At 39.0% G+C, this 576,716-nt stretch overlaps 1 protein-coding gene and 1 pseudogene across 6 annotated transcripts; one reads left to right on the top strand and one right to left on the bottom strand.

The window, feature by feature from the left end:
• Nucleotides 1-112,570: 112,570 nt before the first annotated feature.
• On the bottom strand, nt 112,571-552,884 carry Kcnn2 (potassium calcium-activated channel subfamily N member 2). 6 transcript variants are annotated; one of them, XM_087593292.1, is made up of 13 exons: nt 552,349-552,884; nt 487,561-487,652; nt 414,929-415,014; nt 401,569-401,656; nt 258,336-258,534; nt 256,186-257,477; nt 255,507-255,602; nt 219,035-219,453; nt 146,054-146,195; nt 128,780-128,890; nt 121,304-121,431; nt 115,256-115,325; nt 112,571-113,175 (listed from the first exon to the last, which is right to left on the bottom strand). In XM_087593292.1, exons 5-13 carry the CDS (start codon nt 258,355-258,357, stop codon nt 112,888-112,890), a joined length of 2,568 nt encoding a protein of 855 aa, XP_087449418.1. In that variant the 5' UTR covers nt 258,358-258,534; nt 401,569-401,656; nt 414,929-415,014; nt 487,561-487,652; nt 552,349-552,884; the 3' UTR covers nt 112,571-112,887. The 6 variants fall into 6 exon arrangements, with proteins under 6 accessions (XP_087449418.1, XP_087449420.1, XP_087449417.1 ...); XM_087593294.1 differs by lacking the exon at nt 401,569-401,656; XM_087593291.1 differs by lacking the exon at nt 487,561-487,652.
• Hmgb1-ps31 (high-mobility group box 1, pseudogene 31) lies at nt 401,403-401,992 on the top strand (annotated as a pseudogene).
• Nucleotides 552,885-576,716: the final 23,832 nt, after the last annotated feature.

The raw sequence follows: 576,716 nt of genomic DNA, 5'->3' as shown, positions 1-576,716 counted from the left end.
CGGTGTGACTTTAACCAAGCAACTAAAAGATCTGTACAATAAGAACTTCAAGCCTCTGAAGAAAGAAATTGAAGAAGACTTCAGAAGATGGAAAGATCTCCCATGCTCATGGATTGGCAGGATTAATTAGTAAAAATGTCCATTTTACCAAACGTGATCTACAGATTCAATGCAATCCCCATCAAAATACCAATCAAATTCTTCAAAGAGTTAGACAGAATAATTTGCAAATTTATCTGGAATAACAAAAAACCCAGGATAGCTAAAACTATCCTCAACAATGAAAGGACTTCAGGGGGAATCACTATCCCTGAACTCAAGCAGTATTACAGAGCAATAGTGATAAAAACTGCATGGTATTGGTACAGAGACAGACAGATAGACCAATGGAACAGAATTGAAGACCCAGAAATGAACCCACACACCTATGGGCACTTGATTTTTGACAAAGGAGCCAAAACCATCAAATGGAAAAAAGATAGCATTTTCAGCAAATGGTGCTGGTTCAACTGGAGGTCAACATGTAGAAGAATGCAGATCGATCCATGCTTATCACCCTGTACAAAGCTTAAGTCCAAGTGGATCAAGGACCTCCACATCAAACCAGATACACTCAAACTAATAGAAGAAAAACTAGGGCAGCATCTCGAACACATGGTCACTGGAAAAAATTTCCTGAACAAAACACCAATGGCTTATGCTCTAAGATCAAGAATCGACAAATGGGATCTCATAAAACTACAAAGCTTCTGTAAGGCAAAGGACACTGTGGTTAGGACAAAACGGCAACCAACAGATTGGGAAAAGATCTTTACCAATCCTACAACAGATAGAGGCCTTATATCCAAAATATACAAAGAACTCAAGAAGTTAGACCGCAGGGAAACAAATAACCCTATTAAAAAATGGGGCTCAGAGCTAAACAAAGAATTCACAGCTGAGGAATGGCTGAGAAACACCTAAAGAAATGTTCAACATCTTTAGTCATAAGGGAAATGCAAATCAAAACAACCCTGAGATTTCACCTCACACCAGTGAGAATGGCTAAGATCAAAAACTCAGGTGAGAGCAAATGCTGGCGAGGATGTGGAGAAAGAGGAACACTCCTCCATTGTTGGTGGGGTTGCAGACTGGTACAACCATTCTGGAAATCAGTCTGGAATTTCCTCAGAAAATTGGACATTGAACTATCCGAGGACTCAGCTATACCTCTCTTGGGCATATACCCAAAAGATGCCCCAACATATAAAAAAGACACGTGCTCCACTATGTTCATAGCAGCCGTATTTATAATAGCCAGAAGCTGGAAAGAACCCAGATGCCCTTCAATAGAGGAATGGATTCACAAAATGTGGTACATCTACACAATGGAATATTACTCAGCTATCAAAACAATGACTTTATGAAATTCGTAGGCAGATGTTTGGAACTGAAAAATATCATCCTGAGTGAGGTAACCCAATCACAGATAAACACACATGGTATGCTGTCATTGATAAGTGGCCATTAGCCCAAATGCTTGAATTACCCTAGATGCCTAGAACACATGAAACTCAAGACGGATGATCAAAATGTGAATGCTTCACTCCTTCTTTAAAAGGCGAACAAGAATACCTTTGGCAGGGAATAGAGAGGCAAAGATTAAAACATACACAGAAGGAACACCCATTCAGAGCCTGCCCCACATGTGGCCCATACATATACAGCCACCCAATTAGACAAGATGGATGAAGCAAAGAAGTTCAGGCAGACAGGAGCCGGATGCAGATCTCTCCAGAGAGACACAGCCAGAATACAGCAAATACAGAGGCGAATGCCAGCAGCAAACCACTGAACTGAGAATAGGACCCCTGTTGAAGGAATCAGAGAAACAATTGGAAAGCTTGAAGGGGCTCGAGAACCCATATGAACAACAATGCCAAGCTACCAGAGCTTCCAGGGACTAATCCACTACCTAAAGACTATACATGGACTGACCCTGGACTCTGACCTCATAGGTACCATTGAATACCCTAATAAGATCATCAGTGTAAGGGGAAGCCCTGGGTCCTGCTAAGACTGAACCCCCAGTGAACGTGATTGTTGGGGGGGAGGGTGGCAATGGGGGGAGGATGGGGAGGGGAACACCCATAAAGAAGGGAGAGGGAGGGATTAGGGGGATGTTGGCCCATATTCCGGGAAAGGGAATAACACTCGAAATGTAAATAAATACTCAAGTTAAAAAAATAATAATAAAAAATATCAAAAACAAAACAAAAAAAGTCGAATGTATCTTTTCTGTATTATGTTATATTTGTAAACAGGGGGTTCTCTCATTGTTTTGAGTGTGATATGTTATCATTATTTTCATTGGTATTTTTCTTCAAATTATTGACTTTATCTGATGCTACCTTATTTTCATATATTAATAATTTACAGAGTATATTCTAAATATCATTTGCTGAACATTTCCTCTTACATGTGTACTAGTGTATTTTCTGATAATGAACAGTGGTAGTTTATACCTATGGAGTAAACACTCCCATGCTGCTCTCCTTAGGAGCATGAATATTAGATTATTAGAAGTCAGTACTGCAGCTCCTGCTTACCTGATAGGCGCCGAGTTTTATGATTACATTATTTTAGAAAAGCCATATCCCTTCTTTTACGTGACTGATGACAACACCTAATATCTTCACTTTGGTGAAAAACACACTTTCAGCTGTGGGAACTAAAACCAAACCTATAACACTAATGGTTACACTAGGATTGTCTCTGGTTTTTAGAGAAATGCCCTGTGGATCAGTTTATGATCCAGCATTGTCACAGAGCTTTTGCCATGAGGGGGAAAAAGTTGTTTTGGTTTGAAAAAAATCATCACGAAGAGTGATGGCAGGGGATATTTGGAAATCATGTACGGAGTATCTCTATGACTAAGAGTAAGACTCTCTTATCTCTACTTCTTTTTTTTATTATTTTATTTTTTGTTTTTTTTAACTTTAAAATTTTTTATCTCCTCTCTCTCTCTCTCTCTCTCTCTCTCTCTCTCTCTCTCTCTCACCACACACACACACACACACACACACACACACACACACACACACACACACACGTGTGTGTGTTTATGTAGATAGATAGATAGATAGATAGATAGATAGATAGATAGATAGATAGAGTTTCAAGATTAGCCGCACCTTGTGGCAGAGTGAGCATACTGCTTAGTCAGTTCTGATGGAATGGGAAAATTTCGTTCCCTGATGTTTCTCTGCTTCTCATTGCCTTATAGATCCAACTTTGAAAGGTCTTTCTTAGTATTCAGTGTTTTGTTCAGGAAATTTTTTTCAGTGCCCATGTGTTCGAGATGCTGCTCTAGTTTTTCTTCTATTAGTTTGAGTGTATCTGGTTTGATGTGGAGGTCCTTGAACCACTTGGACTTAAGCTTTGTACAGGGTGATAAGCATGGATCGATCTGCATTCTTCTACATGTTGACCTCCAGTTGAACCAGCACCATTTGCTGAAAATGCTATCTTTTTTCCATTTGATGGTTTTGGCTCCTTTGTCAAAAATCAAGTGCCCATAGGTGTGTGGGTTCATTTCTGGGTCTTCAATTCTATTCCATTGGTCTATCTGTCTGTCTCTGTACCAATACCATGCAGTTTTTATCACTATTGCTCTGTAATACTGCTTGAGTTCAGGGATAGTGATTCCCCCTGAAGTCCTTTCATTGTTGAGGATAGTTTTAGCTATCCTGGGTTTTTTGTTATTCCAGATGAATTTGCAAATTATTCTGTCTAACTCTTCGAAGAATTGGATTGGTATTTTGATGGGGATTGCATTGAATCTGTAGATCACGTTTGGTAAAATGGACATTTTTTACTATGTTAATCCTGCCAATCCATGAGCATGGGAGATCTTTCCATCTTCTGAAGTCTTCTTCAATTTCTTTCTTCAGAGGCTTGAAGTTCTTATTGTACAGATCTTTTAGTTGCTTGGTTAAAGTCACACCGAGGTACTTTATATTATTTGGGTCTATTCTGAAGGGTGTCGTTTCCCTAATTTCTTTCTCGGCTTGTTTCTCTTTTCTGTAGAGGAAGGCTACTGATATAGTTGAGTTAATTTGATACCCAGCCACTTTGCTGAAGTTGTTCATCAGGTTTAGTAGTTCTCTGGTGGAACTTTTGGGATCACTTAAATATACTATCATATCATCTGCAAATAGTGATATTTTGACTTCTTCTTTTCCGATGTGTATCCCCTTGACCTCCTTTTGTTGTCTGATTCCTCTGACTAGAACTTCAAGAACTATATTGAATAAGTAGGGAGAGATTGGGCAGCCTTGTCTAGTTCCTGATTTTAGTGGGATTGCTTCAAGTTTCTCTCCATTTAATTTAATGTTAGCAACTGGTTTGCTGTATATGGCTTTTACTATGTTTAGGTATGGGCCTTGAATTCCTATTCTTTCCAGGACTTTTATCATGAAGGGGTGTTGAATTTTGTCAAATGCTTTCTCAGCATCTAATGAAATGATCAGGTGGATTTGTTCTTTCAGTTTGTTTATATAATGGATCACGTTGATGGTTTTCCGTATATTAAACCATCCCTGCATGCCTGGGATGAAGCCGAGTTGATCATGGTGGATGATTGTTTTGATGTGCTCTTGGATTCAGTTTGCCAGAATTTTATTGAGTATTTTTGTGTCGATATTCATAAAGGAAATTGGTCTGAAGTTCTCTTTCTTTGTTGGGTCTTTGTGTGGTTTAGGTATAAGAGTAATTGTGGCTTCATAGAAGGAATTCGGTAGTGCTCCATCTGTTTCAATTTTGTGGAATAGTTTGGATAATATTGGTATGACGTCTTCTATGAAAGTCTGAAAGAATTCTGCACTAAACCCGTCTGGACCTGGGCTCTTTTTGGTTGGGTAACTGCTTCTATTTCCTTAGGAGTTATGGGGTTGTTTAACTGGTTTATCTCTTCCTGATTTAACTTCGGTACCTGGTATCTGGCTCGGAAATTGTCCATTTCCTGCAGATTTTCAAGTTTTGGTGAATATAGGTTTTTATCGTAAGATCTGATGATTTTTTCAATTTCCTCTGAATCTGTAGTTATGTCTCCCTTTTCATTTCTGATTTTGTTAATTTGGACACACTCTCTGGGTCCTCTCGTTAGTCTGGCTAAGGTTTTATCTATCTTGTTGATTTTCTCAAAGAACGAACTTTTGGTTCTGTTGATTCTTTCTATGGTTCTTTTTGTTTCTACTTGGTTGATTTCATCTCTGAGTTTGATTATTTCCTGCCTTCTACTCCTCCTGGGTGTATTTCCTTCTTTTTTTTCTAGAGCTTTTAGGTGTGCTGTCAAGCTGGTGACATATGCTGTTTCCTGTTTCTTTCTGCAGGCACTCAGAGCCTTGAGTTTTCCTCTTAGCACAGCTTTCAGTGTGTCCCATAAGTTTGGGCATGTTGTACCTTCATTTTCATTAAATTCTAAAAAGTCTTTAATTTCTTTCTTTATTTCTTCCTTGACCAGGTTATCATTGAGTAGAGCATTGTTCAATTTCCACGTATATATGGGCATTCTTCCCTTATTGTTATTGAAGACCAGTTTTAGGCCGTGGTGGTCCGATAGCACGCATGGGATTATTTCTATCTTTCTGTACCTGTTGAGGCCTGTTTTTTGACCAATTATATGGTCAATTTTGGAGAAAAAACCATGAGGAGCTGAGAAGAAGGTATATCTTTTTGTTTTAGGATAGAATGTTCTATAAATATCTGTTAAGTCCATTTGTCTCATGACTTCTCTTAGTCTGTCTACGTCACTGTTTAATTTCTGTTTTCATGATCTGTCTATTGATGAGAGTGGGGTGTTGAAATCTCCTACTATTATTGTGTGTGGTGCAATGTGTGTTTTGAGCTTTAGTAAGGTTTCTTTTACGTATGTAGGTGCCCTTGTATTTGGAGCATAGATATTTAGCATTGAGAGTTCATCTTGGTGAATTTTTCCTTTGATTAATATGAAGTGTCCTTCCTTATCTTTTTTGATGACTTTTAGTTGAAAATTGATTTTATTTGATATTAGAATAGCTACTTCAGCTTGCTTCTTCAGACCATTTGCTTAGAAAGTTGTTTTCCAGCCTTTCACTCTGAGGTAGTGTCTGTCTTTGTCTCTGAGGTGTGTTTCCTGTAGGCAGCAGAATGCAGGGTCCTCGTTGCATATCCAGTTTGTTAATCTATGTCTTTTTATTGGGGAGTTGAGGCCATTGATGTTGAGAGATATTAAGGAATAGTGATTATTGCTTCCTGTTATGTTCTTATTTGGATATGAGGTTATGTTTGTGTGCTTTTCTTCTCTTTGTTTTGTTGCCAAGACGATTAGTGTCTTGCTTCTTCTAGGGAATAGCTTGCCTCCTTATGTTGGGCTTTACCATCTATTATCCTTTGTAGTGCTGGATTTGTAGAGAGATATTGTGTAAATTTGGTTTTGTCATGGAATATCTTGGTTTCTCCATCTATGTTAATTGAGAGTTTTTCAGGATACAGTAACCTGGGCTGGCATTTGTGTTCTCTTAGGGTCTGTATGACATCTGTCCAGGATCTTCTGGCTTTCATAGTTTCTGGTAAAATGTCTGGTGCGATTCTGATAGGTCTGCCTTTATATGTTACTTGACCTTTTTCCCTTATTGCTTTTAATATTCTTTCTGTATTTTGTGCATATGCTGTTTTGACTATTATGTGATGGGAGGAGTTTCTTTTCTGGTCCAATCTATTTGGAGTTCTGTAGGCTTCTTGTATGCCTATGGGTATCACTTTTTTTAGGTTAGGGAAGTTTTCTTCTATGATTTTGTTGAAGATATTTACTGGGCCTTTGAGCTGGGAGTCTTCACTCTCTTCTATACCTATTATTCTTAGGTTTGATCTTCTCATTGTGTCCTGGATTTCCTGTATGTTTTGGACCAGTAGCTTTTTCTGCTTTACATTATCTTTGACAGTTGAGTCAATGATTTCTATGGAATCTTCTGCTCCTGAGATTCTCTCTTCCATCTCTTGTATTCTGTTGGTGAAGCTTGTATCTACAGCTCCTTGTCTCTTCTTTTGATTTTCTATATCCAGGATTGTTTCCATGCGTTCTTTCTTGATTGCTTCTATTTCCATTTTTAATTCCTTCAACTGTTTGGTTGTGTTTTCCTGGAATTCTTTCAGGGATTTTTGTGACTCCTCTCTATGTGCTTCTCCTTGTTTATTTATGTTATCCTGGAATTCTTTCAGGGATTTTTGCGATTCCTCTCTGTAGGCTTCTACTTGTTTATTAATGTTTTCCTGTGTTTCTCTAAGGGAGTTCTTCACGTCTTTCTTGAAGTCCTCCAGCATCATGATCAAATATGATTTTAAATCTAGGTCTTGCTTTTCTGGTGTGTTTGGATATTCAGTGTTTGGTTTGGTGGGAGAATTGGGCTCCGATGATGCCATGTAGTCTTGGTTTCTGTTGCTTGGGTTCCTGTGCTTGTCTCTGGCCATCAGATTATCTCTAGTGTTATTTTGTTCTACTATTTCTGACAGTGGCTAGCCTGTGTGTCAGGAGTGCTGTAGACCTGTTTTCCTGTTTTCTTTCAGCCAGTTATGTGAACAGAGTGTTCTGCTTTCGGGCGTGTAGTTTTTCCTATCTACAGGTCTTCAGCTGTTCCTGTGGGCCTGTGTCTGGAGTTCACCAGGCAGGTCACTTGCAGCAGAAAAGTTGGTCTTACCTATGGTCGCGAGGCTCAAGTTTGCTCGTGGGGTGTTCCTTATGAGCTCTCAGCGGTGGCAGCAACCAGGAAGATCTGCACTACCCTTTCCGGGAGCTTCCATGCACCAGGGTTCCAGATGGCGTTTGGTGTTTTCCTCTGGCGTTAGAGATGTGTGCAGAGTGCAGTCTCTTCTGGTTTCCCAGGCGTGTCTGCCTCTCTGAAGGTTTAGCTCTCCCTCACACGGGATTTGGGTGCAGAGAACTGTTTATCCGGAGATCCCTTCAGGTTCTGGTGGTGTCTCAGATGCAGCGGTCCTGCTGCTCTTGGGCCCTCCTCTACGGGAACCCAGCAGCCTTATACAGTTTCCTCTTGGGCCAGGGTTGTGGGCAGGGATGGGCAGTGTTGGTGGTCTCTTCTGCTCTGCAGCCTCAGGAGTGCCCACCTGACCAGGTGGTGTGGTCTCTCTCCCATGGGGTTTGGGAGCAGAGAGCTGCTGCGGGCAGGGATCCGCCAGTTTGGGACTCCCGGTAAACATCGGAAGTGCCCAGTCCTAGAGGAATTTTGCCACATGAGTCTTTCATTAGCTATCACAACATGGTCTTGGATATTTCAGATAAGTAAATATCTAACAAATCCAACAATTAAATACACCTTGAGAGATAATTTGTGACATTGTTTTTTTGTGGTTTTTAAAGATTTAAGAGTTAGGAACTAAGAAAGATAGAGGCAGTATAGAACTGGTAACCTTGGCCAGGTAGAACATTGGGTGGAGTCAGTTTCAGGCAGTCCATTTTGTCTTCCATATTAAATGCTCAATGCCACTTGAGATTGGAAATTGATTTATACCAAGGGTCTTCTGAATTACTTTTAAGTATGGTGACGAATTAGAACTCAAGGGAGTGCAGAAGTAGTATCTTGATGACTGATTTTGTTACCATTCATCTACCAGGAAGAGCTATCTGGAATATGATGAATTTATCTTTGGAGATCTTTATCTGTTGGGATATTACCATTATAATCATTTTATGATTGCATGTTACAAAGTAGAACATACATCCACCTTTTTGCTATCTGTCTCTTAAGAGACCTTTCTTTTTCTTTTTTCTTTTTTTCGGAGCTGGGGACCAAACCCAGGGTCTTGCGCTTGCTAGGCAAGTGCTCTACCACTGAGCTAAATCCCCAACCCCTTAAGAGACCTTTCTAGAAAGTAATTTTGAAGTGCTTTTATAGCTCAAACTGTAAAGTACTACAGCAAGAACTACAGCACTCTTCTTTTTCTTCTATCTGAAGTCAAATATCCTCATAGAGAAAATAATCACATTAGCTTCAGAATACATTAATATTTTATTGCAGGAACATACACTTATATCTGTGCTGAAGATGCTTGCTCCTTGTGAAACAATATAAGTACAACAATATAAGGCTATAAAGATAAGGCTATAAAATAAGAATTTCTTTTTATTCTTGCCTTTCTTCCTCTGCGATGTAGCTCCATTTAATCCCAAGACACCAGGATGCTTTTACGTGGATGCCACTTCCTTTCTTATGGTTTTGTACAGGTTTATATAATGGTAACATTTTCATCAAACTTTGATTGAGAGTCTAGTGTACTTTTGTTTCTCCTCAACTGTAACACAATTCCTTTTTTTCCAAAAGATGTTTTACTCAGCCTTTATTCGTGTGTGTGTGTGTGTGTGTGTGTGTGTGTGTGTACATAACATATGTGTGAGATTGCCTATAAAGGCCAGAAGAGGATGTCAGGACCTTTGGGGATGGGGTTAGAGGTGGTTGTGAGCTCCCTGCAATGGGTTTTGGGAATGAACTTTGAGGCCCTCTGCAAGATAGTTGATACTCTTTACCTCTAAGCCATCTTCCAGCCCTGCCCTATGAGTCCATGTTAAAAGACTGCATTCTTTGCCGAAACATTGGGATATATTAGGAAATAAAGACAAGAAAGGCTTCTACCAGACAGCCTATATTCTAATATGATTTATAATAGTTAGGACAATAAATAAATGAGAAAAACTTAGACAATTCCAAGAGGTAGTAGAAAATAAAGCTCCTTGAAAACATGGCATTGAGACATGAATAAAAATCAGAAATTGGCAAAATAAACCTGGAGCTGGAGAAGTCTGGTCGGAGGAGGCATTGACAGAGGCCTGAGTGGGAAATGCTTTCTAGGTTCCAATTATTGAGAGAGCTGCTGAACACAAGAAGGATAAGATTAAAGAAGAACAGAGAAAAGGCAGCTGTTAGAGCACACTGGATTTCTGGGCTGCAGAAGGATGTTAGAGTTTATTCTGCAAGGAGTGGAAACTGTCACAGGATTCAGAGAAGTGGGCATTTTGGTAAGTTGGAAAGTGGAGTATATTCTTTAGCAACAATTCTATGTTAGTTCTTCTCTCTCCTTTTGTGCATGAGTTTTTTGTTGTGCATTTGAAAGCTTAGTTCAAGGACTAGGTTGGCCTGATGTCTATCTGTATCACTTCAAATTAAAAACCATAGCTGCAATAATGGAGGCTGAAAAATACCACAGTCACGAGTCCTCATTCCTGGAACCAATAATGTGACCTTATTTGATTTAAAAAAAGCATCTGGAAGATGAAATTAAGTAAAAATCTCAAGATAGAGAGATTGATCCTGGATTATCAGGATGGAGTCTGAATGTCATCAAAAATATTCTTACAAGTGAGAGGCAAGACAATGTGAAGGGAAGCAGGGAGCTGGAGAGGCTGATGGTTAGAATGAGGTGGTCAGAGGCAAAAGGGGTTCAACAGTCCTCAGCTAAAAGAGGTAAGAAGAGGCTCTCCTCTCTATGACTCTAACACTGATTGTGCTCCAGCGACAACCACTTCAGACATCTGACTTCGGGGTTAGTGATAGAGCACATTTGTGTTGTGACAAACCAGCACTTGTAACTCGTTACAATAGACTCCAGAAATTAATGCAGTTGTTTGTATGATATGCTGTAATTTCCGTTTTGAATGAGTGAGCTTAGTAAGCATACAACAAGCCAAAACAAAAGACTAAGTAGCAAGTAGTAAATAGGTAGCAAAACACTTCAAATCCGGTGCTCAAATCACCCACCAGAAATAAGTGGGAGGCCTCTCTAATGCAGCCTGCTAGAGCTCCCAATAGACAAGAGTCCCCAATAGAGTAGTGTTTCATCAGGTGAAGATTTCATGTAAAAAGAACAAAAAAACAATAGAAATGTAACATCATCAAATTAGGGCTATAAATATCCAGCAGCAACCAACTCAAGAAATTGAGCCCATTGGATAACATTCTCAATTGAGCTTTCTGTTCATTGCTGAACATCCCTTGGCTCAGCTTCCAGCATCTAATTCCCACTGCAGGTACTACTTATATGATGGGACAAACAGCTGAAACATCTGTTGGAAATAGTTAGTCTTCTAACTCTCCTCAAGGGCACAATGCCTTTACTCTTGGGTTATTCTATTCTTTTCCCTCCATCTCACAGCGTCAGAGAAGATAGCTCATCTCCAGACAAAGGAACTTGAGAGATACTCTGAGGCAAACATGCTGAGTGTGAGGTGCAACTCTGCCTCCACAGCGAACTTTCCCAGTGATCTCAGGCATATCAAGACCATTTACCAACATAATGTAAGAATGACAGCCCATGCAAGCATTTCTGGAATGGCAGTGTAAGACCCAAGTGCAAAATGAACTTTTATATATAAATAGGCAGTACATGCAATATCTGAACATTATGTACATCTGGGAATTCTGGAGACCCAAGAAGATCAACATAAGAAGGAACCTTTGTTCTTGACCTTGTATCCTATATGATTCGGTACTGTCTTCTACTTGCATCCTACTAAAAGTATTATTTTTTCAAGTAGGACCTTTGACTCTGTGTTAAAGATGATGATCAACTGTATTATATAGGAGAATAATAGTAAATGCAGTTGAAAAGGTGTGGGTTTCTGTGGGAGAAATGCTGGTGTCCTTGGTGGAGGGGGTGGCACTGAAATGAGTAGATGAATATAGAATATATTTTATAGTCTGAGTTTGAATGATTGTCACTGATGATGAAGTGGTAGGAGAAGAGGAAAAAGAAGAATTAGACTTGACTCTAGGATGTCAGCATTTCCACTGGTAGAGGTAGGATGAATCAGGAGTAACAAGTCTGGTGGGAAAAGACTCGAGAACAAGATAATTGGGTGATACTTAATAGCCCCATATCTTCTTAGTCAATTTTGACTGGCATATCCTGAGTTGTTGTGACACCTACTTACAGAGGTCTGGGTCATTTTTCTACTTGTCCACACTTGTACCCATTACCTGTCAGAATTCAAAACTGTCAGATCTTGTTTTCTTATAGGCAAAGATTGCTTAATAAACTTCTATTGCTAATATAAGGGATTGGGCTGAAGCATGAAAATACAACTAAATATGAGGGGAAGAAAGTTAAGGCTTTTTGTTTACATTCCAAATAAATGGAACAGACTATAAATCCTCAAGAGGACAGGGATGTGGGAGACACTGTTTGTAGTTCAACTACAAGAGAAAACTTGAAGAAATCAGAATAGGAATTTGAGAAGTATGGGCTTGGAATATTTCCAATCCCCTAGAATCAGATTAGCATCGTTATTGTCAGTATTCTATTCTAGGATTTGGGTAATATAGCTTTAATTAGAAACTAAGCCTCCAAGTTCCATTTCAGAAAATTAATTATCCCTAAATGCTGTCAAATATGATAAATAAACTGCTTACGAAGATCTGGTCTATATAGAGGGAATTAGCCTCCTTTTACAAACTATCTGAAGTTTTTATTAGAATTAGTCACTTGATTTAAATGAGGTTACCTGGAGGGTAAGAGATTTGCTGTGTGGTAGGAATTTGAAAGTGGGGGAAGGCAATATGAGTGAGAAAAAATCAGGTCCACTGACGATTAGGTATATACATTTGAGGAGAATATGAGAGGAGGTTTTGAATATTGTTAAGAAGACACTTTTCTTAATACTTTAGACACTTTGTAGAAAACAGATATGTGATATAAAGCTTCATATAGAGTATATATGATATAGATATAGATCCATAATCTATAAAGTATAGAGCAGGTGAATCGAATTTAAATGCAGAAGATCAGAGACTTCAAAGGCAACAACCCTGGCTGCCAATGTTGTTTGGGAACACATAAGAAGGTATACTTGTTTATGTTCTCAAACCAATACGAGGGTTAAGAACACAGTTGAAATTTGACCAGCTACAGTCTGAACCACTCCCATTTACTTATGAAACAGGGCTCAGTCACACACACACACACACACACACACACACACACACACACAGAGAGAGAGAGAGAGAGAGAGAGAGAGAGAGAGAGAGAGAGAGAGAGAGAGAGAGAGAGAGAGAGAGTGTAAATAGAGATAGGACTTTCTTTGTGGTGGGAATTCTAAGGCATGGTGTGGGGAGGCAAGTGTCTATCAAGTTATATTTGTAGTTAAGGCTTCTAAGTGTGATGCATACTTTTTATTTCCCCCCCAAAGATTCTGGTTAAAATCCCCTTATCTTTTCAACTCTTTCTTATCTTTCTTTACTCACTGGGGGAATTTCAAATAATTAAAGAATCTTCAGCTTAATGGAACCCAAAGTTAAGGTGTCAGCATCTTCTATAAGTCAGACTATTAAGAAATAATCAGTTCAAACTAATTTACCAGATTCCTAGGATATACTGCAATAACCTAAAAGGCTTCTATAAGTCAGACTATTAAGAAATAATCAGTTCAAACTAATTTACCAGATTCCTAGGATATATTGCAATAACCTAAAAGGCAATGGACATATTACTACCACTTCAGCCCTGAAAATCATTTTAAAATCTCTACATTGGACTATTAGACAGTCAGACTCTTAAGAATTTCAAACAGAATTATATGAACCTGGTGTGAATTCCTAACTAAGCAACTATTTAAATGTGCACTGATGCTGAAGGTGAAATGCAGGAAAATAAAGTAGCTAAAATACCCAGGAAATCCAATGTTTGTAGGGCTAAATAGACAGACAGCTGAGGAGTACCACTGCTCGGGGACCAGTGAAAAGAACAGCCTGGGGACAAAATCCAAGCCTTCCTTGCCTCAGTATGGTCCCTAAGCATTTTTTAAAAATGTTTTTAAGGTGGTTGAAAGAAAAAAAAGAAAAGGATATTATTGTGTTATATTAAAATGATACAAAATTCAAATTTTGTGCACATTGTTTATGGAACCTGTCCATGCTTTCATTTACACACCCATGTCTGCTTCATACCACAGTGATAGAGTTGCATAGCAAAGATAGAGACCATGTGTCACCCAGACCAAGAATGCTTCCTGGCCCTTTCCTGACAATTGTATGAGTGATGAACAGAAACCCATACAAGCTGTTATGAAGCAGGGTACATGTACACATGGAAAATACAGTAATAACTACATTTCAGAGGTAAAGAAGGTTGCAAGAAATAATATACGTTTTAGCTTTCCCAGCCAAATTCATCCTTTGGCATTATTTTTCTACTATAATTAGTTTTAGTATTATACAGTTTCTAGAGTCAAAATCAATAGTGTTTATAAAGTTTTTCTCTTATACAATATAATAATATAGTTTAATATAAAAAATCATATTCCAGACCTCAAGAAGATCATTGCTACCAGTTTTTCTTTTGTTTCTTTGAACATTTAAAAAATTTTATGTTAGCCTCATGACTGAAATGCTTTTCTATTTGGTATAGAATTGTAGAATCAAAGCCATTACTTCTTAGAGTATATTAAGTATATTAATACTTCCATTAATATAATTTATATGAATACTTTTCAGCTTTTACACAGATTTTTGTTTGTTTGAGGAGGAGCCTCAATTGAAGGAACTGCCTCCATCAGGTTAGCCTAATGGCACCCACATAAAGCTTTTTCTTTTATTGGATATTTTATTTATTTGTATTTATTTACATTTCAAATGTTATCCCCTTTCCCAGTTTCCCCTCTGCAAAACCCCTATCCTATCTCTCCTACTGCTTCTATGAGGGTGCTCCCCCACCTACACACCCAATCCTGCCTCACCACCCTAGCATTCCTATACACAGGGCCATCAAGCCTCCCTAGGACCAAGGACCTTCCTCCCATGAATACTCGACAAGGCCACCCTTGGGTATATATTCTGCTAGTGCCATGGGTCTCTCCATGTATATTCTTTGGTTGGTAGTTTAGTCCCTGGGAGCTCTGGGGGTTTGGTTGGTTGATATTGTTGTTCTTCCTATGAGGTGGCAAACCTCTTCAGCTTCTTCAGCTCCATTCTCTAACTCCTCCATTGGGGTCCCTGTGCTCAGTCTAATGGTTGGCTGTGAACATTCACATCTGTATTTGTCAGGCTTTGGCACAGCCTCTCAGGGGACAGCTATACCAGGCTCCTGGCAGCAAGGACTTCTTGGCATTAGCAGTAGTGGCTGGGTTTGGTGTCTGAAGATGGGTTGAATCCCTAGCTGGAGCAGTCTCTGGACAGCCTTTCCTTCAATCTACCCTTTGTCACTGCATTTCCTTTAGACAGGAGCAATTCTGATTTAATATTTTTGAGATGGGTGGGTGACTCTGTTTCTCAACTAGGGGTCATGCCTAGGTTCTTTCTCCCTTTTGTTGGGTATTTCAGCTAATGCCATCCCAATTGGGTCCTGTGAGCCTCTTGCTTTCCTGGTATCTGGAACTTTCTAGTGGCTACCCCCACTTCCCCATCCCACACTGCTACATACCTCCACTCAATTTCCTGACCCTCTATACTGCTACCCTATCTCCTCCTACACCTGATCTTTCCCTCTTTCCTCTCTCCCTCCTTTCTTCCTACCATGTCCCTCCCTCTTTCTACCTCCCATGATTATTTTGCTCCCCCTTCTAAGAACAACTGAAGCATTTACACTTTGGTCTTCCTTCTTCTTGAGCTTCATTTGGTCTGTGAGCTGTATCGTGGGTATTCCAAACTTTTTTCCTAATATCCACTTATCAGAGGGTACATATCATGTGTATTCTTTTGTAACTGGGGTACCTCTTTCGGGATGGTATTTTCTAGTTCCATCTGTTTGCCTGTGGATTTTCTATATCCATTCCTCTGCTGAGAGACATCTGGGTTCTTTCTAGTTTCTTGGTATTATAAATAAGGCTGCTATGAACATAGTGGAGCATATGTCCTTGTCGTATGTTAGAGCATCTTTTGGGTATATGCCCAGGAGTGGTATAGCTGGGTCCTCAGGTAGTACTATGTCCAGTTTTCTGAGGAACCTGCAGACTGATTTTTAGAATTGTTGTACCAGCTTGCAATCCCACCAGTGATGGAAGAGTTTTCCTCTTTCTCCACATCCTCACCAGCATCTGCTATCACCTGAATTTTTGACTGATGTGAGGTGGAATCTCAGGGTTGTTTTGATTTGCATTTCCTTGATGACTAGGATGCTGAACATTTCTTTAGGTGCTTCTCGGACGTTTGAGATTCCTCAGCTGAGAATTCGTTTAGCTCTGTACTCCATTTTTTATATCCCCTAACCTAAGGAAAGAAATGCCCATAAACATACAAGAAGCCTCCAGAACCACACAAACTTTTTTTAATTGCACATTAAGTTTAGTTTTTAAAAACTTTAACTGTTGGTGACTATCGATCCTTTTCCCATATTTATTATTTTTATCATAAGAATGTTGCATAAGTGGAAACAAAAATAAGTTTAAAGTTGGCCTCTTAACTTATATAGCAAAACACCTTGGGATTCATCTGCATTGTCTTAAGTTCAATACCTTATTTTTATTAAAGAAAAGTTCATGGTGTGAATGTCATTAGTTCACCTATTCAAAGATGAGTAGTTCCCAGGTTAAGCTGTTATGAAGCAAGCTGCGATGAACTTTTTTTTGAATGCTTCTTTCTCTGAAGATTATTCTTTCTCAGACATACATTCTCAGAAGTGCAATTGTTAGGTTTGAATCAGACTGTTCATTTTTTTAGAAGCCAACATCATTTTTCTCCAGAGTGGCTTTCCTAGCTACTTTCTACACCAGCAACATATAAATGTCTTTTCACATTCCTAGGATCATCGACTGTATTACTATTATTTCATTTGAACTACTCTCTTAGGTGTATACTCAACACCTTATGTGAGTTGTAGTTTGAGTTTCTCTAATGCCTACCAGTAGCAATAGTCTCCTTCTGTGCTTGTCTACACGTTTTCTTTAATGAGCCAACTGCTTATTTTTTTTTCACATTTTTTCTAACTTTGGTTATTTAGTTTTTCCTGAGGAGTTGTGGGATCCTTTTTCTATTTCATAGACAAGTCATTTCTTGGTATGTTCTTTCACATATTGTCTACACACCTTCCTTTACTTTGTAGTCTTTTGAAGAACAACTTTGACATTTTAATGAGGTCTAATTGCCCATCTAGAGTTAATTTTTGTTCATGAACCCAACCCTTTCAGTTTTGTGCCTTCCTTCCTTCTTTCCTTCTTTCCTTCTTTCTTTCTTTCTTTCTTTCTTTCTTTCTTTCTTTCTTTCTTCCTTCCTTCCTTCCTTCCTTCCTTCCTTCCTTTCTTTCTTTCTTTCTTTCTTTCTTATTTTCTTTCTTTTTTTCTTTCTTTCTTACAAATCCATAAGTCCAATTAGTGTTGCTCATATAATCTTGGATGTATGGCTTTCCACTGGAGAGTAGTTGAATTGCCAGTGGCCATACCTTTAAAGAAAACCTACTCTCCTTCTCTTAGAACTTATCAACAGCCAATATCTCCTTAACTGGGGGTAGAGCTTTATCCCCATATCTGGTTTTCATACAGGAATTTTATTTGGCTTCGGGATCTCTTTATTTTTGAGAAATCCTTACATGTATAAGGTAAAATATAGTCATATTTACCCCTTATTCTGCTCTCCAACTCTCCAAATATACTCCATATCACATCCTACTTGCAATTTAATATCCCATTTTTGGTAACTCATTAAGTTGAGTTAGTCTGCTCATGCGTGCATGGGTATGGAACCTTCCCACTGAAGTATCTGGAACATATCAGTGGCTACATCCTAAGAAAAAGATTCTCCTTCCTCTAACAACTCTTTACTGCCAATAGCTCCTTAGTATGCGATTGAGTTGGAAATCATCTACCCCATCTGCGTTAGAAGTTTGCCTGCCTTTATCCTTTGTAGGTAACCGCAGTTGATCTTAGTTTGTGATTATGATAGCTATGTTATGTTTAAAAGACAGGATTTTATTGCATAGCACTCTTCCCATTCTTCAGCTCTTACACTCTTTCTGTCTTCTCTTCTATGATGTTCTCTGGGCTTTGGTGATGGGGGAGGAGTTATATATGTGTCATTTACGACTAAACACCGAGTCACTTAAGTCTCAGTATTTGAATATTGTATATCTCTCCATTGACTGCTGTCCAATGCAATAAAAAATTCTCTAACAAAGGATAAGAACAAACTAGACTATGGGTATAAGCATAAATATTTAGAAAGTACTTTGACAGCATGATCATTTATCAAAATAATAATAGCAGGTTCTACCCTAGGGCCTTTCCAGTTCCCAGTCATGAGTTCTTGAACAGAACTATATTATCAGGCATGAAATTCCTTTCTGTGGAGCAGGCTTAAAATCAATCAGAAAGCAGATAGTTATTCCATAACAGCTGTGCCACTTTGTGTCAGCAGCTACATTTTACTTAGCAAGTTGGTATTTAGCATCTAGGGTCCAGCATTGGTAAAAACCACTGATGTCTTCACTCACACAGATGTCTCTACATCTAAGCACTGAAAGCTAGCCAGAAAAAGGGAGTTCCTGATAAGTTTGAGATTGATCTATTACCATAGCTAAAGTGTGGCCCTAAGCAATAGGGCCATACCATTTAGATAAGGTGCATAATCAAGGCATTGGCAGTGGTCATCTTGGGAGGTTTTCTTTTCTTTTCTTTTTATTTTTTTTGTCTTGGTTTCCATTCTTTCTCCCAGGTCTCATGCTTTCTGCCCCCTCCACCCCCATCTTCATCAACACAACTATTGTTTTCCTATGAAATTGTAAGTGAGCATAGGAGATGGCTATTTGCAAAATGCTGTGACTGACACAGAGATGACTGTGCAGGGCGGAGCCTACTGGTAAGATGGAATAACCAAAGCTGTTTGCTGTGAGTGTTGTCTAGCCCATTGAGACATTATGGTGAGAGATTTGAGGAGGGGAAACCTTTTAGAAGCCAATATTTCTGAAGCATTCTTGGGTCAATAGCTTCCATGGGTAACTCTTCCTCAAGACTGCAGAACATCATAACTCTTCAGAACAGAAGTTTCAGGAGACAGGTTTTACAAAAGTCTAAGACGATGTCTGTGTGGGTAAGGTAAGGGCCACATAGAAAGACTAAGAAGAGCAGAGCCTAAGAATAAAGCTGGGTTCCACTCTGCAAAAATTGGTCAGCCGTAAGTTTTTACATCTGCCTACATGATAGATTGATTACAACAAAAATGCATCTGGAGACCCCATAGCACATTTTATTTGGCTTTCAAAATGCTTTTCTCCTCCCTTTAGCTTTTTTTAAAATTTTCTTTTAAACAATATATTCCTTTTCCTCTAAAAGATTCTGACCCAAATACAAATACTGAGTTGTTCAACTTGAGGAATTGCTGTTTCAGACTCTTTTTCTCAGGAGCCTGATGCATCCCAGTAGCAGGAGCACATCAGCTCTGTGTGGCCTCACCTTTCCCATCTGGCTCCCAGCACTGACTTCTGCTCCCAGCTGCTTTCTGCACACTAGTTGGTAAATACTTTCTTTTTTTTCCTCCATCTTTATTAAATTGGGTATTTCTTATTTACATTTCAACTGTTATATCCTTCCTGGTTTCCAGGCTAGCATCCCCCTAATCCCTCCCCCTCCCCTTCTATATGGGTTTTTCCCTCCCCATCCTCCCCCCATTACCTCCCTCGCCCAACAATCCCAGTCACTAGGGGTTCAGTCTTGGAGGATCAAGGGCTTCCTCTTCCACTGGTGCCCTTACTAGGCTATTCATTGTTACCTATGCAGTTGGAGCCCAGGGTCATTTCACATAAAGACTTTGGGTAGTGGCTTAGTCCCAGGAAGCTCTGGTTGGTTGGCATTGTTGTTCATATGGGGTCTCAAGCCCTTTCAAGCTCTTTCAGTCCTTTCTCTGATTTCTTCAATGGGGATCCCGTTCTCAGTTCAGTGGTTTGCTGCTGGCATTCGCCTTTGTATTTGCTGTATTCTGGCTGTGTCTCTCAAGAGAGATCTACATTCAATTCCTGTCAGCCTGCACTTCTTTGCTTCATCAACTTATCAAGTTTGGTGGCTGTATATGTATGGGCCACATGTGGGGCAGGCTCTGAATGGGCATTCCTTCAGCCTCTGTTCTAAACTTTGCCTCCCTAATCCCTCCCAAGGGTATTCTTGTTCTCCTTTTAAAGAAGGAATGAAGCATTCGCATTTTGGCTATTCTTCTTGAGTTTCATGTGTTCTGTGCATCTAGGGTAATTCAATCATTTGGGCTAATATACACTATCAATGAGTGCATACCATGTGTGTTTTTCTGTGATTGGGTTACCTCACTCAGGATGATATTTTCCAGTTCCATCCATTTGCCTATGAATTTCATAAAGTCATTGTTTTTGATAGCTGAGTAGTATTCCACTGTGTAGATGTAACACATTTTCTGTATCCATTCCTCTGTTGAAGGGCATCTGGGTCCTTTCCAGCTTCTGGCTATTATAAATAAGGCTGCTATGAACATTGTGGTGCATGTGTCTTTGTTATATGTTGGGACATCTTTTGGGTATATGCCCAAGAGAGGTATAGCTGGTTCCTCAGGTAGTTCAAAGTCCAATTTTCAGAGGAACCTCCAGACTGATTTCCAGAATGGTTGTACCAGTCTGCTATCCCACTAACAATGGAGGAGTGTTCCTCTTTCTCCACATCCTCGCCAGCATCTGCTGTCACCTGAGTTTTTGATCTTAGCCTTTCTCACTGGTGTGAAGTGGAATCTCAGGGTTGTTTTGGTTTGCATTTCCTTTATGACTAAAGATGCTGAACATTTCTTTGGGTGTTTCTCAGCCATTCGGCATTCCTCAGCTTTGTTTAGCTCTGAACTCCATTTTTAAATAGGGTTATTTGTCTCCCCGCAGTCTAACTTCTTGAGTTCTTTGTATATTTTGGATATAAGCCCTCTATCAGTTGTAGGATTGGTAAAGATCTTTTCCCAATCTGTTGGTTGCCGTTTTGTCCTAACAACAGTGTCCTTTGCCTTATAGAAGCTTTGCAGTTTTATGAGATCCCATTTGTCAATTCTTGATCTTAGAGCATAAGCCACTGGTGTTTTGTACAGGAAATTGTCTCCAGTGCCCATGTGTTTAAGACTCTTCCCCACATTTTCTCCTATTAGTTTGAGTGTATCTGGTTTGATATGGAGGTCCTTGACCCACTTGGACTTAAGCTTTGTACAGGGTGATAAGCATGGATCGATCTGCATTCTTCTATATGCTGACCTCCAGTTGAACCAGCACCATTTGTTGAAAATGCTATCTTTTTTCCATTGGATGGTTTTGGCTCCTTTGTCAAAAATCAAGTGACCATAGGTGTGTGGGTTCATTTCTGGCCCATCATCCCCACCACAACAGCAAACCTATAGTTAAAATTTTAGTTCATACTAAGTCATAGTGCTCCTTTCATTGTCCCTGAGGAGTCCATTTTACTTCGTGGGAACTTTTCAGTGTTTTGTCATCTTGTGAGTAGCCTTGCTTTCAAGGAGGAATGGGCTTGCTCAGTCACCTAAGTTCTACCTCTTCTTAGGTTCCTGCAGATGGCCACCATTAGTCTTCATGCCAAGAAAACTGGGAACACATAAATGTGCTAGACCTACACAATACCTACTGCATTGATAAGTTTTAACAGCTGAACCAATGTGAAGAAATATCAACATTGACATCTCAGAGTGGGAAAGGAATGCTGAATTTCACCTTGATTAGTTCATAGTACGTGATGATGCAAATCTAGGCAATGATCCAAGTGTCTTTGCACGTCATAGTTTTGGGTTTTATAGACATAAAGCTTTTTGTTGGCATTTTCTCTTTCCATAGTATATATTAATATAATTTCAGATGCATCTTTATGCTTCTTATCTCCCTGCAAAAGTTCCTTTTCTAGATACTTCTAAAGTACATAGATACAAGGTCTAGTGACATGAAGCTGGTTTGGGTTCCGTGTGTAGCATAGGAAGCAGGGTCCTACAGTGTGAATCCTGAACTCCAGGTGTCACTTTGGAGGTCACACTATTGAATTTCAGTGGGACACACCACATTTTGGAGCTGGAGCTCCTAGCATACTTTCAATTTTTTTTTTTTTGCCTTTTCCACTTTTATTTATTATAGTGGGGTTTTTAGGGGGAGAATATTTTATGTATTTTCATTTCAAATGTTATCCCCGTTCCTAGTTTTTCCCCTAGAACTCCCCTATCCCATCCCCCCTCTGCTTTTATGAGGATATTCTCCCCCCCCACCCACCCACCCACTTCCACCTCACCTCATTGAGCCTTCATAGGACCAGGGGCCTTTCCTCCTGTTGATGCCTGACAATGACATCCTTTGCTACATATGCAGCTGGAACCATGGGTCCCTCCATGTGTACTCTTTGGTTGGTTGTTTAGCTACGGGGAGCTCTGGGGGGGGGTGAGTTGATACTGTTGTTCTTCCTAAGGGATTGCAAAGCCCTTCAGCTCCTTCAGTCTTTTCTCTAATTCCCCCATTGGGGTCCCTGTGCTCAGTCCAATGGTTGGCTGTGAGAATCTGCCTCTGTATTTGTCAGACTGTCTTTTTTCCAGGATAGTTTTAGCTCTTTTGTCATTTAGCTCTTTTGTCAAAGATCAAGTGACCATAGGTGTGTTGGTTCATTTTTGGGTCTTCAATTCTATTCCATTCATCTACCTGCCTGCTCTGTACCAATGCCATGCAGTGTTTTGTTTGTTTGTTGTTTGTTTGGTTTTTTTGTTTGTTTTGTTTTGTTTTTATCATGATTGCTCTGTAATACAGTTTGAAATTATGGATGGTGACTTCCCCAGAAGTACTTTTACAGTTGAGAATAGTTTTCACAATCCTGGGTTTTTTGATATTCCAAATGAATTTGCAAATTGTTCTTTCTAACTCTATGAAGAATTGAGTTGGAATTTTGATGGGGATTGCATTGAATCTGTAGATTGCTTTTGGCAAGATGGCTATTATTGTTATATTAATCCTGCCAATCCATGAGCATGGGAAGTTTTTCCATATTCTGAGATTTTCAATTTCTTTCTTCAGGAACTTGAAGTTCTTGTCCTACAGACCTTTCACTTGCTTGGTTAGAGCCACACCAAGGCATTTTATATTATTTGTGACTGTTGGGAAGGGTGTCATCCCTAATTTCTTTCTTGGCCTGTTTATCCTTTGAGAAGAGGAAGGCCACTGATTTGTTTGAGTTAATTTAATATCCAGACACTTTGGTGAAGTTGTTGGTCAGGTTTATGAATAATCTGGTGGAACTTTTGGGGTCATTCAAATATACTATCATATCTTCTGTAAATAGTGATATTTTAACTTCTTCCTTTCCAATTTGTATCCCTTTGATCTCCTTTTGTTGTCTGATTGCTCTGACTAGGAGTTTGAGTACTATATTGAATAAGTAGGGAGAGATTGGGCAGCCTTGTCTAGTCCCTGATTTTATCAGGATTGCTTCAAGTTTCTTTCCATTTAGTTTAATGTTGGCTTCTGATTTGCTCTATATTGCTTTTACTATGCTTAGGCATGGGCCTTGAATTCCTGTTCTTTCCAAGGCTTGTAACATGAAGTCTTGTATGTTGTCAAATGCTTTTTCAGCATCTAATGAGATGATCATGTTATTTTGTTTTTGAGTTTGTTTATATAGTGAATTATATTGATGGATTTCTGTATATTGAATCATCCCTGCATCCCTGGGATGAAGCCTACTTGATCATTGTGGATGAGCATTTTGATGAGTTCTTGGATTCAGTTTGCAAGAATCTTATAGAGTATTTTTGCAATGATATTCATAAGAAAAATTGGTTTGAAGTTCTCTGTCTTTGTAGGGTCTTTATGTGGTTTAGGAATAAGCAAAATTGTGGCTTCGTAGAAGGAATTGGGTAGTGTTTCTTCAGTTTCTGTTTTGTGGAATTGTTTGAAGAGTAGTGATATTAATTCTTCTTTGAATGTCTGATAGAATTCTTGACTAAACCCATATGGTCCTGGGCTTTTTTGGTTGGGAGTCTTTTAATGACTGCTTCTATTTCTTTAGGAGTTATGGGACTGTTTAATGGTTTATCTCATTATGATTTAACTGGTATCTATCTAGAAAAGTGTCTATTTCATCCAGATTTTCTAGTTTTGTTAAGTATAGGATTTTGTAGTAGATGCTGGTCATTTTTCAAATTTCCTAGGTTTCTGTTGTTATGTTTCCCTTTTCATTTCTGATTTTGGTAAATTGGATACTGTCTCTGTGTCCTCTGGTTAGTCTAGCTAAGGATTTATTTATCTCATTGATTTTCTCAAAGAACCAGCTCCTAGTTTTGTTGATTCTTGGTATAGTTCTTTTTGTTTCTACCTGGTTGATTTCAGCCCTGAGTTTGATTATTTCCTATTGTCTATTCTTTTTGGGTATATTTGTTTCCTTTTTTCTAGAACTTTTAAGTGTGCTGCCAATCTGCTAATGTATGCTCTCTCCAGTTTCTTTTTGGAACTATGAGTTTTCCTCTTAGCACTGCTTTCATTATGTTCCATAAATGTAGCTATGTTGTGTCTTCATTTTCATTAAATTCTAAAAAGTCTTAAATTTCTTTCTTATTTTTTTTAATCATTGAGTAGAGTGTTGTTCAGCTTCCATGTGTATGTGAGTGTTCTGTCTTTTTTTTTTTTTTTTTATTATCACCAGCCTTAGTCCATCTGATAGGATCTTCTTGTATCTGTTGAGGCCTGTTTTGCAACAAAATATAGGGCCAATTTTTGAGATGGTACCATGAGGTGCTGAGAATGAGGTATATTCTTTTGTTTTAAAATGAAATGCTCTATAGATATCATTTAAATCCATTTGGTTTATAACTTGCGTTGGGTTCTCTGTGTCTCTATTTAGTTTCTGTTTCCGTGATCCATTGCTGAGATTGTGGTGTTGAAGTCTAACACTTTTATTCTTTGAGTTGCAGTGTGTGCTTTGGGCTTTTGTAACGTTGTTTTTATGAATATGGGTGCCCTTGTATTTGGAGTATAAATGTTCAGAATTGAGAGCTTATCTTGATAGATTTTTTCCTTTGATGACTTTGAAGTGTCCTTCCTTTTTTGATAACTTTTGGTTGAAAGTTGATTTTATTCAATATTAGAATGGCTACTGCAGCTTGTCTCTAGGAAATTTTTTTCCAGCCTTTTATTTTGAGGTAATATCTGTCTTTGTCACTGACGTGCGTTTTCTGTATGTAGCAAATTTTTGGGTCCCGTTTATGTATCCAGTCAATTAGTCTATGTCTTTTTATTGGGGAATTAAGTACATTGATATCAAGAAATATTAAGGAAAAGTGATTGTTGCTCCTTGTTATTTTTGTTATTAGAAGTGGAGTTATGTTTGCGTTCCTATCTTCTTTGGGGTTTGTGGAAAGAAGATTACTTTCTTGCTTTTTCTAGGGTATAGTTTATCTGCTTGTGTTGTGGTTTGCCCTGGAGTTCTCTCTATTTTGATGCTAATTCAGATGCCCCAAGGACAGCTGCATAGATAAGTACTCAGGACTCAGGTAACCTAATCAGAACCTTCTCCCATTTAATTTGTAAAATAAAGGCAAGAGCACAAGATTTGGGCATGGGGAAGGGAAGTTGGAAGGGAGGAGGAGAGTGGTGAGAGTAAAGGAGGAGAGAGGAGTCCTCAGAGCTGGAGGAGCTGGAGACATGGCATAGAAAAGGTGCAAGTGATGAGGGATTTGAGAGCTGGGAATAGGATAGTGTAGTGGTGGATCTGCCCAATCTAGGCGCTAGCTTGTATTCATATTAACTGAGTTGTGTTTTCTTTGTACGGTCCCATTCCAGTTGGAGAGGTTACTGCAACACATTGGCACCCAACCTATCCATTAGAACTCAACTAACCTGAGATAAAAGTTTACTTCCCTTTCACCCCCAGAATAGGACTCTGGCAGAGATATAGGCTGGAGTACTGGTGGATTGAAAATTGACTGGGTCTGAGGGGTCTACAGAGAACTGCAGAGAGGCTCCCTGCCCCAAACCCCAGACAGAGAACTACAGCCAAGGGCAGCACCAAGAATCGAAGAAAGGGATAGAAATGCCTGTGAGGTAGTTTTCTGGCTGGCACATAGAACAGGATTCCTGAGATCAGCACACAATTGAGCATTGCCAGCTGCAACCCAAAGAGGCTTCCTGGGAACAAAGAATAGGAGAGGACTGCACATGTTCTGAAGTGGAGAGGGAGGGAGAAAAAGGTACAAAGGGCTTCAGAACAGGTACTACTTGGACGTAAAGAGAGATATATAACCTTTTGATACTTAAAGATGAGAAACCCAATGAATATCTTTTGGGCCTCATTGAGTGATATTTTGAATGATCTGACAGTTGTGAATTTTGAGAAAATAGACACCTTATCATTTACCGGCATTGCAATATTCATTCTCTTGATTTACTATATCTTCTCAAAAGACAGGGCCCTAGATAGCAAATTTCTGGCCTTAGAAAAGAAATTACAAGTAATGCTAGAACAGAAATTTCTGAAATTTATAGATGAGTCCGAGCAACAGAGAGATAAGCTTAAGACTTGGCAGCATGGCATAGAGGAAACATTAGAATTAAAGGGGCAGGAATTCATAGGTCATAATAAGCAACAGAAAGAGAATGAAGGATGGAGACAGGAGCTGGAAGAGACGCTAGAAAAAAAATTGACAACTCATAGATCAAATTGAACAGCAGGGAGATAGAGATAAAAATCTGGAAGCAAAGTCTAGAGGATAACTTACTAAAGCTAGCAAATCAAAATAAAGCAGAGGCTGCAATATCAGAATTATAACATAAAGAGAAGCTAAGATTATGGAAGCAGAGCTTAGAACAGAAGATACAAGAAATTATGGAGGAGCATGAAAAACAGAAAGAGAAAATTAAGTCTTGGCAATGCAGCCTAGAAGGAACACTAGAATTGAAGGCACAGGAAATTATAGATCAGAATAAGAGACAGAAAGATGAAATGAAGGTGGGAGAAAGGAGCTAGAAAAGATGTTAGAACAGAACATACAACAACTCACAGATCAGACTGAGCAGCAAAGAGAAAATAATGAGGTTTGGAAGCAAGACTTGGAGAACAGCTTCTTAAAATTAATCAATCAAAAGATAATGGACAGCAGACTATTAGAAGTACAATATAAAGAAAAATTCAAAGTGTGGAGGCAGAACCTTGAACAGAGAATTCAGGAACTCAAGGAACAGGAGGAGCGACAGAAGGAGAGATATGAAGCATGGGTACAGACCTTAAGGGAGGAATTTGAAATTTCAATTAAAGAAAATATTCAGGTAGAGACAGAAGATAAAATTAGAGAAAGCCAACCTAAGGTTATTAGGAAACAAACTTTAGTCTATCCAGTTAGTGTAAAACAAAGGCCTCCAGATGATGATCATCCACAGGGTTATGAAGAATTTGAATGGCAACCCATGGATGTGTTAGAAATGAGGAAATTTAAGAAAAGTGTAACTAATTTTGGAATGCATTCACCATTTGTAAAACAAATCTTGATTTCTTGGGCTATTAAAAATAGAGTAATTCCCCAAGACTGGAAAGATATGGCAAGAGCAATTCTAGAGCCTGCTGAAAATTTACAATGGATCTCATGGTGGAGAGAGGAGGTGAGGGAGGTAGCACTACAAAATAGAGCTAGGGGTAGAGAGATTTCCACAGATCAACTGCTTGGTGAAGGTCGCTTTGCTGAAGTAGAGGTGCAGGCTGTATATGATGAAGGAACTCTGGAATTGTGTTGATTGTCAGCCTTAGAGGCCTGGGACAAAGTCACAGAATCAGGGAAAGACTTGAACCATTTACTCAAGTCATACAAGGTCCTAAAGAAACCTTCCCTAACTTTTTACAAAGAGTAACCTCAGCTGTGGAAAGGAGTGTATCAGACTCAGCGGCAAGAAAGGCAATAATTGAGTCTTTAGCTTTTGAAAATGCAAATACTGAATGCAGGGAAGTAATCAGACCACTGAAAGCGAGGTCAGCACCAATAGATGAGTGGATTAGATATACAGCTGATGTTGGATCTTGTTCTCCTGATATGATTGTGATAGGAGAAGCTGCCACTGGACAGCTAGAGATGACCCAAGATTTCAAATGTTTTAATTGTGGTGAGCAGGGTCATCTCAGATATTACTGCAAGAAAAACCAAAGTAATACCAAAAGGGAGCCTATGCCTCCTGGAATATATCAAAGATGTGGCAGAGGTAGACATTTGACTAAGAAATGTAGAGCAATAACAGACAAATGAGGCCACATCCTGCCAAAAATTTCCCAGGGGGGGCCTCTCACAGGCCCCAAATGCCAGGCAGGGAGAGTTCTCTTCCTCAGAACATAAACATCACGGCTTCAAAAACAGATGTTCTGAGATCAAAGGAGGCTGAGGTAAGTCCCATGGACAATTCCAAAAGTCTCAAATGGAGCAAAAAACGAATATTTTGGCAAACTTCTATAGAGGATCAAAGGCCAAAACTAAAAATACTAGTAAACAATATTGAAATTGAAGGAATGGTTGACACTGGAGCAGATGTCACCATCATCTCTCCAAAATCTTGGCCCACTAGTTGGCCACTTCAAGAAGTGGATATCCAATTTCAAGGTGTTGGCACTTTATCCCAAATAAAACAAAGCACAGGTGGCTTAAATGTATAGGACCAGAAGGTCAGGTAGGAAAATTGAGGCCATACGTGGCTGATATAGCTATTAACTTATGGGGAAGAGATCTATCACTGCAGTGGAAAACTCAAATTAATATCCCCTCAGTTCAGGGTCTGGCCATGAAATCCATCAGGCTCCTAATAAAAACTTTAAATTAGTCAGGGAATGTTATCAAGGGCAGTTACAGACTGTCCAAGCTGTCCATAAACCAAATACAGCAGAGGCTGACAATTTAGAGCTACCCCAAGGAACCACTGCTGCTAAACGACAACAGCCTTACCACTAAGGTGGCTGACTGACCAACCCCTCTGGATTGATCAGTGGTCTATGACAAAATAAAAACTATAGGCATTAGAACAGCTAGTCCAGGCTCAGCGTATAGAGGAGTCCACCAGTCCTTGGAATTCTCCAGTATTTGTCATTAAAAGTCTGGCAAATGGAGGATGTTGACAGATCTCAGAGCAATTAATAAAATTATTCAGCTGAGCAATTTATTTCAAACCTTACAAGGTGATAAAGATTTAAACAGCCCAAGGAAACTACCAGCTGAAGCAGAGAAAGAGCTAGCTTTGGTAGAAAGGAAATTGCAGGACACACATCTAGATCATATTGATCCAAAGATGGCCTGCATCTTAGTCATCTTACCCTCTACTCAGGAATTCTCATGCAGAGGGAGGATTATGTCTTAGAATGGATATTTTTTAGCACATAAACAGAGTAAGAAACTGAAAACCTACATTGAGAAGGTCTCTGAATTGATACTAAAAGGAAAAATGAAACTTTGACAATTAGTTGGAATGGTTCCGGCTGAAATTGTGGTACCTTTTACTAATGCAGAAATTGCCTCTATGGGTACAAAATGAACATTTGCAAAGAGCATGCAGTAACCTCTTAGAAGAGATTAACAACAGATACCCGAAAAGCAAGCGACTTCAGTTCATAAAACAAACTAATTGGATCCTCCCTCATATAATAAAGGGAACTCCAATATCTGGAGCCCCTACATTTTACACTAAAGCCAGTAAGTCAGGAAAGGCAGGATATAAATCAGAAAATGTAAGTAAGGTGGCTGAGAGTCAGTTCAAAAATCTGAATTATATGCAATACTCATGGTGTTATCAGATTTTCTAGAGACTCTTAATATAGTAACTGACTCTCAATATGCAGAAAGAGTTGTTTTACACATAGAGACTGCTGAACTTATTCAGGATTATTCTGAATTGACTTCACTATTTATTCAGCTACAACAAACGATCAGAAATAGGAGTTACCCACTGTATATAACACACATAAGATCCCATACAGGTCTGCCAGGCCCTCTGGCGCAAGATAATAATGAAATTGACCAGCCACTGATAGGAAGTGTACTAGAGGCTTCAGAATTCCATAAAAAAACACCATGTTAACAGTAAAGGTTTAAAGAAAGAATTTTCTATTACTCGGCAACAAGCCATGGAGATTGTGAGGCAATGTCCTACTTGCTCATTATATAACCAAACTTCATTGCCTACAGGAACTAATGCTAAGGGTACCCAAAGAAATGAAATTTGGCAAATGGATGTCTTCCATTTTTCAGAGTTTGGCAAACTGAAATATGTACACCGTACTCTAGATACATATTCAGGATTTCAATGGGCAACTGCCTTAGCGTCAGAAAAGGCCGATTCTGTAATTACACATTTGTTAGAAGTTATAGACATAATGGGAATACTCATACAAATTAAAATGGACAATGGTCTAGCATATATTGCTAACAAGATGAAGTGCTTCTTTGAATATTAAAATATAACACATGTTATAGGCATACCACACAATCCTACAGGACAAGCGATTGTGGAGAGATCTAATCGAAGTCTAAAGGAGATGCTTAACAGGCAAAAGGGGGCAACAAAACCCCCAAAGATAGGCTACATAGTGCTTTATTAACCTTAAATTTTTTAAATGCTGATGAACAGAACAGCACAGCTGCTGAAAGACATTGGATTGTGGGAAAGACTACTGAATTAGACCAGCCTGTTTATATTAAGGATATTCTGATGTCAGAATGGAAAATGGGAAATGTGTTACGCTGGGGAAGGAGTTATGCCTATGTTTCCACAGGAGATGAAAAGCTGTGGGGTCCTTCCAAGCTGATAAAGATCAGACATGACAAAGGGAGACCTCCTGAAGTTCTTGGCAACACAGAAGAAAATGGAGACTAAGACAATCAACAAATAGGTGATGTATATGTCTCGGTGTATGCACTGGCTGAGACTAAAATGTCTATAAACAGCCAGTAACATTTTGAGTATGAATTTCTCATAACTTGTTATTACATGCATCCTGTAAGATGACATGTATACAAAATTATGTTACAGTTTGATTATATGATCAAACTAACCTGAAGAAAGGCAGTCATCTTTCTTTGTTGATATTTATTAACTAATCTGTGCACCCTGCTCACTCCATGTGAATGCTTTTACAGAACTATATGATGCTTGTAAGTTTTGTGTGCTGCGGGATGAAAGAAGAGAAAGACAGCCCTGATATGATCCACACTCTGGGATGCTGAGATTCCAGGACCTTCCAGTCCAGCTTCGTGTTTGATTCTCCCTCAACTACATTGAAACTGCTTCTTTTAAAGGCTTGCTTCCAGAACTTTTCCAGGATAGCCAGCTTGCCTATCCATCCCTTCAGACTGTCATAGTCAAGATGTCAGCTAAGCAATGAACTTTCTCAGCACAGATGACTGGCAGGCAAATGCTGGCTAGCTCTACTTTAACAAAGCCAACTTTTCCTAATTCCCCTTGGACCCCAAAAGGGAATTCTTCATCCCAATTCAGCTGGAAGCAGACAAAGGAAGATCATCGTCCCAGTTCCTTATGTCAGGTGGATGGTTCTGGTTATTCTAAGAACTGTAGATATGTTTTCTTTTAAGGGATACTATACAAATGAAGCTTTGGACAGGAGGGAACTAGAGAATTTAAACTTAGAGATTGCTACCTTTCCTTTCCTCTTCTCTATCCTTTCTTCTTAGGTAATACATAATATACATAGTAATACATAGAAGTTAGAGAAATAGACAAATAGGGATAGGTTAGCAAATTCACTCTTAAACAAAGTTTTAAAGCTATATCTTATATTGATAGAAATGTTTGTAATTAATACAAAGTTGAAGTTGCAATCTTCATTAGTAAAGAATGCAGTTTATACAAATGCACAGTTTTCGTTGGTGTAATTTCTTATTTATTTATAATTGAGATTAATATTGCTACTGAAAGACCCTCATATTGAGGAGACTCTCTCTCCTATCCTGAGGAAACCCACCACCCCACAAACACACAGGACTCAGTCTTGATGTAAAAAAAAGAGGTTTACTTTGGGATACCAATGCACTGGGGCTCAACATGGTCCTCACGCAGGAGGGATGTGAAGAGTCTCGAACAGAAGAAATGTACAGGTTAAATAGTCATTTAAGATTACACAGTTTCATTAGCTCAGCTATTTCAGTGCCAAGGATAACTGACTAGGCAGATGTTTCTCGTCCTGGAGTTCCTGGGACAAGGCCGCAACCATATCAACGCAGCCATTTTAGTACCAAGGAGGTCTGACTTGATATATGTTTTCCCATCCTGAGGTTCCCAGGATTATCTGACCAAGGATTATCTGACTTGGCAGATATTTCTCTCTTGGAGTTCCCAGGACAAGGCTATAGCTATGTCAGTACCAAGGACAACTAACTTGATATAGGTTTTCCCATCCTGAGGCACAATCTATAGTGGTCAGTCAGCTTCCCGGAGATGTGGAGATGTTTTCTGCCTTGTAATTGCCCTGCAGTAAATACGATCTATACCATCTGTTCTTATCGTCCATCTATGCCATCTGTTCTTATGGTTGGGCAGCTTCCTAGAGAGTGGGTGGGAATGTGCTTTCTGTACTTTCTGGTCTATTGTCTAATGTCTAGGGGCTAAGCAAGGGCCAGCTTAAAAGATTCTCATTTTTAAGAAATGGCTGCACTAATACCAAACGGGAATCTTTCATTCCCCCATTTTCTTTTGTGCCAAGTTCTAATCATGGAACTTTTGAATCTAGGTTCTCTAGGTCAAGAGCTTGGTACTGTTGCCTTAATATTAATAATTGTACGGCACTAATTCTCTCTCTAATGAAAGTCACCAGCCTATTTAATATATATGGCCTAAAGGTTAGAAGTAACAAAAGAATTATTAGGAGTCCCATTAGGGTAGAAACTAGGGTAGTTAACCAAGGGGACCAGGTGAACCAGTCTTTAAACCATCTTTGATTTGCTTTTCTCTCTCTCTGTCTAGTCACTAGTCTCTAGCATCAGGATCCTAATAGTTCAGTACATCTTTATAAGGATGGTATAACAGTCTAGTTACTATCTGAACTAACACACAAAAGTCACGACTGTCTTTTCGAACTTTTAAACTTATATAGGCTGTGATCCCTGAGGTACAAGCCCAAGAAGTGTTAGGAGTACTAACATATGTAATGTCTTTATAGTAAGGGGCTGTTACATCATTTGCAATAGAAATTATACACCTACGTTTGAGGGCCCTATCTTGATAGAACTCAGGGCAAACATAAAATTCTTGTTTTTCAAAGCACACTCTTCAAGTGAGCATTATAGCAACACCCTAGTCACATCTCTGTTGTATCTATTTATCTGATGTGTGAGTCTAGGGAGCTTTTAAAAATCTGAGTGTCCCTTGAGGTCCCAGTCCACCCCCAGTCCCTCCCAGCATCTAGTATGTGGCTGCTGAGGGCTGATACTTGTGGCTGTTAGGGTGGTCAGCAGCACCAGGTACAGTCCTCTCCAGCGAGGCTCAAGTGTCTGGACCCCGATGATGTCATACGTGGGCGGAGTCTCCGACCTGGAACTGGTGAGATGTCTCATGGGTCCCCAGGACATAGGCTGTTGCCAGCTGTAATCAGACTTATTTCTGTATCATCTGTAGGTCTTTTAGCCTGGCATACAAATCATTATTACTATGACATGTTGGTTCAATAACATCATCTAATACAGACAGAGGAGCTGAGGCCTCATATAAGATCTCAAAGGTGGTAAGGCTGAATCTAGAAGGGGTATTTCTTGCTCTGAAGAGAGCAAGAGGGAAGGAGTGCCACCCAGTCTGCACCAGTCTCTGTGGTCAATCTGGTCAGGGTCTCTTTTAGAGTTTTATTTATTTTTTCTACCTGACTTGAACTTTGAGGTCTGTAGATGTAATGTAATTTCTAATTGACCTCTAAATACCTGGCCTCTAAATACACTCTGGCCTAACTTGGCAACAAAAGCGGGGCCATTATCTGACCCGATTACCTTGGGCACTCTAAATCAGGGGAATATTTCTTCTAGTATCTTCTTGATGACTATCGAGGCTGTCTCTTGTAGGCAGTTGTTGGCTTTATCAAGGCATCTAAGAGATGGCAAAGGCATCTGCACTGATGTGCTGTGGGGTAGAGGTTTGTCCATTCCAGATGATATTTGTGTTGTCCACCATGGCAGCACCCACTCATCTCTGACCTTCATGAAGAGAACTGTTCTTGTCTGTAGATAAGGTAGCCACGGCTTTTAGCAGGGGTCTATTGGTCAGTCGCAGAGGTCTTTCCTCCACTGGTAGGCTTCTGCCAGTACTTGACACTCATGCTGCAGTAGCTCCAGGTCAGGATTGGGAGCTAGGTGACCAGATTGCCCCCAACTGGTGGAGAATCTAGTTCATGTCAGCTGACCAGTGGTCCCATCCTCTGGGACATTCTATTTAAAGGCAACTCATTTCTGACTTTGGGGTACTCACCTCAGGCAGAAAAGAGCACCTTTCAAGTCTAAAACGTTGTACCAAATTCTGGAATGTGGCAAAGAACTCAGAGTGTAGGGGTTAGGCATAGTAGTACAGAAGTCAGCCACTCTACCTCAGTTTAAGTCCTGGATTGGGTGATAATTTTTAGTGTCTGGCTGGCAGGAGCAGTGTGTTCCAGGAAGAACAGTACAAAGCCACACATCTCCCAGCATCAGGTACTGGTGCACTGAGACAGGTCTAAAGCTCTACATACACGGCCTGCAAATATGCAAACACATGGCCTTACCCAGCCACTTCAGCTCACGCAAGCCATTTTGGAGAGCAAATTTTTCATGAACAAGGGAAAGGTGCAGTCAGGGATGACCATGAACTAGTGGGTTATCTGGCCTATGCCAAGGTCCACTGTTCTTCGGGTAGTCCATGAATATTGTTTGTTGTCAGTAGCCCCCTGTACCTAAGGTCTTTTGGTGGACACTGGCCTACTTGGGCGTAGAAGCACAGAATGTTGGGCCCCTGTATCCACAAAACACTGAGTGGGCTTCCCCTCTATCCTGGGGCAGTCCCTGACCCAGTGTCCTTTTTCCTTATAATAGGCACACTGATTTCAGCCAGGAATTCTCTTCTGTTGCCAGGTACTGTCTTCCTAGTCTCTCTAATTACTGTGGCCAATATAAGTTTCTCTTCTGTCTTTTATCTCTCTTTAGCTCTCTAGCTTTTTTCTTTCTGTCTCTTTTCTTTCCTAGTTTCCTGTTCTTTTTGTCTTTTTTCTTTCTCTTCTTTAGTCTCTCTGTTATGATAGCTTCTGTACCTTCTTCTATAGTTACTAGATGTTGTCCACTTATGTGCACAGACCCTGAAACACACTTTAACTTTACTTTCTCTGCAACTTACACTAAGTCTCTCAGCAACTTAATCCCTCAAATTTCTGCATCTTTCTCTTTATATCTTTTCTTACCTTATTCAAATTGGTGGGGCATTTTATAGCCCCTCAGAGACCCACCATTGGAGCCTGGTGATAGACCTGCACACTCCTTACCTTCAGGAGTATTGAAGTCAACAGGCAGGAGTGAGGGCCTTCTGTCCCTGTCTGGAACATTCTTTCTGGCCTCCAGTAGGATTCTGTATTTCCTCGGTGGTAAAGAGGACCTGTAACAGCTATTAACAAGCATCTCAGGTGGGATGGTGAGAAAACAAGAAGAGAGTCTAGAGAATAGAGGTCCACTGAAGAGAACAAATAACATTCAGTCATACAGCTAAACCAGGGGGCTTTCTTGGGACAAAAAGGCCTTGTGTCTGAAGCAGAAAGGCAAGCAGAGGGGCAGCCTACCTGTTACAGGTTGTCTCTCTGGACTTAGATTTTCCCTTAAGGAATACCTCCCTTCAGCGTCAGCTCTGGGGCTTCATCGCTCAGGAGACCCAGCCTCTAAATGGCACTAGGCTTCTAGTAAGAACCAATAACAAAAGGATGGAGAGATGGTTAGGACCTGGGTGCTAGAGGTCAAGCAGCTGACAAAAGAATTGTAGCCAATTCACCTGGAGCTATCGGAATTTTTCTGTTGCCATTCCTGAGGCAGGAGTCAAAGTTGAACTGGGCTTCCTGCCTCTTACATATAATAAAAAGATTGCTAACACTGTAGTACTAACCTTTAATAAAACTACAGCTCTCCCCATGCCTCCAAGTTCCAGGACTGCAGTAGCAGCCCTACACTAAGCTGTCTCACTGGGTTAAAGGCCCATGGAAAAGAAAACATTAATCCTGACCTTGGCCACAGCCAAAGCCTGAATTCTGAATTCTGACTGACAAAACAAAGTTCTTTGCAGTTTGCTGTAGATTATTTCTGAAACTACTTTAAGGCTCCTCTGCCCCCTCCCCTCAACCTGGGGCATTTTGATCACAGGGGCAGGAACTGGCTGCTGTGGGGATAGGATCAGAAGCACTCTCCATGTCACTGATGACTAATGGGGAAGGTGTTCTAATGTTGGAGACCGACTCCTCTTGCCAGGGGCCAGCCCCAGCATTAGTCTTCTTTCTCGTGTTAGCTCTTCTTGGGGCAGCGGAGGGGGAAGAGCATTGGTGGAGGGTAAGACTTTGTCTTACGAGATATTTAGTGTTGCTGTATAATATTAAGTTTACTTATCTAAGTCTAAGTTACTATGTTACTGTATTTGATTTATTTATCTATGTCTAAGTTACTAGGCTCTGCTACTGTAACTGACCCTCCTTCTGTGTTCCTCTGAGGCCAGTAACTGTAGTCTCTGGCACTTAGCACCTCATTCTCAAACAGCAGGAGATAAAGTAGAGGATTAATTGCTAGAGCCTTTTCCCTTTTGTCCCTATGCCTCTTGCTTATCAGGTCAGGGGGAAGTTGGAGCAATAAACTTTTATTGAACCAAGAGAAGTGAATAGTGCTTGTAGAAGGAAAAGCTACATAGCCAAATATGTATAAATATATATAATTTTACACACAGATTTAATAAATGCGCATTTATATATTTTTACTCAAAATTAACTGGGCCCAGTTTATATACATTATCACAATTATATTTTTAACACACACATGCATACATTCTCACAATTGTACTTGTATACACATCTATACTTACATATGCATATGGAGTAAGAGTCTAAACATCGGTGCAGAAAGAACTCACTCATTCTGGATGAAAAATGAGCTCTAATCTTTATTATATAGAAAAAGAAATTGCTTCTACCCTTTTAATGCTAAATGAATTAAACCCAAGTTTGTAAGAGAAAACTTGTTCTTTTTAATAAGACTAAACCTGTGTTGCTATTAAGAAATGACCTGTTCTGTCCCATAGTAAGGGAAAACCTGCCTGATCTTTCTGCTCTCTCCAGCTTCTGTTTTTTTCTCTGCATTCTGCACACTGCTCTCTTATGTTACCTATAGTTAAAAGACCCCCTCCCAGAAAGAAAATTATATAAGTCCAAGGCCCTCAACTATAAAAGTAAAAAGTAAGTTTTTAGATACACAGACTCATAACTAAAATAAGCCTGAGAAAGTTCAGATGTGTCCAAGCTTTGTGGGACAAGCTGACCCATCATTTAGACAAAACAGACCATAAAAGAAAACAAAATACAAAAACCAGTCTAAATTATTGATATTGCTTTATGGGCCACCTAACAAGAGATAATCTCCTAGCCCCTGACATTCCAGACGCCCCAACCTACACATATTCTCTTGCTGTGTGACAACCTCATTTAAATAGCCAATTGGGTATAACCATACATCCGCGCCTCACTTGAATCCACCAACCATGCATCTGCTTCTGTAAGCCTGCTTCTGCATCCCAATACCCTATAAAAACCCATCCCTGGTTCTGTTAGACATGCCAGTCTTCCGAATTGACTGGGACACCCACAGATACCTGTATATCCTGATCAATAAAAATCCTCTTACAGATTACAGCCTGTGGACTCGGACTGGTCATTGGGCTCGAGGATCTCCCTCATGAGGGAAGATTCTCTCTGAGAGTCTTACATATGGGGGCTCGTCCGGGATCGGAGATCCTCTGCCTAGAAACCACCGACCACCCACCGGGAGATAAGCTGGCCAGTGTTTGTCTTGTCCTGTCTTGTCTTGATGTAAAAAAAAAGAGGTTTACTTTGGAATACCAATGCACTGGGGCTCAACACTGTCCTCACGCAGGAGGGATGTGAAGAGACTTGAACAGCAGAAATGTACAGCTTAAATAGTCATTTAAGATTACACAGTTTCGACATTTGAACCCGCGGATCCCTGCCCACAACAGCTCGCTGCTTCCAAACCCCGTGGGAGAGAGACCGCACCGCCTGGACAGGTGGGCACTCCTGAGACAGACACCATGATCAATGCAAGTTTTATAAAGGACAACATTTAATTGGGGTTTGCTTATAGGTTCAGAGGTTCAGTCCATTATCATATAGGCGGGAGTATGGCAGCATCCAGGCAGGCATGGTGCAGGAGGAGCTGAGTTCTACATCTTCACCCAAAAGAAGCCAGGAACAGACTGAGCATCCTCAGGCACCTAGAGGGAGGGTCCCCAAGCCTACCCCCAACAGTGACACACTGCCTCCAAACAGGCCACAACTTCTAGTAGTGCCACTCCCTGGGCCAAGCGTATGCCCTTCCAAAAAAAAAAGGAACCCCCAAAATTAGGGTTGGACAGGGTTTTGTTTTTATCTTTTTAAAAGAAGAAAAACATCCAACTAAGGAATCTGGAGACTACTGGACAAGTGAAACACCTGAAGAAAAAGAACAGATTATCAAGAAAAATGTCCCCCCCCCCAAGAGTAAATGGACCAAATGGTATCACCAATCTCCAGCTTGTCTCTGCTGCCCCCTATCGAGACATAAGAGGCAAATGGTCTTTTTGTGGTCGCAATTAAATTAAAAATTAAAGACAGCTTTGGGGTTAAAGCCTGACTCTCTCCTTCTCTAAACCTACACATGCTTGTTAACGGAAAATCCAAAATCTCTGTCTCATATCAGAAGAGTCACCCCATCTGGGACAGAGGACCACAAAAAATAAGGGACTATTTCCTATTGCTACTAATCTCATAATCTTTTGGTATTCATTTGACTCTAAAACCAGAGGCCTTATACACTTTCCTCTTGGGCTAGGGGTGTGGGCAGGGGTGGGCAGTGTTGGTGGTCTCTTCTGCACCAAAATCCCGTGGGAGGGAGAGCTAAACCTTCAGAGAGGCAGACACGCCTGGGAAACCAGAAAAGACTGCACTCTGCCCACATTACTGATTCCAGAGGAAAACACCAAACACCATCTAGAACCCTGGTGCACGGAAGCTCCCGGAAAGGGAGGCGCAGATCTTCCTGGTTGCTGCCCTCGTGGAGAGCTCATAAGCAACACCCCAGCAGCAAACTTGAGCCTCGGGACCACAGGTAAGACAAACCTTCTTACTCCAAGCGACCTGCCTAGTGAACTCAGGACAAAGGCCCACAGGAACAGCTGAATAGCTATAGATAGGAAAAACTACACGCCTGAAAGCAGAACACTCTGTTCTCATAACTGGCTGAAAGAAAACAGGAAAACAGGTCTATAGCACCCCTGACACACAGGTTTTAGGACAGTCTAGCCACTGTCACAAATAGAAGAACAAAGTAACACTAGAGAAAATCTGATGGCAAGAGGCAAACGCAGGAATCCAAGCAACAGAAACCAAGGATACATGGCATCATTGGAGCCCAATTCTCCCACCAAAGCAAACACGGACTATCCAAATACACCAGAAAAGCAAGATCTAGTTTCAAAATCATATTTCATCATGATGCTGGAGGACTCCCTTAGAAAGAAAGATGTGAAGAACTCCCTTAGAGAAACACAGGAAAACATAAATAAACAAGTAGAAGACTACAGAGAGGAATCACAAAAATCCCTGAAAGAATTCCAGGAAAACACAATCAAACAGTTGAAGGAATTAAAAATGGAAATAGAAGCAATCAAGAAAGAACACATGGAAACAACCCTGGATATAGAAAACCAAAAGAAGAGACAAGGAGCCATAGAAACAAGCTTCACCAACAGAATACAAGAGATACAAGAGAGAATCTCAGGAGCAGAAGATTCCATAGAAATCCTCGACTCAACTCTAAAGCTAATGTAAAGCAGGAAAAGCTACTGGCCCAAAACATACAGGAAATCCAGTACACAATGAGAAGATCAAACCTAAGGATAATAGGTATAGAAGAGAGTGAAGACTCCCAGCTCAAAGGACCAGTAAATATCTTCAACAAAATCATAGAAGAAAACTTCCCTAACCTAAAGAAAGAGATATCCATAAGCATACAAGAAACCTACAGAACTCCAAATAGATTGGACCAGAAAAGGAACTCCTCCTGTCACATAATAGTCAAAACACCAAACGCACAAAATAAAGAAAGAATATTAAAAGCAGTAAGGGAAAAAGGTCAAGTAACATATATAGGCAGACCTATCAGAATCAAACCAGATTTTTCACCAGAGACTATGAAAGCCAAAAGATCCTGGAGAGATGACATACAGACCCTAAGAGAACACAAATAACAGCCCAGGTTACTGTATCCTGCAAAACTCTCAATTAACGTAGATGGAGAAACCAAGATATTCCATGACAAAACCAAATTTACACAATATCTTTCTACAAATCCAGCACTACAAAGGATAATAAATGGAAAAGCCCAACATAAGGAGGCAAGCTATTCCCTAGAAGAAGCAAGACACTAATCATCTTGGCAACAATACAAAGAGAAGAAAAGCACACAAACATAACCTCATATCCAAATATGAATATAACAGGAAGCAATAATAACTATTCCTTAATAGCTCTCAACATCAATGGCCTCAATTCCCCAATAAAAACATATAGATTGACCCGCGGATCCCGGCCCGCAGCAGCTCTCTGCCCCCAGACCCTGTGAGAGAGAGAGACCCAACCGCCTGGTTAGGTGGGCACTCCTGAGGCTGCAGAGCAGAAGAGACCACCAACACTGCTCACTCCTGCCCACATCCCTGGCCCAAGAGGAAACTGTATAAGGCCTCTGGGCTCCCGTGGGGGAGGGCCCAGGAGCGGCAGGACCCCTGCCTGAGACACCGCTGGAACCTGAAAGAAACAGACAGGATAAACAGTTCTCTGCACCCAAATCCCGTGGGAGGGAGAGCTGAACCTTCAGAGAGGCAGACAAGCCTGGGAAACCAGAAGAGACTGCTCTCTGCACACACATCTCAGACGCCAGAGGAAAAAGCCAAAGACCATCTGGAACCCTGGTGCACTGAAGCTCCCGGAAACGGCAGCACAACTCTTCCTGGTTGCTGCCGCTGCAGAGAGCCCGTGGGCAGCACCCCACGAGCGAACTTGAGCCCCGGGACCACAGGTAAGACCAACTTTTCTGCTGCAAGAAAGCTGCCTGGTGAACTCAAGACACAGGCCCACAGGAACAGCTGAAGACCTGTAGAGAGGAAAAACTACACACCGGAAAGCAGAACACTCTGTCCCCATAACTGACTGAAAGAGAGGAAAACAGATCTACAGCACTCCTGACACACAGGCTTATAGGACAGTCTAGCCACTGTCAGAAATAGCAAAACAAAGTAACACTAGAGATAATCTGATGGCGAGAGGCAAGCGCAGGAACCCAAGCAACAGAAACCAAGACTACATGGCACCATCGGAGCCCAATTTTCCCATCAAAACAAACATGGAATATCCAAACACACCAGAAAAGCAAGATCTAGTCTCAAAATCATTTTTGATCATGATGCTGGAGGACTTCAAGAAAGACGTGAAGAACTCCCTTAGAGAACAAGTAAAGCCTACAGAGAGGAATCGCAAAAAAGCCTGAAAGAATCGCAAAAATCCCTGAAAGAATTCCAGGAAAACATAAATAAACAAGTAGAAGCCCATAGAGAGGAGACACAAAAATCCCTGAAAGAATTCCAGGAAAACATAAATAAACAAGTAGAAGCCCATAGAGAGGAGACACAAAAATCCCTGAAAGAATTCCAGGAAAACACAATCAAACAGTTGAAGGAATTAAAAATGGAAATAGAAGCAATCAAGAAAGAACACATGGGAACAACCCTGGATATAGAAAACCAAAAGAAGAGACAAGGAGCTGTAGATACAAGCTTCACCAACAGAATACAAGAGATGGAAGAGAGAATCTCAGGAGCAGAAAATTCCATAGAAATCATTGACTCAACTGTCAAAGATAATGTAAAGCGGAAAAAGCTACTGGTCCAAAACATACAGGAAATCCAGGACTCAATGAGAAGATCAAACCTAAGGATAATAGGTATAGAAGAGAGTGAAGACTCCCAGCTCAAAGGACCAGTAAATATCTTCAACGAAATCATAGAAGAAAACTTCCCTAACCTAAAAAAAGAGATACCCATAGACATACAAGAAGCCTACAGAACTCCAAATAGATTGGACCAGAAAAGAAACACCTCCCGTCACATAATTGTCAAAACACCAAACGCACAAAATAAAGAAAGAATATTAAAAGCAGTAAGGGAAAAAGGTCAAGTAACATATAAAGGGAGACCTATCAGAATCACACCAGACTTCTCGCCAGAAACTATGAAGGCCAGAAGATCCTGGACTGATGTCATACAGACCCTAAGAGAACACAAATGCCAGCCCAGGTTACTGTATCCAGCAAAACTCTCAATTAACATTGATAGAGAAACCAAGATATTCCATGACAAAACCAAATTTACACAATATCTTTCTACAAATCCAGCACTACAAAGGATAATAAATGGTAAAGCCCAACATAAGGAGGCAAGCTATACCCTAGAAGAAGCAAGAAACTAATCGTCTTAGCAACAAAACAAAGAGAATGAAAGCACACAAACATAACCTCACATCCAAATATGAATATAAAGGGAAAAAATAATCACTATTCCTTAATATCTCTCAATATCAATGGCCTCAACTCCCCAATAAAAAGTCATAGATTAACAAACTGGATATTCAACGAGGACACTGCATTCTGCTGCCTACAGGAAACACACCTCAAAGACAAAGACAGACACTAACTCAGAGTGAAAGGCTGGAAAACAACTTTCCAAGCAAATGATCAGAAGAAGCAAGCTGGAGTAGCCATTCTAATATCATATAAAATCAATTTCCAACTAAAAGTCATCAAAAAAGATAAGGAAGGACACTTCATATTCATCAAAGGAAAAATCCACCAAGATGAACTCTCAATCCTAAATATCTATGCCCCAAATACAAGGGCACCTACATACGTAAAAGAAACCTTACTAAAGCTCAAAACACACATTGCACCTCACACAATAATAGTGGGAGATTTCAACACCCGACTCTCATCAATGGACAGATCATGGAAACAGAAATTAAACAGTGATGTCGACAGACTAAGAGAAGTCATGAGCCAAATGGACTTAACGGATATTTATAGAACATTCTATCCTAAAGCAAAAGGATATACCTTCTTCTCAGCTCCTCATGGTACTTTCTCCAAAATTGACCATATAATTGGTCAAAAAACGGGCCTCAACAGGTACAGAAAGATAGAAATGATCCCATGCGTGCTATCGGACCACCACGGCCTAAAACTGGTCTTCGATAACAATAAGGGAAGAATGCCCACATATACGTGGAAATTGAACAATGCTCTACTCAATGATAACCTGGTCAAGGAAGAAATAAAGAAAGAAATTAAAAACTTTTTAGAATTTAATGAAAATGAAGATACAACATACCCAAACTTATGGGACACAATGAAAGCTGTGCTAAGAGGAAAACTCATAGCGCTGAGTGCCTGCAGAAAGAAACAGGAAAGAGCATATGTCACTAGCTTGACAGCACACCTAAAAGCTCTAGAACAAAAAGAAGCAAATACACCCAGGAGGAGTAGAAGGCAGGAAATAATCAAACTCAGAGCTGAAATCAACCAAGTAGAAACAAAAAGGACCATAGAAAGAATCAACAGAACCAAAAGTTGGTTCTTTGAGAAAATCAACAAGATAGATAAACCCTTAGCCAGACTAATGAGAGGACACAGAGAGTGTGTCCAAATTAACAAAATCAGAAATGAAAAGGGAGACATAACTACAGATTCAGAGAAAATTCAAAAAAATCATCAAATCTTACTATAAAAGCCTATATTCAACAAAACTTGAAAATCTTCAGGAAATGGACAATTTCCTAGACAGATACCAGGTATCGAAGTTAAATCAGGAACAGATAAACCAGTTAAACAACCCCATAACTCCTAAGGAAATAGAAGCAGTCATTAAAGGTCTCCCAACCAAAAAGAGCCCAGGTCCAGACGGGTTTAGTGCAGAATTCTATCAAACCTTCATAGAAGACCTCATACCAATATTATCCAAACTATTCCACAAAATTGAAACAGATGGAGCACTACCGAATTCCTTCTACGAAGCCACAATTACTCTTATACCTAAACCACACAAAGACACAACTAAGAAAGAGAACTTCAGACCAATTTCCCTTATGAATATTGACGCAAAAATACTCAATAAAATTCTGGCAAACCGAATTCAAAAGCACATCAAAACAATCATCCACCATGATCAAGTAGGCTTCTTCCCAGGCATGCAGGGATGGTTTAATATACGGAAAACCATCAACGTGATCCATTATATAAACAAACTGAAAGAACAGAACCACATGATCATTTCATTAGATGCTGAGAAAGCATTTGACAAAATTCAACACCCCTTCATGATAAAAGTCCTGGAAAGAATAGGAATTCAAGGCCGATACCTAAACATAGTAAAAGCCATATACAGCAAACCAGTTGCTAACATTAAACTAAATGGAGAGAAACTTGAAGCAATCCCACTAAAATCAGGGACTAGACAAGGCTGCCCACTCTCTCCCTACTTATTCAATATAGTTCTTGAAGTTCTAGCCAGAGCAATCAGACAACAAAAGGAGATCAAGGGGATACAGATCGGAAAAGAAGAGGTCAAAATATCACTATTTGCAGATGACATGATAGTATATGTAAGTGATCCCAAAAGTTCCACCAGAGAACTACTAAAGCTGATAAACAACTTCAGCAAAGTGGCTGGGTATAAAATTAACTCAAATAAATCAGTTGCCTTCCTCTATACAAAAGAGAAACAAGCCGAGAAAGAAATTAGGGAAACGACACCCTTCATAATAGACCCAAATAATATAAAGTACCTCGGTGTGACTTTAACCAAGCAAGTAAAAGATCTGTACAATAAGAACTTCAAGACACTGAGGAAAGAAATTGAAGAAGACCTCAGAAGATGGAAAGATCTCCCATGCTCATGGATTGGCAGGATTAATATAGTAAAAATGGCCATTTACCAAAAGCAATCTACAGATTCAATGCAATCCCCATCAAAATACCAATCCAATTCTTCAAAGAGTTAGACAGAACAATTTGCAAATTCATCTGGAATAACAAAAAACGCAGGATAGCTAAAGCTATCCTCAACAATAAAAGGACTTCAGGGGGAATCACTATCCCTGAACTCAAGCAGTATTGCAGAGCAATAGTGATAAAAACTGCATGGTATTGGTACAGAGACAGACAGATAGACCAATGGAATAGAATTGAAGACCGAGAAATGAACCCACACACCTATGGTCACTTGATTTTGACAAAGGATCCAAAACCATCCAATGGAAAAAAGATAGCATTTTCAGCAAATGGTGCTGGTTCAACTGGAGGGCAACATGTAGAAGAATGCAGATCGATCCATCCTTATCACCCTGTACAAAGCTTAAGTCCAAGTGGATCAAGGACCTCCACATCAAACCAGACACACTCAAACTAATAGAAGAAAAACTAGGGAAGCATCTGGAACACATGGGCACTGGAAAAAATTTCCTGAACAAAACACCAATGGCTTATGCTCTAAGATCAAGAATCGACAAATGGCATCTCATAAAACTGCAAAGCTTATGTAAGGCAAAGGACACTGTGGTTAAGACAAAATGGCAACCAACAGATTGGGAAAAGATCTTTACCAATCCTACAACAGATAGAGGCCTTATATCCAAAATGTACAAAGAACTGAAGAAGTTAGACCGCAGGGAGACAAATAACCCTATTAAAAAATGGGGTTCAGAGCTAAACAAAGAATTCACAGCTGAGGAATGCCGAATGGCTGAGAAACACCTAAAGAAATGTTCAACATCTTTAGTCATAAGGGAAATGCAAATCAAAACAACCCTGAGATTTCACCTCACACCAGTGAGAATGGCTAAGATAAAAAACTCAGGTGACAGCAGATGCTGGCGAGGATGTGGAGAAAGAGGAACACTCCTCCATTGTTGGTGGGATTGCAGACTGGTAAAACCATTCTGGAAATCAGTCTGGAGGTTTCTCAGAAAATTGGACATTGAATTGCCTGAGGATCCAGCTATACCTCTCTTGGGCATATACCCAAAAGATGCCTCAACATATAAAAGAGACACGTGCTCCACTATGTTCATCGCAGCCTAATTTTTTTTCTTTTTCTTTTTTTTTCTTTTTATTTTTTTATTATTTTTTTTATTAACTTGAGTATTTCTTATATACATTTCAAGTGTTATTCCCTTTCCCGGTTTCCGGGTAAACATCCCCCTCCCCACTCCCCTTCCTTATGGGTGTCCCCCTCACAACCCTCCCCCCGTTGCCGCCCTCCCCCCATAGTCTAGTTCACTGGGGGTTCAGTCTTAGCAGGACCCAGGGCTTCCCCTTCCACTGGTGCTCTTACTAGGATATTCATTGCTACCTATGGGGTCAGAGTCCAGGGTCAGTCCATGTGTAGTATTTAGGTAGTGGCTTAGTCCCTGGAAGCTCTGGTTGCTTGACATTGTTGTACTTTTGGGGTCTCGAGCCCCTTCAAGCTCTTCCACTTCTTTCTCTGATTTCTTCAACAGGGGACCTATTCTCAGTTCAGTGGTTTGCTGCTGACATTCGCCTCTGTATTTGCTGTATTCTGGCTGTGTCTCTCAGGAGCGATCTACATCCGGCTCCTGTCGGTCTGCACTTCTTTGCTTCATCCATCTTGTCCAATTGGGTGGCTGTATATGTATGGGCCACCTGTGGGGCAGGCTCTGAATGGGTGTTCCTTCAGTCTCTGTTTTAATCTTTGCCTCTCCCTTCCCTGCCAAGGGTATTCTTTTTCCTCATTTAAAGAAGGAGTGAAGCATTCACATTTTGATCATCTGTCTTGAGTTTCGTTTGTTCTAGGGATCTAGTGTAATTCAAGCATTTGGGCTAATAGCCACTTATCAATGAGTGCATACCATGTATGTCTTTCTGTGATTGGGTTAGCTCACTCAGGATGATATTTTCCAGTTCCAACCATTTGCCTACGAATTTCATAAACTCATTGTTTTTGATAGCTGAGTAATATTCCATTGTGTAGATGTACCACATTTTCTGTATCCATTCCTCTGTTGAAGGGCATCTGGGTTCTTTCCATTTTCTGGCTATTATAAATAAGGCTGCGGACCCGCGGATCCCGGCCCGCAGCAGCTCTCTGCCCCCAGACCCTGTGAGACAGAGACCCAACAGCCTGGTCAGGTGGGCACTCCTGAGGCTGCAGAGCGGAAGAGACCACCAACACTGCTCACCCCTGCCCACATCCCTGGCCCAAGAGGAAACTGTATAAGGCCTCTGGGCTCCCGTAGTGGAGGGCCCAGGAGCGGCAGGACCCCTGTGCCTGAGACACCACCAGAACCAGAAGGAAACAGACCGGATAAACAGTTCTCTGCACCCAAATCCTGTGGGAGCGAGAGCTGAACCTTCAGAGATGCAGACAAGCCTGGGAAACCAGAAGAGACTGCTCTCTGCACACACATCTCGGATGCCAGAGGAAAAAGCCAAAGACCATCTGGAACCCTGGTGCACTGAAGCTCCCGGAAGGGGCGGCACAGGTCTTCCTGGTTGCTACCGCTGCAGAGAGCCCGTGGGCAGCACCCCACGAGCGAACTTGAGCCCCAGGACCACAGGTAAGACCAACTTTTCTGCTGCAAGGAAGCTGCCTGGTGAGCTTGGGACACAGGGAAGCAGAATTCCTCTAGGACCCGGCACGTTCTGTGTTTACCAGAAGTCCCACACCCGCGGATCCCGGCCCGCAGCAGCTCTCTGCCCCCAGACCCTGTGAGACAGAGACCCAACCTCCTGGTCAGGTGGGCACTCCTGAGGCTGCAGAGCGGAAGAGACCACCAACACTGCCCACCCCTGCCCACATCCCTGGCCCAAGAGGAAACTGTATAAGGCCTCTGGGCTCCCGTGGGGGAGGGCCCAGGAGCAGCAGGACCCCTGCCTTGACACCACCAGAACCTGAAGGAAACAGACAGGATAAACAGTTCTCTGCACCCAAATCCCGTGGGAGGGAGAGCTGAACCTTCAGAGAGGCAGACAAGCCTGGGAAACCAGAAGAGACTGCTCTCTGCACACACATCTCGGACACCAGAGGAAAAAGCCAAAGAACATCTGGAACCCTGGTGCACTGAAGTTCCCGGAAGGGGCGGCACAGGTCTTCCTGGTTGCTGCCGCTGCAGAGAGCCCGTGGGCTGCACCCCACGAGCGAACTTGAGTCTCGGGACCACAGGTAAGACCAACTTTTCTGCTGCAAGAAAGCTGCCTGGTGAACTCAAGACACAGGCCCACAGGAACAGCTGAAGACCTGTAGAGAGGAAAAACTACACACCGGAAAGCAGAACACTCTGTCCCCATAACTGACTGAAAGAGAGGAAAACAGATCTACAGCACTCCTGACACACAGGCTTATAGGACAGTCTAGCCACTGTCAGAAATAGCAGAACAAAGTAACACTAGAGATAATCTGATGGCGAGAGGCAAGCGCAGGAACCCAAGCAACAGAAACCAAGACTACATGGCACCATCGGAGCCCAATTTTCCCATCAAAACAAACATGGAATATCCAAACACACCAGAAAAGCAAGATCTAGTTCCAAAATCATTTTTGATCATGATGCTGGAGGACTTCAAGAAAGACGTGAAGAACTCCCTTAGAGAACAAGTAGAAGCCTACAGAGAGGAATCGCAAAAAAGCCTGAAAGAATCGCAAAAATCCCTGAAAGAATTCCAGGAAAACATAAATAAACAAGTAGAAGCCCATAGAGAGGAGACACAAAAATCCCTGAAAGAATTCCAGGAAAACATAAATAAACAAGTAGAAGCCCATAGAGAGGAGACACAAAAATCCCTGAAAGAATTCCAGGAAAACACAATCAAACAGTTGAAGGAATAAAAAATGGAAATAGAAGCAATCTCGAAAGAACACATGGAAACAACCCTGGATATAAAAAAACCAAAAGAAGAGACAAGGAGCTGTAGATACAAGCTTCACCAACAGAATACAAGAGATGGAAGAGAGAATCTCAGGAGCAGAAGATTCCATAGAAATCATTGACTCAACTGTCAAAGATAATGTAAAGCGGAAAAAGCTACTGGTCCAAAACATACAGGAAATCCAGGACTCAATGAGAAGATCAAACCTAAGGATAATAGGTATAGAAGAGAGTGAAGACTCCCAGCTCAAAGGACCAGTAAATATCTTCAACAAAATCATAGAAGAAAACTTCCCTAACCTAAAAAAAGAGATACCCATAGACATACAAGAAGCCTACAGAACTCCAAATAGATTGGACCAGAAAAGAAACACCTCCCGTCACATAATTGTCAAAACACCAAACGCACAAAATAAAGAAAGAATATTAAAAGCAGTAAGGGAAAAAGGTCAAGTAACATATAAAGGGAGACCTATCAGAATCACACCAGACTTCTTGCCAGAAACTATGAAGGCCAGAAGATCCTGGACTGATGTTATACTGACCCTAAGAGAACACAAATGCCAGCCCAGGTTACTGTATCCAGCAAAACTCTCAATTAACATTGATGGAGAAACCAAGATATTCCATGACAAAACCAAATTTACACAATATCTTTCCACAAATCCAGCACTACAAAGGATAATAAATGGTAAAGCCCAACATAAGGAGGCAAGCTATACCCTAGAAGAAGCAAGAAACTAATCGTCTTAGCAACAAAACAAAGAGAATGAAAGCACACAAACATAACCTCACATCCAAATATGAATATAACGGGAAGCAATAATCACTATTCCTTAATATCTCTCAATATCAATGGCCTCAACTCCCCAATAAAAAGACATAGATTAACAAACTGGATACACAACGAGGACCCTGCATTCTGCTGCCTACAGGAAAAACACCTCAGAGACAAGGACAGACACTACCTCAGAGTGAAAGGCTGGAAAACAACTTTCCAAGCAAATGGTCAGAAGAAGCAAGCTGGAGTAGCCATTCTAATATCAAATAAAATCAATTTCCAACTTAAAGTCATCAAAAAAGATAAGGAAGGACACTTCATATTCATCAAAGGAAAAATCCACCAAGATGAACTTTCAATCCTAAATATCTATGCCCCAAATACAAGGGCACCTACATACGTAAAAGAAACCTTACTAAAGCTCAAAGCACACATTGCACCTCACACAATAATAGTGGGAGATTTCAACACACCACTCTCATCAATGGACAGATCATGAAAACAGAAATTAAACAGTGATGTCGACAGACTAAGAGAAGTCATGAGCCAAATGGACTTAACGGATATTTATAGAACATTCTATCCTAAAGCAAAAGGATATACCTTCTTCTCAGCTCCTCATGGTACTTTGTCCAAAATTGACCATATAATTGGTCAAAAAACAGGCCTCAACAGGTACAGAAAGATAGAAATAATCCCATGCCTGCTATCGGACCACCACGGCCTAAAACTGGTCTTCAATAACAATAAGGGAAGAATGCCCACATATACGTGGAAATTGAACAATGCTCTACTCAATGATAACCTGGTCAAGGAAGAAATAAAGAAAGAAATTAAAAACTTTTTAGAATTTAATGAAAATGAAGATACAACATACTCAAACTTATGGGACACAATGACAGCTGTGCTAAGAGGAAAACTCATACCGCTGAGTGCCTGCAGAAAGAAACAGGAAAGAGCATATGTCACTAGCTTGACAGCACACCTAAAAGCTCTAGAACAAAAAGAAGCAAATACACCCAGGAGGAGTAGAAGGCAGGAAATAATCAAACTCAGAGCTGAAATCAACCAAGTAGAAACAAAAAGGACCATAGAAAGAATCAACAGAACCAAAAGTTGGTTCTTTGAGAAAATCAACAAGATAGATAAACCCTTAGCCAGACTAACGAGAGGACACAGAGAGTGTGTCCAAATTAACAAAATCAGAAATGAAAAGGGAGACATAACTACAGATTCAGAGAAAATTCAAAAAATCATCAGATCTTACTATAAAAACCTATATTCAACAAAACTTGAAAATCTGCAGGAAATGGACAATTTCCTAGACAGATACCAGGTATCGAAGTTAAATCAGGAACAGATAAACCAGTTAAACAACCCCATAACTCCTAAGGAAATAGAAGGAGTCATTAAAGGTCTCCCAACCAAAAAGAGCCCAGGTCCAGACGGGTTTAGTGCAGAATTCTATCAAACCTTCATAGAAGACCTTATACCAATATTATCCAAACTATTCCACAAAATTGAAACAGATGGAGCACTACCGAATTCCTTCTACGAAGCCACAATTACTCTTATACCTAAACCACACAAAGACACAACTAAGAAAGAGAACTTCAGACCAATTTCCCTTATGAATATCGACGCAAAAATACTCAATAAAATTCTGGCAAACCGAATTCAAGAGCACATCAAAACAATCATCCACCATGATCAAGTAGGCTTCATCCCAGGCATGCAGGGATGGTTTAATATACGGAAAACCATCAACGTGATCCATTATATAAACAAACTGAAAGAACAGAACCACATGATCATTTCATTAGATGCTGAGAAAGCATTTGACAAAATTCAACACCCCTTCATGATAAAAGTCCTGGAAAGAATAGGAATTCAAGGCCCATACCTAAACATAGTAAAAGCCATATACAGCAAACCAGTTGCTAACATTAAACTAAATGGAGAGAAACTTGAAGCAATCCCACTAAAATCAGGGACTAGACAAGGCTGCACAATCTCTCCCTACTTATTCAATATAGTTCTTGAAGTTCTAGCCAGAGCAATCAGACAACAAAAGGAGATCAAGGGGATACAGATCGGAAAAGAAGAGGTCAAAATATCACTATTTGCAGATGACATGATAGTATATGTAAGTGATCCCAAAAGTTCCACCAGAGAACTACTAAAGCTGATAAACAACTTCAGCAAAGTGGCTGGGTATAAAATTAACTCAAATAAATCAGTTGCCTTCCTCTATACAAAAGAGAAACAAGCCGAGAAAGAAATTAGGGAAACGACACCCTTCATAATAGACCCAAATAATATAAAGTACCTCGGTGTGACTTTAACCAAGCAAGTAAAAGATCTGTACAATAAGAACTTCAAGCCTCTGAAGAAAGAAATTGAAGAAGACCTCAGAAGATGGAAAGATCTCCCATGCTCATGGATTGGCAGGATTAATATAGTAAAAATGGCCATTTTACAAAAAGCGATCTACAGATTCCATGCAATCCCCACCAAAATACCAATCCATTTCTTTAAAGAGTTAGACAGAACAATTTGCAAATTCATCTGGAATAACAAAAAACCCAGGATAGCTAAAACTATCCTCAACAATAAAAGGACTTCAGGGGGAATCACTATCCCTAAACTCAAGCAGTATTACAGAGCAATAGTGATAAAAAGTGCATGGTATTGGTACAGAGACAGACAGATAGACTAATGGAACAGAATTGAAGACCCAGAAATGAACCCACACACCTATGGGCACTTGATTTTTGACAAAGGAGCCAAAACCATCAAATGGAAAAAAGATAGCATTTTCAGCAAATGGTGCTGGTTCAACTGGAGGTCAACATGTAGAAGAATGCAGATCGATCCATGCTTATCACCCTGTACAAAGCTTGAGTCCAAGTGGATCAAGGACCTCCACATCAAACAGATACACTCAGACTAATAGAAGAAAAACTAGGGCAGCATCTCGAACGCATGGGCACTGGAAAAAATTTCCTGAGCAAAACACCAATGGCTTATGCTCTAAGATCAAGAATCGACAAATGGGATCTCATAAAACTGCAAAGCTTCTGTAAGGCAAAGGACACTGTGGTTAAGACAAAACGGCAACCAACAGATTGGAAAAAGATCTTTACCAATCCTACAACAGGTAGAGGCCTTATATCCAAAATATACAAAGAACTCAAGAAAGTAGACCGCAGGGAGACAAATAACCCTATTAAAAATGGGGTTCAGAGCTAAACAAAGAATTCACAGCTGAGGAATGCCGAATGGCTGAGAAACACCTAAAGAAATGTTCAACATCTTTAGTCATAATGGAAATGCAAATCAAAACAACCCTGAGATTTCATCTCACACCAGTGAGAATGGCTAAGATCAAAAACTCAGGTGACAACAAATGCTGGCGAGGATGTGGAGAAAGAGGAACATTCCTCCATTGTTGGTGCGATTGCAGACTGGTACAACCATTCTGGAAATCAGTCTGGAGGTTCCTCAGAAAATTGGACATTGAACTGCCTGAGGATCCAGCTATACCTCTCTTGGACATATACCGAAAAGATGCCCCAACATATTAAAAAGACACGTGCTCCACTATGTTCATAGCAGCCTTATTTATAATAGCCAGAAGCTGGAAAGAACCCAGATGCCCTTCAACAGAGGAATGGATACAGAAACCGTGGTCCATCTACACAATGGAATATTACTCAGCTATCAAAAACAATGACTATGAAATTCGTAGGCAAATGGTTGGAACTGGAAAATATCATCCTGAGTGAGGTAACCCAATCACAGAAAAACACACATGATATGCACTCATTGATAAGTGGCTATTAGCCCAAATGCTTGAATTACCCTAGATGCCTAGAACACATGAAACTCAAGACGGATGATCAAAATGTGAATCCTTCACTCCTTCTTTAAAAGGGGAACAAGAATACCCTTGGCAGGGAATAGAGAGGCAAAGATTAAAACAGAGACAGAAGGAACACGCATTTAGAGCCTGCCCCACATGTGGCCCATACATATACAGCCATGCAATTAGACAAGATGGATGAAGCAAAGAAATGTAGGCAGACAGGAGCCGGATGTAGATCTCTCCTTAGAGACACAGCCAGAATACAGCAAATACAGAGGCGAATGCCAGCAGCAAACCCCTGAACTGAGAACAGGACCCCTGTTGAACAATCAGAGAAAGAACTGGAAAGCTTGAAGGGGCTCGCGACCCCATATGAACAACAATGCCAAGCAATCAGAGCTTCCAGGGACTAAGCCACTACCTAAAGATTATACATGGGTTGACCCTGGACTCTGAAGTGGTAGGTAGCATTGAATATCCTAGTAAGATCACCAGTGTAAAGGGAAGCCCTGGGTCCTGCTAAGTCTGAACCCCCAGTGAACGTGATTGTTGGGGGGAGGTTGGCAATGGGGGGAGGATGCGGAGTTGAACACACATAAAGAAGGGTAGGGGGAGGGGTTAGGGAGATGTTGGCCCGTAAACGAGGAAAGGGAATAATACTCAAAATGTAAATAAGACATACTCAAGTTAATAAAAAAAATTACACAGTTTCAATAGTTCAGCTATTTCAGTGCCAAGAATAACTGACTAGGTAGATGTTTCTCATCCTGGAGTTCCTGGGACAAGGCCGCAACCATATCAACGCAGCCATTTTAGTACCAAAGAGGTCTGACTTGATATATGTTTTCCCATCCTGAGGTTCCCAGGATTATCTGACCAAGGATTATCTGACTTGGCAGATATTTCTCTCTTGGAGTTCCCAAGACAAGGCTATAGCATTGTCAGTACCAAGGACAACTAACTTGATACAGGTTTTCCCATCCTGAGGCACAATCTATAGTGGTCAGTCAGCTTCCCGGAGATGTGGAGATGTTTTCTGCCTTGTAATTGCCCTGCAGTAAATATGATCTATACCATCTGTTCTTATGGTTGGGCAGCTTCCTAGAGAGTGGGTGGGAATGTGCTTTCTGTACTTTCTGGTCTATTGTCTAACATCTAGTGCTAAGCAAGGGTCAGCTTAAGAGATTCTCATTTTTAAGAAATGGCTGCACTAATATCAAACGGGGATCTTTCACTACTTTAATAAAAGCATTGTGCCTCCACTATACATCTAAGAATACAAGTCTTAGACCCCGTCCTATAACTGCTATTATACATTATTTTTAGTTGATTAACCAATACGAGCTAAAGGCCATATAGCAAAGTCATGGTTCTGAGTCAATTTAGATAGGTTTTGGAGATTCTTCAATTTGAAAGGGCCAATGGTAGTCTATGCTTAACAGTTCAGAAATGCCTAATGTAGATAAAAAATCTTCAAATGCATCAGAAGTTCACAGAATAACCCATCTATGGACATTTCTTTATTTGGATCATTTGATTATAGACCTGTCTGCCCCTGACAGTACCCTTTCTTAGATTCTAAGAAGACATTGAGCATCGATGGAATTGCTCAATTCGCGGTGAGACAGCCACTGGGCAAAATTGCTTCAATTCATCTACAGATAAAATACTGTACAGAAAAGGACAATTATGCAGAATAGTGGACTGATAATCTCTGCCAAGACAGGGTGATCAGCCCTTCAAAATCTGCATTACAAAGGTCTGTCAGATGATCCTGGGCCAGAAGGCTGAAGACCAACGTTCAGACATATAAGGAATAGGGGGACTGTCCAGGTTATCAGCAGTCTCTATACACTGGCTAAGCTTAGAAGCTATGTTTTGTGCTTCTCATATTTTCAGATAACATTAATCATTCTTGGATTTCTGATGTGGATGAAGACTGGTAGTTTCAGACAACCCAAGCTGTTTTACATTGAGAAAAATAATAAGTTTGATAGGGTGGTTTTTCAGGTGGCATAGGATCTAAAACCAGGATATAGTAAGGTATAGTCTTTTAGGATAGATGACATGGTTAATGGACAAAATTCATGGACTGGGCAATGAGTGTATTGTTTGTTTTATAAATTGTAGAATGGTAATAATGATACTCAATATATATATTGGGAGATATATATATATATATATATATATATATGGGAAAGACTTTTTTTTTAAATTTAGAGAATACTTTATTAGTTTTTGTAATCAAACCCACATAGATAAGACCTTACATATTTAATACAGTGTGTTACCCCTGTACAAATGGAAAAAACTTAAGTTCAACATTTCTAGACCAATATGGCTGTTAATTTCTGTACAGTGCCAACTCAACACAGTAAACGGGGTACTTTTTTCCAAAGTTGACAGCACAGCTAAAGTTTCAAAAAATTCAAATTATATATCTGTATATATATATTTATATTTATATAAAAAGACCAATAATAGCAGTGTGTTATGCATCAACAGCAGCAACAGCTTTTCCAGGTTCTGCAGTCATCTGAACAAAACTGTAGAGACATCCAGCACACTCCATTAAAAAAAAAACGTAAAAAAAACAAAACCCGAGAAAACAGCACAGTTCTGTTACTCTTGTGGTACCTGGCACCATTTTTTTTTTAAATTAGCTTCTCAATCATCATCTGGAAAGAAAACATTCTGAGCAACGTCATTAAAAACAGCTCTGATAAAGCACGGTCACTACTACGTATCATAAAGCAGGTACAAGCTATTTTACATCCACAGAGGTATGATACAGTACTGTCCTACATCTATAATACTAGAGGATACAATTTAAAAGGCATTATTTGAGACTTGATTCTACTTTTCCAACAGAGGGCCCAAAGGATGGTGTGACACAGCTTTGTAAAGAAACATACTCTAGACAGGATTTCCTTTCACTAGTGGCACAGTTCTAAGGATTCATTCTCTCCATGAATGTCAGCTAAAACCGTTATTAAAAAAATGAAATATCCCTAGAACAAAACCGTATAACCACCGGATTCACATGAAGATGACCTAGTGGAGACAAGCTGGACCTCACCTTACCAACAAGCTATCAAATCTGTTATGTTTAAACAGTGAGACCTCCAAGGAAGGAGATGCCAAGTAGTGCTTCAAAGCTTCGGACCACAATCAAACACAGCATCCTTTTCAACAGAAGCAGAAGCTCATCTGAATATGCTCAAGGATGCTGACAACATTTAATCATCTCCTCACTCATCCAGGAAGAAGGGGAGATCAGTTACTACTGTACTTTATTGTGTTCAACCAAATCACCATGTTACAAAAATAGCAAGCTGCCATAATAAAAAATAAGGCTCCTCTATCCAGCACCAGATAGCATCATTTTACTTTCAAGCCTAGAAATTGCACACTTGTATATAAACCAACCGAAGATGAGGATTGAGAGTTCATCTTGGTGGATTTTTCCTTTGATGAATATGAAGTGTCCTTCCTTATCTTTTTTGATGACTTTTAATTGAAAATTGATTTTATTTGATATTAGAATGGCTACTCCAGCTTGCTTCTTCTGACCATTTGCTTGGAAAGTTGTTTTCCAGCCTTTCACTCTGAGGTAGTGTCTGTCTTTGTCTCTGAGGTGTGTTTCCTGTAGGCAGCAGAATGCAGGGTCCTCATTGCGTATCCAGTTTGTTAATCTATGTCTTTTTATTGGGGAGTTAAGGCCATTGATGTTGAGAGCTATTAAGGAATAGTGATTATTGCTTCCTGTTATATTCATATTTGGATGTGAGGTTATGTTTGTGTGCTTTTCTTCTCTTTGTTTTGTTGCCAAGATGATTAGTTTCTTGCTTCTTCTAGGGTATAGCTTGCCTCCTTATGTTGGGCTTTACCATTTATTATCCTTTGTAGTGCTGGATTTGTAGAAAGATATTGTGTAAATTTGGTTTTGTCATGGAATATCTTGGTTTCTCCATCTATGTTAATTGAGAGTTTTGCAGGATACAGTAACCTGGGCTGGCATTTGTGTTCTCTTAGGGTCTGTATGACATCAGTCCAGGATCTTCTGGCCTTCATAGTTTCTGGTGAAATATCTGGTGTGATTCTGATAGGTCTGCCTTTATATGTTACTTGACCTTTTTCCCTTACTGCTTTTAATATTCTTTCTTTATTTTGTGCGTTTGGTGTTTTGACTATTATGTGATGGGAGGTGTTACTTTTCTGGTCCAATCTATTTGGAGTTCTGTAGGCTTCTTGTATGCCTATGGGTATCTCTTTTTTAGGTTAGGGAAGTTTTCTTCTATGATTTTGTTGAAGATATTTACTGGTCCTTTGAGCTGGGAGTCGTCACTCTCTTCTATACCTATTATCCTTAGGTTTGATCTTCTCATTGTGTCCTGGATTTCCTGTATGTTTTGGACCAGTAGCTTTTTCTGCTTTACATTATCTTTGACAGTTGAGTCAATGATTTCTATGGAATCTTCTGCTCCCGAGATTCTCTCTTCCATCTCTTGTATTCTGTTGGCGAAGCTTGTATCTACAGCTCCTTGTCTTTTCTTTTGATTTTCTATGTCCAGGGTTGTTTCCATGTGTTCTTTCTTGATTGCTTCTATTTCCATTTTTAATTCCTTCAACTGTTTGATTGTGTTTTCCTGGAATTCTTTCAGGGATTTTTGCGATTCCTCTCTGTAGGCTTCTACTTGTTCTCTAAGGGAGTTCTTTATGTCTTTCTTGAAGTCCTCCAGCATCATGATCAAATATGATTTTGAAACTAGATCTTGCTTTTCTGGTGTGTTTGGATATTCCGTGTTTGCTTTGGTGGGAGAATTGGGCTCCGATGATGCCATGTAGTCTTGGTTTCTGTTGCTTGGGTTCCTGTGCTTGCCTCTCGCCATCAAATTATCTCTAGTGTTACTTTGTTCTGCTATTTCTGATTGTGGCTAGACTGTCCTATAAGCCTGTGTGTCAGGAGTGCTGTAGACTTGTTTTCCTGTTTTCTTTCAGCCAGTTATGGGGACAGAGTGTTCTGCTTTCGGGCGTGTAGTTTTTCCTCTCTACAGGTCTTCAGCTGTTCCTGTGGGCCTGTGTCTTGAGTTCACCAGGCAGGTTTCTTGCAGGGGAAAAGTTGGTCCTACCTGTGGTTCCAAGGCTCAAGTTTGCTCGTGGGGTACTGCCTAAGTCCTCTCCGCGGCAGCAGCAACAGGGAAGATTTGCACCGCTCTTTCCGGGAGCCTCCGTGCACCAGGGTTCCAGATGACGTTTGGTGTTTTCCTCTGGCGTCTGGATGTGCACAGAGTGCAGTCGCTTCTGGTTTCCCAGGCGTGTCTGCCTCTCTGAAGGTTTAGCTCTCCCTCCCACGGGATTTGGGTGCAGAGAACTGTTTATCTGGTCTGTTTCCTTCAGGTTCCAGCGGTGTCTCAGGCGCAGGGGTCCTGCCGCTCCTGGGCCCACCCCTACGGGAACCCAGAGGCCTTATACAGTTGCCTCTTGGGCCAGGGATGTGGGCAGGGGTGGGCAGTGTTGGTGGTCTCCTCCGCTCTGCAGCCTCAGGAGTGCCCACCTGATCAGGCGGTGAGGTCTCTCTCCCACAGGGTTTGGGAGCAGAGAGTTGCTGCATGCCGGGATTTGCTGGAAAAAGACTTTTTAAAAGGACAAAAAGGGGGAAATGTGGTTTGCCCTGGAGTTCTCTCTATTTTGATGCTAATTCCACTGCCCCAAGGACAGCTGCATACTCAAGTACTCAGGACTCTAGTGACCTTATCAGAAACTTCTCCCATTTAATTTGTAAAATAAATGCAAGAGCACAAGATTTGGGTAGGGGGAAGGGAAGTGGGTAGGGAGGAGGGGAGTGGTGAGAGTAAAGGAGGAGAGAGGAGTCCTCAGAGCTGGAGGAGCTGGAGGAGCTGGAGGGGCTGGAGACATGGCATAGAAAAGGTGCAAGTGATAAGGGATTTGAGAGCTGGCAATAGTATAGTGTAGTGGTGGATCTGCCCAATCTATGCGCTAGCTTGTATTCATATTAATTGAGTTGTGTTTTCTTTGTGCGGGCCCATTCAGGTTGGAGAGGTTACTGCAACATGCTTGTATTGGAGTTTTCCTTCTATTTTCCTTTGTAGGGCTGGATTTGTAGAAAGATATTGTGTAAATTTGGTTTTGTCATGGAATATCTTAGTTTCTTCATCTATGATAATTGAGAGTTTTCTTGGGTTTAGTATCCTGGGCTGGCATTTGTGTTCTCTTACAGTTGGTATAACATCTGTCCAGGAACTTCTAGCTTTCATAGCCTCTGTTGAGAAGTCTGATATAATTCTGATAGATTTGCCTTTATATGTTACTTGACCTTTTTCCTTGCTACTTTTAATATTCTTTCTTTGTTTTGTGGATTTGGTGTTTTGTTTATTATGTGACAGGAGGAATTTCTTTTTTGGTCCATCTATTTGGAATTTGGTAGGCTTATTTTATATTCATGGGCATCTCTTTCTTTAGGTTAGGGAAGTTTTCTTCTATAATTTTGTTGAAGATATTTACTGGCCCTTTAGTTTGGGAATCTTTAGTCTCTTCTATACCTATTATCCTTAGGCTTGGTCTTCTCATTGTGTCCTGGATTTTTTGGATGATTTTGTTAGCAGCTTTTTTCATTTTTCATTTTCTTTGACTGTTGTGTCAATGTTTTGTATGGTATCTTCTGAACCCGAGATTCTTCTATGTCTTTTATTCTTTTGATGATGCTTGCATCTATGACTCCTGATCTCTCTCCTAGGTTTGCTATCTCCAGGGTTGTCTCCTTTTGTTATTTCTTTATTGTTTCCATTTTCATTTTTAGATTATGGATGGTTTTATTTAATTCTTTCACCTTTGGTTGTAATTTTTTTGTAATTCTTTAGGGAATTTTTGTGTTTCCTCTTTAAGGTCTTCTACCTATTTACCTGTTTTGTCCTGTATTTCTTTAAAGGAGTTATTTATGCCTTTCTTAAAATCCTCTATCATCACCATGAAATGTTATTTTAATTCTGAATCTTGCTTTTCCCACATGTTGGGGCATTTAGAACTTGAATGGGAGAATTGGGTTCTGGTGATGCCAAATAGCCTTGTTTTTTGTTGCTTAGGTTCTTGTGTTTGTCCCTCCTGTGGTCCTGTGAACCTGTGATCTTAGGTGTTTTGGCCCTCCTGGAGACCAGCTCTCTCCAGGTAGTAATGGGGTACAGAAAGCTGTGATCTTAGGTGTGTCAGCACTCCTGGGAGACCAGTTCTTCCTGGTCAGGATTTGGGTGTGCAAAGCTGTGTCACAGGGTTAGATACAGGGCGCTGACAGAAATCAGATGTATCCTGTCCCTGGCTGTTTCGAGTTTCCTGTGCCCTGTGCACTCCTGGCAGGTCCCTCTTTGGCCAGTTACTGGAGCAAAAGTGGTGGTTTCACTTGTTAGCTTAGGGAGACCAGTTCTCTTTGGGTGGGATTTGTGTACAGAGGGCTGTGGGACAGCCTTAGCTGCAGGGTGTAGATGGAGATCAGTAGTTCTCTTGTCTCATACTGTCATACTTAGAAAGCGGGATATTTTTCTCTGACCTTCAGAGATCTCCTCTTCCAAACTGCTGACTTCCTGCTTCATCTAAAACACAGTGCAACATTCCATTATTATCTCATTTGCCCAGGATTCAGTTTTTTAAGGGAGTAAAAAAAGGTTATGAGGAACAATGCTGGTGAGTCAATTGAACAGTACACATATTTAACACTCCAGTCTAGAGCAACCTAATTTAAGCTTTCATTTGTTCAAATGGATAAGATGTTCATTAAGTTTCATGAGGTGCTTTGAATTTTGCTGGAGCTTCAATTTCCCTGTCTGGCAATGTCACACTGAATACCATTTGTCAACTAATGTGACCAGAACTAATGTGTATGGAGGCCTTGGTGGAGAATGAGGCACAGAGTGGTGGTTCTGGCCTCAGATGTTGCCGTCTTTGCAGTGTTTATAGCCTGGAGCTGCAATTTCTGGAACAAAATAATCATTCAACAGTTTGGGAATGAAACAGACTACCTTATTTTGTCTTCCTTAGTCATACTGACAAGACAGTTGTAGGAGAGAAGAAGATGATAACACGTTGTTAGCATTTCTTCCTTATTCTTTAAGATAAAAGTTGCCTTTGCTATCTTTCTACCAATAGATGGCATTAATTATTTCTCTTTAATAATTAAATTTTATCTTCCTTCTTTTCTTGTGAATGATGTCCCACTGATTTTCATAGCTAACCTAACATTTATTTAGTGAAATAAAAAAATCAATTAATTTTATGTAATTTTTTTCATTTTGCCTTCTTTCAGTTTCTCTTTTTCAGATTCTGATGCCAAAGGTAGTAAATAGTAGTGCCTGTGGTTGTGTGTGTGTGTGTGTGTGTGTGTGTGTGTGCGCGCACGCGCGCATTCATGCACATGTGTGTGCAGTGTGTGTATTCATGTGTGCATGTGCATGTATGCATTCGTGCATACCTGTGTTTACGTGTGTGTGCCTGTGTATTTGTGTAATTGGGGTGTCTGGTGGGGGGGCAGTATAGGAGTATAATGTTTGTGAAGCAAGCTTCTATCAGGTTTAATTCTGGCTAAACAATGTTGGTAAAGAAGAAAAATGAGATTACTGTGAGTTGAGAGGAAAGAATGTGGAATATTTATCTGAGATATTCATGTTGGGTCTGTGGGTGTTGTTATGGCAGTCTAGCCCCTAATATAAGCCAGGTCTGGCTCCATGAGAAGTTATTCTGTTTTCTCAGCATTTCAGTTGCTCAACACTTCAGAAGATGTAGGCAGCAGCAGCAGTGTGTGTGTGTGTGTGTGTGTGTGTGTGTGTGTGTGTGTGTGTGTGTGCAAGAAAGGGGGATAGATGACATGGTTAATGGACACCTTATTGTACATCTTATTGTTTTCTTCTGTTATGTTCATTCTTTCTTATACTTGCTACAACTTGGAAAGTAGGTTACTATGTCATCTAGTTAACTAGTTTCTTGGCCCATTGGGTATTGTTTATACTCATACCTCTCAGTTTACTCCAGGTAAATGTAGAGTTGAAAGGTTCTCCTTTGGGATTTATTCAGCTCATGGTTAGATACAGAGCAGGTGTGCCTTGGAGTTTCATCTCTCTGTGTGCGTATGCATGTCTGGAATCATAACATGTATGTGTTTTTAATGAAACGTCCAGATTATAGAGCTGTTTTACCTCAAACAGAATTTATTGAGCTCCTATTGCATAAAATGTCAGCATTGTTCAGAAACATATTTCCACTTATAAACACACACTGAATTAGAATAGGTGCTGTCACCTGGCGATACAGAACAAAGAAATAGAAAATAAGATGCAGAAAACATATTTCTACATGTAACCTTTTCATTTCTTCTTCTCTGAAAACTCTCTGACACCTACTTATGGATACATGGAGTTAGTATGTCTCATTTTATATTAAATATGGAACAGGCCTGGGAAACATTGAGTATTTAGCACAGGGGATTTAGTAAAATATGATATAATTTAATAGATTTTGAGCTCCAACAACACAGTGTAATGTATACATGGAAATTTTGCCAACTATAAAGACATGTCTTTCTCAAGGATATAAGCTTCTATGTGTAGAGAAAAAAATTCTAATGTCTTGACTTAAAAAAACTATAAGCTGGGGTGTTGTTCCATAGATGGCAATTTGTTCATGGCTACATTTTGTATTTTTTCTGAGTATAATCCATACTTTCTCAGGATGTCTACTCCTATATTAAACTTAATAGTCTTTATTTTGGCTTAAATTGTCTGTTCTTGTCATTTCTGAGAATTCCAAAATTCTGATTTTTTTTCACTTTTCTCTGTTGTCTCTATAATTGATTGAGTTTTTCTTGCTGTTTATTGATTTTTAAAAAATATCTGAGTAATTTGACTTGCCTTCTATTTCAAGTCTAGTATATCAATCCTGCCTTAACCCATTATTAGCCAAAAGACATCTTTGCTATGCCTTTACTGTGGGCACTGTCACTGCCTTGCCCTGTTTCGTTCTTTCATCACAAAAGCTCTTTGTATCCTTTCTCTATCACATTCATCTTTCCGTTCTTATGTGCCATTCCTCTTTACCCCTGAGAACATAGTCTAATGTGAAAGCTCCGTGTAGACATTTGTCCGCATAACTGATTGTCATTATAATGCTTTCTCTATATTCTTTTTCATTTCCTATAGTGAAATTGTGAGTTCTGTATTGACTCAATTATTATTCTAGAAATTTCCTCTATCTGGATGATCAGAATGAAGTGAAGTATTTGCAATTCACTAGCGTGGATCATTGCAATCATACAGACACATGATACATGGTAAGGGCTCTATCCAATGTAGAATAACAATAAAGGCCGGGTCAAATTCACTGTCATTATCAGAAGAGTAAAGTGTTCCTCAGGTGAAACACATTCTTGTAATAATTAGTGACATTATTTATTGTTGGGCCCTGCTCATTAAGGTTGATATCTACCATTGTCTGGACAGTTCTCTCTCTTGAGCTCAGCACAAAATGGGAGACTCCCTTTACCAGTAAAACTTCTCTTTCTCTGACCCTGTCTGATGAGCTCAAAATCTTACATTCTACCTGGGAAATGTCATCTAGCCTTGTTGAGATTACAAGTACAGCTTCCTTTCTCCCAGTAAGAACCCATCTAGCAAGCACCTGGAATTCCTGGAATGCCTCTTCATGCAAATGAGCCATTTTGTACCCTAAGCTATAGTCAGTAATATGTACCCACACTGGAGGTCTCTACCTTGTTCCCCCAAAACTATATAGCCCTCAATTCACCCCAATTAAAGTGGGTGAATTAAAGCTCCCTCTCTGAAGCTGATCCTGGTAGTCCTTTTCATTGTACTTATGGGCCGTCCAAAACCCTGTTCATTGACTCAGCTCCTTTTGTCCTCTTGGGACAGTGGCCATCAACTCTGGGGAGACAGGAGGGCCATAATAATCTAACAAAAACATACAAGCCAAAATAATCATAATCAAATATTTTGTCTATATGAAGTATTTTGCTATATTTTGTCTTATGAAGTATTTTTACTGTAATTCACAGCATAATAAACTTTATATGTTTGAGATTTTCTGTATTGTGACCATTTTAATAATGTTGGGGAAGGTGAACTTTTTGCAAAATAAAATTATAATACAGGTTATGATGACTTTCATCAATATGAACTTCAATCTGATTTGATTTCTCCTCATGGAGTGTTCTATGGAGGGAAAATCATGTGAGGGCAAGGAAAAAGTAAAATTTTTATTGTGCTCTTTTTATGTTGTTGTTTTGAAACATAAGTAGAATAAAAAGAGGTAAAGTTGAGATTATATGGCATTTGAAGTTACATTGATCAAGAGATATAATTCATAACCAAGTTTAAAGATTAAGTGACGTTTTTATAGGTAAATTTAAAATTACAAGATAGTTTTCTTATTTTTCTTTAAAAATTTTTTCATAAATGAAATTGCAAGGTAGATTTATGAAGAACATTGTTCATATTTGGGATGAGAGAGAAGTGCTGATTCATCTGGGAGATTCCAAAATTCTGAACCTGTATGACCGTAGCTCCCTTGTCATTTTGATACTGAAAGACCCCCGGAGCGGGGAGACCCTCATTCAAGTCTCAGGATGATGCAACCCCCCAAGAACTCACGTGAGACCGTCCTTGCTGTAATAAACATGAGGTTTATTGATAGGAACCAGTGCACTGGGGTCGAGACTCGTATCCCACACAGGGGCAGTGGAGTTCGACCCCCAGTAACTAAGACAAGGGGAATTTAAAGGAAGAAACCTCAACCCCAGCGGGTAGGGAGGGCATCATTGGAAAATGTCGAGAATACCAGTGAAAAATCACAAGGAGGAGCTTCCTGTTTCTCAAGATTGTTTACTTTATGGTCCATCAGTTCCTGGGAGAAGCTTCCTGCTTCTCAAGATTATTCTCTAAGATTTTAATCTAACTTTATGGTCAGCTAGTACAGGTAGAGGGCAGGGTCTGGAATTTGAGGTATTTGGGGCTTTTTTAAACTTCTGACTTCTTAGCTGCATTTTTTATTCTTTCAATACTTCTTTGGGATTTCTCTTAGAGAAGAAATATGGTTTCTGCGAGTAGTCTTTGTTTTATTAATTATTTTGATGTTTCTTATTCTCAGTGAGCAGGTAATATAATCAGGTTTGAGGAAGATAGCCTTTCTTCTCCTAAGTAGAAATTTCTGGTTTCTTTGGAGACTCAGCTGGGTCATATGATGCTTTTCTGGAGACAGTCTTATAGGAGGATGTTTTGCTGAAGCAGACTCATGAGAAGATGTTTTTGCTGAAGCCAACACAAGGGAGAATGTTTTGTTGAGAACAGACATGGGGTGTTTTTCTGGAAGCTTCCTGGAAAATAGGGCATGAATGTTTTGTGCAGCAGATGCTTGAGAGGACACATGATGCTCAGAAAGAGTATAAATGTAACCCAACAAACAGTGGATGATGCTGTGTGGCATAGCTTCACCTTGCCACTCTGCTGGTCTCCATTGGACTTTGCTGATGCTGGTCTTTGTTGATGACACTCTGGCATTGGTTCACCTTGCCCTCTTTGCATCTCCATTGCTTGTCTTTACTTCATAGAGCAAAACTCATAATATTCTGGCAGCTTCTTGCCACTTTTGCAGACTTGGGCAAATTGGTAGCACCTTGAGGTTTCTTCTGAATGGAACTGCCATGGCTGATTTGTGAATGGTGTTTGCCAGTGGATTGACCTACCACTGCTGATTCATGTGAACTGAACTGCTGAAGTCCTGATAAGGCAGATTGAAAGGCCCCCAAACTATTTTTAAACACTTGCATGCAGTACCCGTGGAGGACAGAAGAGGGCATAGAATTATCTGGAACTAGAATAACATTGGGTTCTGAGTAAGGATGTGTGTGATGAGAACCAAAACTGGACTCTCTGTAAAAGACACAAGGTTCATAACTGCTGAGCCAGCTCTTCAGTACCCACTCTACCATTCTTACTGAGGACTTCTGTTTTATTGAATAAATGTTTCCATGAGTCACTGAAATATTTAGTGCATTTCCGTAATTCCAAAAGATTAGTTTCAGCAAATTTTCAAGTAATTACACTAGTTTTATATAAGGATGAACCTATGAAGATCTTCTACACCCCATTCAAGATGCCCCGGGGATTCTGTTTTTATCATCACTGTAGGACTTACTATTTTGGCTTCTCCGAGGACTTATTTCTTTTATTTCAAGGATTGTGGTTCCAGATTTCAGTAAGAATCCTCTTGGCAATAAAAAACAAACATCTGATAGGGCCTAGGGACTGCTAGAGTGACAGCAAGCACCATCAGGGAGCATCTACTTCTCACATTCTGTGAGGCAGTGAAAGACATTCTGGTTTCTGGTTGAGCTGAGGCTCAAAACCCCTGTGATCTTGAAAGAGATGGTAGGCATTTCCCTAAGCTCCCAGGAAACGAGGCTGGTCACTGGTCAGCAGCCCTCCAGAGATTTGTGACCATCAGTCACATAAAGCAATGCCCCAAGTCCTTTCACATGTAGAGGTCACATAGGTTCAAGACAGATCTCCATTATAATGAGGCGCCTAAAGGCCTGGAGGCTTAGCCAATGAAGCTTCCCTTCTCAGACACTGCTCCCGGCAAATGTTATTTAATCTCAGGCCCACTCTTGAGAAGGTGGTTTTACTCATCCACTTTCTGCCTTGACAATAAATGCCTTGAAACCATGGACTGCCTCTTTTCATGGATCTGCCATGGGGAGCCACAGAGAAGCCTTTAGCCTACAGGGTCATCTAATCTCTTGAAGAAAGCCTCCCTGTGCTCCTAGCCTGTCCTCCATCAAATTTACTGCAGACCTTCCAAGGACTCTCCCCAGGGGCGCCAGCCTGAATAGATCGCTGGGGGTGGGGGTGGGGGTGGGGACTCCATTCTCAGCTCTTCCACAGCATCCCAGTGGCACCTTGATGCACAAGAGCTTGAGAACTGATGATTCCAGTCTCCTTACAGACCCAGGGACCCCTGAGTCAGCTCCAGCTGTGTCTTCCTCAGACTTTGCTTCCCCACCACTGGAGCAGTATCCTGTGGCTTCTCACAGTCTGACACCCACCGCAGCTGCATGGGGTAAGCAAGGTCAAACTTCCTGTGCCCTGCCTCCTCAGAGGCCTGAGCCCTTTGGCAGAGGGAACTTGGAACCCAATAATCCTACAACATCCCTCAGGTTTCTGCTCGAGAACAAGAACTAAATATTGCCAGATTCCCCTACTAATCAAAATGAAAGACATTCAGATTTAAAAAATTCTGCTATTTTCTAATTTGGTGATATGACACAGCCTGCTCCTGGAAACTAGGGTTAGGGGCAGACCTTTGACTTGCATCATCAAGAGAGTTTAGTGATGACAAAGTATCATTTAATTTCTTCATTTCTTCATGTTGTTTACTTCTTTCCTATACAAGCTTATATTACGCCAGGTGACTTTTTTTTTTAACAACTGTCTAGTTTAATTATATGCAGGAAGGGGAATCAAACCCATATTAGGACCTGGGTTCTTAGCTCTTTATAAATAAGGAGGCATAAGTGGCCTATCGACAACTTTTCCTTCCCAGTCATTCCTTCCAAATCCTTAATTCAGTAGGGATATGCAGACCTGGATATGCTGTCTGTGTCTGACAAGCAAAGCCATTACACAGTGTTGTTTGGAAGGAGTGTGCAAGGAATGACGTTGTGATTCTGAAGCAATCTGGAGCAGAAGCCTTTATTAATCTTTTGCAATCCTGACAAAATCTGCCCATTTGAAAGACTTCAGTATTTATGTGAGTATAACCTTAGGACTATACCTCTTGTCGAGGGAAGCAAATTTTCCAGGAAGATCCTACCTTCCTTGTTTTAGAGTGGGGTTAATTCAAACCATCTGAAACTTGGAAGAATATTTCCTGGTCCCCAACCCAACCAAGAAGAACATATAAACATAAAAAAAAAAACCTCTGAAGGTGGCAGTTTTGTCCTGAAGCCTTTATATATTCTATGAAGATGAGCTATTTATTGATTTTTCACTCGAGGAAACCTATTATGAGATAATCCTTTATTCTATTTTTCCCAGGCTAAGGCATTTGCGTATATTAATCTTTTTTAATCACGTTCTTTCTCATGGTCATTATTATTAAGTTTGACCAAACCCTCTGTGGGGCTCTCCTGATGTCTCCATATGCACATAATTAATGTCAAGAAATATCTTTTCTGACTGGATCAGAATTAAGAGTATAGCTTTCTGGAAAGTTGGATATGACCAGGCAGTTGGGAATAATAGAGGTAAGTGGGGATAGAATTTCCTTTTCCAACTTGGTTTTCTTCTTCTAGTTCCTATAAGTATAGACCAAACTTACTACTCATTTCTAGCGAAGATCAGTTAGATATAAAAAGGTATTGATTTTGAAAAATTAATAGGAAAATATATAATGAAATGGTTGGATAATAAAACATTGGATGAATGATTCAATTTAATCTTTGAGCCATAATAATTACATACTAGGCAAAACCCCTGCCATTTTGAAATATGGGAGGATCTTAATAATATATATTCCTTCTAGAATTATAAACTGTACATTTTATATACCCCATGAGACAAGAGGCTGACATGATATTCTCTCAAACACTTCTGTCTGTAAGAAATTAAATTCAATATGTCTAGAGAAAAGAGAGGCAGAAACTCAGGCAAACAAATTTGTAATTTGCATATCTGTTAAAAGATTTTTGCTATAGCTTGGAATTTCAGTCCCCATAAAGGCCAATGTGGCTAATGCTTGGGTCTCAAGGTAGCATTACTGGGAGGTTATGAAGTCTTCTGGAACTAGGAACTGGTCAAAAGTCATTAAGAGCCTGTCCTTAAGGAGGAGTGTGGAGCTCTGATGATCTCTCTTTTCCTCCTGATAAAGTGGTTGTAGTCCTGTGTGTGCTCCTAGTCCTACATGCTGCTCCACCACAGGTAGAAACCATCAGGCCTTATTGATCAAGTGGTAGATCTTCCAAAACTAAGGGTCCAAACAAGCACAACAAAACAAGCAAAGAGGCATCCTCTCTTCACAGTTATCTCAGTGGTAATGGTAACAGAGAGCCAGCAAATTTTAATCTTATCCAAAGTATACAAAGAGCTCATACAACCCAATAGTGAGGACATGAACAATGCGATTAAATGAGGTAAAGATCCAAACAGGAATCTTATCTAGGAAAATATGCAAGAGAGTAACAAATATATACAAACATGTAGTATTCTGTGTCATTAGGGGAATGTGAAATAAAGCAAGAGGCTTATTATCATAGAATGGCCAAAATTAGAATCACAGATTACCAACTGTTGCAGAGGACATGGACCAGCAGTGGTAATCACTGGCTACTGGTAGGGACGTAAAATAGTACAGAGAGGATAGTTTGGCAGTTGTTTTTAAAACCAAATTTATCATTGAATTTAGCCAGAGCTGTCCTTGATATCTACTGGAGACTTAAGAAGTTATAACCTTACATACATCTGCAAATATCAGTATACAGATGCTTGTAGCTTTATCCATAATTGGTAAACTTTGCATGTATTCAAGATGTCTTTTAGTAAGCATATAGATAAACTGTGGTGTATCTAGGCAATGTTATGTTTATTTTTCCCAGTGTCCAAAAGGAAAGAACTATCAAGCCATGACTCAAGGCATGACAAAAGTAACTTTGTATATTACTCGGTGAAAGACATAAATCATTGAAAAATAAATATTGTATTGTTTCGCATATATATCACAATGTATAAAAGGTAAAAGTATGCAATAAGTAAGAAGATTGTTTAGCGGCAGGGGGGATCGGAGAAAGGAAGGGAGAGATTGATTGGATACTAAGGATTTTATGGTAGTTAATGCTATAGATAGAGGATGCTGTTATACAATTGGTGATGCCCACAAAATATGTGTCAACAAGAATTTTTTACATAAATTACAAACATTAGATGGTAAGGCTGTGTCAGTGCAGTTTCATTGGCTAGAGCAAAGGTATTCATGTGGTGGCAGATGGTCATTCAGAGAGGGGGGGGACATAGGAGGGACAAGAGAACTGTGTGTACTTTTAACTCCATTTTGTTGCAAACCTAAAATGGATCTGAACAAAATCTATTTTATAAAAGATCCTAACATGTCAGAGTAAGCCATATTGTTTTATTAGCTTTAATTTTTAATGAAGGAAAACAATGATTAAGATTGTGGTGAACTTTAGAGACCTTTTTTTTGTGTGTGTCTTTGTCCCAAATTGGTTTGTTGTGAGGCTCAGTGAAGACTAAAAGGCATGCTCAGCTCATCAAATGGGCAGGGGCTGTGGTGAGCGCTCTCTGAATGGCGAAGGGGCCAAGCTCTTCTCCCTTGTGGTCTTTGAAAATGTTCTTCTCCACTCCCTTCCATCTTTAAATGTGAATGCATCTCTCATTCTCTTTTATCTCTTTACATTTCCATCATGTATTTTTTATGAAGACAGTAACACCAAGAGCAGAAGCATAATCTGCTAGTAGCCAGATGAAGGGCAATTAATTAAAGCTTTTAAGTTAGGATCAGTTTCTCAAAACCTCTACTCTTGATGATGGGCTCTTCAATTCACTGATGTTCCCCAAGTCTAGATGTAACTCCTTTCAAAGACAGATGGAAAATATAGAGCCGGGGAGATGGCTCAGTAGTTAATAGCACTTGCAGCTCTTGCAGACAACCTTGGTTCTATTCCCAGCCATCATTTAGGATGTTCTGTGCTCATTACTGTATGGGAATAATAATTCCAGATGAAGACCCATGATCCTCTTCTATGAGTTCTTCCTGTAAGTCGGAAGCTGCTAGTAAGTATTTTTAACACCTAGGAGGAATCAGCATCATATTGTATTGAGTTTGAGAGAGCCCTTTCCCTGGTAATGTTCAGATTAACATTTCCGTTCTGACCCCACGGTTAACTGTAGTTGCTGCTCTTCTCTATCTTTAAATACCTGTCATTCTAGTCATACTTGAGGCTCAGAAGTTCATTCCTGGTGCAGTCAGAGTGATCCAGGCTGCAAAACAGAGAGAGGACATACCCTTGGAAGAACGTCTCAGACAGGAATTCAAACCTTGTAATACATTTTTTACCCCGCATTATGGGACTAACATAAGTTTTGAGAAGTTTAGTCAGTAGGGTTTTATTGACGTTAACCAGACTCTAAAAGAGGCATCCTGTTCAGATTTTTGAGTGACTCTCAATAACATACTTCACAGTTCTCTAAAATTTCAGCTCTGAAGTCTTGTTTCATCAGAGGTGAGTCTTATATTGGTCTGTCCTGCTGTGCGTGTAGGGGTATTAGAGCAGAGTCCCTTGTGGTCAGCATTCACATAATGCTGCTTTTATGATATCACCTTAGTTTATTCTCTAGAATGGTACAAGATACTACTACTAGCAAAAATAATCAAATATGTTTATTAAAGTAAATTTTTAGAACATCTTGGGAAAATGTCCTTCTTAATGTGTTGAATGTCATTATTGATCTGTGCCAGGATATACTGCAGTTGGTTGCAGAATAGAGGAGAAGTTGAAAACTGTATGGAACTGCTAACCTATCCCAGCTGAAAATGTCCTACCTCCTAGCACAATAGATATGCTAGTATTTTTATAACTTAACTCTCAATAATTAAGTAAATAAATGGGGTCTGTTTTGGTTTATGATTCTTGTTCATGGTTCTGGTCTTAGGTTCATGTTGCATCTCAGTGGCTTTTCTGATGACGGAGTCCCAAGGCAATACAGGACATCACAGAGTAGATGCAGGATGTGTGTGTGTGTGTGTGTGTGTGTGTGTGTATTTACTTACGTGTGTGTTTGCATATCTCTGTGTGTATTCTCTCCTCTATATTGAATAATGGGGACTCCATCCTGATAGACCTTACCTATCCCTAATCATTTCCCAAAGTTTTACCAATAAGTACTGTAATTGGATTAAGTTTCCACTTATTTAGCACCTACAATGGGGATTAGACTCACATTTACCCAGCAACTTAGTTTTATATCACAGATTAAAAGAATTGCCTTTGTGTAGAAAAACAGATGTATTTTAAAAGTAGATGTTTTATTTTCAAAAGAAGGTATAATTTGTATCTTGCTGGGGTTTATCCTTTATATGAACTGTGTCCCAGGAAAATCAGATAGTTTAAAAGGAAATTTAAAAATATTAAAATAATAAAAATCAACAAAATTTTTAAATATATACGCATCATCACGACACCACCGGAGGGAAGGGTTATGAAAATAAGAGGAGAAAAACACGGTCTTGCTAGTACTGAGTCTTACTGATCTACATTATTTTTTCACTTTTAGTATGAGAAATTGCCAATCTTTTACATATTTAACTAATCTTCATGAAATTGAATACAACACTTAGAATCCTTGAAAGGGATAAATATGACATGAAATGACACTCTTTTAGCTCTTATTTTGTTTCATTCTTGATTCCTGGTAAAATTCCTACACACACAATAACTGGAAGCCAGGGAGGAATCAACACTTGTTCTGCTCAAGGGTGCTTGCCCTTGTTCACTCAGGGCAATCTCTCTCATTTCTTTGCCTTGATATGTGTGCTTCTGAAAGGAAGAAATAAATGAATTATGTATTAGGATTGGAGCAATATCTGAAAAAAAAAACCACTTCTTCGTGGAACAGTATGAGAAAACCTTTTTCATTTCTAAGTTCTGAGTCTTGATGCTTTCAAAATATTTGATTTAGATAATGCTAGGGAAAAGCTTCTTATACCAATCTTATCCCCCTTCAAGCAATACTCATGTTCTCTCTGTGTTTCTCTTTGCCTCTCTATCTCTCTGTTTCTCTCTTTCTCTCTTTCCTCACTCCCAGAGAATATCTCAGTGAGTACTCTAGTTTCACCCATTCTAAGCCCATTTTTCAGACTAGAAAGCATTTGCACTATATTGAATTTGGTTGGAATTTTTCTCTCTAGAAGCATACACACACACACACAAACACACACACACACACACACACACACACACACACACACTATTCCATTCTGTTGCTCTGACTGACTTTCCCTCATTTCCTCATAAAGGTTAATTTTAATATTGGAAGTGTGAAACTTCTCCACATGGTAACCCCACAGTGCTGAGATTTGCTTTGGAAGGAAGGCATAGCTAGGCTTTTCTTTATGCTAGAGGAACTAACTTTGTAGAGATGGAGTGGTACCTTCTTGTCAAATTTGCCCATCTTCTATCACAATGTCCACTTTAGGGGCCCTCTACTCTCCTTGGCTGGGTCTGTTTGCAATCTACTTGTGCTCATTCAGATGAAGGAATGTTAGATCTGAAGAAGAGGCCAGCAAGTAGCTCAGTTGTCAGTTCTTCAAGAACACATTCTTCAGATCTTAAGACTCAGTGTTGCTAGACCTCTCACTCCCGATGCAACAAGACTGCTCCTCTGCTATCCTTACATTGCTACACTTTGAGTCCCTAGGAGTTTGTTTGCTTTAGGCATTGCACTGCTCCAGGGAAATCATTCACATTAGCAACCTTCATGGATATGTTTGTTTCATGCATTTTTAGTAGACTAGCAATGAAGCAATTGAGGAAAACTTAACACTTTCTGGTATTAAGTCTGATGACTGGCTAATCTTTTCCATTGTTTGTTCTTAAAGACACTGCAGAGATTGACAACGGAGTATGAAATTACACAAATGTTCATAGAATAGATGAACATTTGAATAATAGAATAGAAATATTGTGCTCTTAAGCATTTCCTAAAGGAAATTAACATGTATACTTTTTCTAGGCATTGAAATCTGTTTGCCTCTTGCCCCCAGCATTTCTCTGATATTTAGAGTCTAAGTGTTTGTATACCCTTTTATGTTTGTCTGCATGTCTGAATGTGCCTGCAGAGAATCATTGGTTTTCAGCTTAGGATCTTGTCTTTCGTTCCTTCCCCCCCCCCAGATTTAATTCATTTTATTCTTGTATAAAAATCCATGCATGATACCCATAGCTCCTCTGAAAGAAGACTCTGGTTGGGTTTTCATAAGATGGTCAGTGAATTCCCTATAGGGAAACATGGTGAACACAGTCTCTTTCCAGAGGTTGAATGGTCAAGTAGGCATGGGGATGGTATTCAGGTAGTCTTGGCCTAAAAATGGCACTGCCCACCAAGTTTGGTTCTGCTCTGGTATGGTCTTTAGAACCTCATCCTTTAAAGATGATCTCTAGAAAAAGTCAATAATCTCCTATTCCTTGATAGGCAGGGAGAATGGGTAGATTTTCAGGGACTGAGTCTTCATGTCTGTGAGCAGGTGGCCCTGTTTATGATGAGGATCCACTCAATGCCTTTGTTTTTACCTCCGTGAACCCTTGATCACATCTGTGGCCTTGTCTACAGTCACTGCCCTAAAATCACTGTGGCTTCCTAAGCCCGGACACCTGGCTCCTCCAGTCCCATCCAGGGCACTTACCTGCCATTTGGTATTTTCCCAAAGAAGCAAGCTTTGACTTTTTTAAAAAGCATTCTATCCCCTACTTATCCAGAGAATTCTCCATCTATAATCAAAAGCTGTAAACCGATCTAGTTTTTGATATTGTTAAAAACAGACCCACTTATCCTAGAGTTTTACTTTCAAAACATTGGTTCATTAGAACATTGATGAAGGACCCCTGAGACTCATTATACATAGTGCTGTTTTAATTAACTTCAGTCATCAGGATTAATAACAAGTCAACAAGTGAGAGCTTGGTTGAGTGAATTCATGGGCAACAGGCTTGGCTGTCTTCCAAAATTGTGGTAAGATTTTCTGGGATGTCTTGTCCTCTTTCATTGAAGAATTGATAATTGTAGCATTTAAGATAAATAATACGGGCTGGGGATTTAGCTCAGTGGTAGAGCGCTTACCTAGGAAGCGCAAGGCCCTGGGTTCGGTCCCCAGCTCCGAAAAAATAGAACCAAAAAAAAAAAAAAGATAAATAATACATGTTTTAAAAGTAAATATAAAGTAAATACATATAATTATTATATAGAGTGAACTAAAAGATAATGTATTATACTTTTAAATAATAAATATATTATTTGTCTCTATTAGAAACAAAATTATTTTCAAGTTAGATATTTTTAATTACAAAATAAATGCATGATCACTATCAAGTAAAATTGTATAATTATGTGCTAAAATTAACTTTCTCTGCTTTGAAATGCTTGTGATAATATAGTGTGGGTCTTGTTCTGTTTTCCTGACTCATTACGTCTTAAACCTAGATGAAGCATTGTCTATAAAACTTAGTTGTTACTATTTGTGCTATTTCCCTTGTCATTTATCCATACAGAATTATCCTCTTGAGAGTGAATGGCTATTTAATTTATTTAAAATTTTTCTTTTAAAACTTATTTTCTTTTTTAAAAAAGTTTTGACTTATGAATAAGAAAATAATTAGTAAATATGAAGTATAAATAATAAATCCACACATTTATGGTTGTTATAAGATATTTTAGTATATGTACCCATTGGATGATGAATCAATAATACTAAACTTATTCATTTACTTAAACTCTTATCATTTCTTTATGATGAAAACACTGCTTTCCTCTAGCTCCATGAAATGTAATATATATTTTATTACCTATACTCACTAAACATTATTAATTCATCTGTTAACTAGAAGAAAAAACTGAACAGAATAGGAACTTTGTGATTTTATATTGTCATGTGCCACATAAAAATATTTCAATTAGGGTTGGGGATTTAGCTCAGTGGTAGAGTGCTTGCCTAGGAAGCGCAAGGCCCTGGGTTCGGTCCCCAGCTCCGAAAAAAAGAACCAAAAAAAAATATTTCAATTAACAATCATATCCTGATATGATTTCATAAGTGGTATTATCTAATGACACTGTAGCTATATTAGACTGTGTGAGGACACAGTAGCATTTGAATGAAATGGAATTATCAAAAGATGTGTTTTCTAATGTATACCATTGTAACCCATGAATATAATGACTGTGTGTTTTCACACATATGCCTTCTTACAGATGAATATATACACATTCATCTCAATTATTCATGTGCATGCATACTCTGTGAAGATTGCATACAATTGAATTATCAGAAGAAGTATTTTGACCCACAGATCCCCGCCTGCAGCAGCTCACTGCTCCCAAACACCGTGGGAGAGAGACCTCACTGCCTGGACAGGTGGGCACTCCTGAGAATGCAGAGCGGAAGAGACCACCAACACTGCCCACCCCTGCCCACATCCCTGGCCCAAGAGGAAACTGTATACGACCTCTGGGTTCCCTTGGATAAGGGCACAGCAGCAGCAGGTCCCCTGCTTCTGAGACACCGCGGGAACCTGAAGGGACTGACCAGATAAACAATTCTCTGCACCCAAACCCCGTGGGAGGGAGAGCTAAACCTTCAGAGAAGCAGACACGCGTGGGAAACCAGAAGAGTCTACATTCTGCCCACATTACTGATTCCAGAGGAAAACACCAAACGCCATCTGGTACCCTGGTGCACTGAAGCCCTCGGAAAGGGTGGTGCAGATCTTGTTGGTTGCTGCCCCTGCAGAGAGCTCATAAGCAACACCCCAGGAGCAAACATGAGCCTTGGGACCACAGGGAAGACAAACCGTCTACTCCAAGCGACCTGCCTAGTGAACTCAGGAAACAGGCCCACAGGAACAGCTAAAGACCTGTAGATAGGAAAACCTACACTCCTGAAAGCAGAACACTCTGTTCCCAAAACTGGCTGAAAGAAAACAGGAAAACAGGTCTACAGCACCCCTGACACACAGGCTTATAGGACAGTCTAGCCACTGTCAGAAATAGAAGAACAAAGTAACACTAGAGATGATCTGATGGCGAGAGGCAAACTCAGGAATCCAAGCAACAGAAACCAAGACTACATGGCACCATCGGAGCCCAATTCTCCCACCAAAGCAAACATGTAATATCCAAACACACCAGAAAAGCAAGATCTAGTTTCAAAATCATATTTGACCATGATGATGAAGGACTTCAAGAAAGACGTGAAGAACTCCCTTAGAGAAATACAGGAAAACATAAATAAACAAGTAGAAGTCTACGGACAGGAATCACAAAAATCCCTGAAAGAATTCCAGGAAAACACAACCAAACAGTTGAAGGAATTAAAAATGGAAATAGAAGCAATCAAGAGAGAACACATGGAAACAACCCTGGATATAGAAAACCAAAAGAAGAGACAAGGAGCCGTAGATACGAGCTTCAACAACAGAATACAAGAGATAGAAGAGAGAATCTCAGGAGGAGAAGATTCCATAGAAATCATTGACTCAACTGTCAAAGATAATGTAAAGCAGAAAAAGCTACTGGTCCAAAACGTACAGGAAATCCAGGATTCAATGAGAAGATCAAACCTAAGGATAATAGGTATAGAAGAGAGTGAAGACTCCCAACTCAAAGGACCAGTAAATATCTTCAACAAAATCATAGAAGAAAACTTCCCTAACCTAAAGAAAGAGATACCCATAAGCGTACAAGAAGCCTACAGAACTCCAAATAGATTGGACAAGAAAAGAAACTCCTCCCGTCACATAATAGTCAAAACACCAAACGCACAAAATAAAGAAAGAATATTAAAAGCAGTAAGGGGAAAATGTCAAGTAACATTTAAAGGCAGACCTATCAGAATCATACCAGACTTTTCGCCAGAGACTATGAAAGCCAGAAGATCCTGGACAGATGTCATACAGACCCTAAGAGAACACAAATAACAGCCCAGGTTACTGTATCCTGCAAAACTCTCAATTAACATAGATGGAGAAACCAAGATATTCCATGACAAAACCAAATTTACACAATATCTCTCTACAAATCCAGCACTACATTGATAATAAATGGTAAAGCCCAACATAAGGAGGCAAGCTCTACCCTAGAAGAAGCAAGGAAATAATCGTCTTGGTAACAAACAAAGAGAAGAAAAGCACACAAACATAACCTCACATCCAAATATGAATATAACAGGAAGCAAAAATCACTATATCTTAATATCTCTCAACATCAATGGCCTCAACTCCCCAATAAAAAGACATAGATTAACAAACTGGATACACAACGAGGAACCTGCATTCTGCTGCCTACAGGAAACACACCTCAGAGACAAAGACAGACACTACCTCAGAGTGAAAGGCTGGAAAACAACTTTCCAAGCAAATGTTCAGAAGAAGCAAGCTGGAGTAGCCATTCTAATATCAAATAAAATCAATTTTCATCTAAAAGTTATCAAAAAAGATAAGGAAGGACACTTCATATTCATCAAAGGAAAAATTCACCAAGATGAACTCTCAATCCTAAATATCTATGCCCCAAATACAAGGCACCTACATATGTAAAAGAAACCTTACTAAAGCTCAAAACACACATTGCACCTCACACAATAATAATAGGAGATTTCAACACCCCACTCTCATCAATGGATACATCATGGAAACAGAAATTAAACAGTGATGTCGACAGACTAAGAGAAATCATGAGCCAAATGGACTTAACATTTATAGAACATTCTATCCTAAAGCAAAAGGATATACCTTCTTCTCAGCTCCTCATGGTACTTTCTCCAAAATTGACCATATAATTGGTTAAAAAACAGGCCTCAACAGGTACAGAAAGATAGAAATAATCCCATGCGTGCTATCAGACCACCACGGCCTAAAGCTGGTCTTCAATAACAATAAGGGAAGAACGCCCACATAAACCTGGAAGTTGAACAATGCTCTACTCAACGATAACCTGGTCAAGGAAGAAATAAAGAAAGAAATTAAAGACTTCTTAGAATTTAATGAAAATGAAGGTACAACATACCCAAACTTATGGGACACAATGAAAGCTGTGCTAAGAGGAAAACTCATAGCTCTGAGTGCCTGCAGAAAGAAACAGGAAACAGCATATGTCACCAGCATGACAGCACACCTAAAAGCTCTAGAACAAAAAGAAGCAAATACACCCAGGAGGAGTAGAAGGCAGGAAATAATCAAACTCAGAGCTGAAATCAACCAAGTAGAAACAAAAAGGACCATAGAAAGAATCAACAGAACCAAAAGTTGGTTCTTTGAGAAAATCAACAAGATAGATAAACCCTTAGCCAGACTAACGAGAGGACACAGAGAGTGTGTCCAAATTAACAAAATCAGAAATGAAAAGGGAGACATAACTACAGATTCAGAGGAAATTAAAAAAAACATCAAATCTTACTATAAAAGCCTGTATTCAACAAAACTTGAAAATCTGCAGGAAATGGACAATTTCCTAGACAGATACCAGGTACCGAAGTTAAATCAGGAACAGATAAACCAGTTAAACAGCCCCATAACTCCTAAGGAAATAGAAGCAGTCATTAAAGGTCTCCCAACCAAAAATAGCCCAGGTCCAGACAGGTTTAGTGCAGAATTCTACCAGACCTTCATAGAAGACCTGATACCAATATTATCCAAACTATTCCACAAAATTGAAACAGATGGAGCACTACGAATTCCTTCTATGAAGCCACAATTACTCTTATACCTAAACCACACAAAGACCCAACAAAGAAAGAGAACTTCAGACCAATTTCCCTTATGAATATCGACGCAAAAATACTCAATAAAATTCTGGCCAACCGAATCCAAGAGCACATCAAAACAATCATCCAGCATGATCAAGTCGGCTTCATCCCAGGCATGCAGGGATGGTTTAATAAATGGAAAACCATCAACATGATCAATTATATAAACAAACTGAAAGAACAAAACCACATGATCATTTCATTAGATGCTGAGAAAGCTTTTGACAAAATTCAACACCCTTTCATGATAAAAGACCTGGAAAGAATAGGAATTCAAGGCCCATACCTAAACATAGTAAAAGCCATATACAGCAAACCAGTTGCTAACATTAAGCTAAATGGAGAGAAACTTGAAGCAATCCCACTAAAATCAGGGACTAGACAAGGCTGCCCACTCTCTCCCTACTTATTCAATATAGTTCTTCAAGTTCTAGCCAGAGCAATCAGACAACAAAAGGAGGTCAAGGGGATACACATCGGAAAAGAAGAAGTCAAAATATCACTATTTGCAGATGATATGATAGTATATTTAAGTGATCCCAAAAGTTCCACCAGAGAACTACTAAAGCTGATGAACAACTTCAGCAAAGTGACTGGGTATAAAATTAACTCAAATAAATCAGTAGCCTTCCTCTACACAAAAGAGAAACAAGCCGAGAAAGAAATTAGGGAAACGACACCCTTCATAATAGACCCAAATAATATAAAGTACCTTGGTGTGATTTTAACCAAGCAAGTAAAAGATCTGTACAATAAGAAGTTCAAGCCTCTGAAGAAAGAAATTGAAGAAGACCTCAGAAGATGGAAAGATCTCCCATGCTCATGGATTGGCAGGATTAATATAGTAAAAATGGCCATTTTACCAAAAGTGATCTACAGATTCAATGCAATCCCCATCAAAATACCAATCCATTTCTTTAGAGAGTTAGACAGAACAATTTGCAAATTCATCTGGAATAACAAAAAACCCAGGATAGCTAAAACTATCCTCAACAATAAAAGGACTTCAGGGGGAATCAATGTCCCTGAACTCAAGCAGTATTACAGAGCAATAGTGATAAAAACTGCATGGTATTGGTACAGAGACAGACAGATAGACCAATGGAACAGAATTGAAGACCCAGAAATGAACCCACATACCTATGGGCACTTGGTTTTTGACAACGGAGCCAAAACCATCAAATGGAAAAAAGATAGCATTTTCAGCAAATGGTACTGGTTCAACTGGAGATCAACATGTAGAAAAATGCAGATCGATCCATGCTTATCACCCTGTACAAAGCTTAAGTCCAAGTGGATCAAGGACCTCCACATCAAATCAGATACACTCAAACTAATAGAAGAAAAACTAGGGCAGCATCTCAAACACATGGGCACTGGAAAAAATTTCCTGAACAAAACACCAATGGCTTATGCTCTAAGATCAAGAATCGACAAATGGGATCTCATAAAACTGCAAAGCTTCTGTAAGGCAAAGGACACTGTGGTTAGGACAAAACGGCAACCAACAGATTGGGAAAAGATCTTTACCAATCCTACAACAGATACAGGCCTTATATCCAAAATCTTCAAAGAACTCAAGAAGGTAGACCGCAGGGGGACAAATTACCCTATTAAAAATGGGGTTCAGAGCTAAACAAAGAATTCACAGCTGAGGAATGCCGAATGGCTGAGAAACACCTAAAGAAATGTTCAACATCTTTAGTCATAGGGGAAATGCAAATCAAAACAACCTTGAGATTTCAACTCACAGCAGTGAGAATGGCTAAGATCAAAAACTCTGGTGACAGCAAATGCTGGCGAGGATGTGGAGAAAGAGTCACATTCCTCCATAGTTGGTGGGATTGCAGACTGGTACAACCATTCTGGAAATCAGTCTGGAGGTTCCTCAGAAAATTGGACATTGAACTGCCTGAGGATCCAGCTATACCTCTCTTGGGCATATACCCAAAAGATGCCCCAACATATAAAAAAGACGTGCTCCACTATGTTCATAGCAGCCTTATTTATAATAGCCAGAAGCTGGAAAGAACCCAGATGCCCTTCAACAGAGGAATGGATCCAGAAACTGTGGTACATCTACACAATGGAATATTACTCAGCTATCAAAAAAATGACTTTATGAAATTCATAGGAAATGGTTGGAACTGGAAAATATCATCCTGAGTGAGGTAACCCAATCACAGAAAAACACACATGGTATCCACTCATTGATAAGTGGCTATTAGCCCAAATGCTTGAATTACCCTAGATGCCTAGAACAAATGAAACTCAAGACGGATGATCAAAATGTGAATGTTTCACACCTTCTTTAAAAGGGGAACAAGAATACCCTTGGCAGGGAAGAGAGAGGCAAAGATTAAAACAGAGACTGAAGGAACACCCATTCAGAGCCTGCCCCACATGTGGCCCATACATATACAGCCACCCAATTAGACAAGATGGATGAAGCAAAGAAGTGCAGACCGACAGGAGCCGGATGTAGATCTCTCCTGAGAGACACAGCCAGAATACAGCAAATACAAAGGCGAATGCCAGCAACAAACCCCTGAACTGAGAACAGGAACCCCGTTGAAGGAATCAGAGAAAGAATTGGAAAGTTTGAAGGGGCTCGAGACCTCATATGAACAACAATGCCAAGCAACCAGAGCTTCCAGGGAGTAAGCCACTACCTAAAGACTATACATGGACTGACCCTGGACTCTGATGTCGTAGGTAGCATTGAATATCCTTGTAAGATCACCAGTGTAAGGGTAAGCCCTGGGTCCTGCTAAGACTGAACCCCCAGTGAACGTGATTGTTGAGGGGAGGGCGGCAATGGGGGGAGGGTGGGGAGGGGAACACCCATAAAGGAGGGGAGGGGTAGGGGTTAGGGGGATATTGGGCCGTAACCGGGAAAGGGAATAACACTCAAAATGTAAATAAGAAATACTCAAGTTAATAAAAAAAGAAGTATTTTACAATGAATATCTTGTATCTATTGAGTTCAGTGAATTCGTGAGTGCCCTATTACAGTAGAATATATACATATGCATATGCTCCCACCCTTACATATGTATACAAAATATGTGCTTTGTTTATATACATACCTTTTCTTGTCATCATGATCAGATATCTGACAAGAACTAGCACTGAGGAACAGGGTTTATTTTGGCCCACAGTTTGAATGATAGTCTCATCCTGATGGAGAAGTCATGGTTATACCTGTGGCTCGTCTCTATAGGCAAATGTGTGATACTTCTTATATCTGAACAGATTAGGAAGCAGTGAGCCGGCAGACAATAGGGCTATGATACGAACCTTAAGGCCTTCCCACTAGTGGGAAGCCCACCTTCTCAGGGTTCCATAACCTCCAACATAAGCCCACAAACTGGGCCACAGCTGTTCATATACATGATCTTGCAGGAGACATTTTAAACCCATGTTGTATCTTGCCTCTGGCCTCCATAGTTTGCTCAGGGACATCTATCTTTGTTGCCTACAAAAAAAATAGTGGCTTCCTCCCCCGACCCCCCTGTGGCCTCCATTCAGTGTCTGCAGCTTTCCTTATCAAATATCCCATATTTCTACCATCTCCAACACATGCAGTCTCCATCGTGACTTTGGCTGCACAATCACAGCTTCTTTAACTGTCCACTCAAGAGCTCTAGATGGGAAATCCAGCCATGTTAGTTATCACTTATCCTCAGTATGTTTCTGGAACCCTCAAATGAGCCTCCCTTAATCCTACATCTCACATTTACACAAAACTAACCCCAAAAAGACACTGGCAAATTTGGCTGGCACTCTGAATCGTGTCTCAGCAACAGAATACGATAGCATCTGACACATGGATCACTCCTGAGGAATTTGTAGACATTCTTAAGGTAGAACCCATTCAGGAGGCATCATTCTATTTCAAAAAGCTTGTGACACTAGCCATAGAGGAAGGGAGCTGAGCCATCAGTCTCTCATACTTGGGGATTGTATATTAAGAATGCCCTAAAGTCAGTCTGCCACTCCCTAATGATAGAAGAGTTATAAAGGTGGCCCTTGGCTAATGCTTCCAAAAATAATAAAATAAAATACAATAAAATACTGCATGCCCAGTGTGACTGAGGGCTGAGGAAGTGCTATCATAGTTTTAAATATATACTCCCAGCTTTCTCCCAAGCACTAGCTCTTCATCCAATAGTTAGCTATCTCAGGTGACTAGGCTCAGTGGCTACCTTTGTGTGCTCAGCTTCTGTACCCTCCTTTCTGTTGTATGAATTGTTTTATGCCAGTGTCGCAACTCAGTTCTGAAAGTCACTGGGGACCTTCTCACAGATTCAGAAGTTCGATTGATTATACTTGGTACCTACTTCCCTACTTTTGCATTACTAACTAATCTTTTTACATTTTTGTGATTTTAGTTCCTATTCCAACAGTACCAAGAACAATAAGCCACCCACCACATGCTCACAACTCATCCAAATAACACAAACAGTAACTCAATTTTCACTGCAACCTCATGGGGTACATTTGAAATTTCAATACATTGATAACCTTTTGTCAATTTGCCTTTTGCCAATAACATATTTAATTTTAATTTTAAATGAATATTTAAGTTAGGATACCAAGTGTCAGATTTCATTATGATAATTTCATATAGAAATGTTATTTTCCTCTGTCCCAGTCTGTTTCCCTCACCTTATATCCCAGGCCACTAACCACCCCCCACCCCCCACTATTACGTTTTTCTTTTCTTTGCCAAAAGCCACATATCTTTATTTCATGTTCCATGTATTTATTACCCACTTTGGTGGTTAATCTTCATTTTCAGCTTGGTGGGAAGTATAGTCAAGCCTCTGGACTTCTCTGAAAGCATTTCCACAGAGGCCTCACCAATTTGGAAGCACTCATCTCTCTCTGCTTAGTGACTGCAGATACAGTGTAGCCAGTTTCCTCTTTTTGGTGCTAGAGCTGGATTTGCTTTTGCCACTACACCATTCAGTCCCTGGATGGTAGACTGTACCCTCACTCTAAAATATTTCTTTCCTTAAACTGTTTCTGTCAGGTGTCCTCTCACAGTAACAGCAATGGGACTAACATGTGACTAATACTTACACCCTCTTTGCCATTTTCATTTAAGACTACTTCTTCCCATCATGATCTTATTATAACCTACCCATACATAGTTTATAACCTACTCACACAAAACAAAGTTACAATCACAGATATTCATGCGTCATTTATATAATTTAAAGCAAGTTTCCACATCCAAGAGGAAGTATATGGTACGTAACATTCTGAATCTGGCTTATTTGCTTAACATAATGATTTGCATTTGTGCTATGCTTTTTTTCTCTCTATGGCCAGATAAAATTCCGTTGTGTGTATGTTTCACAGTTTATTTATCTCCCTGCGAATATTTAGGCTAATTCCATTTCCTGGCTGTGTGGAATAAATAGTGCAACCACAGACTTAGATGTTATATTATCCCTGTGATGTTGATTTAGAGACATTTGGCTATATACCTAAGAGTGGTATTGCCTGAGTCATATGGTAGCTCTGTTTTTAGTTTCTCTGAGAAGTTTCCATACTGATTTCCTAGTATCTTCATATGTTTACATTCCTTACCTGCAGGGTGTAAGGTTCACCTTCCCACACATCCTCTCTAGTATTTGTTCCCACTTGTTTTCTTGATGATAGCCATTCTCACTGTGGAGAGAGAAAGGAAGTCTCAAAACAATTTAATTTGCATTTCTCCGGTGACTAACAATGTTGAAGACTACCCTGAGGATTTACTAGTAGTTTGTAATTTTTTCCTTTTGAGAACTAGAACTATCTACTCAGTTTATTAGATACTTTATTGACTGGATACATTTTCTTATATATTATTAACCTTTTCATGTATAACTGGCTAATAAGTTCTCTCCCATTCTATTGGTCATTCTTCACACACACATAAGGCTTTGTTTCATGTAATATTATTGGATAGTTATTGAAATCATTTCCTGTGCTATTGGAGTCCTTTTCAGAAAATCCTTGCACATGCCTGTATCATGAAATATTTCACCTATTGTTTTCTTAAGCAGACTTACATTAAGATCTGTTATTCAGTGAATTAATTTTTGTGCCAATGAGAATAGATTATATATAATATAATTTGAGATTTATATACAATATATATTTATATAATTATATATAATACATTATATAAATAATATATTTTGTGTGTGTATATATGTATATATATGTGTATATCTTCATGTCTTATTACTGTGACAAAATATCTGATAAAAGCAGTTGAAAAACTAACATAGGTTTAAGACTTGAGGATGTAATCCAAGGCAGAAAGAGATGAATGTTGGTGTTCTTTTTGCTTGTTTGCTTCTTTTTATTCAATCTGGGACCCAGGTTTAAGATGCATAATACTTTCACATAAGGTGCTGTTGTGGTAAATCTCCAACCCCAATAAGCCCATGCAAAGAATGCACAGCTCAGTTTTAGTATTTATAAGCTTCATGCCTAGATTGGGCAGATATATCACTACGCTACTCTATTCCCCAGCTAAGGGATCCCTTGCAACTTATGGCTCCTCCAGGGCTCCTCCTACCTCTTCTTCCTCCATCTTCTTTTCTCTCCTCTGCCTTATCATCTCCCCCTCCTCCTTCTTCGCTCTCCTCTAAAACCTCCAGCCCCACATTTTCCTTCTACTGCCAATCACTGGCTCTAGCCTTTATTTGACCAGTTAAAATGAGGAGAAGGTTCACATGAAATCACTTGAGTACTTGGTTCACTCCTCATCGGGATAACACCTCTTGAGGAAACAGAATAGCATCATAATACAAACATCACCAGAACAATTCACAATATTTCCCCTTTTTTATCCAATTAAAAGGCTCTTTTCTCTCAGATATAAATTGAGCACAACTATTACCATTATGTAATTTATAACATACAAGATATACTTAACACCCAGTCCATCAATTTTGTCAGTTTAGATAAAGCACTCTATCATTTATCCTAACTTAAAAAGCTCGCAATTTTATGTCTGAATTATGTCCTGTTTTTAGCTTGTATAGCATCTGAAAACCATCCTCTCAAATCTGTATCATCTCTTTTAATGTTAAACAGCTTGGATTGGCTATGAGACTACAACCAGTCGTCAACCCCGTTAGAAATCCAAGAATGACTTAAATATTACCTGAAAATATAGGGAGCACAAAACATAGCTTCCAAAATTAAACTAATTTGTAGAGACCGCTGATCACCTGGACAGTCCCTCATTCCTCAAAATGTTGGAGCAATCAGTCTTAAACCTTTTGGCTCAGAAACAACTGACAAACTTTTGTAACATAGAATTTTGAAGGATTGCTTACCCTGTCTTAGCAGCGATATCAGTTGACTATTCTGCATAGTGTGTCCTTCATCTAGACAGTACTTTTGTCTATAGATGAACTGAGGCAATTATTGCCTAGTGGCTATCTCACAACAATTGGAGTAACTTCATGGATGCTCGATTTTTAATTTGAATTTAAGAAAGGGGTGCTGTCAGGAGCTGACATATTTCTAGTCAAATGATTTTAATAAAAAATGGCCATATATGTTGTATTCTATGGAATTCTGATGCCTTTGAAGACTATCTATACAAAGCATTTCTGAACTCTTAAGCCTTGACTATTCTTTGCCATTTCTAATTGAAATATCTCAAAAACACCATTTTAATTAACTCAGAACCACAAGTTTGCTATCTGGCTCTTAACTCATGTTGCTTAATCATCTAAAAACAGTTTATAGGGCAATCCACAACAGACTGTGACTCCCCACTTCTTTAAATACAGTAGTATATTTGTATGAAATTAGGTGTACAAGATTTTGGTGCATTTATGTTCAAGGTAGTAATGACTTCTTAGTTAACTGATTAGAATGAATTAGTTTTAGTTGAAGTCTATTTTGTCAGATATCAGAATAGTGACACCTGCTTCCGAGTTTCCTTTGGTTGGAGTATTTTTTCTCATTCTTTTAGTCTAAAGCTATGCCTGTCTTTTGAAAGCTCAAATATGTTTCTTCTAGACACAGAGTGATTATTTTTCTGAATTCATTCAGTTCCCCTTTTGATTATATAATTGAGGCCATTGATATTTAAAGTTGTTATTGAAATGGTTGTGTTAATTGTGGCCATTGTGTTGTTGATTTTTGGTGTTGTTGTTAGTGTTCTCAGTAGTAATTTGTGTTTTAATAAGTATAGCTTTGTATTTTATTTCACAGTATCTCTGCTCTGCTCATTCCTATCTTCATCCTGAAATAATGCTTCTATTATTTTCTTTAGGTTCAGTTTGTTGGATATATAAAATTTTAAGGTTGTTAGTATTTTGAAAAGTTAAATACATGTTCTTTGCTTTGGATATTGTGTTTAAATGGTGTATCATGAGTGTTTTCTTTTCTAGTTTTGTCTATCTGGTGCTCTGTGTACTTCTTTTATCTTTATGTGCATGTCTTAGTTTAGGGAAGTTTTCTGCTATGGTCCTGTTGAAGATCTGGTATATGTCATTGATTTGGGATTCTTCTCCCTCATCTATGCCTATAATTCAATGGTGTTCTTTTTAAAGCTGCCCATCTTTCCTGTGTGTGCCTACCCTCTCCCCTCATTTTTTATATTCCTTGCTTATATGGTCTAATCCTGTACTTTATCTCTGAATCTTGATAGTTTATCTCCTGCTTGCTCTGTTCTATTTATAAATCTTCCCTTTGAATTTTCTAGTTGAGTTACTGGGTTTCTCCATTCTATCATCATTTCATGTTGAGTCCTTGTCAGTATTTCTACCTCATTATTGAGTATGTTCCCAACTCCTAGGTTGTCTTTGTCATTTTCATCATCCTTATGTTTGTGTTTCCTTGGGCAGGACTCAGGTCTCTGTAACTTTTTTTCACCTTGGTTTCATTGATCTGTTTCTTTAAGTCTTCTTTAAACTCCTTAAATTATGTGATGAAGTTTGTGATTGTTCTTTTAAGTTCTGCATCCTGGGGTTTAGTCAGGTAATTCTCATTTACATTTTTGCAGGAGTGGAAGATTTTGGAGAGAGGATACTGGCTTACTATTTCATAATGTTTGTATTTTTGAGATTGGTTCTGAGCATGTGCAGTTCTTTTGTTAGTTTGAAGGCTAATATACACAGAACAGGTTGGGGCAAAAAAGATTATGTGTACATGAGTTTTGTCTAAAGATTGGAAATGGTTTGGGTAGAATGAATCAGATGGACAGAGGAGACTGGACTAGTATATGGGAGGTACCTTTTGGTATAAGCTTGGAGTATGTGTATAGATCTGAATTGGTGAAAAAGTTGGAATTGGCCTAGAAGGGGCCTTTGTAGAGGAGAGATAGAAAGAATCCTAGCAGAAGCCTAGAGATTAATTGTAGCACCAACATGGAAGGCCAGACTAGCCCAGGACATAGGACGTAGGCTATATCTGGCAGTCAGGGGAAGCTGCATGACTAGGGATGATCAAAGATGATCTTTTTAGGCACAGAGGTTATTTGAGGTGTGGTACCTTTGGGCAGTTGTAGGTGGTAGAAGGATTGGGGTACAGGAAGTGGATGGTCATAATAGACTAGGAAACTAGATATGGGATACTCGCTGGTTGGGGACAAGGCCTGTGTCGGGAGTGCTAGACTTACTAGACCTAAATCTGGGATAGGATGTGAGAGAACCAACTGGGTCCAGGGGGGGATCAAGTAGAATCTGGCAGAAAACTAAAGTTTGGTTATAGCAACATTTTGTTGCTGAGACTAAGCTGAGATGTTTAGATGTTTAGCATTGGCTAGATCTGGGAGTTTGAGAAGGAATGAATGGAGAAGGCCAGCAAGACTCACAGGGCTCTACCCAGGAGAATAATGTAGACATCTGGCTGGCTGGGGAAGTTCGATGCAACATAGAAGAAATCTGACAGTATTCTCTCCTTTGCCCTATTTCTTATCCTGACTTCCCACCTTGTTTTTGCATCTCTGCTAACTTCTACTGTTGTTAACTATAGAACTTCTTTTGCTCACTCCAATCTTCAATTCTCCTGTTTTATGGGTTCCTTTATCCTCTCTCTCTGTTGCGGTTTAAATTTCATCCTTATGAAATCTAAAATTTGAGTCTCTATTCCCGATTTTTCTCCTACTCTTGAGTTTCAGTATCTAATTATATACTGACAATTTCACCTGCATGCTATGATTCATCTTGAATCAACTTAAATATCTCAAACCCAAGTGATCATCTTACCAAAGCCTGACAAGTTCATGTTTGTTCTTGCCCACTGGATCATCTCCAAAATTAACATTCACACAACATCTGTTGAATGGGTGAATAAACATTATTAAAAATCCTCAGGATTTCTGTCTTTCTGATGCAATCATAGCCTCCTAATTGTTACCCCACATTTATTTTTAACCACTTATTCTCCATCACCAAAGTTATCATCAAAGAAGACTATAAGAGGTTTGCTAGTAGTTTTCTTTTTTATTTGATTTGTCATGTAACTTACTTATTGATAGTTTCAGTTCAGTACAAGGTTTTCCAATATTTTGACGTTGCAGCATTGTGGTCTAAAAATGTGTTACACTTAATTTGTAGCTACCTGAGAGATAGGTATATATGCAATAACATATTCATAATAAATGTGTACTCACACAAGTGGGATTTCATGGTTATTATGGCTGAAAAGGATCAAAGTCTGCATTTGGAAAGAGAAAGTCCAAGGAGAACTTGTGTGTAAAGTCCAAATACAGAAACCTAAGATCTAGATGAGCTAATGGCTAGTAGCAACTTAAAGACAAGAGAACACCAATGTCTTGCCTTGTAGACAAGACAGAATGAGGAGAGTGTAAAGAGAGTGGGAGAGTAAAGGAGGGAAAGAGGAAGAAAGAAAATAAAAATGAATCCTTTATTTCACTTTTGGTTCTTTTTAGTCCTTCATCTGTTTAGATGGAGCACTCTCACACAATGGCAGACCATCTGCCTTACTCAGTCTACTGATTTAAATGTTACTCTCATCCTCAAGACAAGCTGATCTCCTCCCACAGACCAGCTTACCTATTCAAGAAGAATGGCTGCATTTGATTTCTTGACAAAGTCATGGCATTTCTTGTTTTCCTCTCCTCTTCTTTCTGCTGCCTCCTCCTGCATGGTTTACAGCTGGGTAAGATCAGTCCTGGCCTGCTCTGTCTTCTCAGCCAAATGTATCTTCATGTAGCACTCTTCTGCTTTCTCCTTTTGACTTCTCATTCTCTCATTTTTCTCATTCTCCCAGTTTGTGACCACCCTGTTGTCTGTGCCACCAGGTTGGGGTTCTCAATGTCAACGAGCCTCTCCACAGCCTTTGGCTTTATCTTCACTCTGAGTCTTTTGCGGGTCACCTGAAGCACCATCTGTACCTTCTTATTGTTCATCTTCTTTATTGACCTTCTGCTTTTTAGCCTGACGTTGGGGGCGTTGATCTCAGAGCTTACACACAGCTTTAACTTGCCTTTCTACCTCCCTTAGGCATATCAACCCCAGCGGCCATAGTGGCTCAAACTCATGGATTCTATCTTAATGTCTCCCATAAAAATCTGTTGACATTTCCTTACAGATAATGGGATACTTTCTTTCTGGATGGACTACAGCAGATGACTTGAAAATTTCACCAGAAGGCCTATTCAGTGAGCAAAAGAAAAACTGCACATTTCATTTGTAACTATACCAAGAATAACATTTTAAAAATCAAATCTACAGTGCCAGTAGCTGTCAACTTGTTTGGGTGGCAAAGTATCCAAAATTGCTACTTTTAAGAAAGTAACAAAAATAACATCAAAACCTAAATACTTACAAAGCTCTTTACTGTTGCTAAGAAAAAAAAAACCAACTACAATGAAGGAATAGACAGATATCAAATACAGGTTTCATAACCAGAGCCTATGAAATTATAAAACATTTTCTCAGAGCAAAAGTAACATTTTTCTTTGTCACTAAGGACAGAAAGCATGTAGTATAAGAGTAAATTCTCTATGTTTTTAGTGAAAGTAACTTCTCCAGGGAACTATTAGAATTATGGTAGTTTGAATCATACTAGGGAATATGTAAGGGAGAAGCCATATTTGGATTGCCTAACTCCATGGTATCTCAGGGAAATCTTACCTAGCTTGTCATCCTTGTGATTTGCAGGCTTTGCACCTGACTAGTACTACTGATAGCTCTTTTCTCTAGGAAGCTTGAATAGCACTCTCATATTGCATGATACTGAGTCCTCAGTACCAGACCAGTTCCTCCAAGTTCTATGAAATACAAGGGATCTTCAGCAATGGATCCTACCTTCAAGTTCTGGAGGGAGCCAAGAACAACAGCAGTGACCTATATTGTTCTGGGAGTCTCTTCAACTTCTCTGGCAAACAGTAAGAAATGAGTTGTCCCCTGATTGACAGTGGATTTTTGTTAGAGGATCTCTGTCTTTGGGGAAATTATTATTAACCCAAGTAAGTTTAGGTTTTTAAAAAGTAGCACACGCACACACACACACACACACACACACACACACACACACACACACACACATATACACACATACACTGAGAGAGAGACAGACAGACATATATTGTCTATATAATATATAATAAGTATAATATATATATGTATATATAATAGATCTTTGTGTATACACACATGAATATATATGGTACATTTTAAGCAAACATAAGCAAGTAAGAAAATGTTGCCTTAGGGCTTTTTTAAGCATTTTAGGGTTATTTATCCCTCCTCTTCCCCCTTCCTCAGTATTGTTTAACCTCTCTCTCCCTAGCTAAACCCCAGTTTCCCCATTTACCCCCTTCAAAGCACCCCTGTCCTACTCTCTCCCTTTCTAGTGCTCCTGACCCATGGCTCCTTTTACCTTTTTTGTTTCTGTGGTTACTCCAGACTATATGCATACATTTCATGATTTAGAGCTTGGATTCACAAATAAGAGAGAGCATGTGTTATTTGTCTGAGTCAGGGTTACTATATTCAGTATAATATTGCCTAGTTCCATTTACCTCCAAGTTTTATGATATCATTTTTCCTTACAGCTGAAAAGAATTCCATATATACCATAGTTTTATTTATTTTTCATTTATCATTTGACGGGCAGTTCCCATTTTCCAGGTATTGTGGACAGAGCTTTGATGAACATACCTGAACAAGTATTGATGGAGGAGGTGCTTGAGTCCTTTGGATATAGGCCAAGGATTGATATAGTGGGGTCATGTGGTAGATATACTTTTAGCTTTTTCAAATTTCTCCATACCAATTTCTAGAGTGATTGCACACATTCACTCTAGAAATTGGGAATTGGGATTCCCTCTTTCGACAGCCTCACCAGCATTTGTTGTCAGGTGTTCTTGATTGGAACTGTTCTGACTGGAGCAGGAAGAAATTGCAAAGTAATTTTAATTTGCACCACAATTGCTAAGATGTTGAACATTAGCCAGGTGGTGGTGGTGGAAGTCCAAGTCTTTTTTACCCTAGCACTAGGGAGGCAGAGGCAGGTGGATCTCTGTGAGTTCAAGGTCAATCTGGTATACAGAGTGAATTCTAGGACAGCTAGGAAAACCCTGTCTTGGAAAACAAAACACAAAAATGTTGAATATTATTGACGTGGGAATTTCTGGTTTCTTTGGAGAGTGATGTTTTTCTAGAAACTGTCATGTGAGAAGATGTTTTTGCTGAAACAAACATGGGGGAAGATGTTTTGCTGAGAACAGACACATGGTGTTTTTCTGGAATCTGCCTGGAAAAAAAGAGCATGTCATATTTTGCTAGAGCAGATGCTTGAGAGAGCATGTGGTATTTGGAAAGGTTAGAAATATAACCCAACAGACAGTGGATGATGCTGTATGTATGTCATTGGTTCAACCCACCATTCTTAGCTGGTCTTCACTGGGCTTTGCTGACACAGTTGTGGCATTGGTTCATCCTTGCCTTCTTCACTGAACATCGAACATGACTTCATAGAGATAAATACACCAAGAACTTCTGGTGGTATTCTGACAGCCTCTTGCCCTTCTGTGGACTCAGGTTGATTGGCAGAACATCATGTTTTTTTCTGGATTGAACTGCCATTTCTGATTTTTAAATGGTGTTTGTGAGTGGATCGAGCTACTGCTGATTTGTCGTATGAACTGAACTGCTGATATCCTGACAACACAGATTAGAATCTCCCCAAAGAAATATTTCTAAATAGGTCCACATCCATGTTTGCCCTATTAACCTTTCCTTTCTCCTACCTCTGGTGGATGGTGGGCTAGAAGGGAGTTTAAAGCATTGACAACCCTTATTAAAGTAGAATGTGAAAAATCTAAGCATACATATTATAGCTTTTCTTTTCCCCTTTTCTCTTTCTCCCTTTCCCCTCCCCCATTCTTCAGTCCTTGCTTTTCTAAGTATGCCTAACACTTTACTAAGAGCCATCTGCCCCCTACTTGAGGCTTGCTTCTTGTTTCTCCCCTTAGCTTTGGACATACAGACTGTTCACAGGTTCGTGATGGAAAGACAAAGGGGAGCTTTTTGTATGTTTTTGCTATTTTCTTCACCTCCAGTGTTCCATGGGTCACATTGATCTTTGGCTGGAACAAATGAATGATGGCCCTTTCGAATCTGAGACTCTGGGTAGTACAGAGATCTCTGAAAAGCCTGGTCTTAGAGTTAGAAGGACAGGACTGAGCTGTGCCATTGCCTCGTACCATGGAGGTGTCATTCATTTTTAACCTTTGCATAATGCCTCTCATATATCCAGGATATGTCTTCATTTTACCAGTGCCTTGGTCCAGTGTCCTCACAGAAAATATAAGAATAACTTATAGGAGAAATGGACATGGTGGGTGAAAGGACATGTTTTGTCAACACTGTTGCAAAGGGAAGAACAGAGTATGAGGGAAATTCAGCAAATAGATCAATGCACTCTTCCTGGGTAGGCTGTGATGTGCTTTGAACTGGCAATGTTATTTTTTTTTTCTAGATCATGAAAGGTGCAGGTGTAATTACCAGTGAGGAAATGCAGCCCCTGTTCAAGAGGCATAAATTCAAATGCCTTTAGGGGCAAGCAAGTGATCTAAATATGCAAAATGGAGGGTGTAGGTGGAATATTAACAGGTCCTGTGGAAAATCAGAGAAAATGTGCCTGTTTAAAGACACTAAAGCTCAAAATAATTTCTGAAAAGCTCTTCTGTCCAAATAAACAAAAATCTTGACTTAGAGTAGGCTTTCACTTTCAACCTGTGACAGTGAGCATCTTAAACAGTGTGTCTGAGGACAAGAAGAAGTCATAGATGAGATAGTTGGGCCAAAGGTGTTAGCCAGCTGTCTGAAGCAGTGGAAATCTTAGTAGAAAGATTTTTTTTTTTGTAATTACATATGATGAGCTTTTTGTGTTGGTAGAAGTAGTTGGAAGTTTATCTTGAGTTCTTTACTTAGGTAGAATAAGATAGTAAAATTTTTATTTTTGATGTTGTAATTTATCCCCATTGGAAAATCAAAGAGAGTGAGTTTGATGCAAATAATTGGAGAGGCACAATGGTCAACTTCATGTGAGCTCAATGAAGTCTAAATCAAAGTAATATTGGATAAAAAAAAGGTGCATGGCAAAAACAAAAGCCTTCTGGTGTGGAGGGAAACCATGCCATTATAATTGTTTCAGAAATGATAAAAGAAATGTTTAATGCCTAATGCCATAAGGGCAAAAGCCAGATAATATTGGCCATGTCAGAAATTGGTGTTAGAGAGCCTGTTGGCCCTTCCCCATTGTCAGAACCTCAGTCAGCAGACTGGAGGAGCAAGCATGTGACTGAATTCTTCCTAGGTTGGTCTCTCCTCTATAGAAGACAGGTGAATTCAGAGTGAATACAGTCATTTTCTCTTGATTTCTTCTTCTATCTGAACCATATATAATGCCAGTATTCACTTTTATTCAAAGAGAAAAGAAAAAATTAAAAAGAGAAAATACATATATAGGTATAAATATTACTCAATATTTAAAAACAAACTAAAATAAAACCCCCACCAATACATCCCACAACTAGCCAGAGTCTGTTACATTGCTACCATAGCAACAACCCCACCCAATTCTTTCCTAAACCTATACACCTGACAGTTATCCTATGAGGCTGTCTCTTACACTACACCCACCAAGTGAAGATCCAAAGCAAAGAGGCAGAAAATAACATCTTCTACCAATCTGCTTGTCATTTAGAAAAAGCTCACTGTATAAATGTCATGGAAACAAGCTGTTCTTTCAGAAGAAGAGAGGAAAGCCCTTGCCTCACTTGCTTCCCTCTCAGTTTTAATCTTCCTAATCAAAGGGTAACACAAAAGCAAATGTTAAGTGTTTGAAAGCAAATATCTGTGAAGATTGGCCATAATGTTGTTTAGCTACTTCCAACTAGCTAGTGGGCTCCAAGCAGCAGGATCAAGCTCTCTAGTGAAGACAATGGCTGTCCAAGACAATTCTCAGAGTGCTGAAAGAACTCAAAGCCCAGTATGATAAAACAGTGAGTAGTTTTCTTCTAATCAGAACTGAGAATCCTTAATAAAGCACAACCTTAAAGGCTGGCAAAGTTCTGTTTAATTAACTCACATTCAAAGGCACATAATATGACATTCAATGTGATACTATTGATAAAAGTGAGTAATAGCCAGATAAAGATCTGCTTTCTGCTACAAATAAGAGGTCTGTGTGTTCTCTGCTGGAGAATGTAGGGATAATTCTATGGAAGACTGTAGAGAAAGTGGCATTGAGCCACAGAAAAGAAATTATATTTTTACAACATCATGAGGAGGGAAGGGGCAGGCATTCCAGAGAATGAACTAAATTTTAATAGAATGGTGGTCAGTCACTATGAACTATAGTAGACTGGGAGAGTCAGCCACTGAGACAGATTGGAGGAGAATGGCAGGCTGTAAATAAATTCCATCTTTAGACCACAATAGGAAGAATGGTTATCAAGTGTGTTGCTCATGGGCAACTGGCTGAATGGTACTAGAACATCCCCTGAATCATAGAGCATTGGAGTGGACAGTACCGTTTAAGAGTAATACCTTTGAGATTATTGTGTGTGGTTTTCTGGAAGGGAAATTGCAACATGTATGGGAGGACAGTCCAGAATGATGGGTGTGCAGTTCTAGAAGGTGAGAGCCTGAATCATCATACAGGTAATTTCTAGTTAGGGCAGTCTCTGCCATGCAAATCAGGGTCATCCAAATAAAGGTAGTCCTGGTTGCTCAAAGTTCAGTCTCTTGGGTCTTAGGCACTATAGTTCTGTGGTATCTAATCCTATCTTCTAAGGCTACCAATTTAGAATTTGGGGACCACATGCATGAGAAGTTCCTAATGAGAGACCAACTCCATTTTCTAATCTCTTATTAATGGCTTTTCTTTATCATATATGAAAAGCAAGGGATATTATGGTACCTACAAAAGGCAAATATTTGGTGCAAATTCATGGAAATCTCTAAAGAACATTGGCACAGTTCCCTTTGGTCTTTAATAGATACTTAAATAAGTCAGTGGTATATTTCACTAGCCAATATCTGCATCTCACTATTTGTTGGCTGACTAGAAGATGTGTGCTAACAGTGAAGGGAACTGAAGTAGCATGTATGACCTAGACAAATGTGCTAATAATAGTGGTTAGGTGGGCCATGGGGAAACTAAATTACAGAGTAGCAACAGAGCCTCTAGAAGAAAAACTTCCAGAAAGTGAGATGATGTGTAAAATTATCTCAACATATCATAGCTCATAGGTCAGAGAAAAGTGAAGGATCAGAGACCACAGATCACTATCTGGAGATTGGAGGTAATTGCCAAATTTTATAATTTTCAAAGAGCATATAGGTTCCATTTCTTATTTACTTCAAAAGTGCTGGGCCCTGTGATCAGGAAGGCTTTTACAAAATAGCCAGAATTCTGTCTATCTAGCCAGAATCCAGGAAGAGACTCATACATGCATGTTTAAGTATTCCAAGACCGAAGAAAGATCCCTGGAAATGCTATAAAACTAGAGAATATGAATCTATTATTTGGACATGCAAATTTATGAAGCACAACATTTTCAGCCATGCAAAGAATTTATGACAGATTGACATATAGATCACCAGACTGTCAGTGTGTTCTGTAGCATGCTTGTTCTAATGAGACTGGGGCCTAGACAGATACAATGCAGAACTATGCAGAACAGAAAGGACAATTTTTCAGCAGCCTAGAGAAAGCATAAAGGTCTGAGCTGAGCAAATTGGAGGCTGTTGGCAAAGCACAAAGGAGGCAGCAAGAAAACACTGACTAAGAGCACATTTAACAGAGGAAAAGACTACAGCTTGTTTGGTTGATTATTGCACCCTTAGTAAGAGAAAAGCAAAACTGACTTAAAATTTTTATTATGAAAGGTTAATACACAAGAAACCACAGCCAGGATTTAGAATCAGCTGGACTTGATTCTGTGTGAACTAATTATCAGGGAAGGACTTTGAATAAAATCAAGCTTACTGGATGTATCTTCTAAATTGCAAGAAAAGGTGAGAATAATGTCTGTATTTTAGGGTTAGCTCTAGGAATAAGAGACATTTTCTCCTTATTCATTTGAACTGTGACAGTTAAAGGTCATTGAGAAACAATGAACACATGAAAAAAATTTCAGAGATTTCAAGTAATAAAAACTACATTACTTTGTGATAAGCAATGACGGCCCCTTAGGGACAGTAGCAGAATTGGTCAAATTTGACTATGGTCTCAGTATTTCATCTGTTATTAGGATTGAATTATTTGTCATCTTAATGTTGTCTAAAAAGATACAAATGTAACCTAGACAGAAGTTCTTTTTAGCATATTTATAAATTAAATATAATTAGAGCTATAAAAATCAGAAAAATTGTTATAAAGATGAAATTAATTTCAAATGATGGCAAAATCATTATCAATAGCATTAGATTTGGTAGCAACATGTTCTGGCTATATTTTGTGTGTATTTATTATTTATTTTGGGAAAACTAACACATAGTTAACAATTGAGTTATACATAGAACTTCTTCATTCTTCTTAATACTAAGAATCCCAACTAGTTGCCTGACTCAGGGAAATATATTCACGCTGTAACATGCTCTGCCAGTGAAAATAAGCTAAACACTGTGTGTTGTTTGCTTTTCTTGCCCCTGTAACAAAATACCTGACAAAGAAGCTGAAAAGACTTAAGGTAAAAGTAAATTTGCTTAGAGTTTCAAAGATTTCATTCTGCTATAGTAGGGAAGACAATGCTAGCAGTTTCCTCTATGATGGGAAGAACATGACATAATGGCTTACTTACTTGGTGGCAGCCAGGATGCAGTGACAGGTTAAAAGAGAGCCACACAGTCAGACTATTGATAGTAGCTATCTCAGGGCTCAGTACCAGATTTCAGTACTAATTGCTCTCACATTGTTCCAACAAATATACCCAACATCCAAGGAAGCAAGAATTGCACACAGTTCCAGGGAAGTTTCTGTTTGTCAAAGCAAGGAAGGCAAAGCAGAGTGGCTCCATCCAAGAGCAGGAGAATCCAGTGGCTTATTCATGTGGTGACAGAAGAATATGAAACTGGCCTGAAACAAGGCCTGGATTGTTATTCTAAGACCCCTCTCCAGAGACCTGCTTCAACCAGCTAGGCTTCCCCCTCCTAATGTCTCCATAGTGCCTAACATATTGCTCCCAACTGGGGACCAAGCATATGAGTCTATGGAATATATTTTAGAGTCAAACCAAACTACTTTCAACTACTAAAACATAATGAATAGTTGCAAAAGTATTTTGTTCATTGGAGATAAGGTTGAAATTGTGGTGACATTTATATTAGTCTTTATATTTTATCCATTCATTCCTGGAGTGAGAAAGAACAAGAAATTATAGTTTACTATAATTACTGATTAAATAATACATAGGAACAATAAAATTTGAAAATTTCTACATTTAATATAAGTAAATCATTTATATCTGATTTTAAAAATGTTATAGTGCTTGTACTTTTGCTGGCCATATGATGGATAAATTCCACTTCTCTTTCTAGCTACTGCAAACCTTCTTTTATGCATTATGCTAAGATGCTGTTTGGACTTTTTGACAAGCACATAATTGCAAACTTAAATGCAAGTGGGTCCTGAAATCATTTCTTAGTTCTCATTTTAGGATTATTCTCCAGAAAAATCTTACGTGTTGAGCAGAAATTTCAGTCTATACAACTATAATTTTGGTTAATTTGAGGTTCCACAATGGCTTAGTTCACTTTCTGTTGCTATAACATAACATTATAAAGAAAAGGGGTTTCTTCTGGCTGACAGTTCTTGAGGAAGGCCAAGATTGGACAGCCATAATGAATGAAGACCTTATAATACTTTCCTATGGTAGCAAAGTACAGAAGCAAGTGGGACTTACACAGAAATACCAGACCATAGGGATCTCACTTGCTTTATGATCCTCTGGTCTCATAAGAAAGTCATTAATAATCTTGAGTTCTGAAGTTTCCATTGCGTCTCAACACCAATGTGTTGGGAATAAAATAAATCCTAGATGGGCAAACCATATTCAAACTATAGCACTGAAGTTTTAACCAGATTCCTTGTTTTGGGTCAGAGACCTGTGTCTGTCTCAGCTTTTGTCTCTTGGGGTAATCATACAGACTGAGATGCCTGCTGAGATGTCCCTCATTTTTAATTGTCGCTTTACTGGGGTTTTCTGCATCCTAAGCTGCAGTCTCAAGACCCGCAGGCTTCCAAGCTTTCAGAACTGTCAATGTCTCTGTCACACAGGAGATGTTGAGTTGCCTCTACATTAATCTGGCTACAGAAGCTTTGCTTCAGTCTGGCACACAGATCATTGTGCTACTCCATTGCCAAAGCGTGGTGTGAAGAACACTGTGAGAGCATGTCAGGCTATATGCTCAGACATAACATGCAAACATTTTGTCTGCTCCTAAAGTATGACAGATGTGACAAATCCTTAAAACTTGCCACTCCTCTTAAATTTTCTCAAGGATTGGGACACAGAATCTTTCTCTTCCTTCTCCATGTATCTCATGGATTCCACCCCCCCCCCACTCCAAGTCTTCCCATGGAGAAGCACTAGATTGTAAGTCTCATTTTAAAGGAACTATAAATATCTAAATCTTTTTGTTCCCATACAATTTTTCTCCCATGGGTCTTGTAAGGAACTTAATTATTTTATTTTTATTAGTTTAAGTACATTGGCATAAGGGAAGGTATGGATGTATTTTCATGCTTTGCTTCCCCCCACTCCCATTGGTCAGGTAGTGACTATACTTCTGTGTTGTATTTCCAGACTCATATGGCTCTTCCACTGACCACTGAGGCAGAGTTATTGGTTGAAAGTTTCCATTCCCTCCACTTCTCAGTGCTACTTGTGGAACCAACCAAGCTCTCTATAAACGGATGTCTTTCTGATGGTAATTTTTTTCTCTTTCCTTGTCTAGTTTGTCCCTCATCCACTTAAGAGGATTTTTGACAAAAGAGGCCATCAACAAAGAGGTATATATGGGAGGGCTTAAAGGAAGAAGAGTAAGGCTGTGGCATGGGGAGGGTGTTCATTATAATGGCCAGGCAAAAAGAGACTTGGAGTAAAAACAAATAAATTTATGGAAACAAAAAAAGTCTTAAGTCTATTCATGAAACTTGTTGATCAATATGGGTAGTAAGTAGACAATTGAGTTTTATGAGAAATAGTTTCTAAGAATTTTGATGACTAACTTCTAGAGCTAAATAATTAGGCAACAATAGAATGATATTATAAGCTCAGGCACTGAAGACAGAACCTTAATCAAGGAGGTCAGAGCATATGCAAAGGGCAAGACTGTCTTATCAGGATGTACTACCAAGATGTAATTTAAGTTCCCTCAATCCCTGAGTATGGACTCACTGACTATAAAGGAAGCCAGTGTTGTTGGAAAGCCAGGATTTGGATTTAAAAGTTTCTTTCTATACCTTCCACCTGATGGTATATCATCCCTCCCTATGAACCTGCCAAGTATTTGAAGATAATGGTTGTGCCTCTCACTGGTTTGCTGTCAGATAAGTTTATACTCAAAGGCATCCTTTGTAACCTCATCTTGGAGTTGTTCTTTGCGCCAGGGAAAATGGGCTGAAGAACCCAGATCTGATCACTGTGTTTGAGGTTTTATTGCTTCTACAACTTCTCAACAGCAGAAATAGATAGAATATCAACTTGCCTAAACACATATAAACATACTTCTATAGCCCCAAGTTCTAATCCACAGGACTCTTAATGCTTAGGCTTGTACAAGGTTGTTGAATTCCTTTTTCAACACAGAGAAATCTGTTTCCATTGTCCTCAGAATATGTATCTACTCAGCTCTACAATGAGTCATCTCAGAACTGCTAACTTAAGCTGCTCAAGTTCAGACTAAAGTTACATATTTAAAGAAACATCTATAAATGAATTTGTGTTAAATTAATGATAAATTCTTCTTTAATTCTATTTTTTTCCATTAAGGTATTTTATACAACGTATTTTGATTATACTCATCTGCTCTTCCCTCCTTTTTTCAAAACCCCTGACACACCCCCACATATACTCTATTGTCTTATTTTTTGTTGTTTTTAGTTTTAATTAGCACAATGGTTCTAGTTAGTGTCTGTATGAACATCCATTGGACCACAGGTAACCTTGATGTTAACTTTTTGTCAATAATTGTACTATGCCCATGTAAGGTGTGACCTAGCTCATACCTGTAATCCCAGCACTCGGAAGGCTGGGCTAAAAGATCACCATTAGTGCAAGGTCACCCTAGGCTATATAGTTCCATGCCTGTGTAGGTGACAGAGAGATGCTGTCTTAAAACAACAGAAACAAAGGTCTAAAGTTGTAAAAGTTAAAGAAAGTAAAGTAGACAATATAAAACAAAAACAAAAACAAAACAAACAGAACAACCAAAATCAACAAACAAAAGATCTGTAGTTATTTTTGTTTTATGTGACTACATGATTAGTTCATTCTGTTGAACTCTATAGAAGTTGGAGTTTTGTCAATTTAACATGAACATCTTTTTTGTAATTTTCTATTTTTCCCTTCAATTACATTATTCTTAAATGGTAATTATCTTATTTTATTTATATTTATTTATCTATACCAACCTGCATAATTATCCTATTATTTCATTATATACAACTTTAGTAAGTAGAGAGAAACCAGATGGGCACATTATGTTATAAAACTTAGTTTCCATTTTCTTCTTTTCACCATGTAATTTCAAACACTGTAACTTGTATCAGGCCACTATGTTTTATTTCATTCCAATGTCTTGCCTTGTGCTTTCTCATTTACTTTTATCCTTTATTGTTGTTTTATTGAAATTATTTTTATGTTCGTATGTCAAAATGTTTTAATCAATTCAAAAGTATATAATTACCTGTATTTTCAAATACATGCTTTTATTAAATGCTTTTGTTATTTTTCTAGAAATATCCAATTTTTAAGGCAGTGTTGTGTTTTCTCTTAATTTGTGAAGCCTCTGTTATTATTAATTCAAAGAAAATACCCTTGGAAGTAGTGCTTTCTAGAAAGAGGGGATAGGATTCTTCTGGGCATATAAAAGGTTCCCAATCTTGGCTGTTTCCTCATAATAATGAGGAAAGCATCTGCCTTGTTTTCATCCTTACAGTTACTTGGTTTGCAAGCAGATTAGGATCTGCTCATCAGTATTCTGTCAAGGTGACATATAATTCTTTGAATCCTGAAAATATGTTTTAGAACATGTGGTAGAAAAATAAAAATAATATTTCAGAGCAATGAAATAAAACATATCTGATTGCAGTCACCCATGGAGAATACCAATATTTCTTTACAATGCATATTTTCCTTTTCCAGATGCAACAGTAACAGGGCCATGTTAAAGGCTTTAAATTAATTCACTCTCCTCTCAGAGGCACTATGATTTCATTCAACAGAAAGACTGGTTCATTTTAGACTTCTGTTCCTAAAGCACACTCAAGTATGAATGTTTAACATAATAGTTCCACTTTAAATAAAAAGAAAGGAGGGAGTAAGTGGGATGGTAGAAATGATGAGTCTAACTCAGAGTCATAAACAATCAAGTTTACAAGCAGAACTGAAAGAGACAGGCATTTGACTTGTGTGGTCCACTCTGAAAAATAGTTGGAAGCACAGGGGACATTTGGCTTTTAGGCAGAGTGATGTAGAGTGAAAGTTTTTTCATTTGTTTGGTTTTTTGTTTCTTTGTTTTTGGTGTATGTCTTATGGGAAATCTTCACTGAAGTAATTTTGGTAATTTGGTTCTTTTTGGTTATGACATATTTGAGACAGCTTTATAGCCACATCTACAGCCATCATTGATCAACAACTAAGGGTGTGGGAGCCCAAGTCAGCAGGTGAGGTGCTAGAGATTAATTACTGGGGTCTCACTTTGGACAGGTGGTATTAGCTCATACCCCTGAGACTTGTTTGTCATCTGTTTGATTCTCTTGTGATTTACACTTTAAACAATATCCCAGGCTACCTATGCACATCCCCTCTTAGTTGAACTAATTCACAGTCCTCAAATATTTTCATCTTTTAAGCTTACTAGTGAGCACTAGGCTTTCATTGATCTCAAGTAATTTATATTCTATTAAATTTCTTTAACACAGCTTTGTACACAAGTATAGTTGGTGTGGGGAAAGGAAGGTAGAACAGTTGCTCACTGCTGGTGGGAGTATGAACTGGTTGCAGGTACTATGCAAATTGCTATGGAGTTCCTCAAAAGATTAAATATAGAATTCTCATCTGACTCAGATATACCACTCCTGGGCATATAGCCAAAGGGCTCTACATTCTACCACAGAGGTATTTGCTCTGCCACGTTCATTGCTGGCCTACACACAATAGCGAGGTAATGGAATCAGTCTAATATCCATCAGTGGATGAATTGATAATGAAAGTGTGGTAGGTACTCCCAATGGAATTTTATTCAGGTGTAAATAAAGATGAAATTATGAAAATTGTCAGTAGATGGGTGGAACTGGAAGAAAAATTATACTCAGGTAACCCGTGCTCAGAAAGACAAATGCTATATCTTTTCTCTCATATGTAGTTCTAGATCTGAATCTTCAGATTTTGGTATTTAATTTGGAATATCTGTAGAGGCAGGAAACTAGAAAAAGGTCATCAAGGTTGGGGGAGGATGCCTCAAGGAAGTAAGGGTAGCATAGCAAAGGTGACTGAATAACAAAGAGGGTAGATATGTTTAAGCAGGGATGAGAATAGGGTATAGGGGAAGTGTGCAGAGAAAACATAAAGAGGGTTCATCAAAACAATCATGCCTAAGAAGTGATCTGAAAACTTGCTACTTTGCTAGAAGGAATGCATCAAGACTCTGACAGTCTGCATGGCTTGAGAATGATATACCTAATGACCTTGGATTAGTAAGCAAAAACCTGAGGGGCAGAAGTAGGATACCCCCTTAGGAGATATTGGTCAGAGATACTCCCAGAGGCCCTTAAACAATTCTTGTAATTTTTCTTGGTGTTTTATCAAGAAATAAGACCCTATTGCTGAACTAACAATGTAGATTAGGTGGAGAATACAGAGGAATGCAACTGGAACTAGGCAGGGAGTTTCCTCTCTGCTACCCAGCTTTTATAGTACCAGAAAGTATATCCGAGATTGTGAGGAGAGAAAAGACATCCATGACATTACCCAGCTTTAAGCTATAATACCAACCTGCCAGGTGAGGTATTCTCACTGCAGTAGTGGCATGAATGTCATGGAGGCAACCATGCAGTCTCTGAATGGTTTTGAGCCCTGACTCCACAAGGCAGAGTTCATGCCTGATATTGTGAACTCATGTCAAAACTCATGGATGAGGCAGAGGGGAATTTGCTACTGTTGTCTAGTGTTATTATTTAGTACTCAGCTGCCTCCCAAATACTTGAACGTCTAGAAATGCTACCCTTGAACTTAATCACAGAAACTTTCCGCATGGTTAATGGCAGCAAATGCACGTATTAATCACCACTCAAGTACTGAGAGTAAACGATGGTTCAGTGTTCAGCCTTATGCAAATAGTTTTACTCAAACAGTTTTTTTAAATTTTTTATTATATATTACTTTACTTACATTTCAAAGGTTATTCCCCTTCGAGGTTTCCTGTGCATAAGCCCTCATTTCCTCCCCTTCCCCTCCCCGATATGGGTATTACAACCCCCTTATTGCTGCCCCCCCATTTTCCCCTGCACTGGGGGTCCAACCTTGGCTAGACTAAGGGCTTTCCCTTCCACTGGTGCCCCAACAAGGCTATTTTCTGCTACATATTAAGTTGGAGCCCTGGGTCAGTCCATGTATAGTCTTGTGTTATTGGTTTAGTCCCCAGAAGCTCTGGTTGGTTGGTATTGTTGTTTTTATGGGGTTGCAAGCTCCCTCAACTCTTTTAACTTCCTCTAATTCCCCCTAAGGGGGTCCTATTCTCAGTTCGGTGGTTTGCTGCTAGCATTGACCTCTGTATTGGACATGCTCTGGATGTGTCTCTCAGGAGAGATCTATATCCAGTCCCTTTCCGCATGCATTTTTTAGCTTCATCAATCTTATCTAGTTTTGGTGACTGTATATATATGGGCCACATGTGTGTCAGGCTCTGAATGGCCATTCCTTGAGTCGCTGCTCTAAACTTTGCTTCTATATCCCCTCCTATGAATATTTTCCCCCCTTTTAAGAAGGAGTGGGAACATCTGCATTTTGGTCATCCTTCTTCTTGAGCTTCCTGTGGTCTATAGATTGCATCTTGGGTAATTTGAGCTTTTTGGCTAATATCCAATTATCAATGAGAGCATACCATGTGTGTTTTTCTGTGATTGCGTAACCTCACTCAGGATGATATTTTCTAGTTCATTTCGTAAATTGGTTAAGAGAAAATAATTAGCTTGTAGAGAGTATGGTGGTGGACACCTGTAATTTCATGATGGGACTTGAGGACTACAAGCTTAAGTTTAGCTTGAACTTCATAGTGAGAGCTTGTCACAAGAAAGTAAGAGAAAAATACTGAATAATCGTATCCTGTTCATAGGCTTGCATTTTAGAGCAGGCAGAGTGGGAGTCCCCCCCCCCCCAAAAAAAATAAAAAACAAAAAAACAGACAAGCAAAAAAAAAGGTAAAAAACAAAAACCTGAATGAATTCAAGAGAAAGGATCTTATTTTCTATATTAAATATACTTGAGTTATAGTAAGGCACTTGCAGAGTCCTCATCCATACAATAGAAACTGTCAAGGATTAAATAAAACTTGTCTCTGACAGATTTCAAAAGAGCCAGGTAATGTAGAGAGACACAAAAGCTTGTGAAGTGCTGCTGTGAACAGTTATGGCAAAGCTCCTGCCATCCAGCTTTCAAACTGGCTAAAGCTTATGGCTACTGACCCTTTTGTGTTCACGCTTTAGTTGGATCCAAATGGGAACAGGCTTCTTATACATCACATCTTCAGTCCTTCTGACTGATCTAGCTGGATCACATCCCTGCGACACACATTGCCATCGGGGGAGCATGCACTTTGAGCATAACTGAGGAAATGGAGAGGGCATTTTATGGGGTGGGGAGTACAAATGTTTTTAAGAAGTTGACCAGAAAGCATGTGAAACTGTATGTAATCTGTACAGTATTTCTGGGTGTGCTGACTTGACATATTGAACAGCAGCCCTAGAAGGCATCCTTCACAAGGAGATGCATTTCTTTCTACCTTGCTTAAGAAACTAGTGAAGACTAGAACAGAACTCTAGCAGTGATGACAATGAGATGGCGAGATGTCTATTGCTCTGTCCTTATTCCTGTAAGCTCCAGTTAATCCCCTTCCAGTAAGAATTTTGTCAAATAACCAGATTTTGTTATGCAATGGAATGACAGGACAGTTCAGTTGGAACACAGAAGTGACATTAGTATGTTGTTACCTTCTGGAAAAAGTTGGAACTCAGGACCCACAATGATGAATTTGGAAAGGGAATTAAGCTCTATGGTCTGGCCTTAGGTGGCCTTTCGAACACATTTTAGTTACATTCCCAGAATCATACTTATGAATAGAATAGAGTCACAAATTAGAGACACAAAGCATCCTGGTGATATTCTGGTTCATATTAACAGCAGCAAGAGAGTAAAAAAATAGATGTACTAATTCAGAATTTAGAAATTCGTTTCAAAATTTAACTAGATAGGCAAGGGGAGGGGATCAGATATAAATCAGATATAAACCTGTGTTCCATAGTGTTAGGACCTACAAGAAGAAAGGCAGATAATGAGGGTATTTAATCCTTGCAGCCTTATCCCAAACATACTAATAAAAATAATTCCCATCATTGAGAGATGAATACCCAGGCTCTTTAAAGCTCTACAGAAATGCTTTTATGCCATCCATTCTATATATGGGTAGGAGGTTAGATCTAAAGGCTGAGCATCATTCAAGGGCACCGAAGTAGGAGGAGGCAGAGATAAATCATGAATCCTGATTAGAGTCTAGTTTACCATGTCTTTTCTCAAGGCTAGACAAAGTTTAAACAAAACAAAACAAAACAAAACAACAAATAACAAGAGGGTTAACATCAACTCTAACCAAGAACTTCTTTTTCAGTGCCCATGCACTGCTTACAAACAATGACTGGGTTATTCCAGGCACTTTACTGAAGTTCCTCTTGGAAAATGGCCATGAAGAAAGGAGAAAATAAAGAGAAAGGCACTAAAGGTTTCCAAGTTGAACACCACTTAAGTGTTTGGCCCGTCTTCTCTTCCTTTTTCTCTAATGGCTAGCATAGACACATTGTTTGCATAAGAAAATTGGAGAAGTTACTGAAGGAGAGTGCCTGCGATTTAGGATGATATACACTGGCTATGGAGAAAGAGGGCAGAGAGTGGCCAGCAAAAAGAGAAACAGAATTCAACCATTCCTGAGTATTCTGAAGTGCATTGCAGACATAAGACTCTCTGAGGATTCTGCCTAATGTTCAAAGCCATTTGAAGGGAGATTTGATAATGCCACATAAAGGGAGTTTAAGAAAGCAGGATCATGATAGACATGTCTGTTGTGTGGATGGGTGTCTCTTCTCTTTTAAATTGTGACTATTTTGCATTAAAAAGAGGAAAGATCTGTCTGTCAGTCTTCATATACTTTGTACAAAGGGATAGTAAAGGTGAGATTAATTTGACGCACAGAAGAGCACCCAATCCACAGGTTTGATGACTAAGAGGAAGAAAATGGACAGACTACAATGCAACCTAAATTTAAATTCCCCTTTTCTTTTTCTCTCTGAAACAAGAGAAGCAATGTATTATTTTTGCTACTCTCTTCAATTGCCAACTGATCAGTAGAGTGATAATTAAGCTTAATTATGTCGACTCTGATTTTAGTCACCACAGAGGTAGAAAACACAAGAATTAGCTACATCAATTACAAGAACATAGCATCTTTTCAAAAATGTTCTCCTTTTTTTTCAGTGTTTGTATCAAATATTTGCTATATTCTTGTATGCAATCCAAAATATATAACAAGACAGTTTAAATCCATCTACAAATGAGAGATCTTGATGAGGTAGGATGTTGATATTTGTTTAACTCCACGGCTTGTATCCATAAGTAGTATTATCATGCCTTTAGAATGAAAAGACTTTCCAGGCCTTGTCTTCATCCAGCATAGATATAAGTATATAAAGAGGAAAGGGCTGGTTTTAGTAACTCCAGACAGTTAGGAGATAAGTAGGTCTCCTGATGTATCAGGTCTGTACCTGGTCTTACATGATGGCTGATTTTTTTTGAAATTATAGAGATTAGAATGGTAAGTTTTACCTAAAGAAATGTTCAACATCTTTAGTCATAAGGGAAATGCAAATCAAAACAACCCTGAGATTTCACCTCACACCAGTGAGAATGGCTAAGATCAAAAACTCAGGTGACAGCAGATGCTGGCGAGGATGTGGAGAAAGAGGAACACTCCTCCATTGTTGGTGGGATTGCAGACTGGTACAACCATTCTGGAAATCAGTCTGGAGGTTCCTCAGAAAATTGGACATTGAACTGCCTGAGGATCCAGCTATACCTCTCTTGGGCATATACCCAAAAGATGCCCCAACATATAAAAAAGACACGTGCTCCACTATGTTCATCGCAGCCTTATTTATAATAGCCAGAAGCTGGAAAGAACCCAAATGCCCTTCAACAGAGGAATGGATACAGAAAATGTGGTACATCTACACAATGGAATATTACTCAGCTATCAAAAACAATGAGTTTATGAAATTCGTAGGCAAATTGTTGGAACTGGAAAATATCATCCTGAGTGAGCTAACCCAATCACAGAAAGACATACATGGTATGCACTCATTGAAAGTGGCTATTAGCCCAAATGCTTGAATTACCCTAGATGCCTAGAACAAATGAAACTCAAGACGGATGATCAAAATGGGAATGCTTCACTCCTTCTTTAAAAGGGGAACAAGAATACCCTTGGCAGGGAAGAGAGAGGCAAAGATTAAAACAGAGACTGAAGGAACACCCATTCAGAGCCTGCCCCACATGTGGCCCATACATATACAGCCACCCAATTAGACAAGATGGATGAAGCAAAGAAGTGCAGACCGACAGGAGCCGGATGTAGATCGCTCCTGAGAGACACAGCCAGAATACAGCAAATACAGAGGCGAATGCCAACAGCAAACCACTGAACTGAGAATAGAACCCCCGTTGAAGGAATCAGAGAAAGAACTGGAAGAGCTTGAAGGGGCTCGAGACCCCATATATACAACAATGCCAAGCAACCAGAGCTTCCAGGGACTAAGCCACTACCTAAAGACTATACATGGACTGACCCTGGACTCTGACCTCATAGGTAGCAATGAATATCCTAGTAAGAGCACCAGTGGAAGGGGAAGCCCTGGGTCCTGCTAAGACTGAACCCCCAGTGAACTAGACTGTTGGGGGGAGGGTGGCAATGGGGGGAGGGTTGGGAGGGGAACACCCATAAGGAAGGGGAGGGGGGAGGGGGATGTTTGCCTGGAAACCGGGAAAGGGAATAACACTAGAAATGTATATAAGAAATACTCAAGTTAATAAAAAAAAAAGAATGGTAAGTTTTGTTTCTTTTAACTACGTAAAGCAAATCAAATATATCACTGCAGCTTTTGTTAAAGAAGAAAACAATAATGCGTGAATTTCCAACATTGCCAGTCTGACCACAGAAGATAGGGCGTACAATTAGAAGGAGAGTTCAAGGCTTCTGAACAGACTTTTCTGAACTGAATACTTTTCAGGCACTGATCAGTGTAAGCAAGTTGTCTTTAGAGTGTGTAACAGAGGCTGTGATTTGTCACGAGGCATTGCCCTGTCACTTCATCTCAGTTCTTCCTGCAGGGTCTGGGAAACAACTCTATGTGAAGGAATTCCATGTGGTTCCCCCACCCCACTCTTTTCAAACTTAGTTCCTTCTTATGGTGACTTTGCACTACACTTGCAGCCTTAACTATTTAGCTCCCTTTCCCATACCACACTTGTTATAAATATGGACCATTTGTGAAATTTACCATATGTCATTAATAGAGTCCAAGAAAGGACCACATGTTTGAAAGGGTTGGATTTTGCTCATGTATATTTATTATTTTGATGGCAATGTATATACTGATACATAGATAGGTGGATAGATGTGTCTATGGTAAATGCTGAGGAGTATAGATTGGGGCTCTCATGGTAAATGAGCTAGGAAATTGGAACCCACTAGGCTAGACCTGAAATTATGCAACATGAGTTCACAGAGAGTGATGGCCTTTGATGGTTCCTTCCCGTATATTTGCTTGTAAAATAGGAACGATCATCCAAAGCATCTCTTCCCCTTATTTGCAAATGTCCTGATAAAACTGTCCAAGTTTCCACATCATTTGAAAGCAAGGTATACTAAAATATACTGTGAACTGAAAACAGGTTGGGTTCAAAGGACATGCTATTAATATCTCAGGAAGGAAAATTTTCACAAATCAGTTGTAGAACAGTTTAGTCTTTTTCATACCAGGAGAAATTTGGGAAATCAAAGTTATCAACATGGATCAGATAATAGCCAGTCATGGTACCCTGAAAACAGTGTGAGAGGTGAAGTTATAGAGACAGGAAGAGACCAAACAAATATGTGCAGAAATTAACTTTTTTATTATATATCATATAATGTAGTAGTAAAGTTTGTTTGAAGTGCATGAATAAAAAGTTAGTGAAATTACAGGAGGAACAATCTATATAGCAATAATTGGTGCATTCCCTGTGCATCTGAAAGAAAAAAAAAGAGTTTTCACTCATATTTTGGCCTAAAACTTAGTGTTCAGGTTCCCATGATTCTGACATCAGAACCCGGATAACGCTGATTAGAACCATAGGGGCTTTACAATAAAAGCTAAAATATTGACCATATGATGGCAAAAAGTCTTATTTTGTGGTTAACTTATTCTCTTCTAGCTACTCTCAGATGAAGTTGGTGGCGCTGTGGAGGAGGACCGCCGCCTCCTGGACGAGGACCGGGAACGCTCAGCATTGTAGGTGACATGCTTGTCATAGTTCTCCATCTGTGTCTCTATGAAGTCCCTTTGCTGCTGTCTGATGGTCTGGCTGATAAGCCCAGGGAGGGCATGAATGCTACCAATCAAAGTTTCTAATTTTGTTTCCAGGGTGACGATCCTTTTCTCAAAGTCTTCACTCCTTTCATTTAAGTCGGAAATCATATCATACATGATATTCTGGGTCTGGAAAACAAGAATGAGAAGACAGAAACAGAAGTAAGAAGCAAACTGTCAACTCTTCAAGTTCCAGCACTGGCCTCTTGCCTGTGACAGGTATGTCAGCTAACAGAAGAGTTTTGGTCCCTTCCCCCCTTTTTAAAAAATTCCATGTATTCTTAATGCTGAAATTAAAATGAATGATGACAGACTGGTTATGATTTAGAAAGCATGGTGTAGTGAAATGCCTGATGATTTGAGGTGGCATAAAGATAGATGGAAATGTTTCAATTTAATATTTATGTGTGTTGATGACTCTTATACAACTTAGCACTTCAAAGTAATTTTTCAACATGTGATATTACAACATGGCCAATTTTTATAATAACAGTAAAATTTAAGGAAGGGAAAAACAACAATCAGATGACAACAAGGTGTAAAAACATAACGGAAGAGTAGGGATAAAGTGTAGGATCAATTGATTTGATCAGCTAACAGAAATTTAAAGCAATCAATACATATTTTCTCTTGTCTTATGTTTCAAATCTCAGACCTCTTTTTATTGAATCCAATACAAAATGTAACAGATAAGATGTAAAGTAAGACAAACTCTTAATAAGATCAATAGTGGTGGAGGACTCTAAGTTACTAGTCTAGGGCTGGGGGTGAAACTTATTGGTTATGCTTTTGCCTATCGGGCACAAAACCCTGATGTGTACTCTCTGCACCATGCAAGCAAAAATTTATAGGCCACATGGTCTGAAGGACCAATGTGAAATGTTGTCTTTGGACAGAAAACTGAAGTTGTCTTGATCAGAGGCAGTTCTGAGTCTTGGTTACAGTTCTTGTAACTTGGAAAGAGCAAGAAATGGAAAGGCGTAGCTGAGAGGAAGCGAGAGATGCTACACCCATACTACACCCAGCCTAGTGCCACCTTTCCCAAATCCAAGACTCCTAGGGTCTTTCTCCTCCTACTTTACTTTGTTTGCATTGCACTTCATTTCTTTCTTGTATCTTCCAGCTTCTCAGCTGCTTAAATATAATGAAGGAACTGACTGAAGGAGCTATTCAGAACACAGGCATTTTGTTTCGGTTGAGCCATAGACACAGGGAGCTCTAATTTCAGATTTACTACATTCTTGGGAAAATTGAACAATATCTGTTCATTAGAAAGATACTGAACTCTTATGGTGTATATCCTCTTGTGGTCAGAGTAAACATGGCACTACATAAATAGCTTAAATATATTTTACCTTGTATATATCTTTTATGTATATGAGTAGTATTGGGGATGCAAAATTTCTAACTTTTACAGATTATACTTGAAGATTTGACAACAAGAGAACATGATTTATTAAATATAAAACAGGATGCATATGACTTAGTGTTGACTCTGCCAAAGCAATTGTGTTACAAGGCAGAACACATACATCCTTCTATTCTAGAATCTCCATTAGAACTAGCTGAACAGGATGTAATGTTTACACAGTTGATAAATATTCATATTTTCAGAGTGGCTGTTACCTACAGAGGGACAATAAAAAAGAAGATAAATCTTGTAAATGTGACAAAGAACTAGAAAACTATTAATGTACTTGTTAAAAAGACGTATGATTATTAAATAATGGAGAATGTTAGAAAAACTGAGTATGTGTGTGTAAGCACAGAATTTAGTTTAGAATATACTTTCTGGGATTTAAAAACATTTCATTTATATAGGTTTGGGGCTTGCTCAAAAAATGTAAAATAGAATAGGAACGATGAGTTCTATTTATCTCAGAACCTCACAGTCGCGTTCAAGATATAGTTCTGTCCTCTTGAGAGAGAAATTTCATTTCATATTCTAGTAAGGTATTCTATGGTATTTCCAGCTCACTCCCCTATGGGAGCTTTTAGCACTAGGGTTGTATAATGTACATAGGAAATAAGAATATGAACTCAGCACATTATTTTAGAAAAGATGTTACTAAGTTGGGTCATTCTTTTGGGGTAGTTTGATAGATTTGTTTTTTAAATGTGTGGAGGCTTTAGAAATCCTGCCCATCACTCTGCAGTGGTTGTCAATTTCAAAGGCTACAACCACAAGGGCTGAGCCCATCACGGTTACCTTTGCCAGATCCACTAGAGTATTCGCTTGGTCATTCAGTTTCCTCTGTTCCATCTTCACACTTCTTAATCTAAAAGACAGAATCTGAAGTTAGAAAGGTCCTTCAGGTTTCCTGGGCTATGTTACTGCTTTCAAAGGGCATGCACAAAATCCACAAGAGCAAGTAACTGCATGGATAATGCCTTGAATATTTGGGGGTAAAGTCCACACTGGTTATGTATCTGGTACAATGAGAAGCATGCTTCCCCAACACCGCAAAAAGAAAGGAGAGCAAGAAATGACATGTCCTCAGGACAACTATGTACCAGGTAAATTGAATTCAGGAAGACTCATAAGGATTTAACCATATGAGAGAAAGCCAAAACATTCCTTAAAGCCCCCAGTATTGTGACAGATAGACATAGGAAGAAATATGCAAAGCAACTAGGATTTCATCATGTTGAGCAATGGACACCTTCCTATGCCTACGTGACTAGATACAGGTATTAACCCTGTTTAGTCTGAAATGAATTGGGTTAGGCATTTGAACCTGATGAGAACACAGTGATAAGTGAGATTCTTGTTAACAAAAACCACTTTTATTCAACCAGCAGCAAGATGACTCAAAACATACAATTTTCTGACTCCATTTCCCTTGGCTTTACCTTAAACTGACATTGAATTTGAACAGAGGCCAGACCGTTTCTTTGGGAGAATTTCTTTTAGCTTCCATGTTAGACTCTTTTGTTGTTGTTCTTGTTTGTTTTGTTTTGCTTTGTTTTATTTTTAATGGCTACATATCTGGTGGGTAGAATTTCTATTTTTAAGGTTATTTTTAGTTATTTTAATAGGTCATTGCATGTATTTGATTGATGGTCACATGGCCACTCTTTTAAAAAGCCATTCTTTCAATTATTTACTGTAGTACCACAATAAATATTTATTATATAATTCTTATATTCAATAAATTAAGAGTTTACAAAACAATGGTGGGTTACTGTTCCATTTGCCAGCTATCCAAAGTCCATCTCCAAAAACATAAATCAGTGGGTTTATTTGTCACAAAGGAAAAAGAAGGTCCATCTTAACCTCACTTTGGTTCTGATAATCATTTACTAAGTATGGTTTCAATGAATGAAAAGAATATTTTATACTATTTAATTTAAATAGGATATAACTGTATAGGTGAAATAAAAACTTACAGGGCAAGATTTTACTGCCAGAGAGATTTTCCTAATGTGTTTACAGAACTTAGTGATTTCATCTTGTACCCAGAACAGCCAGTATATGGTTGAATCTGCTCCACAGAGAAAATGCAGCTCCTGCCAGCTCAGAGTCTAAATGCTGATCACCTATAATATATATAGTCTTTAGCAAAATAAACTGGTTCAGATTCATCTATCCATTGCTGTTAGTTCATTTGAAACATAGAACCAAGTTAAGTGGCTCCTTCCTGTGTTATCATAGAGTAAGTTGTAGTCTGAAAGAAATCTGCAAACACATATTTAAATTCTAATATATTGTTGATACAGCATTCTCTAGGCATCAAGAAAGGTTATAACTCTTGAAGTCTATCTTTTATCAACCAGCAAAAATCAAGCCAATAACATCCTGACTTTCTGTGGGTCAGTAAGGAGAAGTGCAGTAGGAAAGCTTCAGTGTCAGCTGGGGTCTCCACTCTCACCAACCCCAATTTTACTTGGTTTCTTTGAGTATGGAATGTAGGGTTACACTAGGGCCATTGTTGGTGCTGGAGGTGTCATAAGTGACTTTCAGTGATATGCAAATGAGACCTTACCTCTAAGATATATGGAAAAAGAGCTTTTTGTTTTAACTATCAAGAATATCTGGATTATTCAAGAAAAAGTGTCAGGCAGGTAGGTCCTACCCTGACTTTAGTTCCTGACACCTGCTTAAATGTTCTTCGTAGGGGATAGGGAAAGTCTTGACTCAGAGTTTTCTAGTCTATGGCTAGAATTCAATATCCATTTTAAAAAATGCCAGTTGATGCCATTTTACTTGTTATTGTAAATGTTACCTTTTAGGGACTTGCATCGAGTTTTCTTTTAAAATTTAATAATGGCTAGAGTTTAGAGTTCTGGACCAGACACCTTCAGTAATCCATGAGTAAAGAGAGTCTTGATACTTTGTAAAATAGGAGGTAGAGAGTGGTGGTTGGTAAGGTAAAACCAAGAACTTTTCCAAAAAGCAGTGGAGCCCTGTGTCCTTCTGCTGGACTTCCAAACTATGTCTGACAGTAGAATCTTGCCCATGGTATTTATTACCAATCTACACAGCTGACATAATAACCCTGATTGGAACGCCATTAGCTCTTGGGACTTGTCATGTGGTTTGCCTATTGTATGGGACTGTCTTCCTAGACTCTCTGTGATATAGGAGGGCAGACAGAGAAGCGCCTGCTCGAGCTGCAGCTGCCAGAATAAAAGGTGACATGCACATGGATAGTACACTTTTTTTCCCACAAAAAGATTAAGAAACAGATGTTGATTTCTTCCTTGTGAACTTCACTTATCACAGGAAAATATCATGATTTTGGATCACATTTCCATAGCAGCAATCAAGACTACCAAAATTCACAAATAAAGGATCTGCTGGGTGCATGCAGCCAGTAGAAAAATCTGCAAAATGTTGAAAGGAACAGCTCACACAACTTACTTCCGAGCTCTATTTTCATTTTGTTGAAATAAAAAGACAAAACAAAAAGAAAAGAAACTGTAAAGTATTCTGGAACACAAGATAACATAAGGCAGTGTTCAGTTGTGCACTGGGGGCTCGATTCGTCAGCTGGAAGACCCTGTGGAATCTTGACATTGATTGGTACTATTCAGTCATTACCATCCTTGGTTGCCACTATACTCTGCCTACCTGAACGCACTTGGCTTCCTCTTAAACCAGAGTTCAGAAGGAAGAACGTGCGTAAAGTCATGCTGGCCTCTTCGTACTTGGTGTTCAAGGGAATAATAGGAAACAAAGGCTTAGAGTGATAGGTACAATGATTCCTTTGGAGAGGGAGCAAATCTTTTCCATGTCGGGGCTATTCGGAATCCCCTCTAATATAAATTATGCACATTAGCTTTTTGGATCTAGACAAATTCCTGTTGATTGATGAATCCGTGGTTGAGACAGAAGAATGAAAGAATTAAAGCTGCTATCAGAAAAAGGGTTGAGAGTTAGAGAGAGAAAACACTTCATAGCATTGAGTGACAATTCAAAAAGACAAACACATTACTGAAAAGAGGGCACTGGCCTAGAGAGTTTAGTATCATCAGAGGCTAGAGAGGTCGCATGTTGGGAAAGAGGCCATAAAATATGGAAAAGAGAAAGAGTTGAGCTGGAGACAGGCTGGCAGAAGAGGAGAGAGCTATGAAAATTGCTCTCAGGGAGAACCAGAGAGGAACATAAGCCAGACAAGCTCTAGCAAATGATTTGTGAGTTTTTGTCCAGCTAGGAAGTTCTGCTTCAGGCAGTGCTGGCAGATGATGGTAAGATATCCCTGAATCTAAACAGTGGGCAGGGAAGGCCTGGCCCTGAGGAATCGAGCCCTGCATGCTGTCTTTCATGACGTTACTCTACATCTTCCAAAATGAAGTTAACATGGAACATGATTAGGCACCAGCTGGATTGTCCAGTCAAACCCAGCCCTCATAAATGAACTTACTCTGCTGCAGTTGTTACCTCAAGTATCCTCCGCCCCCACAGCAAAGGAAACCCAGTAATGCCCAAACTCTTATAAAACATTTCTGAACGTAATTGAATTGCATCAAATTCATCTGCTTTGGATGTATGCATTGCATAGTTTTAAATGGCAAGAAAAGGATGAGAATGGGAAACATGTGATGGAAGCAGAAGAGTAAGTAACAAGGGGTAGCTCTGTCACACTGTCCAGAGAAGCCAGCTGAACAACTCATATAAGCTACTCCCACATGCCCCACTAGTCAGGCTAAGTCCCATCAGACACACTTGCCACTCCTTCTGGGACATTTCATAAAATCATCTTGCTTCTATAGAGATTTTTTTCATAATGCTTTGTTTGAAGAAGAAACATAGCAAAGCTAAAAGATTTTGCAGCGAATAAACACCCACATTATCCCATATTAGTGTGGATGTACTTAGATAACTCGAAGCACATGACCAAGTAGATTAAATAGCCACCATATCTCCACGGTTCTAGGACTGCATTACAAACTCTGTTGGCACATGCTTTGGATTTATTTTTGTCATTTGAAAATGTATGAAAAAGGTAAATCAAATGTAGCTGTACTTTAGATATTTTTTCACCCACAGGCACACAAAATCCTGGAGTAAATAAGAAGCATGGTCAGGACACATGGACATACTTACTCCTCCTCCATCTTATACCCTTTATCTCTGCAGGTATCTTCTCATACCCGGAAACAGTTGTCTATCATACTCAACACTGACTACCATGATTTGCTATGTTTGCTTTAGTAATGTTGGCTTAGGGTGTTGAACGACTTTAGAGAGCACACTTTCTTTCCAACTGAGTCCTTTGGGAAAGTGGCTCTCTAGATGGGCCTTGGAAACACAGAGGAAGAACATGAGTCTCTCGTGGGGCCTCTCTTGTACAGGGAATGAAAGAAGTGCAACTGTCTGGCTGGAGCTCCTGGGTTGGCCCTAGGTCAGGGAAGCAAGGAGCAAGCTCAAAAGCTCCTGCTTTGTGAGCCAGTTCTAATATAATTCTCCCCTCTGTATTTCCCACTGACTTTACAAAGAATAGTTTTAAAATCCTAGTCTTATCCTTTCCTTACAAAGCGGGGAGAAAAAGAGTTGTGTGCCTAGTGAAGTCCCAGAGTTAGAAGAAAAACACCATCCCCTTCTTAGCAAAGTGCCTTGGTGACAAGAGGAGAGCACAAGTGTGTGTCTGCTGGCAGTGATGATAAACCATTCTACCATCCATGCAAGGCCTCTCTATTTTAATCCCGGAAATGCTTGGGTTTTATTTTGACTAATGGGGGTTTCAATTCCCACAGAAGTATGCACATGGACACAACTATAGGAATTCTATAAACTTCCCAGGATACCTTAATATTCTAATTAAGCAGGGCAGAGACTGGACCATTGAAAAGTTAGATGATAAAAGTCTATGTACTCCTCCCAGAAGGTTAGTGGTATCATGTTGCCTATGAGTTAACTAAATACATATAATCAAAAAACAGAAACAAAAACCCTAGACTCTCAGCTTTCTTGTCAGTTGTACTGGCCATGCCTGAGAAGGCCAATCTTGTGGCCCAGACAAAACCCTAATATTTACCCACCTTCCCATCATCACCATATTTCATAAGGAAAGCCATTTTACAAAGCCACAAAATGTGACTGTAGAGAAAGAACATTAAAAGCAGGTCTGTCTGGTGTTACAGTAGATACCCACATGCATAACACTTACATTGCAGATGATGTCAGCCTGCAGAGAAAGGTTTGTTTCCCAGAAATCATTGAGTCTTATGAGGTACAGACTGTTATCTTAATTATATAACAAAGACATGCAAGAAAGTAACTTAATAAGTAATTGAATAAAAGTAACTTAATAACGGAACACCAAACAACACCAATCAGCTTTATATCGAACATACAATATGTAGATAACTCCAACTTTCTAATTAAGAAGTTATTGAATATTGCAGAATTATGACAACTCAATATACCATGTCATATAAAGATGTTTGCCGGCATGCAAAAATCCAGATGGATGATATGATACCATCCTCCCACCCCCCCCCCAAGATTCGTCAGTAGATTCAAGCTGAACATTTCAGGGCAAATTATATAAATATACTAATTGAATACAATTATAACAGAAATTATGATCTTCAAAGAGAAAGATATTTTGATTAACAGAGATGAATTTCAGTCATAAAGGAAACTATACTTTTGTCTGGAGTCCAGTATTAGATTCTCAGATATCTCCTGAAAGCAAACATGACAATGCCTTTTCCTTTTTCTTCCCACAAAGGAAGGACCCGTAAACACAAGACTCAAAAGTCAAAGCTAAGGAGACAGAACAAGATGGAGATGGAAACAAGTACTTACTGATGAATAGCTTGTAAGAATTTCCGTTGATGCTTCCTTACTTTTGCATGGTCGATCTTTTTCACTAGCTTTGTGTTTTTGTAGATTAACCACGTTTCCCTGAGTACATTGGCGGCTGCGTTTTTTACCTGATTAGAAAACCACAAGAAAAGCAGTTGCTGTATCCTACGGCAGGTTCCAGGTACTTGTTCAAGGCTTTGCTTTTCATTCTGAGAATCACAGTGAACTGGAGCTTTGGAAACTGCTACTCAAAACACTATTGGCTTAGCTGCCTTCAAACAAGGATTTTATGTCTGTCTAGGAACACTTGCGTGAAATATTAGGGAGATATTACCGACTATTTCTGTGCTACATTCTACCTGATCAAATCGGAAATTCTTTTTTTATTCAACACCTTGTATGAACAGAACTCATAGATGCTCATTCTTCCCCTTTATACCGCAATGCTTCTCCATCTATCTTCCCAGAGAAGGGCAAAATGCCAACTGCCAAGGTCAGCCAAGGCATGGATCCATGGCTGAATGTGTATGCTCACCCCGTGTACCTTAGCTCCCAGAGCAGCAGTGGATTATTTGCTTGTAAGCACAATTTCTCTTACAGTTCACTCCAAACACGTGAAAAGATGCATTAGCTGCACCTTATAAAGCCTGGGCATCTGATTTCTTGATTAAAATCTCTAAAGGCCCAACTCCTCTGTCTTCCTCCATCAAAGGACCTGGGAAGGAGGAACCTCTCTAGCTAATTGGCTAGTTACTTAATCTAAGACATTTCCCCATTTTCATGCTCTTGAGTAAAGAAAGCTCCAGGAAGGTGGGGTGTGGAGTAGAGGAGGGCAACTCAGGGAGGCAGTGCTGGAGGGCAGGCAGTGCTGGAGGGAAGAGTAGAACAATGCAGACTAAGACTAAGCAATGTGTCTTGAGTCCTTGAGTTGACAATAGTCAAGTCAACTCCAGTGCCTGGTGAACCTGTTGGAAATGACTTTTCTCCACCATGAGAGTGACAGAGATGGCGATTACTAATGCCCTGTTATTCCTGAGGTTTACAGTAAGCAGCTGTCATAGAATTGCACTATAACTATGGTACCTTTCAACTCTAGCTTTCCACCTTTGCAAAGAAACATCACGATTCAGGATTAATGGCATGAAGCCCCCTTTTTTCCTGAGTGAAACTGTACTGCCCTAATACGTTTTAAGAAAATGTCTGGTTTCTTCCAGAAAGAGTGCACTTCCTTCGAATAGCTATCACACTTACATAGGCTGGTTCCTCAGACTAATTGAAAAACAGCAGGAAGAGATGTAGAATGTAGCAGTGAGTCAAGGCAACACCCCTCCCCGCCACAACCCCGTTCCAGGGAAGTTAAGACTAGAAGCTAGAGCTTCGCTCTTTTCAAAGGTAAAGAAATTGGTGCCCTGTGAGAGATGAGGGTTTGAACACAGAGCACAGTGTGAGAAGAGACTGGCCAGCAGTCCGCTAGCAGTGTCTGCTGGGGATGGTTCCTGTGAGACTAGGAGCTCCCAACTTGATCATGGCTGTGGAAACCTGGACAACTGATAAGCGGCCCTGGTGTATGTCCTCCCTGGCTTTACTTGTACAAGTAACAGTAGAGGGGCTGATGTCCAGACTGGGTATTAAGGTTTAATGCTGGGCCATGACCCCAACATTAAACATAGCAACTGATTTTGTGCACATACATTTCTGTCTACAAAGTGAAAACTCCGAATTACTTTAAAATTCTACAAACTTTTGAAGAGGGTGGCTTCCAGTTTCTTGGATGCATTTTAAATGATTATTTCCTGTTGAGATGGTAAGGGAGATGGGAATCTCAATTCAGGGTAGAGTGGGTGGGTGATGCCCTGAAAGCCGTATGCTCAGGAGCTGTGTTCCCTAAGCAGTCGTAGCTGACAGGCTTAAATGATAAGAAACCCAGACATTTCCTTTAAAAAAAACTTGAAGCATGTGAACTGATTTTAAAATACATTCTCTTATTCCCTAATGAAGTCTTTAAAATCCATTACTGCTTTAACTGTTACTTTTCAACGTGAAAGCTACAAAACAATATGTGCCAGAATTACACAACAAAAGCGAAATCCAAATCGTGCCTATAACTGAGATTTTTTTCATCTTTTTGTCCTTGTTAGGGCTGAAAGAAATGGGACAATAGACAGACTAGTTTGAAAGCACCTGGGAAAACTGGACGAAATTGATGCTCAAGTTTCCAAGGACCCAGAGCACAGCAAGTGTCCATATTCCCTGTCACACCAAGTGTTCCTATCATCTAGGTAAACAGGAAGCTGACTTGGAGGGATCTCTTGCCCAGGGAAGATCTGGGCTATACTGTCTAATTACATAGCCTTTGGCTCCCTGCCCTCTTCCCTGAATTTTTATAAAGCCTTAAGGACAGGCGTCAAAGGTCATGTCACTAATCACACTGCCCCTTTGTAGTTTGTCGCTGGTGTTCCATGTGTCCAGGGTGTTAAGTGGGTGTCACTGGATACATAATTTATAAACATTATATACCAGCCCCCCAAAGGATTCTTGTGATTAAAACGAGTATTGAAATCTACAAAACAACTCTAAACTGTATGCTGACAATTCAACTAACACACAGGACATCTGCCAGCTGGGATGCATGGTATCTGTGATGACAGGCATAAAGGATTCACAAGTACGTGTAAAACTCTCAGCGTAGTCGATGTGTTTTACTAAACGCTGTTTCCAAAGAGGAAGTCCTACAGTTCTAGAGTCAATTATGAGGTCTGGCGACATAGTTTGGTTGATGTCCGTTAACCTAGAATATAGCAGTCTTTATGCTAGATCCCCAGGACCAAAAAAAGTAGAAAATAACAAATTAAGGAGAGTGAGAAGGAAGACCTCCAGGGCAACTATTTCCTCCTTACTGATTGACCTACACCTCACCCCAACATATGCCAAACTAAAGGAAAGTAGAGACATTTTCTCTGTCTTCCTAATGCCCATGTTGAATTGAAGTCCTTCACTGGGAAAACAACTTGAAAGGCACACTAATAAACAGGTATTTGATATGCACAAACAGAAGCTGTACGAGAAGTGGAGGTGGTGGTAATAACTGTCCGGATACTTTCCTGTGACTCCCCAACATGTAAAGACTACCTACCCATTTTACATTGCTGTTTCATAGATAATTAGAAAAATAAACTATAAACAATACAATAAGATGTTAAGTGTGGCACACTGGGCATGAAAAACAGCTTATGACAGTGCTTTGAGAATCAGCAAAACACTCAGAACCGATGAATTGTCAAGTGAAACTTTGTATAAACCTATATAAGGAAGCCAGTCATTACTAACAATCTGTCATTACTTATATTTTTCCTTGATTTTTTTAACAACTTTGCATGGTTTCAATCTCGGTTTTTTTTTTTCTTCTTTCCTAGGAGGCCTTTGCAGATATGTATGTACATGGGACTGTGGAAGACGTATGTCAACATTAGGTGTCTTCCTCAATCCCTTATCCATCTTGTGCTTTGAGATAGGGTGTCTCACTGAAGCAGGACCTTGTTAATCAGGCTAGACTGGCAGACTGGGGTGATGAACCGGCAAGCTCCCCTGATCCTTCTACCTCTGCCTCCTCAGCTTTGAAATTACAGTGCACAATGCATGTCCAGATTTTTTGCAAAGGTCCTGGCGAATCAAACCCAGGTTTTTAAGCTTGCACAGTAATCACTTTAGTAACTGAGGGGTCTTCTTAGATGCTTTTTTAAAAAAGGTAATAAACAAAGTCACAGGTTTCTTTGTATCATCTTCACCCATACACTACTTCCACACTTTGCATTCATTCATTCCCCTCTTTAGGAAAACACATGTGAAATACAACCAGTGTATCTTCTACTGAGGTCAGTGGGGTTGCTTGGCCCCAGACCCTTTCCCAGTTTTCAGAGCAGGTATCTGAGTTGTAGGGAATGGTCCTTTCATGTTTTAATCCAATGAGATGGTAGCCAATGCATAAGCTGTGTGCAGTAAATCATCTGGCAACTTTGTTAACAGAGATACAGAAGACAAAAGGATGTGACTGTATGAATGTTCCATGATAGATCTTACTGATGTTTGGAAATACCATCAGTGTCTATTAGCGTGTATCGTCATTCTCCATAGTACATTTACATAGAAGTGTTAAGACTTAAAAAATTCCGTTGTTCTCTTAATTGTTTGTTTTACAAGTTTCTTTGCAACACTAAGGTATTATGAGGACTAAGCTCTTAAGATTTGCTCTGAATTAGTAGGAATGGTATTCTCAAAAGATGAATTGTGGCAAACAGTTTGACCCTGTAAGATGACAGACTGTCTTCTAAATAGCTGGACCTGTCTTTTATGTGCATACAATACATTCATGTTAGGATGCACATGTAGAGGCCAGAGCAGCACATCTGGTCTCACTCTGCAAATTTTTCACTGGAGACTCTATAAGAAACTCACATTTTTGGCTAATATGCCTGATTTACCGTGGTTGGTCTAGGGATCCTCCTGTAACTGCCACCAGTGCTGGGGTTTCAGGCACTCACTGTCCAAATTGGCCTTTTATTTGGTCATAAGGGATCCTAATCCAGGTCTACATGATTGCAGAGCAAAGGTTCTTAGTCACTGAGCCATTAAGCCAGTCTCTGATCCTATCTTTCTAAGCTAGGTAACATCTTTAATCTGGCACATGGATCTCTAGTCTAATTCTTAATTCTAAAGGATCATATCAATTTTCAGAGAATTAACTTTCTCAATACTGGTACACACAGTGAATAGTGTGTTTTCTTTGGTTAATGTTGTACAGAGCAATGCTTTTTGTATAGAACTATTGCCCTGAAACTTACACATGGTGAATATTTTTGAACCCTATTGTTTGCCTCAATCAGACACAGACTTGGAAACTTGAAAACCTGCATATATTCCTGGGATGATATTCTTTCAATACTTAAATTGCCTTATCTTTAGAGTCATCTTCAGATTTCAGAATATTTATGACCTGATCCTCTGCTAGCCACTGGGGAAAAAGTTCTCTCCTATGGAGTGTGTGAGAGAACACTTGTATTTCAACAATATGTAGTGGTCTTGAGTTTGTGCTTTAGTTTCTCATCTTAGTAATACACACACACACACACACACACACACACACACACACACACATATATAATATAGGACATATACATAGATATCCTTAGTTTTAATTTCCATCAGAAATCATTGAAGGTTTTAAAATTATTACTTTAAAAAGTTAAAATTTTATATAGATTCCACTTAGACATTCCATAAACAACCAACTGAAGCATGTTTCAAGTAAATGATAGCCATTAAGTTGATGACTTGCATAAAATTTTGACAGGATGAATATTAGAGGTTTATTTCACATACTGTGCCAAGTACCAGAATGAGGTAAGTCTCATAAACTATAGATTTATGTTTCATCCTACTACCATTTTAACATGTATACTTTTACCTAATATCATCCTGCTTATGAAAATTTAATTGGTCAGTAAGCTGGCTTGCTTAGAGACTTACAAAAATATTGCAAAGTAGTTCCACTCTAAAGTACTAGTAAGATAACATTATTAAAGTCAATGGGTATCTTGTTGAACGTGAGTTTTTAATTTGAAGAGCATTTTAATACAGAAGCATGTTGCAAGCCCTGTGGCTTCTGCTTCAACATCACCCCCTCTGTAGTGCTGACAAATCCTGAGAAAAGTATAATACTTAGGGTTATAAAAGACTTTATAGAAATCCTCCTTTGATACAGTAACACTTTTGACTCTTGACACCAGCTCTGCCAAGAGAGAACCTTATTGAAAAACCTCTGAGATGCACAGAGCATACAATGACCCTGGGATTGCATATGTTGTTAGTAAACAACAATACACAGAGATCACTTGTAGATCTCTGAAAAGAAGCTTACTCCCAGGCTTCCATCTAGCCCTTCCCTTCTGTCTTTTCCACAGTCATCACATTAGAAATGCTCCTGAGTTTTGAGGATAGAAATAGGAGTTGAAAAAAAATGGGAGGAAACTGGGGAGAAAGAAAGGGTGAGAGAGGTGGGGGATGGGTCAGGGGATAGAGGTGCTTGCTGGGTAAACCTTGCAAACTGAGTTCCAACTCAGCAGCCTATATAAAATTGCAAGAAGACTCCACAATATTGTTCTCTGACCTCTACAAACACATCACATCAAATGTAGTGTCCTTCATAATAATACATAAGACTTGTAATTAAAAAGATATTTGGAAGTGGCAAAGTCAGGTGAAAAATAATATGCAGTTGGGGGTGGGGAGTGTTGGATCCTCTACTAGACACTTGAAGTACTGTTAGCTGTAGGGTCTGAAGTATAAGCAAGGCTACTGAAATTCATGTTCCCCTTTCATAAATAAATAAATCTGTGTACATTTGAATTTTCAATAAACAAACCTCTGTATTGGAAATACATTTCAAGGTTGCCTATTATTTGTTTTTTAAAACAGGGTCCTAATGTGCTGGCCCTAACTGATCTTCTTTTCCTTTTGGGACACTATGGGACTGCAAGCATGCTTAGCTGAAAAGACCATTTTTGTACATGGAAGGAAACTACTGAAAATTGGAATTTTATCTGAAGATTCTGTTGATTTTTTTGTGGACAGAGTTACCAAGTGAAAATGTGTTTAATTAATGACAGCCTGATAGACTTCTACTTTGGGAAGCAGGGACTGCTTTGAGATGTTGGAAGATAATTTTGAGGTACTTTTAACTTTGGTATTTTGATGCCTCAAGTGACTGTCCAAAACACTAAAGGTATAGTCTAATAAAAATATTTTTCTTTTTTCCAGCTTGATGTCATGACTGTGGGCAGGCTGTCTAAGCTCTGTGTGTTCCGGTCTCCAAACTGTGTGGAACCACTATAACAAGGCTTCCCTCGTCTTCCTGAGGATGAAGCAAGTTCATACCTGGGCCATGCCTGGATGTAGTCAACGTGTGCATTCTGTCAACATTGGTTATTGCTACGTTTACTTCTAGTATATGGAGTTTGATCTTCCATCTGGATGCTATGGCATTTCTATCTCTAAAAACCTGTAAGCCATAGAAAGGAGATTTTATGCTTGTACCTCTGTTTAGAACACAGGCATGCTCACAGAAGCTCAGCACAAATTCTTTGACTTTCTTCACCATAAAATTCCTATTTTCCACAGACACTGTATTCTTTTCTACCCAATCTAATATTGATCACTTGCTGAAATGTTGAGTATACCTATTATCTTGGTTTATAGGATCTACTTTTATGTAAATACCAAGGTTATGCAATTATTCCTAATTGACCTGAAGTTAGGTAGTCCATTTGCAAAATGCAAGAGGTGGAGCCAATTCCAATACTGTCTCTGTCCTCAACCTATGGCATCTCTACTTTAGATATCTTAGTGAAAAAGCATATTTTCCAATATGGGAATGGCAGTGTACAATGACATCATCTGGAAAGATGTGAGGGGTCTACTTACTCTTTTGGTCAGCTGAGTATCCATCATGAAATTGTGCACATGCTTTTCTGCTTTGGTAAGTTCTAGCTTTCTTGCCACTACGGCTACCACCAAGGCTGTGCAACCTGCACCCTAAAAGCAAAGAAAAAGGAAACCCCTAAGAATTAATTACTAATTTTGATCCCAACTACCTTAGAAGTTGTTTTTTTTTTATCAAACATTCATTTTCTCAAGCAAAACAAAAATAATACCTTTCAGTGTCTTCTGTAAGAATCACAGAAAATTATGTGGTTAACAATGGTAAGCAATGTTCCTTTAAGGTATAAAAATCCGAGTTTACCTATTTTTAAAACTAAAGCATAATAATGAATAAAACAAGATTTCACCACAAGGAATAAATAGCTGAAAACCAACTTCCTGAATTTTCAGATATAAATTTTCTTTAAAAACAGGAAATCTGTTATACACCTATAATTACATAAGCATATTAAACAAATTAACATAAGTACATGGACTAGAAATGCAGATTTAAAAAAAATAGCATTTCAAAATCTTCTCTTGGGATGAGACCAGCAGGCTTTCAGGCAAGTGGGTGGCAACACAACAGGAAGGAGATCAATAGACTGTCCATGTATGCAAGCTATGGCCTGAGAGTGACAAGGACATGGAAGAATGTAGTGATGTGAACTTGGACACAAGAAAGCACAATATGCAGAAAGCCAGGAGATGCCTTCCTTTGGAGAAGCAATGATGCTGCCTTTCAAACACCATAGTCCATTTAGCTAATCTCAGACAAAGGTGTATGGGAAACACCGTGTGTTACCCCAAGGATTTTAGGCCTCACTTTTTATAACTAAGGTTCACTCAGCTTGAGCTGTGAAGAGTATAGGTGGCATCTCTGTGGAAACAGACCAGGACCACATGCAATGTTACATGCCATAGCCACTTCACTGGCCTGAGGCACAGAAATTCTATTGGTAGGGAAGGAATCATGGTAATGGCTGTGAAGGGAGGCTATAAATCCTAAGAGAATCTCAGTCTTACAATGCAACAGAGCCATAAAATGGGTAATCCAATCTCAATGGACAAGCAGCAGAAGAGAAAAGGGATGAGCATATTAAGGCATCCACGTAAATGTCGTATACACAGGAGGAGGATAGAATATTGGTGGATCTTAACATTCACTTGAATCTTAACCAGTTCAAACTCATTCAAAGGATGAGTGCACCTAACTGAATCTACTCTCAAATTTCCACAAGGTAATATGCTTTTCCCGATTACCAAATATCTAAAATATCTCATGTTAAAATGGCAAGTTGGTGTCTTCAAAATGTACTGGTCATTATCTTAAGTAATACTGAGGAATAATGGTTATGCTAACTGCCTTCCGATCTGTTTTCTACATTGCTTACTCTTGAAAGGTGTTGATCTAATGAACACACACACACACACACACACACACACACACACACACACACACACCCCTCTAGAGTTTTATGAAAGATTACAGTTTTATGTCAGACCTCATTCACAGATACATTCTTGGTCATGGAGAGCATGTGGGCCACAGGTCAGTTCAAATTTATTTGAAAAACATTTGAATACAATGTTTAAAAGGCAGGTTACATAATGATCCCATTTTTATTTGTAAATGGACCACATTGGGAAAGAAAAATTGTAATGAAGCCCATTTGTGAGAAGGATTAGACAGAGGATTTGGAGTTTTAATGCCTTGTTTCTTTCTGGATTGTTTCGAATCAACAGTTGGTACTGGATCCAACCTCATTACCCAGCTAGACCCCCAATTTCTTCTCCATGGACTAGCATGGATTGCCATATCTGCCAGCAAACACAGGTTCCATCTCTGCAGCATCCAAACTTTCCATCAAGTCAGACCTCCCACATGGTCCTCCAGCGTCTTGCCCTGTAAGTTCCTCTGACCCTTTTCATCCACACCTTTCCCCCAATCCACCATATTAAGCCAAAGTCTTACATCCAGTGCTAGTCTGGTCTCCCCTGCTTGACCAACAACATTCTCTAGTCTTCTACCAGGACACTTTCTACCTTTACCCCAACACATAGGCTGCTCCCATGCCACATCCAACCTTTCTACCCAGCCAGCTCCATCTCTATACCCATACTCCAGACTTGGATGAGGATGAACATCCTGTACACTAGCCCAGTCCCCTCTGTCTAGTCAAGCTGATTCAACACAAGGCATTTCCAACCTCTACATCAAACCCATCCACATATCCTCTCTTTAAACCCAGTAACATGTCCATATCAGCCTTAAAATTAAAAAGTAACTCCACATTGCCCAGATATCTTTGCAAGAATACAAACAATATGAAAGATCAACCAAGTCTCTCCTTTCCTAAACCTACCAGCCCTGTAGAAATATTTGCCATGAGAATTGCCTAGATAAACCACAGGACACAGAATTTTTTGAAAACAAAAAAGCATAAACTTCTTTACTAAAGAATCCAAGAAATTTAAGGAGGACACAATCAAATCAATAAAATTAAGAATGCCTAGATGGTGCCCAAGAAAACACAAACATATGGGTGATGAAAATGACAACAATAATCCAGAATTCAATAAGAATTCAGTAAGGAGATAGAAACACTGAAGAGGACTCAACATGCAATGAACATGGAAATGAAAACCCAATAATTCAACTAGAAAATTCAAAGAAAAGCCTTACGAGTGGATTGAACATAGCAGAAGATACCTTCAAGACTATCAGGACTTAAAGAGAAAGTGGAGAATGTAGATCAAAGAAGCAAGGAATACAAAAATCTTAATAAAGCACATGAAAGGAACATATAGGATATGTGAAATACCATGGAAAAAATTAGAAATTACAGGCATAGATGATAGAGAAGCACCTCAAGGAAATGACACAGACCAGATCTTCAACAAGATCTGTACTTCTCCAAACTAAGAAGAAGGATACCAATAGAGGTAGAAAAATCACACAGAACACAAAATAGACAAGACCAGAAAAGATAATCCCCATGGAATACCATAGTTAAAACACTAAGTATAAAGCACAGAGAATGTGTTGATAGTTGCAAGAGTAAACAAACACATAAGTCACTTAGAAGAAAACCCATCAGAATACCAGGTGATCTTTCAACTGATAATGAAGATGGTGAGATAATTCATTATAAGTCCAAAAATGCTAGAAGACGATGACAGCCACCCTAGACTAATGTACTCAGTATCTGCAATCACTGAAAGAGAAAAAAATACAAGAAATAGCATTTTGGGTTGAAGAGAGAATGATTATAATAGAGATACTGTGGTAGTAAATTTGATGCCATAATTATAAAAACACAAAGTCTCACTAAGAATACAAACAGTAATACCCCCCCCCAAAAAAACCTTCAACACAATGACCACAACTAGCAATCATTTAAATAATTTTTAATATAAATGGCCTCAACTTTCTAATCAAAAGATAAAAGCTGAATGGATGGATCAAGAAACAAAATCCATCTACATCTTTTGTCTATAAGAAACACATCTTGGTTTAAAGATGTGTTACAGTAAAGTATAGAGCAACAGTACTCCAAACAAATGGGACCAGGAAGCAGGCAGATGGACCTCTCCTAATATCTGAGAAAACAAACTTCAAATGAACACTAATCAGAAGAGATACAGAATAGTGCTTTATTCTAATTGGGGGGATAGTTAAAGATGAACATACTGTCCTAAATAAAGATGCACCAAACTCTGTTGAACATATTTCATTAAAAAGATATATCACTGGATTTAATTATACAGATTAACATTAACCCATCAACAGTAGTTTCTTTCAATACCTACGTTGTCCAATAGACAGGTCTTTTAGACAAAAAGAACAATGAACAGGGAACTCTCAGAACTAATTCACAGCATACATGAACTGGACTTAATCAACCAGGTGAAAAGGAAGTCCATAGAACGAACAGGAAACAATCTTTTCTAGATATACATGTCACAGAGGATTAACATTTGGAATCTATAAAGAATTTCAAAAGAAGAAGCTGATGATACCCATTCAAAAATGGTCTTGAGGTCTGGACAGAAAGTTCTCAAATGAAGAAAAAGAATGGCTAAAACTAAGTTTTAAAACTTAAAATTTGCATGGCAATTAGGAAAATGAAAGTCTAAACAACTTGGAGAGTTCATGTTGCTGAAGTCATCATGCAAAGATCAACAAACAGGTGAGAATAAATTATGGGGAGTGTGGGGAAAGAGGACTCTCATTCTCATTGTAGGGAGTGTGGGGAAAGGTGACTCTTTTTCTCATTGTTGGTGGAATTGCAATCTGGTCTAGCCATTCTTTCTGGAAGTCTGTGTGGAATTCTCAGAAAGCTAAAAATAAATCTGCCATAAGACCCAGCTATACAACTTTTTGGCATGTGCCCAAAGGACTCCACATCCTAGTTCACAGAAACATGCCCAGTCATGTTCACTGCTGCTCTAGTTACCATAGCTAAGAAATGGAGTCAGCCTAGATTTCCTCAACCAATAAATGGATAGTGAAGACATGGCACACACACAGTATGGAATACTATTCAACTATAAAGAAAGATTAAATCATGAACATTGTAGGTATATGGATGGAACTAGAAAGAGCATATGGAATGAGGTAATTCAGATGCAGAAAGAAAGACATCATATGTTTTCTATCATTGGAAGCTCCCATTTAATCTTTAGCTGTGACTATCAATCCGGGAATAATAGTAGAAACAGGAAAGTGAAATGACAGTCTGCTGGATAGTTTTATGTTAGCTTCACACAACCTAAAGTCATTTGAAAGAATGTAACCTCAAGAAAATATCTCAATGAGATCAAGCTTATGTACTAAGATAAAGCTATACAAATTGTAGGGAGTATGGGGAAAGATGACTCTCATTTTCACAGTAGGGAGAGGCAAGCCTGTAGGGTATTTATTTTCTTAATTGGTGATTGATAGGGGGAGGGATCAGCTTATCATGAGTGATGTTATCCTGGGTTCTATAACAAAGCCAGATAAACAAGCCATGACCAGAAAGCCAATAAGCAGCATCCCTCCATGGCCTCAGCATCAGGTCCTGCCTCCAGGCTCCTGCCCTGTTCAAGTTCCTGCCCCAACTTCCTTCATTGACAAACTATGATATAGAAGTATAAGCCAAATAAATTCATTTCTCCCCAAAATGTTTTGGTCATGGTATTTCATTATTATTAAGCAACAGAAAGCTTAACTAAGACAGGGAGCATTGCTCTGATAGGTGAATGGGAGATCAACAGGAAGGGGAATAAGAAGGGTATGAATGATCTGATTGGGAAACGGGGAAACAGCAGAAGACTCTAAGAGGGGGGCTCTAATTATGAAGGAGAAAAAGGATAAAATCAGAAGGAGGTCAAAGCAACAGTAAGGACAGTCATAATGGACCACACTATAATTATCCAAAAACAACACCAACTTATAATACACGCATATATAGGTTAAATGGAAATTTCCCATCTGGGCTGATAATGGTCCCTACAAGAGCCAAAGATCATCTATTGAAAAACCACAGCACCATGCATAAGAAGCCCCCCCTTTTCTTGAGTTGTTGGTTGGGGTTTCCAAGAAACTTCCCAAACATTATAGGCTATTACTGCTGCCTTTGGTTAGTACCCAGTGGTGCAAGTCCCTGTTGCTGAAGACATCAGAGGCTCCTGAGCCAGAAATGACTTGAATGACTCTTCGTGAAAAGATGCCATGCAAGCTTCCAAACGAAGGAAGCAAACAGCAGGCCTACTCAGCTATGATGCATATGAACTACAACAATGAACTGGCATGGTACAATAACCCTAAGGGTGCAGTAGTGACTACAACAATGAACTGGCATGGTACAACAACCCTAAGGGTGCAGTAGTGGCACATAAGCAACAATATCTCTCTAATTAGACTAACACCAAGCATGAAACTAGAAACGTAATCAACTACGCAGAACTAGAAAGTCATAGATCTTAAATGATAGTTATAGATTCTCTTCTAACCAAACAAGCATATTCCTAACAGCAATATAAGCATTTGTTCTTATGCCCACAGATTAAGTGTAGTCCTTAGCCCTCATTAAGGAAACTGCTTTTTTCCAGCAGATAGAGATGGCTACAGAAAACAACAAACAATGAAAATGCAGAGTTGAGCTCAGTGCTAACAGATATATCTACAAAATAACTTCTGTGCCTAAGGCCCAGGGAACATTATGGAAGAGGGGAACAGAGAAACTGTGAGGCACAGAGGACCAGAGAGTCTGATGTGAGACTGTCAGAAGCTATATCCACAAAGTCTCACTGATAGGACTGTCTAAATTTGAGCTGAACAAGGAGAACAATGACAAAGTGGATAGGGAATAGGCCATAAGGCCTCAACCTTACAGACAAAATAATTACAGACAACCAAGGAATGCTGAGAGTGGGAGAAATCATCTTCTGCAGAGACGAGTACATCAATTTGTTATCCAACGCCAAATGGTCAGCCCTGAAAACACATATACAAATAACATTATACAGACCAAGCAGGCTACAATTGGGATTATACATGTCTATACATATATGCTTGTAACAACAATTAATAAAAAAAGAGGTTATGAATTTAAAAGACAATAAGGAATGGTGTTTGGAGGGTTGGAGGGAGGAAATTATACACTATAAAGAAAGAAGGAAAAAGAAAATGGCAGCTTTTATAAACAGTACATACTCTGTGTAAATGATCAAACATTTAAAAAGTAAAATAAATTTGTACTTTAAGAAAATAATGGCTGGAGAGATGGCTCAGTGGTTAAAAACACTGACTGTTCTTCCAGAGTTCAATTCCCAGCAACCACATGGTGGCTCACAACCATCTGTAACAGGATCTGATGCCCTCTTCTGGTGTGTCTGAAGCCAGCTATAATGTACTCATATAAATAAAATAAATGAAAAAAAAAGTGTCTTTAAAAAAGATGTTTGATCTTACTTTTGGATATATTCCTGAAAGCATTAGTAAATTCAATTTACAACTAATAAACATGACTTGGTACTGAGTTGTGAAACCAAAGAGTGAAAAGGAGTGGGGGTGGGGATCCCTAAGAATGGCAAGAAAGAAGAAAAAAGACAATGTAAATACGTTAGTTTATCCTGCTATAGCCTGCTAATTACAATCACAGAAATATGACTTCAATGATTGAATACATTTTATGTAAATTTACAGTGTCTGTTGATTTTTTTACTTAGTTCTCTGGAGAAGATCATCACCAGAAAGGACAGGCTATATTCACAGGCATCGTCTAGTTAATCCTTGGCTTTTAGATCCATTGAAAGCTGAGGTAAGCCAGGATTCAGTTGTGGACCTGGATTAACACTGATTTCGTTTCCTACTCTTAGCCCCACACTCCATGATACTGATATCTATATTCAGTATCACACATTTCCCCATGTATAATTGTTCATACATACCCATGATATCAAAACAAGTGTCAGTTCACCTAATTTTATCTGGTGAACTCTTTAAGTATGAAGACTTAACTATTGAGTGCTAATGATAAATATCAAATAAGTCACCACTATTTCTTTTTAACATCTGGTTTAACCTTTCTTTAAAAAAAATGTGTGTATGCCATGTGTTTGGTTGGACTGAACATGGGCTCTTTCTGAGCAATCACCCAGCCTCTGACTCTTTACTCCAGCCCTGCAACTGCTACAACTTTTAAATCAGCAGTTCATAGCCTTGATCATGAACTAGATTCACAAGAGCCCCACTGTTCAAAGATGGTATCTGGAACCTATTCAATCCTGCAGTGAATGATTCGCTGACAGTCTGTCCTGTAGATGAAGGAGGCTATGAACAGAATATAGCAAGCTGCACTTAACCTTAAAAAGAGTTATAGCTCTTCCAGTTACTGGTAAAGATGGTAGAAACATGCAGGTGTGAGGGCTGATGAGTACCATGATATACTGTGCTCCCTGAAGACAATTAACATGGTTTTAGTGCTAGATACTGATGAAAGAAGAACAGATTTTTAAGAAGAAACATCTGCACCTATGCTGCTGACTTTTAAACTTCAGCTACAAAATCTGAACAACTGTCTGACAGCTAGCACTTGGTGACCCACAGGGACACCTGTTACTTATTTGATCCCTCTTGTTCCTCAGTGGGGGCAGCTTGGCTCCTCCAATAGGCAGAGAATATGAAAACCAAGGGGCTCCGAACTGCTACAGACAGCCATGATATAGCATTTGGCACAAGATGATGAATATTTTTCTCCCTGGGCAGGTGGCCACTGCTGAGATCCTTCTGGAAAGAAGTCAAAATCCTAATAGGAGTGGAAAATCACTGGCATCTACAGTCTTGGGAAATAGTTTTTCCTTGTGCTTATTCTGGGCTATACCCTTTCCTGTTGCTGGCCCATTTCTTGAGGAGTGCTCTTTAAGTCACCAAATGACTTGTTCTTTAAAACGAGTACTTTGAGAGCAAAGCAGAGAAGCAAGCGAATTCAACAATTTAGTAATCTCTCAACTGTTTCCTATACTTTTGACCCCATTATCTTAACTATCTGACTGTAAGCTTCACCCAGTCGTACATTTAGAAACCCTGTTGTTGACTTCAGGTATGATGCTCACACCAATAATCCCCCCACTTGGGAAGTTGAGGCAGGAAGAAGAGATCAAGGTCATCCTCAGCTACATGGAGATTTGGAGGTTGACATGGGGATGTATAAGAGAGACACAGTCTTAAAATTACATAAAAGCCAAAAAATTACATAAAGAAAAAAAAGTCAGAAATGAAGGAGATGTCTTCGTTAAGGTTTTACTGCTGTGAACAGACACCATGACCAAGGCAACTCTTATAAAGGAAAACATTTAATTGGTACTGGCTTACAGGTTCAAAGATTCAGTCCACTATCATCAAGGTCAGCTTCCAGGCAGACATGGGTCTAGAGGAGCTGAGAGTTTCACCTCTTATTCCAAAGGCAGCTAGGAGAAGACTGGCTTCTAGGCAGCTAGGATGAGGGTCTTAAAGCTCTTGCCCACAGTGACACACCTACTCCAATAAGACCACACCTCCTAAAAGTGCCACTCCCTGGGCCAAGCATATACAAAGCATTGCAAGAGGGGGGAAAAAAGGAACCTTTTAAATATAAAGCCTTAATTTAAAAACAAAGCCATCTTCTCCATATGTTTCAGTGTTGTTATAATTAGGGAAACTGTAAGCTCAGACCTATCTAAATTCTTTAAATAAGTGTGTGTGTACAACTGTGCTTCAAAAATAACTTCGATTGTTTAGTTTTTTAGAGTTGTGCAAAACCAGAACTGTTCATGTCAGAACATTTTCAGAGTTCAAGGAGGATTCCTGGCCATAGGCGAGTGGCTGTAGTAACTGAGGTAATGGGTCATTGCTTCGGTCTACTCAGGTTCTACTCAGGGCCATTCTGTTTCATAACGTAAGAATGTGGTTTTACATTTTCTCCAGTGTTCATCACCACCACAGCCCATGTAGAAACAGTTGGGACTAACATATGTTCCTCTCTGGAATTAAGATCCCTGTATGCCTTCAATACGATGAGTCATGGTCCTTTCACCAAAGTTAGGAAATAAATCCTGGCTTCTTTTCACCCATTTTAATTTCTGTTTTTAATGAGAATCCAAAGCAAATCACTAACCTGCCTTCTAGTCACCTAAAACTAATGTGAGGACAGGGTGGTTCTGACCCCATACATTAAAAATAAAAGTGTAGGTTTTCTTTCTGTGCATAGTCTATCATCTTTTCATCTACTAAAAGAAATGATAAATGAGAAAGAAAATTGGAGAAGTGAAGAGAGGTGGAGTCAGCTTCTGTCAGGAAAAGCAAGTCATGAGAGGCAGTATTAATGTTTTGGAGCCTGAGCTGGACCAAACTGAAATGGCAGCTAGCGTAAGTTATAACCCATTCCCAATATGTGGAGGGTTTTCACTGGTGGCAGATAAAAGTGATGGCTTCCCTTCTCAGTTTTTCCATTACACCACAGAAGTTGCAGACATTCTGACATTCAGGATGCAAGAGGAGGCAGGAGGATTGCCACATGTTCAAGGATATTCTGGATCACAGAGTGGGATTTTATCAGTTGGTCTGAGTTGTCAGCCAACATTACTCCTTGTTCCTTGATTAGTGCTCAATAAATTTGACAGCATGCATTTTTATTCCTGATCACCTAGTGATGGTGAATCCTGTAAGAACCATTTTGAAATACTATTTTGGGATGAAGTTAACTTAAAGACAGGCATAAAAAATGAAGCACCTTTGATAGAACACTGCAGGAATGTTTCAATTATTGCTTATAAAAAGACGTCTTTTAAAAATCTAACTTAATAATGGAATTCATGATACTTATTTTTAATCCCAGAATCCCTACCACTGTGGTTAATGGCCTGTTAAAACCACTAATGGTCAAAGTCTTTCAGTCTTAAATTATTCTTGTGTGGTTTGTATAACAGTTTATTAGAGTACAAGCTGTTGTTTCACAGTCAATTTAGAGTATTCAGTGATAATCAAGATTTACCAAAAATATACTTCTTAAATGTCCATCTTTTAATCTAAAATGAATAGAACCACTTAAAGGTTAACCTTTATTTTATGTACATGAATGTTTTATCTGTCTCTATGCTGATATACCATGTGTACTCCTGGTGCCTGTAGAGGTCAGAAGAGAGTATCAGTTTCCCTGGAACTGGAGTTATACATGGTTTAAGCCACCATTCAGGTGCTTGGAATTCAACCCAGCTTCTCTTGCAATAACAGAACAGCATCTTTCTAGTCTTTAACTTTTATTTTAATATATTTATCAACTTGTTCTTCAAGAAGTAGGTAAACAAATGTTTGACAATATCACCTACCTTTGAATTTCTGAGGGTGACTGATTCAATAGCTAAGAAACATAAATATATTTTACTGCCCTTGCCTGACACAAATAATTATGCCTTCATAACAAATAGGTAAAGCATCAATTTTGGCAAATAAAATACTCTAAATCACTCAAGTTTAATATCCCATTAGAGTGTTTCAACATTTCCTCAGGTCATGAAAATATTTCCCTTTATCAAAAATGTCCTTCCTCTGATTTTCTTTAAATCAAGTTGGCATTACTGCTGGAAGGCAAGTGCTCATTTTAAATGCCCTCATCCTAAGGAAGGGTGTTCTTGGGGATGTTTTAGTATTGGGATGAAGCCCAAGGGACTAGGAAACCCATTTCTATGATTTGCTAGGTCAGCTCATTCTTGTACTCTTGGGCTGGAAAGAAGGAAGTATTGCATAAAACTGGTCATCAGCCCTGAGTCATTCTGCATTGAAAGCTTTTTATTGGAAAGAGTACCAGTGTGAGTTTGTGAACTTAGAGAGTGAAGGGTGGCTCTAAAAACTAAAGTGCTGCTTGGTTAGAAAATTTAGATGGCCGGTCATAAGAGCTCCTTGGTACACTTGCCTGTCGCTTGGAGAAAGCAGCTGTCAAGCTCCTTATAAAATTTCCCTGGGATTGATCTGAGTCAATCCTAGAAAGGATTAAAGTGCTGGTTAGGCAGTTGATCATAAACTTAGTTTTCTGACTGACAAAGGCCAGAATTCTCCTTTCCTTTCTGAATAAAACACATTCCTGCATGAAATTAAACATCTACTCCTGTCACTGGGTCTTATGTGATAGGATTCGATGTGACCTAAACTAATTCATTGCTCTGGTCCAGAATGCTTTGGAACTGAGTTCAGAGGGTGCCCCCTCAACTGACACCAAGATAGCCAACAACCTTGAAGTTCCTGGAATTACTACCCAGTGTTCTAGAGTGGTATAGAGGGTTTACCCTGGACTGACATTCTCTTGGCTTCCAGAATAAAACAAAAAAGTACTGATTAGTGTGATGTTTTTCAAACCGCTATGAACTTGGAAATCTTTATATGGAATTACTAGTGAGATAGAAGAAACCTGAGTCACCTGGAGATCTTGCTTTGATTGTTTAATCAAGTCTAGAAAACTTATTAAAGAACCACTTATACTCACACCTTTGAATAGATGGCTATTACTCTACATTTAAAGACAATCATGCCTCAAAATTCATTCGCTCATAGTCTAAAGGGCCAGATGGCCAAGAAGAATTATGATCATGTTACAGAAGTAGGGAAGCCAAAGATATACATGAATGACTTTTCTAGTAAAAGTGAAAAGTTGCCCTTATCAACATGATTTCTCTTAAAACAATCATTTATTCAGGAGTAAAGGAAAATGCATAGCTTGCAGGACATGTTACATTCACACATGGAAACAGAAAATGGAAGAAAGGATTATGCTAGGTAAAATGATGACTCCTAGTGTAAAACTGGAGGTAATTGGAAACTAGTTGGTGCTGAAACAAAATAAAACAAACAAACAAACAAAAAACCCAAAACAAAATGGAAACTGAAATCTGACTATTTGCCTTCAAATAGAGAAGGAAATGAGTTAGAATTCAGTTCCTTGTTTATGACAACAGCCCAAACAGGACACCTTCAGGTCCTCAGTGTTTCCTCAAATAGAGGAAGAGTAGAGGAATTATTCTATAACCTTAATACTTTTGTACTAAAAGTATTGTGACGTCTGTTAAGTTCTTCCATGGTTTCATGCTTTAAACATAATACCCAGGGTCGGGGACTGAGATGAGGATTAAGATGGCTCAACTGGCAAAGTGATTGACATGTAAGTGAAAGGACTAATTTTGGACTCCCAGCATTCCTATAAAAGCCCCCACGGTAGAATGTGGAGACTGTTGGCTGAGCAGCCTACACAAATCAGTGAGCAGAAGCTTAATGTGAGACTCTGTTTCAAAAACTAAGGTGGAGACTCATTCAGGGAGATAAATGATGCTGACCTCTGACCCTTCCAGACTTATAAACACATACAAAAGCATGCAGAAGGCAGGAAGAGAGATTTTGTTCATAGGCAAATTTCAACAGAAGGCACATTTCTACTTGAGGTTTCTGATCATGTGGGAAAGAGAGGAGAGGAAGAGGGAGAGGGAGAGGGATAGGCAGAAAGGGATGAAGGGAGGGAGAGAGGGAGGAGGGGGAGAGAGAGAATGGGAATCAAATTAGGACTTTCAGCATTCCAAGCAAGTACTTGACTGATGTAGATCTCCAACCCCAATGCTAAATTTCTTCCTGAAATCAGTATCCAAGTTTTCCTTGTTTTTAAAGAATTCCATAATTACTGGTGTTTAATATTGTAAACAAAGCTAGATATTGCAGGAAAGGCTTTATGTCTTTAATTCCCAAAAAGTAATTCAGGTGAAGATAGGTTAATTTTTTGAAAAAGATTTAATTGTTTACTTAATTAATGTAGGTAAATACTCTATATACATACATATGTGCATGAAAGAAGAGGACATGAGACAGAAAAAGGTGTCAGATCACTTTATGGATGGCTGAAAGCCACCATGTGGTTTCTGGAAATTGGCCTCCCGAAGATCCAGCCAGTGGTCTTAACTGCTGAGACATTTCTACAGCCCTGGACCATGATTTTGGTTTTTTATTCACTTTACATCTCAATCACTGTTCCCACTTTCTGTCTTACCTCCCACAATCCCTCCCTCCATCCCAGGTGGCCCAAATTTTTATAATGCTATTTGGTTTTCTATTAGAAATGTTACAGAAAACAATCTCTCCTCATGGCTTTATGATCTATTTCTGCCCAGAGTAGTGCAGAAGTAAGCTTAGTCTAATGTCCTTGTCTCTAAAAATGTATGACCCATGGCACAAATTCAGCTTTTCAAAAACTTCTAAATTATACCCTAATTTTGAGTTTTGACTAATGTAAGTAGCAAGGACAATGACAAGCTATAATTCATCAGTGTCAATTAGATTTCAGAAGAAAACAAGCAGGGCTCTGAGGAGTCTTTGTAGGTGTCAGCATGTAGACCAACCTCCTTCAAAATAAAAACGAACCACATGAAGGTGTAAATTCTGTCAAAGTGTCATAGACACAAGGGTTAAAAAGCTGAGCAATCGAGAAGAAAAGAAGGCAGAGTACTTCTGAAGTCACATCCAGCAATCCAGAGTGACCCTGGGCTGTCTTCAGAAGAGTATATAAATTGTATTTCTTATTCACAATTTATTAAAAGGCTAGAGCTGAGACATTCAAGGGAAATCCATCAATATGTAGTTTACATAAGCATATGCTATAAAAATCCAAAGAATAGGTGAATAAATACTGAAATAAGAAATTATTTCTGGTTAAGTGCTTAAGAGTTATCATACTTTCTGTAATGAAAAGAAAGCAAAGAAAAATGAAATTTGGCAAGCATACTTCATCTTCAAGAAACTAGCCTTGTATAACGTTATATTCGTTTACAAATCTCACTCAGGCATTTTCCACAGTATATGTAGCTTGCCTCCATGCATTGCTCTAAATCTCTAAGGAATTTACAGAGGGTATAATCCTCTTCTTAGACCTTATCCCAAAGACTGCCCAGTAGCCTGACACTATTGTTCTCAAGGGAGGGCCACTGCACTGTTCCAAAACATGTCTACGAAGGCTACTCAAGGATTTGTGGATTTCTGTATGTATGCAAGTAAACAGTCTTTAATCAGATCAGTCAAACAATCTGCTCTTATAAGAGAGAGAGAACGGAGACCCCGGGTTTCAGAAAGGACTGTTGTTATGCAGTGAGCTTGCAGAGCAAGAATGAAGTCATGTATGTTTCATTACACAGAACCTTTTTTGTCTGTATAGATTAAAGGATACTTAGAATATCCTTTCCAAAACAAAGATCAGTAGTGAAACCTAATCAAGGAAGCACTTGAAGGAGGCAAAGAAGAGATTCTGTGCAGCCAGACAAGGCAGTTCTGGAGACATTAGACACAAAGCAATATTAAGAGAAGACAGATGTATCCCAAGGTGCCTGTGCCCAGGGAAGGTTAAAGTCAAATTTGTGTCTGCAACAAAAGTATATGAGCCCCTCAGTCACCCCTCATTTAATAATAAAATGGATGCCTCTTGGCACAAAAGGACACCTAGCAAGTTGATTTTGAGAAACACTGAGGTAAGACTGTAGTTATCATTTCTGTTTTTATAAATAGCATTGTTATTGTCCCTTGTGGGTTTGTTATAGGGTCTTCCAAAAATATAATTCTATATATTTTATTTCCTGAACTTTTATGCTATACAATAAAATACTATTATTTGAGGGGAAAGAGGAGATATTCTAAAAAATCAAACACTTAATGAGCCATACCAGGTATTGTGAAAATAATGTCAAGTTCACTAAATTCACAAAACTGTTTTTAACAAGGAAATAATGCTAAATTATGGCACCAAATTATAATTTGGGCTTGGTGGTCATCCTGATACTATTGTTGTCTTTAAATTGGAATAGCTGGTTGCTTTATCTCTATTCAGTTCTACCCAGGGCAGAAGCATACCCCCATTTTCCTGATGCTCAGGTTTTCAGTCCTTTTAGGTAACTAAAATCTTTAGGGCAGTCTTCTTCAGCAGATGCTGCAAGTGACTCCATTCGGGGTGGATCTAAAAAGGCCAGCTGGTATTCTCTCCTGTGTGTGGACAGTGTAAAGATATTGAGTTGACATTCTCCCCTTTAGGGTTTACATCTGAGTTTTTGTGCCTATGATCTCTCTGCTACCTTACTGGGTCAAATGGCCACCCCACAATCTGCCACAGGGTATGCTTCGCTGCCAAGAGCAAAGTGGCATCTGACTGCAAGTTTATGACTTGAGGTCTTGCCCAATAGGACTTTTCCTGCCACAATATATGCATAGTAGGTTCAAAAGGCAAAACATGGAGACCACATACAAAGCTACCCAGTCACTCTTACTTTGCCTTAATCTGCAGTCTTCAAGGAACTCAAGGCTGAGGTGGCCTGTTCTCATGATCTGCCTACCTTTCCTGCCCCTATGAGGAAGACTTTCATTTCATTTAAGCTAACATTACTTTCCCTCTGGTCTCCACAAATCCTTTGGCTAGAGAGGTGTAGTAAACTTACCTACCTTTTTCAAGAACAGAAGGTTTATCCAGTTTTCACATAACAAAATGAATGGGGTAATGCAGTATGGACCACACAACAGTGGAAGAGGGGCAAATAACATGTCCAAGTTTGCTAGGCCTCTGAGAAAAGACCCAGCATCACTCAGGATTACAGCAAACCTTCCCTGAGTGTCCTACAATCCCTGTCCCTAACTGTGCATGTCCCCCATTACTTCTGTCCACTCACTTTATCCAAATGCACTGCACTCTTTTTCTTGTATCTTTCAGACAGAATGCTCCCAATTCCTGGTCATTTACCCAGAAGTCTCACTTCATTTTAAAAGTCAATATCTATAGGCTATACATCTGATGAGGCCCTCCTCTTATTCTTTAGTTTCCTAAACAACTTGAGATTTATTTCTTCCTATATGTACTTAGGTGTAATTAACAATCATTTGTCAATTACTTTCAAAACTTGAGTTTCTGCAGGAGGCTCCAAGGAAGCAGGTCAGGGACAGCTTTTTGTTTTGTGTTGATGCATTTCCCAGTAGTTCCTAGACCCATGCCTTTCACCCAACCAACATTCATTAACAGGAATGTAACGTTATATAATGTAAAATAGGTCTTTAAGCCTTCAACTTATTTCAAAACTTGTTTTTATGAGCAAATCACTAACTGTTGTGGTTTGCCCTGGAGTTATCTGTATTTTGATGCTAATTCCACTGCCCCCAGGACAGCTGCCCTGTCGTGTACTCAGGAATCAGGTGACTTCACCAGAACCTTCTCCATATTGAATTTGTAAAGTACAGGTGAGGGGCAGGTACAGGATAGAAGGAGGCCTGTCATTGGAGGAGAGGGAAGGATGGGCGGGAGAGAAGTTTGAAGAAAGAGAAGAGAGAGGAGAGAGGAGAGGGAGAGAGGGGCTGAGAAGCCATGGCAGGACAAGATGTCAGGTGATGTTAAGATTCTGCTCTGTGTATTTACAGGTTGTTATTAATGTTCTCAAGGGATGGATAGTACTGGGCTTTGTATGTTTAAGTGGGCAATTATATCTTACCAATTGGATCTAAGATTATTGTGTTGTGTGTTCTTTTATGTGAGGGTTTGAGTGTAGGAAAGTGTGCAGCTGGGCTGTGTTTCCGCCAAGATATCTAGCAGATCTCTTAGGCACCATGGTGCGGACCCAGCGGGGTAAAAGACAACCCTACCTTTTTATTTTTATATTTTTACAACAACAACTAACTGACAATCATTTATACATATGGAGTGCTTTTAATTTCTTAAGCATACATAAGAGAGATAGAAAGGAAAAGACACTCACCATTATTCCGGTAAGCAAGCAGACTCCTTTCCCACAGTATGTGTTAGGTACCATGTCACCATAACCAATGGAGAGAAAAGTTATTGATATCAACCACATTGCTCCAAGGAAGTTGCTAGTGACATCCTGTTGATCATGGTACCTGAAAAACAGCAAGTAGAGCCAGGGTTCATAACTGACCTCCAAGTACAGCAGCAGCTAAGAACAATTTGATTTGATGAATTGACTATATCATCTATAAACTCTTCTCCTTAGATGTACTATGGGATTACAAATATAAATAAATTAGAGAAATCACTTTCACTTAAAAAATGTACAGGATGAAAACCAACCTTCCTTCTGCTGCAAGATGCTGTGCATGTGCGCACACATGTAGACAAGAGCCTTAGCATTCTATGTGCTTATGTATCCAACCTTTGTGACAATGTGCCCTGTCCCAATTTCATGCTGCATATGTAATAAGAAGAGTCATACTGTATCCTCTCCTGGGACTATGTTCACTTATTTTTGTCCTTCTCAATACATTCAGGTTGAAGCTTGTCCACACTGCCTGACACTCAGACATGAAATAATCAGGCCATGTTGTTATCAGCCCTGGAGAATTCTGCTGTGATTCATGTCTGGAATGTTCCAGGGCCAAGTGACCCTCTTTGGTCTCTACAGCATTTAAACTTGACCTGTGGTCACCAACAGAGCTCTTTGCTTTTGACTCACTTCCCTCTAAGAACCACCTGTCCTTGCTTCCCTTAGATACTAGCTGAGAATCCTCCCCTAGTCTCATTTCTTGCTGTGCCTTCTTCTAAATACCAAGAAGTCAAGGTTCAGTTTCCCGTTGCTTGTCCTAAACAAAGAAATGACAGATTGGTGTGATCAGAACCCCAGCATCAGAAGGAATGAGGACAACCACTGTACTGCCCTAAGAAAAGGATGAGGTGGAAACATAGACTGTGCCATGCAGATGCTCATTTGCAGTATGTCCTAGAAGGCTATTCTTATTAAAGAGAGGCCAGGAAGCATTTCTAGTATGCCAAGGAGACTTATGGGTACATTTCCAATGGTCATGGTAACATAATGAGCAAAATGAATGCAAGAAGTTTAAGGCTGTGCTTAGTGCTGGGCTTAGCTCTCATGTGAACTAAATAGTTTCCCCACAAGGAACCTCTGTTTCAAAACATAAGGAAGTCAGCTTTGTCTTCTACCCCATTCACAGTATCAAGGTGCATTAGTGGGTACACTGTGCCATGCTTGTTTGGGGAATATGTTACCCTACCTGTGCTGTGGGCTGCACAGAAGGGATGAAGGAGCAATGCTCATTTTCCCTTCAAATTTAATTGTGAAACGAAACTTCTTGACAAAGCATCATTTACATAACAGTTCATACCTCTAATCTCCCACAAGCCATATAAAATATATTATATTAATTTTGTCCTCAGTAGGGTCTCAGCAGTGCCCCCGTTTAACATGTAGTATTTTACCACCTAGACCATCACTGGTGGAAATTACTAGTCTCCTAATTCTCCTAATATGGAGAGTTGTGTCCTAGGCAGTTTTACTTTGTAGTCTCAGCCACATGCTGAGTGAAATCTTCACTCTGAATGACCTCCGTATCTACACTGCAAGAACCCGAATACTTATCTGCTAGGCATGTGGTTTCTCCTGTGGCAGAACAACTAACTGTAAAGAAGAGTTTTAGATTTGCTACTACAACTTGGGGTCCCTGGAAATGCCTGCCTCCCTACTATCTGTGAGGAAACTTCAGTCTTGGTGTGGGTTTAGACATCCACTCTTCCTTTAGCACTTTTTACTTGGTTTTCAAGATGTGGTGTCGTACATGACCTCCAAGGGGAACCTGAAGCACTCACTGGAAACGCCCAGCTTGCTCGTCTTCAGTGTGTTCACCTTTGACCATAAAACATCTTAAATGTACGACTAGTCTCCCCCTTTGACCCTTTGCCGGATGCGTGGATTGGTACCACTGCATCATTAGTGGATGTTTATAAAATGCCGGGTGCCATATGCTGTGTCAGAGACCATAAACCTACAGTGGAAGGTCTAATTGGAAACAAGTATGGTTTTAGAAGTTGATATTTTATAGCTTGGGATTCCATAAACTCCTTTTTTGCTTATGAAATAAAACTCTGAAAACAGCTCAGTCAGGGGGATAAAAACCTCTCATACTAGTGTTTATGTTATATTTAGACAGGCGCAGTTGTGAATAGTCAAAGTGAGGTAATTATGGACCAAATTAGACACTATTAGAATAATCACCTGGTTTCTTTCCTAGCAACTCAAACCCAAACATTATGAGAGCCATCAACATGGTGACACCATCATTTAGACCATCCTTAGCTTTTGGATCAATGCCAGAGTCACACCACCATAAATGATTAATGCATGAAATTTAAGCCTAAGGAGATATGTAAACTTTTAGATCACTTCACAGACTAGTCAGATAACTCCACTCTTGGTGGCAAGAAAAACTGTCTGAGAAAGGAATGAAGAAACTACTCACGTGGTAGAGGCAGTCTCTGTCCAGCAGGGATGCTAACTTAATAAAAGATACACTAAATAAGAGTCAAGCTTTTAAGACAAGGACTTCCAGAATTCCAGCAAAAGACACTCGCACTGTGTTCTGCCCGTTCAACACCTTGAGCTTTGTAGACTTAAACAGCTTTCAGGTCTGAAAAGAGCTTCCTCTTTTTAGTTTCTATACCTTATTCATCTCTTCATTCCCTGCTGACTGTGTCTAGCATTGCTTAACAGACATGTCCACTTGATGTTAAACTGAGCATTTGCTCAAGTTCACCCAGGGTTACTTTCACTAAGGGGTAGGCTGGTCCTGCCCAGCATTCCCACGGGTCCTTAGCACTACGTGGCAAAGGCTAGGTAACAGTTCTTCTCTAAGCCATGCACTGGTCAATGTAGTACTCCAGATTTCTCTCAGCATCCTGCGTACACCTCTAACAGCTTTCAATAAATGTTCATATGGGCTACAAGACATGTGCTCATCTGCACTGTCTTTAGAATCAAAATGATGAAGAATTTGAAAACAACTATTGGATTTTATTTTATTGCACTGTTGCCTAGTTCTGGAAAAATTTCATAGTGGGGCTCATGCTCATTGGCTAATATACAATGTCAAATTTGTTCTCAGTCTAAGCTTCCCTGGGCCATATGGGAGGCTCTCTCATAGGCACACCCAGATTCAACAGAGAGAAATGGTTCTTGTTCATCAGTCAACATGAATTATATTTGTAAAGTTATATCCCAAGGCTTCTGCACAAATTATTTTTATGATAGCAAAAACTAATTCCATCATGGATGTTAAGAGTTGACAAACTATTTCCATGAATGCTTCTCTATAAAGCATTTTATTAATATTAGTAATGACAAAGGTATTTCAAATGTCAGTTCCAGCCTCAAAATTCATACTTGGTCATATAATGAAAAACCTTTCAGAGATTAAACACATTTGAGGACCCAAGTTCAGTCCCCAGTATCCACATAAGGCAGTTCAGAATCATCTGTAACGCTAGCTCCAGGAGATCTGTAATGCTAGTTTCCAGACATGAACACTTATGTGCATACACACACAATGAAAAATAAAATATGTATGCTGTGATGGTTTGTATATGCTTGGCATAGGGAGTGGCACTATTAGAAGGTATGGCCTTGTTAGAGTAGGTGTGTCACTGTGGGTGTGGGTTTAATACCCTAGTCCTAGCTGCCTGGAAGTCAGTCTTCCACTAGCAGCCTTCAAATGAAGATGCAGAACTCTCAGCTCCTCCTGCACCATGCCTGCCTGGATGCTGCCATGTTCCTGCCTTGATGATAATGGACTGAACTTCTGAACCTGTAAGCCAGCCCCAATTAAATGTTGTCCTTATAAGACAAAAAAGGCATGCAATAAATAATTTCTCTTCTAAAACCATTTCTTTCCTGAAATAACATTATAATTATGGCAACCCAATAAAAAGATGTAAACTTTGAGCAACCAGAAGACAGTAAAGGAGGTGCCAGAGAGGAAAAAGAAACTTCTAAATGAATGAAAATATGTCCTGTTTTCAGCCACAATGGAGTAATAGGTTATTATACTTAAACTTTATAATGAAACAAACATTTATAAATCTGATAAAATTTGAAATGATGCATAACTAGATATTGGCCATCCATCAAGAACAGAAAGATTCTGGAGATGGTGAACAACCAAAGTGAAGTGCATACTTGTCCCACTTTAATGCGCACAGATAGTCTACAGACTGTAGCTCAGGAAGGAGAACAGGCAGAGCTCAGAGGCCTCCCTCAGCTGAACAGCACAGTTGGACTCTAAGGAGGCTTTGCAGGGCTACAAACCAAAGGAGGGAGATCTGTAGATGAGAAGAACTCTGCAGAGAGTCCCCTTTATCTCAATACCTTCATGCAAAACTACTTGAAGCTGGAGAAATGAGAGTCCTGTATGGATACTTACACAGAGGCATCAATTGGAGACAGACTGTAGGACATGACAGGATATCGAGTGGAGATAAAACTGCTAATTTAGACATGATAGACTTCAGTTTATGGGAATGGTATATTCTACCAAAGAAGCATTACACCAAAAGCCAAAGAAAAACTGATGGCTCAACGAAAAACGTGAGAAGAAATAAAACACGGATTCCAAAGAAGATAGAAACAGAAGGTGGGGGATAAAGAACAGATGAGATAAATTGAGCACATGGAGCTCGAAAGCACATTTACCCAAGTGTATCCTCAATCACATTAAATATAAAGGGCTTGGGTATCTCAAGTTACACAGATACCAAGCACAGTGCATGGGTAAGGTACAAAACTGAAAACAGGACTGATACGGAGTAACGGATGGAGCTGCAGGTGCCTATTCTCCTTGGCCCTCCCAAACAACTAACAGGACCAAGAAAGCACATTATTTCAGTACAGATTGGAGAATCAGAGACTCAGCATCCAGAGAAGGGCAGAAGAAAATTTTAAGGCTGGTAAAGATCGGGACTTCAGGTTTTTAAATGAATTGGTAGCATCTATTCCTATTTTCCCTCAATCCCCAGCCCTGACCCTAGTATGATAAGTTGGCAATAGAGAGAGGGTTTTTTTTTTCAAATTGAAAATTGGAGGAAGCTCAAAGAAAAGATAATATATTCACATTAAGAAGTTGAGGACTCCCTAATAAAACCCCAGCTTGCACCCTTTGCCAAGTCTTACTAGATGAATACCCTTTTCTTCTAAACAGAGCTTCCAGCTGGCCTCCAAATCCCCCTCTCAAATAGAAATAAATAATAGCTGACCTATGTTTTATGTTTTCTGAAGAAAAAGTACAGGCAAAGTAGAGGAGGTAACTCAAGGGAAGGGAAGAGGGAGAGGTCAGTAGGAACGAGACAATGTAGACACACATAGGTGGTCAGCTTGGTAAGCTACATTATGGACTGGTCTAATGGAGCTTGGTGGTCATACAGCGAGGGGGAAACAATTTAAAATACAATATAACCACAGCCATAGCATAAATCCAGGGCAAACTGATACAAAGCTCCTAGAATGTAGAACGCAAAGTTAAAGATAACACATACACACACACTCAGACACACACACATACACACACACAGGCACACACACATACACATACACACACATACACACATACGCACACACACATACACACACACACACACACACACACACACACACACACACACACACACTTTCAGGAGTGGAGAGTTAGCACTCAGCAAAGACCTTTCCATAAGAATAGTGGCTGGAAGTGATGAGATAAAAATGCCTTGTAACTTCTTCAAAAATAATTTTCTCTAAAGAAAACATTTAAAAAAAATCTAAACATAATAAAAACAATAATAATAAACAACCATGCCAAAGGATATCACTGCAAAATGCAAATACCAGGCAAAGAGAAGATATAAATTACAAAAGGGAAAGAAGTAGAACCCAAACTAAACCCTGAAAGCTATTGTTTCTAACAATTGCTTATACATGTGTTGGAGAGAGAAATCTCTTTCTTCTGGTGTTGTAGCACAGAAGGAGGGGGCGTCTAGGGGGACAAAGAACTGAATAGTTGGAATTCAGACTCACTCTGCTTGGTTTGCACACTGAACAGCCCCAGGACCTGTATATGGCTCTCTGTATGGTAACTCCCTCGGGAGGTAAGATATGTCTGTGAGTCTATCAAATATGGTGAGCCATGAGACTGTCAGACATACCTTTCACCATAGGTCAAGTGGTGGCAAACCTGACTGTCAGCAACAAATCTGAAAGTCCATGTTTCCAAGATGCAAATTCAGAGATTTGAGATGAATAAACGCAAATGCTTCTGAACTGTAGCTGTGTGCATGTAGTTTCTATTCACAGTAAAATCAAATCAAGAATGTGGCTCAACTAATCCAAACATATAAGATTGGAAAACAGTCAAAGGAAGGTAGACATCTGTGTTCAGAGGAGGGAATGAGCTGAGAGCCAATGGCTCGGACAGAAGAGGGAACAGAAAGTGGTTTACTTTTCAGTGCTCTGTCATGGACGTTCACTAGTACTTACAGTACAGTGACCTGGGAACCATTAAGAAAACACTATGCATCACTCCTCAACTAATTAAGTCTGACTCTCCAGAGGTGGGCCTATCACAAAGGGACAGATTTCCCTTTAAGCTTCTGGGAGGTTTTAGGTAATTTAGGTATTCTTTAGTTAGTCCTATTCAATTAGATATTGAATATCTCTTTGCAGAAAGGCAGTTTTAGAAGCACAGAGAATGCATAGAGAGTCAGAATCTGTGTTCACCAAACATGATTTGGGGTAATAGGGGGATAGGAAATCTAATAAATGTAAAGACATACTGAGGGAAAAATATAGAAGACATGGAAGGTGACAGCACTGTGACAGTGTGACAAATGCCTGCAATTGGTTTTACATTGGGGTTAAAACAATAAAATTCAGCCAATGCAAACATTTTTACTAAAACCCGAGGGTGCTCTGAAGTTTAAATGCTGTAATGATAGGTAACAGGAACAACAGTTCTCAGCAAGTTATTTCGGAGCACAGACTGACCAGAGGCTCCAATCCATGACTGTTTCAGGACCTGCCTCTCACTCCTCCCTGCTGAGCATCACTGAGTCTGAAAGAGAAGGCTCTAGGACCCTGAGGATCCCAGAGACCCAAGGCCACAAAAGTAGCAGAGATAGCATAAGGCTACTTCTAAAACCCAGCATAACTTTAGGACTAGACCTGTACAAAATTCTAAACTTTATTGATCCTAAGTGAATCTGTACTACTTTAAATTTATTTTGAACCTTTGACTTTATACATTTGAAAATTTTTCATCTCTTTTGCTTTAGGGGTCTCTCTCTCTCTCTCTCTCTCTCTCTCTATATATATATATATATATATATATATATATATATATATATATATATGTGTGTGTGTGTGTGTGTGTGTGTGTGTGTGTGTGTCTTTGTCTCTCTGTCAATGTCTCTCCTCCTCTCTTTCCATCTCTCTCATCTAGGATTTCTCTCAGTCTTGGTCTACAGAGTTTCGTTCATACTTGGGATAGAGAAGATTTGTTTTTGGGTAGACGCCATCGGTGGATATGTTCTGAGCAAATAAGCTGAGCGGAGCTTAAAATAAAGCTCGACATTCCTGAGGGAAAAGAGGAGGACGACAGAGTGTGCACAGGTTTTCAAGACTGAATAAGTCCCCTTATGTTTCTGTGAAAAGATGGCAAATATGTTTCATGAGTCTAATATTCATTTATGCTAGAAGAAGTGACATCAGCAATGTCTCCTCTGTCAGTAAGTTAACTGTTTTAGATCTGAACACACACACACACACACACACACACACACACACAGATACATACACACGCACAGAACCACACACATACACTCACAAACACACACAGAACAACACACAGACACACAGATATATACACACACAGAACCACATTCAGGCACACACCACACACACACACACACACACACACACACACAGAACCACACACACTCACAAACATACACACAGAACAACACACAGACACACGCAGATACACACACACACAGAACCACACACAGGCACATACACATAACAGATACACATACAACTATAGTTCTTTAACTAAAAGAAACTTCATGCACAAGGATGGAAACACATTAACATCCTATTAGAAGAGAGAAAAGATACTTTATCCTTCATATTCTCTTTGGCTAAGGTGTCTAGGGAAATCTGCATAGCTCTTGAATAGAACTTGCTTCTCAGGTCATGGGAAGGAGTCTGTTTCCTAGGAGTGAAGATGAAAGACCCTGAGGTCTCTATTCTCATCTTGAAAATTTTCTCTGAGCAGAAAAGGCCACTTAAGCAGTAGCTCTCAAGCCCAGCAGAACTGATGCCCTCTTTTAAGATTTTGAAAAAAAAATCAGTACAATGTACATGCATGCTTTATGAAATAAAGAAAAATCAATATCATCTTAATTGTACTTACATAAATAGAAGTCACTTACAAATCATACATTACAATAGCTATATAGGACTAGTTCAAAAGAAACTAGAACAGACTTATTATTTCCTAAATGCACAAACATCTGATTGCAGGTCAATTTGTGAAATGTGTTGTTTTAGCAATTCATATGCTATAGGGACTGCTATGAAAGCTAGTGTCCTTTTGGAAAATTTTCTGGCCTAACTCTAAATAAAACAAATCCTGATATTCTCCAGTATATATCCTAGAAATATTATTTAAAAATTAAATGTCTGTCTCAATCAAGTCAAAATAGTTTATGTTCATATTTAAAATGGATTTGTTTCTAAGCTAAGAAAAAAACAAACACAAAGGGAACACAAAGGGAAAAATTACATGCAAATACTCAATAGGTCATTCCAAGGTCAATTGGGAACAGTTTGTAGGGTAAGTATGACCCATGAATAGAGAATATTCTTGACTCCAACCTGGCCCCAAATCAAGCAAGCAAGCAAGCAAGCAAGCAAGCAAGCAAGCAAGCAAGCAAGCCTGCAAACAAACAAACAAAAAATTTCATAGGGAATATTGAGACACTAGGTGATCCTCTAATAAAGGGATCAGAAACACTTGTATCAAGTTTCATATCAGTAGACCTGGAAAGCCAAGTATGGTGGCACAGGCCTGCATTCCCAGAGGAGGGTAGAGGCCGAGGGGCAACCTTAAGGGCCAGTAAGGAATCTATAGTAAGATCTCAAGAAACAATACACAATGAATACACACCTGCAGATCAGTGAACCTGAGTTCATTTCCTGTGGGGAAATGCCAGAAGGACATTTTTCATTTTAACCAATGGACACTTCTCATCTAAGGTTCTCTCCATTCCTGATTCTTCCCTTATTTCCTAACTGTACTTGTATTCACTTTCTGGGGCAGCCTCCATCTGTGTAAATGTGTGTGCTTTGAGGTACTGCAGTGGAAGTAAACTTTCCTAGAGAGGCAGTAATGTTCTGCCAATCTTTAGAATCCCCTTGCCTAAGGTCAAGTTTACTAAAACATATAGGATAGTCCACAGTTGCCATGGGCACAGTACACATCTGCCACGTGGCAGGCTCTAAGGCTGGCAGAGAAGGAAGGTCTGTATTGGTTGGGGTAGGTCCTACTTCTGGGAACTCCCACCAGGATTTTCCAATAATGGCTGACAGTAGTATTCATTTTGCTAGTATTTTGCTGTACTTCTCCAAGGCCAAGGGCAGTCACTAGGTGGCAGTACCACATCAGCTTATTGTCACCTATGCTCTGGAGTTTGCCTAGCTGGTGAAGGAGATACATAATAAAGTCCTGCAAGTGAAAGTTCTTCTCCTGGATACTCTAAAAGCAGGTGGCATTCCATCATCAGATGCAGGGCAGAGACAAGCTGACCTGGTTACTGTACTCCTATACTGAGCAGCCCTGGAACTAACCAGAATCCTAGAGGCCTTTGAGTATGTACTGTGTGTTATGGTGGTTGCAGTGTGTGTGAAGGGGTGTAGGGGTAGGATGGGTTTTTTTCTATCTTGATGTTGATCCATTCTAGACCTCGTCTCTTTTGGCTTCTCCAAAACAAAGGCAGACAGACCCTAATGACCCATGTATACAATAACAGTCATGGTGGAGGTTTCAGACTAGGGCATGTTGGATGTAAATTAGCACTTGAAGATAGAAAAGTTATCTGAGATAATACAAGGGAACTCAAGTGCTCCTTACCTCTTAGGTGTGAATGATTCAGGGCAAATGAGTCTTGATCTCTGTGCCCCACTTTCCTCCAAGATTCAAGAATTGGACCTTTTGACTATCAAAGTATTCATGAGGATCAAAAGAAAGAAATCAAGTTCACATGGAGGCTGTGGTCTATAATGGGGTGAGGCCCTTTTCAGTCTGTGAAAGTAGACATGAAAAAAAGGCATTTTCCTCCCTGGAGTTTACCTTCTGGTTCCATCCAGGTCAGATGATATACTTGAGTGGCCACCTTGTGCTTTGTTTTTTGTTTTTGTTTTTGTTTTTTCTACACTACTAAATGTTTGTGAACACAGTGACTAGAATCAATGACTCAGGGAAGAGGTGGGGGTTGGGAGAGGGTTAGAGGTAGAGAAGAGAAGACTGTTTGGCTAGAAAGCTGTAGGCGTTGAGGGTCCATCAGACATAAAATAAGAAGAACAGGAAAAAAATGGATGAAAAACAACTGGTTTTCTGTATCACTCCCCTCTCCTCCCTCCCAGAGGCTTCCTCTGCCAACCCTATACCTTTATCTTCATGTCAAGAGGGAGCAGGAGGTCCCTTACTATATGTAGGGACTGTGAATCCTTAAGAAAAATCTGATGGAACTGTCCAGGGCTCTTAGTAAACTGAAACGAATGTACCCTGTTGATCCAAATCTAGGTCCTCTACAGGGCCACAGCTATGAAAGGCAGTCACCATGAAATGCTACCAAATATTTACCTTTCAAACTACAACAAATAAAGAATGCAATATAGAGCACACAATGATAAGATGCTCCAGCCTGTAGCCCTGCACAGTTCCCGGCTGTGCTCCTGGGGATGCAGAACATTCCTGAACACAACAGATTTATTCTTTGGAGACACAGAGTCAGGAACTGGAGCCACCAAACCCAGAGCAGAACAAGTTTCCAGGACCTGAAGCTGAAGGTGACTCCAACAAGACTGGTGAAAAGGATCATAGATATTTTTTTTGGGGGGGGTCATTTCCAAGGTTTTTCAGTCACATTTTCCCACTTCAACTTTAAAAATTAATTTCATAGTACCTATTAAACTTGGGCAGTTAAAACAGAGCTTTGAAGAGCTTGAAGAATTTGAAATGGTTATCAGAAAATGCTTCCTGAAGGTTCTCACCTACAGAAACAAGGAGGACAAGTGTCTACCTGGTAAGTAAGTCATACACCCACCTCACCGAGGTTATTGGCAAGGTTATCTCCTCTTACAGCAGCCTGTAATCCCAAATGGATATTTAAATTTTTACTCTAGCAGAATGAAATGAAGTGAAGCTTTCGATAGAGAGCCAGGAATGTGACTCCTCATGTTGGTGAGATTAACCTTCAGACACAGGAAATTCAGGACTCAATGTCAAGCGAAACTGCAAAGGAGATTTCCGACCTTTGTTCTGCAGGTGAGAGAGGGCAGGAAGAACCAGTATTCCAAAAATGAAGAAAATGAACCAGTGTGCTGGTTGGTCCTCAGTTGTATGATGCTCGTTGGATATTCTTTGATACAAGCATTTCCTGATTGTTTTCCTCCCATTAAACTATTCCCTGCACACGCAAAGCTACTAAACCAGAGATGTTTCATATTAAAATGAAAAGCTCAAGGTATAACTCCATGATCAAATTCGGCAGCTAGATCTAACCATATGTTCACTGTGGTGATGGTGAAGGTTTAGGTTTAAAAAAAAAATCAGAAGGATCAAGACCAATGTTCCACCAAACCTTGCTAGGAGTCACTATGTGCACAGCTTGGTAACCATAGGGATAATTGACAGTCTCAAAATGATTATCTCTGTGTGTTCTATATAAACGTTCTCCAGGCGGCTCATAGAAAATACCTGACCTAACACAAATAACTATACTGAGTAAGAACTGCATCATAGCTACCCAAAAGGAGTTTGCACAAAGTTAATGAAAAAGTTCCAAAGATGCATAGAGCTGACTGATGGGAGTTTTTCACTCCAATTTGATGATCTTAACATTAATTCAAGCAGCTTCCTGGGATTTCTTGCTGCCTTGTTGGAGGAAGAGGATGAGAAGTTGAAGTCACGGTGGGAGAGGCACAGGATAATGCAGTAGCAGTTGTGCATCCCCAAGAGTCCCTGAACACCTCTCCTGAAGTGATTAGGAGAAAGGAATATGATGCAATCACCCTGACATTGCCCAGATTCTCAGGTACATAAACTGCAGGTCCATTCAGCACAATACTCACTGCTTCCCTTTCATTCAGTTGCTTATTTTATGGGTATGCTTCTTTAGTAAAGAAAGGAAGCCAGTGTGAAAGAATTTATGGATTTTGATTCAACTTATAGCAGGTGCTGGGGCCTGAAGAGAAGGCCAAGCACCCCATTCTTGCCCAACAGCTCTAGTAGCCACAGTGAGGGACTGTCTTAAGCCCCACAGGAAGGGGAATGATGCACTGTTCATCTTTTTTGTCACTTCCATCTTCTGTGATACAACTAGTGTGCAAGGGGATGAGTGTGGTATGGATCCCGATTGATTAAACACTCCTCATATCATCTTAAATACTAGAGTCTTTCCATTATCTGGTGTCCACGACTCTGCTCACCTGGCATTTTACTGGAAAAGAAAGAGCAGAATCTAAACTTGTGTATTTATAATATTATATATTGTTCAATTATATGGTGACTAAACTATACAAAAATCATAGAACAACTAGAGATGATCCCTTTAACACTTTTTCATGTTTGATAGATGTCAAAGTAATTTTAAAATACATATTTCCATGGTGTAATACTCAAGATTTAAAGCAATGAAGCAGGATACTGTCCATCTCCTTTTCTTGTGTTTGATTTAACAAACATGTTTGCATTCTTGTCACATAGTTTATTTGTAAATAACATTCCCATAAATTCTCTTGCTGAGGTCAAGGCAGATGAAGACTTCATGAAAGTGTTGACTTTAAATGTTGAAAAAAAAGATGTTAGTAGTAATTGCCATGCTTTTTCTTAAATGGGAATAAAGTCCATTGTAAGGAGTGTTCACTTTTAGCATATTAAAGATCCGTTTGGTTCCCATTGTACTTATATAGGATTAATGTACAAGTATATGAGCTGATTATTATAAAATTATTAAACAAATATCTTTTAATACAGTGTTCAGAGCATATCTTAGATGATCTTTTTCATTTCTCTGTGCTGTGTTTTGTGTTTGTACAATGTATGTACATGTAAATGTGTGGAATTCAGAGTTATAATTCCCTTTCTATAGAACTAACAAAGCATGTAAACATAGAATCCTGAGCATAAAGGACGATGTCGCCTTAACATCTGGCTTTGAGCAGAATCCAGTGCACAGGTGATGCAGACCCATGCTGTCTTAGTCACTAGGCTCAGTGCAACATGGAACAGAAATATAACAATTACCCCAGGAAGCTCTGGACAACGGCTCAAAAGGGAAAAGAACTTTCTTAAGCAGTGTCTGGTTTCCTGACTCATTTGATGAAACATGAAGCTCTGTGTCTACCAGAACAGGCAGGTATACATACCCTGGGCTGTGCTGAGACTTCAGGTCAGCAGAGTGGCCAGATGTTTGTAGATACTCTGTCTCTTCTAAATATGCCAACACAGAACTCAGCTGACTTCTCTTCATATCTTCCCATCTGTTTAGCTTGTGTCTCCAATACCAAGTTCTCTTTACCTGTTCCTCAACCTTGAAATCAAGGAGCCATATGTCCTGACACATACACCTTCAAATGCTCTTAAACTGAGCCATTGTTCTTGGCATGACTCCTGCTTGCCTCTTCTGGTTTAATTCTTTGCATCCTGAGCTCTAGTTTAAGGACTTCAATTAATGGGACTCATGGTACTGGTACTCTCACATGATGAACCTTTCTCTTAACCCATAACCCTTTCACAGCTCAACTTCTTTTCCTTTATATTCTACCTCTGAAGTCACTTTTCAACACTGTCAGGCCCCTTCACGTCTGTAGACCCTGTGCTGCTGGGGTTAGGTGGTGCATAGAATCAATGCCAAAGCTCATTTGCCACCAGTCATCTAAGGATTGTCACTGTGTCTTGTTCAAAGCTATTGACCATGGTTAGAGAGAATGGATGATAATCAACAAGAGAAAGGCTGACCACAGACTTACAGTGAGGCTGTCCCCATTCCCATTCTCTTTTCTAGAGATGAGATGACCCACGCAGAGGCATAAAGAAGACCTCTTAGTAATCTACCAGTCTCTCCCTGTCTTGACGTCTCTTTATATTGTACTCTTACCAATGGCCAGAACAGTCTTTCCAAAACATAAGTTTAACTATATTCCTTTATCTAGTAACCTCGGGCATGTCTATATGCCTAGAAAGAAGTTACTTCCATTAACATAGCACTAAGGCCACTAACAACTTGCTTCAAACTCATCTTTCTCATTGTCTCCCCAGTCAACAGCCGCATGCCTGAGTCGTTTGCTTTTGCTCCTTTGCTTTTAATTGTCCTTAGCTGACACCTCCATTTTCAACACTCTACCCATCTGAGCAGTGTTCCCTATTCCCATAGGCAGGAGTCCAGATGTACTGTATAGTACTCGTGCTCAATTATAATCTTATTTGTTATTAGGCAACCTGTCTCTTCCACTAGCCTTTGAGCATCCACAAGGGAAAGTCTGTTCAACCCCTGATGGACTCATGTACTTGGTTCTCTGTAGGAGCCTAATGAAGTTTGTGAGTTAGGAAGAGTCAAAATCCAAGAAGCTTAATAGGTAAAGAGGTCTCAATTTGGAAATTAATTGCTTTAAATAGAAACAAAGAAGCAGCATCAATCAAATGTAACATAGCTGTATTTCAGTTATATAGCCAAATAGAGAAAGGTTTATGACTCGGATTATTCATGCCAATGCACTCATCTGTAGCTCTGCTTTCTGTTATCATTCCGTCATTTGTTGATTGTTTATTTGAGTCACAACAAGGAAGAATTAACAGATTTGAAAAAACATCTATTCTTGTATATTAATTTCAATACAACAATTCTAACCCCATAGAACTAGTTTGAAGGTGTTATTAATGCTTCTCCCCTATATAAAAGGACACGTCCCTCAACTGTGATATAATGTTTAAAGCATCTATTAGCTTGTGGTCCTTACACCTCTTGTTTTGACAGTCCTAAACTGGATTTTGACTGCAGAAGAAAACATCCTTTATATAATGCTATTATAGTAGCACTTTGTGACTCTAAAGGTGTTGGTGCGTATGACAAAGAAAATCATTTGACAAATGCTACTGATGGCCTATCAGAATTCTATACTGGAGCAGAAGACAAACTGTATTTATGGCCTCCATGGTTGTAAACAGAAGGAACATGCTTAAAATCTAAAGGTTCTAATCATTAGTATCTGTAATACTGAAGTTCCTCAGGGCTATTCAGAAAGTGAAGACACTGTAAATATGTATTTACCTGATTTTAATGGTGACTAATGAGACAGCTAATTTTAAGCAAAATCAGAATTACCCATAAAATAATGTCATAACTTAGAGATGACAAAATAGAACAAACAATATCGTACACAACTAAACACACACACATACAAACATACACACACACACACACGTATGCACAAAATAAACTTAATAGTATTTTATCATTTTCAGTTAAAGGACAGGTAGGAAATTAAGGTAGACTAGTAAAGAAATCTCAGTTTTTTTCTCTTAGAAGATTTTTCTTTCTCAATAACCACTGCCCTTTTCTCTGAAGCTTCTAGTTCTGTTTTATTTAATTGCTAAGAAACTGAGAGTTAGACACAGGAACTGATTCTCTCAGGATGTGGAACTTATGGTCAGAAGTTTGCGCTCTGGCCTCTTCATGCTTCAGGCAAACCAGCTGAAGCTTTGTTTGCCCTCTCAATAATCCTAAGGCTCACAGACTGGCATTCAGAACTCAATCATGGCCACCGTGGATCTATTCTATGTGCCTTTACAGATTATTTCTACTATAAAATTTTTAAAGCTTCTAAAATCAGTGCCCTTCATTAAACTGCTTTACTGAGAGCCCTTAAGGGCAGAAAAATAATTTTAGTAAAATCCATTTATTCATAGAAAATTAAATATTTCATGCAATGGATAATTTGAGATCCTTGTGTTCTTTTTCTTTTTTAACTCTTCCATCTGATTTAGACTCAGGAAGCAAGATATTTCTTACGTAACCCTCCATGAAGCAGCTCCTGAAGATTCTGAAGTTCTTTCTTCATGAGAACAATGAACATTATGTGGCCAGATGCTGAAAATAACCTATAAGACTTCCACTGAAGCAGAAAAATTTTAAATCAACTATCAGTGCTGTGTTAAAGCTCCCCATATTCTCAGGCATTTAGATAACCAATCATCCCCTTACCCAAAACACCACCTCCCAATCCCTGACATCTGAACTCTAAGGGAGAGCTGGGTTCTTCCCCATCACCTTGTTCTTCCCAGCTGGGTTCACCTCGTTCTCATTGCTATGCACCTGAACAGAGTGTCAGGCTGTGCCTCTCCATCAGCCTTCCCCATGTCCTATTCTGGCATCCTGTTTGGGTGAAATATATCAGATATCAGATGGCTCCCCTCTTGTCATGAATTTCTTTCCAGTCCTTACTTTCCTTACTGGTATATAACTCTCATCTTTCACTCTAGACTCAAAATCTCAAATGCAGGTCCAGAGTGTGGGGCTTCAAACTTTGCCATTCGTAAGTCTTAGGAGCATGTGTCAGGCAAGTAGCAGAGGCCAGAAGTTCATGGAGAAGGACTGGAGAAGGGCAGAAAGGAGACAATCTGAGCACAGAAGCATAGGAGTATCTAATACTGAGGAAATGGAGTCCCCACCTGGTGAATGAATTTGCCACTGTTCAGCTGACAGGTAAACTCATGGTAATTCAGTCTGAAATATCCAATAACCATCTGTTCCAAACCATATATTTTTTTTCTTGCTTAAATTTTTTCTCTGTAATTTAATATGTAAATGTTCCATGTCTTAACTTGTATGCTCGCCACAGAAGTTATTCTTTCTTTTTCTCCCACTAACATTTTCTACACATACATACACAAAGAGACAGATAGACAGAGACAGAGAGGTAGACACAGAGACACAGAGAGAGACAAAGAGCTAGATAGAGATGCATATAGAGAAACATGAACTAAGACAGAGAGACAAACATAAACATACAAAGACAGACAGAAAAACACACAGCTAGACACCACACACACACACACACACACACACACACACACACACACACACACACACACAGAGAGAGAGAGAGAGAGAGAGAGAGAGAGAGAGAGAGAGAGAGAGAGAGAGAGAGAGAGAAACATGGACAGATACCCATACCTACATGGAGAGAGGCAGAGAGGCAGAGACAGAAAACAACCATACAAATATTCTCAAATATTCTCCCTACCTCCTCTCTCCCAGTCCCCCACTCTCCACACACTCCCCCTGCTGTAGCAGTGATACACTAGAGGGACATGTGCACCTACCTGAGTACATCTAGTCCATTTTTTATGGAGTCAGTTCCCTGCTGTTTGTTTATTCTGTAGTCAGGTTATCACGAACTGCTCACCTTCAGGCCAGCAGCTCCCTTCCCCTTTTAATTTGCAGTTATTTGAGAAATAGGACTCCAAGCAGCTCAACAATAGTGTCTAATGAAAGGCAGAAGGCACTCATTGAGACCACCAATTATTTTTTCAGCTTTAAAAACTGGTATTTCTGGCTATTCATTCACTGTCTTGATTATCGCTTGGTTGAATTCTGGATGAACAAGCTACTGGATAAAAGATGACTGAGTGTGAACTGAGGTGACACGGGGCCAGCTGCCGCTTTCATGAAGCTCTCGTAGATCTGTTTTTATACTGGTAACCTGTTACAGGGAGAAACCTGTGCCTTCTCTGGGGCAACAGATTTGTGACTGCCTGCTGAGCCTTACAACAAAACAAAACAATGAAAACAGGATGATATCACTGCAGAATAATTCCACTTTCATTTTCTCTATCAATACACAGTTTGGAATGATGTGTGCGTCATGTTGACACAGGGATTTCACAGAAAAATAGTGGTTATTTCTAGGGAGTGGGGGAAGGTAACAGGATGAGGAGAAGGATATCTTTTTGTTAAGTTTAATTGCTTCTGGAGTTTGTTTCGTTTTTTTCTCACTTCTATCTCTTCTGTCTCCTATCTCAGAACATGTAGCACATACTGATGCTAATTGTACAACATGTTTTGTGGATCTCATATGGTCAGCTTCTTTGAAAGTCTGTACATGCTAGAGAGGAAGCCGTATTCCCTACCTGCTGGTTACTGAGTTTCATATATGTATAGATCATGTTATTGAATAACCTATAATCTTGCTCATTTTTGTTTGTATGCCCCTTAACAATTGTTTATCATTTTTATCTGAATTTGCTCCTTGCTTTTCTGTGTAAGATTTTAGCTCACACATGCATATATAAACACTTTAAATCCTGGTAAATTTTACTTTACATGATACAATAACTTTTCTAATTCCTTTTAATAGGCTATCTGAGGTGATATTAACACTGTGATATCAACCGCTTAGGGTTAAAATTTACTTGTCTTATATTTTCCCCACATTTACTTTCAACCGACTCAGATGGTTCCATGTATATGTATAATATATTGCTTGTGAATTTTCTACAGGCAAATTTTAAATATTAGTAACACTATTCATTTGGATATCTAATTCCTGTGGTTATTGTCCATGGGTACCATGTCTGTTCTGTAATTGCTTGGGTTTACACTTCTAGTTTTTAAATCAGATCTGGGCATACTGTCCCAAATACAAGACACGTTTCACTTAACGTTTGATAGCTCTTTGATTGTCAACTTGATAGATCTAATATCGATCTAAAATCAGCCTAGAGTCAAACGTTTGGACTTAAGAGGGGGTTTCTACATTCTGTCAATTGAAGTGGGAAGACTTACTCATGAGTTGGGAATCTACACTGATTAGAAGTTGAAGGGATACCTCTCTTGGGCATATACCCAAAAGATGCTCCAACAAATAACCAAGACACATGCTCCACTATGTTCATAGCAGCCTTATTTATAATAGCCAGAAGCTGGAAAGAACCCAGATGCCCTTCAACAGAAGAATGGATTCAGAAAATGTGGTACAGCTACACAATGAAATACTACTCAGCTATCAAAAACAATGACTCTATGAAATTCATAGGCAAATGGATGGAACTGGAAAATATCATCGTGAGTGAGGTAACCCAATCACAGAAAAACACACAGGGTATGCACTCATTGATAAGTGGATATTAGTACAAATGCTAGAATTACCCTAGATGCACAGAACACATGAAACTCAAGGATGACCTAAATGGGAATGCTTCACTCCTTCTTTAAAAGGGGAATAAGAATACCCTCGGGAGGGAATAGGGAGGCAAAGTTTAGAACAGAGGCAGAAGGAACACCCATTCAGAGCCTGCCCCACATGTGGCCCATACATATATAGCCACCAAACTAGATAAGATGGATGAAGCAAAGAAGTGCAGGCTGACAGGAACCGGATGTAGATCTCTCCTGAGAGACATGGCCAGAATACAGCAAATACATAGGTGAATGCCAGCAGCAAATCACTGAACTGAGACTGGGAACCCCGTTGAAGGAATTAGAGAAAGGACTGAAAGAGCTTGAAGGGGCTTGAGACCCCAAATGAACAACAATGCCAAGCAACCAGAGCTTCCAGGGACTAAGCCACTACCTAAAGACTATACATGGACTGACCCTGGACACTGACCTCATAGGTAGCAATGAATATCCTAGTAAGAGCACCAGTGGAAGGGGAAGCACTTGGTCCTGCTAAGACTGAACCCCTAGTGAACGTGATTGTTGGGGGGAGGGCGGTAATGGGGGAAGGATGGGGAGGGGAACACCCATATAGAAGGGAAGGGGGAGGGGCTAGGGGGATGTTGGTCTGGAACTGGAAAAGGTAATAACAATTGAAATGTAAATAAGAAATACCCGATTCAATGGAAAAAAAAAAGAAGAAGATGATGAAGGGATGTTAAGCAGAAGCACTAATCTCTCTGCTTCCTGACTGTGGTTATGATGTGACCAGCCATCTTTTACTGGTGCTGCTGTGTCTTCCCTGCTATATGATGGAACGACTGTACCCTCAGACTGTGACTTAAAATGACTTCTTTCCTTAAGCTGCAATGTTTTTTGTCATAGTCATAAGAAAAGGCAACAGCACAGTCTCTTATTTGTACACTGCACTCTCCCTTAGAAGACTTTAATCTAATCACTGTACCCGCCCTGTTATGCATTAGTTTAAGTCATTGAGCCTCTAATGTATTCATCCCTATTGCTTTTCACAGTTTTGTCCACATTTGTTTACATTCCCTGCATGGCACCTTTGTTTCATCCTCATTTCTTTTGATACTGGACATTGCCAGTGTAAGTGGTTTCTCTGATATCCCATCCTCCAGTCTAAAGGCTGTCCTTACAAGGCTGTTTTGTGAGGACTTGTGGGGTGTAAAAATTCTGTCACTTTTTATTGTCTAGTATGTTTGGTTTGCCTTGTTTTAAAATAAAACATGTAGGCATAGAATTCTAGGTGGTCATTCGCTCCCGTAGCTTTTTTTTTTTTTTGTAGATTGACTCTTGGACTGTACTTCTGCCTTTGGCTTTCAGGTTTGCTTTGACTTTCAGCTACTGAGATGCCTACCTAGATTTAAAAAAAAAGCAACAACAACAACAAAAAAAGAACCCCATTTTTTCTTTTACGTTTTTTTCTTGGACTTTTTTGTTTGTTTATATTTCCCATCCATACAACTCTTATCCTACCTCTCCTCCCCCTTCTTCTATGAGGGTGTTCCCCTGCCCACCCACCCCCTCACCCTGACATTCCCCTACACTGGGGCATCGAGCCTTGGCAGAACCATGGGCTTCTCCTCCCATTGATGCCCAACAAGGTCATCCTCTGCTACATATGCAGCTGGAGCCATGGGTCTGCCTTTGGATGGTGGTTTAGTCCCCTGGGAGCTCTTGATGGTTGGTATTGTTGTTCTTATGGTGTTGCAAACCCCTTCATTTCCTTCAATCCTTTCTCTAACTCCTCCATTGGGGACCCCATTCTCAGCCCAATGGTTGGCTATGAGCATCTGCCTCTGTATTTGTCATGCTCTGGTAGAGCCTCTCAAGAGACAGCTATATCAAGCTCCTGTCAGCTTGCACTTCTTGGTATCAGCAACATTATCTGGGTTTGGTGGCTGTATATGGGCTGAATCGCCAGGTGAGTCAGTCTCTGGATGGTCTTTCCTTCAGTCTATGTTCCAAAGCTTGTCTCCCTATTTCCTCCTATGAATATTTTTGTCTCCCCTTCAAAGAAGGACTGAAGCATCCACACTTTAGTCTTCCTTCTTCTTGAGCTTCATATGGTTTGTGAATTGTAACTTGAATATTCTGAGCTTTTGGGCTAATATCTGCTTATCAGTGAATGTATACTATGTTTGCCCTTTTGTGATTGGGTTACCTCACTCAGGATGTTATTTTCTAGTTTCATTCATTTGCCTATAAATTTCATGAAGTCATTGTTTTTAATAGCTAAGTAATATTCCATTGTATAAATGTACCACATTTTCTGCATCCATTCCTCTGTTGAAGGACATCTGGGTTCTTTCCAGCTTCTAAGTATTATAAATAAGGCTGCTATGAACACAGTGGAGCATGTGCCTTTGTTGTATGTTGGAGCATCATTTGGGCATATGCCCAGGAGTGGTGTAGCTGAGTCTTCAGGTAGTGCAATGCCCAATTTTCTGAGGAAACTCCAGACTGATTTCCATAGTGGTTATACCAGCTTGCAATCCCATCAACAATGGAGGAGTATTCCTCTTTCTCCACATCCTTGACAGCATCTGTTGTCACCTGAGTTTTTGACCTTAGTCATTCTGACTGGTGTGAGGTAGGATCTTAGGGTTGTTTTGATTTTCATTTTCCTGATGACTAAGGATATTGAACATTTCTTTAGGTGTTTCTCAGTAATTCGATATTTTTCAGTTGAGAATACTTTATTTAGCTCTGTACCCCATTTTTCAATAGAGTATTTTTTATTACTTTTATTTTTTTGCAGTCCAACTGTTGCTCCCTCCTGGTTCTCCTTTCCACAGTTTCTCATCCCATTCTTCCTCCCCACTGTCTCCAAGAGAATGTCCCATTCACATACTGTACTCCCTGGGGTCTCCAGTCTCTTAAGGTTTAGGCACATCTTCTCTCACTGAGACCAGACCAGGCAGTCCTCTGCTATATATGTGTTTGGGGTCTCAACCAGCTCTTGTATGCTGTCTGGTTGGTGGCTTGGTGTCTGAGAGATCTCAGAGGTCAAAGTTAGTTGAGACTGCTGGTCTTCCTAAGGGGTCGTTCTCCTCCTCCTCAGTTTCTTCCAGTCTTTCTCTAATTCAACCACAGAGGTCTCCAACTTCGGTCTAATGAAAATAAGTTTTCTTTTAAACACTGCTTGGGATTTTCTGGACTTGCAGAATTAGATTTACAGCTCATCAATTTAAAAAGAAATATCAACCAAATGAGGGGGCTCATCCTTGAAGGACTAGAAGAAGAAAAGGGAGAGTGGGAAATGGTAGAATTCTCTTCCAAGTATTAAAATTAAAAAAGAAATTTCTAAGTCATGTGCCATTTTACTATTTTTTCTTCTGGAAGTTATCTCAGTGTGTGTGTGTGTTCATTTTGGTGTGTTCAGATGAAAAGGAATATGCAACTCAGCAAATAATTTTTTATCTCCACCTTTCATTTCACTGATCTGCAAAGCATCAGTGTCTGGCTTCTCTTGGGTTCCTTTAATGCTCCTCCACTCTTTTTTTTAAAGCAGAAATCAGCTTTATGCTTCTCCAGCCAGTGAACACAGATTGTCCCTCTGTTATTTGTGTAAAGTACCAAGCCTGGTACTGAAAGTCTTTAGTTGTTTTTCTTACCATTTTAAACAGAACTTGAATGTTCATGTACTTTGGGGACTTAGGTAGTTGGAGGGGAAGACAAGCTTATGTTTTATATTTATGTTTTATGTGAAGAAAAGTGTCACATTAAACCTCCATCAAAGCCCCCTTCCAGAAGGATCTGTTTGTTTCTGCCACATCATTAAATATTGATTTCTTGATGTGAGGTGGGATAAATTCACAAGCACATTGGAGTCAGCTTTTGGTTACAAAAGGTAGACAGCTCTCTACCCCTCCAACCCTACCGAGTACATGCCCTACTATGACTTGGAGGAAGTATGTTTTGGCTTGGTTCCCTTGTGTGATAATAGGTTTAACATTTGGTCTATTCTCTTGTTAAAGTGTTAGAGATATACCCTATCTTTTTCCATATTGAAATTAATACCTTGCCCACATGTGAGGATCATCCAGGAAATGGTGATGTGATTGTTTTGTTTTTCTCTTGTTTTCATTGTTTCTTTTCTGTTCCTCCCTTTCTCCTCCCACTTTTCTTTCCTTTAACCATTCATTGTTTCTTTTTCAGAAACAGAATTTTTCTTTGGACCTCAGGCTAGACTGTAACTCACTATGTAGCTTGGGCTAGCTTAAACTCAAGAAGCTTCTCTTGTCTCAGCCATGCAAGTGCTGGCACAATACCACACTCAGCTGAGAAACTTGTATATAATCCTGATTACAGGGCTACAACTGCAAACCAATTAAACTAGGATTCACCAGGATAGGGGTTGGGCAAGTTTGTTTTTATAATCTGCAGGTGGTATGATAAATGTAGAGATTGAGAACCACCATCTTAAATAGCATCTGCAACAAAATACACTAAAATACAACAGGATGTAGAGCAGGCCAGCATGCATCTGTAGTGGGAGCCATGCGTGCTGTTACAAAATCTGTTCTTCAGTGGTTTGGTGTGACTATATGTCATGTTCCAATAGAGACCACATTCTTCATGTTATTTCCTTGCAGGGGGAAGAGGCACTAGAAGTATAAAGCTTCTGTCTCTCAGACTAGTGGAAGTTTGGAAGCCAAGGCCAGCAGCCCTGCTGTCTTAGAAACGTGTCTATATTCTTTAAACAAGGGTGCTTTGTAAGAGGCCATTAGGATATCATGTCTCTGAATATCCAATTCCAGGTTTTTTTTTAATATACATCGGTCTTCTTTGAATATTATTATAAAACATGCTTTATAATGTCTAAGTTACTTTTATCTTCACAATGTGTGGAAATTATACTCTGTAGAGATTGACATGTTCAAGAATCATATAAGATGTGTCCTTATCAACAAACTCACTGCAGCACTCAGATTCTTAAATGCTTCTGCATAAAGGAGACCTCAGGACCAGAGTTCTGCAGTTTAGCTGTGCATTTCTAGGTGGAAAAATAAGCGAATTCCACTATGTTCATAGCAGCCTTATTTATAATAGCCAGAAGCTGGAAAGAACCCAGATGCCCTTCAACAGAGGAATGGATACAGAAAATGTGGTACAGCTACACAATGGAATACAACTCAGCTATCAAAAGCAATGACTTTACGAAATTTGTAGGCAAATGGATGGAACTGGAAAGTATCATCCTGAGTGAGGTAACCCAATCACAGAAAAACACACATGGTATGCACTCATTGATAAGTGGCTATTAGCCCAAATGCTTGAATTACCCTAGATGCACAGAACACATGAAACTTAAGGATGACCTAAATGGGAATGCTTCACTCCTTCTTTAAAAGGGGAATAAGAATACCCTTGGGAGGGAATAGGGGGGGCAAAGTTTATAAAAGAGGCAGAAGGAACAGAGCCTGCCCCACATGTGGCCCATACATATACAGCCACCAAACTAGATAAGATGGATGAAGCAAAGAAGTGCAGGCTGACAATAACCGGATGTAGATCTCTCCTGATAGACACAGCCAGAATACAGCAAATACATAGGTGAATGCCAACAGCAAACCACTGAACTGAGAACAGGATCCCTATTGAAGGAATTAGAGAAAGGACTGAAAGAGCTTGAAGGGGTTTAAGAGCCCATATGAACAACAATGCCAACCAACCAGAGCTTTCAGGGACTAAGCCACTATCCAAAGACTATACATGGACAGACCCTGGGCTCCAACTGCATAGGTAGCAGTGAATAGCCTAGGAAGAGCACCAATGGAAGGGGAAGCCCTTGGTCCTGCCCAGACTGAACCCCCAGTGAACGTGACTGTTGTGGGGAGGGTGGTAATGGGGGGGAGATGGGGAGGGGAACACCCATATCGAAGGGAAGGGGGAGGGATTAGGGGGATGTTGGTCTGGAAACTGAGAAAGGTAATAACAATTGAAATGTAAATAAGAAATACCCATGTTAATAAAGATGGAGGGGAAAAAAAAGTCAAGGAACTAAGGCATTCTTTTGAATCAAGGGCTAAGATAAGATTGCTAATAAATAATAGTGTCAGCATGCTAGGGTCATCTCTGACACAGGGTGTCATTGGCAGTCCTTTCAATAAACAAGGACAAAAGAAGGCATTGTAAAAAATGTTTGTAGTAGTTGTCTAAGGCCCAACTGTAGGATCACTGGTGCACCTTCCCAAAGTTCTAAATAGATAATTTTAAGTGGGGAGCAAGATTAGGAATTGTAACTGTTAAGCCCTTTCTATGTCCTATCCTTTACACATCAAAAGATGTAACCAAGTTTGTGCCATGTCATGCCCCTGGAATTTTACACTTTCTCCTATCTCAACCCTCCTTAATGCCACCGGCTGAGCCAAATTCCCATTCTGACTTGTGGAACGACAGATAGTGAGTCTTACACAGTACATCTAAACCAGGCTGACACTAGCCATCCTGTGTATGCTCCCATTCCTCCCTTGGTGTTCCGACTGCAGCTCTCCTACACTGTAGACTGCATATTTTCTACTAGAATCATTACATCACTCCCAGACCCCAGTACTCAAAGCTGGCAGAACACTGCCCATCTGTTTTCTCTCTCCAAGGAAATAAACAGCTACACAGTTGCTTCAGTAAGACTAAGGAGATAAAGGTGAGAAGAAATATATGAACAGATTGGCTGAAGGAACAGGCTCAGAGCTTTTTTTTTCTATAACTGGTCAAAATACTTAAATATCTTGTTTTGCTACTAGTCCTTCAGAATTGGTGCAATGCAGAAGAAGCGTAACTACAGAACAGGAAACCAAGACAGAAATAAACCTAGGAGAGCCGAAGTTTCAGTGACCATACAGAAAATCTAAGTACTATAGCATTAGCCAAGTAAACACTCATCTGGTGGCCCTTTGATGTCCCCTCCCCCAGACTCATGACCTGTTCCCTCCCCTTCTCAGTACCATAAAGGTCCTCTGACACTAAAGACACATACATAAATGCTGATTCTTCAAAAGCCTAGCTCTGACCTCCTGCCTCTATTTTTCCTTTCTCTTTCCCCTTCTTTTCTTCCAACTAACACCATTTTCAATTCCTAGATTAGCATTCTACTATTTCAGGAAGGGAATACACTTAAGTCTCTGAGTCAAATTCACTAAGTTTTCAGTGCTTGCTTGATAACTCTTAGACATTCTTTATGTGCCAAATTTGATGGGTTTTGAACATATTTTTCTTTTTGATGGCTTTCCTTGAATAAAAAATTTGTACTTAAAAACCCTAACTTTTTTATGCTTACAATGCATTCTTGCATGTACACACACACACGTACACACACACACACACACACACACACACACACACAAACTCTCATGTTTTAGAAGTTTAAAAAATCCAAATAACGAACCAACAAAAATGCAAATATGTGTTGTCTAATATATCACTACAGATACGTGACTACTGACAGGACACTAAGCAAAATATACTCAATACTCAAGTATCACTAGTCATCCCTCAAAGGCTCAATATTGCACCCTGCTAGCACTGACTAGATTGGATGGTCCAAAACATCATTGCCATTACTAAATATAATTCTGTTGGCTAGGACACCTTATAGCATCAGTAGACCTTGGGGAAATGCTAGAAATGGAAATGTACCTGTTATTGATTCTTTTCTCTCATGTTTATGTGCCTCCATAAAAAAAAACTTATAGACAGATTTTTCATTCAATGTTGACATTAGATACAGTCCAAAAGGTGGGGAAACAAAGCTTCATTGTAACAGAGAACAAACCCCTCGACCATGTACACTGAGTTGGAGTTTCATATTAAGTAGCATAAGTCAAGTCAAGTCTCACAATGCTGACTTCTTGGGGTTGATTCTTTTAAGGCCATAGCCATCTAAAGACATTACATATAAGTAAAGCCAAGACTGTCTATATAGGTTGTACTTAAGGGTAGAATCCTTATCTGTTCCCATCAAATAAATGACACAGAGGCCTGGTATCTTTATTAACAAGCTGCAAGCCTAAAGTAGGTTCTGACTTACTCTAACTGGACTAGGACGTTAACACTCAGATAAATGCCCCGTTACTTGCTGTCTGGTCTTATCCTGGCTCACTCTGTCCACGTGTATCTTCATAGCTTCTCCCTTATCCTGACCTCAGGATGAAATCTTCCTGGTCCCTCTAACATCTCTCTTCCTGGTCCTTCTCGCTCTACCTGAGACCTGGGAGCCCTATCTGGAATTGGAAGTTCAGCATTCCATAGGCTGATCAGCTCTTATTTAACCAGAGATAATCGATCGGGGGGCATTCTTTACCCAACATTGATGCAGGAGATGGTTCAGTGATAATAACAGTACTATCGTCCATATTGTAACCAGATCTCTAGGCACAGAAATCAGCATCTGAATATACAGTGCACAAGACTACCCCAACAACTATCCAATTCAGGGAATTCTCCATCTTCCTAATTGCAATAGCTTAATGGTTCTATAAGAGGAAAGAAGAGAGTCATTTGAACATTTATTATCATACTGTGTTTATTATCATACCGTTTGCATATAAGAGTCCAAAATAGTACTGGCAAGACTATCTCAAGGGTACTGAAAAAAACTCTTGTATCTACTATTCCAATGAAGTAACTAAAGCCCAAGAAATATTGCAAAAGCCACTGTGCACAATAAACATCATGGTAACCACTTTGGAACTAAGACCCAGAGCTGGCAGAGCCTATCCTAAGATCACCCTCTCAGGTTCGGATAGAAAATCAGCTGCAGGATAGTGTTTCACATTTCAACTATAACGAGATGACCTTGACTGTTCTATGTGAGGATAGAGTGTAAGATGCGGCTTTGCAGAACAAGGGCTTGAGGATCAAAACAAACGTGTTGCTTGGCTAATCGACACTGAGTTCACAGAGCTGAGAACCCACAACAGAGATCGGGGATTAGCCAGATCTCCGGGGAACCTTGCCCTGAGCTTAGCCACAACAAAATCCAGTGTTCTTGGCTTGAATTCTGTGTGGCTCTGCCACCTTGAGGCCAACCCCCGAATAAAGGAAATTTGTAGAAGGAATGCCTAAATTTCACCATAGTTAAGAATCCTGAAAATGATTTTATGAACTCTGAGTTACATTTAAATAAACATTTACTCCTTAAAGTGTGAAAAACAATGCCTAAATGAGAACCTAAAATGTATAATTAAATTGCAAGCATCTAAAATAATATTGATTTAGGTGGGATATAGTGTAAGACAGAAAATTCTTTTATACTCATACCTGGATCTTTGATGAAATCAAATTTCTCCTTTCAAAAATAAGTCTCTCAAGGGTTATATACACACCACCTGGTGGAGTACTATGTTAGAATTGAAAACAGGGCCTCTGAAGCTGAGTCCTGGTACACAGTATACTGATTTCAGCAATCATCATACCCAGTCTCACAAGCAAGGAACAAATAGAGGATGCGAAACTGAAAACCAAAACTACAGTCATAGGACTAGACACAAACACATACTGAAAACTAGACACAAACACATACTGAAAGGTATATCTGGCCTCACATGAAACCCACCCAGAAACCACCTTTACAGCCAGTTTTAGGCTGCAGCACTTAGCATATAAGCATCAGGCCCTGCAGTCTAAGTGTGACTTGGTCCTCTCTGACCTGCTGAAGGAAGGAAGGAAAATCACTGACTTCATCTCTCTCAGTTTCAGGCAAAGGGGAGTAGGGTAGGCACCTGTGAAGATCATAGTCCAGAGACAGATCACTGGGCCAGAACCCCTTTCTGCTTCACAGATCAATAGGGTTCCTATATAATGCCAAGGATCAAACTGCAAAGGAAGAACAAAGAAAACTCCACAAGCAAAATCCATAGCCAGAAAAATTATTCTACAGAGGTAAAAGAAAAAAAGGATGGAGAAAGGCACACTGGGTCAACACTAATCAAAAGAATGATTAATTTCAGACATGTGAGATATGAGTGCAAGGGAAGAAAGGCATCTGATATTAAAGGGGCCATTGCATGCTGATAAAAGGGTAAACAATGTAACAACAGGAATTTCAGGGGATGAAAGGGTCCACTCTCCACTAAGGCATGGGGTCATTAGTGCAGAAGCTCACAAGAGAACATCAAAATATGGGGCATGGAAAACCTATGTCACTGCAAGGTAAAATGGGCAAAGGCACCGTTCTGGTGGGGGACTTCATACAAGTTTATTCATGGACAGTCTCAGTGGGCAGAAAATCAGTAAGGACAAAGTTGAACAGTACCATTGGTCAATGGGTTCTAATCGATGTTTAAGGAACACTTTGCACAATGGTATCAGCATATACTTTCTTCTGAAACTCACATACAATACTCATCAAAAGAGACCACATTTGGGGTTTTTAAATACACCTTAAGGCATTTAAGCATGGATACCAGACAACCTGTGCTTTGGGGCTACATTGGAATAAAACTGCAGGAGAGCCAGATAGTTCAACTTCTTAGCAATTAAACATTTTCAAAACAAAACAGAACTTAGAGATATGAGAAATACGTGAAAATGTTTCTCTAGAGAAATATGTGAAAATATTTCTTAATAAACGAATATGTGCAAAGCTATTTGAAATGTGAAATAAGTGGTAAAGGTCATGTTCAGAGGAAAAATTTTAGGTCCGGATGCATTTACTTGAACAAAATAAAGTTTCAAAGTCAGACATCAAAGCTTCTTCTTCAGGAAACAAACAAAAGGAAACATAACCCACAGCAACTATAACAGAAGAAGCAACTTTAGAAATCATAAACAACCCACCACATAAAATTGTTTTTAAAAAAAAAGTTCATATAATCATTGTGGCCTAATGCTTTACAGATTTTTCTTTGTAAATGCAAGACTCTTTTAACAAAATAGTGCTTGTCATCTGTTTACACCTAAAAATTTATGAAAAAGAAGAAATCATAAACAAAATAGAAGATAAACTAACAAAAGCCAATAGAGAAACTCAAGAAAGCCAAAATTTGGGCCTTTAAAAAGATAAGTTAAAAAATGATAAATTTCAGGGGATGTATAGGGGAAATACCCATATGGGGGAAGGGGAAAGGAGGGAGTGGGGCCTTATGGACAGGAAACTGAGAAGGAGAATAATAAAAAATAAAAAAAGAAATGTAAGTAAAGAAATATATCTAGTAAAAAAATTTTAAAATAAATGATAAATTTCATACCAGGAAAATTAAGGAAAGAGAGAGAAAGGAAAAACTCCAGAATTGTAGAAGTAGAAAAAAGCCCATCAACCCACATATTTCATAAAGAGTCTAAAAAAGGAAAATTATGAACACTTTCATCACCTCTTTGATAAACTTGATGAATGTAGATTTTTTTCAGGAATAACACATACAAAAAGATATTCTTAATAGGCATATATATAATGAAAGGCACCCAGGAAGAATCCAAAGGCCTCTCAGAACATAAATTGCTTCATCCAGATGAACATGTCGATGGCTCCCCATTAAGCTTAATGGATGCAGTACACTGATTCTTTGCAATGTCTTTTAGACAGTAGACCAGATCAGCCCAACACCAAAAGCAAAAGACATGAAAAAGCAGAAAAAATATGGATGATATTTTCATGAATATGATTTCTAAACTCCCTTCAAAATGTGGTATGAAGTGGGGAAATGGGTAAACCAGAGAGAGAGCTTTAATTGGGAAGGGGTCAGTATAGAAAGAAAGAGAATGAACAGGAGAAATAACACTAAGGATGCTTTCTAAAGTGTCCTTAAAGCATTCAAAGAAATACTTTATTTAATATTTACTTACTCAAAATTACATAACACACACACACACACACACACACACACACACACACACACACACACACACACACACACACACAATTCCCCAGAAGAGGCACAGACCATCTAACAAAAATCCTCCAGGCACAAAAATGACCTTTTAAACTGTTGGTCAGGGGAATCCAAGAGACCACCAAAGAATGTTGGCTATTGCTATTGTCCTTGGTTGCCTCCCACTGGTTGAAGGTTAGTCCCTATTGCTGAAAAAACCACCCATGTTAGACACAGGTCCCTTAGGATCAGAGCTGTATCTTGCTTGAAAGCTTCCTCTCTGAGGAAAAGCTTTCATAATACCAGAAGGTGCTATGAAAGCAACTAAAACAGGGAAAAGGTAAAAAGTCCTACCCAGCTATTAAATTTACTTTTTTAGTTAGGACTTCCATTGCTGTGAAGAGACACCATGACCACAGCAACTCTTATAAAGAACAACATTTAATTGGGGCTGACTTACAGGTTCACAGCTTCAGTTCATCATTATTGTGGTGAGAATCAGGGCAGTATCTAGGCAAGTATGCTGTTGGAGGAGTTGAGAGTTCTACTTCTTGTTCAGAAGGCAGCTAGAAGACTGTCTCCCACATAGTCAGAAGGGTCTCATTGGCCACCCCCACAGTGAAGTACTTCCTCCAGCAAGACCACACCTCCTAATGGTGCCACTTCCTGGGCCAAGCACATTGAAATCACCACACTTGCTTATCCCAGCAGTGACCAGTCCAGAAAGATACTCCTGTAGGTGCAATAGTGGCATTCATATCTCAGTGTTATCCAACTCCAGTTGTACTTATGACCAACTCAGCAGGAGCAGAAAATCTTTGTCTGGTAGACAACTACCACGGGCCAGTTAGGTCTTAAAGGAGAACCTGCTGCTAAGCAGTATAATACCTAACTGCTTTAAAATACTCATAACCCAGAGATAAGTGTAGTTCCCAATCTCTACCAAAGAAGGTTTTCTTTGCAGCAGATGGAGACAACTACATAAAACTACAGCTGGTCCAAATACAGAAAACAACTGATTACGAGGTGTTTAGACCTGATGGCTACAGATATCATATAATTCCTGCCCCCAAGGCTTAGGAACAATCCTGAAAGAGGGGATGGATGGCTTTTAAGAGCTAAAGGATTGAGAAGTCTACTATGTTACTTGGTTTTCTAGAAATGACAGGAAAGCTACATCCATGATATTAAATAACAGACTGTATAAGCAAGACCTAGACAATAACAGCACCAATAGCAATGTTAGCATTGAAAGTTTCTGAGGGGTCCATGCCTAAACAAAGTGTATGTATTTAACATCAAGTACATACAAACAACATTAGAAGGAATCAGCAGGTTATACTTATACATTTATGCATGTAGATATGTAATAAAAATAAAGAGAAGTCATGCATTTGAGGGGAACTAAGAAGGAGGGGGTTAGAGAGATAGTACACAGTAGAGGTTGAAGGGCTGATAGAGAAGGGATGAAATTATATAATTATGTTTTAATATAAATAAAAACTGAACAAAAATAAAATATAGGCAAGATCAACTTAATGACGTATAAGAGGAATTTTTAATCTACGACTAAATCCAACTTATTTTCAGTATACAAGGTCAGATTAGTACTTGAAATTGTAACTACTATTTTGCTACAATTTGCCTATTGTTCTTACCTTTAAAGCATTTATTACAGCTTACCTCTGTTATTAAAATGCATACTTGCATCATTCTGATAGTAACATCCACACACAATGCAGAGAACAAAGTAGAAAACCACAGTTTCATTAGATTACTCTGTAGAACTGACACTACACAGAGACAGATTAGAAAGCTACCACCTTTTCATTGAATAAGTATGGATAATAGAAAGAGAACAAAGAAAACCAGAAACGTAGACTAGCCACTAAGGAGTCTTTGAAGGAAATGAAGAACATGGTTCACTACTGACTGAAACACTGATAGCTCAAGAGGCTTGTTTATTGCATTGTTCTATTTTATGAGTATGGGTATTTTGTCTGCATGTATGTCTATGTACCATATGAATGACTGGAGTTATAGATATTTCGGAACTTCCATGTCAATGCTGTGAATCAAACCTAGATCTTCTGGAAGAGGAGAAAGTAATTTTGTCTCCTGAGCCACCTTCCAGCTCTATCTTTTCATTTTTTAAATATCTTTGATTAACATTCATATTGCTCTTACCTAAAGGAAGATGCCCATAATGTGTTTCAGTTTCATAAGCAATGAAGACATATAAAGAGCTTGAAACAGCGCCTCGGCATTAATGCTCCTAATTTACTTCTTCATGGAGCTAATCAAATCACCTATAATGGACTGACTTTGTTGTGATGTCAGAATAAGATGGCCAAAGGTATTCTTAACATATTACACAGAATAAGCCTTAGGGACTAAAGCCTGTGCAACATTTAATTCATCCATGGCCTTATTAATGAGCATTCTAAATCAGATTTCAAAGATTTTCCAAGGAAGAAATTACTTTAACTCTGGAAGACCCCATTTACTAAAAGCTTCAAGGAAATATCCCAGGAGAAATTAACACAGATACAGACAAGGAACATCTATTCCTTATCACTAACTAGAGCAAAACCTTCAGCATACACATGTTATAAACCCCAAATAATATGAACATCATACAGAACTGGATACACAAACAGGAAACCAGGAAGTAAATACTTGGAGAGACACCAGGGCTTCTATTGTCATTGGAACCTATCATGTTCAATCCACAGAGTAATCCTGATGCTGGCCAACCTGCTTCCTCCAATCCAGCCTCATTTGATTTACATCTCTTCCCTTCTTCTTCCTTTCAATGTTGACACTTCTATTATACACACATGCCCAATGTTATTCCAAAGGACAAGGGTTCAATTTCCAGCCACTACATGATAACTCCATTTGTAATTCCAGTTCCAGGGTATCTGACACCCTCTGGCCTCCTTTGGGTACGTACACAAATGGTAATATCCATACACATAAAAAAATAGGAATCGAGAAAGTATTGAAAGAAATGATCAGATTCTTGATGCACTTGGAGAGGACCTGGTGAGGTGCTAGAGTCAAGAAAATTCTAGGCTAAGGTGAATTTTAGAAGGGAAAAGGTACAAGATGCAGAAGGAATGAAACACACATGAGTAATGGAGGCATGAGGCAATTTCTTGCTTTGGCAGGTGGCAGGCTACCAACACATTCCCACTGCTTACTATAGAAGGAATGATATAAACATTCCTTGTTCTATAATGAGCAACCATCTCTTGGTCTTGAAATGTGAGGCTTTCCCTTCCTCAGAGTCTCCTTTGTCCCAGGGAAAGACTTGAAGTGCTATTTGTTTCAATTAGAGAATCTGTCTTATGAATCAAGTGAAAGGATTGAGACAACACAATTAGAGCCCTGACCGAACATGACACACCATGAATGGGGAGTCTATCCCTTGCCCATGTAACTGCTCTGTACACAAATCTAGATTAGCCCCTTGTGGGCGCCTGTCCTACAGCAGTCAAAACTACAGTCTTAAAATCTCAGCTAAAAGTCAATGAACTTAGGTCACTAAAGAACAACAGTGCTTCAGACATTTATAAGCAGTATGATCTTAACAGCTTAGAATAAGCTGAAAAAACAGTTGGGTAACCCACAGGTAATAAAAAAAGACACTATTCCTAACTGATAAAAATACTCCAAAGTAGAGAAGAAATAGAAAGAAACCTAACTTATTCTAATACCCAACTAAGCCAAGGACACAACCAGAAAAAACAAACAAACAAACAAACAAACAAACACCCCAGACCATTATTTCTATATTATAAGGACACGCATATAGAGTACCCATAAAATACTGGAGACCCAGTAAAACAACACTTAAAGAGAACTATGCCGTGTGACCAAATAGGAACTAGGCCAGGAATCCAAATTTGGTTTCCCATCTGAAAAACATAATCATTTCAACAGATTCAGGAAATTACTTAACAAAGCACAATGCCAATAACCTCTCATGATAAAATACACAGCAAAGTACAGATGTAAGGGGAAATACACACCCTGAGAAAGGCCCACCAAGCAAAGCCTTTGGCTCAACTGCACTGCATACTCAATGGATGGAATTCAGTCCCTCTCAAGTGGAAAACACGACAAAGGTATTCACTGTTGCCATATTCAAGCAACACTGATTTCTACCACAGAAACTGGGCAAAAATAAATAAACAAAAGGCATTATGTTAGAGAAGGCAGGTGAGAAGTCTTTATCCTCAAATGTGACTTTGTCCTTAAAGCAATCCTAATATATCTGCAAAAATTAGAATAAGTTACTAAAGTGGCAGGATCCAAGAGTAAAACATCAGACATACAACCCAGAGCATCCCAGCTGGATCTGACCTAGTGACAGTACCAGAAGATGCTATACAGCCTGGCAATGGACGGAAATGACTGACAGTTCTACTATGACAACCACAACAATGACCAGCATGGCAATATATCCCTAAGAGTGTAAAAGTGGTACTCATCTCTTGTAGCAACCAACAGATCTAATTGAACTTGAACTCAGTCAAGAGGAGGGAAATTATGCCTGGTACTGGAAACTTACCCAACATTTTGTGCTGGGGGCCAGCTCCAGGGATGGCCATGGTCTCCCAGAAGAGACAAGGGGGTCAGTGAAGGAGTGAGTCAGGCTCCAGGGTCAGGGGAATCTTGCAACCTGACTCACTGGCAGTCAGAGTGATTGATTATTGATTAATCCATCCATCCATCCATCCATTAATTAATTAATTAATTAATTCACTTTACAGCCTGAGTGCAGCCTTCCTCCCTCCTCCCAGTCCCATCATCACTCCCCTCTTATCCTCTGAGAAGGGGAGGCTCCTGCCATGTATACCAAAATAGGCCATGTCCTGTAGCTGAGCTGGACTTCAAGTGGACCCACCAACCCACCCACAAAATCTTTGATCCCAAAGTTGTCCTGCCTACAACTAGTTCCAGGGTAAAGATGGCGCAGAGATTGTGGGAATGGCCAACCAATGACTGCCCAACTTGAGACCCATCCAATTGAAGAAAGTTAATCATTGCCACTATTAATGATATGCTTGCAGAGAGAAGCCTAACCTCTTTATGTAGAGCACAGGAATAGATTGATGTCATTCCAAAACACAGATCATATCATTTTTGTCCCCAGACACATGTTTAAACCTCCTTTTGGTCATAAGTTTAGGCATCATAGATAAACTATGACAGAACAGAGTTACCTTTTTCAATCCTTTTCCCTCATCAACCCCATAACCCAACATTTAAGAATCTTGCAGTTTCAAGGGCACTAGACAGAAAGAAAATCTCCAAGCCAGCCTGGAGAGATTGTCACATCTCAAGCAGAATATTATCAACTTTTCAGGGTCAGGGTGCTAATTGTTGGTAGGCCAGGAACAATTTTCAGGCTAAAGATGCTACAGTTATTATCCAATTCCTGGCATAATACAATGCTTACATTTTATATTTTGGTATAATTTATTTCTATATCTAATAATGGTATTCTTTTGATTTTGGTCATTGGACACCCTAGTGGTCTGCATAAGTTAACTTTTCTAAGAAAGGGAGGCCATTTATTCGTGCTATTCTTTATCTATCTATGTAACCCCCTATGTAGGGCGGAGATAACTCCTATCAATCTAACTTTGTTGCTGTATCTTTTCCTTGATGGGCATGCCATATGAGGGCCCCCAATCTTATATTTCACATAGTCTCCTGAGTAGGAAGGAACTTTTTTATTAATTATTTTATTTATTTACATTTCAAATGTTGCCCCTTCCTGGTCCCCCCTCTAGGAGTCCCCCACCCCATTCTCCCTCCTTTTCACCTTTAAGAGAGTGTACCCCACCCACTCCTCAACCCTCTATCATCCCCCTTCTCCAGGGCCCCCACTACATATATAGCAGAGGACTGCCTTGTCTGGTCTCAGTAGGAAGAGATGCACTTGGTCCTCAGGAAGAGACTTTTTTTTTCTATATTTCTTTTTTTCCCTCCGTCTTTATTAACTTGGGTATTTCTTATTTACATTTCAATTGTTATTCCCTTTTCCACTTTCTGGGCTAATATCTACCTAACCCCCCCTCTTCCCCTTCTATATGAGTGTTTCCCTCCTTATCCTCCCACCATTATCGCCCTCCCCACAACAATCATGTTCACTGGGGGTTCAGTCTTGGCAGGACCAAGGGCTTCCCCTTCCACTGGTGCTATTATTAGGCTATTCATTGCTACCTATGCAGTTGGAGCCCAGGTCAGTCCATATCCTAAAACTGATAGAGGGCTTATATTCAAAATATATAAAGAACTCACAAAATTAGACTGCAGGGAGACAAATAACCCTATTAAAAATGGGGTTCAGAGCTAAACAAAGAATCTATAGCTGAGGAATGCCGAATGGCTGAGAAACACCTAAAGAAATGTTCAACATATTTAGTCATAAGGGAAATGCAAATCAAAACAACCCTGAGATTCCACCTCACACCAGTCAGAATGGCTAAGATCAAAAACTCAGGTGCCAGCAGATGCTATCAAGGATGTGGAGAAAGAGAAACACTCCTCCACTGTTGGTGGGGTTGCAGACTGACTGGTACAACCATTCTGGAAATCAATCTGGAGGTTCCTCAGAAAATTGGACATTAAACTACCTGAGGACCCAGCTATATCTCTCTTGGGCATATACCCAAAAGATGTCCCAACGTATAGCAAAGACACATGCTCCACTATGTTCATAGCAGCCTTATTTATAATAGCCAGAAGCTGGAAAGGACCCAGATGCCTTTCAACAGAGGAATGGATACAGAAAATGTGTACAGCTACACAATGGAATACTACTCAGCTATCAAAAACAATGACTTTATGAAATTCCTAGGCAAATGGATGGAACTGGAAAATATCATCCGGAGTGAGGTAACCCAATCAAAGAAAAACACACAAGGTATGCACTCATTGATAAGTGGCTATTAGCCCAAATGCTCAAATTACCCTAGACGCACAGAACACATGAAACTCAAGGATGACCAAAATGGGAATGCTTCACTCCTTCTTTAAAAGGGGAATAAGAATACCCTTGGGAGGGAATAGGGGGGGCAAAGTTTAGAACAGAGGCAGAAGGAACACCCATTCAGACCCTGACCCATATGTGGCCCATACATATACAGCCACCAAACTAGATAAGATGGATGAAGCAAAGAAGTGCAGGCCAACAGGAACTGGATGTAGATCTCTCCTGAGAGACACAGCCAGAATACAGCAAATACAGAGGCGAATGCCAGCAGCAAACCACTGAACTGAGAATGGGACCCCCGTTGAAGGAATCAGAGAAAGGACTGAAAGAGCTGAAAGAGCTTGAGACCCCATATGAACAACAATGTCAACCAACCAGAGCTTCCAGGGACTAAGCCACTACTCAAAGGGAGAGACTTTTAATCTGATCTGCTACTAGCTTCTCTAGCCCACCAAATCTTGTTTACCTCTTTACGTTTACTTTTTCTGATTATCTTGTTCCTGAGTGAGTTCAGGGGCAGATGTTCCAAAAGTATCTTGGAACCAAAGCCTCACAAGGGGATCTCTGGTGTCTTTGAGTCACAACCCCTAGGGCATAAGGAAGGCCTTTCTGGTAGCATCAGATAAGGAATCACAGGCAACTACAGAATGCTGAGAACATTAATCATTCTAGGAATCAGACCTCTAATGAGTTATCCAATTCCAAGTGGTCAGCCCTGGAGCCATGTACATATAAATAACACTGAAGAGACTCAGAAGGTTTCTTTACATATTTATGTATATGTTACACGTATATATATATATATATACGTACATACATAACATTTAAAATTAAAGAAAGAGGGGCTATGAATTTGAAAGGGAGCGAGCAAGGTACAGGACAGGGGTTGCAAGCAGAGAAGAGAAGGAGGAAATGGTATAATCGTATTTTATTTTTTCAGTTTAAAACAATAAAAAGTGCATTTTAAAAAATTAAAACACTCTACTAAATATTTTATGAATAGTTAAAAGATAAGATCAAAGGCTCTAAGCATAAAGTAGCAAAAAGGTAGTAATATAGCAATGTTAATTTTCCTTATTAGATCACTACACAGCATATAGATTCATTAAAACATACTGCATCTTATAAATATGGACAATTATGTGTTAATAAAAATTTTAAATGCTTTATGTGGCAGGAAATGCTAACTACCCCAATTTATTTGATCATTACTTATTATAAATATTGAATAAATTACCACACTGTAACCCACAAGTGTGCACACTTAAGATACAAACAATATAGATCACAATAAGTACAAAAAATAATCGCAATGTTTGAATAGGTTCATATACTAATTTTAATGTGAATATTATACTATATATACATATGTATATATCCATCCTACAGGGTACTATAAATATGCATAATTTAATGTGCCAACTATAAAAATAAAAACATTATCAAACTCAGAAATATTACTATGAATAAATTAAAGGAGCTCAAAATATATACTTTGAAAAGTACCAAAATGCTACTTAGAAAAATAGATATTAAATGGAAAGACATGCAATGTTTATTAATCAGTAGATTCAAGTTTGTTAAAACAGAAATGCTACTCAAATGTTTTACAGATTCAATACAACTCTGAAATGTCCAGTTGCTCTTTGTAGAAGCAAACAAGTCGATCCTAAAATTCCTGGGGAATTGCTTGGGACTGCCAAAGCACCAGAAGTGCTAGGAATAGCCAAAGGAATGATGACAAAATGAACAAAGCTGTGAACTGGTTTCACAATGAAAACTTACTGTGAAGCAACAGCAAGCAAGACAGTGGTACTGCAGTGGCAGTAAGACAGCAGGCAGGACTGGCAGTCTATAGATGGACCTACCTGTAGACCTCAAGGGCTGCTTCCTGGCAATGGCATAAAGCCAGCCAATGGAATGAGAGGGTTTTATAAAATGGTGCTGGGAGAGCTCTGTGTCTGCTGGCAAAAGAGTGAATGTGGACACTTACTTCACTCTGTATATGAAAATTAACTCGACATTGATGAAAAACTTAAGCAGAAGAACATATAAATTTTACAATGATTCTTACAATGAATGAACACGAGACTGAATTTTGTGATATTTTGTGATATGATATCAACAGTAACAGCAACGGAGAAATGTAGAAATGGGATTTCATAAAATTGAAATGCCCATTGTTCAAAAGAGATTATGAAGAACAAGACTATGCTGAGAAAGGAAGAACACATCCTGATTAATCTGATTGAAGACATGCATTTAGGATATCTGATGCATTATACAATCCAACATAAGAAAATAGCCCAATAAAATTTAGACAACACAATATACATTTCACCAAGTATATACGTACATAAGTAGCAAGGGCATGAACACAAGTGGGTATCCTTCATCTCTTGGAGAATACAAGTAAAAACCACAGTGAGATGTCACTTGATACTCAATCAAATGTGAAGGATAGAAAATTTTGTCCATGTTCATTTCACTAAGCTGTGGAGAGATTGCAGGCAGCAATGGAAAATAGTATATGGACTACTCCATCAAAATTTTAAATGATTAAACATAGCAAACCATATAACAGAACAATTCTACTTCATAAGATCTATACTCTAAGAACTGAAAGCATATGACAACATGTGATTACAGCAGTAATATTCACAGCAGCATGAGGTTTAAACAGCTCACATGCTGCTGACAAGGGTATGAACTAACTGTGGTATGCCTGTAAGAGAAATCCTGGAATATATTGCATAGGTCAACATTGGAATTTTATTTTATAAATATAAAGCTCGGGAAGACCTCCAGACTCAGAAATTAGATTGGTAATTGATTTTGAGGAGAGAGGAGATTAATGGGTGACAGGCAATAGACATGGGTTGATGCAAATGCTCTAAAAATGGCTATAATGATGGTTGCAGTCTGTGACTTTACTGAAATGTATTAGATGGATGAGCTAAAGGTAAGTGAGTTATCTATCAGTCAGACTATTCTTGCAAAGAATGTCAGTGAACTAAGTGCAAGGGGCTAAATGCAGAGAGTCATTAGTAGAACCCAGGGCATGAGACGGTGGGCATAGCATTCAATCATACAGATATAGAAGGCACTGTAAGCAAATTTAAAATTTGAAAAAGCATGCAAGAAGTCAGCTCCCTACCTCAATGAAAAACTGAGGCTGTATTTCAGATTTCCTGGGATCAAAAATCAGACTAAGCGTTTCAGCACTATCAAGACCTATATCACAGTAAATGCAATTTCTGTAGTGTTGCCTAGAGATAATTATTTGTAAAATTGTGATTTCAAGCTAAGATATCTTAATTAATATAAGTAACATGTATTGACTTGCATTGGAAATATTTCTTGTCAGGATTTTGAAATGCTTAAAAGGGAAAGTGAATATATGACTTACAACAGAAATTAACTATTGAAGAGAATTTAATTAAATTTGAAAATGAGATTATTTAAAATTTTAATCTGATAAACTGAAGTCAATCAGCAATTAATAAACAGAGCATAATGCTACTTATTTTCATTTTACTGTGTTTATGAGGAACATGTCGATATTTATAGGTTTTACTTAATTTTGTAAAGGAGATTTTAAATACTTAATATTATAGAACTTTATTGAAATTCATAATCTAACGGAAATGTACTCTTTTACGAAAAATGGCCCACTCAGACTTTCCTAAAAAACCTTTTCATAACTCTCTTTAGACAACAAATTGATGTTTTTAACTATAAAATATGAGCACAGAGGAATCCGTCTGTTCCCTGACTAAACACAGTGGAGTGAGTGTTGAAGTACTAGGCAATTCTCTAGTAGTGAAGACATGACAGTGCTGGGAAAATAAATCCTTGTCCTGCAGGATTCCACCCTGGTGGGACACACAGTAATAAACATACACCATGTATTAGGTAGTTTTTTTAAACATATGACTTTATATCACACATAAGACACTGATGGCAGGATAGCAGTGTGACTTAGGACACAGATTTGTAAGCCAGGGTGGCTGAGTTTAACTGCTAGGACCCACAAATAATAGCTGTGTTATTTCCATGACTGACTCAGCCTCCTGGGCTTCAGGTTTATTAATTGGTAAGATGAGGATAACAAGTCTACAATGGAGTTACCACAAAGTTAACAAGATTAATATCTGTAAGGCACTTAGAACACTGCCCGACACCCAGCAAATATAATGGCTATTGTGTTGTAGCAAATGTCAGGGGATAAGTGCCATGAAGGGAAATATAACAGGTTAAGAAGTCTGGAGTGATACATGGAGGGAGAGAAGGAAGAATTTCAATTGTGTCCTCAGGACCCATCTTCCTGATCCAAGAGCCAGGGGTCAGGAAGCATGGCCAGTGTATCCCTAAGGCTGAAATGGCAAGGAGAGGGAAAGGCCCCGGGGCTCCAACAGGCTTGCTAATTGTGGAGAAAGATCATGGAGACCCACCGCCTTTGGCTTTGTTCAAAAATGTAGTAGGAAATAAGAAATGGTTTTGATGAGAAACAGAACATAATTGTATTTATGATCTTTAGAGGGATCTATTACGTGGCTCATCTGTTAATGACTATACAAGTCCAGATAGACAGCAGTCACAGAACAGTTTTATGAATGAGAAGTAGTGGCAACTTGGACAAGAATGGAAATCAAGAAGAGTGCTAGGAAATAGATGGGTTCTGTACGATTCTGTAGGAAAACCCAATGGGTGTATGGTAGGAGAAATGGTGAGCCCTGCAAGCAAGTTATGTCTGTTTTCTCCAGCTAAGGTCTGATGCTGGATACAGAGGCAGGTTTAGGTAGATGGTCTATAGTAACCAAGGCTGGAGTTTCGTTATGTGGCTCTGATGGGGAGAAGGTGGTATGAACTCATATACAGGGGGATTGTCACTATGAATCATAGAAGCCAAGCAGGGAGGTCAGTCGTATGGAAATCCCTATGGGGAAAAACATATTTTAAAATAGAGTGTTCAGAATTCTGGATGCCTGGACTCTCGGGCCAGGTAACAGCAGTATTACTTGGTAGCCCCTAGGAAACATAGTCTTCGGCTCCACTGTAGCTCTAAGCAGGAACACCCCAGGAAACCTCCAACATGATGCATGGCTGAAAGTCTAGGTTAGTTCCAGAGTACTGGAGCCTCAGGTGGAGCAGCAAAGGCAGGAAGGCCAAGGGACTGGGAGACTGGAAGGAAGACATGCTGTCCACATGGGTACCAAAACTGTCACAGTGATGACTACAATAGAGGAAAGATACTGAGAATGGTCCAAGGGGTGAGGCAGGTCCTCCAGAAGAAAAGCAGAGAATTTGAGCAGGGCACATCTGCTCATGTTGCCAAAGGGTCTCTTAAGAGGCATGAAAAGAATACAACTGGTCTAGAAGCAGAACTTGCAGTCAGGAGATAAGTGAGATGTTTGAGTGAAAAGAGCTACCACCTGAGAAAACTTCTGGAAGAACGGGGGCCTCAGAGGCAGCCAGTGTGAGTTACACAGTGTAACACTAACACACATCCGACTCACGGCTGTCAAGGAACCAAACACACTGTAGGGAGCAGGTTTTGTTTCTCAGGATTCTCTTTACAACTCATACATACTTTGCAAATACCTGAACCTCTGAGCAGGATATGCTTTCAAAATACACAGTTTACATAAATCGTTTTCTCATATATAGCAATTTATATATAAATATGCATATTTAATAAGTTCATATCTAGGATATTTAAAGTACCAGATTATTGTAAAGTGGGTGTGGCAGGGTATTACTGTAATCCTAACACTGATGGAGCTGAGGCAGCTGGGTGCGGTATTTGAGACCACATTGAGCTATAAAGAGAGAAATGGTCTCAACAAAATACAACAAACAGAATGGCTGAGTCTTGAGATGTCCATACAAAGCAGGTGTTCTTTCACCGTCAGTTTACAAATAAATAAGCAGAGGTACAGAGAAGTCTGGTTAAGTTCCACAAGATCCCAAAATAGGAGGGGAACAGATTCTGTATCCCACACTAGGCCATCAATCTACAGTGGGCTCTGAGATGGTGCTGTCTCCCACTAGCTGCCAATATTTTAAAGATATAAAAGATGCATAAGAACAAATGACAAATGAGCACCCCTCCCCCTCTTTCATCACTCAAAGACTCCTGGGCATGAGGAATCTTAGGCAGTGTGTATTTGCCCCCAAGGTACGAATACTGAACACAGAAGAAATCGGTCCTTTGTTTTTTAAAAAGCCTTAAAGAAAAGCAAGTCATCCTGACTCTAAGGTCAGATCAGACTTGACCCACCCTACCTAAGGCTATGCTGCTGCAATCAAATCCCATGCTCCTGTTGCAAGGAGTCTGTGATCGTCCCTCCTGGGATCTGAGACTTGAAAACTACCCTGTTCCAGGACATCTTCCCTTTCTCTGTTTTATTTCATGTTCTAGATGTTTCCTATCCTGGATGGATTGTCACATTCATTAGATGAAGTCTAAAATCAACCACCCTTAATATGGCTCCAGATCCTTTCTTGTCTTGGAGGATCAGCAGTATCAAAGGGTGTCTGAAAGTGGTATCCTTAGCTAGAACAGAAAATTCCAGGGTGGTGTGTCCGTAGAGACAAGTACTCAGGAGGTGTGCTGTTCATGGTAAGGGTCTCTCTCAGTCTCAGGAGAGAGACTCCAGAAGTTCTGGCTGAATGCAAATGAAAGGCCTGACTACCAGCAGGACTTAAGATCACTTCTGCTTGTGCCCTTAGCTGGCCACCACATGAACATGTGCAGTTAGTGGAGTCATTAACTCAGTAAGAACTCAGTAGCTCCTACGTTGGATATTAAGTGTCTCATGGGTTGCGAACTTACGTCTATCAAATAAAAATGATGAGGGTAATGATCTACTCACATAGAGGTGGCTTGTGCCTACATGATAGGCAAAAGGTCTGTGCAAGAGCTTTAAATTTACAGTGGAGTATTCATTATAGATCCTGGAATTTCTTCCATTAAAAAAAAGTTCAGGGGGCTGGGGATTTAGCTCAGTGGTAGAGCGCTTACCTAGGAAGCGCAAGGCCCTGGGTTCGGTCCCCAGCTCCGAAAAAAAGAACCAAAAAAAAAAAAAAAAAAAAGTTCAGGGAGGTAAGAGACTTTCAAGACTCAGGAGAGGGACCTTAGACAAAATGCCCAACAGTGGGGAAAGAGAATTTATAGAGTCCACCTCCATAGAAAGACAGGGTATCAAGTGGAGGGAAGAAGTTGCCATCTCACAGTTAAAAACACTGACCCGGAATTGTTCCTGTCTAAAAGAATTGCGGAGAGGAAAATGGAGAAGAGACTAAGAAAAAGGAGGTTCAGTGACAGGCTCAAATTGGGATCCATCTCAAGGGGAGGCTCCAAACCCTAATACTATTACCGATACTATGGTGTGCTTACAGACAGAAGCCTGGTATGGCTGTCCTCTGAGAGGCCCAACGAGCAGCTGACTGAGACAAATGCTGATACTTATACCCAACCAATTGACTGAAGTCGGGGACCTCTGTGGTTGAATTAGGGAAAGGCTGGAAGAAGCTGAAGAGGAGGGAGACCTCATAGGAAGACCAGTAGTCTCATCTAACCTGGACCTCTGAGACACTAAGCCACCAACCAGGCGGCATACAAAAGCTGGTCTGAGGCTCCGACACATAATACAGCAGAAGACTACTTAGTCTGGTTTCAGTGAATGAAGATGCACCTAACCCTTGAGAGACTTGAGGCCCCAGGGAATAGGGAGGCCTGGCAGGTGGGGTAGAGTGGGGGGTTGAGGAGGACATCCTCTTAGAAACAGGGGAGGAGAAATGGGGTGAGAAACTGTCCAAGGGAGGACCAGGAGGGAGAAAGAAAAGTGAAGTTTAAAAAAAAAAAAAAAAGAGTCCAGCTTGGCTACCACAGGAATCAGTAAGCAGAATCAATCCGACACATTCGCCATTACAGGGCATGTGTGCATGGCACGGTCCACTTAGAAGTATTGCTAACAGACCTCTCCCTATTCTGGTACTGCACTTCTCAAAATTTGATGAAAATTTATGAGCATGGTATACGCTTTAAAGTCCCTCAGGCCTGCCTTCCTGGCAGTACACAGAGTCTTCTAGCATATTAGCAGTGAGCTGAGGTCTTCAGGGTCACCCAAGCTCTGGTCTGAGGTTCAGTTTCTCAGCCTAACTACCAGGGAACTGAAGTGAGGGCTCCCTGAACCCCCAAGCCTCTAGCTCTGCACCTGACGCACTGGGATAATGCATATCTATCAATCTTTGCTAATTTTTCATCCCCAGAGGAACATTTTTAGTCCTGCCAATAACACAACACTTCAGTGCCAAAGGATGTTATGAACCTCATTTTGCCCTTCACATCTATATTTAGTACATAGAGTATAAACTTTGTTTACCACTCCCTCTGGATCTATGTTTGTCCATCTGCATGTGACCCTGCCCCTGCTAAGGAGGCAGGGAAGGATGACTTCCATTTTTAGGGGACAGTGAAAATCAGGCACAGTAAAACTGGTTTTACTTTTTTTTCCCTCATAGAACTGACTAATGTGTGGTTTGCTCACATGCTAAATGTCCCTCTAGGTCCCACATATTAACTGCTTGGTCCCTGTCAGCTTTATTCGGAAGCGGTGAGAACTTAGTCAGGGTCTAGTGAGAAGTGATAGCTGATTAGAACTGTGCCCTTGAATATGACATTGGGACCAGACCATTTTCTTCCTCGCTTTCTCTTTCTGCTTCCTTGATGCCCTGAATGTAGTATCATACTTCTCTGGGCCACTGCCCTGAAGGAACAAGGCCAACCCTCCAGGGACTGCAACCTCCAAACTGTGAGCCAAAATACCCCTTTTCCTGTTCACACTCATCACGCCATATTCACTACAGTCACGGAAAGCCTAGTTAAGCTCATTAGAAGGATTACATCCTATTATAATCCCGTGCCAGCCTTAGTATGATGCCAAACAGTGTACATGGATTAACAAGACTTAATCACTGTACTAAGCATACTTCTCCAGAGTACCTTCTTAGAGCTTCCAAGGCAGCCTGAACCCAACAAACGCATCTGAGGTAGGCAGGACTGACCTGTCAAGTCACTACCTTCTTTAACAAATTAGTAAGCCAGAGAGACAGTTATGAAACAGGTGTTCCGAGTCTGAGAAAGGTCACTTAGCAATACTTCTGTGTTGGTGTTTTTAAGGTCACAAGAAGGGGAGACATCCCCAAAGGTTGGACAGTCTCACTGCTGCTGCCTCAGGTTCAGATGTCCCTTCAAACATTTCTGAGGAGTGAATGTTTCCCTGCTAGTTTTTCTTCTTGATAACATCAACTGTGCTGCTAGCCAAGGGTCACTCTGCTGGAACTCACATTCTCATCAGACAGATGTGAGGCAAGGCTATCAGCGCTTGCTCCTTATAATCTGTTCCCCTGGTCTGCTGCACTCACCTCTCAGGATGAGGGGCATGGCAATCTCTTGCATATTAGGACAAATCAGAATGAGGAGGGCTTACACTTGTGTGTTTACTTAGAGCAAGACATAGAGGTTTTATATTTGCCAAAGTCACAGTAGGTTTCCTTTTCACATCAAAGCTTTAAAAAAATAAATTCCAATATAATCAATGCTCTGAAAAAAATCAAAGAAACAAGAATGACACAGTTGATACAAACAAAACCAAACAAGTGCTTAGAGATGGCTTTTTAGGTTGATACCTAGTCTTTGGTTTGCCATGCATCAGCCACAGACTAGTGTAATCACTAACAATCTTGAATTCTTCATCTGGTAGGCAGACATGGCTTTGCCCAGGCGTGTCTAGCCCTTCTGCACACTCTCTTTTCAGTCTGACTGTAGTGCCTCACTATTTGGCCTTTTAAAATACTCGACTTCAAAGTTTCCAATCAAGTACTTTCTTCCGTACAAAGTCTTCTGGTAAGTTTTAAAAGGATAATTGAATGACCTCAGCTGAGTCCGTCTGGCCAGGATTACTTTTCACTTACAGTTTAGCAAACTTAGCCTCTTCAATCTGAATTCCTGGAGATCAAGGAATATGTGATGTCATATGTCCTACAGCACCTAGGAGGTTTCTAACTCATTCCCTGTCTTGGACCTGTGTAAATGATCATTTTAACTAGTCTTTAGAAACAGGTCTTACCGTAAGTCAAGACAACTCTACATTGAATGGAAGACAATATGAAACTCTTTGATAGTTTTTTCTAGCCTCCTTGGTAAAGTGTCTATCATTGGATTTGTAGCTTCCTTAGGGATACAAGGCAGATATAGATCTGTATTTCAATTTAATTAGATATGACATTGTGATTAAGAAAGGTTCTTAAAAATTAGAGAACAGCATTAACCATTGACTCTCCAGGCTGCCTATTGCTACCTGATCACTGACTTTGCTTCAAGTATTTCAGTTGAAGATGGGCAGAGGAGTTTCAGAAGAGCCAACATCCCTGCACTCAAGCAGTTGAACTGGGATTGCTTAAAGTCCATCATGACATAGGAAGTTTAGAAACAAACAAACAACAAACAACAAAACCAATGTGATTGGTTGTTTCAGGAGCTTCTCCACAGACAAGACACTCATTGAACATGAGCTTCATACAGCTCATATGCTGGGTTCTGGAGACATACATACCCCTCTGTTCTCACTTCATTTGTCACAGTCAGATACGGAACTTTTACCTTTTCAGGTAGTATCATAAAATATGCAAAAAATGTATGACACAAGTGGTAATCATTTTTCTAGAAAAATGTCAAGTAGTATTAAGAAGCCCTACTTCCTGAGACACACACGTCAGGCTTGGGCCAGTCATCTCTGAGTCCACAACAATATTCTGCTCAAATAAAACAGTCCATGCCTCTGCTCAGAACAAATACAGGTGAGTCTTACCAAGAGTTGTTTAGAGAACAACATGGATAAGGTTAAGGTTTGGCCCTTTTCTTCCTTTGGAATGTTTAGCTATTTATAGTCCCCAACATTGTTTGTGCTCAGTCTTTTATTTTGACAGTTAAGTGCTGTCACCTCATTAAGGTTTAGAATAATTGAACAGTAATTTATAAAAAGAAGCCATGCTGAGCTGGGAGATCCTAGTTCAAAGTCGGAGGCAGATTCAGTTGTTGTGAACTGCTTCTGGCTTCACAGAAAGCCATCTTCACAGGCCTAAAGAGAATGAGGCAGTGTCTTAGGTGTCTTTTTCAAGGGTGCCATCCCCACTAAAGAGAGCTATGTTCTCCCAACTTAATCATATCCAAAATCTCCATCTCTCAAAGCATTGTATTGGAGGTTAGAGTAAAAAAGTTGATTTTGCGGATACAAGTGTTGTTTTCTAACTGATAGCAGCTGGACATGTCTGTACAATCCCACTGGTTTGTATGCTCTGCCTTTGCAATCTGAGTTCTCCTCTAGATAGAGGCATAGTCTTCTTAGCAGGCTTCTACACAAACAGCCTGCTTGTGGTTAAATGGTCCAAGTACTAATAGTATGTCTACTTTTGTCAAATATAATTGAGTAATACTGATAATAGAAAGCTACATAACATGACGGTAGTTCAAAACGTTGTCTTAAATAAAAGGCCCCATCAAATTTGACTAATTTTCACTTAAATTTGTGCAAGCTATAGATATATTCTCTTTAAATTATCTTCATATTATTTGACCCATTTTATTTACTTTTTAGCATTTTTATGTGTATGAATGCTTTCTGTACATACAAGTACCATATGTATGCAGTACCTGCAGAGGTCAAAAGGGGGAGTCTAATCCCCTGGGACTGGAGTTGTAGAAGACTGTAAATGGTCACATAGGAGCTGAGAACTAAACTCATTTCTTCTGCAAGAGCACCCAGTCCTTTTAACCACCATCTCCCTGGCCCCTTAAATGTAATTTATTTAAAGAATACTTAAGACTATGCATGTTTGGTTTGGGCTTTTTTTAAGAACACATTTACTTAAGTATGGTCTGCATTCATGTTTATACCTCAGAATGTTTGCCTTTCCAGCAAAGATGATTCATTAATAACTGATCTCTCTGTCTCTTTATCACTCTTTGTCTCTTTATTACTCTCTGTCTCTGTCTCTCTGTCTCTCTCTGTCTCTCTGTCTCTGTCTCTCTCTGTCTCTCTGTCACTTTCTGTCTCTGCCTCTCTCTGACTCTCTTTGTGTCTGTCTGTCTGTCTGTCTGTCTGTCTCTCTCTCTCTCTCTCTCTCTCTGTGTGTGTGTGTGTGTGTGCGTGTGTGTGTGTGTGTGTGTATGTGTGTGTGCTTAGATCAAGGATACCCAGATGTATATAGAAACCAAATTAAAAACTAGTTAAGACAACTTCAGAATATACTGGAAAAGTATAGAAATCTTCAGCATTCAAAATATCGAGAGTTTTGAGAAAGGAGGATAGATACAATTTCTTACCATACCTTGAACTACCTATCTTCAATATGGAAAACATGCCCATCAAAACCAAAGAGGAAGAAAGGGGGACAAGATTGGTCCACATAAGCCAAATACATACATAGCCTCTCTGGAGGCTAACATGGAATGAAGGAGGAAAACAATGAAGTGAAACTTGATTGGAAGATGGAATTCCTTTTTTTTTTTTGGTTCTTTTTTCCGGAGCTGGGGACCGAACCGAGGGCCTTGCGCTTCCTAGGCAAGCGCTCTACCACTGAGCTAAATCCCCAACCCCGGAAGATGAAATTCTTATCAGTCAAGCTGACCATTAAAGGCCTACACCTCTCATCAAACTTTTCTGTGAGCAATTTCATAATGCAAGTATGCCATCATAACTGCAACATTGTCCCCGATAACTGATATCTCTGTCAAACAGCATGTCTTCATCCTTCACATTCTCAGGCAAGAATGTTTATGATGTAGCCGGTAATGTTTAAGAAGTAGATCAAACCAGCTCACAAGAGGTCGCTAGAGAGACCTCTGTAAATTTTATTCACAATTAAAAAATAATTAAAATCTAATTATATAATTTTCCCTCACTACGATCCCTCCTTTGTATCTGAATTTCAACCCCTCTCCTTCCCCTAACCTCCTCCTCTGAAATAGATAACTTTTTTCCTTATTTTGTTTTACACACACACACACACACACACACACACACACACACACACACACACGAAAGAAGAATATGCTGAGTTTACTTGATGTTTCTTAGGTATATATGATTTCAGGTTCTTCAATACAAAATTCTCAGAATAGTAGATTTTTGCCAAGAGAACTCAACATTGTAATTTCTTGCAAGTCAGTTTTGTCCATGTTAAGAAGCATGGGCTTCCATTGGTAGATGACAGAAAGGTTGCAGTTGGAAGCCATATGGCAACCCTGTTATTTAATAACAATAAAATAACCTCCCCTTACCACTGTCCCAAGAACAGATATGTAGCCAGTTCTTCACACAAAGCTCAGTCCATATATCACTTATACTAGAGTGATCTTGCAAGATCAGGTTACTTTCCTCGTTAAAGTCATTTTGCCAATGTTCAATGACTGGAGGCTTCATTTCTAGGACCCAGTCTTCTATATTTTCCAGGTTTTAGAATTCTTACCAATTCAGCATTTATAATAAAATTTATTATAAAGCCAAGGTCAGTGGAGTTACAACCTGGGAGGCTTGATTTCCTGTGAGATCAGAACAACTCTTTTATAACCTGCTGTATTTCATTTGGGTGAACAGAAGAGCAGACTTGCCTAACAAGTACAAGATAGGAAAAAAGCAGGCATCTGGGGGCACTGATCTACATGGCTTAGGATGCTGAAAACATCCACATAAGCTAATTGCATCTATCATCATTATAGCAATGTCGGTATTTGATCAAACCTTACTGAACATTTATATTTAGTGTAGAGATAATATGATTGGGAGGAGCTCTCTTGCTGTAAGCTGCAGGAATGTATAAAACCAATGCTTAACCCCCACCCCCCAAATATGCATACTACCATAGTCTGCTTGCAACAAAATATCCACAGAAAAGGCCTCCCCAGATCATAGGTCAGTGAATGTGCAACATTATAGTCTGGTAAAGAAATATTCTAGCTTGTGTAGACGCCATATGGTCTCTGCTACAAATTCTTTTCTCTCCCTTCAATTTAAGAATGCAAAAACTATTCTTAGCTTATGCACTTTTCAAAAGCAAGTAGTAGTTGAGATCTGGATAGTTTGTCTGCCCCTCAATTAGCTAGCTCAGCACACTGAAAATAAAAATTTCATTTTCTTAGCTTCTTCTATTTTTCCCCTCAAAAAATAACCCATAAGAAACAGAAATTAAGACAAAAAACAAACCTGGTAAAATCCCCTTTAAAAAGTAAAACCAGATTGAGAACAATGTGTAAAAATTCTTATCTTTCAAAGATATCTGGAGTGCTTTTTCCTGTGGTTACTTAAAGATACTCTTGGATGATGAAGTTGCTGGTTAAAACCTCATGATGGCTTCTTTCCTCCAGAGGCTTCAGTGGGCATTCTAAAGAGGTTTTATTTTAGTGGGGGACAGGGGGTAGGGTAGAGTTCTTTTGAGGTAAGTTCTCTCCTTGTACTATGTAGCACAGGCTAGCCCTAAATTCCATACATAGCCTAGTTTGGTCTCCTATCTCAGCCTCCAGAGTACTGAAGTTATAGACACACTCCTCCATACCCAGCCTGCTATTCTCAGTTTCGAGGCACCAGGAGCAGAACTTGCCCTGTGAGTTCACATCAAGAGACACATCAGATTGCCTGTTACTGCTGATGGACTCTGCGAATTACAAGCATGGGAGGCTGGGGTGAGTGTAGAAGACATAAGGCCACTAACCTACAACAGGCAGCTTCAAGAAAGGAAAAGATCTAGGTGACTCAGGGTCACCCATAGCCATCTGGGTATTCCTTTCTACTTTGGGACTGTCACGAAAGTCTCCTTAGAACAGGGTCCCCTCTATCTTCCCTCTGTAATTCCAGCAAAGACTCCAGCTGCACTGAGTTGTGAGCCCCTGAAGCAACAGCCAAGATAAAAGACAGAGGAACTCTGTCTGAAGTCTGTGTGCTCCAGCAGATTAAATAGAAATTCTTCATACTGAACACAGGGCAGGGCTTCAAACAGAGCTGTGCCATGCCTGCCACATTTCTGTAAGGCCTCTTACTGCCAAGCACAGAGGGAGGCTTCAGATTCTCAAGACCAATGTGTCTGCAATCTTCAAATATTCAATAGCTACCACTTCTGCCACTGTCTCAGACCTTCTAAATTAACACACAGCTCTTCATTAACCCACATTAACTCACTAAATCAAGAAACTAATTACTTGCAAAGGATCCATTTTCTAGGAGATGCTAACCATTGTAACATATGCATTTAACATAGATTCTCATTAGTGATTTTCTTCATAAGAACCCTACAGAGTGTAATTTTTGATACATTAATTCCCTCGGTCTAATAGACATCCTTCTACCTCATTGGTACATCTGTGCAGAAGCATTTGCCTGAAGATCCTAACTGGGCTACGCTAGTTGGCTTTATTCTTGGCCTGGTAGAGGATATGGACATCTGTTAAAGAGCTCCATGAGGATCAAGCTGGTGCCAGGTAAGATTTCTTATCAACAAGGAGCTTGATGCTGGCATAGCTTTCTTCCTCTGTCTACCCATACTATTGGCACTCAAAGAATACTTCCACACTGAATTCCACTAACCTAATAGCCAGCAGAAAGGGTGTTTTCTAGTACATTTATTTACTAGATATGGGGTGTATACCATGTTGTATGTGTGAAGATCAGAGGGCAATTTGTAGGAGTTGGTAATCTAGTATTGCATTCATCCCAAGGGTAGAACTATTGGTGGTAAGTGCTATGAGATCTGGGGCAGCACATAAAAGTTTTTAACATATACTACTCACTACTCACTAGAGTAATCTCCCTTGTTCTACAAACCACATGGAACCTTTCCAACATGGCATCTTCTTTTTTTCCTATCCAATCATCCACATGCCAACCAAATACCTTCCACAATGACTTTACTAGGGCTTAAAGATAAGGAATCTGGATAATAAAATGAATGGTGGGTAAGAAAAGTAACACAAGCTATCATAGGATATTACAAAAATGGAGAGTCTTTAGATAAGAAAAGAGAATAGTAATGTGGATTCTTAATGCACAAACACCTCTCAATTTATAAGAATTTGTTTTGTAAATAGAATACTATTTTCTTAATGACCAAACAGTATGATGCTGTTCTGTATAGCACTCTTTTTAACCCTTTCATCTACCGAGAAACATCATTTTACCCCATGCCATGGCTAGTATGCTAGTGTAAATAGTGCAGGCAATACATCAGATACAGTTAAATAAATACTACATGTTCTCTCCCACGTGTAGAAGCTGCAAACATCACCAAGAACAAAGGATGGCTGAGCTGGAGCAGGCAGCCATGTCACAGGGAAATCAAAGTATACAAAACAAAACACGGATAGAAAGAAAGACATACTGTAGCATTTCACAGTCACTGTAATCCCCAGGAACTTAATGGAACCTTCATAACTAGAAGGAGCATGAGCACACTACACACAAAGTAGTGATAAAAAGATACAAATGTTTACTTCTTTGATTGACAAATACATATTCTATAACAGTGCTGAAAATGCCATGCTGTATCTCATATACACATATAACTATTCTGCTAATCAAACTTTAGAGAAAATATTTAATACATGGAAGTTTGAACTTCCCCAATTTTCTCATTATGCAATATCCATGTATTATCTTTACCCCATAAATGTGTGTAATTATAAAAGCAACAATGAAAACACAGTTGGCCCAGAACTATAACAACATTAGTAGGTATCATCCACTCTCAGAAATTCTAATGACACTGTTGGTATTGCTTTGCTTAAATCCTTCTCTGCTGAGCTCACATCATACAAAGTGGACTCACAGTTTTGTTTAAACACAGAATGCTTCATATGTCTAATAAGCATGATCACATGGATTAATGGAAACAAATTTTTATAACTTTTTGAGATTATAAAATAATTACATTTGCCCCCCCCCCTCTGCTTCCTCCCTCCAGTCTCTCCAATGTACTTGTTCTCATGGAAGAAAAACGCCCTTGAATTTGTTTCCTATGATTACTGACAGGAAAGCTATTTTCTGCTAACCACCATGGCTTTAATACTGTTTGCCCTGCTTTGTAGCTTTTAGATTAACACACTGGGACTGCTTCATGACTTTTCAAATGAGTTTTTAAGGCTGTAATATAGACATCAAAAACTCTGCAAAATAACTTATTCTTAAATTGCAATTTTTTGCTAGAATAATTTAGTAAACTAAAACAATACATTTTGCTTAACACACGAAGTTTTCAGAAGACAACCTCCATTGAAGAGTTCCAAAAGCACAGGTATCAGACAGCAATCATTCAAACATCTTTCACCCAAGCTCACACAGAATCAAAAGTTCTACGTGTTTAAAACATATGGTATATTTCTCTATAATATACAATGCAGATTTGTTACTAAGGCACACTGTGCTTCAACTAGCTAAATGGTGGCCCAGGGTTGGAGCACCACCCTTTTAAAGGTGTAAGCATGTGCCATCAGGAACTCTGCAAGAAACACAGCAGGAATGGAGTCTATCGCTGTTCACAGTGTTTAGCTAACTAGTGAAGCACATTGGATGTCAGGATCTTCAGTCATGAAAGCAGAAGACAAATCAAAATAAGTTGTTGTCTCAAATGGAAAACAAGACAAAACAAAACAAACAAATAAAACATATCCCCTGGAGAAGGCAAGAGAAAAGTATCTTTGTCCCAAATGCCATTCTGGTTTCATTTCTCAGAGTTGTTGCTACCATCATCAATGCAATGGGAAGATTTTTTTGTGGTACTGAAAAGGTATCTTCTTTATTCCTTCCTCTCTTTTCCGAAATTAGAAAATGAAAGGGTGCGTAGAAGGGAGAGGAGGAAGAGGAGAGAGAGGAACTGGGAGGAAAGGAGGGAGAAAAAGCTGCAATCAGGATGTAGAGCAAATAAATAACTAAATTAGTCAAAGAAAGGAAGGAAGGGAGGGAGGGAGGGAGAGAGGAAAGGAGAAAGGAAAGAAGGGAGGGAGGAAGGGAAGAATTGAAGAAGGAGGAATGGGGAAGGGAAAAGAAGGGAGGGAAGGGGGAGGAAAGGGTGGGGACAGGAGAGCAGTGGTGGAAAAAAAGAAGGAAGGAAGAAAGGAAGAAACTTAAGAAAGGAAAAAGAAAATGTGATTTCTAGAAAGATTTAAATAAGGAAGAACTGCCTAAGGAAACAGATAAACCAGAACTTAAGGAGTGAGTGGGCTTCTCCAAAGAGTACCACATGGGAGTTGAGAAGCCTCTTAATTTCTTTTCCTATATTGTCTTAGGAGTGAAGGCAAGGACCGATTCAGAAAAAGTAGGTCTGGATGACTTTGACATTACTTACAAAGCAGTGAGGAGAGTAATTAAAAAATAACCACAACAATTTGTGTGAACCAAGTTTCTGATGAATGATTGAATAAATTTAATAAACCAAGGAACCTCTTAAAAGCCAGTAAGTAAAATGCATAGTTATTTTGCAAAGATTTACAAATGGCTACCGTTCACTACAGGGTGTTCAAAACCACAACTCATTAGAGGGCTAAAAGTATAAACAAAAGATCATGCTACTTTCTATCTTTTAGGATGGTGTTCGTGTTATATAAGTAAATGTATAGAATTTTTATGTGTACTTTCATTTATAAACCTCTATTTATGTGTGTATGCATATGCATGGCTACCAAAGCTACTTATCTGTATCCAGATATACAAGTTAATATGAAAGTGTATCTACTTACACATAAGATATTGCCATTCACATGTATGTATATATGACTAACAATATTATTAAGGAATGTCATGAATCTAGAAACCTCATGTACTCTCATACAGTGCTCAGTACTACAGGAATATAAAATGATTCACATTTAAATATTTATCTAGTGGCATTTACATGCTTACTCGGAGACTGGTACAAATATTAACAGAACCATACTTATAATACCCAAACGAGTAAACCATCTAAATGTACATCAACTGATGAGCAGTTGGATAAAAACTTTTTAGAACACTCTTCACCAATTAAAAGGAGCATGCTGTAAGATATGCTACAACAGAAATAAGTATTATGTTTAAGCTAAGTAAAGGAAGTCAGATATAAGAAATGACCCAGACTGTTTTCCAGAATGGTTGAAAAAGTCTGCAATACCACCAATTAAGGAAGAGTGTTCCTCTTTCTGCACATCCTCACCATCATTTGCTGTCACCTGAGTTTTTGATTTTAGCCATTCTCACTGGTGTGAGGTGAAATCTCAAGGTTGTTTTGATTTGCATTTCCCTTATGACTAAAGATGTTGAACATTTCTTTAGGTGTTTCTCAGCCATTTGGCATTCCTCAGCTATGAATTCTTTGTTTAGCTCTGAACCCCATTTTTAATAGGGTTATTTGTCTCCCTGCGGTCTAACTTCCTGAGTTCTTTGTATATTTTGGATATAAGCCCTCTATCACTTGTAGGATTGGTAAAGATCTTTTCCCAATCTGTTGGTTGTTGTTTTGTCCTTTGCCTTACAGAAGCTTTGCAGTTTTATGAGACCCCATTTGTTGATTCTTGATCTTAGAGCATAAGCCATTAGTGTTTTTTTCAGGATATTTTCTCCAGTGCCCATGTGTTCGAGATTCTTCCGCAATTTTTCTTCTATTAGTTTGAGTGTATCTGGTTTAATGTGGAGGTCACTGGTATACTGGGATGTAAGCTTTTTACTAGGTGATAGGAATGGATCGATCTGCATTCTTCTACATGCGGACCTCCAGTTGAACCAGCACCATTTGCTGAAAATGCTATCTTTTTCCCATAGGGTGGTTTTGGCTCCTTTGTCAAAAATCAAGTGACCATAGGTGTGTCGGTTCATTTCTGGGTCTTCAATTCTATTCCAGAGGTCTATCTGTCTGTCTCTGTACTAATATCACACAGTTTTTATCACTGTTGCTCTGTAATACTGCTTGAGTTCACAGATAGATATTCCCCCAGAAGTCCTTTTATTGTTGAGGATAGTTTTAGCTATCCTGGGGTTTTTTTTTTTTGTTTGTTTGTTTGTTTGTTATTCCAGATGAATTTGCAAATTGTTCTATCTAACTCTATGAAGAATTGGGTTGGAATTTTGAGGGGGATTACACTGAATGTGTAGATCGCTTTTGGTAAAATGGCCATTTTTACTATATTAATCCTGCCACCTCCACATTAAACCAGATACACTCAAACTAATAGAAGAAAAATTGCGGAAGAATCTCGAACACATGGGCACTGGAGAAAATATCCTGAAAAAAACACTAATGGCTTATCCATGAGCATGGTAGATCTTTCCATCTTCTGAGGTCTTCTTCAATTTCTTTCTTCAGAGGCTTGAAGTTCTTATCATACAGATCTTTCACTTGCTTGGTTAAAGTCACACCGAGGTATTTTATATTATTTGGGACTATTATGAAGGGTGCCATTTCCCTAATTTCTTTCTCAGCTTGTTTCTCTTTTGTGTAGAGGAAGGCTACTGATTTATTTGAGTTAATTTTATATCCAATCACTTTGCTGAAGGTGTTTCTCAGATTTAGTAGTTCCCTATTGGAACTTTTGGGATCACTTAAGTTTACAATCATATTGTCTACAAATAGTGCTATTTTGACTTCTTCCTTTCGAATCTGTATCCCTTTAATCTCCTTTCATTTTCTGATTGCTCTGGCTAGGACTTCGAGAACTATATTGAATAAGTAAGGAGAGAATAGGCAGCCTTGTCTAGTCCTTGATTTTAGTAGGATTGCTTCAAGTTTTTCTCCATTTAGTTTAATGTTAGTGAATAGTTTGCTGTATATGGCTTTTACTATGGTTAGATATGGGCCTTGATTTCCTGTTCTTTCCAGGACTTTTATCATGAAGGGGTTTTGAAGTCGTCAAATGCTTTCTCAGCATCTAATGAAATGATCATGTGGTTTTAATCTTTCAGATTGTTTATATAGTGGATTACGTTGATGGTTTTCTGTATATTAAACCATTTATGCAGGCCTGGGATGAAGCCTATTTGATCATGATGGATGATTGTTCTGATGTGCTCTTGGATTTGGTTTGCAAGAATTTTATTGAGTATCTTTGCGTCAATATTCATAAGGGAAATTGGTCTGAGGTTCTCTTTCTTTGTTGGGTCTTTGTGTGGTTTAGGTATAAGAGTAATTGTGGCTTCATAGAAGGAATTCGGTAGTGCTCTATCTGTTTGAATTTTGTGGAATAGTTTGGATAATATTGGTATGAGGTCTTCTATGAAGGTCTGATAGAATTCTGCACTGAACCCGTCTGGACCTGGGCTCTTTTTTTGTTGGGAGACTGTTAATGATTGCTTCTATTTCTTTAGGAGTTATGGGGTTGTTAAATGGTTTATTTGTTCCTGATTTAACTTGGCTACCTGGTGTCTGTCTAGCTAATTATCCATTTCCTCCAGATTTTCAAGTTTCATTGAATATAGGCTTTTGTAGTAGGATCTGATGATTTTTTGAATTTCCTATGGCTCTGTTGTTATGTCTCCCTGTTCATTTCTGATTTTGTTAATTTGGACACACATTCTGTGTCCTCTGGGTAGTCTGGCTAAGGGTTTATCTATCTTGTTGATTTTCTCAAAGAACCAGCTTTTGGCTATTCTTTGTATAGTCCTTTTTGTTTCTACTTGGTTGATTTCAGCTCTGAGTTTGATTATTTTCTGCCTTCTACTCCCCCTGGGTGTATTTGCCTTATTTTCTTCTAGAGCTTTTAGGTGTGCTGTCAAGCTGCTGATATATGCTCTCTCCTGTTTCTTTCTGCAGGCACTCAGACCTATGAGTTTTCCTCTTAGCACAGCTTTCATTGTGTCCCATAAGTTTGGGTATGTTGTATCTTCATTTTCATTAAATTCTAAGAAGCCTTTAATTTCTTTCTTTATTACTTCCTTGACCAGGCTATCATTGAGTAGAGATTACTCAACATCCATGAATATGTGGGCATTCTTTCCTTACTATTATTGAAGACCAGCTTTAGCCCGTGGTGGTCTGATGGGATGCATGGGATTATTTCTATCTTTCTGTATCTGTTCAGGCTTGTTTTAATGACCGAGTATATGGTCAATTTTGGAGAAAGTACCATGAGGTGGTGACAAGAAGGTATATCCTTTTGTTTTAGGATAGAATGTTCTATAAATATCTGTGAAATCCATTTGGTTCATGACTTCTATTATTCTGTCTATGTCTCTGTTTAATTTTTGTTTCCATGATCTGTCCATTGATGAGAGTGGAGTGTTGAAATCTACTATTATTGTTTGAGGTGCAATGTGTGCTTTGAGTTTTAATAAGGTTTCTTTTATGTATATAGGTGCCCTTGTATTTAGAGCATAAATATTTAGGATTGAGAGTTCATCTTGGTGGATTTTTCCTTTGATGAATATGAAGTGTCCTTCCTTATCTTTTTCATGATTTTGTTTGAAAATCGATTTTATTCGATATTAGAATCGCTATTCCAGCTTGCTTCTTCAGAGCATTTGCTTGGAAAATTGTTTTCCAGCCTTTTACTCTGAGGTAGTGTCTGTTTTTGTCTCTGAGGTGTGTTTCCTATAAGCAGCAAAATGTTGGGTCCTCATTGCATATTCAGTTTGTTAATCTGTCTTTTTATTGGGGAATTGAGTCCATTGATGTTGAGGGATATTAAGGAATACTGATTGTTGCTTCCTGTTATATTAGTGTTGGGATGTGAGATTATGTTTGTGGCTGTCTTCTCTTTGTTTTGTTAGAACCGGATTAGTTTCTTGGTCTGCGTAGGGTGTAGCTGGTCTCCTTGTGTTGGGCTTTACCATTTATTATCCTTTGTAGGCCTGGATTTGTAGAAAGATATTGTGTGAATTTGGTTTTATCATGGAATATCTTGGTTTCTCCATCTATGTTAATTGAGAGTTTTGCAGGATACAGTAACCTGGGCTGGCATTTGTGTTCTCGTAGGCTCTTTATGACATCTGTCTAGGATCTTCTGGCTTTCAGTCTGTGGTGAGAAGTCTGGTGTAATTCTGATAGGTCTGCCTTTATATGTTACTTGACCTTTTTCCCTTACTGCTTTTAATATTCTTTTCTTGTTTTGTGCATTTGGTGTTTTGTCTATTATGTGACGGGAGGAGTTTCTTTTCTGGTCCAATCTATTTGGAGTTCTGTAGGCTTCTTGTATGTTCATGGGCATCTCTTTCTTTAGGTTAGGGAAGTTTTCTTCTATGATTTTGTCGAAGATATTTACTGGTCATTTGAGTTGGGAGTGTTCACTCTCTTCTATACCTATTATCCTTAGGTTTGATCTCATTGTGTCCTGGATTTCCTGTATGTTTTGGTTCCGGTGTTTTTTCCCTTTTACATTATCTTTGACATTTGTGTCTATGATCTCTATGGAATCTTCTGCTCCTGAGATTCTCTCTTCTATCTCTTGTATTCTGTTGGTGATGCTTGTATGTACGGCTCCTTGTCTCTTCCTTTGGTTTTCTATATTCAGTGTTGTTTCCCTTCGTGCTTTCTTTATTGCTTCTATTTCCATTTTTAATTCCTTTATCTGTTTTATCATGTTTTCCTGTAATTCTTTCATGGATTTTTGCATTTCCTCTCTATAGGCTTCTGCTTGTTTATTTGTGTTTTCCTGCATTTCTCTAAGGGAGTTCTTTATGTCTTTATTGAAGTCCTCCATCATCATGATCAAGTGTGATTTTAAATCTAGATCTGCTTTTCTGTTGTTTTTGGATATTCAGTGTTTGCTTTGGTGGGGGAATTGGGCTCCAATGATGCCATGTAGTCTTGGTTTCTGATGCTTGGGTTCCTGCTGCCTCTTGCCATCACGTTGTCTCTGGTGTTACCTTGTTGTGCTATTTCTGACAGTGCTTAAACCATCCTATAGACCTGCATGTCAGGAGTGCTGTAGACCTGTTTTCCTGTTCTCTTACAGCCAGGTATGGGCACAGAGTGTTCTGCTTTCAGGCGTGTAGTCATTTCTGTCTACTGGTCTTCAGGTGTTCCTGTGGTGTGTGTTCTCAGTCTACCAGGCAGGTCACTTGGAGCAGAAAAGTTGGTCTTATCTCTGGTCTCAGGCATGCAGTTGCTTCTCAGAGCCATGTTTCAGCTCTCTGTGAGGGCAGCAACCAGAAGGGTCTGTCCCTCCTTCACTTGGGACCCTGTGCACAGGGGGCCCAGATGGCACTAGGGGTTTTCCTCTAGAGTCAGAAATGTGGGCAGAGAGTAGTCTCCTCTGGCTTCCCAGGATTGTCTGCCCTTCTGAAGGTCTAGCTCTCCTTCTCACAGGATTTTGGTGCAGGGAGCTATTTGACCAAGTCCCTTCAGATCTGTGCTGTGTCTGGACTGCAGAGTTGAGTGCCTTTATCTTCCTGTTCCCAGAGGCCCTGTACAGTTTCCTCTTGGGCCAGGGATTTGGTAGACGTGGGCAGTACTGGCAGTCTCTCCTGCCCTGGAGTCTCAGGAGTTCCCACCTGTCTGGCTGGTGATCTCTCTCTCCCATGGTGTTTGGGAGCAAGGATCTGTGGGCTGGGGTCAGTGAGGTTTGGGCCCCAATTAGAAAATGGAAGTACCCGGTGCTGGAGGAATTTTGTCCTTGTGAGTCCTGAGTCAACCAGGCAGGTCACTTGGAGCAGAAAAGTTGGTCTTACCTTTGGTCTTGGCTCTGAAGTCACTCCTCAGAGCCGGGTTTCATCTCTTCCTGAGGACAGCAACCAGAAGGGTCTGCCCCGCCTTCACTCAGGACCCTGTGCACAGGGGGCCCAGATGGTGCTAGGCGTTTTCCTCTAGATTCAGAAATGTGGGCAGAGAGTAGTCTCCTCTGGCTTCCCAGGCGTTTCTGCCCCTCTCCTGAAATTGTTTTTAAAATGAGTGCCATATTATATTCCTTTGTATGTACTTTAGCCAGAAATTGTGCTGGAACTCTTGATAATTAAGTTTCATTATTATTGTTCTATACTTTTCGCTATGTATTGATGGCCAGGAGATCAAAGTGCTTTGATTTTAACACCACACTAAATTTCCATATCTCATTCCTGGGCTTTTTCCAGCATCCCTGGGATTTGGCAGTGATAATGATATCTATTAATCATGAGAGTTTTGAAGTCAGGGGCAAAGAAGAGTTGTAACTGGCAAGGTGGGAATGTTCAAGGCCTATTGTTGTCCTTCCTGGATCTCAGGAGATGTTCATGAACTAGATTCCATCCTGCCAGGCCAGCAAACTCATCTAGAAGCAGTTCGTGCCTTTCTTTACTGGAGCAGAGCCAAACAGAGTCTGGACACCCAGTAGGTGCTTTATGAACTAATACCACCACCGGGATAGAACAGCAAGGCTCCATTCTCTACCTAATAGTGAACAAGTTTGTTAACATGTACTAAAATTTTAAAGGTTGACCGTTAAAATAGGAGGCAGATTTATCTAAATTTGGTGCGTGCCCCAAAAGTGTATATTTTATTGCATGGAAAGGAACTGTTTTGTCTTAAAGTTTTCTTCTTCTAGTTTAATATAAATTTATAGCATAAAAACACTGAAAATAAAAGAATAAATAAATGCATGGGTACAGGTATAGACACCACTTGGACTACAAAGACTTAGGATTGATGCCTAGTACGTAAAACAAAACAAAACAAAACAACAACAAAACCCCCAGAAATATAATATAGAAAATCGGTGGGCAAATACTAAACACTGTTTTCCCGAGAATCCAGCCTTAAGTCTAAGAAAGGTATTCATTTTCTTAAAAATAAAAATGATCCAGTGAAACTGAACTGTATGATTTTGCTAATCAAGCCTTTATATATACACTTTACACTAACACTGTACATGGATAACCTCTGGGATTTCTCAAAGCTGGGAAGCAGACAGAGCTCACACTTTGTAAGTTCTGGACTTGAGCATAGCTGGGAGGGTGGGGAGGCTGCTATTAACTGATTGACTCAGGCTATGGCTGGATGCCTAGGCCACTCACTTTGAGTTGTCTTGCTCTAAGAACCACCGAAGATAGTTCTCAACTCTTACTCTTAAGACAAGAATAACAAAGCCACCTGCTCCAAATATTACTCTTGGTTGTTCTCTCAGATGTAGCCCCCTCCCCCAAATAGATCTATATAGGAATGGAGAGAAAATGGAGCTTGAGGCCACATTTTTCTTCCAAAAGACTTTAAAGACTAATTTATTTGGGAATAAAACACTAAGCACCAAGGCCTTACAAGTTGCTGAGTGCATGCTGAAGGGTTCTAAAGTGCAGACTTTCCCAACTGGAAAGGGATATTTTAAAGCTGTGACTCAGTTTAAGAATGTGAAAATGCTATATCTGTATTGTGTGAGTCAGACCCTGGAAGTATACATTTACAAAGTATTAAATTACCATCAACCACAAATTACAAATCCATTGATGAAATGCTTGGTGTTGACTTAGCAACAGCAGAGAGTTAGAGATGTGAAACTAATGTAATTGTCCAGGACTCTGTAATAAACCCAAAATTGCAATGTATAGTTAATGACACCTTTACAGACATTAAAGAAATTACATCATCAATGTTATATCTCAAATTTAGCCAAACCAGATAGAAACAGTCAACCCTAAAGGCAAGGGTTTAGAAGAAACCAATCCTCAGAATGAGTCTTCTGAAAATATAAGATAAAATTTTGGCTAGCGGACTGGGAAAATGAGCTAACATTGTAAAATGTAGAACTCCCACTACATTCTCCTATGTAATCCTATATTAACAATAAAAACTGTAACACAACAGGTGAGACATCCATGTGCCATTTGTCCTTCCTCCTCCAAATGTTGGCATATGTCACCTGAAAAGGGAAGATTCAAACATTTTGGAAAAGAAAGCAAAGTGGAAACTAGAACAGGTCATTTACACACAGCAAAGGCAGTTATCACACACGGGAGTCAACCACTGGCGTGATTTTAAAGCATGCTCTAAAAAGGGCAAGCAATGAGTGCTCTGGAAAGAACAGATTAATGCAGTCAGGACAGGCTACCAGTGCTGAATTGATGTACATGAATTAATAACAATAACTTTTGGGGTTCTCCTGAATGAGATTCTCATTCTAATTCTGAATGAACATGATTTGAGCCCATATGCCTGGAGAGTGGAATCCCATATGTTATCTATGAGTTAGGGCTAAAAAGGATGAAAGACTATCAAATTACTAAACACTGTGCTCTTTTTCGTCAGGAAATCCTACTGGTATGTGTCTCTGGACCAGAAGGCATTCTACTTGATAGGAGATCCCCAAACAACCCATTCAATATACTTCTGATATCAGAAGACAACCACTTGTGTAATTACCCTGTGTGCCATTTTATTATTGAGTATGGTTTACCTGTAATATTTCACCAGATGCTATGTAAGAATAAGGTTTCAGATGTATTTCAGAATTCATTTGATTAAAAACAAAAGTTTTGAAAACACATTGTTAAGGAACATTAGCAAAATGGTTGCTCACAGAGAGGAATATAAATAAATACTCCACTGGGGTAATATTATAATGTAATTATCAACATAACGGACATATTGAAATGGAAGTCTCTCATTCTCAGATTGTGTTTGATAATTAGAAAAGCAAATTCCACATTAATTTTTATCTGTTGGGCTTTAGTGCAGAAACTTAGCCCATTTCCAATGTAGTTCCAGAAGGTACCACACGCACGCTCACTCTTCCCTTAACTATCCCCCTGCCACAATGAAACCACTTCAACTTTACTTTCCAAAATACCTCCCTCTCAACTAATGAAATCATTGACTTAAATATGCTTATAGATAAAGACAACGGAATAAACCCAAACATGAAGTTATTTGGTGCTGATATCCTAAACATATGACCCTTTCACTAGTGGTCAAAAATCTCCTGACCCCTCCAATTTATTACAGTAGTGCAGTGTGACTTTTGCTTGGAAACACTGGCACCAGAGTCCCTAGCTCTTGTCTAGTCTCTTTTCTCCACTCTTGGCTTGGCCCTCTTTTCCAAATTACTAAACTTTGGTCTAAAGAAGAAAAGAATATATTGAACACAGAAACATTCCATTTTATTAACTCAAAATGCAAGAGGGTGGAGTCCATCCCCATCTGTAAAACTTCAGTATTAATTAACATACGCCAAGAATGTGTCCCGGAAGTTGCAGGCAAATAAGGTAACACTTTTCCTCTTAGAATTCCTGGTACACATTTACATTCTAGTTGTTCTTCAAATCACGGTGGTGGTGGTGGTGGTGGTGGTGGTGGTGGTGGTGGTGGTGGTGGCGGCGGCGGCGATGATGATGATGATGATGATACAATAAAACCAAAAATAAGCACAAGATGAGTTTCCTGGTGTGCTGCAGCACAAGGGCTTGCCAAAGACCTCCTGCAATAACGTCTTAGGAACATTATCTCTTGACATATGCCAACTAGACCATGGAGTAGGCTATCTCTACAAAACTAGAAGTCTATGGAGGTTCAAATAAGGATTGAATACTCCAGGGACTTAAGCTATTCTAGTTTCTTCTGTGTCACAAGTATCTTTGAGGTTTCTATTAGACGTATCCTGATGAGAGGTCAGAACCTGAGACATTTTTGAATAGGAGATCATTTAACAGTATAATGTCAGGTTTCCTGGCTTGCTTCAGAACAGATGTTCACTTGGACACATGGCTACACCAGAGCTAGACTGCAGTAACTCTCGTTTAGCCATGGGCAAACGTTTACTAACCCATGGACACAAACCAAAATACTGCTAGAGTTCTGCATTCTCTGATTCTCCCTGTCACTTACCAAATAAATAAATGAGTCAATAAACATATGGATAAATAGCTACATACATAAAATATACAAATATCATTTTATTATAAAATTATATATTATGTATACCAACAGTTCCCAACCTGTGCAGTTGAGTGACCCTTTCACAGGAGTCACAAATAAGATACCCTGCATGTAAGATATTTACACTATGATTCATAACAGTAGCAAAATTACAGTTATGAGGCATCAAACGTATATTTGTAGTTGGAGGTCACCACTGTATGAAAGGGTCTCAGCATTAGGAACATTTAGAACCACTGATATATACATACTATCTATAGCATGCAAAGTGTATAGCACTATATATACATATACACTTATACTCATAGACAAATAAATGTTGGGCACATGATATGCTGGAGATTGAAATATAGATATCTTCTATAGGATGTCTTCCCAATCAATAGAGAATACTTTAAAGAAACTCTGTGCTCGTAGAAGAACAGGAATAAGTTTGCAACAGAAACTTCTCCAGAAAGCCACCCGACTTTCTCAAACTTCTAAAAAGTAATTTCAGTATTGTTTTTTAAAAGATTCTTTAACATAGGATAAGTTTCCTGGTGTGGTACAGCAGTAGCCCCATTCACAGGTTTGACAAAGACATCCCACAATAACGTCCTTTATTTTGAATTATGTATATATGTGGATAGCTGTGTGTGTGTGAGTGCAGGTACCTACAGACGCCAGAAGAAGACATCAGATGCTCCTGAGCTTGAATTACAGATGGCTTTGAGTCACCTGACAAGGTGCTAAGAACCGAATTTGGTTTCTCTGCAACATCAGTACACAGTACACTAACAGCTAAGCTATATCTCCAGTTTCCAAATATTCATGGAATTCTTATAATTAACTAAAAAGAGATATTAGATATGAATCTCTCCCTTTAATATATAGAGGCGACTTAGATGGGCCAACAATAAAACTGTGTGGCTCAATCAGATGAAACAAACAAGAGAGTTCTGCTTATATGACCCAATATACACTTAGAAAAGAAAAGAAAGATGGATGGGAAGGAGGACAGGCAGAAAGGAGGAGAGGACGTTTGGGAGAGAGTGAAGAAAGGAGGAGGCAAGAGGAAAGGGGGCAAGGGGAAGAGGGAGGCAGACGGAGAGACAAACCAACATCAAGGAGAAAGAAAGGCAGGGTTGCACCATAACATTAAAAAGGAAACCTTGTGAATTCATTTATTTTATCTTTACATACCTTTTGATACCATAATATAATTATATAATTTAACCTTTCTTCCCTCCAAATTCGCCTGTACACCCCTCCCTGCACTTTTTCAAATCCCTGGGGTCCTTTTTCATTAATGTTGTTTCATGCATATCTATATATGCATAAACATTCAAAATACCACCTGATCAGTCTGGATAATAGTACTTGAGTGTATGTACTATAATACAGTATAGTATAATAGCCAATGGCATCTGGTAACCACACCCGATGTGCTCTTCCCTGGGGAAGACTATTTCTCCTGCACTCATTATTCCTTAGTTGCACTAGTGCTTTAGATAGGGTTGAGGCTTCTGGGCATTTCCCATGCACCAGAGAACATCAATTGCTCTCTTGTTCAGCTCAAGTTTAGGGAACCATGCTGATAAGACTTTATGAGTTAGCTTCTGACATTCACAGGAGACACAATCTTAGAGAAGAACCTACAGCTGCTGCTTTACTAAACCAGAAAACCACCCCAACATCATTGTAAATATTTGTCTTTGTACCCCCACACATCAATGTAGCCATCGCCCCTCATCAAGGAGACTTCTCTTTCCAACAGGCAGACCATTACAGAAAACCACAACCAATCTAAATGCAGTGTTGTGGAGCCCAGTCCCAACAGATACATATTCTGACCTTAAAGTCACAATCTGGAGGAGGTTTTTTCCAGAACAAAGTGCCAAATTTGAGGGGAAAAAATCTAATGTGGAAAATCTACCAAAATGCTGCATAATGATTTTATTTCTTTTCACATTTGTGTAATTATAAAGTGTTAAGCTAGATAAGGGCTAATCAAACCATTTAGCTTGCAAATGAAGAAGCATAAGTGAGAAGTAATGTGCCTGACCTGAGGTTACCCACACTCTAAACTGTAAACTGTGACTCAGTCTTGCAGTTGCATCTGTCCCTTTCCCATGAAACCACGAATCTGTTATTTTCTTTCTGTTACTACTGGCTGCAGGCTTGTGTTCCGTGTGTAATGGACACTTTCTCTTTTCATTGTCTGTTGAGGAAGATTGGAATGGCTATCATCTAACAACCCAAGCATGACAAAAACACACATCCTTTGGGCTGCTGGAAGCTGGCACTGCTTGCCGCAGAGTTTCTATATCTGGGGTAAAAACGGTGCCATGAACCATTTTAAGAAAGAAAATGCATGGCAGGTGAACAGTTTTGAGGCGACTTAAATCAGTCTTTAGAAACGGGTACACTAGAGATCACCCAAGCCCCTGAAAATAATACTAAGGATGCTTTGACCCACCACAGTCACGACGCTAAGCAGAAATTTTGAGTTAATCCTTAGAATCTGAATAGGTATGCCAACTAAGATTTTAATATTTATTCTTCACTTTAGTAGGCACTTCTGCCCCAGAAAACATCATAAGCCTGTAGATACTGTGATTACTTGCTGTGTGACAAGCATAAGGAATTTACCTCCCTTTAAAAAGAACACCTTGGGAACTAGGGATATCGCTTTGTAGTAGAATGTTTATCTAGCAAGTGCTGAGTTTGGTCAATGGTACAGGAAAAAAAAAATCAACCAAAAACATAAGAACACACTTTAATCCCTCAAAAGCTATACTTAGGTAGAGAAGTACCAGATAGGTTCAGATGCATGATATTGAAATCTAGCCACAGAAACATTCTCGGTAAAACAGATGAAATCACCCAGCACACATGTTCCTTGAGCCTCCTCTTAACTGTATAAAGTGACTACAGATAACTTTAAGCAAATAAGAAAAAAAAGTATATATCCAGAAAGCCAAAATGAGTGAGTGGTGACACAGTACTAATTATCCAGAAAGCTGATCTTAGATTGACTCAAGAAAGCAGGATTTTAAAGCAGTGTTAAAACAAGAAACAGTTCTCTGGATATTGGGGACCTAACCCACATGACTCCAGCATGGTACCCACCAGTCAACTGCAGGAAGGAATAGGGCAAACCTTTACATGGGAGAAGAGTGTCAAAGGCTGCACAGAGCCAAATCCTTAACCCTGACTTCTGCTCTGTGTATGAGGGCTGTTCTTAGCCAGCCCAGGAGGAATGAGGACTTTTGTGGTCTGGAGAGGGCAGAGCAGGTCTGTGGACTGGCTGCATGGGGTCTATCATATTCTCGCTAGACTTGGAAAATGAATATTTATGTACAAGTTTTCAGAACTCTATTCCCTTGCATTTAGAAAAAGTCCCAAAGTAGCCTTCCATACTGTGGCCTCAATGACGAAGTAATAGAAATGGTTGCTCATGGGGTGATCAGATTTTAGGGGGATATATATTCTTCCCTTCCACCAACCAAATCTCCCCTCAGAGACAACCATAGTTGGCCAGTTCTAGATAGAAATGCAAAGCTTCCAAATGACTCACATGTGCTCCTCTGTGAGGCAAGCATTTACGGAAAGCTTCTAAAATAGTAGCCAAAAAGAAGAGAAAAGAAATCTTTGGAAACAGAAAGAAAATACAAAGAGAAAAGAATTTAAACCATGTCCCCCAGCATCACCAGATGAATAAAACATTATATACCAACCAAAGAGAAGCAGGAGGCTAGCAAACACAAGTGAACACAAGGGGTCAAAAATTAGACACTGGAATGTAACCCATGGCATAGAAGGAGTTAATTCCAAACACAAAATTCTGTTTATTTGCTTGTTTTCTCTGTAATGAGGATGGGATCTAGAACCCAGCTATGAAAGGCAAAGGCTCTACCACCACAGTACATTCATAACCATATCAAAAAGTTTAAAAACAAAACTGAAATTGTCTTCCAATATAGGAAGCAAAGCACAGGTGGAAAGCAAGAAAATTTAAAAAGGAATACATGGAGACCAACACCTACACAATGAAATCCAGGAGCATTATGAAATCAGTTCCCGTCTAAGAACTGAAGAACAAGAATTCCAATACTGAATGGTCCATGAAAGTTTCCAGTACCATAGTCGGAAGCAGACCCATATCATTGCACAAACTTAGAATGCTGATCCTTGAGGCTTTCCAAAAACAACAAAAGATTAACATGAGAATGGAACATACTGTGGGACTCTGAACACAAAGGGAAATGGAATTCTTCACTGCTCTGAGGAATGACTTTCTATTTTGGAATTTTTATATCCAGCCATACTATTCATAACAACACATGAGGCTACAGACTGCCAATTTGTCAAGGTCATTCTCTCACACACTTCATTTTCTTAGAGATTATCACAAAATTGGATCAGCCACAGATAATAAGGTAATAGAGAAAGCCCCCCCACATACACATACATGTACACACACATACACACACATAACACATGCACATATATAAACACATATACAAACAACACATGCATACACATGTACACACACAAATACACATACATGGATGTGTATATACACATGCACACATGTATACAAACACAAGAATGCATACATACATGTATGCACATGTACAAATACACACACACACAGACACACACACGCAGACACACACACACACACACAGCAAAGAACCCCTCTCCAACATGACTGTTGCAGGAGAGAAAGGTTGTGAAAGCTACAGTTCAAGGAAAAAATGTAAGAATACTGCATATATCTAAAGAGAAAGAGGGAGGCTTATAGAATGGGGAGGGTTTTCAGATGATTCTTTGGTAAGAACACATAAAATTGAGCCAAAAGCAAACAAAACTAAGACCAACCAACCAAAAACCTAGGCAAGCAAACAAACCTAAAACAACAGTGAAAATCATAAAGTAAAGGAAGGACTGTTCATTCCAGAGCACAAGTGGGAAGAGTTCTAAAACCAGGTTTATCTGGTTACATTGTGGATAGAAGTTGTGAAATTTTGTTTCTGTGCAAGACAAAGAGCTAGAACCCAGTCCTATCTTACATGTGCTGATTTCACCTTGAATTTTCTTGCCCAGAGTCATATAACCACAGTCATCACTCACTGTTCAATAGCTCTTTCTATGGGCCAATCATAAATGTATTTTTTATTTTGTTATTCAATGTGAACACAGTTGATGATGTAATTGATTGATTCAGACTCTGTGAACAATGTCTGACAACCAAGAAGATGTGTACACCCCTAAAACACCATAGCTTTTCAGACAAGAAACATACACTATCTCTTTCTATTCATTCTTGAATGTTCAATAGAAACCAACTCAAGGACCTATCAGGTCTTCACCAGGTAATCGTGCACACAATAGTCTGAATTGGTGCTGCAGTTAACAAAGAATATTAACAGCGCCCCTCTGAGTTCAATAGGTTGCATCAACACTTTTCTAAGACTTCCTGTTTCAACAATCTTCAAATCCTTAAACCAGAAGAAGCTTAGCGACATCACATTTCAATACAGAGTCACCACGAAAAGTCCCAGTCTCTGAAGTTTCATAGATTACAAAGACAATCCTCTATGGAAAATGGATCAAGTCAGAAAGCAGAACACACAACCATTACTGCATTAGCTCTATGTGGGAAAATTTCGAGAAAACCTTGTTACTGTTATATAAAAGACAGTGACAATTTCAAAACTCAGGCGAATCATTTTCTTTCTCCCACTTCTGAAGATTCTATATGGCAAGAAACAAACAAACTTACCTTTCACAAGCTCGGACAGTCCATGCGGCAATTATCCATAACGAGATACTAAAAACCAAGAGCACAGTTCCTGGGCAGATAGTCATTAAAGTCTTCATAACAAAACGCGTATTGAAGTTTATCTTATTAAGTGCCCCAATGCTTCTAGAGGAGGCATCGGTGAAAAGTTTGCTATGTAATAGCATGACTCTGGCAATCAGATAGAGTCTTAAGAACATTGGTATAGATAAAATAATATCCACGTCTGCAGTGGTTGTGGAAGGGGCATAGGAGAAGGCAAGCCGGGCTGTCCATGTGAACGTATAATTCCCAGGGATGGGATGAATAGCACACACCAGTATTTCCAAGCAGATGAAGAAAATACGCTCATAAGTCATGGCTATTCTCCAGTCATCTGCTCCATTGTCCACCATGAATAACTGAAAAAATAAAGTAGAAAAAGCAGCTTCAGTATGGCATGAATGCTCCACAGGTGTTAGTGCAGAATGCAAAAAGACAACCAGGTGATGCTTAGCAACTGAGCTGGCTAAAACCTACGGCTTGTAAAGTCTAGCTAGGTGTACTGTTTATAGAAGAGGGCAATAGTATCAGGGGGTGGGCCTTCCATTCCTTCAAATTAAAATGAACAGCTTGTTACGTAGGAACTCAAATATTTGGGAGTCGGCAATACTGGACAATCATAAAGTGGACTTTATAGCAGACTGCTCTCTTCTCAAAGATAGGTGTTTTGACCCATGCACAATTCTATGTATGGTGCCTCTGCAGTTAGCTCAACCCCAGATGGCAGTGCCACATGAGCACTCTTTTTTTTTTTTTTTTTTTTCGGAGCTGGGGACCGAACCCAGGGCCTTGCGCTTCCTAGGCAAGCGCTCTACCACTGGGCTAAATCCCCAACCCCACATGAGCACTCTTATGACAAATCATATTCTAGATCTCAGGAAAGTCACAAGAAACCACAGGGGGGAAAAACTGTGGCAAAATTATTTATTCTAGTTTCCTTACTATTGTTTTTATATCTTATTCAATTCTTCCTTAATAAAGACTACCTTTTCTTATTTTTGTCATATCTCATATCACAATTGAGAAAAGAACGCCTTGCTTCCCTGGCTACAAACATGGACACCAGACCTGGCTGTCTGTGAACTCCCAAAAGCACTCAGAAATAGGTGTTCACTTTTCTGGCTGCCCATGATGACTTGTGGGGACTCTGGGCATCTGAGTTTAGGAATCCATGGGTGTCAGTCCTGCTGTGAAACTGTAGTCTCATGCTCTAGGAAGATCCATCTGCTGATGCCAACAGTGCTCTCCACTGAGAAAGAGGTCTTCTTTTCCCTCTGCTAAGTAACCAGCTCAGCTAAGAGTAAAAGCAACCAAAAAGGGCACATTTGCTTTCTCAGGTGGCTGAGCTGCAGAGTGGGTGAGGGAAGATTCCCCATGGTTACATGCTATGTGCCCTCTTCTAGAGGGATGACCTTCTCCTCGTGGAGATCAAGCAGATCCCTGTTATTCTGTATGTGTGACTTCTCTCCTGTGACCTGAAATGGTCCTTGTTTTCCTGTTATTTTGCAATACTAATTTGAGGACAAAATTGCCTCTTCTATGTGATCCTTGAGTCAAGGAGATAGACATATCACATATATTTTTTTCTTATCAAAAATATATCAGTATTTAGAGGGTCTACTTTCTTTACAACTTGCTTTGGAGTGACAAGGCAGACTGTACAACTGAAACCTACCTCCAAAGTGGCTGAAGATCACACAACTCCAAAGGATCTTTAAGAGACTTTAAAAGGCCTGTTTCTTTTCTACCCACTCTCTCACCCCACCCCTACTTTACCCATTCCTCTTAGCTTTTCTCATGCTTCAAGTGTTTAAGGTAAGGTCATACCAAATTCCACTTTCCCTAGTACCTGTGTGTCTTCCCATTTAGGGGAATATGCAAATAAGTTTGCACCATTATCATAAATCAAAAACAATACAAAAGGCACAAAAGAGAACCATGGCCATCTGTCTGCACTGGGTAGAGTTGCTTTTCTCAGGGCTCCTTCAATTCCAGGAGGATTTCCCTGCCATCAGCCCCTTGGCCACTTTGGTGAAGGACATTAAGTTACCTTCAATATGGAAAGCAGGCTTCAGTGTTAATCTTTAGCTTACTTTTTCTGTCATCCCCCAGCTTCAGGAAAAACTGATCCCTTGCCTGGGCCTCTGAGCTGCTTTGCTCTTTTTATCTCTGCTGCGCTCAGTGATCTCATTGTCATCCCCAGCCACCCCATCCCTGGCTACCAGGGTCCATATCTAACTCTCCCTGATAGACCTTCCCTGGGCAATCTCATCCTTTACCTTCCTACCAGATTCCTCCTTTTGTTCATAATCTCCATCATCTAAGAGTCACTTGAAGGCGTACATTATATAATCCTATTACTACAAGAACAATATCATTCAATATCCCTCCATCTCCCGATGGCAAAGCCTAATCTACATCAGCAGACAAAGGACTGTGCATTTGGTTTTGCCTTCTCCAACTTCTTGCTTATGACCCTTCCTTATAGTTCCCATGGTTGCAAATTACAAAACCCACCCCCTGCAGCTCCTTCTATGTTTTCTGCATTCTACTGTATAGCCTAGAAAGTCATCATCTAGCAAACACTCACTTAGCAAAGGCTAGAATCCATATCAACTCCAAATCTGAGAACTCCTTTGTTGAACTATAGTTCCTTCTATACCTCCTTTTGATGTTTTCGCAAAGGACAGTGAGACTTCTCTCAGGCTTGACACATAGGGCGCATCTACCCATGAGAGGTGAATAAATGCTCATTGCAACAGCTGGCTTAATACTTCTACCTCAATAATGACTACCCTGACTGCTGTAATAATGGTCCTAGTGTTTGTTAAGCACACTCATGGAAGATGAGAATGCCAAATGTCTGGCATAAGTTTATCTGAAACATTCTGCAGATTTACACCAAACATCCTACCAACTGTTAAGTCACTACACACATGAGATTCTGAAAATACATGAGAGATCTAGATAATTTTCTTCTTTGGTAACTTCCCTAGGGAAGTTTCTATTTCACTTCTTTTTATTATCTATCTATTCTATTCATAGTTCCCTTTTATTACCAGATAACTTATTTTGGTCTTGATAGTATACATTGAAGTGTTGTAAGGAAGAAGTATTTTCTCCTCTGCAAAACAAAAATGATGTTTTTGTTCATTCATTTAGTAGTCCATAACAAATTCTAAACACCAGGTTCCAGGGCTATGCTACTTCCTAGGTTGTAGAATTCACCGTAGACAGAGAGGGTGCCCACAGAATTTAATTTTGATCCAGAAAGAAAAATGTTACAAAGATGACTTGAAGCAATTTAATAAAGTAATTAAATTTACTTGGGATGTTGTGATGAAGGAAGTGGACAGGACATGAAATGGGGAAGGATAGATAAGAAACAACCATAGATATGACCATCAGTGAGCACTATTTAGGGAGCACTATTTAATGCAGGGAAATGATGAGAAAAACAGGCCATTATGGAAAGGACATCCTATGTGGGGTAAAGAGCACAGATGAAGACAGTGGCTTTATAACACCTTAGCATGTGTGCTCAAAGAAACAAAGAACACTGGAGTGGTTGAAGTTAAATGGCCAAGAGGTAGAGTAGAGGCAGGTGGGTTTGAAGGTACAAACAGGAGCCATGTGGGAAATGGCATCAAGACTGGATTCCATTCATCAACATGGGAATCCACCGAGACCTCTATGCAACAAAATGACAGGATATGACCTACAAGGCTCATCCTCCTGCTCTGGGGGACTTCAAGAGGCAAGCACAGAAACAAGTTATACAACACCTCTGCATTTGAGTGGAGTATTATTGAAACCTGGACCAAGGGTTGCCATGGAAATGTTCTGATGGGCATAGTGATTGCAATATAGCTAGAATTTGCTGATGAACTGAATGTAGGAATGATAACAAAGAACGGGACTCACAGGTGGCTACTGAGGTTCTACCATGGGAAAAAACAAAAACAAAAAAGCAAAACAAACAAACAAAAAAACCAGAAGGAACAGTGAGGCCACTTTCTGAGAATATTTCCTAAACTCTACAAAGTACAGAAGAAACAAAAAGCCCTAATTTTGGCCACTAATATCCAAATACAGATGCCAAGAATACATTAAGATATACAAGTCATACTGAGAAGCCTGGATCATGGAAATAAATTTGGGAGGCATCCATATTTACATGGTTTATTAGATTAGATGAAAAATATAAGAAAGTAAAAAGAACAGGACATGACAGCTCTCAAGGTCAAGTTTGGAGAATGTAGAACCCATAAGGGGATCTGAAATGCAGGAGTCTGCAAAGGGAGGAGGAAAGAGTAGTGCTCTGAAAGCAAAGGACTCTGGGCTGTCAATTACAAACTGTAAAATGGTGTTTGCTAGGTTCAGAGAAGCATTAATATACACTCAATAATCTCCAGAGAACACAAAAGGATTCTAAACATTACAGTTCCTCAAAGTCAACATTAAAGTTTAACTGCAGAAATATTCTATTTGAATTTCATATAATCTCTGTAATAATAGGTGTGATCTCTTTTCTACTCCCGGGTAGTTCACAGGAAGTTCACCAGAACGAATGATAGCAAATCAGATCTCCGTTCCTTTTCTTTTATTCTGATATTCCTAAGAGAAGAAATATTTTTGGGTACTTACTTTCATTCTGAGTCTGTAGCTAGTGCCCTTCACAGACTGAGTCCAGAATACATTCAGCAATAAACTTTAGTTTAATAGGATAACTTTTATATTTGCTGGGATAGTCACAACTTGATCCATTCCTACCTCACTACTCACAATTAATGAGCAGCAGGAGAACTCAATGGAATAGGATCTGGACTACAGTGGAGCGGCCAGCTACACAGTCAGTGACCTGCGGTGAAGGGAAGAGGCTGAGCTGTGGAGGCCCTATACCTGTCTCTTTCATGCATTGCTCTTAATCATGCTGCAAGAACCTGAGCTGCAGAATGGCATCTTACATGTCACAAATTCCTTTACTAGACCATAATCCAAGGTACCCCTCAGGAAAAAAAAAACCAAAACCACAAAGTACTCACTGAATACTTCATTCATACAGTTTTTAAGGAATCATGAAATGTAGCCAGGTGTGGCGGTATACATTTTTAATTCCAGCACACTAGGGGCAGAGGCAGGCAGATCTGAATTCAAGGCCAGCCTGGTCTACAGAGTGAGTTCCAGGACTGTGGGGGATATACAAACAAAGAAACCCTGTATTGGAAAAGGAAGGAAGGAAGGAAGGAAGGAAGGAAGGAAGGAAGAAAGATAAGAGTAATAAGTAAGACAGAAGTATCCATACACAACTAAATGTAATAATTAATATACTATGTGGCAGTGACAGAAACTGCAAGATCCATGTGGTACATGGGAACTTCACAGCCATAAAAAGCTAGGTCATCAATAGGGAAAGACAAGTCAGTGGCCATCGAAAATAAAGTTGGGCCCAGGACTGAGATCTGGCTCCCCAGAAAACTGCATAACTATGAAGGATCTGGCCCTGAAAGTGAACCCAGGACTGAAGGAAACAGATCAGAATTCTTCCATAAGCTCAGGGAAATTAAGTCTTTCTGGCTGTGCTGCAGGCCTGAGCAGTAAAACAAATGAACAGTAACACAGTAACAGAGACACAGAGATACATTTCACTCCATGAAACTAACTTTTTCTTTACATCAGGCCGAAAGCAAAATAAAGTGAGCAAAACAAAAACAAACAACAAATTATGGGGAGAGGGAATGTTTCCATCTCTATCAGGAAAGACTTCATGGATAGAGAAGTTCCCATAGAAATCAGCTACACAATATAAAAATCAACAAAAGACACAAATATCAGGAATGACCCTTGAGCCCCTTTAAAGTAAATAAGCTTAGCCTCAACTGTAAAAGGGAATCAGATAACGTTTCTTTTTTGTTTTTTAAACTTTGATTTTAAAAAAGTAGTAGGGCCTGGTAACACAGGCCTGTAATCATAGCTACTAGGGAGGCAGACACAAGCTTAAGTCAGCCTGATATAGGGAGATCCTGTTTCAAATAAGAAGAAGAATGCCTAGGAATTAGCTTGGTGACAAGACCCTAGGTTCCATCCTCAGGGCCAGAAAAAGAAAAACAGCTGTAGAAGTGCATGTAGTGCATGCTGGACTTCTGAGGAGAGGAAAGAACAGCACTTGACAACACTTGCATGTATTGCAAGTGCAACTGTGAATCCTGCCAGCTCCTGAGGAGAGCTGTTCAACAGGCTGGATCCTCAAGGCCCGTGCATTCCCAGCTCCCTTACATGTATGTGTTTGTAAACATGCTCAGCGGCAAGCACATGGTCTTGGGTTGCAGCACTGCTTTTATATTTGCAGAAGGCTGGGATAATCTAAATAACTTAATACAGAGATGGGTTAAAGAAATTGTGGATGTCTCCAAAACAGAATAATATGCCTGTGAAAAAAGTATCAAAACGTGCTTTTTCTTAAAACTATTAAAGAAAATGATACAGTAAGTACTAAGTAGTTTTTAAAACAATGTATCTGCTAGTATTTGTACAGTTTTCTTAAAGGGGAAAGATATATTACTTTTTTCATATGTATAAAATTCTTCTGAAAAAAAGACTAGAAATTAATGCTAAAGGACCACATAGGAAACTGAGGCCTGAGGAGTGGAGAGAAGAGTGACAGATGACTTCATAAGCATAAGTACTTTTAATTTGGGGAGCACATGACAAAATGAGTTACTAGTAAAAATTATGGAAAACCATTTAAAACAAGGAAAGAGAAGAACTAGAATGAACAAGGTCATTAGACATCCAAATACTTTCTGCCAAAGTCTACATGTTCAAGTCTAGAAAGTAGTGACTGCTGTTAGGAGAAATTGTTTATGGACTCAAACACAGAAATCCAATTAAGAGCTGAAATATTCTTACCAAGCAAAACCCTGATTGCATTTTATAACTATTGCCAACAGGATGAACAAAAATAAAATAATAATAATATCATTATTGTTATTATTATTATTATTTTATTAAACTTTTAACAGTTATTCAGTGAGGTCCCTTTATGAAGTGAGACCTGGGTACCTGCTTCCTAAAGTCCAGTCTGAAACATGGGCCATACAGAAGTTTTTCCACACCCTTCCCACAGCTAGGAAGGACAATCACCTGTCTTCTGTAATGGGCAGTGGTGAGCCAAACACACTCTCATATTCCTTATTCTGTCTCTTCCCACTGCAAACAGATCTACTTCCCTAAACTTCTTTGCAGTATGCACTACATTTTCTTTCTCCTACACTCCAAACATGATAAAGCTCTGATCTCCGGTCACAAGTACAAGGCTACTAGACAGCACAAAAGAATGCCTTGGGCTTTTTGTTTTGTTTTGTTTAAGTTGGTCATGGCTGATTTAGGCATCTCTCCTCCCTTCTTTACTTAGGCCCTAGGTCAGCAGTGCTCATCTTGTGACCAAAATTAAAAGGCTCTGAAAAATCACACCAATTATATCCTAGACATTTGAGGCCACAGAGCCAGCACCCCTATCATTTACGCTGCTGAAAACTAAGACATTTAACTTAGTACACTTTGAACTTCTGTGTAAACATCTGTAAAAGAAAAAGACTACTAACAAAAATGTTGTATGGAGGAAACAGTCAGGAAATCGTCAAAGGGAATAAATCTCAAATACTGAAATGTAAAATTCGATAGCTGCTGAGTGGTGGAGCTGTTGGTAGGTGGATGGCTCTTGTTCATGACTTTCAAGTGTCAGCCCACTGCCACTCTTGTTGAGTCAGTCATAGGAAACACGATTTCTAGTGTCAGAGAAGCTTGTACTCGGCTGGACCTCTCACCCACTAGCTGGATGGTTTGTGGTGAGGTATTTAAACTCTCTAAACTTAAACCTGTTCATTTCTGACAAGAAATAAAAATATCAGCCTTATGTGGCTAGTAAGAGGCAACACCCACCTCTGTCAATGCTGATAAGTCAGTCAACCCACAAATGCAGGAATAAGGAATGGTGTTCCAAGGGCCCTCAAGAGAAGTAGCCACATGAATTAAATGGGAACCTGTGTGCTGAAAGCTGAAATATTAACTGTGGAAGACAAGAACCTGACAAGGAAGCAGGGTCGAGTTAGCCTTGAGAAGAAGTTCACAAGCATCAGCAGTACTTGGCTTCTGAAGGAATCCTCATCAATTTCTGAAACATGAGCCTCTGGGATCCCTTTTCTCTAATGTAATCAAGAGCTTCAGACACAGATAAAGCCTTAGAACCATCTACTTGATCCGGGGTAATTAAGATTATCATGGGTTTGGAATCTGCTGCCCTTCAAACCTAATGTAATTAAAATCAAATCTTGACCCTTTCACGGGGCTTCTGGCGACGGTGCCCACTACTGGGTGCAGCCACATTCCCATAATCATTCTCACCAAAGCTGCAGTATGGGCAAGGTCTTCCCAAAAGACAGGATGCTCATCTTTCCTGCTCCTTTCCTCTCCATAGAATGGAAACCACAGAAAATATTGAAGTCTGTGGCTTTCGCCTTCAATCACCAGAATCCAAGCAAAGCTAGGTCTCATTGTGGCCTACCACCACTCCTCACAACCCCATCTTCTGCTTCTTTGGCTTCAACTGTACAACATGTGAGGGAAGTAAAGAGTGACTGTCTGGGGGTTGGGGATTTAGCTCGGTGGTAGAGCGCTTGCCTAGCAAGCGCAAGGCCCTGGGTTCCGTCCCCAGCTCCGAAAAAAAGAAAAGAAAAAAAAAAGAGTGACTGTCTGGGAACTAGGTAAGGCTAAATGTGCAAAGCTATAACTACATTTGTTTCATTCTAAAAGTTTAATGTATAAGAATAAAAGGCTGTTTATTTTCATTTGAAACATTGCTACATAGCTAAAATATAACACCATCATTTTTGTTATTTCAAGCAGTTCATGGTTATTAGCACATCTGCCCTTTAAGAGCTTAATTAATGGACAAGCAATTGAAAGAATCTGCCATGGTCACCCCACAAGTGAGTGAAAAGTCCAAAGCTAAAGTTCAGGTCCTCAAGCATTCACATCATTTGACACAAGCCTCAACTAACTCTGAAAAGGTGGAAGAGAATCAAATATTTATAAAGTAAGTGAATGTTTACCCCCTAATTTACATTATGATTTCTGCAATGTCATATCTAACTCCCCAATGCTCTCAGAAAACCTCCTCTTCTCTGGCAGAAACAAATATTGAAATAAACTTCCACATTGCACCCTGTGGCCTGTGGGAACAGAAATAGAACACATCCTAGTTCAGCTTGTTCATCTGTTCCATTGTCTGGAACTTCCTATTCCACACAATGAAATAGAATTTGAAAGACTGCACCACATTAAGATTGTTGTATTTTAGATAGGTAATGATTCAAATCCAATGAGCAACTACTTAAGATAATAGGTTGCATTTTTATCCACATTTTAAGACAAAGCTAAGGTTCAAAGGTGAAGGAACTAGTTGGGGTAATATGGACGAATTACGGAAATGGACAAGAACTCAAGTGATCTCCCTGTAGGAGTTGCCTCTACAGTAAGGAAACTCACATTTGTCCCATACTTAGTAGTTATGAAGCAAATTTGGAAAAACAAGATGTTACCAGCGATGTTGCCAATGAAGTTACATGTGTTTGCCCAGTTTGGTAGGAAATACAGCAAGTGAATGGAAGAAGAGTTGTTACATGTAAGTTAACCACTTAAGAAGTACTGATAGACAGTACGCTCTTGTAAGTAACCCCAACAAACTGGGGGGTTCACCAGGCTTAGTTGTGAGGGGACTGTTTCCTTTGTTTCCCATCTATCTGGGTGAGTAAAGGCTCACTGCATTACCTCAGGGAACTCACTTAATGGGGATACATATGTGACAAATATTTTCACACAGAACTCGCTGTAAATGAGATAGAAACAGAAATTGGAAGGAAGGCTGGATGATCAAGGGACTATGCTGGCAGGCAAATAAAATTAAATAATCATAATCACCAACTATCTAAAAAATGGTTAATTTGAAAGAGATGGAAAAGTAAGATGTAAATAAGATGCGGGATGATGGCAGAGGTGGCGGTGGCAACAGCAGAGGAAATGGAAACCAGAAGAGAATCTTGGAGGCATAAGGACAGACACTAGCACACCTTAAACATTGTTACATACACATATCTGCTAAAAAGTAAGAGCGATCACTAAAGGAGAGGATATAAATTATTTAACCTCCAGACTACTACAGAGGTAAATGGGTTTTCAAAACCCTCATGTTACCCACAACACGAACAGGAATAAAAAGGAAAAGTACAGGTCTAAAATTCGGTCTGAAATAGGTACAGTAGAACAGCGCCATACAGAGTCAACTTAACCAAATTGTAACTCCAACTTGCAGTGTGGACAGCAAATTAAGGGGGCACACTGAAGATCCCTGAGTGAACACTGCATGGGCAGGAAGCGAGGTGGCCAGATCAGAGTGTTTGCAGATGTCATTTCATTCAGACAGCACAGAACAGACTAAAGGGACACAAGCAAATTCTTAACCATCACCACTGCCAATAGGTGGTGGGGAAGCAGACTCGGAATAAAATGGAAGGCCATGTTAGGTTTTGGTTGTAATGTTCTTTAACCCCTTTGATAAATAAAACCTGAGAGGGTAAGAAATGAAAAATTCACCAGGGCCAGGAGGCACAAAGCTCAAAGGCTAGAAGGACTATTGTGAACTGTCAGGGAGTCCAGCCTCAGAGTCCTCAGCACAGTGGCTGGGCCTTTGTTCCTGTCTTTTTCATGTGCAACAAAAAGGCACTGTGGAGGCTGCAGTCAGTGAAGATGCTGTAAGGAAGAAAGCCATATCCCAGAATGGCTCTCCAGCTCAAGTACTGGCTCTGGGAAACACACTCCAGAAGCAGGTACTGCAAGGGATGGAAGTCTAAGAGTGACCCTGATCAAATTCCTTTACTTCTTTTAATTTTCTCCGGTGCTGAGCCCTTGTAATTAGAATAGAGTCTTATGAAACACATCAATCCCACCTCAATAAGAGTTAAGGTTAAGCAAAAATACACTCGATTGTAGTTACTGTTAAATTTTCAAACCTTCCTTACTAAAAATATTCTGTTTAGCTTCTTAATGACAGCAGTGGTTGTTATATTAATACTTCCCTGCTTAAAAAGAAATGACAAAACAGACATTAAGTGGCAATTCTGTCAAAATTCAAAATGCCTGTAATTAAGCCCAAGTCACTGAGACTAATTCTGAATACTCATGTGGTAGGACTAATCAAGACTAATGTTGGTTATTTTTAATACGTGTTTCCAATTCGTATACTTTAGATTTTAAAAATAAGAAAAATTTTCTCTTCAGTGGTCCATTGAAGAAGAAGTAATGTGTCCTGAGATGTTTCAGTGGTCGGGAAGCACGGGATGCTCTTGTGGATGACCGGGATTCGGTTCCCAGCATCCACATGGCAGCTCACTGAAACTCCAATTTCAGGGTATCTGATGCCCCTCTCTGGCCTCCACAGTCACCTGCAAGCACATGGTCCAGAGACATACCTAGAGACAAGATGCCCATATAATAGGACAATAAGAATAAAGTATGTACAGTCACAAAGACCTTGTCAGAGTGACATTCATGCTGAGCATAAAGGCACAGAATTGTAGCATGTACAAAGGTCAAAGTATAGCTTGCATCAAAGTATAGCATGTACAAAGATCAAAGTATAGCTTGCATTGAAATCTCATCAATGACATTGGTCAGTCTCTTCAGACAAATATAAGAATCTCCAATAACATCCATTCAGCTAAACACGCTGTCAAAAAAAAAAAAAAAAAAAAAAAGATCAATCTGACCAAAGGAATGGGAGACATGAGATGGCAAACAAACAAACAAAACAAAACAACAAAACAACAACAACAAAAATCTGTACAGTATACAGAAAGAAGTTGGGCCTATCATTCAGTTGACTTTAGATTTGAGAGAAAATTTCCTGGGTGTTTATAATTCAGATAACATGTTTAATGTTTTTAGGGAGATTATGAGGGCTTTTGCTTTTCTGAACTACCACCTAGTTAACTCCTATGGGAATGTGGTTATAATAGATGAGAATGCAAGAGAAGAAGCTGTCAGCCCTAAACAAGGGAGCTCACATAAACAGACACCCAAGAGTGGAGTGCCGTTGCAGCTCAGCCTCAGATTCATCCAGATTTTCTTTCAGTGGTCAGCATTCTTTCCTACCCTGTGCTTCACTTTCACAGGTAATTGAGTATTGGCTTCTATCCCAACACTGTGGGCATCCCTGGAGACAGATGAAAAAGACTAAACAAGATATATTTTAAGGAACAATTAATTATAGATAAAGATTATTCTACTACAGTTTTCTTGAATCAACTCTGGTGAACTTTGGGTAACATAAAATACAATTTGGAGCATAGGATTGCCTTTATCTATATTAAAGTAAACCAAATGTTTGAATATCATGTTTTCTAGAAGTAGTTACTTTTCGGTGGTAACTGAAGTGGAAAAAAATGGCACAACTTTTCTCACACATTCCAGACAAAATTATACCTAACCATTCCCTTAAAAAGGAAGCTCTGAAGTTACACATCTCAAGATATGAATTTGATTCCCAGTTTTGCTACTTGCTAGCTGAATAGAAATTGAAATGAAGTCATGTGTATAGTGTACTTGGCACAGTACATAGTCCCTTAAACCGAGTCTAACAAAACCTACCTTTTCGTGCAGTTATGAAGTTCAGAAACAAACCCATAGCTCTGATTTCGGCCATTGACAGCGGTCTTTAAAACCCATCCATACTAGTCATTTCAATTCAAACTATAAATACAAATAGTTCATAAAGCTAACTTTCTTTAATGATCCCAAACATTATAGCAGAAAAACACAAAAGCATAGAAAGAGATGTCGCTGAGGAAAGGCACATTTGCTAAACTCTTCTCAGTACATTAGACTGTCACCCCTCCTCCTCTGAGCTGGCTTGGTTCACAATTAGCCTCAACCAACCTTTGATAAACTAAAGAAAAGGGGCAAGGGTGTCTGACTGCCTATACTTCATAGATGAAGACATAGAGAGCATTTACATAGCTCCCAGGAAATGGCATAGAGGGAACTTGACTGAAGCTACTTCTTGCTAACTATAAAGCAGAGCCATGGGAAGGTCCATCAGATTCACACGTGACATCGGTCTTCCTGGGATTGACAGTTGAGTTAGGCAGAGTCTGACAAGTCCCCTTGTAATAATGACCTTCATTAGCTGAGCCTGGAGGTCATCCTTGTATCCTGAATTTTTCATCACTCTCTTACCTTGATACTCCCAGACTCAGCCAGGATACAATCCAAACAGCGGCTCACAGTGCCTCATCAACAGAAACTCACAAGAAATAGATCATGCCTGTCATGAGTAGTAATGGTTACGATGACACACACATGGGGGTAGTTTTTGTGACTGCTGTATCCAGCACTGACATTGTCTTAGTTAGAGTTTCTAATGCTGTGATGAAACACTGTGACCACAAATAATTGAAGAGAAAAAGATTTGTTTCACTTCCAGGTCATTATAACAACAGTTCATCATCGAAAGTACTTAGGGAAGGAACTCAATCAAGGCAGTAACCTAGAGGCAGAAGCTGATGCAGATGTCATGAGGCAGTACTGCTTACAGGCTTGCTCAGCCTAGTCCTTTTCATAGCCCAGGACCACCTAGCTCCAACCACAGTGAGCTGGCCCTCATATACCACCAATTAAGAAAATGTCTTACAGGCTTGCCTATAGCCCAGTCTTACAGAGGCATTTACCCAATTGAAGTTCCCTCCTCTCAGGTGATTAAGACAACATAAAAACTAGCCAGAACAGGACTTAAAGCATCTTGATTTCTAAGAAGCTTTGTGAGTTAGGCCACATACACCCCAGAATTACAGATGACCAACTAAAGTTGTGAGATATTAACAGGCTTCCAAGAATTGCTGGGGCAATGTTAGGGAAATGTGTGTTTCAAGCAACTTCTGTTTCACCTGGAGTTTCTCTATCCCTGCATAAACTGTTTGTTGGTTGGTTGGTTGGTTGGTTGGTTTTTGGAGAATAGCCAAAACACAAAGGATGGTGAGGTTAGGCAAAGATGGCTTCCTGAAAGAGGTAACTCCACTAAATTTTCAGGGACCTGCAGGATCTGAGGGAAAGAAAGAAGGACGGCATTCCAGACTCCGAGGTGTGGAACAGAGTAAAATCCTCTGGGAACCTCAAGCAGCTGCTGGAGAAGTAGTGGACAAGGATGGCTGCTGTTAATGAGCAGCTAGTGACCAGGTCTAGAAAGGAAGATCTATGTTATGCTGTGATCTGTCACAGTGAAACCACAAAGCCAGGAGTCATTGTCAAGTTGTTGTGACATCAGATTTGGGGTGGTCCTCTCTGTAGCGTTGGGGAGGACAGAAACACCAGAGACTATGTTAATAAACATGAAAACTAAGGAGGGAAACAGTCAAGATGAGCTCCCTGAAAGCTTTACATACCCCTCTGAGATGGAGCCAGATCATGCTGAGTATGTATAATTTTGTTTTATTGTTTATTAGCAGACTCAGCAATTGTATTATCTGTACTTCCCTGGATACTGGATTTTAAATATATTTTGCATTGTTTGGTAGTTCCATATATTTATACAATGAATAATATTTGTTTTGGGCCCTCCTCTCCTATTGAAACTCTTCTCAGCAAGTATCCCTCTCATTTTCATATCTCCTTTCTGTGTGTGACCCACTGAGTTTAATTAGAGTTTCTTGACGAGTGTGGGTGGAAAGTAATGTACTGGAGCAAGGGGCACTATCACTACAAGGCTAAAGACAGTGACACCCTCCCCAACAATCTGAAATTGACAATGATCCCCCAGAGAGAAATGGGGCCCAATGGGCTCCCCCACATACATGGTGATGTGTTGAGGGACCCAATTTTGTGCATGTCCTATGCAAATAAAAGCAGCTGCAGTGAGGCTAGGCATTCATGAGCTGTAATGACTATGTCTTATCTAGAAGACATGTCCATGCTACACTTGCCTCTTTTTTCTGAGTCTTCCATTCCTCCCAGCCCTTCTTCCATGATGTAGCATGAGCCTTAGAGGGGTGGTAGAGTTATCCTATTTAAGTACAAGCCCTCAATGTATTCTCTGCACCCTGGCCCTATTGGTACTTAAGATGAGGTTAAAAGAAAAAGAAGAGAAGCACTAAGCTATAAAATGCTGGATAAATACTAATGTATGTAATAAAATTTGGCATAGAATTGAGGACGCCATATATAATACATAGAAATGATGGAATTTCTATACACATATTCTATTACATAGAATGCATTGAATCTCATACATAAAATGTTGTACACATAATATGTTTTATATATGCTTGTATTAGGATACAGGCTAGATGAACAGCATTTGATATAAATAGTACCAATATAAAATTCTTGCTAATGTAAACTCAGTAGAGGTTGCACAAGAACATGATAGCAAGCAGGAAAGTACTGCCACCTGTTTGCAGAAAGCAGCCATGGCGACAAGGATACCACAGGGGAAGCAGCCACAGGAGCCAATGATGTGAGAGAAGGCACAGAGAAGATCCAATGAGACAGCAGAAAGTCTTCCCTAGGCCCTAGGTAGTGAGTGGTGTCTGACCCCAGGAGCAAATGTAAGAGGCAGAGAGGAAGCCTAAGAGAGAGACTAGTTAACTGGGACATAGGAAGTCCCCCTCAAGGACTATGAAGGGGAGGGCGCCCAGCAGTCAGTGAAAAGTGGAAGAGATTATCTCCATGAAATATGCTTTTAATTGGTAGGAACAGAAGTTAGCAAGCAAACTAATATAGTGCATGTGCTGGCAGACACTGAGGCCACCCGAAATTTGAAAAACACCATTTACCACTTTCCACTTTGTGATTAGAAACAGTCAACCAGAAAAGGGGTTCTAAACATAAGCACAGGAGTTTCCCTTACCAAATGAAGCCAGCTCTACCAACAGTGGCATGAACATTTTACCTAGTCAGAGACATACACTATCACATGATCGAGTGACAAAGTATCAGAAAAAGACTGTTCTTTCCTCACAGGTCTCTGACTAGAAATTCCAATGCTTCAGAAGCCCCTTCACACAGCCACTGTACTTTTGCTTGGTGGTTTCAATTTGGTTCACAATAGCATCTCACTTCACATCCAGAAAGCTTCAGAACTCAGGACATGCTAGAGGCCTTGCACCCAGCGATTTACATTTTCCAGGCTGAGTACTCCTGACCCTCAACTCACTACCATACCTTAGTGTGAAAGACCAGAGGCAAAAGAACAAAACAAGTTGGTGCAAAAGCAGAAGCTGTTTGGCCACATTTCTCCTTGCTTTTGTTGATGTTTCTCTTCTTTAACCTAGAAGCTGGCGAACTGTTTGTTGTGAAGGACTATAGAGTAAGTAGTATACCAAGTGGTCTCTGCTGCAAATATTAGATTCTGTTATCAAAACAAAAATGCAGCACTCTCCTGTTCTTCTTAAATGTGCAGGAGGACCATGTGTCAGTGAGATTTTAGTTTTAAAAGCAGGTAGTAGGCCAGATCTATTGAGAGTCAAGGATTAGTTTGCCACTGATTAACCAACCATTTGCTTTCTTTGCCCCTATCCTTGCTGAAAAGAACTTGGTTCAGTTCTCTTGAAATAGATCCCATCATAAACCTCTTGTTGGCTCCTCCTTTAAACTCTAGACTTTGTTTTAGAATGATGATGGGAGAAGAGGAAGGGTGAGAATTTCCTGAGCACTGTGATATGCTAAGTGCCCTGTCAATTCTTCCTAAGTGCTATCTCATTAAGTTTCTAATACATTCTGGTGATAGGCATAACCACTCCCACTCTACAGATGAAGACAATAATACTGAGGCTGACAACCCCTTATGATCACACACGAGTGAACCCAAATCTTTGGGGAGCCAGAGCTCCCAGTGTGTTGCAATCCAGAAGCACAAGGGAATGTTTGCATGGGAGATGTATCCTGGGACTGTCTTCCTACACAGTCCTCTAAGGGTTTTCGCTTAGTGTTGCTACCCATACCCTGTTGGGTAGTGACAGGCCCAGCCAGTTGGTATTAATCACTTCTAAGCATTGGGTCTCCCAAATATTTTAGCATCCAACATCAATGCAAGTACAAAACGACAGATGCAATCCACCATGACTAGAACATAATATGCTTGTGCAGACTTCTCTACCCTTTGAGAATGGTGGCACACCCAAGAGGATTTGAGACCACAGATCAGCATGTATCCTCAACAAGTCCCTTAAGAACCAGAAGCAGACAGAGAATCCTGATGTGGTTGGTAGTCTCAAACACGACATGTGTTTCCCCAGAATATTCCCAAATGAACACAAGTTGAGAAGCTGAAAGCAAGTGGACACCAGTCTGTGGAGACCTGTGCTAGGCAGGGCTGCTTCTCAAAGGATTCCTTAGATAAACAGTCTAATGAATTTTACAATGTGTGAGGCGGGAGAGAAGGGGGAGAGGAGGAGGAGAAGAAGAAGGAGAAAGTGGAAGAGAGAGAGAAAAAAGTTAAGAGAGAGAAGGAGGGAGGGAGGGAGGGAGGGAAGAGAGAGAGAGAGAGAGAGAGAGAGAGAGAGAGAGAGAGAGAGAGCGCGCGCTGAGGGCAATCCCTGCAGCAACAGAAAGTGAGAGAATATATGTTTTTTCCTTTTAAACTGGAAATTGATCCTAAGGGTTCACGATGTTAGGCATGCATTCTACCACTGAACTATACCCCTACTCTTTTTAATTCTTATTTTGAGACAGCATCTCAATTAAGGTCAGAGCTGGCCTTAAACTCACTTTGTAACCTTGACAGGCTCTGAACTTTCAATGCTCCTGTCTAGTCTTCTGAATTCTCAAGAAGATGGGGGAGGGGGTCATCAACTGCTCAGATCCCACAAGTCATCATGTACACCACCCAAAACAAGGGAGATAGGGACAAATCACATGAAACTTGCATTCAGCCTGGAATGCAGCCAGAGTTTATCCCACATGGGTATCGGAGTCCATCACACATCTCAGCAGCCTCATGGTCTTACTGCTTACTGTGTTGTTGACCTTTGTTTCCATGAAGCAATACATCACAGGAAGCCTGAAGATGCGCTTACACTCTCCGTTCACAGGCAGCAGCTTGCTGTGGTCACCTGACTTCCTCCTATTGTACAGAGAGGGCTACATGCTGCAGAGCTCAGGCTAGCCCACTGACTACTCACTGTGCCCTTGAAGGTTGTTCAAATATGGGTTCCAGGGACTAAGTCCAAAGTCCAAAGCACATGCCCACTTTCCCTCTGTGTCTAGCTCAACAAGACATACTTAACAGATGAGATACTTCTAAAGGGCTGCACTGAAGCAATCTGCATGCAGAGAATCAGACTGAGCAAGACAGTGAACATGACAGAAGGAGGGTTGGATCCTGGTACTCCAATGTAAGGAACACACAAGGGACATATCCTAAGATGAGAGGCACAATGTGGTCAAAACTCAGCGGCTGAAAAGGATAATCATTGTCATAATGGATACAAGAGACTATAAAATAGACATTCTGACAGAAATGAAGGTAAAGAATAGAGAGGGGGGAGCCTTTTTAAATGACATAAATCCACAGGAATATGTGAATACCAAATCAAAGAATGAAAATTAAAATGGCTTTCATTCATGAATACAATATTGTTGGCGCCTTTCCTTTCTTTCTCAAAAAATAAGCATATCAGAGATTTCTCTTTATATCATGGCTCCTTGAATCTTGGTAGTCTGCTCAAATACATATTCATCACATATCCCCTTTGATATTGCCAAGAATAGTTAAGTACTTGATTAAAATACTAATGAGGAAAACATAAAAACTTAATTCAAAATATTTTCACAGCATAGAAATTCACAATAATACCAACACTCAGAAGCTGTTGGCTAAAGTTTAAAGCAACAACATGCAGAATATATGTGTGTGAAAATATACATTTGTATATATGTACATGTGGATGTAAATAGACATCTGTATGCTTGGGTGTATATGTGCCTTTTCAGATGTTTTAACTCAAAGGTCAGGGAACAACTTTTGTTCTTTGATATGAGAACTTTGAAGGATGAGATTCATTTCCCTTATGAAAAGCTACCTGTTGCAAGCTTTGAAAAGTCAGTAACTCCAATGTCAAAACTTCATAGCTAACTCCACATAGATTGAATTTCCTATCATAAGACTTGGTTGAGTCGATATTTGCATATTTCAGTATCAGATACTGAAAAGCATAACAAATTCCACGCTGTTCAGTTTTATATTTTACTTTAAATGCATGCAATCTCAACATTAATAGGTTGTTCTAGCTTGCTTTCCTGTGGCTGTGATAAACAACTAGGGAGGAAAGGATTTATGGCAGTTATAAGTCTATATGTCAGTCCATCACTGAGGGAAGTCAGGGTAGGAACTCAAGCAGAAACCATTACACGATGTTCTTCACTGGCTGTTCTCTACCCCATGCCCAGTCAGTTTTCTTATACAGTCCAGGACCCCTGCCTAGGTATGGTACTGCCCACAATGGGCTGAATCCTCCTATGTCAACTAGCAATCAAAACAATTAGCCTGAGAAAGAGCCACAAGCTAATCTGATTCAGGCAATTCTTCAACTGAAGTACTTTCTTGCACGATATGTCAAGTTAACAATTAATACTAGTCAGCACATACACAGGCCAATAATAATTTTTCAGGATGTTAATAATCTGTAACCATAAAACATAAATTCAATTCATGGACAACCCCCCCAACTATTCAGTAAAAATATTAATAGCTTAAAAGTCAGTACTCATGAAGTATTTAACTATCATAGCAACATACAGTTTTAAGGAAAGCATTTTTATTCAAGGTCAAACCCATAATAAACACACGATCTCCTAAAAGTGCATAATACTTGTGCCAAAACTAATATGTAAACACTTATTAGGCTTTACTTGGAATTGAATAGCTCCTGACAGAGGAAGAATACCCAAGTAACTAAACAGTAAAAGCCTCATACACATATCCAAACAGACAAATTAACAATCTCATTGTGACACAAGGCAACCACTACAAATAAATACATAATTAGGTGAAGGTGCTCAGAGTATTTAAGAAGGCAAAGGAGAGACACTGCCCAGATCTGAAGGGACCCACTCAAACAGCTCCCTGCACCCAAATCCCATGGGAGGGAGAGCTAGACCTTCAGAGAGGCAGACACACCTGGGAAGCCAGAGGAGACTACTCTCTGCCAACATTTCTGACGCTAGAGGAAAACACCTAGCGCCATCTGGGCCCCCTGTGCACAGGATCCCTAGCAAAGGCAAGGCAGGCCCTTCTGGTTGCTGCCCTCATGGAAAGCTGAAACATGGATCTGAGAAGCGACTCCAGGCCCGATACCAGAGGCAAGACCAACTTTCCAGCTCCAAGTGACCATCCTGGTGGACTGAGTACACACGCCCACAGGAACACCTGATTACAAGTAGACAGGGACGACGACATGCATGAAAGGAGAACACTCTGTGCCCATAACTGGCTAAAAGAGAACAGGAAAACAAGTCTACAGCCCGCCTGACACACAGGCCTATAGGAAGGTCTAGCCATTGTCAGAAATAGCAGAAACAAGGTAACACCAGAGACAACGTGATGGCAAGAAGAAGAGCAGGAACCCAAGCAACAAAAACCAAGAATACATGGCATCATCAGAGCCCAATTCTACCACCAAAGCAAAAACTGAATATCAAACATACCAGAAAAGCAAGATCTAGATTTAAAATCACATTTGATCATGATGATGGAGGACTTCAAGAAAGATATAAAGAACTCCCTTAGAGAAATGCAGGAAAACACAAACAAGCAGAAGCCTATAGAGAGGAATCACAAAAATCCCTGAAAGAATTCCAGGAAAACACAATCAAACAGGTGAAGGAATTAAAAATGGAAATAGAAGCAATAAAGAAAGCACAAAGGGAGACAACACTGAATATATAAAACCAAAGGAAGAGACAAGGAGTGGTAGATACAAGCATCACCAACAGAATGCAAGAGATAGAAGAGGGAATTTCAGGAGCAGAAGATTCCATAGAAATCATAGACACAACTGTCAAAGATAATGTAAAACGGAAAAAGATACTGGCCCAAAACATACAGAAAATCCAGGACACAATGAGAAGATCAAACCTAAGCATAATAGGTATAGAAGAGAGTGAACACTCCCAACTCAAAGGACCAGTAAATATCTTCGACAAAAATCATAGAAGAAAACTTCCATAACCTAAAGAAAGAGATGACCATGAACATACAAGAAGCCTACAGAACTCCACATAGATAGAACCAGAAAAGAAACTCCTCCCGTCACATAATAGTCAAAACACCAAATGCACAAAACGAAGAAAGAATATTAAAAGCAGTAAGGGAAAAGGGTCAAGTAACATATAAAGGCAGACCTATCAGAATTACACCAGACTTCTCACCATAGAGTATGAATGCCAGAAGATCCTGGACAGATGTCATAAAGAGCCTAAGAGAACAAAAATGCCAGCCCAGGTTACTGTATCCAGCAAAGCTCTCAATTAACACAGATGGAGAAACCAAGATATTCCATGATAAAATCAAATTCACACAATATCTTTCTACAAATCCAGCCCTACAAAGGATAATAAATGGTAAAGCTCAACACAAGGAGTCAAGCTACACCCTAGACAAAGCAAGAAACTAATCGGTTTGCAAGAAAACAAAGAGAAGGCAACACAAACATAATCTCACATCCAAACAAACAATAACAGGAACCAACAATCACTATTCCTTAATATCTCAAAACATCAATGAACTCAATTCCCCCCAAAAAACCCTCAGATTAACAAACTGGATACACAATGAGGACCCAACATTTTGCTGCCTACAGGAAACACACCTCAGAGACAAAGACAGACAATATCTCAGAGTACAGGGCTGGAAAACAACTTTTCAAGCAAATGGTCTGAAGAAGCAAGCTGGAGTAGCCATTCTACTACTGAATAAAATTGATGTTCAACCAAAAAAGATAAGGCAGGACACTTCATATTCATCAAAGGAAAAATCCACCAAGGTGAACTCTTAATCCTAAATATCTATGCTCCAAATACAAGGGCACCTACATACATAAAGGAAACCTTATTAAAACTCAAAGCACACGTATCACCTTACACAATAATAGTAAGAGATTTCAACACTCCACTCTCATCAATGGAAAGATCATGGAAACAGAAATTAAACAGAGACATAGACAGACTAAGAGAAGTCATGAACTAAAAGGATTCCACAGGTATTTATTGAACATTCTATCCTAAAACAAAAGGATATACCTTCTTCTCACCACCTCATCATACTTTCTCCAAAACTGACCATATAATCGGCCATAAAACAGACCTCAACAGATACAGAAAGATAGAAATAATCCAATGCTTCCTATCAGACTACCACGTAAAGCTGTTCTTCAATAACAGTAAGGAAAGAATGCCCACATATACATGGATGTTGAGTAATGCTCTACTCAATGATAACCTGGTCAAGAAAGAAATAAAGAAAGAAATTAAAGACTTCTTAGAATTTAATGAAAATGAAGGTACAACATACCCAAACTTATGGGACACTATGAAAGCAAAGCTAAGAGGAAAACTCATAGCTCTGAGTGCCTGCAGAAAGAAACAGGAGAGAGCATATATCAGCAGCTTGACAGCACACCTAAAAGCTCTAGAACAAAAAGAAGCAAACAAACCCAGGGGGAGTAGAAGACAGGAAATAATCAAACTCAGAGCTGAAATCAGCCAAGTAGAAACAAAAAGGACTATACAAAGAATCAATAGAACAAAAACTGATTCTTTGAGAAAATCAACAAGATAGATAAACCCTTAGCCAGACTAACCAGAGGACACAGACAGTGTGTCCAAATTAACAAAATCAGAAATGAAAAGGGAGGCATAACAACAAAGCCATTGGAAATTCAAAAAAATCATCAGATCCTACTACAAAAGCCTATATTCAACAAAACTTGAAAATCTGGAGGAAAAGGACAATTTGCTAGACAGACACCAGGTAGCCAAGCTAAATCAGGAACAAATCATTTAAACAACCCCATAACTCCTAAAGAAATAGAAGCAATCATTAACAGTCTCCCAACCAAAAAGAGCCCAGGTCCAGATGGGTTCAGTGCAGAATTCTATCAGACCTTCATAGAAGACCTCATACTAGTACTATCCAAATTATTCCACAAAATTGAAACAGATGGAGTGCTACCGAATTCCTTCAATGAAGCCACAATTACTCTTATACCTAAACCACACAAAGACCTAACAAAGAAAGAGAACTTCAGACCAATTTCCATTATGAATATCGACCAAAAATACTCAATAAAATTCTGGCAAACCAAATCCAAGAGCACATCAAAACAATCATCCACCACGATCAAGTAGGATTCATCTCAGGCATGCAGGGATGGTTTAATGTATGGAAAACCATCAAAGTAATCCATTATATAAACAAACTGAAAGAACAAAAACCACAGGATCATTTCATTAGATGCTGAGAAAGCATTTGAGAAAACTCAACACCCCTTCATGATAAAAGTCCTGGAAAGAATAGGAATTCAAGGCCCATACCTAACCAAAGTAAAAGCCATATACAGCAAACCAGTAGCTAATATTAAACTAAATGGAGAGAAACTTGAATCAATCCCTCCAAAATTAGGGACTAGACAAGGCTGCCCACTCTCTTCCTACTTATTCAATATAGTTCTCGAAGTCCTAGCCAGAGCAATCAGAGAACAAAAGGAGATCAAAGATATACAGATTGAAAGGAACAAGTCAAAATATCAGTATTTGCAGATGATATGATTGTATATTTAAGTGATCCCATAAGTTCCACCAAAAACTACTAAACCTGATAAACACCTTCAGCAAAATGACTGGGTATGAAATTAACTCAAATAAATCAGTAGCCTTCCTCTACACAAAAGAGAAATAAGCCGAGAAAGAAATAAGGGAAACGACACCCTTCAAAATAGTCTCAAATAATATAAAATACCTCGGTGTGACTTTAAGCAAGCAAGTGAAAGATCTGTATGATAAGAACTTCAAGCCTCTGAAGAAAGAAATTGAAGAAGACCTCAGAAGATGGAAAGATCTCCCATGCTCATGGATTGGCAGGATTAATGTAGTAAAAATGGCCATTTACCAAAAGCAATCTACAGATTCAATGCAATCCCCCTCAAAATTCCAACCCAATTCTTCAGAGAGTTAGACAGAAAAATTTGCAAATTCCTGTGGAATAACAAAAAAACCCAGGATAGCTAAAACTATCCTCAACAGTAAAAGGACATCTGGGGGAATCACAATCCCTGAACTCAAGCAGTATTACAGAGCAATAGTGATAAAAAACTGCATGTTATTGGTACAGAGACAGACAGATAGACCAGTGGAATAGAATTGAAGACCCAGAAATGAACCCACACACCTATGGTCATTTGATTTTTGACAAAGGAGCCAAAACCATCCAATGGAAAAAATATAGCATTTTCAGCAAATGGTGCTGGTTCAACTGGAGGTCAGCATGTAGAAGAATGCAGATTGATCCATTCTTATCACCCTGTACAAAGCTTAAGTCCAAGTGGATCCAGGACCTCCACATCAAACCCGATATGCTCAAACTAATAGAAGAAAAAGTGGGGAAGAACCTCCAACACATGGGCACTGGAGAAAATTTCCTGAACAAAATACCAATGGCTTATTCTCTAAGATCAAGAATCGACAAATGGGATCTCATAAAACTGCAAAGCTTCTGTAAGGCAAAGAACACTGTTGTTAGGACAAAATGGCATCCAACAGATTGGGAAATATCTTTACCAATCCTACAACTGATAGAGGGCTTATATCCAAAATATACAAAGAACACAAGAAGTTAGACTGCAGGGAGACAATTAACCCTATTAAAAAAATAGGGTTTAGAGCTAAACAAAGAATTCACAGCTGAGGAATGCCAAATGGCTGAGAAACACCTAGAGAAATGTTCACCATCTTCAGTCATAAGGAAAATGCAAATCAAAACAACCCTGAGATTACACCTCACACCAGTCAGAATGGCTAAGATAAAAAACCCTGGTGACAGCAGATGCTGGCAAGGATGTCGAGAAAGAGGAACACTGCTCTATCTTTGGTGGGATTGCAGACTGGTACAACCATTCTGGAATTCAGTCTGGAGGTTCCTCAGAAAATTGGACATTGAACTACCTGAGGACCCAGCTATACCTCTCTTTGGCATATACCCAAAACATGCCCCAACATATAACAAAGACACGTGCTCCACTATGTTCATAGCAGCCTTATTTATAATAGCCAGAAGCTGGAAAGAACCCAGATGCCCTTCAACAGAGGAATGGATACAGAAAATGTGTAACATCTACACAATGGTATACTACTCAGCTATCAAAAGCAATGACTTTATAAAATTCATAGGCAAATGGATGGAACTGGAAAATATCATCCTGAGTGAGGTAACCCAATCACAGAAAAACACACATGGTATGCATTCATTGATAAGGTGATATTAGCCCAAATGCTCAAATTACCCTAGATACACAGAACACATGAAACTGAATCAGGATGACCAAAATGCAAATGCTTCACTCCTTCTTTAAAAGGGGAACAAGTATACCCTTGGGAGGGAATAGGGAGGCAAAGTGTAGAACAGAGGCAGAAGGAACACCCATTTAGAGCCTGCCCCACATGTGGCCCATACATATACAGTCACTAAACTAGATAAGATGGATGAAGCAAAGAAATGCAGGCTGACAGGAACTGGATGTAGATCTCTCCTGAGAGACACAGCCAGAATACAGGAAAAACAGAGGGGAATGCCAGCAGCAAACCACTGAACTGAGAATGGGTCCCCTGATGAAGGAATCTGGGAAAGGACTGAAAGAGCTTGAATGGGCTGGAGACCCCATATGAATAACAATGCCAAACAACCAGAGCTTCCAGGTACTAAGCCACTACCCAAAGGCTATATATGGACCCCAACTACATAGGTAGCAATGTAGGCAGCTTAGTAAATGCACTAGTGGAAGGGGAAGCCCTTGGTCCTGCCAAGACTGAACCCCTGTGAGTGTGGTTGTTGGGAGGAGGGCGGTAATGGTGGGAGGATGGGAAGGGGAACACCCATAGAGAAGGGGGGTGAGGGCTTAGGGGGTTGTTGGTGGGGAAACCAGGAAAGGGAATAACAATCGAAATGTAAATAAGAAATACCCAAGTTAATAAAGATGGAGAAAAAAGAAAGAAGGCAAAGGGGAAATATCTTTTGCATAAATTTAACTGGGAACTCTTGTCTACCCGTTGGAAGTTTCAACTTCACAAAGTTTAAACCCCCAAGGTGCCCCATGAATTAAAAATTAAAGTCCCAAACTAAACCAAGAAATGTGCAATCCTCAAAACCAGAGTCTGGCATAATAAACACTCAGCTGATGAATGTTTGTAATGAATCAAGTTCCCTGGTTAAAAGTAAATCAATTGCCAAAGAGGAGAGGGCAAATTTTGAGGTATCATTGGTCATGTTTCACCAGAAGATTCTCCTATTCTTTCAGACCACTGTACTCCAAGGATGTCTTAGCTGGTGGTGAACCACTATATAAAATACTTGCTGAAAGTAAAGTTGGTGTAGTGATTGCTGGGGGTGGGGGTGGGGGTGGGGGTGGGGCTCCCTTAATTTAAATAAACTGTGGACTCACAGTGACTACAGACCCAAGTACTAGGGATTGCTGAAGTTTACATGTTTGCCTAGGGCTGTTTTCTAAGTGTATCCTTCCAGCAGGGGGTTTAATGCCAGAATTTTCCATTATCCAAATTACTCCCTATGCAGACTTTTCAGAGTGCCTGCTTAACTCTGTTAAGTCACTAGGGTCCTAATTAGTGTTGAGGAAGATGGAGTAAGATGTGCAAGATCTGAAGGAGTTAACTCAGTGTAGAAAGAGCTATGTTTCCAGCAGGAAGCCAAGCCAAGGGTGGATCAGAACTGTTCCTCCTACTCATTTGAAGACAGGAAACCCCAACCTCAAAAGACATGCTTGCATTTTTCCTCAGACAGAGGATTCCCTCACAACAAGAATCTGAATGAAATCCACTTAGACAGAAGAAGTCTTTAATAATGTTCCTCACAGCCCAGAGAGGCAGGTACTCTGTCACCCCCTTTTGACTGGCAAGGAAGCACAACCTCAGAGAAATTCAGCAACTTGTCCAAGGTCACACAGCTAATTAGTGATAGAACCTGGAGGGAATCCAGACTGACTGACTCCAGAGGCGGGACACAAAGCCAGGAGGCTGTGTTGCAAAAACTGTAAACAACCCAAAACAGATCAGATCGTTCTGTTCAGTGGGCAGGTTTATTAAGAAAAAAATTCAAAACTATAATTTGGGGGGAGGGCGTTGAGGCACATACTAGTCTTATACACAATACTCAAAAGCTTTGCTGGTACATTGGGCCACAACATAGATCATGGCAAGCTGGTACTTAAAAAAGTCATTCGTAAGTATTTCCAGTAATAATAAAAAAGTGACAGAAACTTTTGAGAGGATTATTCTATAAACCAGAGCTGTTTGAAATCACATCGTTTAACTGGATAACTGGTCTCTTGGTAGCCGATCCTTAGGAAATCACTGGAGATACTCAAAGTAAGTTTATTTACAAGGGTATTAGGGAAAACAGTTTTAAAAATGTGCTTGATTTTATTTTTTTAAGGATCCAAAAATCAGGAAAAATAATTCAACTGATCACAGCTATACGAGAAAACACAGCTATTGAGAACATGTCTTGGCATAGAAATAGCATGAAAAATGCATCAAGGAACTTATTTCTTTTATAGAACTGTGTAGCCAATGTATCCCCATCTACTCTACATAAGCCCCATTCAGTGGGAAAAACTACCCTTGAAGTGATGGGATGACTGATTTGCAGCTCTTTTTATATTTTCCTATGCTTTATAGTTTTCCAACATGTGAGCAGTTATTAATTTTACCGTCTAGAGAAAAACGGACCACATTTCTAAGACAAGAGGCATTAGGTCATGAAACATATGCTAATGCTTAAAATTAGAAGCAAATCATCCCAGTGTCCTTGGACATCCTTAATAGACTGGGCTATTATGACATTGCAATTCCCTTAAAATATGTGGCTTTCAGCAAGAGAACACATAAGTTCTTCTGATATTCCTGGAGCAAAAGTAGAGAAATCAGGGGGTGGTTAATAGGCAAGACACCCAGAGCTGTGTTACTTAATGAACAAGCAGGTGGTATGCAACAAAATGAGGCCTAATTCTAGACCTTAGCCTTGGCTCTCCCATGTTATGGACATGGATTTCAAAGGTATGCTCTTGACTGCCAGTTCAAAACTAGGACAAAGGAAGTACACAGGTCAGTGGCAGGCACGCAGTCTGGGTAAGAACCAGTGCTGGTAGGGACCCAATGCTACAAGAGAACAGAGCCCCAGCATGGGCACTGTAGCCAGGCAAACTCCACAAGCCGTTCTGAACCTGAAGAAGTGTGTGTCATATAAACACCAGCATTCTTTCTCAAACAGTACTGAAAAGCTAAGACACTGCCATGAGATAACACACTACTTAACAACATCTGAAAATATAAAGCCAATCATTTCATCCAATAATGAGTTTTGTAAGTGTCACGTGGCAACAGTTTCCGTGAAGCATGACCACTTGAGGTCAGTGATGGCCAACAAAACAGGGGTACTGTTTTGGTGATCCTGACTGGATACACTGGGGCATTTCTGACCTTGCTTGCAGAATAAGTTCACCTAAATGGACTACATCCAGAAAAATGTGATCAGGGGCATGCAAAGCCTGATGAGGAATATTCAAAAAGCAAAGCCAGAACTGGTTAATTGGGAGGGTATTTAAAGGGACCTAGGCAATGTTTAAATGTGAAAGAGTCAATTTATTCTGCTATGCTGGAAATTACAGTTTGCCATCTTTATCGCTCCTCCGCAACTGCAAACAAGGTCAGCAATGACCTTCAACTTGCCAAATCTAAAAAGCATGCCTGCTCCCCAATTAACAGACCTGAGCAATTCAACCGGGTGCAAAGTGCTCCTCTGCTTCTAGCACCCGTCTCTCCCTCCTCCACAAAGGCAGCTCTTTCTCTTTCTCTTTCTCTTTTTTTTTTTTCCCTAGGTCCTTCTTTATTCAACCTCCAGGTGTCGGAAAATGATCTGATCGCCTCCCAGCCTTCTCATTTTACTGTTCTCTCTCAGTGATTTCATCAGTTCCTGTGGGCTTAAAAAGTCTATGTTGATGATGTCTAAATTCAATTCCCAATCCAGACCTTTCTCCCAAACTTCAGATTCTCATATAGATGTGTGTGTGTGTGTGTGTGTGTGTGTGTATAGATAGATAGATGATAGATAGAGATATATGTATGTCTATAAATCAGAATAGCTTCAAATATATAGCACCGATTCCATATCCTATCCTTCACTGTGAATCTTTGGATTTTGTTTGTTGTTTTGTTTTTCGCTGTTAGTTTTCTACGGGAGCACTGAATCAAGGTGCTAGGGATGCTGGTCAAGCAATTATGCTATTGTTGAGAATAATTCCCAGTCTGCTCTTGTAAAAAATACATTTTTGTAGTTAAGTTGCCTAGGCTGGGATCTAACTCTTACACATAATACAGGTAGGACTCAAACTTGGGATCCTCCTGCCTCAGCCTCTAGGATCCCAAGAGTGCACCACGAGTTCTAGCTAATCTTTCCTTTTCTATACCGTGAACTCAACTTTCCTAGAGAGAGCCCCAGGAGTGATCTCTGCATTGGCCCTTGCCTAGCAGATACCTCAGACCCATGAATGAGTTTATCCTGCTTGCAAACCTCACTGAAGACTGCCACTCAGGCTCCTGGCCCATTCCCTCAATGTAAAATAAAACAATCCTCCTGGAACATTAAGTTAGAACATGAGTCTCCTCTATTTTAAACACTTCAATGATTTGACAACTGTACTAAAAATCCTTACCATGGCTTTGTGAAGGTTCCAGAACAGGTCCTTGTACTCCTTCAGATCTTGTATAGTACCATTCCACTGGGCTACAGTGATTTACTTAGCACAGGTTACTCCTCCTATTCCTTAGGCCTTTCACAGGCCTTTACGAACACGGACTCGATACCGGCTGCTTCCTTCCCCCTGGGTGACAGTTTAAATGCTACCTCCTTAGAGAGTCCTCCCTCATCTTTCTGTCCACAGCATCTTTAAATCTTCATTGTGGCTTTTACCAGACGTGCAAGGATTTTTTTTATTTAATTAATGTTTCTATTTTCTCCTTGCTTCACTTCCTTTGAGTGTCAGCTCTATAAGAGAAGGGCCTTTCCATATTCCTTACCATTGTATTTTGAAAAGCTCACTTTTGATTATTGTTGTTTTATGCATTTTTTCTTCTGTATTTTGAGACAGGAATTTTCTGTGTATCCCAAACTAGACTTAAAGTCACTATGTGGTGCAGACTGTCCTTGAATTCAACAGTAATCTTTCTGTTGGAGTCCCCTGGTATAACAGACATATACTAGTGTGCCTGATTAGAAAACTGCCATGTGTTGATTATGGGAGAATGAATAAAAGCAGACTTCACTTTAACACAAAGAAAACTGTCCAGCCTCTCCAAACATCTAAAACTGTTGTTTAATGATAGAACACACAGCCTGCCAGGAATAATGCAATTGACACATAGCAATTGACGAAATATTTCTATTAAGATGTCATGATGGATGTTCTCAGGGTGGGTAGGATAAGGGGCTAAAAGATGACTATTAGTCCCCTTCCTGTAAGCAGCTTAATGTACTTTCAAAATAACAAATAACGTATTATTCCCTTTACAAGAAGAAATTCTCTCTAAAAGACTCCCATAAACCCACTTTCTGATCAAATGTGATTCCTCTGGCATTAAATCAACACATGCTTCCTTAGCCTACTCTGCCAAATGTGGTCTGGGATGATGACAGTGCCCAGGGCCCCTTCCTTCCTCCTACACACAAAGTGGCCCATAAATGGGACAGATGGTCAGGCCAAGCCACCAGAGGTAAACCTGAAGCTCTACTCTCCATTCATTTGTGATGCTGCTCTGTAAACATACCAGGCTCACTTTATTTAGTGCCACAACCATTAATAATGCAGAGGGCTTTACACAGGCAGGAGGAAAGAATGAGTCCTGAGTGATTTCGTTACTACAGTATGCACATGGTCAAAAGGCTTCTGAGTGCCATCATCACTGATGGGGAGGTTATGGGCGATAGAGAATCAGTCACTGAGCTGCTAATAACATGATAGAGTGAGTGAGCTTCCCACCCCAGCATCTATGGAACCGAATAGTCCCCCTGTAGCTACAGCTTCCATCTACTTCGTAGACACAACAGTCCCTAATGTGAATCTAAGATAATTTCTAACTTTTTAGCCTTCTTAAACTTTCCAAAACCTCATTCAAACTATTAGGCATGTTATGGAGGAATAATAACATTCGAGAATATAGACATGGAGGGCCTAGTCTTTCTAAAGGGAGTTTTGGTACTAAGATTCAAACATAAAATCTTGTCAATGCTGGGCACTGAGCTATACCTCTTCTATTAATATTGAATCAGCAATATTACTGATGAAATCTATAACTCTCCTGTATCTATCTATCTATCTATCTATCTATCTATCTATCTATCTATAAACACATAACAATAATATAGATACATTATTATCCTATTATATACTACATATAAATATACAACGTGCATATACTATGTACATCACATATATTAAAATATATATAACATTTTTTAAAAGCTCCATCAGCACTCATCACAGGGCTGACAAAGCAATGCACAGAACTTCATAAAATAGTAAAGGACCCATCTACAAGAGAAGAGTGAGCCAGGTTACTAGGTGCTGATGAGAAGGAAACACCTCGGGAATGTATTAAGAAATAAAAGCAAGCTATATATGAATATAGCTACATCTAAATATTTGATTTTATGCACCTGAAAGGATACATAACACAGAGTGGTTAACTCTGAGAAACAGGCTGAGTGTACATAGAATGTAACTTCCCAGATTTTCTGGAGCCTTCTGTGCCATTTGAATTATGTGCTTGTTACTTTTTAAAAACAACAATAACTATGTGCAGTGTTTTTAGGTCTGGGAGCATCAGCCTTCTCCCTGGAGAAGTGAGAAAGCTAACGTCTCTCCTCTATTGCAGGAAGCACACAGAGCCTACCAGCCAGTGAGAAGTCAACCTTGCCTAGCTGTCCAAGAGACAGGCAGGCCACTGAGATCCCATCCTCAGCAAGCCCTCCTCCTCTATGGGGCCATGGTTTACAAGTGAAAAGAACACTTAATTCCAATATTTCCCCTTATAGAACTACATAATCTGTCTCTGAAAACAACAAACCTGGAAGAAATGCATAGGAGTTCCATTACAAATGAGCTTTGGAAAGCTAAATGTGCTATTTATCATGTAATTATATTACCAAAATAAAAATACTTTCCAATTTACTGTAGAGGGCCTGCCAGTTTTCTGAGTTCCATAAGACCCAGAGAGACCATTTAGCACTCCAAGGGGCTTTCTTTCCCATTTTCCAATCTTGCTGTGGCAAGTATAAAAATACTAAACAACGTGTTTTTGTACTCAAGTTGTTGCCATGAGGAACAAAAAAAGATGAAGATAAAAAGTTAAGAAGATTAAATGAAATCCAAATTCAAAACTTCTGAAGGATAAGATTTTCATTTATCTTTATTCTGTTAAAAAATGTATCTCCAGCCCTAATGCAGGGATGAGGACAAAAAGAAATGTCTCTGAAAAATCATGCTTCTGCTTTTGTTTCTGGAGACATGAGGTAGAAAGCTATTGATTTAGTATCACACACAAAAAAATAAATTTCAAACTGAATAAATAACATTCCTTATAGTCAATTGCATTTGTCAAAAGATGGTAGTCACATAGGCATGTGTTAAAGTGTATTTATATATGTGCTTTATTCTTGAACCTGGGGGAGGGGTGTCTGGATTTGCTGATTGATGCAGAAAGAAAACCCAAATATACACTTGAAAAAGTCCAATATCTACTTAGTTAGATATATTCTCCTACTCTGTTGAATTCTATATAAGCATTCTGACAAAAAACAAAAGAAAACAAAAGACAGTAATTTCAGTTTTGGTTGCAAGGAATGAAAGTAATTAGTGAAAGAACTATAAGTGTAGGGTATGCCTTGAGCTGTCTGTGGTACTGAAAAAATGACCCCAAAGCTGAAATGCACTATGGTGCAGTGTTCTAAAACCTCCCCACTGCACGATTTTATTCCAAGCCCTTCTACCCATGGAGTCACCTGAGCCATTTCATGTTGCCATATCGTGTATAAACATTTTATCAAAGGTCACATTGAGCCTTGCTTTCCAAGGTTCTCGGTAAAAATGTCAGGGCCTCCCTGGGCTTGGGTAAAGGATTTCTCAGGCAAGATGTTGAGACCTACCTCAGAACACTTATTTTGAGTGCAGTGGAAAATGACATCATGCACCAGTAACTTGCCCTAGATAGCTCTCACTCTCTAATCGTCATAGTTAATATGCCAAAAAACAAACAAACAAACAAACAAACAAACAAAACTGTCATTCTTGGACAATCAAGGACCTGCTCCAAAATGCACCTTCCCTGTACTCACTCCCTTACCTCAAAGATAAATCAATGTATTTGGAATTCCTAATATATTTGGATTTCTTTAAACTCTGAAGTGACTATTAGCCTAAACAATTATATGAAAGATATATATGCCCCATATGATATGAGTAATGCTAAAAAGACACAACTACTCATTTTCCATAAAGATCATAACCACACCCACCCAGTTTCTCAGAGCTTCAGGCTAAAGTATGATGTCCACTGGATAAATGAGAAGCTTCCACCTTCCCCTGGTTCTTCTTGATTGTGGGTCCAGAGTTTCTGTGTATATTTCTCATTTCTGGTTTTGTAAAAAAGAATTTAAGAACTTTTTTAAAGACCTTATTTTTGAATTATGTGTGTCTGTGTGGGTATATGCACAAAAATGCTGGGGCCGGAGGACCCCCTGGAGCTGGAGCTACAGGCAGCTGTGCAGCATCAGATGTGGGTACTGGGCACCCAACACAGTTTTGGCCTGCAAGAGCAGTATGTGCTCTTACCTGCTGAGGCCCATTTTGTTTAATTTTTAAAGAAGCACTGCAGACAAAAGTATTGGGAGAGGAATTTCTCTTGGTCAAATAATGATTTTTGTAAAAGCTGTACCCAAAATGATTAGACATTATTACCCAGGCCTTGATTTTGTAGTTATCATAGTGAGCATGGCAGGGTAAGGGGCAGCAATAAATTATAAATAAGCCCAGCTTTAAAACCTAACATTTTAATGCTTGAGTTATGAACGGTAGATAAATTCGCTGTGTGTATTCTCTAGAGAACCAACCCTTGTCCCAGCCTTCCTCTTTGTGTTGGACTGTCTAATCAACATAATAAAACTATACAAATTAGCCAACGAGGGCAGTATTTCAAGCATAAAAGAATCTTAAAATAGCTTGCATTTATTAGTTTTCCGTACATTTCTAGAATTCTTAACCTATATCAAAATTTGGGGATGCATAAGTAAAACTGGGAAACTCCTTTTATACCTGAGTTAATGTCAAAAAAGCTCACTCTAAAAGTTTTTAAAAGTTTGTGATTTTAAAAGGACATTTTGCTCTTAAAGACAATATGAGTAACCCCCATCCCAGTGGATGCTTGTTTATCTACATGTGCTCAGAGGGAACAGTCAATACTTGGAAAGTTTAAGGTCAATCAACGTATAATCGACAAGGTATCTCATTCCAGCATGGTTTAACCTAACTATGCCAAACACTCTAAGCTATTCTTCAGACCCTATAAAATCTCAGAGTAGCATTATGAGCTTAGCCCTATTCATAAACTGAATTCTTATGTTTTGAGGGGAAGCCGGGAGAAAGTACATTCAACGGTACAGAACTCTTGGTGAAGAGGCTCAGGAGGAAAGCTGGAGGAAGCTGCGAAGGCGCAATGCCTGCTTTTACTTCCGGCCCCTTCTGACCTGGTCTGGCAAGACTACTTATTGCCTCTGACTGTTTGCATTCGGAAACTAAGTCAAAGAATCATTTCTTATCTTTTACTCGTCAAGTCAAAGTGATTCAGGCTTAAAGCACAGCAGAGTACCATGGAGGACCTCTGGAAGAATCTCAAAATGCCACCGTCCTGAGGACTGCACTAAAGAATCTATATATTGTTCTAATGTTAAAAATTCCACCATGTGTGCTTTAGTCTGTCATTACCAAATACTCTTTCTACCCTCTGTCTCTCTATGCATCCCTTCAAAACACAATAACAAACAAGGAAACAAAAGGAGGTCCTTTTCCTCTCCGCATCTTGGAATTAGCTGTATCTTTATTCTGTCTGGATAGTCATTAAAATTGAGCTCTTTTATCTTTCCTGTGAACTCAGTAATTGCTAATTTGAAAATAAGCTAACTTGGCAGTAAGCCGCCTGACAAGTCCATTCAACATTTTCTGTTCAAAGCTAGTCTAAACCTACAGGTTTCATAGTCCAACCAATCTTACCAGTGACTTATGATGGCTCAAAAACAGACTTATAAATTCTAAGCCTGAAAATATCAATCTAGTTTTAAAGACTCTAGTTATCGAAAGCCCCAAACTTTAATACTTACATTTGACTGTGGGTTAGAGAAAACCACTAAGGAGACTAGTAGTCAAACCTAATAGAGCAATATAGATATTTTCTTGTTCAGAGAGCTCTACAGCATCGGCTTTAACTTTCAAGTGACATTTAAAAAGCTCGGACTAAACTAGTAGCTTGTAGGCTTTACAAACTAAATAAGCTGTTGTAAAACATGTTAGAAGAGAAGGAGGGTGCCTTTCCCATATTGATAGAAACGGTGAACTAATTCTCTTATAATTATAGCCAATAGTTTGGAAAGGCTTCCTCCCCTAATGACTTACTCATTTTTAAAAAGTGTCTTAAACAAGAACAGACACTGCTGCACAGATTCAGGATTGTGTGTATCGTTCCTTTATAAACATTTGTCTGGTGGAAGTGGATCAACCTAAAGAAGCTGGGAAAAATCTTAAGACGCTATCAAATCTATCTCAGAAAGGTCTGGCTGTTTACATGCCCCTGTCGATTCGTTTGTTTGTTTAGCTTTCTGAAAGGACAGGACAGGTGCTGAGATAACACCTCAATGTGTCTTCTGTAACCTTAAGGAAGGACACAGCTGCTTGGAAAAGGTCCCTACTGTCTTGCTTTTCTCCTATGCTGTCTGCATGGCTTCTGGTTACTCAGAAAAAAACAGTGGAGCCTGTGTTACCTGTATTTCCCTGGCGTGGTATACGATGATCAGACCAAGCAGGATGATCGTGGAGAGACTGATAAGGCATTTCAGAGCTAAAGAATACAGCGACGCCTGCAACACAGATGGTACACTTTAAGAAAGAAGCACTTTCAATCACTTTCCAGGCCAAAGGAGTCAGTTCTGAGCACGAGCACCTGGACTTGATTTAATTCAACGCAGGGGACTCGAGAAGGGGACAATCTATCTTGGCTCTGGGATACAGATTATTTAGCTATAAGGCCCCGTGAGAGGAACCAGGAGCAAGGGGAAACTCATAGCTTAGCTGCGAGCTACGCACCACCAACGAGTGAAACAAGGTACCTGACTCTCTAAAACCTAGAAGTAGCTCCGGAGTTTAAGTACTTTAGGTTGAAAGGTGCCTCCGAAACACGAGCACCGGGAGAGGAACATGCTTGCTTTCCCCCAACGACTCCAAGAGCAACTTATTAACATGCCTGGAAGGGCTGGACACGCAGCACCCGGAGAACTTAACTCTCTGAGTTGCCCAGCTGACCATGGGTGTGCGTCCTAGCAGCTTCTGCTGCTCCGGGAGGTATGCCTGATGATTCTGGAGACACTTGCGATCTCTTAGGCAAGGGGTTCCCAACCACCTGGCTCCCTCTTCAGGAGTGTACTCAGGAGCTAAAGCCGGTACCTTGTCGTAGGCGCCCCACGACAGCTCGGTCTCGATGACCATGACCACGATGCCGAACATGCCGAAGATGAGCGCATAGTCGCTGAGCCGCTTGCGCTTCTCAAACAGGGCACGCCGATGGCCCAGCTTATAGCCGATGTTCTGGTTCTTCTTTTTGCTGGACTTAGTGCCGCTGCTGCTGCCATGCCCGCTGCCGCCGCCGCCGCCGCCGCCGCCGCCGCCGCCTCCGGTGCTGCCTCCGCCGCCAGTTCCGTAGAGCGCCAGGTTGTTAGAATTGTTGTGCTCCGGCTTAGACACCACGATCTCTGGGGCTGAGGATGAGGCGGCGGCGGCAGCAGACGGGGAGGACGCACCACCACCTCCTCCTACAACCGACGCTGGGGGCTGCAGGGGCTGAGCCTCTGAGTCCATCTCGTGCAGGTTCCGGCGGGACGAGCTCAAGTTGCTGAGCGGACGCATGACGCCCCCGTTGTACCTGCAGCTGCTCATGGCTATTTCGGTGAAGGGGTTGCTCTCGCGGCGCGCCTGGGGTTGGTGATGCTGGTGGTGCGCCGGGTGCGGGTGGTGGTGGTGGTGCGAGAGAGGGGGCCCGGAGCCCAGGCTGCCCAGGCTGCCTGTGGGGCTGGCGGCGGGCTGCAGGCTGTGGCACTGGTGGTACAGGGAGGCGGACGCGGGCTGCTGCGCGTACTGCTGCCGGAGCGCACTGGCATGGCTGGACGGCGTCAGCTCGCTCACATTGAGCTGGCTGCCCCGGCGCGACGAGCAGCAGCAACAGCACGAAGAGCCCGACAGCGGCGAGGAGGTGCGGGTCCGGAAAGCGCCGCCGGGCGATGAGGTGCGGAGCAGCAGGGACAGGTTATCCCCCGCCCCCGCCCCCGCCTCCGGGGCACCGGAGGAGGCGCAGCTGTTGCACCGGAGGCATGGGCTGCTACCACCGCTGCCCGGCTGCTGGTGCGCGAGGTGCGGGTGGTGGTGAGGGTGCGGGAGGGGCGCGAAGGGCGCGCACGGTTTGTCCTGGCTCTGTTGCTGCTGCTGGCAATGCAGGTGTGAGGAGCGCGGCGGTGGCGGCGGCTGCTCTGGGAAGAAGCCGCGCTGGAACTGCAATGGGGTTTCCATGTCAGACCTGTTAAAGCTGCAGGGAGACCAGGCGGTGGTGCACCCTGCGCAATGCGTTATGGTCGGGAGCGGGGACTCCTGCTGCTGGTGCGAGGAAGGGCCCATGCCGGCTCCGGTAGAATCCAGGCGGCGAGTCCGATTGGTTGGGCGCACCAAAACAATGGGCATGACATCACCTGCAGGGACCGAGACTGAGTTTGGGGCGCGCGGGGATAAGGGGAGCATGTGTGAGAGGGGTTGGGAGGGGAACCTGCAGAATGAAAACCCCTGGGGGCTCAGGCCTGCTTCGGCCAGGATGAGGGTACTTGAGGGCAGGGATGCCACCTGCGGATCGCCCGCGTCCGGGACCTTGGTTAGGAAGACTGAGCCTCCCACCCCACCCCATGCACACCGGCGGGCTGCAGAGGTGGGAGGGAGAGCGGTAGCTCTCGCTCTACGGCCACAGCCCCCTGACTGGTACGGAACGTGCTGACCCGAAGGACCTGCCTGGGACACTGCAGCACGTCTGGCCACCCCGGTCATGGGGCAGGTGCCCAGACAGTGAGAAACCCAAGCCACTCTCCCGCCCTCTAGCCTCGTAGGGCTGCAAGGCAGCACCTGCTCTCCCCACTGTGTCTCCCCCATCGTCGTGCTGAGAGTGGGCTGCAGGCTGCTGCAAGCCAAGTAAATGCGGGGGCACCGGCTTTGGGGAGAATAAAAACAAAGTTTAGCGACTGCCTATGAGAATGTATCTGCGTTGGGAGAAAGCCAGTGCCGGAAGCCTGGCTTGGCAACCGAGGGATCACATCTGACCCAGAGCAGGAAGCTGTCCCGGTCGCCTAACTCCCCGAGTCTCACAATTGGGATTGGCGGCATTGTCGCTCCTACTCCAGAGCGCCACGGCGCGGATAGGGTTAACCTCGCGACGCCGGGGCAGGGGGAGGAGGGGGGCGGGGCCGGAGGAGGGGATCCCCGGCGTCCGGGGAGGAGCCCGCTCGGGCTTCCCGGGTCCCCCTGGCGGGGGCGGAGGGCTTTCCCCGGGAGCGCCTGCTCACATTTGCACGTTCTCCCGAACATGAGGGGCTGGCGCCCCTGGCCGCTAGGTCCCGGACTCTGGCGCTCAGGCGGTCCAGCAGCCTGAGTGGGTAGGTCCGAGGGCTACTTTGGAGGAGTAGAGGAGGTTTGTTTCAGGGTCTAGGGGCTGCTTAGCCACCGCAGACAGCCGGCTTCTCTGTTTTTCCTCTTCCTCCAGACCTGCAATACAGACACAAAGCAAAGGCGGGTCACTAATGCGCCGACGCCTTGAAAGCATCCTTGTCCAGACCAGACTGCAGTGGCCGGGCGAGGGGCCTGGTGCAGGTTGACTGATGCTGGTAGTCATCTGACTGCCAATTAATACCTGGTGATGACTGACTGAATAATCGCTGCCCTTGGACAGGGTGTTTAAACAGCCATAATGATTAATCGCTCTCTAATAAACCACTAAAAATTACACTTTGAATTTTGCCATGGTGTGTCCTTATTGAGCCATACACAAACAAAACAGTAGGAGGTCTCTTTGAGGGCTCTTGATTAATCCTCCATTATTCAGCCTTACGTTTGTATTTCCCTGAGGATGAAAAGTCCTATCTCCCTGAAGGGGGAAATAAAAGATGAAATTGGCTGGTTAAATGTTTAAAATTTGAATTGTGATTTCAGTGGGGTTTTTTGGTGGAGATTACTGTTTAACAGATTAGACCAAGAAATTAAAGCGAAAGCGGATCGCTTTCATTAGGTAATTGGAATTCTCAGCTGGATCCAATTTCGTGACATTCTAGTCAGCCGCTGCCCTAAAGTTGCTTACTTGGTATCTGCTTGTAAGTGTGTGTGTTTGTGTTCCGTGCCATTGAGTGAATAATTTACTTCTGGATATTCCTTGCAAGTGTGTTAAGCAATTTAAAAATTTTTCGTGCACACAACAAGTAAGTAGATTAAGAAGGAAAAGGAGAGAATGTGTTTAGTCCTAGTCTTTGATAGAAGAGAATGAAAAATCAGGACTTGAATTTCTCAGTGGCTCTGCTTGAGAACTGAATTTTAGTGGGTAAAAATCAAAGGCATTTTATTATCCATTGTGATTTCCTTTCTGTATCTCCAAAATAGGAAAAATAGTGTTTAGAATGAAGACATTTGTTGAATTTTTAGGGCCGCTGGTAATGCACAAATGCATATGTGAGGGGCATTATTACAAAAAATAATTCCAGTGAAAGAAGGGCGTGGTCGTCCATGCCTGAGACTCTATTTTTGGGAAGCACCATCATCACAGACATAAAGGATTTGAAGCCACGGTGGCCTATGTGAGGGAACTGTCCAACAAAAAAGAGCTGGGTATATCAACACATGTACATGACTACATCGAATTTAAAATGAAAGCTTCCAAATAATTCATCTTTTACTCTGAAGAAATTTAATTCAAGAATAAAATTTAATAAAATTTAATTCAAAAATAAAATCCACCCAATATCTTCTAGTACACTTTGCAATAAGCTATATAGACCTCTTTTTATAGATGTTCGCTGATGATTGAGTGAAACGTCTGACTCATTTTTATCTTGAGATGCTTCAAAGGAATATATAAAAATTAATATGTTCATCACCTGCTCATTAATTTAGAAAAGATTCCATAGACTTCTTCCCAAATACCACAGTGGCTGTTACTCATTTCAAGTTACACATCAGATTCTAGACTGCCTAAAATGTCAGAAGGAAAACGAAAGCTGCACCCTCTTGCTGAAGCTGCTTTGTTAAATACCACTGTCAAAGCTTCTCACAGACTTCAGAAACAAAATAGAAAACAATATTGAACCTCTCTGTGTATTACTATGTATATATCATATATAAAGTATATTCATATACATACTTTGTATCAATTTGTGTGTGTGTGTGCGCGCGTACATGTGTACTTTGGTTTGGAGTGGGTTTCTGAGATATGCAATCTTCACCTAGCCTAGCCACCATAAGAATTCATAAAATAGTGATGAGAAGTCACTGTGACTAGAAAGATGGAGAGCAGGTCAATGAGATGTTCACCGTCTTCGCATTAGAGTTGACTGACTACACTTAACTACTTCTTGCTAATACATGTTCCTAAGACAGACTGGAAGCCCTTCAGAATCATGGAAACCATGGGCTTAGAAACGCAACAGTTGTTTTAACTTTGCTCTGAAATATGCTTGGACATATTTAATAATTGTGTTAATTATGACAGGTGCCAGATTAAGACATCTTCGTTATCAATATATTTTTTTAAATAAATTTGGTTGATGACATTTTAAGTTGGAATGCAAATGTTTGTTTGCAAATGTTCTGACTTTGCTCCTGTATAGCAGTGGTTCTTAGCTTGCGGTTCACGACCCCAAAAGACCAACAGAAAACACAAGATATTTACATCATGATTATAACAGGTAGCAAAATTACAGTTATGAAATAGGAACAGAAATAAATTTATGATGGGGGGGTCACCACATCATGAGGAACTTTATTAAAGGGTCGCAGCATTAGGAAGGTTGAGAATCGCTGCAATATAGGGTTATAAGAATAAAAACAGCAATGTAATCCAATTAAAACAGCAAAGACAGTACTTTCTATGTGGGTAGTGTTTTGCACTTACATCTGCAAGTGAAAAGAGAGGGAGGGAAAAGAGAAAATACTTCAAGTAAAGATCAGTGGTTTCAGATGAGAAGCTTTCCTGCTTAGAGTTCTTCCTTTCTTCAGTTAAAGCAAGCAAGTACCGGAATTCCCCTAGATTAACACCAGAGGTCACAGTCACCCACAAAATGACTTGCAATCTGACCAATTAGCATCTCTATTTTAGCATTCTTTTGTCACCTTTTTCGGCTACAATTCTCTCTCCTTTTTTTCTTCTTTCTCTTACACTCTATGACAGGGGTTTTTCAATATTTGAAGTATATAAAGCTCATGAACAGGAGGCACACACACCTAACATAACCAACCCCTAAACACACACTTGTAGAATGGGCTCTCCAAGCCACAGAAGCCTAACTTTAATTTTCTCAATTGTCTTATTTGATTCAGAGTCCTGTTCCATTTCTCTTTATTATTTGCTTCTTCATGGGATGTTTGCCTGTACTTACTCATCTGCTGTCCCTTTATAAAAGCACATCTTGCTTGATGTACATCATTGTAGGGTTTATTTCCAAAGGCAGGCAAAGCAAGAGAACATAATATCTGTTTTCTACACTGTGTGGTTGGAGTAAAACTTTAAACCAAAAAGTACATATTTTTGAGAATCAGCTTTTTCTTTTTATTGCCTGGCTGAGTCAGTTATTTGATGGGTACTGAACCCAAAGGCTGTGATAAAATACAGCGCCTCTGATCTTGCTTTCCTTAGCCATAGATGGAGGGGAATCAGGACAGCATCAGTCATTTTCTTGGTACAGTTCCACAAAGTTGAAAGGGCCACAAAACAAGATTATTTTAAATCATGCATTCCCGAGTGTCACAGTTAACACATATTTGAGATGAACATTAAGTTAATACCCATATTCTTAATGCACGTAAAGCAGTAAACCCATATTAACCTATTTTGCAAACCCTAATAGATCATGTTGGGCTCCAGCCATTAACTTAATTAACTTTTCAAATCATGTTTTTATTGTCTCCTTGTCTTCTACCGTTTCTCAACTTATTTCTCAACTATCCACAGAAGTCCCAAGGAGTCCAGCAAAGCACAAAAGTAAAATCACATTCATTTTGCTAGCAGAATGAAATACAGATTATTTATTAAATGGATGAAATGGATGAACTTATTGGGTAATGGCGCATTTTTTTTTTAAGTCTGTGGATTTCATAAGCATATATCCCTCTGCTGTTAGACACAGAGGGGATGGGAGTGATCACTGTTTGAACCCCAGTGGATGGTACAAAACTGTTTCTTAAGTACTATTACATTTGCATCTCACAGAAATCTAGGCAGGAGGCCGAGAAAGGTTTTATCTTTATCTTCATTTTGCAGGTAAGGAGAATACCTGAGATAGAGTGTCTGCTCTACGTAAGGTGACACGGTGAGCTGCAAGGACATGCCAGATCTCTGACATCTTTTGGGTCTGCGTTGTATGTCATTTCCGCATCCTGGGGCATCCTTGGGGCCTTGCTCCATAGCAGAATAATGCATGGTTTGCATCCATTCATGCAAGGATAGACAGTGGTCCTCTGAATTGTTTTGCCACTGGCTCTTCTGTTTCCTGCGATCTTTATGTAATTATCATGATAATTTGAGACAATTTGATACAAGGGCGGAGGAAATGGAAGTACTTTATGCCTGCTGGCCCAATGCCTAATTAAAAAATATTACACAGAGAGAAGCAGGAATAGAAGTGTTTTTTGTTTTTAACAAACAATGTGATTCTGTTAGACTCAGATGTACTCCATGCTCTTTTACTGACTTTACTACCAGTCAGGGCACTCATTATTTGGGGCTACATCCAAGAAAAACGTGGAAGATAGTGAGTATTTCTTGGAACTATAGAGGGCTATGTTGTCTTGTTTTATACAAATGAGAAGGAGAAGGTCTTGCTTTGCAACTTGAAGGACTTTCCCTTCACATGTGTTTTTTTATTGCATCACAATTGGAACATTTAATTATAACAATAGCTGCTTTTAATTTATTTCTGTATGCACAGTAATGATCTAATGCTTATTAGAGATGAGACAAGTATCCTGGTCACTAAACAGGATTGAAATTTATGTTATATAGCACTCTGTTACAAATAACCTCAATATCTAGAATTTGACCAAAAACTAGAGCTCATAGGAGTGCAAATCCATGTCAAGAAACCTGTGGTGGTTACTCTTAAGTGAGTCATACGATTTCAGTAATCCTAATTGATTTTCTGACCCACTGCATATCAAAAGCTTAAAATATAGCCAGTAGTAAGACATACTTTTTAAGTCTGATAAAATAAACTAACAACAGCAATGTGACTGGTTAAGAAACTAATTGCATTTGTAAACAATATTTAATACACATTACAATTCGTAGAACATCAGAACTCACAACACAATTAGAGACAAGTAGTCTTTTATACATTAATAAATTTAAGCACCATTCTTGAATTCATGACTAAATAAACATATGCCCCAACGGTAATCCTAGATGATTGAAAGAAACTTAAAATAGTGAGGAGAGGATTGCTCATAATCCTAGCACTAGGAAGTGGGCAAGGTGAGTAGATTTCTGTGAGTCTTGGCCAGCTTGGTAAAATAAAATTCTGACCATTTTAATGAAGAGTTCTAAAGCCTTTTTGGTTCCTGCTTCATTCTTCATTTTAATCAACAGCAGGTTGAAGAGATTAAAATTTCTTGAAACTTTCTTAATTTGGCCATAAAACTAAAGCTAAGAATAGCCAAGAATAAGCTCTTACAATTATTATATTTTCAAATTACATTTTTGCATTGATGATATATTTTATAGAAATCTTTTAAAAATTTTCCATAGCATTTTATTGTCATGGATATGTTCTTTTTTACTTGATCCAGGATGATGAGTTTGTTTCCTGAGGTCTTAGATTTTGGAGTAAATAACTTAGTGAACTGAAATGATTTAAGCCAGGAGGTGGAGTCTTCTGGTTGTGATATAATGCATAAGTTATTTGACCCTGAAATAACTTTACATTTCTCTAATTTACATGCTGTTTCTAATGGTCATCCCATCCATGAAAGTTTCCACACAGACTCTATTTCATCCCCCTTTTTATCCCTAATTTCATGTTCAGACCTGAATGTTAAATCGACATCCACCTTTCTGTAGGAATTTAACATCTGTTTTAAGTTCTCTGTTTGAAGGCAAACCTATTAACTTCTACAGGCATTTGGATCAATGGTTCTCAACCCGTGGGTTACAATATCCAGAGCCATTGGAAAACACAGACATTTCCTTGGTGATTCATGCCAGTAGCAAAACTACAGTTGCAAAGTAACGAAAAAAATAATTTAACTATGGGGATCATCACAACATGAGGAACTGTGTGAAATGGTCACAGTATCAGGAAGGTTGAGATCCACTCCTTTGGATTATCGTTCATTTCCTAGTTGAAGTATTTCCTGGTCTCTATTGATGGTGAATGAGTAAAATAAATGGAGTATGACCATATATACATGAAGAGGTGGTAGTCAATCTTTAAGAGGAAGGAAATTCTCAGTTGGCAAGGATGAAATGGGAAGACAGTGAAATAAGCCAGATATAGAAGGAAAAAATAGTGCATTATTAGTGTGAGAAATCTGAAAAGGCCAAATTCATAAAACTCAAAGAATAGAATTATGATTATGAAGAACTGAGGTGTACAGAAAATGAGGAGGTGTTGATCAAAGATTCATTTCTGCAGGATTCATAATTCCTGGGTGTCTAATGTACAACAAGGTAACTAGAGTAAATACTAAAGTATTTATTCTTGAAATATGCCTAAAGTGGATCTTAAGTCTACACACACACACACACACACATACACACACACACACGCCAAACTATAATTCTGATATAATAGATTTTTTAAAAATTTTATTGGATAACTATTTCATATTTTATATATAAAATCATGTATACTTTATATTCAGTTTTTCTCTCTAGAAATATAATTTTTCTTTCGGCTATTGATCATTTTTATTGAAAGATAGCTGCTGCTTGTTGGGGGGAGGGTGGTAATGGGGGGAGGATGGGGAGGGGTTAGGGGGATGTTGACCTGGAAACCGGGAAAGGGAATAACAATTGAAATGTAAATTAAAAAATACCTAATTTAATAAAGGTTGAGAGAATAAAAAGAAATCAAATTAATTATGAACTAAAACACACACACATTTTCTCTCTCTACATATACATATACATATATATCACATATATACATATGGTAACATCTATGTGGAAAAATATATTCATATATATGAATATATATAGTGTGTTTGTGTTTACATTTATACATATATGGAAATTTTCTGATCACAGGGCTTTGGTGAAGTATATTTTACACCATGAAGTATATTTTAATCGTATTATTTATTTTTATATGTGTGGGTGATTTACTTGCATATATGGCTGTGCACATGTATGCAGAGCCCTTGGAGGCAAAACAAAAATGCATCAGATCCCCTGAAACTAGATATACCAACTATTATGAACATCATGTGGGTGTTGAGAGTCAACCCTGAGTTCTCAAGCAGATCCACCAATGTTCTTAACTCCTAAGCAGTTTCTCTGTAATAAGTCCTAAGTCATTTCTACAATATAGTATAATTCTCTTGTTGAACCTTTGGTAAAGGCAATTTAAATGGGACACAATTGAACAGTGAAAATCTGTTCACGTTTTGGTACATGACCTATTTGTGTGTGTGTGTGTGTGTGTGTGTGTGTGTACATAAATTATTGAGAAATAGAATCAACGAGATAATTTTTTAAAACCATGTTGACTTTCATTTGTGTCAGAACATTAATTCTTATTGTGTAATGGAAATCATTTGTACTTTGGAGTAGATAGTCCTGACTTGAAAACCTGACTTGAGCAATTTATTCAGAGGCAATTTTTCATCTTTCTAAGTAAAAATTCTTCCACTATTCATGGCAAGATCTGTGAGACGTTATTTTGAATGCTGATTTCCCTCTTCCTTCACATATTCAAGAATAATATGGGACCTTGTATTTCAAACTCAGTCTTATCAACCAGGGAGGTAATGAATTAGATGGTATGATTTGGAGAACCAGGCCTGGTTTTCCAATTCAGATATATCTGAGGGGCTGTTCTAAAACAAATGAATAAAATTCTTTTAGTAACAACAGTCTTGATTGGTAGAGATTTTTGTATTTGGAAGTGATTTGGGGACCAATAAAAAGTCAGAGCCACCTGACTATTGCCAACATTGTCTCCATGTCTGATTTTGACAAATGTCAGTATTTTAGGGAGAAATAATGCTTTAAGAAAGCAAGGATAGGGGTTGGGGATTTAGCTCAGTGGTAGAGCATTTGCCTAGCGAGCGCAAGGCCCTGGGTTCGGTCCCCAGCTCCGAAAAAAAAAAAGAAAAAAAAAAAAAAAAGAAAGCAAGGATAGGGATGTTAGAAGTAACCGGAAGGGAAGCCATAAAGTTTTCTGAGTGTACAAACCTCACTTCTCACAAACATTGTACTGGAGAATGAATGGCAAGACATCAGCAGGAATTGATAATCAAGATGCTGACAAGAAACAATACTAAGAATTGTTTGTTTTTTAGGGAATATATGATGGTTTCTCTTGTGGCAGAGGAGAAGAAACACCAGTGGGGTGATCATCTCTTGATAGATCAAGGATATCAGACACATGGTAACAGCAGAGGTAGCCACCAGAACTGACCACAAAAGACCCAGCATCCTAAAGCAAGTGAAACTATGCTTATCTCTAAGGAATCATATTTTGTTCTTTCTAGAATTTCTCCCATATTTTTCTGCAATGCATCCTTCAGAAACTTCTAAGAAAAGATTCGTCAAAAACCCATGAGATTTCCAGCCCCTATTACACTGGCCTTACCCATCGTCAACTCTATAGGAGAGAGAGCTTGGGCTGCCGCATTCATCAACAGAAACTACAAGGAAAGAAAGGTCAGCTCCCATTCCCACAGAGAAATTCTGAATTCGGGAAAACTGATAGACTTGCCAAAGTTTATCAGAACTTTTCTTTGGCTCTCGCCAATTATAGCTTCTCCCACAAGCTAACCTTCACATGTGCATTAAGGATACTGTTTTTCCTTGTGTCCTGGTGTAGACGAGATCATATTTTCTTGTGTTTATTACTAATTCACAACTAGACCATTTAGTTCCAAGCAGTTTTTGATATTAGAAGTTAAGACAGAAATTGCATTTGAATGATTTGTGCTCACTTACTAAATTGTCTATGAAAAATAAGAAGGAAACACAACATAAAATATAGATGTGAAAGTACAATGTTGGCTTAATGGATCTTATTTTTTTTTAAGACTCATAAAAGGTCCTGTGCATGGGTACTCAAAGTGCATAGTTGGTCAATTTTGTTCAAGGAAACGACTTTAAAGTTCTTGAGATGAAAAAAAGAAAAGAAAACTTAGGCAGCTTCTGTTGCTAAAAAAAAGTCAATGCATTTAATCTTTTATTCCCAGGGATGGGCTTCATCAAAGGGGCAATTCAGAAACTTAGACTTAATTTTTCTTTCTAATGAGTAAAGTCAAGCTAAAGGCTAAAAGAAAAAGAAAGAAAAAAAACCCTTCACTATATAAACATACTTGTGTCAGAATGAGAATTTGGCTGTAATTAAAATTCAACACAAGACAAGTGGTAAGGTACCCTACTCCCCACCTTGAATGAAAGTACTTTTGCCTGTGGTCATTCACCATTTGCATATTGAAATGATTTCAAGTCAGTTAGCAACTAGACTTTTGGCTATGTGTTTTGACTCTGTGAATTTGTTCAAAGGAGCCCTTCTTAGTCAGTGCCAGACACTTCTCTGGGTTATTTTAGGAAAAGGTTAATTGTGGATTCCTGATGCTTAAGTGGGTCATGTTCAGTTTTTCATGTCCTGTTTCTTCAAGTAGCTCCAAGTCACCTCATTACTGCAAGTAAATGTTCTGTAACTTCATTGGGTATTTTTCATATCATCACTTGAGTGTCTCCTGGACACCTCAATCCCAGCAAGCTCACTGTCTCCCTTAGACTTGCATCATCTCCTGAGTTTTCTGTCTCTGTGTATGACTCTGTGTATGACTATCATTTCCAAAGTTTCTCTTGAATCTCTCCAGTGTGTTTTCCCTTTATCCCATCAAGAGCTTCTTAATTAGGATTGTTGCTTTGGATCTTGCCTTTTCTCCAACGTATTCTCTTTTAAGAAAGGCAAGGTACTTATAAAAACTGTAGGAAAAAAATCCTATCACAGCACTCTGAGACTCAAAGCATCCCATGGCTTCCTCTCCTAGAATATGTTTCTAAATTACTATCAGCATTCAGGAAAACCTCTAGAGTCTAGGTCCTGAGTCTCTTCATGTGGCTCTCTCCCACATACTCTGCAACTCTCCACCACAGTATTGTCCTAAAAACACCAGGTTCGTTTTAGTATTGTGATGATTTATCACATGGTTCCCTTTTGGTGGGGAGCATTTCCTCATGTTTCTTAAATGGCTGCTGTTTTCTCCTGTGTAGGCCTTGTTACATTCTCAAGGACACATGCTTGGAGGTCTGGTTAAAACAGACCTGCTCAATTCAGGTCTTCTTACGATTGTCCCCTACTTGTTTTTCCACAGATTAACAAAGAGCCATTATTTAATGTGCTTCCTTGTTCCTATCTCTATCCCTAGGATGTAGAATTCATGAATGTTAGTATTGTGTCTCACCAGTCCTGACTGTTAGATATAATGAACAAAAAGATGATTAGACAGCTAGAGCAAATAAGTAAAATTAGAGCAAGATGCATTATTGGGCATTCTTCAATTCCCGAGAATTATACCTGGCATTCAAGTACATTATTCAATTCCTTCACAACTCAGAACAAAGCTTTTAAAGAACTAAGATTTTTGAACACTTCTACTTTCTTGAATAGATCACATGTACCCACCTGTGTTTATAATGATTTCCTATATTTTTCTGAAACCAATCTGAAGCCAAATGTCCTTCTAATTTAAGATTTTTCTCTTTATGTTGATTGGTTTTTATTATGTAAATACACCTCAACAATTCATTAAACACTTTGAACAATATAGTAAGCAGCTACTTTATGCATATAGGCAGTAACAACTGTCTTTCACCCTTATCAATATCAGTTACTTACCCTATTATGTCTTCAGGGAGGTCACCTTCCATGTATTTTACCATTTAGTTTTTAAGAGACTAACTTGACATTAGTGTTAGTGTGACTTGATTCGAAATAAACATTCAAGTGGGTTTCTCTCCTCAACTCTGAAGACTTTTATTTTTGTACTAATTTCAAATGACTTGACTCATCCATGGCTATTTCTTAAGAGTTCTTTCCTTTCTTGGTTCTTATGGTTTCATATTACCTTTGTTCACAGTCCATATTTCTGCATTTCTATGTTTTACTTCTCCTTATTTTCACCCTTTAACTTTGGTAACATTGCTCCAACGTCTCTGATTATTTTTTTACATGAATTCTTTGCTATGGACAAAGCCTTCACTCTTAGCTTTGTTAGTACCAGGATCCTATGGTTTCTTTGGTGCTTTGGAAATGCACTGTCATCCTCATGTTGCCCAGACTGGCCTTCAGCTCTTGTGTTCAAGTGATCTGCCTGTTCAACCTCCCTAGAACCTCAGACTCTGGTGCTCGAATCCCACACCTGGCTAGAATTGTGTCAGGCAATGGCACACGGAATAAGCATGATCCAGTGGATGCCATTCACTCTTAGAATTGGAGGCCTAACTGCTGAAAGCCATGCAGGAGGAATGACAAATAACTTTGGAATTCATGGAACATGGCTCACCATTAACACAGTTAGGACAGGTCTGCCTTGGTTGAAGCATGACCCCCAGGACTATGTGTCCTGAAGATTTCATGCTATCACAGAGTTCTTCTCTGCTTGCTACCCTCATGTCCCTCTTAATCTAAGAATTGTATGAAAACTCTACGGGGGTTTCCAACCTCTCAACTGGGCAGTATCTCTGATATAATAATAATATTTAATCTCTTTCAGACAATGCTGATGGAGAAGATTAGTGATTCAACCACCACCCTAAGAAAGGACCTAGAAATACAGATTGTCGGCAATGATCACTATTCTAAGAAAACATTTGGAAAAATAAAATTGTTAGTGAAGCTAGTTTCTGCTACTTGCTCTGAATGGAAAAATCTTAGGAAACAATTTAAAATTCACAAAGGTACACTTTTATTAGTTAAGCCAGGGGCCTTTATGGTCAGGGAACAAGAACAATGGCAGCACTGGCTGACACGACTCTCACTGAGGCTGGACTGGTGATGATTGATTTCTTATATCCATTTTTGCCCTAAGCTTCCTGATATGATTTAGTAAGAATTGCTGATGAGTAGATATGCATTCTGGATATTTAATGTAAATATGACTGATTTTTATATAAAAGTGTAAATTTATGATTCTTTTAAGATTCTTACAAAATTAGTTTTAAAGATAAATAATAAAATAATAAAATAATTAATCCTTTCTTTGTAACTCCAAATTGCTGCCTGCCAGTAAGAGAAGCTTGCTGAGAAAACTACCTTGGCATGCTCACACTTTTAAAATCTATAACATTTGCTTAGTTACAAATATATGTGGGTTCTTGGGAATAATTTGTTTTCTTTACCTGTACTCCGTAATGTTGTTGTAAAGGTATTGGGGAACATAATGTTTTTTCATAGTCATTCACTAGAAGAAAAATAGAATATAATCACTTTGTAACTTTGTACTGCCTGAAAGATTTTGCTGGGATGTATACACCATGGGAGAAAGAATAAATTTATTGGAACTTTATTCTTTCTACCCCTTCAATTATGCATGTATTTATGTATACATGTATGTGTATGTATGTATACATATAAAGGTTGTATGAGAGTATTTTGGAACTTTGTTCCATCCATCAAATCTGTATGCATGTATATATGGTAAGCTTGTCTATGTTTGTATTTGCATTTGCTCCAAACACCAATTGTGTGTATGTATAAAATGCTTGGAGTCTGATTGTTTGAATTTTATTCCATTCACCCACCAGATATGTGTCCATATGTATATGTGCACATATGTGTATGTGTGAAAAACATGGAGCTTGCCAGCTGGAGCTTTGCTCCATCCATTCTATGTGTGAATCTGTCTGTATGTCTGTCTGCATGTATGTATGTATTTGTATGTCCAAAGTTACTGGAGTGAGACTTTTGCTTCCTTTACTCAGTGTGGATGCATGTGTGTGTATGAATTTTCTCTCCTTCCTTTTCTTTCTTACCAGCCTCAACAAGATAAAGAGCTCAGAATTTTTTGTTAGTCACAGGAAGTCCCAGTACATTAAGCTTTATCCACACAGAGAAAAGTCTATGGCATAATTTCTCTAATCTCTAATCACTGGGGTACAAGTGTAATGGCCGCAATACAGTTTTGATGTGGTTGCTAGTTGTTCATTTAAAATATATATATCTGCAGTCCAGACACCGCCCAGACCTGAAGGGAACCGGTCAAAAGTTCTCTGCACCCAAATCCCGTGGGAGGGAGAGCTAAACCTTCAGAGGGGCAGACACACCTGGGAAGCCAGAAGAGAATACACTCTGCCCATTTCTGACTCCAGAGGAAAACACCTAAATCCATCTGGGACCCCAGTGCAGGGGGCCTCTGGGAAAAGGTGACACAGGCCCTCCTGGTTGCCTCCCTCACCTAGACCTCAAAAGCAGCCCTCCACGAGCAACTTGAGCTGCGGGACCACAGGTAAGACCAACTTTTTTGCTTCAAGTGACCTGCCTGGTGGACTCAGGAACAGGCCCACAGGAACAGCTGAAGACCAGTAGACAGGAAAGATTACACGGCCGAAAGCACAACACTCTGTTCCCATAACTGGCTGAAAGAAAACAGGAAAACAGGTCTACAGCACTCTTGACACATAGGCCTATAGAACGGTCTAGCCACCATCAGAAATAGCAGACCAAGATAACACCAGAGACAACCTAATGGTGAGAGGCAAGCACAGGAACCCAAGCTTCAGAAACCAAGACTACATAGCATCATTGGAGCCCAATTCTCCCAACAGAGCAAACACTGATTATCCAAAAACACCAGAAAAGCAATATCTAGATTTAAAATCACATTTGATCATGATGCTGGAGGACTTCAAGAAAGACTTGAAGAACTCCCTTACAAAAACTGAGGAAAACATAAATAAACAAGTAGAAGCATATAGAGAGGAATCACAAAAATCCCTGAAAGAATTCCAGGAAAACACAATCAAAGAGGTGAAGGAATTAAAAATGGAAATAGAAGCAATAAATAAAGGACACAGGGAAACATCCCTGGATATAGAAAACCAAAGGAAGAGACAAGGAGCTGTAGATACAAGCATCACAAAAGGATACAAGAGATAGAAGAGAAAATCTCAGGAGCAGAAGATTCCATAGAAATCATTGACACAACAGTAAAAGAAAATGTAAAACAGAAAAAGCTACTGGTCCAAAACATACAGGAAATCCAGGACTCAATGAGAAGATCCAACCTAAGGAAAATAGGTATAGAAGAGAGTGAAGACTCCCAACTCAAAGGACCAGTAAATATCTTCAACAAAATCATAGAAGAAAATTTCCCTAACCTAAAGAAAGAGATGCCCATAATCATATAAGGAGCCTACAGAATTCCAAATAGATTGGACCAGAAAAGAAACTCATCCTGTCACATAATAGTCAAAACACCAAATGCATGAAATAAAAAAAGAATATTAAAAGCAGTAAGGAGAAAAGGTCAAGTAACATATAAAGGCAGACCTATCAGAATCACACCAGACTTCTCATCAGAGACTATGAAAGCCAGAAGATCCTGGATGGATGTCATACAGACACAAAAGAATACAAATGCCAGCCCAGGTTACTGTATCCTGCAAAACTCTCAATTAACATAGATGGAGAAACCAAGATATTCCATGACAAAACCAAATTTACACACTATCTTTCTACAAATCCAGACCTACAAAGGATAATAAATGGTAAAGCCCAGCATAAGGAGGCAAGCTACAGTCTAGAAAAACCAAGAAAGTAATCGTCTTGGCAACAAAACAAAGAGAAGAAAAGCACACAAACATAATCTCACATCCAAATATGAATATAACAGGAAGCAATAATCACTATTCCTTAATATCTCTTAACATCAATGGTCTCAACACTCCAATAAACAGACATATATTAACAAACTAGATACACAGTGAGGACCCTGCATTCTGCTTCCTACAGGAAACACACCTCAGAGACAAAGACAGACACTACCTCAGAGTGAAAGGCTGGAAAACAATTTTCCAGGCAAATAGTCTGAAGAAGCAAGCTGGAGTAGCCATTCTAATATCGAGTAAAATCGATTTTCAACTTAAAGTCATCAAAAAAGATAAGGAAGGACACTTCACATTCATCAAAGAAAAAAATCCACCGAGATGAACTCTCAATCCTAAATATCTATGCTCAAAATACAAGGACACCTACATACATAAAAGAAACCTTACTAAGCTCAAAGCACACATTGCACCGCACACAATAATAGTAGGAGATTTCAACACCCCACTCTCATCAATCGACAGATCACAGAAACAGAAATTAAACAGAGACATAGACAGACTAAGAGAAATCATGAACCAAATGGACTTAACAGATATTTATAGAACATTCTACCCTAAACCAAAAGGATATACCTTCTTCTCAGCTCCTCATGGTACTTTCTCCAAAATTGACCATATAATTGGTCATAAAATAGGCCTCAATAGATACAGAAAGAGAGAAATAGTCCCATGCGTCCCATCAGACCACCCCTGGCTAAAGCTGGCCTTCAATACCAATAAGGGAAGAAAGCCAACATATACATGGAAGTTGAACAATGCTCTACTCAATGATAACCTGGTCAAGGAAGAAATAAAGAAAGAAATTAAAGACTTCTTAGAATTTAATGAAAATGAAGGTACAACATACCCAAACTTATGGGACACAATGAAAGCTGTGCTAAGAGGAAAAATCATAGCTCTGAGTGCCTGCAGAAAGAAACAGGAGAGAGCAAATATCAGCAGCTTGACAGCACACCTAGAAGCTCTAGAACAAAAAGAAGCAAATAAACCCAGGAGGAGTAGATGGCAGGAAATAACCAAACTCAGAGCTGAAATCAACCAAGTACCAACAAAAAGGACCATAGAAAGAATCAACAGAACCAAAAGTTGGTTCTTTGACAAAGTAAACAAGATAGATACACCCTTAACCAGACAAACAAGACGACACAGAGAGTCTGTCCAAATTAACAAAATCAGAAATGAAAAGGGAGACATAACTACAGAATCAGAGGAAATTCAAAAAATCATTAAATCTTACTACAAAAGCATATATTCAACAAAACTTGGAAATCTGCAAGAAATGGACAATTTCCTAGACAGGTACCAGGTACCGAAGTTAAATCAGGAACAGACAAACCATTTAAACAAACCCATAACTCATAACGAAATAGAAGCAGTCATTAAAGGTCTTCCAACCAAAAAGAGCCCAGGTCCAGACGGGTTTAATACAGAATTCTATCAGACCTTCATAGAGACCTCATAACAATACTATCCAAACTATCCCACAAAATTGAAACAGATGAGTGCTACCGAAATCCTTCTATGAAGCCACAATTACTCTTATACCTAAACTACACAAAGACCCAACAAAGAAAGAGAATGTCAGACCAATTTCCCTTATGAATATTGACACAAAAATAATCAATAAAATTCTGGCAAACTGAATCCAAGAGCACATAAAAAGAATGATCCAGCACGATCAAGTAGACTTCATCCCTGTCATGCAAGGATGATTTAATATACAGAAAACCATTAATGTAATCCATTACATAAACAAACTGAAAGAACAAAACCACATGATCATTTCATTAGATGCTGATAAAGCATTTGACAAAATTCAATACTACTTCATGAAAAAGTCTTGAAAAGAATAGGAATTCAAGGTCCATTCACAACCATAATAAAATCCATACACAGAAAACCAGTAGCTTACATTAAACTATATGGAGAGAAACTTGAAGCAATCCCACTAAAATCAGGGACTAGACAAGGCTGCCCACTCTCTCCCTACTTATTCAATATAGTTCTTGAAGTTCTAGCCAGAGCAATCAGACAACAAAAGGAGATCAATGGGATACAGATTGGAAAAGAAGAAGTCAAAATATCACTATTTGCAGATGATATGATAGTATATTTAAGCGATCTGAAAAGTTCCACCAGAGAACTACTAAAGCTGATAAACCCCTTCAACAAAGTGGTTGGGTATAAAATTAACTCAAATAAATCAGTAGCATTCCTCTACACAAAAGAGAAACAAGCTGAGAAAGAATTTAGGGAAAGGACACCCTTCATAATAATATAAAATACGTCGGTGTGACTTTAACCAAGCAAGTAAAAGATCTGTATAATAAGAACTTCAAGCCTCTGAAGAAAGAAATTGAAGAAGACCTCAGAAGATGGAAAGATCTCCCATGCTCATAGATTGGCAGGATTAACATAGTAAAAATGGCCATTTTACTGGAAGTGATCTACAGATTCAAAGCAGTTCCCATCAAAATACCAATCCAATTCTTCAGAGGAGTTAGACAGAACAATTTGCAAATTCATCTGGAATAACAAAAGCCCAGGATAGGTAAAAATATACTCAACAATAAAAGGACTTCTGGGGGAATCACTATCCCTGAACTCAAGCAGTATTACAGAGCAATAGTGATAAAAACTGCATGGTATTGGTACAGAGACAGATAGACCAATGGAATAGAATTGAAGACCCAGAAATGAACCCACACACCTATGGTCACTTGATTTTTGACAAAGGAGCCAAAACCTTCCAATGGAAAAAATATAGCATTTTCAGCAAATTGTGCTGGTTCAACTGGAGGTCAACATGTAGAAGAATGCAGATCGATCCATGCTTATCACCCTGTACAAAGCTTAAGTCCAAGTGGATCAAGGACCTCCACATCAAACCCGATATACTCAAACTAATAGAAGAAAAAGTGGGGAAACATCTCGAACACATGGGCACTGGAGAAAATTTCCTGACCGAAACACCAATTGCTTATGCTCTAAGATCAAGAATCAACAAATGGGATCTCATAAAACTGCAAATCTTTGTAAAGCAAAGGACACTATTGTTAGTACAAAACAGCAACCAACAGATTGGGAAAAAGATCTTTACCAATCCTACAACATATAGAGGGTTTATATCCAAAATATATAAAGAACTCAAGAAGGTAGACCGCAGGGAGACAAATAACCCTATAAAAAATGGGGTTCAGAGCTAAACAAAGAATTCACAACTGAGGAATGCCGAATGGCTGAGAAACACCTAAAGAAATGTTCAACTTCTTTAGTCATCAGAGAACTGCAAATTAACACAACCCTGAGATTTCATCTCACAGCAGTGAGAATGGCTAAGATCAAAAACTCAGGTGACAGCAAACGCTGGCAAGGATGTGGAGAAAGAGGAACACTCCTCCATTGTTGGTGGGATTGCAGACTGTTACAATCATTCTGGAAATCAGTCTGGAGGTTCCTCAGAAAATTGGACATTGAACTACCTGAGGATCAGGCTATACCTCTCTTGGGCATATACCCAAAAGATGCCCCAACATATAACAAAGACACGTGCTCCACAATGTTCATAACAGCCTTATTTATAATAGCCAGAAGCTGGAAAGCCAGATGCCCTTCAACAGAGGAGTGGATACAGAAACTGTGGTATATGTATACAATGGAATATTACTCAGCCTTCAAAAACAATGACTTTATGAAATTCATAGGCAAATGGATGGAACTGGAAAATATCATCCTGAGTGAGGTAACCCAATCACAGAAAAACACACATGGTGTGCACTCCTTGATAAGTGAATATTAGCCCAAATGCTTGAATTACCCTAGATGCACAGAACACATGAAACTCAAAACTGATAACCAAAATGTGAATGCTTCACTCCTTCTTTAAAAGGGTAACAAGAATACCCTTGAGAGGGAATAGGGAGGCAAAGTTTAGAACAAAGGCATAAGGAACACTCATTCAGAGCTTGTCCCCCATGTGGCCCATACATATACAGCCACCAAACTAGATATGATGAATGAAGACAAGAATTGCAGGCTGAGAGGAATTGGATGTAGATCGCTCCTGAGACACACAGCCAGAATACAGCAAATACATAGGTGAATTCCAGCAGGAATCCACCGAACTGAGAAGGGGATCCCCGTTGAAGGAATCAGAGAAAGGACTGGAAGAGCTTGAAGGTGCTCGAGACCCCATATGAACAACAATGACAACCAACCAGAGCTTTCAGGGACTAAGCCACTACCCAAAGACTATACATGGTTTTACCCTGAGCTCCAACCTCATAGGTAGCAATGAATAGCCTAGTAAGAGCTCCAGTGGATGGGGAAGCCCTTCATCCTGCCAAGACTGAACCCCTAATGAATGTGATTGTTGGGGGGGGAGGGTTGTAATGTGGGGAGGATGGGGAGGGGAAGGCCATATAGAAGGGGAGGCGGAGTGATTAGGGGGATGTTGGCCCGGAAACTGGGAAGGGGAATAACAATCAAAACCTAATCACTGGCTGCCATAGGCAGCAGCCCCCATCAGTATCTGAACCCACCCCTGTCTGCAGCTCTAAGGACTGACCCCCATTGGCTGTCTGCTTCAGTTTATTCATGGATGTTAAAGCTGATCTTTGGTACCTAACCAGTAAGAAAGATAAAGAAAAATGAAGACAACTAGCTGTCATCACATAAAAAGTACAAATTTCCTCATAAAGAAATGAAGACTGTAAAATGCCCTTTAATTTTCTTAAAACTAAAGACAGAGCTCAGCCTAGTTGTGAAAGCTGTTTCCTACAGCCTATGTGTGAATGCCCACTGATGTGATAGAATTAGAGTCTGGGAGCAGTCGGACTCAGCCAAATGGGAAGAACTCAGTCCACAATAATGGGATGGAACGTAAAGAATGCAAACTGTCCACTGGGCCTGAGTATGGTCAACATGGAATCCTGGGTTGTAGTTCATCAACTTACCTGCTGTATTTACATACCATTGTTTAATAATAAAACTCATAGCATCAGCACTGGTTAAATTGATCACATAATGATTACATATTAATCTTACTTCTGAAAACAATTCTTACTATAGAGGTAAAATAAATCAAATGTACTGAATTAACACTTCATTTTGAAGGTCATAATAATTTATCTTCTTCCTTTTTAAAAGCTTGTATGTGAGGAAATTTAGGATTGTTAACAAGTTTGGCAGATTAACATGTAATCACGGTTAAAATATAAGGTATTAGAGTTTTGATTTTAACTTGAAAGTTGTGAGAAACAGCTAAAAGTAGTGTGGATCATGTCTCATACATCAGATCAGAGTTGTCAGCCAAAGTCTCCAGTTGAAACCAAGGTATACATCTGTTTACTTTGAAGTATAATCATTTTGCTATGTGGCATAAACTTCTACATAATCTGTAATAACTATTACTGTTTCCTAAACTTGTAAGAAAATTTTAAAATGGTTGTCAGTCTTATAGACTTACTACCCTAATCAAAAGAGTCTAAATTTGTTTTAATTAGTCCTTCACTATAATGCTGTGTTGCTGCCTTCTTTGCATATACAGATGTCTCTTAGACATGGAAGCTGTCTAAATATTGGGAGGCATTATATGTTTATAAATATATATAAATTTCTTAGTTTGCCCAATAGTTTTACTCATGTTGGTTGTGTTTTTGTAAAGCATCACAGCTAAGCATAGTCCATTGCTTGACAATTGTGTTTTTATAATATCTTATAACTAAATGACCTGCTCAAATTCTACAGGAGTATAGCTTCTCAAAAAGTATCCAATCTGATGAACAGATTGGTGGTGTTAGGACATTACCTACAGGACAAGCACAATGCTCTTTAGGTGTGCCTGACCTAAGAGCCACTTAATCTTTATTTTGGCTGCTTAAACTTGAACCTAAGTGGCTTTTTTCACTAACACATTCCAACAGAATGATTCTTTCTTAGACAATGGAAAGGAATCTACCAAATAGTGAATCAGTGATATCTTTACAGAATATCATTGTGAGACACGGGTAGAAGTTGTCACAGCTGAAAAAAGTCATGCTGGTCACAGTAGTGCTTGCCTTTAATCTCACCTCTTAGGAAGTTGAACAGGAAGACCATGGCTAGCTTAGATTGCATGAAGAGACCCTGTATCAAACTAACAGGAAGACATTATTGTGCCAGCCCTTACAAAAATAACTAAAAATGCTAACAGGATGTGAAAAGCTGTTCTTACTTATGTCTATCTTTCACCGATTAAATGTGTCATTCCATCCTTGCTTCCTTCTTACATTCCATTTACTATATTATTGCAGACATATTTGTTCTACTTCAAGACTGAGGTATTAAAACAGCAAGTAGAGATTTATAGTTGACCTGGCAGAAAGGAAGATATTCTAAAGAGACCCTTGTATCTCTCAATCTGACCATGAGAATATTGAAATAACAGACCCCAAGGAAATGGAAATTTCCCCAGCAATTGCATGCTGGGAGAAGGAAAAGACCAATTCTGTCTGAGAAGGAGATTTCACACAATTCTAAAAGTTTGTCAGAGCACATTATAGGAATGAGCCTAGATAGTGATAGGACAATGATGTGGGACCAAATCTTGACCAGGACCACTCAGATGGGCATATCTTTGGCCCTATACTATGCATAATCTTACTTCAAAACCCTAAAGGTGGACTTGGGGAGTCAATGAATCTCTTTGTCCCTCTTCACTCTTCTTACAATCTGTGACCACACTAAATAAATATCCCTTTTCAGTTTCCATTTAGAAAGGACATGATAAAATGATAATTAACCTATCACAGGTTATAAGAAGACCAAATCAGAGGTAGTATATTATTTTCTAATTAAGATGTCAAATAATGAGAACTTGAAATATGGTGAGAGATTTGGAAGTAAAAAGAAATGAAGCCATGTCTTCATTTAAGGAAAAGTTAAGGTCCTTAGTGACAGCCTGTCTACAAGTGGAGAAGAATGACTTCAATTAGGAGTCCATGCTAGTCACCTTAATGACTGCTGCTAAGATTAGGGTCATTAAAGAAATGGGAAGGATGGGGAGACTTTGGAGAAAGCCTCTATGCTTACGGTCAGTTCTGTAGTGTTGATGCAGTCACACACAGGGCCCTGAATGCATGTACATGCTTGACTTTTAGTGCATGGGGATTCTTTATGTAGAGACAAATAGCCTCTTGAATTTAAAGATAATGTTGATCAATTAAATTATAAATTTTAAAATGTACTCACTTAAATCCTTTAAAATATTCTGTATTCATAAATCTGAGCAATCACATTGAAATAGCAACAATTGTTTATGATGGAGCCTTCAGCTTGTGGTAAATACCAATTTCTCAACTGAATATCATTATAGAAATAAACAGATCTATTGATAACTGTTTACCTTCATGGATAATATTAGGAGCCAGCCCCTGTGACATCAGGCCCCCTTTGACATCCAAGACAACTCAAGCAGACTTTGCTTATGTAAAACAGAATGGCCAGAATAGCAAAGGGTGTCTGTGTTTGTCACTTCTACAAGAATTACCAATTTTTTTTGAAAAGGAAATTTTGGTTGTTGATTACCTTCAATAGAAATAAAAACATCTCAGAACAAAATTCAAAGCATCAGCCAGACATGAACAAGCAAATAGATGCAGAGATCTCATCAATGTGCACATCAATCTTTATCCATTTTGAACTTTTCTTATTTCTTTCATTCTCATTTCCTTCTGCTGTTGGTTTGCCATATTTTCTTCTCTTGATTTCTCTTCATCCTCATCCCCTGTTTTTCCTTTCGCCCCTCCACAATCAGTTTAAGGACAAATAAACAACTATTCATTAAGGTGCCCTGTATAGTCTCAGTCATATCAACATTACTTTCTTCAGATTATAAACCTTCAAAGACATGAATCACCATAATTTACCAAATAAAAATGACTTTTATAGATACAAAATTATCCACAAAGCTTAACAAAACCTGGCTTCCTTTGGGTAAGACTGGGTGTTATGTAAGTCCTGGAGGAATGGAATTTCCCCAAGGAGGAATTAGGTGAACCTTGTGATGAAAGCATTCCTTCCTGTTTTGTATTTTGGGTAAATACTAAGGAAAACAGACAAACTGCGCATTCCAGGAGAAATATAGGAAAGAATGAGAATGGGGAACCTGTGCATGTTTAATGTATCAAGACAATTAAAACTAGTGTTCATTGCCAACCTATGGTTTTCAGATGGAGTTCACAGCAGACATGTGAGGAGCAACTTGAACAACTGTGATGCAAAGGATGGTGGTTTTGAATTGGGTAGGGGCCAAGGAAGTCCACCAAGATCTTAACCTTCTCAGATTGCTTCAGCACAAACCTAGAAGCAACTGTGTCCTCCCCATCATGCCAGTCAAGTTATTCCATAACCTCTCCCCAGCTTTGCCTGCTGAAAAACCTGTTATGGTTTTTATTACTAGGAAGATTGGAAGGATCGAGAATAACCTAGGAGACCAGCCTAGGTCAATATTAACTAAGGTGAAAATTTTTCCATGGTTTGGGGTTATGGGGTAAATAAAAATGAAGAAAGTAAGATGGGCACCAGAATTTAGTCTGTGTTTTCTGACTGTGGATGCTATTGTGAGCAACTGTCTCAAGCCACTGTTTCCAGAATGGATTGTACCTCAGGACTGTGAACCAGGGTACTCTTTCCTTCCTCAAGCTGCTCTTGTCAGACATCAAATATAAGAAATGATACAAGTGGCAAAGACATCAGCACACTACATATTTCCTGACAATGTTACAAGCTAGGAACTTCCAGAATCTTCCTTGCTCTTCCTTTTTACTTGGTTCTTGCTCCTTGTAGGGATTGGGCATAGAAGTAGAGCTTTCTTTCCTGTCCAACAAGTGGCTAACTGTGTCCTCAGGCTACCCCTGATGAGGAGAGTGACCCATGACACTAGACAGAGACACATCAATATTCTGCATGGTCATTCTGTCCCCGTCATGTTCTCAGTCTCTTCTTCTCAGCCCTATTCCTTATTATAAACACTGAACATAGAGAGGATTTTATTCTTTAATCTACCTGGATTAGAAGTTTAAATGTTAGAATTCAAAGAATAAGTAAATGACTCAAGTCAGTAAAATTGTCAGTGCTTTTGTACCCCACCCACCAAAGTTAAGACTCACCTCTTTCTTTTGTGGAACTTTCTGGTTTGACATTTTATGTTTTGCAGTTTTCACATAAATAAAAATTGTCACCTCAGTTTTAGCAATTTCAAATTCAAGAGAAACAAACTTGATTCTTTTACAATCTCAGCTAGTCTTAGGGCTGAGTCCCCCTCATTCATACACACACACACACACACACACACACACACACACACACACAGACACACACAATAAGTCTAAATTTACCAATAGGTACTACATAACTAGAAGAGCATTCTACATACACTGAACATGAAATGTTCATTTTTCAAGAAATTTTGTTTTGATATTTATAGATTAATTGATAATTTATAATGTTAGATACTGTGAGATGGCTCAGTGAGTAAACGGGCTTATAGCCAAACCTGATGATCTGAGTTCAATATCTGGGACCCATACAGTGGAAGAAGAGAACTGAGTCCTGAAAATTGTTATTTACTTCCAACCACATGCTGTAGCATGCACATGTTCGCACACAAATAAGTAAATGTAAAGAAGTTAAAAAGTTAATAAACTATGGACTGATAATGTTGCTAAAGAACAAACTTTATCTACTCTATCATATTTATTTTTTGAATTAGTGTCTCCTGTTTGTCAGGCTGTCCTTGAATTTGCTGTGAAACAAAGGATGACCTTAAATTCTCTATCCTCCTGCCTCCAACTCTGAAGTGCTAGGATTCTAGACATGTACGGTTAAACTCAGATACTTGGTCACTTTTTAAAGAGGAAAATTAATTATTGTTTTCATGTAATCAGAAATTCAAAAGTACTCAAGGCACTTGAAAGCAGTTGGCTCTCTTAAGTAGATTGAAGTTATATTATAATTTATACTATAAATGTGCACAGCTTATTCCGCTTAGAGCATGACACTGCATTTTCTTACATTGCCCTGATATCAAACATTTTATAACAGTGGATTGACTATACATTGATGAGGCTTATTTTCAGTATCTGTCAATATTAGTAATATACCAGCTTGATTCCATGGCTTCCTGTGGCCGTCTCCCTGCATGGGACTCTTTACTCTGAACCACAATGCCTTCTATGTATGGGGAGGGTACAGCAGAACTTTGACACAGTGACACAATTCTGTCATTCAGCATCCATCTTCTCATGGCTTCTCAAGGGTCCCACTTCAATCTCATCTACTCTTCTTTTTACATATCCAAACTGTGAATGCTTCTGGTTATTTTTTGGTCTTAAACTTTTCCTTGCTTCATTTATTACCTTTTCTTCCAAGCATATCTTTAGTTACTCTTCATGCCTCAAAATTTTGCCTTGCTTATGGCTTTTGTACCTTGAAGCTGGATTACTCCAAGCATGGAAGCAGAGTCTTTAAGTTTCCCAATGTCTCAGGAGCACCTCAGCCAGTGATGGCATGAGAGCATAGAAGGCATAAAGTATTAGGAAACTTAGTAAGGTGCTAATTCATGATAAAAGCAAGATCATTAAGATATAAATTAAATTAAAATATAAGCAAAGTCATTCTTCTCCCTCCTTGCCATTCACATAATAAAGAATGGGCACCAGTTAATATTCTCAGCATTAAATGGAGATGGAAAATTGAGTAAGCCAAGACCATTCCATTCAGCTGAGAGCTACAGTTTAATGAGAGAAATTCTGCTCACAGAAAATTATCACCCTGGGGAAGAGTACTAACCCTCCAGTTTCCCCGGGAGCCAGAGGAGGGTGTTTTTGCAGCAGTTCACGAACATTGGCAGTGGCTTTTGTACTGCACTCCAGTGGTTAACTGGGAACATGGCAAAAGGGTTGAGAGCAATCTACTCCAGGAAAGGGGGAAACATTTGCAGAGGCTTGGTGGTGTGAGAAGAATAATATGAGGACGAAGCTACACATTAAACTGTCATCTGCAGTGGAACATTTAATGAGAGAAGGAAATGAAGCGCAAAGAAGTTCGTATAGGATCACAACACCCATTCTAACACCCCTGAATACCAAGCTGTACATAGTGGGAAGGTCACACAGTTCAGCTTCAAGACATGGTAATGAATGTCTAAGTGTGGAGTTGTTATAACTAGGGGTTCAAAACAATCTGAAGTATAAATGGGAAAAATACAGAATATTTCATTAGGTGTGTGTGTGTGTGTGTGTGTGTGTGTGCGCGCGTGTGTGTGTGCTGTGTGTGTGTGCTGTGAATGATGAGATTTGTTGGCAAGGAGTACCTTAAGACAAAACTCCTCCCAGGAACTGACTGATCTAGAGCATAAGTTTGATACATCAGCTACCTACAAGTTCAGGAGTATTCTAAATATGACATTAGCACTGTATCCCATACTAAAATTTATTTATGGTTAGAGAGATGGCTCCGTGGTTGAGAGAATATACTGCTTTTGAAAAGGACTGAAGTTCAGGTCTAACACCCTCTTCTGGTTTCCATAAGCACCTACAAATACACACACACACACACACACACACACACACACACACACACACGCACACACACACACACAGTACAACTAAAAATAAAATAAAATCTTTTAAATGTCATGTTATTCCATGCCAGATGGCCATAGCAGGGAGAGTATAACATACTGCTATAAAGTTGAATCTACTCTTTCCAAATGTTTTAACACACCTAACCTTTAGTAATTAAAAGAACTGATACAAAGGAAGAGATGTGGCTTCCTCTTCTCTACTGTAAACCTCAGCAGGATGATAAAATGATATTATCTGCAGAGAAATCCTGGCCTGGGAATAGTAGCCTAAGGGCAGGACACAGGCTCATAGCTGTTCTACAATGCTCAACAGAGAAGAGGCAGCAGGCACTGGCTGAGAGTAAGAGCACAGAGAAGGAAAATGGAGATTAAAAATACCGGAGGGCAATGTACTTGGCAGAAGACTTGGGTTTGGGGCATCAGCAGACAGGAGTAGTGTGCCAGGATCATTCAAGGATGGTACCATTTGTATCTATAAAACTAAGAGTCATATGGGAAATTAAAGGTGTAACAAGAGCCATCATTTAGCAAGTAATGCAAGGAAGGCTAGGCTATATGTATGCAACGAGTGTGATGCTGTTAGAACTTTGGTCATAAAAGAGTGTGATGTTGTTGGAACTTTGGTCATAGGCATGAACTAAGACTAAGGCAGCAGGAGCAATAACAGAATTGTAGAAGGTAGAAACTTATACTTTTTTGGGGCCAGCTGAAGGAATTTGTTTAATGTCTGTAAGCATTTGCTATCCTAGGCCTGGCAGTGTGATCAGATGTTTCTGAAGGTGACCCATGATTCTCATTCATACTCCTTTGAATGATCTAGATGAGCTCAATTGTAGGGGATAAAGTTTCTCTGTAGGAATAGCTGCATCAAATATCTGTAAGTCACAGGGACAGTGGCCTCTTTCATGAAAAAGAGGAATGCATTCATTACCCCATGGGCACAGAATGAAGAGGCACTGCTAATAGCTGTCATTCAGATTGAAGTTTTGCTACCAAGACCATTTTTCTTTCTCTGACAATGTTGAACTCATGTCTGTCTTTAGCAGTGGGCAATTAGAGTGAGTAACAACAGGGACAAACCTAAGATGAGAGAAGCAACCGAACCTGATAGAAAGATGCAAGGGGCAGAGTCATAACTACACTCTCAGAAGCATCTCAGGATGCTGAGGATATACAAGGAGCTGGGTCATAATTACAACTCTTTTTCTCACCACTTCATGGCTTTATCAGTTTCTCAGCTACTTTGATACTGCACAAAGTCCACTTTGTAACCCATGGTTTATGTGCTGCTGTAAAACTTGTATTAGACACTGGAGTATGACAGATGATAGCCATTAAAGGACCCACATAACATGATCCAGAGTAGTCACATGAATGATTCAGCTACATATGGCATACCCTAGTGCTATAAATTGTTGTAATGATATCTCATAAGACTAGACTGCAGTTAGACCAAGGACTTACCAAAGGACCAAAAGCTACCCACAAATTGGCTATTGCAGTGACAGTGTTATAGAATAAAAGGTTCTAAATGTTCGTCCAGCCATCAGAATGAGCCTTGATAATGTATCCCTTGTAAATTAATATGACCAAGGTCCTCTGAATCTGTATCTATATTAAGTGCCAATTGCTTTTTCTAATGAGTGAAGAAGCACAAGAAACCAAGTAAATAGACTGGCTGAGTCAGGTAATAATATTTTTAAAAGTTATTAAAATTATAAATATTAATGTTTGCCATGCCATTATTATAATTTCATATAGTTCTTTGATGAGGTGAATCATCATTTGATAGTAAATAAAAGTGGTGCATTAGTTAGCTTTAACTATCAACTTGATTTAGTCTAATGATGACTGCATCTCTGGTAGAGATCCTCAGTTGAGTGATTTTCTGGATCAGATTGACCTAAAGTCATGTTAGCAAGAAATTGTCTTCATTGTTAACTGATGTAGGAGGGTTCAGCTCACCATAGGCAGCACTCTTCCATGGGCAGGTATTCCTGTTTCATCTTTGATCCATAAGATGATGTAGAACCCAAAGCACAGAGCATTGCTTTGAGTGGCAATGATAATGGACTCACCACCAGAATCATAAAATTACTGATTGGACTCTGCAAGATTAGTAGGATCTGGATTTTACTATATCCAGTCCTATGTCCTGTGACAGTCAGATTCTAGTCAGCAAAGTTATTCCTGAGTATCTACAGTGCAGTTAAAATGAACTTAGAATATTATGATGGACTTGTAATTTTGTCTGTGCTTAGAAGTAGTGAAATTATAGTAGCAATGCTGATGGACGGGAACATCATTGTGCCAGAGTGTTTTCCCATCACCCATACTAAGGTGATAGGCACTTTGGTTCCAGAAAACTATAACGCTCTTGCTCCTACATAGGCCTTCTAAATAAGATCAGATTTTAAACATCTATTTCAGCTAGGGCAGAGGAGAAGATTAAAATCAGCAATGCTTTTAATACCCACTGAAAAATTGTTTCAATGTTCACAATCTTCAGGGTAAGTCCTAAGATCATTTGTCTATGTTTCACAGTGTTAAAACTAAGAATTATTTTCTTTTGGATTCAAAGAAAATGAGACATTTTATTGACAGTGAAATTGTTTTTGCCGTATGTGTGTGTGTGTGTGTGTGTGTGTGTGTGTGTGTGTGTGAGAGAGAGAGAGAGAGAGAGAGAGAGAGAGAGACAGAGACAGAGACAGAGATAGATGGAGACAGACTGACTGATTGACTGATTATTGATTGATTGGTTGAATGATTGAATGCTTGATTGATACTTGGCTGCTCTAGTAAGCCTGCCTTTAGAAAAGTCTGAAACACACTAGGAGAAGCTGTGTGGACCATGGTATTCCTTTCATCTATTAAGGCACACCTTCTCTCTGTCTCAAGTGAGAATCCCACTGTTGCTAACAGAATTGGTTTTTTGACAAATCACTATATATGCCATTCACATGTATGGCTGCTACACCATAGTTCCATACAGTAAATGGAAAAGCATTAACAGGATTAATGATTTTGAATATACCCAGACCTTTCAGTGCTGTGATTTCTATTAAGGCAAAAGTTTCTTCACATAAATAATTTATTGGGATGCCCACTATAGTTAGATGGCTAGAAGTGAACCAGAGAGTGGAATTCATATATGGCCCATAAATAGAATTCTAACTATAGTGTGACAAGGTTTGGTGTCTCATGGTTAAAAAAAAATAAAGAAAAAACTGAACCAAAGCCTAGTTTTATAGATGTAACAATATTTTAAGAGAGCCATAGCAGATCGTTTTTTCCAACCTTGTCCCCTCACATTGCCCACACTTAAAGACAGCTTGACCTCCAGGAATTCTGACAGCATGAGGCTCACAGGAGGTCCATTAGAGTCAGGCTCACAGATCAAGCACTCCAGACTCCCTCCCACACCCCAAGACAGTCTGACACTATGAGGTCTATGATAAACAGACTCAGAGAGGGGACATATTCCAGTAAGAGGCAGTAAGACCAGTTAACAACAGGGATAACCAGACTTTCTGAAATTTAATGTAAATAAAGTCACAACATACCCAAAGAATGAAAGCAGTGCTAGGAGGAAAACTCATAGCACTGAGTGCCTTTATAAAGAAATTGGAGCGATCCTACACTAGCAACTTAACAGCGCATCTGAAAGATCTAGATCAAAAAGAAGCAAACACATACAAGAGGAATAGATAGCAGAAAATAACCAGGGCTGAAATCAACCAGGTAGAAACAAAGAGAACTATGCAAAGAATCAATGAAATAGGACCTGGTTCTTTGAGAAAATCAACAAGATAGATAAATCCATGTATAGTCTTTGGGTAGTGGTTTAGTCCCTGGAAGCTCTGGTTGGTTGGCATTGTCCCTTAGCCAAACTAACTAAAAGGCACAGAGACAGTATCCAAATTAACAAAATCAGAAATGAAAAGGGAGACAACAACAGAAACTGAGGAAATACAAATACTATAAAAGCATATACTCAACAAAAGTAGAAAAATCTAGATGAAATGGATGGTTTTCTAGACAGATACCAGGTTCCAAAATTAAATCAGGATCAGATAAAGAATCTAAATAGTCCCATAACCCTAAGGAAATAGAGTCATTAAAAGTCTCCCAACCAAAAAATTCCAGAACCAGATGGTTTTAGTGCAGAATTATATCAGACCTTCAAAGAAGACATAATACCAATACCTCTCAAACTACTCCACAAATTAGAAACAGAAGGAACAGTACCTAATTCATTCTATGAAGTCAGAGTTATGCTGATACCTAAACCACACAAAACCTAACAAAGGAAGAGAACTTCAGACCAATTTCACCTATGAGTATCAATTGCAAACAAAATTCTCGCAAACTGAATCCCAGAACATTCCAAGGATGCACAGCTGGTTCAATATACAGAAATTCATCCACTATATAAACAAACTCAAAGAAAAAAAATCACATAATCATCTCGTTAGATGCTGAAAAAGTATTTGACAAAATACAACACCCCTTCATGTTAGAAGTCTTGGAATGGTCAGGAATTCAAGGCACAGACCCACATATGATAAAAGCAATATACAGCAAACCAATAACCAATATAAAATTAAATGGAAAGAAACTTGAAGCAATCCCATCCCACTAAAATCAGGAACAAGACAAGGCTGCCCACTTTCTCTCTGTTTATTCAATATGGTACTCGAAAGTTTGGCTAGAGCAATTAGACAACAAAAGGAGGTCAAAGTGATAAAAATTGTAAAGGAGGGCTGGAGAGATGGCTCAGCCGTTAAAGGCTAGGCTCACAACCAAAAATTGTAAAGGAAGAAGTTAAGATATCACTATTTGTGGATGATATGATAGTATACATAAGTGACCCCAAAATTCTACCAGAGAACTCCTACGACTGATAAACAACTTTGGCAAAGTAGCTAGATATAAAATTAACTCAAACAAATCAGTAGCTTTCATTTACACAAATGATAAATGGGCTGAGAAAGAAATTAGGGAAACAACAGCCTTCACAATTGTCATGAATAATATAAAAGATCTTGGTGTAACTCTAACTAAGCAAGTGAAATATCTGTTTGAAAAAAACTTCAAGTTTCTGAAGAAAGACAGAAAGATCTCCTATGCCTATGGATCAGCAGGATTAACATAGCAAAAATGGCCACCGTACCAAAAGCAATCTACATATTCAATACAATCCCCATCAAAATTCCAACTCAGTTCCTCACAGAGATAGAAAGAGCAATTCTCAACTTCTTGTGGAATAACAAAAAACCCAGGATAGCAAAAGCAGTCCTCAACAATAAAAGAACTTCTGTGGGAATCATGATCCCTGACCTCAAGCTGTACTACAGAGTAATAGTGATAAAAACCACATGGTATTGGTACAGAGGCAGGCAGGTAGATCAACGGAATAGAATTGAAGACACAGAAGCAAAACCAAACACCTATAGTCACTTGATCTTTGACAAAGATGTCAAAACCATCCAGTGGAAAAAAGAAAGCATTTTCAACAAATTGTGCTGGTTCAACTGGCTGTCTGTATGTAGAAGAATGAAAATTGATCCATTTTTATCTCCTTGTTCAAAGTTTAAATCCAAGTGGATCAAGGACCTCAACATAAAATCACATATGCAGAATCTAATAGAAGAAAAATTGGAAAAGAGGCTTGAGCATATCAGCATGAGGGAAATTTTCCTGAACAGAAGACCAATGGCTCAGGCTCTAAGTCAACAGTTGACAAATGGGACCTTATGAACTTGAGAAGCTTCTATAAGGCAAAGAACATCATCAATAGGACAAAACGACAACCTACAGATTGGGAAAAGATCTTTACCAACCCTACATTCAATAGAGTGCTAATATCTAATATATACAAAGAACTCAAGAATTTAGACTCCAGAGAACCAAATAACCCATTTTAAAATGGGGTGCAGAGCTAAACAAAGATTTCGCGACGGATGGATCTTGAATGGCTAAGAAGCACTTAAATCAATATTCAAAGTCCTTAGTCATCAGGAAAATGCAAATCAAAATAACCTTGAGGTTCCATCTTACACCAATCAGAATGTCTAAGATCAAAAACTCAGGTGACAAAGCATATTGCTGAGGATGTGGAGAGAGAAGAACACTCCTCCGTCGCTGGTGGGATTGCAAACTGGTAGAAACACTCTGAAAATAAATCTGGTGGCTCTTGAGAAAATGGGAAATAGTTCCACCTGAAGTCTCAGCTATACCACTCGGGCGTATACCCAAAAGATGCTCCAACATTTAACAAGGACACATATTCCATATGTTCATAGCATCCTTATTTATAAAAGCCAGGAGCTCTAAACAACCCAGATGTCCCTCAATCGAAGAATGGATACAGAAAATGTGGTGCATTTACCCAATGGAATTCTAGTCAGGTATTAAAAATGACAACTTCATGAATTATGCAGGCAAGTGGATGGAACTAGAAATTATAATCCAGAGTGAGATAACCAAGACCCTAAGGATACACATGGTATGTACTCACTGATAAGTGGACATTAGCCCAAAAGCTTAGAATGAGCACAATACAATTCATAGGCTACATGAAGCTTAACAAGAGGGAAGACCAAAGTGTGGATGCTTAAATCTTACTTAGAAGGGGGAACCGAATATTCACGGAAGGTAGAGGGAGGGATCTGGGAGAGGGAGAAGGAAGAAAGGGGGCGTGCAGGATTCGGTATGGGAAGAGACAGGAACAAAATCCAGAGGGCCAGGAAAATGAAGAGAAATATGTAGCAGTGGGGGTGGGGGTGGGGGGTGATCACTAGAAAGTCCCAGGTGCCAGGGAAGCAAGAGGTCTCTAGGACTCAGTGGGGATGGCTTTGTCTGAAACAGAGGAGAGATAGAACCTGAAGAGACCAGCTTTGCAGTTCTTTTATATAGTAACAATTCTGGGTCAGAGTTTTTGACTGTGAAATGGCAACTCCTTTCCTCCACTTGATACCCTGTCATTCTATTGGAGGTGGACTCTACACGTTTCCTCTCCCCAATTTTGGGCATTTAGATCCCTCCCTTTGAGTACCGAGAGTCTCTTATGTCTCAGGTCTCTAGTACCTTGTAGAGGATCCCCACCCTACTCCTAGGTTGCATATTTCCATTCATTTTGCTGGCCCTTAGAGCTTCTCTTCTCCCCTACCCCAAACTTGATCATGTTCCCCTTTCCCCTCCATATCTCCTCTCCCATCCAAATTCCCCCAGCCCCGACTCTGCCTCCTGTGATTGCTTTCTTCTCCTTCCTAAGTGGGATTGTTTTGATTTGCATTTCCCTGATGACTAAAGACTTTGAATATTTCTTTAAGTGCTTCTTGGTCATTTGAGATTCCACTGTTGTGAATTCTCTGTTTAACTCTATCCCCCACTCTTTTTTTTTACTGGAGAAGTGGGATTCTTTTTTTCTTCAGACCACCTGAAGCTCAAGAAGAAGGATGCCCAAAGTGTGGATGTTTCAGTTCTTCTTACAAAGGGGAACAAAACTCATAGGAGGAAATATGGAGACAAAGTTTGGAGCAAAGACTGAGGGAAAAGCCATCCAGAGACTGCCCCACCTGGGGATCCAGCACATATACATATAGCCACCAAACCCAGACAATATTGCTGATGCCAAGAAGTGCATGCTGATAGGAGCCTGATGTAGCTGTCTCCTGAGAGGCCAGAGTATGACAAATACAGAGGCAGCTGCTCACAGCCAACTATTGAACTAAGCACAGGGTCCCCATTGGAGGAGTTAGAGAAAGGACTGAAGGAGCTGAAGGGGTTTGCAACCCCTTAAGAACAACAAGACCAACAAACCAGAGCTCTCAGGGACTAAACCATCATCCAAAGAGTATACTTGGACAGACCCATGGTTCTAGCTGCATAAATACCCCATTTTTTGAGTGGGTTGTTTGGAGTTTTGGAGACTATCTTCTTGAGTTCTTTATATATTTTGGATATTATCCGCCTATCAGATGTATGGTTAGTGTTCCCAATCTATAGGTTCCTGATTTTTCCTATTGACTATGTCCTTTGCCTTACAGAAGCTTTTCAATTTCATGAGGTCGCATTTATCAATTGTTGATCTTAGAGCATGATCCTTTAGAGTTCTGTTTAGGAAATTTTCCCCTATGCCAATGAGTTTAAGAGTCTTTCCTACTTTCTCTTCTACTACATTCAGTGTACCTGGTTTTATGTTGAGGTCCTTGATTCATTTGGACTTAAGCTTCATGCAATGTAACAAGTATGGATCTATTTTCATTTTTCTACATACTACCAGTTAGGCCAGTACATTTTATTGAAGATGCTTTCTTTTTTCCACTGTAGGGTTTTGACTTCTTTGTCAAATATCAAGTGTTCATAAATGTATGGTTTTATTTCAGGGTCTAAAATTCTATTCCATCGATTAGCCTGTCTGTCTGTGTATCAATACCATTCATTTTTTTAAATCACTTTTCTGTAACTGAACACTCTCACTTGAGAATTTACTAAGGAACCATTAAAAGGTCCATGACCTCAATGTTTTTTCTACAGCAAACTTCTCTGAGTTTCCATGCCTTTACAACCTGGATAGACCAAAAACTCACCAGATTACCATACCTGCTCCTTATGTTCTTTCAACTTTTATGTCTCTTACACTTATTATAAACAAGAAGTCAGGATATTATCTCAATTCCATGAGTTTTCAATGTCACTTTAACTAGTTTCTTACCTTGCCTCTTTCTGCTTATATTTCACAGTCAGTAGTAAGAAGAAATCAGACTTTTTCTTAAACACTCCATTAAGACATCTTGGCCTCATCATTAATAACATTTGCTTTCCATGTACTAGAAGGACACTATTCCGAGGCCTACAACTGTACATCAAGGATGTGTTTCCTCTGATTTTGAATAACAGGTTCTTCCTTTGTGGCAGTTATTACCAGCACTGTCTTCAACATTTTTATCAACAGTCTGTTTCTGATGCTTAAATATGTTTTAAGAAAATTTATGTTTCTTCTACTCACCCCTACTTACTTACCAGAGATATCAACATCCATATTTTTTAAGAGATGTTCCAGGCAACCAAAACTCTTTTCTCATACACCCTAAAATTCTCCCAGCTTCTTTCCAATGTCCAATTTTAAGGCCACATCTACATTTTATGTGTTTGTTCCATATATATGCATGTATATACATATATATGTTTACTGAGTTAATATAGATCTATTTATCTTTTTATATTAATTAAATTTGTTCTTTGGAATTTTCACACATTTATATAATGATGCACTGTGATTAGCTACTCTCACTCCATCCTTTTTAATCTTTATCTGCCTCTGACTAAATTTTGTCAATGCCCTTGTCCAGAGTCATTTTCATGTTCATAGCACATGCATGCATGCGTGTGTGTGTGTGTGTGTGTGTGTGTGTGTGTGTGTGTGTACGCATGTGCATTTTCGTGCTCCATTGCATTAAAACAGAGTTATCTCTGTGACCATGGGTATGAAAATATCTAAGAGTCTGGTGGGCTCCAAGTGGCTACATAACTGAAGATAATGACTTCTCTTTCCCTGAGCTTTTCAGTAGTAGGAGTCTGTGTTTACAGTAAAATCACATTTGAGATGGTTAGGCCATGCTCAGAAGATAATATTTCACTTCCTTCCTCCCTGTTTCTTCCCTTTCTTCTAAGATATTTTCTGATCCTTACAGGGGGTGATTTAAATGCCTTCCACAAGTTGTGTAATAAAGCTTTGTAGGTTAAAATTTCAATGTAAGTTTAACCAGACTAAAATCCAACCGTTCCTTTGGTCAGCTTTAACAGAGAGTCTTCCTCCTTGAATTTTTTTGAACCCTCTAGAGACAATCCATATTCCTAGGCTCTGTCCCCCTTCCTCATTTTCCAAAATCAGCAACATTGTATCATATTTCCCTTCCTCTCTTTCATATTTAGCAGAGAATGTGAAATTAATGTTTATCACAGTAATGTATCTTACACCATAAATGATAAACTATTTTAATTATCAAGTTAAGTTTTAATACTGTTATCAAATATTTACTCTTTAAACACTAACATACCAACTCAAGGCATAAGAGGTATTTGATTGTTAACAATATTACTAGAGTGAAACAGGACTCTTATTATTTTTAATTTATAGGTGAAACTATCCTGGTGTCTGTGTTAAATGAGTATAGCTCCTTAATAGCAAAATTAAGTTCAAATACCAGACATGTGAGCCCAGAGTCCATTTTATACTTTTCTAATGAAGATGCTTACCGTTGACACTAGATTTGCCGGCCTATGCCATCAAACAGGCCATCCTGAGTAGTCTATCTAACCTCTCCAAAGTTATGGGAGAAAACCAGTCTGTAGTTCTCAAGTCTGGTTTATGAAGTTCTCTGAGGAATCATCAATGCCACTCAGGAGTTAAGAGGAGACTCAGGTAACACTCCTGATTCCAGGAGAGCAGTTCTCCTTCTGTGGTGTTGATATATTTGACTTCTTAAAGAATGTCAGTGGAAAAATATTTATTACTAAAAATAAAATCTTAGAAACCAGACCTAAAATTCTAAAATCAAGGGATTTTACATAAACCTTATGGTCTAATGATGGTAAGTAAAGAAAGACTTAAACAGATTATAGACAGACTATCCTAGGTATGCAATGGGGATGGGAGTTAGATAGAGGTGGTGGTGGTGGGAAGGGACTGGGGGTGTCTCCCAAGGCTGCTCATGGTTTTTGTTTATTTGTTTGTTTCTTTTTATTTTATTTTGTGTGAGTGAACTTCTTTGAGGCAGACTGTGAATGTGATATTCTTGGTAAATGTAAGGACAATGCTCCTATTTCCAGTGCTACATACGGGTCTTCCTTTTTCTCTTCTGGTCCCAGGTACTGTTACAGGAGTGATGGGTTACCGTACAGACATAGCCAAGTCTAAGAACCACACCACACACAACCACTCTCACAAATGGCACAGAAGTGGCACCAGGAAACCCAGGTCACAAAGATATGAATCTCTTAATGGGGTTGGCCCCACGTTCCTGAGGAACATGCACTTTACCAAGAAACACAATAAGAGAGAGCAGCAGCTCAGGAAACAGCCATTCAGAGCCTGCCCCACATGTGGTATATATATATATATATTCACCAAAACTAGATAAGATGGATGAAGCTAAAAGATGCATGCTAAAAGGGACCAGATATAGATCTCTCCTGAGAGAGCATGTCCAATACAGAGGTCAATGCTAGCAGCAAACCACTGAACTGAGAACAGGACCCCCTTGGGGGGGGGAATTAGAGGAAGTAGAAGAAGAGTTGAAGGAGCTTGCAACCCCATAAAAACAACAATGCCAACAACCAGAGCTTCCAGGGACTAAACCACTACAGAAAGACTATACATGGACTGACCCAGGGCTCCAACTGCATATGTAGCAGAGAATAGACTTGTTGGGGCACCAGTGGAAGGGGAAGCCCTTGGTCCTGCCAAGGTTGGACCTCCACTGCAGGGGAATATGGGGGGGAGTAAGGGGGATGTATGGGGGGAATACCCATATTGGGGAAGGGGAACGGGAGGGGGAGGGGAGAGAATGGGAGCTTATGTATAGGAAATCGGGAAGGGGAATAACATTTGAAATGTAAGTAAAGAAATATATCTAATATTTTTTTTTAAAAAGCACAATAAGAGGCCTAAAGAAGATGCAGGCCATCAATGCAAAGGCAGTGAGTGTACCCACAGAGGCCATCAAAGACTTTGTGAAGCCTACGGACTTCAAGCCCAAGATGCCAAAGGGCCCCAGAGGCAAACTCAGCCGTATGGCTTTCATTGCTCACCCCATGCTTGGGAAGCAGATTTGAAGCTCAATGGTCAAGGGTCATAATAAATCTTGAAAACCAATGTCCAAGGTTTACACCAAGGCAGAAGCCGCAGTTCCAGCAAAGGCCCAGGTATCAGCTCCAGCTCAGATTCCCAAAGGTGCCAAAGCCCCTGGGAAGGCCGCATAAAAAAGGCACTTGCCAATGTGAGGACAGATGGACTGCTATGACACACCTACCTACACACTATTAGCAGGTGAACAGTGTCCTATGCTATTTTTATAAATAAACTTATGACAAGACTTTTTTAAAAAGAGGACAATGTCAAATGGTGTTCTTGTTTCCCTTTGACTTTTACTTTAGGTAGCTCACAATTCCTATAAGCTTTCTTATTCTCTATATGTTTGTCTGAGATAGCCCTATCTTGTAAGACTTGAATGTGCCAGTGAAATTACTCAAGGAGTCAAAAGAATTCCTAAAACATCTTCTGTTTTGACCATATCTTTGTACATATAGGCTCGATATACATAAAAAGATATCAAAATATTATGAGTTTCCAATTTTGAGGGTGATAACTATTATAGTCCATATTTAACCTTATTTCATGAAAGGTAAAAATATGGAAACATAATTTATTTGGGGTTAACCACAGAAAAGAATGAAATGAGAGCATAAATCACAAACAATGAAAATATCTCTGTGTGATGAGACTTGCATGCTACCTACTGTTTTAAAACGGCTCCTGAAAACAGTCTCCAATTTAAGTAAGCAAGCAGGATGTAAAGGAAACTTGAGGCCTATTTCTGCCTCCCATGTCTAAGGTAGTATGAAGCTATTTATTTTCCTAGCATTCTATGCTGTGCTCAATTTTTTTTTCTGTTGTCAATTATATAAATGCTCAACTTACATTTGAAACCTAAATACTGGGTTCAGCAATAAGGTACAGTTTTGCTTAAACTCACCAGTAATAGTTTATAAGAAATGCAATATAACACAATACACGACAAACTAGGTCAGAGAAGAATAGGCAAGTGTGGGGTGTTCAAGTCTGCTTGGACCAAGGGTGACTGGGAGCCTTATTGTGAGGATTCTAGCCAAGCTGCATTAGAATGACTGCTCCCTTTCCATTCCACTGGATAATCAGCCCACCACTCATGCTAATCTGTGAATGAAGAGAATGGCAACCAAAGCCTGTAGAAACCTGCCTTAGTTTCATAACCCAGTTTACTGGTTTCTGTTCACTTTTGGCATTTGTGGATTTAGTTCTCATGGTTTTGAAGATAACCAAAAGAACTTTAAAGTTCATGCCATGTAGCATTTTATTCTTTTATAAAGAGTAATTTTGACTCCTATGTTTCAGAGCATAATAAGCAAGAGAGAGTCACTGAGCAAGTGAGTGCCTGGGCTGTCTTTAAACACCTACACTTCAGACCAGCTATTACTGTTTTATACTTTTGGTGCCTCATAATAACTCTTCAGTAAAAATCATATTCTTGAAAAGAAAATCTTCTGCTGGTTCAGTGGTGAGAATGAAAGAAAAATAACATGTTGGAGACATACATGGTTCTTAGTTAAAAAGTAAAGGCATTTGAAGAATGAAAACTTGTATTTGAAAAGGCTAAATTACAGAGAAGGCAAAAAGTGGTCCATTTTTCCAGAGGAGAGAAAGGAAGTGCTGAAGAGGTAAAGTACAATGTGCTTTGGGAGTAGCGAAACGACTTTTCACAACTCTGTCATGGTAGACATCACACTATGTTTTTGTCATAAGCAGTAGAACTGTACAGCGCACACACACACACACACACACACACAGAGAGAGAGAGAGAGAGAGAGAGAGAGAGAGAGAGAGAGAGAGAGAGAGAGAGAGATTCAGAGAGATTCAGAGAGACAGAGAGACAGAGAGATAGGGAGTCCTGATTCCTAATGTGTACTACCACCAGTCACCAGTAGTTACTGGTCACACACTTCCAGTATTGGATCATCAATTGTAACATTTCCACTTTACTACAAGGTGTTCACAGAGAATTGTTTACAGAGGGAGAAGAGAATACAGAAGAACTATGCATATTTTGCGCCCCTTGCCCCCACCACAATCCTAACTGCCTTAGAGGGAAAAACCCTGTTTTTTAAAAACCAAAATTGGGAAGTTTTCTCTTTGCTCACAAGCAGTTCATCAAGTGAGAACTAATAGATTCATGAGTGATACCTTTGTAGGAAAAACAGCCCGAAATACATTGTAACACAAAGGTAACTTTGGAAGGAGACCAAAGCATACATACATTTGTATAGAGCAACTAGTGAGTTGTCAGATACACAGGCAAATTAAGAAGTGTTTTCGGAATGGCACCACTCTGGGAAACTAAATGGGGAGGGGACTTTGATGGATAACATATTTCCAGAGTTAAAGGGGGAACTTTTCATATGTTAAAAGTCTAAGAAAGCACGATTTAAAATCTGGAAAGACAAGAGGGAGAGCATTTCCTCTGACAACCTGCAGAGAGGGCTAACTCTTAGGGTCTTTTTCTTGAGTTGCTCTGAAGTATATTCCTTGTTCAAATATGCCGACATGTCCTGTCTGCCTCACATCCCATCAGCATATTTTGTCTTCACTTTAGTATGTTTTGCTCCATTCCATTATAAGCAGAAGAATGTAATACAATATGGGGTTGATCTTACTTGAGTATTTGAGTGACTTTTGTTGCTGAATGTACACAAATGGCACACACTCACATACCCAGGACTGTTAAGAATCTAAAGAATTCAGTGAAAATTTTCAGCAACAGGTATCTTCTTTGGAGAGAGGAGGAATGAAAGCGTTCTGGAGGCAACTCATCAGAGGAGAATTGGAAACATTGGAAAAGTTCTCTTTGCGACTAGGAAGGTCTATACTTCTTTAAAGGCAGTGAAATTTGTTTCAACAGCAGAAGAAAAATGAAAGTTCTATTAATTTTCAGAACACATGTTTGAAAGATGAAGTTAATGTGTAAGAACAACATAAGTAGAGTCCAAATGAACAAAGAAAAACGTAATAGCAACTCAAGCTGATAGCCTTTTTTTTTCTACAGAAATCAAAATAAGATTCCAGAGAGGCAGAGTAGCTTACAGATATAATAGCAGTATAGCAAACGAGGCAGCAAGCATGTTTCTAGCTTAAAATGTAACTAACCGGGTACTCTATAATTAATGACAACTGGTGTTTTCCAATCCTACATAGAATTTTCACAAACTATATACATTACTGAGAAAATTAGCTATCTATGTGGTAATAACATTAAAGGCATCATTTTGAAAAGCACCACATTAAATAAACACTGCCTGGAAAACAGGGTGGTTGCTAGGAAATAGTGTCAAGCACAATCCTTTCCAGTTATGTCTGATTTTTCCATTTTATATCTTCCTCAATCATTAGGGCTTAACCCCTACAAGAATTTACATGAACATAGTTTTCATGCCTCGGCAAATATAAATTTTCCAGGGGTTCCATCCAGTCCTTAGAAGGCTCTGGGCATCAGCGCTAAGAATTTTGAGCAGGGTCAGTTGTTCTGGAAAAGGACAACACTGGGCTTCTTGACCATATGGGGGTTTATACAGCACTGGGGAAGATGGAACTCAGTTGAGTTCCTGTGGAAATTTATCTTTTCTTCTCTTTCAGAGGGATGAATCAAAAGAGAAAAGGTTTAAGGTTAAGCCAAATCAAGTGCTTTGAGTTATTTTAAGAAGAAGCAATTCAGTGCAATAGTTGCCAAACCAAAAATGCCTGGACAGCCTGCTCAAAGAGCCAGTAGCTAAAAGAGAAGACAGGATGCCAGAAACTCTAGCCAAGGTGCACCAAGGGAGCAAGGGCAGCTTCCTTCCTGTATATTAGCATTTCATTGGTGCTGTTCACCAGGGGTCTGAGTTTTTCAGAGAGATTTCTCTCTGTGAGTTCCCAAGATTAACTTGTCATTCATTCTACCTAACCAGGAGAGGCACCCACAGGGCATGATTGTATGATACAAATAGGAGTAGATATAACTCAGAGAAGCAGTTCCCGGCGACATCTGGAAGCTTCCTTCACTCAGTAGTAATAGTTGTTGTATTTATAGCACCCAATGCATTACCCCACTCTTTATCTTATTAAGCCTCTTGTCCCTCCGTGGGTTGGAACAAATGTTCCCATCTGCAGATGAAACTAAGACATTTTGAGTTTTCAAATCTGTGTCAACAGGAGCATGAAGTGCAAGAACTTGAAAGGCTAAGCCAAGAGCACTGAAGATGAGACCAAAGTTCCACTGCTAATTGATGCAGGAGGATACCCCTTATAATACTAATGCACTGTGCTCCCATTACAGAGCCTTGTGCATGGAAATCTAGATAAAACAAAGTTGTTGGGAAAAAAATCTTCAGGCACAGAGTGGGAAGAGATACCATGAGAATGATTTTCCAAGAATCAGCGAGTCAGCCAAGAGTGGCGAAAATAAACTTGTAAAAGAAAATGTCATGAAAAAGTCTGTGCCAGAGGATATCCCTCACAGGCAGCCTCTTGCTGGGTAGCTTCATATTCATTGTCATGGGTACTAGTGGGCTGAAGTTTTTATTCTGCCAGCCAGTTGTTGATAGAATTCTGATTACTAGCATCCAAAAACAAGCTTCCTTTACCAAAAATGAAATAACAAATAAAAGGCTGTTTCTTTCACATTTGCTCTGATTCTTTAAGAACCAAAAAAATATTTCTGGGTTAGGTATTTTGAGTCAATGCTATATCATTTTAGAAAGAAATTTACCAACACATACTATTAACAATGACAAAGAGTATACTGTGTCTGATGCAGAGAATGCCAAGGTCATCATAAATAAAATGTTAAAATGAGCTTCTAGACAGTCCCTGCACATATGTGCAGACAACCAGACACCCGATGAGAAAGTGTACCTGTTTCCAGGCCTTTGTTAGATAGAAAACTGTCAAGTAGTAGCAAAAAAAAAAAGGGAGTCTTTGATTGATGAATAAACTCAAATACCATGATGTATTGTACCTGAGATAGCACCATTTCTCATTTCCTGATGCACACTTGCCTTCAGGGAAAGGAAAATGAGTTTTCCTTTAACGACAGAACATTTTACTAAACCCAGGCAACACAGTTGAAGAACATAGAATCCTGCTTCACACAGCCCACTCAGTCTCTGTGTCCAGTGACAATAAGCAGACACCTGCAGTTCCATCTGCCCAAACTTAGTGTCATTGCGGACTTATAACTTATATCCCTGTCTCATATAGCCAGACTTATTTTCCAGTATTTTCTGAACACATTCTAGTGAGTAGGTATTCAAAGCAGTGTAACCCTTAAAGTATTTTAGTGGTCCTGCCCAGAACCCCCTTCACACTACGTCTTTAAGAAGTTGAAAACACATCCTACATTGTTAGGCATTCCTGAGCTTATTCTTGAGGGAATAGTTATAGTTTATATCTGACTCTCACTTTAATGCATTTGAGATCATCATTCGAATAGGAAAAAGAAGCTTTTGATTTATGCACGGCTGAACTGCTTTTCTAGAAGCATCTTTGAAATATGCAGGTTGCTCCATTTGTCACCTGGGGTGTTGTGGTTGGAATACTGGGGTGCTTCTTCTCCACCTCTCTTGTTTTCAGAGTGGGATTTACCTAGTGACAATAATCTCACTTAGGTGAAGAGAATTAGAAGAGAATCAAATCATCTGGCTGCTCCTAGTTACCTTTCTCATTCATGCATTGACACCATGGGGTGTCAAGTAGCTGGATGGCTGTATAGGTCAGCTGTGCTCCTTTAAGATTGTATGGTTGAGTCACCATAATGTGCATTAATTCAGTGAGAGGTAAGAGGTAGAATTGAGAGGGGGTAAGTCCTGAAACCAGAGAAGAGGGAAGAAAGTCTCTGTCGCATTTAGATTGAGTCTTAAAAGACACCAGACCTTTCCTCTTTCCCTAAGTGCTATTTAGTCTACCCTTTTAAAAACCAGCGTGTCCATCCAAGGTGCAGACAAGCTCTCTGCTATCTGGAAAGGCTTTGCTGGAGCTGTCCCAGCACTCATCCCTATTTTCCCTCCACTCTGAACTAGAAATCACTAGAAGTGTGCTAGCACTAACATCTTTACTTCGACTACAGTTTTCTGCTGTGATGAGCTCATCTAGACAGCTCTCAGCCATCCACATTCCTAATAGCCCCTGGCATGGCTCATGTCATAGGTCCCCAGGAGGTTTCTATGACAAATGAATAAATGGTTTCATCTGCCTTTCTCTGGCCTGTGATTTCACTTGCCTGCCTCTTCTTTAAAGCACAGTCCAAGAAATTGTTCCATCAGTCCTAATATTTAGTGAAATACATAGAGAAGTTTTACTTTATACTTAATGAAAATTAGACTCAGAGTATGACCTTATATTTTGCAAGATGGTTTGAGAAAAACTCCAGTCAAACCTCATAGTCCTATTATTATGTCGCCCCACACCCCATGAGCAAGAGAGACTGAAGGTGGGCTCCGCCCTGATGACTGACCTTACTTTAATTATAGAACTTTAGTATTAGTTTGACTGTTAGCCTCTGACAATCTTGTTTTCCTTAGAAAAAACAGCCTACAGAATGCAGTTAAAGGTATCATGCATGTTCTCAAATAATTATAAGGGAATGGGTGCAATGGCTGACATCCCCCAGATTAAATCTATTCAAAGCTACTTCACTACTGGTAAGAATATAAATCATACAAAGATTAATTTATTTTTAATTCTTCCAGGACTAAATAAAGCATTTAGAATAAAATAGTGTAGGTTCTTTAATAATTTCAAGGCCTGCAGTAAATAAACAACTGCTTTAAGAGAAAGTTGTGATAACTCATAAAATGCTTTCTACAGATTGTAATTATTGGCAAAATTATACTAGAATAAAGTAAATTAGGTATGTTAACCAAGACATAAAACAGAAATAAAAACTCATTTATTTTAAAGTTCGTCTTAACCTGTGACGTCATCTATTTATCACCTGTCCATACCAGTATAAGCATGTGGATGTGTTTACCTTGGTGATTTGGACAAATGTGCAATTCCTCACATCCCTTCAGCCTCAACTCTTTCTATATCTATTATCATCACAATCAATTATACCCTGGCTTTGGCCAGGTTTATATACAATAGAGTTTTAGTTTAGACAGTGTGTACTTCCTGTTACTCCAGTCTTTTGACAGTGGAATGTGGGTTCATTTATTGAACTGTGTTTATTGTATATATATGACCCAAAGTATCAGAGAAGTTAGTAACCATGGAGATACTTTTAGAAGAAAAACAAACAGATGGAAAAAACTAAACAGATGAAATTTAGGCAAGCACAGGAATGAGGAGATGGGGCAAGAGAAACATGAGTGGGCTAATCAAACTCTTAATGTTTGGCCTCAATAACATGGACCTTAGGGAGTCAGGGTTTGTAATAGCAGAAAATCAAGGCTTGAAGAAGTAGGAAGGTTAGAATGGAGGAATTATATAGAACTGGAGAACTCATATTCAGACTCTTTTCCAGAAAGATTCAAAGTCACATCTTCCAGGCATCTGGGAGTACACTGGTGAGAAAATTATACCATCTCAGAGACTCACAATGGTAGCTGTCCCCTTCAGGTTAAAGTCTAAAGAAATACATGCTACTGTGGTTGTAGCCATCCATACCAGGGTGCATGAAGATTCTACAGTGACAGAAAGTATGTTATTATCATAGGTAAAGGTGACATCATTTATACAGAGACCTCTTGGTGCTTCACAGATACTAATTAAGGCTTAGGAATGTGATATCTTTTCTAGTCTCACTAAGTGTCTAACAGTTACTATTAAAGAATTTTCTGAGACTAAGCTCTGAGACTAAACTCATCTGTCATCTTATGACAGCAGAGGTAGGAGTTTAGACTTCTTTCCTCTATCTACACTCTAGAGTGTGTTCATGACCCTAGAATGAACTCAAACTTCTAACTATTCTGAGCAAAGGACAAACCAAGAGAAACATCTCAAGTTCCTTCTTCAGGGTGGTGATGACATGTGTTAAATTGCTATATTAGGCTGACCAATCTGAAACTCTAGAAAAATTATTTCATGCTTAGAGCTATGTTTTTCAAACAGAAACTAATCTACTAATCAGTACCTATGTTAATCAAACAGAAACAATCTACTAAATTAGAGCTTAACTTTTGGTCCTTAGACTCCAAAGTGCTTAGACATAAATTTCATCAGGTCTATCAAATCGGGAAGTGGGTAGAAAAAGGCATATTGTCCTTCAGAAATGTTTATTTAAAATATCTTTTCCTTTGGCTACTAGTACTACAGTCATATTTGTAGAATTTATGGCATTGTCACCAATAAAAATCAACAGTATATTTCACATCACTGTACATAGTTACAAATAAAATGTTTCTGTGTATTGATACTTAGTGCTTGGGCCAGTTATCTCAGGTTTTAATTGAAAAGTCCATAGATCACTGTATTGTGTATTTAAGATACGTAATAGCTATATTTTAACCAAATAGATTTCTTCTATAATCCAATGAACTTTATGAATCAAGACATATTTCTGGAGACTATACAATTTTCTCAATCATGCATAGAATATTCTCTAGAAGAGATAATATGTTGGGTCACAAAAGCAACCTTAGTAAATTTATTTATTAACTTAAATAGCTTGAAAATAATACAAACACCAAAAATCAAAATTAACCAAAATCCAAATCTGGAAAACTCAATGAATTTCTGTACAGTTAAAATAAGCTGTGCAAGACCAACGTTTCTGCTCCAAGTGACCTGTCTGGTGTACTCAGGACACACAGAGGCAAAATTCCTCTGGGACCAGACACTTCTGGTTTTTAGCTGGTGCCTGAATCTCGCTGATCCCAGCCCACAGCTCTCTGCTTCCAAACCCCTTGGGAGAGAGAGTTCATGGCCCAGAAAGGTGGGTACTCCTGAGACTGCAGAACGGGAGAGACCACCAATACTGCCACACCACATCCTTGGCCCAAGAGGAAACTGTATAGGCCGTCTGGGATCCAGAAGACAGAAGCACTGGAGCAGCAGGTCCCCTATTGTCCAGACACCACCCGGACCTGAAGGGACCGATCAATAATTCTCTGCACCCAAATCCCATGGGAGGGAGAGTTAAACCTTCAGAGGGGCAGACATGCCTGGGAACCCAGAAGAGACTACACTCTGCCCACATTTCTGACTCCAGACGAAAAAAACTAATGCCATCTGGGACCCTGGTGCATGGGAGCTTCAGGAAAAGGTGTTGCAGGCCCTATTGGTTGTCACCCTCACGGAGAACTCAAAAGCAGCCTCCCCACATGCAACTTGAGCTGCAGGACCACGGGTAAGACCAACTTTTCTGCTCCAAGCTACCTGCCTGGTGGACTCAGGACACAGGCCCACAGGAACAGCTGAAGACCAATAGACAGGAAAGACTACATGTGCAAAAGCAGAAAACTCTGTTCCCATAACTGGCTGAAAGAAAACAGGAAAACAGGTCTACAGCACTCCTGACACAAAGGCCTATAGGATGGTCTATCCACTGTCAGAAATAGCAGAACAAGGTAACACCAGAGACAACCTGATGGCAAGAGGCAAGCGCAGGTACCCAAGCAACAGAAACCAAGACTACATGGCATCACTGGAGCCCAATTCTCCCACCAAAGCAAACAGGGAATATTCAAACACACCAGAAAAGCAAGATCTAGATTTAAAATCACATTTGATCATGATGCTGGAGGACTTCAAGAAAGACATGAAGAATTCCCTTAGAGAAACACGGGAAAACATAAATAAACAAGTAGAAGCTTATAGAGAGCAATCACAAAAATCCCTGAAAGAATTCCAGGAAAACACAATCAAATGGGTGAAGGAATTAAAAATGGAAATAGAAGCAATAAAGAATGGACACAGGGAAACAATCCTGGATATAGAAAACCAAAGGAAGAGACAAGGAGCCGTAGATACAAGCATCACCAACAGAATACAAGAGATAGAAGAGAGAATCTCAGGAGCAGAAAATTCCATAGAAATCATCGACACAATGGTCAAAGAAAATGTAAAACAGAAAAAGGTACTGGTCCAAAACATACAGAAAATCCCGGACTCAATGAGAAGATAAAATCTCTTAGGTTTGATCAGTGCAGAATTTTATCAGACCTTCATAGAAGACCTCATACCAATACTATCCACAAAATTGAAACAGATGGAGTGCTACTGAATTCCTTCTATGAAGGTACAATTACTCTTATAGCTAAACTACACAAAGATCCAACAAAGAAAGAGAATTTCAGACCACATTTCCCTTATGAATATCGATGTAAAAATACTCAATAAAATTCTGGGAAACTGAATCCAAGAGCACATCAAAACAATCATCCACCGTTATCAAGTACGCTTCATCCCAGGCATGCAGGGATGGTTTAATATATGGAAAACCATCAATGTAATCCATTATATAATCAAACTGAAAGAACAAAACCACATGATCATTTCATTAGATGCTGAGAAAGCATGTGACAAAATTCAGCACCCCTTCATGATAAAAGTCCTGGAAAGATAGGAACTCAAGGCCCATACCTAACCGTAGTAAAAGCCATATACAGTAAGCCAGTAGCTAACATTAAACTAAATGGAGAGAAACTTGAAGCAATCCCACTAAAATCAGGGACTAGACAAGGCTGCCCACTCTCTCCTTACCTATTCAATATAGTTCTTGAAGTTCTAGCCATAACAATCAGACAACAAAAGGAGATCAAGGGGATACAGTTTGGAAAAGAAGAAATCAAAATATCACTATTTGCAGATGATATGATAGTATGTTTAAGTGATCCCAAAAGTTCCACCAGAGAACTACTAAACCTGATAAAAACCTTCAGCAAAATGGCTTTGTATAAAATTAACTCAAATAAATCAGTAGCCTTCCTCTACACAAAAGAGAAACAAGCCTAGAGAGAAATTAGGGAAGCAACACCCTTCATAATAGTCCCAAATAATATAAAATACCTCGGTGTGACTTTATTCAAGCAAGTAAAATATCTGTACAATAAGAACTACAAGCCTCTGAAGAAAGAAATTGAAGAAGACCTCAAGATGGAAAGATCTCCCACGCTCATGGATTGGCAAGATTAACATAGTAAAAATGGCCATTTTACCAAAAGTGATCTACAGATTCAATGCAATCCCCATCAAAATACCAATCCAATTCTTCAGAGAGTTAGACAGAACAATTTGCAAATTCATCTGGAATAACAAAAAACCCAGGATAGCTAAAATACCTTAAAAAATAAAACACTTCTGGGGGAATCACTATCACTGAACTCAAGCAGTATTGCAGAGCAATAGTAATAAAAACTGCATGGTATTGGTACAGAGACAGACAGATAGACCAGTGGAATATAATTGAAAACCCAGAAATGAGCCCACACACCTATGGTCACTTGATTTTTGACAAAGGAGCCAAAACCATCCAATGGAAAAAATATAGCATTTTCAGCAAATGGTGCTGGTTCAACTGGAGGTCAGCATGTAGAAGAATGCAGATCTATCCATGCTTATCACCCTGTACAAAGCTTAAGTCCAAGTGGATCAAGGACCTCCACATCAAACCAGATACACTCAAATTACTAGAAGAAAATGTGGGGAAGCATCTCAAACACATGGACACTGGAGAAAATTTCCTGACCAAAACAACAATGGCTTATGCTCTAAGATCAAGAATCGACAAATGGGATTTCATAAAACTGCAAAGCTTCTGTAAGGCAAAGGACACTGTTGTTAGGACAAAATGGCAACCAACAGATTGGGAAAATATCTTTACCAATCCTACAACTGATAGAGGCCTTATATCCAAAATATACAAAGAACTCAAGAAGTTAGACGGCAGGGAGACAAATAACCCTATTAAAAAATGGGGTTTATGGATGTAGATCTCTCCTGAGAGACACACCCAAAATACAGCAAATACATATGCAAATTCCAGCAGCAAACCACTCAACTGAGAATGCAGGCCCCTGTTAAGGAATCAGAGAAAGGACTGGAAGAGCTTGAAGGGGCTCTAGACCCCATATGAACAACAATGCCAACCAACCAGAGCTTCCAGGGACTAAGCCACTACCTAAAGACTATACATGGACTGACCCTGGGCTCCAGCCTCATAGGTAGCAATGAATAGCCTAGTAAGAGCACCAGTGGAAGGGGAAGCCCTTGGTCCTTCTAAGACTGAACCCCCAGTGAATGTGATTGTTGGGGGGAGGGTGGCAATGGGGAGAGGATGGGAAGGGGAACACCCATATAAGGGGAGGGGATAGGGGGATGTTGGCCTGGAAACCGGGAAATGGAATAACAATCAAAATGTAAATAAGAAATACCCAAGTTAATGAGATGAAAAAAAATAAGCTGTGCACTTCCACTTAAAACATATACTTTTGGTCTAGAATATAGTTTATGCAATTATCAACCCCCAACAAAAACAAATGTTACCAAAGCAGTAACAATAACAATAGCAATAATAACAACAAACTTTTCTATTAGAGACTTAGAATTAAGAAAACATTTGGTTAAAGCTGGCACAATAAATATAAAAGGAATACTTAACCTTACAAAGTAGCTTCTTTAGTAGCAGGGGACTGATATTCCAAATTACTAACAGATGTCAAAATAGACAATATATACACACATGGAAAGCAAACTTCATGTTGGAGATAGTCAGAGAAGAAATAAAGGATATCAGAAATCTTGAGAGAAGATTGACAACAAATTAGATCATTACCCTACCTTATTGGATACAGCAAAGTCTTTCCTCACACTCATAAATTTACAGCTTCCAATAATCTCATGTATGAAAACAACACCTCAGATCAATAATGTAGCATATCTCTCCAGAATCAGAAAAACAAAAGCAAATTAAAGCCAAAGCTAAAAGAAGACAGGAAATGACGACCTGGAGTGTAGTTAAAGGAAAAATGACATAAAAATAACAGAATCAAAGAAACCAAAGTACGACTATTTAAAAACAGAGCAGTGAAACCAAAATCTTGAGATAATAAACCTTCCTTGGTGTATGTGAAATAAGAGAAACCATGAAAAAAATAGTCAGAAATAAAAATAGTAACATTATTATTACAAGAACAAAGTAAATAATTATAAGAGATTACATAAATAACTATGTCCAGACATCAGTACCCCACATGAATAGGAATTCTTAGAATTATACAAAGTGAGAAAATTGGGTCAAAAAAATTAGAAAATCTGAACAGATCTATAAAGAGAAACATGGAGAGATTAAATCAATAATCAATCTTTCCACAAATAAGAGTTCTAAATGTGACATCACTAAAAAGTTCCACTGAACACACAAAAAAGATAATCATTTTTTCTCAATCCCTTCGAAGTAACATAATTGGAGCAGATATTTCATAACATTTTATAATGCCAGTATTATATTGATGCCCAATTCAGGAGAGAAAAAACCTAGGATAATATTTTCTCTTAATAAAAATAAACTCAGAAAAGTTGTAGGACCAAAGGTTAACACATAATACAGTTGCATTTTGCATTAAAGCAATGAAGGAGCCCAGAAGAGTAAGAAAGGAATTCTATTTACAACAGCATCAAAAAGGATAAAATGATTAAGAATATATTAAACCAAGAAGTCAATATATTGTATAATGGAAACCATAAACTATTGCTAAAGAACAATATAAACATCCAAACAAATGGGAAGATGCCCCATGCTTATAGAGGGGAAGACTAAGTTCCATTAAGATACTGGTTCTACTAGCATAATTTACAAACTGACTGTATTGTGATCTAAAGTCTACCTCCCCCTTTTTCAGAAATAGTAGAACTGCATACTCTAGACATAGATCACTGGTAAAGCAACTTCCTAGCAAACACAGTCCCAGGTTTGACCTCCAGTACTCCAAGAACTAGAAAAACAGATTCCCAACAGTTTCTTAAATTCAATGTATAGCGTCAAATAATATTATTACTGGTCAAATAGATAAACAGTTCTGAATGTAAATACACCAAAAGCAATAATAATCAAGGTGGTGTGGCAGTGACATAAAGCTATACAGATGGATCAGTGAGACACTCCAAAAATAGGCCTTAAATTCTTTGGTTATTTGATTCTCAACAAGGATTATAAAGGTGTTTTTTGGAGGAGAAAAGTATCTTGGGTAATTGAACAATTGTGTACATTTGTCGAAATGAATGAAAGGAACTCTACCTTATACTGTACAGGAAATAGCTAAAAAGGGAAAATAATATGAATAAGGAACTAAAAATCACAGAATTTTTAAAAATGTGGACCTTGGATTTATCAGTGGATTTTTAAATAAGATATAAAAGTACAAATAACAAAGATAAATAGATAAATTGGATTTTTAAAAATTTAAATAATTTCATACACCAAAGAACAATACTGGGAATTTTAAAAAAACTTATCTATGCATGCCATCTCTACAAAGATATGATTTTATTTTATTTTTTCCTTTCCAAATCTACCTGCATTTTATTTCTTTCGCTGAGTTTTGGGATAAACAGTTAGAATTTAATTGAAGCATAAACAGAATTGGGAGCAAATAATTTTGCCTGGGTCATGATGTTAGGTAAGGACTTGATCTTTCCATATTAAATGTAATGTAGATGTAGGTCTTGTGGATGCCAACCATTACTTGGTGGAAGCTTCTGTTTTATCCTCACTTCTTCTCTTTCCTCCCCTGCCTTCCCTCCCTTTATTCCTTCCTTCTCTTAGGTTTATTCTCTTTTTAAGTCATGAACTGATGCTGAATTTTGTCAGATGCATCTGACTTAAAAACTGATTTTCTTATATCTATTGATATAAAGGATTACAGTGATTGATTTTCATATGTTGGCCAGCCTACAACTCTAGAAAACATATACTTGAATAACATATTCTGTCACATAGCTCTGAATTTAAATATCTCAGCATTTTGCTGAGAACTTTTATATCTATAGTTATTGACCTAAATTTTAGCTTTGGGGTAAGATTGGATTTAAGGATATCAAGAAAGTATTACTCTTTCTCTGTATCTCAAGAGACTTTGCTTTTTATGTCCCAAGTGTTGAATTAGTATATGCCAATTAAATTTGGTTAAGGGGCTTGAGAAAGGTAAGTGACTAAAAGCATTGACTGCTCTTCCAGAGGTCCTGGGCTCTGTCCCCAGCATCTACATGGCAGCACACAATCAATTTATAGCTCCAGTCTTAAGAGATCCAATGCCATTTTCTAGTCTCCATGGAGAGCAGGAACACATGAAGTACACAGATATACATACCGCCCTACACCATATACGTAAAACAAGCAAACAAACAAACAAATAAACAAAGTAAAGGCAAAAGGACTCTATTGAGTCTGGAATTTTACTTTTTGGATGTGTATTAGCCAGAAAAACTCAATTTTCAGAGTAGACATTAGGCTATTCAAGGCTATTTTGCTTATGTGAGCTTTGGCAGGTTTTTTAAACATTTCCCTACAGAATTGGTTCATTTAATCTGAGCTGTCAAAATCATCAAAATTTATTGATCCTTTCCTCAAGAGAGAATGCTTGTGATTTTTGTAAAATTTTCTCTTCTAAATTTCATTGATTTTGGCTTTTTTGCTCAATTACTCCAGCTGTTCATTTAATGTTTCCTTTGTTCTCATTTTCTTACCTTGTAAAAGTAGAGAAGAAATTATTGATTGGACATTACTTTGCTAGCACAAATACTTAATGCTATCAATTTCACCCTCACTGTACAACAGAGTCTGATGATGTATTTCTATTTTCACTCAATTCAAAATATTTCATATCTTCTTGTGATTTCTTCATTTACTATGGGATACTTTTAAGTATGCTTCTTAATTTACAAATATTTATGACTTTCCCTTTAAAAACTGTTTTTAATGAATTGTTGCATTTTACTCTTACAAGAACTTATCGATTAAAAAGAACTATTTCAAACTCTATGTGTTTTCTACTTAAACTTTGGAAACTATTTTAATCATACCCAGTTATATGCTATTTGACTCAAGAAAAATATTCTTCTTTTCCTTTTAAAAAGTCTGGAGTTGTTTCTACCCCTGAATTTGGTTTGTTTGTGTGTGCTTAATGTATACTTGAAAACACGTTTTACTTTTGTTCTGCCAATATTCTGTAAATTGGGATTTTATTAAGTTGGTAGAGGATGCCTTCTAAGTGTTTCAGATTTCTTGGTAATTTTTCTTTCTAATTTTCGAGAGGGGGGATAGGTAGAAAGAAAGAGAGAGAAAGAGAGACAGTTACAGTTGAACCAACTAACTATAATTACAGATTCATTTATTTACCTGTATGCTTTTTTAAAATAGATTTGAAACACAAGTCTTAGGTACAACCATGTACCATACTGTGTCTTCCAAGGAATTGACTGTTTCAGCATTTAGTAAAATCCTTTGTTCCTCACACACTTTATGCCATGTGAGGTTCAATTTGTCATTTAGGCGTCCAGCTTTATTTTAATTAGTGATTGTATGCTATGTATTTTCATATACATATGTATATATATGTACATATATGTTTCTTTCTAAAGTTAATTTCTTATAGATACTATGAAGTTAGTTTTTAAATCAGCATGATTATTAGACTTGTAATAATTGTGTTTAGAATGTTAAATTACATATGTAAATTATGTTTAATTATTAATATTATTTGGCAGTTAAAAATTTCCACATTTGTCATCCATTTGTTTCATGTTGCATTTCTTTTTTCCTTTTTATGCATGGCTATATTGTACATAAATGAGTATTACTTATAATTGTATTTTCCCCATCAGATTAAATACAATTTTTTAAACACCTTTGTCATTGATTTTTGATTTCCTCAATCTACCTGAAAGCTAACAGCATGCTGGGCCACATGTAACTCATGTAGTCCTCATGAGTGTACACTCCTAGTTCTCTGTGTTTATGGATGCACAATGCATTGATGGTGTATTTACTTTAGACAACCATTTAGAGTGTAAGGCAAAGGTCAGCCCACTATGTTCCACAGGCCAAATGACTCAGGCACATTTTGCAAACAGTAAAAGACTATTCAAGAAACCCTGAAAAAATGCAAGGAGGTTGAGTATTTGAAATCTGCTTTCCATACTTATAAAATATAGCTGGTAATTTCTGGGAAAAACCACAGCTTTTATAATAACAAGGAGAGGAATTAAAGAGGAAAGGATAATTTGTATATTTGTATCATATACAACAACTTAGGGTCAGTCTCTGGATGACATTTTCCTTAGTCCCTGATCCACTTTGTCCCTGTATTTCCTCCTGTAAGTATTTTGTTCTTCTAAGAAAAATAAACCATCTACACTTTGGTCTTTCTTCTTCTTGAGCTTCATATAATCTGTGAATTTTTAATTAGGTATCCCAAGCTTTTGGGATAATCCACTTATCAGTGAGTGCATACCATGTGTGTTCTTTTGTGACTGGGTTACCTCACTCAGGATGATATTTTCTAGTTCCACCCATTTGCCTAAAAATTTCATGTAGTCATTGTTTTTAATAGCTGAGTGGTTCTCTAGAGATTGCCCCACCTGGGTATCCATCCTATATGCAGCCACCCAACCCAATCACTATTGCTAATGCCATGACGTGCTTACTGACAGGAGCCAGATAGGGGTGTCTTCTGAGAGGCTCTGCCAAAATCCTACTGATACAGGTGAGGATGCTTGCAGCTAACCATTGGGTTGAACAAGGGGACTCCAGTGGAGAAGCTAGAGAAAAGACTGAAGGAGCTGAAGGGGTTTGCAATCCCATAGGGAGAATAACAATATCAACCAACCAGATCCCACCAGAGCTCCCAGAGACTAAACCACCAACCAATGAGTACACATGGAGGGACTTATGACGACAGCTGCATATGTAGCAGAGGATGGCATTGCTCAGCATCAATAGAAGGAAAAGCCCTTGGTTTTGTGAAGGCTTGTTTCCCAATGTAGAGTAATACCAACACATTAAGGTTAGAGTAGGTGGGTGGGAGTGGGAGCATCCTCATAGAAGTACAGGGAGGAAGAAGGGAGTATGGGAGAGGGAGAAAGAGGATAACATTTTCTAGGATAAATTATCCTAGAAAAATAAAATTAAAAACTTTTTAAAAATTAAAAAAAAGAAATATAAAATGAATGAAAAAAAAGAAAACTTAGGAAAAGAGTATATTTATTTAAGGATCCATGGTCAAGCTCCTCATTTCTCATTTGTTTGCAAACCTTGACTAATGGAGTATTCCAACACCATTCCCATGCCACCTCAGAGAACCTCCTCACAGATGACTGAGATGCTCAGGGAGGGTATGCCTCTTTTGTTCTGTTTTTGATGCCTGACTCTAAGAATAGCCCCTTTATGCAGTTTTCAGTTATGTTGCTAAAATGGAATTTCTCACCATATACTTGAGTACAGTGCAACTGAAATAAACCAATGTCATTTAGCTAGGCTACAGCAAGGGCCTTGGTATTATGTGCAAGACCCCATCACAAAAGTAAAAGGAGTCCAATAGTTATTGTGCAGAGAAGACATCACAATAATCGTGCAAGAGACACCTGAAGAAGAAAGTCTACTGAGGCAGAAAGTGAGAGAGACTATCATAATTAGTTTTATAGCTGTGCAGACAGATTCTTGCTTTTATATAAAACATTGAAGAAACTTGGAATCAGATATCCTAAATCTAATTGAAGATTTTCTGCATTAGAAGTATAATAGTGATAAGTAATGAAGGCTGATGACAAATGAGAAAAATGAAGGCAGAAAGGAAACTAATGCATGATGAATGAATTGGTGCATTGGACTGGACATTTCCTTAGTCATCAACACTTTGTGCTTTCCTCTGATTTTGCTTTGATGGTTAGCCAAGGTGCAGGAGCCTTGGAGAATGTCAGTGTACACACATACATACTGTACGCAAGTGGGGATACAAAGGGGTCAACTTGCTAAACATTAGGTAAGAGATGCTAGGAGCAGAATCAGAAGGAAATAATAGGATTTAAGGTGTTTTTTTTAAAAACATAGTTGGGAGTTAGCATCCAACCAAGAAAAAATGATCACAAAAGCCTCTGAAGGAAAATTTGTTAACTTAAAATGAAGTATTTTGACTATACCTCCACTTGGAAACTCTCCATCCACAATCAAATACTTGAATTAGTCTGATATTATAACTATTGAGAGACTACACAATTCACAATTCTTTTTTTTCCCTGCAAGTAGAAATTGCTGAATCATTATTTAGGGAATATTATTCCTTAGGAAATTAAAACATTTTCATCTTGTAGTACCAAGGTGTCTTAGAGTTTTATTGCTTCAAAAACACACCATGACTACAGCAAGTCTTATAAAGGAAAACATTTAATTGGGTCTGACTTACAGTTCAGAAGTTTAGACAATTGTCATCAAGGCCAGTGGTATGCAGGCAGACATGGTGCTGAAGGAGCTGAGAGTTCAGGCAGCAGGAAATGAACTGGTTTGATCTTCTGAGATTATAAAGCCCACCTCTATAGTGACACATTTCTTAGAATAGGGCCACATGTACTCCAACAAAGCCATACTCCTATTAGTACCCCTTCCTATGGGACAAACATTCAAACACAAAAGTCTATGGGGGGCATTCCTTTTCAAACCACCACAGAAGGCTCAAGAATAAAACTTAAATAAGACTTCTCTATTTCATTAAGCAAAAGTATATTTTGAAAGAACTACACTATTAGTTAACATGAATTGTATTATAAATATATTTCAAAATTAAGGGATCACAATCAACTACTATTTTTCTGTGCCATTGGTAGCAAAATACTAAGTTGATCTTTTTTCTCCTTTTGAGATACAGTATCAGTAGCTTTGACCACAATCAAAGATAATGAAAAGCAGTGTTCCATGCTGGAGAAGACTCTGATAGTATGACGATACTGTAGACAGCAGATAGACACAGATTTGCTTTCATGGGACAGCCTGATTTTAGAGAAGTTTTATTAAGAAAGAAGGCAAAGTGTTCTTGAAGCACCTAATTCCAGCAGTCCAGATGGGATAATGAAAGAAATTAATATGAAAATAAATTTTATATTATTTTAAGAGTATAGCAAAGGGTTATATAAAGCAACTTGGGAAATGGCATAATTTTACTAACATGTGGCTGCTGGGGGAATTATGAGTGGGTGGAAGGTATGATGTTACATACACTTGATGGGAATCAGCAACATCCTGTGATGATTTAGAAACTTGTCTTTCACTGAACTACAACAGAAGAAACATGAGTAAAGGATGCCTTGCTTCACAGTTTAAAACTTCAGTCTACATTCTCCCAGTCCCAGGGCATTTCATACAAGGTCCAGCAATCGGTATGGAGTAGGAAGGAAGTAATGTGAATAATGTGGACAAAGTAATTGGTAGGAAAGGATTGCCTAAAAATGAGCTACTTTTTGTTCAAGGAGAACAGATGACATTTAAATAAAGCAGCTTTAGCAATCTGTAAACACAGACTGGTTACTGATTACCTAAGTCTGATCTTCCCAGGCAATGTGTCCTAATAGATGTCACTTTGATTTTGTTTTATTAACTTCTCCAGTTAGGTACTCATTCCCCTAAAATACTGTTAGTTGAATCAAAGGCACACAACTGAATGAGGTCAGATGCCTAGACAGAGCACTCCAGAGAGGCTGCTTTAGGCACTGCTGTGGATGTAGCCTTTAGTATAGCAACCATTAATCTGGAGTGACCAGGAAGTCTCAAAACTCCACTGGCTTGAATCAAAATGTTCTGGAGTTGTGCAATTCAACAATTTACAAAGACTATAAAATATCGCAGTTTTTGAGTTGGATATATGTATATAGTAGTGGTAATTTTGATTACTTAGTTTATTTTTTAAGTATAAATAGAAGAAAACTAAAACAATGCAGATGATTTACATTTGTGATGATGCCTGTAATTCTGTGAGAGGCACATGCTTACTTCTGACAGTGAGACTTCATATTTGTCTTCTTCAGTTTTTCAAGGGAAGCTAGAATATAGTAGTTTTATTTGTGTAAATCTTTAGTGGAGCCTGGCAGAGAAGCAAACACTGGAAATTGGGGTAAAATCCATCAATGCTGGTTGCTGAGAAAGTATCTCCCATGTGGGATGGTTTAGTATCTTAACTGGTATCATGGTACCTATATGTTGGACCGACAGTTTCTGGGTGACAATATTTTCTAATACAATTAGCTTTTAAGTCAATTGATTGAATAGAGCAGATATATGTTGGTGGGCCTTATTCAGAAGACCTGATGAACAAAGGCCTACAGAGGGAGCTCATCCTTCCTTTGTGCTAGATGGAGACATTACTCAGTCATAGCTTTGGAATCAGTCATTGGCTCTTTCTGGATCTGATACATGCCAGGTTCTCTCCTATTTTTTATAATCAGGTCTCTTGTCTCCCTAGCTTGCTAACCACGACTCTTGGAACTTCTTAGCCTCCATTGCCACCTAAGTTATTTTTTTTGCAATAAATCTCTTTATAAAAACACATAATCATATGCCAGTAATGGGGATATATTCTGAAAAGGTATACTATTGGTGATTTTGTTATTGTTTTTGTATCATAAAGTGAATAGTCAACAAATAGGTAGTATAGATCAATGAGTTAATAATATCTCTTGAGATCATCAAGAGATGTGTCAGGCATGAAAGGCATGAGGCTATAGTCAAGATAACATGACACAATGGTTTTTAGTAAACACTTTTTAATAAATAGAGGGAATATGCCCTAAAATAATGATGATGATAACCACCACTAAGCCTGATGACCTGAGCTCAATTCCTGAACTCATGTAAGTATAAGGAGAGAACTGACACCTACAAGTCATACTCTGACTTTAACCTGAGTGCCACCATATGCACACACATTCACATTGCTATGCACACATAAATATGTACTCATATTCACAATCAAGTTGGTAAATAGACAAAATATTGTCATGTATTATCATTATCAAATATGTATGCTACATAATTTTATATAATTGTATTTTCAGTACTGCCTTGTGATTGGCACTGCAGTGAGTATATTTATATAATCATCATCATGGACTTATGAGTATTATGGAGATATTACTCACTGTATTTTGGTGTTACAGTGTCCATAATGGCAGTAGTTGATAGAAATATTCATGTTTATTATATCTCTTTAAAGTGTTTATTTTGATTTGATAATATTTGTACTCATACCAGTAGGATACTATAAATTATTACATGTGTATTACATGTGTAATGAGCATATCAGAGTAACTAGCATTTCTCCTAAATATTTTCAGATGACAATCTTATTTAGAAAGTTCCATAGGTTGAGATGTTGCTATGCTATGCAGGTGTTCAAATATTTCCTATTAGTAATTTTGTCTTCTAGATACCCTAGCTAATACAATATGTATAAACAGGTTAATTTTATAATATAACCTTCTACAATTTCTATTTTTAAAAAGTTTTGAGTATAATACTTAATCTTGATTGTCAATGTGAAAGAATTTTAAATTATATGGAAATAAATCCATGTCTGTAAAGGATTGTGTAATGGTTTAATTAATTGAAGTAAGGAGATCTACCCTAAAAATGTACGTAGCAGCATCCAATAAGTTGGAATTCTAGGTTGAAGACAAAGGAAAATGTGAGCGGCCTAAAAGTATGCATCTCTCTCTGCTTTCTCACCATGAATGTAGCTTCTAGCTCTTGCCATAGTACATTCCCTGCTATGATGAATTGCATCCCATGGAACTGTTAACTGAAATAAAATCTTACTTCCTTAAGTTGCCATCCACCCCCACTCTTTTGTCACAGCAGCAAGGGAAGTAACAAATACAGTAAATAAGAGGTCAGCATTAAATTTGATAATTGCAGAAAGTATCTAATAAGCAGCAGCATTTAGCCTGGGGAAGGAAAGCTGACACATAAAACCCTTCAGAAAATGAGATTCCTAGGTAAAGGTGAAACAGCCACTGAAGACCATCTTCTACATCTCATCAGTTCCTGTCCTGCTTTTTTTCTAAGATGGTGAGGACAAGAGGGGATACTTACTACTCAGCAGTAGAAAGGAAAATGGTATCTTCAAAAGGGAAATAGAAAGTATAAATGCAAGGATGCGTTTATTGATTAAACTCACTTGTTATTGTTACAGGTTTTTTTTTTTTCAAATCAGGGTTTCTTTGAGTACACTTGGCTGTCCTGGAACTAGCATACCAGGCTGGCCTCAAACTCACAGAGATCCACCTGCCTCTAAGACTAAAGGCATGTGTCACCACCACTCACCAATTTAACTGGTTTTAAACATCGCTGCTTTGCACAATCCTATAATATTTCTTTGTGAAAATATATCCATATTTCTATAATTTTTATATTTCACACCTATGCTGTGTACAATTCTGTCAGAAGAACAGTTGCTCTTTGCAGATAATATTATATAATTTTTCAATATGTCTGCAAATTTTAGACTTGGTAAGAATACTGTTGTTCCATATTTTCAATCACATAGTCTAATAATGTTTAACAAACTGGATCTGTAATTCCACTACTCAGTAGGTAGAGATAGAAACTGCTAAAATTTGAAGCCCATCTAGACACCTGTCTAAAAATCAATCAAGGAAGTTTAATAGGAGAAAAAAAGCTATGTTTATTACTTATTGTAATATACCATTTATACCACTTTTGGGATTGTTTTAAATATAATATTATGCTATTATGCTTATTTGATCAACAAGGAGACTCAAAAAAACAAGTATCTAAAGATAAACTAATAAAATAATAATCAGTATTTTATAGAATGTATGATGAGATATGGTATATTGAATAATTAATCCTCTCCATCAAATATTCATGCCTTATATCTTGGAACAGGTCACTTCCTGTGTGTAAAATACCTTATGTACTTTGAAGGTGTAATGGAGTGACTTATACTGAGATGGGGAGATTATCTGCCTTAGGTTTTTCATGAGGAGAATATTTATGTGTCATGACTTGTTTAAAAGGAAGCATGGGAAGTTTAAATAGAGGAGAAGAAGGCTATATGACCATGCAGGCATAGATGGGTGATACAACCATAACTTCAAGAATATAAGTAATCACCAAAAGCAAGAAGACGAAAAAAGGTTCTCTTAACAGTTTCAGAGGAAACAAAGCCCTGGTAACTGTCAGTAGTTGTCTATGAAAGGTGAAAGCATGCATTCTGGAGATGGCTCACTGCTTTGCATGGCCAGTAATGGGTGAGCTCTGAGGCAAGGTCCCAAGAGACTTCATCCCAATATTGCTTCTTTCTTCTGATATGTCTTCCCTGTCATTATGGGATAGTCTAATGATTCCTGAGCATTAGCCCACCCTATTGGGTAGATTTTCTTCAGATTTATATAAACATATATTCTCATGTAGGAATGCTATGTAGATAAGTTGATGATTTCATAATTTCTAATAACAATTTGATAAAATTCCTAAATTTATACAGATAATTTTGAGTTCTCTAAAAGTTGCTTTCATGTGTCAAGGGCCAATTGTACTAGGATCGGAAAGTAGGATTAGAACAAATTTACAATTTAGGATAACATTTCTTCTAGGTTAGCTGTGTAACCATTAACTAGTAACTAAAGGTCATAAACTAGGAATGGACAATTGAGTGTAGAGGTAAGGACAGAAAATAAAATATTGACTAGTTTATCTATACAGAACTTCAAAACAATAAGATATAAGGCAGATGATTTGTCTCTTGACAAAAACATGCTAACCTGTGACACAAAATTATCACTTTAAATTTATAATAAACTTATGGGTTTAAAAGATAGATAATGAATGTTTAGTTGGGTACTTAATGGAAAGACAACATTTCTGCATAACTAACAATTTATGACATGGACTTTTGCCTTAAAAATACTATGACCTTGTAGAATGAATGTGATTATAGAATGTGAATTTCAGAAAACCATGTGATTAATTTGTTGTGGTTTGCCCTGGAGTTATCTGTATTTTGATGCTAATTCCACTGGACCAAGGATTGCTGCCTAGTCTAGTACTCAGGACTCAGGTGACTTCACCAGAACCTTCTCCCCATTGAATTTGTAAAACACAGGTGTCCGGCAGGTACAGGATAGAAGGAGGCCAGTCATTGTATGAGAAGGAAGGATGGGAGGGAGAGAAGTTTGAAGGAAGAGGAGGAGACTGGAATGGAAAGGAGGAAGAGATGGGAGGAAGAGAGAGAGAAGCCATGGCAGGACAATATGACAGGTGACATTAAGATTCCATGCTGTACCTTTACAGGTTGTTATGAATGTTTTTAAGGAATGGATGTGTATTGGGCTTTGTATGTTTAGCTGGGCAATTATATCTTATCAATTGGGCCAAAGGAAATTGTGTTGTATGTTCTTTTATGTGATGGTTTGAGTGTAGGAAAGTGTGTGGTGGCTAGAGACACTGGGCCGCCATGGAATTGGGATGTGTGTTTCTGGTATGGAAACCTGCCTTAGGAACAAGATAGATAGAGAGATTGCTGCCAGGCCCAGAGAGAAGCCTTCGGCAGTGTGATATGGGTTAGAGCAAAAGGGGTGAGACGCTTTGCTGACTAAGAATTAAGATATCTAGTCCCAGACCCGGTGAGAGAGAGACCCAACCGCCTGGTGAGGTGGGCACTCCTGAGGCTGCAGAGCGGAAGAGACCACCAACACTGCTCACCCCTGCCCACATCCCTGGCCCAAGAGGAAACTGTATAAGGCCTCTGGGCTCCCGTGGGGGAGGGCCCAGGAGCGGCAGGACACCAGCCTGAGACACCGCCGGAACCTGAAAGAAACAGACCGGATAAACAGTTCTCTGCACCCAAATCCCGTGGGAGGGAGAGCTACACCTTCAGAGAGGCAGACAAGCCTGGGAAACCAGAAGAGACTGCTCCCTGCACACACATCTCGGACGCCAGAGGAAAAAGCCAAAGACCATCTGGAACCTTGGTGAACTGAAGCTCCCGGAAGGGGCGGCACAGGTCTTCCTGGTTGCTGCCACTGCAGAGAGCCCCTGGGCAGCACCCCACGAGCGAACCTGAGCCTCGGGACCACAGGTAAGACCAAATTTTCTGCTGCAAGAAAGCTGCCTGGTGAACTCAAGACACAGGCCCACAGGAACAGCTGAAGACCTGTAGAGAGGAAAAACTACACGCCCGAAAGCAGAACACACTGTCCCCATAACTGACTGAAAGAGAGGAAAACAGGTCTACAGCACTCCTGACACACAGGCTTATAGGGCAGTCTAGCCACTGTCAGAAATAGCAGAACAAAGTAACACTAGAGATAATCTGATGGCGAGAGGCAAGCGCAGGAACCCAAGCAACAGAAACCAAGACTACATGCCATCATCGGAGCCCAATTCTCCCACCAAAACAAACATGGAATATCCAAACACACCAGAAAAGCAAGATCTAGTTTCAAAATCATATTTGATCATGATGCTGGAGGACTTCAAGAAAGACATGAACACACTTAGGGAAACACAGGAAAACATTAATAAATAAGTAGAAGCCTACAGAGAGGAATCGCAAAAATCCCTGAAAGAATTCCAGGAAAACACAATCAAACAGTTGAAGGAATTAAAAATGGAAATAGAAGCAATCAAGAAAGAACACATGGAAACAACCCTGGATATAGAAAACCAAAAGAAGAGACAAGGAGCTGTAGATACAAGCTTCACCAACAGAATACAAGAGATGGAAGAGAGAATCTCAGGAGCAGAAGATTCCATAGAAATCATTGACTCAACTGTCAAAGATAATGTAAAGCGGAAAAAGCTACTGGTCCAAAACATACAGGAAATCCAGGACTCAATGAAAAGATCAAACCTAAGGATAATAGGTATAGAAGAGAGTGAAGACTCCCAGCTCAAAGGACCAGTAAATATCTTCAACAAAATCATAGAAGAAAACTTCCCTAACCTAAAAAAAGAGATACCCATAGACATACAAGAAGCCTACAGAACTCCAAATAGATTGGACCAGAAAAGAAACACCTCCCGTCACATAATTGTCAAAACACCAAACGCACAAAATAAAGAAAGAATATTAAAAGCAGTAAGGGAAAAAGGTCAAGTAACATATAAAGGGAGACCTATCAGAATCACACCAGACTTCTCGCCAGAAACTATGAAGGCCAGAAGATCCTGGACTGATGTCATACAGACCCTAAGAGAACACAAATGCCAGCCCAGGTTACTGTATCCAGCAAAACTCTCAATTAACATTGATGGAGAAACCAAGATATTCCATGACAAAACCAAATTTACACAATATCTTTCTACAAATCCAGCACTACAAAGGATAATACATGGTAAAGCCCAACATAAGGAGGCAAGCTATACCCTAGAAGAAGCAAGAAACTAATCGTCTTGGCAACAAAACAAAGAGAATGAAAGCACACAAACATAACCTCACATCCAAATATGAATATAAAGGGAAAAAATAATCACTATTCCTTAATATCTCTCAATATCAATGGCCTCAACTCCCCAATAAAAAGACATAGATTAACAAACTGGATACGCAATGAGGACCCTGCATTCTGCTGCCTACAGGAAACACACCTCAGAGACAAAGACAGACACTACCTCAGAGTGAAAGGCTGGAAAACAATTTTCCAAGCAAATGGTCAGAAGAAGCAAGCTGGAGTAGCCATTCTAATATCAAATAAAATCAATTTCCAACTAAAAGTCATCAAAAAAGATAAGGAAGGACACTTCATATTCATCAAAGGAAAAATCCACCAAGATGAACTCTCAATCCTAAATATCTATGCCCCAAATACAAGGGCACCTACATATGTAAAAGAAACCTTACTAAAGTTCAAAACACACATTGCACCTCACACAATAATAGTGGGAGATTTCAACACCCCACTCTAATCAATGGACAGATCATGGAAACAGAAATTAAACAGTGATGTCGACAGACTAAGAGAAGTCATGAGCCAAATGGACTTAACGGATATTTATAGAACATTCTATCCTAAAGCAAAAGGGTATACCTTCTTCTCAGCTCCTCATGGTACTTTCTCCAAAATTGACCATATAATTGGTCAAAAAACAGGCCTCAACAGGTACAGAAAGATAGAAATAATCCCATGCGTGCTATCGGACCACCACGGCCTAAAACTGGTCTTCAATAAAAATAAGGGAAGAATGCTCACATATACGTGGAAATTGAACAATGCTCTACTCAATGATAACCTGGTCAAGGAAGAAATAAAGAAAGAAATTAAAAACTTTTTAGAATTTAATGAAAATGAAGATACAACATACCCAAACTTATGGGACACAATGAAAGCTGTGCTAAGAGGAAAACTCATAGCGCTGAGTGCCTGCAGAAAGAAACAGGAAAGAGCATATGTCAGCAGCTTGACAGCACACCTAAAAGCTCTAGAACAAAAAGAAGCAAATACACCCAGGAGGAGTAGAAGGCAGGAAATAATCAAACTCAGAGCTGAAATCAACCAAGTAGAAACAAAAAGGACCATAGAAAGAATCAACAGAACCAAAAGTTGGTTCTTTGAGAAAATCAACAAGATAGATAAACCCTTAGCCAGACTAACGAGAGGACACAGAGAGTGCGTCCAAATTAACAAAATCAGAAATGAAAAGGGAGACATAACTACAGATTCAGAGGAAATTCAAAAAATCATCAGATCTTACTATAAAAAACTATATTCAACAAAATTGGAAAATCTTCAGGAAATGGACAATTTCCTAGACAGATACCAGGTATCGAAGTTAAATCAGGAACAGAAAAACCAGGTAAACAACCCCATAACTCCTAAGGAAATAGAAGCAGTCATTAAAGGTCTCCCAACCAAAAAGAGCCCAGGTCCAGACGGGTTTAGTGCAGAATTCTATCAAACCTTCATAGAAGACCTCATACCAATATTATCCAAACTATTCCACAAAATTGAAACAGATGGAGCCCTACCGAATTCCTTCTACGAAGCCACAATTACTCTTATACCTAAACCACACAAAGACACAACAAAGAAAGAGAACTTCAGACCAATTTCCCTTATGAATATCGACGCAAAAATACTCAATAAAATTCTGGCAAACCGAATCCAAGAGCACATCAAAACAATCATCCACCATGATCAAGTAGGCTTCATCCCAGGCATGCAGGGATGGTTTAATATACGGAAAACCATCAATGTGATCCATTATATAAACAAACTGAAAGAACAGAACCACATGATCATTTCATTAGATGCTGAGAAAGCATTTGATAAAATTCAACACCCCTTCATGATAAAAGTCCTGGAAAGAATAGGAATTCAAGGCCCATACCTAAACATAGTAAAAGCCATATACAGCAAACCAGTTGCTAACATTAAACTAAATGGAGAGAAACTTGAAGCAATCCCACTAAAATCAGGGACTAGACAAGGCTGCCCACTCTCTCCCTACTTATTCAATATAGTTCTTGAAGTTCTAGCCAGAGCAATCAGACAACAAAAGGAGATCAAAGGGATACAGATCGGAAAAGAAGAGGTCAAAATATCACTATTTGCAGATGACATGATAGTATATTTAAGTGATCCCAAAAGTTCCACCAGAGAACTACTAAAGCTGATAAACAACTTCAGCAAAGTGGCTGGGTATAAAATTAACTCAAATAAATTAGTTGCCTTCCTCTATACAAAAGAGAAACAAGCCGAGAAAGAAATTAGGGAAACGACACCCTTCATAATAGACCCAAATAATATAAAGTACCTCAGTGTGACTTTAACCAAGCAAGTAAAATATCTGTACAATAAGAACTTCAAGACACTGAGGAAAGAAATTGAAGAAGACCTCAGAAGATGGAAAGATCTCCCATGCTCATGGATTGGCAGGATTAATATAGTAAAAATGGCCATTTTACCAAAAGCAATCTACAGATTCAATGCAATCCCAATCAAAATACCAATCCAATTCTTCAAAGAGTTAGACAGAACAATTTGCAAATTCATCTGGAATAACAAAAAACCCAGGATAGCTAAAGCTATCCTCAACAATAAAAGGACTTCAGGGGGAATCACTATCCCTGAACTCAAGCAGTATTACAGAGCAATAGTGATAAAAACTGCATGGTATTGGTACAGAGACAGACAGATAGACCAATGGAATAGAATTGAAGACCCAGAAATGAACCCACACACCTATGGTCACTTGATTTTTGACAAAGGAGCCAAAACCATCCAATGGAAAAAAAGATAGCATTTTCAGCAAATGGTGCTGGTTCAACTGGAGGGCAACATGTAGAAGAATGCAGATCGATCCATGCTTATCACCCTGTACAAAGCTTAAGTCCAAGTGGATCAAGGACCTCCACATCAAACCAGACACACTCAAACTAATAGAAGAAAAACTAGGGAAGCATCTGGAACACACGGGCACTGGAAAAAATTTCCTGAACAAAACACCAATGGCTTATGCTCTAAGATCAAGAATCGACAAATGGGATCTCATAAAACTGCAAAGCTTCTGTAAGGCAAAGGACACTGTGGTTAGGACAAAACGGCAACCAATAGATTGGGAAAAGATCTTTACCAATCCTACAACAGATAGAGGCCTTATATCCAAAATATACAAAGAACTCAAGAAGTTAGACCGCAGGGAAACAAATAACCCTATTAAAAAATGGGGTTCAGAGCTAAACAAAGAATTCACAGCTGAGGAATGCCGAATGGCTGAGAAACACCTAAAGAAATGTTCAACATCTTTAGTCATAAGGGAAATGCAAATCAAAACAACCCTGAGATTTCACCTCACACCAGTGCGATTGGCTAAGATCAAAAACTCAGGTGACAGCAGATGCTGGCGAGGATGTGGAGAAAGAGGAACACTCCTCCATTGTTGGTGGGATTGCGGACTGGTAAAACCACTCTGGAAATCAGTCTGGAGGTTCCTCAGAAAATTGGACATTGAACTGCCTGAGGATCCAGCTATACCACTCTTGGGCATATACCCAAAAGATGCCTCAACATATAAAAGAGACACGTGCTCCACTATGTTCATCGCAGCCTTATTTATAATAGCCAGAAAATGGAAAGAACCCAGATGCCCTTCAACAGAGGAATGGATACAGAAAATGTGGTACATCTACACAATGGAATATTACTCAGCTATCAAAAACAACGAGTTTATGAAATTCGTAGGCAAATGGTTGGAACTGGAAAATATCATCCTGAGTGAGCTAACCCAATCACAGAAAGACATACATGGTATGCACTCATTGATAAGTGGCTATTAGCCCAAATGCTTGAATTACCCTAGATCCCTAGAACAAACGAAACTCAAGACGGATGATCAAAATGTGAATGCTTCACTCCTTCTTTAAATGAGGAAAAAGAATACCCTTGGCAGGGAAGGGAGAGGCAAAGATTAAAACAGAGACTGAAGGAACACCCATTCAGAGCCTGCTCCACATGTGGCCCATACATATACAGCCACCCAATTAGACAAGATGGATGAAGCAAAGAAGTGCAGACCAACAGGAGCCGGATGTAGATCGCTCCTGAGAGACACAGCCAGAATACAGCAAATACAGAGGCGAATGCCAGCAGCAAACCACTGAACTGAGAATAGAACCCCCGTTGAAGGAATCAGAGAAAGAACTGGAAGAGCTTGAAGGGGCTCGAGACCCCAAAAGTACAACAATGCCAAGCAACCAGAGCTTCCAGGGACTAAGCCACTACCTAAAGACTATACATGGACTGACCCTGGACTCTGACCCCATAGGTAGCAATGAATATCCTAGTAAGAGCACCAGTGGAAGGGGAAGCCCTGGGTCCTGCTAAGACTGAACTCCCAGTGAACTAGTCTATGGGGGGAGGGCGGCAATGGGGGGAGGTTTGGAAGGGGAACACCCATAAGGAAGGGGAGGGTGGAGGGGGATGTTTGCCCGGAAACCGGGAAAGGGAATAACACTCGAAATGTATATAAGAAATACTCAAGTTAATAAAAAAAAAAGATATCTAGCAGATATCTTGGGGCACTGAAGTATAGACCTAGTGGGAATAAAAGACAGCATTTTTTTAATTTTTTATATTTTTACAACAACATTTATTATCCTTAGACTATAAGAACTAAGAAGCAAAATTAAATGATGGTGAAGTTTTCTTCAACTTAATCTAGTGTGGCAGTTTGCCTTATGGAGCTTTGCTCTGTCCATCAAATGTGTGTCTACATGTGTGTGTATGAAGTTGTCAGAGCATTGTATGGAGCATTCTATGGACCAAATGTGTGTGTGTGTGTGTGTGTGTGTGTGTGTGTGTGTGTGTGTGTGTAAAATGATGGAGCTTCTTTTTCTGTTTCATCCAAAATGAGTGTTTTCTGCTTGTGTCCATCTTCTCTTTTACTTTTTTTTCTCTTTTACTTTTTTATTCTTTCTAGCTCTTCTTTTCTACTACCAAAGGCCAGAGTTAGTTTCTGACAGCTAACATCACAGTTTAAGCTCAATAATTGATTTTGGATGTGATCTCCAGTTACATTTGAAATTAAAATTGCACAATTCAGTAACAACAAAAACATTAACAGACAGTGAAGGAAACAAGAAGGAAGGAATTTATTACTTTTAACACAGGGTCACCAACCTTTAAGCAAGACAAAAACCACTGAAAACATAAAGCTATATAAAATTTAAAGATTTATTTTTATTTTATTTTTCTCATTTTATTGGTTAAAATTTTATGCAATATCCACCATTTTGCTTACCTGCCCAACATTTGTGTCATCTTTTTATCTTTGTAAAACTGACAAAATTCAACTTGTGTTACCCATTACTCTTGGATGTGTGGTCTTTTACTGGAACATGCTGAGGCTCATAATTTTTAAGAAACTCTCTCTTTTATAGAAGCTGTCAATGACCAGTTATTCCTCATTTAGGTGAGAACATCATGCCAACCTCTCCTCTCCTTGATGTGATTTTTGTCTGGCTTGAGCTTTATTGTGTAAGTTGCCACAACTACTCTGAATTCATATGTTGGACTGTCACATTGTGTTGAGAAAACAGTTTCCTTGTAGTCACCCATCACCTCTGAATATTACAGTCTTTCCACTCTTCTTCCTCAATGATCTTTGCATCTTTAAAGGAGGAATGTTAAATAGATTTTTCCATTTAGATCTGAGAATTCTACAATCTCTTCTTATCCTCTGCAACATAACCAGTTGGAGGTCTCTGTGCAAATCATCAGATTCTTCAATAAGAAGATTCTCGGTTAAGTATTGAGTGATACACTAGTCTCAAGATAATAATGAGTCATTAGAAATCAGTTTAATCCTATGCCTATTTAGTACAATAAAACTAGCAATCTCTCTGCTATGTTCCTGATATTGTGCCAAAGATTGGTTTCTTCTTGTGGAGGTAAATTTAAATCTAATCAGAAGTGATTCGTTACATTCATGAGATCTTTGCCATTAGTGCAAACTAGTTGGCATGCCTTTTCAAGTCAATCATTATTATAGCTAAGAAGGTTCATAGTTGAATACAATTAAAGATTACTTTTCTCACCCATGACATGTACAGCATCTTCTAGCATTATGACAACTAGCCAATGGGGATGAAACTTTCAGGTAAGTACCAGCCTGTTATGTTTGGAAATAATCCAAATCTCACTGTAACAGCTAGTATCCTCTCAGGAATGTCATTAGAATTATAGGAGGTAATAAAAAGATGGTGCTTTGTCCCTACCAAAATCTCTACAGGTAAGTCATTTAGTCCCATCCTACTTCCCATAAAATTCAAATTGTAAATGCAAATAAGATATTCTTATTAAAGAACTCATATGATAGGTTAGGTTTTTAAGCACAGAAAAAATTAACTTAAATACTTATTTACTTCAGTGTACTTGGATTTTTATAATCAAGAGAGACTATAGGGCAGAGTTACATGAAAAACAGATTGAAAAGGCAGATGGGGTCACAGAATGGCACTTGTGTGGGCAAAATTACACATGGAGGATTAGTAGCTTTCAGTTATATCGGTCTTTGCACTTTGTTAAGATGTCAACACATTGCAAGCTGTAGCTCTTAAGTTTTGAGTGTTCTGAAGAGTTCAATTAGGATACTTTTTTCAGTTTTGGCAGAAGGACTATAATCAAAAGAACAGAAATACAGAGACAGCAAAGAAATGTTTTTCATCGTACCCTCAATGGAGTGAAAGTTATTTCCTCATTTATTTTGAATTGCCCTTTTTCAATAGCATAGAAGTTTTTGGAAAAAGAAGTCAGTATGTCTTAACAATTTACATCTCATAAAATTCTGCTTTAAAGAAGTACTTTCTTTAGTTTACCTATTGTCTTAAATTTGTTCAAACTGAGTGTCATGAAAAAGAAAGCAAGAAAGCAGGCTGGAGAGATGACTCAGAGGTTAAGAACACTGACTCTTCTTCCAAAGGTCCTGAGTTCAATTCCCAATTCCCAGCAACCACATGGTGGCTCCCAACCATCTGTAATGGGATCTAATGGCCTCTTCTGGTGTATCTGAAGACAGCAACAGCATACTCATTTACACAAACTAAATTTAAAAAAAAAAGGCGGGATAGGTGGGAAGAGAAAACAAGAAAGGACTAAGAATATGAACCATGGCAGATCTTCCTGGTTGCTGCCCCCGTGGAGAGGTCATAAGCAACACCCCACAAGCAAACTTGAGCCTCGGGACCACAGGTAAGACAAACCTTCCTGCTCCAAGAGACCTGCCTGGTGAACTCAAGACACACAGAGGCAAAATTCCTCTAGGACCGGACACTTCCGGTTTTTAGCGGGATTCCCAAACCCGCAGATCCCTGCCCGCAGCAGCTCACTGCTCCCAAACACTGTGGTAGAGAGAGCTCACCACCCTGACAGGGGGGCACTCCTGAGACTGCAAAGAGGAAGAGACCACCAACACTGCCCACCCCTGCCCACATCCCTGGCCCAAGAGGAAACTGTATACTGCCTCTGGCTTCCTGGAGATAAGGGCCACGAGCAGCAGGTCCCCTGCATCTGAGACACCACCAGAACCTGAAAGGACCAACCAGATAAACAGTTCTCTGCACCCAAATCCCTTGGGAGGGAGAGCTAAACCTTCAGAGGGGCAGACACGCCTGGGAAACCAGAAGAGACTGCACTCTGCCCACATTACTGATTCTAGAGGAAAACACCAAACGCCATCTGGAACCCAGGTGCACGGAAGCTCTCGGAAAGGTCAGTGCAGATCTTCCTGGTTGCTGCCCCCAAGGAGCGCTCATAAGCAACACTCCATGAGCAAACATGAGCCTCGGGACCACAGGTAAGAAAACCTTCCTGCTCCAAGCAACCTGCCTGGTGAACTCAAGACACAGGCCCACAGGAACAGTTGAAGACCTATAGATAGGAAAAACTACATGCCCAAAAGCAGAACTCTCTGTTCCCATAACTGGCTGAAAGAAAACAGGAAACAGGTATACAGCACTCCTGACACACAGGCCTATAGGATGGTCTAGCCACTGTCAGAAATAGCAGAACAAGATAACACCAGAGACAACCTGATGGCAAGAGGCAAGCACAGGAATCCAAGCAAAAGAAACCAAGACTACATGGCATCATCAGAGCCCAATTCTCCCACCAAAGCAGACACGGAATATCCAAACACACCAGAAAAGCAAGATCTAGTTTCAAAATCATATTTGATCATGATGCTGGAGGACTTCAAGAAAGACATGAAGAACTCCCTTAGAGAAACACAGGAAAACATAAATAAACAAGTAGAAGCCTACAGAGAGGTATCACAAATATCCCTGAAAGAATTCCAGGAAAACACAATCAAACGGTTGAAGGAATTAAAAATGGAAATAGAAGCAATCAAGGAAGAACACATGGAAACAACCCTGGACACAGAAAACCAAAAGAAGAGAAAAGGAGCCGTAGATACAAGCTTCACCAACAGAATACAAGAGATAGAAGAGAGAATCTCAGGAGCAGAAGATTCCATAGAAATCATCGACTCAACTGTCAAAGATAACGTAAAGTGGAAAAAGCTACGGGTCCAAAACATACAGGAAATCCAGGACTCAATGAGAAGATCAAACCTAAGGATAATGGGTATAGAAGAGAATGAAGACTCCCAGCTCAAAGGACCAGTAAATATCTTCAACAAAATCATAGAAGAAAACTTCCCTAACCTAAAGAAAGAGATACCCATAAGCATACAAGAAGCCTACAGAACTCCAAATAGATTGGACCAGAAAAGAAATTCCTCCCGTCACATAATAGTCAAAACACAAAACGCACAAAATAAAGAAAGAATATTAAAAGCAGTAAGGGAAAAAGGTCAAGTAACATATAAAGGCAGACCTATCAGAATCACACCAGACTTCTCACCAGAGACTATGAAGGCCAGAAGATCCTGGACTGATGTCATACAGACCCTAAGAGAACACAAATGCCAGCCCAGGTTACTGTATCCTGCAAAACTCTCAATTAACATAGATGGAGAAACCAAGATATTCCATGACAAAACCAATTTTGCACAATATCTTTCTAAAAATCCAGCGCTACAAAGGATAATAAATGGTAAAGCCCAACATAAGGAGGCAAACTACACCCTAGAAGAAGCAAGAAACTAATCGTCTTGGCAACAAAACAAAGAGAAGAAAAGCACACAAACATAACCTCATATCCAAATATGAATATAACAGGAAGCAATAATCACTATTCCTTAATATCTCTCAACATCAATGGCCTCAACTCCCCAATAAAAAGACATAGATTAACAAACTGGATATGTAATGAGGACCCTGCATTCTGCTGCCTACAGGAAACACACCTCAGAGACAAAGACAGACACTATCTCAGAGTGAAAGGCTGGAAAACAATTTTCCAAGCAAATGGTCTGAAGAAGCAAGCTGGAGTAGCCATTCTAATATCAAATAAAATTGATATTCAACTAAAAGACATCAAAAAAGATAAGGAAGGACACTTCATATTCATCAAAGGAAAAATCCACCAAGATGAACTCTCAATCCTAAATATCTATGCCCCAAATACAAGGGCACCTACATACATAAAAGAAACCTTACTAAAGCTCAAAACACACATTGCACCTCACACAATAATAGTAGGAGATTTCAACACTCCACTCTCAACAATGGACAGATCATGGAAACAGAAATTAAACAGAGACGTAGACAGACTAAGAGAAGTCATGAACCAAATGGACTTAAACAAATGGATATTTATAGAACATTCTATCCTAAAGCAAAAGGATATACATTCTTCTCAGCTCCTCAAGGGACTTTCTCCAAAATTGACCATATAATTGGTTAAAAAACGGGCCCCAACAGGTACAGAAAGATAGAAATAATCCTATGCGTGCTATCAGAACAACATGGCCTAAAGCTGATCTTCAATAACAATAAGGGAAGAAAGCCCACATATACGTGGAAGTTGAACAATGCCCTAGTCAACGATAACCTGGTCAAGGAAGCAATAAAGAAGGAAATTAAAGACTTCTTAGAATTTAATGACAATGAAGGTACAACATACCAAAACTTATGGGACAAAATGAAAGCTGTGCTAAGAGGAAAACTCATAGGTCTGAGTGCCTGCAAAAAGAAACAGGAAAGAGCTTATGTCAGAAGCTTGACAGCACACCTAAAAGCTCTAGAACAAAAAGAAGCAAATACACCCAGGAGGAGTAGAAGGCAGGAAATAATCAAACTCAGAGCCGAAATCCATCAAGTAGAAACAAAAAGGACAATAGAAAGAATCAACAGAACCAAAAGTTGGTTCTTTGAGAAAATCAACAAGATAGATAAACACTTGCCAGACTAACGCGTGGACACAGAGAGTGTGTCCAAATTAACAAAATCAGAAATGAAAAGGGAGACATAACTACAGATTCAGAGGAAATTCAAAAAATCATCAGATCTTACTATAAAAGCCTATATTCAACAAAACTTGAAAATCTGCAGGAAATGGATAATTTCCTAGACAGATAACAGGTACCAAAGTTAAATCAGGAACAGATAAACCAGTTAAACAACCCCATAACTCCTAAGGAAATAGAAGCAGTCATTAAAGGTCTCCCAACCAAAAAGAGCCCAGGTCCAGACGGGTTTAGTGCAGAATTCTATCAAACCTTCATAGAAGACCTCATAAAAATATTATCCAAACTATTCCACAAAATTGAAACAGATGGAGCACTACCGAATTCCTTCTATAAAGCCACAATTACTCTTATACCTAAACCACACAAAGACCCAACAAAGAAATAGAACTTCAGACCAATTTCCCTTATGAATATCGATGCAAAAATACTCAATAAAATTCTGGCAAACCGAATCCAAGAGCACATCAAAACAATCATCCACCATGATCAAGTAGGCTTCATCCCAGGCATGCAGGGATGATTTAATATACGGAAAACCATCAATGTGATCCATTATATAAACAAACTGAAAGAACAAAATCACATGATCATTTTATTAGATGCTGAGAAATCATGTGACAAAATTCAACACCCATTCATGATAAAAGTCCTGGAAGGAATAGGAATTCAAGGTCCATCCCTAAACATAGTAAAAGCCACACACAGCAAACCAGTTGCTAACATTAAACTAAATGGAGAGAAACTTGAAGCAATCCCACTAAAATCAGAGACTAGAAAAGGCTGCCCACTCTCTCCCTACTTATTCAATGTAGTTCTTGAAGTTCTAGCCAGAGCAATCAGACAACAAAAGGAGATCAAAGGGATACAGATCGGAAAAGAAGAAGTCAAAATATCACTATCTGAAGATGAAATGATAGTATATTTAAGTGATCCCAAAAGTTCCACCAGAGAACTATTAAAGCTGATAAACAACTTCAGCAAAGTGGCTGGGTATAAAATTAACTCAAATAAATCAGTAGCCTTCCTCTACACAAAAGAGAAACAAGCCGAGAAAGAAATAAGGGAAATGACACCCTTCATAATAGACCCAAATAATATAAAGTACCTCGGTTTGACTTTAGCCAAGCAAGTAAAACATCTGTACAATAAGAACTTCAAGACTCTGAAGAAAGAAATTGAAGAAGACCTCAGAAAATTGAAAGATCTCCCATGCTCATGGATTGGCATGATTAATATATTCAAAATGGCCATTTAACCAAAAGCGATCTACAGATTCAATGCAATCCCCATCAAAATACCAATCCAATTCTTCAAAGAGTTAGACAGAACAATTTGCAAATTCATCTGGAATAACAAAAAACCCAGGATAGCTAAAACTATCCTCAACAATAAAAGGACTTCAGGGGGAATCACTATCCCTGAACTCAAGCAGTATTACAGAGCAATAGTGATAAAAACTGCATGGTATTGGTACAGAGACAGACAGATAGACAAATGGAACAGAATTGAAGACCCAGAAATAAATCCACACACCTATGGGCACTTGATTTTTGACAATGGAGCCAAAACCATCAAATGGAAAAAAGATAGCATTTTCAGCAAATGGTGCTGGTTCAACTGGAGGTCAGCATGTAGAAGAATGCAGATCGATCCATGCTTATCACCCTGTACAAAGCTTAAGTCCAAGTGGATCAAGGACCTCCACATCAAACCAAATACAGTCACACTAATAGAAGAAAAACTAGGGCAGCATCTCGAACACATGGGCACTGGAAAAAATTTCCTGAACAAAACACCAGTGGCTTATGCTCTAAGATCAAGTATCGACAAATGGTATTTCATAAAACTGCAAAGCTTCTGTAAGGCAAAGGACACTGTGGTTAGGACAAAACGGCAACCAACAGATTGGGAAAAGATCTTTACCAATCCTACAACAGATAGAGGCCTTATATCTAAAATATACAAAGGACTCAAGAAGTTAGACGGCAGGGAGACAAATAACCCTATTAAAAATGGGGTTCAGAGCTAAACAAAGAATTCACAGCTGAGGAATGCCGAATGGCTGAGAAACACCTAAAGAAATGTTCAACATCTTTAGTCATAAGGGAAATGCAAATCAAAACAACCCTGAGATTTCACCTCACAGCAGTGAGAATGGCTAAGATCAAAAAGTCTGGTGACAGCAAATGCTGGCAAGGATGTGGAGAAAGAGGAACACTCCTCCATTGTTGGTGGGATTGCAGACTGGTACAACCATTCTGGAAATCAGTCTGGAGGTTTCTCAGAAAATTGGACATTGAACTGCCCGAGGATCCAGGTATACCTCTCTTGGGCATGTACCCAAAAGATACCCCATCATATAAAAAGTACACGTGTTCCACTATGTTCATAGCAGCCTTATTTATAATAGCCAGAAGCTGGAAAGAACCCAGATGCCCTTCAACAGAGGAGTAGATACAGAAAATGTGGTACACCTACACAATGGAATATTACTCAGCTAACAAAAACAATGCCTTTATGAAATTCATAGCCAAATGGTTGGAACTGGAAAATATCATCCTGAGTGAGGTAACCCAATCCCAGAAAAACACACATGGTATTCACTCAATGATAAGTGTCTATTAGCCCAAAAGCTTGAATTATCCTAGATGCCTAGAACACATGAAACTCAAGACAGATGATCAAAATGTGAATGCTTCACTCCTTCTTTAAAAGGGGAACAAGAATACCCTTGGCAGGGAATAGAGAAGCAAAGATTAAAACAGAGACAGAAGGAACACCCATTCAGAGCCTGCCCCACATGTGGTCCATACATATACAGCCACTCAATTAGACAAGATGTGTGAAGCAAAGTAGTGCAGGCAGACAGGAGCCTGATGTAGATCTCTCCTGAGAGACACAGCCAGAATATAGCAAATACAGAGGCGAATGCTAGCAGCAAACCACTGACCTGAGAACACGACCCCCGTTGAAGGAATCAGAGAAAGAACTGGAAGAGCTGGAACGGGCTCGAGACCCCTTATGAACAACAATGCCAAGCAACCAGAGCTTCCAGGGACTAAGCCACTACTAAAGACTATACATGGACTGACCCTGGACTCTGACCTCATAGGTAGCATTGAGTATCCTAGTAAGATCACCAGTGTAATGGGAAGCCCTGGGTCCTGCTAAGACTGAACCCCCAGTGAATGTGATTGTTGCGGGGAGGGCGGCAATGGGGGGGGAGGATGGGGAGGGGAACACCCATAATGAAGGGGAGTAGGAGGGGTTGGGGGATGTTGGCCTAGAAACCGGGAAAGGGAATAACACTCGAAATGTAAATAAATACTCAAGTTAATAAAAAACAAAAGAATATGGACCATGACAGGTTGATCATTATAAACTCCTGATTATAAGTCACATGTAGAAAAGCTCATTTAGTGATTATAATTATAGACCATGACTCAAGTATGAAGAAAAAGCATATAAAGTTAAAAAAGATAAAAAAACGATTGAAAAACTGGAAGTTTTCAATGAACTGTTCTTAACTATAAAGACAGAATGAATTACCTAAATATCTTCAAACGGATCTTAAAATACTGGCCTAATTGGAGGATGTTTTTCTCATCCATAGATCTATTTTGCACACATTCCCTCCTTAGACATATCGCACAGCTATTGGTAAGTAGTGTTCTCACTATGCTCTTGCCTCTGGCTCAGCTTGTTGTGAACAAGGATGTTGACTGAGGAACTTCTTTAAGCTTCCATGTTATGTACTGTTGTAATGGTAGACTCTTCTGCAGAAACACTTCCTGTTTCTCCACTTTTCTGGAAAATTAGAGGGAAACATATAGGTTATAAGGGTTTTTGTGACTATTACATTATTTGCTGTAAAGGGGGGGTTTACCACATGAGATAAGACTTGAACACTGTATTTGTTTTTCTTTTTTAAAAGGTATTAATCAAAATTAATTGAGTTGTCTTGTTAGAAGAGCATTTGGCTTAGCTCTAGATCACATAGAGTACCTAGGAAGAACAAGGTTGGACATGGGACAAAAGAATAGGTTTTTAAAAGGCAATCCAGAGTGTGGGATGGAGAAAATATCCTTCATCATACATTGTCTAAGTTAACCCAGTTGTGTCACATATATTTTATACTGTTCAGTCAAGCAGAATATGACATTGTTCTAACACCATGAGGTAAAAGTACCTGCTACTAATAAAACTAACAACAACAACAACAACAACAACAACAACAACATCATCAACAACAACAACATTTCAGTTAACATCTCTGGACATTGAATTTCTCTGCAGTTTCTTGAGATAACATGGGTATCTACACTTCTCCAACCCCACACACATCTCAAACTAAGCAGCAGCAAATTCAAAGCCATGTTTTCTTTTCATCATCTTACAGACTTATTCACCAAGACTCAGATCAGATCAAAGGAACTGATAAAAAGTATATGGTGGGGGCAGGCCTGGAAAGGCCTGTCTTATACTCAGCTATGCTGACTTCAAGGCCAAAGAAATTAAAACATGATCTTCTTTCCATCTCATTTTATTATTTTCATATGCCTCTTGGGGGCTCTCTCTTAAAGTGGTTTTATTAAACTTTAGATTCAGAGATGGTTTTGTAGGATCATAAACATTTTAGAATTAAGGCTAAAGTTAGAAATTACCTATGACAACTCCTCTTATTGTTACAATAAGAATAAAACCCAGAAATAATAGATAACTTCTTCCCACATCACAGAGATGGTTGGCTATCACACTACAAGGGCTATTCAGGTATTCTTTTCATCGTAGAATGCTTTCTACCTATCAATGTCAGGACTAAAAATTATCTTCACAACATCAATCTGTCATTGTTTATAAACAAAAGAATCAGCTAATGTCTTAAGTACTTTTAAGCCCTATAGAATTGAAGCCAACCTTATGAAGAAATTTCTACTGTGACTGCAGTTTTGTTCATAAGGTGCATAGCTAAATGCATTCCCCCACATCGTTTAGCTAGCCAGTCCCAAGAGAGGATGTTGCTCCCAGTAGTTTGGCTCAGAAATCCACATTCTCATCTTTTCTGCTTAATCGACTCTCTGAAATGTTAAGGCTGACAGATATTTTGGAAGTTGTAAGACATTTTTGTACTTCTACTGAAAATTGCTTTAATAAGCCAAGATATTAATTTGCTAAATGAATTTACCAATATAGTTCTTTATGTTTTCATGGTCTGAGGATAACTCAAACTTCCGGGCATAAATGAAGAAACCAAGTTAATGAAAGGAGATGTCTTTCTTAAACAGATCAGATGTAAAAATATTATCATGAGGAAAAGCTGGATCAGTAAAAGTTGTTAGGTCTAGGAATGGAGTAAGGTAGGACAATAGTTATAAATCTGAATATTGATATCTCTAGGTTTGGAGACAATGGTTAAGGCCTTAAACTAATTCTTTTATTAACAGGTCCTGGCAACACATGATTTAAGTTTTTTTTATTGGATTTTTTTTATTTACATTCAAATGGTAGTTCCTTTCCTGGTTTTCTGGACATAAGCCCCCTATCCAATCCCCCTCTCCTTCTTCTATAAGGGTGTTCTCTTCTCCATCCACTACCCCTTCCCACCACAATCACAGAAAAACACACATGGTATGCACTCACTGATAAGTGGATATTAGCCCAAAAGATGGAATTACCTAAGATAGAGTCCATAGACCACATGAAGCTCAAGAAGAGGATGACCAAAATGCAGATGCTTCACTCCTTCTTAAAAGGGGGAACAAAAATATTCGAAGGAGGGGAAATGATTTAAATTTTTAACAAAATGACCCAGACTACACTCTAACTAACCTTCCTTATTTTTCCAAGGTAATATTTCTAGACCAGTCAGGTTATTATTGATCAACCAAACCAACCAATGACATGTGTCCAGCTTACTCTCATGTAAAGGTAATGCCCAGTTAAGCTTAGTGGAAAACTGATTAGATTTAAGGTGCTTGTCTTGTTGATATGAGGGAGCTAAGCACTTCTGTGATCCATCCACAGTTAATTTACCCTTTAATGTGGTCAGGTATATTACTAAAAAGAACTAACACTGCATGGATGAACTGTACTTCTTCAAAACCCTCATAATCAGCAGTATATCGCAATGGAAAAAAATTCCATAGCAAATTGGTAGACACAAAGGATATTCTGGATTCTGCACCATAAACAGTGACAAACCCTGGCCCTTTGCCTTGTTAGTGTCTTTGTCAACATTTTTTATTACAGTTTTGCACACTGGATGCTATTCCTATAGTGTCCTTAGCCTTCCTCTCATTGAACCCATTAAGGGATGTATGGTAGTTGGAATAGAACACGTAGAGGGCTACGCTGTTCAAGGGACAACAGTTCAAAGTCCTGGTCTCATGATGAAAAAGGAAAGGGGCTTGTGTAATCCTCGTGTCTCAGTGAATGTCTGGAACAGTATTCACTTTACCAGGGAAAACACATTTTTATGCTGTCAGTAATACAATTATTGTCACAGATCTCTGGATTATAGATTTAACTGTTAACAAAACACCTGAAGGAATGCTACTAATTTATACTATGTGTATTATATTTATCAAATTTATACAGAAATGTCTAATAATACAGCACAGATAATATAACCATATGAAAGAATACCAGCAAATGCCCAGGGCACAGTGTGGTTATGCTATATAGTCTTGAACTTCAGGAATCACAGCTCCCTTTCTTCTGTTCTCCAATCTCACCTGATAAGATTAAGAGAAGATCCATGCCTTGTTTTACTCCATGCAAACATAGTAAATACAAGAAGATTGGAGGAGTGACAGTTTTTTATTTGCAAACAAAAATCTACTTGCACTACTGGAGCACTTAGCTATAAGATGTGAGGTATGGATATAAGAAATGTAACAAGCAAAAGATATCTCAGAAAAGTACCTTGTTTTTTAAAAAAAAGGGAATCAAGGACTCCAAATGAGGTATTTTATTTTCTCCCATTTATGAACTCAGTTCTAAAAACATAATTCATATTCTATGTTTGGTGCTCGGATGGGTCAGAAGGACAAAATATTCAAGGTGTGTATTATCCACAATCTTTTAAAGATAGTTTATTCAATAAATATATGAATATACAAATCACTATAGATACTGATTAGTTGCATGATTTAAGGCTCAATGAAGAAGAATAAAAATATGATAGGATCTGAAGAAGAACATTCTAGAAAAAGAAAATGACATATAGCCAATAGGCTGAGTAATAGAATAAATATGAAGTCAAAAAGGGGAGCCAATATTCTGTTCTGAAGGTTAGAGAAAGACACTGAGATTTAATTTCTAGCAGAGAACTAAAGTGGACTGATTTAATTCTCAGAAACATCTCTCCAAGAGCTGAGCAATGAATGGATGAGTTATTGCAGGACCATAGAACGAGCCATATGGGGGCTACAGAAGCTTTGAAAAAAAATGTGGTATCTTGGAGTGGAATGATAGAAAGTAAGAAGGCATAAAGGGATGCAAATTTGACAGTGTTTGAGGTAGATGAGAAAAGACTTTCTGGTGAATCACGTGTGTGACAGGAGAGGAAAAAAGAAAGGTGCATTTGAGTAGCTTTGTTTCTTTTTTCCTCTTCTAAACTTTTGTACACCTATTGAATTACATGGATGGCAGCCAACAGAACACTGATGTGTAGCCTTCAAAATTAATTTGTATACTCCTGGTCTTCAGATACCCCAAATTTATGCCTCTTTCATCCTTACTAGTATGTTAAAAACACTTGAAACTATATCCAACACCAAATTCTTGCAACTATCCTCCTGCTATATGCTGACCATCACTCCCGAATGAATATCTTATTAGTGTATAACAGTTATTATTTGTCTCCAAGACAACAGTGAAGTTCTTTATAGCTCATACAAGGCTCTTCCTGATCTGTTTCCTGTACATTTTCCAGACTTTCTCATCTCTTATCTTGTGTTCGCCTCTCTACAACCTCACACTTCACTTAGACCATGTGGCAAGCCTTTGGCAGTTCTCAGAACAAACCATGCTATTTTTACATTCCTATCTTTCATATCCTAGTTTCTTTGTTCTGCAATCAACTAATCTTTCCAGTAGTCTACCTTTTTTCAGTCTAATTTAAGAGTACAATTCCTGTGCATACTATTCTGAAGTGTAGTTGTAACACATGATTATACTGCACCATTTTTCCCACATAGGATTTCTCCTATATACATGATATACTCCTTACAAGACAACAAGATGATTTTTTGCTGTCTATAGCTCATGTATTTTTCACAATGACTGATACATGCTGAATGATAAACATTAATTAAATAATTAAATAAAAAGCCTCTTTTATGTATAGTGGACATTGAGCATCTGCATAAATATAGTGGTGATTGTATATAATATCCCTCAATCCACGTCTTCTGTTTATTCTGACAATTCTTCTCCATCCACTAGTCACAGGGTATCTTTCTTATTCTTGTTTTAAACAGTTGGTTAAATTTTATAATTAAAGTAAACAGGAAACTAGTTGGGAACTCTGGATTCATATTATTTTTTAAGGTGCATGAGAAATAAGGAAATAAATAAATAAATAATCTAGGAGTAGAACATTTTTAAAAAAAATTGTACAGGTTGAGCTGGGAGAGACAAGTATTTAATTGAACGAATGTATGCCACTTAGAGAAGAGATGATATTTAAATTGACATTTATGTGATGGAAGAAGAAAGGAAAAAAATCAATATTGGGGAAGTTTGGGAAAGAGTGCTCTAGCCTGAAGGGCTAGCTACTTCAAAGTTTCTAAGGTAGATATATACAACATGGTGATTAAGGAGTAGAAACACAGTGGGATGAACAATCATGGGCCACTGGAGTGACTGGGTAAATGTGAGTGTATATTGGAGGCCAGAGCTAAAGAAGACAGTGCAGAAGGTAGAAGTCTAGAGTTCAGACACAACAGAATAAAATTGGAGGACTGTAATCTGATTGGTGGCTACATGGTAAAAAGGGTACTTAGTCTACCAGGGAGAGACTGAATTAATAGAAAATAAATAGCAACAGCAAAACAGAAAGAGGTGAATGCATTAAAATGTCTTTAAAAAGCGGAGCTACACTAAGATGTGGGAGCTGGGGAGAAGCTATGCATATAGTAGTCATCATCCTACTGAGAAAACAAATATATAAATCTTACTTAATCACTCTACTAACAAAGAAACTTACACAGCTCTTGCCTGATCATTATACTGGCTCCAGGTCACCTTCCTTGATTAGATGAGAAGACTATTCACTCCCCAACATGAACTATTTTTCTTCTATCACATTTGCAGAAGCATATCAACTCTTCTGAAACCCAGAAGATTCAGGAAATAGCTTTTCCTGAGTAGTCCGCATAGAGAAAGAAAAAACACAGTTTATTATGCTTCTGACATATGAAATCAACGAGCAGGATTGATTGTTCTCATTTAAGTCACTCCATCTTTCCAGAACTCTCCTGTTCTCACCACCTTTTATTTCTTATTATTATTCATATCTATTATGTCAGCTTATAAGTTAACTATTTAACTCTTTAAGCAGCAACAGTTCTAGAAAGGCCCACCATAGTGAAGACTAGGAGTGGGAAATTTTAAGAGAGAAAGGGGAACAAAGTCTACTTAGATTTTAATTTGAAGGGTACAGGTATGAAGTGACATTGTGGTTAGAATTCTTCCTGAAGTAAGAATCTAGTTGAGTTGTTTCTCTGCTTGTCAGGTTTGAAGCTTCCTGCTAGATTTAAATAAAATCCAAATGCTTCACAAAAGAAAGAAAGAAAGAAACAAACAAACAAAGAAACAAAGGAAGAAACAAAGGAAGAAACAAAGAAAGAAGCAAAGAAAAAGAGAAGGCATTTTCCTTCTTCCTACTGGCAAATTAAAATATTTCTGTGAAGCTCTAAAGTCATTTAAATATCAAAGACTCTTTATCCATCTTGGGGTTATGTTAAAGAAATAATAATAATGCGTGTGCTAATGTGAAACAGAGCAAGTCTAGAAAAGGAAGATGTGATCTGAAGCAGTATTTAGAGTTGACTACAACAATAGCCCAGTTTAATTATTTAGCTTTGTTATGATCCTTAGAGAAGCACAGATCTGTTTTCTGAGTTGGGGAGCTATCTTTAGCATCTCCATATGTTGTCTGACTTTACTTCCTTTCTAGACCTTATATCCACAGAAGAGTCCTTAATGCCACAACTCTCTAATACTTCTCCAATAGGTCTTTCTCTTCACCACAATTATACTCCACCCCAGCTATTATCTTTATAATTAGAAAGTCAGGGTAAATTTAAAGACTTTTTTCTATTACACAGTTCTGCCATTTTACAAGATGTGCTTAAACACAAAAAACTTTTTACAGTGAGAGAATAATAGTGGACTTTAATTAAGTTAATAGAATTTCAACCGTATAAACTTACCAGGGTATTTCAAAAATATTTTAAAGCCAAATGTCTTGATATTTACTGGGTAGTGAGAGTCTTCCAGTCAATATAAGTATCAATCTACTTTGAAGATTTAATTGCAAACACAGTCAACAGATGAATCAACAGATTTTACTTAAATTATTTTTAAAGTTCATTTTAGAAGATAAAGAGGTATAAGGATACACATAGTGATATTTTTAAAGGCCAGAAAAAAAAACTGTTTTAATGAAAGGCTAAGTCTAACTGTTATATTAAATATAGAATACAGATATAAGCTAAAATAAAACCCTTACATCTTTCAGGATTGTTCCTTTTAAAAAAAATAAAATATGTACTGTGATAACATCTTTGAGAGCACTAACTTACCCACACACATCTCTTCAGTTCAGCCACATGGCTCTATGATTCATGCTTTAGAGAAGAAATTGGAAGACATATTGGGGTGTAGTCTAAGTGTATCTATTTGATACCACTGTAAAAAATGCAAACCAGTTTTCATTTTAGATAAGCTGAAAGCTGTTCCCTACAATCTCATGAGCCATATATAAATGAGTACATACAGGGGTTGAAGATAATGCTCTTCGACAAAAATTTTCATTCATGTGCAAACATTCAAAGGTCTCTTCTAATATACTCCCTTATATAAAACTATAAAGAACAGAAAGAAACATATTTTCTTTCTATGCTTTATATTGACTGTCCCTCATTTAAATAATCTTTAGCAAAATATTATAATAGACTTTATGATTTAATTTCATTTCCAGAAATATGCTTACAAAATGACAGCATAGAATTTTTTATCAGTGAGTCTCTCAATACAAGGACTATTAAGTTTACTCAGTAAAAACATCTCAGCTATCAAGTTTCTCCTACTGAACCTTTAGCCTTTTCTAAATGCCCCCCACAAAATTGTTGATTAAATAAATGTCCTTAAAGCATGATGCAAAAAGACATTAATTAGCTGTAAAGTCAGTAATGGGTAACTATTTGACAAGCATTCAACAGCTTTATACAACAATGAAATTTTTCATGAAAATAATCGTTAAATTGTCATGATCTGTATATCGAATGTCAGTTGCACAAAATAAAATAGAAATGAATAGTTATGATAAGAAAGGTAAAAATAAAAACAGATTTCTTCCTTTTAAAGTATCATTTCTAAGTATTCCCAATAAATAAGGGAAAATAAAGTAGCACTGTCAGTGTTTATTTCTGGGACCTTTAACTTAGCAGGCCTGGCTTGTCTCCCTCTGCTTCTGCCTTAGCAGTTAGAGTCTTTCCCTGCACAGCTTCTCTTTTTTGCCATGCATTCCCATAGGGTAGGCTTCCCTCCTCTGGGATTAAAAATGCTACCTTTTTTCTTATTTAGGAATTAAAAGTCCAAGACAATTGTCCAGGTCTTTGCCTCAGCATGGAGCATGGAATGTAAGACTATCCTAGGGTTTGGCTGAGAGAAAACAAATTACTTTCCTTTATGAGCAAAGGAATCAAAGGCCCCATGTAGACTTCTGTCAATGTACAGAAAGGCTATTCTTGAAGGTTGACACTCAGTCAGATGCAGAGCTCTTAGGGGTGAAAGCTTTTCTATTCAGCCAAGGAGAAGGCAATGCTTTCAGAAGAGATGTGAATGACAGAGAAGCTGCCTGTTGAAGAGGTGGGAGGGTTAGGTAAATGTCAGCTATGCTGACAGCACAGGACATCACTTCTGTTTCCCCTGTGTAGCAGCCATTCTCCTCTCTCTCTCTCTCTCTCTCTCTCTCTCTCTCTCTCTCTCTCTCTCTCTCTCCTTCTCCCTCTCTGTGTATTCCTATTTCTTTATTCCTCTCTTCCTTTCTAATCACACCATGAAAACATCAAACTTTTTCAAAATATGTTTGTTTAGGCTGTACAAATTTAAGGGACTTTTCTTAGGTATGTGTGTAAATGCTTGATTTTGAATATTTATTTTTGTTCTTCTCTGATAATCAAAAAAATCATAAAATAGATCTAGTGTTGTGAGACATGCCTGGAATCACCTCAGGAGAAGCAGAGGTAGAAGAAGGATCATGAGTTCAAAGCCAACCTTGAGCATGTAAGAAGTTCAAGGTATATCTGGGCTACATGAGACAGATGCTCAATGAGAACAACAGAACCTAATCTATTTCACCCTTTTCTCCATAGGGAGATTCATGTGTCCCCCTTTGAATTCTCCTTGTTACTTAGCTTCTCTGGGTCTGTGGATTGTAGCATATTTATTCCTTGTAGCTAATATCCACTTAAAAGTGAGGAGGAGGCCTGTCCTTTTCTGAAGGGAAATGGAGGAGAAGTGGGGAAACTGGGAGGAGAGGCAGAAGAGGAAACTGCAGTTGGGATGTAATATAGGAGATAATAAATTACAAAACATGATTAAATACTCAAATGAGATCTTCCAGTAATATGAAAAGGTAGAATCTCAGGTCTCCATTATTCTTCCTCTTCATTAGTGACTCTCATGTGATAATATTTAATGCTTAGAAAGAAAACAGTAAGGCAATAAATATTGAGACACTGTTCTTACTCTGTGCGATGTAACAGGCATTTCCTTTCTTACAAGCTGTAGCATCTTTGTCTTCATACTGTATAGAAACATATCCACTTTCCTACATTCTATTAAACTACTGTATTGTAATGTCTTTACGTTTTGCTGCACGCCCCTGATAAACCAACTTACAGGCAATAGGAATCAATGAGATAAATACTATTAGAAGTATTTTAACATGTACGAAGCTGAAAAATGGCAAAAGCGCAACATATTTACATCATCTCTCTAGCAACATATAACAAAATTATGAAAAGGAATTTATACTTTCTGGGAGGAAAAGCAAAGGAAATGGTTAGATGTAGCAAAATTGTTTGAAAATGCAAAATAGGGGAAGGGGCTGGAGACAGAGCTCAGTTGTTAAGAGCCAGAATTGCTCTTCCAGAGGATCCAAAGTCCATTTCTATTTCTAGGCAGCTTATGACTGCCTGCAACCCTACCTGCAGGGGATATGAACCCCTCTTCACATATCATATCACATACACATCATACACAACACACTGATAATTGTAATAATAATAAAAATACATTTTAATGTAAAATATGAGTATGAGAGAAATGTTGGGTTTTTTAACACATCTACTTCAGTTTTTGATATTAAGAATTTACTGATTATTATCAAAGAAGAGACTAGATGAATTAGTTTGTTCTGCACTTAAAGAATTACTACCAATAATAATAGTAATTAACATTTATTTAGTATTGCATTGCCAGGTTTTTTTTATATTTTCTTGAAATATCAGAAAAACTCTTCATGGTAGGTATTCCTTCACTCTCAGTTCATGTATCTTATTCTCATAAGTAACATAACTAAATTTACTCAAAGATTTATTTAGTAAGCCTCTGAGTTTTTATTGTGTAGCCATTTTCTCCTCACTGAAACACGCCTTCTTGGGGTGGGAAAGCTTACAAATCTCAGGAAGTTCACAAAACTTAACAAGATTATGAAACTCACAAGAAAGTTCCAAGACTTGGGAGATCAATTGTTGGAAGTTGGAGAGCACTCTTAGAGTGTCCTACAAGTTGCATGAGGAATTCAGGGAATGCAGTTCACATATGCTACTGTCAGCTCTTTGGTGATGTAGATGCTTATGGGTAACCCATGGTTTAGTTCATAACCCATGTGAGATAGACATGGGTCCAATTTGTCTTTGATCTACTCTCAATATTCTTTTTAGCATTGCTCACATCTCTTCAGGAAAAAAAGCCACAAAAATCTCCCAAGAAGTGGATGATTTTCCATTAGTGCCTATCAACCATTTAGAAACATTAATCATACAACTAAAATGGCAAAAGGTGGCTGGCTATCATGGTAAATGGCCCCATAGAAAGTACTGAAGAAAGACTTTGAGGAACGGGAGAGAGAGAGAGAGAGAGAGAGAGAGAGAGAGAGAGAGAGAGAGAGAGAGAGAGAGAGAGAGAGCAATTGTTATTTATAAGTGATTTCAACTATCTGGAGGATCTAGACATCACAATTTTTAAGAAAGCCATTCAATTTTAGAGTAGTGCTTAAAAGTATCTTGCTCATTAACCATATGAGCATCTTGTGCACCAACTGCCCTCAATGTGTCCTTAAAAAGCGTTAACTGGTTTAATTACTACAATAGGAACTGACAATGTACTCAGCACCATAAATGGGCAGTGAATGATCTCTAGGCATATGGAGAGAAATATTAAACGTTTTCAAGTTACCAAACTTCGACATAAGACTTATATAGCCGTCAGAATAGTGTGACTCTTGGGATGGTGGAAAAGAGACAAAGGCATGGGTTATTAAACAGATCCTTCCCTGCGTTTCTTCAGGGGCCATAGACTTCATTATACCATTGATAAAACCCAATTACTAGCAGTCTTCTGTATGCCCTTTTCATCAAACTCACTGAGACATGCCCTGTGCACTCTACTTTTTCATATTATCAGCTAACATTTCCATCCAAGTACTGGAAATGCCTATAATTGTGTTCTGACACATAAAAGCAAACGCAGCAGGCTTTCATTTCTACAGCTCTGGATTCACACAATTTTGAAAATGAGCTCAACACTAGGCAAGAACTCTTTCTGCTCCTCAGTAAAATGAATGGGCACTCTTCACTCTTCTGAAACTATATAGGGGTGCGGAGAAATCCAGCAAAAAAAATTCTATGGTGATTTGACAATGAAGATACTCTGCCATGGTCTTCAATTCTAAACCTAAACCTGTAGGATAGGTGAAAGCACACTGACTTCCTGGGTGGGAATCCATCACACCTTAACAGAAATTGTTTCTCATGCTTCTTTACTAATGTTTATCCACAGCACCCAACCCACCCATTATTTCCTCTCTTGTTATAAGACTAAAACCAAGCATTTTTAACCTGGGGGTTATGACCCCTTTGGTGGTCGAATGTCACTTTCATGGGGGTTGCATATCATATATCCTACATATTAGATATTTACATTATGATTAATAATAGTAGAAAATTACAGTTATCAAATAGCAATGAAATAATTTTATAGTTGTGGTCACCCATGAAGAAATGTATTAAAGGGCTGTAGCATTAGCAAAGTTGAGAACCACTATTATAATGGGAAGAAGGCAGAGATGCAGAGTCTCACTGGCTAAGTTGCTTCAATTCTCCTAAATTAGGAGTAGAATTCTTTTCTGTAATGTAAACATATCTATCAGGCTGACATATAAAGTAATAAATTTGATCATGGCATTTTCATACATTATTGTCATTGTAGATTGTTCTAACTTCTTGCCTATTGTTGCTTCTCCCCCAGGCTCCTTTCTGTATTTAACAGACATGACATCATTCTCCTCACTTCTTCCTTCCCCCACTTAAGATCTTTCTCTCCAATCTCCCAATCTACTTTTTAATTTCATGACATATAAATTATTCCATGTATATGCACATGTATATATTCATATAGTGAAATATAAATATATAATCACATTATATAAATGTCTATTGTACACATGAAAACAATGACATTTGTCTTTATGAATCTGGTTTGTTACACTGACTATAATGATTTTCAGTTCTATTGATTATCCTACAAATGTCATAGTTCATTTTTCTTTACAGCTGAACAAAGTTCCACTACTTATATACACACATATATCATGTATTTTAATACATATATACATACCGATATGAACATATATTTTTAATTTTTTCTTTATGCGTCCCTCTGCTAGCAAGTATTTAGGCTAGTGGTATATTATAAGCATTGTGGTTAGTATAGCAATGTGTTTGAATAAGCAAATACCTCAGTGCTATGTTGACTTTAAGTCCTTTGGGTATATCTCCAAGATATCTAGAGAAATCTGTATACTAATGTCCATAATTTATGTACAGGTTATTTTCCCCCAGGACTTTATTTGATTATCTTTCTTTAGTCATTTTTTGATTGGATGATTTAAATTTTTATCTTATTCCATTTTTAGCAACATAATATATAATAATGTGTTATATGTAATATGTAATACATAATATGTAATATATATTCTAGATATCAATACATTAATTCTCTATCTGATGTGCACTTTCCTTCAAACTAAAACCCTCCTTACTGGAAGGATGAGGGAGGTTTCTGAGGGTTACGAAGAAAAGAAACCTTGGAAGTCCCAGAGTATGAAACTAACAAGATTCACAAGACACATCCCCAAAGTTATGGAAGCATTCAACAACAGCTGGAGAGAGGTGAATCCCTGACTAGTCTCACTTCCTGGAAAAGACTAGCTTGTGGAGCTGCCACTTGTTTGTCTAGGAAGCTCTAAGAGGAGGCATCCCTGGCTTTTCCATGTTATGGCAGTCTTTGAGACTTAATGCTCCCTTAAGTAATCTCCATCCCTAGTTAGTTATTGCTAGGAGCTCATCGGTTCACTGAGTACTTCTTTGGTCTGTTATTAGTTTCCAGTATGAGGTGAGTGGACACCCCTTCAATTCTCCATTTAAAAACAATTCTACAGGATTATATTCAGTTGACAATGAGTCTGTCTCCCTTTGCATGTCCTTTAGCAATTGTTTTGCTTACTGTGTTTTTTAATTTCGTATATCCCAATTTGTCAAAGGCAGGGATGATTTTTTTCCTGCTATCAGAGTCTTTTGTGGAAAGCCCATGCCTATTAATAGACATCAATGTTTAACTTGTGTTTTCCTTTAGTAATTTCAGGCCTTAACAAAGTTAAAGTCTTTTTGATCAATGCTGAAGTGATCTTTGCACAGGGTAAGCAGGATGAGACTAGTTTTATTCTGCTACACAGGGAAACCCAGTTTTCCCAGAAACATTTCTTGAAGCAGTTGTCTTGTATCCATGATATGTTTTGGATAACTTTGCAAAAAATGAGGTAGCTAGCACTATGTGTTAGCTTTCCTGGAACCTTTATAACATCCCATTGCTTTAATACATGTATCATGCCATTTTTGTTACTAAACCTGTTTGAGATCAGGTATGGTGATGACTCCAGCCTTGGGCTTTCTGCTTCAGATAACTTTTAATTATAGTTCTAAAAACAATTAATATTTTGATGGAATTTATGATGAAAATGTAGAGGATTTCAGTAACATGGCCATTTTCACAACATCAGTTCTACTGATTAATGAACATAGGGCAGCTTTTCACTTACAAAGGTCTTCATGTGTTTGTTTTTTCAGCATCTTAAGAATTTCACAGTAGAAGTCCTTTACTTCCTTTGTAAAGTTTGTTTCTTAGGTATGTTTTTAAATTACTATGAAGGGAATTTTCCAAGATTTCTTTCTTAGTACGCTCATCTCCATAAGTTCATTTTTTTGTATATCAAATAGCCACCGTACGCCGTATGTTTTTATTAGTTCTAAGAAGTTATATTGTCCATCAATTGGGATAAGTTGACTTTTTTCTTTCCTATTTGTATGCATTTTAGTGTTCATTCTTGTCTTATTACACTAATTATAATTGGACAGGATACTCAATAAGGGTGAAGTTGGCATCCTTATTTCTTTCCAGATTTTAGAAAAGCTCTCAGTTTTTTCTCACTTAATAAGCGATTATACGTTTTTGAAGTACATATATATTCTTACATACATTTGTATATATCTTTATATATTCCTATATTTTTTCTTACATTATGGTATTTGCCTTTTATCACTACTTTTTTCAGGGCTTTTACTATAAAGGAATGTTAAGCTTTGTTACAGGCCTTTTCTGCAATGATTGAAATGACCATGTGACTTCTACATGCTGTATAGCTACTGATTTCTAAACTTCGGACCAACCTTGCATCCTTGGAGTAAAACATCATTGTCCTAGTGCATCATCTCTCCACTGTGTTCTTGTACTTACTCTGTAAGAATTTCAACATCTGTATTCCTAGGGGGAACTGATCCATAAATTTATTTGGCTGCTGTGTCCCTACCCAGTCATGATACGAGAGTAATGCTTTGTTGTGTTTTTTTCCACTTTCTATTTTATAGACCAGCACAAGGAGCACTTGTGCTAACTCTTTTTGAAGCTTTGTAGAATTCAGCCATGGATTTCTTTTGTCCTGGGGGTTTTCACTGTCTGGATATTTTTCATTACTATGTTATGTTGTTGATTGCTAAGGGCCTGTTCAAGTTGTCTTTTATGCTTGGTTCATGGGGTGGTTGGAATAATGGTCTGCACAGGTGCATAGGCTTACATACTGGAGGAGCTGTTTTGAAAGAATTAGGAATAGTAGCTTCCTTTGAAGAGATATGTCACTAGAGGTAGGCTTTGAGGTTTCAAAGGTTCATGCCATGTCTAGTTAGCTCCTTCTGACTCCAACTGGCAGAGCGAAATGTAAACTTTAAGCTACTTCTTCAGCATCACACCTGCTTGCCTGCTGCCATGCTTCTCATCATGAAGGTTTTGGTTTCTAACCCTCTAGAACCATGAGCCCCAGATTAAAGTCTTCATTTTATATGTTGGCTTAGTCACTATCTTAGCATAGCAATAGAAACATAACTATGAGATTATCCTGATATCCTGACAACGGAGATTGGAAATGTCCCCAAAGAACTACCTCTAAACAGGTCTACATCCCCTTGTCGTATTTACCAGCTTTTCTGCCCTGTCTTTGGAGGATGGGCTAGAAGGGGAGTCAATGTGTTTGAAAACCATTATTAAAAGTAGGTATTTTCTTTTTAAAAAAATCTAAGCCCACATAATACTGTACTACTGGGTACATAGCATATGCATTGAATAAGGTACTTTAAATGATTTCAAAACAATTTAAAATATAAAGAAGTATGTTTATAGAGTATTATATATAAGAGGTTGAGCACTCAAGGAATTTGGTATCTATAAAATATTAATACTTGCAATCAATAGATTCTAAAGAACAACTACAGCAAATGAAACAAGACATAGGGATCCTAGATGACACTGCGTTATAGTAAAAGCTCACTGAAGAGTATATGTATAAAAGTTACCAAGTCACTAAGTCATTCCTGTTATATTGAAGATGGGACACTACATTTCATATCTTTTCTTAACTTGTGTATTCTCTTTATATATTCAGATCCATTACTTTTTTAAGGAAATCTACGTTGTATACTTCTTGGTGAAAAAAACAAAATAAAATCTTTCTGGTCTTTTGAAGGTTGGAATTAAGAAGAAGAGGAGGGATAGTAGGAGGAGAAGAAAGAGGAGGAAAGAAGAAATTATTGTTTAAGATTTTATATTTAATCTAGCTCGAACTCATTCCTAATTTTAATATTATCACTTCATCAGCAAAAAGTTCCTTTTGGAAGTCATGGGTGAATTCAAGGTACTATATTTTACATCAAAGAATGATGTTCAGAAAAGATTGCATAATGTCTTCTTATAAGAAAAGGCTCTCATTGCTAAAGAAATCATAGGAACAGAATGCCTTGCTACCTAGATTTTGATTGTCTGCACTTTGCTTCTGAGAAGTCCCTACCAATTAAGTCTGAAAGGCATGGGGTATCCTGTGTCTGGGTCACCTTGCATTGCTGTTTTCACTGGGACCATTTTGTGCTTCACCTACTGTTTTGGTGTCATGTCTTAAGTGGACACTACTTTTCAGATGGTTCCAGACTGAACTATCCCCTGAATGATTACTGTACACTAGCTCCCCCCTATGGAGAACAGTGCAATCTACAAGGTGGTGTGAACAAATAAAATTTTGTATTATTATCATTATAATAGAAGTAAGACAGGAAAATTACCTTGGGTAGTATTCATCTGTCTTCTTAAGGCTAGTAGTCAACATGATAAGGAATTGTTTGAGTTTAATTTCAATTATATGTTCTATTCTTTGTAAATAAATATGATACCATTCTCTGTTTTCTAAATTAGACTAGAAAATTATACAATTTTTTACATTGGCTGACAGGGTACAGCCAAGTTTACTGCAAAATGAATGTACTCCTTACCGTTCTACCTTTACTATGTACTTCTTCTCCATCTTTCATTGTTCTTTGATCTGTAAGTATATTATCTATGATTGTCATCTACTTCATAAGAATTTTTTTTATATGAGGTAGAATTTTCCCATGTGACAAAATTTCTCTTTAGCTTTCACCAAGTTCATTGAGATAAATTAAGGGATATCATAAGCTTACGGTCTGTACCTCTGCTGCTCAGAACAATCTGCCCCTCTACCCACCCCACAGCCTACAGGTCTCCCAGGAGATTTACTGTAACCTGGGACACAGATGAGATCCCTGTCTAAATAATTGCCCCAGCTGGGACACACATGGAGCCAATTGAACACTGGACACCTCCCCTCTGCGTGACCTCCAAATCCCTTCATATCTGCACCTCCACTGGGGGCTGATTGGCATGCCAGCTCCTCCCCTACATCCTACAGCCTGTTTGTCTCCTAAAAGATCTGCTGTAACCAGAAACACAGGAGGACCACACTAACCAGAGTCACAGGATACCTCCTCTAACCAGGGACACAGGAATGCCCCTCCCACAACTAAAGACAGCAAACACTTCCTGCCTCCCAGGAGGCCTGCTTTAAGTCAGGTCACAGAGTTCTACATGCCCCAAAGGAGGCAGGATCCAGGCCAGAGATAACCAGATGGTGAGAGGCAAACACAGGAACATAATCAGCAGAACCCAAAGCAAGTCAACACAATCAGGACCCAGTTCTCCCATCAAAGGAAGCCCTGGATACCCTAACATACCTGAAATGTATGATGCTGACCTAAAATCTCATCTCATGAAGATAATAGAGATCTTTAAGGACGGTATAAACAACTCACTTAAAGACATAAAGGAAAACGCAGGCAAATAGGTAGAAGCCATTAATGAGTAAACAAATAAATCCCTTAAAGAAATACAGGAAAGGGCTGGAGAGATGGCTCAGAGGTTAAGAGCATGGATTGCTTTTCCATAGGTCCTGAGTTTAATTCCCAGCAACAACATAGTGGCTCACAACCATCTGTAATGGGATCTGATGCCCTCTTCTAGTGTGTCTGAAGACAGCTACAGTATAATCATATACATAAAATAAATAAATCATGTTTTAAAGAGAAATACAGCAAATCACAATCAAATAGGTGGAGGGATTGAACAAATCTGTCCAAAACCTTAAAAAGGAGTAGAAAATATAAAGAAATCAGAAATGGAGGCATCCCTAGAGATGGAAAATCTAGGGAAGGGAAGAAGAATTATGGATACAAGCATCACTAACAGACTAAAAGAGCTAAAAGAGAGAATCTCAGGTGTAAAAGTTATTGATACAACAGTCAAAAAAAATACAAAGCTTGAAAACTTCCTACCCCAAAACATCCAGGAAATTCAGAACACAATGAAAAGCTCAAGCCTAAGAATAATACGGACAAAAAAGAGTGAAGATTCCCAGCTCAAAGGGCCAGAAAACATCTTCGAAAAAATCAAAGAAGAAAACTTCCCTAACCTAAGGAAAGAGATGGCTATAAAAGTACAAGAAGCCTACAGAACAACAAATAAATTGGACCAGAAAAGAAAATCCTCCAGTCACATCATAATCAAAACACTAAATGCATAGAACAAAAAAAGTATTAAAACCAGTAAGAAAAAAGGCAATTAACATATAAAGGCAGATCTATCAGAATTACACCAGAATTCTCAACAGAGACTCTAAAAGTCAGAAAATCCTGGAGAGATGTCATGAACACAAATGCCAGTCCAGGCATAGATGGAGAAACCAAGATCGTCCATGGCAAAACAGATTTAAATGATAACTATTTACCAATTCAGCCCTACAGAAGAGTCTAGCAGGAAAGCTCAAAAATGAGGAGGTTATCTACACTCAAGAATACAGGAGAAGGAAGTCCCACACCCGCGGATCCCGGCCCGCAGCAGCTCTCTGCTCCCAGACCCTGTGGGAAAGAGACCTCACTGCCTGGTCAGGTGGGCACTCCTAAGGCTGCAGAGCGGAAGAGACCACCAACACTGCCCACCCCTGCCCACATCCCTGGCCCAAGAGGAAACTGTATAAGGCCTCTGGGCTCCCGTGGGGGAGGGCCCAGGAGCGCCAGGACCCCTGCCTGAGACACCACCGGAACCTGAAGGAAACAGACCGGATAAACAATTCTCTGCACCCAAATCCCGTGGGAGGGAGAGCTAAACCCTCAGAGAGGCAGACACGCCTGGGAAACCAGAAGAGACTGCACTCTGCATACACATCTCGGACGCCAGAGGAAAACACCAAAGGCCATCTGGAACCTTGGTGCACTGAAGCTCCCGGAAGGGGCGGCACAGGTCTTCCTGGTTGCTGCCGCCGCAGAGAGCCCGTGAGCAGCACCCCGCGAGCGAACTTGAGCCTCGGGACCACAGGTAAGACCAACCTTTCTGCTGCAAGAAAGCTGCCTGGTGAACTCAAGACACAGGCCGACAGGAACAGCTGAAGACCTGTAGAGAGGAAAAACTACACGCCCGAAAGCAGAACACTCTGTCCGCATAACTGACTGAAAGAGAGGAAAACAGGTCTACAGCACTCCTGACACACAGGCTTATAGGACAGTCTAGCCACTGTCAGAAATAGCAGAACAAAGTAACACTAGAGATAATCTGATGGCGAGAGGCAAGCACAGGAACCCAAGCAACAGAAACCAAGACTACATGGCATCATTGGAGCCCAATTCTCCCACCAAAACAAACATGGAATATCCAAACACACCAGAAAAGCAAGATCTAGTTTCAAGATCATATTTGATCATGATGCTGGAGGACTTCAATAAAGACATGAAGAACTCCCTTAGGGAAACACAGGAAAACATTAATAAACAAGTAGAAGCCTACAGAGAGGAATCGCATAAATCCCTGAAAGAATCGCAAAAATCCCTGAGAGAATTCCAGGAAAACACAATCAAACAGATGAAGGAACTAAAAATGGAAATAGAAGCAATCAAGAAAGAACACATGGAAACAACCCTGGATATAGAAAAGCAAAAGAAGAGACAAGGAGCTGTAGATACAAGCCTCATCAACAGAATACAAGAGATGGAAGAGAGAAACTCAGGAGCAGAAGATTCCATAGAAATCATTGACTCAACTGTCAAAGATAATGTAAAGCGGAAAAAGCTACTGGTCCAAAACATACAGGAAATTCAGGACTCAATGAGAAGATCAAACCTAAGGATAATAGGTATAGAAGAGAGGGAAGACTCCCAGCTCAAGACTCCCAGCTCAAAGGACCAGTAAATATCTTCAACAAAATCATAGAAGAAAACTTCCCTAACCTAAAAAAAGAGATACCCATAGGCATACAAGAAGCCTACAGAACTCCAAATAGATTGGACCAGAAAAGAAACACCTCCCGTCACATAATAGTCAAAACACCAAAAGCACAAAATAAAGAAAGAATATTAAAAGCAGTAAGGGAAAAAGGTCAAGTAACATATAAAGGCAGACCTATCAGAATCACACCAGACTTCTCGCCAGAAACTATGAAGGCCAGAAGATCCTGGACTGATGTCATACAGACCCTAAGAGAACACAAATGCCAGCCCAGGTTACAGTATCCTGCAAAACTCTCAATTAACATAGATGGAGAAACCAAGATATTCCATGACAAAACCAAATTTACACAATATCTTTCTACAAATCCAGCACTACAAAGGATAATAAATGGTAAAGCCCAACATAAGGAGGCAAGCTATACCCTAGAAGAAGCAAGAAACTAATCGTCTTGGCAACAAAAGAAAGAGAATGAAAGCACACAAACATAACCTCACATCCAAATATGAATACAACGGGAAGCAATAATCACTATTCCTTAATATCGCTCAACATCAGTGGCCTCAACTCCCCAATAAAAAGACATAGATTAACAAACTGGATACGCAACGAGGACCCTGCATTTTGCTGCCTACAGGAAACACACCTCAGAGACAAAGACAGACATTACCTCAGAGTAAAAGGCTGGAAAACAATTTTCCAAGCAAATGGTCAGAAGAAGCAAGCTGGAGTAGCCATTCTAATTTCAAATAAAATCAATTTTCAACTAAAAGTCATCAAAAAAGATAAGGAAGGACACTTCATATTCATCAAAGGAAAAATTCACCATGATGAACTCTCAATCCTAAATATCTATGCCCCAAATACAAGGGCACCTACATATGTAAAAGAAACCTTACTAAAGCTCAAAACACACATTGCACCTCACACAATAATAGTGGGAGATTTCAACACCCCACTCTCATCAATGGACAGATGATGGAAACAGAAATTAAACAGAGATGTAGACAGACTAAGATAAGTCATGAGCCAAATGGACTTAACGGATATTTATAGAACATTCTATCCTAAAGCAAAAGGATATACCTTCTTCTCAGCTCCTCATGGTACTTTCTCCAAAATTGACCATATAATTGGTCAAAAGACGGGCCTCAACAGGTACAGAAAGATAGAAATAATCCTATGCGTGCTATCGGACCACCACGGCCTAAAACTGGTCTTCAATAACAATCAAGGAAGAATGCCCACATATACTTGGAAATTGAACAATGCTCTACTCAATGATAACCTGGTCAAGGAAGAAATAAAGAAAGAAATTAAAAACTTTTTAGAATTTAATGAAAATGAAGGTACAACATACCCAAACTTATGGGACACAATGAAAGCTGTGCTAAAAGGAAAACTCATAGCGCTGAGTGCCTGCAGAAAGAAACAGGAAAGAGCATATGTCAGCAGCTTGACAGCACACCTAAGAGCTCTAGAACAAAAAGAAGCAAATACACCCAGGAGGAGTAGAAGGCAGGAAATAATCAAACTCAGAGCGGAAATCAACCAAGTAGAAACAAAAAGGACCATAGAAAGAATCAACAGAACCAAAAGTTGGTTCTTTGAGAAAATCAACAAGATAGATAAACCCTTAGCCAGACTAACGAGAGGACACAGAGAGTGCGTCCAAATTAACAAAATCAGAAATGAAAAGGGAGACATAACAACAGATTCAGAGGAAATTCAAAAAATCATCAGATCTTACTATGAAAACTTATATTCAACAAAACTTGAAAATCTTCAGGAAATGGACAATTTCCTAGACAGATACCAGGTACCGAAGTTAAATCAGTAACAGATAAACCAGTTAAACAACCCCATAACTCCTAAGGAAATAGAAGCAGTCATTAAAGGTCTCCCAACCAAAAGAGCCCAGGTCCAGACGGGTTTAGTGCAGAATTCTATCAAACCTTCATAGAAGACCTCATACCAATATTATCCAAACTATTCCACAAAATTGAAACAGATGGATCACTAACCAAATACCTTCTACAAAGCCACAATTACTCTTATACCTAAACCACACAAAGACACAACAAAGAAAGAGAACTTCAGACCAATTTCCCTTATGAATATCGACGCAAAAATACTCAACAAAATTCTGGCAAACCGAATCCAAGAGCACATCAAAACAATCATCAACCATGACCAGGTAGGCTTCATCCCAGGCATGCAGGGATGGTTTAATATACGGAAAACCATCAACGTGATCCATTATATAAACAAACTGAAAGAAGAAAACCACATGATCATTTCATTAGACGCTGAGAAAGCATTTGACAAAATTGAACACCCCTTCAGGATAAAAGTCCTGGAAAGAATAGGAATTCAAGGCCCATACCTAAACATAGTAAAAGCCATATACAGCAAACCAGTTGCTAACATTAAAGTAAATGGAGAGAAACTTGAAGGAATCCCACTAAAATCAGGGACTAGACAAGGCTGCCAACTCTCTCCCTACTTATTCAATATAGTTCTTGAAGTTCTAGCCAGAGCAATCAGACAACAAAAGGAGGTCAAGGGGATACAGATCGGAAAAGAAGAAGGCAAAATATCACTACTTGCAGATGATATGATAGTATATTTAAGTGATCCCAAAAGTTCCACCAGAGAACTACTAAAGCTGATAAACAACTTCAGCAAAGTGACTGGGTATAAAATTAACTCAAATAAATCAGTTGCCTTCCTCTATACAAAAGAGAAACAAGCCGAGAAAGAAATTAGGAAAACGACACCCTTCATAATAGACCCAAATAATATAAAGTACCTCGGTGTGACTTTAACCAAGCAAGTAAAAGATCTGTACAATAAGAACTTCAAGACACTGAAGAAGGATATTGAAGAAGACCTCAGAAGACGGAAAGATCTCCCATGCTCATGGATTGGCAGGATTAATATAGTGAAAATGGCCATTTTACCAAAAGCGATCTACAGATTCAATGCAATCCCCATCAAAATACCAATCCAATTCTTCAAAGAGTTAGACAGAACAATTTGCAAATTCATCTGGAATAACAAAAAACCCAGGATAGCTAAAGCTATCCTCAACAATAAAAGGACTTCAGGGGGAATTAATATCCCTGAACTCAAGCAGTATTACAGAGCAATAGTGATAAAAACTGCATGGTATTGGTACAGAGACAGACAGATAGACCAATGGAATAGAATTGAAGACCCAGAAATGAACCCACATACCTATGGTCACTTGATTTTTGACAAAGGAGCCAAAACCATCCAATGGAAAAAAGATAGCATTTTCAGCAAATGGTGCTGGTTCAACTGGAGGGCAACATGTAGAAGAATGCAGATCGATCCATGCTTATCACCCTGTACAAAGCTTAAGTCCAAGTGGATCAAGGACCTCCACATCAAACCAGACACACTCAAACTAATAGAAGAAAAACTAGGGAAGCATCTGGAACACATGGGCACTGGAAAAAATTTCCTGAACAAAACACCAATGGCTTACACTCTAAGATCAAGAATCGACACATGGGATCTCATAAAACTGCAAAGCTTCTGTAAGGCAAAGGACACTGTGGTTAGGACAAAACGGCAACCAACAGATTGGGAAAAGATCTTTACCAATCCTACAACACATAGAGGCCTTATATCCAAAATATACAAAGAACTCAAGAAGTTAGACTGCAGGGAAACAAATAACCCTATTAAAAAATGGGGTTCAGAGCTAAACAAAGAATTCACAGCTGAGGAATGCCGAATGGCTGAGAAACACCTAAAGAAATGTTCAACATCTTTAGTCATAAGGGAAATGCAAATCAAAACAACCCTGAGATTTCACCTCACACCAGTGAGAATGGCTAAGATCAAAAACTCAGGGGACAGCAGATGCTGGCGAGGATGTGGAGAAAGAGGAACACTCCTCCATTGTTGGTGGGATTGCAGACTGGTACAACCATTCTGGAAATCAGTCTGGAGGATCCTCAGAAAATTGGACATTGAACTGCCTGAGGATCCAGCTATACCTCTCTTGGGCATATACCCAAAAGATGCCCCAACATATAAAAAAGACACGTGCTCCACTATGTTCATTGCAGCCTTATTTATAATAGCCAGAAGCTGGAAAGAACCCAGATGCCCTTCAACAGAGGAATGGATACAGAAAATGTGGTACATCTACACAATGGAATATTACTCAGCTATCAAAAACAATGACTTTATGAAATTCGTAGGCAAATGGTTGGAACTGGAAAACATCATCCTGAGTGAGCTAACCCAATCACAGAAAGACATACATGGTATGCACTCATTGATAAGTGGCTATTAGCCCAAATGCTTGAATTACCCTAGATGCCTAGAACAAATGAAACTCAAGACGGATGATCAAAACGTGAATGCTTCACTCCTTCTTTAAAAGGGGAACAAGAATACCCTTGGCAGGGAATAGAGAGGCAAAGATTAAAACAGAGACTGAAGGAACACCCATTCAGAGCCTGCCCCACATGTGGCCCATACATATACAGCCACCCAATTAGACAAGATGGATGAAGCAAAGAAGTGCAGACCGACAGGAGCTGGATGTAGATCGCTCCTGAGAGACACAGCCAGAATACAGCAAATACAGAGGCGAATACCAGCAGCATACCACTGAACTGAGACTAGAACCCCCGTTGAAGGAATCAGAGAAAGAACTGGAAGAGCTTGAAGGGGCTCGTGACCCCATTTGTACAACAATGCCAAGCAACCAGAGCTTCCAGGGACTAAGCCACTAACTAAAGACTATACATGGACTGACCCTGGACTCTGACCTCATAGGTAGCAATGAATATCCTAGTAAGAGCACCAGTGGAAGGGGAAGCCCTGGGTCCTGCTAAGACTGAACCCCCAGTGAACTAGACTGGTGGGGGGAGGGCGGCAATGGGGGGAGGTTTGGGAGGGGAACACCCATAAGGAAGGGGAGGGGGGAGTGTGATGTTTGCCCGGATATCGGGAAAGGGAATAACACTCGAAATGTATATAAGAAATACTCAAGTTAATAAAAAAAATATTAAAAAAAAGAATACAGGAGAAATTAATCATCTCATGACAAACTCAAAAGAAGAGAATCACATACACACAATATTATCTCCAACAACAAAAATAATAATCACTGTTTTTTAACATCTCTCAACAAAGCCTCCAAAAAAAAGAAAAAGAAAAGAAAAAAAAAAGAAAAAAAAGAACTTAGGCTAACAGACTGGATATGCAAGCAGAATTCATTATTTTGCTGCATACATGAAAAACACCTCAGTAACAAAGACAGACACTATCTAAGGAAAGGGCTAGAAAGATATTTTCCAAGCAAATGATCCCAAGAAACAAGTTTGAATAGCCACTTTAATATGCAATAAAAGAGACTTTCAGCCAAAAGTTATCAAAAGAGATAGGAAGGACACCTCATATTCATCAGAGGAAAAAACAACCAAGACGAAGTTCCAATTCTAAACATCTATGCCCCAAATGCAAGGGCACCTACATTCATAAAAGAAACCTTGCTAAAACTCAAAATACATATTGAATCTCACATAATAATAGTGGGGAACTTCAACACCCCAATCTCATCAACGGACAGGTCTTTAAAACAGAAACTAAACAAAAACACATTGAAACTGACAGAAGCGATGAGTCAAATGGATTTAACAGATATATACACAATATTTCATCCCAAAACAATATAATGTACCTTCTTCTCAGCACCTTATCCAAAATTTACCTTCTCCAAATTTGGCCATGTAAGCGGTCACAAAACAGGCCTAGGATGGGCTGAAAAAACAAAAACAGGCCTCAACAGATAAAAGAAGACTGAAATAATCCTATGCATCCTATCAGATCACAGTGGACCAAGGGTAGACTTTAATAACAACAAAAAGAACAGAAAACTCACATACTCATGGAAGTTGAACAACTCTCTACTCAATGACAGCTTGGTGGGGGAAGAAATGAAGAAATTAATGATTTTTTGGAAGACAATGTATATGAAGCCACAGCATACCCAATCATACGGGACAAAATGAAAGCAATGCTAAGAGAAAAATTCATAGCACTAGGTGCCCTTGTAAAGAAATTGGGGAGATCTACATCAGTAACTTAACAGCACAACTGAAAGCTCTAGAATAACAAGAATCAAACACACCTAAGAGGAGTAGATAGCAGGAAATAATCAAACAGTGCAGAAACCAGCCAATTAGAAACAAAGAGAATTATACAAAGAATCAATAAAACCAGGAGCTGCTTCTTTGAGAAAATCAAGATAGATTAGCCCTTAGGCAGACTAACCAGAAAGCATAGAGACAGTAGCCAAATTAACAAAATCAGAATGAAAAGGGAGACAAAAGAACAAAAACTGGGGTTAAAGCGATGAGTCAGGGTTTAAGAGTTCTTCCACAGGTCTTGAGTTCAATTTCCAGCAACCACATGGTAACTATCTGTAATGGCATCTAATGTCCTCTTCTGTTGTGTCTGTAGACAGCTACGGTATACTTGTATACATAAAAGAAATAAATATATTTTAAAAAAAGAACAAAAGCTGAGGAAATTAAAAAAAAATCATTAGACCCTACTACAAATGCCTATACTCCACAAAACTGAAAAAAATCTAGACAAGTTGAATGATTTCCTATAGAGATACCACATATCCATGTTAAATCAAGAGCAGATAAACTATGTAAGCAGTCTCATAACCCCTAAGGAAATTGAAGCAGTCCTTAAAACCTCCCAACCAAAAAAAAAAAAAAAAAAAAAAAAAAACTCGGACCATATAGTGTTAGTGCAGAATTCTACCAGACATTCAAAGGAGACCTAATACCAATACCCCTCAAATTATTCCATAGATAGAAACAGAAGGAACACTACCTAATTCATTCTATGAAGCCACAGTTTCTCTGATACCTAAACCACAAAAAGACCTAACAATGAAAGAACTTCAAACCAATTTCACTTGTAAATACAAATGCAAAAATATTCAATAAAATTCTTGCTAACTGAATCCAACAACACTTCAAAATGATCATTCGCCATGATCAAGTAGGCATTATCCCAGGGTTGCGGGGATGAAAATCTATCAACATAATCTACTACATAAACAGACTCAAAGAAAAATAATCACATTATCATTTCATTAGATGCTAAAAAAACAAAACCCTTTGACAAAATCAAACGCCCCTTTATGTTAAAAGTCTTAAAGAGATCAGGAATTCAAGGCCCATACCTAAACATAATAAAAGGAAACACAAAGGATAAATAAAAGGATACACAAAACAAACAGTCATAGTAAATTAAATGGACAGAAACATGAAGCAATCCCACTAAAATTATGGACAAGAAAAGGATGCCCTCTTTCTCCCTACCAATTCAATATAGTTCTGGAAGTTCTAGCTAGATCAATAGGACAACAAAGGGAGATCAAGGGGATACAAACTGGAATGGAAAGACTCAAGATAGCACTATTTGCAGAAGATATGATAGTATACCTTAGGGACCCCAAAAATTCTACCAGTGAATTTCTACAGCTGATAAACAACTTTAGCAAAGTGTTTTGATATAAAACTAACTCAAACAAATCAGTAGCCTTCCTTTATACAAAGGATAAATGTGTTGAGAAAGAAACTAGGCAAATAACACCCTTCACAAGAGTCACAAATAATATAAAATATCTTAGTGTAACTAACCAAGTAAATAAAAAAATCTGTTTGGTAAGAACTTCAAGTGTCTAAAGAAAAAAATTGAAGAAGTCCTCAGAAGATGGAAAGATCTTCTACACTCATGGATTGGTAGGATTCATATAGCAAAAATGGCCATCCTACCCAAAGCAATCTACAAATTCAGGCAATACACATCAAAATTCCATAACAATTCTTCACAGACATAGAAAGAGCCAATCTCAACTAAATATGAAAAAATAAAAATAAAAAAAAACCCAAGATAGTGAAAACTCTTCTCAACAATCGAAGAACTTCTGGGGAAATTACCATTCCTAAACTCAAGCTGTACTACAGAGCAATAGTGATAAAAGCCACAATAGTATTGGTACAGAGAGAGACTGGTCAATTAATGGAATAGAATTGAAGACTCAGAAATAAATGTACACACCCACGGATGCTTGATCTTTGACAAAGAATCCAAAAACAAAGCATCTTCAAAAAATAGTGCTGTTCCAATTGAAGGTCTACATGTAAAAGAATGCAAATTGATCCATATTCATCTCCTTGTACAAAGCTCAAATATAAGTGGATCAAGGACCTCCACATTAAACCAGACACAGTGAATCTAATAGGAGAGAAAGCAGGAAATAGCCTTGAAAACATTTTAGTTTATTATTCCAATACTTACTTGGAAAGTAGGTGTACTCTGCCATCTTTGTAGGCAAATCTACCCCAGCGGTCACAGGTTCTCAACCCTACTGGTCTTCCTTACTCTAAGCGCCAAATACCATGCTTTCTAAGTGCGAAATTGTCACTGTCCAACCAGAAAAAAACATCAAAACCAAGTGAGGAAGGAGGTTTAGTTTTTATAATTATTGGAACCACAAAATTAGGATCAGATAGCACTGAAATTCTGCTAGCCCATGCCTTGTCTACACATAAGACAGGGATCATATGGGGTCACTATGGAGTACAGAACCAAGGGTTACCCTGGGATTATCCAGGAAGGAGAGTGAGGTGGCAGTCCAAAAGCATACTGCTACAAAGAATATGTCTGAGTGTATATGTTAGATGGAATTTTCCAGCCCCGAGATGAATTATTGCCATTATGTACTATGGCAATGGAATTCCCTGACAGAAGCCTTACTGGGAATGGTCTGCACAAAAGGACAGAGCTAAGCTATCCTGGCAGATGCCACCAGCATTGTGTTTCCTCTTGAACACTAGTACATTGGCCCTTTCTGCAGCATCCTCCTACTCAGTCAGCTGCCACCACCCAAGGGAAAGAGGCTGGCCTCATCCGTTCACATTGCCAGACACTGAGCTCCTGCTGCCTGAACATGGAAGGAGAGCTGCTCCCATATTGTTTATCTTTCTTGTTTTGGCAGACCATAGCATGACAGAGCCAACTTACCCAGTATCTATTCTTTGTCAAGGGGAAGATATCTACCGAGGATGGAAATTTATCAAAGTTTTTAGGTGTGGAAAAGTTTCGGGAAATACACTTTGGAATTATTAAAAGGGCACTACAGTTGTATAAACCCTTTTCTGCCAAAATTAAATGGTAAGAGACATCACAGAAAATTGTCCATCTCTTCTCCAAACCAGATAAAAATCCATCCTAATCACATTCCGTGAGCAACTCATAAAAATATACTGCCACATTGAGGAGTATCGACAGTCCTGAGCATAGCTGCGGCAGAGGCCAACAGGATCGGCACACCTTTAAACTAAACTCTCATATTTGTGAGCAGCAAACTAGACTTTCAAACTTGCAGACTAGACTTTCCCTAAGGCCTATTTGGGTCACTTAAATTCTCTTGTTCTTGAAAAAAATCTCACCCGGGAGTAGAAACACTCTTAAAAGCTTTCCAAAGACATCACCAAGATGCTTGCGGAATGGCATTTCAATTCCTGACTGTGCCTATTTATCATTTCTTTTTTTATTCGATATTTTATATATTTACAATTTAAATGTTATCGCCTTTCTCTCCTCTCCAATCCTTCCTTCCCCCACCCCCTGATTCTATGAAGATGCTTCCACTCCCACCCACCCACTCCCACATCAATGCCCTGGCATTCCCCTACACTGGGGAAGCAAGCCTTCATAGGACTAAGGGCTCCTCCTCCTATTGATGCTGAACAATGCCATCCTCTGCTACATATGCAGCTGGAGCCATAGGTTCCTCCATGTGTACTCATTGGTTGGTGGTTTAGTCCCTGGGAGCTCGTGGTGGAGGTGGGGTTAATGGTTGGTTGGTATTGTTGTTCTCCTATGAAGTTGCAACTGCTTCAGCTCCTTCAGTCCTTTTTCTAACTCCTCCATTGGGGTCCTGTGCTCAGTCTGATGGTTAGCTGCAAGCATCCTCATCTGTATCAGCAAGGCTCTGGCAGAGCCTCTCAGGAGACATCCATAAAACAAGAAATCAAGTAATTGCATTTCTTATACCACCCCACAAAAGCCACACATTGGGGCTATAGTTCAAGAAAGTAATTTTCTGTGTTATCCCTAGGTGCCATTTTAACAGACACAGCTATGTGTGTGTGTGTGTGTGTGTGTGTGTGTGTGTGTGTGTGTGTGTATGTGTGTGTGTTTGCGCACGCATGTGTGCACATGCATGCATGTACATGTGTAATGAAGGTCAAAAGTCAAACTTGAATATCTTTCTTCAGTTATCACCCACTTTATTTTTATTGACACAGCCAGTCTCTTACAGGGTTGGAGATTGCCAAGAAGGTTGGCCTGGTTAGCCAGCAAGACCCAGGCATGTGTCTCTATATCACCTGTGCTACCACATCAGCCTTTTTTGTGGTTTTCCTTGGTCACAGACTCATCTTTATGTGATACACACACACACACACACTAGTTGAGGGTGTTCTTAGTTGGATATGGTGGCTCACACTTGTAATCTCATCATCATGTTGAAGGCTGAGACAAGAGGATGACTCTGAGTGTGAGGAGCTACAGAGACCATGTTTCATTTTTGCCTTCTCCAAAGTGATGTTCTTGGAAAGTATTTCAGAATGCAAACAAACACTGCTCTCTCTGGTACTATTTGCACCATGCAAGTTTCTTCAGGTAGTTTTTGATTCCTTTTGAAGGTACTTATGAGAGAAACGCCAGTACACATACATCAAAAAAGTTAACTCCTGATGCCTTTCTACTATTTAGACATAGGCAGTTTGTATGCTGCACACACATTTCTATAGGTGAATCTGGTGTGTCCAGCCAGGGATCCCCTTGCTATTGCTCTTATTCAGTATGTGATTCTTAATACAAAATTATTTTATAATCATTACCGTAAAATAAAAGTATTCTCTTTGCACAGTTCAGTAATATGTGTAATCAGTTATAACAATTATGACAGATACTAGAAGATCAGAAACAGAATTAAAATTTCAGTTAGAAGGATAGACTTATTGAGAAATGCATGCAGTTCAAATTCTACCCCAAGATCTTCAGTCTACATAGCCATTTCATCTTTCAAAGTCTGTCCCTGAGTGGTGACCATACATCTGTCACTCAGTTCATTTACAGATAGCAAAGTATAGAACTATGTTGCCATTTTGTCCTCAGATATAAGTCCACATGACATTTTACAAAATGATAATTTATTATGGGAAATGATCAACTTAGATAAAGTTACAACCAGGCAATGGAAAATGGTAATGCTTGAAACCAATGTGAATGGGAAATAAATGGAGTTAGACAAGAAATAGCCAACTTGAGGATAACAACCATGTCAGTGTCCCTGAGACTCTGATTTAGAAGCAGAAACACTTAGTGAAGGTGAATTTACAGATGAAGGATTGAGTTGGAGGAATGATGGTAGTAAACATTGCATTGAAGGAGCTTTCAGATATTTTATGATATTAGAAGAGCAAAGGGTAACACAGAAGATGCTTCATGCTCAGAGATCAGAGTGGCCCTGTAGAGGCATTGAATGATGTTTTGTTGTATATTAAAGCATATGATGAGAAGGGTAGCATATGTCAGATTATTCTAATACACTTCTTAGAAATAAAATTGTTCAAAATATTTCAAATTACAGAATATTGAATAAATATTTTACTAGTTTCATTTTTATATTTTTATACTTGATTATAAGACAAATAAACTTTAGTGAAGCTATTAAGGTTCATGGGCAAATTATAATATCCTCAGAAAATTATAATTTTTCACTTCCTGTGTATTACATATGTATGTGTATATATGTATATAAATAAATAGTGTGAGTATATATGTATATGTATGTATATGGGTATATGTACATGTGTGTATATATGTAAGTGTATATGAATATATATTTATAGGTGTATATGTATATATGTATGTGTGTATGTGTATATGTGTATGTGTGCATATACATATGTGTACATGTATATATTATATAAGTGTATGTGTATCTGTGTACATATGTGTATGTGTCTATGTGATACTACCTTAGAATGGGGTTGGCAAAGACTACTAGATAATAGAGGCAGCAAACAGAATTTCCAGTTCTAGAAGCCCAGTTGCTGACCAGTGTGGTAACAGACCCATGAACAGTACAGGCTATTTCCAATGCTCTTTATTACACTTTATTACTCTTTATTTCATCTTTAAACAGATGGTAAGACTCTATGTGTTGAAGATACTACATATTGAATATGGAACACTGAAGCTGGTTATGGGCTTGAAAGTTTCATCCTACTTTTCATAATGCTGGAAGTAGCTATACATGATACAAGGAAAAAAGAAATGATCTTATTAAGAACCACTTCATACGATGAAACCCATACCTGGCACTCCTATCAGGTGAAAACCCCTGAGATAAACAGGCCCTAGGACCTAGGAGAAAATTTATTATTGTTAATCTGCTAGATGGGCACAATATTAAAGTGATTCCAAATGACTTTTTATTCCCAAAGATTAGTGCATCTCTTAGTCCGTAAAGAAGCTCCTTTTTGCAGTTAACAGTGATTAGCACAGAGACTCAATAACTCATCCACATGTACAGAATAAGAGACTCTGAGGTCCTCAGCACTAAATGAGACATTATATTACATGATCTCCTTCAAGGAAGTCATTGTGAAAAGGAGGAACAAAACAAACAAGAGAAATAGATCTGGAAGGAGATGGGAGAATTTTTAAGAAACCAAAATATTTGAAAAATAAAGAACAATAATTTTCTTACTATGTATTATGATGACTTTTTAAATTTCCATGGTAATTGTTATTGTCGTGCAGTAGAGCACAAAGTAAAGGTTGTATCATTTTCTGTTTTCATTTATATCTCCTTCTTGATTAAAGTAGGGACTGACTCATATGAGAAATGCAACACCCTCCTTTGCTTATCCCAAACATAAAGCATTTAATTTAGGTCATATTTGATTAATTCTTTATGAAACCTGCGTCTCATGAGTTTAACAACTGGACTGTCTCAGTTAAGATTTCTATCACTGCAGAAAAACATCATGATCAAAATGCAAGTTGGGGAGTAAAAGGTTTATTTAGCTTACACATTCCATATTGTTGTTCAGTAGTGAAGGAAGTTAGGACAGGAACACAAACAAGGGAGAATCCTGGAGGCAGAAGTTAATGCAGAAGTCATGGATGGGTACTGCTCACTGGCTTGCTCCTAATGGCTTACTTAGCCTTCTTTCGTATAGAACCCTGAACCACCTGTCCAGGGATGACACCACCAACAATGCACTGAGTCCTCATTAATCACTAATTGAGAAGATGCTAGACCTCATGGAGTCATTTTCTCAACTGAGATTCCTTTCTCTCTGAAGACTCTAGCTTGTATCAAATTGAAACACAATACCTTAGCAGGTATTAATGTGCCATACTAGTAGGAATATGGAAGACAGTGGTTCTGAGGGTGATTAGAACTGTAGTGCCGTGGCTCAAGAGGTTTCAGAGGAGAAGAATTTTAGTATGTGGTCTAGAGACTGTACTTACAATATTTTGGCTAAGAATGTGGCTGCTTTTTTCCCTCATCAGAAAAGTCTGCTGAGTTTAAAGTGAAGAGTTTTGGATTAATTGCATTGACAAAGAAAATCTCAAAACAGCCTAGTTCAGACTCTTATCATGTGGTTAGTAGTGTTCACAGTTATAAAGATTTATCATCAAAAGGAACAAGCTGAGCATGTAAAACTATAAAAAAAATATATATAAAATAGATCTGGAGAAAAGGGACACCAGAAAGTGGAATGGAGCTACATCCTATGTTCAAGGAGATTAACAGATCAAAGAAGAGCCCTATGTCAAATGGAAAAAAGGGAGTAATAAGTTCAGGGCAAGACCCTATCCAACTAAGCTTCCAACTTCCCAGAAGGAATTAAGGAAAAGCTTAGAGCCAGGTGTGGTGGTCCTTGCCTTTAAGCCTAGCACTCAGAATGCAGAGACTGGGGTATCTCTAAATTCAAGGGCAGCCTGATATACAGAACAGAAGCTTAGGCAATGAAGGAAAATATTGGAAACAGAAAGCTAATGAAAATGGAATTGAATGATAGGGCAACGTTCCAGTTCAAGCAAGCAGCAAAACTTGGCATCTTTGGCCATGTAATTCTGGCTTTAGAGTAAAGGATAGAAAAAAGGAGTTCTGGAATCTCCCTTGTGACTAACAAAAGCCAGTGAGGCCCTTGTTAGGGGTACCCCTCCATGGAGACCCAGGAAGGGCAGTGTGTGAGATTCTGAAGGTGCAGCCTAGATTACCTTGGAAACCTGAAAATGTTGCAGATGCCAGAGCCTTGGGATAACTGCTGAGGAAAGCTGCTAAAAGGGAGTGGAACCAGCCCAAGAGAAAAGAATGTGTTGCAGTCAACAAAGCTGAGAAGAGATGGAGATCTGAAAAATACTTTGACATTAGACATGGAGATGCAAAGTTTGGAGTGTTCCCAGCTGGTTTTAAGTGTTTGTTTCGTCTAGGATTTCTTCACTATGCTCCATTCCCTACCTTGTTAGAAGTATGTGATCTGCTTTTTGACTTTGGTTTTTCAGAGGATTACAGTTTAAGCAATTGTGAGAATCTCTGAGAAGACTTTGAATTTTGACTTTTAAACAATACTGAGACTGATTTAGGGTCTGAGGGCCTTTGAAGTTGAACTGAATTCATTATATTTTGGCTACAAGCCTATGGGTGCCAGGGAATGGAATGCAGGAATTTGAATAGAAAGGGTCCTCAAAGACTCATGAATTTGAATGCTTGGCCTTAGGGAGTGGCACTAATAGGTGGTGTGGCCTTGTTGGAGGAAGTTTGTCACTGTGGAGGTGAGAGATGGCATCTTAAGGCAGATAAGAAAATTAAAAATTCCAGGGCATCTGATACTGACTCATTCACCAGCCCTCCAGACGTGAGTAAACGAGTAATGAGCCCTACCCCCGTGATGTTTGTCCAAGTCCTTATTGTATACTGCTCTAGTCATTGTGTCCTACAGATAGAGTTCCGGGGAACGGAGCAAAGCCTATCCAGATGTTTATCAGGTGCAGAAGCATCATTAACTCTAACAAACATTTACCCCAAAAGGACAAAGAAGAGGCCTGCTTTGGAAACAATGAGGACGTCCTGACCTTCCTCCAGTTTTAGTAATAGCCCTGTCCCAGGAACTAGTTGACCATAAAACACTATCATGAGGACAATCCTGTGACTTTGAGAGTTTCCTCTTGTGGCATTTTTGGTATTTCCTTCTGACAACCCCCCATCTCCTGGAGCTTGTGACTTCTTCCTTTAAAAAGCCCTTCTTCTAGCCACTCGGGGTCGACACCTCTGTCTCCTGCATGGGATACATGTCAGCCCGGAGATCTCCGTAATAGATCTCCATAATAAACCTTGCCTTTGCATATTACATCCAAAATGGTCTCTCTGTGTCTGGGGTCCGCGATTTCCCGAGACTTGAGTAAGGGTCTCTCTTCGGGAATCTTTCAGAGGCAGGCTGTCACATGCTCAAGCTATATTCTGCTGCCTGTGTATCAAGATATAGAACTCTCAGGTCCATACATCATGTTTCCTGAATGCTGGCATCCTCTCCATCATGATGAAAATGGACTAATGAAACTGTAATCTCTGAAACTGTAAGCCAGCACTTATTAAATGTTTTCCTTTATAAGAGTTGTTATGGCCATGGTGTCTCCTCGCAGTGATAGAAACCTTAACAAAACTTGGATCTTCTCTACACACATCAAGTCACTTACACACACAGACACACAGACACACACACACACACACACACACACACACACACACAGATATAAATACATACACATATAAACACAGATAAATACATACACATACACACACTGCTGTAAGTCTATAGACATCATCAGCACATTTTCCAAGATAAAAGCTAGATGCAAGCAAATTAACGTAACAGTGGTACATTACAGAAAAATCTATGTGTGCATGTTCTGAGTAAGTTCAGACTACTGAAGACTGTTAAGCAAGATCATTCTTTTTAGTCATCCATTTGATACCTAAATAAAATTAGATCTAAAATTTACTTTCAACCTGGAATTTACATTTTAAAAGTCTTCAGAATTGATTGAACTTGGGTCATATTTCAGTTTCAGTATTAATTACATCAAGGTGCTGCCAATAACAGAACAAAGGTTCAAAACCTAACTGATAAAAATGTATAGTGCCTTGTTGAAAATTTGAAATGCAGTTGGCCATGGTGGAGTGTTTGTGGGCAGACAGTGTCCAAAGTCTAGTTTTGGGTATGTAGCAAGAATTTTTGCAAGTGTAGTAAGCTTATTTTTAGTGAATAGGCAAGATATTCCACTGTGATAGAGGTTGGGCCATTCCTGTCCTGTTCACTGGAGAAGGACACAATCCTACCATTTACAGAGTGGGAATAACATAGAAAGTGCATTCTGACCAAAGTGTTGTTTTCTTGAACTTCTCAATGAAAACTCTTCTAACTTATCACTTTAGATCTTAGAAATTACTAAATTTGACAACAAAGACATTATTTTATGGAGGCTTATAGGTGGAGGAAGTAACACTTGAAAGTTAAAAGCCAATCAGCTTTAAAAATATCCCAGAGATGATTCGCATCATAAACACTTAATGGACTTTCAAATAAATGTACAGTAAGACTCAATGGTTTGATATAAAATATTAAGTTCTTTAGGTTTTATGATGATATTTATTTAACTTGGCATAATAGTGGATTATTGTAAGGCTTTTATGAGTCAATTTTGCTAATAGATCCCCAAACATTTTTATAATATCTATGTATATGCATAGAAAGATGCCCTTGTCATTATATTTCACTTCTAAAACTTTAGAAATGCAATGATTTGCCTAACTGAAAGCTGAGAATATTCTTGCTGCTCCATATAATCTGAATGAAACAGTGTCCTCAAATCACAGGAGTACTGACACACTTATGGATCATAGAGACTGGTAGAATGCACAAGTCTAAGACAGATGAGTCACCACAACCAAGAAGATAAAGTGGACATGAGCTTTCATCCCAAACCAAGAAGTTATTTCCAGTTGACAACTGCTTATGAAGGAAAATTTATGTTTTGCCATTGGAGTCTCACTGGGTATATAAACTGCACTTGAGGGTAGACCCATTTGTAGTGGTAGAGGGTCACCCAATATATTATTTTGGGGTATTTTCTGTCTCTTATTGCTTTTGTGGGGCATTTTAAAAAAGGTTTTACTTGTGTATTATGATTTCTGATTCTGTATTTTGATGGATTTTGCTCTTGTGTATGTGTTTCTCTTTCTATGTGTGTTTCTTATGCCTTCTGTTTTTTGGGGGGGTTTTTGGATTTTTTATTCTTTTAAAAATTGCTTGTTTTTGTAAAGAAAGAAAAGGAAGGAGTGGTGTTGGCTGGGTAGGAATGTGGTAGGGATCTTCAAGGAGATGGATTAGCAAAATGGAGGTGAAGTCGTGATCAGAACAGATTTTGTGAGAAAAAAATATTTTCAATAAAAAAGAAAAATATTAGCAAAAGAAACAGAGAGAGAGAGACAGAGAGAGAGAGAGACAGAGAGAGAGAGACAGAGAGACAGACAGAGAGACAGACAGAGAGACAGAGAATATCCCTGAATAACAAAACAAAGTGCAAACAAGGTCTTCTAGCATGTTTAGTGTTAGTTGTATCTTCACCTCAAGGAAGTACTTGAGCATTTACTGAGGTCATTTTTTTCATCCACTGAGGATCCCCCACTTCTGAGGCCACAAGTCTGAGTGAGACATAATAGTTTCCTGGTTTTACTTTTTCTTGAATATTGGTTCCAGTTATCTTGGATACCAATCTTCTTTCATTGTTTGAAGGATTTAAATAGGATTTCATTGTTTCATTATTTGAAGGATTTAAATAGGTTTCTTCATATCTACTTTTGCCTGGTGAATTTGTTCACAAATGGCTGAGCAATTTAATTGACACTTTGATTTTAACAGCTGAAGCTTCATAAGCCCCACTCTCTTGGATTTTTACTGAGTAATTTGGTAGTCATTAACGTTTTTGCATTATTTCAAGGAACAGTTACACCTGTGTAGCTACCATTAAGTGACAGAATCAATCAAGAGTTTGCAGAAGTCCTAAATAAAAACACCGATTCAAATGAAAAGCGAATCCACCAAGGAAACCAACTTTTGGTTTTCACTTAGAGCCCCACACCCACACAAAATTAAGCTCAAGGAACAAAGCTTCAACTTACACCATTAGTTGAAGACATGAGTACAAAGCCATGAGGTTGCATGCTGTGGTTGCCTACAGAGAATTCAGTGAGAAAATACAGCTGCCCTCCTGTTTGAAAAGCTGTTTCTTAACCCTCCCCTCTTCTCTCTCTCAAGTTGAAAATCTTTCTTGCAGATTACCATCAACACTTCAACTTCTATGAGTCCTAGGAGTCTATTTCTGTCCTGTTCGTATAGGAAAAATAGCGCAGTCCACCATCTCCTCTCCTTTTCAGGAGATCCTGGAGTTTAGAGTTGATACAAACAACAGGGAGGGCATGAATTCATTTCCAAGTTGCCTTCATTTCTGTACATGAAGGTCAAGTCACTCTGTAGCTTTCTCCCTGCCTTTTGAGTGCAGGTGGCCAAACTTAAAGGACAGATTTGGCAGGGGTTTCTGGGATAGACTCCAACTCTACTCACCTTACATTTAACCCTGTGGAACCCTTTCTTCTGGGATCTTGATGACAGGAATGTAAATGTCTTTGTAATGATAGAACTACCTATGTAAAAGCTGGTTCACCTCATGTTCTCTGATACCCAAAGCAAAACCTGCTTTTGTGGCTTGTAATATAGACTAAACATACTCTGAAGCTGGCACACTACATGCTTGAGTTGAGATCAATTGTCCTTGTAAGTTTTATTTCCCTTTTATTTTCCCCTTCAGGATTCAGAATAGCTTTCCTCTAATTCACAATTCAATAGACTTAGATTTAGAAGCCATTTGTCCAGCATAAGATATGTTCCATGAAATGTTTAATTTTGTATGTTCTGACGCCCCTCACTAAAGCAGAAGCTCCATGAGGACAGAGACTGTTGTTCACTAATGTATAACCAAGTAGTTAAGTAGATTTTGATGAAAAAATGTATATGACTGATTAGATATATCTGATGATATGTATATATGTGTATATGTATATTGTTTATAGAGCAGAAAAATGAATGTTTATTAAATAAGACATATCAAGACTAATTTTTGCCAGTTTTTGTAAGGCTTGTGTTTCTTCTCCTAAGATTAGTTGAACAGAGGGAAGGACACAATGAATAATGTTTTCAAAAGTTAATAATCAACTCTCATTATGTTGCATTCTTCCCCAAGGAATCCAGCTGCTAATGCTTTTCTACTAACATTCTCTACATTCACAAAATGCATTCATAAACAAACTCTTCTTTTCCTTTGCCTTTCTTGCTCCCACTTCCTTTTACCTAATAGGTATAATGTTATTGTGCCCTGTGTGAAGATTATCCTTATATTGTTGAAATGCTGACTTCTGTGCCCCCATATCTGGTTGTAATCCTTATTCTGAGAATTTCCTGGCTCAATGTTGTATAAACATCCCACTTATTCCCTGATTAGTCAATAAAGCCATCTGATCTCTTTCTCCTAGTCAGGGGAGAAGGGAGACCAGAGAGAGGAAGAAGGGATTCTCCACCCAGAGAGAGTATAAGACTTCATTCGAAAATACCTGGATTCAAAGAGCCAGATGAATACTAAAATGCAAGTATCACTGGATTTTGCCTGGGAGGTAGCCAGATTAGCTAAAAGGTTTAAAATAGAGTAATACTGCTTGATGGTTGTGTCCTTAAAGCTTGATAAGTGAGTATAATAGGCCAGTCCCATTATTTGTGAGCTAGCTGGGTAATAGAAAAACTGCAATACAATCTTTTAAAATAACACTAACATTCCTTCCTGACCTTTACTCAGAAGTTGCTTTTCTTTTTCACATATATACTTCCAAAAATTTTAGAATACAATAGCATCTGGGAGTCTGCTTGTTTGTACTCTTGTAAATCTTGACATAATAACTTTGCATATATTTATATTTTTTAAGACATATTCACCTTTCTTTTTACATTCAAGAAATTTTGACTATCCTTGAACAGTTAGCCTACTATATGTATCATTTAAAATAATCTTACTGGCAGATCTTCCTGGTTGCTGCCGCCACAGAGAGCTTGTGGGCAGCACCCCGAGAGCAAACTTGAGCCTCGGGACCACAGCTAAGACCAACTTTTCTGCTGCAAGAGACCTGCCTGGTGAACTCGGGACACACAGAGGCAGAATTCCTCTAGGACCGGGCACCTCCTCTGTTTACCGGGAGTCCCAAACCCACGGATCCCGGCCCACAGCAGCTCTCTGCTCCCAGACCCCGTGGGAGAGAGACCCCACCGCCTGGTCAGGTGGGCACTCCTGAGGCTGCAGAGCAGAAGAGACCACCAACACTGCCCACCCCTGCCCACATCCCTGGCCCAAGAGGAAACTGTATAAGGTCTCTGGGTTCCTGTGGGGGAGGGCCCAGGAGCAGCAGGACCGCTGCGTCTGAGACACCGCCGGAACCTGAAGGAAACAGACCAGATAAACAGTTCTCTGCACCCAAATTCCGTGGGAGGGAGAACTAAACCTTCAGAGAGGCAGACAAGCCTGGGAAACCAGAAGAGACTGCACTCTGCACACGTCTCAGACGCCAGAGGAAAACACCAAATGCCATCTGGAACCCTGATGCACTGAAGCTCCCGGAAACGGCGGTGCACATCTTCCTGGTTGCTGTCGCCACAGAGAGCTCGAGGGCAGCACCCCGCGAGCGAACTTGAACATTGGGACCACAGGAAAGACCAACTTTTCTGCTGCAAGTGACCTGCCTGGTGAACTCAAGACACAGGCCCACAGGAACAGCTGAAGACCTGTAGAGAGGAAAAAGTACACGCCCGAAAGCAGAACACTCTGTCCCCATAACTGGCTGAAAGAAAACAGGAAAACAGGTCTACAGCACTCCTGACACACAGGCTTATAGGGCAGGCTAGCCACTGTCAGAAATAGCAGAACAAAATAACACTGGCGATGTCGAGAGGCAAGCACAGGAACCCAAGCAACAGAAACCAAGACTACATGGCACCATCGGAGCCCAATTCTCCCATCAAAACAAACATGGAATATCCAAACACACCAGAAAAGCAAGATCTAGTTTCATGATCATATTTGATCATGATGCTGGAGGACTTCAAGAAAGACATGAAGAACTGCCTTAGAGAAAAAGTAGAAGCCTACAGAGAGGAATCGCAAAAATGCCTGAAAGAATTCCAGGAAAACATAAATGAACAAGTAGAAGCCCATAGAGAGGAGAAAAAAGCTTAAAACACACATTGCACCTCACACAATAATAGTAGGAGATTTCAACACCCCACTCTCATCAATGGACAGATCATGGAAACAGAAATTAAACAGAGAAGTAGACAGACTAAGAGAAGTCATGAGCCAAATGAACTTAACGGATAATTATAGAATATTCTATCCTAAAGCAAAAGGATATACCTTCTCCTCAGCTCCTCATGGTATTTTCTTCAAAATTGACAATATAATTGGTCAAAAAATGGGCCTCAACAGGTACAGAAAGATAGAAATAATCCCATGCGTGCTATCAGACCACCACGGCCTAAAACTGGTCTTCAATAACAATAAGGGAAGAATGCCCACATACACGTGGAAATTGAACAGTGCTTTACTCAATGATAATCTGGTCAAGGAAGAAATAAAGAAAGAAATTAAAGACTTTTTAGAATTTAATGAAAATGAAGGTACAACATACCCAAACTTATGGGACACAATGAAAGCTGTGCTAAGAGGAAAACTCATAGCACTGAGTGCCTGCAGAAAGAAACAGGAAAGAGCATATGTCACCAGCTTGACAGCACACCTAAAAGCTCTAGAACAAAAAGAAGCAAATACACCCAGGAGGAGTAGAAGGCAGGAAATAATCAAACTCAGAGCTGAAATCAACCAAGTAGAAACAAAAAGGACCATAGAAAGAATCAACAGAACCAAAAGTTGGTTCTTTGAGAAAATCAACAAGATAGATAAACCCTTAGCCAGACTAACGAGAGGACACAGAGAGTGTGTCCAAATTAACAAAATCAGAAATGAAAAGGGAGACATAACTACAGATTCAGAGGAAATTCAAAAAAATCATCAGATCGTGCTATAAAAGCCTATATTCAACAAAACTTGAAAATCTTCAGGAAATGGACAATTTCCTAGACAGATACCAGGTACCCAAGTTAAATCAGGAACAGATAAACCAGTTAAACAACCCCATAACTCCTAAGGAAATAGAAGCAGTCATTAAAGGTCTCCCAACCAAAAAGAGCCCAGGTCCAGACGGGTTTAGTGCAGAATTCTATCAGACCTTCATAGAAGAGCTCATACCAATATTATCCAAACTATTCCACAAAATTGAAACAGATGGATCACTACCGAATTCCTTCTATGAAACCACAATTACTCTTTTACCTAAACCACACAAAGACCCAACAAAGAAAGAGAACTTCAGACCAATTTCCCTTATGAATATTGATGCAAAAATACTCAATAAAATTCTGGCAAACCGAATCCAAGAGCACATCAAAACAATCATCCACCATGATCAATTAGGCTTCATCCCAGGCATGCAGGGATGGTTTAATATACGGAAAACCATCAATGTGATCCATTATATAAACAAACTGATAGAACAAAATCACATGATCATTTCATTAGATGCTGAGAAAGCATTTGACAAAATTCAACACCCCTTCATGATAAAAGTCCTGGAAAGAATAGGAATTCAAGGCCCATACCTGAACATAGTAAAAGCCATATACAGCAAACCAGTTGCTAACATTAAACTAAATGGAGAGAAACTTGAAGCAATCCCACTAAAATCAGGGACTAGACAAGGCTGCCCACTCTCTCCCTACTTATTCAATATAGTTCTTGAAGTTCTAGCCAGAGCAATCAGACAACAAAAGGAGGTCAAGGGAGTACAGATCGGAAAAGAAGAAGGCAAAATATCACTATTTGCAGATGATATGATAGTATATTTAAGTGATCCCAAAAGTTCCACCAGAGAACTACTAAAGCTGATAAACAACTTCAGCAAAGGGGCTGGGTATAAAATTAACTCAAATAAATCAGTAGCCTTCCTCTACACAAAAGAGAAACAAGCCGAGAAAGAAATTAGGGAAACGACACCCTTCACAATAGACCCAAATAATATAAAGTACCTTGGTGTGACTTTAACCAAGCAAGTAAAAATCTGTACAATAAGAACTTCAAGACTCTGAAGAAAGAATTTGAAGAAGACCTCAGAAGATGGAAAGATCTCCCATGCTCATGGATTGGCAGGATTAATAAAGTAAAAATGGCCATTTTACCAAAAGCGATCTACAGATTCAATGCAATCCCCATCAAAATACCAATCCAATTCTTCAACGAGTTAGACAGAACAATTTGCAAATTCATCTGGAATAACAAAAAACCCAGGATAGCTAAAACTATCCTCAACAATAAAAGGACTTCAGGGGGAATCACTATCACTGAACTCAAGTAGTATTACAGAGCAATAGTGATAAAAACTGCATGGTATTGGTACAGAGACAGACAGATAGACCAATGGAATATAATTGAAGACCCAGAAATGAACCCACACACCTATGGTCACTTGATTTTTGACAAAGGAGCCAAAACCATCCAATGGAAATAAGATAGCATTTTCAGCAAATGGTGCTGGTTCAACTGGAGGTCAACATGTAGAAGAATGCAGATCGATCCATCGTTATCACCCTGTACAAAGCTTAAGTCCAAGTGGACCAAGGACGTCCACATCAAACCAGACACACTCAAACTAAGAGAAGAAAAACTAGGGAAGCATCTGGAACACATGGGCACTGGAAAAAATTTCCTTAACAAAACACCAATGGCTTATGCTCTAAGATCAAGAATCGACAAATGGGATCTCCTAAAACTGCAAAGCTTTTGTAAGGCAAAGGACACTGTGGTTAGGACAAAATGGCAGCCAACAGATTGGGAAAAGATCTTTACCAATCCTACAACAGATAGAGGCCTTATATCCAAAATATACAGAGAACTCAAGAAGTTAGACTGCAGGGAGACAAATAATCCTATTAAAAAATGGGGTTCAGAGCTAAACAAAGAATTTACAGCTGAGGAATGCCGAATGGCTGAGAAACACGTAAAGAAATGTTCAACATCTTTAGTCATAAGGGAAATGGAAATCAAAACAACCCTGAGATTTCTCCTCACACCAGTGAGAATGGCTAAGATCAAAAACTCAGGTGACAGCAGATGCTGGAGAGGATGCAGAGAAAGAGGGACACTCCTCCTTTGTTGGTGGGATTGCAGACTGGTACAACCATTCTGGAAATCAGTCTGGAGGTTCCTCAGAAAATTGGACATTGAACTGCCTGAGGATCCAGCTATACCTCTTGGGCATATACCCAAAAGATGCCCCAATATATAAAAAAGACACGTGCTCCACTATGTTCATCGCAGTCTTATTTATAACAGCCAGAAGCTGGAAAGAACCCAGATGCCCTTCAACAGAGGAATGGATACAGAAAATGTGGTACATCTACACAATGGAATATTACTCAGCTATCAAAAACAATGACTTTATGAAATTCGTAGGCAAATGGAACTGGAAATATCATCCTGAGTGAGCTAACCCAATCACAGAAAGACATACATGGTATGCACTCATTGATAAGTGGCTATTAGCCCAAATGCTTGAATTACCCTAGATGCCTAGAACAAATGAAACTCAAGACGGATGATCAAAATGTGAATGCTTCACTCCTTCCTTAAAAGGGGAACAAGAATACCCTTGGCAGGGAATAGAGAGGTAAAGATTAAAACAGAGACTGAAGGAACACCCATTCAGAGCCTGCCCCACATGTGGCCCATACATATACAGCCACCCAATTAGACAAGATGGATGAAGCAAAGAAGTGCAGACCAACAGGAGCTGGATGTAGATCGCTCCTGAGAGACACAACCAGAATACAGCAAATACAGAGGCGAATGCCAGCAGCAAACCAGTGAACTGAGAATAGGACCCCCGTTGAAGAAATCAGAGAAAGAACTGGAAGAGCTTGAAGGGGCTCAAGACCCCATATGTACAACAATGCCAAGCAAACAGAGCTTCCAGGGACTAAGCTACTACCTAAAGACTATACATGGACTGACCCTGGACTCTGACCTCATAGATAGCTATGAATATCCTAGTAAGAGCACCAGTGGAAGGGGAAGAGCACCTGTAAGAGCATCTAGTAAGAGCACCTGGGTCCTGCTAAGACTGAACCCCCAGTGAACTAGACTCTTGGGGGGAGGGCGGCAATGGGGGGAGAGTTGGGAGGGGAACACCCATAAGGAAGGGGAGGGGGGAGGGGGATGTTTGCCCGGAAACCGGGAAAGGGAATAACACTCGAAATGTATATAAGAAATAGTCAAGTTAATAAAAAAAAAAGGGTATATTGTGGGAAGCATTGTGACATGCTAAAACTTCCACAATAATATTTTTATTTATTTCCTCTGTTGAGGGGGAACTTTCAATGGTGGGTAGTAGGTACAGGGGAAGAGGGTTTCAGTGGAACTGGGTTATATGACATAATATTCACAAAGAACCAAATAAAAGTTTTGTAAAAGTATAAAAAAATAAAATAAAATAATCTTACTTATTTCAAAAGATATCCATTGAAATGCGGAGTAGAATTACATCAAATTATGTAATACTTTTGGAATGACTGATGTTTTTGGACAACAAACCCTACCCTGATGCTTACATTTTTAAAGTCAATTATGTTTTAATACTGCATATTTCCCCCATATTTTTATATGTTTGTTTTATGGTTTGTTTCTCTTTGGATCAGGCTAAATATAAACATGCATGCATGCCTTTTCATTCCCAAATAATATGTAATAATTGAAACTCATGAAAATTACATCACAATATTTTTGTGCTTTTACAAGACTCTAAGTACACTGCAGCAATCCAAAATATTCCAGAATTGATTCAAGTATTTAGGAGAAGTTATGTAATAAGAATGAAGTTTAACTAAATGTGTAAAAAGGTCTTTGGTTTTTTTTATTTTTTTAGAATTTGCTGGATTTTACAAAAGCTACTGATTTGTATGTATGTTTTTATCCATTAATTTGAGCAATTATATTATTCAGTATATCAGCTCTTAATTAAACCTTTGAGGTTACAGTTATACTAATGCTATCAGTAATTTTTATTCTTTTCAAATATTTACACTTACAATTTTCATATTTTTGAGAATTTTATACTTGATGACTATATTCATGGTACTTTCCTCTTTCTCCTCCAACTGCTCCTTGCTTTTTCTGAAATTTATGACCTCTTCTTAAATTTTATGTGTGTGTGTATGTGTGTGTGTGTATGTGTGTTTGTGTGTGTGTGTATACACATGTGGACATGCACATATACACACCTACGAAGTCCATTTAGTGTTGTTTGTATGTACATGTGTCTAAGGCTGAGCTCTGGAGATAGGATAACCTGTCAGGGACATTGGCGGACACTCATTCTCTGTCTCTCAGCAGGCATTGGTAACCTGTACCTCTTCTGAGGGTTGAACCTTTTGAAGTTTATGTCATCCAAATTATTTTTATTACTTACACTAGCTAGAAATTCTCCAAGATGCTATTGGATAATTGTCATAAGCAGATATTTCTAGTGTTTTTAAAAGTACTTTTCTCTTTTGAAACCTAAAAATATGTATTTTTATATTATTTTTATTTTATATTTTATATATTATAATATTATAAACATTTATATAACCAATCTTATCATATTTAAGCAATTTGTAGCTCTTATTATTTTATAAGGATTTATTTTGGAATTTTGTCAGTGCTTCTCATCTTATAATATAATTAAATATTGCAATATATATATTTTTATGAAATACAATTTGAATGGTTTACTTGAACCATGTTTCCTTTTCTACATTTGCTTACTCATAGGTTATTATTCTTTATAGAATGGCTTTATAGAATGGCTATTTTAGATTATCTATTTCATATATATAATAATCCATATTTTATTTTCCAAATTTCCATCAATATTTAGAAATAAAAGTAAGCTTTCTTAGACTTAGAGAGTATTAGCTCCATGGTGTTTTGCTATTGACATTATAATGTTTTCATCAATAGTGTCCAAAGTTTTGATTCTTTTCTTTATTCCATGGATTATTTAGATAATGCACACATTATAATTGGGGTTTCTAATGCTGTGAAGAGACACCAGGACCAATGCAACTCTTACAATGGCAAACATTTTATTGGGGCTGGCTTACAGTTTCAGAGGTTCAGTCCATTACCATCATGGCAGGAAGCATGGCAGACCTGGTGCTGGAAGAGCTGGGAGTTCTACATCTTGATCTAAAGGCAGCCAGAAAGAGACTCTCTTTTGCAGGCAGCTAGGAAGAGGCTCTGTACTAGGTAGAGCTTGAGCATACAGTCCACCACCCACAGTGACATACTTCCTCCAACAATGCCACACTTCTAGTAGTACCACTTCCTGTGGACCAAGCATATTCAAACTACTTATCTTAGGGTTTTTATTCCTGCACAAAACATCATGACCAAGAAGCAAACTGGAGAGGAAAGGGTTTTTTTTCAGTTTACACTTCTACATTGCTGTTCATCACCAAAGAACTCAGAACTGGAACTTGAGCAGGTCAGGAAGCAGGAGCTGATGCAGAGGCCATAGATGGATGTTTCTTACTGGCTTGCTTCCCCTGGTTTGCTCAGCTTGCTTTCTTATAGAACCCAAGAGTACCAGCCCAGGGATGGCACCACCCACAAAGGGCTGGGGTCTCACCCATTGATCACTAGTTGAGAAAATACCTTATAGCTGGATCTCAGGGAGGCATTTTCTCACCTGAGGCTCCTTTCTCTGTGATAATTCCAGCTTCTGTCAAGTTAACACACAAAATCAGCCAGTACATCACCACAGGCTGGCTTATATTTCAGAAATTTAGTTCATTGTTTTCAGATGGGAAGCATGGCAGCTTGCAGGCAGACATGGTACTGTAGAGGTAGCTGAGAATTCTACATCTGTATCAGCAGGCAAGAAGAGAGATGGGGAGGGACGGGGAAGGATTTGGGGGAGAGAGAAGAGGGGAAAAGGAGAAGGGGGAAGGGGAGAGGATACTGGGGTTGGCTTGTCTGTTTGAAACCTCAAAGCCTTGCTCCACAGTCATGTACTTCTTTTGACAACAGCACACTTCCTAAAAGTGCCACTCGCTATGAGACCAATGGGAGCCATTTTTATTTAAACCAACAGCATGAACTCGAATTTAGCTATGTAGTCATCTCAGTGTAGTGTTTTGACATTTTGGGACTCTACCTTCCTAATATCTCCTATACATATTACTGTGTGCTGTTTAAAACTGATAGTTCAAAGCTTAACATTGCGGCATTAAATAAAGATCTACTAAGGTTTCCTTAGAAAACACCAAAAGAAAACACCATAAGAGAAATAAAAGTTGAAAGATCCACAAGAAAACCATCCAAGAGTTTCTCAATTAGCTTACACTGCAGACAACCTTTGTCAGCATGTGCAGGTGAGTAGCCATCAGAAGTAACAGGGCAAAGAAGGCAGCAAAGGACAAAAGAGACCTTTTATTGTGTTACTTTCTACAAGAAACACAGAAAGAGTAGAGACAGTAAGCCCCACTACCTGGTTTTTGATTCCCAAATTGGTTGTGACTCAATTAGGCTTTATTTAAAAATGTCACCAAGAAGTAAAGCCAGCCTTTCTTTTGCAAAGTGGTATTTTCAAAACATCTCAAACAGGGGCTAGCCCCTAAATATACCCTTCTTAATTTTCAAAAGGTTGCTTATTTCTGGCCTTGCTCCTCCTCGCTTTTTGTTGAATTTTTTTTGAAAGGGGTATCTCAAGGGACTGAAGCCATGCTTTCCCACTAAACGATACCCAGCCCTTGTTGATGGCTTTTTAATATGGTTGTTAATGTCAGTAATGCCCCACATCACTTGGGTTTATAATCTACTCTGTGCTTTGGTAGCTGAAAACATCTCCCAGTTCTCCTTCCAGGCATATGCTTCTCCCCATCAAAATCACCAAAATCACCCTCCAAAGAGCCAACCAGCTCAGCAGTGTCCTCTTCCTAAAATTCTTCAATAATTCTTTACTCTGTCTTCAAACATAGCTCTATCATCATCAACACAAAAATTAAATCTGCTGTTGTTTCAGAAAATAAGGCTTATTGAGCGTGTTGTAGCATCAGGAGATGAGATCAAGAGCTGTGACTAGATGATAAGGACATCATCATCAAGCTCAAAAATAAATTAAGTCGCAAGAAAGAACAGGGCCTGTGTGTGTGTACACAGTGTTCTCCTTTGTTGGCACAGCACAGGGAAACGGGCAGATGCTTCATAATCAAAGGCCTCTGCATTCTCAGCCATGAAGCATGAAGCTGACAGCCCTTGGTGATAAGAGGATTTACATTCTAATCTGACACAAACAACTACATCTACTTCCTATAGTAGTACATGAGCAATTATATTTCAGGCTTGAACTGTAATACAATAAAGACCAGTAATGCAAGTTTAATGTCTTATCTTTCTTTCCTAAAAGAAGAGCATTGGTAGTAGTCCTTATAGAAGTGTGACATATTTTCCAGAAAGCAAACAAACAGAACACACTGGGAAATTTTTTTGGAAGGTGGTAATTTTCATGAAGGCAGTAAAATTATGCTATTTAGCTGTAAGTGTAGTTACTGGGATCATTTTGCCTTCTTGCATTTAAAAAATAGTTCTTGTACTTGGTATATATGCTAGAGAGACTTACCATGTGAAAATATGCAATATGGTTCTCACATACCATAGTCTCTCTTGCACTTGAGACCATGCAACTCAATTTGATAAATATGCTACGAGCTCATTTAGACTTAATCGACTGTAGATTAAAATATATACTCCACCCATCTCTTCCTATGATGATACAACCTCGGGAACTACAGGTGATAGCTCAGAACTACAAGACTGAAGTCTCTGTTTCTCTTGAAGGAAGTGAATCCTCTGATCACACCAGAGTAAAGCATTGTCTGAACAACTACTAGATTTGGACTTTATAGTTTATAGTTGATGGCAAAATGTGCTCACAAATCTAAAGAGTACAATGCATGATCCAGGACATCTGCACAGAAAACAGCCTCTTCTATCTTTTACCGCCTCCTGTCAGATGTATTGGAATGGAGGGAGTGTGCTAAGTATTGACAGACCTCCCATAGCCCTCTCCAATGAGTGGATCTCCAAGAGAAACACTTGCACATGTCTACATATCCAAGGATACTCATAGCAACACTGTTCAACAGTATACAAAATACTTACTTGGAATAGTGCTTTTTCATGGGAGATTTGATGACTAAAAGGTAGTATATTTATGTATGTATATATTGTATGTGTATGATGAATTAACAAAGTGTTATTATGGAAAAATAACTTCTAAAATATTCCTGGTAGCATAATAAAATTCTTCATGAATTTAAATCATCATATGTATATTTATGTTAATGTACATATAATGTACATGGTTACATATAAAAGATACAGAAATATTAAACAGGTTAAAGATGATCCTATGTTTCAGAATTATACTGAGCCTAACTTAAAGGAAGCAGGGGTGGCATAAATGGTATATTGGTAAATGTTGGTTTTTACTGTTTTTTTTAATAAATAAAGTTATTTATTTACAGTACACTTGGATCTCAGCTTCTCCTCCCTCCTCTTCTCAGAAAAGCAGAGGCCTCCCATAGATATCAACCACCCTTACAATATCAAGTTGCAGGAAGACTAGGCACATCTTCTAATGAGGCTAAACAAGGAACCCCAGTAAGAGGAAAGGGCAGGTAATGTAGTCAGAAACAGCCCCTGCTTCTGCTTTAGGAGTCCCACATGATGACCCAGTTGCACAACTGTTATATGTGTGCAGAGGGCCTTGGTCCATCCCATGCATTCTCTCTGGTTGGCATTTTAGTCTCTGTGAGCCCTTATGGGCTCAAGCTAGTTGATTCTATAGGTTTTCTCTTTGTGCCCTTGACCCATCTGGCTCCTTCAACCCTTCCCTCTCCCCTTCCAGGTCTTGACTTTTAAGATGTCAGCTTTTACTTTAGTTTCTGGGTTTATGAATGAGTTATTACTTTTAGGTAAATGAACGAGTGGATAGATAGATAAATAGATAGATAGATAGATATAGATATAGATATAGGTAAATAGATAGATAGATAATACATACATACTTAATAAACACATTCATACATAACATACATACATATGTACATTCATAGATACATACATAGAGAGATAAATGAATAGGTAACAAAACAAAAAAATGTGTGAACTGAATATTGAATGGAATTAATTCAGTTCTGGGCCTGAAGTTCAGTGGGGGAAAAAATCACAGGAATCCTAAATATATCTTAACAAGAACAATGGAGCAAAACATTAAACACTGTGCTTTTCCTTGTAACTACCCGGCTACACTCGTGTAAATAGCCACTATCTAGAGCCATTGAAACAACAACAAGGAATAAAAAGGATGAGTGGTAAGTGCTGCTAATTCAAGAATAACTAGATACCACCACAATTCAAGGAAAAATATGTGCTAATTAAAGTCAAAGTCTATCATTGGTGGGATAGCCTTCTGGGACTATATGGAAGACTTCCTTCATTGGCAAGGCTTCTCCTTCTCTGACCTTGTCTTGGGACTTCCCAAAACCCCACACCTCTACCTGCAGAATGTCAGGTAGTCCTGGTTAAGATTACAGGTTCAACTTCCTTTCTCTTAATAAGAACCCATTCATTTAGCACAAGATATTTCTGAAATGCTTCCCCATGCTAATGAAGCATTTTAGTACCCTAACCCTTCAGCCAATGACCTTCCCTTCCTGGATATTCTCATGCCCATTCCCCAAGAGGTATATAACCCTGAATAAAGTATATGTGCCCACATCCACTCCAATAAATCAATATGAACAAGCAAGGATCATCTTAGAGAGCTGCTTCATTAAAGATTGCCATGGGGAAGGCCGTCGCCTAAAAGAGCCATGCCCAACACTCCTGTAGAAGGCTTTTCTCTTCTCCAGCCCCTCCAGTACTCATCAGTCATTCCCTATCAGACTAGATCCTGCTTGTCCTGGGCTCAGCCTACCCTTTCTGCTTGGCATGCAGATGGCCTGCGGGAAAAGGTGGACTTTAGACTGATTGTGACTTCCTCTCCTGGCCATATACCCACAGCACCTGGGTACCCAGAGAGGAGACCAAGAACCATAGCTCCTGCTGTTTCCTCTCAGGTCCAGCAAGTGGCAGCTTCTGGAGCTCCCAGTGAGAAACACTGGCTTTGGACTCTCCATTCCAGCCTTTGCTCTGCCCATGTGCTGGAGGTGTCCAGACAATTTAGTGGAGAGTCAGAATAAGGTAAGACAGAAGAAAAACAGACCTACACAGCTACAAGGATTCACATGTGTGCACCGTTATACAATCTGCAATCAGGTGCTACAACTGACTCAAAATAATTCAATTTTGGGCAACCTCACCTGCATACTGTTCCTTATGTCGTCCCACCACTACATCTGCATACTTTACTAACTAGTTTTCTGAGCAGGTGGGGCATCTTCAGCAACTCATCCAGCCCATTTGTACTAGCTTCCCTCATGGTTCTTGGGAATACTAGACAAAAAGAGTGCTGGGTCTGAAATATATTACTTTTCCAGAAAATGTTAACTGAATTATAATCCTAGGAGATAAGAAGGGAAAAAAAGTTGTTTTGATGCACATTCAGTGATGTTTCAAACAAGCTAACCCAGTCACAGAATAGATTTAAATCTTTTGCAAGTGAATAGTTCAAACTGTGGTAAGACATGTTTATCATCCCTGTGTTTGAGAGGCCGAATCAGTATAACTATGAGCTAGAGGTCAGCCCAGACCTTAGAGGTCAACACAGCGCTTCCAGAAAAAAGAACAATCACAAGAATAAAATACTTTAGCCCATGTCCTCATGTGCTTTCTTTTTATTGCTGTGATAAAAAACCACAAACAAAAGCAATCTGGGGAAGGAAGGGTTTATTTCACCTTACAGATTACAGTTAATTATCTAGGGAAGTCAGGTCAGGAACTCAAGACAGGACCATAAAGTAGAAGCATAGAAGAATGCTGCTTACTGGCTTGCTGCCCTTGGCTTGCTAAGTCTGCTCTCCTATTTAACAGGATAACATGCTCAGGGTGGGTACCACAGTGGTTGGGCCCTCCCATATTGATCCTTGGGCAAGGAAATGCCCCAGAGAGATGACTACATTTGATCTGATGAAGGCAATTTCTCAATTGAGGTTCTCTCTTCCCAGAAGATTCCAGTTTGTGTCAAGTTGTGTCCAGTTTGTGTCAAACTACACAGCACAACTTCACTTCCATTCGTCCCATAAATATGATCTTCTAGAAATGTAGAAAAAAAATGTGTGTGCATAGTAATATATACAGAGTAATACAATAAATATACAAATATACTAATATATATAGAGAGAGATACAAACACACACACAGACACGCATACACATGCACACACACAATGCAAATATATAGTTTACAATGGAAACTAAATGTAGATTAACAATGGGTAAATAGCGTCAGTGAAATAACCAAGGCTCATTTATATAATATTTTGGGTTTTCAGAGTAATTATTTTGTTCTATTTGGCATTTATAATGAAGACAATAATTTTTTTCTTCAGAGTGCAGGCTAGGATTCCATTAAAACATTTACTAAAATTAGGAGATTTTTAAGTCATGAAGCTTAATTGCATTAATTATCCTTTTCACCCTCAACTGTTTTATAGTGAAACTAAATAATGAATGTAATAATGAAGAAAAGGACATGTTGGATTTGCATATTTTATAAAATGCTCAGGAGAGTAACTTTGCTACTTTGCTTGGAGTGGTAGTTAAGTTAATCATATGTTTATGAGAGAGAACCCAATTTCCGGAGGTTAGGCAAGGGCTAAGCAGGGTGACTTTGAAACCAGGTTCTGGGTATGCTCCTTTGCTGTCATGTAAGAGATGAGAAAACAAAGGTTTCGACGGAATGTTCCGGTGGACAGAAAGAGACTTATGAAGTTATTAAAGCATTCACTGGCAGAGGACAGTAGCTTAGTGTGCTGAGTGCTCATAGAGGTAACTGAGAAAAGTCTTTTCTAAGAGTCAGCTAATGAAATGAAAATGGACTATAAGAGTGAAAAATTCCATTTCCCTTGACCATACTCTGCTCCCTAACCCAACCCAGGGGAGCCACTACCAGGCTGGCAACCCTGCATGCCATCCCTCAGGTGTGCAGATACAGACAGTGGTTCATCGTCACCTCCTTCTGCACCTCCACCCTCATGGTGCCACACATGCACCAAAACCATAAGACCTTGACAGTTTTCAGGGTAATAATAGCAGGGTGCACTTTTGAAGCCTTATTCATTCAGACAGTGTGAGAAATTCACAATCAATGTGTGCCCCAATGTATTAGTATACTTCAGTCCAGTATAATGATATTCATTTAGAAATGACTTCTGATCAAAGCAGAACATACTATATAAAATTCTTAAGATTTGCAAATTAAATAGAAGCCATGAGCACTTGTCTCTCAATCCAATCTGTGCCACTGAGAAGACTTTCCAGTACATATGGTAGACAAAGAGTGAGCCAAGGTCAGCCTTCTCTCTGGACTGGAAATACTTGTGTTTGTTTGTTCAATGACAAGGAAAAGAAGTACTGTGATCTAGGTAAAGAACTGTCACTTAAGAGAGTCAGGAATTTAAAGACCTGACCATAATGCAGCATATAATTCAGAACAAACTTCCTGGGATTGTTTTCCATTCTCAGTAAAGTACAAGAGACATGGTCTCTGTGGGGAAAAAGTAGACTGCCATAAAAAATGTCAGACAAACACAGCAAGAATAACTTTTCCCAAATCAAAATGGTCTAGCCAGGTTACAATGTTACAGTTCATACTGTGGGCTGCTGCAAAGAAATTGAGTTTGATGAAGTCAGTGAACTACAGGAAAGAGTCAAGAAATTTTTAACAGAATAAGGAGGAATGGGACAAAAATCAAAATATACACCAGCAAATGGGTGAGGAAGAGGACGGAGAACAGGCCAAAAGTATGTAAACAAGCAGTTTTCTGAAAAATACATTCAGGATTTCCTGAGCAAATTAAAGTCTTATTATATTCTCATTGTGTCTAATCAGGATTGCTACAAACACTCCTACTGGCAAATTAAAAAACAAAAACAACAACAAAACCAAGGAAAAGTCTAGTGTTTCTGAAATTTAACAGTAAAGACAGTTATATATTTAACTCACACACACACACACACACACACACACACACACACACACAAACACATACACACAAAATAGTTCTCACAAGAAGCTCAAGACAGAGTTGACTGGCTCTAAAACCTCTCACCATTCCATGAAATTATCATCAAGAGAAAGGGCCAGGGGTCAATTTTTAAACTCCCATGATTGCTGCTTTCATAATTGAAGGCAACAAAATATGTCATATGTCACTAGAGATCCACTCCTTCCCCCTCAGCATCATGAATAGTTGCTTTTCACATTAGGGGCCTCCATCCAGGCCAAACCTGAATTTATATCTTCCAGGAAGCGAAGAATTTCAGGATGAGCCAATAGGAAGCAAAGTTGAATGTTTCAAATGTAGAAACAAAGATGTTGACAGAGAGAGGTGTGGGGAGGGAGGGCAAGAGAGAAAGGGAGAGAGAGAGACTGGGGTAGAAAGTGGGAAGCAGGATACAATGGTACAATGGATATATATAGGATTTTGATGGCACTAAAATTATATCTCAAAAGTTACTAAGAACTCTCTCTTTTAAAAGCATTGCTCAAAAAAATGTAGTAACGTCAAAAGCTAAAAATATTTCATCCTAAACAATGGTGTGACCTGGATTTGTGATAGGTCTTGCTTAGGGTTAGGAAACATTGGGCAATGATCAGCATCACATATCCTTTTAGCGCTACGTAAGCATAGCATATTTACTGTCTATGGCATCTTTGTTTGAAATCTTTGTTCAAAACAATAGAGTGCCTAGCTTACTAATGTCGGCTACATCAATAGTGTCTGGAACTTCTCTGCAGAAGAGTCAAACCAGCTCCACAAAGGATAGGTCACAATTTTCTCTCAAGGTTTCTCTCCTATACCTCGATGATTTTTCCATATTTCTGTCCTGCCACACTTAGACTTGCAAGTAATTAGAGTATCTAGTGTTTGTATATGAACATATTAATAAGCAAACATAAGCAAGGATTAAAATTATCTGGTCATCATAACTACAGAATCCAAAAAATCATCAGATCCTACTACAAAAACCTATATTCAACAAAACTTGAAAATCTGTAGGAAATGGACAATTTGCTAGACAGATCCAGGTACCGAAGTTAAATCAGGAACAGAAAAACCATTTAAACAACCCCATAACTCCTAAAGAAATAGAAGCAGTCATTAAAGGTCTCCCAACCAAAAAGAGCCCAGGTCCAGATGGGTTCAGTGCAGAATTCAATCAGACTTTCATAGAAGACCTCATACCAATACTATCCAAACTATTCCACAAAATTGAAACAGATTGAGCACTACCGAATTCCTTCTATGAAGCCACAATTACTCTTTTACCTAAACCACACAAAGACCCAACAAAGAAAGAGAACTTCAGACCAATTTCCCTTATGAATATCAATGCAAAAATACTCAATAAAATTCTGGTAAACCGAATCCAAGAGCACATCAAAACAATCAGCCACCATGATCAAGTAGGCTTCTTCCCAGGCATGCAGGGATGGTTTAATAATATACAGGAAACCATCAACGTAATCCATTATATAAACAAACTGAAAGATAAAAACCACAGGATCATTTCATTAGATGCTGAGAAAGCATTTGAGAAAATTCAACACCCCTTCATGGTAAAAGTCCTGGAAAGAATAGGAATTCAAGGTCCATACCTAAACATAGTAAAAGCCATATACAGTAGCTAACATTAAAATAAATGGAGAGAAACTTGAAGCAATCCCACTAAAATCAGGGACTAGACAAGGCTGCCCACTCTCTCCCTACTTATTCAATATAGTTCTTGAAGTTCTAGCCAGAGCAATCAGACAACAAAAGGAGGTCAAGGGGATACAGATTGGAAAAGAAGAAGTCAAAATACCACTATTTGCAGATCATATGATAGTATATTTAAGTGATCCCAAAAGTTCCACCAGAAAACTACTAAACCTGATAAACACCTTCAGCAAAATGGCTGGGTATTAAATTAACTCAAATAAATCAGTAGCCTTCCTCTACACAAAACAGAAACAAGCCGAGAAAGAAATTAGGGTAATGACACCCTTCATAATAGACCCAAACAATATAAAGTACCTCGGTGTGACTTTAACCAAGCAAGTAAAAGATCTGTACAATAAGAACTTCAAGCCTCTGAAGAAAGAAATTGAAGAAGACCTCAGAAGATGGAAAGATCTCCCATGCTCATGGATTGGCAGGATTAATATAGTAAAAATGTCCATTTTACCAAAAGCGATCTACAGATTCAATGCAATCCCCATCAAAATACCAATCCAATTCTTCAGAGACTTAGAACAATTTGCAAATTCATCTGGAATAGCAAAAAACCAGGACAGCTAAAACTACCCTCAACAATAAAAGGACTTCTGGGAGAATCACTATCCCTGAACTCAAGCAGTATTACAGAGCAATAGTGATAAAAACTGCATGGTATTGGTACATAGACCAGTGGGATAGAATTGAAGACCCAGAAATGACCCCACACACCTATGGTCACTTGATTTTTGACAAAGGAGCCAAAACCATCCAATGGAAAAAAAAAGCATTTTCAGCAAATGGTGATGGTTCAAGTGGAGGTCAGCATGTAGAAGAATGCAGATCGATCCATGCTTATCACCCTGTACAAAGCAAAGGACCTCCACATCAAACCAAATGCACTCAAACTAATAGAAGAAAAAGTGGGGAAGCATCTTGAACACATGGACACTGGAGAAAATTTCCTGAACAAAACAACAAAGGCTTATGCTCTAAGATCAAGAATCGACAAATGGGATCTCATAAAACTGCAAAGCTTCTGTAAGGCAAAGGACACTGTTGTTAGGACAAAACGGCAACCAACAGACTGGGAAAAGATCTTTACCAATCCTAAAACTGATACAGGGCTTATATCCAAAATAGAAAGAACTCAAGAAGTTAGACTGCAGGGAGACAAATAACCCTATTAAAAATGGGGTTCAGAGCTAAACAAAGAATTCACAGCTGAGGAATGCCGAATGGATGAGAAACACCTAAAGAAATTTTCAACATTTTTAGTCATAAGAAAAATGCAAATTAAAACAACCCTGAGATATCACCTAACACCAGTGAGAATGGCTAAGATCAAAAACTCAGGTGACAGCAAATGCTGGCAAGGATGTGGAGAAAGAGGAACACTCCTCCATTTTTGGTGGGATTGTAGACTGGTACAACCATTCTGGAAGTAAGTCTGGAGGTTCCTCAGAAAATTGAACATTGAAATGCCTGAGGACCCAGCTATACCTCTCTTGGGCATATACCCAAAAGATGCCCCAACATATAAAAAATGCACGTGCTCCACTATGTTCATAGCAGCCTTATTTATAATAGCCAGTAGCTGGAAAGAACCCAGATGCCCTTCAACAGAGGAATGGATATAGAAAATGTGGTATATCTACACAATGGAATATTACTCAGCCTTCAAAAACAATAACTTTATGAAATTCATAAGCAAATGGATGGAACTCGAAAATATCATCCTGAGTGACGTAATCCAATCACAGAAAAACACACAAGGTATGCACTCATTGATAAGTGGCTATTAGCCCAAATGCTTCAATTGCCATAGATACACAGAACACATGAAACTCAAGAAGGATGACCAAAATGCAAATGCTCCACTCCTTCTTTGAAAGGGGAACAAGAATACCCTTGGCAGGGAATAGGAAGACAAAGTTTAAAACAGAGGCAGAAGGAACACCCATTCAGAGCCTGCCACACATGTGGCCCACACTTATACAGCCACCCAATTAGATAAGAGGGATGAAGCAAAGAAGTGTAGGTTGACAGGAACTGGATGTAGATCTCTCCTGAGAGACACACCCAGAATACAGCAAATACATAGGCGAATTCCAGCAGCAAACCACTGAGCTGAGAACGGGACTCCCGTTGAAGTAATCAGAGAAAGGACTGGAAGAGCTTGAAGGGGCTCGAGACCCCATATGAACAACAATGCCAACCAACCAGAACTTTCGGGGACTAAGCCACTACCCAAAGACTGTACATGGCTCCAACCCCATAGATAGCAATGAATAGCCTAGTAAGAGCACCAGTGGAAGGGGAAGCCCTTGGTCCTGCCAAGCCTGAACTCCCCAGTGAACATGATTGTTGGGGGGAGGGTGGTAATGTGGGGAGCATGGGGAGGGGAACACCAATATAGAAGGGGAGGGGGCGGAACTGGGAAAGGGAATAACAATCGAAATGTAAATAAGAAATACTCAAGTTAATAAAGATTAATAAAAAAAAAGAAATTATCTTGACTGTAGCCAAGGATCCAAAATATGACAGGTATCTCAAGATGGTTTCAGTGACAGCAATCAGCGACAAAATGGTATCAGGACTGGATCCAGAGCTCCTTGAAAAGCCAGATGCTCCAGTGCCTAACTATAAAAGTGAAAAAAAAAGCCATAGAAGAAAGTATAGATAAGATTCAGAAAGTTTCACTAGATTGTGATGAGAGTGCGGAAAGGTTTTTTTTACAGTAGAGAGCTCTACACTCTAGTTCTTAGTATAAAACAATCAAAGGGCCACATACCTACTGGAAACTTTCTCTGAAAAAAAAAGACATTTATAACCTCCCAAACATTCTTCAAAATCATCTTGCTTTATGGAACACACTGTTAATCAACCATAGAAGTATTTTCTGATGAGGTTTTATGGAGACTTTGAATCTTTCTGCACACAGTGTTCTGAGCCATCATTACAAATTGATCTGAATTAGCCTCTACAATTAAATAATCTGACACTCTAAGTAAATAACAAGAATGTTTTGAACATACGAAGATAGCTCATCAGGCATTCTTTAAGTGTTCAAAGTGAGTCCATCCAAAGAGGTCAATCAAGACAATCTGGCAAACTTTTTGTTAATTCAGAATTATAGTGAAGTATTAATTATGTCAATATAAAATTACCACTCAGAAAATGTCTTCTAAATCATGTAGTCTCAATACTGTAGGGCATGAGGAAATACTGGATAGCCATATGCAAAAATTCAGAGATTATTGTTGAAGACAAGTAACTGTTTAGTTTAATCAACCTAAGGTTATTTTTAGAATTCAGAAGTAGGATCAAAATGTATACTTATCCCTATTTATTCAGCAAGTTATTATAAGATATTTCATTGTAAATTACTATTACAAACTTTGTAAAGTCAAATGATCCAACTATGACCCATGAATATATGGCATGATCTATCTGTGGACCATGCACACTCAACACTATTTCCTCTTCAGAAAAGATTACTAAGTCTCTACTGAAGGAGAATTTCCAAAGCCAGTCCTGCATTCCCCTGACCTAAAATACTAAGAAGATTGGTCAAATCACAGCTCTTTGGGAATGACTATAATTTTATATAATTATTTGTCATTAGAAAATAGTATAAATTATGGGAGTATAACAACTAAAACAGTACATTAGATATATTTTTATAAATGGCAGGGACATGGACATATTATAGGGACACCTTATATTTTCAATACATTTTAATGTTTGAATGAGATTAAACATTTCTATCTTCTAAGGCATTTATCATTTATTTAATATGCAAATGATTCATATATTTCCTCCCAGCTCTTGTAAAATATATAATCTACAATTGATAAGAACGTCAGAGCTGATTTTTCTTATCTAACAACATTTAGTATTCACTAATGAACATTTGACTATCTCTTTCTCTTCCTCATGATCCCCAGCCTCTGTACACTGCTCTTTTGTTCTTAACCTCTGTGTAGAAAATCAACTTTAATACATACCACATGCAAGAGCCCATGCTGTTTCTGTCTTCATATGACTGACTATTTTGACTTCCCATGAAACCTACAGTTCCATCAATCTTGTCATAGATGGCAGGATGCCATCACTTTGAATGACTGAAGAGTATCCCATTATGCATGAATACTGCATTTTATTTATCTATTCATCAGTTTGGGGATCATTAGGATAATTCCATTTCCTGGCCATTGAGAATAGTGTTGTAATACATAGAGGCATACAGGCATAATCTTCTTTGTAATCCAGTCCTAGGTTTGCTGAGCAGTACAGTACCTCTAGTCTTCTTTTTTTCAAAAATCTCTGTACTGTTTTCCATTCTTGCTATAAAAACTGAAAAAAAAATTGGATAAAGGTTCTTCTTTCCTTATAGCCTGATCTGTATTAATTAGCATAAAACATTCTAACTAGAGTGAAATGATGATGATACATGGTCACTTTGTTTTGCATTTTCTGATGATAAGTGATGCCCTCCCCCCTTTATGTTCTTGTAGGAAGTTTTAATTTATGTCGTCTGATTCTGAAAGATGTCTGTATAACTATTGACCAGTTTCTTTCATTAGAATTGCTGACTTTCTCCAATGCCTGTCTCTGGAGGACTTGCCTGTCCTAATTATACAAAAATTCAGCCAACCAGCTCACCCTAATTTTTTTTCTTAATTGGATGTCACAATTTTTAAACTGTGGCTGGAAAACTTAATTTACATTTAGTTAGAAGTAAAATTTTAGAAGTAAAGGTCTAAAAGCTGTATTCACAGTGGCCACCAACAACATAAATTAGAACAGTATCCATGTGTCTGAGAAAGACCACCCCTGGACCTACCAATGGAACTATCTCAGGTCACATCACTCCTGGCCCTGTTACTAGTATTATCTTTCAGAAATGTAGAGTCCTACTTTAGCTTTCAAAGATAACATTTTCAATTCTATTTCCTAAATAAATACATGTAAAAGGTACAATTAAAAAATGAAATCTCAAAGTTGGGTGGTAAGAAGTGGGAGTCTGGAGAGGGTAGTTATAAGAGGAGTTGTGTGGGTAAATTGTGTTCAAAGTATATTTTTAAACTCACAAAGAATTAAACATTGTTTAAGAAAGACACAATTCATTACATGGACCTCTGGGAGTCTTGCAGAAGAGTTGGAAGAAGGATTGAAGGACCCAGAGGGGATAGAGACTCCACGAGAAGACCAACAGAGTCAACTACCTGGACCCCTGGCAGCTTAATCACCAACCAAAGAGCATATATGGGCTGGGCCTGGCCCCCCTCCCCCCACATATGTAGTACATGTACATCTTGGTCTTCCAACAATAAATGGAGGGGGGTTACTCTTGCCTGCCTGTGGATCGTGTCTCCCTACTTGGGCTGTTTTGTCTGGCCTCAGTGGGAGGGAATGTATCTAGTCCCTCAGTGACTTGAGGTGCCAGGATAGGTTGGGAGCCATTAGGGTCTCTCCTTTTTACAAAAGAAGGGGATGGGGAAGAAGCTGTGTGATGGAGGGGCTGTGAGTGTGTGTGTGTGGGGGGGGTGGTCTACATGACTATGTGCTTAACTCAATCCAAACCCAAAGGAAAAAAATTCTTAGGGGTTTTTTAGCTTGGGGAGCTCCCCAGGCTCAAGTCTTTTCCTATAGCTCAGTCCTTTCAGCACTTATTCCAGAGCATTCCTACCTGCCTGTAGCTGTTTTATTCAGTCTCAGTTTCTACTATCATTTCAAAGAGCTTATTGATTCCCCCTTTCTCATTAATGCAATAATTTAAAGTTTTTATATATCCAAAATATATGTGAAACATTAACTTAGCTTTGCTTAAAAAATACATATATATATATACATATATGTATACATATGCATTCATATATAAACATATACAGGACCAAGTTGCTATTATTTCTCCTAAACAACTGAAAGTTAAACTTAAGAAAATGTTCTTCATAATGTTAAAACATGGAATTTAACTTCAAACTCTTTGTGTTAGAAACACAAGAGCAACAGTCATTGCAGTACATTGACCTCTATAGAGACAGCACTGGGGTAAGAGATCTGGATGGACACTGGGCAACTCTGCCTCTCGGAGGAAAATCAACTAAACATGGGCAAAGGAGATCCTCAGAAGCCAAGAGGCAAAATGTCCTCATATGCATTCTTTGTGCAAACCTACCAGGAGGAGCACAAGAAGAAGCACCCGGACTCTTCTGTCAACTTCTCAGAGTTCTCCAAGAAGTGCTCAGAGAGGTGGAAGACCATGTCTGCAAAAGAAAAGGGGAAATTTGAAGATGTGGCAAAGGCTGACAAGGCTCATTATGAAAGAGAAATGAAAACCTACATCTCCCCCAAAGGGGAGACCAAAAAGAAGTTCAAGGACCCCAATGTACACAAGAGGCCTCTTTTGGTATTCTTGTTCTGTTCTGAGTACTGCCCCAAAATCAAAGGTGAACATCCTGGCTTATCCATTGGTGATGTTGTAACGAAACTAGGAGAGATGTGGAACAACATTGCCATGGAGAACAAGCAGCCCTATGAGAAGAAGGCCACCAACCTGAAGGAGAAGTATGAGAAGGATATTGCTGCCTAGAAAGCTTAAAGGAAAGTCTGATGACAGTCAGAGACAGGGGTGAGGGTAGAGGTGGTCAAGGTTGAAAAGATCAAGAAAAGGAAGATAGAGGAAGACAATGAGGAGGATGAAGAAAATAAGGAAGAGGAAGAAGATGAATAAGTTGGTTCTAGTTCAGTCATTTTTCTTGTCTATAAAGCATTTAACCCCCTTGTACACAACTCACTGCTTTGAAAGAAAAAAAATTGAAGTGTAAGGCTGAGTAAGATTTGCTTTTAAACTGTACAGTACCTTTTTTATATAGTTAGCTAACACACTACTGGATGTGTCTTTAGATGGCCCTGTCCTGGTGGTAGTTTCAGTAGTCATTAACCATGCCTGGTACAGTCTTGGGGTTGTAAATTGGCATGGAAATTTAAAGCAGGTTCTTGTTGGTGCACAGCGCAAATTAGTTATATATGGGGAGAGCAGTTTGGTTTTTGTTTTTGGTTTTTTTTTTGTTTGTTCTTTTGGTTTTCTTTTCTTTTGTTTTTTTTTTTCTTCATCTTCAGGTGCCTCTGATGCAGCTTATACAAAGATAATTGTTCTGTTAATTGGATACCACTCTGTAATTGCAAAAATAAGTAGTGGCTGTTTTGTTGACATTCTGAATGCTTCTAAGTAAATACAATTTTTTATTTAAAAAAAAACACAAGAGCATAAACAATAGTTAATATAAAGAGATAACCAAGAATCCTTCAGGAAAGAGTCCATAGCTCTAACAGTGGTGGTACAATGGCAATGGCTCCATTTGGATAACATATTTAGTTGAGTGCACTGTGAAGGCTCATCTTGGCTGTCAACTTGACCCCATATGTAAACAACAAAACCCCAAACAGCTTGGAACACCTGTAAAAAATTCTCTTGATTGGATCATTTGAAGTGAGGAGACCCATTCAAAAACTGGGCAGCAGCTACAGGGCAGCCCATATAAAAAGAACTTTGAAGAAGAAAACTTTGTTTTATGCTTTTTGCCTGACTCTTGCTAGTAAGTTCATCTATTCTAATATTTAAGCATTACTTCACTGGTATTAGACCCTACTTCTACAGGATTCCACCATAGACTGAAGATCAGCTAACATACCCATCCTTTTGGACTGAACAGCTACTGGATTATTGACCTTTCTGTCCAAAGCAAGCCATTGCTGAATGAGCAGAACCACAGAGTTTGTAAATCTCTCTAATTAATCCCTTTTAAATGCATACTCTCAGTTCTTTTCCTTTAAGGAACCCTGACTGATACAAACACTTAAACAGAAACAAAAGAGGAAATGCAAAAAACTTGCAAAGACTGTATTTAGTACCAAAATAGGGAAAGATGTAATCAATTTCCAGAAATGAAAATTTGAGAAGTAATCAATATCTTACACAACATATCTTCAACAGAAACTCTGAGAAAATATACTTTTAATTTTAGAACAAGCACAGACTTAATCTATATTAGTTAATCAATATCACATTCTTTTTGAACTATTCTTTTTGAATATCACATTTTTGGAACAATGTTTTATTTTTAGTGTTACATTTAAAACAATTCATACTGATGCTTTTATAACATCTGGGACCCAAATAATATGCCACATGACTGACAACTTATTGACATTTATTATCTTAAAAATAAAAAACAACAGTTGTAAAGAAAAAACATCAGTGACGAATTGTTATTGAGTCAAAAAGAAAGCAACAGAAGGAAGGTTAGTTGATAAGAACCCAGAAAGCATATTTACAAAATTATTGATTGATAACGTTTTGCATTTTTTGAACTCTTTTTTAAAATTTTGGTATTTTAATGCTCCTCCTCTACCTCCCCCTCCCCTTCCATCCCCCCTTCCATTTTTTGAACCCTTAACAGAATAATGATGTAAGAGTTAAGAATCGTCAGTAGCCAATCTACAAGCAAGGGGTTAAGTGAGAATGCCTCATTTCCATATTAGAAATGGCACAATATTAATAAACTTGTTGCTGCTTCAATTTCAAGCATCATTCTACTATTTAGTCTGTTCCCACTAAAAATTGTCAACTATTTCCAATATTGATAGTTCCTGTAATTTTCCTATAAGCAAAATGCATTACAATTTATTTCATGAAATTATAAAGATAAAGGCTTTACATTTTAAGTTGACTGCTTTTTAAATTTGTTTAATTAAGGACATTTTTTAAAAAGTTGAAATGAAGTCACTAAATTTAGTTTCATTTTATTAACTTGACAAATATAATATTCAATATTTTCTCTTGTGTGCTACATGTTAATAAATTTTGCATATATTTATTTTGCTTATATTATCTGAAATAACTTTGAAAGTAATTGAGACATTTATCATTTTATAGAGGCTTACATTAAGTTGAGTCTCTTCGTTTGCTTATTTTTAATTGAAACAGGACTTGATTTAGTAAGTAGAGTCTCTTTCAACTAGTCTTTTCTAATGGCTAGGGAGATGGATCAGCTCTTAAGATCATGTACCTCTTGAGGAGGACCCACATTCAGTTCCTAGTACCCACTTCAGTAAGCTGACTAATTTCTGCAACTTTATCTTCGGTGACACCAAACACTTCTGGTCTTCATGGGCACCTACACTCACTCACATGTATATACATACTCACACGTGCATATAATCAGTAAATAAATCTTCTTAAAAGACTATTTATTATATTACAACAACACAATAGATATCTGAACCCCTGAACCCTTAAACCACTGTTTTCTTCAGTTTAATTAAAATGTTTGTCTTTTGGTTTGCCTGTTTTTATTTTTACTTCTTTCCTAAATTATAAGGCCCCATGAGAATACCAAGGCCTATGACTTCATTATTAATAGCAGCAGTTGGCACAGAGTAGACACCCATGTTTTTACTGAATAAATAAATCACCAAAAATTTTACTTCCAAGGCCCTAAGATATATATGGATGCATGTATACCTAGTGTCTTAGGGTTTTATTACTATAAAGAGACACCATGGCCAAGGCAACACTTATAAAGGCAAATATTTAATTGAGCTGGCTTATAGTTTCAGAGGTTTAATCCATTATCATCATGGTGGGAAGTATGGCAGCTTATACACAGACATGCTGCTAGAGGAGGAGCTAAGAGTTCTACATCTTGATCCAAAGGTAGCCAGAAGGAGACTGAATATGTTTCAGACTGGGGATAGCTTGAGCACTTAAAACCACAAATCCCATCTCCATAGTGACACACTTACTCTAACAATAACTGCTTGACTACTTTAAGTATTACACTCCTCCTCCAACAGGGCCACACCTACTAATAGGTCCCTACCTATTACAAAGCTTCCAGACACATGCATCTATAGGGACATACCGATTCAAACAACCACACCTAGCTGGTCTATCTCTCAAGTTTAGGCCAGAATCTTAAACATTTTGAATGTTTATTGTTGACTAAAGGCAGAGAAAACAGTATATAGAGACTAATTTGAGATATTATTATACATCTAAGAGTGAAAGACATAATATCACATGCTTTCATTCTGGTTACAAATCCCTGTCTACCCCCATCCCAAGTCTGATACTAAAAGAATTAGCTACTTATAGTTATTTGTTTAGATAGAAATACCTGTCACGTGCAAGGCATAGTCATAGGTGCATACTCAAGGGAATAGAAAGAATAAGACTGAATATAGGTTCTCCTCACCCCACAAGGAGTTTATAATTGATTGAGAAGATAGATGCATAGGTAACTAATCATACTATTTTGATGGAGGTCAGCATAGCCCAAATTAATGAGTGTCATAGTATAGGCTATGGTAGAGATGTGGATAGAGGAGACTATCACTCCCGAGGACAAGGGCATTGAGGGATACTTCATGAATAAAAAGGATTTGAAATTAAAATTTGGCAGGGATCATTGTTTGTAGAGGGAATAGTGGAATATGATTGGCCCATGGGAAATGGCATTATTAGAAGGTGTGGACTTGTTGGAATGAGTGTAGCTTATTAGACTAAATATGTCACTGTGTAGGTAGTGTTCAAGTTCCATGCTGTACAGAAGAGACCCCCTTCCTGGCTGCCTTCGGTTGGAGATGTAGAACTGTTAGCTCCTCCAACACCGTGTCTGCCTGGATGCTGCCAGGCTTCCTGCCATGATGATAATGGACTGAACCTCTGAGACTGTTAGTCAGCCCCAATTAAATGTTGTACTCTTTAAGAGATGCCTTGGTCATGGTGTCTATTCACAGAAATGAAACCTTAACCAAGACAGGAGACATTCATGTTTATTACTCAAACCTTCATTTAATCATTAACTGTTGACCATTTTAAGTATTACACATCAAGCAAGCTAGATAAGATTTCTGCACAGAAACATTTACATTGCAGAGCTGATCAGTGTATGATAACAGAAAAAAAAATAAGTGGTTGGCAAAATTTTTCAGATTAAAAATTTTGTAATAGAATCTAAATAACAGTGTTTTGGGGTTGCATATCAGAAAAACAAGTTAAGGAGAAAAAGATCCAAAATGTCATAAAAATAGATGCTTGCATAGAGCTTATATATCAATCTCTTACATAATGGTGGTTTTTTACAACCTAATTATTAATAACAGAAATTGGGATGAGATAGGTATAATTTGAATAAAAATCAGCTACTGTACAGAATTATGACATTTAGAAGAAGGATGACTTAGATTTCTTACAGACATCAAGGGATTCACATGGTTCATGGTTAAGAATTACCTTGCTAAGTTACCTACATAATATGATTACACTGAGGGGGAAATCAATTATACACGTTTTGAAGATCAGGAGTGTTTATTTTTAACAACAGCCTTTAGAAAAGACAAATTGGTCAGTTTTGCTGCTGGTATTGATCAATGTCACAACTGCTCATGATATTTAATCCAGAGGTGGTGGTTGTTGTTGTTGTTGTTTTTTTTTAATAAACCAGAGATATTAAAAGAACCATATATATTGATGGTTTTTAAGAATATTTTATTTATCTTTCCTTTATGTTAAAACATCTATTTTAATTAATTTATTCTCTTTTTTTCCTTTTTTTTTTTTTGGTTCTTTTTTTTTTCGGAGCTGGGGACCGAACCCAGGGCCTTGCCCTTCCTAGGTAAGCGCTCTACCACTGAGCTAAATCCCCAGCCCCAATTTATTCTCTTATACATTGCAACTTAACCGCAGTTTCCTCTCCCTCCTCTCCTCCCATTCCCTCTTTCTACCTTTCTCTTCCCATCCACTCCTCCTCCCTTTCTCTTCAGCAAAGAGCAGGCCTCCCAGGGATATAAACCAAGCATGGCATACCAAGTTGTCATAAGACTAGGCAATTCCTCTCATACACAGGCAGTCCAGTAGGAAGAAAAGAGTCCTGAGAGCAGGCAAAAACATCAGAAACATTCCCTGCTCTCTCTTTTAGGAATTGCACAAAACCACCAAACTATACAACTCTAACATATATACAGAGGGCTTAAGTTAGACTCATGCAAATGCCCTGACTGGTGGTTCAGTCTCAGTCTCTAAAAGTCCACGTATGCTAACTTGGTGGATTCTCTTGTGGTATCCTTGATCCCTCTGGCTTCTACAACTCTTTTGCCCCTCCTTCAGTGAGATTCCCTGAGCTCTGCCTAATGTTTTGCTGGGCATCTCTGCATCTATTTCCATCAGTTGCTAAATGAAGCCACTCTCATGACAATTGGATTAGGTGCTAAGTTTGTCTTTCTGGGTCTGGGTTCTCTCAGGATGATTTTTTTTTTCTAGTTCCATCCATTTACCTGCAAATTTCATGATGCCACTGTATTTAAAAGCTGTGTAATATTCCATTGTATAGCTGTATCACATTTTTTATACATTCTTCTGTGGAAGGGCATATCAGTTGTTTCCAGTTTCTTGTTATTATGAATAAAGCTTCTATGAACATAGTTGAGCAAGTGTCTGTGTGGTAAGATGGAACATCATTTGTGTATATCTCCAGAAGTGGGATTTGAGGGAGATAAATTCCTAATATTCTGAGAAATTGTTTATATTGATTTCTAAAATTCGAACTCTAACCAGCAGTAAAGGAATGTCCTGCTTGCTCCACATCCTTGCCAGCAAGAGCTATGGCTCGTAATTGTTTTTGAGCTTTGCCATTCTGACAGGTCATCTCAAAGTCATTTTGATTTGCATTTCCCTGATAGCTAAGTATGCTGAAAATTTCTTCATGTACTTCTGGTCCATTTGAAATACCTCTGTTGACCATTCTCTGTTTACATTTGTACCCTTAAAATGCATCATTTGATTTGTTGATGTCTAGTTTCTTGAGTTCTTTATGTATTTTGCAAATTAGTCCTCTGTCAGATATGGAGATGGTGAAAATCTTTTCCCACTCTCTAGGCTGTTGTTTGTCCCATTGATGGTGTTCACTATAGCCAGGAATAGTATAAAATATCTTGGGAAAACTCTAATCAAGCAATATATGTAATTTCCGTGATTATTTTTCTACCCACCTTTTCTTTCCAATATGATTAAACTGTGTAAATGACAAAAATACAGCACATTCTCAAACCATCTTCCATGCAACATAAATATCCTGTTGCTTTTAACAGCTTCTGTTCTCTGAACTTGAGAGCCCTGGCTTGCTACTTATCAACTGTGTCTAATCTGCCATTAAACTAAGTAATGATATCTTCAAATTTCCACCATCACATTTTAATTACAAAGACACCATTTATCTTCCCCAAATGGCTTGCTTTTTTTTTTGTAGAAACTGCATTCTCCCCGCAACAGCAATTCTTTTCTTTAACGTGTCTTTAGTTTTTTAAGTACAGAAAATTTCACATATGGGTTCCACTTGATGAATTTGATTACACATTCTCATTCCTCATCAGGGATGAGGAATTTTTTTGTGTTCCTGAGTTGCTAGGCATTTTAGAATCCTTGAATTTTACTGCTGTTTAATTGCTATTTATTTATTGGGAGTGGGGGTGGGGCCCTTGCATGTATTACAGTGCATGTGTAGCAATCAGAGAATAAATTTTTGGGGTGAATCTGCTCCTAATATGAGCGTTCCAGGACTGAAACTCAGGGAACAAGTATTCCTGACAAGGGACCTTTTCCAGGTTCAGTACTAGACCTTAGGATTTGACCTTGACTTTAGTATTTCTAGGGGGAAAAGTGGAGGCTAATTGGTCTTTATGCTCAGAAGAAAACTGTTTCTGCTATTCACCCAAATGTCTCAGAAGCTTTACACAGTTCCTGCTTCGCTGGGGTTTTGCTGAGAGATTTGGGGACCATTTTACTCGTATGCAGTCTTGCTGTTTTGCTCTGTGTATTTCCTGTGGTGTCATTCAAGCCCACCCATGTGCCCCATATGTTTCTTTTCATCATGAATTATTCTGTTAGTGCAAAAAGACGTAATATTTTAATTATATTTAAGCAGATTAAGGAGATTTATTAAAAGTACATGGCTGTGTGCTTTCAATCATCTTGAGCCAACTACTTTTTTTTTCAAGCGCTGTCAAACTAATTCAGTGGTAAGTTTACCAAAGAAAATAGTTACTGTAACTTAGAATATGGGATTCCAGCTATAAATCTTGAACATACCCTTCAAGAAATACTGTTACTGAAGGCTGGTAGTGTGAGATAGGATTTTAAATTAGCTCAAACTCAGCAACAGGATCTGACTCAGGAAGACAGATTATTAAAAATGCAGGAGAACTGGTACAGACTCACTGGCACCTCGCTTATCACCAGACATGAATAACTGTTCTGCCCCTGTGATGTTTGTTCAAGCCTCCACTGTGCTGATGTTTATTGAAGCCCCCACTGTGCCCTCCAGCCATTGTGTCCTGCAGAAAGCATTCCAGGAAACAGGCCAGCCGAAGTCTATCCAGATGTGTTTCAGATGGTTACAATCTGCTCTCAGAACAATGAAGACCTGAGGACCCGACCTTTCTCCTGATTTAGTAGCTCTGTTCCAGGAACTAGCTGACCATAAAGAAAACCTAGAGTCGTAAAACAATCCTGTGACTTTGGGAGTTCTTTCTTCTGTTATCTCTGGCATTTCTCTTTGATGTACTCTCATCTCCTAGGGTTTGTGGTTCTTCTTTTCTTTAAATAGTCCCTCTCCCTGTCTCTCGGGGTCGACACCAGTGTCTCCTGCATGGGATATGTATTGACCTGGAGATCTCCGAAATAAACCTCACCTTTGTGTAATACATTCAAAATCGATCTCTCATGTGTCTGGGGTCTGCGACTTCTCGATACTTGAGGGAGGATCTCCCTATGGAGATCTTTAAGCAGAACAGTTGGTTTGGTTTTCTATTTTGGTTGTTGTTTTGTTTTCAACAACAAAAACAAAATTACTGATTATGCTATGGTAATTTAGCTTCACATCCACTCCTCCAGGCTTCACCTTGGTCATTTTCAGTCTGGGACTCTGAAATCCACAGTACTTTTCCAGCTGAAACATGGATGCTTTGCCAGCAGGGGCCCCTGAGAGGGATTTGAAGTGGAGAGAGAAGGGTTGTATTTTGTTTCCTGGGCTTAGCATTTCTTGCTTCTGCCTCAACAGTGTTGATGCTGGCTATTCCAAAGGTGCAAATGTTTTCTGTTAGGACCTTTTCTACTCTTCCCAAACCATCATGTTTGTGCCCTCTCACAGACCCCAGATAGGATCTCTGATTCTTCTATATAAAACGCCAGTGCTTCAAGACCATGTGGTGTCTTTGTGTCTTTCCTGGGGCTTAAATGACTCAGCAACAGCCAGTTTTCAGAGGTTTGAATTCAGAGTGTTTAAGCATCCCATCTACATCAAAAGCTAATTAAAGAAGACTGATCTCTTTCTTTTTGACCCCCAGTTTTACAGATGATTAATGGTTTTTGTATTCTCTTTTCCAGGTTTCCGGTTCCCAACTGCCAATTGTTTTAATTAACTTCCTCCAGCTAAGGCAATTGCTGTGGTTTCTACTCCTAAATGGACACTGGATAATATGCATTTCTATCAATAATAGCTATCTTTTGAGTGGCCATTGGTATCCGGACAAAATGATACCACTAATTTTACTGCCTGTGAAAATTACAATGTTATTTATATATTTTAATGCAATGTTTTGATACAAGTGCACACATTGATTAGTGGCTATTAGCCCAAAAGCTTGAATTACCCTAGATGCACAGAACATATGAAACTCAAGAAGCATGACCAAAATGTGAATGCTTCACTCCTTTAAAAGGGGAACAAATATCCTAGGCAGGGAATAGGGAGTCAAAGTTTGGAACAGAGGCAGAAGGAACACCCATTCAGAGCCTGCCCCACATGTGGCCCATAGATATACAGCCACCCTATTAGATAAGATGGATGAGGGAATGAAGTGCAGGCTGACAGGAACCGGATGTAGATCTCTCCTGAGAGACACAGCCAGAATACAGCAAATACATAGGCAAATACCAGCAGCAATCCACTGAACTGAGAACAGGACATCCGTTGAAGGAATCAGTGAAAGGACTGAAAGAGCATGAAGGGGCTCAAGATCACATATGAACAACAATACCAACCAACCAGAGCTTCCAGAGACTTAGCCACTACCCAAAGGCTATATATGGACTGACCCTGGGCTCCAACCTCATAAGTAGCAATGAATTGCCTAGTAAGAGTACCAGTGGAAGGGGAAGCCCTTGGTCCTGTCAAGACTGAACCCTCAGTGAACGACATTGTTGGCGGGAGGGTGGTAATGGGGGTATGATGGGTAAGGGAACACCCATATAGAAGGGGAGTTGGAGGGGTTAGAATGATGTTGGCCCAGAAAATGGGAAGAGGAATAACAATTGAAATGTAAATAAGAAATACTCAAGTTAATAAAGCTAAAAAAATTAAAAAGACAAAATATTCTCTTCAAAAAAAGAAACTCTTAAAAAAAAGAAAACAAGGAACTACAAATGTCTGGGTAGGTCTCCCACATATTAACATGAACCTTTCCCCTCAAACAGATGTGTTTTGGTAGCATCAAAACATTGGAATGCTCACTAGAGTCTTCCAAAGTTTTTCCTGCCCAGTGAACTGATTAATCACAGAATACCTTTCTAATCAGGTCTACAGAACAGCTGATTTCAAGCAATGGATGCTACTAACTAAAATGGAACTGTGTATTAAAATTAAATCAATCTGAATTATACTTCTTTAAAAGTATGTAGCAAAAGAGAACAAATGCAATGATAGAATACTTATTGGGCTTATGTTTAACTTTTACAGGAAAAGTGATATTAACATTCTGTAGTCAGCAAGATGAATGTCATGGAAGCAGAAAACAGTTCTTTTTTTTCTTTTTTTCGGAGCTGGGGACCGAACCCAGGACCTTGCGCTTCCTAGGTAAGCGCTCTACCACTGAGCCAAATCCCCAACCCCCAGAAGACAGTTCTATATAGTTCATGAGCACCACCACCCATCCTGCTGTCCTCAGTGTCTAAATGCATAAATCAAAATATTTTCTCTCTATGACAGCTTGCTCTTACTAAGTGACTACAGCCACTAGCTTTAGTTAAAGGGGTACCAGATGAACTGATAACACAAAGAACCTTGTTTTTTTTTCATTGTGGGTTTTCCAGGGACTGCCAGATAAAACTAATTTTGAAGTCAAAACAGAAAGTCTAGCTTTTACCCCTGGTATCTCATTCACAACTTACAGTTACAGTGTAATAGGACCCAAGATCTTGGCAAATCTGACTCCATGATGGATGTCCCATTCAAACTGTAAAACTTAGCACATAGGCGACACCACTAGCCAAACTAAAGCAAAAGCTTAATCCATCAAAGTCCACATAGTTCTGGGAAAGTCTCTAAATGTACTAACCTAGCATTTTATCTTCAGTAGTTCTGCTTCTGGCTAAGTGTTCTAGGTAACTGATGTACACCAACCCAGAACATGTCTTCTGTGTTAAAATCTCATCTTGAGAAAGGCTCAGGGTACACTGGGATCCCAAAGTGCCCAGTGTAGTCCCCATCTGGCTAATAAATACTTTGTATTGGCTTAAGCCCATGTCTGACCAGTCTTCTCTGGTGGATCCCTCACATCAACAGGAAGAAGGGTAAGAAGCTTCTTCTCCTCAGGAAAATCATCTGATGCAACTTAAGCATTATTGCCTGTATTTTAAATGTTCCAAGAAATATAATCTTTATATGGACCAATGTCCTAAAAGAATCACTCTGCCAAAACAATGGTCTTACCATCCTGGTAGAGCAGCCAAACCATTCCTGTAGGTGTGCTAAATAAATAGGGCCACAGTACAGCCCAATGATAGCAATGGGTTGTGTGCTGAGCATGTGGAGGTGAATATCTGTGTGTTACATATGAATATAACTGAGACATATTCCAAGAGAGTACTGAAGAACTCTATCTTTTAAAGTGTACCACATATCTCCTGTTTGACCATGAGCTGCTTTTGCTCCTGTTGTTCAGACCAAATCAAGAAGCAATATTTTAACTGATGAGTCTTTTCTTAAATGTCCTAAAAGAAATCTCAAAAAGACTATCTAGCTCAATTTATCCTTTGAAGTTTATTGTAAGTTCCTTAAGAGAAAAACATTATGATGTTTTGACATTATGATATGCTTTTAATTATAAGTTTATTGTTGGTGTTGGTTAGCACTATCTTCTAGTAAGAACTGAAGATAAATGTCTTGCTGGGAATGATGGCATATAAATTTAATCTCAGCACATTGGAGGTGGATGGATCACCATGACTTAGCATCTAGCCTGGTCAATATAATAAGTTCTAGGGTAGCCAAGGCAACATAATAAGACCCTATCTCGAACACACATATACACACAAGCACACACAGATTTTCTGCAGTGCAAATGTGTTGTGCCCATAAGTTCATTTAGGGAGAACAAATAACGCTAAGACTCTAATTCATCTTGCAAATTGTCCAGTGAATATAAATTTTACTCTATTTCCTCAATGAATTAGAAGACAAACTAAATTTTCCAACTGTTGACCACTGTTACTAATAAAAATATATTATAGTATATAATATATCATATTGCATAATATATAGCATATGTACTATATTATAATTTTGCTGTGTGGTTACCAGATGGCCATTTAACTCTACAGTGAAATTATAAACAAGGAAAAATGCAAAGAAGTTTGTAAGATTTCTTTGAATTCTATGACCAATTAATCAAGGAAGTAAAAGTTAAGTAGAGACAAAAGGAAAAATATAATATATATGGCTGCTTTTCTGCTATCATGAGCATCATAGGGGTGCTAAGAATTCAACTAAGGACCTTGAGAGAGCAGTGAGTACTTTTAACCACTGAGCATCTCTCTAGCCCCAGGCTTTGGGGATATAATTTTAGGGGTCTAATAATGTCTAATCAAGAGCAGCACTTTATACTTTTTGTATCTCCTTGGGTCTCTTTTTGTCTCTACTTAACTTTTTCTTTCTTGATTACTTTCAAAGAATTCTTGCAAACTGCTTTGTATTTTGCCTTGTTTATACTTTCACTGTAGAGTTAAATGATCATTTGGTAACCACATGGTGAAATGTGAGATGAGAGATGGGAGTCAACATCTCAAATACAATACACAAATATGTATGTAAACTCTGTTTTGACTTCAGTGACTCTCAGAGCATCATCTCAGCTTTTGGTGAGAAAAGTGAGGATGAAGAAATACGTAGATCACAGGCTGCTTGAACACAGAATTGTGTTAAGAGACAATATGCTTCCCAACATTTAATCCTACCAAAAAGCTCTCTTTCACCCGAAACCACTCTTAAAATATAAACATGGGCACAGTTAATCAGTCAAGAAATATATTTAATTTTTAATTTTGTGTGTGTGTGTGTGTATGTGATAGTTGGAGACATGAGAACAAGCCATTATTCATTGGAAACACACAAGGAGAGTCCAGTTTGTAGGCAACTAGGTCAATCCGACTTTAACACCATTTGCTTAAAACATCTACACTGTAATTAGGTAAAAACACTCACCACTACTGCTTATAGCCCAATCCATTCCTTAGGTTCCCCTTGCTTCTTGCTGGATCCCATCCTTTTGTAATTCTCTTTACAAGAGTCTGTAAGAGATAGAATCCATTAGCATTTCTCCAGTCTTTGTGAATCTTACCTTTACTCTTAAATCATAATTTACTTTAGGGGAGAAACACAGGTTGAGTTTTTATTTTCCAGAATTTCCTAACTTGTCCTATTACCTTTTAATATGCATCTTATCAGTGTAGACACTTTATAGCCCACTTAATTGTCATATTCCAGGGAGTCTTTAGAATGAATCCCAGTTAAATTATCTAATTTTAACCCAGAGCCATTCTACACACAATTTTGAATTCTTGTCTTGCACGAGGAGAAGTGGCTAAGCATGTAAGTGGGGGCTAAAAGTCCCCACTTTTGGTAAGAGCCACTGCCAGAGGGCATTACTTATTGCTTTCAATTTCATACAAAAGTGCTAAACGAGGCAGGGAAGATACTGACGTGTTCCTCATACATTTGTTTCTTATTTCTCCTATTCAACATCTGGATTACTATCTTATTCAAATCAATAGAGCATCCTTGATTGTCAATGATTATGGACCCTTACTAACCTCCATGATGTTTGGTAAGTTCTCAACTCAAATGTCAATAAACATGCACTCTTCCCTCTAGGACCAAAGAAGAAAAAAAGCAGTGCTGTTGTATATGTGCCTCAAAAAATTTAAGGTCCAAACTTTTAAAATCCCTTTACTTAATGTCTATCTGATGAGAAGAATTAAAATATATATTGATTGAAGAGAGTTTTTCACTAAATTGAACATATTAGAAAAGCATAAAGAATCTCTTTTGAGTTCACCAGACTAAATATAACACATTTTCATAAAATAGGTGAGCTTATATTAGGTTTAAGGGTGGTATAAAAAAGGGTGCACTTTAGACCCAAGATAGTTTGGATAACAGACCATTAATTTAAGGAAATGCTTCAAATTCTAGGTGATATGGACCTAGAAATTACATATTTCTTAATCCTATCTTGAGTATTAAAATTTCTTGATCACAAACTCAGGAATATTCAAGGACAAATTCACACATCTATTTTCTAACAGAACAGTGCAAAAAGTGCTTCTAAGAATATTTACAAAGCTAGCCTCCAAATGTTGTGAAGGACACAGGTACCTTTCAGTTGACAATGAAAAAAAATCAATTCTTGCTATCTTTACAGAGGCAAGGGTTCAGGAAGTAATGGATGCAGAAGTACATGGTCGAGGGAGGGAGAACTAAACCTTCAGAGAGGCAGACATGCCTGGGAAACCAGAAGAGACTGCACTCTGCTCACATTACTGATTCCAGAGGAAAACACCAAATACCATCTGGAACCCTGGTGCACTGAAGCTCCCGGAAATGGCGGTGCAGATCTTCCTGGTTGCTGCCGCTGCAGAGAGGTCGTGGGCAGCACCCCGCGAGCAAATTTGAGCCTCGGGACCACAGGTAAAACCAACTTTTCTGCTGCAAGTGACCTGCCTGGTGAACTCAAGACACAGGCCCACAGAAAAAGCTGAAGACCTGTAGAGAGGAAAAACTACACGCCCGAAAGCAGAACACTCTGTCCTCATAACAGGCTGAAAGAAAACAGGAAAACAGGTCTACAGCACTCCTGACACACAGGCTTATAGGACAGTCTAGCCACTGTCAGAAATAGCAGAACAAAGTAACACTAGAGATAATCTGATGGCGAGAGGCAAGCGCAGGAACCCAAGCAACAGAAACCAAGACTAAATGGCACCATCAGAGCCCAATTCTCCCATCAAAACAAACATGGAATATCCAAACACACCAGAAAAGCAAGATCTAGTTTCAAAATCATATTTGATCATGATGCTGGAGGACTTCAAGAAAGACGTAAAGAACTCTCTTAGAGAAATACAGGAAAACATTAATAAACAAGTAGAAGCCTACAGAGAGGAATCGCAAAAATCCCTGAAAGAATTCCAGGAAAACACAATCAAACAGTTGAAGGAATTAAAAATGGAAATAGAAGCAATCAAGAAAGAACACATGGAAACAACCCTGGATATAGAAAACCAAAAGAAGAGACAAGGAGCTGTAGATACTAGCTTCATCAACAGAATACAAGAGATGGAAGAGAGAATCTCAGGAGCAGAAGATTCCATAGAAATCATTGACTCAACTGTCAAAGATAATGTAAAGCAGAAAAAGCTACTGGTCCAAAACAAACAGGAAATCCAGGACTCAATGAGAAGATCAAACCTAAGGATAATAGGTATAGAAGAGAGTGAAGACTCCCAGCTCAAAGGAACAATAAATATCTTCAATAAATCATAGAAGAAAACTTCCCTAACCTAAAAAAAGAGATACCCATAGGCATACAAGAAGCCTACAGAACTCCAAATAGATTGGACCAGAAAAGAAACACCTCCCGTCACATAATAGTCAAAACACCAAACGCACAAAATAAAGAAAGAATATTAAAAGCAGTAAGGGAAAAAGGTCAATTAACATATAAAGGCAGACCTATCAGAATCACACCAGACTTTTCGCCAGAAACTATGAAGGCCAGAAGATCCTAGACTGATGTCATACAGACCCTAAGAGAACACAAATGCCATCCCAGGTTACTGTATCCTGCAAAACTCTCAATTAACATAGATGGAGAAACCAAGATATTTCATGACAAAACCAAATTTACACAATATGTTTCTACAAATCCAGCACTACAAATATAATAAATGGTAAAGCCCAACATAAGGAGGCAAGCTATACCCTAGAAGAAGCAAGAAACTAATCGTCTTGGCAACAAAACAAAGAGAAGAAAAGCACACAAACATAACCTCACATCCAAATATGAATAGAACAGGAAGCAATAATCACTATTCCTTAATATCTCTCAACATCAATGGACTCAACTCCACAATAAAAAGACATAGATGAACAAACTGGATACAAAGCGAGGACACTGCATTCTGCTGCCTACAGGAAACACACCTCAGAGACAAAGACAGACACTACCTCAGAGTGAAAGGCTGGAAAACAACTTTCCAAGCAAATGGTCAGAAGAAGCAAGCTGGAGTAGCCATTCTAATATCAAATAAAATCAATTGTCAACTAAAAGTCATCAAGAAAGATAAGGAAGGACACTTCATATTCATCAAAGGAAAATTCCACCAAGATGAACTCGCAATCCTAAATATCTATGCCACAAATACCAGGGCACCTACATACGTAAAAGAAACCTTACTAAAGCTCAAAACATACATTGCACCTCACACAATAATAGTAGGATATTTCAACACCCCACTCTCATCAATGGACAGATCATGGAAACAGAAATTGAACAGAGACGTAGACAGACTAAGAGAAGGCATGAGCCAAATGGACTTAACAAATATTTATAGAACATTCTATCCTAAAGCAAAAGGATATACCTTCTTCTCAGCTCCTCATGGTTCTTTCTCCAAAATTGACCATATAATTGGTCAAAAAACGGGCCTCATCAGGTACAGAAAGATAGAAATAATACCATGCGTGCTAACGGAACACCACGGCCTAAAACTGGTCTTCAATAACAATAAGGGAAGAATGCCCACATATACATGGAAATTGAACAATGCTCTACTCAATGATAACCTGGTCAAGGAAGAAATAAAGAAAGAAATTAAAAACTTTTTAGAATTTAATGAAAATGAAGGTACAACATACCCAAACTTATGGGACAAAATGAAAGCTGTGCTAAGAGGAAAACTCATAGCGCTGAGTGCCTGCAGAAAGAAACAGGAAAGAGCATATATCAGCAGCTTGACAGCACACCAAAAGCTCTAGAACAAGAAGAAGCAAATACACCCAGGAGGAGTAGAAGGCAGGAAATAATCAAATTCAGAGATGAAATCAACCAAGTAGAAACAAAAAAGACCACAGAAAGAATCAACAGAACCTAAAGTTGATTCTTTGAGAAAATCAACAAGATAGATAAACCCTTAGCCAGACTAATGAGAGGACACAGAGAGTATGTCCAAATTAACAAAATCAAAAATGAAAAGGGAGACATAACTACAGATTCATAGGAAATTCAAAAAATCATCAGATCTTACTATAAAAGCCTATATTCAACAAAACTTGAAAATCTGGAGGAAATGGACAATTTCCTAGACAGATACCAGGTACCGAAGTTAAATCAGGAAAAGATAACCCATTTAAACAACCCCATTACTCCTAAGGAAATAGAATCAGTCATTAAAGGTCTCCCAACCAAAAAGAGACCAGGTCCAAGCGGGTTTAGTGCAGAATTCTATCAGACCTTCATAGAAGACCTCATACCAATACTATCCAAACTATTCCACAAAATTGAAACAGATGGAGCACTACCGAATTCCTTCTATGAAGCCACAATTACTCTTATACCTAAACCACACAAAGACCCAACAAAGAAAGAGAACTTCAGGCCAATTTCCCTTGTGAATATCGACGCAGAAATACTCAATAAAATTCTGGCAAACCGAATCTAAGAGCACATCAAAACAATCATCCACCATGATCAAGTAGGCTTCCTCCGAGGCCTGCAGGGATGGTTCAATATATGGAAAACCATCAACATGATCCATTATATAAACACACTGAAAGAACAAAACCACATGATAATTTCATTAGGTGCTGAGAAAGCATTTGACAAAATTCAACACCCCTTCATGATAAAAATCCTGGAAAGAATAGGAATTCAAGGCCCATACCTAAACATAGTAAAAGCCATATACAGCAAACCAGTTGCTCACATTAAACTAAATGGAGAGAAACTTGAAGCAATCCCACTAAAATCAGGGACTAGACAAGGCTGCCCACTCTCTCCCTACTTATTCCATATAGTTCTTGAAGTTCTAGCCAGAGCAATCAGACAACAAAAGGAGGTCAAGGGATACAGATAGGAAAAGAAGAAGTCAAAATATAACTATTTGCAGATGATATGATAGTATATTTAAGTGATCCCAAAAGTTCCACTTGAGAACTATTGAACCGGATAAACACCTTCAGCAAAGGGCCTGGGTATAAAATTAACTTAAATAAAGCAGTAGCCTTCCTCTACATAAAAGAGAAACAAGCCGAGAAAGAAATTAGGGAAACGATACCCTTCATAATAGACCCAAATAATATAAAGTACCTCGGTGTGACTTTAACCAAGCAAGTAAAAGATTTGTACAATAAGAACTTCAAGACACTGAAGAAAGAAATTGAAGAAGACCTCAGAAGATGGAAAGATCTCCCATGCTCATGGATTGGCAGGATTAATATAGTAAAAATGGCCATTTTACCAAAAGCGATCTACAGATTCAATGCAATCCCCATCAAAATACCAATCCAATTCTTCAACGAGTTAGACAGAACAATTTGCAAATTCATCTGGAATAACAAAAAACCCAGGATAGCTAAAGCTATCCTCAACAATAAAAGGACTTCAGGGGGAATCACTATCCCTGAACTCAAGCAGTATTACTGAGCAATAGTGATAAAAACTGCATGGTATTGGTACAGAGACAGACAGATAGACCAATGGAATAGAATTGAAGACCCAGAAATGAACCCACATACCTATGGTCACTTGATTTTTGACAAAGGAGCCAAAACCATCCAATGGAAATAAGATAGCATTTTCAGCAAATGGTGCTGGTTCAACTGGAGGTCAGCATGTAGAAGAATGCAGATCGATCCATGGTTAGCACCCTGTACAAAGCTTAAGTCCAAGTGGATCAAGGACGTTCACATCAAACCAGACACACTCAAACTAATAGAAGAAAAAGGAGGGAAGCATCTGGAACACATGGACACTGGAAAAAATTTCCTGAACAAAACACCAATGGCTTATGCTCTAAGATCAAGAATCGACAAATGGGATCTCATAAAACTGCAAAGTTTCTGTAAGGCAAAGGACACTGTGGTTAGGACAAAATGGCAACCAACAGATTGGGAAAAGATCTTTACCAATCCTACAACAGATAGAGGCCTTATATCCAAAATATACAAAGAACTTAAGAAGTTAGACCCCAGGGAGACAAATAACCCTATTAAAAATGGGGTTCAGAGCTAAACACACAATTCACAGCTGAGGAATGCCGAATGGCTGAGAAACACCTAAAGAAATGTTCAACATCTTTAGTCATAAGGGAAATGCAAATTAAAACAACCCTGAGATTTCTCCTCACACCAGTGAGAATGGCTAAGATCAAAAACTCAGGTGATAGCAAATCCTAGGGAGGATTCGGAGAAAGAGGAACACTCCTCCATTGTTGGTGGGGTTGCAGACTGGTACAACCATTCTGGAAATCAGTCTGGAGGTTCCTCAGAAAATTGGACATTGAACTGCCTGAGGACCCAGCTATACTTCTCTTGGGCATATACCCAAAAGATGCCCCAATATATAAAAAAGACACGTGCTCCACTATGTTCATCGCAGCCTTATTTATAATAGGCAGAAGCTGGAAAGAACCCAGATGCCCTTCAACAGAGGAATGGATACAGAAAATGTGGTACATCTACACAATGAAATATTACTCAGCTATCAAAAACAATGACTTTATGTAATTCGTAGGCAAATGTTTGGAACTGGAAAATATCATCCTGAGTGAGCTAACCCAATCACAGGAAGACGTACATGGTACGCACTCATTGATAAGTGGCTATTAGCCCAAATGCTTGAATTACCCTAGATGCCTAGAACAAATGAAACTCAAGATGGATGATCAAAATGTGAATGCTTCACTCCTTCTTTAAAAGGGGAACAAGAATACCCTTGGCAGGGAAGAGAGACGCAGAGATTAAAACAGAGACTGAAGGAACACCCATTCAGAGCCTGCCCCACATGTGGCCCATACATATACAGCCACCCAATTAGACAAGATGGATGAAGCAAAGAAGTGCAGACCGACAGGTGCTGGATGTAGATAGCTCCTGAGAGACACAGCCAGAATACAGCAAATACAGAGGCGAATGCCAGCAGCAAACCACTGAACTGAGAATAGGACCCCCGTTGAAGGAATCAGAGAAGGAACTGGATGAGCTTGAAGGGGCTCGAGACCCCATATGTACAACAATGCCAAGCAACCAGAGCTTCCAGGGACTAAGCCACTACCTAAAGACTATACATGGACTGACCCTGGACTCTGACCTCATAGGTACCAGTGAATATCCTAGTAAGAGCACCAGTGGAAGGGGAAGCCCTGGGTCCTGCTAAGACTGAACCCCCAGTGAACTAGACTGTTGGGGGGAGGGCGGCAATGGGGGGAGGGTGGGGAGGGGAACACCCATAAGGAAGGGGAGGGGGGAGGGGTATGTTTGCCCGGAAACCGGGAAAGGGAATAACCCTGGAAATGTATATAAGAAATACTCAAGTTAATAATAATAATAACAATAATAATAATAATAATAATAATAATAATAATAATAAAGAAGTACATGGTCAAAATGTGCAGAGCAATGCTCAGTGTGCTGGGAAGCCTGTCTGGTAACAGTGTCTTGGGTTCTAAACTGACTCACAGATTTTGCAATGAGACTAGACTAATTTGCAAAGCCCAAGGGAAGCATGGTTCTGTGCCTTAATCAAGTATTCATTCATAACTGCCGAGCCTGCAGCAGAGATAACCGAGCTCCGGGGCAGACATGACGCCTGAGTGCGAGCCGGTTCGAGGGTTCGCACCACACGTGGTTAAGCCCCCTGCTTGCGTGCGGCAGACTCCAAGAAGATGTGCACCTGGACTTGCCCCCTGCTACAAACTTGGCTCTGGGCTGATGGGCATCTGGGTCATGGGAAAGATCGTTGTCAGCACTTATTTCTTTATTTTTTCTTTGTTTGATTCTGAGAATGATCTTGGTAAGACAGAGACTTCCTTTAATAATAGGACAGAAGGTCCTGATCTATTTTTGATCACTAATACCACAAGCTTTCCTGCTTCCTCTTTACAGCAGACAGAGCCTCTGATGACAGGGACTCCAAGGTTACAGATTATGTCTTCTCTTATAGATAAGGAAATATAAGATTTAGCAAAGAATTATACTTACAAGGATAGTGATGCTTCTTCTATTAGGGTGTTGGTAGAACTGTTGAGAAATGATTCCTTGAGCTTTAGGTCGGCTATGAATATTTTACAGAGTATAGAAACAGGTGGTGACAACCAGGTACTTAAAGGGGACCATATGTGCATCGACCAACGGATGCCTCATTACCATATACTGGAGAATATGATTTGAATTTTGATAGGTGGGTTACTAAGGATAGATATAGGGTCAGGTATTTGTCACTGCCTTGGTCAGAAAGATTGACAAGAGCCTGTCCTCCTTGGTGTGTGCTCTCAGAAGAAGAGAAATGGGAGGTAAGGTCACAGATCATCAGATACTTTAGACAGGGATCAGACATGCAATATTATTGCCCCAAGCCTTAGATGTGCATCTACAGGACTAGCAAAGATGGGATCAAAAGGGTTAACTAGAGCGATAGAACTAGGTGCACAGACCTGATGGCTTAAGATATGCCAGACTTGCAGTCCCCTGAAACTTCCTCCTTGATGTGACAAACGAAAACTAGACTAGGCTGGCTGACTGCGGCTCATCTGAAAAAAAAAAGCAAGCTGTACCTTTTTACAGAAAAATCAAATGTTCTTGGCCATGGTCCAAGATTGTTATACAATGAAAATTGTGTATAAATGTCTGATGCTCTCTCAGTAAAGTTACAACAGCTGACCACTCTCTCTGTGTCTGTGTCTCTGTTCGCCATCCCGTCTCCGCTCCACGTGTGTCCTCAACAGGGGTCCCCCCGTGGATCCTTGGAACCCCCAAGATTGCCGACCGCGGCACATAACCATGCTGAGAATTCTATGTTACTGAGCATAAGGACTTGTTTCACAGGGGAAAAAACTAACTCCACCTTCCTACTTTTTATTTGGTAATTTATTCCTTTCTCCCAAATAAGTATAATGTTCATGTTCCACTTCAAAAACACTCTTTAGGAAGGTAGGTCTTACTCATGGTGGTACTGAGGGTAAAAGGATCTACAGCTCCTATCTTGAGTTTGGGATATACAGAGGTGATAAGTAAATGCTCCTTTGATCTTGGATCCAAATGTGTAACGTGTAACGTGTAATGTGTAATGTGTAATGTGTAATGTGTAATGTGTACTGTATCCAAATACTTGGATCCAAATATACCATCTGTTTCTTTTCACCAAAACCATGTGCCTGGAACAGGAAAGTCAGCTGTTTGCTGCCTTTGGTGAATTTCTTTTTGATTAATGTGAAGGCTACTTTTAAATTTTCCTTTCAGAGAAAGCCTTTGTTGTTCTTTGTGGTCTAAGAGATTAGAAGATTGAAAAATGCTTAGGTTGGAGTGTCACAATATCCAATGTATAGAAGCTGACTCTTGTGCCATCAATCTGTTCTCATTATTTCAGCTTCGTAAAGAAGCATTCCTATATGTGGTAGATCCAGAGAGAGCACAGTGGAGGGCCCAGGAGGAAGTTGTGGGGGTTGAGAGCATCCTCCCACTCTCCTCCAGTCACCATCACTACTTGTATGCATATCCCTTACCTCTGCCAACTTCTTATTTTCTGTAATCACCTTCCTGCACCGATCTCATTTGAGATGCTTAAGGGTTTACCTAATGCCAAGGACATAAAATCTTTCCACTTGGAACAGAATTTAGTCTCATTACCAGGCTATTATCATTATAATATTATCGTTTGTTTGTTTTAAAAATATTTTTTGTGCATCTGACTCTTCAGCTGCTTGTTGGGTCTTTGGAGGGAGTCTTGATAGATCCCTTTTTGTGAGCACACCATAGCCTCGGTAATGGTGTCAGATCTTGGGACCTCCCCTTGAGCTCCATCCCACTTTGGGTCTGTCGCTAAACCTTCTTTTCCTTGGGCTCTTCTCCATTTCCATCCCTTCATTTCTTTCAGACAGGAAGAATTTTGAGTCAGAGTTTTGACTGTGGGATACCAACCCCATCCCTCACTAGATGCCCTGCCCTGTCTTTCTGCTGGAGGTGGGCTTAGTATGTTCCTTCTCCCCACTGTAGAGCATTTCATCTAGGATCTAGGGTCCCTGTCTTTGAGTCCCGGAGAGTCTCAGCTGATGATCCCTATGGTTGAATTAGGGAAAAACTGGAGGAAACTGAGGTCCCCTTGTAGGAGGACCAGCAGTCTCAATTAACCTGGACTCCCGTAATCTCTCAGACAGTGGATCACCAAGCAGGTAGCATATACCAACTGATACGAGGACCCCAACACATATACGGCAGAGGACTCCTAGGTCTGTTTTCAGTCAGAGAAGTTGCACCTAACCCTCAAGAGACTGGAGGTCCCAGGAAGTTTAGAGGTCTGGTGGGGTGGGTGGGGTAGGGACATCCTTGTGGAAACAGAGGGTGGGAAGTAAGTATGCGATGGGGAACAGTTGGAGGGTGGACTAGGACGGGAATAAAACCTGGAGTGTAAAAATAAATAAATAAATAAATAAATAAATAAATAAATATTAATATTGTTATCTTAAACAGGGTTTCTTACAACATAAATACATCTATTTTTATAATAAAATTTTAGTAGGACATAGCCATATTTACTTTTCATACTAGGTGTCTATGGCTATATTCATGCTAGAGCGACTGATTTGAACAACTGCGACATTGTATGGCACATAGAGTTTAGCTGTTTTCTAATTACCCCTCTAGGCCATATCAGTGATCTTAATGCCAGGTGCTTGGGTCTTTCTTTCCTTGTGTGTGCAACCTTCCAACTGTTTTCCTTTCTTGTCTGTAAATTGAGGATGGCCTTGGGATCTCGTGTAAGGGTGATGGGAAGAAACACAGCACCGAATTAACACTGAGTTTGTACAAATACTCAGTAGACACTGATGTCAGAGCCCCACATTTGACACTTGGCGTTAGCTCTAAGAAAGCAGTTTTAGGACAAAGGACAAGGACACATGTGGAGGCTAAGTTATTACTGGTATTCTAACTGGTTACTCTGCTCTGGTTCTCTTCTCTCCATAGGGGAATGATGAAAAAAGAATGTTAAGATCTTTACAAATGAAGACCAATGGCAAGAAGGAAACATGGAAAGGAATAGATTCAGAATCAGGACACCAGGCTTCCCAATTGCTGGGGGTAAAAGAAGTAAATTCCTCACAATATTTTAAAATATACATACAACTTTAAAACAAAATTCCCTGTCTAAGCAAATTGCCAAGTAAATATGAGGTTAAATAAAGATGTTTAGGGAATAAAAATGATTAATTGAAAAAAAAACTCTCTGAAACTTCCCATAAGATTTTAGCTTCCCTTGGCATGTGCAGCATAAGGAAACTGGAAGTAAACCTCGAACCAAGAGACTGTTGTGGTATCTGGAGGGATTCTGAGATGTGCATTTGAGAGGGGAGTCCTTACTCATTAGGGAGCCTCCCATTAGTGCAAGAACCAATGGGATAAATTTAACCAAATGTAAAGACAACTTTTATGAGCCTCTGTAAAAATTTTGATTAATCAAGGGGAAATTCCAGACATTTCAGGATATTTTCAAAAGAGGTCTAGAACAATTGAAATGCTTTTCAGAAGAAGTGCACAGTTGGACAAAAAGTCAATCGGGCAAACTGTGAAGAGGATTGAGGAAGGAGCCCAACTAGCAAAGACCCCAGAAGAGCACAGTGTTAAACAGATGGCCAGGAACTCTGTGTTGAGTGGAGAAAAAGGTTGAGAAAGAAAAAGGTGACAGAGGTGTCAGGGTGACTCAGACAAGGTAGGCACAAAAGAACAGAGAGAATGGAAATGATTGTGAGAGTTCATCAAAAAGGGGTTGAGAGGTCATGTATATTCTATTGAAAGTGAAAACGCAGTAGAGATTACAGGATTCCATCCCGATAGACATCTATCAGGAGAGAGATTCAGGGTCAGGCATTTTGCTGAGAGTTGAAATTGAACATGTGAGAACATGTGGGAGATTCTTTCCTTAGTGGAAGTTTAAGTCTGGCTTCTAACAAAAAGACCTGGAGCTTAGAAAAGGTAATGATGGGGGTTGGGGATTTAGCTCAGTGGTAGAGCAACCGGGGTTCGGTCCCCAGCTCCGAAAAAAAAAGAAAAAAAAAAGAAAAGAAAAAGAAAAGGTAATGATGGCTGAACTTCCTCTTCAGAGATGATTTCATTGGTCAATGGAAGCTCTGAATTGGGTTTTGTTGTTGTTTGTCTGAATATATTTTTAATTTGACATTCTACATGTCAGGGATCCTACCCTCCCAGTTCTCCAGCTCCTTGCTCCCATTCTGAGCTTGTAACATTTGAAGAGCAATTTCTAAAAGCACCCCAAGTTGTTCAGATGCACAGCCAAAGATGAAAGTCACTGGTTTAGAAAGTGGGTGGTCTGGTCTATACAGTTCAGACCTTAAGAGCAGACGTGACCTTCAATACCATCTCAGTTTATCAGAGAAAGAATGGGAGATGTTGGCACCAGCCGTGACAGGTAGTTGGAACTAAGGGTATTATTGAACAGCAGTAGCTTCTATTCATCCTGTGAAGTAAAGGCACACATCACCACTGAGAATAAATGGAAGGTTATTTAAATAAAGGCCCAAAGCCTGGGCCAATAAGCCTGAAGTTACAGCTGGAATGGACACTGCTGTACTGTGAATCAACTTACAAGACTCAGATGAAGCCAGGAAGCTAGAAATCGTAGCAGCCCTGATCTGTGTGCAGTGCAGTTTTGGTTTTGTCATAATAGAAAAAGAAATGTATAGATTTTATCTTATCTAAAAAATTATGGATTTACTCCATTTTTGTTGGACCCTCCTGGATCCGGTTCTCAATACCATGGCAGCACAGGTGCCATCACTTTTTGTGTTAATCCCTGAGTCTATGGTATGATTGTGTTAATACCGACCTGCAGAAATACAATGAGCAGCATAAAAGACCTAGAACCCAGACTTGGCCCAAGCCTACTGGTTTCCCATTGTAATATGTAGTTCTGATATGTATGTCCTACAGGGCAGAGTCTTTCTGGACTTTGCATAGATTTAAGTCACTTGTGATTAGAACGGGTTTTGAGTTCCTGGTTTGAATTTGCTATCAGTTTGAGTCTCTGTGATTAACAGTTTCATTCTGATTCCATGCACCTTTTTATCCTATAAAGGGCCAGGGCTGTGAAAATTTAGCAGGTTGGGTATAATGGAGAGAAGAAGATCATTTAAAAAAGCATCTAACATTTTCTTCACAAGAACTGCCCTCAAGAGGTGCACGCAGACAGATTTAATGTGCTTGAAAGTCGTTCTGTGACAGATGCATGGTGTTGGGACGTTTCTGATTCCCTGTCTTTTAAGGACGAGAAATACTTATAATGATTTTAGAACAGAGAGTGGAGGACGATGCCCCCAAGCAAGACCTGTGATGAAAATAATTAGGGAGCTACCAGCAAGCAACTCTCCACTGAGAATTTAGAGGTTTCCCTGTGATGATCATATAATATAATATAATATAATATAATATAATATAATATAATATATAATTATTATTATTATATTTTTATAATATTATAACATATAATAATATAATATAATAGGTTGGGAAAAGAAAGTTAGCCAATAATGTACAACAGAAGAAAACATACAGGCCATGAGTCGAAGAGTGGAGTTGCCACAATGACAAAGTGTTTTATGTTCTTTTCTCCACAAATGAGGAGGCAGGGTTCCAGGGTCAGGTAAGATCCTGTCTGAGGCACTAGATACTTTTCTTTTTTTATTTTATTTTTGAGATTATATTATAATTACATTTCTCCCTCCCCTTTCCTTCTTCTGCACCATCACTGTAACCTCCCTAGCTCTCGTTCCATTTCATGGCCTCCCCATTACTCCTCGGTTCTGTATAGGCTAGAGTATAGCAACCCATCTCTGTCCAGGCTCCACTCTGAGAAAGAGCAGAAACATCAGTGACAAGGATGGTTAGAGACCATATTTATAATGTTCCCATTTGGGAATGTATCTAGTTAAACTTTCAGCATTGTTTCATGTGGAAAAAATAAAAAAATACAAATAGGAAGTTAAAAATAAAAAAGACTATATTCCAAGAAAAACAAAGCCTGAAGACCAGTAGCTATTGTTCTCAAAGTGATATCAAGTCTTAGGAAAGTCAGACTTGATTAGAACCATGAAGACATTATTGGAAATAGCTATGTTGTGCATTTCAGCACCTTAAATATTTCATTTTCATAAATATAAGAGATAATGAGTTTATTTCACACCCTCTCCAATCTGATTATAATAAGGTACAGATGTTTTCAAAAAGGAATCACTGAGATAATTTTTAAGGACTATTGGCATTAATACTTATGATTTCTAATGTATCACTGAGAGCACATAGGGCATGGATATAAAGGATGGGAAAAAATGATACTGTTGACCAACAAGAGACTGGGTTATCCTTAAGTGAAATTCAATACATATTTACACCATTTGAATTCAACTAATCTCCATTTGCAAATTTGGGGATTTTTTTCTTCTCAGAAAGAACTCTACACTTGATAGCATTTTGTTTGCCTTTGCTCTCACCATTTCCCCCTTCATGCCACCATACAATAAATAAGTAACAAATAAATAAATAATAAACAAATTCAGACATCTCTGCAGGTTAAGACTATAATAAATAGACAATTAGATCAATACCTAATGTACTCTAAGCAGCACTGGAATTATACAAAAACATAAAAGAAGAAGTAAACTTGATGTAACATATAAATGACAGCAGTTATTAAGGAAATCATATTACTTCTGAGCAATTTCGTGTTAGTCCAGTCTATTGTCAAACAGTGCAGAACATATAAAATCTGAGCATCCTTCTCAAGCATGTGATTTAAATTTATTTGCAAGTAATTTTTAAAATGACCAAAGTTGGAACACTGAGTTTAAGTGTGTATTCTTTTATCGCCTGGTGTCACACAGGTACCAGAATTATTTTAATTAAATGCAAAAACAGACCATACTTGACCAATATAAAGGCATGACCAGCAGAATTGAAAGTAACAAATAGTAAAAAGTTCTCCAGTATATTTTTTTTTAAATTTGTTCTTCCTATCCTGGTGCTTTGAGCTCACAGAGTGAATGCTATCCTTAGTTATCCTAATTAGACAAGCATTGAGAACATTGTTTGCCAACTGAGTCTTTGATGATAGAGTGGCTTCATATGACTTTTTCTCCTACTGAGTTTCAGAAATTTTATTAAGAAGGATATGGTTCATTATGTTATGGTAATGAATCAACCCCAAATCTCAGTGGATTAATGCAACAAATATGTTTTCTTCACTCTGTCTAAAGTTAGCCATCCTGCAGCTTGCTTTCTAAAACCCATGAGGTTTCTGTGGTTTGAAGCATAATGTAGCATTAACAGTCAAAATAAAATCCCTACAGCATATGCTATGAAAATATCAGGAATACCCACAGCTCACTGCTCCCAAACCCCTTGGGAGAGAGAGCTCACCACCTGGACAGGTGGGCACTACTGAGCAGGAGAGACCACCAATACTGCCCACCCCATCCACATCCCTGCCCAAAGAGGAAACCGTATAGGGCCTCTGGGAACCAGAAGATAGGGGCACTCGAAATGCAGACACCCCCTGGACCTGAAAGTAACCAGTCAACAGTTCTCTTCACCTAAATCCTGTGGGAGGGCGACGAGCTAAACCTTCAGAGGGATAGAGACGCCTGGGAAGTCAGAAGAGACTACACTCTGCCCACATTTCTGCCTCCAGAGGAAAACACCTAATGCTATCTGGGACCCTGGTGCATGGGGGCTCCTGGAAAAGGCAGCACCTCCTGGTTGCCACCTTCACCGAGAGCTCAAAAGCAGTCCCCCACGAGCAACTTGAGCCACAGGACCACAGGTAAAACCAACTTCTCTGCTCCAAGTGACCTGCCTGGTGGACTCCGGAAACAGGTCAACAGGAAAAGTTGAAGACCAGTAGACAGGAAAGCAACCAAAAGCAGAACACTCTGTTCCCATAACTGGCTGAAAAATAAAACCAGGAAAACAGGTATACAGCACTCCTGACACACAGGCCTATAGGATGGTCTAGCCACTGTCAGAAATAGTAGAACAAGGTAACACCAGAGACAACCTGATGGCGAGAGGCAAGCACAGGAACCCAAGCAACAGAAACCAAGACGACATGGCATCATCGGAGACCAATTCTCCCTCCAAAGCAAATACTGAATATCCAAACACACAAGAAAAGCAAGACCTAGATTTAAAATCACATTTGAACATGATGCTTGAGGACTACAAGAAAGACATGAAGAACTCCCTTAGAGAAACACAGGAAAACATAAATAAACAAGTAGAAGCCTATAGAGAGGAATCACAAAAATCCCTGAAAGAATTCCAGGAAAACACAATCAAACAGGTGCAGGAATTAAAAATGGAAATAGAAGCAATAAAGAAAGCACAGACGGAAACAACCCTGGATGTAGAAAACTAAAGAAAGAGACAAGGAGCCGCAGATACAAGCATCACCAACAGAATACAAGAGATAGAAGAGAGAATCCCAGGAGCAGAAGATTTTATATAAATCATCAACACAACTGTCAAAGAAAATGTAAAACGGAAAGAGCTACTGGCCCAAAACATACAGGAAATCCAGGACTCAATGAGAAGATCAAAACTAAGGATAATAGGTATAGAAGAGAGTGAAGACTCCCAGCTCAAAGGACCAGTAAATATCTTCAACAAAATCATAGAAGAAAATGTTCCTTACCTGAAGAAAGAGATGCCCATAAACATTAAAGAAGCCTACAGAACTCCAAATAGATTGGACCAGAAAAGAAAATCCTACTGTCACATAATAGTCAAAACAGCAAATGCACAAAATAAAGAAAGAATATTAAAAGCAGTAAATAACATATAAAGGCAGACCTATCAGAATCACAGCAGAATTCTCACCAGAGACTATGAAAGCCAGAAGATCCTGGACACATGTCATACAGACTCTAAGAGAACACAAATATCAGCACAGTTTACTGTATCCTGCAAAACTCTCAATTAACATGTATGGAGAAACCAAGATATTCCATGACAAAACCAAATTTACACAATCTCTTTCTACAAATCCAGGGCTACAAAGGATAATAAATGGTAAGGCCCAACATAAGGAGGCAAGCTACACCCTAGTAAAATTAAGAAACTAATCGTCCTGCAACAAAACAAAGAAAAGACAAGCACACAAACATGATTTCAAATCCAAATATGAATATAACACGAAGCAATAATCACTATTCCTTAATATCTCTCAACATCAATGGTCTCAACTGTCAAATAAAAAAACAAGATTAAAAAACTGAATAGGCAATGAGGACACTGCATTCTGCTGACTACAGGAAACACACCTCAGAGACAAAGACAGACACTATGTCAGAGTAAAAGGCTGGAAAACAACTTTCCAAGCGAATGGTCTGAAGAAGCAAGCTGGAGTAGCCATTATAATATCGAATAAAATCAATTTTCAACTAAAAGTCATCAAAAAAGATAAGGAAGGACACTTCATATTCATCAAAGGAAAAATCCACCAAGATGAACTCGCAATCCTAAATATCTATGCTCCAAATAAAAGGGCACCTACATACATAAAAGAAACCTTATTAAAGCTCAAAACACACATTGCAACTCACATAATTATACTAGGAGATTTCAACACCACACTCTCTCAATAGACAGATCATGGAAACAGAAACTAAACAGAGACATAGACAGACGAAGAGAAGTCATGAACCAAATGGACTAAACAGATATTTATAGAACATTCTATGCTAAAGCCAAAGGATATACATTCTTTTCACCACCTCATGGTACTTTCTCTAAAATTGACCATATAATTGATCATAAAACAGGCCTCAAGAGATACAGAAAAATAGAAATAATCCCATGTGTCCTATCAGACCACCACAGGTTAAAGCTGGTGTTCAATAACAGTAAGGGAAGAATGCCCACATATGCATGGAAAGTGAACAATGCTCTATGCAATGATAACCTGGTCAAGGAAGAAATTAAAGACTTCTTATAGTGTAATGAAAATGAAGGTACAACTTATGGGACATAATGAAAGCTGTGCTAAGAGGCTCTGAGTGCCTGCAGAAAGAAACAGGAGAGAACATATGTCAGCAGCTTGACAAAACAACTAGAAGCTCTAGAATAAAAAGAAGCAAATACACACAGGAGGAGTAGAAGGCAGGAAATAATCAAACTCAGTGCTATAATCAACAAAGTAGAAACAAAAAGGAACATAGGAAAAATCAACAAAACCAAAAGTTGGTTCTTTTAGAAAGTCAGTAAGATAGATAAATCCTTAGCCAGACTAAGGAGAGGACACAGAGAGTCTGTCCAAATTAAAAAAAAAATCAGAAATGAAAAGGGAGACATAACTACAGAATCAGAGGAAATTAAAAGAATCATCAGATCCAACTACAAAAGCCTATATTCAACAAAACTTGAAAATCTGCAAGAAATGGTCAATTTCCTAAACAGATACCAGGAATCAAAGTTAAATCAGGAACAGAAAAACTATTTAAACAACCCCCAAAACCCTAATGGAATAGAAGCAGTCATTAAAGGTCTCCCAAACATAAAGAGCCCAGGTCCAGATAGGTTCAGTGCAGAATTCTATCAGACCATCATAGAAGACCTCATATCAATACTATCCAAACTATTCCACAAAATTGAAACAGATGGAGCACTACCGAATTCCTTCTATGAAGCCACAATTACTCTTATACCTAAACCACACAAAAACTCAACAAAGAAAGAGAACTTCAGACCAATTTCCCTTATGAATATTTATGCAAAAATACTCAATAAAATTCTGGCAAACCGAATCCAACAGCACATCAAAACAATCATTCACCATGATCAAGTAGGCTTCATCCCAGGCATGCAGGGATGGTTTAATATACAGAAAACCATCAAAGTGATCCAATAAATAAACAAACTGAGAGAACAAAACCACAGGATCATTTCATTAGGTGCTGAGAAACATTTGACCAAATTCAACACCCATTCATGATAAAAGTCCTGGAAAGAATAGGAATTCAAGGCCCATACCTAAAAAAGCCATATTACTATTACCATACTATTAAAAGCCATATACAGCCAACCAGTCACAAACATCAAACTCAATGGATAGAAACTTGAAGCAATCCCACTAAAATCGGGGACTAAACAAGGCTGCCCACTCTCTCCCTACATATTCAATATAGTTCTTGAAGATCTAGCCAGAGTAATCAGACAACAAATGGAGATCATAGGGATACAGATTGGAAAAGAAGTCAAAATATCACTATTTGAAAATGATATGATAGTTTATTTAAGCGATCCCAAAAGTTCCACCAAAGAACTACTAAACCTGATAAACACTTTCAGCAAAGTGGTTAGGTATAAAATTTACAAAAATAAATCAGTAGCCTTCCTCTACAAAAAAAAAAAAAAAAAAAAAAAAAAAAAAAAAAAAAAAAAACAAAAAAAAAAAACAAAACTGAGAAAGAAAGTAGAGAAATGAAACCCATCATAATAGTCCCAAATAATATAAAATACCTCGGTGTGACTTTAACCAAGCAAATAAAAGGTCTGTACAGTAAAAACTTCAAGCCTCTGAAGAAAGAAATTAAAGAAGATCTCAGAAAATGGAAAGATCTTCCATGCTCATGGATTGGCAAGATTAACATAGTAAAAATGGCCATTTTACCAAAAGCACTCTACAGACTCAATCTAATCCCCATCAAAATACCTATTCGATTCTTCAGAGAGTTAGAATAATTTGCAAATTCATCTGGAATAAGAAAAAACCCAGTTGAGCTAAAACTCTCCTCAACATTAAAAGGACCTCTGGGGGAATCACTATCCCTGAACTCAAGCAGTATTATAGAGCAATAGTGAAAAAACTGCATGGTATTGGTACAGGGACAGACAGATAGACCAGTGGAATAGAATTGAAGACCCAGAAATGAACCCACACACCTATGGTCACTTGATTTTTGACAAAGGAGCCAAAACCATCCAATGGAAAAAAGATAACATTTTTAGCAGATGGTGCTGGTTCAACTGGATGTCAGCATGTAGAAGAATGCAAATCGATCCATGCTTATCGCCCTGTACAAAGCTTAAGTCCAAGTGGATCAAGGACCTCCACATCAAACCAGATACACTCAAACTAATAGAAGAAAATGTGGAAAAGAATCTCGAACACATTGGCACTGGAGAAAATTTCCTGAACAAAACATCAATGGCTTATGCTTTAAGACCATGAATCGACAAATGGGATCTCATAAAAGTGCAAAGCTTTTGTAAGGCATAAGACACTGTTTTTAGGACAAAATGGCAACCAACAGATTGGGAAAGATCTTTACCAATCCTACAACAGATAGAGGCCTTATATCCAAAATATACAAAGAACTCAAGAAGTTAGACTGCAGGGAGACAAATAAACATATTAAAAATGGTGTTCAGAGCTAAACAAAGAATTCACAGCTGAGGAATGCCGAATGGCTGAGAAACACCTAAAGAAATGTTCAACATCTTTAGTCATAAGGGAAATGCAAATCAAAATAACCCTGAGATTCCACCGCAAACCAGTGAGAATGGCTAAGATCAAAAAGTCAGGTTACAGCAAATGCTGGCAAGGATATGGAGAAAGAGGAACACTCCTCCATTGTTGATGGGATTGCAGACTGGTACAACCATCTGGAAATCAGTCTGGAGGTTCTTCAGAAAATTGGACATTGAACTACCTGAGGACCCAGCTATACCTCTCTTGGGCATATACCCAAAAGATGCCCCAACATATAACAAAAATACGTCATCTGCTATGTTCATAGCAGCCTTATTTATAATAGCCAGAAACTGGAAAGAACCCAGATGCCCTTCAATAGAGGAATGGATACAGAAAATGTGGTATGTCTACACAATGGAATATCTACACAATGGATGGAACTGGAAAATATCATCCTGAGTGAGGTAACCCAATCATAGAAAAACAAACATGGTACGCACTCATTGATAAGTGGCTATTAGCCCAAATGCTTGAATTACCCTAGATGCACAGAACACATGAAACTCAAGAAGGATGACCAAAATGCGAATGCTTCACTCCTTCTTTAAAAGGGGAACAAGAATACCCTTGGAAGGGAATAGGGAGGGAAAGAATAAAACAGAGGCAAAAGGAACACCCATTCAGAGCCCGCCCCACATGTGGCCCATACATATACAGCCACCCAATTAGGCAGGATGCATGAAGCAAAGAAGTGCAGGCTGACATTAACTGAAGGAATGTAGATCTCTCCTGAGAGACACACCCAGAACACAGCAAATACATAGGCGAGTGCCAGCAGCAAACCCCGGAAAGAACGGGACCCCCGTTGAAGGAATCAGAGAAAGAACTGGAAGAGCTTGAAGGGGCTTGAGAGCCCATATGAACAACAATGCCGATCAACCAGAACTTCCAGGGACTAAGCCACTACCCAAAGACTATACATGGACTGACTCTGGGCTCCAACCTCATAGCAGTGAATAGCCTAGTAAGAGCACCAGTGGAAGGGGAAGCCCTTGGTCCTGCCAAGACTGAACCTGCAGTGAATATGATTATTGGGGGGAGGGTGGTAATGGGGAGGTGAAGCCCATGTAGAAGGGTGGGGGAGGGGTGAGGGGATGTTGGTCTGGAAATTGTGAAGGGGAATAACAATCGAAATGTAAATAAGAAATACTTTAGTTAGTAAAGAAAAACAAATAAAAAAATTAAAAATAATTAATGTGATAACTGAAAAAAATATATCAGGAATATAGGCTGAAATCCTTTCAATGTTTCCTGTGTTTCAGTGTGTTTGGTGAGGGAGTCTATTAGAACTGGAAGAGGAAAAGGCAGGGTAACATGGAGCACATCTCTGAGGGAGGATTACTCTCTCTAGGAGGCGGAAGTAGAAGCTGAGAGAATTCTTAGATGTCCAGTCAATTGTTATGTCTGAGCTTAGAGGGAGCACTTAGCTTTTTCAGGGTCTCCATTTGCAAACTGCAAAATGTGAGTTTATGCAGAGAAGCATATCAGGACACTTGGGTCTTATCCTGTCACATCAGGAAGGTTGTTTTTAACTGGCTTCACCATGTCACATGAATTAAATTACATTGGGAGCAAAAGGGATCTAATATTGAAACAGATTTAGGTATCAAATGCAAAAAACAAAAGTCCAAAACAAAGCATCACAACCAACAACTTTTCAGCCTTTCCTCTTTTCTCTACTCACTGCCCTGAAACACCCAGCACCCACAAAATAGCCTTAAAGGCAAGGAAAGTATGCAATGGTTTTCTATCCTGTGAAAGTGAGATTCTGCCAAAAAAAATAATGATTCCAAATTTGGGACCCAATAAGCGTCCTTTGAAGATAATCATGAAAGGCAAATAATGCCTTTTTGTATTGGATATGTGGTTTCTACTATTTATTTTTAGGGCTAGTCATAAATTACTGTGATAGTTATAAACTCACGATCCTCCTGTATTTTGAGTTTGAAGCTGGATATCATAAGACACCAAAAACAATATAGAAGTCCCAGGAAGAAGGAAGGGTATTCATTTTTTTTTCTTGGTTTGGTGTCTCCTCCAGCCACTATACCTACTGCTTTTGTATGGATATAGGGAAAATGCTGTATTGAAACACATTGGAGAAGGAACTACCTAGAAAGCTGTTTTAATTTAGGAGCTTATTAAATATATTTGGGAATCTTTCTTTCTTCAAGGCTTAATTACTCTGGCCATTGACTGACTCTCATGGAGAATCCCTATGTCGATTGAAATCAATTACATCATGCAAATGATTTTCTCTCTAACATGAATTATATGAAGATCATAAAGGTCATGGATACTAGAGGGCAATATAATTGGTTAATTACAATAAAAAAGTTATACACTTTACCTAATTTGGAGTGATTCTTTAACTGTAAGTCTTTAAGATAAGAAGCAGGTACAAAAATTAAGCCTCATATTGGTCTTAATATCTTGGTAGTAACATATGTAGAATGCATACCAAAGGGTGTGATGGCAGAGGTAAGAAGATCAGACGTTGAAGGCCAGCCTAGGCTACATAAAATTGATTCTTTAAAAGATCTAACACTACATCTTCTACCTTAAAAATCTAGAGAGCATTAAGCAACAACAGGCAGAATGGAGGTGACAATAAAGAATAGAACTGTGGAAAATAAAATAAAACTAACAATATACCAATGAGAACCAATGAGATATAAGTATATCTCAATAACATTTAGAAAATATTAATAAGCCAACAATGAATCAAAGACAGAGCTAGTAACCTTAAAATTTCCTTCAATGAAAATGTGGGTTCAGTTGGTTCAACAATAATTCTACCAAATGTCCAAAACAGTTAATTTTGATTGTTTGCAAAAACTTTTAATTATGTAAATTGGTAAGTGACCCATGGCGCCTTGGCCAAAATAGACCACATATTGGAACATAAAGCATCTTTCTACAAATATAGGAAAATTGAAATAATTTCTTGTTTTAATTGAATCACAGAGAATAAAACTGGATATCAGCAATAATAGAAGCCATAGAAAACACACAGAGTAATGAAGATTGAGAAATATACTACAAAATGATGAAGGGAAAAAATAAAAAATATTAAAATTTCCTAAAATAGAATGAAGATAAAACATAGCATATTAAAATGTATGTATACAATAAAAATGATCTTAAGAGAAAAGTTTATCAAAACTTCAAGGGTGAACATCAAAAAATCAGAGAGAATGCAATTGAGCAACTTTATAACCAACACTAAAACCTTGGAAGAAAAGGAACAAACAACACTCAAAAGTGATACATAGGGAGAAATGAGCAAGAGCAAAGCAGAAACTGAAGAAGTAGAAATTAAAACTAAATACCAACAATCATTGAAATGAAGAGTTAGTTTTTTGAAAAGAATAACAAGATTGACACATCCTTATTCAAATTAAAGAAAGAAAAGACTCTAATTTACAATATTAGAGTTGCAAGAGAAAAAATTACAACAGAAATCAATGGAGTCCAGAATATCACAAGGACATGCTTCTAAAATTTTATTCCGAATACTGAGGAAATAATTTAGTAATTAAGAGTAGGAACAGCAACATCAAAAACATCTGGTTCAATATAGTATTGGAGTCTTAAGCAGACCAATCAGACAAGATGAAGAGACAAAGAAGATACAAGAAGAAAAGGAGGAAATCAAATTATTCTCATGTGCAGATAGGATTCTATACCAGGGGTTCTCAACTTGCAGGTTGGCCTCTGGGATATGATGACCTTTTTATAAGAGTCATATATCAGATATTACATTACACTCCATAAGAGTAGCAAAATTTCAATTGTGAAGTAGCAATAAAAATGATCTTATGGCTGAGAAACTGTATTAAAGCACTGCGGCATTAGGAAGTTGAAAACCACTGTTTTAGAGGATTAAAGACTTTGGACTTTATAAAAAAGTGTGAAGAAAAAAATATTTAGATCAGTGGTCCTCAGACCTCCTAATGCCGTGACCCTTTAATTCAGTTCCTCATGTTGGGTTGACACCCAATTATAAAATTGTTTTCACTGCTCAACTTGCTTTCTTACTGAACTTAGGACCACCATCCCAGAGATTTCACCACCTACAATGGGCGAGACCCTCCCACATCAATCACTAAAATTGATTACGAACTCACCATATAGCCAGATCTCACGGAGTTATTTTTTTCTGTTGAGGATCCCTCTTTTTAGATGACTCTAATTTGACGGAAACTAACATAAACTATCCAACATTCTACTCCTGGGTATATACTCAAAGAGCTCCTTATCATTATATGGAAATATTTGTTTATTAATGTTCACTGTTGATGCATTCACACTAGCCAAGAAATGGAAAGAGCCTAGATGTCCATTAATTGAAATATGTACAGTGAAAATGTGATTCATTCATACAATGGAATATTATTCAGTTATAAAGAGAAATGAACTTATGAAATTTGCAAGTAAATGAATGGAACTGAAAATATGCAAATTGTTTTCTTCTATAAGTGGATGCTAGCTTTGACCTTTTTGATAAGTGTGTTTATGTTGATGTACCACAGAAACCAGGAAACTATTAAGAGTCATTTGGCAAGGGCCCTTAAGGAAGGGAAGCTAGAACAAAAGTGCTATGGAAAGCATAAATGAACAAGAAAGGTTAAGTGGGGTGGGCATGGGAGGGCAGTGTAGATGAAGGAGTATGGAGAGAAGAAATGACTGAGACTAACACTTTGAAAATACCTCACGGAAATCTATTACTATAGAAGCTTCTGAAGATAGATAGGGGAGGATTTGATCAAAACACACTTTATAAATGTATGGAGTTCTCAAACAATAAAAATTTATGGAACAGAACACTTATCAAGACATTGTATGATGTTATATATCTTTGGGAGCTGTTGGCCAGTGAAGTCTCATGGGCCTCAAGTATTGTAAGTTATTGTCAATGTTCTTGGTTACATCCAGAATTTGATAAGATCCTATTCTTGAAGTCACCACATAATTTAAACCATCACAGAACACAGAAAAATGTCAAGCTGATACTCATCTGGAAGCTTTATCTTACTGACTAAATTTTCATAGTGCTACAAGTTGCTAGGCATAGTATCTGGAAAATAAAATTAAATAAAATGTTATCCATCTGTGAATCATGTGAATGACAAAATATGCTCATTGGTGCTATAATAATATGAATGTTAATGTGACCAACTACTTTTTAAATTGGATTTAAGTCCTGCTCAATAAGGTAGAGAATTGGCATGCCTTTTACCATTAATGGAGCCAAGTACCCATGAATGACTATATAGGTAATAGGACCCAGAAGAGAACATACTACTATTATACTGCTAAATAGACATAGAGTTAAATGGTTTCAGGTTTTATTCATATATTTGTGGTGTAATACACCTCTCAGTCCTTATCAGAGAAAGTTCTTTGTCTAATAGAAAATTATTAATGTAGAGTCCCATAACTGATCAATTCATAGATTATAAGAGGCTGGGGAGTGCTCAGCCCTAAACAGTAAATCTACATCCCAACTCTTACTCTCTAGAGTTAGGTTCATTGAAGAAGTGGGGAAAAGAAAGACTGTAAGAGACATAGTTAGTGGATGATTACAGCAAAATAATGTTTTCCGGATAGGGCTGTACATGTGAACTAACCATGACTGTGAATGCATGCACCACAGCACACTCATGTATGATCAAGGCAGACAAAATGCCAGGGTGGATGGGCAGGGGATTCATGCTAGAATGTGTGATGTCCACAACCACATTCCAATCCATATTCTTGGGGAATCCTCATTTCCACTTTGGTAGATTCTCAAACCATAATGGTGATAAAGTATATCAGCTTATAGCAACCATTTATGCCTTTTCCCCTTGAGTGTACACCATGGATCAACTGAGCACTTTTGCGAGGTCAGAGCTGTTGTTGTGAGCCACTAAGTTCTGGAGTAGTTTTGTTCATAATGTGTGCACTCTTTGGTTGGTGTCCCTGGGAACTCTGGAGTGTCTGGTTGGTTGAGACTGTTATTCTTCTATTGGAGTTGAAAACCCTGTCAGTGACCTCAGTCCTTTCTCGAACTCATCCATTGGGGACCCCTTACTCAGTCCAATGGTTGTCAGGCTCTGGCAGAGCCTCTCAGGAGACAGCTATATCAGGCTCCTGTCAGCATGCACCTCTTAGCATCCCCAATAGTGACTGGATTTGGTGACAGCATGTGGGATGGATCACAATGTGTGGCAGTCTTTGAATGGCTTTCCCTTCTGTCTCTGCTCTGCATTTTGTCTCCATATTTCCTCCTGTAAATATTTTGTTCTCCCTTCTAAGAAGTACTGAAGCATCCAAACTTTTGTCTTTCTTCTTCTTGAGCTTCATGTGGTCTATAAATTATATTTTGGCTATTCTGAGCTTTTGGGATAATATCACACTTATCATGTGTGTTCTTTTGTGACTGGGTTACTTCACTCAGGATGAAATTTTCTAGTTCCATCCATTTGCTTCATGGCCATTCAATATTCCTTAGTTGAGAATTCTTTGTTTAGCTCTGTCCCCATTTTTTAATAGGGTTATTTGATACTCTGGAGTCTAACTTCTTGAATTCTTTGCATACATTGGATATTAGCTCTCTATTGGATGTAAGATTATAAAAATCTTTACCCAATCTTTTTTTTCTAATAACAGCATCCTTTGCCTTACATAGGCATTGGAATTTTATAAAATCCCATTTGTCAATTCTTAATCTTAGAACATAAGCCATTGGTGTTCTGTTCAGGAAATTTTCCCTAGGGCCCACATGTTCAAGGTACTTCCCCACTTTCTCTTCCATTAGTTTCAGTGTACCTGGTTTTATGTGGAGGTCCTTCATCCACTTGGACTTGAGCTTCATACAGGGTAATATGAATGAATCAATTTGCATTATCCTACCTGCTGACCCCCAGTTGAACCAGCACCATTTGTTAAAAATGATTATCTTTTCTTCCACCGGATGGTTTTAGCTTCTTTGTCGAAGATCAAGTGACCATAGGTGTATGGGTTCATTTCTGGGTCTTCAGTTCTACTCTATTGATCTACCTTCCTGTCTCTGTACCAATACCATACAGGTTTTTTATCACTATTGCTCTGTAATACTGTTTGAGGTCAGAGATGGTGACTCCCCCAGAAATTCTTTTATTGTTGAGAATAGTTTTTGCTATCGTGGGTTTTTTTGTTATTCCAAATGAACTTAAAAATTGCTCTTTCTAATTCTATCAAGAATTCAGTTAAGATTTTGATGAGGATTGCATAGATTGTTTTTGGCAAAATGATCAATTTTACTATATTAATCCTGCCAATCCATAAGCATGGGAGATCTTTCTATCTTCTGAGATCTTCAATTTCTTTCTTTAGAGATTTGAAGTTTTTGTCTTACAGATCTTTCACTTGATTAATTAAAGTCACACTGAGGTATTTTATGTTATTTGTGACTATTATGAAAGTGTCATTCCTCTAATTCCTTTCTCAGCCTGTTTATCCTTTGAGTAGAGGAAGGATTTGTTTGAGTTAATGTTATATCCAGCTACTTTGCTGAAGTTGTTTATCAGGCTTAATAGTTCTCTGTTGGAACTTTTGGAGTCACTTAAGTATACTATCATATCATCTACACATAGTGATATTTTGACTTCTTCCTTTCCAATTTGTATCCCTTTGACCTCCTTTTGTTGTTTAATTGCTCTGTCTAAGTACTATTATATTGAATAGGGAGAGAGTGGGCAGCCTTGTCTAGCTCCTGATTTTAGTGGGATTGCTTCTAGTTTCTCTCCATTTAGTTTGATGTTAGCTACTGGTTTGCTGTATATTGCTTTTACTATGTTTAAGTATGCGCCTTGAATTCTTGATCTTTCCAGGACTTTTATTATGAAGGGAGGGGGCGAATTTTGTCAAATGCCTTCTCTGCGTCTAATGAGATTATCATCTGATTTTATTTTCTTTGAGTTTTTTTATATAGTGGATCACATTGATGGATTTTCACATATTGAACCAACACTGCATCCCCAGGATGAAGCCTACTTGATCATGATGGATAATTGTTTTGATGTGTTCTTGGATTCACTTTTTGAGAATTTTATGTAGTATTTGTGAATTGATATTCATAAGGGAAATTGGTCTGCAGTTCTCTTTCTTTGTTTAGTCTTTGTGGAATTTAGGTATAAGCATAATTGTGGCCACAGAGAATGAATTCTGAAAAGTTTTTCACCAGGATCCCAGTGATGCTGAATGAAGATTGAAAAGCCTTGGTAGAGATGCTAAGGTAACCAGAGAACCAAGTGTAAAAGAATTAAACTAAAACAGACAATGGACTCTGTCATTTCACATAAAATTATTTTAAAACATGTCATATGAAATATAGGAAGTAACATTTGTAAACTGTTGGAATAAAAAGTGGAGTGACCCTGTGTCACCATAGTTTGATAATGGATTCATAAACAGTCAACCGGTACATGTTACAAAACTGCAGGAATAGGTAAGCTAGCCTTTGCACATCAACAATGGAAGCCTTTTGTGTTGCAAACAGTAACAAGAAAAGAAATGGCTAATAAACTGAGGAAAAGCTCTTCAAAAGAATGTCTAATAAAGTGCTTGTGTTCAGAAAATATAAAAACCACTTATAGTTCAATAATGAAAATACAAATAATCTTATTTAAAAGAGACACGTTATTTAGACATTTCTCCAAAAAATAATGTACAGGACTAAGCACTAAGAGTCTGAAAAAATATTAAACATCATTAGTCAACAGAGAAATGTAAATCTGACTTGCAGCAAAAGACCTTACTACATAATTTTTAAGGCAATGTTAAGGGGTGGCAAGGTTATCGAATGTAGCTACTTTGTCAATCCTTTAGGACTTCCTCAAATGCTAAGGCTCAGACACTCCTTGTGTGAGAAAAAGTGAAAACATGCTCCTTCACAAAAGTTAACAAGAATCTCTCTAACATGAGGTAAAAAATGGAAAGACTCCCAAGGACTTTCAACAAATGTTTGGATAGGTGAAGTTTGGCAAATTCGCACAGTGCATCAGTGTTTGGTCACAAGAAGGAATAAAGTGCAGGTACATGATATAATATAAACAAAGTTTCAAAATGTTTTGAATAAAAAGAATTAAATTCCCAGATCACATAAAGTCTATTCTAAAAATCCAAACTATCTAGAAGATAATTGTATAGAAACATCAAGTAAAGTGATACCTACTGACAAAAGAGAAAGGGAGAAATGAGAAAGAGATTAACTTTTTAAAAATAAATAATAACTCAAAACAACTAGGTTTCTCCCTTTCTGTGGGGGGGATTGTAAATCATATTGGGGGTTTTTAGAGGGGAAGCTGGGAAGGCAGATAACATTTGAAATGTGGATGAGTAGAATAACCAATAAAAAATATAAAAAAAGAAAAGAAAATTATATTGTGGTCATGGTCCAAAAACACTATGGATGTGTTAAAATTTAAATATATATTTTAACTTTAGGACCATGTAAATATTTTATTTCAATAGAGCTTTAAGACAGTAAATATTCACACATGTTACACTCATCTTTAAAATCATGTCTTATTTCTGTGTCTCTAGAGCTTCCATTGTAAGATGGGACAGATTTACAACACAAAACAAAATGGATGAAGAAGGAATTGGGTTTTGACATTTAAGAACTTATGCAGCTGATGGAATAAGCAATTTTATTTTCTTAAAGATTAAAGCAAACAAAAATATCAAGGAGTTCATTTCTGTGTCTTCAATTCTATTCCATTGATCTACCTGCCTGTGTCTGTACCAATACCATGCAATTTGTATCATGATTACTCTATAATACAGCTTGAGATCAGGGATGGTGATTCCCACAGTAGTTCCCTACTGATACAGGTTAACATGCTTACAGCTAACCATCAGATTGAGCATGGGGACCCCTATTAGAGGAGTTGGAGAAAGGACAGTAGGAGCTGAAGGGGTTTGCAACTGCATAGGAAGAACAACAATATCAACCAACCAGACCCCCCCCCAAGAGCTCCTATGGAGTAAACCACCAACCAAAGAATGCACATGGGGGGGACCCATGACCCCAGCTACATATGCAGCAGAGGATGGCATTGTCTAACATCAATAGGAGGAGAAGCCCTTGGTCCTGTGAAGGCTCATCTCCTCAGTGTAGGGGAATGCTAGGGTGTTGAGGTTGGAGTGGGTGGGAGGAGGAACATCCTTATAGAAGCAGGGGGAGGGGAACAATAGAGAGGGAACTGGGAAAGAGGATAACATTTGAAATGTAAATACATAAACTATCAAATAAAAAAGGAAAAAAGATTAGAATAGAAAATGTCTCATAAAATGCTGTAATATGATGGTTTTGTAATGGATTAACTTTAATCCTATTAATTCATCAAAAAAGATTTCATTACTGTATAAAAGATTTTTGTTTATTTATAAAAAGACAAAAAAAGAAATCAATGAGTATACCACTTATTTCTGCAGTGGTTTTATGGCTACTATTTCTTTCTATTACGATATCTCAGCCTGCTATAAACATTCTCTGTATGTGTTTGTGTTTGTGTTTGTATTTGTGTGTGTGCTTGTGTTTGTGTGTGTGTGTGTGTGTGATTATTGCATATTAGTTGTGCAAATCCATGACTTTTACTATGACACTTGAGATAATGGATATACTGGTGTTGTTAATATCTACCCTCCTCACCACCCTTTATTGCCTTCCAGTCTCTCCCTTTTCTCTTTGGTTTATGTATATGCATATACAGTTGGTGTATATGCCTATGCATATGTATAGAATCAAACATGTATGTATATGCATGCATGTACATGTGGTATGTATGCATGCATGTATGTATGTATAATGAAATCATACAAGACTAAGCAGAGAAATCTGAACAGTTCTAATAGGAATCCCCTTGGTATTTTAGAGTCTGAAGGTGGACTCTGATATGTGGACTCTGAGTGTGGGGAACAGGTAAGTTGAGAACCAGGAATCCAGAGGAAGCAGTAGCATGCATGGAGTGTCAATCATCATGTCTAACGTGTTCTTTAAAACTTGTTTCTCTCCTGAAAGACAATTCATGTCAATTCAATCCAAAACATAGTTCTTTCTTCCAGGGAATATGGTCTCAGACATGGGGCTGAGTCAAGCATAAAATATTGGAAAAATATTGTTAGTTATGTGGGAGAAACATATGTGGAACTGGATGAAGTGATAAGGATCCAATTTATGGTTGCTTGATGAAAGAGAGCTCACCCAGTTAAGTGTATGAAGTCATACACAGAAAAGTAAGTATTAGGTATTTTCTCTTAAAGGGATAAAGTAAAATTTTAAATTCAATTAAGAAGTAAAGACATAAAAGTGGAAAAGAGATGATAAAAGAAAGAGAACCAGAGAAAACAGAGAGAGACTGGGAGACAATACAGGCTAATGAGGAGGGAAGATATCAACACCACATCCATTACCCAAAGTACTATAGTAAAATCCATGAATTTGCACAGTTAATGTGCACTATAATTATTATGAATATGAACTTGAAGGAAATAAACTTTTATATCAAAAATATTTTATAAATTATGTTATTTGCCCCATTCAGTCCTGTTTTTATTTTCATAACTTCCACACAGGAAAAACTACATAAATGGGCAGTTAGTTAATAGGAAATCAGTTTTCAATGAGGCGAGCTGAACAGAAAAGGAAACTCTCTGACAGAGAATATTGGCCCAAGAGAAAGAAAGGAGGAACAAAGGTCAGTACATGGCAATGACTTTTTAGAGGATTTTGGTCACTCAGGTAAAGAAATCATTAATCCACTATAAGAAAGATATGAAATAATTTAGTTTATTTAAATTTTAATCTCATGTTAATATTGAACTCAATTTCTTACATAAAGATTATTTCCACTCTAACATAATGTAAATAAGTGTATTCAGTACCCATTCCTCTCAAGAAATTATAAACTAAAACATTTTGGGGGGAGAGATCAGAAAATCATTAGATCTTATATTTGTACTTACATTTCTAATGACCCTGGAAAATCTGTGATCTAGCTATGTATGAGAGCATCCCTGAAAAGACAGAAGATAAATAATACTTCCATTGCCATTGAAACTTACAAAATAATAGGAGAATATCATCAACAAAATGCCAATATGTTCATTTGATATTGGACACTGAGTAATACTAATAACTTAGAAGCACATGTGGGTGCCCTCAGTGTCTAAATATTAAAATGTATCCTATGGCGCTACAGCTTTTTCTTGGCGAGAATAAAACAAGAGATGGTTTATAATGTGGTGTTGAAACATTTGCAGGCAGCCAGCAAATTTAATCCAAGTGATGTGTGTAGGACCTCAAGAATGCAGAAGAGTGTGACTATAATTTAATATTGTAAATAAAATAGGAAGTTTTTTTCATCTTTATTAACTTGGGTATTTCTTATTTACATTTCGATTGTTATTCCCTTTCTCCATTTCCGGGCAAACATTTCCCTAACCCCTCCCCATCCCCTTCTCTATGGGTGTTCCCCTCCCCATCCCCCCCCCATTACTGCCCTCCCATCCAACAATCACATTCACTAGGGGTTCAGTCTTGGCAGGACCAAGGCTTCCCCTTCCATGGTGCTCTTACTAAGCTATTCATTGCTACCTATGAGGTTGGAGTCCAGGGTCAGTCCATGTATAGTCTTTGGGTAGTAGCTTAGACCCGGGAAACTCTTGGGGGTTGGCATTGTTGTTAATATGGGGTCACAAGCCCCTTCAAGCTCTTTCATTCCTTTCTAAGATTCCTTAAACTGTGGTCCCGTTCTCAGTTCAGTGGTTAAATGATGTCATTATCCTATGTATTTGCGTATTATGGCTGTGTCTCTCAGGAGAGATCTACATTGGGTTCCTGTTGGCCTGCACTTCTTTCCTTCGTTCATTTTATCCAGTTTGGTGGCTATATATGTATGGGCCACATGTGGGGTTGTCTCTGAATGGGAGTTCCTTTGGCCTCTGTTCTAAACTTGGCCTCCCTATTCCCTGCCAAGGGTATTCTTGTTCCCTTTTAAAGAAGGAGTGAAGCATTCACATTTTGGTCATGCTTCTTGAGATTCATGTGTTCTGTGCATCTAGGGTAATTCGAGCATTTGGGCTAATAGCCACCTATCAATGAGTGCATACCATGAGTGTTTTTCTGTGATTGTGTTAACTCACTCAGAATGATATTTTCCAATTCCATCCACTTGCCTATTAATTTCATAAAGTCATTGTTTTTGATAGCTGAGTAATATTCCATTGTGTAGATATACTACATTTTCCTATCCATTCCTCTGTTGATAGGCATTGGAATCTTTACAGCTTCTGGCTATTATAAATAAGGCTGCTATAAACATAATGGAGCATGTGCCCTTGTTATATGTTGGGGCATCTTTTGGGTATATGCCAAAGAGAGGTATAGTTGAGTCCTGAGATAGTTCAGTGTCCAATTTTCTCAGGAACATCCAGACTGATTTCCACAATGGTTGTACCAGACTGCAATCCCACCAACAATGGAGGAGTGTTCCTCTTTCTCCACATCCTCGCCAGCATATGCTGTCACCTGAGCTTTTGATCTTACCCATTCTCACTGGTGTGAGGTGAAATCACAGGGTTGTTTTGACTTGCATTTCCCTTACAACTAAAGATGTTGAACATTTCTTTAGGTTTTTCTCAGCTATTCGGGCGTTCCTCAGCTGTGAATTCATTGTTTAGCTCTGAACCCCATTTTTAATAGGGTTGTTTGTCTCCCTGCAGTCTACCTTGTTGAGTTCTTTGTATATTTTGGATATAAGCCCTTTATCGGTTGTAGGATTGGTAAAGATCTTTTCCCAATCTTTTAGTTGCCGTTTTGTCCTAACAACAGTGTCCTTTGCCTTACAGAAGCTTTGCAGTTTTATGAAATCCCATTTGTCAATTTTCGATCTTAGAGCATAAGCCACTGGTGTTTTGTTCAGAAAATTTTCTCCAGTGCCTATGTTTTCGAGATTCTTCCCCACTTTTTCTTCTATTAGTTTGAGTGTATCTGGTTTGATGTGGAAAACCTTGATCCACTTGGACTTAGGCTTTGTACAGGGTGATAAGCATGGATCCATCTGCATTCTTCTACATGTTGACCTCCAGTTGAACGAGCACCATATGCTGAAAACGCTGTCTTTTTTCCATTGCATGGTTTTTGGCTCCTTTGTCAAAAATCAAGTGACCATACGTGTGTGGGTTCATTTTTGGGTCTTCAGTTATATTCCACTGGTCTATCTGTCTGTCTCTGTACCAATACCATGCAGTTTTTATCACTATTGCTCTGTAATACTGCTTAAGTTCAGGGATAGTTATACTTCCGGATGTCCTTTTATTGTGGAGGATAGTTTTAGCTATCCTGGGTTTTTTGTTATTCTGGATGAATTTGAAAATTTTTCTGTCTAACTCTCTGAAGAATTGCATTGGTATTTTGATGGGGATTGCATTGAATCTGTAGATCGCTTTTGGTAAAATGGCCATTTTACTATATTAACCCTGTCAATCAATGAGCATGGGAGATCTTTCCATCTTCTGATGTCTTTTTCAATTTCTTTCTTCAGAGGCTTGAAGTTCTTATTGTACAGATCTTTTACTTGCTTGGTTAAAGCCACACCGAGATATTTTATATTATTTGGGACTATTATGAAGGGTGTTGTTTCCCTAATTTCTTTCTTGGCTTGTTTCTTTCTTGTCTCTGAGGTGTGTTTCCTGTAGGCATCAGAATGCAGAGTCCTGATTCCGTATCCAGTTTGTTAATCTATGTCTTTTTATTGGGGAGTTGAGACCATTGATGTTGAGAGATATTAAGGAATAATGATTATTGCTTCCTGTTATATTCATATTTGGATGTGAGATTATGTTTGTGTGCTTTTCTTCTCTCTGTTTTGTTGCCAAGACGATTAGTTTCTTGCTTTTTCTAGGGTGTAGCTTGCCTCCTTATGTTGGGCTTTACCGTTTATTATCCTTTGTAGGGCTGGATTTGTAGATTTGGATATTGTGTAAATTTGGTCATGGAATATCTTGGTTTCTCCATCTATGTTAATTGAGAGTTTTTCAGGATACAGTAAGCTGGGATGGCATTTGTATTCTTTTGGGTCTGTATGACATCCATCCAGGATCTTCTGGCTTTCATAGTCTCTGGCGAGAAGTCTGGTGTGATTCTGATAGGTCTGCCTTTATATGTTACTTGACCTTTTCCCCTTACTGGTTTTAATATTCTTTCTTTATTTTGTGCATTTGCTCTTTTGACTATTATGTGACGGGAGGAGTTTCTGGCCCAATCTATTTGGAGTTCTGTAGGCTTCTTCTATGTTTATGGGCATCTCTTTCTTTAGTTTATGGAAGTTTTCTTCTATGGTTTTTTGAAGATATTTACTAGTCTTTGAGCTGGGAGTCTTCACTCATTCTACACTTATTTTCCTTAGGTTTGATCTTCTCATTGAGTCCTGGATTTCCTGTATGTTTTGGACTAGTAGCTTTTTCCATTTTCCATTATCTTTAAGTGTTGTGTTGCTAATTTTTATCTTCTGCTCCTAAGATTCTCTCTTTGTCTCTTGTATTCTGTTGGTGATGCTTGTCTCTTCCTTTGGTTTTTTCTATACAGGGTTGTTTCCCTTTGTGCTTTCTTTATTGCTCCTATTTTCGTTTTAAATTCATTTACCTGTTTGATTGTGTTTTCCTGGAATTCTTTCAGGGATTTTGTGATTCCTGTCTATAGGCTTCTATTTGTTTATTTATGTTTTCCTGCATTTCTTTAAGGCAGTTTTTCATGTCTTTCTTGAAGTCCTCCAGCATCATGATCAAATATTTTAAATCTAGATCTTGCTTTTCTGGTGGGTTTGGATATTCAGTGTTTGCTTTGGTGGGAGAATTGGGCTCTGATGATGCTATGTAGTCTAGGTTTCTGTCGCTTGTGTTCCTGCACTTGCCTCTTGCTATCCGGTTGTCTCTGGTGTTACCTTGTTGTGATATTTCTGACAGTGGCTAGACCGTCTTATAGGCCTGTGTGTCAGGAGTGCTGTATACCTGTTTTCCTGTTTTCTCTCAGCCAGTAATGGGAACCGAGTGTTCGGCTTTCGGGGATGTAGTCTTTCCTGTCTAATGGTCTTCAGCTCTTCCTGTGGGTCTGTGTCCTGAGTCCACCAGGCAGGTGGCTTGGAGCAGAAAACTTGGTCTTACCTGAGGTCCCTTGGCTCATGTTGATCATGGCGGGGGTGCTTTTGAGCTCTCGGTGAGGGCAGCAAACAGGAAAGCCACGTGCACTGGGGTCCCAGATGGCTTCTCTGGAGTCAGATATGTGGGCAGAGTGTAGTTTCTTCTAGCTTCCCAGGCCTGTCTGCCCCTTGCAGGTTTAGCTCTTTCTCCCATGGGATTTGGGTGCAGAGAACTGTTGATTTAGTCCCTTTAGGTCCCAGCAGTGTCTGCAGCACAGGGGAACTGCCACTTAAGCTACCTGAAGTTCTTATCATACAGATCTTTCACTTGCGGTTAGAGTCACCCCGAGGTATTTTATAGTATTTGGGACTATTATGAAGGGTGTCGTTTCCCTAATTTCTTTCTCGGCTTGTTTCTCTTTTATGTAGAGGAAGGCTACTGCTTTATTTGAGTTAATTTTATACCTAGCCCCTTTGCTGAAGGTGTTTATCCGGTTTAATAGTTCTCAAGTGGAACTTTTGGGATCACTTAAATATACTATCATATCATCTGCAAACAGTGATATTTTGACTTCTTTTCTTCTTCTGTATCCCATTGATCTCGTTTTGTTGTCTGATTGCTCTGGCTAGAACTTCAAGAAGTATATTGAATAAGAAGGGAGAGAGTGGGCAGCCTTGTCTAGTCCCTGATTTTAGTGGGATTTGCTACAAGTTTATCTCGATTTAGTTTAATTTTAGCTACTGGTTTACTGTATATGGCTCTTACTATGTTTAGGTAGAGGCCTTGAATTCCTATTCTTTCCAGGACTTTTATCATGAAGGGGTGTTGAATTTTGTCAAATGCTTTCTCAGCATCTAATGAAATAATCATGTGGTTTTGTTCTTTCAGTTTGTTTATATAATGGATCACGTTGATGGTTTTCCATATATTAAACCATCCCTGCATGCCTGGGATGAAGCCTACTTGATCATGGTGGATGATTGTTTTGATGTGCTCTTGGATTTGGTTTGCCAGAATTTTATTGAGTATTTCTGCGTCGATATTCACAAGGGAAATTGACCTGAAGTTCTCTTTCTTTGTTGGGTCTTTGTGTGGTTTAGGTATAAGAGTAATTGTGGCTTCATAGAAGGAATTCGGTAGTGCTCCATCTGTTTCAATTTTGTGGAATAGTTTGGATAGTGTTGGTATGAGGTCTTCTATGAAAGTCTGATCGAATTCTGCCCTAAACCCATCTGGACCTGGGCTCTCTTTGATTGGGAGACCTTTAATGACTGCTTCTAATTCCTTAGGAGTTATGGGGTTGTTTAAATGGTTTATCTGTTCCTGATTTAACTTAGGTACCTGGTATCTGTCTAGGAAATTGTCCATTTCCTGCAGATGTTTAAGTTTTGTTGAATATAGGCTTTTATAATAAGATCTCATGATTTTTTGAATTTCCTCTGATTCTGTAGTTATGTCTCCCTTTTCATTTCTGATTTTGTTAATTTGGACACACTCTCTATGTCCACTCGTTAGTCTGGCTAAGGGTTTATCTATCTTGTTGATTTTCTCAAAGAACCAACTTTTGGTTCTGTTGATTCTTTCTATGGTCCTTTTTGTTTCTACTTCGTTGGTTTCAGCTCTGAGTTTGATTATTTCCTGCCTTCTACTCCTCCTGGGTCTCTTTGCTTCTTTTTGTTCTAGAGCTTTTAGGTGTGCTGTCAAGCTGCTGATATATGCTCTCTCCTGTTTCTTTCTGCAGGCACTCAGAGCTCTGAGTTTTCCTCTTAGCACAGCTTTCATTGTGTCCCATAAGTTTGGGTATGTTGTACCTTCATTTTCATTAAATTCTAAGAAGTCTTTAATTTCTTTCCTTATTTCTTCCTTGACCAGGTTATCATTGTTAGAGCATTGTTCAATTTCCATGTATATGTAGGCTTTCTTCCCTTGTTGTTTAAGACCAGCTTTATCCTAAGTTGGTCTGATAGGACGCATGGATTATTTCTATCTTTCTGTATCTGTTGAGGCCTGTTTTTTGCTTGATTATATGGTCAGTTTTGGAGAAAGTACCATGAGGTGGTCAGAAGAAGGTATATCCTTTTGCTTTAGGATAGAATGTTCTATAAATATCTGTTAAGTCCATTTGGTTCATGACTTCTCTTAGTCTGTCTATGTCTCTGTTTAATTTCTGTTTCCATGATCTGTCCATTGATGAAAGTGAAGTTTTGAAATCTCCTACTGTTATTGTGTGAGGTGCACTGTGCACTTTGAGATTTAGTAAGGTTTCTTTTACGTATGTAGTGGCCCTTGTATTTGGAACATAGATATTTAGCATTGAGAGTTCATCTTGGTGGATTTTTCCTTTCATGAATATGAAGTACCCTTCCTTATATTTTTGATGACTTTTGGTTGAAAATCGATTTTATTCAATATTAGAATGGTGTATGAACAAATAAATGAGGGAGAAGCAAGGCAAGCTACTTTATGCCCATCATCACTATAAGTGGAGCCTAAGCAAGGACAAAAAGTGTGAATCTGAGGCTAACTTAGATTAAAAATCAGTTTCTGTCTCAAAAACACAGAAGAAGGAAATATGCAAAACAGACGAACAATCAATTATTTACTATGAAAGAGCTGGCAACATCCAGTAGACAACACCCTCAAAGTGCACATTAAGGTGCTACAGACAGAATTACTTTCATTTATTTGACTAATATCTCTTCAAAAGCCTTGTCAATAGTCCACAAATGTCCTGTGTAACCCATACTCCAAAATCTGGCCTTTGGAGAAAAGTGTCCAGGATGCTAAAGGCTAGTTTCTGAGCTGTGCAGATTGACTCAAAGGATACCTTTTATGACCCCTTTGCCTTTCCAGGGGAACACAGAGTTTGTGTCTTACACTTTGAAGTTCTTAGAGCTCAATGACAAAAGTGATCACCTAAAGTCAGAGAAGAGAGTCTTAATATACCATTGCCTAGTCTCTCCATACCCCCAAGACACACTCCTGATTAATAGCTTGTAGAGTTGCATTATCTTATAGATCTCCAGTCAACATCTCTCCCTGTGTTCTGACTGCATACAGGCTCAGAAATGAAATCAGACTATCCCAAGCCCCTTACTTTATTTGTAAAATACTCAGAGCTACAGTGACAACAGCATTTCTATTATTGATCAAGAAAATGCCTTTGCATGTACCTTACATCTAGAGGCAAGCAGACATCTTACTTGTACGTGGCTCTTGTCAAAAGCTAGAGTTGTCAGGGGGCATAAGAATGAAGTTAATGTGTTGTTACTCTCAGTGTTTAAGCGCTTCTCTTAATGGCAGGCATTTGGGGGCTTAAATATGGTAGGAAATGAATGGAAGAACAGATGCCCATGAATAGTGGACTATTGGAGGTTAAACTTCTCCAATAGCAGCTTTTCAACCCTTCTTTCTTCACCCTTTACTTAAGCTTCCATGGTTATGAAACTTTAGACCCTATCTACCACTGAAATCCAAGTATAGTTTATTAATAACTCCTATAAAGTAGTGGTTAATGGCACTTAATAAGTATTTATAATGTGGAAGATCATCTGCTAAATTATTTAAATCCCTGGCTTGGATATTCTCCTACTTAAGGTGTCAAGAAACTTTACCATTAACCTATATGGAACAGTTCAGCTCCTCCCTGTAATCTCCACAAGAACCATACTCTTCATTTCATAATCTCAAAATTAGTATAATCACTAGAGACTATAACATTAGTTACACAAGTGCAGAATGAGCCACAAGGAATCATGGCTTCAAAACCACTGTAAACACATAACTGCTATATTCTGTCCTTGATCCACTTTATTCTCTTGTTTATTAGTAGTATTTATTTACTAAATAACTAATAAATGATACAAAAAAGAAAAAAGAGTAAGGAACTAAACTTAATAACATCTTCACAAACCCATGCACATACAACCCAGAAGTAACAGATATTAATATTTGTAAAAAGACACTGAAGCCATGGCAAGGACGCTGTATTATAGATTCACAGTACAGAGGACTCTTTGTAGGCAGAATGTAGTAGATGTTAATGTTTCATGTCCATGTTTATCTTCTCAAAATTTTATACAAATAGTATCATACTTTTTATGGTTACAAATAAAATACATCATGTTTGACTCTAAAACTTGTTTTATTTTACTGGACTTGACTTTAGGGGCTATAATAACACGGTCTTATATATGTATATAATATAATATATATTATATATCATAGTTTTGTTGTTATTGTTATGTTGAGGCTGCTTTTAATTTGGGTGAAGATAGAAATGAATGAAGCCACTTGAGTTATGATCTATCCCTTGTAGTGTGTTGGTCATAAATGACTGTTGCTTTAGGATGTGACCAAGTTTTGATACAGCAGAGTCCACAGGCAAAGCATAGGCCCCTTGGCAAGATGGTTCCTCCATGATTCTTCTTCCCAGAGTGAGGCAGAATTCTACAGTGCCTGATCACAAGGTGGTAGCAATTCGCAAGGTATCTGGGTCCACCCTGGTCACAACAAGAAGCTTCAGGAACCAAGTGCTCTTCTGAAGATTCCGAACTTCTGGGTTTGGACACACCTGGGTTTGGATCACTCTCTAGGGGAAAAACAAGGATGACACTAAAGAGCGCATTCAGAGAACACCCAAACTTAGGGCATCATCTAGTGCTAAAAGAGTGGAAATGACTATGTGCTCCAAGAAAATAGGCAGCCTACTTAGAATTTCACAAAAGTATAGCCCAGACAAAGGTAGATGACAAAGATGGATGGAAACCACTCTTCATTGCAGAGGTAGTGCCTTATAATAAGCCTCAAGAGACAGACAATAACCTCACTACATGTTTAAGACAATATACCATAAACAGCAAAGGTAGTAACCAGTAATGAAAACTCCTGGAGATCTAAAATAGGCTTCACACAAACACAGTGCAGTGACTCTGCTTTTACAAAATATAGTCAAAGTAAATGGAAACAATTCTAAAAATCAAATAGAAATCCCTGTGCTGTAAGGTATACTACACCACACCAAGGAAATCAGTTAGAGCAGGATAACGCTAACAGGAGAAAGAATTAAGCAAAGAGGAGACAAGAAGATGGGCTTATCAGCAATCAAAATCCAGAGAAAACAAATGGATGGGAAGGAAGAAGGGGAGCTTATGGAAATGTGGGGATGGCACTGAAAGAGTAAACTTTAGGATACTGAAAATCAAGATAGACTTGAGAGTGCCACAGAAAGGACACCTGTTAGTTTTCAGTTTCAGTTACTATGGCAAATTATTTAGAGCATCAACTTATGAAAGGGTTTACTATGACTCACAATTTTGGAGGGTCCAGTCTACAGTTGGTTGGGTTCATAGATTTTAGGTTGGTACTAAAGCAGTATATTATAACAGAGTGAAAAACACTTGTTGGTCAAGAATAACTGATGAAAAACTCTGTAGGTATGTCAGTCATATTATTTTGTAAGGACAAAGGCAAAGACACTGCAGTTGGATGTTAAGAGAGAACAATACAGAATGATACAAAATGAGCAGTCAGAAGTCTACAGTATTTTTTAAGTCACGAGGAATGAAAGTTTAGAGGTTATTTGACTAGCTTCTTCTCCCTTTTTCTTTATACTCATGTTTAATTACTGTACTTTCAAAAGAGCTTGTTTAAAACTAAGATATCTGTTAAGATCTTGTAGTAACCATGAAGGCAGAATCTATAGAAGCCAAATGAAAACAACAAGCGAAGTATCAAAACTTCCTATTAGTGCAACCCCTTAACTAGAATGAGAGACTCTAAAAGAAGAAGAGAAATCATGTTATAAAATAATGAAGAATCAAGTTACAATGTGATTACAGTAAGGCTATTCCCATCTATAGTTATCATGATTACTAGTAATTCAACCTGTCTTTTTAAACAGCAAGGCTGACTGAATAGATTACACAAAATATAATCCAACTATATATTACTTACAGGAGACTTACTTCATGCCTAAGAATACACATATGCTAAAAGAGAAGGGATAGAATAAGATGTCCCATGCAAGTGCAATATAGGAAAAAAGAGGAATGGGTTAATGGATTGAATGAGATTGGCTTATATTTGCATGTTTGGTTTCCAGTTGCTGAAGTGTTGGCAAAAATTAGTAGTAGATATTGCGTTGTTGGAGGAGGTGTCTGCCTACCATAATAATTAAGGCCTATCCCCCAATAAAATGCTTTCTTTTATAAAAGTTGCCTTGGTCATGGTCTTTTCACAACAATAGAACAGTAACCAAAATCAGTGGCCATCTTTACATGATGTAAAATATACTTTAAATAGTAAATGGAGAGAAAGGTCATTACACAGAGAAAGGGGTCGATTTTACAAGACAACATGGTCGTTTTATCATACATACAGTGAAGCAAACTTCTTTCAATAGAAGATCTTAAAACTACTATGTGACCAAATGTACTCATTTTAAATGTGTAAATGTTCTGTATGAGGAAATTTGTGGCTAGCCTTGCTGCTGAAGTGATTATGTCTGTGGAAGTAGAAATCAAACAAGAGAAGCTTTGGAAAATAAAAAGTAATACATTGTTTCTTACATCTACACATGTACCAAAGCAGACAGTCTGCTACTAAGGTAACAGAATTTATATACAATGATAGTAGCCTGGGCTGATTAACTTCTGTGCTGGCTATTCCTGGTTGTCAACTTGATTATATCTGGAATGAACTACAATCCAGAAATGAAGGGTCACAGCTGTAATCCAGATCATGAACTTGAAAGACAGGTTTCTGACCTGGATCTTGACATGTATATCTTGAGGCATAGTGGTCATGAAAATCTTAGTCCCAAGCAATGTAGTGAAAACCTTTAATTCCAGGAGACTGAGGAAAGCAGATCTCTGAGTTCAAGGTCAGCCTGGGACAAAGCAAGTTTTAGATGGAGGCATGGTGGTACACACCTTCAATCTGCTGGAGGCCTACATAAGAACATTGGAAAAAAGGAAGATTCACTCTTCTGACTACTTGTGCTTATTAGCCAGCACATCTATTGGAACCTATTTTATAGAAGACTGGCTTAAATGACTAGCCTCATCATAGGACTGAGCAACAACTAGGTTCTTGGACTTCCCATTCACAGTTGCCCACTGATGCATTAGGTGAACTACAGACTGTAAGTCATTACAATAAATTCCCTTAATCCATATAGAGACATTCCATGTGACTCTAGAGAACCTTAAGACACCTTTGGATTGCCTCAAGAGTGGGCAGGAATGGAGGTTCTTTCAGTCTCTATTTTCTAAATGGACATGGTAATACCTACTTAAAAGTATCACAGAGAAGGAAGAATGAGATATATTCACAAAACACATAGCAGTCATAAAATAGATGAGAGATAACATTTCTTTCCTGGTGCCAAGTATAAGAGCCCTTGGAAAGTTACTGACTGTACTACAGTGGTGTTAGTTGACTGACTGAAAAAGTAGTGTATCACTTTCCTTGTTAGCTTACCAAAGACCAAGACTGCTATCTTTGACATGTTTGCCTGGCAGAAGCAAGCTCCCAAATTGTGATTAATCCTAGGATAAAGAAGCATGCATGAAAAATAACAGAAGTCTTCTCCCCCCCTCTCTCTCACTCACTCACTCTCATTCATGTGCACATACACATACTGGAGACTAGAAAATGACTCAGTAGTTCAGAACTCACTACTTTTCCAAGTCCCTGAGTTTGGTGTTCATCATTCACAGGCACCCCACATACACATAATTCAACATATAAATATTTAAAAATGCCTCAAATAACAGCTTGGATAGAGGCACTCCAATAACTAAAGTGAGATTACAAATAAATTCTGTAACTCCAGTTAAGCTTTGAAGCAACTGTAGTTTCAGCCAAATGCTTAGCTAAAGCCTTGAGAGAGAATTCAATACCAAATCACATAGCTAAACCCATGCCAACTGCTGACCCTCAACAGCAGTGAATTAGTGTGTTCATCTTGTTATCAACTGCAGAGTTTTGAGCCAATTTGTTACATAGCAGTGAGTGTCTAATGTAGTTAATAAAATCTATATTCTGTTAGATTAATCATTTCTTGCAGGAATCTCAACAAATCTAAAGATGGTAATATATTTACATATATTGTTGGGCAATATATGAACTGAACTGAATGTCTCTGAACTGAAACATTTTCTCTAGGGGAAAGTGAGAGCTTCTTAAGACTGGGAAAGTAAATGAAACTACAAGGCCAGGAAGTAAACAATTATGAGTCTCAGAAACCTTCTGGAACATAGAAAAGTAACAAAGTCCTCTCTAAGTTTATGTGAGAAATATTAGACTGGCAGGAATAGATTCTCCCCGCAACTAAACTGGGTACACATCACTCAGGGAGTTCTCAAAAGGCAGATTTTATTAGTTGTGGCTTACCAGGGGTGGGCTTTTTCAGTGATTCTGTTCCCTTTGAGTAAGGAATCATTTACCCAAACTTCTATAAAATAGGTAAATTCACTGTTCACTAAGCTAGTCTTGTGCTCCTGCCTGAAGTAAGTAGATGCCTGTTCACATTTCCCCAGGAAAGTCAAACAACCCAATTGGTTCCTAAACAGGAACTGTCAGAACAAAAGATGAGTTGTGGATGAATGGTTGCATGAGGTTAATCCACATGAGGGTTACCAATATGGCTACCTTTCTCTGTGTGAAGGGATGATGTGCTTTTGTGCTGTATAAAGGTTATACCCAGCACTCAAACGGCAGATCCCCAGCAGTCCAGACACCACCCGGACCTGAAGGGAACCAGTCACCATTTCTCTGCACCCAAAACCCATGGGAGGGAGAGTTAAACCTTCAGAGGGGCAGACACACCTGGGAAACCAGAAGAGATTACACTCTGCCCACATTTCTGACTCCAGAAGAAAACACCTAACTAAGGCCATCTGGAACCCCAGTGCACCTGGGCTCCAGAAAAAGGCGGCACAAGCCATCCTGGTTGCCGCCCTCACGAAGAGCTCAAAAGGAGCCCCCCACAAGCAACTTGAGCTGCAGGACCAAGGTAAGACCAACTTTTCTGCTAGAAGCCACCTGACTGGTCAACTCAGGACACATTGGGCAAAATTCCTCTGCGAACAGACACTTCAGGTTTTTAGCTGGAACCCCAACGCCCTGATCCCGGCCCACAGTTCACTGCTCCCAAAACCCTTGGGAGAGAGAGCTCACCACCCAGACAGGTGGGCACTCCTGAGACTGCCAAGCAGGAGAGACCACCAATACAACCCACACCTGCTCACATTCCAGGCCCAAGAGGAAACTGTACAGGGCCTCTGGGAACTGGAAGATAGCGGCATTCAAACTGCAGATCATCCTCAGTCCAGACACCTCCCAGACCTGAAGGGAACCTGTCAACAGTTCTCTGACCCCAAATCCCGTGGGAGGGAGACCTAAACATTCAGAGGGGCAGACACACCTGGGAAGCTAGAAGAGACTACACTGCCCACATTTCTGACTCCAGAGGAAAACACCTAACGCCATCTAGGACCCCGGGAACAGGGACTCTGGAAAAAGGCAGCACAGGCCCTCCTTGTTGCTACCCTCATGGAGAACTCAAAAGCAGACCCCGTGGGCAATTTGAGCTGTGGGACCACGGGTAAGACCAACTTTTCTGCTACAAGCGACCTGCCTGGTGGACTCAAGACACAAGCCCACAGGAACAGCTGAAGACCAGTACACAAGAAAGACTACATGGCCAAAAGCAGAACACACTGTTTCCATAACTGACTGAAAGAAAACAGGAAAATAGGTCTACAGCACTCCTGACACACAGGCCTATAAGATGGTCTAGTCACTGTCAGAAATAGCAGAACAAGGTAACACCAGAGACAACCTAATGGTGAGAGGCAAGCACAGGAACACAAGCGACAGAAACCAAGAATATATGTCATCACTGGAGCCCAATTCCACCACCAAAGCAAACACTGAATATCCAAACAAACCAGAAAAGCAGGACCTAGATTTAAAATGATATTTGATCATGATGCTGGAGGACTTCAAGAAAGACATGAAGAACTGCCTTAGAGAAATGCAGGAAAACATAAATAAACAAGTAGAAGCCTATAGAAGAATAACAAAAATCCCTGAAGAATTCCAAGAAAACACAGTCAAACAGGTGAAGGAATTAAAATGGAAATAGAAGCAATAAAGAAAGGACACAGGGAAACAACCATGGATACAGAAAACCAAAGGAAGAGACAAGGAGCTGTAGATACAAGCATCACAAACAGAATATAAGATATAGAAGAGAGAATCTCAGGAGCAGAAGATTCCATAGAAATCATCGACACAACTGTCAAAGATAATGTAAAAGAGGAAAACATACTTATCCAAAACATACAGGAAATCCAGGACTCAATGAGAAGATAAAACCTAAGGGTAATAGGTATAGAAGAGAGTGAAAAATCTCTTCTCAAAGGACCAGTAAATATCTTCAACAAAAACATAGAAGAAAACTTCCCTAACCTAAAGAAAGAGATGTCCATAAACATACAAGAAGCTTACAGAATTCCAAATATATTGGACCAGAAAAGAAAATCCTCCTGTCACATAATAGTCAAAACAGCAAATGCACAAAATAAAGAAAGAATATTAAAAGCAGTAAGGGGAAAAGGTCAAGTAACATATAAAGGCAGACCTATCAGAATCACACCAGACTTCTCACCAGAGACTATGAAAGCCAGAACATCCTGGAGAGATGTCATACAGACCCTAAGAGAGCACAAATGCCAGCCAAGGTTACTGTATACTAGAAAACTCTCAATTAAAATAGATGGAGAAACCAAGATATTTCATGACAAAACCAAATTCACACAATATCTTTCTAGAAATCCAGTTCTACAAAGGATAATAGATAGTAAGGCCCAACATAAGGAGGTAAGCTACACCCTAGAAAAAGCATGACACTAATCGTCATGGCAACAAAACAAAGAGAAAAAAAGCACATGAACATAATCTCACATCCAAATATGAATATAACAGGAAGCAATAATCACTATTCTGTAATCTCTCAACATCAGTGGTCTCAACACTCCAATAAAAAGACAAAGATTAACAAACTGGATATGGAATGAGGACCCTGCATTCTGATGCCTACAGGAAAAACACCTCAGAGAAAAAGACAGACACTACCTCAGAGTGAAAGGCTGGAAAACAACTTTCCAAGCAAATGGTCTGAAGAAGCAAGTTGGAGAAGTCATTCTAATATAGAGTAAAATAGATTTTCAACCAAAAATCCACCAAGATGAACTCTCAATCCTAAATATCTATGCTCCAAATACAAGGGCACCTACATACATAAAAGAAACCTTACTAAAGGTCAAAACACACATTGCAAATCACACAATAATAGTAATTTCAACACCCCAACTCTCATCAATGGACAGATCATGGAAACAGAAATTAAACAGAGACATAAACAGACTAAGAGAAATCATGAACCAAACGGACTTAACAGATATTGATGGAATATTCTATCCTTAAATGAAGAAAGAAATTAAAGACTTCTTATAATTTAATGAAAATGAAGGTACAACATACCCAAACTTATGGGACACAATGAAAGCTGTCTAAGAGGAAACTCATACCTCTGAGTGCCTGCAGAAAGAAACAGGAGAGAGCACATATCAGCAGCTTGACAGCACACATAAAAGTTCTAGAACAAAAAGAAGCAAATACACCCAGGAGGAGTAGAAGGCAGGAAATAATCAAACTCAGAGCTGAAATCAACCAAGTAGAAACAAAAAGCATGATAGAAAGAATCAACACAACCAAAAGTTGGTCCTTTGAGAAAATTAACAAGATAGATAAACCCTTAGCCAGACACAGACATAGAGAGTGTGTCCAAATTAACAATATCAGAAATGAAAAGGGAGACATGACCACAGAATCAGAGGAAATTCAAAAAATCATCAGATCTTACTACAAAGGCCTATATTCAACAAAACTTGAAAATCAACAGGAAATGGACAATTTCTTAGACAGATACCAGGTACCAAAGTTAAATAAGGAACAGATGAACCATTTAAACAACCCCATAAGTTCTAATGAAAGAGAAGCAGTCATCAAAGGTCTCCCAACCAAAAAGAGCCCAGGTCCAGGCGGGTTCAGTGCAGAATTCTATCAGACCTTCATAGAAGACCTCATACCAATACTATCCAAATCATTCCACAAAATTGAAACAGATGGAGTGCTACCGAATTCCTTCTATGAAGCCACAATTACAATTATACCTAAACCACAAAAAGACCCAACAAAGAAAGAGAACTTCAGACCAATTTCCCTTATGAATATCGATGCAAAAATTCTCAATAAAATTCTGGCAAAGTGAATCCAAGAGCACATCAAAACAATCATCTACCATGATCAAGTAGGCTTCATCTCAGGCATGCAGGGATGGTTCAATATATGGAAAACCATCAATGTAATCCACTATAGAAACAAACTGAAAGATAAAAACCACATGATCATTTCATTAGGTGCTGAGAAAGCATTTGACACAATTCAACACCCCTTCATGATAAAAGTCCTGGAAAGAATAGCAATTCAAGGCCCATACCTAAGCACAGTAAAAGCCATACACAGCAAACCAGTAGCTAACATTAAATCAAAGGGAGAGAAACTTGAAGCAATTCCACTAAAATCAAGGACTAGAGTAATTTTAGACTGATCAAGGCTGCCCACTGTCTCCCAACTTATGCAGTATAGGTCTTGAAGTTCGAGCTAGAGCAGTCAGAGAAGAAAAGGAGATCAAAGGATACAGATTGGAAAGAAGAAGTCAAAATATCACTATTTGCAATGATAAGATAGTATATTTAAGTGATCCCAAGAGTTCCACCAGAGAACTACTAAACCTGATAAACACCTTCAGCAAACTGACTGGGTATAAAATTAACTCAAATAAATCCGTAGCCTTCCTCTACACAAAAGAGAAACAAGTTGAGAAAGAAATTAGGGAAACAACACCCTTCATAATAGTCCCAAAAGACTCTAACCAAGCAAGTGAAAGATCTGTATGATAAGAACTTAAGCGTGTGAAGAGAGAAATTGAAGAAGATCTCAGAAGATGGAAAGATCTCCCATGCTCATGGATTGGCAGGATTAACATAGTAAAAATGGCCATTTTACCAAAAGCGATCTACAGATTCAATGCAATCCCCATCAAAACAGCAATCCAATTCTTCAGAGAGTTACACAGAACAATTTGCAAATTCATCTGGAATAACAAAAAACCCAGGATAGCTAAAACTATCCTCAACAATAAAAGGACTTCAGGGGGAATCACTATCCCTGAACTCAAGCAGTATTACAGAGCAATAGTGATAAAAACTGCATGGTATTGGTACAGAGACAGACAGATCGACCAGTGGAATAGAATTGAAGACCCAGAAATGAACCCACACACCTATGGTCTCTTAATTTTTGACGAAGGAGTCAAAACCATCCAATGGAAAAAAGATAGCATATTTAGCAAATGCTGCTGCTTCAACTGGAGGTCAGCATGTGGAAGAATGCAAATCGATCCATGCTTATCACCCTGTACAAAGCTTAAGTCCAAGTGGATCAAGGATCTCAACATCAAACAACATACAATCAAACTAATAGAAGAAAAAGTGGGGAAGCATCTCAAACACATGGGCACTGGAGAAAATTTTCTGAACAAAACACCAATGGCTTATGCTCTAAGATCAAGAATTGAAATATGGGATCTCATAAAACTGCAAAGCTGCTGTAAGGCAAAGGACATTGTAGTCAGGACAAAATGGCAACCAACAGATTGGGAAAAGATCTTTACCAATCCTACAACAGATAGAGGGCATATATCCAAAATATACAAAGAACTCAACAAGTTAGACCGCAGGGAGACAAATCACCATATTAAAAAATGGGGTTCGGAGCTAACCAAAGAATTCACAGCTGAGGAATGCCTAATGGCTGAGAAATACCTAAAGAAATGTTCACCATCTTTAGTCATAAGGGAAATGCAAGTCAAAACAACCCTGAGATTTCACCTCATACCAGTCAGAATGGCTATACTCAAAAACTCAGGTGACAGCAAATGCTGGCGAGGATGTGGAGAAAGAGGAACACTCCTCCTTTGTTGGTGGAATTGCAGACTGGTACAACCATTCTGGAAATCAGTCTGGAGGTTCCTCAGAAAATTGGACATTGAACTGCCTGAGGATCCAGCTATACCTCTCTTGGGCATATACCCAAAAGATGCCCCAACATATATCAAAGATATGTGATCCACTATGCTCATAGCAGCCTTATTTATAACAGCCAGAAGCTGGAAAGAACCCAGATGCCCTTCAACAGAGGAATGGATACAGAAAATGTGGTACATCTACACAATGGAATATTACTCAGCTATCAAAAACAATGACTTTATGAAATTCGTAGGCAAATGGTTGGAACTGGAAAACATCATCCTGAGTGAGGTAACCCAATCACAGAAAAACACACATGGTATGCACTCATATGTGTCCTTCAACTTGTCTATGTATTATGTATCCCTTCAGCAATTGTATTTGAATTTCAGAAATTACTTTATCTGCAACTGTTTATTTTAGTGCCCCCCTTTTAGAAACAATTCCTCCTAGCCCTTATTTATGTCATACCACCAAAATTCCTATCCTTGAAGAGAAACAGACCCCCCTTTCAGATTTTTAACTATGACATCTTCAATTTAAACATCCATCCAGTGAGCTTGAATACATTTAAAAACTTATGTGCACATCATTTTAAAGAGAAGAGAAAAGGTCACTACATAGAGGAAAAAATACAACTTACTACTATAGAGAGTAGTACTGTGAAAGCATTTATCAAGGGGGAGAGACCTTGAACCTTTACAAATAAACTTTGCACTGAACTTAAGTAGCAGATTATAGGAGGGGTTTTACTAACTAGATGAATTCTGGGTGTAGAAATTCCTCGTAATTTTAGCCTAAAGAAATAACTATCATTAATACTACAGTATTAATTAGTCTAGCCTGAGAAAACTTACATCAGAAAACTTCTTCAGAGCATTTCCAAGTGAGCATAAGACAAAAGAAAAAGGGCTCAGCAGCTAAGTGGTATTAGATGTTAAAAGTGAAACTGGTACAGAAAACTGAGGTTTACATTATTTCCCGAAGTGAGGATTCAACAAGGCTCTCAAGGCGTGTGGGCAGCTTTGATTTCACAAACACTAGAAGCTCAAGTGGTAAGTTTCCACTCCCTGCTTTGATTTGGACTGAGAATTCAATTTGTTTAATGATAGTCTAGCAGCTGCCAGGGCACTCATGTTCATCCCAAGAATGGGTTATTAATACTGTATTTCAATCCATAACCAAAGGGAGCAGTCCTTTTGGAACTAATCAGAAGTTAAGTTTTATGAAATACTGGTCCATTGTGAAACAGACAAACCCCTATGTAAGGGCATTCCAGTCAGAGTGTTCTCACTACTCCTGAGTACACACAGCATAGGCAACTGTAGCTGACATCTGTGAAATACACACCAGGGTACATGAGGCACAGAGTCCTGCTTCCACTCTTCCATTTCCAATGAAGTTCAGTTTAGAAGTGCCCTTTTAGACTGTCAATTTAGAAGTGACTAACTTAGCAGTTTCTGTGATCTATTCTAAGTTATAACTTAGTCTAAGCTCTAGAGGAGTGGCAAGGCTGTTTGTGTCACTGCTGAAACAAATATCAAATTTATTGGAAAAGCATTTCTTCAAAAATGTTTTCTGTGCTATCTAAACAGAGTGCAAAATTTGAGAAAAATGAAGAATGATTTAATAAAAATATATTATGACATTTTGAGCATTGGTCAAGTCTACAAGGTGACTTTTCAATATTAGAAAGCAATGAAGAGGGGGAAAAGGCTGAAAATCATTATTCTGTGTAATAGCATGTTTTTAGTGGAATTTTTAAAATCTTTATTTGGAATTCATGTCATATTAAATGCTAGGCCCTGAAGCTTGACATGCTGTAATTCCAGATTCTGATAAATACTAAACCTAAAGAGCTTCATATAAAATAGGATATATATATATATATGTGTGTGTGTGTGTGTGTGTGTGTGTGTGTGTGTGTGTGTGTGTATAATATATATATAAGACATATATATTATAAATATAACATTTGCACGTGTGTTCAATTTTCTGTTCTATTTGGAGATCATAGATGCATTCTAATAAACACAAAGAGATTACACTGTTCACAATCTGAAAAATCAAATACAATCCAATGGCAACCAATAGAAAACTATTTAAATGGATAATGCTAAGAGCTGGAATGGTAATATACTCACCTATATAAACACGTGAAGTAATGTTGCATATCTCAACATGGAAAAGCCTTACTGTGTACTGAATTGAAATAAATAAACAGAAAATAGCATCTGCCTATTCAGTTCCTTATACATGCTCTTACACACTGTGTATCTGAACATATCTATAAATCATCTATCCATCTCTTCTAAGATGGAAGTTTCCATGCTACAGCATGATATTACAGACACCTTGCCATTCTGTGACCAAGATTTTGTAAATATCTCTGGGGATCTACAAGAGGGAGAAAGAAGTAGAGCTCCATTATTCCTTTTTTGTAAAATCTATATACCTTGTGGGCTTTGATAAGTTGCTATTGGTTTGTGAAGGAATTTAGAATAAAATCTGTTGGATTGGTTAGGTGATACATGCTAAATAAGTAATAGTATTGTAATTCCAAAAACAACAACTAAAGATTAAACTGTTAATGTATTATGTACTTTACATGATGCCTCCAACTGCCAAGGCCAGGTAACATGTGGCAGAGTCACTATCCCTGAAAGAAGGTCCTAGGAGTCCATTGTGTGAAACTAAGAAAGTGATGCCTGGGTCACAGGGCAAACCCCAAGACGTTAGAGAGACAGAGCTATTTAAGCTTTTTAAAACTAAAACCTGAGATTGGACATTGAACTACAGGATTTGGTGTTTGCTGTGCTGTGTTTTGGCCTTGCTTTGGTACAGTCTTTTGTCAATACACCCAGGTATCACTTTTTGGAATACAATAGAAATGCACAGCAACCATAGTGTGTTAGAGGTATGTCACTTGGTTTCGTTGTTGTTTTGCTTTGTTTTGTTTTGTTTTGTTTTGTTTTCAGGGGCTATGGATAAGAGGTTATCTCTAGTCACAGAAGAAACTTTGGACCTTTGAACTGTTTTGAGATTCTTAAATCCATGGTGAATTTTGAAGTTGACTAGATGCATCATGAGATGGTCATGAGCCTATAAGGGCAGGGGGAAGAATGTAGCTACTCAGCTTCATAAGGAGATATGTCACAGAGGCATGTACAAGTAGGGCAAGTTTACTCTACAAAGGCCATGACAAATACAGAGGTGAATGCTCGTAGCCAACCATTCAACTGATAACGAGGCCCCAATTGGAGGAATTAGAGAAAGGATTGAAGGAGCTGAAGGGGTTTGCAACCCCATAAGAACAACATCAACCAACCAGAGCTCCCAGGAACTAAACCACCATCCAAAGAGAACACATGGACTGACCCATGGCTCCAGCTGCATATGTAGCAGAGGATGGCCTTGTTGGACACCAATGGGAGGAGAAGCCCTTGGTCCTGCCAAAGCTGGACCTCCCAGTATAGGGAAATATCAGGACAGGGAGGTAGAAGGGGTGGGTGGTTGGGTGGGGGGAAGGGGAAAAGGTGATTTGAAATATAAATAAAAATATATCCATTTAAAAAAAGTTGAAAAAGATGAATGAGGCTTACAAAACCAGCATTAAAATTATACCAATTATTGTCTCATGGTAAGAAACTCAGTGATGTAGATATTAACATTACTTTAATGCTTTTATTTTCTTGAAGAAATCAAGGACTGAAGGTGCAGAAGGGGTTTGCGACCCACAGGAAGAACAACAATGTCAACCAATCAGATCCCCCAGTGCTTCCAGGGACTAAAACACCAACCAAAGAGTACACATGGAGGAACTCATGGCTCCCGCCACATATGTAGCAGAGGATGGGATTATCCAGATTTAATAGGAGGAAAAGCCCTTGGTACTGTGAAGGTTTGTTTCCCCAGTGTAAGGGAATGCCAGGGCATTGATGTTGCAATGGGTGGGTGGGAGGGGCAGCATCCTCATAAAGGCAGGGGTAGGGGAGATGGGAGAGAGAGGAACTGGGAAAGGGGATAATATTTAAAATGTAAATTCATAAAATATTCAACAAAAATAAAAAGTTTTAATGTAAGTGAAGTTGATTCCTGATGAGTCTTTTAGGATGAGTTAGTTAATGAAAACACTTTACCAGGTAGATGAATGATTTGATTTCCTCGAAAGTGTTACATGTGAGTTAATTGAACCCTGGTAAACAATTGCCAAAAAATAATGCCTTCGTCTTTTGTTTGGTAATTATTTTAAAAAAGTAATCCATTATGTTCTCAGTTTGTTTCAAGCAAGTGACAGTATAACATACTAGGTAGGGAAAAATAATTATCTTTCTATTGACAATAGCAAAATATAGCATACAACCAATCAGAAATACTTAAGTTGTTCATTAGGCTGCTGGTTAATAAGAAGAAGGCCTGTACTATAGCTCTGTTCCATACTAATAAAAATTACAATCTCATCTAAAATTGATCAATTCTCATCCTCTGTGGCATATTAATATATCAAAAGAACATCTACAATCTGAGATCATACTAACTTCTATTTCATGTCACCTAATCCCAGGAGAGAGAAAAGAAAAACAACCATTCCTGTATTCAGTGACTTTTTCTATGGTAGAAAGGAGAACTTAAAACTGACTGAGCAGATTCTAAGACTCTTTGGACCACACTGTAAGCAAGAGATAACTGAGAGTGTATCAAAGTGGGGTATATGGAATAACATCTGATAGTCATTCTATTTCTGACTAAGGCTTAGAGGAACATAGGGACCAAATGTAATTCCCTGAGGATGATCAATCATTTCTCCTACTTGCTTCTGTGTAATCTGTTGTAATCAGGAAGTCTTCACCTGTATGGGAAATTCACTATTCCTTTTCATATCCCTTTACTCGCTCTCACTCGGTCTCACATCCTTTATATTAATTTAGGATTTTGTAGAAAAGAAAGAGTTCCCACCCTTACTCTGAGGATAGCATCATTCCAGGCTAAGACGTAAGTGCTAAGGAATTTCCTTTTCAATGTTAATGTAGGGGGTGTTTCTATGTTTGCTTCCTGTGTGTTTCTTAGTTACTTTTCTATTACTGTGAGAGACTCCATAAACAAGGCAACTTGTGGAAGAATGCATTTTATCTGGTGATTGTTTACCATTTCAGAGTTTGAGTCCATGATCAACATGGAAATGAACATAACAGGCTAGCACACACGGCACTGAGCAGTAACTAAGAGCTTACACCCAACCCACAATTATCTAGCAGCAGAAGAAACTAGACCCTATGTGGGCTTTTAGAACCTCAATACACATCTCCTCCAAAAAGACACACCTCCTAATTCTTCCTAAAACTCTTAGCTCAACTAGAGACTAAGAAAATATAAAAGCCTATAGAAGCCACCCTTATTCAAACCACCACAGTACAGGGTGTGTGAGTGAGTGTGTGTTTCTGTCTGTCTGTTAGTCTTTCTATGTCTATGTATCTATGTATACCTATTCTCTCTTTGTATTTCTCTCATTCACTTTGTGTGCATGTATGTGTGCATTAATGTCTGTCTGTGTCTATGTCTGCATGTGTCTTTTCTGTCTCTGTCTCTGTCTCTGTCTTTCTGTCTTTCTGTCTCTCTGTCTCTGTATCTCTGTCTTTGTCTCTGTCTCTGTCTCTCTGTCTCTCTGTCTCTCTGTCTCTCTCTCTCTCTCTCTCTCTCTCTCGCTCTCTCTGTGTGTGTGTGTGTGTGTGTGTGTGTGTGTGTGTTTACAAATCCTCCTAGAGACATGATGGTAACATAGAAGGCTAGAATTATTCAGTATATTGACCATTAAACTATGAAATTAGAAAAAAAGGCAGAAAAGATTCAACAATGAGAAAAATGTGACTAGTTCTTACTGTGACTGCTAGTAGTCCTCTGTCTGTCTTCCTTGTAAATCTTCAAGTCCAAGTTAACTAGAAGTTAGGTAGACAGGTTGAAACAGGAAGAACATGTGGGAAATCCTTTTCAGGGAGAAACAGCAGAACAGCAAGCTTCCTTGTTAACCACTTTATCATTATTCAGAGGAAAAAGCTCCTGGAAGTACTTACATGCTAAAACCGTACCTTTATGTTGTGATCTACTGGATTAGCTTATCCAGTCCTTTCTGTTCTTATAGTCAGAAGGTTCATCATGCTGTAGAAGTGCCATAGACAGTGACTGTAAATGTTATATGCTTAATGTATGGACAAATTTTTACCAGAAGTTGGTAGACTCAGAACTATTGCTGAAGAGAACCTAGGGGGAAGAGACACAATACATAGAACTCTCAACCCAACTACAGAAGGTCTTTTGTCTGTGGACGCAGTTCTTTTTCTTGAAATAGTTTCTCTAACAAGAAGCTTGATGTCATAGCAAGAACTGGTTAGAATGTCCACAGATCTCTTCCAGAGACAAACTAGAATCTTTGAAATCCCCTTCTGTGAACTGATTCCTGAGCCAGAAGCCTCTAGAAGGACTGGAGAGCCTATATAAAACCTCAGCATTTCTAGTGATCTAAGGAAACTCCTGGATGCCTAAGCCCAGCATTCTGAGACCTGACTGAGAACCAACTCTTACAAAGCCAGTAACTACATATGTGATCCATAGCCTCAGGCAGAGACTTTCTTTGGGGTTTCCTTGTCATTGAAAGATGCGGTGAGAAGATGAGGTCCCAGTCACCTCAGTCTCTGTGTACTTTTCCTACTTGCTTAGAGGTATTTCCTAAGTTACCCAGGAAATGGATCTCTTTTCTGACAGTCTCAAAGAGGAAACTGATCTGTAAATACAGGTTGATTCAGGGTTTAAGGAAAGCCTGAAGCTCTTGCTTTGGACACTGATGACATCTCCACCAGACCACTAAGTTCTAAGATGAAATGGTGAGGATAAGTCTGAAGTTTTTATGCTCATATCAAAAATAAACATTTATAATCCAGTTAGTACATCCATTAGTTTTTCTCTGATGGTCCAGATACTTAACTTAATTTCTGGATCACCCTGGTCTAGTGATGCACGCTAAAAACCGATGTTCTGAATAAGGGTTATTTTAACTCCACTTATATATCTAAATATATCTCATTGCAAGTATGAATTATTATGTTATGCCTCATTGTAGAGAAGTGCTAGTATCTTGCATATCTTCTTGTATGATATAGCACAAGGCATTGGAAATTTACTCAGTATGTGAATCTAGTTCATTGTATACATTTTTTAAAAATGCAAACAACTCCCTAGCTTGAGCAATGAAAACGTCTTCAGCTGGCCTTAAGGTTCTGCCATAAGTAATATGAAGCATATTGAATGAGAGGCAGAAATTTAGCATGAAAGTTTAGTAAACATGCTAACAGTAAAAACATGCCGCATCTTATAATCATTTCAATGATAAAAATAATTGCAATATTTTTCTATGCTAAATGCTTGTTAATATATGTCAGGGGCCTCTTCACCTTTAACGTTTACATGGATTAACCATTAGCTATGCTAAATTGCATGTGTGAGAGAACACACATCCTGCCTCCATATATTACCAAGAGTATCAAAATAACCAGAGAAAGCAAGAGGAAATGAAATCCCCAGTGGCTACATATAATGGAACCCAAACAAAATGGACATACAAGACTTCCCAAATACAATATATAACTTCTGCCACATTAAAAAGTACAAAGAGAGGTATAACATAGGACAATCTGAAGTAGTTACATCTCGTTAAATATAAGTCAAGGGAGTAGAGATGGGTAGTTTAGAAATGTCTTTTTTTCCCAATTGATAAGATATAATTGCCCACTTAAACATACAAAGCCCGGTACCATCCATCCCTTAAGAACATTGATAACAACCTGTAAATACACAGAGCAAGATCTTTACGTCACCCTCCACTGTCCTGCCACGGATTCTTGGCCTCTCCTCCTCCTCTCTTCCTATCTCTTCGTTCCAGTTTCCTCCTCTTCCTTCAAACTTTTCTCCTGACCATCCTTCCTTCTTGTCCAATGACAGACCTCCTTCTATCTTGTGCCTGCCTCACCTGTGACATCATCCCACATTTCACCCTTTTTGTCTAGTTAAATAACACCTTTTCTCTCAAATATAAGCTGAGCACAACTGTTAGCACTTTGTAATTAAAAGCATAAAATATATCTAACACCCAGTCCAACAATATATCAGTTAAACAGAACATTTAGCTATCCATTCCAGCTTAAGAAAGGCTTAAAATCTATATTATATTTTGGCTAGCTTGTATACTATCTATCTGATATCTAATAAAATATGTATTTTGAGAGTTAAACAGACTGATAGGCTATGAAACTATAAGCAGTCTTCAACATCGGAAATCTGAGAATGACCAAATATCTATACACATAGTCATAACACAGCTTCCAGAACTGAGAAGTTGTAGAGGCAAATCTCCACTAGCACAGTCCCCTGTTAGCAACATGTGAGTGCAAGTCTTCAGCCTTCTAGCCCAAAATCAATTGACAGACTCTTGAAATGCAGATTTAGAAGGGCTGATCACCCTATCTTGGCAGAGTTTATTAATGAACTATTCTGCATAACTTGTCCTTTAATGGACAGTATTCGTCTGTAGAAGAAACAGGCAGTTTCTTCTACAGTCCAGTGGCTGCCTAGCCACAAAGTATTGCCTCACCTGGACGTAGAGATGTTCAAAATCTTCATTAAATCCACCAAAGGGGAACTATTAGGAACAGATATGTCTCAACAAAAGATAAATAACTTTAAATCTCAAATTTTGTGGATTTCTGACGTTTTTGAAAACCATCTACCTATATAAGACAATCTGTACTGTTGTCTTTATATCTTAATAATATCTTGAAAGTACGCTTACAAAGTCAGAACCATGAATTTGCTAGTTGGCCCTTAAGTCACAGGTGTAATCAACTCAAAAGTTTGTAATGACATCATTAGAAGGACTGGCTCTAAACCTTGTACTTTTAAACTCTTTTAACAAATAAATTATACATCAAAGGAAAGATATGATTTTAGCTTAGTTACCAAATGAGATTATAACTGTACAACTCAATCTAGCTAATTCCTCCCTGTTAAATTACAACCATTTCTAAATTCCTCATAAAAACAACTTTAGAATAACCACTTTCAGCCCCCAAAAGTCCAGGGAATTGGGGCGATGACTCCTCTATAACTTCTTCAAGCTGTACATGAGCGTTGAGATATCCTTGGGGGTAGGGGGTAGGAAGAATGAAGCAAATTCTGTAGCCAATATGTCCTGAATGGACCCAGCTGAAAGTCCTTGAGACTAGGAATCCAAGTAGGCACACTCTGTAAAATACAACTCTCAAGACAAAAGTTTAGAATCGAGATATCTTTTTGTTTAATTCTCCTGAATCAATTTTTCAGGTGGTCTACCTCTATCAGTATGACTCTGTGAGGTTTCCAGAGCCTAATCACACTTTTTAAAAATACAAAGACAAAATCTTTCTCCCAAAATACTGTGTTCCTTAGTCTGTAACCAGAAAAAGCTTGTATCTTGCACTCTCTCCCAGAGTAATAATATAACCATAAAACTCAAAAATCACACCTATCATGAAGATTAAACATTTTTTTTAAAAAGGAAGTAAGCTAAACAATGAGCCTGATAGGCTTTTATACTCTGTGATATCAGGAAATTAACCCAAAATTCCTGTGGAGTCCATGTTAAGAAAATCTGAGCTTTCTGTTGTGGTAGATATTAAAAAAAATAACCACAAACCCTTGCTAGCCAGTGTCAACAAGCCATGTGGCCTTTTGCGGGGTAATTCATAAAACAAACCAAATACCTTCTATCAGTTCCAATATCAAACCAGGACTTTAGTCCAAAATATATCCATCTGTTAAGCTCTGTATCTGGAGCCACAGATTTTTTCTTTATCCTTAATAACTTCTATAATATATGTCTGTGTTCACTCTGCCTGGTGTTACAGATATTCATCACAACTCTCTACTTGGAGGTAGTGACTAATTTTTTCCGATCTAAGTTCTGAACTGTGGATGAAAATCCCCACCTGATTCAGGTAATGTCTTTACTCTCTTCTTTTTAAAAACAAACTCAATCACCTTTTAATAATACCTGTAATTAAAAAGTAGCTTGTCTAACTAGGATTTCAACCCGAAATTCCTGTGGAGCCCATGTTAAAAAGAATATGAGTATCCTGAAAGACTTTCTAAAGAACTTTCTTTTAAAAGTAGCTTTTAATCTCTAACTCTCTGAGCTGCCATTACTTATCACACAGCTTGGGACCTACAGCCTGCCAGCACAGGCTACTTCCCTGTTTCTTTGTTAAATTCCTGCGCTTGAGATATCACATGACTTTACATGGCGCTGGCCTCCTCTTACTTAGAAAATAAAAACTTTCTCTCAACTCTTAGGATTACTAGTGGATTCTTGCCCATCACATTGACCTGCCATCAGTTGTTGTAAAAATATAAAAAACAAAATGCTGTCTTTTATTCCCCACTAGGTCTCTCACCCCAGTGCCCCAAAGATATTTTGGTGGAAACACATCTCAACCTTGCCACGGCGGCCCAATGTCTCCAGTTGCCACACACTTTCCTACACTCAAACCCTTAAATAAAAGAACACACAACACAATAATCTTAGATCCAATTAATAAGATATAATTGGCCACTTAAACATACAGAACCCGATACCATCCGTCCCTTAAGAACATTGATAACAACTTGCAAATACACAGAGCAAGATCTTTACATCAGCCTCCATTGTCCTGCCACGGCTTCTCAGCCTCTCCTCCTCCTCTCTTCATTTAGAAACATCTTATTTAACAAACAATCACATTTAACATCTTTTAGGGATCTAAAAACATGCTTGAAAGTAGCGTTATATTTGTAGACTTATATATTCTATTTGGATGACAGCAGTATTACGCATGAAAATAATAAACTGATATTTCTAGCATTTCTTGAAACACAGGCACTTGCTCTATGGCATAACTCTACTTCTGAGACTTTAGCATGAATAACAAAATTAGTCCAGATCTCAGATTTTCAACCCATTGATTTTCCTCTAGAGCCACCCACACTAAACTACACACTTCTCCATCATATGTAGAGCCCTGCAGTAGCTTCAGTGTTGAAGTCCTTAAGAGGAATATTTTATTTCAAAAGTCAAATGCCCAATTTTTATCCAACATAAAGCTTTTAGGCAGTAACACCAGTGGACTGGGAGTTTCCCATTGCTTTTTTCCCTCTCAGTCGGCACTGGATCCCACAACTATCTCAAGTCCCAAAGCTAAGACATCTGATTCATTCACGATCCCAGTTGCAAACAGATGGCACACTCCGTTAAGATGGACAGGTAGGGATTTAGTTAAAATAAGCTATCTGCAACAAAGAAGACAGAATATGAGAGTCCTTCATGTTTTAGCATGACTTCTGGCTAGAGCAAAAGAGGACTATTCTCTATTCTTACACACTGCAGTAGGAGAGAGTAATGAGTGCAATGTAAGATGGGGATGTGTGCTGAGCCGTCCTGATGGAATCAGTGATTTCCTGAAGGACACACTCAGAGCCACCAACACCCAAAGGAGAGAAATAAATAATAACTAGCAAAAAATAAGTCAGTACATACACTCTCTTCATTTCTACTGATAATTTTCTGAGGACTGTTGGGAAATTTTAAACGTGGGAGTTTTGTATTTTTCCCCATCTTATACCTAGTGAGAATTTTGGTGTGTTTAAAAACCCGGTGATGTTATGTAAATATGTTTCTGTTTTCATTCCAGGTGTGGGATAAGAGGTTGCTTCATAGCAGACGATTATGATTTGCATCATCCACTAGCAGGGGTATGTTTTTGGGTACTCTGGGGAGAGTATAAATGGGAGAGCCCTGAGAGGACCTGTGGCAGCTGTTTCTGGTACCTGCTCTTGCTAGTTCCTGCTGCTCCTTTTGCTATGGCTGGATTTCCGAATATTCTGATGATGGAGATTGGTCTTGCCCAGAGGAAACTGATGCCCCTAGTAAGCAAGGAGTAGACTAAAGTGTTCTGTGTCTCCCTTTCCTCTAACCTTTCTTTCATACTTAGTGTTGGGGGATTGGAAAGGATTAGGGTGGCATAAGGGAAGAGTGGTAGATAAAAGAATCCTCCAAAAATTAGGTAAACAAGAACATTGACAAGTAGGGGCAAAGCTGCCTTTGTTTCTTCCTTTCAAAGATGCTGATATAGCTAGTAGTTTTAGAAGATAGGATCTACCTGTGCAATGCCCACATATGTTGGTTTTTATCATTACATTAATGTTTCCTAAGGCAAAGCATCTTCCAGTAATTTCATTTTATTTTTCTTTCACACAATATATTCTGACAACAGCTGCTCCTCACCACTCCTCCCACTCGTCCTCAACTTTCCTCTCCCCACATCTACTGCACCTCCATTTCCCCTCAGAAAAGAACAGGATTCCCAATGAGATCAACTAAATATAGCATAACAAAATAAAATAAAGTAATATTTATAAATGCTTTCTAAATACTTATCCTTTTACCCTCAGATAAGTGTAACTATCACTTGTTATCAAATAACATAAAATAACAAATAACATATCAAATAGCAAATAATTTTAATGGATGGAGACAACTACAGAGATCTACAACTAATCAAAATGCAGAGAATAAGTTACCAAAGCTTGTCCAGCCCAATTGACACATCTATAATATAGCCCCTAGATCTATAGTTCAGGGGAAATTATGGAGGAGAGAACAGAAAGATTGTAAGCTCCAAAGGACCAGAACACCTGCTATGAGATAGCATCTTCCAGATATGATAGAGAACCTGCACCATAAAATACAAATAATTTGGTTGTGTAAACAAGATCATAACAATATCAGTTGGCATGCCAATTTGAAGGTTGGAAATTGTACTAGGCTCTACCACTATATGAAGAACTACAGATTCTTCATGAAAAGTCACAGAATCTTACAGCTGCTGAGAGAGGGAAACCAGTCTTTTCCAGGAATGAGCTTCCTCATATGTTACCCAATCCCAAGTGGTAATCCCTAAAAACATGTAAATAAGAACAGCACTAAATGGACTCAATTACAGAGAGAGAGAGAGAGAGAGAGAGAGAGAGAGAGAGAGAGAGAGAGAGAGAGAGAGAGAGAGGTGGGGAAGAGTCAGATTTTTACCAGGATAGTTTTACAGAGACAGGTTTCAGGTGAAGACATAAGAAGACAGAATGAGAAGAAGTCAGAAAATTAGAACAGATAGCCAGAGTTAGTTTGAGGCCAAGTAGAGCAAGTCAGTCAGAAGCTGAGAGATGCCAGTTTGAATCAGTCATCTTGGAAGATTAGATTGCATAGAGGCTAGAAACATCCAGGACTAAACCCAGGGGTAGTTATAACAGAGAAGGAAACACCCTGAGTTCAGCCCAAGCCATGTAGTCACACAGACCCACGGTTCCAGCTGCATATGTAGCAGAGGATGGCCTTGTTGGGCACCAATGGGAGGAGAAGCCCTTGTTCCTGTCAAGGCTTGATCTTCACTTCCCCCAGTGTAGAGGAATGTCAGGGCAGGGAGGTGGGAAGGGTAGGTGGTTGGGGAGGGAAAGCACACTCACAGAAGAAAGGGAATGGAGCTTTAGTAACAGTAAAGCAGGAAAGGGGATAACATTTGAAATGTACATAAAAAATATACAGTAAAAAAGGAAAAAAGAATACTATTGAAAATAATATCCTAAAAAATCACTCAGGTAGTATATTTGAAAAGGTAAGATTACATAATTATCGTTTAATTTAATTGTGAATATCCCATATGAATACCTGTACGAAATGATCTAAAACAAATGTACTGAGCATAGTCACATCACAAAAACTATGAGTAATTTTAGAAGCCTCTGGTTTATAAAAAGTACCAAACATGAATCTGCAAGTGCACTGACAAAACATTCTTTTTTTTCATCTTTATTAAGTTGGCTATTTCTTATTTACATTTCTATTGTTATTCACTTTCCAGGTTTCCTGGTCAACATCCCCCTAACACCTCCCCCTCCGCTTTCTTGTGGGTGTTCCCCTCCCCATTCTCCCCCCAGTACATTCCATCCCCCAATAATCCCTTACACTGGGGATTCTGTCTTGGCAGGACAAGGGCTTCCCCTTCCACTGGTGCTCTTACTAGGATATTCACTGCTACCTATGAGGTAGAAGCCCAGGGTCAGTCCATGTATAGTCTTTGGGTAGTGGCTTAGTCCCTGGAAGCTCTGGTTGGTTGGCATTTTTGTTCATATGGGGTCTCAAGCGACTTCAAGTTCTTTCAGTCCTTTCTCTGATTCCTTCAACGGGGGACCCATTCTCAGTTCCGTGGTTTAATGATGGCATTCGCCTATGTAATTGCTGTATTCTGGCTGTGTCTCTCAGGAGAGATCTACATCCAGTTCCTGTCAGCCTGCAGTTCTTTGCTTCCTCCATCTTATCTAGTTTGGTGGCTATATATGTATGGGCCATATGTGGGGCTGGTTCAGAATGGGTGATCCTTCTGACTCTGTTTTTAACATTGCTTCCCTATTCCGTCCCAAGTGTATTCTTGTTCACTTTAAAGAAGTAGAGAAGCATTCGCATCCTTCCTGATTTTCATGTGTTCTGTGCATCTAGGGTAATTCAAGCATTTGGGCTAATATCCACTTATCAATGAGTGCATACCATGTGTGTTTTTCTGTGATTGGGTCACCTCACTCAGGATGATATTTTCATGTTCCATCCATTTGCCTATGAATATCATAAAGTCATTGTTTTTGATAGCTGAGTAATATTCCATTGTGTAGATGTACCACATTTTCTGTATCTATTCCTCTGTTGAAGGGCATCTAGGGTCTTTCCAGCTTCTGGCTATTATAAATAAGGCTGCTATGAACATAGTGGAGCATGTGTCTTTGTTATATGTTGGGGCATCTTTTGGGTATATGCCCAAGAGGGATATAGCTGGGTCCTCAGGTAGTTCTATGTCGAATTTTCGGAAGAACCTCCAGACTGATTTCCAGAATGGTTGTACCAGTCTGCAATCCCACCAACAAAGGAGGAGTGTTCCTCTTTCTCCACATCCTCGCCAGCATCTGCTGTCACCGGAGTTTTTGATCTTAGCGATTTTCACTGGTGTGAGGTGAAATCTCAGGGTTGTTTTGATTTGCATTTCCCTTATGATTAAAGATGTCAAACATTTCTGTAAGTGTTTCTCAGCCATTCAGCAATTCCTCAGCTGTGAAATTTTTTTTAGCTCTGAACCCCATTTTTTGTTAGGGTTTTTTGTCTCCGTGCAGTCTAACTTCTTGAGTTCTTTGTATATTTTGGATATAAGGCCTCTATCAGTTGTAGGATTGGTAAAGAACTTTTTCCAATCTGTTGGTTGCCATTTTGTTTTAACAACAGTGTCCTTTGCCTTGCAAAAGTTTGCAGTTTTATGAGATCCCAGTTCTCAATTCTTGATCTTAGAGCATAAGCCATTGGTGTTTTGTTCAGGAATTTTCTCCAGTGCCCATGTGTTCGAGATGCTTCTCCACTTTTTCTTCTATTACCTTGGTCAAATGCTTTCTCAGCATCTAATGAAATGATCATGTGGTTTTGTTCTCTCAGTTTGTTTATATAATGGATCACGTTGATGGTTTTCCATATATTAAACCATCCCTGCATGCCTGGGATGAAGCCTACTTGATTGTGGTGGATGATTGTTTTGATGTGCTCTTGGATTCGGTTTGCCAGAATTTTATTGAGTATTTTTGCGTCGATATTCATAAGGGAAATTGGTCTGAAGTTCTCTTTCTTTGTTGGGTCTTTGTGTGGTTTAGGTATAAGAATAATTGTGGCTTCATAGAAGGAATTCGGTAGTGCTCCATCTGTTTCAATTTTGTGGAATAGTTTGGATAATATTGGTATGAGGTCTTCTATGAAGGTCTGATAGAATTCTGCACTGAACCCGTCTGGACCTGGGCTCCTTTTGGTTGGGAGAACTTTAATGACTGCTTCTATTTCCTTAGGAGTTATGGGGTTGTTTAACTGGTTTATCTCTTCCTGATTTAACTTCGGTACCTGGTATCTGTCTAGGAAATTGTCCATTTCCTGCAGATTTTCAAGCTTTGCTGAATATATGCTTTTGTAGTAAGATCTGATTTTTTAATTTCCTCTGATTCTGTAGTTGTGTCTCCCTTTTCATTTCTGATTGTGTTAAGTTGGACACACTCCTTGTGTCCTCTGCCTAAGGGTTTATCTATCTTGTTGATTTTCTCAAAGATCCAGCTTTTGGTTCTGTTGATTCTTTCTATAGTCCTTTTTGTTTGTACTTGGTTGATTTGAGTTCTGAGGTTGATTATTTCATGTCTTCTACTTCTCCTGGGTGTGTTTGATTCCTTTTGCTCTAGAGCTTTTAGGTGTGCTGTCAAGCTGCTGATATATGCTCTCTCCTGTTTCTTTCTGCAGGCACTCTGAGCTATGAGTTTTCCTCTTAGCACAGCTTTCATTGTGTTCCATAAGTTTGGGTATGTGGCATCTTCATTTTCATTAAATTTTAAGATGTCTTTAATTTCTTTTTTTATTTCTTCCTTGACCAGGTTATCATTGAGTAGAGCACTGTTCAACTTCCATGTATATGTGGGCGTTCTTCCCTTATTGTTATTGAAGACCAGCTTTAACCTGTGGTGGTCTGATAGGACGCATGGGGTTATTTCTATCTTTCTGAATCTACCGAGGCCTGTTTTATGACCGATTATATAGTCAGTTTTGGAGAAAGTACCATGAGGTGGTGAGAAGAAGGTATATTCTTCTATTTCAGGATTAAATGTTCTAGAAATATCTGTTAAGTCCATTTGGTTCATGACTTCTCTTAGTCTGTCTATGTCTCTGTTTAATTTCTGTTTCCATTGATCAGAGTGAGGTGTTGAAATCTCCTACTATTATTGTGTGCGGTACAATGTGTGCTTTGAGCTTTAGTAAGGTTTCTTTTACGTATGTAGGTGCCCTTGTATTTGGAACATAGATATTTAGGATTAAGAGTTCATCCTGGTGGGTTTTTCCTTTGATGAATATGAAATGTCCTTTTTTGATGACTTTTGGTTGAAAATTGATTTTATTCGATATTAGAATGACTACTCCAGCATGCTTCTTTAGACCAATTGCTTGGAAAGTTGTTTTCCAGCCTTTCACTCTGAGGTAGTGTCTGTCTTTGTCTCTGAGGTGTGTTTCCTGTGAGCAGCAGAATGCAGGCTCCTCATTGCATATCCAATTTGTTAATCTATGTCTTTTTATTGGGGCATTGAGTCCACTGATGTTGAGAGATATTAAGGAATAGTGATTGCTATTTCCTGTTATATTTGTTTTGGATATGAGAGTATGTTTGTGTATTTTTTTTCTTTTTGTTTTGTTGCCAAGACGATTAGTTTCTTGCTTTTTCTAGGGTGTAGCTTGCTTTCTTATATTGGGCTTTACCATTTATTATCCTTTGTAAGGGTGGATTTCTAGACAGATACGGTGTAGATTTGGTTTTGCCATGGAATATCTTGGTTTCTCCATCTATGTTAATTGAGAGTTTTGCTGGATACAGTAACCTGGGATGATATTTGCATTCTCGTAGGGTGTGTATGACATCAGTCCAGGATCTTCTGGCTTTCACAGTCTCTGGTGAGAAGTTTGGTGTGATTCTGATAGATCTGCCTTTATACGTTACTTGACCTTTTTCCCTTACTGCTTTTAATATTCCTTCTTTGTTTTGTTCATTTGGTGTTTCGACCATTATGTGATGGGAGGAGGTTCTTTTCTGGTCCAATCTATGTGGAGTTCTGTAGGCTTCTTGCATATTTATGGGCATCTCTTTCTTTAGGTTAGGGAAGTTTTCTTCTATGACTCTGTTGAAGATATTTACTCATCCTTTGAGCTGGGAGTTTTCATTCTCTTCTGTACCTATCATCAATAGGTTTGGTCTATTCATTCAGTCTTGGATTTCCTGTATGTTTTGGACCAGTTCCTTTTTCTGTTTTACATTATCTTTGACAGTTGTGTTGATGATTTCCATGGAATCTTCTGCTCCTGAGATTCTCTCTTCTATCTCTTGTTTTCTGTTGGTGATGCTTGTTTCTACAGCTCCTTGTCTCTTCCTTTGGTTTTCTATATCCAGGGTTGTCTCCCTTTATGCTTTCTTTATTGCTTCTATTTCCATTTTTAATTCCTTCACCTGTTTGATTGTGTTTTCCTGGAATTCATTCAAGGGTTTTTGTGATTCTTTTCTATAGGCTTCTTCTTGTTTATTTATGTTTTCCTGCGCTTCTCTAAGGGAGGTCTTTATGTCTTTCTTGAAGTCCTCCAGTATCATGATCAAATGTGATTTTAAATCTAGATCTTGCTTTTCTGGTGTGTTTGGATATTCACTGTTTGCTTTGGTGGGAGAATTGGGCTCTGATGATGCCATGGTTTCTATTGCTTGGGTTCCTGCACTTGCCTCTCACCATCAGGTTGTCTTTAGTGTTACCTTGTTCTGCTATTTCTGACAGTGGCTAGACTGTCCAATAGTCCTGTGTGTCAGGAGTACCTTAGACCTATATTCCTGTTTTCTTTCAGCCAGTCATGGGAACACAGTGTTCTGCTTTCAGGTGTGTAGTCTTTCCTGTCTACTGGTCTTCAGCTGTTCCTGTGGGTTTGTGTCCTTTGTTCACCAGGCAGGTGGCTTGGAGCAGAAATGTTGGTCTTAACTGCGGTCCCGCTGTGGAACTTGCTCCTGGAGGACTGCTTTTGAGCTCTCAGTGAGGACGGCAACCAGTAGGGCCTGCACTGCCTTTTACTGCCCCCCCCACCCCCCGTGCACTGGGGTTCCAGATGGAGTTAGGTGTTTTCCTGTATATTCAGAAATGTGGGCAGATTGTAGTCTCTTTTGGATTCCCAGGTGTGTCTGCCCCTCTGAAGGTTTAGCTCTCCCTCCCATGGAATTTGGGTGCAGGGAGCTTTTGACTGGGCCCCTTCCAGTCTGAGTGGTGTCTGGAGTGCAGGGGACCTGCCGCTTGAGTGCCCCTGTCTTCTGGTTCCCAGAGGCCCAATACAGTTTCCTCTTGGGCCAGGGATGTTGGCAGTGGTGGGCAGTATTGGTGATCTTTTGACCGGGTCCCTTCAGGTCCGGGCAGTGTCTCGACAAAACATTCTTAATGCCACAAAAGGCAAGAACAGGGTTAGATACCCTCTGTTTGTATAGTTATGTATTATAAATGATAGATACAACATTTACTGTATCATTGGTACAATGCCTGCCTGTCTGACCTCTGCAGTAACCTCTACTGTGTATTTCATGAAAAATGACATGTGAATTTTAATGTATTTGTTTGCATGCCACAGGGTTGTTGCTCTGGGTTACATTTTTAGCCTATTTAATCAGTTTTTATTTTGAAATTAAAACACCCAAGTCACTTTTAGTTCTCTTCTTTTAAAAATAAATTAGATCATTCATTTATTTTTTAAATTTTTAAAACTTTTAATTGATTCTTTCTGAGTTTCACATCAGGCACCCAGGACCCACTCAACTTCCCTTTCTATACACACTTTGCACTTGTAAAATGATTCTCATCAAAGATGTTCCACCATCTTCTTTGAGATTCTGAATGTTCCAAGAAATGACAAATTAGCCCAATACTTAGTCACACATACAAGTCATACCTAGACATGCTTTATCTCTCAGAAAATAAATTGTTTATTTTCCTTTTCTTAGAATTGATGTCAGAAATATTGTAATTGTCAGATATGATAAAAAAATCATATAAACAACTCCTGTAACGAATCAACATTCATCAAGGATTATCTGAAAATTTGCAGTTTCTAAATAGTTTTCCATTTTCACCTTTGCCTTAGGATCATCTGTATAAGTCCTCTCCTTTCCTTAGAGATGCTTTAGCTCCATGGCCAGAGAATCTGTTATACTACATATTCAACAAATATGAACATCTGCTTTTCTTGAAATTTCTCACTCATATTTAGGAGAACCACTGTTCTAAAAAAGGCTAATGACATGAACATATCAAGCTAATAATATTGTTGGCTAGCTATGGAAGAAGGAAAAGAAAGAAGAGGAGGAGATGAAGAAGTTGGGGCAGGAGAAAGAAGTACAAAAACAAGAGAGAGAATGAGGAATAGGAAGAGGAGAAAAAGAAGCAAAGGAGGAGAAAGGGAAGAAGAGGAGGAGAAGAGGAAGAAGAGGAAGGAGAAAGAAGAAGAAGAAGAAGAAGAAGAAGAAGAAGAAGAAGAAGAAGAAGAAGAAGAAGAAGGAGAAGGAGAAGGAGAAGGAGAAGGAGAAGGAGAAGGAGAAGGAGAAGGAGAAGGAGAAGGAGAAGGAGAAGGAGAAGGAGAAGGAGAAGGAGAAGGAGAAGAAGGAGAAGAAGAAGAAGAAGAAGAAGAAGAAGAAGAAGAAGAAGAAGAAGAAGAAGAAGAAGAAGAAGAAAAAGAAGAATAGGAAGAGTAGGAGGAGAAGAGGAAGAGGAGGAGGAGGAAGAGGAGGAGAAGGAAGAGGAGGAAGAAAAGAGCAAAGAGGGGAAGCAGGGAGAGGAGGAAGAGGAAGAGAAGAAGAGCAACAGCAGCATCAAGAAGAACATCACTACTTCAAGCCTCGAAGTTTTGATTTCTACTCTTTGGTTATTTAATCCATGATCAACAGCCAATTTGAAATGAATATATAAAATCTTGAAGTCTCAAGCAGATCTTTTCCTGACATTGGATAAAATTATTTATGGGAGATTGTAAAGTGCAGAATCATATGAATCATCCATAAAATCAAAACTACTGAATCACTCCAGGAATCAAGGAGTATACTGATTGCTGGAGATGTGATAGTAAATAAAATGCTCATGCACAATCACATATTAATATAAAAGAACAAATCTTAAGTAAAGTAGACATGGGACCTGCCTCCCTAGATCTAGGATCTTAATTATATTTTGGCATAAGGGAGTCTAACTGATACAGCTGTCAAGGTCACTCATGCTCTTGAAGAATATTGGAGAATTAATTGGTTCATCAAAAAGGGCATGGACCAGGGCTGGAGAGATGGCTCAGTGGTTAAGAGCACCAACTGCTCTTCCAGAGGTCCTGAGTTTAAATCCCAGCAACCACATGGTGGCTCACAACCATCTGTAATAGGATCCGATGCTCTCTTCTAGTGTGTCTGAAGACAGCTACAGTGTACTCATATACAAAATAAATAAATAAATCTTAAAAAAAAAGAAGGGCATGGACCCAATCCTTTCTCAAGTTTTCCAATGACCTTTTTGGGTGAGTAGAAATAGTTTCCTGAGAAGTGTCTCAATAAAGACGCTTATTATAGGGAAGAAACTGGCTCAGTGAGGCTCACAGTAAGGAAACAAAATTCATGTTTACAATCCTGCTTTAGGGGTTGGGGATTTAGCTCAGAGGTAGAGCGCTTGCCTAGTGAGCACAAGGCCCTGGGTTCGGTCCCCAGCTCTGAAAAAAAAAAAAAAAAAGCAATCCTGCTTTACCTTAATTATCTGGCCACACTGTTTTTCTACTTTAATGTTTTAAACCAATAATATGCAATTTTATGAGATAGATTGATCTAAAAAGCTTGGTATAGTAATTAGAGAATATGGGCTGGAGGGATGGCTCAGCCATCAAAGGCTAGGCTCACAACCAAAACTTTAAGAAATTAGCGAATTCATAAGCAGCATACCCTCTTCCCATTCCAACTTCACAGAGTAGGCCCCATACAAACCTTTGAGCTTTTGCTTTTTTCTTTTTGTCATTAATGTCCACAGCCCCAGATTCTGTTGACTGTATATATCAGTTCGCTGGTGGGAGGCAGGGCTAAATGGGACAAAATGAAATTATTCAGTAAAAAGTGAGAACCGAGCACCCTTTGACCACTTTGTATACCAACTTGCTTCTACATTTCTTTCCCAATTTAATGCTTTAAATGATGATAAATGAGCACCATAGATCAGATATTCTTCTGAACTGTGGGATTAATGACCAAAGTTTAAAGGTCTTTTGTTTCCCTATTAGTCTAGATCCTGTAGTTTTATTTTATTTCTGTCTTCTGTGTTAGATGGTTCATTGAGTGGGTGTTAATCATGACCTTTCTGCTCACATCTGAAAACAAAATTTAGTAGCTGCTTGACAAGGGCTTTATATATGGGAATATTGCTACATGTGTATCAGAAAGGCCTTGTGACTGGTATCTGTCCATATTTCCTACTAGGTTTGTCAGAAATATCAGGAAATAACTTCTCAACACTTGAGTTTTGATCTTCCAGTGAAGAAGACCACAGTGGGGTAGAATGGGTAGCCACTCAGCTACGACTTTATGTAACACCTGTATCTGGTTTCTGGTTCTTTCCTCGTATTTTCCCAGTTAAGTTTATCAACTACATAAAATGCATTATTTTTTTTTTCGGAGCTGAGGACAGAACCCAGGGCCTTGCACTTGCTAGGCAAGTGCTCTACCACTGAGCTAAATCCCCAACACCTCATAAAATGCATTATTACCTAAAAAAAGCATATATAGTTTACTTCTGGATAAGGATAGGGGTAATGTTGAATGGGAGAACAAAACTGCTACTACGAGAGGCTTTTCAGCCAGTTCTCTTGCTTTTAGCTCTGCCCTTGATTTCATTACCGAAGATAGCTGGGTCTACCAATTCATGAGCATCCTTAGGAGAGTTTACACAAATATGGCTTTTCTTGTGGTTTTTCCATAATGGACCTAATGTCTAGCTCTCTTGATGCACAAAGACTTATTTCTAAAGTGTATATTGCTGTCTAACTCTCTATCTCTTGACCCCCAAAACCCATTTAGCACACATAGCTTCCAACGTAGTTTCAAAAAGTATTTTTGAAGATAAACTAGAGACACACAGAAATGTTCTGTCTTTTAAATATGCCCAGGTCCATGCTTATTCCATTATTCTAATAAAGTACATACATATGTATAAGGATAATAAAATATTATTCTATCTTTTTTTAATTAACTTGAGTATTTCTAATATACATTTCGAGTGTTATTCCCTTTCCCGGTTTCCGGGCAAACATCCCCCTCCCCCCTCACCTTCTTTATGGGTGTGCCCCTTTCCATCCTCCCCCCAATATCGCCCTCCCACCAACAATCTAGTTCACTGGGGGTTCAGTCTTAGCAGGACCCAGGGCTTCCCCTTCCACTGGTGCTCTTATTAGGATATTCATTGCTACCTATGAGGTCAGAGTCCAGGGTCAGTCTATGTATAGTCTTTAGGTAGTGGCTTAGTCCCTGGAAGCTCTGGTTGCTTGGCATTGTTGTACATATGGGGTCTCGAGCCCCTTCAAGCTCTTCCAGTTCTTTCTCTGATTCCTTCAACGGGGGTCCTATTCTCAGTTCAGTGGTTTGCTGCTGGCATTCGCCTCTGTGTTTGCTGTATTCTGGCTGTGTCTCTGAGAAGCGATCTACATCCGGCTCCTGTCGGTCTGCACTTCTTTGCTTCATCCATCTTGTCTAATTGGGTGGCTGTATATGTATGGGTCACATGTGGGGCAGGCTCTGAATGGGTGTTCCTTCAGTCTCTGTTTTAATCTTTGCCTCTCCCTTCCCTGCCAAGGGTATTCTATTTCCTCATTTAAAGAAGGAGTGAAGCATTCACATTTTGATCATCCGTCTTGAGTTTCATTTGTTCTAGGCATCTAGGGTAATTCAAGCAATTGGGCTAATAGCCACTTATCAATGAGTGCATACCATGTGTGTTTTTCTGTGATTGGGTTACCTCACTCAGGATGATATTTTCACTTCCAACCATTTGCCTACGAATTTCATAAAGTCATTGTTTTTGATAGCTGAGTAATATTCCATTGTGTAGATGTACCACAATTTCTGTATCCATTCTTCTGTTGAAGGGCATCTGGGTTCTTTCTAGCTTCTGGCTATTGTAAATATGGCTGCGATGAACATAGTGGAGCACAGGTCTTTTTTATATGTTGGGGCATCTTTTGGGTATATGCCCAAGAGAGGTATAGCTGGATCCTCAGGCAGTTCAATGTCCAATTTTCTGAGGAACCTCCAGACTGATTTCCAGAATGGTTGTACCAGTCTGCAATCCCACCAACAATGGAGGAGTGTTCCTCTTTCTCCGCATCCTCGCTAGCATCTGCTGTCACCTGAGTTTTTGATCTTAGCCATTCTCACTGGTGTGAGGTGAAATCTCAGGGTTGTTTTGATTTGCATTTCCCTTATGACTAAAGATGTTGAACATTTCTTTAGGTGTTTCTCAGCCATTAGGCATTCCTCAGCTGTGAATTCTTTGTTAAGCTCTGAATCCCATTTTTTAATAGGATTATTTGTCTCCCTGCGGTGTAAATTCTTGAGTTCTTTGTATATTTTGGATATAAGCCCTCTATCTATTGTAGGATTGGTAAAGATCTTTTCCCAATCTGTTGGTTGCCATTTTGTCCTGACCACAGTGTCCTTTGCCTTACAGAAGCTTTGCAGTTTTATGAAATCCCATTTGTCGATTCTTGATCTTAGAGCATAAGCCATTGGTGTTTTGTTCAGGAAATTTTTTCCAGTGCCCATGTGTTCGAGATGCTGCCCTAGTTTTTCTTCTATTTGTTTGAGTGTATCTGGTTTGATGTGGAGGTCCTTGATCCACTTGGACTTAAGCTTGGTACAGGGTGATATGCATGGATCGATCTGCATTCTTGTACATGTTGACCTCCAGTTGAACCAGCACCATTTGCTGAAAATGCTATCTTTTTTCCATTGGATGGTTTTGGCTCCTTTGTCAAAAATCAAGTGACCATAGGTGTGTGGGCTCATTTCTGGGTTTTCAATTATATTCCACTGGTCTATCTGTCTGTCTCTGTACCAATACCATGCAGTTTTTATTACTATTGCTCTGTAATACTGCTTGAGTTCAGTGATAGTGATTCCCCCAGAAATGTTTTATTTTTTAAGGTATTTTAGCTATCCTGGGTTTTTTGTTATTCCAGATGAATTTGCAAATTGTTCTGTCTAACTCTTTGGAGAAATGGATTGGTATTTCGATTGCATTGAATCTGTAGATCACTTTTGGTAAAATGGCCATTTTTACTATATTAATCCTGCCAATCCATAAGCATGGGAGATCTTTCCATCTTCTGAGGTCTTCTTCAATTTCTTTCTTCAGAGTCTTGAAGTTCTTATTGTACAAATCTTTTACTTGCTTGGTTAAAGTCACACCGAGGTACTTTATATTATTTGGGTCTGTTATGAAGGGTGTCATTTCCCTAATTTCATTCTCGGCTTGTTTCTCTTTTGTGTAGAGGAAGGCTACTGATTTATTTGAGTTAATTTTATGCCCAGCCACTTTGCTGAAGTTGTTTATCAGCTTTAATAGTTCTCTGGTGGAACTTTTGGGATCACTTAAATATACTATCATATCATCTGCAAATAGTGATATTTTGACTTCTTCTTTTCCCATGTGTATTTACTTGACCTCCTTTTGTTGTCTGATTGCTCTGGCTAGAACTTGAAGAACTATATTGAATAAGTAGGGAGAGAGTGGGCAGCCTTGTCTAGTCCCTGATTTTAGTGGGATTGATTCAAGTTTCTCTCCATTTAGTTTAATGTTAGCAACTGGTTTGCTGTATATGGCTTTTACTATGTTTAGGTATGGGCCTTGAATTCCTATTCTTTCCAAGACTTTTATCATGAAGGGGTGTTGAATTTTGTCAAATGCTTTCTCAGCATCTAATGAAATGATCATGTGGTTTTGTTCTTTCAGTTTGTTTATATAATGGATCACGTTGATGGTTTTCCATATATTAAACCATCCCTGCATGCCTGGGATGAAGCCTATTTGATCATGGTGGATGATTGTTTTGATGTGCTCTTGGATTCGGTTTGCCAGAATTTTATTGAGTATTTTTGCGTCGATATTCATAAGGGAAATTGGTCTGAAGTTCTCTTTCTTTGTTGGGTCTTTGTGTGGTTTCGGTATAAGAGTAATTGTGGCTTCATAGAAGGAATTCGGTAGTGCTCTATCTGTTTGAATTTTGTGGAATAGTTTGGATAATATTGGTATGAGGTCTTCTATGAAGGTCTGATAGAATTCTGCACTAAACTCATCTGGACCTGGGCTCTTTTTGGTTGGGAGACCTTTAGTGACTGCTTCTATTTCCTTAGGAGTTATGGGGTTGATTAACTGCTTTATCTGTTCCTGATTTAATTTAGGTACCTGGTATCTGTCTAGGAAATTGTCCATTTCCTGCAGATTTTCAAATTTTGTTGAATATAGGCTTTTATAGTAAGATCTGATGATTTTTTTGAATTTCCTCTGAATTTGTAGTTATGTCTCCCTTTTCATTTGTGATTTTGTTAATTTGGACACACTCTCTGTGTCCTCTCGTTAGTCTGGCTAAGGGTTTATCTATCTTGTTGATTTTCTTAAAGAAAAAACTTTTGGTTCTGTTGATTCTTTCTATGGTCCTTTTTGTTTCTACTTGGTTGATTTCAGCTCTGAATGATTATTTCCTGCCTTCTACTCCTCCTGGGTGTATTTGCTTTATTTTGTTCTAGAGCTTTTAGGTGTGCTGTCAAGCTGCTGACATATGCTCTTTCCTGTTTCTTTCTGCAGGCACTCAGAGCTATGAGTTTTCCTCTTAGCACAGCTTTCATTGTGTCCCATAAGTTTGGGTATGTTGTACCTTCATTTTCATTAAATTCTAAAAAGTCTTTAATTTCTTTCTTTATTTCTTCTTTGACCAGGTTATCATTGAGTAGAGCATTGTTCAATTTCCACGTATATGTGGGCATTCTTCCCTTATTCTTATTGAAGACCAGTTTTAGGCCGTGGTGGTCTGATAGCACGCATGGGATGATTTCTATCTTTCTGTATCTGTTGAGGCCCGTTTTTTGACCAATTATATCGTCAATTTTGGAGAAAGTATCATGAGGAGCTGAGAAGAAGGTATATCCTTTTGCTTTAGGATAGAATGTTCTATAATATCTCTTAAGTCCATTTGGCTCATGACTTCTCTTAGTCTGTCTACGTCTCTGTTTAATTTCTGTTTCCATGATCTGTCCATTGATGAGAGTGGGGTGTTGAAATCTCCTACTATTATTGTGTGAGGTGCAATGTGTACTTTGAGCTTTAGTAAGGTTTCTTTTACGTATGTAGGTGCCCTTGTATTTGGGGCATAGATATTTAGGATTGAGAGTTCATCTTGGTGGATTTTTCCTTTGATGAATATGAAGTGTCCTTCCTTATCTTTTTTGATGACTTTTAGTTGAAAATTGATTTTATTTGATATTAGAATGACTACTCCAGCTTGCTTCTTCTGACCATTTGCTTGGAAAGTTGTTTTCCAGCCTTTCACTCTGAGGTAGTGTCTGTGTTTGTCTCTGAGGTGTGTTTCCTGTAGGCAGCAGAATGCAGGGTCCTCGTTGTGCATCCAGTTTGTTAATCTATGTCTTTTTATTGGGGAGTTGAGGCCATTGATGTTGAGAGATATTAAGGAATAGTGATTATTGCTAAAAGCTACTGGTCCAAAACATACAGGAAATCCAGGACTCAATGAGAAGATCAAACCTAAGGATAATAGGTATAGAAGAGAGTGAAGATTCCCAGCTCAAAGGACCAGTAAATATCTTCAACAAAATCATAGAAGAAAACTTCCCTAACCTAAAAAAGAGATACCCATAGGCATACAAGAAGCCTACAGAACTCCAAATAGATTGGACCAGAAAAGAAACACCTCCCGTCACATAATAGTCAAAACACCAAACGCACAAAATAAAGAAAGAATATTAAAAGCAGTAAGGGAGAAAGGTCAAGTAACATATAAAGGCAGACCTTTCAGAATCACACCAGACTTTTCGCCAGAAACTATGAAAGCCAGAAGATCCTGGACAGATGTCATACAGACCCTAAGGGAACACAAATGCCAGCCCAGGTTACTCTATCCTGCAAAACTCTCAATTAACATCGATGGAGAAACCAAGATATTCCATGACAAAACCAAATTTACACAATATCTTTCTACAAATCCAGCACTACAAAGGATAATATTATTCTATCTCTTCCCATTTCTTTATTCTTAGCTCTGGCATTCTAGAAGGAGTGCTGCAAAGAATAGGGCAATTATGTCTGACATATAAAGGAAAAGTATTGGGAAAGGGGCTCTGTAGGAGAAACTATATGAAAATCAAGTTTTCAATCCTAGAAAGGGAGTATTATTTTAATTAAAGATGTTCCTTCCATAGGCTGCCTCACCACTTGGGTGATTCTGTCCTTCACTGTCCAGCTTATTTCCATGAGCTCCCATTTTGACTGCTGGTCTCAGAGTCTGCACTATTGGGCTGTGTTCAGGAAGTTTGTTTCTGTGACAATGACTTCAGGAGTATTCCTTATTTTCTCCTCTGTCAGCTTCAGTGTTTCAGATCTTAGGTTGAGATCTTTGGTTCACTTGGAGTTGAGTTTTGAGCAATGCAAGGAATAAGTATGTAGTTTCACAATTCTACATGTAGCTTTCTCATTTAACCAGAACCATTTGTTGAAGATGTTATCTTTTGTCTAAGTGTGTGTTATTGCTCTTTTGGTCAAAAGTCAGATGGCTGTAGAAGTTTGGGGTTTTGTATGGTGTTGATACATCATTTCCTTGACCAATGATTTTGTTTTTATGCCAGTACCATGCTGTTTGTATTATTATGACTCTAGTATAACTTGAAAACAGGGGTGGTGATACCTCCAGCAGTAGTTTTTTTATTGTTCAGTATTATTTTAGATAACCTTGATCTTTCGTGTTTCCGTGTGTTAACGATATTATTTTTTTAAGTTCTGTGAAGAATTTCACTGGGATTTTGATGAGGGATATGTTAATTGTAGATCGCTCTTAGTAGAATGACCACTTTTACAATATTAATCCTGTCAACCTATGAGTGTGGGAGGTCTTTCCACCTTCTCTTATTTTTCCTAGCTTCTATTTTCAGTATCTTGAAGTTTTCATTGTATAAGCCTTTCATGTCCTTGCTTACATTTATTCCATGATATTTTATAAATCATGTTTCAATAGGTGGCCCCATAGCCAAGAGTATACACATGGATAGCACAAGTTGGATGTGATGGAGACAGGGAGTGGGAGAAATGTGTGTATGGTGCAGCTGTGAGGATCAGAGATGGGTTAGGGGAGAAATCTGTTGATGACTAACTATACTGAACAAAATTCTCAAAGAACTAACAAAAATTTAAACAACTACAACAACAACAAATTCCTCCACTAACATCAAAGACCAAAGGTAAGAGTATCAAGTATGCAGGGACAAAGAGTGGAACAGAAACTGAAGGGAAGGCCATCCAGAGACTGCCCCCACCTGGGGGTCCATCTCACATACAGACACCAAGCCCTGTCACTATTGCTGATGCCAAGAATTGCTTGCTGACAGAAGCCTGATATAACTGTCTCCTGAGAGGCATTGCCAGAGATAGACTAATACAGATGTGGATGTGCACAGACAAACATTGAACTAAGCATGGGGACGCCAATAGGAAAGTTAGGACTAGAACTGTAGAAGCTGAGGGGGTCTCCAACTCCATAAGAAGAACAATAGTATCAACCAATCAGACCCTCCAAAGTGCCCAGGAACTAAACCACCAACCAAAGAGTACACAGGGAGGGACCCATGGCTTCAGCTGATTATGTAGCAGAGGACTGCCTTATCTGACATCACTGGGAGGGGAGTCCCAGTGAAGCTTGATAACCCAGGATAGGGAAATGCTATCCTGCTGAGGCAGGAGTGGGTGGGTGAGGACACACCCTCAGAGTGGCAGGGGGAGGTAGGAGGAGATAGGGGGCTTGTGGAGGGGAAACTGGGAAAGGGGATGACATTTGAAATGTAAATAAATAAAATATCCGATAAAAAAGAGTATCTAGCATATGTAAACTGTGGATTTTAAATTCCTAGGCCACTGTAATTATCCTTGAAAAAGAAAAGAACTCAGGCTGAACCCACAGAGTCTCTCAGTAGTATGCGAAATGGGGCTCATAAAAGAATTTCTCATGACAAACTAGGCAACAAGGATCCAGGCTGCAAATACTCTGTCCACATAGAAACCTTAGTTTGTTCTCCTCATGAGTTTTATCTAGCAAGTATAATACGTATGTAAGTGGTTGAGTTAGACACACCAGAGAGTGATGGGAAGATGAGAAGAGTCAGAGGACTAGAATGAAGCTGTGATATTGAGTCTTCCAAATGTGTCAGGGAAGCTACACACACAAAATCTCATCAACATGGCTGCTTAAACAAGACCCAAGCAATGACAACACCAGTTGGCAGACTTATGCAGATGGGGATGTTCTGACAACTGCCCCGCCTCAGATAAGGAGTTGCATGCAACTAATGACTGCTAAGAGAGAATTTGTCTTTCCCAGGGATGAACAGCCTAATTGGCTATCCAATACCACTGCTCAGCCCTAAAACAAACAACCCTAAATGGACTCTGTAAGCTATGTTTATATATGTATTCCTATATTTTTGTATGTGCACGACAATAATAATTAAAGAAAGAAGAGGCTATAAGTTGAGGGGAATATGTGAAGGGCTGGATGGAAGATTAAAAAAGGGAAATGATATAATATTTTAATTAAAATTGTCCTTCTAAAAATCCTTCCTTGAAACTTTAAGGATTTTTCCATTTACTTTTGGATTTTAATATTTTCTTTGTAACACTATTAAGTTTCAAAATATTAAGCATGCAGTCTCTAAGTACAAACATGTGGGAAAGTACACACATAGGTAAGATACTAAGGCAGAAAATGTGCTCACTGATGAGAGTCAAAGAACCAGCAGGAGAAGGAAACAAGGCAAAGGAAGGGAACAGGGCACACATGAGCAAAAAATAATACATATGCATAATAATCTCAATGAAATTATTGTGTTGTATACTTATTGAAAAATTAAAAGAATAGTTTCCCTTGCAATTACAGATTTTAATAATTCTATGTCTAATAATGAAGAATGAATAAACAGAGAGATGGCAAAAGACAGAGCTACTTTTTAAATCAAGATATAAAGCCTTCAAAACAGAGCTGAAAGATATATTTGTTAGACTATGTACTATAAATCAAGATAGCTAGACACAATTGTTTTTGCACTGTTAAATGATGACAGGAGCTAGGGCACTCCAAAGCAAGGTCAACAAAATGTCTGCAAGATGAGGCAGGACTTAATAACTGCCAATCTATAGTGCTGTGTTTACCAGTACCAGAAAGAATGGAGCCAGAAATGAATGAAGATCAGAATACTTATCTCTCAATGACCCCTACTAATCCTGTTCAAGTATGTGGGGTTTGGTGCATTTGGGGGTTACAGTTTTCAGAGAATGAGAGATCCCACAAGGAATCATGCTTTCGTTGAACAAAATAGAAACTGTATTTAGCTATACTTTCTTGCATGAGTTCCACAAGCCAAACAGCCTGGAAGCAAGCCTCCATACTGGTTAAATGACTGACTCTGGTGAGGAGGAAACCAGGTTACTGCCATACTGTGAAGACCCATATATGAAACCCAGGAACACACTGGTTCCTGCCTGAGGCACCACATTTGTCCAATAGAAGTAACCAGTAGAAATGGCAACAGATTAAAACAAGAGCATGGAAAGCCAGATCCTCCTAGGATGTAAGAATGGATGGACAAATATATATAAGGAAGAAGAGAGGAAGGGGAGGAGAGGAAGAGGAGGAGAAAGAGGAGTAAAAGGAGCAGGGAAGGAGAAGGAGGACAGAGGAAAAGGAGAAGGAAAAGAAGGAAGAGGAAGAAGGAAAGGGGGAAGGAGAGGAGAAGGAAGAAGGAAGAAGAAGAGGAAGATGAAGGAGGAGAAGAGGAAGGAGGAGGAGAAGAAGGAGAAGAAGGAAGGAGAAAATCAGGAGGAGGAGAAGATGGATGAAGAGGATGAAGAAGAAGGAGGAAGAAGAGAAGGAGGGAGAGAAGAATGCATTAAGTAACAGAAGCAACAGTTGGATACATTGGTTCTGGTGGGAGAGAAAGTCTGTGCTGATAAAAAAAATTGTGTTACCAGGTATACATTTGGCTGCTTCAACAGCTGTGCTGCAGGTCACTGACCTGATTCTTTGGCTGTCTTCTTTTTTAATTTTAATTTTTATTTTTCCACACTATAAGGGCATCTATAGCAGGTTTTTAGGTTTTAGGTGGGAATATGACCACTCAGGTACCAGCACTAATGAGTTAACAGAACTTACTGATTAACATATCCAGGGTTCAACTCCAAAAGGCAAATATATGATACCAAGAAGATATAAGAGGTCAGCTCTGCTGGAACCATTCCAATGTGCCCCATCTCCTCTCTACCCTTTTCTATCTTCTGTTTTGGAATCTTCCTGCGTATAGATCAGATCATGGGCCTTCAGTTTGGATAGTAGTTTGTATTTTGTATCTCAGTTGGGTCTGATTCAGAGCACCACTGGGTGAGTTAGAAGAAAACCAGAATAATTTAGGGTATTCATTTCCTTGCTCTTTGTCTCCCAATCAAAGATCATTTTATCTTTTTACCTTTGGCTCCTATAGTGGCCTCCTTATTATTTAAGAGCCAAGTATATTGGTACATATACTTTTGTTAAACCAGTATACTGAATTAACATCTTTACAAATCATCTTTGGATTAATTTCATTTGAATGCACTGTTTTCAGTGAAGACCCTGAGGAATATGGTTACATACTACAGTGAACGCTACTTTGTATTTAACTAAAAGATACAGTTTTGAGACTACAAGACAGCTGATCAAATAAAGGCAGATGCCACCAAGCCTGAGTACCTGAGTAGAGGCCTAGAATGCACCTGGTAGGAGAGAAAGGCCATCCTCAAGTTGTGCTCTGACAGCTAAACATGTACTGACATGCACACACACACACACACACACACACACACACACACACACAGGCATGCACACATGCACACACACATGCGTCCACATGCACACCACCACAACCACCACTACCATCCACAGAGACTTAATAAATAAATTTATTTGAAAATAGTTATTCTCTACATATAAAATAAAATAAAGTATTAATTGGAGTTTAGAGAAATATAAAATGAATTAATTAAATATGTAAAATCTCAAATAACATTCTCCTATAATAGTAATGCTTATTTTATCTACTACTATTTTTAAGTATCAATAAATACTGTAGGTACAGAGTGCAGACTAAGTCAATGTTAATGATGGTAATAAGGAAATAGGCAGACCCTCAACATTACGGAGAGGTCTCACTTAGGATAATGTCCAAAGAGAGCACTAATCATGGCAATCACTGTCATGGGTTGAACTCTGTATTATGTGTTAAAGTTCTAACCCCAGTTTCAATGATATTCTAATCTACTTATTAAGACCTTGTTTCAAAGTCATCATCACTATCATCAACATTATAATAACATTATTATTTATTATTATTAATGAGGACAAGAGATATGGCTCAGTTACAGGGCACTTACATATTATGTGTGAAACCCTAGGTTAAATACCCAATACCAAGGAAAGAGAAAAGAAAACTGCAGCATATATACAGAATGCTCACAGGAGTAACATAGCGACATTGCCAAAAGATACAAGAAGAAATCCACATTCAGATGGAGCACCTAAGGTTACTAGAAACCCACCTGGGTCTAAGGTGACCTTCCTCTCAGCTATACCTCCACAAAATCTGTATGTTGAAGTAACATAGCACCTAATATGATATCTGAACATAAAGTTTTAAAAGTACTGATTAAATGGAAATAGGATGTTAAACTAGTCCTTAACCCAATATAAAACAGGCATTTTTCCTGAAATCCCAGTGTGTCCTGGACACTATTGCAGTCCTGAAGATACAAGCGTGCTCACAACAGAAAATCATCTTAACCCCCCAACCTTGTGAAAGAGGAAAGAAAATTACACAGACAAGCATTGTTAATAATAAAATGGTGAAGTCCAAAAAGACTAAAGCTGGGAAGAAAGATATAAATGTCTATGTTGGAGGTATTTGACAATTTTTTATAAAGTGGTTAAGAAAGAAAGACCACGCTGAGCTAAAGAGCTCAATAAGGCAAAGAGAAGAGCCAACAGAGGCAGACTGTTTCCCAGAGATTATTGGAAGACCCAGGAAGGAGGTGGCAGGCATGGTGAAGGTAGCCAACAACAGACTGGTAGGGTTACTGTAATAGTTTCTGCTGTGATTATCTTGTTCTCCAAACCCTATTCACAATGTCCTTTATTTGTAACACCCACAGTAAATCCTAGAGAACAGATCAGGATTTTTGACACCTGAATATACTAGTAATAACAATATTTAAAAGTGCTCTCATTGACTGCAGCAAATTTCTGCTTTGTAAATGCCCAGGTCCTTTGTCCTGTGCCTTGTTAGAAGGAACTAATCTGTATTCAGGAGTTACTATTGACATGGGGGAGGAACTTGCTCCAGGAACAATCAGAAGACCTTTTTATTTTATTTCCGTGTTCAGAAACTTTGAAATCCCCTTGGATATTTTGATCACTAATCATTATTGGATACAAAAGTGTCTGTTTCTTCAGGCATCCTGATTGAACAAAGTGGTAGGGTTAGATGAGAGGTGTACCCATAAAAGGGGTCTTATGAGCAGAACAAGTGTGAGGCATTTGTGATGAACCAGTTATTGACAGTTGGACTGTTCAGTGCAAGAAACTGGAGAAAGAAAACAGCATCAAGAACCAGGAGGCTCTGTATGGATAATTCTGATTAGTCAACAACAACAACCACAACAACAACAATGTGTCAAGAGTAGGTAGTGCATAGGGAGTCCCCAGTGGCACAGTTTCTTTGAGAAAGGTGGGAACAAAGACTAGGAGAAATACCACCAAATGGTGTAAGTCTGTAGACATATCTAGAGGATCTGAGTCATAAGCTGACTCAGAATTAGGACTGAAGACAAGATAGACCTTTTAGTTTGATCTGTCAAAAAGCATTAAGAGGGGCTAGTAAGATGGCTCAGTGTTTAATGGTTAAGATGCTTGCTATACAAGTATGAAGAATTGAGTTCAGATCCCCAGCACTCACAGAAATGTCAGGTGGAGTTCTAATATTGGAAGGCAGAGACAGGACACCTAGAGCAAGCTGGTTATCATGACTTGCTGTATCAGTGATCTTTGGATTTGATTGCGAGATCCTGTCTCAATGAATAAGGTGAAAGAGCCATGCGAATGATACCCAACATCAACCTCAGGCCTTAATATACTTTTATTATTAATATACTTATGCATAGACACATGCACTCATTTACATGCAAATGCATGCACATGGATGCATACCCACATATTGCCTGCACACACATCCATATACACACATGCATGTCATGAAAACTATGGGAAAGTACCAAGACATGAGCCTTATCCAGTATCTTAACTCAGAGAAGAGAGTATACCAAAGATGTGCTGCTTGCTTCAAGTAAATGCAAACTTCCAAGCACAGATGGAAAAAAATGCAATGTGTTTTCAAAATCTGTCACCAATCATTTGGAAAATTACAGTGAATTAAAGATACAACAGATCTACAGACAAAGAAAATATCACATCAAAAAGAGTGGTGCCAGTCTTTGTTGATAAGAGTCTGCAATTCCAGCTTCTTGGTTTATTAGGCAGTTAAAGTTCAAGGACTACTAAAGATACAAAATAACTTCATAAACATCTTGGGCAATTTAGCAAGAGATATCTCAACTAGAAGGTAAAACAAGGCTAAGGATGTACTCAGCTGTACAGGACTTACCTGTCATGTGAGCAGTGCTGGCCCTATCTCCAGGGCCCTCTCCCCAAAAGGTCACATCTGATACAGATCTCTTGTCAAGTTGTTTCTGCTCTCCTTATAACTTGCCATTTGCATTTTCCTCTGACACAAATAACCTTGTCTAGAGTGGACCAATCCATCTTCCCCTCAAAGGTTTTACTCCTTGCAGAAAACGTGGTAACCCTGTGTCTGCAATATTTCACCACAAAGAATTTTATTTATGGGGTTTCCACTTTGTACTTTAAACTACACTCTGCCTTAGTTCTTCATGCCAACTTGTTGAATGTTGCTTACATCATTGCTTCTGGATTCAAACTACTCTCTTCCAATGACTCACAATTCAAGCACATGCTTCATGCCCACAAATGGAAGTTTTACCCCCACACTATTCAAAAATTGAAATGAAAATTCATTTTTCACTCATGCTAAAAGATACTGTGTACTATTAAGAATTACATGGTATAAAATTAAAAACCACATCGTCCAACTCTACATTTCCTTTGAACTTTTAAAAACCTAATCCTGGCATTACTTCAATGTGATTTGCAGGGTTGACATACACCATGTCTCCCCTATGCTGCTGACATTAAGGAGATTAAAAGTAATATTTCTGTAATGGCAAGTAATGTCCCACTGTCTCCTAGTACACTGTGAGAGCAAAATTGGAAAGCGCAGTAGCATCCTATCAAACGAAGGAGAGAAAGATGTCACCTGGAAGGACCCACTAGAACTTCAGCACAATGCTCTGGAAAGAATTAAAGGTAGATAAGAACAGACTCTCAGAAGAGTTATCTAGTATTTGGCCATGAGCGGCTAGAGAGAATCTAGTCACTGACTAGTGAGAACATCAGGCATTCATTGAGACAAAGGCCTCCACCATGCTTCAAACTCCAGCTTTGAAGACTGGAGGTGATTCTGAAGTCTCAGACTAAAATGAAAGAAGTCCAAAAATCCATGCCTCTGACTCATTCTTAAGAGACAGAAATAGGACTGTCAACTGAAAACCATTGTGGTACCCTCATCTTTCATACAGTCAACAAAAGAAATGTTGCCTGTGCTAGAGGCAGTGATCCGCTCTCTAGACGACCATTGTGGGAAGAGGATTCAATGGTTCGACTCCTGGATGTTCTCACAGGCAAAGGTGTCAACATTCCTCGGAATATCTTTTCAGCCTATCACATAAGATGGAGAGTACCAGATACTCAGAATGGAAGAGATTAGGTTAGATTTAGGTGCGCGCACGCGCGCACACACACACACACACACACACACACACACACACACACACACACACACCCTAGCTGATACTCAAGACATCTTGGCAAGGTGGCATTATCAAACACCAGAGATTCTATCCATCACGTGCAGATTTAGGAATGTTTAAGAAAGACACAGGCTCCAGTTCAGGGGTCTAACTTGCTTGGGCCTAAGGGCAATTCTCCCCAGACAGTAGCTTACCCTGTTAAGTATGCCACATGAAGACTGTGCAGTGCACACATGCATGTAAAATATATTCTCCACTTACATAATGGAATTAAATGTCAGTATTTCTTGACATGCCACAAATGATAAGGTATTTCATTATCTGGGCAAATGTGAAAAATAATTATTTATTGTACTTCCTAATTACAAATGATAGTGAAGCAGAGAAAGGATCTGGTTACACACACACACACACACACACACACACACACACACACACACACACACCCTTCCCGTCACCAACTGGTCTGGTCTCTCACTTTCTTTCACACACACACCCATCCTCCCACCATCAACTGCCACTGACCAGGGTCTGAAAGGATAATATGATCTCCTTCTCTGAAGCAACTTCAATGGACTTGATCTTCTTAGCACAGCATAACCGATTGTTTAGCACTGGTCCTCAAACAATACTTTCTTAACAAATGAGGCACAGTTCATAGCATGCCTGGCTCTGAAAGTTCTCTCAGCTCATTTCCAAACTCCATGGGACAACGATGCAGCAGGAGGTTATTGCCTTGTGAACATAACAAACTAGGCCCCAACACCAACAAAAACCTGAAGTAAGCCTCCCACCCCTGACTCTACTGAAGAAGAAAACACACAGGAGCTGTAATCAGTCCACTGTAGTCCTATTAATCACAGTAATCCTAGAATAAAACTACAGACAACCAAGACTGCTGCAGCAGCACTGAATTACCTTCCTCCACCAGTCAGGAGGAGGAAATGATTCATCATATTAAAGCCCGGAGTTCATTTTCTAGATGAAAAATGAACTGAAGTTTAATTTAATGAAGCTTCAGAAAACAGCAGAATCTTTACTTAGGTATTTGTCTTTTTAAAAAAAAATTCAAGTGCTTTCTGACTAAATGATAAGGATTGCAACGTTTATCCCAAAGCTCATTTGTAAAATGCAACAATTGACCTTTGCTGCTATAGTTTGGTTTTGCATGCTCTTTGCTGCATGAGTAAACAATACTGGGTGCATCCTTTCTTTTGCTCTTGTTGACTATGTAGTTCCCAATGTAGGGCAAGTGATGGCAAGCGTCTCAAAGATCTTTGAAATTGGTACCAGATAACAAGAGGTTGTAAGTCCACTTTGGTCTTCCTTGTTCAGTACAGCCAACAGTTAGAGAAGGGTTCTCAATCTGTGCATTGCAATCCTTTTGGGGGTCAAATGACTTTGAAAAGGGGTCACCTATCAGATATTCTGAATATCAAATATTTACATTGTGGTTCATAACAGTAGCCAAATTGCAGTTATGAAATAGCAACAAAGTAATTTTCTTGCCACTAGTCACCATATATGAGGATCTGTATTAATAGATCACAGGATTAGGAAGGTTGAGAACCACTAACTTAGAACAATAACAATTTTATTCTTGCATGGTGTTCTATGTAATGGAGCATAAAACAGTGAGAACCATGGTCTTCAAATCCAAACATTAAGGACCAGGGCTGGGTACTACAACAAATCAATGATTGCTTTCACTAAACCTGGAAAGTAACTCTGATGAAACTTAGGACCAGTCATTGTGGCTTTCAGTACTACATACCAAATACCTGATGGTTGGGGACTGGCTTGCTAGCTTGTCATGATTACCCCATAAGTTAGTGTTGCTATCTTCATCTACTTTATGAAGAAACAGAGATACTGAGCTCAGAGCTAGAACTGTCAGACTCTGTGGCCAACAGCATCAATCTATCTGCCATCTACACAACCTTAGGTCCAGAATAATGCTTCTTTCTAATCCTGTATGAAGTAAGAGTATATTGTCTGTAGCCCAGAAAAAATAGTTTGTGTTTGTTTGACAAATCATGGGTACTCAGTAGGTATACCTGTGTGATGGTTAATTTTATACATCAACTTTACTAGATCATTTTATGCATTTTTGAACATGATTTTGGTATGTGCAGATAACATCGTTTCCAGACGAGGTGAGCATGGAAATTGGTAGAGGATTTAGTAGAATTCACAGTGGTCCATCTCAGCATGCATGCACCTCATTCAAGCCCCTTTAAGAGTTTCAGTAGAATTAAAGATGGAAGAATAAGAAATATGCCTTTTAATCATAACCAGTGGCTGATCCAGGATAATTCATCTCTTTTTCCACAGCTTTAGTGCTAGTCTGGAGCACCTGCTTCTGAGCCTCTTATTATGTTGTCAGACTCATACTGCATATGATGAAGACTTTCTTAGGTCTTCAGTTTACAGATGACCAATTTCAGGACCTCTCAGCATTCATAACTACACACACACACACACACACACACACACACACACACATACACACACATTTGTATTAATATATAATATTCCTGATACAGTATGTATCACTTACTTCATAAATATATGTTTCTGGCAGGAAAGATGGGGTGTGCATGCCTGTATGTGTGTACATGCATGCTTGTGTGTATGTGCGTGTATGTGTGTGCATGTATGCAGTATGACTGTTACCAGGGATATATTGAAATGACTTTAGTACTTTAGGAGGTCAGTGAGGAATAAATGTAAAGTGGGCAACATAGCATGGAGGTTTTTAAAATTTGTAAAGAACAAAATTTCCCTTTTTAACAACTTTCTCTTTACACTTTTCCAGTTCTATAGTTATCCAATGGGCAAGCTAATGGCTACTGGTGCAGATCAACTTTACATGACATCTGTAGCCAGGGTCTTCTCTGCTATAAGGATGTATCTGTCTAGAATTCTCCTCCCTTTGCAGTTTGCAAGCTTTGTGGCTCTGGACAAACAACTAACCAACCCCCTATGGCTTCTCTCTTTCAGCAATCAAAACATCAGTAACTACCTGTAGAGTTAAATCAGATAAAGAACCTCAAACTTAAGGCACAAAGCTTTGCACAACAAAGTGGCTTAAAGATGATTAATTACATTAGTATCCTGTTCTGTATTAGGTCATCCAATTAGTTTTGTTAAAATTCTCCCCATTCTAACAATTCCCACTCCTTTCAAAATAGGAAAAGTCTTATTTCAGTCAGTCCCTTCGTTCATCTCTTTGTCATAAGCTGAGTTCCATGCATAGACATTAGACCAAGGGTTCAACGATGTCACTGTTGTCTAGACATTCTATAGGTTGCCTGTTTGTCATTGCCCATATGCCTTTAGGTATGGTGAAAAAATGTCTGAGAGTCTCATATTGACTACTCACAAGTAGCCCCTCATACACAACCTTGTGAGTAGCTATGCTGGGACATCCACTGTGGTAGCTAAAATCAGAGGAGGTTAGGTGAGAAGACAATGACATTACAGCCTTCCTCCTCTGTCTCACCTAGTGCATGTACAAAAAATGGCCAGATTAGGACTTGTCCCCATAATGCTAACAGCAAATGTTGACAATGAGCTTGGTCATGTCCTGATCTCATGGTCTGGCTTAATTGTAAGAGTTAAGCCTGAAATTGAATTCCCCTCCTAGTTACATACATCTTCTGCTTTCTTCTCCAATTGTTTTGATGGCTGTCTGCCATTCCTAGCCTTCACCTAGTGTAAAAGCCAAAAGACCTTTATAAAGGGCCTTCTGCCTCCTTTCCTGTGTGGCTTCTCACACTTACAGGAGCATATGGCAATCCTAAGATAAATGAAAATGGATAAGTAACTGTCCAATGAAGTAAAAGGAAAGGATATGCTCACATCCCTAAAACCCCAGGAAGAAATGATTCTGGATAGCATATAGAAATAGCAGTGTTCTAGCAAAGTCCTATAGTTTGCTAGAAAATGAAATAAAAAAATGAATGAAGACTATGTAGAATTTTATAGAATAGAGAAACATGAGAGGAAACACTACCTACAGATTTGAAAATGGACATTTTCTTAGGTTTAAAAGAACCTCAAAAACACATTGGTAATTTGTGATATTTTCATGAAGAAATGGATACTGGTAAACTGCTCACTAAAGGCCTTGCTACAGCGTGCCTCTATAGCATGTTTTCTCAGTAACTTCTTTTAAAAATACAGTTATTCAGTGTGTGTGTGTGTGTGTGTGTGTGTGTGTGTGTGTGTATGTGTATGTGTATGCATGTATGTGTATGTGTGAGTATGTGTGCATGTACATGAGTGTGTGTGTGTGTATGAGTGTGGGGGGGTTGTGTGTGCCTGCAGTAGTGTTCAGATGTCAGAGGACAACTCATGAGAGTTCTCTTCTTCTACCAAGTGGGTCTCAGAGATTTAACTCAAATCACTGGTATTGGTGTCGGGCTTTTTGCCTTGTCTCATTGTATCTTGTTTTGTCCTGTTTGGCTTTCATCTCTTGGAGGCCTGTTCTTTTTGAAGAGGAAATAGAAGGGGAGTGGATTTTGGGGAGACAGGAGGTGGTGAGATGGAACTAGCAGGGGTAGAGGGAGGTGAAATTGTGGTTGGTATACATTGTATGAGAGAGTATTCTATTTTCAAATAAAAAGAATGTCATACATGTAAAAAAAATACAAGGATTTTCACAAGGCCATGTGGTGTCACAGATTTCAGAAACCTTCATAGCTTTCAGAAACCTTTCAGTAGCTAAAGAAGAGCAGAGGGTATTATCTATTGCTTTTATAACATTCAAAACCCTAACTATGGTCTGCAAAACAATAAGATTTTGCATGCATCAAATGACTGGTATTTATCCATACACATAAAAGCAAATTAATAAGGAAAAAGATTATTTACAAAAATTGAAAAGGGTTCACATTGTACAGAACTTCATTGCCCACAGCTTGCTTCTCAGGAGTGCATTTAAATAAATTTAACTGTATGAAATAATTACTAGGTTCAATGACTCTAAAAGCAGCTAGACAACTTAGCCAATTAATTTGAGGAAAGAGATTTCCAGGATGAAGGGGAATTAGAATTCTGTGCATGCTGTTCTAGAGTTTATATTATTTGACAAGAACACAGAAATGCATCTGATTGTTTTTACATTGTGTACATTGCAGTAACTACCATTATATTGGAAAATAAAATACATAATTCGCTAATACATTCCTCTAATTTTCATACTGAACTAAGAGTTTGCACCAACATTCGACCCCTTTCTGCCTTATAAAATCCTCTCCTTATCTCCATGGGTTGTCATGGCATGATCTGCTCTGGGTTCTTCCACCTACCTAGATTACCAGCTCCTTGGGAACCTAGGGGCACAAGACCAGAGAGGGTGTATGGAGAGTGACTGATTATAAACTGTCAACACGGATGTGCTAGCCAAAGACAGCTGGGTTATTAATATATAATCCACTTACAACTTCCACAATAGCCTGCAAAATTATCCCGTTTTACTCATGGCTCATGCCAAGGAGCCATATTTGGTTGTTTTATTTTCTCAGCTCTACTTCAAATGGGATAGAACTCTCCAACTTTATCACTTGCAGATCTTCATTTTGTTTCTAGTAAAGTCCCTGTTTGATGAGAAACAAATCATCAAAGAACATTCTCATGCTGTAGTACCTCTCTGTCTTAGATGATTTTATTTAGCTGGCCCTTGGCCAATAAACTTCCTATGTACTTCCACACATAAAAAAGGGTTTTCCCTTCCTACACTAGTTCAGATACTTTCCCCCTACATTAGCTGTATTGAAAAGAAGTTATGTGGCAGTTTTAACTTGGATATAGGAGGCTCACACCTGACATCATTAATCACTTCATCCATGTGAATAATCATGACAGTAATGACCCTAGACAACTTTCAATCCTCCAAAATAAGCAAACACAGCCATGAAACACAGTAAACGTCATTCTGACTAGACATGCGAAGCTGTGAAACAGATGAGGTCCTGAAAACCCTACACCCAATGTGAAAAAAGGCCTTTCTAGGGTTTTGTTTTTAGTGAAGAAAATAAAAGTTTTTAAAAAGACTTTTAAAACCTTCTACGCAGTCTTCTTAATGGTTTCTGAGGTTCTGGCGTGCTCTCTGAACTGTGACTCACTATCTGTCCTAAAGTGCATTCCCTTGTCAGTATTTGAAATCAAAACATGAAGTGGTTCAGACACTGGCTACTTGATTAAATTAATTTCTGCTGTCCAAACTTCAGATATAAAAAAAATTCATCCAGTGGGAAGAATTATTTTCCTCTGAACTGAGATGACAGAAGTAGATCCCATTACAAAGAGCAGAATAATATATTGAGAGACTGCACCTTACTCCTATGTGTGTGTGTGTGTGTGTGTGTGTGTGTGTGTCTATACATATATATGTATATATACAGTCGGTGTTATTTATCTTTTCAGAAACTATTTTAATTTATTTTAGAGAATTAAACACAATATACAACCATAATATAAAATGGATATTTTCTGGTCCCCACCCACCTATTTACATTTTCTACTTCTTATTAGCTTTGTAATATAAAAATTCTTTAAAATGCACAGCCTTTTGAGATTACCATTTTTACTTAAATTATGTACTTAGTGGACTGGTCCCAAACAAAGTATAGTTTAGGCTCAGTCAGTATGAATGATGGGTGAAAAAAAATCAAGTTTGATAAATATGTTTTTGCTACACATTGTTTAGTTTTCCAGAAGCCCTCAGCAAGGCAAACGTGGTTCAGTACCTGCAGTCCCAGCACTCCCACACTGGCATGGGAGGTGGAAGCAGTACCATCACCTGGAAGTAAATGGCCATGCCAGCCTGGGAAGAGTCTACTCGTGAAAGTTGTCCTGTGATCTCCAAGACCTGGAAGATAGTTCATCCTATGAAGTGCCTGTGGGTCTATATTTGTGCCCCTACCACCCATATGAAGTCACGAGAGGCTATTCACATCTGTAATTCCAGTGTTGTAGAGACAGATACAGTCAGACTCTGGAGTTCATTGGACAGGCAGTCTAGTCAATCTGAAAACTCAAGGTTTAGTGGAAGACTCTGTCTCAAGACAGAGTGGAGAGCAATCAATACAAGTACCAGAACTTGGTCTCTGGCCTCTAATTTCACACATACACATACACATAAGTACATACATACATGTATATAATACATGTAGGTACGTATGTGTGCGCGTGCACGCGAATGCGCGCACACACACACGCGCGCGCCTGGCATTAGGAGAAGTAAGGATTTGTTTATACTGCTATCCAGCTGGTTTTCACATTAGGCAAAATTTGAAAACCATTGAGACAACTCCTTCATCCCTCCCCAAATCCTGAGCCATGTGCCATTACATCTGACTCATTTGTTACACTTGTTAAACACAAATTTCATAGAAAGTACACATAAATAGAAAACTGTCCGGAAAAGATCCACAACAATAATGTTTTTAATGTGTTTGATTACATTTATTATCATAAGGATGGGTGGGAAATTTCACCTCAATTACTAATCACCTTCTAATCTACTTCATAAAGTTAGGTGTAACTAACTGTATTCCAAAATAATCTATTGAGTTCTAGGAGAATCTTTCATTTGGCATAGGAAGATATTTTTCTCACTCTGAAAGGAAACTCTATATTTGGTCTTCAAGGAGTGCCCAAGGCTGCCTTTTTCTCCCTATTTACTCCAAATTTGTTAGATCAAGTGAGAGAGAACTTGATCTAAGATGTTGATCCCTTTTTGTTACTAGAAAATTATTCACTCAGAAGAGTCCCTTGCAAGTACATTTCTTAACCACTTTATCCCTTGAAACACAAAGCTTGTTTTTACAAGGAAGTGAATAAAGCAACATGTATATATATACATATATATATGTGTGTGTGTGTGTGTGTGTGTGTGTGTTGTGTGTGTGTGTTTAGTACTAAAATGGTGCTTGAGAAAACATAATTTTAATAATAAATTTTATAAAGAATGAATCAACAAATTTACCTGATAATTGTTCAGAAAGTTAAAGGAAAATATGTTTATTAATAAACATCCAAGTGTATTAAAAATTTCAGTATCTATCCCTAATGAATAAATCATAAACTATGGAAATATATTCTTATTTATAGAAACAACCCTACAACAATAGTTTCTTAAAAAAGAGTTTCGTGAGCTAGCTAAGGATCAAGAGAGAAAATGGCAAATAGAAGAAAATGACTGTATGCTTAGTGGTTGCTTTCGAAGACTCCAAAGGACTTAAGAAACTCAGGTATAGTTGGGGATTTAGCTCAGTGGTAGAGCGCTTGCTTAGCAAGCGCGAGGCCCTGGGTTCGGTCCCCAGCTCTGAAAAAAAAGAAAAAAAAGAAAAAGAAACTCAGGTATAAATCATTTTAAAACAAACCACGAAGGCCAGGAACCAAGTTTGTGTATGAATACTTACTGCCAAAACTTTAAACTTTCAAAAATATGATTTCCCCCCACAGGAAAATGTGAATAAATAGATTAGCAATAATAAATACAAGAAAAATAATAACTTTTTAGAGAAATACAAAATATGTCTACATAACTGTAACAAGAATTGTTAACACAGGTAAAAATGATCAATTCTCTTTCAGTCAACTTGGTTAAACGAAGGAAGTGTATATTGCCAATAAAATTGGCTGTAACTGAGGACTTACTAAAATACAACATTAGACATTCATGAACTTCCCTCAGGGCTAACATTAATTTCTGAAAATTTCATGAACCTAATTAAAAAGGAAATATGGTAATTCATTAACGAAAAAAAATGCTGGTATTTTGACAGCAAAATAATGTGAAATGTACTTGATTTTAAAACTAAACCATAAGCTAATTTGATTACATGCGTGAAATAGTACACAAACATTGATATAAATGAAAACATAGTAAGTCAAGTGAGGACTGTGAAGATTGATTCATTTTATAAAAATGCCTGACATATGCTGTTCATTTCAAAATACTTTCAGTTTTTTAAAGCATTTGAAGTCTCCAATTTTTTTATAATTTGAAGATTTGTAATTTCTATGTCGGTTGATTATTTTACTAATTCAATTTTGGTTGTCTTACAGATGAGTTTCATTGATTACTAAAATGAATATTGTTCACATCCTATGAGACAGGCAGGGGAGACTCTATGAGACTCTAGCATGCTTTCCTATTTAGCTTTGATTGTGTAGACTCTATCATATATGAATTTAAAAGCCTCCATAGTAGTTCCACCTAGTGAATCCCATGATAAGTTGAAAATATCATGTGATGTGAAATATGCGTTTTGTTTCCTTTAATGCAGTGAACAACATAATTTGGCACCATGGTGCACTGCGAAGACTTGGCAGTTCTCTCATCATGGAGTGGCTGCCTGGCCTCTAAATGATAGCTCTGCTCTACTCATTCAGAATATCTCTAACCTGAGGAAGAAGTAAATATTCAAAATTCAATGCAGTTTCTTCATACCATCACAAAGTCAAAATCTCCTGTCATACGTTAGGGACTATATCTTAGTTATGCATGTTGAAATATTAAAACTCCTATCATACATTAGGGACTATATCTTAGTTATGCATGTTGAAATATCAACAGCTCAATAACTGAAGCATACCCCATAGACAAGGCAACAAAGGCCCAATGGGCACAAAAGGACAAAGACTCACACATGTGCTGCCCTCTGAAGAATGATGATCTCTGTTCTAAGGTGAGGAACTCTTTAAGACTCTGACAGACATCTCTAGGTCACACAACTGTTGTATTAGCTTCTGTAATATACATACACATAGATGGATATGTGCAGTATTCATACTGATACTTTCAAAGAGATGATATTTTCTCTTTATATTCATACTTCATCTCTCCTCCTTCTTGCTGAGAACACTGGCTTCCTAGAACAATATATTAACCTCTCTAATAAATCTAGTAATGCACAAAAATACAGCTACAGTGTACTACCTCCAAAATGATACTTGAACTAATCTCTCTTTAGAATTCCTTTTGTTTTAGATATTTCACTAATAGAATAAAATCAGAGAACTATATATGAAATCATCTCGATTATTTTTCTCCTATGTAGTTAGGTCATAAATTTGATATATATTTAGGGTCACCTGACTTTAGGAGAAGACCATACATATTTTTTATATTTTTTTGAGAACGTCAAATGAGCTCTGCATCTACATCACTCCTATCCCTTAATCTCCTGATATAACTCATCCAGCGTTTCCCCTACTCTCAAATTCATGATGTCTTAATTATTGTTTGTATTTATTCATATATATGCATACATGTTTATACAACATTCTGAATCCATTTTGCTTGAAAGTGCATGTGTTCAGCGGAGAAACCATGTGGGAGTTCATTCCAGGAAGAATCTAGTTCCTTCTCACTCAGCATCTATTGACCAACTGCAGCTCTTCCTTCAGGAGTGGGGCCATGGGGAAATTCCCCTGTTCACCTTGGCATGCCAACTGTTATCATTATGCTGATCATCTTTGAACAGCTATATTGTTGAGAACTCCTGGGAGCATTTTCCCTGTCAGTCTAGAAGACACTATCTAACAGAAGGCATCCTGAGCAATGGCATCTACCTGTCTTCAGTGACTTTTTTTCTATGCATTGGGCATAGGAGCTTTAATTAGGCAATATATCAGTTGGAATTGGGAATCTGGCAGCACTTATTTACCTTTGACAAGTTGTAGCTTTCAGTAATAATTTCCTTCTGTTGTCAAAATGGAAGCCTTTTCCATAAGGGGTGAGAAGCACACTTAGTTTGTCGGTATAAAAGTAAGCACTTAGAATACTGTTAAAAATTATATTGATTTTGGCAAATGTCAGTAGTAGGTTCTTTCCTCTGATCTTTGATCTCTGAAGTTATTGGTAATTGGATAGGTTCACAGTATCAAGTATGAATTTCCTTCTTTTGAGAAAGCCTTAAGTCCATTTATACCACTGTTGGTTACTGTCAAGATGAAAATGTAGCTAATGTACCATTGGGGATATCTTGGTGATCTAGTCATTTTTGTGGTTCAAAGGCTTTTTAGATAGGTGAGACTATTGATGGTTCTTCTTTAGAACATTACATTGTACCTTCAGATACTCTGACATCTACTTCATGAAGAATAGGCCTCATGGTTGGTTCCAGCATATATATGTTCATTTAAAAGGAATGAGTATGTATAAATTCATATCTAAAAACTCAGAGAATAATATTTTTCATATATATTAATATAAAATAATGATTCTCTGTAGCTTTTTCAAACAACCTTAGTGTTGTTTCTCTTTCCTCGTTCACTTTTTCTCTGATTTTCCAATATATATTCTCCTACTTAAACCCCATACCATTTTCCTAGTTCTTTTTTCATTGTGTTCAGCTCTTCTCCCCTCTATATCTCCTCTTCTCTCACTGCCTTTGATCCATTTTTACTTTCATGTTTTCTTTTACTACCCTAGGTTTTATACACATACCCAAAATTTCAGAGCTAAGATAACAAATAATATAGAACACATGGCAGTTGTCTTCCAGGATCTGGGTCTGAATTACTTCACACAATATAATATCTTCTGCAGAGTTTTGTAGAGTACATTTACTTGTTGAGTTTGTGATTTCATTTTTATGGATAAATAATATTCCATTGTGTATATTAGTCATATTTTTATTATTCATTCAACAGGTGAAGGAAATTTGGTTTGTTATCATTTCCTAGGTCTTCTGAGCAGCAATGGACAAAGCTGAGCAACTGTCTATAGTGTAGGTTCTCAAGTACTCTGAAAATATGCCACGTAGTGCTTTAGATAAGTCATATGTCAGATTTATCTTTAACTTTTGAGAATTTCCCACACTAATTTCCAGGTTGCAATGCCACCAGCATTGTAAAAGAGAGTCCTCTTCCCTCACACCCTCAAAGCATTTGTTGCTAGTTGTATTCTTGACATTAGATATTCTGACTAATATATCAGAGTAGTTTTAACTTCTATTTCCCTAATTTCTAAGGCTGTTGAACACACACACACACACACACACACACACACACACACAAACACACACACACGTACCTTAGCTATTTTTACTTCCTCTTTTGAGATTTATATTTCCTTTAAAAATTTATAAAGCATAGCTCAAAAGTAAAATCTAGAATAAAATTACAGTCAGAAGTGTGTCATTCCTTCATACTCTATTTTATTCAGTGCTTAGAAATCATGAACTTTGTTCACTTCTAAGCAGAATTGAAAATTATAAGAATATTTAAAATTATTTAATATGATAAAAATGATAACTTTTAACTTAAGAATTAATATATAGGGCATCTCCTATTCTTATAAAATTATTGTACTGTGGCATTTTACATCTTAATGCATAACTGTATTTAATTACTTGTTTACTATTTATAATATTCACAATCATAGTCTTACTGGTACACAGGAGATAAAACTGGAGGATGCATCTCTGCAGTTAGAGATGGGAATGTGCTTAATATTCTGTATGCCATACTCCAGAGAGGGCTGGGAACAGCATCACAAATACCAGGTGTAACGTAGAAAGGAAAATCTAAAGCCACAGGGAAGAGCAACAGGCATAAGAGGAGCACTTGATGGTGAAGACATTTTAAAGTATAGAAATATCAGTATTTTTATAATGAGGGGTGGACTTAGAAACAACAGACAGTTCCCCACTATGTGACTACCTAGAAGCAATCAATACAGAAGCCCCTCAGCCTCTAGGAAAATGGATTGCATTAGGATGGCTCTGACTCATACAGCAGAGCGAGGAAATGGGCAGTCGATCGTAGAAAGATTTCAGTCTCATAACTGTCAAAACGGTTTTTTCATAAACAGCTTTTGTTGCATGAGGTGTTTCTTCAAAATTAACTTACAGAGCAGCCCATCCTCTGGAACAGCCAAATTGGAAGGCTCTACTGTACTTAACCTTTGAGGAATGACATTACTTGTTCTTCGTCTTTTCTCATTGTTCACAAGGTCTGGAAGTAATTTTCCTCTCTCAGTTCTAAGCAATTTCTGTGCATTTGGTCTCATGGGACATCAGGGAAATGTAGGGGCCTATATGCCAGCCGGCACATATTTTAAAAATGGAGACTACTTCCTTCCACCACCTCCACAGATAAGCCTATAATCGTTTAAGATAAGATGGTCAGCATGGGTTCATCCCAATTAATTTTAGAGTAATATTTAAGATGACTCAAGTCTGGTGGGCATCTTTCTATATGCCATCTGCTATAAGTCAGAATCCTGCAGCATGGACACCTGGCATTGAAGAGGAAGTGCAGATAAAGGCTTACAGTAGAGCCCTGGAACCACATAGCTATATATCTGCCAGCGTACAGAGAAAGGATGCTACATAGGCATCTCCTCAGTGAGAAAGAACTAAATCATACACCAAAATTCAAAACAAAACACACCCAAAGTAAATAGAGAACCACAGATATTTATTCTTGAGTAATGGGCATGACTGGCAAGCACACTAGTTAACTGAAATGAGATCCAAATTTAGCCTCACGTACTATGAAGAGCTTGAAATTGCTTACTTAACCCTGCAGAACCTCAGGTGCTTACTTGCAAAATGTAGAGGAAATATCTATAATGTGGAACATCCTTTGGCTTACAAGAAACAGCAAAAGATGTCTTAAATTAGTTTAAGGGAAGAGAATGTATTAGCCATGAGACATGGTTCAAATATGGCTGGAACCAAGTCTTCAATCCATTGAGGGAATTCTTGATTCTATTTAATCCATATTTAGTTCACTATATTAACCTTATTCTCATCTACTGTGGACAAATTGGATATTCTATGTAGTGCCAAATTTATATCTATCTAGTATTAGGACCCTAAGGGTAAAGAGATATTTTCTCAACATTAACTTTAGGAAATTACTCCAGAGCCCTAGAAGAGCCCAATATAGAATCATGCAATTTCTCACCTAGCCACTGTGAAGCAAGAGGTGAGAGCTGTCATTTTACTGACCATCAGAATATAATGGACAGGGGCAGCAGTGACGATCAGCCCTCCTGAGACTACCTGATTAGTATAGAAATTCCTATAAAGGCAAACTCTAAAGTGAGTACTGGTGTCTAGATGAGAGCAGAGAAAATTGTAGGTCTGAAGAGTATCTTCTTTAAGGTAGTGATATAAGGATTCAAATATAGAGGGAAATATTTAGCAAGCCAGAAAACTTCCCAAGTGTACCTTGCTTGATTTATATATCGTGTGGTTACATTTATAAAGAAATGAATGTTGGGCTAGAAAGATGTCTCAGCAGTTAATAGTGCTTGCTACTCAAGTTCAGTTCCAAGCTCCATCCAACTCACGGATGCCTCTTATTCTGGCTCCAGGAAATGGGATGCCCCTGGACCCCAGGTACTTACCTGCCTTCACATGCACATACCGCCACCCCAAATGCACATATATTCACTTAAAATTAAAACAAATGTTTAAAGAGATAAAAATACACTGAGTACAACATAAAGAAAAAGTATGAGACAAGTTTTGTTCACATGTGTGTGCATGTGCATGTGCATGCGTGCGTGTGTTTAATTTCTCCTGCATCTGACTACAGCAAAAACTTCCAGTTTTCAATCTACTTTCAGATGTCATCTCTAAAATGTCACAACATTTGTCCAGGTTTGTCTAAGAAAACAGTTCCTTCAAACTGGAGGTTGGAAAATACTATGATAAATTTCAGACTTCTCCACAGGAAACAAATTAATAAAAGGAGGCACAAATATGCAGTGAGGATTACTGATGAAGTATTTCTTATAAAACCCATAACCTTGGAAGATGTTATGCAGCCTTCCAATTTGAGATAATTATTCATGTCTGGTCTCTACAGAGGAACAAGAGCACTTCTCCTCCAAGGAGATGCCCAGGCATTTCCTGGATATTTTGGCTTGTTTTTTTATGTTAAGTATGCCATAGAAGATACCTTTAGAGAATGAAAATATATTTTTACCTTATCTGTACATTTTTTAATTACTGTTAAACTTTGTATGGGGATTTTTGTCTGAATTTTTTTTCTTGAGACACAACCCCAAAAATAAATATTCACTTAATTCCCAGACTTATGAAGATAAAACTGTAAACCATACCTTAAATGAATAAATGTGTAGAGAAGCATTTTAAACAAAGCAATGTATTTATGTCACTAGGCTGTACTTACATTACATAAGGAGTTCAGAAAATTCTAGAAGTTCATTTTGATCTGAGATCACTGTACTCCTACAGGACTGTGATTTAATCTACAGTATATTCTGATAAATGAAGAATTAAAATAAAAAGTAGGACTAATATTGCCTTAGTTTCTTGCATTAAAATAAATCTGACACAATTTCAAAGGGGGAAATAAGAGAAGAGAATAAATAATTTGCCTAAAACAAGCAAACGCTTGAATCTCATAAGCACCCAATCTGGAACTGGAAATTTGGTATTTGAAGAAAACACAGATACAAAGGCATTCCCCTGAGTTTCTATACTACTAACACATGTGTACAAATATGACCAAAACAGGGCTTACTACAGAACAATTGCAAACACAGAAAGGCTAGACTCTAAGCTGAACGGCTCTGGAGCAACCATTGGGCTAGGAGATTTAAATATGGGTATGCTGAAATGCAGTCACCATTATGAACCCAGGATGTGCATGTTAGGAGTAGACATCAAACAGGACTGGAAACCCACATATAAACTACTGTAGATCCACCCATACTTACAAATGAGTCTGCAAAGTTTCAAGCCCATCCACTGGTCATTGATGAACAAGAACACAACTGTTTTGAAAAGAAAAAAACTCAGCAAAATGCAGACACTTACCAACCTGATACTATAGTACGAATCTTCTACCAGTGGCTTTGCTTTTATTTCTGGTACACAGGGCCAACAATAATCCCAAAATATAGGTGAAAAATTGCAGAAGAAACAACTTCTGAAATGATAAAGTTAGTGAAATTTAAATTGCATGCTGTTGTAAGAGAGATGAAATTGGACCACCCTACTCTATTCCCTGAAGGTCAGCAATTCTCTGTCAGTCCCTTTGTATCCATGGTATCCATGTTCCTGCCCAGTGATCATTCAGTGACAAGCTGTCCTTGTTATCAGATTCACAGTCATGGTAGCACACTGCCTGTGCTTGCTTTTATGTAATGGTGGTCTCAGAGTACAGAAATAAAAAGACTGGAAATTCCAAATGCTGAATAGCAGCTACCAACTGCTTCCTCCAAGTGAAATGATGGAAGAGCTCAGACTAATAAGGAAAAGAAACCACAGTATTCTGAGGACATAAATATGATTTAAGGTAAGAACAAATCCAGTCATAAAATTGTGATGCCGGAAAAAGGTCTGGGTCCATTTTATTAGTATGCTTCAAATTGCCAATGTAACCAGCAAGCATAAGTCCTTAGTTAAAAGGTGGGTAGGAACATGAACAGAAAATATGGTCTGCTGAGCAGAAGCACAATATTCCAAAGAGTACCAAGCCCACAAAAAGGCTTCAACTAGCAAGAGAACCCTCAAATAAATTACACCAAGTTATTCACCCCAAGTGAGGGCTGAATAAACACAGACAGAAATAAGTGTTGATTGAAAATTTGAGACATTTAGGCAGAGTTTGCTAATGAGTAAGCTACAACCACATCTGAAAACAACAACACATCTGAAAACCCTGATTAGGCAGGAGAATAATATCCAATGTTAGTCAGAGCAGTGGATCTCAACCTTCCTAATGCTATGACCCTTTAACACAGTTAAAGGTTGTGTTGACCCTCAACCATGAAATCTTGTGCTGACCCCCAACTCTAAATTTATTTTCATTGCTATTTCATAACTATAGCTTTTCTACTCTTATGAATCATATTTAAACATTTGATATGCAGGATATCTGATATCGACCTCATACCCAGAGACTGAGAAGGGGTGCAAAATAAAACGTATACTCGTAAACATCAAAGTCGGCACCAGGGAAAAGAAAAGAGCAATTTAACTCAGGGATTATGGCAACTGGACAGGGCATATGATAAAGTGTACTTATAGTATAGACCAAACAACAAAACAACTCTTAAAGGCAAGAATAAATAGAAAGCACGAAGAATCAATGCAAACAGTATTAAAAGCACAAGTAACAATAAATTTAAATAAATGATTAAATAAATTTAAATAAATGATAAATTTAAATAAATAAATAAATGTTCAACCTACGAACAGACAGAGGAGAAAAGGCAGTCTTATCAACAAATGTCTCTGAATCATAGGACATGCATGTGCAAAAACAAATGCAGATGTTATATATTTCATAAAAAAATAATTGAAAATTGATCCTAATAAGACTAAACATGGAAAAGAATTATCAAATTTGTAAAAACAGCAGAAAAACTACGCAATTTTAGGTTTTTAACTTTTCAGAGGAATAAAGAAAACATGATCTTCAGCAGATAAAATTAGAAAGTACTCAACCCAATCATTAAATTGAAATTGCTTTTTATATGAGTGACAACATTAAGAGAATTAAAAGGTGAGACACATGCTGAGACAAAGTATTGACCAAGTGCACATATGGTAAAGGACTCCTATCTAAAATACACGAACAACTCTTAGAATTCAATTGTAAACAAAAAACATCTTAATGGGAAAAAGATGGGAAACTTCATCTAAGAAGGTATACAGATGACACTTGAAGAATACATAAGATATTGTACATCATATGGAAATTGGATACTAATGTAAGAGAGTATCAGCAAGATGGTCAAGAGGGAAAAAACACTTGCCTTCAGACTAGTGACCAGAATTCAATCTTTGGCCCCCTCATAGTGGAAGAAGACAACCAACTCACCAAAATTGTAATGTGACCTCCACTTGAATTCCTGGGTTGTGTACAAATGCGCACACACACACACACACACACACACACACACACACACACACAAAATGTAACAACCATTAAAATTGTTAAAATGTCATTTAATAACTATAAGAAGTGCTATTGTTGGTATGAACATGAAATGGCATATCTGTTGTAGCATATTTGATCACATTGTGAACCCGCAGATTGTGTTATTTACTAAGAAAAAAAAAACATTTCTAGCTGTGGTGTGGTTCAGCCTTGAGCATACACCTTTAATCCCTCTGGCTGAAATGAAGAATAATGCCCTTAGTACTAAACCTCCAAACCCAAATGACGAATGTAAAGTTAGTTTGTAGAATTCAGTAGCCATGTTTGAAAGTAACATCTAATTGAAGTGCCCAGGTCCCATGAGAAAGGAAAGGGAAGCTACTTAAGGTTCAGTAAAGTAGAAAAGGAGGAAGACAGTTTTACCAGGACATTTATAGAGAAACAGATTGCAGAGAGAGAACAGTCTAGACACAGGTGAAGTTAGAACAAGCCAGAAAATGAGGAGACAGAAGATTAGAACATTTCCCAAACTTAGTAGGAGGCCACACAGAAGCAAAGAGAGAGATTGAATCAGTTAGAGTAGAGAAGAGTTTTGAGCCAAAACAGCTAAGTTGACTAGCCAGCAGAGTTCAGAAAGAACTAGAAAGAGTGAGTTTATTTAGCAGTAAGTCTCACAGGCTGAAAACATTCTAGGCCTAGAGGAGATAGGACAGAGGCTAGAAACTTTCAGGACTAGGCCTAGGTTAGCAGGGAAAAGCAGTAAGGCCCCGAGATGACAATCACTATAGGATAATAAAAGATACATTTACACATACCTACTTTGGGAAATAGTTTGGCAAGTTTTATTCCGTTCTATAATGCTAGTAATTAAAATTTAGTGAATGCTGGGTCCCTACTCCACTATTGCGTTATATCCCTACCCCATCCCCTTTTAACAACCTTTTATTTTGAAATTGGTTTCACCAGGTGTCCAGGATGCCTTCAATTCACTCTATAAACCAGTTAGGTCCTGATCCTAAGATCGCCGGCTTCAGCCTCCCTGGAAGCTGGAATTCTAGACCTGTATCATCTTCCTTGGTGAGCAGCTCTGACGCTCTGAGATATTTGCCAAACTAATTTGAAACTGGATTTCCTCACAAGATCTTTTACATAAGTAGAGCCATCTTCATCTTATTTCCCCAAAGAAGGAGCAATCAAGATACTCTTCAAAGGCAAACAGAGAAGACCACAGCAGTAAATTCAAACAATGGAATGACATGCTGCAATAAAAAGGACTGTATGCTGAAGCAGTAAAATCACAAAGGATTTTTACAATTGTTTTGCCAAGTAGCAGAAAGAACAAAAGCTGCAAGGGCTTTATGCTGACTCTGGCTTTCAAAGAGTAGAAGTACAAAGACAGTGAAACCTTCAGTGGTTCCAGAGCTGCAGAGTGGGAAGAGAAGCGTGACTCCATTTTGCCCTGTGTCCCTCTAAGGATTCAGTGGTTTAAGGTCTCACTTATTTGGACAGGTTTGAGGTAAATGTATTAGACAAGTATCTAAATTCATTACTTTCTCTATAGGTATCCAATTTATCCAGCACCAATTGTTGAAAAGACTTTCACTTCCTCATTGTGTAGCCTCCACAACTTTTCCAAAACCAATTCTTTTAAAAAGAAAATTTAGGAGAGCTTATTTCTGATCACCCAGTCAATTGTCCTGGCTTCATGTCAGTGCCGCATTGCATTGATTACTAGAGCTTTAGGGTCAGTCTTGAAACCAGGAGTAAATCTTTGCATATATCTATTTTCTTCTTTTACAAGATTGTTCTGGCTATTTAGGGTTCCAGGAGTCTGTAATAACTTTAGAATGTGGGATGGCTTTTCGGTTTTGGGGTGTCTTTTGTTGGTTTCTTTTTTTGTTTGTTTGTTTTGTTTTGTTTTGTTTTTTGTCTGTTTCTTCCAAACAGATGATTGGTGTTTTGATGGGGACTATAATGAACCCGTGATTTCTCTTCATGAGATTGGTACTTTGTTGCTCTTCTAACTCACCAGCCCAAGATGTATTTTTACTTACTCAAGGTCTCTGTCATTGTACAGGCTTGTAAATCAACTACTTAACAATTCCTCTTTCTGCTTTGGATGCCCCTGTAATCCCAGCTGTTTTTATTGGTCTGCTTACATTTGTTATCCTTAGTGTCTGGAATGCAACTGACTTTTTTATATTGACAAGGACATATTAGTTCTAATAGGCTCTGTGTGTTGACTCTTGAAGGTTTTCTCTGTGAAAGAATTTCTTTTTATTTATTTATTTCCAACTGTGGTTCTTTTTTCCTTTTTCTTGACTATCCTAGCTAGAACTTAAACCACAAGAGTGTGCTTCCAGCCTTCTTAGAGGAAATACCTTCAGTCTTTGACACTGAATATGATGTGCAGTTGAAAGATAATTTTTGCATTTTTTAATTTATTCTTAAATCTTTTTTTTAACAATTTGAACTTTATCCCCTCCCAGTCAACCCTCTGACTATTCCACATCCCACATCTCCTTCCCTCATCTCCAAGAGGATGTCCTCCCCTTCCCACCAGACCGCCCTACTTCCTGGGGTCCCAATTTTCTGCAGAGTTAAGTACATCTTCTCTGACTGAGTCCAGACCTGGCAGTCCTCTGCTGTATATGTGTTGGGGGCCCTGTCTCAGCTGGTATTTGCTGCCTGGTTGGTGCTCAGTGTCTGAGAGACCCTGGGGGTCCAGGTTAGTTGAGACTGCTAGTCCTCCTACAGGGTCGCCTTCTTCCTCAGCTTGTTCTAGCTTTTCCCTAATTCAACCACAGGGGTCCCCAGCTTCTGTCCATTGATTGGATGTAAATATCTGCATCTGACTTTTTCAGCTGCTTGTTGGGTCTTTCACAGGGCAGTCATGATAGGTCCCTTTTCATGAGCATCAGTAATAGTGTCAGGCCTTGGGGCCTCCCCTTGAGCTGGATCTCCTTTCCTCAGGCTCTTCTCCATTTCCATCCCTTCAGTTCTTTCAGACAGGAACAATTCTGGGTCAGAGTTTTTGACTGTGGGATGGCAACCTCATCCCTCTACTTGATGCCCTGTCTTCTACTGGAGGTGGGCTCTACAAGTTCTCTCTCCCAACTGTAGGGCATTTCATCTAAGGTCCCTCCCTTGGAGTCCTCAGAGTCTCTCACTGCTCACTAAATCCTTTCGTCCCTCCCTCTCTTCCTTCCTACTCTTCCCATGTCTAATTCTCCCTCTCTGTGTACTTGTTCTTCCCTGTCAGTTCTTCAGTTAGAGGTGGGGCCCAGTGAAATTTTCCCCATCTACATTGAAGTGTCAACTGCTGTTTTAATTATTCAGATCTTGTTTATACAACCATTCTGTTGAGATTTCATGGGAGTAGCTTCACTGTCCTAGTTAGAAGGCACAATCTCACAGTACACTCCTTAATCCTCAATCTTATAATCTGTCCACCCTTTCCTCCCAGAGATGAACCTTGGGAGCAGGAGTTGTGTTTGTAGGTGTATTCTTTAAGGTTCAGCAGTACATAGTCTGTTGGTCTCTGCAATTCAACAAATTGTGGCTTTCTGTGAAAATCTCCTGGTGCTATAAAAAGAAGGTTCTTAGAGGAAGGATGAGAACTACACTTATCTATGGGTATAAAGATAGTATTTAGAATTCTTTATTTATTATACTTGTTCAGGAAAGTGGTAATACACAGGTCTTCCTCTAAGGCCTAGGGACTCACTAGCCATTGGTAGTTGGCTAAATTTGAAATATAAGGCATGATTTTTCCTCCTGTAAAGCAGCCCCAGATCTAATTCAATTAGACAACTATTGGTGACTTAAAATATAAATGCTGCTTTTGCACCTTAGGGACATTTTGCCATTCTGGTCTTGATGTGAGTATTGGCGTTCTATAACTAGGTGTGGCTATTTGATTATTTTCCTCCATAAACTTCCAATACTCTGAAAGCTAGTCCTCAGGAAAGTTATTTGGTCAGATACCACTCAAAACATCTGAGTAATATGTCCAAAGTGTGTGTTATCTTCAGAAATAGGGGTTTACTTTAATCATCTTGGTGGCAACGAGTAGTAATAGCAATAGACTATATTGTTTAGGAAAATCTCATGAACTACCCTGTTCAAAAACCTCAAAGGAGATTTCTCATGTTTGGTACTAAGGTTCTTATTAGATAGCCCATGTTTCTCATGGAAGCAGTATCACCCCACCTTTCTCTCTCTCTCTCTCTCTCTCTCTCTCTCTCTCTCTCTCTCTCTCTCTCTCTTCTCTCTCTCTCTCTCTCTTTCTCTCTCTCTCTCTCTCTCTCTCTCTCTGTGTGTGTGTGTGTGTGTGTGTGTGTGTGTGTAGGGGGTGTATGTAGGATTCTGCTTTTATAGTTTGAAGGGTTGAACCTGAGACCTTGTGCATGGTAGGTAAATGTTCGAGTACAGAGATACATCCCCAGCCCTGAATTCCCGGTGTTTTTAATGTTTTTCTCATGAATAGATTCTGAATTTTGCCAAACCTTTTGCAATTATCATAGAAGTAGTAAAATGTGTGTAAAAACTTTCTCAAAAGACATAAAATGGGAAAAGTCATTGAAAGTCTCAAAACTTACACAAATTGATATTCCAAATAGCACTATATATTTTAATCTTTAAATTAAAAGTAACAATATTTTTCACAAACTTCAAAGGCTCGAAGGTAAATTCTATCAAATATATGCTGAATACCTTTCATGATACCTGGCTCATTTCATGTTGTCGTGGATACATAAACAACAAAATCAGAACATGAATGTGCACTGTTACCCAGCAGTTATGTACGTGCATGGCCATGAACAGGTCTCTCTCTAGGTGTTAACTTTAGATCTCATGCTTTCAGGTCTCTGTTCCACACACATTTGATAGAATAGTTTTATCTGGATTCTGACCCTCAAGATACAAGCCCCAGGAAAGACAAGCAGGTAGATAATGTCTTACCTTGGGATGCAGGAGACATGGTCTTGTAGCTGATATATTGCTTCTTCCTTCTGCCAAGAAACAGCTAAGAAGGAGGACTACACTGTAATTCATTTTAGGGCTTCCATTCATAGAACAGGTAAATTATAAGTTGTGAAACTAAAAAGAGGAAGGTGATGCCAGCTAGAAGTGCTAGGGTGTATCACCGGAGATGGAAAGTGGACACACCTAATCTAAGTTCATAAGAATTGTCAATTATGCATTAATTTTCTCTTTCTCTTCACTATAATTTTTATTTATCACTTTTGCTCATAGATCTTATGGCTGTGAAAAGAAATACCTAAGAACTGCTTCAGTAGATAACATTAAAGAATCTCTCATACAAATATTTGCCAAATATTACTTGTTATGTGTCAGAACTTAAACAAAAGAAAATGTACGTATGTCTTAATGAAGTCTAAGGATTCATAGTGTATTTAGAAAATGACACTTTTCCATAGTAACCTGGATATTTCTCACTACTATTTATATCTAGTAATTTAGAGCTGAAACTTAGAGAATAAATAAATAGCTGGAGTTCACAATCAGCAAGGAAACTAGGCATATGAGCATGTGCCTGCTGCACTCTAAATGTCATGCAATTTTTACTCTGGTCTGTTACTGTCAAAAGAAATGGTTTACCTTGTCTTCTCTATTTTTGAAGTCTCACTGACTGAATTCATTTTTATTTTATCGTGATTGAGAATGATGTATTAGATAAAATATCTACTCTGTTTATTTTGGCACAAGTAATTTTGGACTCAAAGTTTTTATTAGAATACATTTAAATTTCTACTAGAATTTCTGAATTGGGTTGCTGAAAATCTTAAACGTCTTTCTCCCAATTTATAGATTGGAAATAAGTCTGTTTTTAATACAAAGTTTCACCTTGATTTTACTCAAGAAGTTGACTGAGTGGTTGTCTGTGCAGATGTTTTTGCATTGGCTATTTGAGGAATTTGCTGTTGTTATTGTTTATTTGTTTGTTGATTGGTTTGGTTGTTTGATGCTGGGCATACTAGAGAGAGTAGGCATACTTGTTTTAAAAGAGACAGGTCTTAATAGCACAAAAATAACTTCCACCAGAATGTTTTATGTCAGATCACAAAGATAAAAGCCATATTTTAAATGGCTTGCTCGTTCTTCTGTTAAGTCCAGCAGATGCCTCACATCTGCATAGGATAGGATGTCAGCAGTTTCTGTATACATGAATCATTTACAGATTCTGGATAGGAAATCATGATGCTCCCAAAATATGGCCTAGTTCTGCATTTCCTGTCTCACTTTCTTTCTATGACCCCTTTCTTGCTTGCAAGATATCCATGCTTGCTCTGGCCACAAGAAGAAATGGACACATACAACACTATCCAGCCTCTCGATCTTCAAGCACTCTTCTGTGTATCCTTTGTAAAAGACTTTGAGAGACCTTCAAATTGCCTTTATCCTGTGTGGAGATATTTAGTCTTTTATTCCCATTTCAGAGAATATCTATTGCACCTTCCATCCTCTACGTACCATGTGTTTTTATCAGAGTTCAAACATAACAGAAGTATCCATAGATGCTGCCCAATCCTCCAGAATTCCAGACACCTCACTTCATGACAACATAGGCCAGGCACTGAGTTCACAACTTATTGAACACAAATAGGAAATGAAGTCCCACTGGATGCTGTGTCAATAGGATAGCCCGATTCTCCATTTAACATTGAGATCATCACTCTGTGAGTTGTGTGTGCACTGTGTTCCAATGTACCTTAAAGCACTGATGTAATTCTCAATTTTGGTTCCCTAATTTAAGGTGACACCCTCAAGGTGTTTTCATTACTTTTCAAATCCCTCTTAATCAATTTTTTAATACCCATCAGAAGCTTGAAATTGAAATGTTCTAAGTCGACTGCCCTGAATTTCCTATACTGCCTTTGCATAGTGAATGCTCTCCTCAAATCTTCATTGTAACTGAACTGGTCATTTTTTTTCAAATACCATTCTTATATATCAATAACATGAAATTATTAAATCAATAACATGGATTCTAAACTAAGCTCAAAGAGTAAAAGTCAAGAGAAGTTTCACATTTAATATTAGAGACAAATATTTAATATTTAAGATGTATCAATTTATCTGACCCAAAACAAAAGACTCCACAAATGTCTGTTTCTACTGCATAAAATGGCTGTATCTACAGGAAAGGATCCCATCTTCACTACCATGTTATCTCAGCCTTGACCAGGTGCCCTGGATTTGGGAGCAGAGCTGTTCCTCACTTCCCACACACCTTTCCTTCTGCCTCAGAATAACTCTCTCCTGCCTTGGCATTATGTGAACATCCGTCTTCAAAACACATTTCTGTATTAGTCTTCGGTCAGTCCAGGTGGGGAATTCCAATTTCTTTCTGATTCCTGAGTATTAGGAATGAAAGCCCTTTACAGCTATCACTTCAGTGAGCAGAAGTGAGGGAGAGAGTACTTCAAAAGCCCATCTATCTCCTGATGGAAATAGCAAAAGAGGGGAGAAGAGCTAGTACAGCTCAAAATCCAGGAAGGTGTCTTTCAGGTTCTGTGTGTCATGAATGCCACATCCTATATGCCCTGCTAACCTTACAGCCACTCAACAGCACCAAAACACAAGGTTATGTGTAGTAACAGTGGCTGACACTACCGGGTCTTTTTCTGTTACACTGAGCCATTACTCCATATGTGGAAGGAACTCTGTGGTCCAGCAAAATGCTGTAGTACTCAGCATCTGAACTCATGCAGAAGTCTAAGATACTGATTCTGATTGCAAATGTGGGTCTGATGAAAGAAGAGAACGCCAAAGTCTCAAAACTGTACCAAACAGGGTAAGTGATGAAGAGATGTATTCTTCATGTCCTGAATACATTTCATACGAGAAATGGTGATGTAGATTAACAATACAATCTGATCCACACACAAAAAAAATCAGGTTTGTTCCTGCCAGTGAGATCCTATGGTTATTCACAGGTTCAACGGCCCAAGAAAATGGCTTGTTACTATATAAATATATTCATAATAAATTATTTATGTGCTTTACGAACTATATTTGTAGTAAAAACTTTATTGTGCAATGAAATTTAAGTTTTCAGATGAGAGGGGATTGAAAATTTTTAAGCAAATTATTAGCTTCATTCAACATTTCGGACAAATTACAAAGTTATACACAGATGAGGACACTTAAGAAATTTTTCAAAGATGGTTTGCTTCATGTCTTTTATAATATTCCTTCCCTGTTAAAAATTTGTTTCCTGAGCTGGAGCTGGAATCTCCTGATCCCGGCCCACAGCTCCCTGCTCCCAAACCCCATGGGACAGAGAGATCACCACACGGACAGGTGTGCACTCCTGAGATTGCAGAGCGGGAAAGACCACCAATACTGTCCACCCCTGCCCACATCCATGGCACAAAAGGAAACAGTAGAGGGCCTCTGGGAATCGGGAGATAGGGGCACTCAAGCTGCAAGTCCCCTGCAGTCCAGACAACTCCTGGACCTCAAGGAACCCGATCAACAGCTCCCTGCACCCAAAACCCATGGGAGGGAGAGCTAAACCTTCAGAGGGACAGACATGACTGGGAAGCCAGAAGAGATTACATGCTGCCCACATTTCTGACTCTAGAGAAAAACACCTAGCACCATCTGGGCCCTGGTGCACTGGGGCCCCGGGAAAAGGCACTGCAAGCCCTTCTGTTTGCCGCGCTCACTGAGAGCTAAAAGGCAGCACCCTAGGAGCAACTTCAGCTGCAGGACCACAGGTAACACCAACTTTTCAGCTCCAAGTGACCTGCCTGGTGGACTCAGGACACACGCCTACGGGAACAGCTGAAGACCAGTAGACAGGAAAGACTACACGCCTGAAAGCAGAACACTCTGTTCCCATAACTGGCTGAAAGAAAACAGGAAAACAGGTCTACAGCACTCCTGACACACAGGCCTATAGGATGGTCTAGCCACTGTCAGAAATAGCAGAACAAGGTAACACCAGAGACAACCTAATGGCCAGAGGTAAGTGCAGGAATCCAAGCAACAGAAACAACGACTACATGGCATCATCGGAGCCCAGTTTTCCCCCCAAAGCAAACACTGAATATCCAAACACACCAAAAAAGCAAGATCTAGATTTAAAATCACATTTGATCATGATGCTGGAGGACTTCAAGAAAGACATAAAGAACTCCCTTAGGCAAATGCAGGAAAACATAAATAAACAAGTAGAAGCCTATAGAGAGGAATCACATAAATCCCTGAAAAGAATTCCAGGAAAACACAATCAAACAGGTGAAGGAATTAAAAATGGAAATAGAAGAAATAAAGAAAGCACAAAGGGAAACAACCCTGGATCAAAGGAAGAGACAAAGGAGCCGTAGATACAAGCATCACCAACAGAATACAAGAGATAGAAGAGAGAATCTCAGGAGCAGAAGATTCCATAGAAATCATCGACACAACTGTCAAAGATAGTGTAAAATAGAAAAAGTTATTGGTCCAAAACATACAGGAAATCCAGGACTCAATGAGAAGATCAAACCTAAGGATATTAGGTATAGAAGAGAGTGAAGACTCCCAACTCAAAGGACCAGTAAATATCTTCAACAAAAATCATAGAAGAAAACTTCCCTAACCTAAAGAAAGAGATGCCCATAAACATATAAGAAGCCTACAGAACTCCAAATAGATTGAACCAAAGAAGAAAATCCTCCCATCACATAATAGTCAAAACACAAAATGCACAAAGCAAAGAAAGAATATTAAAAGCAGTAAGGGAAAAAGTCAGGTAACATATGGAGGCAGACCTATCAGAATCAGACCAGACTTCTCACCAGAAACTATGAAAGCCAGAAGGTCCTGGACAGATGTCATACAGACCCTAAGAGAACACAAATGCCAGCTCAGGTTACTGTATTCAGCAAAATTCTCAATTAGCATAGATGGAGAAACCACGTTATTCCATGACAAAACGAAATTTACAAAATATCTTTCCAGAATTCCAGGACTACAAAGGAAAATAAATGGTAACACCCAACAAAAGGAGACAAGCTACACCCTAGAAAAAGAAAGAAACTAATCAACTTGGCAACAAAACAAAGAGAAAAAAAGCACAAAAACATAATCTCACATTCAAATACAAATATAACAGGAAGCAACAATCACTATTCTTTAATATCTGTCGACATCAATGGACTCAACTCCCCAATGAAAAGACATAGATTAACAAATTGGATATGCAATGAGGATCCTCCATTCTGCTGCCTACAGGAAACACACCTCAGAGGCAAAGACAGACACTATCTCAGAGTGAAAGACTGGGAAACAACTTTCCAAGCAAATGGTCAGAAGAAGCAAGCTAGAGTAGTCATTCTAATATTGAATAAAATTGATTTCCAACCAAAAGTCATCAAAAAAAGAAGGACACTTCATATTTATCAAAGGAAAAATCCACCAAGATGAACTCTCAATCCTAAGTATCTATGCTCCAAATACAAGGCACCTACATACAAAAAGGAAACCTTACTAAAGCTCAAAGTACACATTGCACCTCACACAATAATAGTAGGAGATTTCACCACACTCTCATCAAAGGACAGATCATGGAAAGAGAAATTAAATAGAGACATAGACAGACTAAGAGAAGTTATGGACCAAGTGGACTTAACAGGTATTTCTAGAACATTTTATCCTAAAAAAAAATATATCTTCTTCTCACCACCTCATGGTACTTTCTCCAAAACTGACCATATAATTGGTCATAAAACAGACCTCAATAGATACAGAAAGATAGAAATAATTCCATATTCAACAAAACTTGACAATCTGCAGGAAATGGACAATTTCCTAGACTGATACCAGGGACCTAATTAAATCAGGAACACATAAACCATTTAAACAACCCCATAACTCATAAAGAAATAGAAGCAGTCATTAAAGGTCAAATGTCAAAGATAGTGTAAAATGGAAAAAATTACTGCTCCAAAACATACAGGAAATCCAGGACTCAATGAGATCAAACGTAAGGATAATAGGTATAGAAGAGAGTGAAGACTCCCAACTCAAAGGACCAGTAAATACCTTCAACAAAATTACAGAAGAAAACTTCCCTAACCTAAAGAAAGAGACCAAAAAGAGCCCAGGTCCAGATGGGTTCAGTGCAGAATTCTATCAGACCTTCATAGAAGACATCACACCAACACTGTACAAACTATTCCACAAAATTGAAACAGATGGAGCGCTACCGAATTCATTCTATGAAGCCACAATTACTCTTATACCTAAAATACACAAAGACCCAACAAAGAAAGAGAACTTTAGACGAATTTCCCTTATGCATATCGGTGCAAAAATACTCAATAAAATTCTGGCAAACCGAATCCAAGAGCACATCAAAACAATCATCCACCATGATCAAGTAGGCTTCATCCCAGGCATGCAGGGATTGTTTCATATACAGAAAACCATCAACGTAATCCACTATATAAACAAATTGAAAGATTAAAATCACATGATCATTTCATTAGATGCTGAGAAAGCATTTGACAAAATTCAACACCCCTTGATTATAAAAGTCCTGGAGAGAATAGGAATTCAAGGCCCATACACAAACATAGTAAAAGCCATATACAGCAAACCAGTCACTAACATTAAACTAAATGGACAGAAACTTGAAGCAATCCCACTAAAATCAGGGACTAGGCTGCCCACTCTTTCCCTACTTAATCAATATAGTTCTTGAAGATCTAGCCAGAGCAATCAGACAACAAAAGGAGGTTAAGGTGATACAGATTGGAAAAGAAGAAGTCAAAATATCACTATTTGCAGATGATATGATAGTATATTTAAGTGATCCCAAAAGATCCACCAGGGAAATACTAAACCTGATAAACACATTCAGCAAAATGGCTGGGTATAAAATTAACTCACATAAATCAGTAGCCTTCCTCTACACAAAAGAGAAACAAGCCAAGAAAGAAATTGGGGAAACGACACCCATCATAATATTCTCAAATAATATAAAATTCCTCAGTGTGTCTCTAATCAAGCAAGTGAAAGATCTGTACGATCAGAACTTCAAGCCTCTGAAGAAAGAAATTGAAGAACATCTCAGAAGATGGAAAGATTTCCCATGCCCATGGATTGGCAGGATTAGTATAGTAAAAATGGCCATTTTACCAAAAGCGATCTAGAGATTCAATACAATCCACATGAAAATACCTATCCAATTCTTCAGAGAGTTAAACAGAATAATTTGCAAATTCATCTGGAATAATAAAAACCCAGGATAGCTAAAACTATCCTCAACAATAAAAGTACTTCCAGGGGAATCACTATCCCTGAACTCAAGCAGTATTACAAAGCAATAGTCATAAAAACTGCATGGTACTGGTACAGAGACTGACAGACAGTCCAGTGGAATAGAATTGAAGACTCAGAAATGAACCCAAACACTTATGGTCACTTGATTTTTGACAAAGGAGTCAAAAACATCCAATGGAAAAAAGATAGCATTTTCAGCAGATGGTGCTGGTTCAACTGGAGGTCAGCATGTAGAAGAATGCAGACCGATCTATGCTTATCACCCTGTACAAAACTTAATTCAAGTGGATCAAGGACCTCCACATCAAATCAGATACACTCAAACTAATAGAAGAAAAAGTGGGGAAGAATCTCGAACACATGGTCACTGGAGAAAATTTCCTGAACAAAACACCAATTCCTTATGCTCTAAGATCAAGAATTGACAAATGGGATCTCATAAAACTGCAAAGCTTCTGCAAGGCAAAGGCACTGTTGTTAGGACAAAATGGCAAGCAACAGATTAGGAAAAGATCTTTACCAATCCTACAAACGAGAGAGGGCTTATATCCAAAATATACAAAGAACTCAAGAAGTTAGACTGCAGGGAGACAAATAACCCTATTAAAAATTTGGGTTGAGAGCTAAACAAAGAATTCACAGCTGAGGAATGCCGAATGGCTGAGAAACACCTAAAGAAATGTTCAACATCTTTAGTCATAAGGGAAATGCAAATCAAAACAACCCTGAGAGTTCACCTCACACCAGTGAGAATGGCTAAGATCAAAAACTCAGGTGACAGCTGATGCTGGCGAGGATGTGGAGAAAGAGGAACACTCCTCCATTGTTGGTGGGATTACAGACTGGTACAACCATTCTGGAAATCAGTCTGGAGGTTCCTCAGAAAATTGGACATTGAACTACCTGAGGTGTTACCATACCATTCTTGGGAATATACCCAAAAGATGCCCCAACATATAACAAAGACACATTCTACATTATATTCATAGCAACCTTATTTATAATAGCCAGAAGCTGGAAAGAACCCAGATGCCCTTCAATAGAGGAATGGATACAGAAAATGTGGTACATCTACACAATGGAATATTACTCAGCTATCAAAAACAATGACCTTATGAAATTCATAGGCAAATGGATGGAACTGGAAAATATCATCCTGAGTGAGGTAAACCAATCACAGAAAAACACACATGGTATGCACTCATTGATAAGTGGATATTAGCCCAAATGCTTGAATAACCCTAGATGCACAGAACACATGAAACTCAAGAAGGATGACCAAAATGTGAATGCTTCACTCCTTTTTTAAAAGGGGAAGAAGAATACCCTTGGGAGGGAATAGGGAGGCAAAGTTTAGAACAGAGGCAGAAGGAACACCCATTCAGAGCCTGTCCCACCTGTGGCCCATACATATACAGCCACCAAGCTAGATAAGATGGATGAAGCAAAGAAGTTCAGACTGACAGGAACCGGATGTAGATCTCTCCTGAGAGACACAGCCAGAATACAGCAAATACATAGGCGAATGCCATCATTAAACCATTCAACTTAGAACGGGACCCCCATTGAAGGAACCAGAGTAAGGACTGAAAGAGCTTGAAGGGGCTTGAGACCCCATATGAACAACAATGACAACCAACCAGAGCTTCCAGGGACTAAGCCCTTATCCAAAGACTATACATAGACTGACCCTGGGCTTCAACCTCATAGGTAGCAATGAATAGCCTAGTAAGAGCAACAGTGGAAAGGGAAGCCCTTGGTCCTGCCAAGACTTAAGCCCCAGTGATAGTGATTGTTAGGGAAGAGGGTGGTAATGGGGGAGGATGGGGAAGGGAGCACCCATAGAGAAGGGGAGTGGGACGGGTTAGGGGAATGTTGGCCTGGACACCGGGAAACGGAATAATAATCAAAATGTAAATAAGAAATACCCAAGTTAATAAAGATAAAAAAACAATTTGTTTCTGATCCCAGTGTGATGTTACCTGTGCCTCTGGACAGTCAGTCACTGACAGCTTTAAGAAATTCCTGAGCAATGAAAACATTAGGCAATGACAGATTTAAGAGATTCATGCTCAATACAAACCAGCTGTAAGCTACTTCTATCGGCTTTGCACATATCTGTTTATCACTGGTTCTTCTTCACAAGCTCTAGGAAATGAGAGGAGCATAGACATTCATCAATAGAAGAATGGATAATGGAAGTGTGATATGTATGCAACAGAACTTTATTCAGCTCTAAAGAGAAACAAAATTATGAAATTTTTAAGGAAATTAATGCACTTGAAAACATTACATTGAGCAAGCTATCCCAGGCTCAGAAAAATCAGACCTTTGGTTTTCCCTTTCTTAGGTTGATCTTAGCCTCTAATTCCTAAATATGACCATCCAGGTGGGAGTTGATCTGTGTAAAAGACAGGACACTAGAAAAGTCCCTTCATGATGGCAAAAGGTGAGAAAGAGGGGAAGAGAGCAGAACCAAATAGAAGGGGATAAAACTGGGGATAAAACGAACACAATAGAGAAAGGGAGAGGAACAGAAGATATGGAAAGGGGGGAAAGGGAGAATCAGAAAATGGAATGTGTAGGAAGATCTCACATGGAAACATATGCTGTAATCTAATGTGAAAATATAACAAAGCTGTAAAAAAGTTGAAAAATTCAACCAGACTTTTACTGACCTATACAGTATATTTACTATTATACATACATATACATATGTATTTTAGATCAAGAAATGTGTATTTACTACACATATACATATATATGTATATATGAAAAGTTAAAATGGGGTTATTCTCCACATTCTTCATATACAATGAGACAATAACCCTATTACATCACTGAAGACAAACAAACTTAAGAAGCTGGAACTAGGAATGGCTTCTTTTGGAGTTGTTGGCTGATGAAGTCTCATGGACCCACAAACATTATAGGCTATTGTCAATGCTATTAGTTCAGCTTCAGAACGTAAGAGTAGGACTGTATTGCTGAGGATACTATATAAGTGAATTATAGAATATAATGACATTTAACTGAGCATCAATGAGCTTAACCCCTACAGGGTAGAATGGTGCTATACAGGATGCTGAAGGATAAAAGCAATCATCAGTCATTCCTGGCCATGAGCCCTAAGAGATACAATAATGACTGGCTAATCAGGACATACTCATTCATGCAATAATGACAGTATCACGGGAGTAATCAACCACTTTCTGGTTGAATTTAAGTCCTGTTCCATAGGGTATATTCAACAACTGATACTATGGTTAGGTCAAAACTATATGGATAGACAGATTATAGACTCTCTGGAGAGCCTACTACTATTACTATAGTACACGTACATTAAACTAACTCCTAATGGATCAAAAGAGCTTCCATTTGCAATAGACGGTGATTGACAGAGAGTCAAAACTTGTCACAGTACAGAGAATAAGGTATTGCAGAATGCTCAAACATAAATGGAGCAGATACACTGTGACCTCCTCTCAAGTTCCAGAGACCATATAGAAGAGATGACAGAAAGAGTGTAAAAACCAGAGGCAGTGGATGACCACAGGGAAACTTTATCTTCTGGACACACATCAGGACAGCTACACAGATAAAGTCACTGTTGTTGAGACGGCATGCACAATATCTGTACATACACACACCAGATCAAACTTTAGCAAGGGAAACAGAATTGGACAACAAGTTCTACATGTAGCTAAAAAGCCATTAGCAATATTAGCTTCAGAGAGAGAGAGAGAGAGAGAGAGAGAGAGAGAGAGAGAGAGGGAGGGAGGGAGGGAGGGAGGGAGGGAGGGAGGGAGAGAGGGAGGGAGGGAGGGAGGGAGGGAGAGAGAGAGACATGTTTTTCTAAAAGTATAATTACTGGGAAGTCAACCATGCTCCACTGGAAGGCCACATATCCATGGATATATGAACAACAGAAATTTGTTTTGATTTTTTAAGACAAAAATTTGAGTGGGTAGAACAGAGAGAGGAGATCTGGGGAAAGTTTGGGGAGAAGGGTAAAATGATAAAAACACATTGTATAAAATTCTCAAGGGTGAATAGACAGCGCAGTAGTTAAGAGCACTGACTGCTCTTGCACTTCACACCAACCACATGGTGGCTCACAACTATCTTTAATGGGATCTGATACCCTCTGAAGGCAGCTACAGTGTACTCATATACATAGAATAAATAATTCTTATTTAAAAAGAGGTACAAAATTGTGTGTGTGTGTGTGTGTGTGTGTGTGTGTGTGTGTGTGTGTGTGTGTTCATCCCACTGCTCCTGGATAGATTTAGATTTTTTTTTTATTTAAATCTGCTTTTAATGAGGGTTCTTAAACACTTCAATTCCTCTTCTAGCTCACTATCCAAAGGTAGCAGAAAAAAAGATGGCTAATAGAACAAAGGGATGTGGAACTATTTAGAAGTTTTGGGGGGCTAATTCCGATCTCCATTTGTCACCATACCAGTAGTACGGTTCAGTAGTGTCAGAAGCTCAAACATGATTCAGCAGCAGTGGTACAATCTGGCAGAAACAATCTGTCAGGCCTCCACCAAATTGGAATAATTGGCATGGGTAAGCATAAGAAGGAGTGACAAGAATTAGAGATACCAGAAATTAGAGAACTTTTTGCTGTGTCTCCCTCAATGAAGTGAAGATCAGCAAAGCCAGGAGACCAACGAAGTGTTACAAGGCTGTTTATGAAGTGCCTTGTCACTGTCTGTTGAGTTCTATTTATGCTCTCCCCAAATATCACAATTCCTTCCATGGGTCTTGCCTCAACAAACAACACATGAGTATGCCTCAGCAAGATACCATGTGAGTCTGCATTACACACAATGCAACCATGAACTTCCACTTCAGTTCTGTTTCTCTAGAGAACTCTAATACATGATTCATCTACACTTGAAAAAAGTCATACAAAATAAGTCTGATCAATGGTCTGTGGTAACCAAACTATAAAAGCTGTAAATGAAGATGTTTAGAATACCTAGTAAAACTGGAAGAGATTTCCAAACCAACAGATGTAGAGATGGAGCCATAGAAGTACCAGACACAGGAGGAAAGTGAGACGGTAACTCACTCAAATGGTCAAGTTTCCTAAGCTACTAAATTTGAAGACCATGAAATATATAAAATGCTAGAAAAAAATTACAAAAAGTTTCCCAGTAAAATAATAATGGCTTTAGATATGATACAAACGAGCTATGGATCCAATTCAAGACATACAAAAAAAGTCAGTATCATAGAAGAAAAAATTTAAGCAATTGAGAAAATCAACAATATGAATAAAAAGCAACTTAGATGGAAATTAAGCAATGAAATCAACATTTTGAAAAAATAAAACATGTTGGAAATAAAAAAGAAATTAATCAAATTTAAAAAACATTGGAAAGTAAATCAATAGATTTGACTAAGCAGAGAAAAGAAAACAAAACCAGAGATGGAGGACAAAGATGAGAAGAAGCTAATTTCAAAGAAAGAAGAAATGATGATGGCTCCCTCAGTAAAGCACTTGCCTTGCAAACATGAGGAGTCTTAATCCTCGGAACCCAAGTGAAAATGCACAGCATCTGGGATCTTAGCTCCTGGGACACACAGACAAGTGGATGCCCAGTTTCACTTGACAGCCTATCTAGCCAAAATGGTGAGCCAATGAGAGAACCTGTATCAAAAGTGCTGGTTGGTATACCTAAAAATGACACCCGAACTTGCCTTCCAGTCTCTACATATATGTGCTCACATGTACGCACATGCCTGAACACCCACACACAGGTGCAAAAATATAAAAGGAAACTCAGCATGACCATACATACAAGAACTCTAGAAATATTTCCAAATCTAGAAACAGAAACAGATAAAAAAATAAACAAACAAACAAAACTCCACAAAAATCTATGTAGTATCCCAAACAGATGTAACCAGAGAATAACCTTTCCAAAAGATATTAGGTCAAAATTAGGTCAAAACAGAAGCAAAAAATGCCTTAAAGACTATGAAAGGAAATATGTTAGCTTACACATAAAGGCAAACACAAGAAAATAACATCAGATAATCTCCTCAGCAACTGTCAGAGGCAGGAAATGTATTTCAACTCCTTAAAGTAAGTTAATTGATCCATGCTTATCACCCTGTACAAAGCTTAAGTCCAAGTGGATCAAGGACCTCCACATCAAACCTGATACACTCAAACTAATAGAAGAAAAACTAGGGAAGCATCTGGAACACATGGGCACTGGAAAAAATTTCCTGAACAAAACACCAATTCCTTATGCTCTAAGATCAAGAATCGACAAATGGGATTTCATAAAACTGCAAAGCTTCTGTAAGGCAAAGGACACTATGATTAGGACAAATCGGCAACCAACAGATTGGGAAAAGATCTTTACCAATCCTACAACAGATAGAGGCCTTATATCCAAAATATACAAAGAACTCAAGAAGTTAGACCGCAGGGAGACAAATGACCCTATTAAAAAATGGGGTTCAGAGCTAAACAAACAATTCACAGCTGAGGAATGCCGAATGGCTGAGAAACACCTAAAGAAATGTTCAACATCTTTAGTCATAAGGGAAATGCAAATCAAAACAACCCTGAGATTTCACCTCACACCAGTGAGAATGGCTAAGATCAAAAACTCAGGTGACAGCAGATGCTGGCGAGGATGCGGAGAAAGAGGAACACTCCTCCATTGTTGGTGGGATTGCAAACTGGTACAACCATTCTGGAAATCAGTGTGGAGGTTCCTCAGAAAATTGGACATTGAACTGACTGAGGATCCAGCTATACCTCTCTTGGGCATATACCCAAAAGATGCCCCAACATATAAAAAAGACACGTGCTCCACTATGTTCATCGCAGCCTTATTTATAATAGCCAGAAGCTGGAAAGAACCCAGATGCCCTTCAATAGAGGAATGGATACAGAAAATGTGGTACATCTACACAATGGAATATTACTCAGCTATCAAAAACAACGGCTTTATGAAATTCGTAGGCAAATGGTTGGAACTGGAAAATATCATCCTGAGTGAGCTAACCCAATCATAGAAAGACATACATGGTATGCACTCACTGATAAGTGGCTATTAGCCCAAATGCTTGAATTACCCTAGATGCCTAGAACAAATGAAACTCAAGACGGATGATCAAAATGTGAATGCTTCACTCCTTCTTTAAATGGGGAACAAGAATACCCTTGGCAGGGAAGAGAGAGGCAAAAATTAAAACAGAGACTGAAGGAACACCCATTCAGAGCCTGCCCCACATGTGGCCCATACATATACAGCCACCCAATTAGACAAGATGGATGAAGCAAAGAAGTGCAGACCGATAGGAGCCGGATGTAGATCGCTCCTGAGAGACACAGCCAGAATACAGCAAATACAGAGGCGAATGCCAGCAGCAAACCACTGAACTGAGAATAGGACCCCCGTTGAAGGAATCAGAGAAAGAACTGGAAGAGCTTGAAGGGGCTCGAGACCCCATATGTACAACAATGCCAAGCAACCAGAGCTTCCAGGGACTAAGCCACTACCTAAAGACTATACATGGACTGACCCTGGACTCTGACCTCATAGGTAGCAATGAATATCCTAGTAAGAGCACCAGTGGAAGGGGAAGCCCTGGGTCCTGCTAAGACTGAACCCCCAGTGAACTAGACTGTGGGGGGAGGGCGGCAATGGGGGGAGGGTTGGGAGGGGAACACCCATAAGGAAGGGGAGGAGGGAGGGGGATGTTTGCCCAGAAACCAAAGAATTATTATTAAGTATTAAATAAATTTAAAAAAAAAGAAAAAAGAAATAATTAGTACAAAAAAAAGTAAGTTAATTGATAGAAAAAATAAGGAGTTTCAAAGATAAGCATGAACTGTGGCAATTCATGGCCACTAAGGCAGAGCTGCAGAAGACATTCGAAGGAATGCATGGATACACAGAGGAGGAAGAAAGATGGTCTCAATCATAGTAACACAAAATGAAACTCCTGACAATGAGTGAATAAAGGATGCAAGCCATTACTCCCTATGGCAAACCAGCAATCCTTGAAAACTGACACAGGAGAAGCCCTAAATAAGCATCAATGGTACACTAAATGGGAGCAAACTGGGATGTGTTTTCTCTAAATTAGAGAAGGAAGTATGCATGCCCAGACCCTTCACCTTTACTCAAGATAGTGCCTGAAATCTCAGCTAGAGCAATACAATAAGAAAAAAGGAATAGAACAAATTAAAGTTGGGAATGAAGAAGTCATTTGCAAATGGCATATTTTAAGCTTAAAGGACCCTAAAACTGTAACAGGAAATTAATATCTCATTAACAAAGTACAAGGGTCTAAAATCAACATGAAAAATCAGCAGCCCTTCTATATATTAGCAACAGCCTTGTTAAGATAGAAGTCATAAAAATAAAATAAAAAACAGTCCCATTAACAATATTTTTTTTCTTTTTCCCAGAGCTGGGGACAGAACCCAGGACCTTGGGCTTGCTAGGCAAGCACTCTACCACTGAGCTAAATCCCCAACCCCAACAATAAATTTTTTAAAAGGAAAAAAAGAGAAAAGAAACTAGGAAACAAGAAAATATAAAACTAAGCAAGGAGGCAAGTGAATTCTACAGGAAAATTGAAAACACCGAAGAAATTAATTAAAGAACACAATAGAAAATGCTAAGACCTCCTATGCTTATGCATTGGCAGAATTAGTATTATGTCACTTGCTCTGTTAAAGCAATCTGCAGATTCAATGCAATTTCCATGTAAATTCCAATGAGTTTCTGCAGAGAACTCTACAAAGAATCTATCCCAAAAGGCATATACATGCAGATAAGTCTCCAAAGATCTACAGGAATCCCAAGGAGAAAAAGCAAAGCTGGAAGCTTCACAATACCTGATCTTAAATTCTGCAGAACCACAGAGACATAGCAACATTGTACAGGAACCAAAACAGACACAGAATTAAATGTAATAGGAGACCTAGAAATAAAAACACAAGGCCAGAGACACTTAATCTGTGACTATGTTATCAGGCACATACATTTGTGAAATGTAACCTACTGAATAACTGATGCTGGCCAAACTAGATGTTCGCATATAAAGAATGAAACATTATTATCTCCCATGCTGAACACAATCAATTCAAAAATCAGTCAAACATGTCAATTGAACATCTAGAACTCAGAAACTTCAGGAGAAAAAAAACAATCAAAACACTTTAAGATATAAGCAAAGGCAGGGGTATTTGAAAAAAACTTCTGATAACACAGGAAAAAAATCTCAATAATGGAAAAACAGGATTATATAAAATTAAAAAATTTCTCCACAGCAAAGGAAAAGAGGGAGAAGAGTGAAGAGACAGTCTAGACAATGGAAGCCAATATTCAACAAGTGTGTTTCCTAGAAGGGATTCATAACAAGAATCTATAAAGAACTCCAAAAATTAAACAACAAATATCATTCTGTTTTTGAAAGACATCTCTCAAAGAAAGAAATATAATAGAAAGTAATATATACTTGAATAAGTGTTCAAATCTTAGCCACCAGGGAAATGTCACCCAGGGAAGAATGGCTATCATCAAGAGGAATTGGGAGGGTGAATATAATGAAAATGCAATGTATGAAATTCTCCAAAAATAATAAAATATTTTTAAAGAAAAAGAAATAAAATCACAAAAAATCCTGGCAACACCATAGAGAAAAAGAACATTTTCCCACACCAAATGAGAATGTGAACTTGTGGAGCCACCATTGCAAAAATATGGATTTGTCAAAACACCAAAGACAGAGCACTCATTGTGTTTGTCTCAATCCTGGGTGTATACCTGAAGGATTTAAGTCAGTATACAACAGAGATACCTGCACATCCATGCTTATCACCACATTATTCACAATAGCCAAGGTATGGAACCAGTCTAGAGATCAACAGATGAGTGGGTAAAACATTGTCCTAGGAAAAGTGGGATTTTAGTCATCTTTAAAGTCAAATAAATTATGAAATTTTCAGGAAAATGAATGGAACTATAAATCATGTTAAGTGAAATAATCCAGACTCAAAAAACCAAATATTGTGTGGTTTCTATAGCATGCAGAATTGAGATTTAAGCATGTGTATGTGTGTAAGGCATTGGGAGTATAAATGGTCATGAATGTATTTTACACATGAAAGTATAAAATGGATGGAAGAGGTCTAATGGGAGGAACCACATAAGAGGGCAGTGGGATGTATTTGGAATGAAAGCAGCAAGAGGAACTATTTCAGAAGAGTGGCTGGAAACAGAAGGTTAGGAGACAAGAACTGACAATTCGAAATGAACTATAATGATACATATGCATGAAATGTCAGTGAAACCCATCACTTTATATCAGTAAAAAAAGAATGAAGTTCCATCCACATTATAGCTGGACCTCTGATTAGATGGGTGGATACACACATGGTAACAAAATCATGAATATCGATGACTTTCTTTAATCCCTTATATATTCAACACACAGGTTTTCATCCCCACCAATCAAAAGTTCATGCTTAAGGTGAATCTGAAGATCTCCTAAATTGAAAGCTATGATAAAAGTCCAAATGCAGAGTGTTGAAGAATGTAAGAAGAACCCTTACCATTGACATGCTATAGGGGTAATGGTTGTATGGACAGTGGTTTAATTCGGTCAAAGAACTCTCATGTGACAGACACACAACCAGGATGAGCCCTGATACCTACATTTCATCAGGCTCCAAGGAGATTTTTATGAAGAAAAAGCCAAAACACCACACATTCTGATGCTGCAATGACCTTGGAAAGCCAAGGTGTAGAGCCTGTGGCAGTCTATTGTACACCATGACACTATCTACTTCTGCTGTAATCTACTTTCATTTATCAGATTCTTCTGATTGGATCTCCTTGTACTTTGCATTGGGGAGAAAGTGTACTGCTCTGTCAGCACATGTGTTTGGGGTTGTTTATATTGTCTCTTTATAAAATAATACATTGCCATTCAGCTTATACATTGGTATCTTTGTGTTCTGTTAAGATTATCTTTATTATTAAGATTAAAATGATCAATTATTAAGATTGTAAGGCTGTCTGCTATTAAGTAAGGTTATCTCCCCAAACACTGGATTTATTTTCAGAGAGGCATGTGAGTTCTGAATGCTAGGAGCCTGTGTCTGCTTTTCATACCTCACATGACCACATATATGTGCTTAGTGTCATCTTGTCATGATTTTCTCTTTGTAAAAACAGATTCAGCATCTTGTTTTTTGCCTATGAAATCACTCTCAAATTCCTCTGAAATCTAGACAGGGCCATTGATTCTGGAACTGCTCTTTTAAACTCAGCATGAGAATTTGTGTTAAAACCAAATTTGCTGAAAGCTTATCTCTGTTGGTCTTTGTCATGGGGCCACAGACCCAGCCACAGCTGAGAACTAAGTCATTATGGGCAAATGATCTGAACTAGAGAAAGATGGCATGAAGGAGCAATTTCTGGAGGCCTTACTTAGATAAATGATGCTCCTACCTATGGCCTTTGTTCTGAACTAACCAGCCACCTCCTTTATTTGAGCCAGATGGATTTGGGTGTCTTTCCTTGACAAAGGAAAAGTCTAACAAAAAAACCAACATATTTATACTTCTATATAGAGAGCATGTCTTCCACCAAAAAAGTAATATCCAGGTCCAAAGACCTACCATTTGGTGTGGTGTGAATCTGTACTAACAGAGAATATAAATTTGGACTTGGCGATCATTATGTTTGAGCCTAACCTTCATAAATGTTTAATAAACTGAACCCAATTGCTGTCATTAAAGGTTTGGAGCTTTGCTTCCATGTTTCCTATCCTAGGTTTGTTTCATAAGCCTCACAGGGAGGCCAACATTTCAGTCTATCAGAAACCAGAATTCCACTGCTGAATCCAGAATAGTGAGGGGCAAACCAAGACAGATGGATCTACCTTCTGCTGAACAGGCCCATGTGCTGTAGAGTCTGCTTTCTGAAATACGGAAATACACCATCACTAGAAATGTCTCCTTAAGCATCATGTAAGCCAGAGTTGTGTGACTGGGTCAATGAATGTGCCTTCGTCCATTTCAAAGCCTTTTAGAAATGGAAATATGGGGGTTTATCCTGGACACAGGACCAGAGCCTCCAGGAATTATGCTCTGGGAGGTGGTTTTAGAAAGCTTGACTTGGGGTTGGGGATTTGGCTCAGTGGTAGAGCGCTTGCCTAGCAAGCGCAAGGCCCTGGGTTCGGTCCCCAGCTCCAAAAAAAAAGAAAAAAAAAAAAAAAAAAGAAAGCTTGACTTGAAGCATGCCTACTGTGCTTTCTCCTTTTTCTGTCTTCCCCATCCTTCACAGGTCAAAATCCGGTTTCTGTTTGGCAACAGAGATATAAACCAGGTAATAGGAAGAGTCAATCAATGCTAATTTTGGCCAGAGACATTTTGAAAAAGAGCAACTGGCAGCTCAGACACTTATATGCTGATCATTATTTTGGCCTTCGTTTTTGTCAATCACTTACTTCAGAGGTTACAGGAAGTTTTAGGTCCACAGGAAAAACTGGAGTATGGACAGAGGAAGAACTAAGTGCAGCCATCTTCAGGGAGTAAGGCCAATATTCTAAAATACCTCAAAACTGTCAATACTGAAAGCATAGAATCAGGCCTTATGTGTGGCTTAGTTATCATGCTGAGTTAACAGTAACTATCACTAAGGCCTCAGTGATTTCAAAATTATGCTTATTTGGACTAGATTGGTGTTTTAGTGTTTCACTGCTGTGAAAAGGCACCATGAGCAAGGCAACTCTTATAAAGGCAAACACTTCATTGGTGCTGGCCTGTATTTTCAGATGTTTAGTCCATTATCATTATAGCAGGAAGTGTGGTAGTGGGCAGGCAGACTTGGTATTGGAGGAGCCAAGAGTTCTACATCTTGGTATGAAGGCAGACAGGAGGAGATTGATTCCACACTGAGTGGTACCTGAGCATAGAAGGAGACTTTAAAGCCCATTCCTACAGGAACAACCTTCCTCCAATAAGGCCACACCTACTCCAACACAGCCACAATTCCTAATAGTGCCATTACCCATGGGCTGAGCATTCAAACATGGAGATCTATGGGAGTCAAACTATTTAAAAACCAAACTTTGGAAAAATTTTACTTCAAAGCAATGAAGAATTCAATAAAGTAAATTAATACCCTATTATTTTAGCTGTGTTAAAATCAACAATTATTGTGAAGAGCAAAATAAAATTTCCAAAATATTTTAAATGGCAAGAAGCAAGCTAACTTTTTAAAGAATTTGCCTGCTTATTATTGGATGTCTATTAATAAATCCATGTGAGTTTAATCTATACATGAAAGGAAATACTAAAACAAAATGATTCTTTATAATACACTGTACTTCCCTTTTACCAACATCTAACTATGTACCCCAGGATAACCTCAAATTCCTACAGAGGTCTAGTGAATGCTGGGATTACAACATTGTGTTGGTCTGTTTTCACCAACGTAAAGCAAACCAGAGACATCCAAGAAGAGAGAACACAAACTGATAATTTATCTCCATCAGATTAGCCTATGGGTATATTTATGGGGCATTGTATTGTTCCAATTTTAGTATATGTGCTGCCGAAGCGAGCACATGGGGCATTGTATTGATAGGGAATTAATGTGCCAGGGTCCAACTCACTTGGGCATTGCCACCCCTAGGCAGGTAGGCCTGGATTGTATAAGAAAACAGACTGAGCAAGCCATGGAGAGCAAGGTAGAAAGCATCATTCATCTGTGGTCTCTGTTTTAGTTCCTACCTGTGTTCCTTCCTCAGGTTCCTATCCTGTCTTCCTTGATGATGGACTATGGTTCTATGGTGTGGAAATATAAGCCAAATAAACCCTTTCTTTGCCTAAGGTTTTTTTTTTGTTTTGTTTTGTTTTGTTTTGTTTTGTGTGTGTGTGTGTGATTGTCATGTTGCTTTGCCTCAGCAGCAACTGAAAACAAAGAAGGCCAACACCAAGAGTATTTTTTAAAATCTCATAGTTCAGACATTTTACTCATTACAATTGGTCCCTTTGCTTAATGAGCAAACTGTTTCTTCTCCAGTCGACTAGCCTATAACTTAATCCTGGCGTGGTGAAGCAATGGAAATGAAAAGGCCCTTCTCAAAACCCACCTCTGATAAACTATGGTTCTTTTCACAAACTTCTCATCCAATAATAATAATAATAATAATAATAATAACAACAACAACAACAACAACACTTGCCAGTTAACCAGGCCTGTCTCTCCATAACAGAATGCAGTCATACTGGCTACAGTTGAGTCTTCAGCTAGCCTGTTGCAGCCTGCTCAGGCTTCAGCTGCCCTGTAGACCTGGTAGGAAGTAAATCAACTTTTTCCCCTCCACTTTCTCTTCCACGCACAGAATCCTCAGGCAGCAAAAACACTTATCACATTATCTTCCTTAGAGATGAAAATCTAACAGTACATCAGAGACACACAAGCTCATTTTCCTATGATACAGAGTCATAGGAAGTCAAGTCTGAGGTTAGCTTTCAGTGGCTACATTTTTAAAACACTAAAGAAATTGCATTTCACATGCAAATAATCAACAGGCAAGTTTTACCCATGATATGTTTGATGGGAGAAGACATAAACATTTCATAGATAACCAACTAAGGCCCGTACAACTAATCCATTTAAAAAGATAAAGTGAATTCTATCCTTCTATCTACCTGGAAGGACAAGCTTTATCAAATTGAGTGATATTAGCTGAGCAGGCAGCCCCTCAGTGCTAACTGAGGCATTGCAAACTCATTTGCAGCTAAATGCTTCATAACAGGTCTTTCAGAGTGGGCCCAGAGCTCCTCTGAGAAGGCATCAGCAACCATTTTCTAAAGATGTCACAAAAGACCACACACAGACTCAATTACTATGGTGATACAAGTGGCTGTCCCTGAATGGTTGCCTGGAGGCTATCACAGATGCCAGCAGTAACAATGGCCTTTAAATGAAGTCCTGAGGTTCAAATAGAACTAAGCACATTAGATCCATTGATTAGCCAGGTGTATCTCGGCCATGTATTTTATGATTTTACCTTCCTTCATCCAGGGGCTCTGCTATATTCTGAGCTGTGTCCTTGTTTATATCTCAATACTCATGGTTGCTTCTTATTCAACACTCAGGACTCTCATAGTTACTCCACCTCTTCATCATGTGGTCCCTGTGAATTCTGGCTGATTTGAATACCTCTGGCCACTCCTGTGTTAAGCCCACCATCCACATTTTACTAATGAGCTACCTCCACCATTGAGCTTGCTTCTGCCTGCAAACTATCTGTCCTCAATCTTCAGACAACAGCAAGGCAAGAACTTAGGACATTTTCCCCTGACCCACCCCCACTGCTTATATAACCTTTTTTTGTCAGTCAAATACATTCATTGACAAACTGTTCTCCTCTACACTTTGTTAGGGGAAAAAGAAAAGAAAGTAGAATGTCTCTCTGTGAAGAATGTCATGCATACACTGACAACTGTGACCTGTCATAATGCAGGATGACCTTGAATTCCACAGTTGTGTCTTTCACCCTAAATTGTTCCTGGTCCTTTTGACACCCAATCCAATGCTCTATCTGATGTTTGCGTTTCCATTTTTAAGTTAATAGGTGGGAAATACGGTTTCCTTTCTGAATATAAAACATCTATGCTCATCTGTAAATACAGTCAAGCTTGCAGTAAAGCAACACAAGGAAGAAGAAACAAAGGAAACTCCAGGAATTATGTCTGATTATTTTCTTGTCTTTTTCAACCCAAATATCTAGTCATATGAACTCTAAGATCTGAGCAGTATATTCAGTTCTCTTCGAGTCTGTTTTTACCTCCCTGAGTCACCATGAGGTTACCTGAGGCCAAAGAGCCCTCTGCAATTTGAAGGATGTGTTCATTCATCCCTGCCAAGCACCTAGACACTTGCTGGCAGGAGGAGATGAGCTAGATTTCAGTGACTTGACAAGGCTGAGCACCTTGGCAAGCAAATAAGCTGCAGAAACTCATAATCCTGCTACCATTTTCTCTCCTCCACTACCGCAGGGGTCTTCCCTCCCCTTAATCCCTACCATTGCCCAGTCTTTTCAGGGAACCCGAAATGGTCCCCTACCATCTTCAACTGCTTCAACTGTCTCACTTCATGGTTCACAATCCTCACCCTATGCTTTGTAGCCTTGCATGATTTGGCCCTAGTTCGTTCCTGTGAGTTACCAGCCTGCCCTTGCTCTGGCTGCCTTCCTCTTACAAAGAAACTCCCAGCTCCTTTGCACTACCTGGAACTCTACTTGTCTGCCTCCAGGGCCTTCTTTCTTCAGCCCAGGGTGACACACTGAGTTGATCTCAATACTTGGCTCATCTCGTACTTTCATTGTTTTCCATGTATGGCCTGTCATACTTTGTTAATGCTGGCTTACTTTTAGTGCTGTAATAAATCCACCTGTCCCTCCTTCCAATACTCAGCTCTGAACCACTCACTTGCGTGTAACCAACCATAATGTTCCCTTGTTTCTTCCATCTAAGGAAGAAATCACCAATTTCATGGTCACATTTCTCTTGGTTTCCTGTGTCATTTTGTCTTTGCATATTCTTAAATAGTTAGGCTTTTAATCTTAGTCGTTTTTAACATAATTTTAAAACTGATGGCATATGTGGTCTTCATGCTTAACTTTTCATTTAAGATTATTACATCATTAATAATAACATTACATTATCGATAACAGGAAGACCAACAGAATCAACTAACCTCGACCCTTGGGAGCTCTTAGTGACTGAACCACCAACCAATAGGCACACATGGACTTGACCTAGGCCTTCCCACATATAAGTAGCAGATGTGCACTTGGTCTTCATGTGGGTCCCAAACAACTGAAGTGGGGGCTATCTCAAAAGCTGCTGCATGTATGTGGGATACGTTCTTCTAGCTGAGCTCTCTTGTCTAGCCTCAGTGGCAGAGGATGGGCTTAGTCCCTCAAATAATTAATGTGCCAGGGTGGAGGGATACCAAGTGGGCCCCACCCATCCAGAGGAGAAGGGGGGAAGCGGATAGGGAAGAGTTATGGGAAGGGGTGACTGGGAGGGAACAATGCAAAATGGGTAAAAAATGGAAAAAACAATAATATTGTTGTTGCGAGTCACTTAATCTACTTTTAAAATTTTTGTGTACATATATGTGTGTCTGTGTTCATATGTGGAGGGTGGGGGTACATATGTGTGTATGTAGAGGCTGGAGGTTGACCTCAAGTGTATTACTCAATCTCTCTCTACCTTTCTTCCTGAGACAGTCTTTTCAGTAGCCATACAGCTTGACAAGTTGTAGAGCAAACTCCTAGACATCTTACCACTGCTTCTTCAGTGGTAGGATTACAGGTGTGTGTTGCTATGCCTGGTGTTTTTACCTAGGTTCTAGATTCACACTCAAGTCCTTGTGCTTTCACAGAGGCCACTTTACTCCTGTGCAATCTCCCCAGCACCCTATTTTGTTTTGATGGCTGCATAATATTCCCCTGTGTGGATACACCATGCTACTCTCTAGTTACTCCCTAGCAACAAATACTGAAGCTCCCTCCATGTTTTTGTTTACTGGAAGCCATACTGTAATGTATGCCTGCCTGTATGCGTGTCTCTTATTGAAAATGTGCCATTTGCTCACGAATTGGATCGCAGGTGTGACAAATGATTGGCATAGAATGACACCCCACTGGCTTCCAAAGTTGTGTGCCCCTACAGTGAGGTATGAAGATCCTGTGGGCCCACATATTTTTTTCAGTGTCTTAATACTTTTGATCTGGGGAACTTCAGTGTAGTCTTAAGCAAAACGTTTGTGTTTGTTAGAGGTAATTACGATCAGTTCTTACACTTATCGACTAATTTGCACTCTAAATTCTTCAAGGTTTCTCTCACTATTCTCCATGTGGAGATAACTTTTAGTTTGCTTTTTGTTGTTCATGTAGTTTTTGTTTTCTGAGAAAGAGTCTTATGTATCCCACACTGGCTTGACTATGAATTTATGAATCTCCTGCCTTCGTCTCTCAAGTGCTAGGACTACAAAATGAAACTTTGGGTTTTGTGTGTTCTAGGAAAACACTCTACCATCTGGGCTGCACCTCAGCCTATTCCACAGAGCTAATTTTTGTGTATTGCCCTTTTCTGTTTTCTTTATGGATTTTTCATGGGGCCATCTAGCTTGTCCACTCCTTATCATCTGTCTCCCTCAAATAGAATACAAAAATCTTGGCTGCCTTGTCCATATATTTACCTCTGGTGGCTAAGAACTGCATCTAGCACAGGACAGGACGGGCATGTGAATTCATGAGGGACAGAGTCATGTGATATACTAAGCATATACAAGAGTATTGTTCTAGAACCAGATATATTGACTTTCAATCTCAGCTTCCCCATTTACTCCGATCATGATAAAACACATCTATTCCTGAGTTGCTTCAACTGTAAAAAGAAGGGCTTTATGTAATATCCTGGGAGCTTTAACTCACATAAAGTTCTTAGAATAATACAAGTATAGCTAGTTCTTGATAAGCGCAGTTATTATCATGAAAAGGCATAATGTTGCTATTACCTTTCCTTCGATGGAAGACTCAAACTAGTGTGGGTCTCAAGAATACCTACTGCCCCTGCATGTTTAGCATCTACCTAGTCTTTCAGATTTTGGTTCTCATAGCCAAGCGAAGGTAATGCATGAGTGCAGAAATGCAATTTATTGTCAAGAAAACCATCCTGTCACTCGGATGCTAAGGAAGGCAAGCTGAATAGGTGTCCAGGCTTTTAATGAGTGGGTATCTCACAAGCCAACACTCCCCCACCCCTTACTCCCAACACTGCATCACACACAAAGTCACAGCAGTCTTCCCCCCCTCTTTTTATTCCGGTTCACAATTGCAAAGAGAAGACAGGTGAGTTAGAAAGACAATCGATGAGAGCGCACATGACAAGGAAAGAGAGGAGCAGAGAATTAAAGCAACGGAGAAGGGTGGAAGGACAAGAGGAGGAGGAAGTTTAGAGCAGCCCTGGAACTGACCTGATGTAAACAGTAAGATGTAGAAATTGGAGCCAGAGGAAATCCCTCCCATCCCCACACAGGGGAATACTTTCACACAGGAGTGGGGAGGCTAGGTAAAAGCGGTATAGGAAAAAACTGTGGCTGACCAGAGGCCTAGGTCAGGCAAGGGAGGTAAACCTCTCCATCTTACCTAGGGGAGGCTGGCCCCATTAGAACTGTAGTCCATAGTCAATGTCATCTCAGTGAAGGGCTTACCTCAGTCTGCAACCAGGAATCCCGCTCCATTTGAAGCATCCCTTGCCTCAAAGTGGGAAGCTTGGCCTTGCTTAAACACGCCAGGGGGCCCAGCCCCAGTGCATTTCCACTGAGGTTGCCAGCCGATCCCTCCGGAGGAACTGTTTCCATTTGAGATGGACCAGGAATTCTGGCCAGGACCAGCTGCTTCTCAGAGACAAATTCCGTCAAAGCTGGCCAAGAGAGCCAGGGGGCTGCAAGGAGCCCCTGGAGGTGGGCAGCGAGCCTGGGGCACGGCTGGGATCAGCAAGGCCCTGGCTGACCACTCGTGAAGGTCCAAGTCCACACCTTTGTGGACAGGCTTCTGCTTGTCCCTGCTCCAGTACGACAGTGCTGAAATTGCAGGGCTCCCCAAGATGCCCCGCCACCACTGGGGAACTTCCTCCTTCCCGAGTCCTTGGTAGGCGGGAGAGCACTGGTGGGCGGGGGACCCCGACTGATTAGGGTTGTCGCCGACCTTGAGGCTACAGAGGGGTGTGCGTGCGCCAAAAATAAACGCAGGTGCGCGCACTGACGCGCGCACACGCGCGCGCGCGCACACACACACACACGCGCACACACATACACACACACACACACACACACACACACACACACACACACACGCACACGCACACGCACACACGCACGTACAGCCTCTGCTTGGCACTTCTATCCCAGGAAAAGCAATTGTTCATAAACAGCTTTAATAAAGCATGGGGAGGGTGCTAGAGACATCATGCCCAAGACCAAATTTGGGGATGATTTTGATTTTAAGGTTTGGATTGAAGCGTCCCAAATATAAAAAGATCCAGGACAAATTTCATGCTCTGTGTGTGGGGGGGTGGTGGGGTGGGAGGATAGAGAAATTAGGACCTATGTGCAGATGTGTTCACGTTGGTGGTTTAGAGTGAGAAAGCAAACAAAGACGCGGGGCTTTTCCAACTCCAGGGCCAGAGCGAGCGCGGCGCCATAGGGGTTAATGCCTAAAGCCGCCCACAGCCTGCCTGCAGGCTTTCCCAGGCTGGGAGCGTGCGCAGGCTCTTGGGAGAGCCGGGGATCACCCGCCCGCAGAGCTCCTGGGGCGCTTCCCGCCCTGTGCTATTTATAGATCAGCTTCCAGCTGCTGCAGGGAGCTCACCCGCTAGGGCATGTGGAGTTTGAGAGCCTTCCAGAAACAAAGAATTTTCATAAATTCTCTGAATGGCAAAGATGTCTCTTGATTGTCGCTGTTCAGTCTGGCTACCACGTATTATTTCAGGTTAGAATTCCTCTCTCTCTCTCTCTCTCTCTCTCTCTCTCTCTCTCTCTCTCTCTCTCTCTCTCTCACACACACACACACACACACACACACACAAGGAGGGGGAGGGAGAGAGAGTCCTTTCATTTGAAGGCCTATTTTATATTCTCTGCAACATTCAACCTATCCTATTGGCAGGTTGTCCTCATAGTCATGCACAATAAAAGGTATGCAGAGTACTGAAAAATACCATCTCCTCTGCCTGCTGTCTGAGGGCTGCAGACTCCAGGCTTGCACTGTGAGCCTAGCCAGGTGGTGTCTGTGGCAAACACCAGCAGATTCATTTCTGGTATCTCCTGTGGCTTCTCAGCCACAGTAGATCACAAAGGTAGAGAGGGCGGGGGTGGGGAGTATTCTTCTATCTGATTTCTTATGCTCAGCATAAACTAGTCTAGAAGATTCTAAACTGACCCTTTATTCCCAACCCCCTTTCTACAAGGATTGCTTCCTGAAAATACATAGCATCTTTGATATGGAAAGGCTTTGTTAGCTGCTGGAAGCTGCAGAGGATCAAGAAATGGCTGTGCCCTCCCAGAAAGGACCATTGCATTGGAAAAGAGAGACGAGGCTGAAAACCTCTCAAGGCTCAGCAGCCTGGTAGTAAAACTGGTGGGTAGTACTAAGTCATTGACCTTTGACCCTCCTCCCAGGTTGTCTTTCTTCTTGTCTGTGGATTTTTCTTTCAGTTGACTTCGGTGTAATAGAAGTTTATTATTTATTTAACTGCATTTAACCAGAATGAACCCAAATGGCTGGCTCTGATTAATTCAATCTCAGTATAATTATGGGCTAGGTATAAGTCGATTTGGATTCAGGTACCTGTCACAGTGTATTCTCCCTGTATGTTTTCCCACACCCTCTTAAAAAGAGGGTACAGAACACCCTGTTTCTGCATCAGGGATGCCAGTTGGGTTCCAGGATTCATCAAGGAGATGCTAGAGAAAGACTCTGCTGCTCCTCTTCGTCCTAAATGCTTCTACAGAGGTGTCTATTTGCTTTACCATCTGTGTTTCAGTTCTCCTTTTTCACACGTGAATAACAGTAACAGTAGAGTTCTTAGGAGACTGAATGTGGGCATCTGTACGCACTGCTTGGACCACAGACTGAAAGCTCAACAAACATGAAGTAATATGGCCAACCAAATATGAGTTAGAGTTGCTGTGGATGAATTTGTGCAAAGGACCTTTTCAATAAAATCTGTTTTGCCTATGCAAAGCCAAGCTACAAATTGGGTTTTTGGTGTTTTGTTTGTTTGTTTGTTCGTTTGTTTGTTTGATTTTTTGTTTTTTGTTTTTTCCACTATGTTCAAGCAGGTTCCCTAAAGGCATCTATATGCAAGATATTACCTCTGGTCATTACCCTGTGTTCTTTTCTTCCACAAAAAGAAAACAGCTCCTCCAAAGGCCTTTTAAAAGGTCTTCTCTTAAGCCACACACTATACTGAAGACTGGTTGAGAGAATCAATCTCCCACTTGCAGTGGCCCAAAGCTGTCCTGAGGAAAACACTTTGAGGTATGGATACTTCTTTGATCCTGAGGCCACTCTATGAAGTTTTCCGAGGTGCTGTGATGGAGAATTTTTTTCTATCTAATTGAAAACACAAAATTCCATGTAGGTTCCTATGGCCTCTTATTTCCAAAAACTGTGCAGAGTAGGAACAAGTCCTGCTCTCCTGGTCTCTTTCCTTCACCTCCTGAGAAGAGAACCCTTGGTGTTTAGACTGTAGCCAGGCAAAGTTGTACAGCTCTAAGGATCTATACAATCAAGTGTCCTGTTGATAATTCCAAGAACTCCCTCTGCACATACCTGCCTGGGAAGGCTTTGTACAGAGTCAATGAAGCATTTGGACTAATCCCAGGACTAATCAAATGCAAACAAAGGTTTGTGTTTGCACCAGTCACAGCCTTGCCTCTAATAACAATCACAGCAGGTGACCAGGGAACATGCTCCCCCTCTGCCTAAGTAGAAATACCTTCAGGGCCATCTAGGGTTCACTGAGGCTTAAAATAGCACAACTTCTGGTATAAGTGGTTTGAAACAGCCTAAGGCTATGCTTTCCCAGGTGGGTCCTCTTTGCCAGAAAGCACCCATAAAATGTTCAAAGTGACCAGATTTGGCATAGCAGTAGCCCAGTTGATTATTTTATCCCCCATCCTTTTGCTCAAAGAAGATAGGACAGCAGATAAGAGTCCAGTAGCTGATAGGTAAGGAATCCCATTGCCTCATTCTCCCAAATCTCTGTTCAAGTATAGGAAGACAAACATCAAAAGGAATGCTTACAATAAAAACTTAAGGAACTTAGCAATAGCACCAAGGGTAATTTTAACATAATTTGAATTTTTTTTGTTGTTATTGTTTTGTTTGTTTTGTTTTGTTTTGTTTGGTCAGGGTATCAATATGTAGCTCTAGCTGACCTGGCACTATATAGACTAGCTTCAAACTCAGAGTAACAGTGGTTCACACTTGCCCAGTGCCCCAGGGAAAGGTGGGACTGCTTATCTTTCTCAGTAGAAGCAATCTAGCCATCGCACTATACTAGAAAAGTCAGAACAGAGTTGGGTGCTGTAGCCTGTGGACCTGAAAGGAAAATTATACAGATTTAAGGTTTAAAAATATAAAGTTAAAAGAATAAGTTTCAAAATCCACAGACTCAGGGCTAAATACTTTCCAGGCAGGGCGGGGCCTGCCCTGCAGCCAAGACTGACAGGCCATAAAGATAAAGAAAAGGAATACAGGAACCAGCCCAGGCTTTGAAAATCCTGAACACCCCAGTCAGCACGTACTCTTCTGCTGTGCTGTAATCTCATTGCCATGTTTAAATGAGCCAATCACTTATAGCCGCGCCAGAAATTAGCCAATTGTGTGTAACCTCGCCAAATCCCCTAGCTTTCCCTATATAAACCCCTGACTTTTGAGTTTTGGGGTTGACACCTCTGTCTCCTGTGTGGGATATGTGTCGGCCCAGAGATCCCCATAATAGATCTCTGTAATAAACCTCACCTTTGCTTATTACATCCGAAATGGTCTCTCTGTGTCTGGGGTCCGCGATTTCCCGAGACTTGAGTAAGGGTCTCTCTCTGCGTGGGATCTTTCATTTGGGGGCTTGTCTGGGATTGGTGTTTCCTGGGGCACACCATCCTGAGACTCGAGCTAGGTTCTTTCAGACCTCCTCACCTACCAGCTAGCTCTGTTTGGTATCAGAAGACAGTGGCCAATCTGTGGTAGCACCTACCACCTTGAGTTTTTCGAGTTCCTGGGCAAAGTGCTTGTTCTATGACAGCAGGTAGTAGCTTCTCCTTCTGGTCATCAGCATTACTAAAGATGAAGGCTGATAGCTAGCTAAGGACTGATGAAGTCTGCTTGGTTCTAATCAAGGTGTGCTTACTTGCATTTATATCAAGTCTATATAAATCACAGTTGAACCTGAACTAATAAAGAATAAGTGTGTTGGTAAGCTGTCCTATGTGATTCTGTAGGCCAGGTAAGCAAGTGTGATATCTCCAGTGTAGACTGTTGTGAACAATAAGCATGAATTGAAACTGCTTCTATGACTAGAACTTCTTCCATGCAACCTCAATTCTTCCCTTCAGGTGGTTCATGTGATTTGAATCATTTAGGATAATCTTCTTTACTAAAAGTCACCTTCTTCTAGACATCATTACATTTGCAAGATACATTCACCCCAACATCCACAGGAACATTTGATTGAATTGACTGAAGAGTGAAACTAAAGCCACTCTGACTCATACCAATCATTGTGACTGTCTTAGTTACCTTTCCCGTGCTGTGATAAAATGCTCTGACAAAAGCAACTTAAGGAGAAGAGGAGGGGTTTGTTTTAGCTCAGAATGCAGGCTGTCCTGGCAGAAGGAGCCTGAGGAAACTGGTCATATTGCTTCCGAAGTCAGGAAGCAGACAGCAACAAAGCTATTTTAGGTTTTATATTCATTTCAGGATCTAAACCTAGGGAATAGCACCACCCACAGTAGGGGGTACTTCCAACCTCAATGAACATACTGAAGATAATTCCACCCCCACCTCACAAGAATGCCCAATAGCTGCCTTCTCTTGCATCTCAAGTGACTCTAGATCTCACACAGCCCATCTTTCCTTCTTGACTACCTGCCTTGATATTTGGGGTGGGGGGTCAAGGGGTTACAACACCCAGGATTCTAAGATGATTAATCCATATCATCATCTAGTATCCACATTATGGAAAGTCAAATCCCTAAGATAAATTATATAATCAATTTCATTCTGGTACATCTGCATATCTAGCCCTCAGCAATAAATACAGTGTACACATGTTCCCTCTTTCTCAGCTTTCTACCTTACTGCATAAAATAAAGTATGATCACTAAAGAAAACAATTTGAATGTGAGGACATGAGTTTTTCGACCAGAGCAAAATGACTCTGGACTAAGAGCAGATGATGTAGTCCTTCCACTTAAGCTAAGAGACTCAAAATGTCACCAACAGTTGACAGGGGGTTCTTTTACTCTAACCAGATAGAAACAATAGGCAGACAAATGGGGCACTTCACTTGACATTAATATCCCTAGTTCTAGAAGCTCACACACTGGGCCTTCAAATCTAGAGTCTTATGGCTCTAAGTCTTAAGTACTAGAGGATTATGGTTACAAGCTTTCAAAGTTGGAGCCTTAAGGCTGAGGCTTGCAGTCCTGGGCTTATGGTATCACACCTCTTGAGCTTCTGTGTCAGGACTTTAAGCTCATTCTTTAAGGAATCGTTCAAACTCTTGCAGCAACCAGGGCTCATAGGCTACCCCCTTCATCTCTTTATAATTCCTCAACTCCTGCAGTCTTACATCTCTGCCTATCTGTCTCTTCAATCCCCCTAGTGTCCTCTGTTGGCTTGGCTTCCAGAAGAATCTGTACTCTATCACTCTTTGGAGTTGTGGACTCATCTCCTAGTGTCGAAACTCAGGGCCTTGGATATCAAGACCTTTAAGTCTATGAGTCTGAAACTCAGCAGCCACTTCCTTACTGGAGCTAGATGCTGAAGGTAATGTTATCCCTTCACGCACTGAGCTCATTGGCTCTGCTCATGATAAAACTTGTAAGCCGGCAACAGTCATTTGGGAAAAGTCTATGATGGATCCTAATGTGGCCCTGTTATGGAGCCTGTATATAGAAAGGAAGCCCTATCTGCCTCTGAAAAATCTGGAAATCAGCCTAGTTATATAGCTAGAAAGAATCATAAAAAAACTTTAAAATTGACTATATTTACTTTTATGTGTGTGTGTATGTCTACATAACATGTGCTCAATATGTGCTCCAGCATGTGTGGGAACGTCATAGAACAACTGGTGAAAGCCCATTTTCTTTTTCATTCATCTAAGTTCTGGGATAGAACTCAGGTCTTCTTCAGTTTGGTGTGTAGTTTCTTTACCTGCTAAGCCATCTTGTCAGCCTTCATGCCACACTTGTTCTCTAACTGTAATTTTACAAAAAAAAAAAAAAAAAAAAAAAAAAAGGAGGGAGGAGATGATTTACAATTCAACCAAATTTATAAGTCTTATATAAAAATGAATCATAGTCTTAGTGGAAGCAACCCTGACAGGCAGACAGGTGAGGAAAGAGGCCACAGATAAACAGGATGGAAAATTTATGGACAAGCTCACTGTGAAGGCCTGTCCTAGACATGTCTGGGCTTAAATGAAGTTGTGGATCCCCTCTTTGTTTAGGTTGATTAATCCAGTATAATGGGAGTGTGCCTGTCCTATATCACTGAAAACATTCATAATACTCATGTGCTCCTCTAGAGGTCAGGGTTGTTTGGATTTGGGATTTCAAATCCACTCTCTTGATGTCGTGAGTCTGGATCTTTGTGTCATATCCCCTGTGCTTCTTCACTTTTTTAAAAGAATTTTTCTCTCATATATTACATCTGAACCAGAGTTTCCCCTCCATTCCTCCTAGTCTCACCCCCCAACACACACACTAACCCTCTTCCCCAGATCCACTCTTCCTCCATTTCTCTTCAGAAAAGAACAGGTCTCTCAGAGATATCAACTGAGCATGGCATAACAAATTACAATAAGATTAGACATATCCCTTCATATTAAGGATGGACAAGGCAACCAGTTGGGGAGAAGAGGCCTAAGAGCAGGCAAAAGAGTAAGAACTCCACTCACACTGTTAGAAGTCCCACCAAGCTATACAACTTTAACATATATGCAGATGACCTAGTGCAGACCCATGTAATCTCTGTGACTGTTTCTTCAGTGTTTGTGAGCCCCTATAAGCCCTGCTTAGTTGATTCTGTGGGTCATATTCTCCTGATGTCCTTGAACATTATAGGTTCTATAATCCTTCCTTTTTCTCTTCTACAGGGTTCCCCAAATTCTGCCTAATGTTTTGCTGTGAATTTCTCCATCTGCTCCCATCAGTTGCTAGATGAAGCCTCTCTGATAATAACTGCCCTAGGACTGGTCTATGAGCAAAGCAGAATACCATTGGGAATTATTTCATTAACTATTTTTTTTTTGTCAGTTGTGCTTAGTTCTATCTTAGGTCTCCTGGCCATTGAGCTTCTAGTTCCTAGGCCTCCAGGCATTGCCAGGTATGGTCTTCCTCTCATTGTATAGGCTTCAAGTTGGATATGCCATTGGTTGACCACTACTACAAGTTCTATGCAACCATTATTCCAGCACATCTTACAGGCAGGACAAATTGTAGGTTGAAGGTTTGTGGGCTATGTTGGTGTCTCAATCTCACTACTGGAACCTGCCTGGTTACAGAAGATTGACTGTTTAGGCTCCTTATCCCCCACTACTTGGAGTCTTCATTAGGGTCACCCTCATAGTTTCCACCATACTAGGTTTCCATATCACCTCTCATATGCCCCCAGATCCAGTCATCTCTCCCTGTACTCTCTCCCTTCACCTCCCACACACTGCCTGATCCCTCTTGTTCCCATCCCCACCCACTTCCAGCTCCCCCACAAAATCTGTTCTATTTCCCCTTACCAGGGATAGCTGATGTATGTTGCCTTCTAATTACGTAATTGGTGAAGAAAATGACAATCATCTCTCCTAGATGGCAACTTAAATATGGCCTCTTTTCTGTCAATCACAAAGGAGTTTGTGTTGTTTTGTTTTTAAGTGTTTTGCCTGCATGTATATCTATGTACTATGTATATATCTGGTACCAAGAGAGGCCAGAAAAATGCATTGCATCCCTTGGAACTGGAGTTACAAGTAGTTGTTAGTCACCATGTGGGTACCGGAAGTACTCTTAACTGCTGAGCCTTGGGGAGATAATCTGACAGTAATTGAAAATAAAGCAATAAAGGCTAGAGGAAGGATACTAAAGATGAAGTTGGTCTTAAGAAGCCAGCAGCTAAGGTTACAAGGTTCTTTTGCATCTAGAGTATAGAGTTCTCAAGGGATTTGTGAAGTGTTCAAAGCAGACTATAACTACAATCAAAGTCCAGCCTGCTGGTTGTCAAGAGAGATGTTGGCTGGTCCACTCACAACTCCCTACACAAGGCAGCCCGGCCTGCAGGAAGGGACTGCTGTCTTCTGCAGCAGTCCTTCATAGATAGGGCCAGTTGGATGGCTCTCAACAGTTGTGTTCATTCATAGGAACAGTAAACACTTCTTACAACAGAGACATTAACAGTAACTTAACATTCTTAGCAGTGCTTATAGTGCTTAACTGTTAGCCAAACACCCACAGGAAGATCCCAAGAATTGTTTCCAAAGAGGAGTTTAGGGTCTGGTGTGGGGATAAATCAGTATTCTCTAAGTTTTGTGATAGCTTAGGAAACTTTGCCTTAAAAATAATAAAGGGTATGGCGTTAAGAAATCTTCACTAATCAAAACAACTCCAAGATGATATCTCACATCAGTCAGAATGGCTAAGATTAAAAACTCAGGCAATAGGAGATGCTGGTAAGGATGTGGATAAAGGGTAACACTCATCCATTGTTGGTGGGATTGCAAGCTGGTACAACTACTCTAGAAATCAGTCTGGTGGTTCCTCAGAATATATACTACTTGAGGACCAAGTTTTACCACTCCTGGGTATATACCCAAAAGATGCTCCAACATATAATAAGGACACATTTTCCACTATGTTCACAGCAGCTTTATTTTTAATATCCAGAAGCTGGAAAGAACCCAGATGTCTCTCAAGAGAGGAACGGATAAAGATAATGTAGTACATCTACACAACAGAGTACTACTCAGGTATTAAAAACAATGGCTTCATGAAATTCATAGGCAAATAGATGGGACTAGAAAATATCATCCTGAGTGAGATAACCCAATCACAAAAAAACACACATGGTATGCACTCACTGATAAGTGGATATTAGCTTCAAAGCTCGAATTACCCAAGATACAATCCACAGACCACATGAAGATCAAGAAGACGAAAGACCAAAGTGTTGATTCTTCAGTCCTTCTTAAAAGGGGAACAAAATACTCACAGGAGGAAATATGGAGACAAAGTGTGGAGCAGAAATTGAAGGAAAAGCCATCCAGAGACTGCCACACATGGGGATCTATCTCATATACCGTCACCAAACCTAGTCACTATAGGAGATGCAAAGAGGTACATGCTGATAGGAGCCTGTTATAGCTGTTTCCTGAAAGGCTCTGCCAGAGCCTCATGCTTGCAGAAAACCATTGGACTAAGAATGGGGTCCCGAAAAGAAGAGTTAGAGAAAAGACTGAAGAAGCTGAAGGGGTGTGCACTCCATAGGAAGAACAACAATGTCAACTAACCAGAACCACTCCCCAGAGTTCCCAGGGGCTAAACTACCGACCAAAGAGTACACATGGTTCCAACTGCATATGTAGGGCATCAATAGGAGGAAAGGCCCTTGGTCCATAAAGGTTTGATGCCCCAGTGTAGGGGAACAACAGGGCAGGAAGGCAAGAGGAAGTGAATGGGTGATGGAACACTCTCATGGAGGCAAATGGGATGGGATAGGGGGTTTCTGGAGGGGAAATGGGGAAGGCAGATAACATTCGAAATGTAGATAAAGAAGAGTATCAAATAAAAGAAAATGGGAAAAAAGAATCTTTACTGAAAAATCAATTTAGAACCCTTGAGTATTTAAGACCTAAAATTAGACTTTGATCATCCAAATATCTATGTGCAGGAAATGGCTAAATAATGTACAGAGTCTTCAGTCATAGCATGTATGCCCATGACCATCAGGTATGATTAAATGCCTAATAGTGACACATCCCTAGAGGACACAGCTAAAGTCCAGGAGGCAATAGATTTCCTCCTAGGAATTTTCCAGGACCTGACTGAAAGAAAGTCCTCACTCAGTGTATCTGCCAGTGGACATCATGAATCATGGGCACCGGTAACTCACCTATGCGCTTCATTTCCCCATCATAACAGAGCTGTACAACACTTTCATGCAATATGTGATAGGGTTTGTCTATGTAGTTGAAGGTGGCCACAGAAGTTTCATTTTAAAGATTGTAATTCTGAGAATGTCCTATATTTACTTTATTCATCTACCCACACACTCGGTGGTTGATTCCATATCCTGGTCACTTTGTCCAGTGACATGGGGAAGATACCCATTCTGCACACTGATTTCACTTTCATTGAATGTAAAGTAAGGAATGGATTTCACTCCATAATTTTTTGGACCAGCAGGTCTATAGCAGATATTCACCACACAGTATCACTCAGAGACAAAATAATTTATACTATTCGGATAGATAATGCATTTATCTTAATGCTGTTATTGAATGAGAATTTAGAATTATGAAGGGTGAATATATAAAATGGTGTAAAGAATAAACTGGGCCCCACAGCTCCCTGTGAGAGCGCACGGCCTGGAGAGGTGGGCACTCCTGGGACTGCACAGTGGGAGAGACTACCAATACTGCCTACACCTGCCCACATCCCCGGCCCAAGAAAAACTGTACAGGGCTTCTGGGAACCAGAAGATAGGGGCACTCAAGCAGCTGGTACCCTGCGGACCTAAAGGGAACTGGTCAAATGCTCCCTACACCCATGGGAGGGAGAGCTAAAACTTCAGAGGGGCAGACATGCCTGGGGAGAAAGAAGAGACTACACTCTGCCCACGTTTCTGACTCCAGAGGAAAATATCTAAAGCCATCTGGGACCCAGGGCACAGGGGCCCCAGGAAAAGGGGACACAGGCCCTCCTGGTTGCCACACTCATGGAGAGCTCAAAAGCAGCACCAAAAAGCAACTTCAGTCTCGGGACGACAAGTAAGACCAACTTTTCTGCTCCAAATAAGATGCCTTGTGGACTCAGGACACACGCCCACAGGAACAGCTGAAGACCAGTAGACAGAAAAGACTACACGCCTGAAAGCAGGACACTCTGTTCCCATAATTGGCTGAAAGAAAACAGGAAAACAGGTCTATAGCACTCCTGACACACAGGCCTATAAGACAATCTAGACACTGTCAGAAATAGCAGAACAAGGTAATATCAAACACAACCTAATGGTTAGAGGCAAGCACAGGAATCCAAGCAACAGAAAACAAGACTACATGGCATCAACGGAGCCCAATTCTCCGACCAAAGCAAACACTGAATATCCAAACACACCAGAAAAGCAAGATCTTGATTTTAAATCACATTTGATCATGATGATGGAGGACTTCAAGAAAGACATAAAGAAATCCCCGAGAGAAACACAGGAAAACATAAATAAACAAGTGGAAGCCTATAAAAAGGAATCACAAAAATCACTGAAAGAATTCCAGGAAAACACAATCAAACAGGTGAAGGAATTAAAAATGGAAATAGAAGCAATAAAGAAAGCACAAAGGGAGACAACTCTGGATATAGAAAACCAAAGGAATAGACAAGGAGCCGTAGATACAAACATCACCAACAGAATACAAGAGATAGAAGAGAGAATCTCAGGAGCAAAAGATTCCATAGAAATCATTGAAACAATAGGCAAAGATAATGAAAAAGGGAAAAAACACCGGACCCAAAACATACAGGTAAATCAGGATACAATGAGAAGATCAAACCTAATGATAATAGGTATAGAAGACAGTGAAGACTCCCAACTCAAAGGACCAGTAAATATCTTGAACAAAATCATAGAAGAAAACATCCGTAACCTAAAGAAAGAGGTGCCCATAAACATACAAGAAGCCTACAGAACTCCAAATACATTGGACCAGAAAAGAAACACCTCCCATCACATAATTGTCAAAACACCAAATGCACAAAACAAAGAAAGAAAATTGAAAGCAGTAAAGGAAAAGCCAATTAACATATAAAGGCAGACCTATCAGAATCACACCAGACTTCTCACCAGAGACTATGAAAGAGAGAGGATCCTGGACAGATGTCATACAGACCCTAAGAGAACACAAATGCCAGCCCAGGTTACTGTATCCAGCAAAACTCTCAATTAACATAGATGGAGAAACCAAGATATTCCATGACAAAACCAAATCTACAAAATATCTTTCTACAAATTCAGCCCTACAAAGGACAATAAATGGTAAAGCCCAACATAAGGAGGCAAGCTACACACCAGAAAAAACAAGAAACTATTCATCTTGGCAACAAAACAAAGAGAAGGAAAGCACACAAACGTAATCTCACACCCAAATACAAACATAACAGGAAGCAACAATCACTATTCATTAATATCTCTCAACATCAATTGACTCAACTGTCCAATAAAAAGCCATAGATTAATAACTCGGATACGTTATGAGGACCCTGTATACTGATGCCTACAGGAAACACACCTCAGAGACAAAGACGGACACCACCTCAGACTGACAGAATGGAAAATAACTTTCCAACAAGATGGTCTCAAGAAGCAAGCTGGAGTAGACATTCTAATATCGAATAAAATCAATTTTCAACTAAAAGTCATCAAAAAAGATAAGGAAGGACACTTCATATTCATCAAAGGAAAAATCCACCAGGAGGAACTCTCAATCCTAAATATCTATGCTCCAAATACAAGGGCACCTACATACAAAAAAGAAACCTTACTAAAGCTCGAAGCACACATGACAACTGACCCAATAATACTAGGAGATTTCAACACCTCACTCTCATCAATGGACAGATCATGGAAACAGAAATTAAACAGAGACATAGACAGACTAAGAGAAGTCATGAACCAAATGGACTTAACAGATATTTATAGAACATTCTATCCTAAAAACAAAAGGCTATACCTTTTTCTCACCACCTCATGGTACTTGCTCCAAAATTGACCATATAATTGGTCATAAAACGGGCCTCAAAAGATACAGGAAGATAGAAATAATCCTGTGTGTCCTATCAGAACACTACTGGCTAAAGCTGGTCTTCAACAACAATAAGGGAAGAATGCCCACATATACCTGGAAATTGAATAATGCTCTACTCAATGATAACCTGGTCAAGGAAGAAATAAAGAAAGAAATTAAAGACTTCTTAGAATTTAATGAAAATGAAGGTAAAACATACCCAATCTTATGGGACACAATGAAAGCTGTGCTAAGAGGAAAACTCATAGCTCTGAGTGCCTACAGAAAGAAACAGGAGAGAACATATATCAGCAGCTTGGGAGCACACCTAAAAGCTCTAGAATAAAAAGAAGCAAATAAGCCCAGGAGGAGTAGAAGGTAGGAAATAATCAAACTCAGAACTGAATTCAACCAAGTAGAAACAAAAAGGACCATACAAAGAATCAACAGAAAGTTTTTTTTTTTGAGAAAATCAACAAGATAGATAAACCCTTAGCTAGACTAATGAGAGGACACAGAGAGTGTGTCCAAATTAAAAAAATCAGAAATGAAAAGGGAGACATAACTACAAAATCAGAAGAAATTCAAAAAAATCATCAGATCCTACTACAGAAGCCTATATTCAACAAAACGTGATAATCTGCAGGAAATGGACAATTTCCTAGACAGATACCATGTACTGAAGTTAAATCAGGAACACATAAACCATTTACACAACCCCATAACTCTTAAAGAAATAGAAGCAGTCATTAAAGGTCTCCCAACCAAAAAGAGCCCAGGTCCAGACTGGTTCAGTGCAAAATTCTATCAGACCTTCATAGAAGACCTCTTACCAATACTTTCTAAACTATTCCACAAAATTGAAACAGATTGAGCGCTACCGAATTCCTTCTATGAAGCCAGTATTACTCTTATACCTAAACCACACAAAGACCCAACAAAGTAAGAGAACTTCAGACCAATTTCCCTTATGAATATCAATGTAAAAATGCTCAATAAAATTCTGGCAAACCAAGTCCAAGAGCACATCAAAACAATCATCCACCACGATTAAGTAGGCTTCATCCCGGGCATGCAGGGATGGTTTAATATACGGAAAACCATCAAGGTAATCCATTATATAAACAAACTGAAAGAACAAAACCACATGATCATTTCATTAGATGTGGAGAAAGTGTTTGACAAAATTCAACACCGCCTCATGGTAAAAGTCCTGGAAAGAATAGGAATTCAAGGCCCATACCTAAACATAGTAAAAGCCATATACAGCAAACCAGTAGCTAACATTAAACTAAATGGAGGGAAACTTGAAGCAATCCCACTGAAATCAGGGACTAGACAAGGCGGCCCACTCTTCCTATTAATTCAGTTTAGTTCTTGAAGTTCTAGTCAGAGCAATCAGACAACAAAAGGAGATCAAGGGGATACAGATCGGAAAAGAAAAAGTCAAAACATTATTTGTAGATGATATGATAGTATATTCAAGTGATCCAAAAAGTTCCACCTGAGAACTACTAAAACTGAAAATCAACTTCAGCAAAGTGGCTGGGTATAAAATTAACTCAAATAAATCAGTAGCCTTCCTCTACACAAAAGAGACACAAGCCAAGAAAGAAATTAGGGAAACGACACCCTTCATAATAGTCCCAAATAATATAAAATACCTTGATGCGACTTTAACCAAGCAAGTGAAAGATCTGTATGATAAGAACTTCAAGCCTCTGAAGAAAGAAATTGAAAAAGACCTCAGAAGATGGAAAGATCTCCCATGCTCATGGATTGGCAGGATTAATATGGTAAAAATGGATATTTTACCAAAAGCAATCTACAGATTCAATGCAATCCCCATCAAAATACCAATCCAATTCTTCAGAGAGTTAGACAGAACAATTTGCAAATTCATCTGGAATAACAAAAAACCCAGGAGAGCTAAAACTATCCTCCACAATAAAAGGACATCCGGAGGAATTTGTACCCCTGAACTCAAGAGATATTACAGAGCAATAATGATAAAAACTACATGTTATTTGTACAGAGACAGACAGATAGACCAGTGGAATAGAATTGAAGACACAGAAATGAAACTACACACCTATGGTCACTTGATTTTTGACAAAAGAGCCAAAACCATCCAATGGAAAAAAGATAGCCTTTTCAACAAATGGTGCTGGTTCAACTGGAGGTCAGCATGTAGAAGAATGCAGATCGATGTATGCTTATCACCCTGTACAAAGCTTAAGTCCAAGTGGATCAAGGACCTACACATAAACCAGATACACTCAAAGGAATAGAAGGAATAATGGGGAAAAACCTCGAACACATGGCCACTGGAGAAAATATCCTGAACAAAACACCAATGGCTTATGCTCTAAGATCAGAAATCGACAAACGGGATCTCATAAAACTTCAAAGCTTTTGTAAGGCAAAGGACACTACTCTTAGGAGAAAACGACACACAAAAAAATTGGAAAAGATCTTTACCAATCCTACAACTGATAGAGGGCTTATATCTAAAATATACAAAGAACTCAAGAATTTAGACTGCAGGGAGACAAATAACCCTATTAAAAAATGGGGTTGAGAGCTAAACAAAGCAGTCACAGCTGAGGAATGCCGAAGGGCTGAGCAACACCCAAAGAAATGCTCAACATCTTTAGTCATAAGGGAAATGCAAATCAAAACAACCCTGAAATTTCAACTCACACCAGTGAGAATGGCTAAGATCAAAAACTCAGGTGACAGCAGATGCTGGCAAGGATGTGGAAAAAGAGGAACACTCCTCCTTTGTTGGTGCGATTGCGGACTGGTACAACCATTCTGGAAATCAGTCTGGAGGTTCCTCAGAAATTTGGATATTCAACTACCTGAGGACCCAGCTATACTTCTGTTGGGCATATACCCAAAAGGTTCCCCATCATATAACAAAGTCACATGCTCCATTTTGTTCATAGCACCCTTATTTATAATAGCCAGAAGGTTGAAATAACCCAGATGCCCTTCAACAGAAGAATGGATACAGCAAATGTGGTACATCTACACAATGGAATATTACTCAGCTATCAAAAACAATGCCTTTATGAAATTCATAGGCAAATGGATAGAACTGGAAAATATCATCCTGAGTGAGGTAACCCAATCACAGAAAAGGACACATGGTATGCACTCATTGATAAGTGGCAAATGCTTGAATTACCCTAGATGCACAGAACACATGAAACTCAAGAAGGATGACCAAAAGCTGAATGCTTCTCTCCTTCTTTAAAAGGGCAACACGAATACCCTTGGGAGGGAATAGGGAGGCAATGTTTAGAACAGAGGCAGAAGGAACACCCATTCAAAGCCTGCCCCACATGTGGCCCATACATATACAGCCACCAAACTTGATAAGATGGATGTAGCAAAGAAGTGGAGGTCAACAGGAACCAGATATAGATCTCTCCTGAGAGACACAGCCAGAATAGAGCAAATATATAGGCGAATGCCATCATTAAAGCACTCAAATGAGAATGGGATCCCCGTTGAAGGAATCTTAGAAAGGACTGAAACAGCTTGAAGGGGCTTGAGACCCCATATGAACAATGCCTACCAACCAGTGCGTCCAGGGAGTAAGCCACTACCCAAAGGCTATACATGGACTGACCCTGGTCTCCAACCTCATAGGTAGCAGTGAATAGCCTAGTAAGAGCACCAGTGGAAGGGGAAGCCCTTGGTCCTGCCAAGACTGAAATGTCAGTGAACATTATTGTTGTGCGGAGGGCGGTAATGGGAGGAGGATGGGGAGGGGAACACCCATCTAGCAGGGGAGGGGGGGTTAGGGGAATGTTGGCCTAGAAACCGGGAAATTGAATAGCAGTCAAAATGTAAATAAGAAATACCCAAGTTAATAAAGATGAAAAAAAAGTAAATCTAGCCTACATTAAAAAAAAAAAGAATAAACTGGTACTTGGTGATTGGGTTAGTGTGCAAGAATATTACCACCTTTTATTCTACAGGCCTAGAGTGTGACACTTTACCTTCAATCGAGAACAAGAAGTCTGAGTAGAGATAGCACATGTTACTTTGCCACAGACACATTTAGTTTAAAGGAAAAATTTCAAGATCTCTCCATCTCTCCTGATTTGAACCCTAAGTAAACCAACCCTAGTTACAGGCAGCCTTCCTTTCCCTCAAGTTGTTGGTCAGGGATGTCCAAGAGATTCCCACAACTATATAGGGTATTGCCACAGTCCCAGAATATGTAGGTAACTAGGATTGGTCACTAACAACAGCACAAATAATTCACAGAGTCTTAAACAATGCATTTTTAAAAGTTTAAAATAATAAATTATACTTTTCATGTATGTTCAAATCCAAAATTGACTGGCAAAGTATCACCTTTTTCTGTTATTATTTCAACTGGGCTTGTTTTGCTTAGCACCCTTCTTAGTGGAAGTGGAAGGAGTCCTCTGTTTTCTTCATTGTGGATCAGTTAGCACTGTCTAGACTTTTGTGTAAATGCAATTATATGGTGAGCTTCTTTTGGAAGGGGTGCTTTTCTGTGCAATCAGAACAGTTATTCTCATGAATATTCATATTGTTATATGCATCAATACCACTTTTGATACCCAGTAAAATTCTTTTACATGGAAATGATATGAGTTATTTGTCTATTCACTTATCTCTTGGTGGACATTTCAGATTATTAGCTATTGCAGTAAAGCTTGTATGAATATTCATGTTCATGTTTTGGAGTGAGTGCACACATGACTTCACTTCTTTCTGTAAATGCTCAGAGAGGCAACAGCTAGGTCTGTGCTAGCTGTATTTATGGTTGCTTAAGAAACTGGCACTTGGTTTTCCAAATCATTTTTCATTTCACAAGATGTGTGTTGATATTTTGGCTGCTTCCCATCCTCACTGACACGTAGAATCCTCAGTCTAAATAAACCCATAGTTATGTAGTGGCTTGTTGCCATCATTCTAATGTGTATCTCTCTAATAACTACTGAGGTATTGAACATGTGAAATTTTGTTAGCCACTAATGCACTTTGGTGAAATGACTACTCAAATATTTTGACGTTCTGTTGTGTTCTCATGTTGATAACTGATGGCTTTCAAGAATTGTTTATATGCCCCAAATAAGTCCTTTACTTTTAGAACGGTAAACAGTTCCTTCTAGTCTGGATGGTCTTCTCTCCAGCTCAACTAAGGTTAAATTCATTTTTTAAAAATAATTAATGTACAATATATAGCCCAACACTTTAATATGCAGTGAATGATTAAATTAAGCTGATTGATGGATAGAGCACCTTACACACTTTGCTTTTGTATGGTGAGAACATTTAATATTTTGTCTTTAGCAGTTTTCAGTTTTATAATATACTTCACCACAGCTCCATGCTGTTCTGGATCTCCAGACCTTACCTGACTTTTTTTTTTTAAATTTTACCCATAGCTTAACAGTTCTTTTTTTTTAAATTTCTTATTTACATTTCGATTGTTATTCCACTTCCCAGTTTTCCAGGCAACATCCCCCAAACACCTCACCCTGCCATTCTCTATGTGTGTGTTCCCCTCCCCATCCTCCTCCCATTACCGCCCTCCTCACAACAATCATGTTCACTGGGGGTTCAGTCTTGGCAGGACCAAGGGCTTCCCCTTCCACTGGTGCTCTTACTAGGCTATTCACTGCTACCTATGAGGTTGGAGACCAGGGTCAGTCCACGTATAGCCTTTGGGTAGTGGCTTACTCCCTGGACGCTCTGGTTGGTAGGCATTGTTGTTTATATGGGGTCTCAAGCCCCTTCAAGCACTTTCAGTTCTTTCTAAGATTCCTTCAACGGGGATCCCATTCTCAGTTGAGTGCTTTAATGAGGGCACTCGCCTATGTATTTGCTCTATTCTAGCTGTATCTCTCAGGAGAGATCTATATCTGGTTCCTGTCAGCCTCCACTTCTTTGCTTCATCCATCTTATCTAGTTTGGTGACTGTATATGAATGGGCCACATGTGGGGCAGGCTCTGAATGGGTGTTCCTTCTGCCTCTGTTTTAAAATTTGCCTCCCTATTCCCTCCCAAGGGTATCCTTGTTCCCCTTTAAAGTGAGAGATAGAGTTTTAAATTAGCCCAAAACTCAGCAACAGGACCTGATTCAGGAAGACAGATTGTTAAAAATGCAAGAGAACTACTTAGCTCATCACCAGGTGTGAGTAACTGTTCTGCCCCTGTGATGTTTGCTTAAGCTCCCACTGTACCTTGCAGCCATTGAGTCCTGCAGAGAGCATTCCAGGAAACCAGCTGGCCCAAGCCTAATCAGATGTGTTTAAACTGCAGATGCTTCATCAACTCTGACAAACTTTTACCCTGACAGGACAAGAGATAAAAATAATGAGGACCTGAGGACCGGACCCTTCTCCTGATTTAGTAGATCAGTTCTAGGAACCAGGGGGCCATAAAACCTTTTGGCGTCCCCTTATCTCCTGGAGCCATAAAACAATCATGTAACTTGTAGTATCTTGGACATTCCCATTTGAAATCCCAACATCCCCTGGGCCTCACAGCCTCTTACTTTAAATACTCTTTCTCTCAGCCTCTCCTAATATACCTCCACTGCTCCTGCAAGGAATACGAGTCTCAACGCCAGTGTACTGGTTCGTATCGATAAACCTCATGTGATTACAGCAAGGATGGTGTTGTGTGAGATCTTGGGGAGGGGGGTCGCATCACCCCAAGACTTGAGTGAGGGTCTCCCTGATATGGGGATCTTTCAAAAGAACAAGTGAAGCATTGGCATTTTGGTCATCCTTCTTGAGTTTCATGTGTTCTGTACATCTAGGGTAATTCAAGCATTTGGGCTAATAACCACTTATCAATGAATGGATACCATGTGTGCTTTTCTGTGATTGGGTTACCTCACTCAGGATATTTTCCAGTTCCATCAATTTGCCTATGAATTTCATAAAGGCATTGTTTTTGATAGCTGAATAATATTTCATTTTGTAGATATACCACATTTTCTGTATCCATTCCTCTGTTGAAGGGCATCTAGGTTCTTTCCAGCTTTTGGCTATTATAAATAAGGGTGCTATTAACATACTGGAGCATGTGCCTTTGTTATGTGATGGGGAATCTTTTGGGTATATGCCCAACAGAGGTATAGCTGGGTCCTCAGGTAGCTCAGTGTCCAAATTTCTGAGGAACCTCCAGACTGATTTCCAGAATGGTTGTACCAGTCTGCAATCGCACCAACAAAGGAGGAGTGTTCCTCTTTCTCCACATCCTTGCCAGCATCTGCTGTCACCTGAGTTTTTGATCTTAGCCATTCTCACTGGTGTGAGTTGAAATTTCAGGGTTGTTTTGAGTTGCATTTCTCTTATGACTAAAAATGTTGGACATTTCTTTAGGTGTTTCTCAGCCATTCGGCATTCCTCAGCTGTGAATTTTTTGTTTAGCTCTCAACCCCATTTTTAAATAGGTTTATTTGTCTCCCTGTGGTCTACATTCTTGAGTTCTTTGTATATTTTGGATATAAGCCCTCTATCTGTTGTAGGATTGGTAAGGATATTTTCCCAATCTGTTGGTTGTCATTTTGTCCTAACAACAGTGTCCTTTGCCTTACAGAAGCTTTGCAGTTTTATGAGATCCCATTTGTTGATTCCTGATCTTAGAGCATAAGCAATTGGTGTTTTATTCAGGAAATTTTTTCCAGTGCCCATGTGTTCGAGATGCTTCCCTACTTTTTCTTCTATTCCTTTGAATGAATCTGGCTTGATGTGGAGGTCCTTGATCCACTTGAACTTAAGCTTTGTACAGGGTGATAAGCACACATCGATCTGCATTCTTCTACATGCTGACCTCCAGTTGAACCAGCACCATTTCTGAAAATGCTATCTTTATTCCATTGGATGGTTTTTTGCTCCTTTGTCCAAAATCAAGTGACCGTAGGTGTGTGGTTTCATTTCTGTGTCCTCAATTCTATTCCACTGGTCTATCTGTCTATTTCTGTACCAATACCATGCAGTTTTTATTACTATTGCTCTGTAATACTGCTTGAGGTCACAGATATTGAGTTCCCTGGAAGTCCTTTTATTGTGGAGGATAGTTTTAAGTATCCTGGGTTTTTTGTCTTTCCTGATGATTTTAGAAATTGTTCTGTCTAACTCTCTGAAGAATTGGATTGGTATTTTGATGGGGATTGCATTGAATCTGTAGATTGCTTTTGGTAAAATGGCCATTTTTACCATATTAATCCTGCCAATCCATGAGCATGGGAGATCTTTCCATCTTCTGAGATCTTCTTCAATTTCTTTCTTCAGAGGCATGAAGTTCTTATCATACAGATCTTTCACTTGCTTGGTTAAAGTCACATCGAGGTATTTTATATTATTTGGGTCTATTATGAAGGGTGTCATTTCCCTAATTTCTTTCTTGGCTTGTTTCTCTTTTGTGTAGAGAAAGGCTACTGATTTATTTGAGTTAATTTTATACCCAGCCACTTTGCTGAAGTTGATTTTCAGTTTTAGTAGTTCTCAGGTAGAACTTTGGGTATCACTCAAATATACTATCATGTCATCTGCAAATAGTGACATTTTGACTTCTTCTTTTCCAATCTGTATCCCTTTGATCTCCTTTTGTTTTCTGATTGCTCTGCCTAGAACTTTAAGAACTAAATTGAATAAGTAGGAAGAGTGGGCAGCCTTGTCTAGTCCCTGATTTCAGTGGCATTGCTTCAAGTTTCTCTCCATTTAGTTTAATGTTAGCTACTGGTTTGCTGTATATGGCTTTTATTATGTTTGTGTATGGGCCTTGAATTCCTATGATTTCCAGGACTTTTATCATCAAGGGGTGATGAATTTTTTCACTTTCTCAGCAACTAATGAAATGATCATGTGATTTTAATCATTCAGTTTGTTTATATAGTGGATTAAGTTGATGGTTTTCTGTATATGAAACAATCCCTGCATGCCTGGGATGAAGCCTATTTGATCATGGTGGATGATTGTTTTTATGTTCTCCTGGATTCGGTTTGCCAGAATTTTATTGAGTATTTTTGCACCGATATTCATAAGGGAAATTCATCTAAAGTTCTCTTTCTTTGTTGGGTCTATGTGTGTTTTAGGTATAAGAGTAATTGTGGCTTCATAGAAAGAATTCGGTAGTGCTCAATCTGTTTCAATTTTGTGGAATAGTTTGTATAGTATTGGTATAATGTCTTCTATGAAGGCCTGATAGAATTCTGCCCTAAACCCATCTGGACCTGGGCTCTTTTTGGTCTCTTTCTTTAGGTTAGGGAAGTTTTCTTCTGTGATTTTGTTGAAGGTATTTACTGGTCCTTTGAGTTGGGAGTCTTCACTCTCTTCTATACCTATTATCCTTAGGTTTGATCTCATTGAGTTCCTGATTTCCTGTATGATTTGGAGCAGTAACTTTTTCCATTTTACACTATCTTTGACAGTTGACCTTTAATGACTGCTTCTATTTCTTTAAGAATTATGGGGTTGTTTAAATGGTTTATGTGTTCCTGATTTAACTTCGGTATCTGGTATCTGTCTAGGAAATTGTCCATTTCCTGCAGATTGTCACGTTTTGTTGAATATAGGCTTTTGTAGTAGGATCTGATGATTTTTTGAATTTCCTCTGATTCTGTAGTTATGTCTCCCTTTTCATTTCTGATTTTGTTAATTTGGACACACTCTCTGTGTCCTCTTGTTAGTCTGGCTAAGGGTTTATCTATCTTGTTGATTTTCTCAAAGAACCAGCCTTGGTTCTGTTGATTCTTTCTATGGTCCTTTTTGTTTCTACTTGGTTGAATTCAGTTCTGAGTTTGATTATTTCCTACCTTCTACTCCTCCTGGGTATATCTCAAGCTGCTGATATATGCTCTCTCCTGTTTCTTTCTGTAGGCACTCAGAGCTATAAGTTTTCCTCTTAGCACAGCTTTCATTGTGTCCCATAAGATTGGGTATGTTGTACCTTCATTTTCATTAAATTCTAAGAAGTCTTTAATTTCTTTCTTTATTTCTTCCTTGACCAGGTTATCACTGAGTTGTTCAATTTCATTGTTCAATTTCATTGTTCAATTTCCATGTATATGTGGGCGTTCTTCCCTTATTGTTGTTAAAGACCAGCTTTAGCCTGTGGTAGTCTGATAGGACACATGGGATCATTTCTATCTTTCTGTATCTGTTTAGGCCTGTTTTATGACCAATTATATGGCCAATTTTGGAGAAAGTACCATGACGTTGTGAGAACAAGGTATAGCCTTTTGTTTTAGGATAGAATGTTCTATAAATATCTGTTAAGTCCATTTGGTTCATGACTTCTCTTAGTCTGTCTATGTCTATGTTTATTTTCTGTTTCTATGATCTGTCCATTGATGAGAGTGGGGTGTTGAAATCTCCAGTATTATTGTGTGAAGTGCAATGTGTGCTTTGAGCTTTAGTAAGGTTTCTTTTATGTATGTAGTTGCCCTTTTATTTGGAGCATAGGTATTTAGGATTGAGAGTTCATCCTGGTGGAGTTTTCCTTTGATGAAAATGAAGTGTCCTTCCTTATCTTTTTTTATGACTTTTAGTTGAAAATCAATTTTATTCGATATTAGAATGACTTCTCCAGGTTGCGTCTTCAGACCATTTATTTGGAAATTTGTTTTCCAGCCTTTCACTCTGAGGTAGTGTATCTCTTTGTCTCTGAGGTGTGTTTCTTGTAGGCAGCAGAATACAGCGTCCTCATTGGGTATCCAGTTTGTTAATCGATGTCTTTTTATTGGGGAGTTGAGTCCATTGATGTTGGGAGATATTAAGGAATAGTGATTGTTGCCTCCTTTTA

Source organism: Rattus norvegicus, chromosome 18 (genome assembly GCF_021556685.1).
Source record: "Rattus norvegicus strain SHRSP/BbbUtx chromosome 18, alternate assembly SHRSP_T2T, whole genome shotgun sequence".
NCBI lineage: Eukaryota > Metazoa > Chordata > Mammalia > Rodentia > Muridae > Rattus > Rattus norvegicus.
This window is presented reverse-complemented; position numbering and strand designations above follow the sequence as displayed.

Excerpts from the sequence above, each read along its gene's own strand:
- Kcnn2 (XM_087593292.1), bottom strand. The coding sequence starts at position 258,357 with ATGTTCGGGAGAACGTGCAAAT. Across the intron at positions 146,196-219,034 it reads ACTGTCCGAGCTTGTGAAAG|GTACCATGATCAACAGGATG; the intron begins GTAAGTTTGTTT and ends GCTGTTTTTCAG. Across the intron at positions 128,891-146,053 it reads GCTTGCTTACCGGAATAATG|GGTGCAGGTTGCACAGCCTT; the intron begins GTGAGTGTCTTT and ends CTTTGCTTTTAG.